The sequence below is a fragment of the Stegodyphus dumicola genome, chromosome X1 (assembly GCF_044657685.1).
Source record: "Stegodyphus dumicola isolate Sdum_Otavi_A_Nest chromosome X1, ASM4465768v1".
Classification (NCBI taxonomy): domain Eukaryota; kingdom Metazoa; phylum Arthropoda; class Arachnida; order Araneae; family Eresidae; genus Stegodyphus; species Stegodyphus dumicola.
Genome location: NC_140780.1, coordinates 18,236,741 through 18,666,772, shown reverse-complemented (window position 1 = coordinate 18,666,772; position 430,032 = coordinate 18,236,741). Strand labels below are relative to the sequence as shown.

At 33.5% G+C, this 430,032-nt stretch overlaps 2 protein-coding genes across 10 annotated transcripts; one reads left to right on the top strand and one right to left on the bottom strand.

Moving 5' to 3' along the window:
- Positions 1-19,918: 19,918 nt before the first annotated feature.
- Positions 19,919-410,849, bottom strand: LOC118185644 (uncharacterized). 7 transcript variants are annotated; one of them, XM_085806965.1, is made up of 8 exons: positions 410,248-410,849; positions 109,165-109,389; positions 104,069-104,240; positions 71,745-71,995; positions 68,018-69,276; positions 52,825-53,040; positions 35,821-35,905; positions 19,919-32,083 (listed from the first exon to the last, which is right to left on the bottom strand). In XM_085806965.1, the coding sequence occupies exons 2-7, from the start codon at positions 109,318-109,320 to the stop codon at positions 35,824-35,826; spliced, it is 2,136 nt and encodes a 711-aa protein (XP_085663091.1). In that variant the 5' UTR covers positions 109,321-109,389; positions 410,248-410,849; the 3' UTR covers positions 19,919-32,083; positions 35,821-35,823. The 7 variants fall into 7 exon arrangements, with proteins under 7 accessions (XP_085663091.1, XP_085663088.1, XP_085663089.1 ...); XM_085806962.1 differs by lacking the exon at positions 410,248-410,849 and adding an exon at positions 141,518-141,598; XM_085806963.1 differs by lacking the exon at positions 410,248-410,849 and adding an exon at positions 141,249-141,428.
- LOC118186365 (uncharacterized) lies at positions 223,378-428,750 on the top strand. Of its 3 annotated transcripts, none has more exons than XM_035356443.2 (19): positions 223,378-223,914; positions 236,509-237,834; positions 263,805-263,912; positions 313,149-313,329; positions 319,046-319,190; positions 322,588-322,727; positions 323,738-323,899; positions 340,725-340,796; positions 349,187-349,273; positions 352,306-352,391; positions 359,370-359,530; positions 361,028-361,082; positions 374,236-374,359; positions 377,619-377,787; positions 391,227-391,336; positions 393,302-393,484; positions 401,849-402,098; positions 412,021-412,103; positions 426,648-428,750. In XM_035356443.2, exons 2-19 carry the CDS (start codon positions 237,164-237,166, stop codon positions 426,831-426,833), a joined length of 2,973 nt encoding a protein of 990 aa, XP_035212334.1. In that variant the 5' UTR covers positions 223,378-223,914; positions 236,509-237,163; the 3' UTR covers positions 426,834-428,750. The 3 variants fall into 3 exon arrangements, with proteins under 3 accessions (XP_035212334.1, XP_035212335.1, XP_035212336.1); XM_035356444.2 differs by having other exon boundaries at positions 377,619-377,775; positions 426,648-428,288; XM_035356445.2 differs by lacking the exon at positions 263,805-263,912 and having other exon boundaries at positions 223,379-223,914.
- Positions 428,751-430,032: the final 1,282 nt, after the last annotated feature.

Genomic DNA, 430,032 nt, shown 5'->3' with positions numbered 1-430,032 from the left:
ATTCATTTTGAATTTCTCTGAATGACATCTAATTATCATTCAGAGTTTCATTAACTTTAAAACCCCAAATATAAAACCAAATTAAAACCCAAATTTAAATTTAAAAAATTATAATAGAAATAAAGAAAATAGAATAAAGAAAAGCAAAAAAAGCGAGAACATTTCAATAAATATAAGAATTACAAATATTTCAAATAATTTTTAAATTGCAAGAGACTTAAATGGTGGTCAGTTTTTAGTATTTTTAAACTAATGTCAAAGAAGCCTAGAAATTTTCTAATGTTGAATTAATTGCAATTAGAATTTTTTTTAATAAAATTATTACAATTTCTTAAAAATTTATTTAAAAAATTACAAATTTAATCTTATGAAAATGCAAAGGAAAGTTCGAAAAGGAAGTAAAGGACAAATGTTAGAAAAGTAAAAAGTCTTTACTTCATGAGCTTATCATGACGACTGAAAATAGTAGACCCAAAAGTTAATCACAGCTAAGCAAAGAAATAAAAAATAAGTGAATATAAAAACCTATATAACTTTCTAAAATATTCTTCTTTATACTTATCAGATAAAAAAAGATTATTTGAGACAAAAATTCTTACTTTTAAGAATCCTTATAAGGTGTAGACTACTCCCGATTTTTTGTAAAAGACTGTAATGAACTTAATTGGAATTTCATTTTCTTTTAAAATTTTTGTGAGACTTAAGATTTCTTCATGATGTATTTCTATTTTCAGTACAAACGTTTTTAATTTTGTAAATTTGGTTAATTATTGTATTTCCCATAACTTTTTTAAACGCGTCCAATTTTCTTAACTTCCTTCATTCATTTCCTCACAGGCGTCTAATTATCATTCAGAGTTTCATCAAAAATAAATTTACAAGAAATAATCTCACCAAAGATTTAGTTCTTGATTTCAGAAAATTCAAATTCAACTGTGCTACTTCTAATGGTAAAAAAATTTTCTGTGCTACTAACTTTCTTCATAGAAATTTTCATGACATTCAACTTCATAAAATATTTCAGCCCACCAGCGGCCGAACGGTAAAGTCGCTGAACACTGGTAGTTCGGTCCGAGATTCGAATCCCGCGAACGGGCTGGCTGTATGGGTATTTTCGTGGTTTTCCCCATGTGTAACGTGTATACGAGCCAGTTTCCCTTAGAAAGTCCTCCACGACGGCATCCCTCCCCTTAGGCAGATAGCCCTAGTGTGCTTTGCCATAATTAAATACATCACCACCACCACAAAGTATTTCAACAAGCTCAACAAAAATTTCCAGCAATTACCTTCCAAAATATCTGTAAGCTTCAAGTACAGCAAAAAAACTTAGTAGTTTTCTCACAAACTATAATGAAGGAGATTTTCTGCAACTTGATTTTTTAACGAGAAAAACATTTCTGTAATTTGTTGACGTAGATCATAAGCAGCCACTAGCGGCCGAGCAGTAAAAGCCGCTGAACACTGGTAGTTCGATCCGAGGTTCGAGTCCCGGCGAACGGGCTGGCTGCATGGGCGTTTTCGTGGTTTTCCCCATGTGTAACGTGGATGCCAGCCATTTTCACTTAAAAATGACCTCCACAGGGCATCCCTCCCTTTCCGTGTAGTGCCTAATGGCGCAGCACGTAATAAACAAAAAAAACAAAAAAAAAAAAAATCACAAGCATATTATTACAGTAAATCTCGGTATTGCGCAAGAGAAGGAAACTCAACTGCTTATGAAAAAAAGGAACAAACTTTGAGCCAATTGAATACGTTTCTAAATTATATTCCATGGAAAGCATTTCTACAGATATTGATAACTTTACAATTAAAGCACTTTCTCAACTTAGTTTGCCTTCTGATCTATTTAAGGAGTGGAAGAAGGTTGAATTGAAGCAGAAAGAAAATTGAATTAATTACATGATTTTTTAAAACCTGGAAACGTTTACTTCTGAGGTTTTCATTGTTAAAAAATAATTTACAATTACCAAAATTGATAAAGCGAGCAATAATTTCAGTATTTTATGAAGAAAGTTCTACGATTCCGTTATTTAAAATAAGCTGAAAAATCGTGCAATCTATAGTATGTCTAAAAATAAAGAAAGTAATATTATTAACAAAATTTCTGCCTTTCACAAAAAATGGAAAATTTATTTTTTCACTGCAAACAACAATAGTTTGCCAATCTTTATACTTTATCTAAATTTCAAACAAATTCTATCAAATTCAGATTTATAGTTAACAGTTTATAACATTAACATTTAACTATCAGTGGCGTAACTGGAACTCTCGGGCCCCTATGCAAAGACTTTTTCTAGCCCTCCTGATAAACTAACTGTGCTTAAAAGTTGAAAAAAATCAAGTATTCCAGAAGCCAATGTTTTCATGAGAATTTTTATCAGATCTGGAATAATTATTAAAAAATAAAAGCACGTTTTAAGGGAATCAGTTGAAAGATACGTAACATGAAGAAAGAATAATAAGGAAAATATTTTCCCTTCACCAACTGTAAAATGCAAATTTACTTTACTCTGGGTGTAATATTTGACATCAGATAATTTTAACCAGTTTATTTAAGATATTTTGTGAGCGTGTGTGTGTGAGAGAGAGAGAGACAGATTTTTCTCTCCTTTCACTGAGATACATACTGATAACAGATGAATAAGTCTACATAAAAAAAGGAACATGTCGATGTAAAGTATAGCATTAAGAAGAGAAAAAAAGCCTAGATCTTGGGAGGTTTTTTTAAATAAAATCCAGTAAGTTTTACATACAAATATAATATAAATAATATATAAAAATATTTTATATAAAATCTGCTCCAATCTACTTTATCATAAATCTACTTTTATATCAAAACATATTTATCATAAATTTCATAATGAAAATTATTTGAACATACAATCTTTGTAGAAAATATGGTAAGTGGTAAAGTTTGGTAAAGTTTTATATGGTATGGTTTGTAAAGTTTTTTCCCCCCTCACTTTTTAAAATACTTTTTGGTATACTCAACTAGTTGAATACAGGATTTTCTTAAAAATACGTATGGTCAATTTTTCCCTGTTTTCTTTTAATTTTTCTCGGTCCATACTGGTCTTCTCTAATGTTTTTCATAATTAAGTATAATTATAACTCTCATGGCCAAAATTTGTCATAAAGACAAAACTCCTTCTATATTAAAATTTGCTACCCCTAATCTACATTTCCGCAAAATTATTTATCAATACCTAGATGTCTATTTTCTAAGACATCTTTGCTTCAACACTCTATAGTGATAGGTCTGACAACCGATCTTGTGTCATAGTGTTTCTCAAATATGTTTTTACTAGTTACAGTTTTGAAAATAATCTCTCACTCGTGACTGTGGTTACAAGTAATGATAAACACAATACAAATAAATTGCACACTTCTGAATAACTGCTTGCCATGTCATAATATTTTACTACTGCTAATTTAAGTAAATCCTTAATGGATTTCTGATCTGAAAGTATTTATAAATCACAGCAGTTGACTTCCAGTGCGTTAGTAAAGTCTCCTTTATATGTTTTTTGTATTTTTGAAATATTATTAATCATTTCCGAATTTTTTAATAATGACAGATTTTTAGGTCCAAAAAAGGAAAACGTTATTGCGATTTTTGTCATTCAATATGTTAACTGAGTATTTAAAATAGCGACAGCAGCATAAAAAAACAGTTACTTTAAAAGATATTTCGGAATTTTCAAACCTGTTATCCTCACATTAAACCATAAAAAATTTTTGCCTCTTTTTTTTTTTTTTTCTTTCAAATTTAGTTCCTGTGTTTCATTTATTTGCAACAAAATCGGCTTCTTTCATAATATATTCAAACTTGTTTCTCATATTTTGCATACCGATAGAAACATGTTTTAGATATTGATAAGTACTTCGTAATACTTGAGACGCTTCATTTGTAAAAAATAAAATGTTTTCCATAAAAATTGTTAAGAATAAAAATTTAAAAGACTCCATTTTTTTAACCCATTTGCAATGCCTTTTCTTTGCGCTTTCTTTGACGTTAATATAACTTAATTTAATGTTTTTAAGATGTCAAAGTATCTTAATTTAACTGCTATCAAAAATTATAATCGTCCAGCCCACCTTGTAGGATTTAGAATTTTGAGAATAGTATCAGAGTCTCTCGAAGAAAGTAAACTCCATCTTCTTAAACTTTCTCCGAAATATTTTGAAGAATTTTGAAATATTTACGTAGCTCCCTTACACCTTGGACTGCATCTTGCACATGCCCGCCTCAAGAAATTTAGAACTTGTTCTCACAAAAGACGAGCAACATCCTGGCCTCAGTTATTACTAATAACTTGAAAGCTGTCCTCTAGAGGGGAATCAAATCGAAAGCATACAGCCCTTTTGTTTTCCCTTCAGTTGAAATTTAGGTGACTGTAACACCGAATTTAGCTGTTTCATCTACTTCCAAAGTCCCCCTATTTGCGGCGAATATTAGGGCTTAGAAACTTAAAAGAAGCAGGATTATATTATGAACGTGTTGATAGATAATAGAATTCGTGTTTTAAGTTTAAGCATGTAAATGTAGTTCAGTAGGACTCTCAAGGCCCCCCCTAAATCTTAAGGCCCCTATGCGACGGCATTCCTTGCATACCCTTATTTACGCCACTATTAACTATAAATGTTAACTAACATTTATAAATTCTGGGCACTTGGTTCAATTTCGGACTAGGTGATATACTATCATCCATATCTCTATATCTCTGTTTAACAAATAATAATTTTTCCTTTCTTTTTAATGTATCACTCTTATTTATTTGAAATTTTCATTTCAGTGTTGTTTAGATAACTGTAATTTTATTGCACAGGTACTGCGTTAACAAAACGCTTTGTTCCTTGGCCCCTTCTAAAGGATGCTATTTTGCTTAATTTTACATGATTGTTGACAGATGGCGCCACAATGCAGATGCTTAGTGAAGCATTTAAAAGTCGCTTTGCAATCATTTAAATGGACTTAGTTTACTAATTTTATTACTATTGCGGATACATAAACATAACTTGACATATCATAAACACTACAAATATGTCAGCTAAATTTGTTGCTCGCGTTAATATTTATAAAATGATCACTATCACAGAAATAATTTTAAATGCGCTCTTTTCAGTTGTTAAAAATGCTATATATAAATTAATAATTGTTGCTAGACTTACGGTGTATGAGTCACATTTTTCAGTGCAAGATATCAGGTATATCCGTCTAAAGAAACTCATTCATTTTCAGCCTTTGCTTTATTAGCTACGCTCCATATTCCATAACATTGTGCACTAGTACGAAATATGGGTTCATTGCTTATATTTAATGAGGAAAACTCTAATTGCATATTGTTTTTTATTCTGGATATTTCTATTATTATTGTTATTATTATACAAATGAAAAGTAAATTTATGTTTAGATATATCATGAAGCCGAAACTTTATGATTGGGGAGAACAGTTTGCGTATAGACTTGTATCGTATACACCTTAAACTTTGCACTTTGTCAAGTTAGTTGTTTGTTAGTTTCGTAAACCAAATTATACTTGTCTCGACTGACCACAGCAAGCTTCTTTCATTCCGACACTGCTAACAGTAGATACCAAAGCAATAACTGATGTTTCATTATTACCACAAATCTTCAACTAAAAACGGAATACTTTCATATCTTGCAGCATGCAAAGCGTTCCATCCAAAGAATATAACTGAACAAATTTGCAGTGCTGCCATCTATGTAGTGAAATAGTTAACTTAAAACTGGACTCTTGACTGACACTGATTTTGGAAGTCTCGTGTTGCTATAAAATCATATCTTATGCATGGCAACTGGAGAAACTTAATGTTTAGAAACGATATTATACATGTTCTTACTTTATTTCAAATGCCATAAATTCAAGATCCTTAAACTTTTTATCTTTTTGGAGGGAGACACAGGATTATATTCTAATCAAAATCAAATATCTAACACAAGCAATAAAATTTCAACGGCAATATTATCTTTTTTGGCAATTCTCTTCCAGATTATTGCGACAACTTTTAATTTGCATAGTAAATACATTTTTAATAACAGTATTTCAAATGTACCTATGAAATAAGAACTATCTTTTTAATTGCCTTATGGAAACATATTTTAACTGCCCTCTTGCTGCGAAGACCAGTTAAAAAACAAATTCCGAACTTTTATTACAGTTTAAACATTTTCTTTTGGAATGCAGTTATATTTTCTAAGCCAAATTTTTATATTATACTAGATTATTCATTTTTAGCAAGGAACACAAGCTCCATCTGAAACTGAAAATATACAAAGTCTACCTATATTTGACTATGAGGCATTGCTTTGAAGATTTTGCGAAATTTTAAAATTCTAATAAATTTCTTTAGAAAATTCGCCATTATCGATCAAAAATTTAATAATCTTTTCATAGAACATTATCAGCTATTTTTATGCTACTGTGTACTTCTAAATACATAGATTCGGGTGTGTGTGTAAATTCAAAATAAAGTAATTAAAAGTAAATTAAAAGGCCCATTACTTGTTAATTATAATTTTTATGAATTATTATGAATATATATATATATATATGCATATATGTGTGTAGCAGAACATGTAAATAGCAGAGGGGGGTATACAAGGTAGTCATAAAAATGTCTCCGATATATGAACCCTAGCGGCTACCCCTCAACCAATCGAAATGAAATTTCAGATATTGTTATTTGAAGGCGTGCGTTCAAGATTGAAATGATTTAAAATAAAAGAGTTCTCACGGTTACATTAGAGCGAAAATATTTCGAAATATACAAAAGGCAACACCCAGATTTTTCCAGTGTAGATTGATCAGAGCATTAAGGAACCATACAGGGCGTTGGAAAAATGCACGCACGACAAAAATTGCCGGAGGAAAACACTTGCAAAAAAACAGAATTGTAAAGGACAAATGACAACACAGAGAGGAGATGTTTTGACGCACTCGGTATAATTCACAGGACTGACAGTAGACCAATCACAATACACCATGTGGAAAGCGTTGTTTGCGAAAAACCTTTAATAAATTGATAAAGCTTTAATAACCTAGTATAACAGTTACAGAGAAATAAGGAGGCGAACTGATAAAGCTGTTTCATCAGAATGGGAAAATGTTGCCGAAGAGGTGCGAGTTTATCCGAGAAATCATAAGCTAAGATGAGGCCCATGTTCCCTCAAAACCTGTGGGTAATTTGGTTTAAAAAAAAATTGAAGAAAGTGGATGCACATGTGATCGACCGCGATCCGGATGTCCACTTGTTCCCAATGCAGTTGTTGCGGAAGTGCATAATATGATTACTGCAGGTCTATTACATAGTACAAGAAGTATGCAATGGTGTGCTCAAAACCACAGTATACTTTGGGTGTACTCAAAACCACAGTCCTCAAGCTTTTGCGCTCTGTTCTGCGGATGTCCAGTGCGTTCATATATTGCAACCCGGAGACGAGCAACAACGTGTCGATTTTCAGAAATTTTTCGTCATCAGACATGTTAAAGATAGCAGGTGGCCCCTACGGATATTATGGACGGATGAGACGCATTTCTTCTTAACTGAAAATGTAAACTTCAGAACTGCATAAACTGGGCTGGTGAAAATCCCTAAAATATGGCATAAGCGCTTTCCCAACATTAGGTCTAAATGGACAATAAATTTTTTAAAAGACTAAATTTTATATTTTCAAATCGTTTCTACACTTCCGTGACATTTTTCTAACTAATCGTCTTTATTAGGTCAACTTTTGGCCGTTCGTATACGCGTGCATTAGCTGCACCATTAAAGAAAAATAAGAAAGTGAAACAAAGTAGCCCTCTGTTCATTCTCCCTAGTATTCGCTCGCTGCCGGCTGAGCGGAGGAGACAGCAGTATCGGAGCCGCGCTCAACATGTTAACTTTCTTTCTCACTGATTCCAATTTATGCTTCACTTCCTGTTATGAAAGCTTTCAAATTATACTTGTACTCCTCTTCTCTTACTCTCTTCGCTATTCGTGAGCAGTATTTTTAGTCTTTTTCTCGTACTGTTTTATTTATAGACGTATTAGCGACAACTATATCATTATGGATATTATTCCAGGTATCTCGAATCTTAAAAGCAAGTTTAGTACCGACTTTATACTATTGTGTACTTTCATTACGTACTTTATCTAGCAGGTTTCCAGCTTATTTCCAAGTACAGAAATAGGTAACCAGGTTCTGTTATGAGTAAACCTTGTACAATGCGTTAAGAACGGATGCTCAACTGGCCCAGAATGGTATACTATAATTGTGAAAGAATTTTGCTATTGCAAGGTCATATAGGTCTGTTTTAGGAGTTCTTTTAATGACAGTCTTTCATACTTAGAAAGCCCGAGTTCCCCAGTTTTTGTTTGTTTGCTTGTTTGTTTGTTTTTACCTTCCTGTTTTAGTTTCGTAAAAGGTGGAGCTAAATTACCTTGTAAATATCTAGGTACTTCCATTACTCTTTGCCAGAAAATAGATCTCCTTTCTGCTTATTCTTGCGATTGATATAACCACTACATTTTTGCGATTGCTCTTTCATTCTGTAGATTTTAGTACAAACAGTCTTTCTGCATGTGACTCATTCTACTACAAACTATAACTTTTTATTAATTTCTTTCTGTATATATAAATTTTAAACAGGGTCTGCTGGCCTACCACCCTAAAATGGATTAGTTAGTATCAAAAGATGTCAATTAATTATATTCCAAATTTCGTTTTTGACAATATACTCCCTAAACAAGAAGCTACATCCGTATTATGTTAGACAAACTGTGACTGGTAGTCCACTGGTTCCAATCATATAACTTATCTAATTGATGCACTTTGGCGGAAAAAAATGAGGATTAATTTTTACTTATTTTATTTATCTCATTAGTATTAGAGCTGGATAATCTCTCCAGTGATATAGCTCTTTGTTGGAAGCGTGCCAGGAATAGAAACCTGTTATTCGTTTGCGATCGAATTCATTTTACTGAGCAAGTCTGATTGACGAAAATAGAGCGGAAGGAACCGCCAACTTCTCGTTTTAGGAGAGAAATGAATGTTTATCTTTCCATGTTAAAAATGAGTTTAAATTTTATCCTTTCCCAGAATTTTGAAAAACTTTCTCTCTAGAATTTAATTGTTATTTCTCAAAGGTTTTAGGAAATTTCAAAAATACGGTTGAAAGAAATCAGTTCAAGAACTTGGTCTTTGAGTGAGTCAATTTTTAATATCCTACGGCTTGCTCGATTCTTCGCTTCAACCTCACTAACTGGTCTGGATTCGCCTACTCCTTCGATTCACCCACCGTTTTCGATCTTTTCCGTCAAGATTATTGTTAGTGAGCGATAAGCCATACATCGGTCAATTTATTACGAATAAATCTCTTTCCAGTCAATATCACAAATTTATGGAGGACTATCAACAACTTGGTCATATGGAATTGATTCCAGAAAATGAAATTGATGTTCCAGCTAATTCTAGTTTTTACCTTCCGCACCATTAAGTTCCGAATAAAAATGGTGATAAATTTCGAGTGGTATTTGATGGTTCTGCAAAATCTTCTGGCGATATTTCTCTTAATGAGAAACTGATGGTTAATCCACAGTTACAGACTGATCTGACAACATTAATTATTCATTTCAGAATTCACAGAATAGCTATAACTGAGGACATAGAGAAAATGTACAGACAAATTATACTATAAGATGCAGACTTTCAAAGAATAGTCTGGCGCGATTCGCCTTATAAACCAATTCAGGATTTTTGATTAACTAGAATTGCTTACGGTACTGCATCAGCACCGTACCTTGCGGTAAAATGTTTACAGCAGTTAGCAATAGAAGAAGCAATTTATTTTCCTCTGGCTTCCTAGACATGACTTAGGGACTTCTGCGTTGATGATTTGATGTCCGGAGCCAGTTTAGCTACTGAATCTATAAAATTACAAATGCAATTGAATCAGATGTTGTCACGTGCACGATTTGTTTCTAAGAAAATGAGCTTCTAACAGCAAAGCAGTCTTGAATTCAATTAATCCAGATTTGTGCTTATCAAATGTTTCTCTAAACATAGACAATGATGATACTGTAAAAACGTTAGGTATCCTGTGGCATCCAGCTTCAGATATGTTTTTATTCAAAGCCTATTCATCATATCCTGAGGTCTTAACCAAACGAACACTATTTTCAATAATCGCAAAGACCTTTGACCCTCTTGGATGCTTGGCACCAATCACGGTTCGGTATGAATTGATCATGCAAAGATTCTGGAAACATCAGTTGCAGTGGGATGAAAAGGTTCCTCCAGATATTGCATGTGAATGGAAACAACTTACAGAAGATATGTTATTTATTAAAAGTATCAAAAATTTCACAATTCTTGTTGGTTGAATCAGATAACCGTTTCAACTGCACGGGTTTTGTGGTACGCCGCTGCAATTTAATATGTAAAGCTTTGAATACTCCTATATCACAAGCTTATTTTCATACTGATTTCACTATTGTATTAGCCTGGATAGGATCTCATGCAAGCCGACCTTCGTCGCCAACAGAGTAGCAAAAGTCCAGACGTTATCTTCTCCTGTCCAGTGGCATCATGTGAGTGGAAATTCTAATCCTGCTGATCTTGCAACTCGTGTTATGTCATCATTAGCACTAGTTACTTCGTTGTGGCTACGTGGTCCAGATTTATTGTATGATTTATTTCCTTTTCAGCCAGCAAGATCTACACCACTACTGAATGATTCTGTGCCCGAGCAAAGTTGTGCTTTACAGTCAACAACTGCTGCCATTCACTTGACAGACGTTCATGATTTATTTTATAAATATTCTTCTCTCACCAAACTTAAACGTGTTATAAGCATTATGTCTGAGGTTTGTAAATAACTGTAGGAAATTCAGAAGATCAGGTAAATGGATTTTTAAAAACTAGTGAATTAACTAAAGCTATGCATGTGTTAATTAAATTAATGCAATATCTTGAATTTAAGAATGAAATTAACACTTTAAGCAGAAATCAGTCATTATCTTGTACAAGCAAAATTTTATCTTTAAATCCATTTTTAGATAATTCCAAGTATTTCAGAATAATGGATGGAAAGTAGACACGGACGTTCGTTATTGCGTTTATTGGCCGTGAGAAGAACAAGTTCGTATAATAGATATAGTTCGGCGCTCGCAGGCGCCCTCTTGCAGATAACAAAATCAAAATTTACATAAGGCGCGAACATGCCACCCACCTTTAAATTCTATTTCAACATTTAGTGGTTAAAATTCAGCAAATTCAAAAAACACAATACAATATTAAAATCATGATATAATACTTAATTTATAATACATATGAATAAAAACTCAAATTGGTAAAGGGCACAGCTTTGTAATATTTCCTTTGACCATCATGGTAATATCTAACAATAAGATGAGTTAAAATGTATCTCTTTGGCAGCAAAATAGGATGCCTAAAGCCATATGCAAAGTTTGCATGTCGCAAGCGACCGCCCACCCTGAGAATACCTGAATTATCTAAAAATGGATTTATAAAGATAAAATTTTGCTTGTACAAGATAATGATTGATTTCTGCTTAAAGCGTTAATTTCATTCTTAAATTCAAGATATTGCATTAATTTAAGTAACACATGCATAGCTTTAGTTAATTCACTAGTTTTTAAAAATCCATTTACCTTATCTTCTGAATTTCCTACAGTTATTTACAAACCTCAGACATAATGCTTATAACACATCTAAGTCTGGTAAGAAAAGAATATTTATAAAATAAATCATGAGCGTCTGTCAAGTGACTGGCAGCAGTCGTTGACTGTAAAGCACATCCTTGCTCGGGCACAGAATCAATCAGTAGTGGTGTAGATCTTGCTGGCTGAAAAGGAAATAAATCATACAATAAATCTGGACCACGTAGCCACAATCAAGTAACCAGTGCTAATGATGACACACCACGAGTTTCCAGATCAGCAGGAATAGCATTTCCACTCACATGATGCCACTGGACAGGAGAAGATAAAGTCTGGATTTTTGCTACTCTGTTGGCGACGAAGGTCGGCTTTCATGAGATCCTAGACAGGCTAATACAATAGTGGAATCAGTATGAAAATAAGCTTGTGGATATAGGAGTATTCAAAGCTTTACAGGTGAAGTCCATCAATTTAGTCAACAGGTGTGTATTTAATTATGGCAAAGCACACTAGGGCTATCTGCCTAAGAGGAGGGATGCCTTTCGTGGAGGACTTTCTAAGGGAAACTGGCTCGTATACACGTTACACATGGGGAAAACCACAAAAACACCCATGCAGCCAGCCCGTTTGCGGGATTCGAACCTCGGACCGAACTACCAGTGTTCAGCGACTTTACCGCTCGGCCGCTGGTGGGCCTATTTAGTCAACAGGAATGCTCAACAAGTTCTAATCGGGGAAGTGATATGGTTTTTAGTGGTACAACTCTTGTCTTGGCTATCACCAACTAAACATTGATTTGTCCAGTATCTAACACAGAACGATATTAAATTGCAGAGACGTACGCCTTCTCTGAGGCGTCACAAAACCCGTGCAGTTGAAACTGGTTATCTGATTAAACCAACAAGAATCGTGAAATTTTGATACCTTTAATAAATAACATATCTTCCGTAAGTTGTTTCCATTTACATGCAATATCTGGAGGAACCTATTCATCCCACTGCAACTGATGTTTTCACAATCTTTGCATGATCAATTCATACCGAACCGTGATCGGTGCCAACCCTCCAAGAGGGTCAAAGGTCTTTGCGATTATTCGTAGTGTTCGTTTGGTTCAGACCTCAGGATATGATGAATTGACTTAAATTAAAAACATATCTGAAGCTGGATGCCACAGGATACCTAACGTTTTTACAGTATCATCATCGTCAATGTTTAAAGAAACATTTGATAAGCACAAATCTGGATTAATTGAATTCAAGACTTCTTTGCTGTTAGAAGCCCATTTTCTTAGAACAAATCCTGCATGTGACAACATCTGATTCAACTGCATTTGTAATTCTATAGCTTCAGTAACTCAACTGGCTCGGACATCAAATCATCAACGTAGAAGTCCGTTGCTTCTTCTATTGCTAACTCCTGTATACATTTTACCGCAACTTACGATGCTGAAGCAGTACCGTAAGCAATTTTAGTTAATCGAAAATCCTGAATTGGTTTATAAGGCGAATCGCGCCAGACTAGTTTTTGAAAGTCTGCATCTTGTAATATAATTTGTCTGTGCATTTTCTCTATGTCCGCAGTTATAGCTATTCTGCGAATTCTGAAACGAATAATTAATGTTGTCAGATCAGTCTGTAACTGTGGACCAACCATCAGTTTCTCAATAAGAGAAATATCGCCAGAAGATTTTGCAGAACCATCAAATACCACTCGAAATTTATCACCATTTTTATTCGGAACTTAATGGTGCGGAAGGTAAAAACTAGAATTAGCTGGAACATCAATTTCATTTTCTGGAATCAATTTCCTATAACCAAGTTGTTGATAGTCCTCCTTAAATTTGTGATATTGACTGGAAAGAGATTTATTCCTAATAAATTGACGTTCAGTGCTTTGTAAACGATGTACAGCAACATCCCTAAATGACACAAATTGACTGCTAGATCTACGAAATGGAAACTTAAAAAATCTACCTTTTGAGTCACGAGAGAAATTCCGCTTGAAATAATTTTCGCACTCAATTTCCTCCTCTGTGTAAGGCTTTATCTCTGAAATTTCTTCTAATTTCCAAAAAATTTCAAGCTGGAACTGAACATTGATACAACTAGCATGATTGGATATAATTGTTTGCGATACACATTTAGCCTTGCCGATAATAACCCAACCAAATATTAATTCCAAGGCTGTTAACGAATGACCCGGAACAGTTAAACGTCCATGAAGCAATATTTCGCCAAATACATCTGCGCCTAAAAGAATATCTAGGCTGGCAGCAATTTGTATCTGCCAACCGCAAGTGTTTAAAAGATGTCTAAACAGACTTATCAACTTGATACTGAGGAAGGCCACATGTGATCTTGGGTATAATTAACTGAAATGCTTACGTTCTTATAAAATGGAGATGTTACTTGTAATTGAACTGAACCTAAAACCTTTCAAATTTTTTGCGAGCTCAGGCCATTAACATTTATGTTTGCACTAGTACGCTTTAGCTGCAATAAATTTACATAGTGCTCCAGAATGAATGAGCCCTGGCTACCTGAATCAATTAGCATCCTGCATTTTTGCAAATCGCCATTAATATCTTTAACATAAACAACCGCAGTAGGCAATAAAACTGCCTGCGTGACTGGAACCGTGGCGTTATTGCTACTAATAGCAGAAGTTCGTGTTCCTCATATGCCAGTTCGGTTGGTCAGTAATATTCCTCATATGCCGTTGTGTGTTGTCCGCTCTGGCGGCAATTCCAAGTTGAATAATTTGTACACAGATCAAGAAGTTCCGTGGGTATATGACATTTTTCATCATTTGAATTTTTCGAACATAACACTGTGTTATGTGGCTTTGAACAAGATTTACACATGCCTGCACGACATTTAAAAATGGGATGCGTTTTACCATCTTTCAAACAATTAGCACATAATTTATTCCTTTTAATAATATCCCATTTTTCTTTGATAGAGAGTTCTAAAAAGCTATCGCATTTAAATAACTGAGAATGAGAATTACTCTTACAATGAACGCACACATTAGCCACAAAGTTGGGACGAAAAAGCGTATCTACCATCTGAACTGCGAGTTTTAGTTTCAGAAGTCAAACCTGCCTTCTCCGTCAGGCACTTCACCAAAGAGGCAATAGCATTCGCTCTGTTTAAGATAAAGCGCTTGAATTCAGCTCGAAAGCAGAAATTTTTTTTGTTTGTATACTCCAACATCCATTCGTTTAGTGTTTCATGATAAAGTTTTCCTTTTAACAGAAAAATAATCATAGCATCCGAATGCTCTACCGGCTGTTTAAGGATTTTTAATGTATCACTACACTGTTGTGTTGTATCAATAAATCTCTGCAAACCTGAAGCTGATTCATGCTTTAGAACAGGCTGTGAAATTAATTTATTTAACGATGCGTTTGTTATTTCTATTTCCGTTTCATAACGTTTAGTAAGCGCTTTCCATGCCTTTTCATAATTCGAGTTTGAAATTTGAACTGGTTGTGGTAAAACAGTAGTTTCACCTTTCACAGAAAGCTTAAGATATTGCAATTTTTGACTGTCAATGTACTATTATTTCCAACACTGCCAAGAAACAAATCCCTAAATGATATCCAATCAACGTAGTTAGAAACTAATACTGGCAGTTCTATGCGAGGAAGTTTCAAACCATTTGCATTAGCATTTATTACACCTTGACATGAATTGGTAAGTTTTCTTGATTCTACCTTTAAAGTAATTTTTAATACATCCAATTTGGAAAACAGTTTATGCATTTCACTTTCATACTTATTAAAACTCTGCGTTAGAACAAGTACCAAGAATGTCATAGTTTAAACTGTTCACTTCAACACTCAATGCACCAACATCATTTTCGTACACTTCAATGACAGAAAAAGAATTTTCTTGATTTTGTAAACTATTTACTTGTGAAATTAAACGAGTCAGCTTACCTTTAATGATTCGCTTTAAAATAGACTTCATATTCCGGCTGCTATTCTCACAATCCACACAAAAATAATCCGTTTTCTTCGCACGAAATATCCTTCTATTTCAGAACGTTCAAAATGTCTTGACACGTCATCCAAAATATTGCGCTGGCTAACGGCGGACCAATTCATTTCAGATAGCGAACGATTCTGATCCGATGCCATAAAAAGAGCGGTTTCGCCCATATTTATTAAAAAACTACGTTTAAGAAAATATTTTTGAAGAAATATGATGGCATAAATCAACAAGAGTTGGCTGACTTTATACCTTTTCCAATATTAAAACTGCGTGCTATTTAATATGATACTTATTTTCAAATTTTAATATTTAAATCAAAACAATTTATTATTTATGAAAAATAATTTTGCAAAGTACCTAAGATAACTTAATAAAACAGTTAGTATCATCAATTAATACAGTGTTTTATAAGCTTTTAATAATTTCTGTCACTTTCTGACGGTTCTAACGAAGTAACCAATATTCTGGGCTTCACAATTACACAGAAGTTTGCTGGCAATCTTACTTCAGGGTTCTGGAACTCGACGAAAATCGCCCCATTTTGGAAACGAAAGAAAAAAATACCAGCTTACTTACAGATCCTTTTGTGCATGGTTGATATTAGGACATATTTATCAAATACAAGGAAGAGAAAACTGTAAGGAATACAAGGACGATATTATGACGAAATGGTCAGTAAAAAAATTCGAACGCGAGTTACTGCTTTAAGAACTACAGTTAAAAAGCTGACTTGACCCCCCAACTTCTACTAAGTATAAAAGAAACTCAAGAAGGCCTATTTTACACAAACTTTGTGCCAAGAAATTTCAGCGTTTGAATACTGAATTTGAAGAAATGTCCCGCGATGTAGGACTTTCTGTTTTCTGTTCTTTTTTCAATCGACACTGAGAAAAGTGCAAGTCCATTTTACAGATGGAATTAACAGAAATTCAGTGCGACTCAACTGTAAAGCAAAAATTCAGTGAAGTGAGTATCCTCGAATTTTACAAATACTTGTCTGCGCTGTTTCATAGAGCCGCTAGTTTGCATCGTATATTTTCCATGTTCGGTAGTATATATTCGTGGGAACAGCTTTTTTCACTTATGAAACGGCCAGGAGAGGCAACAAGGCCGTACACAGAAACTTCATCCTGCATAAAAAAAAGAAACACTCCCTGAGAAGTTTGACGCTAGCAGACTGTGCATCATCTTTTTGTTTTTAGCCCAAAGGGTCATTAATTTCAATTTGGAATTTTGCGTTGATTTACTATAAACGTCGGTTTACTTTACAAATTGTTACTACCAAATATTAGAGCCCTGAATCTGCATGAATGTATATGTTTCTCGCGCTGCGAAAAAACAACAGTACCGTCAAACAGGGTAAAAGTATCGTATAAACAGGGTAAAGTACCGATACTTTTACCCTGTTTGGGGACAGTAATAAAGATGGTCTTTCAGTAAAATCTTCCATTCATCATGCTACTCAGTTCACTTTTGAACACGAGATGTGCAATTCTCTTCCGTTCCTCGACATTTTGGTCACACGTAACGCATCCAACTTCAGTACTACGGTTTACCGTAAACATTCATTGGTTTGCCTTCCACCCCACTGCAAATCATGTCATCCGACTAAATAAAAGTTAGCTTCATTTTATTCCTTTGTTTTCCGTGCACTTCAAGTCTGCTCTTCCAAATTAGCTCTGGATCAAGAACTAAATTAGCAATAGCTATTGGCAGGGGCTTTTCACCCAACATTATTAACCAATCAGTTGAAAAGTTCTCAACACACCAAAAGGCACACTCTTGTTTTAGGAGATGATCAGAATTCTATTGTCATTCCTTTCTTTCCATCTATAAAATTGCACGTATTTTACAGAAATTAACTTTTGGGTTGTTTATTCTCCTATCAATAAAATTCCGGGTTCCATACTTAAAAACCCCATTCCGGATATGAATTCCTGGGGTATTTACAGGATTCCTTGCAGTGTGGTTTAATTTACATTGGTCAAAGTAAGACAGCCTTAAAATTTCGCGTTAAGGAACATGAGGCGTATGTTAGGAAAAAGAAATCACAGATGTCTTCTGTTGGTCTGAAAATCACACTTTCCATTTTTCTGCAGCCAAAATTATTTAAAAAACATCTTCAATTGGCAAATTAGATTTTCTAGAGACGTTTCACATTCAAAAAATGTTTCTGTTCTAGTTAACGACCCTAATTTCAATCCATCTTTACCTTCAGCCCTTCAGAAAATTGTTTTAGTTTTCTTGTTTCATCAATAGATGGCGCTAGTAGCTTAACTCCTGTCCAGCCATTCTTATCACTATATCTTATCTCGTTCATTTGCACTTTGGCAGCTGAGGTTGTTGGTTCGGTAAAACCATCGAAATTAGTCCTGTGAAAATTTGCAAATGCAAAGCTGATTTCTGTTGTTTGACTTCTAAATAAATATTTGTATGACGCGCTATTTTACCTTAACATCATAACTTATTTAATACATGCATTACTTATTTAATGCAATTTATGTAAACAATTTATTTAAAATAACAATATATAGAAATACGTTGGAAAATTGTTTATTATTAAACATACCGGAATACGACTTATTATTTTATTTAAAGCAATTTTGTTAGCAATTCATTAAGACTATATATATAAACATACCGGAAAATTCAATTTTACAGTCTCTCTCTGGCAGCCCCAATTCAGCAGTTGCTGCTAATAATGCTTCAAACATCAAATATAACTTCTCATTCCATTCATTGTAGAATGAAAACAGTAAGCATATTAAATACTTTACAATGAAAAACCACTTAGTGACACAATGCAATTACAAAAACCAGTGTTACTCCGTTAACCGTCTGTTTTTTTGCACATGCGCAGAACAGTAGTCATTTGTTCCTCGCCCATGCAAAAACGTGCCAAATCCTCTTTCTCACCAAGGCCATTATAGAAGTACTGCAAAATCTTCTATTTATAAAATTATAAAACGAAGGCAAATATTTTTCACAAACTATTCACTATTTAAATAAAAAATATACCTTGCAATCTTAAATGAAATGCTGTTTTAAATTATCTTTTCAGTCCTCAAATATACTTATTACTTTCTACGATTTCGTATCCTTTATTCAACAGAGAACTTCGTCATTTGTAATATGTCAAAAGTCTTTAATCCGGACTCGTTGGGACTTTGGCGATTCCGGAATATAGATCTGGTAAGATGGCAAGCAGAAATTATAAAATTAAATATATGAAACCGTAATTTATGAAATAAAGAGCAATTATGATCTAAAGGGTATCAAAATTTATGAAAAAAAAAGGATTAATATTTATTTGTTTACTTTATTAAACATTTCTTTCAACGTGCGCATGCGTAAAGCATATATTACGTATAGTCGAAATTAGAAAATTGCAACCAGAAAACTATTTGATGTTTATTCGTGATATTTATAATAACGAGGAATTTGATTTAAATCATATCAAAGATGGAGTACATCAAGATGAAATACTACATTTAGTAAGGAATTACAAGCCGAATAAAATAAAAGCATCTGCCCTGAAGATAAGGATAGTGCTGGCAAATCAACTTTCCAGTTCATTGCGTGCCGCGACGTTTCCCCATCCCCCGCAGAGCAGCGTGCAATTGATAAACAGATTTCGGAAAGGTTAGAGAAACAAAGGATATGCCTTTATCCATTTTTTGCAGCAATTCCACTTTTTGTTTGATAGACATCGAAACATGTTTTCGCTTTGTAGATCCTTTGGCAGCTCCAGAATCGGAAATTCTTTTTGACATAATCGAAGTTCAAGCTTACTTTTATAAAATTGCTCTTACAGTCTTCAAAAACTAATAAGCTGGATCCAATTAGAAGATTAAGGTACAACGCAATCTGCAACATTAACTGAAATAGATCATTAGATCATTTTAGCTTAGCTTATACTATCCGTTATACATTAAACGTGCATATGCACATGCGTAAACACATTATGCATTTACGCATGAGCAGAAAGTTTATAGCTTTGAGGTCTGGATTAAAGACTTTTGACTATAATTCAAAACTTGTTAAATTCTACATTACACAATTCAAAATAAATAATTCAAAACTTATGATGGATGCACAGTTCTTACACGGCCAAAATGAAAATTTTAAATTGCGCATGTATGTATTACTTTCATATTTTGACTCAACAGCAACTGGAAAATTAAAAAAAATATTTAGGTCTTTCTTTGTGAAAAATAAATAAAGAAGGAAAATATATTGGCAGGTTATATTTATTTCTATTTACAGTTCAACAATATACACATTGTACATACATATATATGTTACACTAATATAAAGGTTTGAACAGAAGAAAAATACAGTAAAACCTTAAGACAATATGACATCCATCAAAATACATTTTTTCTGACAAATGAGTCATAAATACCACATTTATGTGAATTGCTTTTCACTGAGGTAAAGATATGCACATGGAACAGATCTTAGTCATAGCTCATTATTTATCACTTATAAAACAGCAATTAAAAAAACAATGAGACATTATCCTGACATGTTAGGAAGGAGACAGAGAGAACAATTTAAGAAAAGTACTAATTTTTATTCTAAGTTTCAGGTAAATGAAGCTGCCTGGAGGTAGGGAATCATTTCTGCTTTTGTATCAAATACTATTTACACATTTCTACAATTAAATTTCTTGAAAATAAAATATCAATATTATATATGTTTTAAGCAGAGTAGCTATAATAAAAGACTAGCAAATAATTTTGAAAAATAGTCAGCACAAAAAATAGTCCCTTTTCAAGATGTCATATTGACAGTTACTGGAATATTTCGATGAAATTTTGTTCAAAGCTTAGTTAATTCAAAATATTTTCATATTTTTCTTTTCAGAATTTCTAGCTCTGCCCTGAGCAGCTAGAAGGTAGTCCACATCAAAAACGGGATAGCTGGTATGTGCTAGAACTAGCCAAAACAAACAAGTGTTAAGATCTGAATGACAACCTGACAAAGCCATGGATAGAAAGAGATAAGACCTAATGATCAAAATTTTTGCAACCGGCCCTCACAAGCAGCAGACTTAATTATTTATGATTCTTACTTTTAGGAGTTCATGAAAGAAAGTCTACATACTTACACAAACCACAACACTGAATGATCTTCAAGACCACATCCATGCAGCTGTTACCTGCATCAAGGTAAATGCTTCAGGATATGTGGATGGAACTAGATCAGTATCCTGATGCTGCATACATCAAGTGTTTGTCATTCTGATCAATATTACCAGAAATATTTTGAGTTTAAACAGTTATAAAAATTTAGACAGGATATTCATTTCAGTATTACAGTTATGTCCTTTCAATATCAGGGACTGTTTCTGTGCTCACCCTCCATAGAAGGACACAAACCTACTACATCAGAAAAGAGGCTAAAAAGTAATCATTAGTAAATAAGGTTGATAGATTTAATCAACCAAGCTTTTTAAAAAAACTACTAATTTTGAAAGATCCTGATTAATGTAGTTGAAGTAGTGGTTAAATCTAACTTTAATGAAGACAGTGCACATAATTATTCAGTGATATTAAAATCCATCAAAAAATGACACAATTTAAATTCTGCTTAAAGAATTTTAGAAGCATGTGTAAATTAACAATACTAGTGGTGGTAAAAAATTTTAAATTGAAAAAGCAAGTTCCCAAATTTTTGTATACATAGCATTAAACCAGTATATGATGCATGCACCTCTTAAAAGCAGATAAACTATTCATTAAAAAGATGAGCTCTCCAAGAGTAACAAACAAAACAAAACAAAACAAAAAAAAAAAAATCCAAATTCACAAATATTTTGAAAACAAATTAAATGTATTGTTTCAGATACATTTTACAACTTTCTAGAAAGACTTGTAAGACACATAACAATCTGTCATTTGACTTTTAAATTTACAGATAACCAGGTGCACTGACAGAATAAAGTTTAAAACAAATCGTGGCTGAAATAAGATAACAATTAGCTCAAGAATTGTACAATTACAGCAGCTTATTGATTTGCCAAGTTATTTACTAAAAAGAAATTTTCAGATTTACTGCTACTTTACTTAACAAAAGCTTAGATATATATGAAAATACAAAATTTTAAGAGAAATTATACCTTCCCAAAAATATATAAACAAGCAAACAAAAACTCCATAGATTCCTGCATCTCAACATAAAAATAACTAATAATCAACAAATTTAAATTTCAGCAAAGCCATGATATCATGGTAGCTAAAACCAAATATCAAGATAAGCAAGATGCAAGTATATTTAAATATTTACCTTCTACTGTAAGCATGCACCAAAGTAGTACAGTTACATAGACAGAAATAAATCTCCCAAAACATTAGACATCCCTTATGTTCCAGAAGGTGCATAAAGAGGTACATTAAACTTTTAACACTTCAGAGAGGCATTATTCAGTATATTTAAATATTTACCTTCTACTGTAAGCATGCACCAAAGTAGGTACAGTTACATAGACAGAAATAAATCTCCCAAAACATTAGACATCCCTTATGTTCCAGAAGGTGCGTAAAGAGGTACATTAAACTTTTAACACTTCAGAGAGGCATTATTCATTACAGTTACATATACTGTTCATTACAATATATGAATATAAACATAATAGCATGTTGCCTACTGATAATGTCTAAGATTTTTACTTATCTTTAACATCATGAAAATGCAATATACATTAGCATGAGAAAGTGCACTCTTTCAAGAGTTACTTCCCTGTAAGTCTTAATAATATTTTCCATCTAATACCCCATAATACATTGCCAGCAAAATTTCAAAATTCTACAGGGTATCTGTAAAATCTTAAACCATTTTGATTAAACTTGATAAAATTGTTTGAATATGTTTAATTTTATTACAAAACATGAAGAATATAACTTAATTAAATTCACAGAAACATGACCTTTTAACATTTGAAGTAAAACATATTTTATTCACAATGCTACATTTTACACAGTATCTTCATATGCATAGCTTTTTGAGCTATGTATGAAAAACATTCAAAGCTGTATAACTTTTCTCATTATTTTAATATTTTCACATTCCAGCACTTCTTTTTAAATTCCCTACTGTATATAATCCTTCCCTGTAGAAATTATTACTTATCATGCTTGGGTTAAACAGTTAGTGGTTACAGATGAATGAATCAATTTAGAATCAATACCTGTGCAAACAGTATTTCGCAAGTCTGTTGGTCTACCTAAGCATCTTTCATCTGCACCATTGCTTTTCTCAGAAATGCATCAAGAATCAGCCAACTGGTGTTACTGAAGCAACTTTTCAAAACTGACATTTAAATCTGACATGATAAAATTCAAATAGGTGTGAGGAAATTTTATTGTACTGTATAGATATATTTTCACTTTACTTAAATATCTCGCATTTTTCTGTTTATATTATTTTATACTCAAAAAAGAACTACTGGAAAAAAACTTTTTTAAATCAAAATTTCTTTTTGAATTTAGCTCAAATTTTATTCAACAGGAAAGAACTAGTTTTCTGGATCGATTGCAGTTTAAAAGAGGTGTATAATTTTTAATATTTTGTTTACTATTTTTAATGCAAATGTTCAAGTTTTAAACTGTAATCTGAAATTCAATGACTGCAATTTATACACAATTTACACCAAATCATACACAATTTACACACATGCACACAAAAACATTCTAAGCTGTATCACTTTTCTCACTATTTTAATACTCCAGCACTTCTTTTTAAAGTCCACACTGCACACCTTCTTTCTAAGTAGAAATCATTACTTATCGTGTCTGGATAGTCATTCTCAAGCAGTTAGTGGCTGCAGATGAATGAATCAATTTAGAATCTATACATGTGTAAACAGTATTTCTCAAGTTGTATTAATAATATTAACTATTGTGCAGCAAACTAATAAGTTTTATGCTCAGGCTAAGACAACCAGAATAAACATTTTCTTAAATTCAGTGGATCACAGGTCTAAATTTGATATTTGATTTCTAATAATATAAAATATGGATCAGCAGATAAAGAAAATACCTTTAGAAGCACTACCCACTCCTCTCCAAGGGGGGGGGAAGCATTCATTGAATGAGGTTAAAGAAATGCTTATTCTACAGGTCTTACAAAATAAGTATCGCACAAATTATTTACTGTTAGATGTTATGCTTTTCATTTCCGGTGTAGAACACAGATACACGTCCAAGTACACAGGCACTAAAATGTACCTACACTGATTTGCAAAAATAAAGAAATAGAAAATAAAAAGAATCTGCTGTAAATATTTTAAAGAATTCAAATTTAACTAAATCTATACATATTACTGTGTTTATTCTTTATTCTCTCTCCCATTTTCCACTAACTCTAAACATAAGATTTCTGACAAGACATTTTACAAGAACTTAACAGACTGAAATGTATATATGAACATCTATGTTAATATTACTGTACTCAATATTTTAATAACAGTTACAGCTACTGCCTTGATTTTACTTTCATACTGTATGTTGGAAGCACACTGAACCATGTGCATAAACAGAACATTTTATATAAGTACAAATAAAACAGAATATTTTGTACAAGTAAGATACGATAAGTTAGTCTTGTACAAGTGCATATCTACCTTACCTTTACTTCCTAAAAGAAACATGAATTAAGTAGAAACAGGAATGAGGTAATGGATTGCTATGAATGAACACCTTTGTGCAACTGCGAATTCTTCAATTAAAATAAAATCATACTCGACGAGTTACATCAGAGAGGCCAGTAAAAAAACAGTATATTCTGCCTTACCTTGTCAAATGGCAAGATGCCATCCAAAAGGGTTTACTACATGAAACTGGTTGCTTATCAAATAACAAAATCCTATTAACTATGCCATTTTACAGAAACACAAAATTACTAGTATTTATGTTATTATGTTAAGCCAAATCCTGAAATCGATAGTTACAAAGTTGTTATCTTTTAATTCATGCAAACTAGAAACAATTTTGCATTGTGATGCTGTTAATTTTAAGACTACTAAATAAAATATAAATATTTTTTAAAAAAATAGCCACTATCTTATAAAGCCACACATTTTTAACCATTTCCTGGAAGACTTTAGTAATTTATTTATTTAATTTATGCTTCTTTTCTTTTAGTTACAATAGATTTTAACCATTATAAACACAATGAGATCTAAAATTTATAAGGTAAATCCCAATTTAGAACACCCAATAATCAGCTCCCATATAATCTCTTATAAATACAATTCATAAAGTAATTACCATATACATATTTTACACTTTATAGTTTTCATGCAAAAATTTGAAAGCAAGCAAAAATGCTATAAAACTTTGATTTAAAGCAAATAATAATTTTCCACTGCTTTGGTGAAACAAAATGTCAGCTCCACAACAGCAACAGCTGGAATAAATGAGCTTTGAAAATCTTTTAAAATAATTAATTCAAGCAGTAATTTGATAATATTCCCAAATGGGATTAAACTGCAATTCTCATTTGAAAAAACAGTGTTCAGCGTGTCCTGCAATTCACACCAAGGCTAACAGCTGACTACTTTTTTCATCAATCAAGTGATCCAGGGTTCAGACTTGTCATTTTTCTAGTATAGATTCCCGATGGGCTTCATTTGCATTTGAAATAAGCGAAAGAAGGTATCTCCTCTGTCGAGAGGGGGAGGGGGACTTCCTTTTCCCATTAAAGTATGTTCTGGTTTAATACTTATTCATTATACAAGGAAAGGAACAGGTATACAAGTACATCACATATAAAATAGGAACAGTGAATAAGATTAACATATTTAAACAAGCATATATCACGGGAACAGAAAGACACAAACAAAAAATAATACAAGATGATATTTTTTAAATTACCTAATAATACTATTTAGTTGCTTAAGTTACTCATATGCTGCAGTCAGTCAATTTATTCTGACAAAGCATGCATTGGGGACAGAATAAATCTGAACATATACTGAAATGTTATACATTAACAAGTTCACATGCATTGATGAAGAATTATTTGTAACCCACATGATTTTTAAATCATCACATTAAAAAATGTTTCCAAAATTTCTTTATGGGTTCATAAACTATAAAAGATTTTCTAAAAGTTTTGTATCAGTCAATAGCAATAGCTTGAGATTTAATTATTGCGCATATATATATATATATATATATATATATAAATTTAACAAACATTCTTTATTTGTATAAATTTAAAGTTAATAGAAATTGAAATTTTAATTGCATAAAAATAAATGATAACTGGGAAAAATATATAATATTCCAAAAAATTAATCTTAAAAAATTTCTAAGACTAAATTAATTTGCTCTAGTGAATAACTGTTGTGCAGGCAGGAGACAGATCTTATCAAGGGGAATTTGCCTCCAAACCTAATTTTTTAGGCTTAATTTTTTGGAATATTATAAATTTCCGATCAATGACAATGATTACATGTTTTTAATTTTTCCTTTTACAATTGAAATTTTATTCTTCATGATGATTTAACTCCAGTCCCCGTTAAAACATTATTAACATTTTGCTTTCAAATTACTTCAAAACATCTTTCAAAATATAACTTACCAGTATGGATTCACTCTTTTAAAATAATTCTACTTTAATTAAACTTAGGAGATAATATAATCAATTAATCAATACTGTTTAGGAAATAAATTTCCATGGTTGTTAGATACTTGCACTGAATTTACATATGTTCTCAGAATTTAAATGATATTGTAAATTAGTTCACAGCAATTATCATATATTTGTATAGAATTAAATTTATACGAATAAAGAATGTTTATTAAATTCAAATTTCATTCCTTGCAGCAATGGCACAAGAGAATTATTTAAATTTAATTTAACTTTATTATTTATTCTTATATATATATATGCTTTTAGCTATATAGTCATGCTGAACACTGCTTTTTATTGCTGAAAATTTTGTTGTAATACAACCCTTGAAACAGCACGAATAATCTTTTTTACAAATACATTGTCAAAGAAGTAAATCAGAAACTTATCCCTTTGCACTTCGTTGCCATCAATAATGTGATATTCAAGAATGAACTTTAAATCCACTGTTGCTGCTTTGGTGACATGCTTGTTAGAGATAACAAGCTAAACTAGTGAAGTTAATCTTATTTACGCCAGGAAAACCTGTATGCATATGAATGATTGTTTTGAAAATTATCACATTATTAACAAATTACAAAACATAAAATTTTCATTTTGTTGAAGATTTATAAATATGAATTTGTTTTATATAATGTAGCTAAGGTACAAATATTTTATTTCATTACAGCAACCATATTTTTTATGTTATATATGTACACTTGTAACTAATATAACGCTGAAGTTGTTGGTGTACTACATAAGTCAATACGCTGAGAGCAAAAGGTTAAAAATGCATGTGTTTCTTTTTGCAAACATTGCACATCCCAAAGTACAAATGATGATACATGACTACTGTTACGCCCTTTGAATGCAATGGGGAAAATGAAAGTTCTTTCATTTACAGGAATTTTTTTGGATGAAGTATAACACCTGGCAAAATAAAGAGAATATTTTCCAAAAGGTAAACGAACATATAAAAATGTTAAGTTTCAGAATATTAACAATAAACATTAATGATGAAATTAAAACCTTGTATTCAATCCTACCAGCTGCTTACTATTCATTTATTAGCATTATAATTTGAAATAATTATTTAACCTTTCGTTCATTCCTCAAATAAAAAATAAAAAACAAAGAATATCAAGATAAATATGATAAAATATTCATAATAAACAACAGCACAGCAAATTAAAATGAGTTCAGATATGATCAGAAACCATAAGAGAAAAAATTTGACAAAAAAATAACACAGAAATAAATTAGGTTTTTATCAAAAGACAAAGGATTTTCATTTACCCTTTTGAAAACAATTCATTCAACTTTTAATAAATTTTTGAAAAATTCTGTCTAATTAAAATAAGTAATAGATTTTGATGTCGGGATGGTACTCTGCATTATTTCATAGTTTTCCAATAAAGTAATTATATGCGAAATATAACCACGATCTCTAATTTTCAAAATATAAAACTTGCAAGTCTGTGGTATATACATATTCATAAGGTATTGGCAGCTAAAGGCATGAATTCAAAAATTTATATCTTTAGAGATTTTCGTATCAACCTACTAATGCTGTGTATAGAATAATTTGAGAGGTGACTTTCAATTTCACCAAAAACAACCCATCATCCAAAAAAATATTTTTAAAGATATCAACATTTTCACTACTTAAGTGGGTAGGAAAACAGTTTAAGGCACCAGTATAACCTTAATCAGCAGCATTACTGCCCTTACACATGACTAGATACTAAAAATTGAATGGAATGTGAGAAGGAACTTTTCAGCATCTACAATAATTTATGCTTCCAAACAAACCAATAGATTAAAATTTATAGAATAAAAATTCTGCTTTTCATCTCTCCATACACAAAATTCCAGATGACAAAGCATATTATATTGTATTCCCCATAACATAATATACTTAAAACATACTTTCACTCTAATACAACATAAGAATTCAAAAAATGCAATAAAATTTAGTCCATCAAACACATTTTAAGTTTCCTGGCATTTTTCTTTATGCATAGTTTGTGCATTAATAAAATCTAAAATATATATAAACTCAGTTTCTTGAGACATAAATTCAGTACTGAATTACATCTGAAAAATGGGAGGAAATATTAAGACAAGTAAATTACTTTAAAAAAGGGAAGGCAGAGAAAAGAGATCACTAAAAATCTAGATATTATCTGATGTTCCGTAACAAAGAAAAAAATATTTAATATAAGAATAATACCAGAAAATTAAGTAGGAAGTTTAGCATTAATGTATTTAGCATACTTAACATCTTATTAATGATTGGTACTTATGTTAAACATATGTCTGACATAAAAAAGCAAGACAGTATATTCTAGTAAACTTTATGTTAATTTTACATTATTTTTATAACTTCACATAAAATGGATTTGTTTAAAATAGCAAGGAACCTCCATGCTGTATGTCCCTAGGAACCTCCATGTTATATGAGGGTTTTTACACAAATTCTTTTTTTAGTATATTTTTAATATATTATATTAAATAATTTCATTGATACTTAATTCAAAACTTAAGTTCAAGTAAAATTTAAAATCAAACATCAGCATATATGCTTGAAAATTTTTTTAAAAAAATTATGAAAGAGGGAACTAAGTGAATTTGAAAACAAGTGCAATCTTAATAAAAAAAACCTTCTTTTTCAAGCAGCATATGTACTAAATTTTTTTAATCTGCTGTTTAAAAAAAAATGACTAGCTTTAATAATTAAAAAAGGCAGAGATTACTGAATTAAAATAAATTTTATAATTAATATGTAGCATTTTGTAACATTAATGAGCATTTTCATTACAAACATATTGCATACAGCATTCAATAAAATGCCACAAAACTTTAAAAAAATTATATGCAGAAAAGAATTAAAGAAGAATATGCCCACACACAGAAACATGAAAATTCGAAAGAAAAAAAAAAATTATGCAACAACTAAGCACCATAACTAACAGTAACACAATTCAGTATCAAACAACACCACTCATGAGCAAACAGCTACAAAACAAGTCTGTTCTCAGCAAGAGGATTGAAAGTCTGGCAACACATTTGCAAACAGAAATGATACTGAAAAATGAGTACCTTCAGAGGACTTCACATAAGGAATACAGCAAATGTGAGGTTTAAAAGAATATATATATATATATAACCTAAATATAGCTTTATTTCAGTAATATCAAGGTTCAGAAACACAGTTGTAAAACATGGCAGTAATATTATGTGCTTTAGGAAATTGCAAACCAAATAACAAAGGAAAAAAAAATGCATGTAAAATGATACATTTCTGTAAAAAATATACGATTTTCAATCAGCCTGAGGCAGAATAACATTAATTTATGTGTTACAAAACGCTCTTTTAAGAAATGAAAGAATATGCAAAAGATAACATATATTATATACACACATTTTTTTAAAACTTTTATCATAAAGATGGGAGCAACTAATACTAATCTACTTCAGAGAATGAATAAAACGATGCACATAGTTATAGGTACATATTTACAGTGTTATAAACATAAACACTGTGTCAATGAACTAGTTTACTTGTGGACAGAGCAATTAGCCCACTCTTAGCACTGCATTTCAGGCATAAAATTCACATGAGAACTACTGCTTAAACATTTTATTAATACTTCCATTTAGAAATACTGTTTATTAAAATTATTTGCTTAATATAATACAGTTTTATACCAGAAAACAGCAATAAAAATTGAAATTTTGGCAAAAATGTAGTGTTTTTGACCATTTAAAGGACATGTTAGTAAAAACATTAAATAAAATTTTGTTACTAGTAAGGAAATAAACTTCCATTTTTCTTAGTAAAATTTTTGTTTTATTAATCAACACCAAGCTGAGAAATTTTAGTCCCCATTTGTCAAGTTGATCTCTACTGTTCTTTAATGGGATAAGGATAAAGTATTTGCAGCTAGTAAAGATGCCTGGCAAACCGAGAACATTTTAAATTTTACTAAATGTTATCCCATGATTTTCCTAATATACTGTCTGCATAAATTTAATTTCCTGCTGTTTTGTATTCACTGCTACATATATTATTTTCAGTGCATTTTTACAGCAACTCTTCAGATCACCACAAACATTTCCTAAACTGATATGACTATGGCAAATAGGAAGTTACTTAAACCAAGATATTTTATTAAAATCATTCAATCAAATTATCAAAAATTTGCATTTACAACATTAATTGTGACACTTCAAACAAAAATTATTTATGAAATGGCATGATTTTAGTACAGTATATATACATATACCACACTTTCTCTCATGCGTGCTAAAAGATTTGATTGTCCAGTTTGCAGTTACAAACCCATAAATAATTTTTGCCTCTCCTATCAAAAGCCTAGCGTAGATTACAGTATGCATTTTATATGCTATACAACATGCATAATCTCACAATAAAGGAAGCTACAGAAAAGAAAAATGGTTTAAGAGGGGAAGTCATGAAGAGTAACTGCATCCACAGAAACGTACTGCATTTACCTCTCCCATAAGTTCAGATCATCTGTTTCCAAGTTGATTCAGCTGTTTGTAAAGCGTTACAGAATTAAAAAAATATAACACTGTACATATTAGGCTATTACAACCATTAGAAATCTGAAATGAAAAGGGGATGTAAAAATTATTCAAAGGTGCACACATCCATGCACTAACAAGAATACAGCGGAAATATGATTACAACATGACCTCACAACACACCTAAATTTGTAAAATGATTTCTTTAATAAGTTTGCCTGCTAATCTTTCATTATTTTTCTAAATTTCTAAAAAAAAAATTTCCAATGCATTAAAAATAAATGCACATAAGTGGACTAACACAGTTCAAACTTGCATATTTTAGGACTCAACTACATGAGTGTGTGCACACACACATATATATGATTGTGTGCATATGTATTTAATATATTATATATATATATTTAGAGTGTATATCACACAAATATAATACAGCATACATTCTCTCTTTTTTTATACACACACAGTGAACCAATATTTCTTAACAGTATAAACACCGGTACTTTAAGGCGACCATCTCCAAAGAAGACCGAAATTGACTGCAAAAAGGATGGTCATCTTAGAAGGTTTCACTGTATTTTTAGACTATAATTATTAAGTTGGCAAAACTAAATAAATATTTTCACAAATTTTAACAAGCTTTTTAGAGGAAAATATGCCATAAATCATACATAACTGTTTACGATTTACACAGGAGCTGCATAAACAAAAAAGGTCACAAACTATATAATTAATTAAAAGACAAAGACTTTTAATAACTTACATACACTTCCCATAAATGATAAATTTCTTTAATATAACAAAACTGATTGTACCTAAATGTGTAAAACAACAGTGCAAAAAAATAACAATACATTAAATATTTTTGATGCAAAACACAACAGGTAGTGAATTGTTCATAAATAATTATTTTTCATTTAAATGGATTTTATAAAAATCAGGAACAAATTATAAAGATTGCTTGCTTTGTATTGCATGTCTGACAAAAACTATGTTCTTTTACAAAAGAGTTGAATAAGTATTCACACAAAATGCATCCCGGATATGACAACTTTATGCAACAGAACATGATGAATATTTTGAAGTACAGCATTAAGAGAAGAAGGTTTTACTGTATATTTCTGCGAAATGCAGCAAATGTTTTGCACCATAAACAGTTCCTGTGAATTTGCACTTAATATCAAATTGTCTCCTGATCACAGATCTTGGCAGAACAAAAATACCTGCAATAAAGAATACAGAATAATCAATATATAAAAAGGATTAAAATTTTGGTTAATTTTCAATAATTCAAATGTTAAAATGTAACGTATAAGCTGGAAACATCCAAACCTCAGCTGGCTTCCTACTCAGTGTATTTACTGCTATAAAATATTAATAAAGTATAATCTGCGACAAGCAGGGCTTGATATGCTATCATTAATGAAAATGACAACCAGTTCCTGTATAAAAAGTTTCTGATTCTAATGGGACATAGCTAAGTACATTGCATTAAATGCGAATAATCATAAATAAAATAATAAATAGAAAAATAACTAAAACAAAAATTTACTCATAAAACAACCTGAATAAAAAGAAAGGAGACATATTAGCATACTTAAGCTGTTGCAAAGATTTCTTGACAGAGATCACAATTTGGAATGACAGTCATTTAGAGGTTTGGCATAGGTTTCATTTTTGGAGTATTACTTCATACTTTAAAGCAACTTTCACACTTTATACACCATTTCTGGAGATACTAGCTTCTCAATCACAAGCTGCAGATCATTTTCTGACAACTGGAGTACAACAATGAATGTAGTAGCATTTAGTTCTCAGTACATACAAGCTTCCTTCCTCTTCTTTCTTTCTGTATGTATGCGTGAAGTGCAACCCATATTGCAGACGCAAAGCCTTAGCCATATAGAAAATGACCTAGAGATGGGCACCAAGTCTATGCAAAGCTTTGATAGTCTTTTGTGTCACAGACAAAATTTAGTGTAGTCATACTAGAGAAACCATTCTCACAAAGCAGTTGTCTCCTTCTTGAGTAGCTTCATGAATCAGCATCCATCTTTAAATATTTCCACAACTTGACTATGGTCAACCTCCTATTCTTTTTACATTATATGCTAGTTTGATTAAGTTCAAATGCTTCTTGGCAACTTTTGCATATCTGACACAAAATGTAATAGTATTTCTCTGCTTAACACAACAGCCTCTTTAATCTCCATTGTAACACAATACACACTGCACTTCAACTTCTACAGCAAGCAAACTTACTACCACTACAAACAGTGGTAACATAATGTAATGTTAAGAATGCAACACAATTCCTGAGTAAAAAATCTGACGTGTACACCACATGACTTTCTTGTACAGAATATTAAATTATAAGCATTTCTTCTTGCATTTCATTTAAATTTATTGGATTGAATTAAATCTACTTTGTCGATAGCGCATACACCACAACAGAATAAACGCACTCTTTAAAATTTACTATATTTGTTTACCATAGCGACACTTTGGCGCTAGGTTCACTTAACAGCGATACATTTTGTTCAAATTATAACTCAGAATGCACAAAATTTATATCATTTGAAGAATTATCCAATTGTTGCCACATGTTCTATTCAAATACTATAATAAATCTAGAATGATGTATAAAAGATATTGCACAAATGAAATAAAAAAGAAACAGTTTTTCACAGATGTTTCAGTAATTCTCATTAATTCAGTTCCCACTTCACAAAAGGGCAAAAATACATAAAAACTCAAAACATCTATATTAAATATTATGAAGTAAATCTTAAAAACTTATTTCCTCGAATAAATTCCAGAATGTATTAAGCATGATTTAATTCACAATAATAAAAGAAAACGTTATCTTTGTTGTTGTGAAGCTTAGTTTCTCTAGATTGGCAATAAATCCGTTATTCTGCCAAGTTTGCAAATAAGCATGGCCGCCATCGCAAAAATAATTTGGCTTAGCTGCACTTAAACAACTTTTAAATTGTTGATAACTTTAAAAATATTGCATGCAGATTTACTAAAGTCATAAACACCTTAACTGGAAGATAAGAACAACATAATTCAATCATTTTTAAAGCAAAAAATGCACAATTTAGAAGCATATAAAAATAAAGAAACTGAGATCACCGAGTCGGGTAACAGAGTGGATATAAATATATTTATATACGTTTGGTGCAGCCAATTGCAACCAAAATACGAGGTGCACATCTACATGTTATAGCAGTCCTATATACAAAATTTCAACGTTCTGAGGCTACTCGCTTTTAAGTTATGCAAGATACGTACGTATGCACATACAAATGCCACGAAAAATTCTCTTCAGAATTCATTTTAAAGCAGTTTTATAATTTTTTGGAGGAAAAGAGTCTTTTATTCTGTCCCTACGTACAGATGTCACATAAAAACATTGTTAAATTGGATATTTTCATTGAAATATGGTGCCTGAAACTTTTCGCGATTAGAATACTTCCTTTTTACTTAATACAAGGAATTAAAATCAAAAGACTACACTACAGATGCTTTAATGCCAAACCACAGAAGCAACTGAAAAGGAATATAAGAAAAAGAAGTTAAGCACATACATATTCTAACAAAATTAAAGGGTATCAAAGAAAAAATAAAGTCTTAATTATAATAACATTAATTGTTAAGTATTTGGTCTCAAACATCTTATACATATAAAAATAAATTATGTATGTTTATTATATATAAATATGGACACACAAACATACACACATATAACACACATCAATGATATAACCTATGACTTAACGATCTTGTAAAAAAGCTCCGAGTCCCAAGATAAATTAACAAGTTTTCATAGATGATTTTTTACGCTTTATAAACATACAAGATGAACATTAAAATAATTTTTAGTTTAGTTATTTAATCCTTATTTAACATCCAAATTTTTCACATTATCTGAAAGACCAAAACAGTAATTTGTAGTCTCAACCAATTGTCCCATTTAGAAGAATATGTGACTTTTTGTAGCAACCATGTACTTGTTGGGAAATGAAGTTCTTAGAAAAAAAAAAAAAAAAAGAGAAGGAATGCAGTTCATAGTTTTTTAAGTATTTTTTTTTACTGGGACCTCCTTTGCTTATCACAGGTGGCAGTGTATTGTTCCTCAGTGTTGCACAATTGATATATTGATTAGACCTCAGCCCTGCCCCAGTTATGCAGATGGAAACACACCTCTTGGTCATGGATTGAATTTCACAACACAGGCTGAGACAAGTACAAAAGGAAACAGGAAAGTTCATGATGGTTGCAATTAAGAAACTCAAAATGGAAGAAAATATGGGCCCACAGACAAAGAACATGATGAAGTTATTAGGTGCTAGAGCAGAGAATCCATGGTAAATTTCTGCAATATTACATATCTTGATCGACTCTAAATGATTTCACAGTGAAGTGTGTAAAAATGCTACAGCCATAATAAGATTTGGTGGACTATAGTGTCTGTCACAGAGAGGATGAAAAGTGTTCAAGAGGATTAAGAAACACAGCCATATAAGAATTCACAGAGAGCATGCATAACATATTTTAAAATGCTTCTGAATGTTACATAAGCACAATGATGATATGCCAAGACCTCTAAACTCTAGGATTCCAGAGCCGAGCAGCCACATATAAACTGAACCTTAACACAACCAATGCTAGTATCAATTATAATGGTGTAAAACTCAAAAGAATTCTGAGCTTTCAACAATGACAATATGTGCTTTGGAGCAATGAAATCCGCTACAATCTCAGAAAAGTACATGCATGGAGAATATAAAGTGAATGGCACTTTCTAAACTGTATTGTTCTAAATAAACCTGGAGGCAGAAGCATAATTGTTATTTCTCATTGGACTCAGAGCAGAACTGTTTTCATCATTTGCAAAAATAAATCTAATGCTCACTCAAACAGAAAAGGAAAACTTAAAAATCAGTTAACTTACATGTTAGTCTTTTCTTTTCTTCTTGCTTAAAATTTCAATATTGCATTTCGGAAGAGATGCAATTTGCTGCTCCAGATCAAAGCTCCTAAAAATATTAATATTTCGAAGTTTCAAAACATCTTACAAAGTGCTACTACAAAACTGCTTATGGTAATCATACAATGCTTAACTGACAGACTATTTAAAAAAGGGGTTGAATAATACCAATAATATATCTGCATGCAGCAATACACAGAAATTTATATAAAGAGAATTGTAAGCTTCCACAAGTATGCATTTCTTGATCAATTGGTCATATGTGCATGATTCCAATCTAAGAAATAAATCAAATAAAGCTAAATTGTTACAGTCTATCTGCTCACATATTACAAGTTGAGGGCTACTCTGAAAATTCATGGACTGCCAACATTGCCCCTGATTTCATGGTTGCAACCTGTGAAAACAGTTTGTATCATTCTTTATTAATAGCAGTAAAGCCAACACAGAATAGACAGCCATTTGCTCATCACTGAATTTAAATCACAATGTGCATTCCAAGTGCAGATCAAAAGTATAAACCATTTATTACCAAATGAAGAATCACTGCTGACTTTCATGTTAGACATGTAAAAATCACAGGAACCATTTGAAATGGTAAAAGAATTAAATGAAGAAGGAATTGGTAACATGGCTGTATTCAAATAACAAAAGCATTTTAAGGAAGGTGAATGCAGTGTACAGGATGATGCAAAAGTGGGTAATGAAAAACAGAAACATCTCTAGAAGAAGATAAACATTTATCAATTCATGAATTAAAAAATATCACCATAATGTTAAGAAGCACCTAAAAATGTCTTGTGCTTGCACATGATGGATGGCATGTTCACTGAGGGCAAAATAAAAGCTCCATCGCATTCAGCACTATCACACATTACTTCAAGCAGTAGAAAAAGATCCTGATACCTCAAACTGAATAATTGCCACAAGTACTCTAGAAGAAGATAAACATTTATCAATTCATGAATTAAAAATATCACCATGTTGTTAAGAAGGACCTAAAAATGTCTTGTGCTTGCACATGATGGACGGCATGTTCACTGAGGGCAAAATAAAAGCTCCATCACATTTAGCACTACCACACATTACTTCAAGCAGTAGAAAAAGATCATGATACCTCAAACTGAATAATTGCCACAAGTACTGTAACAGACATTATAATCTCAAATCAAAGCAGTAGTCTGGTATATGGAAATGCTAAGACTCAACACCTTCCAAAAAAGTTTCAGGCACCTGGTAGTTCAAAGAAGTTAACAATGATTTTATTTTCTAATTTCCATTATTAGTTTTACAAGACTGGGCTTAAAAGCAAACCATAAATTGAGGTAATGACACTGTATTTCAAACAGCAACTCATTAAAAAAAAAAAAAAAAAAAAAAAAAAACACTTAAAATGCTTCGCAAAAACAGTTTTTCTATCATAATAATGTTAGACTAATATGCCACAAAAGGTCATTGAAGCTTAACCCAGGCCATAAACCTGTGATTTCATGTGAACCTGTGATTTTTCAGCATTTAAGAATGATTTAAGAGAAAGGAAGTTCAGCACTGACCAGGAAACAAAATCTGCCACATACATTATTTTATACTAGCAATTAGAAAACCGTTTGAGAAGCTAGTGTTTATTTGAAACAGCATATAGAGTGTTAACAGAGATATTTTGAAAATAAAATTTACACCAGACTTGGATACTTTACTGTGACTTCAATCCATATACTTTCAGAACAATCTTTGTATAAGATTTAAACAACTTTCAGCAAGAAAATATTTAAGAGAGATATTTTGAAAATAAAATTTACACCAGACAGACTTGGGTACTTTACTGTGACTTCAAGCCATACACTTTCAGAACAATCTTTGTATAAGATTTAAACAACTTTCAGCAAGAAAATACTTATATACTAAATAGCAGTTTTAGGAGTCTTCTAAAAATTGAATTTCATTAAACTAAATATTCAAATCTTAGCAATTCTACGAAATGAAATATGGAGTCCATGTTTCTGATACTATCTCAAGATATTTTAGTTAATAATATAAATCTTGGGATAATTTTGATCATATAAAGACAGCAGATAATTTTCTTTGACTAATTCAGTTTGTGAAAAACATTTTCTATATTGATATTTTACTGACATTATATATGGGCCTCCTACATGGCAGAAAATTAAAGTTTTGCACAATTTTACTATAAGGTCTACTAAAAGTGAACAAAATTTTAACAATCAAAACTCATTTCATTGGATTCATAACCTAAAATGGAACAACAAATTTATGATAAAATATTTAAGAGATACACAGTCACACAAATCTAAACTCTGTATACATAATATATATTTATACACATAAACATCACAATTTTAATATTCCGGCATCATACTGAGTATGTAGAAAACATAGCAAGAATATGTTCTCTTGCTTTAAAAAATGAATCTTTCTTTCTTCCTTGGGGGCCAAGGAATATCAAATACATAAACATGATGAAAAAGAATATTACTTTTAATGGCAAAATAAAACAATTTGAAAATGAGTTGACAGCTGCATGAATGCTAAAACATTTTATTCACTAATAGTTACTGCAGAAACTGTACTAAATACTTTTAATAACTGCTAAGAGACTTATTTTCCTAGAAACTATATTTTGCTAAAATAGCCCAAAGGGCCATGCAACAAAGGAAACTTAATTGTAAGCAATATTTTCAACAAAATTTACATAATCATTCAAAATTTGCAGTGGATATATTTCAATAATTTTAATCATATCCTTCTTTCTATAGCAGTTAATAACGTAAGGGAGCAAATATACAATGTGAAAAATAAATCAAGAACCAAGGAATAAGGAACATTTTAAAAATCACAGCAAAATTATAAAAGAAAAGAAATATTTTTTTGATATAAATCAAGAACCAAGGAATAAGGAACATTTTAAAAATCACAGCAAAATTATAAAAGAAAGCAGAAACAGAAATTAAGTTAAGAGATTGGAAAGAAATATTAAAATACAAATTATTAAACAAAATTGGATGATCAGGGAGGTGAAGGAATTTTCACTTAAAATCAATATGCAAATTAAATAAGTTTCCTGGAAAATTACAACAGAAGAAAATTCATGGTCAAGAGTTTAAAATAACTGAACAACAAATGATTTATGAAGCCTTTTCTTTTTTTTTGGGGGGGAGCTTTGTTTTTTCAATAGAAACTACAATAATAATGCATTCATATCTGGAATAATGTCTTTACATACTTAAATGCACATTGTGTGGATAAGAGAGGAAAATTAACTTCAAAGTTAAATATATTATATATATAATTTCATAACCAAGAGAAGGAAAATGCAGATAATAATTAAATTATAGAAAGCTAAAAGTGGAGGGGGAACTCTTCTTATGACAAAGCAAAAATTCTTCAGTGAAATTCAAAAGTTCTTAAGATACTTTCTAATGCATTTTTTTTAAATAATTAGAATTTTATCTTCTAATCTACATTTTATAATTCAGTATGGCACAAAATGTAAGTATTAAAATAAACAAATTTTATTACTTTTAATATGAAAACTGGGGGAGGGTACGGTAAAATTTACAAACAAAAGAAACACAGCAGCTTGAAAAATAAATCAATGTATTAAAGTTTTGTAAATTTGCTAATGACTTCAATTATCTTCTGCAAGCAACAGACTGTTCTTAAAATTTCAGCACTATTACAAACTATAATATTTTCAGCAAAATTTATCTAGAATAAAATTAAGTAAATATTTTCCCAACTAACTGAAATATCACCTGAATTAATCTTCCATAAATCAGAACCTAATCAGTAGCTCATTATTATGAGTGTACAATCTCTTTCCTTTATATATATTAAAAGAATATCTTCAAAAATCCGATATTTATGATATTTAAAGTAAGGAAGGAAAAAAAATTCATTGTGAGAAAAAGCAAAAAATAACTTTCACCACAATTTATATAAATTTGTATTGTACAGGAGGTTACCAAAATATTAAAATGCCACAATTTTAATACCCTACATGGAACTAGGATTCTGTCTTCTTACTGGGCAATTTCAAAAATTTTCACAGTTTTTTACATAACAGGTAGAATTCTGCATTTGGACGCTTATATCTTGTAAAAATCTTGCAATTAATTTTTAGCTTTCTCCCATCACTTTGTGTACCAAATTTTTAGTAAAAATTATTTCCATAAAACTGAAACTTCCTTCTGACACATTTTACTACTTTGTCTTTTTAACCAGTTACAAGGTATACTGCAACATTGGTACTTAATAACATTAGAAAATGTATCAAAGCAGCAATACACAAGTTAAGGAGCAAATATATAACTGTCAGATATTTTGGGCTTTGAGCTTGCCATAAATTGACTCTTTGACTCTCTATGAATATAAAAATGGCTGTAACTCTGACTCTAAATTAGGAAAAAAAAAAAAAAAAAAAATCATCAGAATTCAAGAGAAAGAGGACATGACTTTAATACATATAAAAAATGCAAAATCAATTATTTTGACCGATAATGGGATTTTACAAGTGTATGCAAAGTGTTGAGCCACCAACCAAGAATGGATTAAACCACCATTTTTGAACAGATTTCATTTGATGATACTGGCAAAAGGCAAGGTATCATGTCCACTGATGCACAATAATATGTAGACACACAAAGAAAGTATGCCTCTACCACCACTCCAACTGAACATTAAAAAATAGGCATAATAATTCACCATTTCTATCAACTCAAAGACATCTGGAAAGCAAATGTACATTCCACAGTAATGGACACTTCCTATTACCATTATTAGGAATCCTTGGATCATCATGTATGAAACACATGAATGCCTTAAAAACATATAACTGCCAACCTTGAAATATGGAAAACCAGAAGGGACCAGGTTTTCATGCTGTACACGATGCGATTTCAAGGGAAATCCAAACTGATTTAAATTCACTTGTTATTTTTTAATATTTTAACACTTATAGTGAGGAACGTCCAGAGTAGGTAGGAAAGTCTTTAATTAATGAAAGTATTTTTGAAATTATGAAAATAAAACTTCAACCAACAATTAAAATACAGAGTATTTGAGTGTATAAACTTTATAATGCATTATATATTGAAGTAAAACAAAACTAAATACAAATATTAACTGATTAAATATTTCTTGAATCTTTGCATAAAATTCTTCAAAGCTTAGCAATTCTATGAAAGTTAAGATTCTATTCAGTGGATTGAGACAATTTAGATCAAACCAAATTTTAATATAAAGAAAGTTCAGCAATTAAAAGATCATAAAGTGTGGATTGGATTGGCTTATTTAATTGTAGCAAAGCACACGAGGGCTATCTGCCTAAGGGAAGGGATGCCTTCGTGGAGGACTTTCTAAGGGAAATTGGCTCGCATACACGTTACACATGGGGAAAACCACGAAAACACCCATGCAGCCAGCCCGTTCGCGGGATTCGAACCTTGGACCGAACTACCAGTGTTCAGCGTTTTTACCGCTCGGCCGCTGGTGGGCTCATAAAATGTGGAAAAGAAAAAAAATAATACAATTCAGATGAAATAAAATTTAATAACAAAATTTATTGTGAAATTCATTATAAGTAGGGGAATGAAATGTATACAATTCAAATTCTATTAATTGAGTAAATTTCATTTATTACGCAGAAACATTTTTTATAGTAAAAGCTAAAAAATTAAGAACTGGAAGACTTGATGTGTTGAAAAACCAGGAGAGTTGGCATCTATGGCATGCTGTTATTAAACAGTAAGGAAGAAAGTCTAACAATTAAATATTTTACCAAAAACTGAGAAAAAGTGCCTAAATTAAAATTAATGAGGCAAAACAAACTCACCATTTTCAAAAAATATGCAAAGCCCTTACATAAAATGCACTGAATGGAAAAGCTGACTTTACCATACTTTTTTAAGACAAAACACAAAATTCTTCATAAATTAGGCAATGAAAGATTGCATTTCAAAGTTAGTGACTTTTTGAATATATGTCCTTCTTTATAACAACTGTCATGTTTTGGAAATAATTTTTAGATAAAATTGCCAAAACCATAAACAAGAAAAAATTTACTCCCAGGAAAAAAAAAGGGGGGGGTTTAAAACGTCACAAAATCCTCCTTTGTTTTGCAATTCCAAAACCTGTTTTTTTCTATAATTCTACAATGATTTTCCCTATATATACTGTGAATATGAAATAATACTCCATAGAATGAAGGCATTTCATCTCTTCAGCACATAGCCTTAGTTTGGTTTGGCTATTTGAATATGGCAAGGCACTCAAGGTCCACCTGCCGCCTATGGGAGATTCCTTTACACTGGCTCATAGTCTCTTACTCATGGTGAAAACTAATCACATAGCTGGACCATTTGCCTGGATTTGAACTCAGAACAAACTATCAGCATTTAACAGGCTAACCACTCAACACAACAACGGTGGGCACATAGCCCCAGTGTGCTTTGCCACAGTTAACTAAATAAACAGCAACTCTGAAAATCGTGTTTATCTACATAATAAATTTGTGTTTATAATTTCAATACTAATTTACCTGAAGAATAAAAGAAAGCATCCTTCCTAGTATAATTCCTAGTACTCTGAAAATCGTGTTTATCTACATAATAAATTTGTGTTTATAATTTCAATACTAATTTACCTGAAGAATAAAAGAAAGCATCCTTCCTAGTATAATTTATTTTTTCACTGACCTTTTGATCCTTCAGTTTTAATAACTGATCCCATAGAAAAACTTCAGTAGAGTAAAAGAAGTGCTTCATCCTCTCATGCCTTGTAATGGAAATTTTAATGTTCATATGACTCATATTTATGTTACACTTGACAGAAAACCACAAACAGACCCATGCAGCTAACTTATTCCACCTGTGGATATGGCAGACAGCTTAGTCTTTCAGCCTACATGTAAGAGACTGAAAGCATAAGCTGCAGCTACTGTGACTTATACAAAGATGACTTATACTGAGATCTTATACAAAGGTATGTAATTTTTTTTTCACTAAGGGGCTAATAATTTTAGGCACCTGAAGTTGCATTTTAAGAATCAAAACACAACTAAATAGCTTAATAAATACTATTAACAGTATTAAATAAGTAATATAACAGACAAAAGCCTCAACTCTTGAAGACATGACAAAAAGCATAATTTTCGCATTATTTTATTTTATGATAAATTTAAATGATTTTAACCTTTCTTCTTCTTCATAAGCTCAACACCCTGTTACAGACCAAGGCTGTCTCTATAAGTTTTCTCCACCTGATCCCATCGGTTAAATCTAATTAATCTTAAATCTTGCTCGACATCACCTATGCATCTAGTGGGTGGTCTTCCTTTTCGTCTTAATCCCTCAATTCTTAAAAAGGTTATCCTTTTGGTTGGAAATGCTTCATCATATCTAAACACATGGCCCAGCCATCTGATATGAGATGCCTTTACGATTCTCACAATATCAGTTTTACCATATTTCCAATATTTTACATATAGTGCATGATAATACAGAATCCTCCACATGCCATTTTGTTGTTATTCTTTCAAAAGTTGATATCAGGTCTTTCTCTGCTATGTTAAGTATACAACATTCACTTCCGTAAATGGCAACAGGCCTTATTAAAGTTTAACATAAATTTAATTTAGTTTTTTACGTTGATTAGTTTTGGTTTAAGTTGTTTTTTAAGGCCATAGTAACATCTTTTACCCATAAATATTCTATTCTTTATTTCAATTTTTATATCATTGCAACTTGTGATCAATGTGCCCAGATATTTAAACTGTTTTACAGTTTCAAAGGTTACTGTTTATCTTCAAGGGGGATAAATCAAAAGTTTTATTAGATGCAATCATAAATTTTGTTTTGTCTTCATTAATGATTAGACCCACCTTTCTGATTTTAACCTTTATCTTCCATGAATTATTTTTTCATTACCTACAATAAAACAAGGTGAACTTCTTTTACAGGCTGATTAACAATTCAGTTGTTTTCTCTGTGCATTATTTTCATTTCAGTGTAGGTTTTGTTTTAGCTTATCCATACATGTAATTTAAAAGATTCCTGCCTTAACCCTTTGACGCGCACGATATTATATTTATAATTTTTTAACTAAAAACTCTAGAAATTGAATATTATGATCCTAGAGACAAATAATATATGAATTAAAAAACATCTACTCTTGCCCATTGTTTTCTGGGTGGCGGATGCACTGTGAAACCACTGCGCGTCTAGGACTTTGAACCTTACCTAGGTAGTAGGGAAAAAACTTACCTTTTTCCCTGTGCATTTCCAATAAATGACGAAATTTGCGAATTTAAAAAAAAATGCATGTAAGAATTGCATAATATATATATTTTTTACACTATTTTACAAACTAAATCGTCAGAAAAAATTAAAAAATAAACATTTATGTAATTTTCTATAGCAGTGAAAATATAAGTACCTACATAATAAGGACGTTTGGCTACATGGATTAAAAAACTCGGTAAAATAAGGATAAAAAAAGACTCAGCTTTTTTTTTTTTTTTTTTTTTTTTTTTTTAATTTCAAAGAACAAATATTTTTTGTGACACTGTTCAAAGCATGTTTTGTCTTTTTGGTACATGCATAAACCAACATTGCACGTTTCGCACATTTATCTTCTTCTATGATGTTTCTTCTTTGTGCTACAAAATGCACACTGATTGGATCTAAATTTAACTGGTATATGTCCAACGTTATTTAGTTTCTTTTCATTTGGCACATGAAATTTGTGGTTTTTTTATGTTAATGGGGAAGGGACTTGGTCTTTTTGTCTTTGGTACGGATCAATCGTTTCCCATTCACACTTATTTTATTCATATTTCGTCTCAAAATATTCAGAAAATATTTTAAATTTAAATAAAACTTTACGCAATTTCTATTTTTAATTACAGCAAAGTATATTTACATTAAATTTATAAAGTCAGGAAATAATTTATAAAGTCACAATACTAGCTTGGGGAGCAAGCGTGTTCAGGTCAGAGAAAAGTCTCTGGAAAAGAAAGACCTTTTTACTGGGCAGGTGCATGTATTGTTTAGTAATAAAACCCCTTATCTATATCCGGGTAAAAATAAGCATTCCTATTTGAGAAGCAAGCAAATGCCATTGTGAAGAGCAGTGGTTTCAAGGCGCGACCACCAAGCCTCTAGAGCATCGTGACACAATGCTTTAGCGGGGCAATGGTTGTGCCCTGAAACCACAAAGCAAATGCCCTACATATAGAGGGATGCAGTTTAATTATTCATATTTTTTATTGTTTATGATAGAAATCATGATGTGTGATAAATAACTTTTGAAATTTAAAGTTGTTTATATTAATAAAAAAAAGTTATTTTGTCTCATTAAAAATGAATTTTAAAAGGCATCCAATTTGAATTACTAAGACCTAAAACATGTATGATTCTGTAGTCATTTTGTGTTATTTAGAGGTAAAACATCAATAATCAACTGATTTTCACTCAAAAATTTTGGAAGAAAGAGGCGTAAAAAATTCAAAAATTAGTGGTTTCAAGGCGCAATCACCGCGCGTCAAAGGATTAAACTTTTCTTGACTGTTTTATGGCTCTTTAATCAGTCATAGCATTTCACAATTTTGGTCAAGCAGACGCTTTGTTCAAATAAGTATTCAGCAGAACTTATTCAAGTAAAATATTTGTCAGTATGAATTACTAGTAAGGAATTGTTGAAGTATGTTTAGAGCAAGAAACTATACTATGTTTACAACTTATATAAAAAATTGGTATTCTCCGCACAAACACAATATTTTTCATGATAAAAAAAAAATAAATAAATAAACCTAGGCTTAAGACATGTCTTGCTGAATGGGAAAAGAAAGAAATTCTAGTTTATTAGATGCATACTACCAGCAGAAACAACATCTACAAAGTGGTTTGCTTTATTCCTAATCAGCTCTTTTTTTGGGGGGGGGGCTTAGTTAATATTTTTCATAATGTAACTCTATTAATATGATTTTTTAAAAATTGTACCATGTTTCAGTATAATACATATTTTAATTACATAATGAAGTAAATTAGATAATGCAGTATAGTAGCACAATTAATAAATTAGATTTAATTTGGCAATATTTGTATAAATGTGCATATGCAGGTAATCCTGCATATTATTCATAAGTTTCCTAATTTTAGATATTTTGAATCAATTTTTTCCAAACATTAAAACATCAAGCTTTTAAAAATTAATATTTTTATATATATTTAAAATTTACAGTAGTTAAAAATTAATGAACTTTTTGGGAGGAAGGGATGCTGAGATAGCACTTTTAAAGTATAAGTTAACACTACTAATATTCAAAGACAAAATTTCAATAATTCCTAAAATTTAGTAGATTCATTATAAAGTATAGACATCCAAATATATAGCTGTTGCGTCAAAATGACAAATTTTCTTATATAAATTTCCTAAAGATAGATGAGGTCCATATATGAGGACCTATGGAACAAGGATGTTAAAATCAATAAAGATTTAATTTTGGACAGAACTCTTGCCTTAATTACAACATTACAAACCCAGTTTAAGATATTCATACTTTCTGCTTTTCTGTGCATTAATAACATTGGATAATCAGAAATTCAATGTATGTTATGCTTAACTGGTAAGACCACAATTCTGTAATGAATGGAACATATGAACATCTGAAACTCGCCAAGCTATGAATTGCCTGGGAATGGGAGAGTTAAAAAGTAGAGAACAAATCTAACTTTAAAGTTGTATACATATTTTTAAACTTGGTGATAAGATTAAATGAAATTTATGCTCAGAAAATGTTATTTTTATTAATTTTACCAAATTATAAAAGTTAAATTTTACAAAATTTAATAATGTAATACAGAGCAAATATTGTGAAATTTATTGATCTTCTTAATACATTTTTATGAAAAATTAGTTTCAAAAATGTTTATTAAAATTTATAAGATTCATTTTTATTTTAACCCTTTTTGAAAACTCAGTTTACAATTTAAAATGAACTATAAACTAATGCTGAACCATGCATTCCAAAAATTGTTTCTTGTGCTATAATTTGAAGACTGTTTTCTGGGTAAAAGGGTATTCAACAAGGATAGAAAATTTCTAGTACTTAACAGGAAACAATTTCAGTTTTGTTGGACATCACTCCAGGATCGAGTATCCACTAAAAAAACACTAAAAGGATAACTAAAGGCCACTGGAGGCTAATTTTATTTACCTCCAATGTTGTGGTATTATTGCTACTCAAGTGTGTTCATGCCAAACACAATTTTTTTCTCTTCACCTTTTCAAGTATAATATACGTGAATCTAAGAAGGTCACGCGAAGAGCACAAAAGCCTATACATATACAAAGACTATTTTTTTTTTTTTTTTTTTTTTTTTTTTAAAGATTTGAATACAATGAACCTGAAACACCAAAATTACTGATACAAACTTTATAATCTTCCCAATACACCTCAGTTCAAGCAGCGATGAAAATCATACAGCCCATACAAATTTAATGTTTTTCATTAATTCATATATTGACGAGCATAATTTAAAAAAATTTAAAATAAAGCATAGAATTTGGCAGGTTTGAAAACACTTTAATCCCATCTCCTGGCTGAATTTGACACTTGCTTGTAATTTACACTCAAATCATGGAAATATAGGAGCATCTCAGTTAACTATTTTATTGAGGCAATTCATTTATTGACATTGAAAGAGACAGGTACAGGTAGAAGCTAGGCCAACAGTTAGATTTTAATAATGTCCAACAAGTTCAAGGAAAGTTATTTCAAGTTTTTTAGTGCCTATTTGACTTCACTACGTATGTTGCGTTTGCTTACAAATGACGCGGCAACCACAGATGCTCTCTGACAAAAAAAAAGATAACTCAGTTTAACGAGTGTCACATCCAATATTAGCTGAAAACAATAGACCATCCTCGTATTTATCTAAAATGCAATAACTATATTGATTAATTTGTAAATATTAATTGTGCCTATATATTTTACATGTTAATAATTAAATTCTAAAAAAACAAAATTCATTAGAATTTGACAGTGCATTGATTTCAGTAGACTAAAAGGTATTCAGTGCACTTTGAAAGGAAGAATGACAGTTTCTAGAGCATCCCTTTAGAATATAAATGAATTTTTACTCAGCCTATTAAAGATATAAATTTTCAACATGTTAAAAGTTGATGAAATTTAACACAGTGCCTGAACAGAGATTGCCAATAACTGCTGTTTTTCCTTAAATTAACTACTGAAACTGTCGAAGTTGATATGAATGATATAGAAAATACATACACGTAAATAATTAGTAAATCACTGATTATTGTTAAGGTACAACAATGATGGAAACAACTGATACAGTTACGAAATGTACAGATGCAGTACGATAGCTTCCCCGCAAAGCAGGATTAGGGTTGCCAGAAAATGGTGAGGGAAGGCAGGGTTGCCACATTTGGTGAGAAATCGCCCTTTTGGCAACATGCCATAGACGGATGGAGAACCTTCTGAAATAAATTCTTACTGGTTTAGCCCAGAACGTTCTCAAACACCGTCTAGTGGTACAGAGTTGGTCATCGAGTGTATCAAGAGAGTCTCTTAAAGTATTGTGAGTGGGAATAATTAAACTGAGGAGTCGGGAGCTGTACTCTAGTGTATCATTGAGTGGATCGCGAGTTGTAGCATGGAGAGTCTCAAGAGTACGTAGAGTTCCAAGAACGGCTGAGGAGAGTCGGGAGCTGTACTTCGGGTGCTTTGCCGTGAAGCTGTCTCCACCATTATAGCCTGGAGGCTGTGTCGCTGATTGTTTCAGTATGATTATAATAGTTCTTTGACGAATGTAAATGTGTTATTGGAGCTGACTTGAGTAATACTGACCAATAAAGTGAGTTTCCATTCTTCATCAAGTGCTGTTGTCGTTATTCACTCCAAAGCCACGAAACCGTAAGTGAAGAGAAAAAAACGCAACACTACACTGAAAAGGAAATATGGGTACATAAGGGCTGCCGTTGCATAAGTAAATGGACAAATTGAAACTGATTTATTAAAAACAGAAGTGAATGCAGAAGAAACAGAAATTTCCTTAGAACTCTTATGTAAAAAATCAAATTAATGAAAACAAATAAATGGCAACGTGGAAAAATTAATACGAAAAAAGGATCTAGAGCAGGAATTAAAATGGCTTAAGGATTATCATGGAAAAATAACTACATTTAAATACAAAGTTAACAAAAAACTGAATGAAATTAATACAGAACAACAACCGTGTTAAAAAACACTTAACAAATATGTGAAAATATAGAAAACACTAAAATTAAAAATCAAAATGTAAAGCTTCTTAAAGCTTACTGTTCCAAAGTTTCTTATAAAATTAGATGGCTTTGATCTAACCCAAGAAAATATGAAACCTCGGTAAAATTTCTTGCAGAAAGATTTGGAAATGAAGATGTATTGATAAATGTACATATAGATAAATTACTGAAAATAAGACCTTTATAGGATTCTAATGCCATTCAAAACTTCCATAAGTTATTCATTTATATACAGAAACATAGTCAACATCTTGAATCATTAAATATAGCCTCAAAAACATACGGAGCTTTATTAACACCTATATTACTTAAAATATTTCCTGCAGATTCAGTTCTAGAATATAACAAAACAGTTCAAAAATCAAATTATGATCTGAATCATACAGTGTGAAATTTCTTTCTCAACAACAGACTGCATGGGAACATACATTCTTGATGCTATGTCTGCAGCCAAAGATTGCTACAGTGCCAGAAAGACACAACAAACTGATTGAAACCAGACATCTTACGAAGCACACAGCCATAGAAGTAAAGAATATGAGTTTGCTGGGTGGGGGACTCCATATATTTTCTATGACTCTTCTGATCACAAGTCTATAGTGTGTAATCAAGTATCTTTGTGGACCATTCAGCAAAAAAGAGACAAATGCAAAATGAAAGGAATATGTTATTGCTGTCTGTAGCCACAACACCTCAGCATTAATTTTATTTCTAGAAGAAGATGTGAATTATATAAACAAAGACATGCTACCATAATGTGTGTTTTAAAAAGGAAAAGGATGAATTTACAAAATAAAATTTAAAATAAAGCTTGAAATAATAATTCATTTTATGAAGATGCAATCTTTAATTATCAATGTTAACAGAAACAGCGAAAACAATTTTATATGAAAAATTCTAGATAGCAGAAGTAGGAGATCATACACAAGTGTATTCCCAGTGATGTAATAATTAATGAAAATTCTTGTTTATTTGAAGGGAAAAAAAAAAAAAAACTTACTGAAATAGACATGCATTACTGAAATAGACTGGGAAGACTTTACAGGGAAAATAAAACACATATTGCAGAGTTTAGTAGCAATGACTACACACCTTGGCTTGACAGTATTAAGAACAAGGGTAAAGAAAATAATTTTAAAGAACTTTCGTTTATCCCTACAAATTAGTGAAAGAAAAATTTGTGACTTTGTGAGTCTGGTCATGGTCTCGAGTCTATCGGAATAGCTGAACCAGTTCTTTCCGAAACAAAACAAGAAATAGAACAAGCTACGTAAAATTATGTTATCCATACTTTAGAAAGAGACGACGCGGGAAGGTATCAGGTGTGACTTCCATGGCTTGAATTTCATCCCGAGTTACCAGATAATAGAATCTTTGTGGGGAAAAGGATCCAAAGTCTTCAGAGAGAAATCTTCAGACCAAGAATTTCTTAGAAGCCTATCTTAGGTTAGGTTATTTAATTATGGCAAAGCCTCGAGGGCTATCTGCCTAAGGGGAGGGATGCCTTCATGGAGGACTTTCTAAGGGGAAACTGGCTCGTATACATGTTACACATGGGGAAAACCATGCAGCCAGCCCGTTCACAGGATTCGAACCTCGGATCGAACTACCAGTGTTCAGCGACTTTACTGCTCGGCTTATTAGGTGGGCCCTCTTAGAAGCCTATGAAACTGTTTTAAATGATTGCTTTAGAAGAGGGAATTATTGAACCTGTCGATATTTTAGAAACAGAAAATGGCATTATCTGCTGCACTGAGCAGTTTTTAGGGAGAATTTGACTAAGTGACAATGCAAAGGAGAAAAATTCAGTTACCCTGAATGACTGCCTGTAAAGAGGTCCAAAATCTTGAATTATTAACAAATTTTTGACAAACTTTCGAAAAGGAAAGTATGTGGCAATTCCTGACATAAGAACAGCTTTTTTGCATAACAGGTTTGAACTGAGCAGACAGAGATTTTCTCCAGTTCCTAAGGTGGGAGAAAGGACATTCTAGAAAACTGATTATATATCGGCACAGAAAGGTTGTATTCATGGTAAACACCAGCCCCTTTTTACTCACTGCCACGAATAACAACAATTTGGAAAATCCACTGGAACAGCATCAGAAAATAGCTTCAAAGTTAAAGAAAGCCATGTGTAGTGAGCATGGAGTCAATTGAAGAACTGAACTTCATTTATTGAGAGATCGAGAAAAATAATGGCTACTGAAAAATTTGACTTGAGAAGTTGAAAACAACAGACTTGATAATGAAAGTTCAATTCTAAAATTTTCTGATGAAGATTATACAAAAACTGTGTTGGTATTGGGATTGAAATGGGACTTGTCTAAGGATACTTAGTATTGCCACATAAAAGATGATGAAAATCCTGTAAGGAGCAAAAGATCCGTTCTTCCCGAATTGAGTAAAATCTTTGACCCAACTGAGTTTACTTGTCCAGTTACACTTATACTTAAACTGATCCTGCAGGAATGGTGGAAACAGAACTTAACTGGGATACGAATCTGCCAAATGATCTAGCAAAGAAATATTTTACATGGCCATCTCAGTTAAAATATTTGAACGACATCAAAAGTCGTAGACAACTCCTCAAAACAGATGCTAGTACCACTGTGCATGTAGTTTTGGATGAAAGCAAGAATGCCTGTGCAACCTGCATTTTCCTTAGACACAGCGGTAAGGGTAGTGTCACTTGTCAATTGATACAGTCCAGAGTTAGAGCTGCTGCCCTAAAACTTGTCACCATACCTCGACTAGAGATACTCACTTGCACTATTGGTGCCAGGCTTTCTTATACAGTAAGAGAAGACTTAAACTACAAAAGAAGTTCCAGCTTTTTACTAGACAGAGATCACAAATGCCCTCTTTTGGATAAGGCAGAAAGAAAATTGATCCACTTTTGAAGCCAGTCGACTGAATGAAATTCGTAAATTCAGTAATCCAGATCACAGGCACCAGATTCATGGAAAGTTCAACCCTATGGATTTGCCATCCTACGGTTGCTCTGTTAAGTAATTGAGAAATCCGAATGGTAGAAAGGACCAGATTGGAACTATCGACTTCGAAGATGGGTGGCCCATTTCCGATGGACAACATCCTGACTTACATGTAAGAGAGAAAACGGACTGTGGTTTCTATGAGCAGTAACACAAATACAGGTAAATTTAATCTTTTGGGCAAAATTTCAAATTTTGAAAAGATCATAAAAATCATGAGCTGAAACAATGATTTTCCGACAGATCCAACATGAATCTTTTGATGGATTTTGATAAAAAAACACCATAAGCTATTAACATATCACTTATTTTAATGAAACTTTCATGTTCTTTAATTATATATATTACTAGCATGCCTAAATCATTTTGCTGCATTCAAAAGATAACTACTCATTAAAATTGCAGATTCAAACATTATCCCCTCCCCAAAAAAAACACCTCTTAATAACAAGGCTGTATGATACCGGATGAGAAATCATAACTTACAACACAAACAATATCTTCTTTCTTTTTTCCTTCCTGATTCAACAATTGAAAAATTCATTTTCCCTTCAGTAAAAAGAAAGAGTTGTTTTATACAACTAAACACAAAGCCTACATAATACAACAGAAATGGAAATAACGGTCAATAAGTTTTAAATTTACAAACCCTGTTTTGTATCTCCCACTAGATGACACAGGTGTCCATTCTGTTGCATAGGATGATGTACAAGAAATTTCAGTTGATGCAGCAGCAGCCGAAGCATTAGTCTTCTGTTGTTTAATGGTATTTGCACTACTTTCTAACATTATTTTCTTCTTTTTATCTAGATGTTCAAAGCTACATTTTGGAAGTGATGCTATTTTTTCCTCTAGATTAAATAAACTGCAAGTGAAATGAATTCCTAATATCAAAATAATGAAATCAAATGTGTCTACTTACACCTGAAACATCAGATTTTAATAGATAAGAGAGAAGAAATATACTATTTTAAATATAAATTTTTATTACACTATTTTAAACACCTAAAAGAGACTACATAAAAACAAACATAAAAAAAAGTTTAATGAATTTACAGATTTCCATTTTTACGTACAAAACCTTGATACATCCAGTGTTTGAAAAATGTGCAGTAAATGCCTTCAAACATATATTAATTTTAATATACTGCAATCATATTTTTGCTCACTTTCCATTATCATTATTAAAACTTAAAAAAAAAAAAAAAAAACATAAAATTAAATTTAAACTAATCAAGCTTTAACAGTTTATCTGACAAGCCCATTAACTAAGAGTAAAATGTCACAGCAACATAACTTACAGAATCTGTGAAAATACAAAAATAATCTAAAATTTCTATGCATATGAATGTTTTCTTGCTCGGATATATCTGCAGAATACTTCCTGGAGCTAGTAAAAATATTGAATGAGAAAAATTATAAAAATAAAACAATTGATGAGCATGTAGATGCTTTGGATTTTTAATAGAAAAATATACTGAAAGATTTTTAGATTTTGATGAGCACACTTGCTATGAAACTGGCATTTGAACTACATTTAGTAGATATTCTTGAAAGCTCTTATGGAACTGCAAATGTAATTATTTGATAGTATCCTCAAATCACTTTTTGATATTAAAAAGGATCCCATAGAAATCTGGAAAAATGCTGTTGAACATCCATGCCTATGACAGCATGCACATCATTTACTTTCCCGCTTTGGAAGTACTTACTACTGCGAGTCAACATTTTCTCATGACAAATATTAAAACTAGTTTGCGAATGCAAATTACAGATGCTCATTTAGAGGATCCACTAAGCTTGATCTAAATATTCAATTACTTTCAGGCAAGAGAAAAATGCAAACATCCCAATAAATGAAATTTTCCATCGAATTTTAGCATTATCTTACATACTGTTGCTTTGTTGGTTTTTATAACTTAATATTATCACTTTTCCATTGTTTTTCTTTATAATGTAATAAATTTATTGTAAAATACTTCTACTTCATTATTTTGATTTGAAACAGTATTTAAATATAATATGTAGTTGTTTATGAAAAATTACTAAAGATTAATGTTATAATAAGTTATTAGCCTTATGTGAATACACAGATATTTTATAGTGTAAATTTAAATGTGGTCTCTCATGGTAAAAAGTTCCCCCACCTTACTATACTATATGCCACAACCATAGCCATGGATTGTACATCCAAGCTGCTTCAAGTGGCATTTGGGCCTAAATTTACATGGGAGCGAACCAAGGCTGAAACAATAATACTAAATGTCGCCATGCCTTACACTTTAACAGCTTTGCAAAATGATTTGGAAAAATGTTCATTGCTTCAGTCTTAACTGATGTGTCCAGGCATAAGGAAACAAAACTTTTTCCAGTACTTATTACATTTATAGACTTGAGTTATGGACTTAAAGTGAAAATTTTAGAATTAAAATCCTTACCTGGTGAAACATCCAATATTGTCAGTAACTATTTAACTACCTGTCAAAGTAAATAATTTGAAAGAAAATGCTATTGGCCTTTGTGCCTATTAGTACGAATTCTAAATTTGGAGGAGCTAACAGATTAGGAGAAATTAATGTTTTTGTTAAACTGAAACTAAACCTTAACTATAGTTTAATTGGAGTCAGATGTGCACAGCATATTATCCATAAAACTAAAAGAACATGAACTGAGGTTTTGCTAAATGATATAAAAATGGTTACTTCTTAGATATACTTTAAATCTTATAATGTTAGAGTAGAAACATTGAAAAATTTCTGCTACTCCATAGAAATCGATTTTTCAGTGATACAAGGGTATTCACAAACAAGATTTAAAGGGTACTCCAAATGTTTTTACACTGAAAGCTTATTTTCAGTCTCAAGAAAAGGGTCCCATGCTTATTCTAAAATTCTTTGAAAATCCAGTGGCAGAAGCTTGGCTACATTTTATTAATACTCAGGCTTCAATATTTCATAAAGTTATTACAACAATTGAAAATCAAACTGCAACTGTATTAGATGTAATTGCTACAACAGATGCTCTGAAAGCTTCAATATTGAGCAAGCTAACTTTATTCCAGTAAATTAAAAATCTCTAGGAATTACAACGCTAGAAAAACTCTTAAGAAAATGAGACATGTCACAATTCGAAGTTATTGAATTTCAAGATCTTTTTCATTTTATCAGACTGCTCTTACTTGGAGAAATGGACAAAAAAAAGAATTTCAAAATGGAAATGTACAGCCGGATCACATTAAATGAAATCCCTTCTTGGAGTCAAGTTGAAACAGACTTTTGGCTTAATAAAATAATGCCAAATCATAAGTTATTGGGAATTGATATATATCAGGAATATGTTTACCTTAAACAATATATCACAGAAGAACAATATTGGAAGGTCAGAAAACAAGATGTGCCCTGTTCAGATGTAGATAGAAATAACTGCATATTTTAGTAAGAACATTCCTTGTTCAAATGTTTTAAAATCATCAGAGCTTTTCTTTTGTCTTCCTGGCACTAATGCTGAACTGAGTGAGTATTTAGGATTATGAACAGTTTTTGGACTAGTGATAAGAAACAGCTTAAAGTGGACACTTTGAAGGGTATGTTAATCACCCAAATAATTTTTTATAAAAATTGCTTTTTTATAAAATTTTTATAAAAATTTTTAAGATAATAAAAAAAAATATGTTTTAAGAAATATTCATGCTTCAGAAAACCATAAGGCTACTTCATTAAAATAATTCAGATACTTTTCCATTTTGCCGGCGCAAATCTTGCCAAGCAGACTTTATTGGCGACAACACATAGTATACACAAAAAAATTGTTAACAAGTGTTAGTTCTAAGAATTTTTTTTTTTTTTTTTTTTTTGAAAGCATAAACATTTCAATATCGTTTAAAATTTTGTAAAAAGACAATAAATACGTAAAAAGACATTAATTTAAGAATTTTGCCATGTTCTCATGGTTCAAGATCCTCATTCACCGGTTCATATCATGTGACTCAGAGTGATATCATCTCACATAAACTATGCTACAAAAATCTATTTCTCTCAGTAATTATCTACAATAATTTCAAGTGAAATCTTAATCTGGAATAAAAGTTTAAATGGAGGAATTATTTCAGTTCGTACGAACAGCTTACTCAGAAATTATGTAAAACTGCAGTGCTTTACTTCGCTAGTGCATTCTCATTAAAATAGATGAATTTAACCCTTGACTTTGCCTTCGGATGAGTGGCGTGATTGCATCCTAATTGACTTAATTACTGTGAATGGCTTCAGGGCATAAAATTGAACTGTCTGCCAAAATTTCTATGTAATTGTATGCCAGTATTGAAAGAAAAAATCTCATAAAAAAAGGCTACGACTTGTTTTGAAAATGAGGCGTAAAAGGTTACCAGCAAGGATATTCGTTTGACATTGGTTGTACTATTTTTGACGACTTTATCGCCAGGGCCAGCAAAACGGAAAAGTACCCAAATTTATTACGGTGTTTTGATTTAATCTTTCTTTATTAAAAAATTATATGCCACTACTAAAAAATAAAACAAAAAGTATGTTTTGATTTATATGTACATATATATATATATATATATATATATTGGCCTACATACCACTTCCACCACAATAAGAATAATAATAAATTTATTTGTATAAAAATACGTATATGCATCCCGAATTTCAAACATTGAAATCTGGTCACCTTCATATGATGCCTTCTTTTATTTATTTTTTAAGATTTCAAACTGAAGTAAGTAAAATTGCCAGTGGCTAATTTCAATTCTTCCTTTTGTTTCTTGATGCAAGTTTTGTTATATTACATGAAAGTTTTACTTAACTAACTTAACATATAAAATCCCACTTTTTCCCCATTATTTAGCTTTTCATGTTTAAAATTGCTTTCTAGCCATTGAGTCTTTTTTTTTTTTTTTTTTTTTTTTTTTTTAATACTTTACTAATTTCGCTCCAGTGAATTTCTATTAGAATAATTAGTAATGACTTACTTTTGTTTGGGCAAATCTGTAATGTTGGGGTGGCATTTATAATTTTCAGAGGTACAATTAATTTAAAATAATGAATTTTGATGCCTCAGCAAATTGAAAGAGACGTAATTGCTTAATCTAGAAAAAGAGGTAAATATCACGGTTGTTCTGCCTTTTGAAAAACTTTGAATCGGACAGAGATAGTACAGTTTTTCCATTGCTGTATTTATTACTTCGTATTTTTTAAACCTTCTTACTTTGCCAACTTAATCCATATTAAAGAAACCTATTCCAATAACTTAATTTTTATTAGGTTTATTAAATTTCAAATTTCTAGATCACTCTTTGCTGGTTTAGTTTTAATTTTAACCTAACTAATTATATATATATATTTAGCAAGAAATAAGTTCTCCATTTCAGAGGGCTCAAGAATGCTTTATATTGGGCCAAATGAGATAAAACATGAACTACAGATAACTCAGATGATGCACTTGACATTTATTAAATAAAAAAGTTTAGTACAAAAATCTGCTGATAAGTGGCACTGCAATACACATGAAAACATTTAATATGCTTTATAAATTTTAAATAATATAAAAAAGTAGCAGTTTAACTTCTCAATATGCCCCCCTTCATGTTCAGCAATGTGCTCTAATCACAAAATCATATTTTCCACAGCTAACCAGAGTAAGTCTGCTGGAATACAAAGAACATGGCACCAAATGCTGTCCTTCATACATGGCACAGATGCTGGCCCTTTAATGGTAGATATTTTCCTTCAGGAAAACTCACTACCAAAAGTCACAGGGGTTGATATACAGAGAGCAAGGAGCCCATGCTGTTGGAAAATGCTAGCTGATCACCTATTCATCTGTGAAACCCTATTTTAGCAACTGCTTTACACGATGATCAATGTGAGGAGTGCACTGTCCTGCATGAAAATGTCCTGAAGGTATCCACACAGTTGTAGTTGTGGGATTACAAAATCCCTCAGTATATCACAATACCATTATTCTGTAATGGAACAGGTTTGGATTCTGTTAACAGTTATCTTTTGACAAAAATACTGTCTAATGGTAAAGGTAGCTATAAACTACACCAAACTCTCACCTTTTTCAAAATGCAAGGGTTGTTCCTGGATAGCGTGAGGTTTTCTGCTGCCGAAATTTCATAATTGTGGCTGTTAACTTGCCCATGGAGGCAAAAGTGGACTTTGTCAGTTCACAGAATATTCCATGGCCAAGTGACATCAACTTTCATTCAAGCAAGGAATTGCAGTGCAAAAGTTTTAAAAATCTCCCGAGTCCCCATCCTGCAATAGATGCATAGGCTTTATTTTGTAGGGATAAAAATTCAAAATCTGCCATAAGATTTTCCATACAGTAGAATATGGAATGGGAAACAATTGGCACACTCACACTACCACGCAATGACTGACTGATGGCTTTATCGACCATGATAGCCACATTTTTTTATGCTAGAAGACTGGATTTGCTTTGGTTCTCTATCTGGAAGAATGCCAAATTCCTTTATCAATCTGCAAAGGGTACATGGAGACATTGAACCTCTTCACATCATCTTCATAAGACGAAAATCTTTTACAGCTACTTTCTGCTGGTTCTGGTACAACAATTTTACCAGTAGCACCTTTTTCTTGCAATGTGGGCATGATGTGAAGAGAAGTAACTAATGCTTGTGCAGAATACGCCTTTTTATCCAAAGAATAATGCTTATAGACATGCACTGTAATCCATTTGTGTTATAGCACCGCCTATCAGCGGATTTTTGTACTAAAATTTTTTATTTGATAAATTTAAAGCGCATCATTTGAATTACATGTAGTTCAAAGTTTATCTACTTTGGTGCAACAGAACACACTCCAGAGCCCTTTGAAGTAACTCACTTCTTGCTAACCTTGTATGTGTATATATATATACATGTAGGTGTGTGTATGTATGTGTACATGTGCGATATAAAAATATGATAGAAATTTATTAATTAATTTAACTTAATTGGAACAAATTAATAACAGACCTTTAAATTTCCAATTTTTAATTAAAGCAAAACCCCCTTTAAGGCACCTGCAATTTCCTGCTTTGCTGTAGCATTTTGCCCAACTGCTGCTCAGGATTAAAACAGACTTTCTGAGCTTATAAATACTACTGCATTTACTATGTATCACCTTTTTTGCCTGCTGCTGTCTAGGGAATTCCCATGCCTTTTTTAAGTTTCTTTTCTTACTCTCTAAAATCTAGGCTGTGTATGTAGAAATTGTTGGTGCTTTTAGCATTCCTAGTGTTGTACTAAATTAGGCAAAAATGTATTTCTAAATAACTGTTCCAGTTCAAAAGAAAAATGTTTAACCATCAAGCTAGTTGTGATTTTCCCTCCAGTCATCAATTTTCTTGGTCATGAATACAAAGTGATCGATTTCATCTTCTCTAGCCAACTCTCTAGTAAGTTTTATCGATGTATCACGAAATTATTGCATATAACACACAGACAAAAAGTCAAACCCCACTATAATAAATATTTGACACTGAAGATTTCCACAATACAAAGCGGAAAGAGGTAAAATTCAAATTCAGCCCTTCTGAAAACTATGAAAATTCAAGATAATTTCACCATGAATCCGTCTATCCAATTTCCAGTAAGAATTCATTCATTCCAAATGTATGTATGGTTGCAAGATTAAGATGCAATAACCCTTTTAAAGAATATCCTAAATCTTGCAAAAGATATGGATAATTTTCCTCCCATTTAAAAGTCAGCCTCCCTTTTTAACCTCTTCAGGATGTGTGTATTATATATGCATCAGCAGCTAATCCTCTTATGAGATGGCATGCCGCTTAGCGCAACTCACCTTTCAGACAGTGTGTTGCACCAGTGCATCATCCAGCTGCTAGCTACGTTTGGCACTGATGCATATATGGCACCCATCTGCAAAGGGTTTTCAGTTCAGCAACATGACGTTGTGGAGGGGTTAATACTGTAACAATCGATAAGGATAAAGAATTTCCATTTTCTAGAACACAGCTCTCCAAAGTAGGGTACACAGAAAATTCTATGCGGTTTGCCATATTTCTATTCAAAATACTTTAGATCCTCTTGTGTAACTGAAAATTATAACTGAAAAACAAAATTTTGGAGAATTTTTTTTAATAACTATGCATTATAGAAACCCTGCATACACAATGCAATTGTACTGGATATAGAGGATGCTTCACAAATTGATTATTAACTGTCACCACAGTTAAAAATGACAATTAGCAGAGATTAAAGCCACTGATCTCACACGCCGGCTCATCACAGAACACTAATTGAGGGTAGCAGCAGCAGTAAAATAATGAATTATTAAGCATCTTCATTATTCAAGTACAGTGGTACCTCGATATACAAGTGCCCTAATATACGAATGTTTTGAGATAAGTGACGCCGAGCGAGCGATATTTTGCTTTGAGATGAGAGTAAGATTTGAGATACAAGGAATCGCACACTACATTGCTGCACATGACCACAACATGCGACTCGCATGTTGCGGTCGTGTGCAGCGCCTAACAGTTTCTCCCACCTCAGACTAGACCTCAGTCTGTGTGCTTGTTTCCCTCGTTTTCGAAGCATTTTGAGTAAGTTGGGTTCGTGTTTTCTGCTTTTTGTACATTTACAAAACATTATCACATTTATTTTTATAACCATGGGTCTGAAGAAGAAGATGACATCCATTGAATTAAAGCGTGAAATCAGAAACACATGAGCAAGGTGTGCGAGTAATTGATTTGGCGAGGATGTACGGGCGTAGCACATCAATGATATGTACTGTGCTTAAACAGAAGGATTTGTTAAAGGGTATAACACCAGCTAAAGGCGTTACAATAATTTCTAAGCTCCGGGCATATATCCATGGTAAGAAGGAGAAACTACTGATGGTGTAGGTGACAGAGAAACAGCTTCAAGGAGGAACCTTAACACAAAGCATCATGTGTGAGAAGGCACGAGTGATTTACAGTGATTTGCTGAAGCAGATTCCACACACGAGGAATCGGAAGACTCGTTTAAAGCAAGTTGGGGCTGGTTTGACAACTTTAGGAAAAGGACCGGCATTCACTCCATTATCAGGCATGGTGAGGCAGCAAGTTTGGATGTGAAGGCAGCTGAGGTTTACGTCAAAACGTTTTCTGAACTGATAGAAGACAAAGGATACATCCCCCAGCAAGTCTTCAAGTGTGACGAGACAGAGCTTTTCTGGAAAAGGCTGTCTAACAGGACTTACATAGTGGCAGAGGAGAAGACTATGCCAAGTCACAAACCCATGAAGGATTGATTAACTCTAGCACTTTACTCCAATGCGAGTGGCGACTGCAAAATCAGGCCTCTGCTAGTACACGATTCGAAAAATCCCAGAGCCTTTAAGTCACATAAGATTTTAAAAGAAAAACTGTCAGTTATGTGGAGGGCAAATCCGAAGGTGTGGGTCACCAGGAAATTCTTTGTGGAGTGGATAAACCGGGTGTTCGGCCATTCTGTTAAAAAATATCTACAGGAAAACAACCTACCCATGCAAGCCTTTCTCGTCCTCGACAATGGCCCTGCTCACCCACCAAATCTCGAAGATGATTTACTCGAAGAATTCAAGTTTATAAAGGTTCTCTACCTACCACCCAACACCACTCCTATCCTGCAGCCCATGGATCAGCAGGTGATTTCTAATTTTAAGAAGTTGTACACCAAGCACATTTTTCGGCACTGCTTTGAGGTGACGGAGAACACAAACCTTACCCTTCGACAGTTCTGGAAGGACCACTTTAACATCATGATATGCCTAAGAATTATTGATCAGCCCTGGCTGGGTGTTACAACGAGGACCTTAACCAATGCATGGAAGAAGCTGTGGCCTGAGGCTGTAGCTGAAAGGGCCTTCGAAGACTTGGAACCCGAAGTGTCATTGGCAGAGGAGATTACTTCTCTGGGAAAATCCATGGGTCTGGAGGTGGATGAGAGAGATGTGAACAAACTCATCGAGGAACAGTCTACACGATCTACATTCGCAGCAGCATACGGTGGTTCAACGAAAAATTACTTTTGAAGAGGAGCCAGAGATAGAGGAGGTTATCCCTACAAGAGATATAAAGGAAATCTTGGGAATGTGGGAGAAAGTTGTAGTGTTCGTGGATTTTTTAATTATGTTTTTATAGAATATGTATTTGTTATTTATAAATAAATGTTTTTTCTTGTAAATACATTTTTCTTATTCAAAAATACTTAACAAAAACAACTGATGAGGTGTTTTGGGAGCTGGAACGGATTAATGGCATTTCAATGAATTTCAATGGGGAAAATTGCTTTGAGATATGAGCAATTTGACATACGAGCAAGGTTACAGACGAATTAAACTCATACGTCGAGGTACCACTGTACTTAATTTCCTTTTTAAAACTTTTATACAAAAATGAATTTTGAAGCAGGCTTTTGTCTGTAAATTTGAGCTTAATTTTTTTTTACTGCAATTAACATTACAATTCACATATTTTTTTTTTAATTCTATGTATCTGTCTGAAGTAGCACTTTCTGCAATGACAACAATCAATACCAAATACAGAAATCAATTAGAATTAAAATCAGATCTTTGAAAAGCACTAACAGATGGAATCAAAACAGATTTCTCTGACATTAGTCAACAAAGTGAATCACATTGTTTTCATTAATATATAATTTAAAATATCTCTTCTAATTTATCATCTGTATGCACATAGGTATTGTTTCATTTAAATAACTTAATTTTGCACTTTTTTTATTCATTTTCTGGAAGAAAAAAAATTTCAACACACACAAATAACATATATATAATTAGAGGTACAAGTTATGATTATTTTCGTCATAAGGGTACATGGTCAAAAAAGTTTGGAGATCACTGCCCTAGAAGATGATTCACTCGTACAGTCTCAAACTTACAAGAATCTATTCATTATTTCACTTCCTGAATATAAAAAATTTTAAAATTTCCATAACAGCATCAGCCTTGAACACAGTTCCATTTGATAAATCAGTCAAAGAATTTGAATAGCAACATGGAAACCACTCAAGCCTAACTTAACGCTTTGAGCTTGGCGCCGGTCCCTGGGAACCGGCAGTGAACTTTCCGTGTGGCCGGCGTCAGTCCCTGGGGACCGACAGTGAACTTTCCATGTGGACGGCCCTGGAATTTTTGTTTGGTCAGCGTCGGTCCATAGGGACTGGCAATGGAATTTTCAAATGGCTGGCGTCAGTCCACAGGACCGACAGTATTAACATTCATGACCACAAGCTATGTCAACAACTATGTATGCCCTGCCTGTGCATGACATGTCGGTAGCCGACAAAGCTCACCAACAGATAAGCTCTACTCAGTGCATGAAGTTGCGGATCACCCTGCAACATTGCACCGCTTGATCGCTCGTGTTGGCTGAACGGAAAGGACAGCAAATTCGGCACAGGGCTCAACGTGTTAATGATCGCAGACACCATACAGCAGCCTGTGATACACTTATTATGGCTACTGGTTCTTCAAGAACTAGGTGATACACCTACTTTGCACAGCATTTGAGAATACAGACAAAAATGATGCTTTAAATAAAATTAATTTTTTTAATCTTCCTAACATCAAAGGAATGTGGGTGGAATCTTACATCCTGAATATAGATGATTTTAAGAAATAATAATTTCTCAGAACTTGAAAAAATTCTCGAAAAATATCTAAAAAAAGAAAGTGTTACAGTATAAAGTCTGTAATCCAGACGTCCATTATCCGGAATGATCTATAATCTGGACCTCAAAGATATAAACTTTTTTTTTTGTATGCTTTACGCATGCGCATAAAGAATGCGCGTGCACACATTATGTGCATTACACATGCGTGTAATGTATGCTTTAAGCATGCGCGCATTGAAAGAAATGTTTAATAAAGTAAGCAAATAAATATTCAGTTTTTTTTTTTTGTAAAATTTGAACCCTTTAGATAATAATTGCTCTTTATTTCATAAATTACAATTTCATATTTTTAACTGCGTAATTTCTGCATGCCATCTTACCAGATTTAAATTGATGATCTATAATCCAGAAAAACCCCTAATCCGGAATCGCTGAAGTCCCGACGAGTCCAGATTACGGACTTTGTACTGTATTCAAAAATACAAAAAAGGGAGTAAGTTTGTTATATCCAATTTTCATACATTTGGAGATTTGCTGTAGTCACATAGCATAACTTTCAGTATATACGAAATTGGACAGGAACAAAAATTTTGCTATATCCATAGGTTCATTATAAGTGTGCTTCGCTGTATCAGGGTTTAACTGCATTTAAAGTCATATATGACAAGTCATTTTCAAAACACTAAAAAAAAAAAAAAAATCTGAAATGTTTCAGCAAAGGGGCCTTTTCTTTTTCTTTCTTTCTTTCTTTCTTTTTTTTTTTTTTTAATGTTTTGTGTGTTACCTTTGTTTATTAAATATCATGTTCTTTGCACTTAAACCATTAAAATTTAGTTCAATAGCAATGTCACAAAATAATTTTAAAATTAGCATGTTTAGAATTTCCGATACACAGTTCGATGCACTGGAGATGAAAAGTTTTTTTTCCCCCTAGAGTGTTGCCATTGCTTGCTTTTAAATCGTTGAGTTTGGTACTCAAAAATTCGTTAAACCTTTACAAAAATAATAATTATGAAATCGATATGAAACAAATTCCAAATTTGGGATTTCAGATGCCCATATTTGCAGTAGGATTACATCATTTATAATTGGACGGCTCTAGATACCGTTGTTTTATCACAATGCAAGAAATATACATACATTTATGCAGATTTTTCATTATTTAATTTCTTCAAATATAATGCAGGACTCTTAATATTTTGTGGCAACAATTTGAAAAGTGAACTGACATTTATAGGAGTCTGACGCAAAATGCCAAAATGAAAGTAATAGTCCTTCAGGACTGAAACCCCTTTGGGCTGAAAAAAAACTCCACACCAAAACCTGTTTTCATTTTCTTTTAAACTGTAGAAGAAGAAAGAATTTCAACACAGGTTTTTTTAATAATAAAAAATTTCTTCTAGCTGGATCTAAAGATTACTGTAATGTATAACCACATTTTTTTTTTTTTTTTAATTTTGACCAGTCTACCAGTTTTAAGGTACTGAAGCTAAATGACTGTTTGGAAACGCTCTTTTTTTTTTATTATTATTATTCTTTTAAAAATGCTACACCTATTGCTAAGCTATTATTGCTGTGCAATGGCGCATATCACAAAATGTTGTTTGCTGAAACATAAATCAGTAGAATTTAATTTAATTAATATGAGCATTTTGTTGGATATGTCTGCAACAATAAATGGCATGCATATTCACTGCCAAAAGAAAATGGTGAAAATAAGCTTTAAAATAATGAAGAGCAAGAAAGCTTACACAGGAAAGATCCTTCAGCTATGGTTTAATGAGATTAGCATTTAAAATTAATAGAGCATGAGGGTCTAACTTTAACAAAAAGGTTACATTCGGGAGTTTTCAGGATCTGCCACTATATAACGAAAACCAAAAGTACTAGGGCACCACAAGTTTTCAGATTTCTTGAAACAATAATTAAATATTTAACTTAAAATACTTTTCTTAAATGTCATATCTTAAGCCCAAACAGAATCGAAAAATCTGAATATTAAATAAAAACAATATTAAAGAAATATTAAATTTTATACTTCATGTGTATGTGAAAAGTGATAGTCAAAATGTATTGGGAGCACAAAAACTTTTTTTTAAAGAAAGCCTCTAAAAAATACTTTAATGTGTTGAACATTCTTTCCTTTTTACAATATCACCAAGTCTACTAGTCACTTCACAAGATTTTGACAGCTATTTGCTTCGATTTATTTCCTCTTCTATGGTAAGTTTTTCGAAGTGAATTTATGAATTTTGTCTTGCAAATGATCCCAAATTTGCTGAAAAAGAATGAGATCTGGACTCTGCACAGGCATTTTGATCGCATGTGATCACTTATAAAAAATTCACAGTTGCCAAATACGAGCATCATTCTTAGGAATCACTGTTTGATGAAATGTGTAAGGAAACATCATGCCCATTTTTAGTGTGCTCTGTTAAAATAATTAAATACCTAAATTTATCCCTTTTGTTGTTAATAAAATCCAATACCATAAGCATTCACATAGCCCCAAACCATTTGGCTACCTCTACCATGTTTTAATGAATTAGTAAGGTATTTCGTTTGAAGTTCAGTATTGAGACTTTGCCATACCATTTGTCTTTCATAATTCCACACATTAAATATACTTTCATTTTGGGGCTTTCTAATACTGGTCTTAATGAAGTATAATCTCATTCTCTGATTTGCTTTACTGAACACTCCCCCCCTAGCAACTCAGCAATTAAAGATACATTTTCTTAAAATATTTCTAACAGAATCTACTTTTTAAAAAATTGTCTGCCATTATTATTCAGTTACACAACCAAGCATTTTTTCTGTTTTCCACTCCCTTCATTTCTCACTGCTAAATAATTTTAATAGAGGCAGCCTGAAAATGAAAGGAAAAGTAGTACTTTCTGGAGTAATGTAAAAAGTTTGCATTTGAATAACATAGTGCACCAATCTGAAAAAGAGAACTAGTGATTTTAATTAAATTCTTATCTGCATTAGAAAAAACATATTAGCACACATTGCACAGAAAATGAAATTTGAAATATGAAATAATTATAAATTCCATTTAGCAAAACTTAGCATCAAAAAGATATATTAGATTATCAATGTAGCACCTAGCAAATGTATTTGTCTTCTGTTGTCCATATAATAATTCATTCAAAAGTATTGACGCCACAGTAATAAATCACAGAAATGTAATTATTTGCCTTTTATTCATTAGTTGACTTAAATTACTGAATTGCTAAAAATAGTATTTGTAGCATGGCCTTGTTTTAAATTATGTTTAAAAAAAATCACTTGTTACAATGTGAGGAGCATTTCACTATCAAAGAGTTGCATGTAGCTCATGAGGCACAGCTTAGCAATCCCTGAGCAACAGCATGGACAGCAAATGTTTAGAATGAAATACTAGAAATATCTAAGAAATAGTTTGTGCTGAAACCTGGTTAGTCAACCTGCAGATTAACTCAAAAATCAATTAAACACTTGTATGGGAAAACTTAGTACAAAAGAAATAGTATATAATGAATGACACTGAATGGATTCAGTTTACTCTAGCTAATATCAACACATGGCAATGCATTCAAAGTAAAAAATCTCACAGCTTTTTGAAATAAAACCATAAATGAACATCACATTTCAAAGACACATTTTTAAAACTTGTAAATGTGTCTATTAACATGAGTTATAATTAGCATGTGTCTATTAAGATAAATTAAAAACACTACTTAAAATCTCATACACCTTTTTTTAAGAAAGGTATGGGCTATAATATGGAGAAATATAATTGCATTTTCTCGATATATATTACACATATATTCCCTTCTGTGTATCACTCAGTAGTCTGATTTGGAATCAACTGCACCTTTAGATTATCCCATTACAAGGAAAACTATATAAACAGAAGAATCCCTAGTTTTCCCTTCCTTTGGTAAAAAAAGTTTTTCTTTCAGGATGAATCAAACTATCTGAAAATACCATTGTTGACAACAGCAAAGGACTTCTTAAAAAGGAAAAAGCATAAGGTACAAAAAATGCCGTCTTTTTAACAATCTTAGAGGACTCAAATCTCCAACTTCAAAAGGTTAAAGAGCACACTACTTATACTTCACACATTGCTGAAAAAACAACATATTTAAAAATTAAATATATTTAATTCCCTAAAATGGAAACATTCATTAAATAAAATCTAATTTACCTTTCCCCTGATTCTTGTATTTCACTTCTTTTACTTTTATTTTTGTCTGTGTATTCTTTTTTCTTTTTCTTCTTTGAGAAAGGGAACACATTATTTTCAGTAACTGAGTTGCTTTTACTTTTTACCTTTTCACTAGAAGGAACAGATTTTCTATTATTGCTTGTTTTCCGTTCCTTGGATGATTGCAAAAGACCCTCAGTTATAAGTGCCTGATATCGCCGACCCTTACAAGTTCGTTGAGAGCTCCGTCTTGCTGGAGATGCTAAATTAGATACTACACCACAGGCAACACCAGAGTTGCTCTCAACATTATTTTTTAGCTGTTCATTCATAAAAATGTTACACCACACACGAGATTTCTTTGGAGGTGACACTAATTTACAAAAAAACTTACTACTACTGTTTTCGGTGACTTCAGAACACATTCTTGATTCTGATTTAGATACCTGATTGCTAGATAATTTATTTATGCTCCCCGAAGGAGCTGAATCTGTACAGTTTTTCAAATTTTTACTATCAAAACTTTGTGTACTCTCTATTTTTGCTTCATTTGATTTAGATGCCTTTTCATCATCACAGACAAGAGATTTTCCAAGTACACTGATGTCTGTTTCCATCTGCACATTAAATTTGCAGTCATCTTTTGTGATATGTTCAACAATTGCACTAGATTCTGGCACATTTGAATTGCAAGATTTTGAAAAATCCTTGCTATATGCTTTATCTACTGCAGATTCAATAGCAACAGATAAAGTAAATGCAGTATGGTTAGTCTTACCATCTTTGGAAGTTGAACAGTCGCTGGCACTTTTTTCTGACAACATTTTACAAAATGCAGGATCAATAATAGCTGATTTATAATAGTTGCTTTGAGATGCAGGAGTATCACATAAAAATTTATCAACAAAATGATCAATGAGCTGTTGATGGCTAGTAGTTATTGTTTTGCCTTTGTTCTTACACAAATCAAGTGGTTGCTCTTGTTGAATATTTCTAGTCCTGTTATGAAAATTATCACTAGAATTACTAGAACCTGAAGTGAAAGACAGATTTTGTACATTTCCTTCTTGCTTCTGTAAACTGCAAAGTACTGGACATGGCAAAGACCCAGGTGCAGAATTAGCAGAAGATTCGGAACAGGTAATAGAATACTTATTTTTAATTGCACCGCATGAAACATATGTTTTTGTATCTTTTACTTGTTCATCTGAATCAAAGTTAATAGATGAGTTTTCCCGTGCTGCACTGCTGGTACATATCTGCAACAAAAACAAAGGTTATTTTTTATCATTATCTAAAAAAGTATTTTTATGAAAAAATATAACTTAATGCTAGATGCTAGATCACTATGGGACAGATATTTTGAGGCGAGACAAAAAATAGATTTATAGATTATATAGTTTTGAGGTTCTCTTTCATCTTTACTTGTTCTTTCTACAGTTGTCTTTGTAATCTGCCATATTAGATTTTAAAAAAAAAAAAACTTCCAATATTTTGAGCTGAGTTAACAAAAAATTACTATATTTAATAAAATACATTTAAATGATGAATCACAAAATATTACATATTGCAGAACATCAAATCCACAAACTTCAATGCAAACACGCAAAATTTGAATTCATATAATTCATATAATAAATATCCGCAGTTATTCTCTGAATCAAAAAAACTTGAAATAAAAAATGCTTAGGAAAACTTAGAAGTGCCTTTCTAATCTTAATTACAACATTTTAAGGAATTCTAGCCTTTAACTACTTAATTTTAAGGAAGACTAGATAGTTAGCACTTAACAATGTGACTGTAACGAATAGAGTAAAACTCTGTAAATAAAACCATGCAAAATTTTAGAAAAATCAATTTTAACATTTTTTTTTTTTTTTTTTTTTTAATCAAGTACAGAAATCTGAAAATCTTATTTTGAAGGAAATGCATGCATAATAATTTTACATAAAATATCCTGCACTAATAATTTTATGAGGTTATTTAGGTGGGGTCAAGAAGATTCTAAAATCCTATAAGTAATATTTCATATAGTTTATACATTTTATATTTATGGTCAACTTAACTTCATGTACTGCAAGATCAATTAAAACTTTAACATGACTTATAGTCAGTTAATACAAAAGCCTAAATCAATGTCACAACTAGCTATCAGGCAAATGTGGTGTGCGACTTTATATTTTTATAGTTGAGTGATGTGAAGATAGCAATCTTGATATCTTTAACAATTTTAAAAATTAAATGATTAAATCAATGACATTTCTCTTTTCTGTGAAATATAATATTTGAATATACACTTAAAAAGGCTAATATTTCTTAACTATGACTGAACTGAAAATAACAAAATTCATATAAGAGTAAAATCCAAGCCTATATTTCAGTACGAGATCCACAGTTCATTACATATACAAACTGCAATCTTCCCAAAAGAAATTTTTTTCATTTCATTAATTACCAGCATCTGATAAGATAAAACTCTCCTTAACTGACTAAAAAATACAGATATGTAACTAACTGGAAACAACACTGTATAAAATAAGAAGCAAGGGAGCAATGATTCCACCACTGGATATTAACAGAATTTGATTTACATAGAAATATTCTTAAAATTTAAAAACAAAACCTGCAGAAATAATGTAAAACAAATGAAGGGATTAGTGGAAGCATATATATATATATAATAACCATGAACTGAACTAACAATTAATGATGCTTCCAAGTTCTGGCAGAATTATTTATAGAAGTTAAACACAATTATTACAGAAATTTTAAAGATTAAAGCAGAAAGGAGTTCTTGTAATCACAGATAAATCACATAATTTAAAGGAAAGGAAGCCACTAGACACATCCCCTTTCCTCCACATTTACACAATCAGCATCTGTAATTTGCCCCACAGTGGCCCCAATCAATTTGAGGATTAAAGTCAAAAATGGTTTATAAATTGAAAAAGAGAATTTGAAACGCATATGCTGTAAATAGGTTAGGTATATCAACCCAAACACTGCTTTTCTGCACTAATTTCAAGTAAGACAATATGTATGCTTATATGCATGGCTCAGATCCATTGTTTCATGTTTAATGTAATGTTTTGAGGGTAAGGCATGTGCTATCATCCCTCAAAACTGTATTTTATAACATATTATACAGGTACAGTATTTATATTTATTTGATTATTTGAATATGGCTATAGTCTAATAAGCCATTAGACTGCAGTGTCAGTATTTGGGGATCCAATATGAGATGAATGTGAAGTCATTAGACTATCTGCTTAAGAGGGATGCCTTTGTGGAAGATTTTCTGAGGGAAACTGGTTTGTATTCATGTTACACAAGAAAAAGTCATGGAAGCCACTATGCACCAGCCTGTTCACCAGGTTTCAAACCTAAAACAGGTGGACCTGTATTCAGAGGTCTTAACACTTAGCCACTGGGAAACACACTCAGCCACAACAGAAAGAAAGCATACTGTGTACGTAGACGATAATGTACAGTGTACTTTATTATTATTATATTGAATGCTGTCTACTGCTTGCTATGCATAATTATTAATTAAACTTTATTTAAGTATGCTGCACAAATATCGCATATGTATTTAGAATGTAGTATTATTGGTAGTTTCACATACTTGTGATAAGCCATAGAATTTGTTATCTTGTATACAAGAGCATAACAGCATATAGTAATATAATTTGGAAGAAGATAATTAGGCATTCATTATTTCACCAACCTCTGCAAGTTCCAGCAACGCTGAACATGCATTCTGCGTTTGATAATCTCTGTCATCAACAGGTGAAACTTCTGAATGGCACTTGAACTCTCCATTAACAATATACCTCTTTTTTGGTGGCTTCAAAATCGTTTTCATACTCTTTTGTGCCATTGAAGAGATAGGCAGATTGACACAGTCAGATGATACAGGAATTGTAGCAGATCCAGAAGTGTTTATAAGGGAGCTTAAACCACCAAGCTGCTCATCATCTATTAAAAGAAAATGAAAATAAAATATTTTCTACCTTTTCTTATTAATCCATTACTCAAATCTGCAATTAATATTTAAATATATGGTAATTGGATAGTATAAAATAAGTTGTATACTACATCGGAATGCATTAATAGAATCAAAATACTTAATTCATACTAAGATTTGCATAACAATCTCATGAGCTATATATTCATACATTTGGTGGCATTACTTAAGACTATATAGTCAGCAAATATGTCCATCAACAGAAAGGTGTTGCTTTAGGCTAAAAGCTATGCTTGTCACAATAGATAGGATTCTAAAATTTTTAAGAACAGTTCACTAAACAAGCAATAAAATTATCAATTACCGTGGTATCTATTTATTTTACTTAAGCAGGTTTATTCGTAAATAAATACCTAAATTAATACTACAGATCAATCTTTACAACTGGTTGTCCGAGTTAAAAACTCTCTTAGGAAGCTATTCTGTCAAACTAGTGTGAACCGAGAGAATCCTACCATTGCTTACGTAAGTGTCTAGAATATTCAGTGTATTCTTCATCATAACAGAACTACAGAAAAATGAATATTTCATTAAGTCCATTTCATACAGTTCTTCCTAAAAATACTAACTTCGATTCAAGAATTTGTTGATTAACAAGCAGCAAGAGCATACTTTCTTATATGGCCCATCATTCTAAACAGTGAAAAAAACAGCCCTAATTTTATTCAGTACTATAAACTACTTAAATATTTTTGTTACATTTTCGGCAATTTTACTTATGTTATTGAATGATTTGTTCAGAACTAAATGAAAACATAGCCCTATTAAATAATAATGAAATTTTAAAAATTTCCATGAAAAATTTTTATACTAGAAGTATCTGTAAAAGCTTGAACTACTTTGAAGCTGGTATATTATGGCATCTTCATTTTAAATCACAGTATGAAGAAAGTGCACTGTATGAAAGATTATTCACATGCCAAAATTGTTCTTTTTGAAGATTTGCTATCACTGATTTAAAGCTGTTTTTTATTCTTCAATACAGAGTAAAATTTGAGATGTTGATCAATACAATCAACCCTCTTTCATACATTTACTACAGCCATCAATCATATATTTGTTTTATAGCACTTTTGCCATGATGACTAAATCAAATTTACTTAATAAAAACCCTCAACAGCCAAAGGAAGAAATTACTACAGTCAAAAGTCGTTAATCCGGGCTCGTTGAGAATTCGTCGATTCCGGATTATAGATCATCAGTTTAAATCTGGTAAGACGGCATACAGAAATTATAAAATTAAAAATATGAAACCGTAATTTATGAAATAAAGAGCAGTTATGATCTAAAGGGTATCAAATTTTACACACACAAAAAAAAAAAAAAAAGAAAGCTTAATATTTATTTGCTTACTTTATTAAACATTTCTTTCAATGCAAGTTGTTTAAGTTGCTTCATTTTATGTGACAATACTTTCTCTTTAATTCTATAAACAGACATAATTTCTTCTTCAGTTATAAAGTTCTGCTGCTCAAGTCCTATAATTGTTGTGTCGAGAATACCGACTAATTTGTCAATCGAAATTTTTTCGTTTTCAATAACCTCTGTGTCACTTTCTTCACTATTGGAAGCGAATTATAATGATGAGGAATTTGATTTAAATCATATCAAAGACAGAGTACATCGAGATGAAATACTATATTTAGTAAGGAATTATAAGCCAAATAAAATAAAAGCATCTGCCTTGGAGATAAGGATAGTGATGACAGATCAACTTCCCAATTCATTGCGGGCCGTGGTGTCCCCCCCCCCTGCAGAGAGGCGTGAAATTGATAAACAGATTTCAGCATGGTTAGAGAAACGAAGGATATGCCTTTATCCTTTTTGTGCAGCAATTCCACATTTCGTTTAATGGACTTCGAAATATACTTTCGCTTTGTAGATCCTTTACATATTAGTAAATACATATCGGAAATTCTATTTGACATAATCGAAAGTTCAAGCTTAATTGCTCTAACAGTCTGCAAAAAATAATAAGCCGGATCCAATTCGAAGATTATGGAACAACGCAATCTGCAACATTAACTGAATTAGATAATTTTAGCTTACCTTATACTGTCCGTTATACATTAAACGCGCATGCGTAAACGTATTATGCACATGCGCACACGCATATTCGCAGCCGTAAAGGTCTTACACGCATGCTATGCATGCGCAGAACGTTTGTAGCTTTGAGGTCCGGATTATGGGTGTCCGAATTAATGACTTTTGACCGTATTTATTTGAAAATGGCAAAAAATTGGCTTGTGCTAAATTTCATTCAAATTTTTATCCTTTTATGAAATAATGTCATTAAGTATTACATTTTATAACTGCATATCACTCTCTAATTTAACATTTGACTGCATAGGCAAAAACATACATTGTTATGCAAGGAAAATCACGACTTTTTCTTTTCTCGAATGCAAGCATTCATAATACACCCGGCAAAACCCCTAAAATCCAAACTTCATTTAAGCAAAATTGTTGACAGTAATAACACTGAATGAGTGAACACAGAACCCAGTTATCTTCAAATATTTAAAATTGTATAGTTTCATCCATTAAAGGTCTTTTACTTTAAAAAGTGATTTTATTATGTTACATACAAACATAACAAACTGTAAAATAAATTGAGAAATAGGCTAATCTTTGGAATATGGTAAAAGGTAGTTTGGCGACATTTTGGTAAGGCGATAAAGGTTACTAGCTAGGACTTTAGCAGTGTACATGGATAAAGTGAAGAGTGTGCACAATGCCATTTTTGTGCAATTGTGGGATGTTTTTTTAAGTGAAAATAGGTCGACGTGTACATGGATACCATGTATGTGCAATTCTTAAAAACGTGGCAAGCAGTTTGCGATTTTGCACCTTCTCCCAATTTCGCACCTAATCTTCGTCATGATTAAGCATTTTTGTTCCATAAAAGTTCTAGCATAAACGTAATTCAGCTAGCAGATTGTTGGGAAAAAAGTTAAGTAAAAAAAAAAAAAAGAAAAGAAAAGAAACATGCCTTTACTTCGTGAAAACAAAATGGCGTCAAAAAAAAGAACTAGCAGGTTGCTGTAGCAGGGATGGTTGCCAAATTTTCGCCAAAAAATTGCCAAGTTACCATAATCTAAAGATTAACCGAGAAATACTTTAAATTGACTCACTATGCCAATTTATATACAAAAGGTACTTGACAGTTTCTAATACCAAAAATGTGAATACCCAAAATTTCATGGAACTTCACGAACATTTTTCAGTACACCTTAATTAAATTTTTGCCATTTTATAAAATATACTGGTCTACAAAACATTCCTGACGTTAACAGTATTTATTGAACATGATTTCTGAAACGTTTCATTAAGACATATAATTTCATGCTCTTTTAAAAATTGCTATTTTATGCATAATTTGCATTAAATTATTAATGCAATTATTTGTATTAAAATATTAATGCAGTAATAATGTAAAACTAGGAAGACCTTTAACATAATTACCCATCCCAAATAACAGCTCAATTAAATAGTTTTGACAATCTCCCTTTCAGATGCAATTTTTCTCTCAATATAATAAATTCTTGATGCATCCAAACTGTGTTATGACTTTCCTGACTATATGAGTTAGGTAAAATGTTACTTTACTTCTATGGAATTGATACTTCTTTCCCTTTCTTTTGAAGATTTTGCAAAAGGAAATTTAAAGATAATCCCTGATTATCAAACCAATGATTGTTAGCAACTAATTTTTTGCCAACATGCAATAACCAATAGTTATTTTAAGGAATGGCAGCGCACTAAAAATTACATAAAACAACAACAAATTTATGAAATTAAAAACACAAGAAACATTCATAATGCAACACGGAAAATTACATAAAACAAGCATCCATAACAAAATACTCAAAATTTCAACTCAAACAATAAAGATCTGAAAGCTTTAACATTTAATATTACACCCAAACAGGGCATTCTTTAAGGTGTGTACCTTTACTTATCAAATATCATGTTCTTCGCACTTAAACCACAAAGTTCAATTCAACAGCAATATCACAAAATATTTAAAAGTGTATATCTTTAGAACTTCCAATACACAGTCTCATGTGCTGGAGATAAAAATGCCCCCCTCCCCAATACAGTGTTGCCATTGCTCACTGTATTGAAATCGTTGAGTTTGTTAATTAAAAATTCCTTATTGTTTGACATAATATGAAATAGATAATAAAACAAATTCCAAATTTAGTCTTCCAGATGCCCATATTTGAATGGAGGACTACATTATTCAGAATTTGATGTCTCTAGGTACTGTTGTTTTTTCACAGTGCAAGAAACGTACATACATCCATGCAGACTCTTAATTATTTAATTTCTTTAAATATAATGCAGAGCTCTAATATTTGGTGGCAACAATTTGAAAGTGAATTGACATTTATTGTGCACTGACGCAACATGCCAAAACGAAATTAATAGCCCTTCTGAACAAATAGCCCCTTTGGTCTAAAAAACACTCAAGTAACTCAAGTAAGTACACACACTTTGTAACAAAATTTCTGTTAACTTTGATTTCGAGTGTTTTAGAGTTAATCATATGAAGTACTACTGCTGTCCTATCGGCTAACATAAAACCTTTGATTCACACAGGATGAATGACACCTTAGGAGACCAGCACCAGGCACATACATGTCTAGACTAATTCAGTTACGCCTGAGATATTACAGTGAGACGTTGTATGCCATTCTGATATAGTGAAGCCCATTCTGACATAGAGTACGAGTTCTTATTTGTATGCAAGGTTAGCCGTGTTTAGTTTTTATTTATATATGAACTGAAACCTTCCCTTATGTCTGCCTGCCTCTGCTAGTTCACGTTATAAGTGCTTAAACAGCCTGATTCACTTTGTTATATATGTGGCAGTTTTACCATTCCCAGTCAAAGAATATACATCAGTACATTTATCAGGTGAGACTATTTTGCATATTTTAAAGTCATCAAGATAAATCGTGGGCCCCGCACAAAGTGTGCAAGCAGTATGACAAGAATTTGTGGATGTGGAAGATGGAAGCACATTCTAACTTTCTATTTGGTGTACCTATGATATGTCGAGCGCCCAAAGATCACTCAAGTGACTGTTAATTTTATATGGTGAAAACGTCAGATATAACATGAAAAACAAATGTAAAATTGAATATCCTTGTTTACTATCAGCCATATAACCCCTTAGCCCCCTTAGCTGAACTTCCAGTGCCAGTTTTAAAAGAATTACCCTCTCTGAAAATACAGTAATATGATTCTGGTGAATATCAAATTGACTCCAACAATGAAGATTTTGAAACTGAAGATGATTTCATTTGTAAGGGATTTGACCAGAATGAGTTGAATGATTCGGAATGAAATTGAAGACTATCCAAAAATACTTCAGAGCTGTTAGCATCAAGACTGCAAGAGAAAAACTTGCTTGAAAAAGGAGCTAAGGTAGCTTACTTTTGATCAAGTGCATTTCTGCAATAAAGTGACAATGGATATATGTATTGCCCTAACGTATGTGGTTTAATGGAAGAGTTGAGAATTTCAGCCTATAACCCAACTCAATGGAGATTGTTTATCAATAGCTCAAAGCAGAGCTTGAAAAGTGTCCTCCATAATGGAAATTTGTCTGGTGCAGTCCCAAAAAGTTATTCAGTTTCTGTGAAGAATATGAAGATATAAAGAGTTATTGATTTGTTGCAATGTCACATGCACCACTGGATCATCTGTGCTGATCTTAAAATGTTCTGCTTCCTCCTTAACCAGCAATGCGGATTTAACAAATATCCCTGTTATTTGTGCATGTGGACAGCAGAGTTTATGAGAAGCATTGAGTGCATTTCAATTGGCTACCAAGTTCTGACCTGAAACCTGGTGATCCAAACATTCTATATCCAAACACTTGTCGACAAAAAGAATATTATATTTCCATCTCTACATATAAAACGAGTTCTCATGAAGCAATCTGTTAAAGCTTTTGCCAGTTGAAGGAGACTGTTTCAAGTGTCTCATTTTGGCATTTCCCAGCCTGTCATTTGAAAAGATACAGGCCAGTGTGTATGATGGTCTGCAGATTACTTCCTAAAAAATGAGCATTTCATCAGAACATTGACATAACTTCAAAAGAATGCTTGATTGGCATTAAAAAACATTGTCAAAGACTTTCTTTGAAATACACAAGAGCAGAATTAAAACAAAACTGCCCAGAAACTTTTAAACAGCTTCAAAATGCTTGACTGCAACATGAGCATCAAAATTTATTTTTTACATAGCCATCTTGATAACTTCCTGAAAAATCTTGGTACAGTCAGTGATGAGCAGGATGAATAATTCCACCAAGATCTGAATGAAGTTCATAGAGGCACTGTACCGAAGTAGATGGGATGTACATATGATGGCTGACTATTGTTGGAGAGTTAAATAGGAATGTTCACAGATCAAATATTTTCGATTCAGAGACCAAATGTTTAGTCAGAAACAAGTGAGAGATCTAAGACAATGAAATTTCTGCTCCCACGTGAAATCAGATAATGGCATTTATTTGCTCTCCATGTACACATCAACCTCTTTTAGGTTTAAAAAGCATCAGAGAACTGCACAAATTAGCTTCATCGAATGCAGATTCCTGCAATCTCTATTACAAGTGAAAATGCCATACATATTAAAAAATTGTAAGTTTCTTTTTCACTTGCAGGCAAACTCCACAATGGCATTATGTTTTGTTACAAGAGAAAACACTCCACACATTAATCACAACTAGCAGAAACCATTGACTCTCTAACCCATGTACATTACACATTTCAAACCCATGTGCATTACACACTTATGTAATTACACCCACAACTACTAGTGAGTTGTTGAATACATTTTCATTGAATTCTGGGTTACTAACTTTGGTGGCATAGCACTCTTGTCAGGGTGGGCAGGTAATTGGAGAGTTGCGAGTTCATTTGCTTTATCTTAAATTTTCTCCAACAGAGTTCTAAAATTTATTTATGAATAATTTTTTATTCTAGAATATTTTTTGACATCATAATAATCACATTTTGATATAAAGAGAACTCAATTTACATAAAAAGCATCATATTATAAATGCTCATTTAAGTTATTACAAAATATAAAAGATAACATGCAATCATTTTATAATGAATTTTTTTAGTACACAAAAATTTATTCAGTTCCCTACTTATCTAAACTTTAACCTCAGCATAAAATTTGCAATGTTAAGATTGAAGTCATAAATTCTTAATGGAATAACACAGATTTACTTTTTTTCCCTTTGACTGAAAATGTTGAAGAAATGCAACACATGGAAAGTGAAACCAAAGTTACCAAAGCAGATGGCAAAACTGTGATGCATGCCATTATTAATTTTTGTACCCACAAACTAAAGAACCGAATATGGTAGTATTTTCAGTTTTTTGGACAAAAATATAGATAAAATTTTCATACAATCTGTTTCACACTAGCATAAAATTACATATTCATTTTGCATACAGGAGTCCAGTAAAAGTTAAATCGATTAATATTTGTTTGCTTTCATTTTGAATTGTTTTATAATGTTTTATGTTCAATTTTATATTTTTATGAATAAAATGGTTATTCATAATTATAAATGTGTATTTTAAATCAAGATATTTTATTCAGGGAAAAGGACATACACCATGTCTTTTATGCTAAGTAATTTACTGCATAAAATTATTAACACATGGTAAAACTGAAAAAAAAATTAATTAATTGCAAGGAATAATAAATGCAATTAACTTTAACATTACTTCCTTAAATTAGTTAATTTTCTTTTCTTTTAGGCAATCTGACAGTGCTAATCAGTTTTTTACATTATTTTACAAGTTAATCCATGTTTTTTCCCTTACTCAACTGGGCACAGCAGGCCTAAAATCTGTCTCTTGAAGTCTTGCCGAAGCAATGAGAGTTTCCTTTTTTTCTCCTGTTTTTTTTGGGGGGGGTGTAGAGTAGCAGGCCTTCCCGCGGTGCACCCTGTGTTATGCTAAATCTGCTACAGAAATCAGATTCTACTGTTTTTAAATGATAGACAAAGTATTTTACTGTAGTACGTGCTTCACAGCAATGCTCACCTATTGCAGCTCGTGCGGCGCAGTGTGTTCTTAAAGACACACTCAATCTTTATAAAATTATACCTGCAACCTTTCCTAGGCTTAAATAGACTGCCTACAAATTTTTTTGGTAAAATTCCAATTTTAAAGAGTAGCATGCAGGAAAAGGTTAATGATATAAATATGCAAATAAACGTTTTAACAAAATACACTTATTTATAACATATTTGATTAAAAACATTATTTTATTGCTGGAGTTATTTAGCACTTTTTGTGTACCTGTAAGACTGTAAGAGCTCTTTTTTATAGTATACATGGATCATGCAATTGAAAATTTCTAATTTTTGGATAAATTATTTCTGGATGTATATTTTGTCAGTTTGGGAATTAATTTTGAGTTTATGTGGTTAACATTAATTTTTGGATAAATTATTTCTGGATGTATATTTTGTCGGTTTGGAAATTAATTTTGAGTTTGTGTGGTTAACATTTGTAAAGAATTTATTTATTCACAGTTTTTCAGACATTGAACTGCATCTAAATGCACCTCACAGCTGCTTTGCTTAATTCCACGCAACAAGCAAGCTCGTTTACAGCGATGGCAAATAGGTCAGATTCTTAAAAATGACCTCAGAAGATATTTTTCTGGCATTCAAATTAAAAGTGTGGTAAAGTGAAATTTCCTTTTTATAAGTTCAAAAATTTCAGCATTTTTTGTAAGCTGGTAGTGCTATTTAATCGATAATGACAGCCTTAGTACAGGGGTTCAATTTGCAGAAAACCAAACTGCTTGGGTTTTTGTTATTAATTTATCTATTTTATTTATTTATTTCTCTATTTTTCAATCTTTATTTTGAAAGCAAAACTGCTGCATATGACTCCTTTTTTTTACACAAAGTACTTTAATGCATTTTTATCAGGCTTGGATTCAGTATTTTAGCAACCTCAGTGATTAATTAGCACAGTTAACTTGCCAAATAAATTTAATGCATTAAAAAATTCAAAGCAAAATATTCATTTATTTAGCTGTTAACACGCTCCGAAAAAGTATCTTCTGCAGCCCTCTGCATTATTTATGCTGGGAGCCAGCTATAGTTTTCACTATAGACTTCTTTATTTTATTAAAATCCCTACCATTTATCTCTCCTCTTTGTTGTTCCTTTGTATTAACACTATTTACAGTATGCATAAATACATTAAAAATAATTTATATTCAATAAATTGTAGATAATTGAAAAAATATAATTTGGTTAATTATGTGTAAAGCATCCAAATTAATATAAAACTTAAACACCAGAAACATACACAAAACTCAGGAAAATATCATGTAATCTGCAAAATTCTCTAATTTGTATAACATTTACTCCATGATATGTGGATTATTAGAATCTTACTATGATTAAATTTAATGTTCTCAAACACAAACCTCAACACATTCCTAATGTCCCTGTTCCCAGTAGCAAAAATTACAAAATTGACCAAGCGCAAATATTTGCAAAGACAGCAACATAAATTACCAGCAAACTGCTATTTGTAACAACCTATTTTAAATAGGAATCATTTTTGCTGGTTCCGGGGGGAGGGGGTAAAAATTCTATATTGGATTTATATATGGATTATCATATATAAATTTAAATACAGTACAAAGTCTGTAATCCAGACGTCCATTATCGGGAATGATCTATAATCCGGACCTCAAAGCCACAAACTCTTTTTTTTTTTTTTTTTTGTATGCTTTACGCATGCACGTTTAATGTTTACGCACGCGCGTTTAGCACAAAAAACGACAACTTAAACAACTTACATTGAAAGAAATGTTTAATAAAGTTAACAAATAAATATTAAGCCTTTCTTTTTGTAAATTTTGATACCCTTTAGATCATAATTACTCTTTATTTCATATTTTTAATTGTATAATTTCTGCATGCCATCTTCCCAGATTTAAATTGATGCTCTATAATCCAGAAAAACCCTTAATCCGGAATCGCCGAAGTCCCGATTACGAACTTTGTAACGTATATGAGATTTGATAAACCATCTCTTACATTTCCAATTTTAAGATATAGTATTTGTAATAATAAAAGAATTTCCATAATCAGAAAATATTTCCAAAATTACAAATCTTTAGCATGAAAAACATTAAAAAAAAAACACTTTTGCCATAAAAATGTTTCACTCATTTTTCGATAAAAATATAGCATTTAACATATCTTCAATAAATGAAAGATAGCTACTCCATCAGTCTTATTTCTCACATTTCTACATTATGAGCTACTTCAGTGATCTAGATCAGTGGTCTACAAGTGAGTTACAAGGGATCATTTTTATTGGTTTTTTTAAGGGGTGGTGGAAATTTTATATGAGATTTATATATGAATTATGACACATAATTTAAATATATGGGATTTGATAAACCCAATGTGCCCAAGAGGGTACAGCACAGAAGTAGGCTCACAATCACCTGCAAGTGCATGATCATTTTTGTGAGTGTCAGATTCATTAATCACTTCGCCTAATTTCATCAGCATATGGGAAGCACAACATCACTAATGCACTGGCTTTAAATTGCATGTGCACTTGTTTTAATAACATAATATAAAACTATACTATATGGAGTATAATTTATAATTATTTTCAACTTAGGGTACCCAATTAAAAAATGTTTAGAATCCAGGTCTAGGTCAAGAGAAAGAAAACATTTTTTCCCTTGTGGGTCAAGATGCTAAAATTCATGGTACTCTACAGACAGGAACATACAAAATTTAAAAAAAAAAAAAAAAAAAAAAAAAAAAAAAAAGGTTTATGAATTTTTTGTCAATTCAAAATACGCCTATATGTTCACTTATTTGTTCTACTGGATTACTTAATAATTATTATTAATTATTATTAAGTAATCCTGTAGAACAAATAAGTGAACATATTGTAGGGGTATTTTGAATCGACAAAAATTTATAAAACAGTTTAAGTCAAATAATGTTCAGTACTAAGAAATGAATGAATTAATTATATATACCTGCACATATACGTCCATACAAACCTATAGATGCACACACATACAGAATGATTTAAAACTTTTGCTACGAACTTAGAAGGTAAGTCTGGTATATATACTAACAAACAATATTCATACAAGAACTGTATGCAAAAACACCAGCCAGAAATGCCACAGGTTGCTGTTTGACAATAAATTAGGTAGGCACTATGAGAAATAGTCACTTGACTCACTTTTGAATAAGTAGGATACATTACTACATTAATGTAGGGGAAGGTGAAAAATTTCAGTATGGAACAGCAAAAAGATATGAATGAACCACGATATGATATGGCATTGTAACATTTCATGAGCTATTTTACATGGTATCTTTCAAGCTAGCGTGTGGCAAGTATTACATTAGCAGAGCTTACATTCCTTTCACATCCCGTGGATCATATTACTCGATGCAAGAGATCACAGCCTGCGTTTAGTGGTATTCCTATGCTTGTTTTTCAGCAATGTTCTTGCACAGCTATACTTTCCTTCACAGGTTCTCCTCACCAATAAAACTGCCTTCTTGTGTGAAGGAGCTTTTGTTGTAGGCGTGAATTAATGACTCATGTCTTTATGCTGCACAACAATGACTCATGCCACACATACTCTAATTACACAATGAATTAGCATCAAAGTTTGGCTGGACATAGTCAGTCTCATTGACTGCATCATACATTTTCCCATCACAACTGAACAAACAGATGTATGGAATATCCCTAATGGAAGTTTTGAAAGGATGTAGGTTATCATATTCCTGTCACTAGTAATCTGTTTCTTGCCATACTCAGTTCCCATACAAAGAAGTTCTTGCAAACTTTTTGCCAAAGAATCAGCAACAGCAGCCCCATGACTTAATTTTGTACACGACGAATACAAGTGTTAAATTCCTAATCTGGCACTGCAGATAAGCAAAAAAATTCCTTGAAATCCTGCTTTTGTAACAGTTTGGTACTCAGCTATAGCTTTTACATCACCATTTTGACACAAAATCACTAGTTTTGAAATTTTGCAGCAATTTCATACAATGCTAAGAACTAGGCACAATCTAGGGCAGCGTTTGCTAATCTTTTGTGCTGTATGAACACATTAAATTAGTGAAAACATTTTGAGGACCAGTGGACATAACAGATGACAATTGGGAGCATACTCCAGTGCTGCCAATCAAAATTATGGATTCAAAATCATTAGCATTAACAAAATACCATAAAAAATTTTATTACTCTTATTTTTTAATAAGAAAAATATTTTTACCCCAAAATGTAAAAATTCTCTGACAACTGATTTTTTGAAATAAAAATTCAAGGTAAATTTCGAGATTTCAGGTAAAAGTATCTGAGGACTAACATTTTTCCAAACACCAGTGTCGATCCATCCAACCAGTGGTTGACAATCCTTGGTAAATAAAATATGCTTTTTGAGCCAAAATAATTATATGCATGCTTTGAATTAGATCAGAACTAAATAAGACACTCATATTCTTAGCCTCATTGCTAATATGTGTATCCAAATCAAAACAATGTGAAGTTATTTTCTTTCCTGCTTTCAAGAAACATTAAGGTGGCAAGTGACTTCTGGTGCTGGTCGCCATGAAATTAATGGAAATGATTTTGGTAACTTTTGTAAAGGGTATCATCCAAACAGTAGAATGCTTTCATGTTGTCAGATCTGAAAAGGATAAGTTAGATAAGTTTAAAGAGAACCTCGACCTTGCAATCCAGATCTCTGTCAGGTTTTCCTTCTTTGACTCTCTGAAACTACTCTGAAAGACATCGCTTCTAGTTAGACGATGATCTATGAAGTGACAATCAATGATCTATGTTCTAAACTGAAAACTAATATGTATCATTTAATATGAATACCTGTTACCCGCAAATACACATTCAAGGCACCATGACAGATTCCCTAATACTAATAAATGTAAATTAAGCAGACAACAAACATGCTGAAAAAGCTTGACCTAATATGCTGCACAGTATGCATTGTATACACAGTTGCCAGATTTTAATATTTTTCTTTTGTAAACGATAGTAAATATATTGTTATAATACTTCTGAATTTGGAAGGACCAGCAAACAGTATCTGTAGACAGACAGTGTTTCGTGGACTGGCGGTTGAGAAACACTGATTTAGGGTAACTGGCATAGCAATCACAACTTTTGTATTTGCATACCATGTTCTACTACATATGACATGTACTAAACTATGTCAATCAAAATTAGTTAATTGTAACAGAATACTTTAGGTCCAAGAAACTGCTACCATCTGCATTAGAATCCATGAGCTTGCTTGCAGAATTTTTTTTAACAAGCAAGCTGTCTTACTTCCATGATATCCTGAAAATAGATTATCTTACTTCATAATTTGTCAACAGATCCTCCATTCATTAGATAATCACATGTGCAGCAGGCAATTGCAAAGCTTTCAAATGAAAGTTCTGTTTTTCTGCCTATAAAACCAAAAACTTCCATTATCTTAACTTGCTGCCAAGACTTAGGCAATAACCACTGCTGCTTTGAAAAATCAGTTACTTGTAAGATTACCAGTACCTCTCTATGGAAAAAGATACTTCAATTTTTTTAATGCTGAACTGAACAATTAATTGAAAATAATTTCAATAGGGAGAAAAAAAACCTCGCATTAAAGGAAAGGAACATTTTACCCATATTAAAATATGACCCCTCGCAGTCATTCATTGTACTGGCCAAGATCTATATTTTAAGTCTACGAAATTTAGGGATAAAAGCAAAGAGTGGAGGTTCCCGAACACCAAGGGAATAACGCTTTATACAGCTGGACCAAGGGGAATCGGCAGTAAGTCTCCAAACTGGTGGTATCAGTAATAACCACGGCTTGCTGTTCAATCCAAATTCTGTGCAATGCCATTTAGGTGTGAGTGGTAGTGCAACAGCCAGTCTGTAGTCCACCGAATTCTGCGTAAACCTTTCAGTTTCAAGCTGCCTGCATAGTACTAGCAGGGGCATTGAAGACCAGTCAAATTTTCAGGCTTATAACGCCACACTCGATGGTGGTCTATGGTCATCAGGAGTGGATACCTCGATCGAACAGTTCAGCCACGAATATGAAACCTTATTATTCCATCTAGATAAAGGTGGACGTGGCGATGTACCAATAACCCGTATTGGTAGAGGGGTGGTGCCCATGTCACATGTCACCTGTAAGTGTGGGACGGGTGGCAGCAAAGTGAATTACATTTTCTCTTGTTGGTGATGAGATTTGCCTGACTGACCCACTTCTTGCCTAATATGAACATCTTAAATCAAGGGCGGGTCTGCTTTTATGTCTACCTCAGTTCACAGCACCAGCAGTTAATAAAAAATATCTTAACATGCATTGAAACTTCTTATATATGCATATTTTAGTACCTCAAATAGTATTTGCATTCGCAGATAAAATAGCAATTTTGAAAAGTGAAGAGAAATAACTCCAAAGGAGTTTCATTCAAGATAACCATAACGTAATTCCATGTATAATCAAAAATATACCGATTCTTGCACAAAATATCAGCCCTCAGAAAATAAGAAACAAAATGCAACATGAAAATTAAAACACTGAGATACTGGTGATACAATTAATACAAACGAAAAATAATTATATCATTTAAGTCATGTTACTCTATAGATAGGTACACTGCACAGAAAAAAAAAGGGGGGCAGTTCTATATCGCCATTCTACTGGGCCGATTGACGAAATTCAACTTGTGTTTTTCATGTTTCGAAAGCGCGACTTAGAATATGTATTAGATTTATACATAGCATCATTCTAATATAGGTATTTTGGCACAAAATCGGACTTTTCCTGAAATAACATACCAATTTTTTCCCATATTTCAATTCTACTACTCTAATTATGCCAAACTCCCAAGTTTTGTAAAAATGGCATGAGTAGTTTCTAAAAAATTAGCTCTTAAAATTTTAGCTCCTCAATGTTAAATGAGTTTGGTATATATTTATTAATCTCTCTTTTTTTATTAAGCTTATTTAATTCTTCCTTCTACATTTCGAAATTTAGGTTCATTCCAAATAAAATTCACAGATTTTTTATGATTTATTTTTAAATAATTTTTATAAATTTTTCAAAAAAAATTTTTGAATTATAAATCTAAAAATTTTATCATCATCTTAAAGCAGGCGTATTTCTAAGCATACATGCAAAAAATTAGTTTTTTATTCAAAATTTCCAAAGATATATGTGAATTTATATCTTGGCCCATTGTGAAATTTGGCATATTTGTTGAAAACAATAAAACATCAAATGTGGTTTAGACATTTTGCTAAAATTATTTGGAAGTAGAAACGATGTGACTTTTTTCCGCTCATGCACAAAGGTCGGAACGAGGTGCCTTTTTTCTGCTCCAGCAGAAAGCCAGGAAGGGAAAGGAAAATTGATAGCCACATGTTAAGAAGTTTGCCAAGTGAATTATTCTTAACGCAAACTGAAAAAATTTTGCCAAGATAAATTTTTGAATTTCTCCATAAATTTCACACCAAATTTTACAAAATTTAATGTCTAGGCATAATTTGAATCGTAGAATTGAAATGTGGGAAAAAAATTGGTATGTTATGTCAGAAAAAGTCTGATTTTGTGTCAAAATACATATGTTAGAATAAATACCTATGCTATATATAAATCTATACATCATAAATCGCGCTTTTGAGACATGAAAAAAGCAATTTGAATTTTGTCAGTTGGCCCAGTAGAACAAGAGATATACAACTCTCCCCCCTTTTTTGCCGCAGTGTAGCTAAATATTAAAAAAATTATTTCACAAATAATATATTTCATACTACATTACATTCTTTTGCCATATAACAACATTTAACAAAGAAAAATAGATGAGATTTTCTTATCTGCTGTTAAATTAAACTTGAAACTGCAGCAATAATGGGAAGTAGTTTAATCGAACAAATCTGAATATGGGCAGTATACTGTAAATTTAAACCTATAATAGTATTATCTTTTACCAAATATAGTGGGGAAAATGATGAATAAAAGGTTAAATATTTATTTATTCTGCATTGACCCATATGCCTCCATTTAAAAACACAATTTCTCCTATAATCTTGCTATCTCAATTTATCCCCCTACATGATATATACATACGTAAAAGAACATCAACTATGTAGATTCTAGATATCAGAAACCTACACACAGTTTATAACACTAAAAACATTACAGGTAACCAAAAGAGAGCATCTTTTGTATTAGAAAAAAACTACAGGAAATGGAAAGGTATGTATCACAGTAATGTTAACAATGACTGTTGACAGCTAAAAACTGCGGACTTTCCTAGTTTTTAAATGAAAGATGATGCTGAAATAAAAACTTCCTGGAAGTATCAGAGAATACATTAGAAAAGGTAGGATGATGAACAAAAGAGTGACTAAAACTTGTACGCAACCACAGGCCAGATGCTCTTCTATGTAAGAAGTCATTAGCCTTGGACAGTTTATGCAGCCATCTCTTGGAAGATTTAAGAGAACAAATGAACCAAACACTCTTCCCCTCATTATTCCAGCTGGACTTGACACACTTTTGCAATTACTAAACCTTTCAGTGAATACACCAGTTAAAGACTATCTCTGAAAGTTTTATAAAAAGTGAATATCTATAGGAACACACAATTGTATTAGAACCAGAAATTCAGACTATCCATTAAACTGATTTGCTCATGAATTTTGGATGAACGTGACTGACAAAACAATAGTGAAGAGCTTCAAGAAAATGGGAATATCTAATACTATACATGGCAAGACAAACTTAATGGTAATGAAAACAATGACAATGGTGATGACATGAAAGCTGCAGATGACCCAGAAAGCAATTTAAGCAGAACTGAATGATATGAGGCTTAGGGAGTAGCAATGTACAACAATGACAGGTGAGATTCAAATTGCAGGGATTTAGAAATGAAGATTGTACAGTTAAAACATATATAAAATTTATTTTTACTGGAATGTAGGTTTTTTTTTTTTAAGTGAATACTGTGATAATTACCAGTAGTTTAATCCGTAACTACTTTTCATTTGTTATGTTCTTACTGCAACCAAGTCCTTCAAAATTTCATTTACTCAAATAATTTTCCTTTCTCGACTTTTGGACAGTAAAATTAGTAAAAAAAAGGAGGAAAATATGTGAGGAAATACAATAGTTTAAAAACAGACGGCATAGTTTTTGACATAGTGACAACTAGCATTAGCAAGTTAAATAAAAGCTTATTAAAAAAAGGCTAAATTAAAAAAATTCTAGAATGTCACTTGATTTTTTTCTTAATCATTCTTGTTCTGAAAAGGTGTAGAGTTTGTTTCATTACCTCTGAAACTTTCAAATATTTATAGCAGATACATTTTTGGATGTTAAAAGTCTCATAAATGAACAAACTATAGCATAACACAATAAAATTAAAATCTACATCTAAAACTGTATATTAAAAAAAAAAACATATGTAAACTTATGAAATGGAAAACATTAAAAATGATGCAATGTTGCAATTAAATATTATTTCTGAAAATAATTAAATGAAATGGAAAAGGAAGTTCTATCTATAAAAAATAAGGATGGGAAAATACAGCATTTATAAAATGACAGAGACTTCTTTAGTAAGCTCAACAGAAGCATAAAAATAGTGTGGTGTAATGCCATCATAGCCTGGAAGTTACCTGAAGAAATGATATTTTCTTTCTGTTTCAGACTGCAGCTTTTTTTTAAACATATATAAAATCACCTGGCTTTCTTTTATCTTTTTTTTTTTCCAAAGGGTGAAGAGTTTGCTACATAAGTTGTGAAAATTTCAAAATTTTCTAACCATCACAAATCATTGATATCAAATAGTCAAAAATGTACAGCAACTTTTGAATATTTGCCAAAAATCAGAAATTATGTTAAAAATTTCAGACAAAATTCTTTCAAAGATTATTTTTTCCAATACCCGATGATGCAAACAATAAGCTTCTGAAATTTTAGTTTGTTTACTAAATAAAGATATGTGTAAAATTCATTTCAAAATTTTAAAAAATTCCTAGGCCGCATTTTTAAGAAAATCACTTTACCACATCATACTGCTATCTACAAATAGTGGACCTACAAAATTTGAAATTAACAGCTTATAAGGAAGTTGTTTAAAAATGGATGACAGGCTTCTGACCATAGCAACAAACACAAAATTTCAATCTTTAAAAAATCCAGCACCACAAATTTGAGATTTTCTGATTTATAGATATGTGATTTAGCACCAATTATAGATATGCGTAATTGTAACAACACACTCATAACATCTTTACTTTTATTTGATGTAACCCCGATAGATTCTCAATAAGACACATTTTGTTTTTATGAAAAAGGACATAAATTATTGCTGTATTCTTTAAAGCATTATAAGGTTATATTCCATTACTTGAAATATGGAAAATATAGATAAATTAAAGTCGAAAAGTGCTGTTATCAGATCTGCAATCACTAAACAAATAAATAACGCAGAAGATTTGCTGGTAGCAGCGAATGAACGAATTGACGCAGATTCCTTGTTAGAGTGTCAGAATATTTTGTCAGAAAAGGAAAATTCTTTAAATGAAATTGATAAAGAGATAGACAAATTCACTGTAGATAAAGCTGGATATGAAAAACAAATAAAATCTGTTGAAGAGTATGCTCATAAAATTTTGAGTATGAAATCCAAAATTAAGAATAAGCTAAAAAAATGTAAAGCAGATACTGAAGTTCACATAATTCAAAATGCACCTGTAACTAACTCCTGTAATCGAAAATACATTTGTTGTGGCAGTTAAGTTGCCGAAATTAAATATTGAAAAGTTTTTTGGTGATCCCAGCACTTATTTAGAATTTATTAACTGTTTCAAGAATGCTGTGGATAACAATGAATCTTTTGTCAAAAATAAGTAAATTTCAATATCTGAAATCTCTTTTGACAGGTACTGCATATAATGTCGTATTAAGGTTTGATCTCACTAATGAAAATTATGACAAATGCCTAAAATTGTTAAACGAAAGATATGGTACGGTAGGCGGGATACAACCATAAATTGTCAATAAAATTCTGAACTTAGAGCCAGTAAAATCATCAAATAATATAAGGGGGCTTAGAAATCTGTATGATAAATGTGAAATACATATCAGAAATCTTAAGTCAATGGGTGTAACAACAGGTTCATATGGGCATCTACTTTTGCCCATACTGTTAAAATTGTTACCCGATAACATGGTTCTAGAATTTCATAAGAAAAAGAATACAGAAAATGAGTATTAGGTCAATGACCTACTGGAATTTAAAAGAGATTTACAAGCCCGTGAGGCCACATTATTAGCATATAATTCTTCTAGCAATAAAATACATGACACTTTCACTAATTTTAATTCCAAACAAATATATAATCAGAACTTTTCTTCTAAGAAAAGTGTTCCTTCGGCTGCAGCCTTTAACACTTCTATAAAAATATTTTGTGTATTTCACGACTCTTCAGATCATACAAGCTTGAGTTGTAAAAGGTACACAGACCAAAAGAAACATTTTAAATTAAAGGAGGGAGGACGCTGTTACAAGTTGTTTCTTAAAATCACATCTGTCTTCTAATTGTAAAAGTAAATTAACTCCCATGTTCGAAATGTGGTAATAAATTTCACAATGAGCTATTCTGTAATAAATCAGAAAAACATGCAAGTCCTGAAAACATTAACACAGATAAATCCACAACCTTAGTATCTTGCATTTCTGAACAGAAAATAAAACTATTTCTACATTACTCCAAACTTGTAAAACAGAACCCATGCAAGGGTTTTGTGTGATAGTGGTTCAGAAAAATGCTTTATAAAAAGAAATTTAATAAGAAAATTGAATTTAAAGCCCATTAGAAAAGAAAATTTATTAGTATATTCATTTGGGAAACTAAAACCACAAGAATCATCATTTGATGTAGTTTCTTTTGAATTACAAAATGTTTTGCAGCCAAGCAAATCCATAAATATTGAAGCCTTGTTAGATAAAAAAAAATAACTGGTGCTACAGTCAAAATTCCAGACAAAGGTTTGATTCAACGCTTGAAAGTAAGAGGATTTAATCCTGCTGATACAGGGCATGAACGGGAAATAACTATTTTACTAGGTTCAGACTTTTTACGGCAATTTCAATTAGGTATCGTAGGAAAAATTCGAAAACATTTATACATTGCAGAAACTATTTTCGAACATATTATTCAGGGGCAGATAGAATCAAAAAATAGAAAAATAAATTGTTATACTGTATCAGCTGAGAGTGAAAATAATGAACTGAAGAAATTTTGGGATTTAGAAGTCATGGGTATTGTTGAGAATAACGAAAAGAATTCTACTGATTTAGAAATTATAAATGACTCTCAAAATAATTTGAAATTCAAAAATGGTCACTATGAGGCAAAGTTACTATGGAACAAATCTCATGATTTATTGAGAAACAATCTTGAAGTGACTAAAAGAAGAATCGCCGGTCTAGAAAATAAATTTAAGTGTAATGAAGTGTTATTTAAGGAATACAACAATATTCTCAGGGAACAAGCACATTTAGGAATTATAGAGGTATGCCCTGAAAACAGCTCGACACTAAATTCTTATTAATGCCTCACCATCCTGCAATTAGAGACGAAAAAACAACAACAAAGCTACACATCATTTACGATGCTTCTTCAAAATCAAATGATACCCAGGGCCAAATCTAAATCCATATGTTTTGGACGTTATTTTGAAATTCCGCAAAAATAAGATCGCCTTTTCGGCAGATATTGAAAAGGCATTCCTTCAAATATCAATTGCAGAAGAAGACAGAGATTATCTGATATTTCTTTATTTAAAAAACCTCAATAGAAAAGAAAGTATAATTTCTTACAAAATGACAAGAGCAACCTTTGGTGTTACTTGGAGTCCTTTCATCCTTACCTGCACAATAAAACATCACATTGATAGGTACAAGAATACTAACTTTAAGACTTTTGAAATGCTTAACTCAAATCTTTATGTGGATGACCTATTTTCTGGAGCAAAAACTGTTGAAGAAGTTAAAATTCTGTTAAATTTCTTGCTGATTTTTTCTTAACTGTTAAAATTCTTGCTGAAGGAGGTCTAAATCTAAGAAAATTTGAAGCCAATGCCCTAGAGCTTAAGCAGAAATGGCTTGAGGAAAAATTAATCTCTCTCAGTAGTGACACTCCATGTACATCTTTAAAGGTACTAGGTTTAATATGGAACAATGATGAAGATGTCTTAGGACTAGAATTAACAACCTTACAGTCTTCTTAAACACTGACTGTACCAAATGTAATGTATTAAAAATAGCAGGTAAAATTTTTGACCCATCTGGATTTATCACACCCTTTGTAATTCAAATTAAATGTTTATTGCAACAGCTATGGCTTCAAGGAGTAGCTTGATATTAGGTCTTTTCTGGAGAACTTGAAAATGTCTGAAAAATATGGCTCTCCAAAATAAAAGAACTTAAAATGTTGAAAATTCCCAGATAATATTTTCATGTACCAAATTTGAACAGGGATACTGTTCAGTTACACATTTTTAGTGACGCTAATCCGAATGCATATGGCTCAGTCGCATACTTGAGATATAGAACTGATGAAGATAAATTTAAAACTACATTTGTTTTGGCAAAATCATGTGTTGCACCATTAAAGAAGTTAACGCTTCCCCACCTTGAATTGATGAGAGCATTGGTGGGTGCTAAGGTTGCCAACTACCTGAAAAATATTCTACATATTTCAAATGTCATTTTATGGTCAGATTTGGAAATAGTTCTACATTGGATTAAAACTACTACTAGAAGATGGAACATTTCATTGCTAATAGAATTTCAGAAATACATGAAATTTCAGATTCTTGTTCATGGAGACATTGCGAAGGAAAACTCAACCCCACAGATCTAATAATAAAAGGTTGTTCTGCAATAGAACCGATAAATTCTCCAAAACGGTGGCATGGCCTTGCATTTCTTTCATTACCTGAAAGTCAATGACCAAAACTTTTGGAACAGATGGAAAAAATATCTCCTGTGCTTGAGATCTGCTCATTATACCAGTCGGAAGAAACAATCTGCATTCAAGATAAATGATATAGTGCTTGTTCATGATGAAAACTTACCTACAAGCTGTGGAAATTAGGAAGAATAACCAAAACGTTTATTGGTAGAGATGGAATGATCAGATCATGTGAAGTGAAAACTGGAAATTCAGTAATCAAACTTCCAGTACAACTATTGTACAATTTAGAAATTTATGATATCAATAATTGCAATAATCAGTGACTGGTCAAAATTAGACTGAATGACTGATAAACTGTTTTTTTTTTTTTTTTTTTTTCTTCATAATGTTTTCATTTATTCATTTTATTATATTCCTTGGTTTAATGATGTGTGGTGATCTTGAGAAATGTTAATATAAATGTACCCCCCTTAATAGTTTCAGAAAAAAATTGTCTTGTTATTAAGAAATTATTGGTATATAATGTGACCTGCATATGTAAGCAATTTTTATCTGTTTCTTATTGTTATAGTAATATTGTAATGGTTAGTTAAATTTGTGATGAACCTATTTTCCATCGGGAGGTGTTGAAATTATTTCTTTTTCCCTCTGATGGAGTCAATTTTTCTTTTATTATTTATCATCTGTCGCCGACTAGGTCACATGACCGGTGGCAGAGAAAAAAATGTAATAACTCTTTTAGTTTGATTTTTGAGTGTGACGCTTGAAATGATCTGTTCTTGGCTGTATAGCGGTAATCAATAATTATAATAATTGTTCTTGATAAAACTAATCTTAACACTATGATGGAGAAAATGTAAATAATGTACATAGGCTTTTCATTAAATATTTCTGTGCTTCAACTGGAAGTTCTTATTTTTGAGTTGAATCTTTACGTGAAAATGGATATACAGTACAAAGTCTGTAATCCAGACTCGTCGGGAATTGTTATTCCGGATTAAGGGTTTTTTCCGGATTATAGATCATTAATTTAAATCTGGTAAGATGGCATGTAGAAATTATACAATTAAAAATATGAAACCGTAATTTATGAAATAAAGAGCAGTTATGATCTAAAGGGTATCAAATTTTACAAAAAAAAAAAAAAAAAAAAAAAAAAAAAAAAAAAAAAAGCTTAATATTTATTTGTTTACTTTATTAAACATTTATTTCAACGCGCACATGCGTAATGTATGCCTATTCTTACGCGCATGCATAAAGTTTGTGGCTTTGAGGTCTGGATTATAGATCCTTCTGGATAATGGACGTCCAGATTACGGATTTTGTACTGTATAGACTCTTGATATACTTGTATATTCTCGACTAAATTGATGCTCTCCCACTTTGTGAATAAAAGACAATCGTGATCGTAACGTTCAAGTTTATATAGTATCTATTAATGAATACTATTGTCAGCTGAATATGGCCACAGAAATGGATAGGAACAGGTTGTGTTCCAACCCATTTCTACTTCAATGGCCATATTCATCCAACAAAATAGCTTCTGCAAGATGTGTGTGCTCATACCATTCCAAACAGAGCTTATGGTAAAATCAGAATACATTCAGACATAGATTGACAGAAACCTTAGAAACAAAAGCAAAGTGGGTCAAATACTGATTTTTTAGCATCTAAAGAGTCATTATTTCCATAGAAATGACGGATGCAACTTTGGTGGGAATCTGTCAGCTTTCATGGCAGCCAACTTTCATGCCCAATAAGATGCCCAAGCATATACATGGCAAACCCAAGTACCAAATATGTAGCAATAAACTTTCCTTAGCTAAATCACAATAACTATGTATTTGGGTAATATACATAAAAGACCCGAGTTTACTGAATATCATATCAGTGTTCAAAAGAATTGCAAAACTGACACTTTAAAGAAATCAAAGATATGGACAACTTTATCTTTCAAAGACCTTCTTTTGAAAAAATATGAAATTGGCATACAGCAGAAAGCATTTTGCATACTGTCCTGCCTGGTGCACTGAACCAGATGATCTAATTTTAAACAGCTCACCTCCTATAACAGGACTGCCACTCAATGAAATTCCCTGACTTTTCCAGGTGTGTTTTGAGAAAATTCCAGTCTATCTGCACAGTGCATGTTAGTTGTACTGAGAAGTAAATTAATTATGGTACCACATTGAAAACACAAAATTTGCCAATTACATATGACATATATATATATATGTCATATGTACATATATATATGTCATATGTACATATATATATGTCATATGTAAATATATATATGTCATATGTAATTGGCAAGGAATTATAAGGCAAATAAAATAAAAACATCTGCCCTGGAGATAAGGATAGTGCTGACAGATCAACTTCCAATTCATTGCGCGCCGCGGCCTTCCCCCCGCCGAGCAGCGTGAAATTGATAAAGAGATTTTGAAACATACTTTCAATTACATATGACATATACATATATATATATATATATATAATCACCAAAGCTATTACAGTCAAAAGTCGTTAATCCGGACTCGTCGGGACTTTGGCAATTCCGCATTATAGATCATCAGTTTAAATCTGATAAGATAGCATGCAGAAATTACAAAATTAAAAATATGAAACCGTAATTTATGAAATAAAGAACAATTATGATCTAAAGGATATCAAAATTTACAAAAAGAAAAAGCTCAATATTTATTTGTTTACTTTATTAAACATTTCTTTCAATGTAAGTTGTTTAAGTTGCTTTGTTTCATGTGATAATACTTTCTCTTTAATTCTATTAAACAGTTATAATTACTTGTTTAGTTACAAAGTTCGCTGTTCAAGTCCTGTAATTGCTGTGTCGAGAATACCGACTAATTTGTCAATCGAAATTTTTTCATTTTCAATAACCTCTATCACTTTCTTCACTATCGGAAGCAAATTATGACAAGGAACTTGTTTTAAATCATATGAAAGACGGAGCCCATCGAGATGAAATACTACAGTTGGTAAGGAATTATAAGGAAAATAAAATAAAAACATCTGCCCTGGAGATAAGGATAGTGCTGACAGATCAACTTCCAATTCATTGCGCGCCGCGGCGTTCCCCCCGCCGAGCAGCGTGAAATTGATAAAGAGATTTCGAAACATACTTTCGCTTTAGATCCTTTACATATTAACAAATATATATTGGAAATTCTATTTGATATAATCGAAAGTTTAAGCTTACTTTTATAAAGTTGCTGTAACAGTCTGCAAAAAATAATAAGCCGGATCCAATTCGAAGATTAACGAACAACGCAATCTGCAACATTAACTGAATTAGATAATTTTAGCTTAGCTTACACCATCCATTATACATTAAACGCGCATGCGTAAAGGTTTTATGAGCATGCGCACAAGCATATTCGCAGCCGTAAAGGTCTTACGCGCGCACGTAAACGCCTATGCGCATGCGCAGAAAGTTTGTAGCTTTGAGGTCCGGATTATAGATCATTCCGGATTATGGGTGTCCGAATTAACGACTTTTGACTGTATAACTATAATAGGAGTTTTCTCCACTTAAGATTGAGATTAGAATCTGCCCAATCTGGACTAAAAAATACCCTCTTTTTTTTCCCACACATTTTGCAGCTAAACGAAAGAAAGAAATCAATTTAATGATATTTTCAAATAAATTCAGTTATTTTATATTTACTTAGCAGTAAACATAAGCAAAAATTATGTGAATTAAATTTTGTGATGGTATGTCATGATACTTCTAGAATTAGTTTAAGGACTATGCCAGATAAAATTACCTGAAATGTGATATTATTATTAACTCATAATAAATACATTTAGAAGAAGCCACATTAAATTATACACAAAGCACATTAAAATAAAGTTAATTACGTAAAGATTAAAAACTTAATTACAGTAATCAACGATATTTTGGAAAATATCAATTAATTTGCCAAATATATATTAAATGGAAAATGATTGATTTCTATTTTTTTTTTTTTTAATTTTACTGCAAAATGACAAATAAGGCATTTATAAAAATTTTTTTTAAAAAAAAAAAAAAAAAGGTTTAAAAGATTTTGTTGTAAAATCCTAGTATATGGTAAAGCCTTGGCAAAATTTTGAAAACTGTCAACAACACCAAAATGTCCCGTTTACGTCTTATCATAAAGTCACCAAATCCCATGTGTACCATGTACTAGAATTAAACCAATTTTGCTTTATACGAGAATGGAAAAGTATTTTCTTTCATTCAACATGAGCGCATGCAAATCTCTCGATTCTCAAGGTTACTGGAAACCCAAGTTGCTGGAAACATGCTTTGCCTTCCTAAAAGACAATCTGATTGGAGCTGGAAAAATTGGCTTTACGCCAGCTGCCTGAATGACACCCACATGATACCTAATTCTCCAAGAAAAGTGATCACGTCCAAGTTGCCATAAAAATTGCTTTTTTGGGGGGGATCACCATATGAAATTCCCTGAACTTTCAAGATTTTGACTAAAATATTTAAATTCTCTGACTTTTCCCAGTTTTTCAGGTTCCGTGGCAACCCTGCTTGTCAAAATTAAAAAATGCTGACAGAAATAAAACTTACCCATTACTTATTGAAAAATTACTAAAAACAATTTGCTCAAAAGCGCTTTTTTTAACAATTTCCATTTTTACCAGCTGATTAATAAAAAAAATTAGTTATAGTCAAATTTATGGAAATTTTAAAATCATGAAAATTTGGCCTCCCGTTTTCCAACAAACATTTTTATTATTATTATTTTTAAAGTTTACAGTCACCTTTTACAGAAATGCAAACACCTTATTTCAAAGAATTTACCGAACTATTGGTGATGTTGAGTAACTGCATAATGCTTTTCTCAAAGTGCACTTTTCGGGTTTTGGAGGCTTCAGAGAAGCATTTTGCATGCTGCAATTCAGTGGACTGAAGCGTCTCGCATAATTTCAATTGGATTCATGTCTGGGGAGTAATCTAGCTAATTCATTCAAGGGGTGTGTGTGTGAGTATGGCAAAGCCTCGAGGGCTATCTGTTTAAGCAGGGGTAAGACTTTCTAAGGGAAACTGGCTCGTATACACGTAACACATGGGGAAAACCACGAAAACGCCCATGCAGCCAGCCCGTTCGCGGGATTCGAACCTCGGACCGAACTACCAGTGTTCAGCGACTTTACCGCTCGGCCGCTGGTGGGTCCAATTCATTCAAGGGATTCAACAAGATGTTTTGAAGTACTCTGTCATAAAAAATTTTGATGAGCATGAACCTGGTCATTAGCAAAAAATCTGGTCACAGCATCCCTAAACAACTTTTCATATGACTCCACATAACTAAAGTTCCACTTTGAAATGGTCACAAAAGGAAAATTACTGGACCAAATGGTTATCTAACTTGGTAATTGTGCAAAGAAGATCATGGAAATTTACTTTGTGCAGGAAAAAGTTCAAAGCCTCACCACCAGGGGTAAAATGGCGCTGTTTGCAATATTGTTAAACGAAATAAAACATAAAGACATCGGTTTAAAATGTGTTTAATCATTTCTGAAACCTGTTACAAAGCATGTTCAATGTGGTGTCTGTCATTTTCCGAAAGCAAGTTATATTGTATTACTGTATTCTCAACAGCAGCTCTTAGCAAATCAGGAGGCATGTTATGGACATGTTGGTATCGCATCTTTCAAATCTGCCAAATTGTTTACATTATTACCATAAGCACTGCTCTTGAGATAACCCCATAGCCGAAAGTGACAGGGTTTGAGGTTTGGTGACCAAGGTGGCCAAGAGGTAGGGAAGTGCCGGCCCATAATCTATTTATTCATGAAATGTTGCCTAAGTAACTGTGTGACACATGTACTAATGTGCAATGGTGCCCCTTAATGCATAAAATGCCACATTGCTGCAGTTAAGGTTATCAGTACTTGTATTTCTCTTGATTTGCTTTGGAAACATGAATGGTCCTGAATAGGAAAAGAGAGCTTACTCAAACTATGTTCAGGAAGGTGTGAAATATATAACACAAACAGGAAGGGTATACGAAACCCTTTATTTTCTATCTTTTACAGGTATTTCCGAAACTTCGGAATAGAGAGACCAACCACTCGTGGTCTGAACGTAAGAATATAGAACTACTAACTAAAACTCTAACTAAAATCTAACTTTGAATTAGTATACAAATGCCTAGCACTAAGATTGGTCTTTATTAAATGAAAGGTACGTATGTAGTACGCCGAGCTGCTTAAACTACAATACGTTCGCAAATAACAAGAGGGCTAAACCTCTGGCCTTAAAAGCAACCAGCAACAGAGTGAAAACTCGTAAAACTACAGTGGCAAGCGGCATGCTTCCTAAAAACTCCTTCTCTCCCTCGCTTGGCAAAAGGCCACAATTTAAGTACTTGGCATTAGCAAGACAATTTGCATAAACAAGTTAAAGCATTTAATTCTGGCCAGAAGAAGAAAATAAGAAGTGATAGTATAGTTTTAAAATAAAATAAACTTTAGTAAAACTTAAGATCCTTACAAGGTATCACGAAATTCAGAGTGCATGTCCTCAGAGTGCAGTCATGGTCCAATTATGAAACTAGCAGTCATACCACACCAAACGGTGACTTTAGGAGAATGCAATGGAACTGGGGGAATAACATGAGGGATTGTTTGGCTCATATTGTCTTGGCATTTCAATTTAAGTAAAAATGGGCCTCTTCTGCCCACAAAACGTTCCATGGCCAATGTTCGTCCACTTCCATCCATGCAAGGAATTTCAAAGCTAAAGATTCTCTTGCAGCAGGATTGTTAAGTTCTTGAACATGTTTGATTTTGTATGGATAGGACTACAGCACTTTACGGACAATTTTGTGCACCATACACCATGGTATATCCATTTACTGTGCGTACCATGTGTGTTTTCCATTGTTGCTTCCTCCCCTGCTAATGCAACAACCTCCTTGGTTTCCTCATAAGGAGATTTCCTTCCCCTAACAGGCGCAACAGATAACAAACCCGTGGCTTCAAACTTTGCCCTCATTTTCCTCAAGCCCTGCACTGTCATTGGCCCTTGGCATATTCCTCTTACTGAACGATATCTTTGCAATGCACACCGTTCACTGCTATCACATTCATAATAACATTTCAGACACTGTCGATTCACAAAAATGAGAACTCTGATAAATATGCTCACTTTTACCTGAAAAATCAAATGACGTGTAAAGCGCATTTGCATAAATCATTTGTTTCTTCCTACCGTAAACCAATTACAAGTCATTGTGGTTTTGCATAATATCACAGACAGTTTTTTTTAGAATCAATTAAAACTGTTTTAATTCAATATCTTCATGTCTTGGGCCAAATTGAGGCTTCAAAACTCTTAAATTAGCCATCTGTAAGAAAACGATTTTTGGAATGCACAACTTTTGCGAGTGATTTGTGCTCTCAGGATATTCTAATCGCTAATTTGTGGGTTTTACGAATGGATTTCTCCATTACACAGATGCCACACTTGACTTCCATCGCCTTTAAATGATGATTTTGTTTAGGTCAATGTTTCTTAAGGGTATACAACATGTTAAACCCGTGTAACAAAAGGTTAAGTTAGATTCCAACCCTTATTCCATTTAACAATATTGCATAGAGCGTCATTTGCTCATTGTGGTGAGGTTTCTTGTTTTTTTTTTTTTTTTTTTCCATGGAAAATAAATTCCCATGACATCCTTTATAAAATTGCCAAGTTTGATATTTGATTCAGTAGTTTTCTTTTTACGATCATTTCATAGTGGAACTTTAATTACAACCTTTATTAAATAAAATTAACCCTTTATATAAATATGCATAAAAATATCATACTTTCACTATGCATACAGTAATACTACATTATGTTTCTCCAGTGTATATAAAAGTTATGTTTACACTACATATGCATTAATATATAAATAAGATAATCAAATGTTTCATTTATGCCTTCAATGAAGTAGCACTTGACTGAAAAACATTTTCTTCACATTCATAACTGACTGGTTGAAATAAGAATTCTAGCTTTCAGTTTGTCTCTGCATCCTATATGCCTTTTTTTCTCCAACATTAATATCGAAAGCTTTTTGACTTAAAATGAGATTACAGACAACAATTTATAGTCCTAATTCTCATTCTTAATGAAAAAATTTGAAAAGTTATAAGAATTGAAAGTATATGCATTATATATATGAAATTTATGGAAATACTATTATATTCTTTAAAAAAAGTGAGAGAGAGAGAAATTGAAAGTTTGGATATTTTAGTGATAAAAAATAAGTCTTTATATACTTAAGAAACAAATACAGTAATAAGCAGAGGCTATCATAAGTATTTTGGTCTTATTTCAATTAAACAACAAGAAAAAAGATAGAAATATTGCAAAATTTATTAGAATGGAACAGTGAGACAGAAGTAAATGAATGCAGTTAGAAAAATAGCATCATCAGCAGCTCAATGCAAGAGAACCACAAATATTTGATTTCCAGAAAAGCATCATATCTATGAAATGCACTAAAATAAAGTACATCTGTAATGCATATTAAGCAACTGGTTTTCAAATAAACATACAAATTAAGAAAAATCACTAAATAAGAAGTTAATGCTGTTTGCAATTTCAAATGCAATAACTTAATGAAAGAGGGAAAAAAATTACTTATCATTATAAAAATAAGTATTATTCCATCAACCGTGACAGTTGGCTTGAGTTGTTACTGAAAATTGGCTATCTATGATCCTGCCAAAGTTGTGTCAGTTGTTTCAGCAGAGTTCTGAGCCCCACTTCTGTGTGCAACTTTTACAATAAAACATTCATCAGTCTCTCTATACAGTCCATCAAATAGAAACTTCTGCAGAGGTATTCAACCTAATTCATTTTTGTGTTTCATATAAATTCATATAAAAAAGCTTGCATTGAATTCTACCGCTTTGTTATGCTTTGTTGATTTTACTGGAAGTTCTATTATGAATGCTATGAGTACAAAACTTCCTGCAAGCGACTGCTTCAACCAATTACTGTTTTGTCGGCCACCCACAAATGCTCTTTTTCCCATTTAACACGTTAATTCTTTTGTCAGAATTTTTCATTTTGCATTGCTACAAACAAAAGTGAAGATGTTATGAGTTTGTTGTGACCTAATACTTATCCATAACAGGCACTAAATCGTGCTGCTTGGCAACAATTTCATGGTCAAAAGGATAGCATGTAAATACCTAAAAATACTTAAGCCATGTTTTTCCTCACACGAAATTTTACTTCACATGCTAGCTTCTTTTTTAACAATCAATCTGTGAAGAGAATAACGAATAAATCAAATTAAAAAATAAAATGTAAAGGATAAGTAACAGTAATAAATGCAAAGTAGCAGTAACCAATACATAGCAACCTGAATTTTTATAAAATGCACTTAAATTTTTTAAATGTCATTTTTAATATAAATCATCTTCAGATGAAAAAATATTATGTAGCAAGAACACTTTTGGGTACCAAAAAAGTTTAAGAAAGGAAAATACAGATATTGAAAAATGGCAAAACGAAATAGTTCTGGTTCCACATTCCAAGCTCCAAGATAAGAATTTTCTTAGTGCAAAAATAATCTATAACATGTACATTCTTTGTAAATTGCAAGGACTATTTCTGTAATATATTTATTCTCACAGGTTAGCAGTTTTGGGATACTACATAAGAGATTTTTAAAATAGTCTTATAGTAAAAGTCAAGATACATGAAAAAATTTGTCTGACCTTAGAAAACATACCTCAGTTATGCAAGTTTTCACTCACATACAATCTCTGGAATAGATCATATTTGAATAGAAAAATATTCGTTTTTAAATATATAAATTAGCTCATGTTTTAGTATATGTCCAATAATTTTGAATTAATTATAAATAAAATAATAGCAACATTTCCAGCTTAGTACCTTCAGAAATGTGTACTAACCGACTAATTTTCCTAAAGTTATGCCACAATTTCCAGACTTGTGGTAGTTCTTATCATTTTGTACCTGACCACTTCTACTGTTCGAAGGTCTAGTAACCAGTGTTCTAGCTGGAGGTGTAGGCAATTTATACCATTTAAAATCAGGGTGTGCTTTCATGAATGCTTCTTTGTACTGAAAAATACCATATGTAAATATAAACATAAATATATGAATTTCAGTTTGGAAAAGTTACTATCTATGGAAAGGAGCAATTTATTACAATGTAATATAAAAGTTTAATGCCTTTAAAGCATTCGGTAAAAAGGCAAATTTACTTTAAAAATATAAAAATACTTAAATTTTAATGGAAATTGATACAAAAAAAAATAGAAATATCTTACAATCAAATCAAAAAATGAAAATTCCTTTAAATCTGACAGATTTCTTTCACCATTTTACATCAGGACAGGTAATAAATAAATACTTAAAAGGTGTCAGTCTTGTACACAATTAATAAAATCATAATAAAAATACAATGAAAACATGACAGAAAAACATATATAAATCAAGGCAATAAAATTACTCAAGACAAAATTATGAACTACCATAAATATAAACAAAATTTATCTAACAGTGCTGAACATTTCATTGATTATGCAATCAAAGCACTACATTGCATCAGTTTATATGCAGAAATTATACAAAGTAATAAAATCACAACAGTAGATTTTTCTTGAATTTATTAACTGCCTACAAAGAGCTAATTCTGTGTTTACTCATCCAAGTTCCTAAAAAACAAATTTTAAAATTTTCTTTAGGACCAGTATGTTATTATTAACTGCTATAAAAGCATTTGGGAAACATTTTGCATACGTTTCAGTTAAACTCTCATCTGCATTTGCTGTTTGCATTATCAAATTAATAGACTTATAGACACTCTTTTTTTTTTTTTTTAACTTGTCTGTGATACTTTCACAGTGGAACAGATTATGCAAGCAAACCTCAGCCACTAACCACAACCTAGATTTTCACCATCACATTACAGCACAGCATTTTAGTTTCAGACAATTTTAAATGAAGGTGATCATTTTAGCAGAATCCTCCTCACCTAGGAGACAGCCCTTCTTTTATCAGTTTCCAATTCACCACCCCCTAATCTGAGCCCCCTCCCAAGAAACAAAGAAAATTCAGACTCATGACACCATGAGACTAGACTGGGCAAATAATGAGTAATAAATACATCTATGTTTTATTTTCTCTATTACCTGGTTACTTCTTGATTGGCCAATTGATCATACTGTTTAAATTATTTAAAATTATTAGCAATGAATGAAAACTGTGAAGAAACCATATTTCATTTAAAATGTGCAAGCTTGAAGATGAAATCTGTAATGACTGCATAAATACATTAAATTAGTTTCTGACAGTTTTTCAAGTTATGAACATTATGTATTTACAAAGAAAGCTTCAGAATCCTATTACCTGTCAATAAAATGACAAAGAAATTCATTCTAATGATAAATTTTTGAAAGTTTTGTAACCCTCCCTCCCAAGAAAAGGAACACATAAAGAAAAATGAACCAAACACCAAATACTTATAAAAATATATGTGGTTTTACAGGTAAAAGTGAAGTTTGCAGATTTATGAAATTTCATGAGCTTTCTGACGATAAAGCTAAAGTAAAATTTCAGGAACAATTTGGAATTGCATAAAACGTCTTTAAAATTAAAGAAGTACAAGCTTAAAATCTGAATATTCCACCAGATTTGAATCATATTTAAGATTTTGAATAACATGGTGCAAAAGGAGATACAAATATTCAGTATATAAAGATTTAAGTTTTTAAGTTCCGTCAAAATTACACCTTAAATGATACCAATAAAGAACCATGAATTCAATATGAGAAACAAAGACTGATTAAGCAAAAATTAAATTTTTGTTCAGATTTATTACATTTCATGCTGAAAAGAAAGATCTAGTCAAAAGAATTTTAGAACTAGAATTCTAAATAGAAAGCAGGATTTTCCAGAGACAAACATTTTTGTTTGTGTCTGCAAAAAGGCAGTATGTTCATGTTATCAATAAAAATATCAAATTAGCTGTTTTCTGAGTAGAAGGAAAGTAACAAGGAAAAACTCAATGTTCATCTTTGAAACATAACAAGAAAACAGGAGCAGATCTACCCAATAGGGTGAAAACTATTATAGAATTGTCAGAAAATTTTTCTGTCAGTATTCACCCCCCCAAAATTTAAATTTATATCAACAAAAAAAAAAAAAAAAAAAAGGATATTCAGTAAACTTTGTAATTACCTTTCTACACCTCTATTTGTCAATCACATTCTGCACTTGTAGTTTTAAGGAGTTTGGGATTTATTTCAATTTGAATAAATGTAAGTTCTCATATATAAGCATTAAACAGCACTTATGCTCAACTATTCCTGGTCATTATAATTAATCTAAGAGTAAAATTACATATGTTTAAAAGCTGAATCCTTGAGTATATAAAATTCAGTTCATATGAATATTATTTTCAACATATGTAAGCAAATGTTTGCTACAGCACACACACACACACAAACACACATAAGAATGTTTATGTACAAATGTATATAACACACACTCATTTACTAAAATTTACAATATTTAGTAAATGTTCCTTTAAACACAAAAAATATCACTGGTAAATGAGAACAAACTCTGAATTAAATTACGAGAAAATTTTAATAAAATAATAGTAAGAAATGTTTCTATACCCCAGTGAGAACTTGATATAAATTCCTAATACACATTTACAGGAAAATACGTATTTTTATTTGTCAATATAGAATAATTGAAGCACATGCATCACTAATTTACATGAAAAAATAGAATTTTTTTGCCAATCAAAAAACCACTTACAAATGCAACTATTACTTAAAGAGCATTTCTTTTCACACTGTTATGACGTTATGAATGGGCTCCAGTGATATGCAGATTTTTATTTACTTAGAAACAAGAAAAACCTAACTGTTCATTTAAATACAAATAACTTTTCCAAAATTAAAGCTGTCAAACCATATAATTCATTTTAGAAATAAACAAAAACCCAAATTATTAGAAATGCTGAATAAGGCATTAGAAAACACTTTTTTTTTAATGCCAGCAGTTGGTATAGATGACTGTTTTATATGTGAAACTGTATATTAGAAGGATTTTACACAGACCCTGGAGAAAGTAAAGAATCATGTTGTTCTGTTTCTCACAGTTTATTTTCTAAGGGAAGTAAAGAATTTCTTTTTAAAAGAAATTATAAAGCACTGAAGTTTTATTATAATGAAGTTGGAGGACATTCAGGTATATTAAACTGTGCAGGGATCAAAAGCACCTAAAGCCTTTTCAAAATTATTCTAGCTCTTATACGAACACGATATGCAACCATTTCATATTCAACAAATATTAATTCTATGCTTCCCATTAGATAAGTAATAGTGAATAAAAATGACATGCAACTTAAAATATTAGAACAGCAACACAACTTACAGATATAACTAAAGCAAAATTCTTGTCATGTAACAAATCGATATCATTACACATACTACACTACACGATATGTAAACAAAATGTTTTGAATAATTCAAACTTCAATTTAATTTACATAATTAAAATGCAATACCTGCTACAGACTGTTCTTAGAAGCAAAGTAAAAAAACTTTTCTGATATTTGAATATTAAAGCAACATATTCATTTCATACAAACTACAAAATCCAGAATATTCCACATCTACAGGGTGTTTATAAAGTCCCGGACCCATTTTGATGTTTAATAACTCATAAAATAATGAAGATATAAACAAACTTATGGCATTTATTGATGGAATAACTTAGATATTTTCCTTTTCAGGTTTGAATATCTTTACTTTTGTAAATATCGTCTGTGCGTGTGGTTAATTTCAGATAATTTCATTTTCCAGTATAAATATCTGTACTTTTCAAAATATTGTTTGCTTATTAATTGAATTTTTCCCTCTTTTGTTTTTGGCAACTATTGCAATGTCACGTTTACTTTTGATGCATATGGGGATCTGAAAACCCCCATGAATACCATGAGGCACAAAGGGATTCCCCAAAGGTTAATGTGTGGTGTGGACTAATGTGTGGACCGAATCATTGGGCCTTTCTTTTTTACAGAAAAGACAGTCTCATCAGTTGTATACTTACACATGTTGGAAAACTCCTCATTTCCACAACTAGAAGAACTTCAGCCACATGTCTTTTTGCAGCAAGATTGTGCACTACCTCATAGGGGTACCATCGTTCGTAGTTCTTTGAATGACCATTTTACAGGAAGATGGTTTGGGCGAGGAGGTCCAATTCCTTGGCCACCCAGATCACCTGATATAACGCCACTGGACTTTTTCCTTTGGGGATTTGTAAAGGACGACATTTACAGGAGGAGAGTGTCAGACATTGATGACCTAAAAGCCGAAATTGAATATCGATTTGATATTCTCTGTGCGACGAAGGGGGCACATGTGGAAGTTCATTGACAAGGGTCATGAAACTTTTTGAGTCAATCTAGCCATTTATGTTATTAATTTTAATCTACCTTTATTATTTTATGAGTTATTAAACATCAAAATGGGTCCAGGACTTTATAAACACCCTGTATATTTAAAATTTATTAGTTCCAGGAAATTTTTCATCCATGTTGCATACATAATAAAATATTGATAGAAAAAACATCAAAGCAGGAAACTGAAGTATTATTATGAGGAGAAAATTAACTTCAAAACAGATCATAAAAGACCATCCCCCAGAAAAAACTGAATTCTCAATATTAAAAAAATTTAAAAAGTGTTACTTATAGCTCATAATATATTCAAATGTTTGAAAAAGTGACTGAGAATTGTAGAAATATTGTACAACTGTGAATAATTTGCAGGCAAATTTTATATGAAATGTATTAAAAGTTTGAAATTCAATGAGGTAACCATTTTTTCTTGCTTTTCGAAATAAAAGTTAATATGATACTGAAGTTATTGTTTTCAAAATAAAGATGAACAGTTAATTCAGTTTAAATTATTAGAAACTGATGTTTCCATTTAAAATATGTATATTAATCACACATAACAACCTGTTTGGCCAAAGCAGTGTATGATGTTTTCTCTGAAGGTTCCAAGTTTGCCCACCATTCTCCTAAAATCTTTGTGATGCTGCGATTCTCCAAATGAGGATATTTTTCTCGTACTATATCTCTATGGCGTTTACAAAAGATAAAGAAAGCATTCATGGGTCTTCGCACACCTGATACACTGTCTTCACCATCATGACAATCTTGTTCATTTTCAGAAGAATTATCCTAGCAATGAAAATAAATGATCTAATGAATACTTAAATCGAAATATAAAATACAGGCAGAATAATCATGAAATCATTCAAAATACTTTTTCTTTCCATTACAAAATGTTGTTAAGTAAACATAATTTTAATTCAAATTAACACAAAATGCCTATTATCAAATTTCTGATCACTCAGCTTGTTTCCTACTGCAGCCATTAGCAAATTTTAAATTCTTGTCTAAGTTGCTCTAAATCAGTAGTTCCTAACTTTTTTTCTTTCACATATCCGCTAATAAGACTTTGTACTTAAAAAGTACCTCTCACACTTCCTTCAGAACTCCTTGTTCCTCTAAAATTTCTGCAGTATACCTTAGTACTGTATTATTTTGATTACCATTAAAACTTTTCGACCATTATTAGACTCACCTAATGAATTAGAAAAAAAAAAATATAATCAGAGACTGATCATTACATTAGTTATGACTGGATTTTGAGTATGGGAAAAAGCTTCTAATGATTTAAGCGCACTACAAGAGTCTGTATAAACTATAAACGTTACTTTAAACAATGACTACACATACTTTTAAATTAAAAGACAACTTTATTAATGTATAATAATTATTTTCATTATCAGCTTTCTTAAAATGGAAATGAGTAAATTGATGAATTTGTTGAATCTGAATAAGATCTAAATTAAAAAAAAAAAAAAAAAAATCTATGCATTCTTGAAATAGTGCTGCATTACAGTAAAATAATGCACCTATAATAACTAAACTAAAGAACAACTTCATTCATTCTAAACTTAAGACTCGGTCTGTAAGAAAATATTAACAGCTGAACAAATAACTAGAACACAAAAAAATACTACTATATCATTAGTGTATATCTAAAAATTGTTACACTTGAATACAAAATGAATAATATTATATTATATATATAAATTCATTGCGCTTGAACACAAAATGAATAATGCTATATCACATTGTACACCTAAAAATCAGTGAAGACAGGATGAAATTTGAAAAGTTTAGAATCATTCTTTCTTGTTTTTCTTGCCGAAGTCTTAAATCAGGAATATCATATTGTTTGTTACAATTACTGTTTAAGAAATAAGTTGAGAATGTTCTTTCTGAAAGTTCAATGTTTGCAAATGGTGAATGATACTTTAATGCCTTGTCAATTATGTTCAGTGTTTGTAAATGGTGAAAGAGCATTTTAATGCCTTGTCAATTATGTTCAATGTCTGTAAATGGTGAAAGAGCATTTTAACGCCTTGTCAGTTATATCTTCATGTTATTCTCTTGTTGAAGTCCAAATCTCCCAGACTTCAGAGTACCCCAGAACAACACTGTAGCTGCCTTTTAGCTAGCCATAATGCATAACATTAGATGAACGTTGGGCATCTCACCTACTCAGCGCTCTCTCAGAACAGTGTTTTTTTTTTCCCCCAGATACTGGGAGGTTAAAACAGATAGCAGACTTTATATCTTTTATCCATTACATTTCGATACGATGCTTTTTTTTTGCCTTTTTCTTTCTGAGTCATTTTCTTTGTACTTCAGACATCTCTGTATAAATTATTGTATTGTGTCTATTACATTATTGTTGAATTTTTATAGTTTTTGGATATCTGTAAAGCACAAGGAATCTCTGCATTGGAAGCTGCATTAAAAATAATGGTTCAGTGAATCAATAGCTATTTTAAGAATATTTTTTTCCCTTTTATTTAATGATGAGTTTAAATTTTCTAAATATTTCGCTTTTCTAGCAGCATTTATTATAACTCTTTGTTATCTCCCGCCATTTCTCATAATTTTTTTGATACACCTGATTAAGTCGTCATGTACCTTCAAGGGTATGATATGGTATGTGTACCATAGGTTTTGAACTGCTGTCCTAAATAACACAACATAATTTTCGAATCCTTCTGTGCAAATATAAATATCAGAACTTTTCTTAAATTCAAAACAGTTCAGTTACAGCTGCAGTAGTAGGTCACAGAAGCAATAACAGAAAATAAAATACAGAAATATATAAGTAGAAAGAGGCATGGTAGGTCTCCACTGAGCTGGATACATCAAGCTATTCTTAATCGAGAACAGTTACTACGAATAAGTAATATGATATTTACAACAGATTTATAAAGCACAATCTTTTCTAGTTACCTACTCCAAAAATTAAGTTAAAAACTCTTAAAAATGTTTAAAATGATGAATTTGTGCCAAATTATAAAGGGAGTTGCACTTTGCACAGAAAGGCTTTTTGATGCCTTTTTGTCTCTAGGCATTTTGATGATGATGAAATAAGGTGAACATGATCAATTCTCAAACAAAAAGGGGGGGAACTCCATAATTTAAAATTAACACCCAATCTCCAATCTTAGTTTTACAATACTTATAAGTTATTTGCACTAGTGGCTTTGTGCTGGGGACATTGTTGAGATATTTGAATTCTTGTAAACTTTTATCCTGATTCTGGAAATAATACAAAAAAAAGCCCTGTTAATTTTCTGATAAGTTTATAATGCACACATACTGTGATTGCCTAGAAACTATTTTTATAGCAATTAAAATTTTTGCTCTTTGTTTTTCTAGTAGCCTTAAATATTTGTCAATAATATATAATTGAATCAAAAGCATACTGTTTGTTTAAAATTAACAAGTTGATCAGGTCAACAGTTTAAAAATTACTGGTACTTCAAAAATAAGGAGCAAATATCACTTATAATGATTTACAATATTTGTTATGTTTTAAATATATGTGGCTGCTTGAAATGCAAGACTTGTTTTTAAAATATACTCTAATTTTTAGATAAGAGCAGTTTTAGCATCACTTTAAAACTAAAAAAATATGATCTGCTCCTGCGTGTTGCAAATAAGTAGCCTCAAGTTGTTTTCTAAAGAAACATAAATTAATCACTCGACTTTATCTTTAGGTAAAGAATAAAAATTCATTGGATTATGAGTATGATATAAAAGTACTTTGTATTTACTCCATTTTAAAATAGAAATATTGATAATTATCACATATAGGAACACAGTCTGAATTCAGCCATAATGTTTTTTCAAAAGTTTTCTGATAAAGTTAGAAAACACCCATCAGATTAGGCTATCTGAATATGGAAAAGCACCAGCAAAATGCCTTCATGGACAATCATATTTAACAAAACATTTATACAGAATGCATCAACATAAATTTACAGCTATGCTTATGACTAATAAATCACAACACAATATGTGATTTGTTAGTCTAATATTCACAAAATGTGATTTGGTAGTCTTTAATTTTGTGTATTCTGAATTTCTTGATTCAAAATACAAAAAATTAAATATATATATACATGAAATAAAAGCAAGGAAAAGACAGAGCAGCGTTGATGCGTAATACCCAGATATGATAGATCGTAGATTCATGTTGAAAAGGAAGCATTCTGACTGCAACGTATGCCAATATGTTGGCTTCGTATTATTTTTCGGTAAAGCCAACTAAAAAACTTGGGAATTGAGGCAGTTTTAATTCCATTTTTATTTGCAATTGATATTTGTGGTCACAGTTCGCTTGGTACTCTAACCATCCTTGTTCAAGAGCATTTAAATTTTTGATATTACTGCAATAGGAAGCAGTATTGCAAAATTACATCCAAGCAGAGCAGAGAGAGAAGCTGAAGTGCATAGTTATGCAAGATGGAAGCATACCAAGAGAAAGGTTTTGGTTTGAGTTTGAAGTTTTAGTTCCCAATTATTACATCATCAGCGCTACACAGGCCATGTGAAAAGGAATGATCTTGAAATGATGCAACTGAAAGAAGTTATTACGATTTTTAGAACCGAGAGGGAGAATTAAAGTTTTACCATTAGTTTAAATTATAATTTTGATTTACATATTTTTTATCTTATATTACACACACATATAGATATATGATATATATCATACCACAAATATACAGATAGTCATATATAAAACACTTAAAATGATATTTATACATTTTAGAATAGCTAATAATAATAGAATTTGCCATCCATTCATTACAACCTACAAAAAAATAATACATATATACTATTCCATATTAAAATTTAAAAGAAAATTATTAATTCTGTTTTTTAATATCATTCATTGAAAATGGATTACAAGTTACAAATGAATTACACATATTTAAACATATATTTCATGCTACAAGAAAGAAGCTATACTATTGTAATTTATCCACTCTGAGCTATACAGCAATTACAGCTACTGACAATCATATTGTTACGACCAGGCTCAAATCCTAGAGGAGATTTTGGTGTTAAAAGAGTTCAAATCCTGGAGGAAGTTTAGATGTTTGTAGCATATAGTATCGGTGTGGTACAGAAGCACTTAAAATACTGACTAGCCAAAAGTCTTCTAGAGAAGTCTGAAGGTAGGGAAAGAACTGGGAGACCTTTTGTTTTCTTCTTCAGGTGTTTTCCAAAACTGGGATGAAACTTCCTCATTCTCCTGAGTATAAAATCAGTCCCTTCCTGTGTTGCACTTTTGGCAATGTTCTCAGTGATGATATCTAAATGATTGATTGTATTACCATTTCCCAGTAGGCATTAAGTTACATCTGTCCAGCTATTTACAACAATAACTATAATAAATTTTAAGAGCATACTTCAGGGGTGTTTGTGGGACCCCAAAAAATCCCCTGAAACTTTTACGGACTTACTACCGACATTTTGGAGTTTCGAGAAGGGGGGGGGAGAAATGAAAAATTACAATTATGAAGTATTGAATGACCTAATTATAAAAGTTCAATGAATTACTTTTTTTGCAAAATTAATAACCATGAATTTTCAAACATATAAACTACTACATTTTATGTAAATATTTTAAATTACCTGAATTAATTCTTTAAAAAAAATTATCTAATTTCTGCTGCTTTTTTTTTATTTTCTGATGTTTGTGGGCTTGTCTTTCTTTTGTGGTGAACTTCATAATTGCAGGAAGGTTGACTTTTATTTTCCTCATTTACAGTTGAAGAAATTTCCTCGAGAACTGCACATGCAGAGGTAGAAGCAGTTTGCTTTTCTGCTAATGTAGAAGGTTTTTCAGAGACTTTTATAGGTGACTCATCTGAAATACATGTTTTTAAGTCCTCTTGATATGTTTTCCAACTTCTGTTCATATTCAGTAAGAGATCTTTGTGAATTGGATCAGTCATTGGATTTTTTGAGCCATATTTTTCACATGAGGTTTCTTTAGAAGCCATTAAATCATATTTAATAGTCTGTACTGCATCTAGGGAATCAATCTTAAGAGAGGTTCTATAGTCAGTGACAAGTGTATCCATTAAGTTGAATGCACTTTCCACTAATGGGCCATGGAAGCAGCTAAGGCAGGCTTTGACCAATTTAGCCAATGTAGGATACTTATAATCATTTGTGAAATCATCTTTTAAATTAAAAACTTTAGACCAATATTTATCAATTGTACACTTGACTTGATTTCCACTTTCTTCAGATGTGTAGAGCATTTCTTTGGTGATATCAATATCACTCTGGTATAACCTTATTTCAGCTTCTACTTTTGACTTTTCTTTATCACTAAAAATATGGTACATAAAAGATGATAATTTTTCAAAAGCTAATATTGTACTCAGAATAAGCTTTCATCAGAGAAATTTGGAATTCTTTTGCTATTGGGTGATTTTTTGATAATTTCTTCAGGAGAGTGGAAGCTTCTGCACCAGTAAATATTACTTTGCTAGGTAGATGGAATTCTGGATTTGTGACATCAACCTTTAATAAATCATTATAAGATGTGCACTCTATATTTTCTGACTTCATAAAAAAATAGAAAAATTTTGCCATCAATTTATAAATACTGGAATGTATTAAATGAAGCATTGGTTGTTTTGTTTCAAATAATTTAATATATGTGTTGAACTCTGGTAATACTGCTGAATATAATGCCATATGCAATAAAGTTTTGTTTTGCATAACAAATAACCCATTTAGTATTCGTTTTTTTCCGAGCTAAAGCATCCTTTGTGAGTTGTTGGGAATGCAAGCAAGAATACACCCTTTCAACAATTTTTTTCTGAGCTGCAGAAATATTTCTTTTATTGTATACAGTTTCAACATAAGAAAAATAATCCCCTTTATCAGTTTTATCCAAGTAGTGAAAATAAAATGCAATAAGAGCATCCCACAGATCTTTGATTCTTTCTAAAACACATAAAATGTACACCCACCTATGGTCTGGTCTCTTCAAGGGCTTAAGTTTTTTAATGGCAAGGGATTCACAGATTTTGAAAAAATTTTCTCTTTTACTGCAGCTTTTCATATCAAAATAGATGTCATCAAACAAATCTTCTAAGTATCTATCAAAACATGAAGCAAATTTTTTTGCACAGTTATTAGCTGTGTGACATGTGTCACCATCAATATCTAATAAGTGGGGTGCTTTGTTTGATCGTAGTCTGGTTTCAACGCCCTTTTTTTTTCCACGCATGGTGTTACATGAGTCCATTACACTAATTAAGTTTGCCCATGGAATATTATTATCTTCAATAGTATTAACAACTGCTTTAAAAACAGCTTCTGAATTGCAAGATTCCATCTTTAGAGATGCAAAATGATGAACTACAACTTCATTTTGATTGTTGTCATAAAACTGCACCAATATTGCCAGTATACTTTCTTGAGCATTGCTAGTACTTTCATCCAAATTTAGAGAAAATGGAGTCTCCTTTAAAGTTTTAATGATATTTTCCTTAATACTTTTTGTGAGCCCATATTTCATCTTATAACATGCAGTAGTCCTGGACATTTCCAACGAGTTTAGTGCCGTCTGATCGCGGCTCAACTGTTTGCAGAGTTCAATTAAATTGGGAGCTACATTGAAAGAAAGAGAATTCTCGGTGATAAACGAAGTTATTAATACCTCTTGGCGTGCTTTTCTTGTCACTATATCCAATGGCCGAAAATCAGTCTTCAGTAAGTCATCAGTATTTTTTTAATTAGCATAATTACTTAAAAGTCATTGAATGTCTAATGCACTTTGAATATTTTATGTGCGTCACAGTTTTAGAATGATTTGTGAAAGCCTTGAATCCTTTCCCACCATACTTCAGCAGTGAGTTACAAAAAAACACAATATGCTTGTCCAGCAACATTTATTTTCTTGCACCATGTGCCGATGGTATCCCCATTACCATCTCTCCGTTCAATCCAATTCCACCTAAATGCATTCCGTACACCTTCTTCTAATTGTATAATATCACTATTTATATCGAGAAATTTCATAGTGAAATTCTCTTGCGTACATAAATAAAAAAATATTTCAATAAACGAAACGAAAAATTTACACGTGCATCAATAAATGAAACGAAAATTTTACACAGCGGAGGGAAAAAGTTGAGAAGCGATCAATGACAAATAGCTAATATGGCAAAAAATCCCCCTTCTCTACTTGTTGGCGCCACGCCAGGAGAGATAAGACCTTTAGAACCCAGAGTCACGTGATCGCACATCTGGTCGAACGAAATCTCTCCCTTTTTTTTCTGCCACGCCTACTTGCCGAAAAGAATCCAGAAGAGAATGTCCGAGAACCGGGAATATGAGTCATAACTCGCAATAAGGAAAGAACAAAAAAGAAGTTTTTCCCCCTTTTCACGCATTATCACTGCCTTTGGAGAAAGAAAGGAAAAGTTTTCACCACACACACTGACCTTGCGTTTTCTGCTTTCAAAGCAAACAAAATTACCCAGATCAAAATAAATAATTCATTATTATTCCTACTTCCTTTTGAACGACGATCCCCGGAATTTCCAGGTATCGAAGTTCAAAATCCCTGGAATTCCGGGGTTTCCCCAGAGCACAAACACCCCTGTGCTTTCCTAGATTGTTTTGTTAGCAGAGCCATGTGAATTGCCAGTGATTCACACATCTTATTTGGTATCTTTTGATATGCTACTTTGAATTTTATACTACAATTAAATTTTTCAGTATCTGATATTCATTTTAGATGCTGCCATAAAATTCTTGAAAAAGAAATTTAATACATAACTGTCATTTTCTTTTTATTTTTGGAATTTTTATCATCCTTTGTAAACATTAATAGAGCAACTGACCCTAGTAGTAAGAAAACATGATTTTAACAATATAAATCTGTATGTTTGTAAAACAATGGGCCTCACATGGCTTCAAATAACACAAAACTTGCGAATTACATTCGATGAGTACTGCTTCGAAGAGCAAGACTGTACGACTAATCAGTGATGCACATGGCAGTCAAGGTATTAATACCAAAATAGCACCCTAAAATTCCTAATTATTTTGTGATGACTGGAACAACAATATTTTGAATTTTATATACTAGATTAAATATTTAATGGGGCTATCTTCTAGGATGCATCACCCATGAGCAAAAGATTCTGCAACTTAAGAAAGAAAAGCAGCAGCTTCAACTGAATATCGCGCTCAGAAAAGTAACCAGCATTTCTATTGAAATATTGCAAATTTGCATATTATATGATTTAGGCATTCTCTATTTTGCCAATGAAACATAATTCAATTGGCAAAGTATATAGCTAATCTGGTAATTAACTTATTATCCTGTCAACTATGAAAGTTGGTGGAGATCCTGTAAAAGTTGTGCCACTTATTCCTGTGGAATTCTGAAGAAATTGACATCTCTTTATTTAACAAACCATCAGTATTCAACCGACTTCCTTTTTCGGCTTTGTAAAAAAGATTTCGTTATTTTTTTTCTGTTTTATTAGACCTTTCCAATTTATCAAAAGCTCTGTTTAGAATGCTACGAACATAAATTTCCTGCAGGTAATTGTTTCAAACTGTTACTGTTTTGTCAGAAATAATTTATATTCCTGATAGTCCAACATAGAAAGTCATTATTTATTATTTTTTGCTTTCATCACAGCATACCATCAATACACAGCAGCTTGAGAAATGATTTATGCAGCTATGTCTAAACACATTTTTTTCCTAAATATCAGCATTGAATACCAAACAGCATGGTAACCTTTTATGGAAAAATTATCAGTTTATTCTTCTGGTTCATCAAAAGCAACTGAAAATTATATGATGTAGTTAAAATAAAATTAACGAGCAGGTACAGTTCAGATAAATTTATTGAAATCGAGGCATTAATTACTGATACAATTACAGCCAAACCAACTGCTATTTCAGATGATAAAATACAAAGTGTTTTGAAAAGCCAGGGTATTATTTTAGCTGATGAGGGTAAAAATGATGATCAGTTAGTACCCATATTAATTGGAGAAGACATGTTTTGTAATAATATTGAGAGTTCTGGGATTCAGAAAATTGGTAAAACTCTTAACTACATACCGACAATTTTTGGTTTTACTCTGCAGGGAATTCAGCAGATGTGCAATAAATCTAGTTCTATAAATATAGTATCTTCTAACTTGAGTACACGAACAGATGTTCAAGTGTTATAGGAATTGGAAATCTTAGGCATAAGAGATAGGGATGAATTAATCTACTACTGACAAGTGTTTGATAGAACAATTCAAAAATTATCTGAGATTTATGGGTGGTCGATATTAAACTAAATTGTTATGGCGATTTGCGAATGTGTTTTGAAAAAAAAATAAGAGGATTGCGAATGAGCACAAGCAAATAATTTGCTACCAAGAGAATAAAGGAATTGTCAAAGAACGTGGAAGGGATTGTAATGAATATTCCATGCCACATCGAGCAGGTGTAAACAGAAACAAAGATTCTACAAAAGTTCATGTTGTATACCTGTGAGGGCCACGGGTTGGACCACAAAGATTCTCTTATTCATTTTGTTGGCACTTGCCCTTCTTACTGGAGAAAAAAATGTTAGTTAAACATTTAGAAAAACAAAAGAACCTTCTTACTGCTTTAAATAATAATAAACAGAATAACCTGTATTTGCGAAAAACAAGCAATGTAAAACAGTTCCTAGGATGGGAACTAGATGGCGAACCTGCACTGCAGAGAATACAAAATAGCAGATTTAGTGAAAAACCGCTGACATTGGCAAAGCTGTCCATCAGATGACAATTTCTTTCATTCCTAAAAATATATTAAACTAGTGATTTATATGTAATTCATTTTCTTTCTTTAATGTCTCTGGCCATCATTCTCTTATACTTACGTTTGATTGGCCCTCGGGTATCTAAAGGTTGGACCACACTGTTGTATACAATTGCAGTTCGAAAGCTATGTCATTGAATGATTGTTTAGAAACTTGTCTAAATTTAAAATTGCGTTTATTGGGGATATCTAAAAAGCATTTTTAATGATCAAACTGCTGAAGAAGACCGTAAATTTCTGAAATTTCTTTGGCTTTCTGATAAGGAAAATGCTGAATATAAAATTATGCATATGAATAGGTTGCCATTTGGTTGCAAAATTTTGGAATCCAAAGAATTGGAAAGATTATGGGGTTTGAATAATTTTAATGTTGAGAATAGTAGAAGTCAGCTGAATATGCAAGATGTGAATTGGATTCCTGAGGACGATATCCTTTTCTTTGATCTTAAACTGCTGCTAGATAAATTGAGTTCTGTAAAGAGTAATAAACGTGGTGTTCTGCAAGTAGCTGTCATGGTTTTTGACCCATTTGGTATTTCAGCTCCGTTCATGGTCAGAATAAAACATTTGTTGTAAGAAATTTGCAGAAAGATATAAAAGTTGGGATAAAAAGTTACCAGGTGATCTCATAGAAAAATGGTTAATGTGGTGTTTAGAAATAAAAGAGTTAGGGCAAATAAAATTACAAAGGCAATGTTTGTTAGGGTATGTGAATTGTCAGGCTGCCAAAGTTGAATTGCATGTATTTTGTGATGCATCTCCAAATGCGTATGGAACCATTCTTATTTTTGTTATGAGGATAGTTGTGGTAATATAAAGGTGTCATTTGTTATGTCATACCTGCCAACCTCTAAAGATAAAAATTCAGAAGATTTCTCCCCTAAATTCAGAAGATTTCTCCCAAATTCAGAAGAACACGAAGAATTAATATCATGCTTTGATATTAAAAAAATAACAATTTATACAAATAGAAAAAAGAAAATTGTACTTACATTAGTAAATCTCAATTAAGTAGTAACTAAAAAATTTATTAGGAAACATAAAACAAGAACTTAATGTTACACAAAAAAATTATTGCAATGAATTTAGAGTGCATTTTTTGGCTTTAGCCAAAAATTCTTTGGAAAATTTCCTGTCATAACAATTAGTTTCCTCATAACATTTAGCAATTAAAATGTTTTCTAGAGTTTTGGGGGAAATTGAAGAACGAAACATAGTTTTGACCGGCGTGATCGGCAGCGCTTAGCGGCACGTTGTGTTCAATGAGGCATGCAGTAAACAAACACTCTGCCAAAATGACATCGGCATCCGAATTCGTAGCCAAATTTGAAAAAAAAATCATCCACTTTCTTTGACGTTGTCGAAGCCGAAGCATTAACTTCATGCTTTTTAGACTTAACATGCTTCACAATGTCGCTTCTTCCACCGTGACTTATTATGAAGTCACACACGCACACGTTGCAAAATGCAGTTATTTCCTTTGAAGTATTCTTTAATTGTTGGAAATTCGGCTTTGTAGGCAGGCCGAAAATATTGAGAATACGGTTTTTTTGAACTCATTTGAAATGAGTGACATTTCGTAACAACGACGTATTAAGAAAATTCGTAGCACGTGCAAACAAACAAACAAACAAAAAAAAACAGAATGCTACAATCCACGCTCGCTGAGTCCAAGCTGAGGAATTCCCTTCCTGCTGAAGCGAGCGCGAAAAAAATAATCTGGCGCCCACAAAGAAAAAAGTGGGAGAAACAAGTTCAGCGAATTGGATTGGCTGGTTAAGCGGCGAGTTGGGAGAAACCGCAGTTTACTGGATTCGAAGTAGTCGGTAGTTGGCGGTAAAACACGATGCAATTGGCGAAAAATTCTCAAATTTCGACAAAAATCACTATAAACACTTGAAAAAGGAAAAAAATCGTAAAAAATGGATTACGATCGTAAAATCGTAAAGACAAACGCATTTTCGTAAAAATTACGAAAAATTCGTAAAAGTTGGCAGGTATGGTTATGTCTAAAAATAAAATTGCTCCTCTGAAGAAAATTACATTGCCTTGTTTAGAATTAATGGCAGTTGTAATCAGTGCTTGAGTTGGAAAATATATTTTCAGTCTTTTTGGAAATCTGATTACTAACCATGTATATTGGACCAACTCAGAAATAGCTTTATATTGGGTTAAGGGAAGTGCTAATGTTGGAAACAGTTTGTCACTAATTGTGTTTTGGAAGTACAGGGAAAAAAACAGATCCTAAAAGTTGGTTTCACTGCAGGTCTGAAGATTATCCGGCAGATTGAGTGACAAGGGGTACATCAGTTGGAGGTTTGATTTCAAGTGAAAAGTGATTTTATGGACCTTAGTGATTACCCAAAAGTAAGGAATGTTGGCCTATAGAGTTGAAGGGTCAGCTAGATAAGGCTATTGTGAAAAAGGAGGAAAAGGGGATTATAGTTAAGAGTATGGTGATGAGGTTACGCTTAGTTGAAGAATTGTGGAATAAACTTTCTTCGTGGAATCGATTGCTTAGGATTGTAGCTTGATATTTGAGGTTTATTGGTAATGCCAGAAAATCTAACATTCTGACCCCCTACGCTGAAGTAAGAGAAATTAATCAGGCTCACAAAATTATAATTAAGGCAGTTCAAATTTCTGAATTTTGCAATGAAATTGCTAAGTTAGAAAGCCATAGTTCCCTGAATGTCTCAAATAAATTATATCAGTTAAGCCCTTTTTTGGATGAAGATGTACTTGTGAGAGTTTGGAGAAGATTAAAAAATGCAAATTTGCTACAAGAAACTAAATATCCAATTATTCTACCAAAAAGCAATCATGTAACGAACTTAATTATAAATCATTATCATTAAAATTATCTACACTCAGATATCCAGTTGACACATTCTGCCCTTCGTCAAAATTATTGAAGCAGGATTAGTAATTCGTAAAATTATAAGAAACTGTATAATTTGCATTCGTCATCAAGGGGAACTGTCACTACAACTCAAGAGTACCTTCCTGCATCTTTTTCAAAGACCTGGACCAATTTTGCCAGCCATTACCATTCCAAGTTTGCCACAAACGTGGCAGAGGAATATGACTAACAAAGATATATGTATGTTTGTGTGCTTCATCACGAAAGCTGTTCATCTGGAAGCTGTTAGTGACTTGAGTTCCAAGGGGTTTATTGGTGCTCTAAAGTGGAAACTTAATACACCTTCTGCCCCTCATTTAAGGGGCCTCTAGGATGCTGCAGTAAAAACCATGAAATTCCATATGAAGAGAGTGATTGGCCCACAGATATTAACCATTGAGGAGTTCAATACATATCTTGCCAAAATAGAGGCAGTGATGAATTCCCGACCCCTCATTCCAGCATCCAACGATCCTGATGATCTAGCCGCACTCACCCCAGCAAACTTCATCACTGGGACTGAAACAAAGCGAATTCCTGAACCTATTGTTATAGATGAAAAAATTACTATCTGCGAGCAATGGAAGCTGACGACACAGCTTTCGCAAGCCTTTAGGAAAATATGGTCTGAAGAATATCTAATGCAGTTACAATTGAGAAATAAATGGAGGAAACCCATGACTAACACGAAAATTGAAGATTTAGTGTTGATTAGCTGTTTGACTGCTACGCGGCACAAAAGCACTGCGTTCATTTGTCTCGAAAACCGCGACGTAGTTAGTTATTTTAGAATGCACTCGTGTTACAAAGTATGCGTGATGTCAGACTACGCACATTCACACCCACAGAGCAACAAAGACACACTGAAACTCACAGCGCAAAAGCGCTGCTTCGGGGTTTTTGAGACAAATGACCGCAGCGCTTTTGTGCCGAGTAGCAGTCAAACGGTTAAGGAGTACAACCTACTTCCTGACGATCCTCCTGATGAAGTGGAGAATGGCTCGAATTATACAAGTTTATCGGGGCAGTAATGGAAAAGATTCGAGTAAAAGAAAAACTGCCAGTGGTGAACTAATTAGACCAATACACAAACTGGTACTGCCAGTGTCTGAGAACTGAACTATATATATTAATTTCTTCATTATGAGTTTATTTAAGTTTTGTAGTTTAGATTATTTCTACATTACTGATTTATGTGGCAAATGCTCATTCTCTATGCTCAGTTTGTATAAGTGTTATATTTAATGATTTGTAAAACTACATAGGTATGTATATTTTATTTCACACAATGCTATAATACACTCTTTAGCAAAAAAATCGAAGCACCACGAAGGAAGTGGTTGTTTTTGATGAAACTGAATATGTGTATCGCTCATACACAGATAATACAATAAGAAAAAAATCAAGGTCATAGTACCTGTTTATGGCTCACAATGAGTATGGCTCACAACATTTTTATTGGCTCACAACACAATTTATGGCTCACAACACCCACTGAGTGTTCAAATTAGTAGTTGCTCGAACCGCCCCTGGCGGCAATGCATGCTTGAATTTGTCGAGGCAAGGAGTGGTTAAAGGTTCCTAATGTCATCCTGCGACATATTCCGTCAGACATTAATCAGTTGTCGCTCCAGACCTGCAGTATTTTGTGGTGCCCGAATCTGGCAGCCTACAATGTCCCAGACATGGTCGATTGGTGAAAAGTCTGGTGACCTTGCTGGGCAAGGAAGAGTATCAACCACACAGAAACATTCCATAAATATGCGAGCGGTACATGGCCTGGCATTATCTTGTTGGAAAATGGCCCCAGGATGACGTGCCACAAAGGGTAATGCAACCGACCTCAGGATGGTATCCACATATCGTTGAGCTGTTAAAGATATATGGAGGATGACTAAAGATGACCTGCTGTGTTATCCCTGTATGCCTTTGTAAAAAAAAAAGCCGATTAGAACCGCTGGCCCCATCCTCTCCAGACACTAACACGGTGGTCATCTGCTTCAAGAGTGAAATGGGATTCATCGCTGAACACTATACGATGCCAGTCATGATAAGCGGCTGCGACACCACTCCAGACGACTCCGCCGATGTTGTGGGGTCAAAGGCAAATGTCTTAAAGGCCTCTGCGAGTGTAACCCCAACATTGCTGTCAATATTTTTCACAGCAGTGTCTGTACACTGCAGGTGGTGGCCTATTGCTCGGTATGACCACCCAGCTTCACGCAACCGTATACTGCAACCACGTTTGAAGTCGTTTAGTTGTCTGTAAAGTCTTCGATATCGACGTAATGGCATCTTTAATTGCTTCTTTATGAAATTACAATGGCAGCAGAAAAATAAAGATAAATTTTCCGCCTCTTTTACTGGTTTTATACTTTGCGGATTGCATACTACAAATGCACACTATGATCGCAATTCCTGTTCATTTGCCTTGAAACTGATCATTTGCATATTCCATCAAGATGTTTTTGCATACCAAATTTCATCACGATCGCAAAAGTCCTTCTTGGTGCTTCGATTTTTTTTTTTTTTTTGCAAAAGAGTGTATTTGATGTCCTAAAAGGCCATCAGGACCCAGTATGTTAACGATGTTTATTTTATGCTCATGCCAAATCCGGTGCTATTTAGTGTCCATAAAATCTGAAGCTGAGTAAGCATATAATTACAAATTGTTCATTCTGCGGATTCTGTGTTGTGCCATCAAAAAATGCGGTCTTATGTTAATATGTGTCTCCGCCGCCTACTTTTGCCCTGGTTCTACGTAACAGTCAGCACAAATCGACTTTTCTTGAATAGTTTTTAAGTAAGAAGGGAACGGAAAATTTTTTAAAATGGCACCTAAATGGCACAGAAGCTATACTACTGGTTTTAAGTTCAATGTAATTTCATGCGCTAAACAAATTGGAAATAAATCAGCAGCTTGACAGTTTGAAGTGGACGAGAGATGCATTCGACGTTGGAGAACTGAAAAAGAACTTTCAGATCAGAAAATATGCCACAACAGAAACAAGCCAAAAGAAGTGGTACTGTAAGGTGGCCGAATCTAGAGGACAACCTTGCAAACTGGATAAAGGAGCAACGAGAAAAGAGAATGGCTTACAAGCATTCGCTTACAAGCAAAATTTATGGCAAACATATGAACATAAACGATTTCAAAGGAGTGCCTTGCTGGTGTAGCGGATTTATGAAAAGAAAAAATAATTACTAATGGACTGGCAGGATAAAAAAGCATCTTTCTTAAATTACATGTTAGATATTGACAAACAAAAACTTCTTCCATCACATGTAATAAATATGGATAAAATGCCACTAGCTTTTGACTCTCCTGCAAACAGAACTGTTGATGAAAACTGGTGCAAAAACTGTATCCGTGCTCACGACAGGGTATGAAAGAATGTCATTTACATATGTGTTAGCTTATGCCGCAAATGGTGACAAGCTAAAGCCGGTGATCATTTTTAAAAGGAAAACTATTCCAAAGGGAGATTTTCCTAATGACGTAATTATTTGTGCAAACGAGAATGGATAGATGTGCGAAACTATTGTGCACGAGTGGCTACAAAATGTTTGGTTGTGTCAAAAGGGATCTTTTTTGCAACCAAAAGGGTTGTTGAGAATGGATTCCATGCATTCTCATTTACTTGAGTCAGTGAAAACCAGATACGAAAAACTGTCTACGACCTTAGCAATAATTCCTGGTGGTTTGACAAAAATCTTACAACCATTACACTTATCAGTTAATAAATCCTTCAAAGCTGAAGTCCGAAAGCAGTGGGTATGTTTTATGAGTGAAAGATTGCATATGTGTACCCAAAGTGGCAAAATGCATACAGCATCTTATGAAGAAGTTGCAAAGTGGGTAGGAAGTGCATGGAAATCAGTGAAAACATCATAAATTACAGCAAGGTTCAAAGAAACTGAAATTATATCCTCAGAAAAAGAGACTGTAAACCAGGAGGATGAATGTGATGATCTGGAAGACTTGGACTATTTATAGATCAGGATTTGATAAATCTTTTTAATTCAGGCAGTGAAGAATCAGGTTTTGATGGCTTCATATGATGTAGTTTGCTTTAATTCTTTTTGTAAGTAAAATTTAAAATTTCTTTCTGTCATCCAAATTAAATATCTCATTGTTGAGATATTTTTCATAATATGAGTTTTAGAAATATGGACTTCTTTAGTGGGTAAATATAAGTATATTCATTAACATAAGTATATTTTCAAAATTTCTTACCTATAATTTACTTCTGAGTTATGGTTTCATTTCTTGCATTTTTCTTAAATGTTATGTCATATATCAGGACATAGGTCAAGCTTTTGCGTCTATAAGGTCCACAACAATGTCATGCACAATTTAATTTATTGCAGTGTTTATGCTGATGCACTATTTCTGCTTAATTTTAGTTTTTTTCCCGCTATTATTCTCGAGTGCGGCATGTAGTCTTTCGGAAATTAATGGCACTGTTCTGTTATCGGGACCAGATCCAGAAACGTATGTACACATGTAATCTACGGATGGATGTATGTGTGTATATATATACACATAGACACACATACATACATACATACACACGTGCATACATTCATACATTTCTGAATATGGTCTGATAACAGAACAGTACTGTAGGAAAATCCACAGCTGCATTGTGATTCTATACAAGGAAAAAACACTAATCGCAAGCAAAAATCACAAAACTATCCTCTGGAATTCCAAAATCATTCATGCATTTAGTGGGTTCCCAGATAAAATATATTTTCATAAAATTCTGAGCTGCCTTCCTCGGCAACATAGCATTTTATCTTGGCATTGGATTCTTGTCACGCATAGGCAAATATGCAATTTAACCCCCCCCCTTTTCTTCAAAATAAAAGTACAAAAAAAACAATAAAAGTTAATTTATATACTAGCTCATAAAAACAAAAGGCTAATCGAGAATCAATCAGGTTACACCAAACAAAAATGCAGATGTTATCAGTGTGTTAGTACCCCACACTTTAAATCAGGAGTTCCCAACCCTATGGCACCATGGTGCCCGCAGATCATTTAACCCCTTGCCTGTGGAACATATTTGAAAAAAAGAAGTGCCAAAAACGGAAATTTTTTCTTGTCTTTAATTTTGTTTGTTATTATCAACAAAATAATTATTAGATAGATTAATAGATTACTTTTTTAAAAAAACAAAATTTTAAACAAAATAACTATTATATTCAATATTTTCACATATATTGGAAATATTAATAAATTACAGTAATTTTTGCTCAAATTATAGCAAAATAAATCAAATAATATAATTTTCAAGATAAATATAATAAATTAATACAACAATATTGTTATTTATATCAACTGTCATGCATTTCATGTCCCTCAGATTCCTTTGAATTTCACAAATCCTTTAGAGTATACGAAAACATGGCACGGCACACAAGCCTACATTAGTCTTTACAATAAACTCGAGTCTCACATCATATCCTCTCGTCTTTTTATCAGTTTTACGACAACAAAGGAAACATCATCTGGTTGAAGTAGTCTTTTTCTCCGTTTGTGGAATGTGTTCAGGAACGTGTCGACCCATAAGTCGCAAGAAGTTCAATTTAGGATGCCACAGTCCTGCCGGCTGAACATATGGTTTATTATCCTCAATGATTTATTCCACAATTGAAATTATGTAGTCCATATTACATTTCCCACTGCTTGACAACTGATAAAAAATAAAGGAATTTCAAAGTGCTTGATCCAGAAAATGGAAAAATATCTTTGCATAGTATTTTTTTCTTTCCACATTTTCTGGCAATGGGATAGCCTGTAAGGTATTGATCCAACTTTATCAACACCTCCCATAGCGTTGTTATAGTCAGCAACTACTTTAGGTTTCAGTTTCTTTTGCTTCTTCCAATCATCCATCTCGATCATTTCTGCAGTATGGACCAAAGAAAGCAGGTAAATTTCTTTCTTGTTGTGCCATTTCAGGACTGTGACTTTCCCAAGCTGGAAAGACAGAATGTCACCTTTCTTTCTTTACCTTTTTTTTTTTTTTTTTTTTTGTTGTTGTTTTGAAATTGAGTGGTAAGTTTTCCCTCATTGCCCATACAGTTCCATATATGTCTGTAAAATACTGTTGCACAAACTCATCATCAGCTAACTGTGGAGAAGTGTAATAATTATCTATGACCAAACAACACATTTTGCCTTAGATGTTTCATCAATAACATAACTACTTGACCAGACATGCTGAGATGTACATATTCGCTGGTAAGCTTTGTGCCCCTTCCCATGTAGATGATGCTTGAAAAAATGTAGCCAGACTTACTCTCACATAGCATAAATGCTTTTATGCCAGACTGAGATCTTTTTAGAAGCATATATTAGATCAATCCCAATCTACCTGTGCGTAGGTGCAGTGCATCATTTAGTGCAGTAAGAAATAAGATGCGTTATTAATGATATCTTTTTTTTTTTTTTTTTTTTTTACTTATTCTGAACAAAAACAGAAACAGTTATTACAACAAATACATTTTGCGAGTAAGTGTTCTGCATAGTGGAATACATCAGTTGCCAATTGTCAGAGACCAAACTTTACATTAATTTCTTGTTGCCAGATTTAACAGATTAACATAATAAATGAACAATAACAAAAATAAGGCCGGAATGTACTCCATCAGCCAAACGATAAAGTTACAAGTACGGAACACTACCCTTATATAGCATCGGGCTTTCATCAACAGTGACATCAAGATCAGGGATGTAAAGTGAACAAAATTTGCCATTGAGAAACTAAAAAATGGGCCAAATTTTCTGCAGTTTTGCTTTAGGGTGTGTTTCAAGGTCGACTTCTTCATTGTTCACAAAATGTAAATATTTTCTTATCATTTGAAATCTGTCATAGGACAAGTTCAAATTTTGAAATTAAACAGGAACTTTGTGAAAGAATGGAGTTTCAAAACATGTCTTCTCTGACTAAAACATTGAGACATCGGGCTTCTGAATAATACCCTGTAAAACATGGGAGCAACATAAATATTTTCATTTCATTGTCATTCATTTCATTGCCATTGTCAGCCACCTTTTATTGGCTTTTTGGCTACAGATGTTGCCCTTCAATGCATTGTTATGCATATCTATTAGTCTCTTCTGTAATGGTGCGAATCAAATTGTCATTGAAAAATAGCTTCAAATACTGTTTTTCTCGAGTAAAAGTAGAAGTGTCAAATGTTGCACCCATTTGTGGTTTTGGAATGGGAACTTTGGTGGGGCTGGAGGAAGGTTTTTCAAACATAGCGGCATCCAGGTTCGGCATGAGTTTCCATTTTGTCATCACTTTCAAAAAAGTCACACCATTCTGTTAAAATGCTGGTATCTGAGAATGAAGAGCTTAACAAGTATTCTTCATCATCGTCTGATTCCAACATTGCGAACATAACATGGTTTGAAAGAAATTTGGGGAAAACTGCAAAATTACAAAAATCAAACAAATGGTGCAAAACTGACAGAAATTTTCACAGGAAAGTATCATATATTCAGAAAATGGTAAATTATATATTATGCATTGGACGAACTGAGTTTGGGCTTCACAGAATTGAAACACCTGATTTTTCTCTTGCCCGAACTCAGGTCAGACATTCCAAAATTGGTGCATTTGCGTTGCCCGAACTCCAAGGCGCATCACAAGTGCTCGCCCCTGTGCAATTACAATAAAAAATTTTTACTTTTCAATAAAATTCTATACAAAATTTTCTCATTTTTAATGAAATAGAAATTGTGTCCAACACAGATACCAGCACAAAGTGAAATGCAACCAATCTCTTTTTTTTATTTTTTTTTATGTGCATTTATTATTAATTCTATCCAACTAAATATTCATCTTGAAAAAGTAAACGATGCCCATAGTCCAACAGATATTCTAGAATGTGTTCTTAGAGAGCCCTGCTTTAAATCATGCTACTTTATAACAGTTTCGAGAGGACAATACGTAAGCATACTTGCCAACCTGTGATATTCAAAAATCAGATTTTTTTTACATCTGGAGAATTTTTTCGATGACAAAAAGATTTTTTAAATGAGAAAAGTATGTAGAAAGAAAAATATTTTCAATAATGAATTAACTTTAAATTGTAACTAATTAATATCTTAAAGTTCAGTTATCATTTCTTAAATGCAAAAGTACATATAAAAAAAAAGTCTTATTACTTGCACCTTCTAATAACAGAAGACTATTCTAATCAGTTTCTCTAATCATCGATTGTCAAACATGAATTAATATAATTTTGCACTGTGGAATGCAAACTGGAGCATACAAAAAAAGAAAAAACTTTGTTAAGGTCTGGAAGACAAAAACTTAAATATTCGTTCTTCCTAAGATAAACTTGCAATAATCGGAAAATGTGTTCCTTGTCAAGCAATATTTTTATTTTGGGAGAGATTTATGCTTATATTTTGTGGTATTATTTTGAGACTTGCCCATTAAATTTCTCACAGGAGCAGATATTTCTCAGTTTTTCTCACAACTAATTTTTACAATGGAAGCAATAACTACATCTCCATTTACTTAAGGTATTTTATAACTTAACTTTCTAAAGTGGGCGGTACTAGTGTTATACCGCGAAATTTACTTGCTTTTAAGCTGGCTGTGGTACAAGTGTCGTACCAACGTTTCTGTCCCCCTTTCAGAGTACTCACTTGCCTATCTCTGGAAGCTCTGAGTAGTCCAGTTTCGCTGTTCAGAGCAGTTCCTGGCTAGGTATTGTATTGTTTCCAGTTTCTTATTTGGTTGGCTATGTTTTGATGAAGACCAGAGGTTCCGTCTCTCGCCAATATATTTGAAACTAAAATAGATATTATCTCTCTTTCAAACATTACAGCTTTTTTCGTGATTTCAATGCAACTTGTTTCAATGCAACTTATTCAGTTCTTATAATGAATGGCACATCATTTCAAAGATCTCAGTCAAGACAAAATTAATAAGTTCCTATGAAATTTAGAAGAGGAAACTTTTGCTGACACAGATTTGGACTGTTCAGACACAGAAGAAATATGTTTTAATCAATCTTTTAATGAAGATAAAGCTGCTGGTGACTTCAAAAGCAACGCTAATAATTTATTTGAATAAAGACAGCCAAATGAGCATGACAAAGCTAACATACTGACCTTTACTGGTAATCCTGGTATAAAGACTGAATTTTCGGTAACTCATCTTGCTGTTGATTTTTTTAAAATTATACGTTTCAGATTAATTATTTAAAATTTTAACACGAGAAACTAATCGATATGCTTCTCAAATCTTAAGAGTTACGTCCAGATATAAGCAGAAAAAGAAAACATGAAAGCTACTGGACGGCAGTTACATCTGATAAACTTCAGAAATTTTTTGGATTAATCCTACTCATAGGACATATTGAAAAAGATAGTATTCAGAATTATTGGTCCCCTATAAGATATTAAAAAAATGATAAAATTATAGATGGATAAAATTATGAATTACAACAGACTCTGGAAAATTCAAAAAGTTCTTGACCATTTAAAACAGCTTATAAATAAATTTACAGCCCTGCAAAACTTACATAACACACAGAAAAAGAATCAAAGCATACATGGAGGTTTACACATCATTCCAACGTGTTTCAGACTCTCATACACAAAACAGAAATGCACCATATCTCAGTGAGAAATGACTGTTTTTTTACATGCATCTAGAGGGAAAAAAAAGTACTATCAGATGCCAAAAATCAGTTTTGGGGGGACAAATGATGAAACATTCAGCCAAGTTACATAAAAATCAGGAGAAATTTAAGATAAATTTGGGAGAAATATGCTAAAAATTGGGCTGGGAGGAGAATGGTCAGAAATCGAGAGAGTTGGGAACTCTGCATAAGTATTGATAATTACTGTACTTGACGGCATATAAGAAGCACTTTTTTCCTAAATTTGGTCTCAAAAAAGTTACCTGCGTCTTATACGTGAAGGACACAGGTTAACTTTCAATACTGAATGTTATTTTTAGTCCAGATAAAGGTCTAGACACACATAACTTTTTCTACATCTGCCATAATTATTTTACGCATGCGTGAAATATCTGTCGCCAAAAAGTGCCAAAGCTTGAAGCTGATGTCGAAGTTCGAACAGGTTCGACGATCACATTACGTCTATGGGGCCTTTCCTTCTTTACATAGACTTTCTTTGACTCAGCCGACACACGTGTCGATATTGGTGCTACTCTGTATAAATGTGTTGGTATCGGTGCTTAAAACTATTTGTTTAAAAAAAATATCCTGGAAAATATGACTACAGGAAACAAGAGATTAAGCTATACAATTCAGTATAAACTAGGAGTGTTAAACTAAGCCAAAGTGCGTGGAAACAGAGCAGCAGCAAGGCATTTCGGTCCACCACCTACCGAAAAAATGATATGTACTTGACGACTGCAGGAAGATATTATATGCCGTCAAATACGGTAATAGAAATGAACAATTCACTTGCTTTTATTAAAATAAGTAAATGAAATGAATGGAGGGCATAAAATTAAAAAATTGTAAATTTGAACGGACTTTTAATTATTGGCAGCAGCAGGAAATTTGCTTCGGAAGAAGTCATATTCCTTCGTCCCCCCAATTTGACGTTTAACGAAAGATTTCTCCCCTTTTTTTACGTGGCCTCTTTCTCCCTTTTTTGTAGTGCGCTTTTTATAATAATTATCCACCACCCACCGAAGAAATGATACGTACTTGGTGACTGCAGGAAGATCAACTGAAGACTATTAAAAAACAAAAACATAACCTTCGATGCCCAGCTCCATCTTGGCCTGAACTTGAAAATGCCCTAAAAATGTGGGTGATAGATAAGAGGAAATCTGGGATAAGTGTTTCAACCAAAATAATAATCAATGAGGCCAAAGGATTTGCAGAAAAACATGGGAATCAGAGTTTTTCAGGTTCTGAGGGCTGGTGCTACAGGTTCATGAAAAGGCAAGGCTTATCAATGCGCACAAAAACAACTACAGTCAAAAGTCGTTAATTCGGACACCCATAATCCGGAATGATCTATAATCCGGACCTCAAAGCTACAAACTTTCTGCGCATGCGTCGCGTTCCTTCGTCCCCCCAATTTGACGTTTAACGAAAGATTTCTCCCCTTTTTTTTACGTGGCCTCTTTCTCCCTTTTTTGTAGTGCGCTTTTTATGATAATTATCCACCACCCACCGAAAAATGCCGTCGCACTGATGCATGCACGTAAGACCTTTACGGCTGCGAATATGCGTGTGTGCGTGCACGGAATACGTTTACGAACGCGTGTTTAATGTACAATGGACGGATAAGCTAAGTTAAAGTTATCTAATTCAGTTAATGTTGCAGATTGCGTTGTTCGTTAATCTTCGAATTGGATTCGGCTTATTATTTTTTGCAGACTGTTAGAGCAATTTTATAAAAGTAAGCTTGAACTTACGATTATGTCAAATAGAATTTCTGATATATATTTACTAATATGTAAAGGATCTACAAAATGAAAGGATAAGTCCATTAAACAAAAAGTGAAATTGCTGCAAAAAATGGATAAGGGCATATCTTTTGTTTATCTTTAACGTCGCGGCGCGCAATGAATTGGAAGTTGATCTGTCAGCACTATCCTTATCTTCAGGGCAGATGTTTTTATTTTATTTGGCTTATAATTCCTTACTAAATGTAGTATTTCATCTCGATGTACTCCGTCTTTGATATGATTTAAATCAAATTCCTCGTCATTATAATTCGCTTCCGAAAGCAAAGAAAGTGACAGAGGTTATTGAAAACAAAAAAATTTCGATTGACAAATTAGTCGGCATTCTCGACACAGCAATTATAGGACTTTAACAGCGGAACTTTGTAACTGAACAAGAAATTATGTCTGTTTATAGAATTAAAGAGAATGTATTATCACATAAAAAATGAAGCAACTTAAACAACTTACATTGAAAGAAATGTTTAATAAAGTAAACAAATAAATATTAAGCTTTTTCTTTTTGTAAATTTTGATACCCTTTAGATCATAATTGTTCTTTATTTTATGAATTACGGTTTCATATTTTTAATTTTATAATTTCTGCATGCCATCTTATCAGATTTAAATTGATGACCTATAATCCGGAATCGCCGAAGTCCCGATTAACAACTTTTGACTGTATTGCACAGAAAATGCCAGCAAATTATGAAGAAAAAATACTAGCATTTCATATGTTTGTTATAAATGCACGCAAGAAAACTTCTTTTGAGCTCGGTCAAATAGGAAATATGGATGAAAGAGAAAGAAACCACATTTTAAGTTATTGTGGTAAAGTGCAGACTATTAAAGCTTTTTTTCCTTGTGTGTGCAATTCTAAATAAGGGTGCATCTTATATGCCAGTGCGTCTTATATGCCGTCAAATACGGTATCCCAATATTTACAAGAAATCATTAACGCACCACGTTCAGCAACTAGCATCATATAACATATAAAAAATATACTGTCATTCAGGAAAGAATCCCAATTTCAAGATTTTATAATTTTAAAAATTAACAACATAGAATCATAAGTAATATGGGAACATAAAGAAAAAATGTCTGATTTATTTACATATATTCAGCATGATCTCATTTAATTACATGCATATGGATGATTTGGATAATGTCAAGGTGATATAATATAAGTTCATTTAGGCTTGTGGCTTACATAGTTATTTAAAACAAAATTATCTATCCACTGCATCTGACCACCACAGATACCTCAGCAACCGGTTACAATTAAAGGGAGGCAAAAATTTTAGAATTTAGAGAAAACCTGAGCAGCAAAATTTAAGGATTTTTTTTTTTTTAATTTATTTATTTATTTATTTATGAGAAGCAACTGGCAGCAAAATTTAGGATTCACAAAGATTTCTTCAAGTGGCAAAATGCCTACCGCCTGACTGACATCATGCTTATTACAATAAGCAAAATACTTTGATGTTTAGACTCCATTTTCCCTTTTTGTCAAAATGATCTTTTTAAATAGTGAACTAGACCTCTTTATTACTTATATACCAAAACTTTATTTTCTTTTCATTCTTATATTACAGTACTTTCTGATAATCCTTTTATGTTGACATTATGCTTAGTGATGATTACAGATTTAAGTTAAATGTGCTAAAAAATGTTGAAGAGGAAAAATTTAACAAAAATTTCTTTCCATATGCTAAAAACGGATTTTGTCGATGATACTCATAAACCCAAAGATTACATTTAGGGCTATTTGAATTAAGAATAACTGATTTGTTATTCACATAAACCCAGAACCAGTGCCAGAGCTAGTATGGCCGCACAGGGTTGCAGAATTTAAGACCCACAGAGACCGCATCAGGCGGTAAGATATCTAGTGCAGGCCCTCAAAAAGGCTTAAATATATGAGGGAATTTATTTATTCAGAACTCTGATAAGCCTTAAGCATGAGCCAGAAATAGACATAAGTATAATAAATAACTAAACTAATACAATTCAGGCTTAATTGTCTCAATGCGAATATAAAATTTAATGGAACAACTTGTTGTTAGTCGCCAAGCTCATGATGCATAGCCAAATATGTATAGTGAACGATAGCTAAATTTGATGATGATAGCCACGAATTTTAAAGGTTTTCAGATATCACAAAACAAAGATAAAATTTCTCAATTAATGGATTTTGTAAAGAAATGTGGAGAAGTGGTAATAAATGAAGATGATATAAAAGAAGTTTTTCATTGTGATGACAATGCTTCTCAACAATCAATCAATTAATGAATGGTAAAATCTGTAGTATGGTTCTAGATCCAGAAAATACTGCTACCGATAGTGAAGATAGTGACAGAGAAGTTACTGAAAACAAAAAAAATTTCGATTGACAAGTTAGTTGGAATTTTCGACACAACAGTTACAGGACTTCAACAATGTAACTAAACAAGAAATTATGTCTGCCTACAGAATTAATCAAAGAGAATGCATGATGATCTTCAAAAGATACGAAACTGGTAGGAATATGAGTCGGCAAATGGTTTGCAGCAAGTGGATTACCATTTCTTACTGTCATCAGATGTCATAGATTTGCATCAGGATGTACCTAATTAAATCTGCTAGCAATTCTGAGGTCAAGTGCAGACTCACCCACTAATTTGGCGCTTTTTAAAAGATTAAGAAGAATTGGATTTTTGTCAATTTCCTTTGACCTTTTTAAGTGAAAATACATCAATGTGTACATGGACAAAGTCAAGGGAGTGCGCAATGCCAAATTTGCCCAATTGTCTGATGTTTTTTAAAGTGAAACTAGGTCGATGTGTACATGGATACCGAGTTGTGCAATTCTTAAAAACGCGCCAAGCAGTGGGTAATTCTGCACTTTACCTGTAATTTTGCATGAGAGATGTGTAAATCAAGACACCTACGAAATTTCAAAGAAAACTCGGCTAATCTTTGGATTATGGTAACTTGGAGATTTTTTTGGTGACCAACCCTGCAACAGCAACCTGCTAGTTTTTGTTTGGACGCCATTTTGTTTTTGTTGGAAAATATAGCTTATTTTTAAACCTTTTACTGCATCATCTCTCCTCCTTGAAATGTTTATTTAGTTTAGTCCTTATTTTAATATAATATAGTAGTTACTTCTACTTCTTTTTCTTGCTGCCACTGTTTGCATTGAGAATGGACTGTTTCAACCTAATTGAGATGCAAAAACGAAACATGATGTTACGTCATCTGAAAAGCCGATTCGTGCCGATAGCTGATTGGTTGCCGTGAGATGACGTCATTCCTATTTCTGCTATAAGTATCTCGGGTCGCTCTGGCTCAACCCTTCTAGTTCCTGGTTTTCCGGCAAGTGAGTGAGCAGTTTCCAGCCCCTTCAAAAGGATGCATGCAGTCCGGTGAATAAAAATGCCTTGATTCCGGTTTGCGAGATGATGGTTCCAGAATAAAGTTCTTTGGTTCCAGAGGCTACCATTCGAGTGACTGCCGTGGGTGGCATCCATGTTCTTCAATGAAGGCGGAATTAAAAATACGTGAACGGCGATTCCTTGTGCAAATGGAGTTAGGCCGGTTTTAAGTGTTTTCAAGAACTTCATTTAAATTTTCAGGTGTTTTTCTTGACCATTGATTATGGACTTATTGAATGGGTAGCCAGCTTTATTTTTAGGCCGCATAGTCACTGTTTAGGACATTTTTTGTTTGTATAGAATGCCAGTGTTTTGGAGACCAGATAAAAATATTTGATGAATGATGATTATATTATATTTTTCCTAATACTCTAATATTGTTGACATTTATTTTTTTTTTGTGTGTTTTTATTCTTTATTATATTGTTAATAAATTGGTTAAGTTCAAAATCTTTTATTGTTTTCAATGTCTGCACAACATATCTCAGGGAGCTTTCATTGCTACTACTGCTAAATGTTTAATTTCTTTAAACTTTGCTTTAGCATCAGTTTTCACGAAGTAAAGGCATATTTTTTTTTTTTTTTTTTTTTTTTATACTCAACATTTTTTTCCAACAATCTGCTAGCCGAATTACGCTTATGCTAGAACTTTTATGTAACAAATGTGCTTAATCATGACGAAGATTAGGTGCGAAATTGGGAGAAAGTGAAGAATCGCAAACTGCTTGCCGCGTTATTAAGAATTGCACATACATGGCATCCATGTACACGTCGACCTATTTTCACTTAAAAAAACATCCCAGAATTGCACAAAAATGGCACTGCGCACACTTTTGACTTTTATCCATGTACACTGCTAAAGTCCTATCTAGTAACCTTTATCGCCTTACCAAAACGCCGCCAAACTACCTGTTACCGTATTCCAAAGATTAGCCAAAAACTCGATTATATCATAACCTGAATTGCCCTTTAGGAACACAGCATATACTTTCCAAGTGCAATGTTTGGTTGGATCCTAGCAGAGCCCACACTGGCTAATCTTTGGAATATGGTAACAGGTAGTTTGGCGACATTTTGGTAAGGCGATAAAAGTTATAGCTAGGACTTTAGCAGTGTACATGGATAAAGTCAAGAGTGTGCGCAATGCCATTTTTGTGCAATTCTGGGATGTTCTTTTAAGTGAAAATAGGTCGATGTATACATGGAGGATACCGTGTATATGCAATTCTTAAAAACGCGACAAGCAGTGGGCGATTCTGCACTTTCTCCCAATTTCTCACCTAATCTTCCTCATTATTAAGCACTTTTGTTCCATAAAAGTTCTAGCGTAAGCATAATTCGGCTAGCAGATTGTTGGAAAAAAATGTTGAGTAAAAAAAAAACATGCCTTTACTTCGTGAAAACAAAATGGCGTCCAAACAAAAACGAGCAGGTTGCTGTAGCTGGGTTGGTCGCCAAAAAATCATCAAGTTACCATAATCCAAAGATTAACCCCCCATCCTTGGCGTGCCCACTTATATGGCTCGTATCGATGTATACATGAACAAAGTCAAGGGAGTGTGCAATGCCTCTGTTATGTTTTTTTAAGTGAAAATAGGTCGATGTGTACATGGATACAGAGTTTGTGCAATTTTTTTACTTGTCATTTTCAAGTTAGCAATTGTAAGAAACGCGCAAACCAGTGGGTGATTCTGAACTTTCCCAGTTTGTCGCCAAGGGAGTGAGCTCTCTTAGGATTTTACCCAATGTTTAAAGAAAAGTGTATATGTTTACATATTTTCTAAAAGAAATGTATAAACAGAATTTTGAAAATACGCCGGCTCTACTTTTATATTCTCCCCAAGATCACCAAACGTGGTGATATATGTTCTGTGCTGGTTTTTGGCACATTTGCGGTGGTTTTGGGGACGATCTTGTTTGTATGGCAACCCTTCTGACGTTGAAACTTAACTCTTTTGCTGCAGTGGTTTAATTGCTAATTGGTTCATGCTGTGTGTGTTTTGAAATGGCCTATGTTGCAATGATAGACGTGGTGGCAAGATTTCAGTCACATATATTAGATTGTGTGGAAAGTAAATTTAGTATTAAAAGGTATGATGTTGGAGTTGTTAACGGGTGTGTTTATGAGGATCGAAGTGTATTTTTGAAATTTCTGTGAGACTTTTAAAACAGAGTCCGAACTGTGGAGCTGCTATGAGAAGTCGGACGAAGAAGGGCAATTCTGATAGTTCTTGCGTGAATTTGCAGTCAAATACTTGCTGGTAAAGTATGTGGCTGTCAGCAGAGTTTAAGATTTGGAGCTTGGTTTTTGTGTAGTAATTTAACTTTGGAAGAAGTTTTTATCGTTACGTTCGAAATTTTGAATCGCAGAAAGACGTGATATAGCAAAATTGTGCCTTTTTGTTCACAGACGTTGTGTGACTGGCAAAATGTTATTAATGAATGTATTATGGTAAGTGCATTTAATTTTGTAGAATGTTATGTGCATTGTTTTTTTACTATGAATTTCTGTTGTTATTGTTGTTTTCTGAATTGTTTGTAATTTTAGTTATTTTAATTTATTTTGTTGATTTGTGCGCAATGCCTAGATTGTGGAATTCGTAAGTGTTTAAGTTTAAACAGAATGCTGCGTACATGGTATTCTTTGAAATTTGTTGTTATTACGTTAATTTATTAAAGCGAGGTGTGCGTAGTATGTAGATTTGTTCGTTGCTTAGATTGTGCAATTCGTAGATTTTTTTAAAGTTAAAACATATCACTGTGTACATGGATTCTTGTCAAATATTTTTGGTTAGAAACTTTACGTTTTTGCTATCTAAATTTTTTGTTTTTGCTTCGGATTTTTAGCTTAAATTGTGTGTTCAAAATGTTCTTTTTGCGTGCGCGAAAACCGCGTTTTTGGAGACATTTTAGGCTTAAAGTTCGAAATGTAGACAAAAAATTTAAATAGTAATATGGCACCATGGAGTTTCTCACCAAAAGTATTTGGCAACAAATTTGTCACCAAGCGAGGGCATATATAAGAGTAGTTCTAATACCCCTTCCTATACAAATATCCTCTAAAATACTAATTTTTATAACAAAATTTACACACCTTGGAATGACTGTGATCATATAAAAATTAGACGACTATTTTTAAGTACCTACTATAAAAAAATACACATTCAAACAAACTTATTAAAAAATTGTCATTCAAGCAGTGACAAATATTACATATGTAATTTAGCTTTATTGACAATTCCCAGATAGTTAAAATTTTGAAAACATACTTTAAGAAGTGCCAAATAAAAATAAAGCATGTTTATAGTAATAAATGTGCCAAAAAGAAAAAAACATATCTAATACTAAACAATTTATTCAAAAAATAATTTCTAATTTTAAATTAGAAATGCTTCACATAAAAACGTAACATTTTAAATGTCAAAATAAGTTTACCAGCATTTAATATATAAATTTAAATCCATGAATATTAACAGTATACACTAAAAATCTAAGCAACTTAAAATCTATCATTTCACACTGATAACACAGATCATAAATTGCTAAAATTGTCCACAGAAAACGTACATCCGTACAGGCTACACTCTGACGAATGTATCTGTGTGTATGTTGGAATAATTCAGCGTTAGAGAAATTCTATACATTATTATTTCATACACATACAAGTGCATACAGTTACGTTATTTATATTCATCCCTTTAACAAGCAGCAGCCTCATCTACCACACTAGAAAGGTGCCTTTAATTCCTTCATTTGTTCTCTCTTTATGCATAGCACATTCATAAACACACATGCGCATATGTATTTTCACAAAGTCGTTTATGATTTAATGTACAAAGATGAAAAACTAAAAATCTGCAAAAATAAAAACCAAATTAAAAAAAAAAAAAAAAAAAAAAAACTGACGAATCCCTGATGTGCAACTTAAGGATAATTAATATATGCAACAGCGGACGGACGAAAATCTATAACACATAATAAATGAATTAGAAAGTTCGATAACAGATAAATAACACATACTTCCATACATATCCAACAAACACTAAAATTCTATCCTTATGACGATTTTGCCGAAGGGGGGAATTCACTCCCAGTCAATAACAGCGGTATCATAACAGTGAACGTTATTTTAAGCATTAAAATGTTGAATGGAAATTTTCATCAGGCGCTAATATAACATCATCATAGCACATCTTTTCCAACTTCCGTTTCTCTCGACGCATTTTTCCATTCGAAAATTAATAATAGCTAAATCTCAGACATAACAAGAACTTAAAAAGCCTGCTTACCTGATCTTGATCCGCCATATTCAGAAACTAACAATTTATCCGGAAATTCTATATCGATAATGAATCGAAATGCTCTTAAATGATAATCGATGTTTCTCACGAAGTGTCTACATGTCCGACGTCAAACAGTAAATATGCTAAATGTCCGCCCCGTTGCGCAGACACATTTTTCAGAAATCTGCGTCTTAACATACTTTCAGTGCGGCATACCAATCTAGCATTCTAGTTTGTTTCCGAACGTGGTTGTATGGTGTGGTGGCGAGTATTGGTATTGCTCTGGTTTCGGTTGTTCCTGGTTTAAGTTGAAAGTAAAATTCTAATGCTTTTTTCACTTAAGTAAGTAGTCTTTTTAACGATTTCCCTAAAGAAACTGAACTTTTCCCTAAAGAAACTGAGCTCGAGGTCGTAAAAAATGAAGTGGAATCCTGGTGTTTTTCAAGTGCATAGGTGCGCGTGGTTGACTAAACCGCGCACTAGACACCCTATGCCACTTGTTTATATAACAAGTTCGACCTCATCCCTTCATTGACCAACTGTATAGCGTTACCGATATGTGGGGCGCTAGGGTCAAGTCTGAGGCTTACAAAGGCCATAAAGGACCACTCAGTGCTTTAGGTGCCAAGGATTTTTTCATTCTTCAGAAATTTGCACCCTTAACATTCGTTGTGTTGGATGCGCTGGCCCGCTCTGGGCAAAAGATTGCACTTTAAGTGACAATCAACCTACTTGCTGTTGCAACTGTGGAGGCTCTCTTCCAGCATCATTTAAGTCTTGTCCTCGTTACCCAGGAAACAACAAAAAGAGCACTAAAAAACAAGCTCCTAGGGCAGCTGCACCTGCAGCCCCCCCCCCAGGGAACCACGAAACCAACAGCAAAAGCGGTACAACAAGCCCCTGAGACTGCCCTACCAAGCACAAACTCGTTGTCTTATGCAGCGACCCTAGGTAAACGACCTACGGAGCCCCGACCCCAAAACAAGGGTCCAAATCCGGCGGCTACGGCGGATGTGCCACAAGTAGCCACTCCGGTTACGCAAGTAGAAAGTGGAGACTCTGAGGATGTTTTCTCCTCTACTTTAAAATGCCTTATTGAAATCTCCCTCGACCCAGCAGTAGATAGGTATATTCTACTGCAAGCCTTTCAAAGGGCCCTGCCAAAACTTAGGCAGGCAGACGCTCTTACGAGGGCCTTCCTGATTTATGAAAGCTATATTATGCTTTCAAATTAGGATTCTTTGGCTACTTTAGACCCGTGTCTTAGGTTTTTCAGAGCTGTAACCTTTTCATATCGGCCTTAAATTCAGTTGTCAAAACAGACAAAGTTCTATTACCAACAGAGCACTTACCATGTGCACATGGAAGGCAAACGGCCTCATCAATAAGATCGATGAGGTCAAAGGCTTGATTACAGAGCACAATCTTGACGTGTTATTAGTTCAAAAGACTCACTTAATCCGAGGGAGAACTCCCAAAATCTGGAATTATGACATGTACTCGACAGATGGCTTACATAGCCACTGAAAAGGCTGAAGTTTTAGCCAACAGCCTTGCAACAGAATTCACTCCAAATAACGACGCCTATTGTAACCGTCCGGTTACACAAGGGCGCATACATTCACGTGTTCTAACACAACCTATCACACCTGAACTCAGGCCCACTGATCCTAAAGAGGTGATGGAGTACACCGAAAGACTGAAGAGTTCCTTATTAATTTTATGCTCAGGAGAAGCTACTTCCCCGACCGTTGGAAGATTGCAGCGGTCGTCCCCATTCCAAAACTGGGGCAAAATTTAAATTTACCCATCAATTACAGACCCATTAGTCTGCTTTCTTCCCTCTCCAAAGTATATGAATTTGTCTTACGTAATCGCCTGACTGAATTTTGTCGAGATCAAAATTTGATCATCCCGGAACAATTCGGCTTTTGACCTAAACACTCAACTGTATACCAGTTATTACGTGTAGTGGAATTCATTCACGAAGGCTTTCGTAAGCGAGAGGAAACTGGAATCGTCTACCTCGACGTGGTCAAAGCCTTTGACAGGGTTGGGCACGACGGACTTATATACAAGCTCATGCGGCTTGGTTTTTAGACTCACTTCATTAACCCCCCGAGCGTTACGGGTTTTTTCAGAAAACGACGTAAAAATAATCGTGTTTTCTTACCAGGACTGTCGCAAAAGCGGCAAGCATTTTTACTCAAACTGCTTCAAAAGCGGGCCCCCCTTACCATGTGGATATAATTAAGCTAATTCTCCCCTCCGTTGAATTTAGCGAGTGAAATTAGTTTTTCTCCCTATGGTATCTTCGTCACGAGATTTGTTGCTAAAATAGTATTTTATCTCCTGTTTGGCTACTTTATAATTTGCACACTAACACATATGCTATATATTATTCGTACCTTAAATCAAGATGTGTGCCGAATACAGAAAGTTAGTCAATATACATCAGTAAGAGAAACTACGTAAAATGCTTTAAATTTTCAGTTTCTTTAAGGAATTGCTTCGATAATGGTGAAAAATTAATCTTGCATTTTTTTTTATCCTTATTTTCTGAGGAAATACTTTTTAATATACAAAGGGAATTTGTGAGAATTTTTTTCTCTCGTGTTCCAATTTTTCGAATACAAATTATTCGCAACTTATTTTAGTATTATGTTTATATTTAATTTTCAAATATTATAAGTTTATTTCAGTTTAAAGTGTTAGATTTAAATGATTCTTTAGATTGCATCATAAATTTATTAGTAGTTAGTTATTTATGACACCGTTTTGACTTGTGAGAAATAAATAAAGTATTGTAATCGCGAAACATTTCGATTTTCATATTTCATAGGAAATTTCCATTTTGAATAGTTCCATCATGACGTTTACACGTACGTATGACGCATAACTTAACATAAAATGTTGAAATTTTATGTTTGGGACTTATGACTAGTTTTAGCGCGACGTATGTCTGTACGTATGTATGCATGTATATCGCATAACTCAAAAACGGTTAACCGTAGAATGTTGAAAGTTTCTGTATGGGGCATCTGTATAACATCTAATTGTGCACCTCCCTTTTTTATTGCTTTCGGCAGTGCCAAAGGGGCATTTTGAAATGGAAGATCATATCTCATTTTCAAACGAAATAGGTTTAAATGAAGTTTAGCAAAAATTGCGTTTCATTTATTTATCGTACAAGGAAGTCATGTGGTGTCCGCATCAGATTTTTTACATTATTAATTATCTCATTGCTGTTACAGGAGGATGTTGTGTGTAAAACGTCCTTTAAAAGGTGGCAAAAACACATAAGTGTTTTAAGTTTAGTTTTATTTATTTGATTGCGGCAAAACAAGTATTCGTAAATATTATCTGCCTAATGAAGGCATGCTTTCGTGGAGAACTGCTTAAGGAAAACTGGTTGGCACTGACGTTAACACATAAGGAAAACCATGAAAGCCTCCATGGAATCAGCCTCTTCGCCAGAACTAGACACTGGCTCGAAGTACTAGTGTTCAGAGATATTACCGCTGTACTATGTTAGAATTTTAAATCTATGTCATCTTTAAGTTATTTAGCAGATACTAAGTAACAACAAATTACTAAATTCTCAATGACTTGATTCAAGTAATTTTCTTCAAAACTGGGCCTTCTGGTGGCCGATTGGATAAGCCCAAAGAATTTGAGTTTTCGACCTGGGCCAGAATCATGGCAAATGCCTGGCTGCATTTGTGGATTTCTCCATAGGGAGTACAAATGTGAGGTAGGTTTCCTTACAGAATCCTACACGAAAGCATTACGCTCTTTAGGCAGATAACCTTAGTATTTTTCATCGCTTACAATTAAATCAAATGAGCTTCCGATAAAGTGCGATGTAAAAGTGTAAAGTGTCGACGAAGTACGACAGTCCTCTATATACATATATCGTTCTGAGGAAGTACGATATACATACACAGAGAAAGTATGACATAAAAAAAGGCAGTAAATACATTTGAAGTGTTGAAACTTTTTTCGAAGGAGAATAAAATGCAAACAATATTTTGCTTCTAGACACACTTTCCAAACAGGGATAAATCAGAGTGCAGAATGCACTTAAAACAAATTAGCTTGAATAATTTTATCAAAAAACTTATTCATGAATGAGAAATCATAAACACAGTTTTTGTTATTTTTTACGTTCTAGAGACATTAGGTATTTTGGAAGCAGAAAAAATGAAAAATAAGCAATGCCGGGAAGCGAACCATGGACCTTTCAATTATGCGCTGAGCGTGCAGACTACCACACCACGAAGGCATACCAAGAAGGTGGGATTTGGCAACTGGGTTTTTAGGTCGCCTAATCCAGGGGAAGGAGAATCATCATCCAACACCCTTTTAGTTCGGGCGCCACTGTAAAGAAATTAGGTAATTTTTGGAAAGCAGGAGTGATGAAAAATATGCAACGCCTTTGCCTTGAATCGAACCCCGGACCTCTCAATTACGCGCTGATCGTGCAGACCACCACACCACGAAGGCGGGAGAAATATCTTATAATGTAATGAAATTTATAAGTATTAAAAATTTTAATACAGCTGAATTAAAACTGTATATAAAATTAACTGCGATAATTCGATTCTTCGGTTATCGCCGTTTCAATTATGCAATTTTAATGTAATAACATAATTACAAAATATTTTTGCCGGTTTTTCAGCCACCTTCTAAAAAAGGAGCATATGATATGACGTGATTTTCTTCACTGCTTAGTTGTTTGATATATTGCTCATTAGCTGTTTATTTATCTGATGTCTCACTATATATGTTATTAAATTAAGCAAAACTTTATGTATAATGCAACTTAATATTTGCCTAAGCAGTTCTGTTACAGATCGGACATACGTACATATTATTTGTCTCCTCGGTATATCGTATACCTGGGAGTCTAACTTCCCTTTTCTCATTATTTAAAATCTGATAAAATTATTACCTTTAAGTTGAGGTAATCTGGAATACCTTGTCACGCAAGGAAATTTCCCTTAAATTGTGCATTTTACATCCATTCGGTCGTTTTTTTTTTTTTTTTTTTTTAACTCCAAAAGTACAGGTTGGCTCTGAAGGACTATTAGTTTCGTTTTGGCATTTTGCTAAGAGGCTGAATCACTTTTGAAATCGTTGCCACCATGTATTATCGCCCTGTCTTATATTTAAAGAAATTAAATAATGAAGAATCTCAATAAATGTACGTATGTTTCTCGCATTGTGATAAAACAACGGTACCTAGAGCCACCCAAATTTGAATAACATAATTTTCCATAGAATATGGGCACGTGGAAGCCCTAATTTGAATTTGAAATTTATTTTATTATAGATTTCAGATTTTGTAACCCTTCAACGAATTTTTGATTAAAAAAACGAAAGCGAGCAATAGCAACACTGTACGGGGGAAAAAAATTATCTCCAGCGCGAGGCTCTCTATCGGAAATTCTAAAGATATGTAATTTGAGATATTGCTGTTGAACTGAATTTTATAGTTTGAGTTACAATGCAATTTCCTTGTAGTTAACTATATAAGAGTTACAATGCAAGTATTTATATACTACGTGCATTATCGAGATGTTAATAGAAACCAAAAAAAATAAAAAAATAAAAAAATAAAAAAATCTTTGTAGCAAAATTGTTAACGATATTATTTCTCCAAGACATTTACGCAGGTGTGTATTCTTTTCATAAATGATGAAAAATAAGTTAACAGTTTTCCGAGCAGATGCTCCAAATTATACAGCTTTGAAGATTAAGTAATGAAAACATAAACTCTTATTTCTGGTTATGTGCTGAAAAAGATATTATCCTTTTCAAAGAAAACACCTAATAGCGGAATCTTCAAGTTGACTTTAACGTAAATATACCTCCAGGGGGTACTGAACTAAAAGCTTACCACCTTTGTACATTTTCTACTTTGTATGGGAGACCATTCCCTTTGTGCAAGGACAATCTATAATTCTGATCTTTCTCAGTTTGTTCCTTTTGTTAACTATGACGAGAAATGGAGCTGCCGTAAATTCTAAATTTATTGCTTCTTCCAAAGACTGATTTCAAGTTGTGTATTTGCCGTCTGTTAGTAATTTAAGCTACCCTGGCTTTAAATTCAGAAACATCCTTTCATCAGTAATTACAGTACATATAAACACAATATCATTATTTAAATTCAGACTTTAAAATCTTCATCTATGTTAAACTATAGAAAGCACACGCAGTTTATTTCGTGAAAATTTATCACATTTTTCGTAGGAATTATTAAAACGGTTTTGTATGTAAACTATATATATATATATGTAAACACACAGAACAAAACACTGTGTATACATATGGTGATGTATGTTTGTGAGCATGAGTGCGCGTGTATGTTATATTTCCCTATTATATATCAGTATTTTATTGAAAGTAGTTGTAGACGACATTTAATAAAAAAAAACTGAAAAGTATAGTAAATCTCAAAATGCCATTATGAAACTGAATATTACATGAAATCGAAAATTTATGTGAACCAACTATGGAATGAAAATAAATTCTAGTTAGGTTTCACAGCATACAAAATAACACTTTAATCTAACCACTTGAGTAAAACGAATGCCAAGAAAATATCCTGAAAATGTATATCGGTGAAAAAAATCTCCGGAAAATGCCTCCCGGAAAATATGCATCTGGTTAAAAATATCGCTAGAATAATAAACAATGTAAATCTTTTTATCAGGTACATATACACATGCACCTTGAAAAATATTTGTAATTTTTATACTTTGTAGAGATATATAGAGGATTCTTTAATATTAAATATATTTTTCATTTATTTATTACAAAATATTCTTTCTTACTAAAAATATGCTTAATGATTACATCGTTTATATATCCTAATTAATTATAAATATTTTTTTAGTTTCTTGTTATTTGTGTTTCGTTTCTGAGAATTGTTAAAATTCAGGCAATCTGAATTTTACACAAAAATAAATTCTTTCCTTAGTAACAAGTATAACTTTTGCATTAGAAATTATTCACGATAAATGCAATCTTGCTTTTTCGCCAACAGAATGTTTTGGCTTATTTGACTACATCAAAGCATGCTAGAGCTGTCTGTCTAAGAGGAGGGTCTCTTCGTGGAGGACTTTTTAAATGTTAGGTTATTTAATCATGGCAAAGCCTCGAGGGCTATCTGCCTAAGGGAAAGGATGGCTTTGTGGAGGACTTTCTAAGGGAAACTGGCTCGTATACACGTTACACATGGTGAAAACCACGAAAACAGCCATGCAGCCAGCCCGTTCGCGGGATTCGAACCTTGGACCGAACTACCAGTGTTGTTCAGCGACTTTATCGCTCGGCCACTGGTGGGCCCCAGGCCTTTTTAAAAAAACGGCTCGTATATATGTTATATATGCGGAAAACTATGAAAACGCCCATGCAGCCAGCCCGTTCTCCTAGAATCGAACTTAAGTCAGAACTCGGTATTGTGCGACTATTCAGCGACTTTACCGCTCGGCTGATAGTGACACAATGTCTGCTAACTATACATTAATCTACTACAGAGGTATATTTGTTTCCGAGAAAGAGATGCGAAACAGAAAAGAGATGCGAATGTGCCAATTGGTAGTGCTCTATTTAAATGGTCAACGTGTAAGTTAAGTGGGTGGCCAAATCAAGTAAATGTTTTAATGATATATCTAGCATCTAGATATGATTCGAAATTTTTTGAATTGGAAAGGCAACGATCAGTTTACAAACAAACTTAAAAATAAATGAACATAATATTCATTTTCAAATACTATTCTATCTAATTTTCGAAGTTAAAATGCCCAACAATTCATATAATTAATGCTGTCGTGCTAGTACATTTATAAAGACTTACTGGTTTACCTTGCGTCCTGTGGTGGTGCAAGTAGTAGCAGATCCAGCTAGTAAAATTGGAAGATCTGTGGTTCGAATCCCGGTCCTTAAGGGAGGAGAATATAAGGAATGATCTTTTTTGGGGGGGGGTGCCCTTGTAAGGTAAATTGACAGGTCGTCTAGATGAATAATTTTGAAGATTCATGATTGTGATCCAAGCCTCATCAGTGGTTAAGATACACCTCTGAATACTGGCAGTTCGACCTGTTTTGGGTTCGATCACAAGCGAACTGACCGGCTGCATGTTTGGTTCTTGTGGTTTTCCCCCTGTATAATATGCTAGTTTCTCTCAGAATGTCCTCCACGAAGGCATCCTTCCTCATAGGCAGGTAGCCCTCGCAGCTTTGCGTTATTTAAATAACTGAATCGATCATGATTTTGAGCCTTCCAAGGACGTTTTGAGTTTACCTGTTTCATGGCTTTATTATTATTAATGAATTCCTCTCAGGATGTTATCCAAAAATATATTAACAACTCAGATTTTTCGAGAACTTTTTTTTTTCTATCCAAATACCCAGTAAACACCTTTGTTATGCGTGAAAACTCTTATTCATCAGTTTCGACTGAGGGATGGTAATTGAAAGAAATATGATTATTTTCTATGTGAGCTTTAGTATGGAAGAAGAAAGATACTAGGATGCTGAAACAATGAAATTTTTATTAATTACATAAGAATAAACTGGCGGTTCTAGCTTCATTAATCGTTCATATTATGCTATTTGTAATTATTCAACTTAGAGTGGATTACTTAGTTTTAAAAAACAAGTGATTTATGCATTTACAATTACCAGACAAGGCATTTTTTTTTAAAACATAAAGAGAATTAAATGTATTTTAAAAATTGAGTTTGTAATCAAGCTTCGCTATCTAGGAATAAGATATAGCGCTGCAGTTAAGTTATATTCTTTCTTAAAAATATATTTCGTTTGTTTACCTATTAAAAATAACAATCAGCAGCGTGTGTTTTTGAAAATATCCCTAAATGCAACATAAATACAAGGCAGATTTCTTTAGGGAATCCTTTACGAAGGCATTTTACCACTTAGGTGGAAAACGTTTTGCTAAATTAAACTCTAAATTTACAAAGGCGATTTTATGAGAAAACAGAAGGAGGACTCTACATTGGACTAATAATTAGCAAGTTGCTCATCAGGAAAAAATAATGGCAATCTTGGATAAAATGAAAATCAGAACTTGGATAAAATGAAAATCAGAATCAAATTCTTCAATATAGCATCTAACATACTACAAATTAAAAATTTAAAAAAGCGTTCTTTATTTTGTGAGTTTATTTGTGAAACTATGTGAGAAATAATCTTAAACAGCAAAGGGATTAGAATTTTTGTTACTTTGCAAAAAGTACTTAGTAAAAAGATGGATTTCGAATTTGAAATGTTTTTGCTATTTGGTTAGTAAATTAATTAATATAATGTAGTATACTACTTAGTTAACTATGTTTTTATTGGGGGAACCATTTAAGGACATATTATAACGGTGGAAATTACTTTTTTTCTTTTTGAAGTTCCTCTATACATTATAAAATTAACCAATTGATCAAAATTTGCATTATACAATAAAATAAATACTGTAACACAACAACAACGATAAATAGCCTTCTTATATAACAGCCCCAATTAAAATTGCTAACTAACTAAAAACAACGAACGTGGAGACATTTCTATTATGTAGTAAAGTAAGCTTTAAAATATTTTGGAAGAACTGGTCATAAATTATGTGAAAGAAAGTGAATCCAATTTTCATTTTAAAAAATTTTCTTATAATGTGTCAGCTTATTTTAAGCCATTTTATCTAGTAATAACAACATGATATTGTTTCAGATTAAAAATAATGAATGCAATATCATCCATATTTCGAAATGGGCTTATTTACTTATGCTGTTATAACTACTAATAACTGTAGATGAAACATTTCCACAGCAACATAATTTTGATCTGCTATGCAAGTTTATTTATGTGTTTATTTTAATAAATATTGAGTCGCCGAATGTAAAAGAAAACATTAATAAAATCTTTAAATGTCTTTAAAATCTGTCTTTGAGTCTGAGTTCGAACACAGCATATTTAAAACAAGAGACTATTACAAGACTTTGCTAGGATCCTGCTAGCCGCGCAAGACGCTTTGTTAGAAGGAAACAACTGATTGAAACCATGTGTTCAAATATCCCATCGGTCATTTATCTGTCGAAGAAAAGGTAGGACTTTTGTATGAGTATGTTTCAAAGCTTGTTTTTCCGTTCCCTAAGTATGCCAATCCACAGGGGTGTAATTAGCCTTTTACGACAAATCTGAACTACTGCAGTTCTTCCGAAACGTGAAGAGAATATACTTACGATGACATTACTGAATGATCTGAAAGCCATCTGCTATTCTGAACTATTTTGTACTTTCTTTAAAAATGCAGAAGGTTATAAGTACAGGTTTTTTGCGCATCTACAGTTATTGTTTTCTAATTACTGTCATGTAACATGTCATTACATTACTGTCATGTCATGTAAATAAATATAAATGCAAAAGCATTTAATATTTATTTAGTCTTTCACATAATATGTCAAAACAAATTTCTCTTAAGTCATCTGTTTATGGCTGAAGTTGCTATGTGTATTTCTTTAATTTATGCTATGGAAGTTAAAAATACAGCAATCAATAAAAAATATAAAAATTCTGCACATATGAAAATAAAATTATGGTAAAATGGAACACCATCTCCAAAACAAGAGACTAAATTAAAAAAAAAAAATCATGTTTAAGCTAAAATATTAATGTCTTGCAAAATCTTTTCTAACATACGTGACAATTTTCTATAGAGGGACAAGCTTTTTTTTACTGCTTAGACCTAGAGTACTTTTTTTTTTTTACTTCTTACTAAACAATCATAGATCCTTTCCCAGATTTTACTAATCAAGTCTTGCTGGCCTAAGATGTAATACTTTGATAAAGAAATTCTAAAAAGGTTAGCTTTTTTTTTATTTCAGTAATTCTAAATACTTTTAAAAATTCGTACTACTACAAATTTTATTAAAACTCATACTATGATTCAAAAAGGTGCTTCAGACCGAAGTTTTTAAATTAAAAAGAAACTGTATTTGATATGGTAATGAAGTTAAAATATCATTGCACCTGCTTAGACAATATTCAATCTAAGAATGCTACTATTTTAGAGAATTCTATGCATTTCAAATAAAAAATAGCACAAATAATTATTATATATTCAGATTATACACTACTACTGCGTCATTCGCCAACAACATATATTCAAAAAAACAATAAAAATTAAAAAATTAAAAAAAAAAAATACGTCCAAAAGGACATTTCTTTAACGTTTTGTGTGCTACCTTTATTTATTAAATACAATGTTCTTTGCACTTACACCATAAAATACAATTCAATAGCAATGTCGATAATTTTAAAATGAGCATATATTTAGAATTTCCGGTACACAATTCCGCGCGCTAGAGATAAAAAGGTTTCCACCCCTGTAGAGTGATGCTATTGCTTGGTTTGAAATCTTTGAGATTGTTACTCAAAAATTCGTTAAAGTTTCACGAAATATGAAATAGATAATAAAACAAATTCCAAATTTCAAATTTGGTCTTCCACATGCCCATATTCGTAGGAGGATTACGTCATTCAAACTTGGATGGCCTTTTTTCAAACCTTTTTTTTATCACAATGCGAGAAATATACATACATTTACGCAGATTTTCATTATTTAATTACTTCAAATGTAATGCGGGACTAATAACATTTGGTGGCAACAGTCTGAAAAGTGATTCGCCGTTTTTAGTGATTCAACGTAAAATCGCAAAAACGAAAACTGTATTAGTATTTAAAACAATAGTCTCTCACGGACTATTGTTTTAAATACTAATACGTCCCTTTGGACTAATAAATAAAAATATGAAAGCTTTCAGATTTTAAACTACGTCCAAAGGAGCGTTTTTAACGTTTTGTGTGTTACCTCATTAAATATCATGTTCTACATATTCAAACCATAAAGTTCAGTTCAACAGCAATATCTCAAAATTATTTTAAAATGACCGTATCTTAGAGTCTCTCGCGCTGGAGATAAAAATAGGATTTTTTTCGTACGGTGTTGACATTAGTCGCTTTGAAATCGTATAGTTTTTTAATCAAAAATTCGTTGAAGAGTTATAAAATATGAAATCGATAATAAAGCAAATTTTAAATTCAAATTAGGGCTTCCACATGCCCATATTGTATGGAAGATTACGTTATTTAAATTTGGATAGCTCTAGGTACCGTTGTTTTATCACAATGCGAGAAACATGCGTACATTCATGCAAATTCTTCAATATTTAATTTCTTTAAGTATAATACAGAGCGACAATATTTAGTGGCAACAATTTGAAAAGTGATTCGCCGTTTATAGTTTTCAATGAAAAATGCCAAAGCGAAATTAAAAGTCCTTCAGGGCAAATTGCCCCTTTGAACTAAAAATAAAGTAAGTAAATATAAAAAAATAAATTTTCGTGCTTCTTTTCTTAATAGTATTTCGTTTTATTTATTTACTGCGGTTTTTTTTAACTGAAATTTGTTACTTTTAGAAAAGTTGCGTATTATATTTCGGACATTCAGTTGTTAGGCTGTAGGTTTGTTATTTTAATAATTTATATAGCAAAATACAGAAATTTTAACACACCTTTGCCTTTCTGCTTGTAGTTATTTTGCGTTGAACAATGTAATTACAATTATGTAAGAAAATCAAAGTCATTGAATTTTTTTCTAATAAAAATCGCATTGAAATCAATGTACATAAAAATATTTGGAATATTTGAAATGAATTTGAACAGAACTTCATCAAACCAGTATAAGCCACGAATATTGTTCCAAAATGAATAAATAATTCGTCATTATTATTTTTACTATCAAATTAGATTATGCTTCATAAACCCGTTCAAAATACGCTTATTATAAATTACTGTTGATGGCTAATTTTTATTTGAATTATTGCTTAATTATGTTATTCTTTACATGTAATTATATATAATTCATATTAAATGCAGTAATTAAATGCGCTTCGTTTCGCTCGAATAATTAAAATTTATAACTTATCGGTTTTAATTATGTATCTATATATCCATAAGTAAATTTGTTTAAATATTTCCTAATGCTATTTTTTAATTGAATTCACGAGCATTTTGCATGTTTCTGAACATTCAATTTAAAAACTAAAGGATATTTTATGAAAATGTTATCTGTTTAAAGAGAGTATTGAAAAAACATGCTTACATGCTACTTTTTTATTTCGCAAAGAATGTCCACGTTTGTTTGTTTTTATAAACCACTACATGCTCAAACGTTTTCTTGGCGATTAAACATATCTGTCTAAAACGAAAAAGAGCAACCCTCTTTGCCTCCTACTGAGAACTGTCATTTAGAGATCTCCAGGGTTCCAGAAATAAGGGGGGCAGGAGACATCTGCACGGCCGCTTTAAGGCGGTCATAACGCTTTCGAGGTCTTCACCACTGACCGCCTAGAACCGTCAGTAACGCTTTCGAACACTTTTCCAGTGACCGCCTAGAAGCGTCCGTAACGCTTTCGAGGTAGGCCGTCTTGACCGCCTAAACCCGGTCATAACGCTCAGAGCGTTAAAATTATTAATTCGTACTTGACCAGGCGAAGTTTCCGCGGAATGCACCACGAATTCTCCTCTCCCCGACCGATCTAAGCTGGATGCCCCCAGAGCAGTCTTGTCTCACCTCTGCTCTTCACTATCTATATAAACGACGTGCCTAAGGCTCCTAGTATCGATCTAGCTTTATATGCAGACGATACGGCCATCTTAACTCAACGTACCAACATCACCACGGTAATCTCTACATTACAGAGTTACCTTTCAGCCTTAGAATTCTGGCTCGGACTGAATAAAATCAAAATTAATATCGCTAAATATGCTGTCACTTTATTCATCCGAAGAAATATCCCACGTTTAGATTAACCTCATATTCTTCAGTGAACCTATTCCCTGGGTTACTTCATACAAATACCTTGGTGTTTTACTAGACTCAAAGTTAACATGGCAACTTCACATTCAAAAAATCATTGCGAATGCGAAAGCTAACAAAGCCAACCTGCACCCTTTTTTCGCTAAAAATAGTGAACTGTCACTTGACAACAAAATCTTGCTTTATAAATCAATAATAAGGCCTATTCTTACTTATGCGAGTTTCATCTGGAGCTCAATTGCTCTGGCTAACCCTAAACACGTCCAAATTTTTCAATCTAAATTTTTACGTCAGATGTTAAACGCTTCATGGTTCGTAAGGAAAGATGACATTCATAGCGATCTCAAAATTATGCCCATTAATCGTTTTATACAGCGACTTTCGGAAGGATTTTTCAAAAACATCCATCTTGTTGGAAATCCAGTATTACATATCTTGCCGGCATACGATCCTGCGGTTGCCTCTTCAAAAAAGCGACCCAGAGCTATTTCACAACCTTTATTATGCTCAATCGCCATTTAAACGGCGCCGGTATGTACATACGGACGCCCAAGTGGATGCCTATCTCACGTTCCTGAACCCCAACCGTCTCCGCGTTCACAATGAATAAAATGAGTCTTTTAACGTCTCTTTAACAAGAGAACTGTATCTCTGCAACCGCACGCGACTGCACTTTATGGGGCTGCTTTTATCTGACCTTTAAACGTCGCTTTGAATAACGACCAAAATCTCTTCTCCTCCATCAGGAATCAAGGAAACATTTTGCACCTTTTAATTCTATTCCAAATTTTATGAAGGATGACTACCCTCAAAATTGAATTCTGGCCCTTTTTAGACACGAAATTTAAATAAAAAGACCTTCTAAGAGTTTTTACCTTTTTTCTCATGCGGAAGGCATTATCTGAAAAGCTTTTATTTTTATAAATTAGGTTCTAAATTTTTACCGTATTAGATGAACCCCTCTTTTGATGTAATTATTTTATCTCTGATGATTGTAGTTAAAGGCCTAGCTCAGCGCACTTCGTAAATTAATTCCTTTATCCTTGATTCTTGATAGTTGTTTTAATTTAATGATTCATTTTATTAAATTTTTATTACATTTTTCTTAATTAAATATATTAAATTTATATTAGATAGTATATTAAATTTTTCTTAGACAAATTGGTAAATTATTTTGTTTTCTCCTGAATTTTTGGAGAATTATTTTAGTAAAAAGAAGTAAGAATTATTTTTAATATTGTAAATATTTAATTGATTTTGAAAACAAAATTATTTATTAACTGTATATAATTTATCGCTTTGTGTGTACAGCTGAGAAAAATAAATACGTTTTGTGTTATGTACTTATTCACCTATTTTTCTTTTAAATACTGTGAAATTTAATATATTCTTGTATTTCTGTGCTTTCTTGAAGTAATATGCACATTTTTTTTAATGTTTTCTTTTATATCAGATGAACAGGAATGTTAAATATCTGGTTGCGCAAATAAATAAAATGTTCCCTAAAAACTAGCAAATATTTTAGTTATCTGCTCAACTTGCACCATTTATTGGAACTCAGCCATAACAATGCTTATAACTGAGCGTGCTTAGCAAGAAACATTAACAATGTATCCGCATCCGATCCAGAGCGTGCAGTATTAAAATCAGAAGCCTAACATTATATATTCTTTTATTAAAGCAATTATAATATTATTTTTCTGTTATTTTTAGTGAAATTAAGTAACGACTACGCAAAATTACATAAAAATTACAGCAAGAAAGCAGTATCATTTGGTGTGATGTGCTTGTTTTGCTAGTCTTAATCTAAATTAATTAATTTTGTATTTCCACTTGTTTGTATGATTGCTGCATTTTTATAGCTTTATACAGGGTTATTAAATTTTTAAAGACTGGATATGACGGAAAGTTAGACGAGACTATTGAATCCCCCCTTAAATGTTATACGTGTAACTTGCATCAAAAACTTCTGAATTAGAGCGTAGTGTGCCAGTAAATGCTATAGCAGCATTATACTTGCAGCTATGATGATCTTTAGTTTTAATAAGATAGTGTGACAAGAGATTTAGCCATCTTTTGGAGCAATACCACGTCATATATTATAGTTGCATTTTTGTATTTGCATGTGTGTGGTAGTACAGGTAGTTGCATGTATGTAGTTCATTAAATGATACTTCACAACATATATGAACTGACATTCATGCTTTGATTTAATTTTGATGTTGGTGTAGTGTCAACGTAGTGCAAATGTGCCTAACGTTATTTGTCCAACTGCAGAGTCCTAAGCAGAAAAGACGTCCCATTGCAGAGTGCCATAATATTCTGTGAAGCATTTTTTATCTTCTTTCTAGTTTTATGATCCAAAAATCAAGATGTGAAAATTGTGCAAATAATTTAATTTCCGACGGCTGCTGTTACAGTTAAAAAGAAAAAAATGAAAAGTAATCATAAACATACTACAGGCAACTTTTACTGTGCTATTTCTTTAACATAGATATTCTTTCAAATAAGAATACATAATAATATTAATGTTACAGTATCTAATAAAATATCTTCATTTCTACTGTAACTTTAACCTCCGTTCTTATTGTTTTCTATGTTTATGTTATAAATAATTGCAGAAAGTGAGTATGCAGCAGACTGTAAGAAATCAAAGCATGAATGTCAGTTCATGTTTACTTCACTGTGATTGGTCATTTCTTGTCTTTAGCTAGTGTAAAGTTCAAAAGTTGCGACGGAGAAGTTCGGTGTGACCTTTGCAGGTATTTACGGTATTTTATCTTTGTAAGTAAGGCGGGAAACGATCACTACATAGACGAATCCATTTTAAACTATAGGAGAGCTCGTTCTGTGAATGCATTGAGAAAGTAGAAAATTACGTGTATATTTAAAAACATTTTCAGCTCTGTAAAGCAAGGGGGGAATATAGTAATCCATTGGAAGGCTTGGGTGCAGCTCTATGACATATGACAAAGAAATATCATTATTATGGCATTACTATAACAAAGCAATATCATTATTATGTATGAGATATCACATCATCTTTAAAGGTAAGAATCAGCCGCAATACAATGAGGACCATGTTCAGTCTGTTTCGACATTCATAAAATGCGTATCGCAAATTCAGTTGCCCAAATCTAGATGAAATAAACAGGCTGCTGAGGTGAAGGCTATGACATAGCTTTGCATATTTTATTGCCTTGCATTTGCAGTAATTTTATTCTAAGTCTGATATTTGATCTCCGAAATGAAGTGCTTTAAAAATTTGTTTCTTCATGGGTTACAGCAATCTTTACATTAATATTCTTTAAACAAAGTAAAAATGTGCATCAGAAGATTGTATAGTTGATTAATGCCATATATTTTGTTAATTTCATCAAAAAGATCGGATCTAATTATGCCATTTTTTTCATAACAGTAGTATATAAATTTGGTAATGTTGCTAGCTGGAATGTCCTCTGGAGCAGGATTTTGAATTTTCTTTTCTGTTTCGAGGGCAAACTTGCTAGAAAATTTCAGTCTGCGTAACTGCGTAATATTAACCCATTAGCATTTTGGTATCATATACTTTAAAAGAATTTTGTATACCTTTTTTATGTCAACCAATGTAAGGGAATGTGTATTTTATAAAATACATATGAATGTGTGCAAATAAATTGTTTATAAATGTTACATAAGTACATATATTCTTAAACCATTTTCATGTTAAAGAGCAGCCTTGTTCATAACAATATAATCAAACATATCAAGGTCTTACTCTATTAAGAGAGTTACATAAGTATGAATTTATGATGGGGGTCATTAGAAAACCCTCATCATAATTCGAGGATTATTTATAATTTTGCAACTGGCACATATAAAAATGAGTTTTGACATTAATATTACTTATATGAATGCATAACTTGTAAAGACATTAGGTATTTTGGAAGTAGGAAAAATGAAAAATTAACCACGCCTTCGCCGGAAATCGAATCGCGGACCTCTCAATTACGCGCTGAGCGTGCAGACCACTACACCACGAAGGCTCGCTAAGAAGGCGGGAGAAATACCTTATATACTCCCCCTTTTAAATGGCGAGTGGGGATTTAGTGGACCCAATCGCCAAATCCTGGGTGAGGAGAACCTTCATCCAACCCCCTTTTAGTTCGGACGCCACTGTAGGAAAATTAGGTATATTGGAAACAGGAAAGATGAAAAATTAACAACGCCTTCACCGGGAATCGAACCGCTGACCTCTCAATTACGCGCTGAACGTGCAGACCACTATACCACAAAGGCTCGCTAAGAAAAAATATCTTATAAACTTTTTCTTTTTACATAAATACAGAAGGAGTTCATATCTGAAGATATTACATTATAGCAGGCTGCTGCGTGCCAGTGGACAAGTTGAACACTAATAGCCTGAATCCTCGTGAATGGGCTGGCTGCTTAGGCACTGTCATGATTTTTCCATGTGTAACATGAGTGCAAGCCAGTTTGCCTTAAACCATTCTTCATGAAATCCTCCCTTCCGTCAAATGTTTCATGTTTTCAAATGTTGCATGTATCCTAGTCTTCAAATGTTTCATGGCAAAAATAAGTCAAATACTGTTTCTCATGATTTTCAAAAATTTGATAGAACTGAAATAAAAGTTAATTTGTAAGCTGTGCATTTTGGGATTGTATATTATATCATATACATTTTAAATATATTTTCTGTAGCTTTAATGTTCAGAATTTTAATGTTTTAATTTAAACCTGAACAGAATGGTAATCAAACTAAGTAGTAATGTATCTAATGTCCGAACAATATATATATATTTTTATTTTGTACTTGTACACTACCCGTCATTTACAATGTAACACTAAGTAGGAGTGGCCCAGAAATTATGCAAATTTCAGGGCAGATTCATGTCACCGAGTTATGCGAGTGATGTGAAATGCACAGATTTCCAGCACACGTTGAAGACAATATAATGAAAGAAACCTGCGGAATGTTCAATTTGCGTGCCGTCATTTCTGCTAGGGAAATCATCGTAGAAAATTTGTTCTTATGTCTGAGAACTCGTGTAACAGCAGATAATTCCAGACCGTCTTCAACGGAGGCAGTTTCAACAGAATGGCGATTTTCGGACTGAGAAGGGCAGGCTGGTCCATATAGCAAATCTCAGTTGACACACACCTGGATGCGCCCATCGTGCACCGGCTGCGGCGACAATGGTTGGAACAAGGAAATGTGAAAAGTTCGAGGGGATGCCGGTGAAGCCAGAGTGACGTCAGCCCGCGTGGATCAACACATCCACCGACAAGCGGGGGACGCATCTAGAACCCACATCTGCCTCCATTCTGCAGCGTGTTCAAGATACCCTTGGATGTTCTCATATCGACCAAAACCATTTACTGTCGAATGTGATTAGTGGCCTGCACTCGTGGCGTTCTTTAACAAGACTGGCTTTGACCCACATCATAGACGCCAACGTTTGCAATTGTGCCGGGCTCGAGCGATGTGGACGACGGAATGGCACACGGTTGTGTTCTCAAATGAGTTACGCTTCTGTTTCCCCAATGATAGTCGTCGCGTTACAATATGGCATCGATGTGGAGACAAAGTCCAATTCGGCAGCATGGAACGCCCCACCGCGCGAAAGCGCGGCATCATAGTTTGGGGTGCGCCTGCGCACGATTCCAGGTCACCTCTAGTTCGTATTTAGGGTACTGCGACGGCCGAACGATACGTAGATGATGTGATGTGGCCGGTGACACTCCCTTACCTTCAGGGAGTGCCCAATGCCCTTTACCAGCAGGATAACGCCCGACAATAAACTGCAAGATGCGCAGATGCTTCCTTGGCCACCGTTCTCTCCTGATCTCTCACCAATCGAACACACTTGATATGTGATTGAACGCCATTTTCAGACCCTGCCATTGCCGCGTTTAGAAGTTAGAAGGCGAATTGTGACAATGATTGGCAAGAAATGAATGCTTGACAGACATTCCTCAGGACACCATCCTGTACCGGTCAAACCTGTTTGATCCAGTTTATCCGGTTCAAACTGGTTAGGTAGTGGATCAAACCGGTTAAATCCAATTTTATACGGTTTGATCTTGCTCAGACCGCTTTGATCCGGATCAAACTGGTTAGATCGAGTTAAAACTGGCTAGATCCGAATCAAACCAGTTTGATCCAATCTGTTGCGGTTAAATCCGGTTCGATTCAGAACTCATTACGTCTGGCTCAAACCGGTTTTATTTGGTTCGGACCTGTTTGACCCGGGTCAATGCGGTTTGCTCCAATTTTATCCAGTTTAGTCCAGTTTGATCCGGTTCAAACTGGTCAGATCCGTTTCAAACCGGTGTGGACCGGTTCCAGTTTGATACAGTTTCATCAGGTTCAAACCAGTTTGTATCGGTTCGAAACGGTTTGATCTGGTTCAGAGTGGTTTGAATTCAAACTGGTCAGAAATATTTTTTTCCGGTTTAGACCAGTTTGGTCGTTAAATCCGTTTCAAACTGGTTTGATAGGGTTCGAACCGGTTTGAAACGGTCTAATTTATAATAATAACCGGTTTGAAGACATTAACAGACATTTCCAGAAGAATTATGCAAAGTAATGGAATTGGTGATTATCTCCATAATAACTAAACTAACTTTTAATCATCACCAGTTTAAAGAATTTTTAGTTGTTGATATGGAGAGTGGGTACACAGACCTTCTGCTGCATAACAAAGTACATTGGTTATCAAAAGGAAATGTTTTGAAACCTTTCGCGTCTTTATTAATAGAAATTAAATTCTGTTAATAAATTTCTCTTATAAAAGAGTATTTATTATCCAGAACTAAATGATCAGTGGATCCAAAAATTTTATTTCATGGTGAATGTTACGTCTCATTTAAATCAGCTTAAGCAGAAACTACAGGGGAAAGGAAACACAATTTTTTTTTTTTAGATTAGAAGAAGTTATTTCATTTTAAAACAAATTATCTCTTTCTGCTCAAGATTTTGAAAGAGAAACTTTCATGCCCTTTCTAATACGGTTGAAACATCGCCAAGAAAATAATTCGGATATTGAAATTTGCTATTGTAAAACAACAGCTTTAAATATGAGATACGTTTTTTTTCAGCAGGTGTCAAGAATTCAGAAACAAAAAAATGACATTAGCCTTTATTGAAGAACCTCTTAATACTACTGTCAAAGATTTAACCTTTTTTTCCCTTTAATATTGACATTGGCAACTTTGAAATCCAATTGCTGGATTTAAAAAACAAAGAATTATGGAGCTCGAAATTTATGTGAACGATAATTTTCAAGCATGAACCTTATTAAGAGGAAATTGAGAAGGCGTGCTATTGATGAGAACTTAGAATCATGCTTAAAATTTAAAACAACATACAAACCTGAGATACACAAACTTTCCAAGGAGATACAAGGCCATTGTTCACATTGGTGTTTGTTCGTCATTATCATGATGTACGAGCGTTATCCTGCTTGATTTTAGGCAAGATTTCAAGGTAAAAATTTAAAACTAATATAGAATAAGGAGATTAGCATACAGCCAAAAAATAACAGAGAAACGTCTTTTCAAACGATTCCTTTTATACTCTAAAAAAAATCTGGAAGATTTCTTTGAAAAATGAGGGTCTTAAAAAATTAAACACGGCTAAAATATATGGACTGGTTCGTGTTGAGCTGCCATCTACTTTAAATAAAGAAGGTTAAGAGTAATCTATAAATCCTTTTTCATTCAATTTTTATGTGCGTACAGAAGGAAATTCTTAGGTGTGTCCAGACCGGACACATTGTACCGCAAAAGGTTAAATGAATAACAAACAACCTACCTATATAATTTAAGTTTAAAAAAAATGGCTTTCAGAAGATATTTCAATTTTTGAACTGTTGATAACTGGCTTTGTTGACTAATGAGTTTGCCGACCATTGTTTCAGAAGAACCATAATATTAATAACATATAGAAGTTTCATTTTTCGCTACATAAATTAAAAACCAAAGGAAATATTTATATTCTAGTATATACAGAACCAATCAGGAAAATGTGTAGCATATTAACAAATGGTATCTGCATGTTGGTCTTGAGGCTGAATTGAATTATCATTACAATATAAATTGTGGCATTTTCTCAACGCATGTTGGTACTCTACTGACTATAGCATACAACATATCATATATGATAAGGATTCACAAATGCTGACGCATGCCTGACATTTGAGAAGCCATTTGAGCCTGCCGGAATACTGGATAGATTGGAGAAATGCATTTGAGTACATAAACCATTCTCCAGATTTAACATCTCTAGTTTTACTATCATTGGGGGATTTTGAGAAACATCATGTATCAAAGGAAATCTGCTACACTAGAAATCCTTTGTCAAGAAATTAGAGAAGCGTCTACAGCACACTGATCAATATTGTTCAAGCGCCGTTTACTGTTATGCTGTATGTTTGGCTGCCATCACTTTGCGAGCTTGAGGTAACCACACAGATACAGGAAGATTGTATTAAACCTCACCTAACCTACAACACCTAACAGAGCAATATGTATGATTATATTAACCTATAATTAAGTTTGACACTAAAACACAATAAAGAATTTTTTTTCATTTAAGAGTGTATATAAGTGTATTATAAGTGTGTATTAAGTGTTGTTTAAGTGTCATTTTGACGGAGTCTGTATTTGCAAAGTGTCAATGCTGTTAAAATAATACGTCTACCGTTGTATCAAAATTAAAAACAACAACAAAAAAATTAAGTCCTAGTACATATAAACATATGTTACGGTGAAACACCGAAATCTGGAGAATGTCAACTTTCACCGGTGAATGTCAACATTCACATAGTCGCTTGGTGTATGTCCGAAATATTTTCCAAATACTCTTATTTTTGACTTCGGTGAATGTCGATATTCACCATGTACTAATGGTGAATGTTGAACATATAAGAATATTATATTTCCTTCTCCGTAATTCATTCGCGAAAAAACGCACTTGAGACTCAGAATAAGAACTTAAAACACACAGTACATTCAAAATGAGAAAGGAAAATAATAGAAGTTACAAACTTATCAAATTATGTGATTCAAATTTTATTTATTGCAACAACTTAAACTATTATGACACTTTGAACTGCACAAGAGGCCCTTGCTTTTACAACTGCATTTATTTGTGGAACACTTCCTTTTGGAATGGCAGCGTGTACATATACTCCTCTCTTTTCGACTTACACCAGAGCATATCTGTGATTGTCGACATACACCGGTGAGGGTCCGAATGTACAAGAATGTAAAGAAATATTCGATCTTTCACCGACGTATTTGGTGAATGTCGACATTCTCCAATTTCGGTCTTTCACAGTAACATATATACAAACTACACAATAAATATTTCATGCCAAGAATAAAGACTGGACATTTTTGTCTGTTTTGCTAAACATCCTTAACATAATTCTACCGTTCCAGAACATAAATAGATTAACAAAAATACAGCGATAAAGCAATAATCCAAGAAGCACGGCAACGTCGTAACGACGTTGCAAACTGGTCGCGAGTCTTTAAGACGCCCAGATGTCCGCGAAACTCCACTGTTTTGCAATCGTTGCAAAGATGTCTTTATTACGTGTTGCAGATGAGGTTTTTGTCGAACAGACGTCGTTATTGCCTTTTTCGCAGGTTATATTTTGGTTGTGAAAGCATCGTATCACGACGTCTTAACGACGCCTAATTGTTCGCAAAATTCCACCTTTTTGCAACGGTTGTGAAAACGTCGTTATTATGTCCTTGTGTTACATATTGATTTATGCAGAAAAATAAGCTTAATAATTGATATATTTTTCTTCTTTTTTAAAATTTTGTATTCCTTGTATTTTTTCAAAGTTTAAATATTTTATCATTTCCTGAAAACCAGAAGATAATACAATTTTTTCTCTTTAGACTAAATATGCATTATTAATAATAGCCTTAATTATTTTCAGTACTTTCATCTATATTTTTAAAATTTCTCTTTAGACTAAATATGCATAATTAATAATAGCCTTAATTATTTTCAGTAATTTAAACTATATTTTTTTAATACCTTAAATTCTAAGTTACAATTATTTAAGATTTCATCATTTTTTCCCCTTAATCCTTTAGTATGTGAGTGAGAGTAATTATGGAAGTAGTTATTATAAATATATAACATTAATAGTAGATTTTAAGTAAATAAAACTCAATCAGACATAAATAAAAGTAAAGATATATATGTGGGTAAAGAAAGAGCGTTTCTAATTATAACAGCATTATCACATTTATTTCTGTTAAATCTTAGAGACATTGAAATTTACCCCTGTCATGATAAATTAGGAAGCGGTTCTTAAGGTAACATAATCAGTATTTTACCTGAACTCAAGTATAAATTTATTCGCGTTTCATAGTAAAAATTATAACAATTTACTTCTATATCTCCAAGATATGCAAATGAAAGACTGTGTAAAGTTGTTAAGAAATGTGATAAAAATATTTCATACAAAAATATACCTTGTAGAGACATTAGGTTAATTGGAAAACCGGAGAGATAAAAAATTAGCAACGCCTTCGCCGGGAATCGAACCACAGACCTCTGAAATACCGGCTCAGTGTGCTGACCAATACACCACGAAAGCACGCTAGGAAGGCGGGAGAAATACCTTACATACTCCTCCTTTTAAAGGGCGACTAGGGTTTTTAGGGGACCCAATCGCCAAATCCTGGGTGTGGAGAGTCGTCATACAGAATCCTTTTAGTTCGGGCACCACTGTAGATACATTAGGCCAATTGAAAAATCGGAGAGATGAAAAATTAGCAACGCCTTCGAAGGGAATCGAACCACGGACCTCTGAAATACCGGCACAGTGTCCTGACCAATACACCACGAAGGCACGCTAGGAAGGCGGGAGTATACCTTACAACCTAAATCTAATAACCAAAAAAACTTCCCATATTCATATCTAAAACGAAATAATAACCTAACAAACAACATATATGACAGCACTTTTTAAGAAAAAACATGAACTAGCAGTGTTTGAAGGTATCAATAGCAGAAGGAGATTAACAGAACTAAAATTTCCAATTAATAAAAAATTGTGTTTTTTAAATAGTAAGCAATTAAAAGTGCAATAATTATGGATTGCAGTATTTACTAGTAATGCTGATGTTTCTTAACACCATTTCTTTCGATCATATGTTAATGTATTTACTTATTTTTAGTTTCTACATTTTAGAATAGTGGTAGATTACAATAATTATTTCATGCACCTTTTTATTAATCAACTACCTTCCTTTTGTTACTGTACAGAAATAATTTAAATAATACAGTATACCAGTGCTTAAATTGCGCCGGAGCCCACCGGAGCCCGGCTCCGGTACTTCTGAATTTTTAAGATAAATTACAATTTTAGCCGGAGCGCACCGGAGCCCTAAATAAGATGAGCTCCGGTACTTCTCTTTATAAAACTGAACCACAATTTAAAGGGGGAAAATTTAGAATTCCTAAGGTTTTTGTTTAACAACAAGCAGACCTTGCAATACTATATTTCCCTAGAAATACGAACTCATGAGAGTATGAGACGTTCAAGTAAAGTCCCCTCACTCACATGCGAAAACCTTTCCCTTTAAGAAAAGCAATAAATTTGGGGGAGTTTGTTTAGGAACGCGTAAATTTCTCGCCATGCAATCGTATCTAGTGTATTGTTATCGATGCTTACAGTTAGTATTCCTCGCAGGAAGGAAAATTTGTGTTCTTAAATATGCCTTAAGTGACAGCGAGTACAATAAGAGTGAAATACTGAGATAAACTGCTGAAGCACGTCCTATACATCGTCTTCCCACAGTATCCACTAATGGGGGGAAGCGTTACCAGCAAATTTACATTCATCCTTAGGAGTCAAATTCAGGACTCATTTTACCCCTTACACACATCTATCTGCTTCATGGCTATAATTATATCAGCAGAGATCCGCGGTCAAAGAAAACGTTCTCTCTCACCAAGATTCCCCTTGTTTTTTTGTTTCCAACCATTTATACCCTCATTCTGTTTTGCCCTGGAATTTTCATCAGCTATATTTTAAGTATATTTACTCCCCCCCCCACGATCAGAGCTTAAAATGGGCCGGAGCCCACCGGATATCGGCTCCGGTGCTTCTTAGTTTCTGTAATAAATCATAATTCTAGCCGGAATACACCGGAGCCCTGAATAAGAAGGCTGCGGCACTTCTTTTATGTAATTGAATAACAATTTCTAGAAATTTTATCTTGAAAATTTTATTTTAACAATAAAATTATATTAAAAATCGCGTATTAAATTTCAATTTATCTCTTTACATTTTATTTAATTTTAATGATTTATTACTTTAATCTTTAATTATTTCAATAAATAATAATTAATTATTTAATAATTACCAATTAAATTATAATTAATTAATTATATAATAGTTATTGATTAAATAACAATTTATAAACATTAATTAAATAGCTATAAATTAATTTTATAATAACTCTTTAATTTTAAAATTATTAATGAGTTTAATAGTCATTTTATTTATTTATTTACCTTTGTTTCTCTTTGCTGGCGGTCTTCCATAGGGCTTCTGCATTTCTAATCTTAGAAATTAAGCCCTGTAGTATACGATAGTAAGTTAAGTACATTAAAGTAAGCTTTTTGTTAAATAGCACACGATGAAACTTTTTGTTTCAATTTATTATGAATTTCTTTGTTATCACAAGCACATAAAACGTCAGCGAAGAAAATAGAATATACTTAAGTTTAATAAAAAATAAAACCTAATTTCCAACATTCATTTATACAGATAATCTAATAAACATGCATAACGGCAATAGAACATACTTAAATTTAATAAAAAATAAAACCTAGTTTCCAACATTCATTTATTGAGATAATCTAATGAACATACATAACGGCAATATTTTAAAAAACCCGAATTACACAGCGTTTGGAAGAATAGATACCAAACGAAAAGTAATAAAACTGCAATTTGAAATCAATAAAAATATTTAGTTTTTTTATATTACATAATGAAATATCACATAATTATAGATTACAATATTTCATAGTAATGCTAATGTTTCCTTAACACTATTTTTTCGATAATCATTTTATACACTGTTCCTTCTCTACGTAGTATACAAAAGACAACACATTATAGAATGTGCATTATTATTAATTTTAATGTATTGCTTTTTGTTATTACATATATCTAATTCATCTTCAGCAGTCATATTAAGTATTGGTACCAGTCCAATAATTTCTTTGTATTTTGAAAATAATAAATATACCATAACAGCTTGAATTGTTGTCGCTTCTGCATTGATTGCATTTTCAGAAAAACCTTACCGTTATATGTTATTTTTGGTTTTATATGAATTAATTCTGAGCACCAACCTTTCACTATGAACACAGTAATCAATTAATATGAATGATAAACGATATAGCATTTAGGACGTTATAACCGAAGCACAACGCTAATCAGGGTATCCAAATATTGCACCACTGGAACCTCAGAAGATAGGAGAACACCACCATATAACATTTTAATCACCGGAAACACATGAAACACCAAAACAGAACACTATTTCACGAACACTATATTCACCATTAGCATTGTAGCACATTGCATCCGATATTTTCTAAATGATGTATCCAAAATTTTGATGTCTTCTTGTAGAGCAGATATTCACAAACAAAATAAGCACAAATTCCGCATTTTCACGATGATTTCTCCTCAATTCAGAGGCTTCCAAACTGGAGCTCCAGAAATGCAACTTCACTCGCTGAAGGCAGTTGAAGTAAGAACACATATGAGTTTTAGCAGCTGAGGATGATGGTTCGGTAAAACCATCGAAACTAGTCCTTGTGAATTTGAAAATATAACACTGATTCTTGTTGTTTCACTTCTAAATTATCACCTGTGAAGTCTGTTACTCAGTGTGTATGTACGATAGGGATTAGCAGGTCGAGAGTACTGCGGATTTTGAAAGAAGCTAATAGGAAAATATACATCCCAAGATTACTACATGTATTAAATGAGGGCAATTTTGATCTCCGCATGCAGTTTTGCGAATGGTTTCTGCATATGATAAATGAGGTAAAGATAGTGTGGTCTGATAGGACTTAGTTCAAACTTAAAGGAATAGAGAGTTGTCATAATTACGTTTCCTGGGTACTAGAGAATCCACATACTCATGTCGACAATGCAGTCAATCTAAAAGGCACTAACTTTTGGTGTGGACTTACATCTCAAGACTTAATTACAAGACCCTTTTTCTTTAAAAGTAAAGTTACTGGTGAAAATTATCTAGAAATGCTCTGAACATCAATTTTGCCATTTATACGTTCACTTTAGGGAAACGGCGAGTTCTGTCAGTAAGATGAGGAAACCCTACGCTAAAACTGAGGTTCGGGAGCTTTCCTGGATAAGAATCCGCCGGAACAACACTGCATAAGATGTAGAGATGCATTTGAGTTCCCTACCCATTCACCAGATTTAACATTTCTAGTTTTATTATCGTTGGGGGATCTTGAAAAATATCGTGAATCAAAGGAAATCTGCTCCAGAAAGAAAGAACTAGAATTTCTTTGTCAAGAAATTACGGTTCAGTGTACAGCACAATGATCAATGTTGCTCAAGCAACCGTTTGCTTATAGAGTTCCTCACTTGAGGAACCTAGTGAACTGCTGAGCGAATAATCGCTTAAGTCCAAGAACAGAAACGTAAACTCAAGAAGGGTTAATTACCCTTTATTCATTCAACATAAGATTAACAGTCGGCCTCTTTCTTAGGGCGTACAGCAAAGCCTCCACTTGGGCTTAAACTCAAAATGTAAGACATAAGAACTAACTAAAGAGAATTAGCCGAAGCTAACACAGTTCTAACCTAGTTAGCCCGCAAAAGTAGCTACTACTCCTTCCGTGGATACAACCATAGTGTGAGGGAATGTCACTCACAGCACCCTGTCTGCATCAACTGCAGTAACTCAAATCACAGACACGGCTCCAAATATGATTTCAGGCATCCTGCCTACTCACCGCAATGTCCGGAATCCAAAGAGCTGCAAGTTACGTCCCTAACATCACGACATGGGACAGGTCGAGTATCCATTCCTGATGAATAAACCGTATTACCTCAATCAATTTATGATACGTTTCAAAACTCCCACTCTGCTGCACCGAGCAACAGGATCCTGAATGAGCTGACCATGCATATTGCTGGTATCAAATTTGTGCAAATAAACTTGCAAAGAGTACGAGCAGCAACGGCTCAACTCACACAATTCGTAATGGAGCATGAAATTGACTTCATACTCATTCAGGAACCTTATCAGCATGGCAATAGAGTCATCAACTTCCCACTTTCATGGACAGTAATCAATGCTAGTGACGAACCCAGAGTCGCCACCATTTGCTGCCGCCAAAGATGGTCTCCCAATATAATCAGATGTTCAAGAGACATAATCGCTATAGCAATTGAAACAATAGGACTGAACCTACTAATTACTAACGTTTATATTCCCCCTACAGCAGACGTGCAAGCCTCACTTGATCAGAAACAAGAAATCCTGAAAGCATATTCAAAAGCACACCATCTACTAGCGGGCGATTTCAATGCCCACTCGGAACTGTGGGGTTACTCAGATACTGAAGCTCGAGGAATGTCCCAGGCAGTCAAGCCTCATATGAAACTATTCACGGACAGGATTGGCCAGATTTAACTTTAACAACAGCAGCCTTTGCATTAAAATTGCATTCCTGGATGGTCGATGATACCCCGTCTAACTTGGACCATAAATACATTCCGTACAGCATAGGACACCATAATAAAAATTCTGAATCAAGAGGTAGAAACTCAAGTGAAGGACGCTAAAACTCTTCAGCCAAAAGGCCCGCAGTACACTCACACGTGCAGAACAAGGTTTAGAAGACTGCCACAATACAGATGACGTTGATAGCTTCACTAGTACCCTAATTAAAGAGCTTCAGACCATTTGTAATTCGACTTTCCAGATCAAATCTCCAAAGGTACAATATGTTGCCAACTGGTGGACTAAAAACCTCAGGACGCAAAGGAGTAAGACCCGAGCTCTTCGCAGAAAGATGAAGTCGGAGCATAATTCAGAACGCCGAGAAGAACTAAGAATTATCTGCAAAAAAAGCACAAGCCCAGGATAAAAAGGCCATTCTACAAGCCCACATATCCTAAAAATCCTCTATCAGTCCGTCGTGGAAAAGATGGCCCTCTATGGAGCGGCAATCTGGGCAACTCCAATGAACGAAAGGAAAAGGAAATTGCTCAGTAGTATACAACGCCCCTTTGCTCTGGCTATTAGAAAAGGATACCGTACAACAGTGACAGTGGCAGACACAATACTGGCGGGACTTTTGCCACTACATATAAGAGCAGCACAAGAAGCAGCAGTAACGACTGTCCTCCAATTACATCTCTGCACAACTTTTGGACCGCTATGCTATGATCCAGAGGAGTATCAAACAAAACGTCTTATAAATGCAACCCATCCTTCACACCATAGAAAAGGGGTTTTAGACACACCACCTCTCAGCACAGCCCCCATGAAGAAAGAAGGCCAGTAAATATCATCCATCCGTCTAACTACGGAAAATGAGTCTTGGCTCACACATCACAGAAAGATGACTCTGACATAAAGGATCAATACTATGTACTATACATGGATGGTTCAAAAGTTGACGGACAAGTAGGCTGTGGCCTCATAGTAACTAAAAACAAGGAAACGCTGATAACATCTAAAGGTCATAGGGGACAGAATAATTCAGTTTTCCAGGCTGAAGCAATTGCGATTCGCAACTATGTAAGCAAAGCTATCAAGTTAACAAGCCCCCAATAGGATCCACTATTAATATTCTTACAGATAGCCTCTCGGTCATATATGCCTTAGGAAATCCTAGACATCCTTCTTCTATCATAGCGGAGATTCAGGACATGCTGAAGGAGCGTTCGCCGACAACGAATACCCTCATATATTGGATAATGGCGCATGCCAGTATTGAAGGTAATGTGGAAGCCGACAGGCTAGTAAAAGAAGCAGCTCGGAGTATAGATGCTCAAAGCGTTATTACCAAACTCCCGTGGTCTCATCTTAAAAAAGTGACAAGGACAGCAGCTCAGCGCCAGTGGCAATGGGAATGGGACACTACCAAACAAAGAAGGCGGACCTATGAATACTAACATAAAGTTTCGCTCGATCGTCTTAAGTCATCCCCACAAATAACGAGATTTGGCACGGGGCTCGGGCCTTTTCCCTCCTATTACTATGAGCGAGGAATTGCAAATACCGAAAGTTGTGTCTGTGGAGGCATTGGTAAACCAGACCATTACTTGTCCGAATGCCCTCTAACTGCACAGTGGCATGTGCAGCTTCCGGAATAGGCCGTCTCTCATAAGCGTTATCTGATCAAACAGCGAGCATTTCGCAGCAAAATATGCAAGATAATGCAGACACTGGAGGAATTGGGAACAGATTTGTGCAGTCAATCTCTCTTCCCTCTCTCTCTTTTTTTAATTGGATATATTATGAAACATGTATGTATTATGGCCCACTGTATATATTTTGAAACATGTATGTATTATGGCCAATGAAAATTATTATGAACTATGTATGTATTATGTAACAGGCTCAATACATTATGAACTATGTAAGCACGTATTATGAAAGATCTATGTATTATAAACCACATGTATATAAGCATGTACTATGAACTATGTCTGTCATGAACTATGTAACTATATGTAAGCATATTGTTGCGTGCGTACGGGTTCGTTAGGAAATGAATGCACAAGTCCGATGAAAAATGAACAAAAAAAAAAATATTATTATCACAAAATGCTTAAATTCCCTCAGATATTCTTTCAGTTTTACAATATCTCACAGTAGTTATCTTCTAACTACTCAAACGTTCAAAAGAACTTAATTCAAAACAGCTAGAGAAAGCTAATCCGCGAATTCGCTACAGTCAACAAGAGCAGTTTCCTAAACAACAACAAACTAAGTAACTACCACAAACTGAGAGGTTTTCCTTCTTTTATAAGATTTTAATTCTCGCGCGCGAGAATTTTCTAGTACTTTCTCGAAATCAGAAAGAGATATTTATTTATTTAATGTTAAATGCACGTGCTCTTGTATTTTCAAGTTTCCGGCTTAGCATCTTTTAATATTCGTCACGCTTTTAATATTTACTGCGCGGGAAATAAAACCATTTAATTTACAACTCAACTAACATTAGCTATTTAAATACCAAATTCGTAACACTACTCCCTTCCCAAGGACTGCACGTCCCGGGCAGTACAATCCCTGGACAGGAAGCCAAACGTACATCTGTGGCATAAATGCAATAATAAGCATTACATTACAATAACAAAAACATGAACAATAAATGCAATCAAATATTACACATTTAGAAACAAAAAGACCATGGTCTTACACTATTTACAATTATTTATACTACGTAATATGGCCACAGTAATGAGCTAACCTGTCGTAATGGACGAACTTTAGGTTTAGATTTCGAAGACTTACGGATCCGAACCACGACGTCATTCAGTCTGTTCAGCACTGTATATGGACCATCCGAAGGTGACTGTAATTCAGGACTGAGGCCTTTTCGTTGAATCGGGTCCACAACTACACCTTGTCTCCTTTGTTGGATCTATGTCTAGTAGCTCTCGTGTTGTATCTGGTCTTCACTTTCTCCGTCGCCAAGTACACTCGCTTTCGTGTGGGACGGTGCATCACTTCAAACCGGGCCTGGACATCTTGGATGTATTCCTCAGGCGATGAAGGCGCATCCGTAAGGCGACCAAACAGGCGGTCACAAGGCTGACGAAGGTCTCGACCGAAGAGCATCTGAGATGGAGAATAGCTGGTAGTCTGGTGTTTCTTTCCGACCCTAGTATGATTTCGGCAGCTTTCTGAGCTGGGTCTTTCAGACAAGGCGTCGGCGCTTCCGGGCGATGATACCTTTTGAAGATGGATAGTCATGTCATCAGATGCTGAAAGCAGTTTGTTGATTTTGAAGGCTAAGGAAAAATTATATTCCCTTAAAAAGTCCAATCCGAGTATGCATGGATCTGAAATATCCGCCAGATATGCCGTGTGATGGTAGGCGGCACTTCCAAACATGATGTTCACGTTTAACTTCCCAGATATGTCGATCTTATCACCAGATGCAGTCTGAAGGGTAACACAGGATGGCGTCCAAATAAGTTTATCTTTAAACTCTTGAGCTAAATCTCTCCGAATGATTACATTAGCTCCTGTGTCAATGATCATATTGCAAGGAACTCCATCGATGCACCCATTGATGGACAGTCCATTACTGTTGCCACTCACTCTAGAAATCTTGAGTGCTTTAAAACAAGGTTTTTCATTATCTGGCAACCTCCGTTCCTTGATATGGTCATTAATTTGTTTCCTGCGTCGTTGCTGAGAAATGGTCTCAATTTCCGTACCCTGGGGTGTTCTGCAATTCTTTCGTACGTGGCCTTCAGTTCCACAGTTCCAGCACTTTGTTTTCTTGTCAATCCTTTTCTGTCCCATGGCATTTAATTGCCTATTTAACCCGTCTCTCTTATTTTCCGTGCTCTAGGGTGTTCTGCAGTTCTTTCGTATGTGGCCTTCAACACCGCAGTTGCAGCACTTTAGGGTTGGTTTCTTCTCACCAATATTCCGTCTCAAGGCATTCATTGGTCTTGTCAAATCATCCGTTTCATTATCCGTGCCCTGGGGTGTTCTGCATTGCCGTCGTATATGTCCTTCAATACTACATTTCCAACACCTTAGAGCCATTTTGTTCTCACTCCTACTCCGTATCAAAGCATTGACTTTTCTAGCTAAATCATCTAAACGAGCCATCAGTTGATCCACTGGCTCGTGGACTCGGACTCGCATAGCTCTGACTGGGTAGCGGTCTCTATGAGTTGCATGTTGGGCTGCCTCGAATTTCATGGCGTACAACACATCACTTTTTATATCCTTCATATCCGCCATTCGTATAGCTTTCTGTATTTCAGGATCCCGGATGCCATCGATGAAGTATTGCAGAGACAGGATTTCCCTTGTTTCTGTCGGGCACTACGAAAAGGTGAGGTGGGACAGCCTTTCAACATCCGTGGCGAGCTCCTGAAGTGTTTCGGTTTGCTTCTGCTGATGGGATTTTAGTTAAAGCCTGCTGTAGTCTTTCAAACACTTCTCTCCAAAGCGCAGCTCCAATGCGCAGGATAGAGCTTCAAAGTCTAATCTCTGGTTTTCGGGAAGCGTCTGCAGGATATCCGCTGCGTCTGCTCTCAGAGAAGCGGCGAGATGATAGATCCTAGTTTGGGAATTCCATCCATTCGCATCTGCAACGATAGAAAATTAGGTCTTATACACTTGCCAGGATGTCTTCCCATCATATGTGGATAGCTTCAGAGATGGACGAGCAGGTATCGGTAGAAATTTAAAACCATCCGAATTGCTCCCTGCCGTCGCTACGAATTTCTTTAAATCATCAACTTCTTTGGTGATCGCAGAAACTCTATCATTAATTTGTTGTTCCACGGCAGAAACTCTCTCTTCTATTTCTTCTTTTACCGAAGAAACTTTTTCTTCAATGTTTCCACCTTTATTTTCAACTGCGTCAATTCTGCCTTCCATAACCTCGAATTTGTTTTATATTACGCTGGTAATTTCTCTTTTCATCTCTTCTTGTCTTCTTCAATCTTTTCCTGTCCTGATTTCATCTCTGCTTTCATTTCTTCCTATCCCGCTTTCATTTCTGCTTTAAATGATGCTTGGCCAGCTTCCATCTTTTCTTGGAACGCAGCAAAAGCACTGATGAGCTGCCTCAATTGTTCTTCCATCGCTCTTGTTATTGGCATTCAAACCCCACTCCTGACACCAAAAATTGTTGCTTGCGTACGGGTTCGTTATGAAATGAATGCACAAGTCCGATGAAAAATGAACAAAAAAAAATTATTATTATCACGAAATGCTTAAATTCCCTCATATTCTTTCAGTTTTACAATATCTCACAGTAGTTATCTTCTAAGAACTCAAACGTTCAAAAGAACTTAATTCAAAACAGCTAGAGAAAGCTAATCCGCGAATTCGTTACAGTCAACAAGAGCAGTTTTCTAAACAACAACAAACAAAGTAACTACCACGAACTGAGAGGTTTTCCTTCTTTTATAAGATTTTAATTCTCTCGCGCACGAATTTTCTAGTACTTTCTCGAAATCAAAAAGAGATATTTATTTATTTAATGTTAAATGCACGTGCTCTTATATTTTCAATTTTCCGGCTTAGCTTTCTTTTAATATTCGTCACGCGCTGCACTGCACGGGAAATAAAACCATTTAATTTACAATTCAACTAACATTAGCTATTTAAATACCAAATTCGTAACACTATATTATGAACTATGTAAGCATATATTATGAACTATGTAAGTATGTGAGCATATATTATGAACTATGTAACTATGTAAGCATATATTATGAACTACGTAAGTATGTAAGCATATATTATGAACTATGTAACTATGTAAGCATATATTATGAACTATGTAAGTATGTAAGCATATATTATGAACTATGTAAGCATGTATACAGGATCAATGTATTCCCTTATGGGACCCATGAGGTGTTGCCCCGGATAGTTGCGGAACCTGGACTAGACCCGAATAGTTTAAGTAAGCCGCACGGGTGTTCAGATTCTGCTCTCAACTGTCAACTGTCCTTTTAGCTAAACATGTTACAAAACTATGAACAGTGTGTTATTACTTCTTAAAAATGCACCACACACTAAATGTTACGCACACTAAATTTTCTTAGTGAGGAGGAACTACAATTACGCACAATAACTATAGTTTTCTACCTTTTTGGAATCTAAGAAAGCCATCATTTTTATTTTTGTCAACTTTTTCTATAAAGGTAATGTTAACTGAAATTCAATGAAACTAATTCATTTGTTTAAGAAATTTTCTTTCTCTGATTTTTAAAGCATTACAAATTGCAAAATTACCGAATGATGAAATTAACTCAAGCGACTTTTTAAAATTTATTGTATGCGGTAAGACTAAATGCGACAAAGCTCGTTTCTAGCGATGGAAGTCTTTGTAATAGTAAATTGTTCATATTTGCGTAGCCCAGTGTCAGCGCTAGGCATTTTGCCACCCGATGCAATTTCTAAGAGTTCTAAATTCTGGTGTTCCGTGCCTCTCTAAGCTAAACAAATTTTGACGCCCCTAAATTCTGCTGTCCAGTGTCTATCATAAAAATCTAAATATTTCGCCATCTCCCTGTTCGGTGTTCCTCTAAGTTTTAAAATTTTGCTTGCCCCTGCTCTGGCGCCGGCCCTGCGTGAAACATAATACCAGCCAGCCTTTTCTTGGGAAGTTGAACTTGGCTCAAGTTCTTAATGAGCGGAAGATTTATTAGATCGGCGATATTTTAATGTGTGTGTATCATACCTGAAGTATCAAATGAGTATACGGTAAAACGAAATTCCTAAAATTTTACCTTTTAGTCAGAAAGAAAATCCGATATATCTTGTAATTAAATTAAAGCCAAATCTCAAATTCAGTCTTGAAACACAAAACCCAAGACACCCTCAAACGTTTAGCCTTTATTCTGACAGATTTTCTTATACGTCTGGAAGAAGAAAAAATATTCGCATGCTAATAAAAATTTATTTGAGCTCCGAAACTATAATAAAAGTTCTTTGGAACAAAGTAAATGTATTAGTTGGATTTAGATGATTTTTTATCTTAAGTGTCAGGATACTCTAAGTGTGGAATATAATATTTTCAATGAAGTAAAATAATTATTTGATTTATAATGAAAATAAAATGACTGCAGAGTTAAAACTACCTTATCTTTACTTGTTAACAGAATATTCTACTTCGAATGCTTCACAGAATTTGAATAGCGCATTGCATCCTGTCGCCCTCTTTTGGACTAATTGTTATTTAGAAGAGTGTTGAAACAAATGTTTCGTCGGCTTTTTGAGCTTACGTGGTTAAACGCAACGTTGAATTTTTTCTCATCCACAATAAATGCTGATTTATAGATAATGGTTAAGAAACACTCTGCAAATCGAGGAAATTTTATACCCTTTTTTAAAGGAAGATATAAAAGAATCTCTTGAAATTTTTAATATGTAATTAAAGAAATATAAAAGTGATGAAGTTTTTTTTATTAAACAAGGAACAGTAAAACACTTGTATGGATCCACAAAGAGCCTTTTTGAAATTTAGTTTTAACAATTTTAACTTTCTTTATGATGTCTCTGCTAAAAGTTTCCTTCTATAAACTGTTATCTTCATTTTAAAATCCTTGATTACTAACATCCTTGATTGCTAAGCTGTAGCAAGCTGTGTTTCATTTTGAGAGAAAATTAATTTAAGATATAAACTCTTTTGAAGACCATATATTAAGGCAGTGTTTCAAATAATTTCTCTTTAATTCCTAAGACCTAATTACATATATTCCATTAATTCCAATTTTTACTGATATTACTTAAAGAAACCATTCTATATTTTATTCTTGATATTATTCATCGGGGGAGGGTATTAGGATACTAAATGCAGCTGATTAGGTCTGAAGTTTCCTTTATAATTTCGTGCGCTGGATGCACGGACATTTCACTAGATTTTTCATCTGTAACAATGGATGTGTTTTTATTCGAAGAGATTAATTGATTATGATAAGTGCTCTCTGTCTTAGCAGAAATCCCTTCATGGAGAATTTTCTAAGCGAAATGGCTTGTATTCACATTGCAGATTTGGAAAACTGAACTTGGTAGAACTACTAGTATTTAGAGGACTCATTTCACTCGGCTACTGGTGGCCTACTCTTGAAGGAATTGCTTCCAGAACAAATACTCGTTGGTAACAATCAACATTTTCAAGATTACAGCTAAGGATACTTTTGGGGACATTTATTTTTTATAATTTAACATAATACGGATATTCTCTAACATAAAAAGTTGTTTGTAGAACCCATGTTCCATACTTTGCTTGCAAGAATAGACTTTTGTATTTTTGAAAAGAATTAATTAATTAATATGCAGTGCGTTAAAAACCTTAAAAGCTGATTTCATAAAAACCAGTCGTTAAAGTAAGCAAAGTTATCACAGTTTAGCTTTCTATACATACTTCTTCTGATGCTATATATATCTCGTTACATTCATTGAAATTCGCAGAAGGCAACTGTTGGGACGCCTGTTACATTTTATTAATTTTTAAAATGCTGTCAAAATTGTGTGGTTTGATGTATTCAGTTAACTGATTAAAGAAAATCATGTAAAGGCTATTTTCTTAAAGAAAGGAAGTTTGTGAAGGGCTTGCTTCGAGAAACTGGCTTGTATTCATATATCGTATGGAGAAAACCGCAGAAGTCTCGTACAGCCAGTCCGTTTGCTGAGTTTTTAATAAGCCGAATTGCCAAGGTGTTGTGGCCTTTTTCAGTAAGTCATTAAGAGACCTTTCTTTAATGTAAAGTTTCATTTTGGGGAATAGAAAGTAGTCTGCAAAGCGCTAATTTGGAAAATCAGGTTATTATTTGATAAAATTACGTTTTTCATTGAAATCAAAAGCCTAGATCAGATTTTCGCAAATGCGGTGTCGTGACCTGGCACTAGGTGACGAAAGCTAAACGCAGAGTCGCATATAACAAAGTTACTAACTTTACATATTAAAGTAATGTGAAAGTATATTATAGTATGTCAATAGATGACGTTGAGATTTAGTAATTTAATATCTTCATAGATGACACATGATACTGGGATTTATTGCTTATTAATTAATATCTTAGTTTAGTACCTGTTTTAATATTATCCGGTGGCGCGACAAAATTTTATTGGGCTTGACTGGACTACGGCAGCAAACAAAAGCAATGTGTATACATGAGAGCAGCGACGCTGAGTCTACACCAGAGCTAGCGACCATTGGTATGGTCTACTAGTCAGCATTTGGTGACTGGTAACAACCGTATACCAGTCACCGTATTATATCCCACCTTATTATCTACGGATAAATGATTAAAAAGCAACAATAAACAACGCGCTGATAAAGAATCAAATGATGTCTAGGCAGGAACAATTTTTCTTGATGACGCTAAGAATAAAGAGTTAAATGACGTTCAGTTCTGCTCACGTACTAAGAACAGCACTAAGAAATTTTTGCATGAGGTATCCGTTACACGTACAAAAAGGAGAAAACATCCTAGATGATTCGACAGTATTTTAATAATTTTATGAGAATTGGTTTCGGGAAAGGTGTTGACGCAAAACCATTGTGTGTTATTTGTTATAAGGCTACAAGTTTTTTCTCCCTCCTTCTAGTCTATTTTCGTGGTGTAACAGTTAGCACACTCGCCACGTATTCGAGGGCTCCAGGGTTTGAGTCCCGGCGAAGGCATTTATCATTTTTCATGTCTTCTGCTTCAAAATAACCTAATGACTTTACAGTAGCACTCGAACTAAAAGGTGGTAGATAATGACCTTTCACCACCAGGATTTGGCGACTGAGCCCCCTAATCCCCAGTAGCCCTTCGAAACGGGGAGTATATAAGGTATTTTCTCCCTCCTTTCTGCGTGCCTCGTGATGTAACGGTAGCACACTCGGCGAGTATTCGAGAAGGTTCAGGTTCGAGTCCTGGGGGCGGCATTGCTCATTTTTCGTGTTTCCTATTTAAAAAATCTTAATGACTGTACAAGGCTTTATCAAATAAGTCCATGAGATCTCCAAAGTTGAAAAAGTACTTCAAATTAAAATATTCGAACTCCAATAACAAGCCAATCCATTTCTTTATAAATAAGGCTTTGTCTGAAAATATAGTTATAACTTCTTATGAAATACTATCCCAGGGTATTGCTGGAACTGCATATCTTAATGTAGTTGTGGAAAAGTTAATAGTTCCTGCAATGAAAATGCAGGCATCTCGTACATATGACAGAACAAAGCAAAAGCACGATAGGTGAATTTGTTAAATAACACAGCGAAGCGTAGCAATGACATAATTAGAATTTCATTTGAGGGGGGGCTGTATTCACCATCATAATGACAAAACTACCGTTGTTCAATTTTCCCTTTCAAAAACGGAATTTAATCTAAAGTTATTATATCAGGCAATTTAAATACAATACATGATATTTATTCGATTGCATTTGTTTCATTGTACTATAATAATGAAAGTTTCATGAAATAACCAATCAACAATACAGAAATACTTAAACTTTTTATCAGGAAAAAGATATTCCTGAAAGCAGTTCTTTAATTTATAAGGTATTTCTCCAGCCTTCTTAGCGTGCCTTCGTGGTGTAGTGTCCCTCCTTTCAAGCTCGATTCGTATTAGAGAGATCCGTGGTTCGATTCCCGCCCATTTCTTATTTTTCACGTCCCCTGTTTCGAAATAACCTAATATCTCTACAATGGCGCCCGAACTAAAAAAGCTGGTGGATGATGATTCTCCACCACCAGGTTTTGGCGATTGTGTCCCTTGCAACCCACTTGCCCTTTAAGAGGTAGAGTATATAAGGTATTTCTCCTACCTTCTTAGCGTGCCTTCGTGGTGTGGTGGTCTGCACGCCGGGCGCGTATTCGAGAGTTCCGTGGTTCGATTCCCGGCGACGGCATTGCTCATTTTTCACATCTCCTGCTTCGAAATAGCCTAATGTCTACAAATTTACGCCAAATAGTATATTAATGTTCATTCGACTTTTGCTTATTCCTCTGCTTTAAAACCTTTTCTTTTCAACAAAAAACAGAATCCATTTAAATGTATTTCACATGTACTGTTTCGTAAGCAATGTTTTAGATATTTCAGCGTAGAGATCCATATTTCTACAATACATTAGCTAAATGTTAATGTTATTACGATTTTCAAAAATTTCTAAATATTAGGGAAATCCTCCTCCTTCTAAGCCTCTAAAGCTTCTATTGCAGAGAAACTATTTTGCGTTTGGTGGAATTTTTTTTACAGATTTGATATTCGCATTTGAATTGCCTGTATTAAAATCCAACAAATTCAAAAAATATGTATTTAAAAGTATTTCGAGCTTCCCTTCGTATTCTGATTGAAAAGGAAATGTATTCTTTTGCGTAATTAAAATATTAAACTAATTTAATACGTTTTTCTCTTTAATAAAACATTCTTTTAAGTGCCACCGTCGAAGAAATGATTAAAATTTGATATCTGAAAATAGGATTGGGTTTATTCAGTTATAACATTAAAACAACGCTTGCTTACTTACAGAAAGCAAATTTTAAATTCTTCTCCATTGATTAATTTCAGAACCCCGGCCTACTTTGAGATTGAGTTTGATTTGAGATTGAATTTGCGAGAGATTGACTGGGAATATAAATTGCAATGAGTTTTTTCTTGCATTGTCACGAATATAAAGTCCCGTCACATAAATGAATCGGCGTGATGAGATCTATCGATTTCGATTGCAAAATCCTGCGAATGGCAACGTATATGAAAATATATTAGCAATCGCAAAAGCAAAACTTTTCAATAAATTCAAAAATATATGACCCCAGAAGATGATTCTCTATCATGCCACTTCTTTACCATTTTTAGTGCATGAATCAAAGATTTTAATATTTCACTGTAAACATAACAGATTCGGCCGCCCAGTCTGTATAATGGTCAGTTGACAGTTGAGAGCAGAATCTGGACACCCGTGCGGCTTACTTAGACTATTCGTGTCTAGTGCAGGTTCCGCAACTATCCGGGGCAACACCTCATGGGCCCTATAAGGGCATACCTTGATCCTGTATACATGCTTACATAGTTCATAATATATGCTCACATACTTACATAGTTCATAATATATGCTTACATAGTTACATAGTTCATAATACATAGTTACATAGTTCATAATACATAGTTACATAGTTCATACATAGTACATGCTTATATACAAGTAGTTCATAATACAGAGATCTTTCATAATACGTGTTTACATAATTAAGACACAATAACACGCCGAATAAATACTAATTCAGAAGTCAAACAACAAAAATCAGCGTTATACCTACAAAATTTTCACAGGACTAGTTTCGATGGTTTTACCGAACCATCATCTTCAGCTGCAAAACCGCAAATGAACAAGAAGGAAATAATGATTAGATAAGATAAGAAAGCCTGGACAAGAATAAGCAAGTGGCGCCATCTGTTGGTGAAACCAGAACTAAAACATAATTTCTCTAAAAGCCGAAGGCAAATTTGGATTGGAATTAGGATCGTTAACTAGAACAGAAAGATTTTTATGAATGTGAAATGCCTCTAGAAAATCCAGTTCTCCAATGGAAGATGTTTTTTGAATAATTTTGGCAGAAGAAAAATTGAAAGTGTGATTTTCGGACCAACAATGTTGAGCAACAGAAGACTTCTGTGTTTCCTTTTTTCTAACATATGCCTCATGTTCCTTGACGCGAAATTTTAAGGCTCTCTTAGTTTGGCCAATGTAAATTAAACCACACTGGCAAGGAATCCTATAAATACCCCAGGAATTCATATCCGGAATGGGGTCCTTGAGTATAGAAGTTGGAATTTTATTGATGGGAGAATAAACAACCCGAAAGTTAAATTTCTGCAAAATATGTGCAACTTTATAGCTAATTGATGGAAAGAAGGGAATGACAACAGAATTTTTATAATCTCCTAAAATAAGAGTGTGACTTTTAGTGTGTTGAGATGAGAATTTTTTAACTGCTTGATTAATAACGTTGGGTGAAAAGCCCCTGTCAATAGCTATTGCTTTTAAATAATTTAGTTCTTCATCAAGGGCTAGTTTGGAGGAGCAAACCTGAAGAGCACGGAAAACATAGGAATCTTGTTCATTTGCGGTTTTGCAGCTGAAGATGATGGTTCGGTAAAACCATCGAAACTAGTCCTGTGAAAATTTTGTAGGTATAACGCTGATTTTTGTTGTTTGACTTCTGAATTAGTACGTGCTTACATAGTTCATAATATATTGAGCTTGTTACATAATACATACATAAGTCATAATAATTTTCATTGGCCATAATACATACATGTTTCATAATATATACAGTGAGCCGTAATACATACATGTTTCATAATATATACAGTAAAAAAAAAAAAGAAAGAGAGAGAGAGATTGACTGGGAACTATTCCACACTGCACAAATCTGTTCCCAATTCCTACAGTTTCTGCATTGTCTCGCATATTTTGATGCGAAATGCTGGCTGTTTGATCAGATAGGTATAATGGTCAGGGAAGCTGACTGCGATGCCGAAGAGCCTGGGTTTGAATCCCGGAGAAGGCATGGTTGTAACAGTCCATCCCTTCATAGGAAAGGCGATGGTGGCCCACCTATTAGGTGCCTCCATAATAAAGAGACCACCACATCTGGCCTTGTATAGATTAATGGACTGGGTTACATTTGTAATTTTTCACAATCTGCCATTGGGGAAAAAAAAATAACAGATTCGTATCGCTCTATCTAAGAAATGAGACAAACTTTTTTCGTAAACTCTCATTTTGAAGATGGGCAAGAATTTGATATTCTTTGTTGCAAAACAGAATTTCTTTTTGGAGTGTTCATAAAATACGAACATTTTTCTATTACCTCCATGCAAATACGAACATCTTTAATGCGACCTTGCTCAGAAATTGTCAAATTGAGAAAATGAGAAGCACAATACATATAAAGTGCTGAAGGAAATTTCCCTCTCCCTTCAGATTTTATGTCTCTAAATACCTCGGACACGGCTGGGCTCACGTATTTCAGATCTAAGCCCACTGATGTTAAATGATCCATAATGGCATTAGCGTGGTGACAGAGGTAAGAATTATCGAAAATTTTCTATTAAAATAGTTTTGCTTTCAAGTTCTTCGACATAACTCGCACAGACAGCTACTTGTTAGGAAACGTCCATAGTTGCATCAAGCTATCAATGAAAATCATTTGCTTGCATACGATTTTTCATGTTTTTTTTTTTTCCAAAATAATTCGCTTGGAGGTATTTAATTCTGTATTGTTAGTGAGATATATATTGCGTTATTACTGTAGGATTCTAAATGATTTTTAAGTACGTGATCTCTTGCAGTTGTCGGAAATGTGAGGAGTGTGTGGGGGGGGAAGTATCCTTCATTCTGAAGAGGTTTCTGTATTATCATTTACTATCTCACTATTACGATTTACATTAATTTTCCCAGAATTATGATGACCTCTTAACAGAAAGCCGTTCTTTGCCTAGATGACACTTTTTTTATTATAAGAATAAGCTCTTTTTGCCCGAAGGGGCAATTTGTTCAGAAGAGCTATTCATTTCGTTTTGGCATTTTGCGTTGGTTCACTATAAACGGCGTTTCACTTTTCAAATTGTTGCTTCCAAATATTAGAAACCTGCATTATATTTAAAGAAATTAAATAATGAAAATTCTGCATGAATGTATGAATGTTACTCTCGCTGTGAAAAAACAACGGTACCTTAGAGACATCAAATTTTGAATAACGCAGTCCTTCACTCGAATATGGGCATCTGGAAGCTCAAATTTGGAATTTATTTTATTTTTTATTTCATATTTTCTAAAACTTTAACGAATTTTTGATTAACAAAAACCCAACGATTTAAAAGCGAGCAATGGAAGCACTGTAAAAAAAATTAAATTAAATTAAAAACAAAAATAAAAAATAAAAAAATATCTCCAACGCGCAAGACTGTGTATCGAAAATTCCGAAGATCTGCTCTTTTTAAATTATTTTGTGTTATTGCTGTGGAATTGAATTTTATTGTTTAAGCATAAAGAACATGATATTTAATAAATAAAGGTAACACACAAAACGTTAAAAAAAAACTGCCTCTCTGGGTGTAATATAAAATGTGAAAGCTTTCAGATTTTTTTATTTATATTTTATTTATATTTATTTAGCTTAATGAGCGTTGGCTATTTCAGTTGTATCCACAGTGCACTTTGTGGCAAAGAACGGCGTTTTTTAAAGTTTAACAGATAATAAGGAATCCTTATGATACTTTTTCCTCTTGGTAGAAACGGAATTTTTGCTAAATTTTCTTCATTTGCGAAAAGGCTTGTTCACCAACCGTCCTAAACTTGATTGTTTGGGTGGCCTGCTTATCCCCCTCGGTGAATAATATTCACCGATATTTTAGAATAAGCCAGCAAGGATATTGACATTACAATAAATATTTAAACTTTTTATCCGCACTTTTATTGACGAATAAAGAATTTGTAGACATGCATTTCAAAGTTGAAGTCCAAATATTTTCGAGACTATCAAGTTTTTCTTCGTCATTAAGTTACGATTTACAAATTTTGATACATAGTTTTCATACTTTTCATACCTGAAGAGGGATTGTAATTTCAGCTAAAGAGTTCAAGCTGTGAAGATTTCACTATTTGATTAATAGAATCTAAAATATATTGTAGAGTTGCGCGCCTCCAACCTGCACGCAACCAAGAGGTGACTGTTGAAACTGGAAAATAGACAGAGTCTTGCTAAGGGTTTAAGTCCCTTTTTATTTAACTTAAGAAATTACAATTGCCTGCTCTTGACGCTCACAAACTACGCCGACCCGGCGGTAAAATAAAAATAAGAACCTGAAAAGAAATAATAACAAGACTCTAACTACGAGGCTCTCTAAAAGTAACTAACCTCACCGCGTTTTACAATACCGCTGCTAATTCAGCAAACTTTGAATATCACGTTGAACAATTAACAGTTCTCCGAGGCAAGCACACAGGCCGAAACGCGGGGTTCTTCAATTTCTGTCTAACTACCTACGCGCTCGTGAAGTAAGAACAGCACACCTCGAACTCGTTTCCATTCTATTTAACTCAGAATACTTCCACTGATAATTTGAATCCTTGCGCGTTCTACTAAAATTTACATACTCTGGCATTGGCAGTTCCAGGGGAAAGTAAGGCTTGACAGGAAAGATAGTTTAAACTTAAAATAAATGTTAGTTAAAATAAATATAAACCCTACAATATAATAACACACACTGGATACTATGAAACAAATGCGAAATGAAATGTGAACCAATTTCAAATACCTGCTTGATGTCTTTAGAGTCCAGTAGAAGTCCACTGGTTCATTCGTACTTGAAGTTCCTTTTTCGGTTGCGATATACATGCGCACTTAAGAATTATTTGACTTTTCATTGTAATTGAATTTTCTTTAAATAATATGCTAAATAGTAGAGATTTGTTTAAAAAATTCGATATTATTCATTACAATTCCAATCAAATCCTTATCGAGTTCCGTTTCAAGCCTTTGAATCCATAACTCCAGCTACTAATTAGAATCAAAAGTACTTGAATCAAAAGTACTTGAAGAAGTAGAACTTGCTAATGAATCTAAGCTTTCTCGAGTTGTGGGTCATCTTCACTTAGTATGGGATATTTCTTGACTTGCATTTAATTTTTCAATTCAGCTTCGTGATAAAATCTAATAGAAAATGGTGTCACTTCTTATTCAGTTTGAAGTTAAAGGAACTGTGTTTAACGTGTAACTGTGTTTAATGTGTAACTGTGTTCAATGTAACTGTGTTTAATGTGCAAAAAAATATGGAAGCTGTGATGAAAATGCTCAGTTTGTGGACCTTTCGAGTGGAAGCAGCAAATTCTAATGCTTTTACGAAACTCAATATTAGTTGGTACGAAAGGCAATTAAGTTTCTAATACCTTTTGTTACAACTTACAAGTGTGAAACAACCTTTTGGAAACTTATTTTTCTAAAACATAAATACATAAATTTATTAGATGGCAAGCCAGATTTAAGAATAAAGCTGTCGTCTTTTTCTGTAGGCCTGAAAGTTCTAGTTAACGAGAACATTACACTTTCCATTAAAACTTCTCTGTCGATTTTTGTATGCATTTTCTTACTTTCACAAAAAAGGAAGAATATTTTAACATTAAAGTTTGTTTAATTTACCAATAAACCATAAACATTTTAACTGGATCACGAAAAAAATATTTGGGAAACACCCGCATAGACGATAAATACATTGTCAAAGACGTAATAAAATTAAGTTATCCGATCAAATTTTTCTAACTTAAAACGTAGCATAAAGGGATAAATTCTTTTCAGAATTCATCTGCATTGTTTCTTAGAAAAGCAAAGAATTTCTGGTTTCTATTTCAAGCAAAGTTCTCTACGAATTACCCTCTGGTAATAAAAATTTCTCCAACACGATCTTCAGTCGAACGCTCAAAGATTAAGTTTTCTCTGGCGGAAGTGAATTTTCTATTACCCGAGCAGAGATAATTTCCGGTTTGCATAATTCATAAGCACACATCGGTAACTGATGGGATACTTCTAGAATAGACCAGTGGTCTTCCAGGAATATGTTATGTTGAGTTACTTGACCTTTCTGGCTTTTAAGGGAAGATGGTTTAAAAAGCTTTGCCTCTATAAAATAATTAAAACATAGTGAATTTCTTGTGAAAACTTGAAATTAGATCCAATTCACTATTTGATTGATAGAATCTAAAATATATAATAACACACACTGGATACTATGAAACAAATGCGAAATGAAATGTGAACCGATTTCAAATACCTGCTTGATGTCTTTAGAGTCCAGTAGAAGTCCACTGGTTCATTCGTACTTGAAGTTCCTTTTTCGGTTGCGATATACATGCGCGCTTAAGAATTATTTGACTTTTCATTGTAATTGAATTTTCTTTAAATAATATGCTAAATAGTAGAGATTTGTTTAAAAAATTCGATATTATTCATTACAATTCCAATCAAATCCTTATCGAGTTCCGTTTCAAGCCTTTGAATCCATAACTCCAACTACTAATTGCATAAATTGAACCAGAAAGAATCTCATTTAAACCCGTAATATTAAGGACTCGATATATAAAAGAAAAATTTCGAAATACGTTAGTAATCATTACCATTTAATCAGCAAGTATTTAGTAATCTTTTGTTAATAATTTATTTCCCCAAATTTTTTTCGAAAATTTGAACTGAAAACTTTAAAAGTGGAACATGTTATAGGTGCTTTGTGTCCACATTGCTAATACTGGTAATTTATTGAGTAAAAGCTAATATAAGTTTTGGTAACATCTGATTATACGCACTACTTTTGAACACTAAAATCGTTTTAAGTAGATTCAAAGTTTAAATCGGCTTAAAATTATTTTTATATTTTTGCGCATAATTTCAAGCAGTAGTTGAAAAAGTTATCTTACATTTTACTTTCATAATTATAACACTATTGCAGTTTTCAAAGATTCGCATAAAATCACTAATGTATTGAACATTTCACATAACTTCCCTTGTAGAGTCATTAGGATATTTTGAAGCAGAAGACGTGAAAATGAGCAATGCCCTCGCCGGGACTCGAACCTGGACCTCTCGAATACAAGGCGAGTGTGCTACCGTTATACCATGAAAGCATCTGGCAATGAGGGAGAAAATGCTTTGTATCTTTTTTACGGTTTATTAAATTTTGTTCTTATTAGTTCATTTAAATCAAAATTCTGATTGGGTTCAGACTACTAAAGAATAGGTTCTACTGAGTTTTATTCTTCCTCTGCATCATTACTAATAATAACTGTAAAAATATTGATTTACAGAAATTAAGGAATGATGCACTAAGGTTACCTATTTGTATTATATATTGCTATTTATAGTAGTATATAATTTACAATCATGTAAATTTTATTGTTATGATTTGATTTACATAAAGAATTTGTAGGGTTCTAATGTAACTGGAAGCTAAAGCCCCGCGGACTCTACTAGACTGGTAGCGAGTTATCGGTACGTGTTAAACAACTCACAGATACTGAAGAAATTTAAAACAACTTTTTTTTAAGCTTTGAACAGAATAAGCGCAACTTACGCTACAGACGAAACTTTCACAACAAATTATAAATTCAAATCTAGATAACGTAGTCTGCGACTACACTTAAAATAAATTGCACATGCTAGCTCAGATAAATACGGAAGTGTAGCATTGACTAGCAAGAAGCTTAAAACTGGATTATAACTTTGATCATAGCTGGCGAGAGTAAATAACAGCTAGACGAAGTTTCCAGAAGCTCTAATCTAAATATTCAAAACTTAAAAACCCTCAGTTTAGCCCTTTCCGGCACGCTACCTTTTAAAATCGGAGTTTTGAAAAAAAAAAAAAAAAAAGGGTAGGCAGTCTAATTAGGCCTAGAGGAGTACACAAGTAAAATTTTGTGAAGAAAATTTTGTCACTTATCGTTTTAATTCTGTGGATGTGCTGAAAGTGGCACACTGATTGAATAGAGCTTCGAAAAGAGCGCTGAAACGAGCATTATTGTAGATGAACTGACCGATGAGATGCGGAGAAACAAAGAATACAGACTCTCAGTTGTCCTAGATTATCGGTGAGCCCGGTCTGGGCACACCTAGGGTTCGCCGTTTGATTTTAGGCAAGATTTCAAGGTAAACATTTAAAACTAATATAGAATAAGGAGATTAGCATACAACCCAAAAAATAACATCGAAATTTCTTTTAAAACAATTCCTTTTATACCCTAAAAAAATCTGGAAGATTTCTTTGAAAAATGAGGGTCTTAAAAAACTAAACATGGCTAAAATATATGGACTGGTTTGTGTTGAGCTGCCATCTACTTTAAATAAAAAAGGTTCATATTAACCTATAGTAACCTATAAATTCTTGTTCATTCAATTTTTCTGTGCGTACAGAAGGAAATTTTTAGGTGTGTCGAGACCGGACACACTGTGCCGCAAAGGGTTAAATACGCAATAACCCAGTTTGCATTCTGGTGAGGAATAAGGAAAGAAGTTATAATAAAGGCTTAAATCATAATAACTGGTTAATTAACATAAAAATACTTTACATTTCCCAACCAGAATTTAAATAATTGCAATTGATGGTCTTAACGTCTCATGGCTAAAATTTTAAAATTATAAAATCGAACAGCATGAGACAGCCCTTAAAATTAATCAGTTAAATTCTAAAATTTAGGTTCATGTTCTACAAAACTTCATTTAAATTTTTTCTTAATTTTTAGATTCGTCACACTCTTTTGTCTCTCATCTCTTTCCAGGAATCTGGAAGAAAATATAGTTTAGCCATAGAAATAAATGGTTCTAGGAAAAAAGCCCACAGGAAAAAAGCCCACAGGAATAATGCCCACAGAATAATGCTCACAGGTATATATGCTTTTTTTTCCTGTGAGCTTTTATACCTGCGAGCATTATTCTGTGAGCAATTTTGCTTTGGGCGTTTTTCCTGTGGGCATTTTTCCAGTTACCGAAATAAATATGCTACATAGCATTCAGGTTCAAGAATAACTTTTGATATTTTATGCTTTCTCTCTATAAACTCCTTTTTACAACCTGCTCTCTCAGTTTTACCCATGTGTAACGTGTATACGAGCCAGTTTCCCTTAGAACGTCCTCCACGAAGGTATCCCTCCCCTTAGGCAGATAGTCCTAGTGTGCTTTACCATAATTAAATAATCCAGTCCAATCCAATCTGCTATCCAGCACCGTAATGGGTGAACAAGTGTGAAAAGGCGTATTATTTTCAGTGAGTAACCACTAATAGAATTCTTACATGGTTAAAAGCATTACCGAAACTACACCTCTAGCATACCTTATTTTAAAAATCTATACCTAATGTTCTAGACTTAATTTTCAATTAACTTTATAAGTGTTTGCTGAAGAGTCTATCATTTAAGTAACCTCATTTACACTATGCTAGCTTTTTCTTTAAATCAGTTCAATACCATTTGCTTTTGCTTTTCATTTACACTACATTAAACAAGAACACATTTAACTCTTAGGCAAACGTAGATAACGCAATTAACGCATTTAAAACATTAAACTCTCTTCAACGTACTACCAACAGTTCAAAAGATTGCTTTACTTACTTTAAACTTTACATAGCTGCTATAAGTTTTATCACTGTGCAATAAAAATTGCTTGTCTAAATTTTCCAAAATAGTAAACACTAAACTTCTGCCGTTGAAACTGCTGGAGAGTTTCTTCCAGACAGAGTGCCCATAGTAAACTCAAAGACTTCCATCAGATTTTCTGGTGGCGTAGGAACTTTTTCTAACCTGCTCTCTCGGTTTTACCCATGTGTAACGTGTATACGAGCCAGTTTTCCTTAGAACGTCCTCCACGAAGGTATCCCTCCCCTTAGGCAGATAGCCCTAGTGTGCTTTACCATAATTAAATAATCCAGTCCAATGGATTATTTAATTATGTCTTGGGTGGGCAAGACATAATTATGTCTTGAGTCTTGGGTGGGCAGATTAAATTTTGGGTTGTCTTGCAACGTGGTTCTAGATCTAATATGACTCTAAATTTAGGTTTCTGTTATAATTAGAAGCTAGAGTTACAAACCTAGACAACCTACTAGACTAGTAGCGAGTTATACCTACATCTTAAAAAACTCACAAATGTCGAACAAGGTTGAAATTACCTTTTAATTTAGTTCCACATTGAATATAATAGGCGGAATTTGTGCTACAAATGAAACTCTTGTTATTGTGCTTAAATGAATTAACATAACAAAAGTTCATTCAAACGTAGATAAGAGAGAGAGAGAGAACGGAGGACATGGGCACTATCCCCTTATCAAACGGTTAATTAGTATAGCACCACGTCCACCACTATCTATAGCACCCCTTCAAAATACATAATGCCACCTGAGAGGTATTCAACGTGCACGACAAGACATACAATATAATATGTTACAGAGTTACAGATTAATATTCAAGATACATTACTGGTACATTACTGATACAAACATGACAGATGCTGAACTGATAAAAGGCTGATATAATACTAATATTAACACTGATTAATACTGCTACAGTACTGATACATTGATATAACACTGAATATTATTACTTATTAAATGGGAATGATTTTGCAAAGTCGGTAAATAAATCCACGAAATAATACGTTACAGAGACTCAAAATATTGCGAATTAAAATATCACAAATGAATGTTCTACTGTTACATTACTTGTACTATTGTACTATCTATAGAACCCCTTCAAAATACATAATGCCACCTGAAAGGTAATCAACGTGCACGACAAGACATACAATATAACATGTTACAGATTAATATTCAAGATACATTACTGGTATATTACTGATGCAAATATGACAGATGCAGAACTGATAAAAGGCTGATATAATACTAGTACTGATATTAATTCTGATTAATACTGCTACATTACTGATACATTGATATAAAACTGAATATTAATACTGATGAAATGGGAATGATTTTGCACAAGTCGGTAAATAAATCCACGAAATTATACGTTACAGAAACCCCCCCCCAAAAAAATGAGAATTAAAATATCATAGATCAATGTTCTACTGTTACATTACTTGTACATTACTGATGAAATATAACTGATACACTACTTATATATTAGAGATACAATACTTTACTGATTGTAAGACTGTTTTTTATTGCTCATGCGATATATGCATGAGCAAATATGCATATACAATACTTTACTAGTATTAATACTCATACAATACTTAACTGATATTAATACTCACAGAATACGTTACTGATATTGATACTCATACAACACTTTTATTGGTATTAATACTCATTCAATACTGACTAATAGTGATTAATTGTAAATGGGAAATACTGATACTGATACAATACTTTACTCAATTACGACTGTTACATTACTGATACAAATGTGGATATACAATATTTAACTGTTACAATACTGATACAATACTTTACTGGTATTAATACTAACACAATACTGATTAGTGCCGATACTATACTTTGCTGGTGTAAGACTATTATATTGTTGATACAAATTTGCATATAATCCATACGGAGCATACGTTTATGGCAGCAGGAGAATTTACGCTGTCTGACATAAGTCCATGCCCAGCGCAGACAGTTTGTCCATTAAATTGACAACCTTTGTAATCAGATATCTCTGCTTTATGATAAATTTGCAGAAGGCCTGCCTGTTGGTACTTGGCAGTTGAATATGAAGATCAGATGTCAATGGACAAGTGGTCAGGTAATGCTCTGGGGATCCAATATCTCCGCAGCAGCAGAACTCAGTATGGCTGAGCCCGCGTTTTGCAAAATATTGCGGAAATGGACCATGGCCAGTGATAAATCGAACGAACGGTCCAAACGTAGATAACGTAGCCTATGACTACACATCAAATAGATTACTTAAGTTGCCTCAGATAATTACCGGCACGTATTTTAAAGCGTCGGATAGCGAGGCGCTAAAGCTGGAATATAATTTGGAGCAGAGCTGGTTTAAGTAACAGTTAGACGCAGATTGCCAGAAACTCTAATCTACACATTCAAAACCCTCAGCTTAAATACACAAAAACATAATTGTAGAGACATTAGGTATTTTTTGGAAATAAGTAAGATGAAAAATTTGCAACACCTTCGCCGGAAATCGAGCCACGGACATCTGTAATACGCGTCCAGCGTGTAGACCACCACACCACGAGGGCATGCAAAGAAGGCGGGAGAAACACTTATTTAATTTTAATTTTGCTGATGAATATGGAAATATAGTGAAGATTTAAACATAATACTAACGAATTAACATAAAATTACCTCACGAATCCATCAGTCTTCCTTTAGATAATTTTAGGACAATTTAAACAAATTGCCTTAAAACAAGTATGTTTTGAAGAATATTTCTAAACAAAATTCTGCAGTGAAAGTATATTTTTAAGAGATTTTAATTTTTTGGAATAAACCGCATCAACAAGATATTTATACCTCTTTACAGTAAACATATTAAAGATCAGTGCAGAAAATTTATAGACGGCTAAGATATAATTTCAAGAAGAAAAAGTGTATAATGAAGGAATGAAAACGCAAATTCAGAGTTTTAGAACTACCTTTTTAGAAAATTCCAGCAAAGATAACAGCTAACTGAAGCATTAATGAATGTCTTTCCTTAAAGAAAAGTACTTTTGTGAAAAAAATGCATATGAGAGAAAGCTTCAGTTTTTTGACAATTTGCTGTCACTTACCTCCTTAAATTATTTACGTCTTCTTCGCATTTAAAGACGTATAGATCAAGAATTCAAAGTGCTTTCTGATGTAGAAAGATTTCCGTGTACTCAATTTTTTATTGTACAAATTACTTTCGGTTTTGACACGTTGCGTTTTAAATGCTTCGCTTCCGCTTTTAGCTACAAAATCGGCACTAAATTTGCCTAGTCATTTCGTAATGTCACTCACCAGATTTCGGTTAGTATGAATTCCTACATTGCTGTCAGATGACAGCTCGCATTAATTCAGCTTTAAGTGGTTTCGCAAACTACAAGTTACTCCAATTTAATTCGAATTTTACGTCAGGTAGACAATATTGGAGATTTAAATTGCGATCGTGGATCCCTAGTAATAAAGATGTCTAGCATATTTTAGTGAATTTGTGTGACACTATTGAACGTTTGACGAAGACGTTCACTTTATTAATGAGGAGTACTTATTTAATGCTGAAAATACGAAACGTTCATAAATACTGAACACATTAAATGAGAAGTCTAATTGGAAATGATATCGTCTCAGATAACACATTTAAGTAGGAGATCCCCTTATTAATACTTTTCATGAGCAGAAATGATTATAAAGGGAGTTTTGTTATCAATTAGCAATCAACCCAATTCACAAAAATGGTTAAAAAAAGTAATAATTCTCTAAGATGTAAGCTACTAAATAAAAGTATATCTACCTTGTAACATAGTTAATAAACGGCATTCCGTTTCACTTAAAAAGGAAAAGATTTTTTCCCCTCAGAAAACAGTAATGTAATGTAACGCATTAAATGTTAAGCTTCGTTTTCTTTGAGAAGAATAAACAGTTAATAATATGAAGAAGTCGGCTACAGGCCTATATTTCAGCAATATGAAACACTGTGACAGTGAAGAGATCAACGCAGGGAAAAGCTTCAAAAGAAATGAAGCATCTTTGTGACCTCCGATGTCGTAAGATCCAGTCTTTATGGACTTTATTTTATGGTGTATAAAAGAAAAGGAAGTCCCCTTTTCATTGATTTTGCGCATCGTTCGTGTCGAGGAAACTAATTCACTTGGAAACGGCAGCTTTCTTGGCATTTAATAACTGAAAGGATATTTGTTATTTGATTTAGTGTGAAGGTCAATGAAAAGTTGTAACACTTTGCGATTTTCGTCTTACTGGTGGAAGTTCAAAATACATTTATTTACAGTGCTGGAAATGAGATTTATTTACGTTTGCTTTATATGTGACATGGGTTGTATAATTTTTAAAAAGTAAATATTAGAAGTATTTTTATATTTTTATGTGCAAATATCTTATAATAAATATATTTGATAAATGTTAAACATATACATTAAGCAAAATGATGTGCATATTATGTTTGAGATTTGCAAGTAGTCTGTTTTAAATAATAGTAATAAAATGTATTGCAAAAGAAGTTGATTGCTTAAAAAACAATAAAAATATCTTGAATAGAGAAGATTCCTTACGGTGTGCATACTTAGTAAATTTATTGCTAGAGAATGTAAGCATGTGATCCATTAAGTTGGAGAAACAATCTGTTTTTGAGAAATTAGTCAAGTCACTCTTATATACCTTGTCTTTTCCCATTGAGCTTAAAATACTGCTTTTAGAGACAGTCTATTGTATTATTGAAAACGTTTCCCAAATTTGCTCGATTTAGAAATCTGGTCTTCTGAAAAACAAAAAAGCATTTCTGAAGGCCAGATTTTCTAAATTAAACAAAACTTGAATGGAGTATAATTTAAATTCAAAGAATTATTTACATAATCATTCATACGTAACAGATGAAGTATGTTTTTATAATGATATCTTTTTTAACTCGAGTAAACTTTTGAAAACTCTCTAAGACAGGAAAACAGGTAAATCATTGTCTTTATCATATGCATGAAAATGAACTGACATTCTATGCTAGAATAGTTCCGTTTTATTTTGCTTAAAATGTCGAATATTCTGAAAATATGTGATTATACATCTTAAATAATAAACTATATGCAATGCAGCTTGAAATAAACATAACTTTGAAAAGAAATAGTACGAATATATAAGCAAAACAGGATAAATTATCACATTAATGATGAAATGATATTTCATTTGTCGCATATTTTACATGTGCTATCTAATTTAATAATTATGGATTTTTCATTTTGTTCAGTACTTAAGAAATCTATCAAAACCTTAAGCTGGACTGGTACAATACTTAGTTGTTCTTACTCCATCTCATTTTCTTTAACATAATTTTGTAAAATATCTACATGTCTAAAAAATAGTTGTAAATCGTGTTTTCTTATTCTTGAGATTTCATTCCTGCCTTTTAATTAAATTAAGGTTTCTATTTACATGAAATTGAAGTATTTTATTCTAGAACAGTGGTTAAAAAGGTCTAAAATCTTTCTATTTTTCACCTTAATTTTCGCGAGTTAGTAGTCTAGCAAACTGCTCATACAAAATGGTGCTGCCAATATTTCACAGAATACCAATACATTCCTAGTAAGTTACTAATTTTGAGAGTTCTTGCCAATCTTGCTGCTGATCAAATAAAAAGCGGGTCCAGGCATCTGACTAAACAGATTCTCGAGGCGATCTTTGAAAGATCTAGTGTTGTTTGCTTGTTTACGTGATTACGGCAAAATCTCGAGGGCTATCTCCCTAAGGGATAGGATGCCTTCGTGGAGGACTTTCCGAAGGAAACTCTGACCCGCGTACATGTTACACATGGCCAAAACCACGAAAACGCCCCATGCAGCCAGTCCGTTTGCGAGATTTGAACCTCGGACCGAGCTAACAGTGCTCAGCGATTTTACCGCTCGGCCTCTGGTCGGGAAAAAAAGTTCTAGAGAGTCTGCTCTGTGAACTTGGCTTTCTGACTGCGCACAGCTTAGCTCTTTTTCGTCCCGTTTTAAGGTGTTGGTGTATTTAATTATGGCAAAGCACACTAGGGCTATCTGCCTAAGGGGAGGGATGCCTTTCGTGGAGGACCTTTAAGGGAAACTGGCTCGTATACACGTTACACATGGGGAAAACCACGAAAACGCCCATGCAGCCAGCCCGTTCGCGGGATTCGAACCTCGGACCGAACTACCAGTGTTCAGCGTCTTTACCGCTCGGCCGCTGGTGGGCCGTCCCGTTTTAAGTACAGCACCAGTTTAAGGGGCAGACTGCCCGGAAAACCATTTATGATCGCGAGACTAAAGGGGGACAACTACGTAAAATAATTTTAAATGTATGGATAATTAGAGTGCTTTACTGATGTTAAAGTATTGCAAGAGGTACCGCCAACGATTTTTGCCTTTGAGTACGAAAATATTTCCGCTGGTTCCTGTTTAAATATTAGTTAAACTTGTGTGCTATAATGGATTGCTAATGGATAATTAGAGTGTGCTAATGGATAATAAGAGTGTTTTACTGGTGTTAAACTATTACAAGAGGTACCGCCAACGCTTTTTGCCTTTGAGTACGAAAATATTTCCGCTGGTTCCTGTTTAAATATTAGTTAAACTTGTGTGCTTCGACAGTGAAGTGAATTTGAAAAGAAGAAGCAAAAGAAAGGAAAATTGAAAACTAGTAAATTTAACATAAAAATCTTTCATGCATATTTACCTGTTCGTAAAGTAAAGCTGAATCATCAGCAAGACTAAACTCGCCACTCCAACAACTGAGAGAGAGTCGATTGTTTTAGTAGTCTGGGAAAGAACATGCTCTTGATACATGCTAAATTGAAGAATTCTGCGTGGTACAGATAGATGGTAAGCGGTGAATGCGGTATTTAAAAAATGAATTGCGAAATTTTTTTTCTGAAAATTGACTATGTATATTGATATTAAACAAGGAATAGGCAATTTATCATTAAATTAATAAATGGAGACGTTCTTTTTGTTGCTGTTGCTGTGACTAATATCGCTTGTCTGATCCCCCGAAATTTATCATGGCAAGGCCTTGGGCACCATGTAGGTGACAGTACGACTTTGCTCAGTTCTTCCCCCAATTTAGACCCCTGGGTAGGGGTCCGAGAGCCTCCCATCCCGCTTCCCTTACCACGACCTGTCGAAAGGACTTTGGCTAGCCGCATATTTAGTGTCTTATGCCGGCACGTACACTATACATTTACAAACATCCATGCCCTCTCCGAGATTCGAACCCAGTTATTCAGAGTGGTCTGTAAGGCAGTCAGGGTCGCTGACCACTATCCCGGTTGGGCAGCAAATGCAACTGTAGATAAAGAGATGAAGAGAAAGTCGAAGATTAGAGTTTTCTACAAATCACTTTATCGACTCCATTTTAGTTGATATTTCCCTTAAGACTGGACAGAAACATGTCTATTAATTTAAAACAAAATATGATCAATGCTTAACAAAATAAATGTGCAAAAACCCAGCGAAATTTCTTAAAATAAGAAATAAGATGTTAACTAAAAATGTGCGTTAAATATTCATAGTACTGGCTGACTGTCACTGGTGCAGCAATCAGTCACTTGGTTCAATCTGGTAAATTTCCACAAAGTAATTTTTATACTTTCGTGAACCATTTTTACCAGCTAATGCATAAGCTGTTTTGGACAGCTTTCAAACGTTACTAGTGCATTAATATTTATTTGTCTTTTGCTCATTGCTATTACAACTTGCTAGCACTCGTATTTCTAATGAATATAAAAGTATATTTTTCTAGTCGAAACACAATACCTTACCATCCATAATAGGTAAGGTAGATCTTTTGTTCGTTTCTGCTACAACTTGATAACATATCCACTCGTATTTCTAATGAATACAAAAAGGATATTTCTGTGGGCGAAACACAAATACCTAACTATCTATAATAGATAAGGTAGAATGTCTGAATAAATTTAACAGTGGTCAGATTGAACCGAGCTTGCGTGGAACAATTGAACGGGCAGAGCTTGTATGATTTATGCAGCCCTGACTCAATTAAATTACAAAATAAAGAAACCGACAGAGTATCCAGAATAGATAAAAATAATTTTGAAGAACAGATGAATGCAGATGAATTATTAAGTATTTGTCATCATCGTAATGAATCAGAAATTTTGCAAATTTCTATAAGTCAGTGCAACAAGCCGCAGAAGGAACAAGAAAAATAATACTTGGATAGTACGCAACAGAGCAGTCGGCATCTTCCAAAGTCACGTTTTTCAATATTTGCTCTCCTAGGGGGTTAGCATCATCATTATCACCAGTTTCTGATACTTTAGTAGTCGTGCAAGATGATGCAGATATTAGTATATTAGTAATCATCATTGCACTTCATCTCAAATCATTTCATCTACTTACAAGGAAGATCTCCCACGCTTGAACTCTAATTTTGTTTCAAAAATACATATGAGCGTAATAGTAAAAAGAAACCTAGAAATGCGTAATAGTAAAAAGAATTCTTTGTTACTATTTTAGAGATAATCTAAAAAAATATTAAAAATTGAGTTTCTGATCGTCAGTAGCAAACTCTTCGAAGATATTTCGCTGGATTTTAAAATTTCGTCAAGTCTTCAAAACAGCGTTGCATTGCCAAATATAGTTTGATCTGTAGATTCCTTTCCTAGCGGACCAGTGGTTAAGACTGTTGATTACTCTTAATTCCGTCCGTGTTCGAAAACTGGCTGGCTCTATGATGGTCCTCCGTGTCTTCCGCCACGCATAGTGAACAGAAATGTTTCCTTTATAAAATCTTCCACGCAGAAATCTTTTCGGTTAGGTAGATAGCCCTTGTATGCTTTGTCGCAATCAAGTAATTTAACGTATTTAAATTTACACTCATTTCCAAAAGTTAAGCATGGAGAGGAAAATGCTAATTTCCGGAAGCCAATCAGAATTGAAGAGGATGCAATTTGCTGCAGAGGTAGATGGAAGTATGCAAATATGTTAGGTAACAGTCAAGAAATCATGTCAAGAAATATTGCAAAAAAGGCAGTCTTATAAGAAGCCAGCTTTATGAAGGGTTACAGAAGTTGACTGTAAATGCTGATAGAAGGTGTTTAAAATTTTCGTACAATTTGCTCTCAAGATATACGTATTTCTATGATCTCTAGAAGACGAATGGAAGATTCTGAGCGCTAGCGTGCTGTGGAGGCGCATTGAAGCAGGACAGTCGATCACAGATGTTGCTCTTTTCTTCGGCGTTCATCATTCTGTAATTTCACGTTTATGGAAACAATTCCAAACCACACAGAGAGTTGTCCGAAGACCCGTAGCCGGTCGCAAAAGGGTTACAATCCCCTCGGAAGATCGATATATTGCTATTGTAGCCAATCGCAGAGCGACATCCACACGTGTGACATCTATGGTTACAGCGTCCATTGGTAAGGCGATATCTGCAGCTACTGTACGCCGAAGATTACATATGAGTGGACTGTACGCCCGGGTACCTCGAGTTTGTGTTCCTCTATCCGTCCAATCAAGAGAGTCACGATTACAGTGGTGCCGAGAACATGTCAATTGGAATGTGCCTGACTGGGGCAATGTCATGTTTACTGATGAGTCAAGATTTGCTCTGGAGCCAGATGACAAGCGTATAAGGATATGGCGTGAACAACGAACACGCAATCAGTCCCAAAACATCACCGAACATCACGCATTCCGAGGCGGAAGCATTATGGTGTAGGCAGGGATTTCATTAGGATACCGCACCGACCTGCACAACTTTAAACGGGGTTCTTTGATGGCTGTTCGATATCGCGATGAAGTCCTAGAACCCATTCTGAGATTGTACGCTGCAACAGTTGGCCCTAATTTTGTTTTAATGGACGATAACGCACGTCCCCATAGAGCTGACATCGTCGATGACTACCTGGAGAGTGAAGGGATTGCGCATATGGCGTGTCCCGCATATTCATCCGACCTTAATCCTATTGAAAATCTTTGGGATGCTCTCGGCTGTGCTGTATCTTCGCGTTTTCCACCTCCAGCCACTCTTATTGAGCTGGAAACTGCTCTACAAGAATAATGGCAATTGCTTAATTCTGCGGTGGTTGACCACCTAATTGAAAGCATGGTCACAAGGTGTAAACTTTGTATACAGATGAGGGGGAATCACATACCCTATTAATGTCCTTTTCTTCATTTTATGCTGTTTATTTTCACTTTATACATAATTCTGTTTAAGTCTTCAGTATGTCATAATCTGATAACTTACAAAAATTTAATATTGTTTTCATTTCTGTATATAGTTATTGATTTTGTTTTATGCATAAATACATATGCTACTTTCCTGCCGAATTTTGTGTCAATCAAAACAGTATTTGTTGATTTTTTTTAATTTTTACATCTTCGTGCTTATTTTTTGGAAGTGAGTGTATTTAGCCATTAGTCTGTTAGTCTTTTAACATTATTTACTTCTACATAAGCAAGATCATTTTCCTTTGCTGTGCATTGCTTCATTTTCAATATTTTTATCAAAAACGCTTTCACAGTTTTTCAGAAAACCTGGAATCGACAGTTATTTGAGCTTTGCACTGATCTGGGATTGGACTGGAAATTCTGATATTAAGGTAAAACACTCGAGAGTTATCTTCATAAGGTGAAAATCTCTTCGTAGAAAACGTTAAACGGAAACTGTCTGGTACTCAACATTACACATGGGGAAATACACGAAAGCTCTTACTTGTTTTCTTCTTTTCTAGTATGCTCGTTAGGATTTGAGCCCGAATTGAAACTACTAGTATTTAATTAGTATTTACTGCTAAGCGGCTAGTGGACCGAAATTTATTCGTGAAAAAGATGCAGTTAATCTAAAATACAGTTGATAAATTCAGAAAAAAAAAACATTAATTTAAAATTAATTGCTAAATCACTTCATAGGAAACAGAAAATAAACACGCATAAAAATAAACAAAAAGACATTGTAAAGTCATTAGGTTATTTTGAAGCAGGAGACATGAAAAATGAGCAATGCCCTCGCCGGGACTCGAACCTGGACCTTTCGAATATTCGCCGAGGAAAGGAGGCAGAAAATACCTTATAACGAAATAAAATTTTTAGTGACAAAAGGCAAGCTGCTTTCGGCCTTAGATCAAGAAGATGCTGTCACAAAGTTTCGGCTTCCAAAACATCGTAGTATGTCCAATGAAGTTAATTACAGTCAATTTTTTACGCTTTATGTAATTAACATATTCATTTAAATGCGAATTACCGCGAGTTTTTCTAAAAGTTTCTATTCTTTCACACTGTAAATAACTAAATATTAACTTGCAATCAAGTTGACTGCTAAAGTCTTAAAATGTAAACAGACGTTGGACTGGATTTTCTTATTCTGAAGTTTGTTCTTTGAGAGGTATAAACACATAGAAGAAATCATGGCCAGAGTCTTATCTGTTGAAGGGGCTGATTATAGAAATGAATCTACCATACTTGAAAGTGAAAACATAGTTGTTTCGTCAAAATTTGAATCCATGTCAAGAAACAAAACAAAACTCAGTCATATATTACGGGATTAAGCAAATGGCGGCAAAATTCTAGCATATTTTTAAATCGAAATGGAATAGGATTATTCAATTATGGCAAAGCACACGAGGGCTATCTGCCTAAAGGGAGGGATGCCTTCGTGGGGGACTTTCTAAGGGAAACTGGCTCGTATACACGTTACACATGGGGAAAACCCCGAAAGCGCCAACGCAGCTAGCCTGTTCGCGGGATTCGAACCTCGAACCGAACTACCGCGTCTTTACGGCTCGGCCGCTGTTGGGCCTGTAAATCGAAATGAGACGAAAAGTAGCTTGTTATGTATCTAAAGTACACTTACGCAGGTAAACACCATTTATAGTATTGAGTGAAACAGCTTTCAAAAGAGTGGAGATCGCAAAAATGCTTAAAAAAGTCCATATATTTATACTGAAACATTTCACAGTACCAGATGACATGGAATCAATATGCATATTTCCGATTTGAAATGTTTTGTATCTTTTAAATCTGAACAGCTAGATATATCGTTTCATGCATCCCAAATCTGGCCGAGAAGACGTAGAGAAACATTTTGCATTGTGAGGAGAAAAATAATGAGGAAAATTCTCCTCTTTCATATAATTGAATATACCAATTAATTAGCAAACTGCATTTGCTCTTGTTTGATTGATTTAAAAGGTTTGCAGTTCACTAACAATCAGATGTTTAACATAGATCAGTTCGTCTTTAATACGAAAATTTATTCAGGACGCACACTTGATATTATTTACGGTCAAAGCGTATTGAAAGAATTACACATTCTGTCAATTCGGTGACATATTCGTACATTATTATACTGGCAGTTTAAATGGTAACTTATTATGTCACTTGTTGATTCTATTTCCTGACGAAACGGCACTTTGAAACTACCCTAAAGAAAAGGTTTTAAGCAAATAATATTTATTGCTTTTAAATTGTGAGAACTGGTTAGTCAAAAATTTAAAACATGGACACCAAAGATGCATTTTAAAAATAATCTAAATTAAAATTGGCTTTCTGTAGATTCTTGGTCTTTTTTAAAAAATCAAAATTTGATTGAATGTGTCACAGCGCTTCCAAATTCTGGATAATCTCTTTCAAACGACAAAACAAATTCAATCTGTTTGCAAATATAAATTTTTTATTCGTTAATCTTTCGGTGTTGTAACAATTGAGCAATTTCAATATTATTTATTTTAATAGAGTGTTATCTTCAAATTTCAAGCTGTTAACACTCTCAGTTACCATTACCACAATAAGCATGCGGAGATGCTCCCGATACACAATCTGAAGTTTTTTTGAGTTTGAAAATCCAACTGGTAGCATTGTTTCGTAAGCCAAGTTATGTGCAACTGTTAAACTTGTAATTAAATTCAGTTCGTTGAATGCTGTTGATGTAAAACATATTTCGACGTTAATCACCAAGTACCTGTGTTTGCATAATCAAGAGTAATGTTCAATGTAATATGTAGCTAGTACTCACAGATTTTTAAGTGTAGAAATGAGTTTTGTAATGGTGTCTTAAATAGAGTGAAGTGTTCAATTTAATATGTATTATAAAAATTATAGTGCCTTCTTAGCATGGCTTCGTGGTGTAGTGGTCAGCACGCTCGAGGCGTTTTCGAGAGGTCCGTGGTTCGAGTCCTGGCGAGGGCATTGCTCCTTTTTTCACGTCTCCTAGTATCGAAATAACGTTTATGTATCTACAGTGTATTGTGTGTTTTATATAAAGCAGTGTGTTAGCGTGCAATGTAACCAGGAGAATGCTTAATGGCAAACTTACTTTTGGTATGTTTTCAGAGTACAGTAAAATTTTCGCAGCAATGAGCTTTTAGAATAATGGTATTCAATCAAAAGTAGTATGGAATGCATTGTGTCTTCAGATCTGTAACTTGTATTTTGTATATTCTACTTTATGTAAAGCATACAGAGTAATCTAATACTTTTCCTTTGTATGGGCATGTAATGTTTTAAATTCGGGGTGTTGCTTTAGATAGTTGTGGGATCCGGATGATACCAGATTGGTCTATGCAAGCAGCTCGGTTATCCGGACCTGCTCTTACCTACTCACATAGCGCTCCTTCCTGACGTATGATCTGATGATCCCCCACAAGTCATTATTTTTTGTCATAAGGTCTGGGATTTGAGGCGACCAAGGATAAGGAGCTTAAATAATCTTAAATACCTTACTATCTTACACTGTTACATGAATTTAGTTCAAGTGTAAAGGGACTTTCTGGCCACATTGTATGTTAATATAAAAAAATTTTACACTTTAAGCAAAGGGAGGTCTTGAAAGCAATTCCTGCATTGCAGTTATCTGTTTGACTAAGAAATGCTTATCCAAGCATACTGAAACTTAAAGGCGCTTCAAAGATAGTAATCTGAAGATTAAGAGATAGTAATCTGAAGATTAAACTCATTTCTTTTTCCTTCATTGCTTATCCTTCGTTCTATCTATTGATATATTGATATAAATGCGACCAGGAGCAAGTGCATTTCAACGTTTATCGAAGATGTTTATCGATAAATTCCGCTTTCTTATAGACGACAGAAAAATAATTATATTTCATAGGTGGAATAGTTTCATTATTTTCTCATCATTGATAGCTGACGCAGTTAGGATATCAAGCAATTGCTATTATAATAATAGAAGCAGACTGTCTCCATTTCAAACGAGACAGTATGATTTTAGTTACTATATTTGTCAAACAACTGCTGAATAATGGAGGTATTATAAAAAATAAAGAATTATAAACGCGATGAGATAAATAGATTTTCCGCATTAATTTTAAAATTTAAAACTTTGCCGTAGAAATAAATTAAAATTGTGATATTTCATTAAAATCTAAACAGATGTGTTAAAATATAAAAAAAAATTGCATATTACAACATTAGATATCTAGTAAATCACCTTTTTAAAGTATGGAAAATGTAAAGATTTCTTTGAAGATGAAGACTCTAATTTTTGATTTGTGAAAGCTTTTTGAACTCTAACTTTTTGGGTACTTCTGACACATTAGGCTTCCTTGTGATGCTTTTTTCCCATTATTAACTATGGTTAGAAACTATAGTAACCATGCAAAGCAATATTCACCTAAATACTGAGCATGATCACCATTACCTTTTATTGTGTTAGAGAATGACTAAGTTAATAGAAAGTTTCATTTTCTCCTTCTGTAAAACTATATTAATTTTTAAAAAATTTGTAGCATTGTATTATTAATAAACGTATATTTTCTATTAATTTGTAACGGAAGTTATATCATCTGAATAATACAATACTGTTTTATGTTGGTATCCAAATCTATCTTTATATTCACAAAAATAATGGTATTTCATGAAATAACCAACTAAACTGATAATTGTTTTCACACACTGCTCTAAAAGCAATTTTATTTATCACCATCTAACCCAATTTGATAATCGATTTTTCTTAAAGGAAAATAATAATAACATGAAATAATTAAAAAATGTGGAAAGTTAATTGCACGGAGTACGTTTTCTACAGACCTTCTGTAATTCAGGGTTTGTTTCAGTGTGAATAGGTTCAAAGCATCTTTATATGACATCGAATATTTAAAAAAATTCCTCAGTTGGACAACTCTCGGGCACTTAAAATTACAGTAGACAATAATACATCTTTAAGACGGCTTAATGTTTCAAGAATATAGTTTTTCGCCATAAGCACTTAATGTTAATGTGATATGATGCTATGTATCATACCAAATAAATTCGTGTTAGTCAGCAGTTCAGAAATCAATGTTTTTGAGGATATAAAGATAATTTTGCATGTCAATGCATTTTACTACATGATATTTGACAAACGCCGTATTAAACCAGATGGTATACTTTCATTAAAATAGAAAACCGTGATTTTTAATCATTTAAAAATGTTAATTTAGAAGTCAAACAACAAAAATCAGCGTCGTATTTTCAAATTTTCACAGGATTAGTTTCGATGGTTTTACAGAACCATCATCCTCAGATGCAAAAGCTTAAATGAACGAGATAACATATAATGATTAGATGAGATAAGCTAAGAAAGCCTGGACAAGAGATAAGTTACTTGCATCATCTGTTGATGAAATCAGAACTAAAACATAATTTCTTAAAAGGCTGAAGGCAAAGATAGATTGGAATTAGGGTCGTTAACTAGAACAGAAAAAATTTTTTGAAAGGGAAATACCTCTAGAAAATCCAGTTCACCAATGGAAAATGTTTTTTGAATAATTTTGGCAGCAGAAAAATTGAAAGTGTGATTTCCGGACCAACAATGTTGGGCAATAGAAAACTTTTGTGTTTCCTTTTTTCTGACATATGCCTCATGTTCCTTAACGCGAAGTTTTAAGGCTCTCTTAGTTTGGCCAATGTAAATTAAACCACACTGGCAAGGAATCCTGCAAATACTCCAGGAATTCATATCCGGAATGGGGACCTTGAATATGGAACTCGGAATTTTACTGATGGGAGAATAAACGACCCGAAAGTTAAATTTCTGCAAAATACGTGCAACTTTATATCTAATTGATTGTAAGAAGGGAATGACAACATAATTTTTATAATCTCCTAAAACAGGAGTGTGCCTTTTGGTGTGTTGAGATGAGAATTTTTTTACTTCTTGATTAATAATGTTGGATGAAAAGCCCCTGTCAGTAGCTATTGCTTTTAAATAATTTAGCTCTTCATCAAGCGATAGTTTGGAGGAGCAAACTTGAAGAGCATGGAAAACATAGGAATAAATTGAAGCTAACTTCTTTTAGTCAGATGACATGATTTGAAGTGTGGTGGAAGGCAAACCGATGAGGGTTTACGGTAAATCGTAGTACTGAAGTTGGATGTGTTACGTGTGACCAGAATGTCGAGAAACAGGAGAGAATTGCAATTGAAATATAGTATAGTACAATTTAAACCATTTAGAATGGTTTAAATTGTACCGTACTATATTTCACTAATGCAGAAAGACAAAAATGGTGCGTTGTAAAAATACAGTTTCTGCGGTATAAACACGGCTTGAATTCAGTCAGTGCCCACCAGAGCTCAATGTTGAAGTGAAACCATAATTCCAGTTGTAGTCCCAAATAAGATGCGCTCTGGTGTCTTAATGAAAATTTTATAATGAATTTAAATTAAAGTTTCTAAAGTAGAGCAAGAATATCATGCATGAATGAAATTTCAACTAGAAATCACGCCTAACTTATGGTTGCTGATAACTGCATACTAGGAATTCAATTAATCGAGAAACGCTTTTTAAGCGAAATAAAGGAATTGTTTGCACGCGGCAGTAAATGCTTTTCAAATAGAGTATGAAAAGAAAATATGAAGAATAATATATTCCAAATAATAAACTTAGACTGGGAGAATTTTGTAGCACATAGATTTAGAATTGAGCCTGTTTCTGAAAACAAAGATTTTAGAAATATTCTTAAATAGACCCACTTCAAGATATGAAGAAAATATAAGAATGAAAAAAATTATGTTCCAGCTAATGGTATGATTTCTTGTTCTATGAATGACATTCTGAGCTCCAGTTCACGCATACAAGATACTTAAAAAAATTTGGAAGTCTTTATATATAAGATAAGAAGATTAATAAAATAAAAGGTATTTAGAGAATAGAATAATTGAAGTAAGAAATGGCGCTTCAAAACTGCGCTTAAAAGATAGGACTTGAAGAGATATTTATATTTACTAAATCTATGAGGGATACTTACTAAAGGAGGAGAAACTACTAGAGCAAGCCAAAAATTTAAGGGCACATAGTGCCAAAAAATTGTCAAAACATTGATTTTTTTAAAAATTGGCTTACATTTTATCTGCAGTCCTTTTAAATATATAAGCAAAATCTCTGTACCTTCAAAAAGCTGTACCTTCAAAAGTTCAAAAGTTATTAAGGTGTTTATGTTCGATGGCAACCATTTAAAGTCTTTTTAGATGAATTTCATTTAAACTAGTATCACTGCTTAATGAAATATATTCTGCAGAAAAGCATGACTGAAGGAAATGTGATCATTGAAAAGAAGGGAAATACATATAGGTATGCTATTAAACTATTAATTTTTACAGCTGAAAACTAAACGATATTCTTCGTTGCTATTTTTTCTTGAAATTCGTGTTTTTAAATTTTTAAGGCTTTTATCTAATAAAGAGAGAGGTTTCAAATTATTTGCTCGTTCTATTATATTTTTAATGAATGGACTTAAAATTAACATTCGTTGCTATTGTTTCAAAAATATTCACATTAACATGTTCTTACATGAAAAATTAACATGTTTTTACATGTTAATTTATACGGCTAATTACACAATTAACATGTTTTTACATGTTAATTTTTCTGTTTCTTTCATTAGGCATAACAGTAAAAACATTTTACTAAATCTAAAAAGAGAACAAATACTCCACCCACAGTCTCGAGTAGCGTATTTCCAGAAATGCACAAAATATTTAGAGCAAAATATCAATATTTAAAAAGAATAAATTTTTTAAAATAATTTAAAACTTTATTCAAAATGCTTAATAATAGTTTGTTTGAAATTCTCTTTGTAATTCCTTGTTAAACTACTATACAAATAAATTTTCGCTATAAATTGGAAACGATGCATAAAGCTGAAAAATGTTGGTATAATCTGAAAGCTATTTTTTAACCTAAAAAATATAAAAAAGGATGGAAATAGCGACGTAATAAAAAAGACAAATTTCAATCATATTAAAGAGTAAAAGTAGCAGACTAGAGAAAATTCTGAGCGTACTATTACTACAAGATATGAAAGATAATATTCGATCAGAAAATGAATGGATACTTGATCGCGGAGCCACGTGTTGTCTGACGTCTAACAAAACTTAGATTGTGAAGAATAAAGAAATCAAAAGAATAAAACTATCTGTTGTCTCATAAAATATATCAGAATGTTTTTGATCAGCTGAAAGTCTCGAAATAGAAAGAAATTATAATATTAAAGGGTGCTTTAAATCTTTCAGAAATTTTGAAACAAGTTGGTTGAAGATAATATAAAAGGCATATTTGAAGATATAGTGCTCATGGAAACCTGATGATGAAAATGTTAAGATCATGTAAGGAGAGTTTTTAATTTTCTCATGCTAAATGGTGTTTACTAATTCAAAGAATTACGATGAAACAACTTCAGCATAAAAAGTAAAATCATTTTCTTGGAATAAATGGCATACTATCAGGATACGTAAACGAAAATTGATGACACTTTAAAATTCAGTGCTCAAGTTTGATGCTAAAACTTAGATCCTAATAAAATATGCATACAAGTTAAACATATAAAGCATTTCTCCCGCCTTCCTAGCGTGCCTTCGTGGTGTAGTGGTTCTGCACGCTGGGCCGGTATTCCAGAGGTCCGTAGTTCGATTTCCGGCGAAGGCGTTTGCTAATTTTTCAATTCTCCTGCTTCCAAAAATATCCTAATGTCTCTACATTAGCGACCGAACTAAAAGGGTGTTGGATGATGATTCTCCTCACCCAAGATTTGGCGATTGGGTCCCCTAAAATCCCCAGTCGCCCTTTAAAAGGGGGAGTATATAAGGTATCTCTCCCGCCTTCCTAGCGTGCCTTCGTGGTGTAGTGGTTCTGCACGCTGGGCCGGTATTCCAGAGGTCCGTGGTTCGATTCCCGGCGAAAGCGTTTGCTCATTTTTCATCTTGCCTGCTTCCAAAAATATCCCAATGTGTCTACAAACATTCGAGAAAAACCTTTTAAAAAATTCGTAAATAGTCAATAAACATAGAGCTTTCTTTTTCTTTCCCTCTGTGCGTGGTTAGTTAAGCGAAGTCCTTTATATGGAACAACCTAATGGGTATCAAGAAATTAAAGTTAGTGAGAAAATTGTTTATAAACTAAATCAAGCCCTATGTATTAAAGCAAGCTGAAAGAATATGGAGAGTGAAGTCTGTACAGACTATTAGACATTTTTACTTCGGAATAGAAGTAGTGAAAAATGGATAATGCTGTTGCTGTTATTTGAACTCCAGATCTTCCGACTACTAGCCATATGTTTTTCTCAATTTAATCCCAGAAAGCAGGCGGTAAGGACGAAGAAAATACCTTGCGAGTTTGATATGAAACAGTTAACAATTATCTTGTAAAAGTAGGTTCTTTTGAACCAAATCTTTAGAATCAAAATTCTTTAGCTTCAACTATAATAAATGCTTATTTAATTGTATGGATAACAATTTAAGATTGGAACTAGATGATATAATATTAATTTAAAATGTTGCATGAGGCAATTCAGAAGTTAAAAGAACGGCTCAGGCTTGAATAGGAACACCTTTTATTTTTTTTAAATCGTCGGGCGCCTTATTTAATAGCCATTAGCTTTTCGCCACTACAAGGGTCGGATGTGGTGGCCATTTCGTTATGGAAGCACATAATAGGTAGCCACCGTTGCCTCCTATGAAGGGACGGACAGTTACAACCATGCCTTCTCCGGTATTCGAGCCCGGGTCTATCGCTACGGTAGTCAGGGTTACTAACTACTATATCGGCTAGGCTACTATACCGGCTGGGCTGCAATGCTTTTAATGTAATAGAGACAAAAAGTTTTAAACACAACATGATAAAGCAAATTTTTAACATATAATATACGTTAACTAACCATGAAATAAATTTGGTCTAAAGACCGTATATTTAGTTCTGCATTTACATTAGGTAGGTCTAGTGTCATTTCGAAAACTTACAAAATTCTGTTCCACATAAATATCAGGAAGTAATAGTATTTTTACTTTCTTTTGACAATCATAAAACCATATATATCTTATGCAGCTGTAACGTTGAGTAAGTGCAATAAAAATCCCGTAGGAGTTCTCGAGGGAACTGAAAAGAAAGTTCTTAGGTATATTAAGGACACTAAGCAATTAGAACTAGTGTTTTACAAAGGAAGATTAGAATTAAAGTGTTAAATTCAGTCTTCATGGAAACGTGTTATAGGGGAAAACAACCAAAAACTAAAATGACTATTCAGCTTGGTAATAATCTCATATCACGGACATTAAAAGCTTTTTTTTAGTCTTTGTTTATTAGGTTACGATTTTGAGATAATGTACACTGAAGTGACAAAAGTCATGGGATACCTCGTAATATTTTGTCGGTCCTCCTTTTGCCCGGCAAAGTGCAGCAACTCGACGTGGCATGGACTCAACAAGTCGTTGGAAGTCCCCTGCAGGAATATTGAGCCATGCTGCCTCTATAGACGTCCATAATTGTGAAAGTGTTGACGGTGGTTTTGGGCATGAACTGACCTCTCGATGATGTCCCATAAATGTTCGATGGGATTCATGTCGGGCGATCTAGGTGGCCAGATCATTCGCTCGAATTGTCCAGAATGTTCTTCTAACCAATCGCGAACAATTGTGGCCCGGTGACATGGCGCATTGTCATCCATAAAAATCCCATCGTTGTTTGAGTACGTGAAGTCCATGAATGGCTGTAAGTGATCTCCAAGTAGCTGAAGGTATCCATTTCCAGTCAATGCTCGGTTCAGTTGTACCAGAGGACCGAGTCCATGCCATGTAAAAACAGCCCAGACCATTATGGAACCACCACCAGCTTGAACAGTGCCTTGTTGACAACTTGGGTCCATGGCTTCGTGGGGTCTGCGCCACACTCGAACCATACCATCATCTCTTAACAACTGAAATCGTGACTCATCTGACCAAGCTACGGTTTTCCATTCGTTTAGGGACCAACGGATATGCTCACGAGCCTACGAGAGTCGCTGCAGGCGATGTCGTGCTGTCAGTAAAGACGGTTTTCTGCTGACATAGCCCAAGGAAGACAAATTTCGCCGCACTGTCCTATCGGACACGTCCATAGTACGTCCCACATTGATTTCTGCGGTTATTTGACGCAGTGTTGCTTGTCTGTGAACACTAACAGCTCTACGCAGACGTCGCTGGTCTCGGTCGTTAAGTGCAGGTGGTCGGCCACTGCGCTGTCCATGGTAGGATGTTATGCCTGAAATTAGATACTCTCGGCACACTCTTGACACTGTGGATCTCGGAATGTTGAATTCCCTAACGATATCCGAAATGGAATGACCCATGCGTCTAGCTCCAACTACCATTCCGCGTTCAAAGTCTGTTAATTCTTGTCCTGCGACCATACTCACGTCAAAGCCTCTTCACATGAATAACTTGAACACAAATGAAAGCCCTGCCAAAGCACATCGCATTTATACATTTTCTACGCGATACTACTGCCATCTGTATATTTGCATATTGCTATTCCATGAATTTTGTCACTTCAGTGTAGTCTAATATACTATTTCAAAGGAAGCACATATTAATAGTGTTTAGAATCTCGGATTTCTGAAAAATCAATGTTTTGTCACATAATAAATCAGGTATACCTGTTACAAATCTGAACAGAGAAATAATATATATAATCATCTTGTATATTTCTTTTGTGAATGCATACTCAATTGTTTTAACCAAATATGATTTTCGTAATGAAATTAAGTGAGAAATTGTGACCTAATTTCATTACGATGTGAATCTTAATTTCATTCATTTATGTTTTATGTTTTGTAGCACTTTGTTTCCATAATTTGGTTATTAAAAGCGCAAAAGTCAACAACCTATGTTTAAAAAATATATCCCGGCATTTTAAATACATATCTTGATTTTGAAGATTATATGATAATGTGAGAAATACTCATGTCCAACTTCTGGAAGATTTGATGCATCATATACCTGTTGGGAACAACTGGTAATGTAATCAAAACTTCTCTCCCTCGTGACTTTGATGAATAGCGGTCAGCATATCAAGTCGGGAAGTAGAAAGTCTCGGATCTGATTCACGGTGTGGTTCTAGAATAATTTTTTAGGATTTCTATTCACTAAAATAAATCTATGAATCTACAAATAAACCCTGTTATTTTTCTCTCTGCTCAAGTGTATTTTCACATATTTTATAAAATAAGAGATTTCCAATTTCCAATTGAAAATTAAATTTATGAGGATGAATACAAATTAGTTCATCATTGGAAATTTGTGGTAAATAACACTCATAGTTCTTCATTGCCCTTATTTTGCTTTACAAGTAAACCTTAACTCAATTCGTCATGAGTTATAAATGCTCATCGAATTATTCACTGAGAACGAGTAGAGTCATTCTATTTTTTGCTTTAAGAGAATGATCGATTAGTTAATACAATTTTATAGCGCCATATGGGAAACCTTAATGAAAAATTGTCAGCGATAAACTACTAGTTCATAATCCTAAGATATAGTTATAATAAGTAAGAAAAAGAACTGAGGAGGTATTCTGCAATCGTCGACATTTGTAATTTAAAAAATTAATTATACTTATAATTAACTATTTACTGAAACATTAAGTATAAGGTGAACGGTATGTTTTGTTAGTAAAATTTGTTCTATTAGATTTTAATAAATTGAAATTCTTTTTTTGCAATAATTTTAATAAATTTACAGATGACGAATTAGCAGAATATCGGCGGGCTCTTCTCATCGAGAGACCACCAGCGGCTAAGCGGCAAAATCGCTGAATACTCTTAGTTTCAATCTAGGTTCGATTCCAGGCGAACGGGAAGGCTAAATGAGCGTTTTCGTCCTTTTCCCGATGGGCAATAGGGCTTCTCCGTCCTACCTCCAGTGGGAACCTCCAGTGATGCTGGGCTGCAACAAACAACGCAGCCCAAGTTGTAATGGAAAATAACTTTCCAGTGGCCTACTGCAGGAATATCACACCACTAATGGAAAATCTGTTAGGCATGAATTCATCCAAAATATTTCAATGAATCAGTAATCTAGAGGCAATGGTGTAAAACGGTCCACTCACACCATTACTAATGTACAAAGATGAAAATAACTATTCAGCTTTAGAGCCTTTATGGGAACATTGATTTCACAAGTGTTTATATTCCGCCTTCACATGACATCACATTCGCGCTGACTGAAATAGAATATATAATTGTATATTCTATTTCACGCAGCAAAAATTGTTGCGAGAGGCTACAATACCCCAAGCCCTCTTTGGGTGCACCAGAATTAAACAGAAGAGCAATGCCAGTTCTGGACTTCATAGCATCCCATGGCCTGATGATAGTTAATTCAGCTGACAGTACCCCAACATTCTGGACCACACGGGCAGAGAATTGGCCAGATTACACTAGCAACTGGTACTATTTACCCATTAACAAACAACTGGAATGTCTGGTGATTGCCCATCATTAAGTGACCACCGCTTTATTATATTCGACATTGACTTAGAACACCAACGCGAGCTAAAAATATATGGAAAACAAAACAAAATATTCTCAGAAATTTTTCAGCAACTTGGCTCTCTATGTTTGTCATTTAGTTTCAGCCTGTGATAATGCAAGTGATAAAGAAGGGTGCGATATGGCATACAGTATGATAATAGAAGCATTTCATATGTTCTGTGATCAAGTATTTAAACGGCGAAGTCACTGAGCTACAAATAAAACTCCATGGTGGAATTCCATGTTAGCGGCCGAATGGAGTCGAGTTCGCGTCCTTAGGCACCGTTTCCAAGGCTGCCGCTATAAAAACGAAAGAGAGACATCGGGAATGATATTCATGAAAAACCGCGCACCGTACAACCGCCTTAATGGTTTCAAAGACTAAACTGGAATGTTCACAGAAATATTGTACGAATGTAACTGAAAAATATAGCAGACTATTCAAATGTTTCTCATAATAAAGTCTTCAAACCTACCAGTCTAATTACGTCAGTCTGTCAGAATGCTAATGCTAGTTCACAAATTGTGACACACGTACTGGAAACGATTTTCCAGCACGATGATCCCCATAAAGACACGATTGCCCAGAAGGAAATACGAATTAGTATTGAACAGCATTATACGTCCCTTGCTGACTCTGAGCCTTTTTTAACAAGAAAGGAACTGAATGACATAATCAAAAATCCCAATCCCAGTAAAACCCCGGGGCTGGATGGGCTTGATAACCACATTCTCAGATTTATGAATAACATGCATTAGGTAATACTTTACTCCTAAACACAGGCGTGCTGGAGAATTCGCTATTTTCCAGACAGCACGAAAACTACAGACGTTGCTCTCTTCCTAAAGGGAAATAAAGATCGTAACGAGGCCGCTTCTTATAGGCCCATCTCCCTGCTCCCAGCCATGGGGAAAATTCTCGAAATAATAATACTTCAAAGACAAAAATTTTACATTCATGCGAATAAACTCATAAATGTTAGGCAATATGGCTTTGTAGCAGGGAAGTCAGTGGATCACGCACTGAATCACCCAGGAACACGATACTTAGAAACAAGCAGAATAAACTGCATATTGTTGTAATCAGCATAAACATTCAAGGTGACTTCGATTCATTGTGGTCGCATAATGTTTCGAAATGTCTCAAAAACACCAAATGCCCCAAAATTTTATTTGATTTGATTTACATGATCTTGAGCTGCATGAGTGACAGACGAATACAATGAACGGAGGCTTTCGCATGCAAAAAGTGACGAAATGCAGGTCTCCTGCCTATGTCCACATCTGTGAAACCTCGTAGCAAACACTGCGCTCAATCTGATGACGAGGAAACATCAGAAATAATTGCGCATGCTGATGACTTCTTGCTTGTTTCAAACGGACACAGCCATAACAGCTACGAGATAAACTCTCAAAAAGCTTTAAACAACATAGTCCGTTGGGCCAGTGAAGATATGTTCAGAATTTTAAGAGCAAAAGGAATGCTGATTAGTTCAGGAAAAAGGCACGAGCGTATTCCGTGCGTAGAACTCCACGGCAGAAATATACAATTAGTGAGACAATTCCGCTACTTGAGTGTGATTATAGATGGCAGATTCTCTTGGTTCCCTCACATCAAGTCGATCACCGAAGGCAGAAGACTATATAACTTCTATCCAAAAATAAACCAGAATTTAAATAGCGACTTTTCGCAACTCACACAGTATCTGACAGGGCATGCCCCTCACAAATTTGGCCTAAGAAACAGCGATCAATGTATTTGTATTTGTGGCAGTACTGGTGAACCAGATCACTATCTGTATGATCGCCCGCACAAAGAGAATTCGCATTCAAAGACACCCGCTGTAATCAATATGTCGGCATGGACCAAGAATACAAATAAGAAAAAAATATGCGCTCAGCCGCATTAGAGACTGTACTAGCACTGCTAAGAGTATTGCAGACAGCCTGGAGTGGCTCCTTTGTTACTTTCTTCCGACACCATGCCATCAGCAGCCCGCTCTGTGCATTTATTAATTTACCTGATGTCTTGTTTTTTGCTTTGTTTTGTTTTTAGCACTTATTTAATGTACTTCATGATTTGTAATTTAATTGCTCAGATTTCATCTTTACATTTGTATCTGTGCCCGGACTCTTGGTAATGTAGCATCTACAGCATAACTTTTTTTTAATGTATTTAATATGTTATGTACTGACAGTAATTTAATTGTATAACTGTCAGTACGCATTACAACTATGAACACATTGAACTTGACAATAAAAGTACCTCCTTGCAAGTAACATCAACCTTGCAGTACTCAAGATGAGAAAAAAACCCTAAACTCAGTGGCGTAACAGCCCTAACGGGCCGATCACCGATCACCGCTGTAAGGGCTTCCGACCTAAGGTTATACCTATCAGAATAATGCCCATACAGCGGAAACAGAACTCCATTACGCAGCCCGGGAACGCATAAAAAATCTTTAAAATGTTACAGAGTCACAATTTTTGTATATATAAACGTCTTTGCACTTTCGTGCTACAATGTGCATTCAGAAGTTACAGAACATGATTGCATAATGTAGTGGTGGATCATTAAACATAAGTACTTGATTAAGTATAATAGTAGTGGATAAGTAAAGCTGACATTAGTACAAACCGTGTATAATCAAGTGCAGTGATTAAATATAATATTCAAAGCAATCTGTACAAAGCTATTTGTGCATACATTATAATCAGAAAGTAGTGATAAATATTAGTGGTAAGTAATTACATAATTACATAAGTACGGTGTGCAAACAATTGTAGAGAGTAACTACAAAATTACATATAGTACAGTACCGTGTGCAAACAAATGTAGAGAGTATATACCATATTCGATACAAATTGTATATTGCTATTTGTGCTTACAATACAATCCGTAAATGGTAGTATATTAGTGGTGAGTAGTTACATACAAAGAAGTGTCGTGTGTAATTCGATGCAGATAGTATATACAATATTCGAAACAATTGGGACGTAAGCCCTAACGAGCCAAGGCCTGCAAGTGTCCGCAAATCTGCTTTCTTGACCGTGGGCCTCGGAGTGCGTAAGCATATACCCTTAACAAGTGGTTAGCTTGTCGCAGGACCCCCAGTGTTTAGTCCCCAAGCGAACTTGGTACTCATTTTATCGACCCAAGTGATTGAAGCTCAAGATACGTAGTCGTAAAAAATTTTCTCTTTAGTCTTAACATTCTCCACCATGCACTTTCTTTCCATATTCTGATCCTTCTTTCTGTGTTTCTCACTTAACGTAGTCAATCCCCGGAGGACACAACACTAAGCTCTAAATGTAATCAGTTCCCGAAGGACAAAATAAGCTTTTTTTTATTCCATCGACGGAATCCAACAGGATGAAGAACATCTAATCCAGTTGGCCAGCTGTTCTGTCGAGGGCGAAAAGAAAGAAAGTGTACATGAGCCAGTTTGTCCTAGTCTTTCACGAAAGCATCCCTCGCCTTAGGCAGATAGCTCTAGTGTGCTTTGCCATAATCAACAAAACCAAATCAAACCCATCATTGGGAGAGAAATCAGTCTCTAATCTAGATTGAAACCTGAAACTAGGCTAGAGTTGAAAAAGCTGAGTATAAAAGAACTCGAGCTAACTTTCGCTCTTACTGAGCCGAGGGCAGATTTGAAATTTGGAAAGCTAGGAAAAATACTCTCATCGAAGTTCTTTGCCTCTAATTTTGTTCAACATAGTAAATATCAGTGGTGCGAATTATATAAAATATTTTGAGAAGTAAGCCAATAATTCAGTAATTTTCATTTCAAATTAACTATTAAACCAACGAAAATTGCTTTCTTTCTTTGCCTTTTTGGTATCTTTTTATGGTACGTGTTATCTGAAATATAAGTTCATACTTTTGAACCATATTTTTTTAATATTTGGAAGAAAGTGGAAAAAGAAAAGAAAAGAACCTGAAGAATTCTTATTGATTTTTTTTTCGGCGCCTGCGCAAAAGATTCTGTATACACATGACCTGTAGCGAGTTAATGACTTGCGAGAGGTAAAGTAAGAGACAGAGGGAGCATGCGAGTTACCATGGAAGCGAAGCTTTGTGGCTTCCGCTTTGTAGAATTAGAGTTCTATTAATCTGAGTAGTGTGAGATAAATAAAGAGTAAATAAAGTCCACTATTGAGTTCTTTTATGAGAGACTGAGAATGAGCTATGGACATGAATGTCTGCGGAACTGGAGACAAACCAGCGATCTATAGATGCAGTTGTACGAAGAATATGAGGACTTTTTCTAAACCAACAACAAAGAAGATGTGTAAACTTTGAAGTCTCAGTAATTTTCAGAAAAAATATGTGCACGAGTCTGCTGATCTTAAATTATATAGTGGGAAAAATAGTTATTAAAACGCTATAATAAGCAAAAAAATAAGAATAGGAAATAAAAGGAAAATTAACAATAAAGCAAAATATAAAAATATTTAAATACATGTATTTGAAAGTGTTTAATGCAAAATATAACGATATTTGTGATGCAAACACTATTTTGCGAGTTTCAAGATTTTTGAAATGCTTTTTCTCATCTCTTTGAATGATGATTCTTGAGCTAAAAATACGAGACTGTAGACGAATAGATATACGTAAAACTTTAATTTTGTACATTTTTTCGTATACGAGTTTCTTTCGTTTATAGTATTTCATTCGTTAATTTCGATCAGCATTGTATTTTTTCCAATCAGTGATTTTCTTCACTTATTTACAATAGTTCATACAACAAGATGTATATCCCTTCTGATTCTATGAACTAAGTTACTAAGGCACATACAAAACTTTTAAGGCTTGAAAGATAAGGCAAAATGAAGCGAAATTTTCAAATCATCTTATTTTAGAATTTAGACAGCTGCTTTATACCGCAAGTTTGCAGATGCAAATGATATGTTTTGAGGAAGTAACCAGTACACTGGTTACGAATTAAATGTATTGCACATTTGAAGCATAAAGAAGAGATGATAAACTACACGTACCTAATTGAATTAAAACTTGTTCAAGTGAGAATTTGGGAGAAAACCTCACAGTTTACGTTCCAAACTCAAACCAACTTTAGCAATGTTGTGATTTATTTCAATCATATGTAAGCAATAAATAAGAAATCACTAACCTAAATAAACCTAAACAATTTGATTCGTACTTTATAGTGTAGATTGACTGTATTGTACAACATTCAGGAAGAGATTTCGGTAACCTATTAAATTTATTTGCATCATTTAGTACATTATAAATTGCATTAGCATTTGAATAATACGCAAAATATTACAAACAATTCTGTTCAATTGGAATTACGCAGCATTAAAAATATTTTCAAAATAGATGTAAACTAATGATTAAAAATACGTGAATGTGATAATATTTAGCGATTCATTGTTGCTTTTTCTCTTTTTAAAAATTTCAAAAAGCTGCTAAATTTTGTCAGAAAGTTCGTCCTTAGTGAATTGAATTTTAAAAACTTTTTGAAGCTTCTTTCCTATATAGTTAGCAGATTTTGACCAATTTTCTTTTTATCTTTGGAGTCAGCTTAATTTTTTTGCCACATTTTCCTTTCAAAATTCAAGGGCATGAGCAAATGCTCTTAAACAAATCATGCGGATTTTTGAAAAAAAAATTACCATCTTCCTTCTTATTATACTTATTTTTCATTTAAGAGAGTCTGAACAACTGAGATTTTTCGAAGTTAATTGTCTCTTTTCTGCCCATTATAATTATGTAAAGGAACATTAAAAATATAAAAATAATCGAGAAAATTAAATTCTAAATTCACCTAGAAAAAATATATCAAATAGATTTTATCATAAATTCTAACTGAATTAATTTGCTATAAAATATGTAAAAAGAATTAAAAATTCCAAGCAAAGTGGCGCAGTTAGTAAACTAACAAATACAGTTAAAATGCTTATCTTTTCAAAATAATCGCTGATATAGTCTGAAACTAATGATAACAGTAATGATACTGTTTATAAAAACGGATTTTTTTAAAGTTTGAGTCCAGTAATTTACTCACATTTATATATTCATTTTGCGGAGTAGAAAAGGAAAAACACATGGTCTGCAATTATTTTAATATAGCAGTATTTTGGTGTTTGGTGTGTTTAATTATGGCAAAGCACACAAGGGCTATCTGCCTAAGAGGAGGGACGCCTTCGTGGAGGACTTTCTAAGGGAAACTGGCTCGTATACACGTTACACATGGGGAAAACCACGAAAACGGCCATGCAGCCATCCCGTTCGCGGGATTCGAACCTCGGACCGAACTACCAGTGTTCAGCGCGACTTTACCGCTCGGCCGCTGGTGGGTCAGCAGTATTTTGGAGGTTTAAAATATGCATTTTCAAAGCTGAAACTCAGGTAGAAGGATTTTCATGGAAGCAATAGGAAAAGCAACTAAAGTAAAAAAATATAAATATATAAGTATGCACAAAAATACACTTGTGTTCAGAATAAAAGGAATTTTCCAATTTATGTCGATTATCTCTAGAACTCATAGACAGATTGTAGTAAAATGTGATATGGGAGCTGGAAAATAGGGAATACAGAGAAATTTATGGCATACAGACATGATACACGTACACGTGATCGAGCGTAAGGCTCATCCGCGCTAAAACAAAGGTTGATTTGGTTTTCATTAACAATCATATAGTTATTGTGTCTTAATCATATAGTTCTTAGAGGTTGAGTTCAAACTCAGTTTATGAGTCCCTGTAGCAGTCGTTCTTACTTATATCGTAGAGCGGAGTTTCAAGTGGCGTAAAGAGTGTTGAAAGTTGCCTCCTAAAGATGTCCAAATGTGTTGTTTAGATCTGACATCTGGCTGATCAGTATTATGTGGTATCAAAAGATACCACATGTGAAAGTACCTATTCTAAAAATTCAGCCTCAGCGCAAAGAGAAAGTATGTATAGGAGAATTAATTTCCGACCGCACAACCGACTTTGAAGACACTCTATCACGTCCACGTACTTTCTAAGTAATATAATGAAAATAAAATTATTAACTTTCGGTATTTTGTTAATTTTTTAAATTTTAGATTTTTTTTATTTTTGAAAAAGCAATTGTTATCGTCCTTGAAGTGAGTTACAGTCACTGGGTGCAGCATTATTGATCAAAGCACAGCAGTGCGTAAGAAGTAACCATGACAACGAAGACCTTAGCCTGACAGCCTATTTGACTCAAAAGCTCTCTGATTCTGGTCCAGTTAGAGAGGTCAGACCCCTAGATATACGACCATCAAATTATACTAAACTTATTACATTTCATTGCACATACCAACTCGAATACGCTTGGGCGGAAAAAAGCCACTCACGTATTGAACTGATCTGCAGCTCATATAATGTCATATGATATGCAACAAAATGTGCGAAACGATGTGTTTTACTGAACGTCCAAGCGATCATAAAAAAAACCTTGCGAAACGTATGGTGCACTAGACTAACGCACATCCTCCTAGCTAAGTCGCCTCCGAAATACTTGGGAAGTGGCGCGGAGCAGTTAAGATGCAGTGTGCTTAGGTGAAGAGTAGATATCAAACTTTTCCATATTTGAAAATGTATCGCCTAACTGGCGAATCTCTAGTTCGCCAAAAGGAGTAGTTTCCGTTTTCGCGCATGCGTCTTTAAGCACCCAATTTGGTGAGTTCATCGAATAAGCATTGAGTGCTGAATTCAAGATTACCATTCGGCTTGCGAGCAAACTTCAGACCGAAAGGAGATCTCAAATCGCAGAGTAATCGAAACAAAAACCACAGAGAGCGAACGTAACAGGTGAGTGATGGTGACTCTCGTTAAGTGCAAGCATCTCCTAACCATGTGCACAACTTAGTAAATTTATCAAAGACAGTATAGAATTTAACAAAAGTATTTTTGAAGTGGTAAAAAAAATTCTCCAGCCCTTATGTAGCTCGTCAGACTTTCAAGTTCTCAGTCTTTCTCTCGAAGTTATAAATTTTAGGACCCTTAAACATTTATTATTTATTATCTCAAATTCGTTTACGTTTTTCTAAAAGTCTCTCTTTTTTTGAAGTAAAAAAAACTTAATAGCGGGAAATATAAGTTTTAAAATAAAGAAGCATTCTTTAACATTATCTGTGCCATGAGCTGAAGCTCAGAAATAAGAAATCCGTTTTACTTAAAATTTAATAGTAAGATTAGCGCAACTCAATGACCTTTAAAAAACTGACTTGAAAAGATAAATTATGGCACTAATTTTAACAATGTACGTTTTTTATGGTTTTTTTTTAATTTAACGAAAGTAATGAAGTATAAAATTATAACGATATAAGTTTAAGCATTCAAAATGTTACAGAAATATTTATACTGATTACTCGAAGGAGCGCTTAATGCTTTAACGCATATAGCTATATGCTCCAAATTCTCAGTTTTCATCTTTCTGTTTTACATGTTTGCGTATAGATGTATATTGTTTAGCTTTTGCTTTTATTTCCTTTTCCATTACACATTATTTAAATTTAATTTTGATATTATATCATATTTATATTAACTATAATTTTGTAATATGAGTATAGATTTCCCTTAATTTGAACTTTTCCGACTTTTAAAAATCTTTATTCGAGCTCATTGTGATTACCTATTTTGTCAACATATGAGAAGCTTTTTAATTTTCTTACTTCAGCAGTTGTAGTTCTGGAACTAATAGCATACAATTCTCAAGTTGTGCAAACTTCAGATGTGCAAACGAAAACACTTCAATAGCTAATATTTTTACTGAGAATGATCATTTTCATGAAATGTCCATTTCTGTTGAATTTATTGATAATTTTGTGTTAAATAGTCAAGTATTGCACATTAAATATGTGTACGCGTAAGGTTGGATTAGCGAATCAAATCTTCTGTGGTGTTGTAGAACCGTGATTTATATCAACTAAACACTTCAGAAATTTCTGTTGTAACATTCAGTCTACAAAATCAGTTTCATATTATTATTATTATTATTATTATTATTTGGTATTTTCTAGTAGATCTGTGCAACAAATATTTTTACTTATATATTTAAAATTAGGAACTCAGCCTATTTCTTACAGCGTTAAGCTGAAATTCTGTTAAATTTTATTTCATTTAATATTTTTTCTTGCTACGTTATCATAATTCATTATAAATATAGCACAATGCATACATATGTATATATATTATATTTTTAACGCTAAATCCACTGCCAATGCTTTCCAAATGCAGTTTGAGAAAACAGATTGTTTGTTGATAATAAGAGTTAATGAAGGAGCAGTAGTTCTTCAACATCTTATACTGTGGGTAAAAAAAGTATTTGCACACCTACATTTTTGTTTGCAATTCATAAAAAGAAGCATTGAGAAATAAAAAAATTGTATTGCCAAATCAGAATAAGTTTAATGATGAGTTTTAATAAGTTTAACGTCGATGAAAGACCGAATATTTCACTACATTCTTGTATATTCGGACCCTCACCGGTGTATGTCGACAATTACAGATATGCTCTGGTGAAAGTCGAAAAGAGAGGTCATAAAGTGCCATAATAGTTTAAGTTGTTGCAATAAATAAGATTTGAATCACATAATTTAGTAAGTTTTTATTACTGTTATTTTATTTTCTCATTTAGAACGTACTGTATAATTAAGTAAGTTTTTAACTTCTATTATTTTCCTTTCTCATTTTGAATGTATTTGAATGTATTTTGAATGTATTTTGATGGAAGTTTCCCATTTTTTAGAAATTTAAATGTTAACCAGCTTCATTATATCCATTTTATTCATATTCTTGAAATTTTGCTTTATAGTTTGTAAAATTAAAGAGTGAGTTTTATTAAATTCTTGAAGCCGCAGCATACTCTCTCGTCACCCTAATATGAATAATTCAAAATTTTAATAAAACAATCAAGCAAACAACTATAATGAAAATAGAAAGAATAGCTACCAATGGCAAAGAAAATCAAATACAGCAAGTAATGTTACAGTCAGCTGGTATGTATATGATCTAGTTAGTCATATTTTCTTCTAAGTTTAGAAAAGGTATGTACTTTCTCGAGTGCTATGGTTTCAAGAATTTTACTCAATATTAAATCCATTTCTTTATGAAACTTTAAACTGCTATATCACAAAGAAACTAAAAAGTGTTACTCATTGCACATCAAAAAATTCTCCTAAATTTCTATAACGCAAGGACGTTTTGGTGTGTTTGTATATATATATGTAACCGTGAAAGACCGAAATTGGGGAATGTCGACTTTCACCGGAGAATATCAACATTCACCAAATACGTCGATGAAAGACCGAATATTTCACTACATTCTTGTATATTCGGACCCTCACCGGTGTATGTCGACAATTACAGATATGCTCTGGTGAAAGTCGAAAAGAGAGGTCATAAAGTGCCATAATAGTTTAAGTTGTTGCAATAAATAAGATTTGAATCACATAATTTAGTAAGTTTTTATTACTGTTATTTTATTTTCTCATTTAGAACGTACTGTATAATTAAGTAAGTTTTTAACTTCTATTATTTTCCTTTCTCATTTTGAATGTATTGTGTGTTTTAGGTTCTTATGTTCTTAAGTTCTTATTTCAAGTCTCAAGTGCGTCTATTCGCGACTGAATTACGGAGAAGAAAATATAATATTGTTATATGTTCAACATTCACCATTAGTACATGGTGAATGTCGACATTGACCGGTGTAAGTCAGAAATAAGAGTATTTGGAAAATATTTCAGACATACACCAAGAGACTGTGTGAATGTTGACACTCACCGGTGAAAGTCGACATTCTCCAGATTTCGGTGTTTCACCGTAACATATATATATATTAAGCGATTAATACATGGAATCAGCTCAGTGAGATGAAATAATGTTAGAAGTGAATAGATCCTTAACTTTCATTCAATCCCATATAGATTGATGTTATTACTAGCCAATAAATATATTTAAAGCTTAAAAGCTCTTGGTTAATTTCTAATCTTTGAACTGAAATTCTATTTATCTAACTCCTGCCTTCAAACACATAGTCTATCAGGTACAAAAATGTAAACGAAAGAGCGCTGTGTGCGTCTTTGTTCCAAATCAGTGTGATTATACATCTTTAACCTGCCATACAAGATATAAACACAAAGAAAACACAAGGGGTGTAAAGAAAAAGTAAACAAGTTCTACTCCATATTAAATTTCCTCATCATCTTAGCTCACTTATATTATAAAAAAATGTCCATAGACTAATTTCTTCTGAAATACAAATCCACTGCCAATGCTTTCCAAATGCAGTTTGAGAAAACAGATTGTTTGTTGATAATAAGAGTTAATGAAGGAGCAGTAGTTCTTCAACATCTTATACTGTGGGTAAAAAAAGTATTTGCACACCTACATTTTTGTTTGCAATTCATAAAAAGAAGCATTGAGAAATAAAAAAATTGTATTGCCAAATCAGAATAAGTTTAATCATCCAAAACAAACAGAAAAATTACAATAATATAAATAACAATGCTTTTTTGTAACAAAATTAAAATATCTCGTATCAAAAAAGTATTTGCACACCTGCATGAATACAAAAGAAAAATATATAAGCAAATTTCAAACAACTAATATTTAGTATGCATTCCTTTAGCATCTATTACTGCTTGTAATTATGCTGGCATTGATTTAATTAAATTTTCTGTAACAGTAGGGTCAGTATTCGACCACTCTTCAATAAGGGCAGATTTGCTTGAAATCTTCCTTTTTCTTATTTTTAAATCCAAAGAATTCCACAAATTTTCCAAAGAATTTAAGTCTGGTGATTGTGGTGGAGTGGCAAGTTTTCTGGGTACATTATAAAGCAACCACATACGTGTTATACCGTCAGTGTGCTTGGGATCGTTGTCTTGCTGAAAATAGTACGAATTACTGATACCCAATTTTATTGCACTTTGTGGCAAGTTATCTCGCAACACATCAATATAGGTTCCAGCTGTCATATTCCCATCAATGAAACACAAATTACCAACTCCTTTGCTAGCCATGCACCCCCAAATCATAACAGAACCTCCTCCATGTTTAACTGTAGGTAACACATTTTTGGCATGAAAAGCAGTACAAGGTTTTCTCCAAACTAATTTCCTGCTATCTAATTTAAAGATATTGAACTTACTCTCGTCGGAGAATATGACATTTTTCCAGAAATCAATTGGCATATTGATATATTCCTTAGCGAATTCAAGTCTCTTCAGTCTATTTCGTTCAGTTATGAGAGGTTTTTTTCCTTGGAGATCTCCCATAAATGTGTGCATCGTGCAGGACATTTCGAACACTTTGGGCACAGATTTGAAATCCAGATGTTGAAGCGACATCATTGGCTAAAGTAATTGCACTAACAAATGGATTTTTCGATGCTTCTCTTATGCTTTTTCGCTTTATTCGCAGTGAAAGTTTCTTTGGGCGTCCAGAGCGCAAGTTATTTGATGTAGATCCTCTTTCTTTATGACGTTTTATAATATAACGAACAATAGAGAAGCAAACATTTACTTTTTTTACCTATTTCTCGATAATTTAGGCCATTTGCACGTAGAGAAACAATTTTTTCGAAATCGGCAGCTCAGATTTCTTAGGTGCCATTGCAATTTGAAATCGACAATCAACTGATAACGTTTCGACAACACCTCCTTTTATAGTCGTCTTACGTATGTTATTTACTGCGGGATGACTGTCAAATAATAGCATAAAAATGCAAATTTGCTAAAGTTGAGTTGAGTGTGCAAATACTTTTTTGACATAAGCTATTTAATATTGTTGCAAAAAATGTTTTTTTATTAATATTATTGTATTTTTTGTAATTAAATGAATAAGCTTATTATATTTTTTAAATGCCAATTTTTGTATTTCTTAATGCATTTTCTTATAAATTGTGAACAAAAATGTATGTGTGCAAATACTTTTTGTACCCACTGTATTTCATCGTGAAGTGTAAAATTTCTAATATACGCAGAAAATTAGAAGATACAAAATTTTCTTTGAATTTGTCTAAAATTCTCCTGAATTCCGTCTATAAACTTCTGATTTATTCGCTACTTTATCTACATGGAGAAAAATTCTTCTTCGTTCTTCGAAGGAGCTACATTCATTGCAATGATGGAATAAGCAATAAACAAACTTTACCACGATGGAATCCATAAAGCTATTGGAAGGTTCTGAGTCGAATTATTAAAACAATATTAATACTTCCTATTTAAATACGTTTATGGTTGTTAAAATTATATTCCCCGACTTCCTTTTTTTAGTAATTCTTATTTTTCAGGATGGTTAATCTCTGCTTCTAATTGTTCGCTTGAGATATGTGCTTTATTCTTCTCGCATTTGTTGCAGCCCCCCTTACACAATACAATACAATATTCTACTATACAAGTATTTTCACGGTTTTAACCGTGGACGAATCGGAGCTAGCTACGAGCAACTCTCGCTATACGACTGCCGGAAAACTCCCCGCTAATAAGCTTTCCTGAACCGCTTCTTTCTACCAGCGCAGTCCGACTGCTATTTATATGTATCTCTATGCGTTTTTCATTGTTTTAAAAATGCTAATAAAACATCGCTTTGTAAGTAAACTAAAAGATGTTCGTGGCACCATTAAAATGCTTTTTGAACTTATCACGCTTGAATTTTAGGAGGATTAGCAGTTTGCAGTAAGCATAAAATATGTTATTAATAAATGCTTTTTAATAGCTATGATAGGCATAGTAATGCCATTTCAAAGCAGAATTAGTTCTTCTGCGCTTCTTAAATGTTTTTTTTAAGACAACAGTAAAATCGAAACTGCGTCGAGATATAACATTAACCTATTCATGGCCTCATTAATCAGAAATAAATATTTTTGAAATATCAGCTGTTGTCATGACCACTTAAATTTTGATGGATAATTTAAAACAGTAGTAAAATCCAAATTGTATCCAGGTATAATATTAATAAATAATACTTTAATAATAAAAATAACACTTTAATAATAAAATTAATAATGAAATTAATACTTTAATAATTAAAAAAACTAAACATAATATAGTTTTCTTCGAAAATTCTCCAACCAGAAAAACAATTTGTAGAAAATAATAAATTGACTCCTGGTTACAAAAATACAACTTCTAAAATTACTTTCCGTACTTAATGAAAAAAAATTAACGAGAACGTAATAATTTTTTCGTGAAATATGATTGAAATGTATTGATTTATAATCGAAAAATGAACTTCACCAGAAATTCTAAGAATTAGATTCCATAGATTAGACAGTTTAAGTTATACACTGTTGTAGTCCCCCTGCATTTAAGGGCTTATTTCAAAATGTGTCTCCATATTATCAAAAACTTGATAAAAATTATGAAATAATACATTAAGTAAAAACACGAAATGTAATTTTATATTAATAAGCACGAATTTAAAGGTACGTCGTAGAATTCTAAGGGGAGATAGGTAGCTATGGATATCATATAATGCAAATAACTTCCTACTTTATCTCCTTTGTGATACATTTCGAAATGAATAGTACAGTTCTATGGAAATAACTAGAAAACGTATGTCTTGTTATAATTTAGGAAATTAGTTGTAAACTTTCATGGATTTTGTTCATATTACTTGATGGTTTCAAATTTAGTTTGATTAAAAATAAACGATATTAATTAATTAAATAACATACAAAATTAAAGAATTGAAATTCAGTTTAACACAGCATTTAAAATTTTAACAAAATCAAGGCTATTCTATGAATAGATGCAGAATATTTCTGCTACTTATTTTTATTTTGAACATCCTTCGAAATCAATTAATAAACATAAATACACACACACACACACATATATATAATAGGGGGACCGGAAAGTAATACCGTTTGTGCGCATGTCGACAACAACATGCTAAAGGCAGAAGTGGAAGCAAATCCGTGTCAAACACTTTTAACCAACCTTGGTCGACTATCCAAGAACATTTAAAGCAGAATGGAAAAATAAGCAAAACAGTTGTTTGAGTCCCCCATACTCTGTCCATCACATGCAACGTATTGCTTCAACGGCACCATACAGAACCGTTTTTGATCGTTTGATTAGTGGAGACAAAAAAAATAAGTCCTATATGATAATCCAAAGCTCAAAAAGCAGTTTTAATAGGAGTTACAAAAGGTTTACATCCCGAAAAGGCGCTTCTGGGTGTTTGATGGAGTATTCGAGGAATTGTTCGTTTTGAATTGCTGAAACCTGGAAAAACTGTCAATGTAGACCTTGTGAACAATTGGATTTAGTGAACCAATCCTTAATCGAAAAATATATTTCGATTGTCAACGGAAAAGGCGTCATTCTGCAACACGACAATGCAAGACCGCACTGTGCAAGACGAACACTGGAAAAATATAATGAATTGAGGTGGGAGGTACTGCCTCCCCCACCATAATCGCCCGATATCACACCCTCGGATTTCCATTTGTTCCGATCCCTACAACATTTTCTTAGTGACAAAAAAATTTGAAAATTTGGATGATGTCCAAAATGCCATCTCGAGATATTTTAATCAAAAACCAATTGATTTTTATCGGTCTGGGATTGAAGTCGGCATACTAGATAGCAAAAGGTTGCTGATAACGAGGGAGATTATATTATTGATTGAAAATAAAAACTTTTTACAAATTTATTCGTTTGAATTTAATGTAAGAAAACGACCTTACTTTCCGGTCCCCCTATTAAATATATATATATATAAATTAAAACGGAAATGTCGGAACTAAATTGAATTTTTTTCTTCTTTATGAAGGCCTTAACCAATTTTTTCTCCAGGAAAGGAATTACCAAATGGAGTACATTAAATTTAAATGAATTTTCAAATACGCAAACTAAACTAATAATAATAATAATAATAAAACATGTTTTAATCTCCTCTGTTTAACGCTTCAAACAGAACTTGTCAAGGAAAAAGTGTTTTGAACCCTTAAAACGAGTTGATTAATGAGTTCCGAATACATCTTTCGTTACTTAAACCGCATTTATACTTAAAACCGCATTATTAAAACCAAATCTTCATTTTTATAACATCAACATATATATAAATAAAGAAAGCAAATTTTAGAGAACTGCTGAAGTAAGAACACTGAGACGTAGAAGTGTAGCAATGTTGTTAGGCGTAGAACGTAGATCCATATTGAAAAGGAAGATTTCGAGCGGGATTAAATTCCATTTTTACTTAAATTCACATTTGTGGCCACAATTCATTTGGCACTCTAATCGTACTTATTAAATAACATTTACATTTTTGAATACTGTTGCGATAGGAAGAGAGCACAGCGAAATTGCATCCAAGCAGCACAGAGGGTGAAGCTAAAAGTACGCATTTATCCAATATAGCTATTGCATGCAATATAGCTCAGCTATTGCATGCACTAAGTGAGTGTCTGCAAGCTCTCCGTTCGTACAACGTTCCATTCTCCTCGTATGGTACCTACCGCTCGAATGAGGCAATCCTCACTTTTCACTAGCACTCTCCTGTACAACACCCCCTTGCGGCGTACAATGACGTTTCTGGGCATGGGTTTCTATGCAATTCTTAATCCTCATGGATGTGCCCTACCTCCCCCAGACGTTTGTCGCCACATTTACGGGACACCCTGTATATGTATATATATGTGTGTGTGTGTGTGTGTGTAACATCTACGGGACACCCTGTTATAGGTATATATACATATGTGTGCGTGTGTATTATATTACATTCATTATTATATACTTATTTTTAACACATTATTACAGTATACATTATTATATACATATTTTTGAATACATTATTACAGTATACATTGCTATATACAAAGTTCTTTTGAATGTAACTTTTCCGAGAACTCTTTATACCAAGACATGCTTCTGATCTTTAGATAATGTTTACTTGTTGGTCGAATAAAGAGCACAGCGGAATTTTCCGTCGGATCTTGACGAGCATATGACAGGTTAAAGAATTAAAGATATTTCTTCCAATAAAGTGTTCTAATGCAACCGGCCGCCCAACCGGTATAGTGGTTTGAGTCGTTGATTGCGGTGCCGAAGAGCATGGGTTTGAATCCCGAAGAAGGCATGGATGTTTGTAAATGTATAGTGTCATTGCGACATGGCGGCACTCTGAATATACGGCGAGCCGAAAGTCCTCTCGTCTGGTTTGGTGGAAGGGGAGAGGGGCTAAATAGTTGTTAGAGGATGACAATTTTGAGTTGTTTAAAAATTTGCATTTTCCAAAGCTTTCCCCTTTGCGTTGCATACTTGCAAAGCATCATTGGACAAGAGAACAAGCCACCATTTTTCTTTTGCATTATTAATACATGAAGGTTGATATCTCCACTAGCATGATGAACCAAAACTCATTATTCACAGTAAAATTTAGTTTCTAAAATTTTAACTATAAAACCATAATGTTACGGAAGCCAGTTATGGTATCATCATTCAGATGATATAAAAGAAAAAAAATTATCGTAATTGCCTATGAAAATATTAATTTCGATTAATGCAACAGAAAACTAGTTTTAAGTAACTTAAAATTATATAAATGATGCAGAATAAATAGCATTAAATTTAATTTATTCTTTCCGTTACTGAAAAATCATAACTTGAAAGTATAATTTTTATCAAACACATCTGCACATCTGCACATTATTTCATTTACCATATTGTCCCTGAATGGTCTTTAAAGTACCGTAGCTTTAACAAAATCTTACTTTAATGTACTTAAAAACATTACGGTGAGCATAACTTTGTAGTATAGTTTCTGTAAAATCTGCGAACTTTTTATACACTTTTCATTTTGCATTTTAAATGCAACACTGTATGTTCTTAACTTGTAATTAAAGATACAATTTATTTTTAGTACGAACTGCTGCACAATTATCATTGTTTAATAAGTTTGCGAATTGGAAAAAGTGCATAGACAATAAGAATTTTCACTCTAATAAAATATGATATTTCAAATGTGATCTAAGTTATTAGTGCATTACTTCCGGCATGCAAAATCTAATTGCTTATGGCATATCTATATTGCTTATAGAATCCAGAATCTCAGATTCCGTATGTAAAGTTGCATAAGTAAAGTAAGTAAATCTTGCACTTTTAGAAGGTCTTTTAAAGAAGGGAAGAAGACTGTTAACACCAGTGATATTTTATATCACAAAAGACTCGAAAATAGGAAATTCATTTTTGACTGTCAATAACTGCTTATAAATATCTTTCGATGCAGAGATATCTCAGATTTCTTGGAGAAATTTATTTTCCTCATATTTCAAACAAAAAGTTTCAATAACACAAAATATTCAGCCAAGAATTAAGGTAATGTGCCAGAGTATTTCATAAAAATTACTATTTATTTCAGAACGCTTTTTAAACAAAATCTGAATTTTAATGCATGGCAGTTTTGCAATGGAGGCAGAAATGTATACCAAGAAAGGGTTTATCAGCTTTAACTTTAATTATCACTAATATAATGATAACATGTATTAACATCTTGTAAAAAGGAGCTAAACTTGAAATTTAAAAATATTAGTGCTGTTTCATAAAGATGCTATAGTGAGCTAAAGATGCTATAGTGAGCTAAAGATGCTATAGTGAGCTAAAGATGCTATAGCTATAGTGAAGTAAATCGGTTAACTTAAAGCAGTTATTACCATAAGTTCTAAAGAAGAAACTTTCATGCGTTATGCAGTTCTTTAATGAAGAAACAAACGTACCTTATTCTTATCATCAAGCAGGGCCACTAGCGGCCGAGTGATAAGTCGCTGAACACTGAGAAAAACAACGCAAGGCGAGAAAACAACGCAAGGCAAAAACGTCGTCATACAAAACATCGTGGGAGAAAATAAAGCAAAGAGAAAACATCGCAGTTCTAAAACATCGTGGTACAAAATATCGCCGTCGGAAATAAAGCCGTTCAAAAACTTCGCAGTTTAAAAACATCGTCGTCGAAAATATCGTGGTAAAAAATAAAGTACCTACAAATTACCGCATGACGATAAAATCGCAGACATGATTTTTAAGGCTTTAATAATTGCAAATGGATATTCGCAAAAAAAATTGTGTGTGCAAGATCAAAAGAACGATAATTTTCACATTCATATTTTTTATTAATTAATACATTTAAAAAAAGCAAAACAAGAAATTTAAATAAAACGAGAAGTAATTTTTATTATAAGAGTATCAGATCAACAAAAGTGAAGAAAAGTATCTCATAATTAACTTGACAATTTTTTACTTATCTTTCTTTTTCTATTCTTTTTTAGATAATACTTTTCATGAAAAATTCCAGTAAAACTTATAAAAAATATGTTATTAATGACCTTTGTTAGTTAAATATGTCAGTTCGAAATTCTATTAAGCGCTTTAAATTGGATTAATTTTCTATACTTAAGTTTCCATTTTGCATTTTGAGCAAATATTATTAGCTAAGAAAAAATATAAAAGTAAAAATTATCCTTCTTTACATCTTGCGCTGACAAACCATTATGCGAGTTTTTATAATTATTAAACAATTATTAAATTTTACAGTTATTAAAGCCTGAAAAACGCATGTCTGCGATGTTATCGTCATGCGATGATTTTGTAGGTACTTTTTTTTTACCACGATATTTTCGTCGACGATGTTTTTAAATTGCGAAGTTTTTGAACCGCTTTATTTTAGACAACGATGTTTTGTGCCTCGATGTTTTAGAACTGCGACGTTTTCTCTTTGCTTTATTTTCTCACGATTTTTTTGTACCACGACGTTTTCGCCTTGCGTTGTTTTCTCCGCGACGTTTTCGTCCGCGATGTTTTTGCCGCGATGTTTTCGGCGGACACCTTCCAAAAAATACCTAATGTCTCTACAATTTCATGTGTAACATTTATGTAAATGTGCATTTATGTAAATTAGGTTTAAGTGCTTTTTTTAATCTAATACGGAAGAATCGTTCGTCATCATTTGTAGTTGATTTCTTAATTTGATTGAAAAATGGAAAATTTCGATATGGAAAGTCATTTATGTCGGAACACTCTTTCTTGAATATATCCTATAATGTTGCATGTAAAGATGTGGATTATCTTGTATTTAAATTATTAAAGCATTTTAATAACTGGAAGATTTGCTTCATAGGAAACATGTAAACGGTTTGATTTTTTATATTTACATAATCCTTCCACCCACAGTGTTCATAGAATGCTGTGTTTTTTACGTTAAAAAATTTTAAGATTACTTTGAGAAATTTCATAACTGGAAGTATAATGTCTAGAATCAATATCAACTAAAAATTGCTTATTGACAGTATTGCTTTTACAGATAAGACAAAATTTGTAAATTGTTATGTTATGAATTAGCTTTTATGATAAAAGTTTCATAGGAATCATCTCAATTTCAATTTCAATTGTTTTCTTTCAGATTGGAAATGTGGCTATTTGTCAAAGCAGTAAGAAGATGCTGCAAGAAGAGACCATTTACATTCCATGGAGATCTATTTTTCAAGAAGGGAAATTCACTTCAAGATGGAAGTTGGTATAGAAGAATATAAAATGCCATCTGTGGCACCATATGAGAATATCTATAATTTTTCATAAAATTCTATCCATTTGTGCCAAATAATTTTCAAAGTTAAGCATCCGATCTCAATCAAAGAGCCGAAACAGTAAAGAACATTTAAAATTCAGTGAGATGAGTATAGAAATATGAGCGTCACATAGCAAATATAAATTAGAAGTAGAAAATAAAATCTTTGATGGTAACACAGCTATTGTTAATCTGCTAAATTTTTTTATCTAATAAAATATTTTCTTAAAACAAAAGTACAGTATTGGTGCTTTGTATTTTTCTTAGAAACAAGTAATTCATTGGGTATTTAAATCTTCAAATCAACTACATCTATAATATGTATAAAAGAGAATAACTAAAAATCCTGAAGAGATCAGTCACAAACACCTTGGGTTCAAACGAATATATACCCTTACATTTGCTGTGCAAATGTGACTGCACGGCATAAACCGCATATTACGCTTGACTGACTTAATTCTTACTCAGTTTAGGACAATAAACGAGTTCGATGTCTTCCTTATGTTTCATCTGCGAACTCCCTATACTAAGCCACCAGACAAACGGTCTGTGGCCTCCAGCTTCTCCAAGCGAAGAAGCTTTAGAAGATGGACTTGCTATTTCGGTGCCCGATACTACTGTAGCAGGCTCCACATATCACGAAGACTGCCTAGTTTGCAATACTTGTGGTTTACGTCTCGCAGGCTCCAACATTCAACGAGCAAGACGGTATCAAAATAAAATATACTGTTCTCTTCATTATGCCGATGTCTCAGGGCTAAGTAGTGGTGATGAGTTTATGCAGAAATTAAGGGATTATAAAAGACAGAGTCTGGGTTGTGCTGAAGCTCGGAGAAAAAGTTCAACTACTCTGCAGTTTCCCATTCCTGTCCAAGCTTGCCCTGGCAGTGGATCTTGCGAAGGTTTCCCGCATACCATAAAAGTTATTCCGGGTTATTGGATTGAATGTAGTGGCAGTAATACAACAAATGACTCACTTAGCGTTAATTATACAGCACAAGATTTAGAGAAGAAATTTGAACTGATATCTGTTGAAGAAGAAACTTATGAGAAATATTTTTATGGAACTGAACACTGGAACTATTTCACAAATGACGAAGCTCTTGGGCCTGTTATTCTTAGTATAAAACAAGAAAACGTGTACAACAGAGACCAGTTTAGGTAAGATGATTTTTTAAATTTTTGTAAGCGTTGTTATTCGTTATTCAGCTGTACTGAATAGAGAATTCGATGCATTATCTCCGAAAAAGAAAATTATTTAGATACTCATTAAATACAATTGCTTAGAAATTTTATAATATAATTAATGATAATAGTAATACTCAACAACCATTTCTTGCTTTTTTACAGATCGGTTGCAAAAAAATTATCGCTGAATGATTTTAAAATGTGCAAATATATATAAGCGAATATATTGTACTGAGAGTGTGAAGTTCAAAATATAACTTTCTTAAACTCGAGATACTCTCTTAAGTATTAAATTGAAAAGAATAAATACAAAATCAGAATAGTTAAAAACATACAGTTGCAAAGTAATGCAGGGATTATAACGCATTATTTTTATACGCTATTTATCACATGAAAAATAACTCAGAAAATCTAAACACATATACAACAAACCTACATAAATCAAATTAAGCACACACACACACATATATATAGGACATTTTAGTCCAAATATAAGGCGACTTCACATATAAAAACACCTGCATTTTTAAAGATGTCCTGCGAGAAAAAGCGAATTTTCATGTAAGACAACTTAACATGTATATTATGTTAAAAAAGGTATTTTCTGTAGGCACATACTTGTGACTGCAAAGTTTCTCAAAAGAAGATGGATAATTTTATGAACGCAGTTTCAGTGCTTGGGGTAGGAAAGCTTTGTGTATATGAAATTTAACCTTTTGCATGGGTTCCAGAGAGCAAACGTTTAAATAATAATTGTTCAACACAAGCGTATTTAGAAAAGCGACTTTTGAACAAAAGTGTTACTGTTTCATAACAGTAAGTTAAAAAGTTAAAGTACTTCAATAATTTACTACTTAATACCTATCTCCTACTCGAAAAAGAGGTTATACGTAAATTTTAACCTTAGCCTTTTTAACTTTAGCTTGTTGAGCCCTATAACAGCGCATCGCACATTTCATGATTTGAAATAGATCCTTTTTTTATGAGTGGATGGGCTGTTTGCCGCTCTCACCACAAGAAGCGAAACTATTCAGACAAGAAAAGTGAGACAAGTCAGTTTGTTAGTTAACAATATCACCTGAGAAGTAGAAATGATGGCAGTGATTCCAGCATGAAAGATCTTTAAGGTATTTTTAATCATTTTTCACAACTCATTAGTTATAAGGTATTTTCAATCACTTGTTACTGCTTATTGGTCTTTGCCTCTTATATTCAGATAGTTCCTGAACTTCAAATGCTGAGTTAAGTTTTAAGCTCACGATCGATATACTATAAAGCTGTAGAAATGAATATTTAAAAATCGCAGACTAATTAATAAACTCAACGATTAGTGAATATCATTGGTCAGAAATTTCTGAAAATGTATACTAAATTTAATTTCTAAGATAAATTAGATGCAGCTATTTCAGGCTTATTGGTCAGTAGGAATTATTCACATTTCTTTCACGAAATGATAGTTACATTCCAAATAGCAGCAAAAGATTAATTTTAGCAAACTCCTTTTCAATCTGTAAAAGTGATCTTTATAATAAGAAAAGGCACGACAAGAATATCTTATTGATTTTTCGTGCTTCAAACGCCAGGCGGAATATTTTTGTTTAAGCAATTATTTGAAGAAACGATGTTTTTTCATTTGGTATTTCACCTATCTAGTTCAACTAGATTACTTCTTAACTTTATATTTTCAAGACAGTTCATCACAGTCAACCTAAAATATTAAAAAAAATTTCGTAGACATTTTATGTTATTCTAAAGGATGAAGAGGCTGAAATTCAAATATTATACACAATTAAATTTAAGAAGTCCGAGATACATATTATGACTGAATAAGTGATTGGTTATAACTTATTTCAGTTATTTACTTATATTTAAATGTTTAATTTTATTCTCCATGTTTTCCAATACCTAGATACAAATCAGGTGTTTCCTCAACCGTAAGGGGTGCAAACAGAATTTCTTGGAATACGACACAGAGCGGCTTATATATTATATATTAAATATAGTATTATCTTTGTGGCGGTGTGCAAACACTAACACCCTGTGCCACTAGTTCATTTAACCTCCAAATAATTGAACTCCTGACAAACCGCCAATATTCTGCCACTTCAGTCACTCAGAAACTTATAAGAATACATACTTTAGAAAGAAAGAAACTATAAAGATACAGCTTTTTACAAATAAGCCGAAATAAGTCTTACACGACATACGAAGTAAAGTGTGAATCGTAATGCAAGTTTTCTGAAAACTGACATTTTTTCGTAAAGGCCCATTTTCCCCCTCGTATGATGGCATTTTCAAAATATTTACACAATTCGGATTCAGTTCTGATAGGCTATAATATTTTGTCAATTTCATAAAGCTGTGAAATAAGAAATTTTTAAAAATTAACCATTTTAAAGCCTTTTGTTTCAAATTAAATCATCTTGGAATGAATTTCTAAAATAGAGATGCAAATACATTGAAAATGGGAATTAAGTAATCTCATAAAATACCAGTGCAGTTTAGATGTGATGCAGTTTGGATTGTACTCGAATGCATATTCCAGTTGGACATAGAGTTTTTACTAACGAGGAGAACATAAAAATTGGGAAATAAAATAATGAAGAAAAGCAGTTTTTAATTATAGCAGTGTAGGTTCTGATCATCAGCTAATGTATGAAAGATTACAGGAGGTAGTCGCAGTGAAAATATCATTGAGATACATCAGTATGGGGGTGCCTGCCTGGTGATACGTTATGCTAAATGGAGTAATCTCCAGATCACGAAAGGATTTCTATAATTAATTAAAGCTACTGTAATTATGCTAACATTTCTTGTATTTTTCTGCTTCGAGACTTTAAATACTCTGATTTCTTGTTTTACGGACCATTATGTCATACTTCCGATATCTGTTGTATTAAAAAGTGTATATTAAATTTCATTAGTCGGGGAATTGAAATTGGAAACATTTGATGTATTAATTGGCCCACATACTTTCAAGTTTAAATTCTTTAGAAACGAATGGGTTGCTTTGATGAAACTCCTTGTCGCGTCTATAAGTCACTGATAAATGTTCTCAGTTGAAAGCAATGTTGAAAACGAAAATGGCAATGTTATGTTCCGGAAACATCGACAACATTGCTTAAAATACAGACAGAAGATACAGATCATTTGCTGACTTAAAACCCGAATGCGTCTCCTTATAAAGATTCCTTTCTTTTGTAATAATATACAAAGCAATGCATTTCTGTTATGGCAGCTAATGTACTATGCAGCCATTTCTAAAACAAGTTCGCACTATATCCATTACATTTTTCCGATATTGTTTCCAGATCATTGAGATTATTATGGTATGAAATTCCATATTTAGATAACTTTTTTGCGGCGTTATAGGTGAAAACCTGGTTTGTCCTTAAATTTTGCTTACCGGAACACAGAAAGTGTCCTTAAAGCTATAGGGCTAATTTTTTAATATATTCTAGCAAACCTGCCAAACAGTAACTGATCGCATTTATTATTGTGATATCTCATCTTAATTCTCCTGAAATATCGCCTACTTAATTACAATGTGATTATTCATTTGATTTAATCCAGTGAACATTTGCTGTCATGGAATGGAACAAAGCGTAGCAATAAAACTTTGCTGCGAGGGGGGAATTAAGCCTAATTTTTTTTCAAACAAATTGTGATTGGAGATAAATTTTGTGTTTTGCTTATGATGCGGGAACAAAACAAAAATCTTCTGCCTAGGTTTGCATAAAGGTAACCATTTCTGAAGGACAGATCCTTAACTCCAAACTTTTGTAAAAATGTAACGGACAGACTTTTGAAAGAATTCAGCTCGTTAGTCCGAAAAGAGCTTAATGGAATAACTTGTTTCTGCTGCCTAACAAGTCACACAGTTCCATACTCTTGAAGCAGTTTCCAACAAAAGAAATAGTTACGGTTTCCAAATTCTTCTTAGATTTGGCACTTGCAGACGCTTTCTGTTTGCTAAATTGAAGTCTCGCTTCAAGCGTCATTGTTTTAATAGCTTTGAAGACAGCCAGAAAACCGTAACAAATGACTTAAATAGTATTACAAAATATACAAAATATAAGTTCTATGAAAAAAGTGAACCGTTGTATGTGCATGCTAAGCTGTCTATAGACTTTCAAGGATTGTGTATGCAGGCTGAGACGTAAGAATATTATTTTTTTCTGCTTTCAGGTTTTCACAAATTTAGTTCTAACAATTTTCTACATGCATTGTGTACAATAATAATGTGAACTCAATTTAAAAATTTTATGCAATACTGCTGGCAATGAAAAGTGAAAAGAAATAAAAAGAATATGTCAAACAACAATAACACGATACAATAAAAATGTCAAACTATAATATGTAATAATACTCTACTATTTTACTACTGTAGTAACAATACTATAATAGTAATAATAACTCCAGAGTTGTACGTATCCTCAGTTTAAGACGAGCTATTGTTACAAAGATACTCTCTCCGTAAAGGAATCAGTAGTAATGTAAAAAATTCCTTTCCATAAAAGAAAATCTATTTTAGACGACAATGTATCTTTTCTTCGCAAAATAAATAAATTTCTTTAACTCACATCCGGATTTCTTAAATTAAATGGTTCGGTTTACTTTAGATCTTCCTTTATCAACGTTCCCTTTCTATAAAATTCCCTACTTCTTTTATTAGTTCTCTTTTTTCTTTTTTTTTGTCGTGATAGTGAATGTAAGCAAACGTGCATATAAATAAAAATGCAAGCTACTTAGGAAAATTTATTGTAGATACATTTTTCTCTTTAAGGCTTATGTTTGATATATATATATATATATATGTGTGTGTGTGTGTGTGTGTGTATGCTGATAGATAAAAAGGCGTGTTCATATTAGTCTATTCACTGATTATGATTTCCTTAATGCATAATGAATTTATAGAAAGATATCAAACATACACTGGTAGTTCAAACTTTTGCGCCAATGATGTATTTTACTACAAATATAAGTTTAAAATTTAAAGCACGTATGAAAAGCCATGTAAATGGAACCTTAACAGTAATGTCGGAAAACGTGGTCAGTAAGAGCTTGTTTAGTAATAACAATCTTAACAGATTTAAATTCCGCGCTTCTTCAAATTTTTATTGTATAGAGTCCTTATTTAAATTTCAAACCCTGCGAATATTAAATAATTTTATACATTCTTTTCCTCTCAAATATTTTTTCTGAAATAAAAATAGTAGCAGTTAAAGAGTTTATGCAAACACATTAGATTTAAATATTTTTGCACTTCATATATCGTGCGGTAGGATATTAAATATCCCAGAAGACAAACGATGCAAAAATGTCTCCAGTATCTTTTGTATATTGTTCAAGAAATTTTGGACATTAAAGTTATATGCCTGAATTCGGAAGTGATTGCACAAAGTAAGAGCTTTTATAAATTGTGCCGTAAGCAGAAAATATTAATCCTTTCTATGCTTCTATGATACATAACTATAATTTGTAACAACGCTTTACTAAATATGCGAAAATGTACAAAAACTGAAAACTTTTTCAAATATGTTTGAAATTTCCATTAATTTTATTCATATGATATAGTTTATATTTTTCCTCATATCGTTGTAACATAATGTTGCAGCTTTCTCCCTTATTTAAAGAGTCAGAAATTCGTGTATTTTTAAAATATGTGCCATAGTTGCAGAGAGAACTTTTTATTATTTTAGTATAGGTGTAATGTTGAGTCCAATTATTTTAACACAACAGTAGATGATGCATTTTAGCATCTAAAGAATTCTGGGGGATTAAAATCCCCCAGAATTTGGAATTAATTTAATTTTTATATCAAAATTAAATTAATTTCCAAATTTTATATTAAAAGTGAAAATTTAATATATAAAGGAAAATTTTCTTCATTATAATTAAAAGGAAGAAACTTTCTACGTAAGACATTTCACAATTACGTTCGTAACGGAAATTTTCTTTTTTGAGTCGTAGCATATTTAATCAAATAAAAGTATTCTAAGGAAATTATGACTTTGATATTAAAATAAAGAGAGATGTTTAAATTGATTGCATTGAAATCGTTGTTACATTAAAATTTCTTTTTAAATTAAATTTCTTTTTTACTACAATTAGTGATAAAAGTAGAAAACTACTGTGGGAAATGGAAAAACTTCAATGATTTTTTATGCCTTTTTAGGAAAGTATCTGCTGATAAGAATTTAGCCTTAGTAGCATTATTATATTGAAATTGGAAATAAAATGTGTCCATAGTTTCGTAATTCCTTGCTAGTTATGCGTTTGAAATGTTTTAAAAAATGCGCGAATTCCTTCCCCAAAATCATTTTGCTGAGCTAATATTACATCCAAAAGTTTGGTGTATATTTATTCAAGATCCTTTTTTGGAATGCGAAGTTGTTACGGGGCTCAGAGAAAATTCTGTCAACTTTCTAAATTTGTCTTTTTCCTCTTTTTAAATTTTTATTTCTACTTCTTTGAAAAATGTTGTAGTAGATGCAAATCAGTGGCCGCTCTTAGAAGACAGAGAGGATTTGGACACCATTAGATAGAACTGCGTCGGCTCTAAGCGCACCGTTATTTCGTTTTAACGACTCTCTGGGAAATAATTCGAGTTCATTCAGTCCTTTAAGATTTCCGATGACACTCAAATAGGTTTTCAGGAAAGAAATATTACGAAGATTTAATGGGTATTCTCTTTATGAGAAGAGGTCACTGGTTCGGATGATATCCAGCTTCATTTAAACGACTTTTCCCTCAGTAATGTAAACTTAAATCACACAGAGTCTTGGACAGTGGTCTGATTAAATAAAAAAATCTTTTATCTTAAGCATTGACTCATGAGCAGTGTTTCATCTTTCTAGAAGAAACATGACTGAATGATTAAATTTTGAGCATATTATTTGGTCAATTTTCATATATCAGTTTGATAATATCAAATCAGTTTCTTACACATTGTTATATATAACAGAAAATCTCTATATAACAATGTTATAAATATGCATTTATTTTTGCACTACGTAAAGATCACCTTTCTCTTCCTGAATAGGAATCTAATAAAGGTAAGATATACGAGGTATCCCGTAAATGTTGCGACACATCATAAGGATTAAGAAATGCCTTGGAACCCCTGCCCAGAAACGTCATTGTACGCCTCCAGGGGGGTTGTACGCGAGAATGCTAGTGGAAAGCGAGGATTGCCTCATTCGAGCGGTAGGGCACCACACGAAGAGCATGGAACGCTATACGAACGGAGAGCTTGTGAACATGTGGTTCCAACATGATGGAGCGCCTGCTCATTTTGGACTGGATGTTCGTAGCCGTTTGAACAGATCATTTCCGCATTGATGGATTGGGCGTGGTAAACCGGTTCCCTAGCTCTCACGCTCAGCGGATTTATTGAGCCTTGATTTCTTTTTTGTGGGGCGCCATCAAAAGTGTCGTGTATCACGATCCTGTTGTGTCTGAAATGGATCTCGTGGCCACTATAATCTGGGTACAAATTGGGTGCTACAATCAAAGAAACTCTCGGTGTGTTTGAACATGTCCGGCAATAAATGGTCCGTCGGTGTCAGGCATGTTTGGCGTCTGATGGTGTAAATTTCGAGCATCTGTTGTATCATTCAAGCTGTCGTACACCATTTGTATTTATATTCAGATGCCTTATCCGCTCTTATGGCGGTCTCCCAACCCTTTCAAAAGAATAATATTGTTAATGAAATTAAGCATGTATATTTAGAACTACGAAAGAAGCATATTTTGAATTTACATTGAATCAAAGCTCACGCTGATCATTATGGGAATGAGAGAGCGGATGCTCTAGCCAAAGAAGCCGCCCTAGGGGTTGGGACCGAAAAGGTTTTTATTCAAGATTCGAAAAGGAAGAAATGTACTATAATATATGACAAGCTTGTTAGAGACTGGAAAAATTTATGGGATCTCTTTGAAAGAAACAAAAACTATCTAAAATGTTTAAGAATTAGCAAAAAAATGGGAATTTTAGGAGATGCAGATGTCAATCAAATTCTCACTGCACATGGAAGGTTGCCTGCTTACTTAAAAGGGTTCCACCTCCAGGAAAATGATATATGTAAAGTTTGTAATAAATTCCGCGATTCAAAGCATTTCGTCGAGGACTGTTGCCTGACTGGAAGTGTGAGAGAAAAATATAAATTTACAAAGTTCGAGGATTTATTTAGTAACTATAAATTGTTTAGAAAATTTGCAAGAGATATTATGCAAACTTTGAATGAGAATAAGAAGAATATTAGTATCGAGAATATAACAAAGCAGAAAATCATACTGAAAACAGAAATGATTGAAGTAACTTATAAATTTAAGATGAATTTTGATAATATAAAGAAGATTTGAATAGTAATAACTGATTGAAAGTAAAACTTATAAAGATTTTAAACTTCGGAAGAAACACAGAAATGGAAACGACACATATATATACTATTTCACCGAGAGTGTTTGGAATGTATGTATCCTGCTTTACGTTTTTTTTTTTTTTTTTTTTTTTTATGCTTTGGGGCTTAGCCTGTCCCCTCATAGCCATATGGCAAGTTTCGCCTGCTAGGTGGGCTGGGGGGCCAGTGCTTAGAACTAACTAACCATTTGTATTCATGTCCAATAAATGTTTCAGATTAATCGCTCTGCTGTTTCCTTTCCCATCTTCTACCTCTGTTACCACTTACCCCTGACATTTCCGGGCATGTGTTCTTATGCAATTCTTAATACTTATGATGTGCCCTACCTCCCCCAGAAGTTTGTTGCAACATTTAAGGGACACCCTGTAATACAATGCTTAAAATATGAAACCTGTTAGCCGTACTGCCTGTAGGTTGTGATATCCAACAATTGATTCTAGTTTTAATAATTTCTTCCAAATAAATTTTTCCTGTAGTATTTGCTATAAAAAAGACAAATTAATTTTAATTAAAAACTAAAACCCATTAGCAATGAAAATTTCAAATTCTGAAAATTCCACTTCAATTACTTTATAAATTTTTACATTAAGTTATATTTTCGTGCCATTTTTGGATATGATTTTAATAGAAATTGCTTTTCACAAACCTCAAAATTTATAAGAATTATACAACTTTGCTTTTACAATGTTGATACATTATATCCTTTCGTATTTTTAATATTAACAAGATTGCTTATTCATTATTCTTATTTCACAAATTACTCAAATTAAACTGATTTCTTTAAATAACTGTTACGGAAAAAGAATAAATTAAATAATTTAATTAATGTTTGACTTTTTGTAAACAAACAAACACAAAACACCTAACCCTGAGCACTAAACAAAATTTTTATGCTTTGCACAAACATTTTATATTTACTGCACAAATTATTTTTTGTTTGCCTCAGTACTACGTAAAACATTTTATACTGTTAACATACAATAAAATGCTTCGTGTAATGCTGATGTTATAAATAAAAATAAAATGTCCCATCAATTTGAAAATAAGTATTTTTTTTTTTTTTTTTCGAAAACCATATAGTTAAATTAGCTTCGTCAATACTCTTAGTCTCCTTTAGAACGTAGTCTAGAAATCTTTCAGTACTTAAGGTAACCTAACAGACTTAAAGCTATAGCCATAATAATTTAAAAGGGTTGTTGTAATTTTCATTTCCTTATGGCAACAGACTTATGCAATGTAGGCTAGACGCCAATGCCGTCTTATTTGTTTGGATAGAATTAACTCCAGGAAGGATGTTTCAGTAATACTTACGAGAAAATTTCGTAATCTGGAGGACATATTTCATTGATTTATATTGGTCACCCGAGTAAAGTCTACATTTCATTTTTGAACGCTGGGATGCCGTCATTGCTTTGGTTAGGAATACCTTATACTGTAGTTTAGAAGTTCAACATAATACTTAAGTTTCTTCCAATTTTTCGTTTGAATTTGTTTTCAATTTTCGTTACTTATTTCATTTTATTTATACTTCTGTTCTAAGGATTTACTGCGAATAATGACATAATCCCACTATATTTCATTTCATTTTCATTTATAATTCAAACGCTTTAAAAAGTGCTTTCTCGGATTTTCTAGAGAAACTCCTAACATTTAGTTCTGAAAACAAAAATCATAAGAAATGCTTTTAATAGCTTATAAATTGTACTAATGAAGTAGGCAAGTAAACAGAGAGAGACAAAATCTCATATAACGCATTTTGGGGGGGGCAGTTAAGGGGTCTCACGATCTTTAAATCTTCAAAATTACCGATTTCTTCAAAACATATATCTTTTAATTTCAAAATTTAAGCCTAGTTAAAATTATTAAAAAAAGTGTTAAAATATTCCATATAATTTAATAATTTAAGAGATATCATTAAAACGTAAAAGTCACTGACACGATAGTTCTTAGTGACATACGTAAACAAACATTTAAAGAGACACGTCGTTAGTTCACAGCTGTCCTAACCATTAAATAACTGAGTGCCACTATTCTCCAGCCTGCAGGTTTTATTTCTATTTCGTCAGCAAGCAGAAAAATGTTTTTATTCTCAATATTTATTCTGTATGTTTACTTACATCTTGTTTCCGTAAGTTCGCACTACATTGTTTGATTCTGCAAGGTTAAATTGACGTTTGCAGTACTTATTTGGTGTGTACTAACTTTTTGAGTCTGCATTACTGTTTCCGATGCAGTAATAAATATATTTATTATATTTGTGGTGGCAAAAAATAAAAGGGCTTCTGAGAAGCAAGCTAAAACGTCGCTTCCAAGGCAACCGTTACACGAATAACAGATCTGAACTTTCTGATAAAAGCTTGTTTTTATCAGGTAATGACCATAAAACTCACACTCAACTCACCTGTCGAAGTGCATATGAGAAAAAATTAATAACGCATTGTTTAATGAAAGTGATACTGAACACTGTCAAAATTTATTCTGGACAAAGACATATTGTTTACGTGTTCGAAAGAGAACGTAATGCTCAAATTGTGTTATAATTTTATCAATATGTCCCTTTGGATTATTTTCAGCAATTTCTGTTAAATGTGAAAAGCGTAGTTTTAAAACTGAACTCAAAAGTTCAAAGTTGGTGGGGAATCACAAAATATTTCCTGAGTTCAACATACGAATTGTATATGCTATGGAATAAATTGGTCAAGGTTTAAACCTGTGGAAACATTTTGTGAGTAATGGATCTAGGTACATCTGTGACACAGAATACTTATGACAAAATCTTAAAGCATATAAATGCCGATTCAAAAAACTGTCGCCATTAAAAGCATGAAAATTGTTGCGGAAGAAGAGGCATGTAAAACTAGATCAAATTCTCTCACCGTAAGTGGCGATGGAACGTGGAAAACGAGAGGACATATTTCGAATAGAGGAGTATGCTCTGTAGTAAGAGATGTTGAAACAGGGAAAATTTTAGATGTCGAAGTTCTCTTGTCTACTTGCAAAGTATTTGATATGTGGAAAGCAAAAAGATCTGGAAAAGCTTTTGAATAATGGCAAATGAAGCATTTGCGAAATTATCAATTAAAACACGTCGGTTCTTCTGAAAAAATGGAAGACGAAGGCATCTAAAACTTTTTCCAGCATGAGAAGCTGAAAGGAATATTTTTTCATTGTTAAGCTTTTAATACTGTTTTCTGATTTCTCTCTTCCTTAATTACTTTTCTTCCAGAAAAAGAGCTAAATTATTTTGATAACCGAGCGAAAGGAAAACGTTTTAGTACTACACTTATAGGACATTTGCCTATTTGAATATTTTGCTATATAACGAAATGTTTCGTTTTTAATTAAAAACTTTCGTAAATCATCACAATCATAGTTCCTAAATTAATTAACTACAATCTTAGATTTGAAATTATGCGATTTGTTGCTTAATCCGTAATACTGAACGAATAGTTATGGGCACACAAATCAGTAGCTGGAAGACGTGACTATGGAAACTAAATTACAGAAAATATATATTCATATTTAGTTATATTAGTTAGACAAAACGGGTATTCTCTTTCACCATTATTTCTCCATTGGCAAATTACAATTTTATGAGATTTTTAAACTACAAATTTAAAACAATTCTCTTATACTGCACAGCTTCAATATATTTAAATAATTGTATTAAGGTAAAAATATCGTATAATTTGTCTCATTTGATGATTAATATGAATCACTTGTTTTAAATATTCTGTATTTGCTAAACGCGCTTTTCCGTTCTTTTAACAATTAGATAATAACTTTAATAGAGTTTTACATAGTTTATTATGAAACATCATAACAAATTTGCATGAATTAATAATTCCAATTCATAAAACAATCATTGTTACCAAAGCTGAATTACGGAAAATCTATATTACTGACTTCTGAGAATATACACTATAGCAACCTTCATAGCAATGCTTAAATACTGTTAGCAGCTCATACCTTCCTGAAATGAACTCAGAAACTGAATGGCAAACTGAATGAAACTTAGCTGTTACGTGGTAAACTGAACAAGTTCCTTTATTTAATGAACACATTATGGGGAGGAAACACTTATTGCATACTGACTTGCATGACAGCAGTAATAATTAATATATAATAACTGAAGAGAAATTTAAAAATTATTATTAAGACTGAAGTGATTATCGCCGAGAAAAATACTAAAGATGCATAAACTTTATAAAAACGCGAGAAAAATCAATGATGATTCTTTGGTAGCCATAAATTTATGCAATCATAGAATTGAATCAGAACCATGTTTTAACTTGGGCATGTGGAATCTCCCCTCCTCCGCAGCCTTTCGCTTCTTGACGCTTTCCTGGAATCTCGGCATTTTTACCCGGCTTTCACTCGGGTCAGGTGGTGTCTTTACTTGCGTAGAACTTCCAAGTAGTCCTCCCTTTCGTAGTTCAGGCACTCGAAAACGATAGACTTTCTTTGGATACTCCGAGACCTTTTCGCTAGCCGCTGGTTTCTTAGCCGTCTCGATGTCGGCCTTCTCCGCACTTTGGGTCTGCAGCTGGAACTTTCCTTCGAAGTTTTTGCATAACTTGGCTCTCCTGAAGCGAATCCTATTCCTGATTAGGAGGCCGTCACGGCAACAGAAGTAATTATACAACATTGGATTTCCAGATTCGGAGTGCCTCTTCACTTACATTCCGATCAAGGAAGAAAATTTACCCTCTAGAAGGTACTCGGCATTCACAAAACCCAAACAACACCTTTACATCCTCAGTTAGACGGCATGGCAAAGAGGTTTAATCGAACCATCCACGATAGCCTCTCGCTGGGGGTTTCCAGAATCCAACAGGACTGGGACAAAAAGTAGTTATCTTTGTTTTTACTATCCTAAAGCAGTGCTGTCCATGAGACTACCGGCTGTTCCCATCGCAGACGCTCTTCGGTCCTGAGTTTTGTCTGTCTTGGGATCTCGTGTTTGGTTACCCTCTGGATGCGCCTTCATCCCCTGAGAAGTACATCCAGGTTCTCCAGCCACCGTTTAAAGTAATGCATAATTTTGCACGAGAGCGGGTCAACTTGGCGGAGAAGAAAATAAAGGCCCGTTACGACACGAGAGCTACAGAACGCCAGTTGAACGAAGGTGACAAGGTGCGGTTATGGAATCCAATTCGACGGAAAGGACTCTCTCCTAAACTACAGTCACCTTGGGACGATCCTTACGGAGTCCTAAACAGGCTGAACGATGTTGTAATTCAGATCCGTAAGCCATCAGATTCTAAGCCTAAGGTCGTTCATTCCGATAGATTAGCTCCTTACTATGTCGATATTACATACTGCCAATAGTGTAAATAATGTAAATAGTATACTAAGACTATGGTCATTATTTTTACATAAATTTATACATTGTATTTATTCATTTGTTGGTATTTATTTGTTGGTTTAGCATTTGATTTGTTTTATGTCACTTATTGCAATTATTTTTTAAGTATTGCATGTTTTGTGTTAGTTGTAAGTATGGCTTCCATTCCAGGGATTCTACTGCTCCTGCACTTCCCAAGGACATATGACATCCTTGGGAAGGCAGCTATGTTATTGATTTTGTACATAAACGGATAATTTAATGAAATTATATGTAAAATTTTTGCATTTCTTTTGTACAATGTTACACAAAAATCTAAGGAAGCGAAGCTTACCGGTAAAGTAAGAATACTGGGGCAAGTCTATTTAACATTCAGTAAATGGCTATCTGGGTAATCTGGCGAAATATCGCCAAGCTGGCAACGATTTTGGCGACTAAGTTTTGTCGCCAAGTTTTGCGAGAAACCGCCAAATGTCGGCAGACTTGCGACCATATGGCGGCATTTTTAACTGGTCCTTGTATCTCCGTAATAGTTGTTGTTTTAATTGGATAAAAATTTAATTGGTCGTTATATAATAGCCCTTTTATGCCTTCCAGTAATTTCGAGAAGCAGAAAGTACTGGAAATGTCTCAACGGCCGGGTGAAAAACTATATAAGGCGGAGAAAGTATCAGTTCCTTAGTTGTTTTTGTGAGTTTTTAGTTCAGAGCCCATCTAAAAGTCTGGATAGCTCAGTCTTTTAGATGAGCTTTGCTTGTGTTGTGTTTAACGTTCTTAGTACTTTGAAGTGTAACTAGTCGTTATACTCTGTGATATTGTGAAGAGATGTACGACTATTTTTGTGGAAAGTTCGAGAACTCTGAAGTGTTTCTTTCAATAAATTAAATCTTAACCATCTATCATCTGAGTTATGTGCATTCAATCTATTACGAACCCTTACGCACGCAATAATATAAACCCAAATTTAGTTAATATGCACAGCTAAAACATTGAGCACTGCTTTTAAAAAAATAGTGTTGTAGTTTTTACAAAATTTTGGTATTTAGGGATAATTTGATGTGTGAAGTTGAAATACTGAAAACAAATCGACATATTTTTTCAGATAAAGACTGATTTTGCATTAAATCTACTGTTTTAGAAGTGTTACTATGTATATAAATTTTATATGTATCCAAATTTATGCTTTCGAGACCAAAAGGCAATTTGAATTTGAATCCATCAATTTGAACGGAAGATATAGAGACAGTTTCCCGTTTTTTGCTTCTGTACCTAAAACAATTCTAAAGAGAAAGGCATAAAAATTATTATGAAAATTGTTATACAAAGCGTATAGTATTTATTGTGACTTTACACAATGATAATAGAGCTAAGCATCGAGCCTAGAAGCATTATCTGTGTTTCAAAGCGTTGGCAAAGCCACTATTAGTAGACCCAGAGTTTTATAGCTAATATGATATATATTAATAACTAATAAGGACTTTTGTATCTTATATGAATTTTTAAAGTAGAATGCATTGTTAGGTATAAAGACAAAGAGATCTGAACCCAGAACCCTCTGTTTGATGTCGTCAGACTGTTTTGACTTACAACCTTAATGAAATGATCCGATTGATATTAACGCTTTAATTGTACAATATGTAGCCGCATTTTCAGTACAAGTAGTGATAAGGAGTGTTCGGTATATTCCTGAGTTTTCAAATACTGTACCTTCGAATTACTTCTTTTTTTTTTCTGCTGAACCTCTAGGAAGAAGACGGCAGTTTTCACTATTTCTAATGGTTTATTCGCCATTTTCCTATTTATTACAGAATTTTAGATATTTTAAAATATTAACAAACATCTGAGCATTAAAACTTATAAGATTATTTTCTCCTTCCTTTCCACATTTACATCTCCAGCTACAAAAAAAAAAAAAAAAAAAAAAAAACTAATGACACTACGAACTTACGGACGTACTCTGAGCATGATTTGCATTTCATAAGCCTTTTATACTCTAAGACAGACTACCATTTTATACTCTAAGACAGACTACTACTGTTTTCAATCTTAGGGGAATATAGTCTATAATAATAAGCATAATGCTTAAAGCTTGAATCAGAATAACTTGCTTATTATTCTGTTAGAAAGAAAAGTATTCCTTAAAAAAAAAACTACAGTAAATGAAACTAATGCTAAGATATTATAAATTCTAAATATGAAGTCATAGAATTAATGTAACCAGATTTCTGAAATTTAATTAAAATTTAGATCTAGCGCTCTCAAGGAGATATATGCAAAACCTTTAAATTAAAATTTAGTATAGAGAGTAAATAACTATTTTTTGTGATTGCAGCAATAAATTAATATTATATAATTGATTTAATAGTTAATAATAGAAAGATATTAAAAAGAGATAAGATTAAAGCTTTATTCGCTGCTGCAAAGAAATATACAAACATAACGATTTACGAATGAGTGAATATGAAATATTTTATGTGCTCATATTTTTTGCTACATTATTATTTCTTTTGCATATTGAGTTTGACATCAGAATATCTTAAGAGCGTAAGTAATAGGTGATTGCTTCAATAACTTTCTCTGGTATTACACGTTGGAGACTTTCAAGAAACAAAACATTTCAAGGAATTACAATCTTTAACGATGTATTTGGGAACGGAAGTTATAAAATCACTTTCCACTTAACATGCTTCGAACGAAAAACTTACGAATACAGCATAAACATAAATATCGCGTAGGAATATAAGCAAAACAATTCTTGCATAAACCCAAAAAATCTATAATCTTTCTTGAAAAGAATGTCAAAATCAAAGTATCACAGAGAAATACTTTTAAACAGAAAAATCTGAAGTATGCGAATTGGAATGTGACTAGATAAGAATTCTTTATGCATGGTGTGTTATATATATTCATAAAAATGGAAGTTTGAAGAAAAACCCACATGCCTTAAACTAAAAACTATTTTATGCCTTAAAATAAAAACGCATCGAAGATAAAATATATTTCCATGTCATTTTTAATGAAGTCAAGGAAACTAAATAAGATTATCTTTAACAAGACGTCTATTTCTTTGAATTCCTTAGACACTTGATTCAAATATTTTAGTGTTTCTTTTTTAATTTTTCTTTCTGACGCTGTTAGAGGAGTTGCTATGCTCACCTTGAAGTGCATTGTAAAGAATTATTAAAATTAAAATAGACTGTTTACATTACTGTTAACTCATTAACTAACCAACAGCTATTCAAGTATTATTCTGTAACCTCTGGTGCTTCAGGCAGTTTCTGAATCAAAGTTAAATATATTTTTAAGAGAACTCCACCAAATAACGGAATTTTCATCCAGTTGTGTCAGCAGTGCTCGACTTATAGCCGCTTAAATTGGTATAATTCCTCCTCATAAGATTATATTCAGGACAGCATTTAAAGTATTATGAAGAATTTTCTATGTGATAAAAATTACACTTTCCTGAAATGTATTTTACTGTTGTACAATATTACAACTCTGTAAATATTAAAATAGAAACGAATGAAACTGTTGAATCAAAATGCTTTTTCATTCGTCCTTTTATAATTCAATTGCAAATAGAAGATCTTCTGGATTATCCTGATGAAAGATGTCACTGATTAAATGTTAAGAATAGGTAAAATTTGCATTAAAAATAACGATAAAACATTTGGAACATTTTCAAAGTAAAACTTGATTTAGGGACCATTTCCTTCTGAGTAAGTGATATAAAGCATTTAAATTTGCATCTTCATTTTAAATTAGCATTTCCTTATTTGACTGGGGGCCCACCAGCGGCCGAGCGGTAACGTCGCTGAACACTGGTAGTTCGGTCCGAGGTTCGAATCCCGCGAACGGGCTGGCTGCATGGGTGTTTTCGTGGTTTTCCCCATGTGTAACGTGTATACGAGCCAGTTTCCCTTAAAAAGTCCTCCACGAAGGCATCCCTCCCTTAAGGCAGATAGCCCTCGAGTGCTTTGCTGCAATCTAATAAACCAAACCAAAACCTTATTTAACTGGAAAAATTAAATTTACCGCTCTAAATATATGTGCAAACAGTAACAAAAAGCAAAATTTCTGTTTATTATTAAATGCATAAAACTTCTTAAATTCGATCATTTCAATCATATCCATTCTTTAGAAATTTCCCAGGAAAAATAAGAAAAATTATCTGCTGTGGTGGGAGATATGTTGTATCCCCACTAAAGTTATAAGGTATTTCTCCCGCTTTCCAAGCGTCCTTCGTGGTGTAGCGGTTCAGCACGCTGGGCCGGTATTCCAGAGATCCGTGGACAAGTCTCTACAAGTGGCGCCCGAACTAAAAGGGTTGTCGATGATGATTCTCCGCACCCAGGATTTGGCGACTAGGTCCCCTAAAACCCTAGTCGCCCTTTAAAAAGGGGAGTATATAAGATATTTCTCCCACTTTCCTAGCGTATTCGTGGTGTAACGGTAGCACGCTGGGCCGGTATTTCAGAGGTCCGTGGTTCGACTCCCGGCAAAGGCGTTGTTAATTTTTCATCTTGGCTGCTTCCAAAAAAGAATATCCTAATGTCTCTACAAAGTCATGCTGGATATCGCTACTTGTATTCAATTCATTTGATGCCTCGCTTTAGTTAGTTCTCGTATGCTCTAATTTAGGAAAAAAATAACACTTAAAGACAAACCATAAAGAGTCCATTATGTTTCTTCTTTATTAATGAATCTGGATAGTTCTACCCTAAAGAGGACTAGGAATTTCAAAATTTAGTTATTTAAAATGTTTCCAAAATATAAATTCAGAGGGTAATTATTTATTTTCTGGTTATTTCATGGCAAGCTTATTTCTAAATATAAAGGAATTTAGAAAGAAAGTTTATTTCGAAACCATTTCCAGTTTTTATTTTGAAAACTTAGCAAAGCATTTCGGAAAATTTAACTGACTCTGTCGTTCAAACTAAGAGCGGAATCCGTGAAAAAAGAAACTGTTCAAATTTAAGTTTGACCTCTTTGGACGGAAATGAAAGGCTGTTGAATAATCAGTTCAGATTCACAAATATACCTATATTAGTAGCGTTCTCTTAGTAAACTAAGAGATAAATTCGAGAAAGAAATTAAGATTTGATGGCAGAAAGGCGACTAATAATAAATTAAATAAAAATATATTAAAAGAATATTTATAAAATTTAGAATAAATTCCTTTAAAATAATTATGTAAATAATTTCTTAATGTCAGGTGATAATTTGCAAGGTGATTGGCTAGGAAAAGAATACCTTTGTAAAGGGCTTGCTAAGAAAAACTATTTCAGATTTTCAATCCACGAGTTCATTAACACTGTCAGTCTAATTTACTGTTATCAAATGGCTAAGACAAACTTTGTTTCACAACTTTAGGAACTCGATCATTGCTGGGCCTTTCAGAGTTCGATAATTAATAATTAAAATGGTCCCCGTTGTATTGAATGAACGATTTAAAACGTTCTAAAAATATTAGTTTATGCTAGCCGGATATCCAAATCAACTTCTGCATTCACCAGAAATATTTAATAAAAAAACAAAGTAACTATCACATTTTCATTGAAAATGTAAAATGAAACTGTAGAGATATCATAGATCAGAAGAGCAGTACTGTGAAGCAGTAGACTAGTAGTAGTATCACTGTAGATCTGAAGAGTGGTACTGTGAAAAATTTGCCTCGCTAGGAACGCCTTCAAATTGCCGGTTAAATGCGATGTCCACCACACCACATGATAACTTAGTATAAATATCTTCAATTACTTACATAGAGCTATGAACTATGAGGTATGAGCATGCTACGTTACGTTATGAGTATACTATACGTCACTCGAAACTATGAGCAAAGCTCCATAATCTGGGTTAAATATGTAAGTAATTATTATATTTCTTTGTCCGTTCTGTCTTGGTGTAAGTTCCTATCACTTCCAACTTATATTTGAAAGATTCGTGATTTGAATACTAGCGAGGACCCAGCCGATTTATCGCGTTTGTTGGCTTCGAACTGTTACGAAATGTAAAGGCGCGGTAAGATAGCTTCTCCACAAAGCAGTTTTAGGGTTGCCATAAAATAGCAAGGAAGGCAGGGTTGCCACATTTGGCGAGAAATCGCCCATTTGGCGAAATTTGGCGACAAAATTGGCGATATACCATGGACGGTTGGAGAACCTTCTGGAACGAATTCTTACCGGTTTAGTCCAGAATGTTCCGAACACAAGCCGAAAGCTATATAAACCGTGCTGGTCCGCAGTCAGTAAGTGTGCTTCATCGAGAGAAAGTGTGCGTCTCTTATCAAGTGAGTGTGTCTCGTCTAGCGAGTCAATCCCTGCGGAAGCGATCGCGTTGACAGCCGGCCAGCGAGTGCCGAGTGGGTCGTCGAGTGCGCCGAAAGAGTCTCGTAGAATATCGCGGTTAGTGATATCGTCGAGAGAGCGTGTTGAGCTCCGGAAACGACTGAACCGAGAGTCAGGAGCTGTGCTCTGTGTGTCGTCGAGTGCATCGCGAGTTGTAGCGTGGAGAGTCTCGAGAGTACGTGGAGTTCCGAGAACGACCAAGAAGAGTCGGGTGCTTTGCAGGAAGCTGTCTCCACCGTGATAGCCTGATAACCTGAAGGCTGTGTCGCTGATCGCGTCAGCGTGTTTATAGTAGTTGATCGACGACTGTAAAAAGTGTTTGGAACTGTCCTGACAATACTGGCAAATAAATTGTGTTTCGATACTTCATAAAGTGTCGTTATTCACTCCAAATCTACACGAACCCCGTACGAACGTGAAGGAAGGAAGTAACGCAACATCTGGTGTCAGAAGAATAGGAAAAATGTAACAACCACTTCCAACTTATATTTGAAAGATTCGTGATTTGAATACTAGCGAAGACCCAGCCGATTTATCGCGTTTGTTGGCTTCGAACAATTCAGTGGGCTTTACGGTGACGCTTGAACTAAAATGCACTGCGCAGTAAGTCACCATCTGGATTTAGTCCATTTGGGTTTTGTGTTTCTTAGCAGTCATTCTTTGAATAAAAAAGAATGTTAATTATCACATTCTTTGTGCAGGCTGTCGAGGTGTAAGCTGTGAGAATATTTACCTGGCATTAGAGGATCCGTGGTTCGAATCCCAGGGAAAGTACAAATAATTTATCACGTTTCAAGGCTTCGTAAATTTAACGGCCTTTACCGTTAATCGGTGCCACAATTACCGGTCAACCGGTGCTTTACCGGTGCCACAATCCATTCGAATAATCGAGAAATCAAAATAAATAGGTTGCTCTTTTTTTCCCTATAGGCTAGATGCTTATTTACTGTGATTCAAGGGAGGGGATTATATTTTTTTCTTCTTTCTGTGTCATTTCAATGAAGTTTATATAGTTAAAAAAATATTTTAATTTGCAAAAAAGAATTAATTAGTAAAAACACTTTTTCCTCAGGATTAACAGACTAATGAATGAAATTAATTTTTATACGACCAAATAGATTATCCGTTTCTCGTTCAACCACAATGTGCATCAAGTTATACTGATGCATGCTACATTTTATCTAAATTTAAGTACTTACATAAATACCTTTTTTCTTTCAGCTTCAAGCTTTTTCCTGTGAGTTAGAAAAATTCTAACAAGAATTTTAAAATGCAATCCAAATTCGGATTCAAAAATCGTCGCTTTTCGAAGATGACCCTTGGAAAGTTTGGCCTGAAAACTTATATTCCATTCTGCGATATTAATATGCCGGTTCTTTCTGTTTGAGTATTCAATCTCTCTTTTTAGAGTACTCTAATCAAAAAGATTCATGTCACTGAGTCCGAAATTTTACAAAGACTCATGAGCAGTTATTTACCTTTTGTTTGATAAAAGAGAAGGTGTTTTTTATTTTAACTTTAGAAAAGCTGTTATAATAGGCTAGTTCATGAAAGCTATCAGTAGTTCATTATCTACAAGAAATTATTCATACAGTGTTCCCCCTACGAATATGCACATAGATTGTTTCGCATGTAGAAAATAATATTACAAAAAAAGGCCTCCAGTTTACCGCTTACAGGGAGTGTTAACAGAATTCAAATAATTTCGGAGATGTTTTATGAATGTTTAAATATTTAAGTATTTATTATATATGTGTTTGATCTGATGTCCTTTTTTCTGGACTGTCTGCATCGTGCTTTCTATGACAGAAGGGCTTTTCATAAAATTGCCAGGAATATTGCTCTCCGTTTCCCTTTTGCTACTTTCAATCCATCGGTCCATCGGAGTCCATCGGTCTGCATAAGTTTGCGCTTAGAAAGAAGTCTTTTCAGCAAGTCAGAGGCACAAAAGTTCACAAACGTAATGTCATGGTGAGGCTTTGCAGGAATATTTTCAAAAGATATACATGCAATATTTAGAACAGTCTTCAATTTGATTTTGAGAAATATAGCTGTAACTCTCGAAGTATGACTGGTAGCTTTACTTGTAAGATCTGTCCCTTCTATTCCACATAAACTAAACTAGATCCTATAATGAACCTGGTGAATTCTCGTACAGGCTTGAATGAAATACCAGCACAGAAGAGTGAAAACTCGTTATTAATTCCAGTTAATAACAGAAAGGCACGATCTTCTGTGCTTTACAATAACACCGTCTACTTACGGTGAAACTTAAACGTAGAATATAAATCAATTCAAAGTCTAATTAGAATAGTGCTGGATTAGCACGCTAAAGTATGGCTATCCTAGGTTGACTCAACAAAATCTAACAGGCGTGACAATTATCCGAAAGGGCCAAGGGGCGTACCAGCGAGATAGCAACGAAACGTGCGCTGGCTAGTGAAAACACGCTCTGAATAAACTCGGAGATTTACCCGTTTAAATACTCACTTCACTTAACTTTAAATTTATATCCTGGCGAGGAAATCCGAGGGGAAGTTGAGGAGTTCAGGAAAGGTATCAAACTTAAAATAATTTGTTATTCAAAATAAGGAAAACCCTACATACTTTAACCCAGATTTACTCTCTGAAAGTCGTTGGGATAAAGCAACGGATATTTATTATATAGATATCTTCCGTAAAACATTTTTCTGATACATTGAGGAGTTGATTTTAATAATTTTTCTCCGCTTTTCTTATTTATAACTTCCCATTTGCAGAAACCTGCAAAAATTATAAACCCTTTAACACAATTTGCTCTGTGTTACCGGAACCAAACTGCATATATTTTTCTCTTCATTTGTGATAACAAATAGGTCATCTTTGTTGCAATCATTTACTAAGCCAATTCTATATCAACAGTCACGATGTATTTCTATTTAACTTCAGCGTTCTATAACGTTTTCCGAGTTCAGCCACATGGCTCACAAACGGGAGGTGAATATTTATTTTTATTTTTTTTTTTTTTATTTTTTTTTTTTTTGCATTTTTAGGTTTTAAATCTTTGATGTAGCTGCAGAGGTATTTAAATTTCCGCAACTGATTTTTGTGTTGGTGGGTTTTTGTTATTACCAGAGGATTAACTTTAAAAATAAAATAAAGAACGAGTACGTTCCATTTTCCCCTCTTCCTCCGCAGTCTTCTTCCGCTATTAACGGGAGCGGTTTCCCTTTTCGAATGAAAATATTTATTCTTTATTTAAAAATGTTAATATCGTGCGTTTCGAAACATTTTTGAATTGCATAATAAAAGTACTTTTCTTCGGAAGGACAATATTATCTCCTTCGATACACAGCTTAATTATCTACGATAATTTTATAGAAAAGTAAGTTTTAGTGAAGTAATTATTTTTCATTTCAAGTTATGAGATTTGGCCAGAAATTTTTATTCCGAATATTTATAATTTTTAATCATTTATTGAAATATTTCTAAAATTTGATACTTTTCTACGTTAATTAAAAGGATGAGTCTTTTATTGCAATCAAGTTTGTGTGCTATTGTGTGCAGTCAAGTTTGTGTGCTACACTTTTGTGTAGTATGCAGTAATGAGAAGAATTTTTCTCTTTAGATGGATATAAAATTTTATTAATTAAATCAAGAAATTTATCAGTCTCAGATACTTTAAATTCATTGACATATAACATTTCTTTTGATTTCCAGGACTCTTATACTCTGAAGACTATCAAAATACAAAAAAAGAGATATAATTAGGTGAATTATTGACTAATAATTTATATAAAATCCCAAGTATAAAACAGTACTAACTATCGCACCTTATTTAAATTTTTTTAGTACAGGATGATTCGAAGAGATAAAAAAAGGGCACTGATTTTTGTGAAATATATATCTGTATTTGGAGATACAGATACTTTCCGAAGCAATAGAGAAGAATCTGTTTGGTTTCCATATATCGTTGTTTTAGTACTTACTCTTGCATTTTTCCCTTTATGATTACTGTTCAATACAGTTTTTTCAGTTTTTCGTCTTTTTAAAACTATACGTAATATAGTTTTTTTTAAATTCAAAACACAGCTTTACACAGATATAGTCTGCCATATCTCAAGTAGCAAGCTTTTTACAGAATGTCGGCATTCCGGTTGTAAACGTACACTTAAATAATTTGATTATACATGGTCCTTCATATCCATCTCCATTTAAACAAAGTTTTTTTTAAGCTAAAAAATTATGAATAATAGGCATGATTTACGATTTTGCAATTTCTTCACACTAAAAAATTAGTACTTTTACTTAAAAATTTATAGAATTAATTTGTAAATTATTGGAACTTATGAATGTATAGCATAGTTTATGGAATTATTATTCAACGTTTTAGTTATATATATGTAAAGTTGAAAAGAAGTAGTAACTTAACTTCAAATTATCGATTTAAATCAGCGGTCGTCAACCCTCAGAACTTCACAGACTACTACATATGTAATTTTATATTTGGCGGATCACTAATATGAATTTTAAAAAAAGGTAAATTCATTTATACAATAATAATCAGCAAACTACACCTATTTCGTTCACATTGAAAAATTACATGAAAAGTACAAAAATCTTACCTTCTTGTATAGAAAGTTTCACATTTCCATATCACTGAAAAGGAACTTCACGAAAAGCAAAAGCAAATCGGCAAACGCAAAGCAATATCAATAAACTGATAGTGTTATGCCCTCAATTTTTAATTATTGTAAACATGATAATCTTCGCTTACTCAGCAATGGCGCCATCGATCAACAGTTAAACAAAACAAAAACGGAAACTTCCAGTGATGGAATTATAAACAAGAATGCAGATGGTTCTCATTAAAAAGCCCATTAAGTCGCCTATTGACATGGAGAAAAGCTGTGTTATTAACTACTACAATAGCATATGTTATTAATTAATAGCATATGTTTGTAATTCAAAAGGAACGAGAATTCCAATTCGCGCTAATATTGGTTACAGCAACAACTCTCACTTTCAAATGTCGCTAGATACTACATCTGCAAAAGTAGCTAAAAAGTCGCTGAATTCAGAAGGTATTTTGCTAAAAGTTTAGCTAAAATGTAAAAAAAAAAAAGTATTCCATTATAGGTTTTGTTAGTCGTCAATTTTTAAACTGAATCTTCATAAAAATATAAATAATGTCCAATTTTTCTGCGGACCAGGAAAAAGTTATCACAGACCACCAGTGGTCCGTGGACCACAGGTTGGCGACCGCTGATTTAAATTGCAGCTATAATCGCAAAAAATATCCCAGCGTAACAATATTTTCCTTCCTTTCACTCCCATATCCCTCAGCTCTTTTTGGAGAATTCCGAATATCTAATTTGATTTTACTTACATTTTTTGTAGCATATAATTTTATTTAATGTAGTGGCAGATAGTTTTTGAACAACGTTCATTCCGATTTAAATCCAGAATTTTGGGTAAATAAATCAAATTATTTGGGAGAAAACCTTTTAGCATTTAAATAATTATCCGTGGCAGTTTAAATAAATTAAATAGTGAGTAAAACATTTTTCAGAACTTCATTGTAGAAAACTAATATTTTTATTTACACTCTTTAATTTAAACTTAGCTTAAAATGTTTTGTTATTCAATTTTTATTCGTTCAAAAATCAACTACTGATAATTAATTCCATGTATATCAGTTTAACGAATTTTTATGAAGCATCAAATTTTTTGCGATAGGATTTTGTATATCATGTTTTTACTTTTACAAAATATAGCGCTTTTTGATCATAAGATTTTTGCTTCCTGGAACTGAAAAGCTAACACAGTGATAATTCCTTTCAGTTCCTGTGCCAAACTGGAATCGGTGCCAGAGGCAGGGAACGGTAGTACCACATCAAACGGCGACAATCAATTAAACAACCGCAGTGGACGACCCGAGGCAGACCTGAGGTATGGATGCTTACGTCATCCCTCCTCTCTCTCCCATCCCTACCTATTCCCCAAACCTCCTTCCTATGTCGTCTAATAGTTTGTAGAAATAACTTATTCCATCTTGCATACATTATATCCTCTTTCAAGCAACTGAATAGCCAGCCACCGGTCTCTTGTATGCGCTTCTTTAAAATAACATGACACATTGTAAGAAAGATAATATATTACCATTTAAGTTTAAATATTCATTTTTGCTATTTTTATAGAAATAACTTCATACCTATACACTAAAACTAATAAACTAATAAACTTAAGTAATGTTAAACAAACTAAGATTAGAAAATAACATTCTAAAGTTTCAGTTAAATGCATATGATTTCTGCAGCCTAATTGATTACATAAAGAGAGTAATTCCTGTGCACATCCAACATTTCAGTCATACTTTATAATTGGGAACAAAATAATTTTCGAATGTTATAAGATCAGTAATTCTTTAAAATAATTTATCAAGCAACAAGGGAAAAAATTCTTCTTAAGCAATACAAGCGTTAATAACTCCTGAATGAAACTAATTTATATGTAATGGAGTGCAGTCCTTCCTTGTCATCTGTCATAAAGAAAAATGCCTGAAGCAGTAATACTTTAAGAAGATTAGAAGATGATTGGAATTTAGAAATTTTATGACTTATGTATGTAATTAAATAACTACCTGGATCTTTGTTATGTCTTGCCATTTTATTCAACGAGATTATTATGTATATTTGAGGTCACAAAAAGTTTAAAAAAGCTCCGATCAATAATAAAGCAGAAAGAAACATAAACTGCAACAATTTTTAAAATCTTTATCTCACAATGATTACATTCCTTTTCACTTAAGATAATTAACTGGTTGAAACCCCAAAATTTTTTTAATTGTTTTAGAAGCTATAAAATGGCATAAGTATTCCACTGAGATTTAGATTCATACTTTTAAATCCTGTGGCATAGAGACAAACTAACTTGACATCCGTTCAAAAGAATCGTCACTGCAAAGAAAAGATAGAGTGTAATAGATGACAAGGGATTTTCAATTTAATTTAAGAAGTGACGGAAGATGGCGAACACATGCTGTATGCTGGTAACTTAATTTCAGTTTATCAGTAATTGCTACAAAAATAACAGCTACATAGTGATAAAATAACTTTACCTCAATGAACAATTTAAGGTTTTAAGTTCTTAACAAAAATAATAGTTATTGTTGTTGTTTTATTTTAAAAAATAAGTTATCAAAGTACATTCTAAATTCTGAAATTCTTTAACAAAAATAACTTCAAAAAATTGTGCATTTGTTTAAAACAGCCGCCACTTTAGAAACTGAAATATTTAGTGTGAGATGTAAACTTTGTATTACTTAATATTAATTTACATTTTCTCAGCAAGGTTAAAACTTTCAATTTTGTGAAACATCTATTCCCACTTACAAAAGTCAACAACATATAATATTCTTATAGGTATAATTTTTCTCAGCCTTAATAACTAAACCTTGTTTACGAAGGTAAAAAAAATAGCTTAAATATTTCACAACTTTTTTTTGTAAAAAACTGTAAAATTTTAAACCTACTTAATTTCATACTTCAAGATTCATCTCGTGCGTTTCTGTTTATCAAATTGGTAACGGAACTCTGAAAGAAGAACGGATTTTGCCTTCTTTCGCACGGTTGTTCAGCGATTGATATAAAAAAAAATAAGAAATAGCTCGCATATATTTATTTGAAGTATCATCAGTTTCTAAGTCTTCGTACTCTATCACAGTTGCTATATTTCGCAAAAACCTACTTGCTCTTTGTTAAGACATGTAGAGCATAAGAATTTTAAATCTTCTTTTCTAAGACTCATATTTCGCAATGATGATTATCGGCAATGCTCCAAGATTTTCTAAACTTGCGACATAAGTTATGGCTGTTATATTTACCGAATGCATTAAAAGCGAAGGATGTGCGCAGAAACTGATGCATTTCAGGGCTGTTTAATCGATTGCAACATGCTTTCTCTCTGAGCTTTGTAAAGCTCACAGCGCTTGCTCATTACAGCTGGCAAATACGAAACGTAAATAATACTGGAGGCCTGCTGACGCTTTTATAATTAAGACCTAAGCTCCTTAAGTGCTAAAAATCAGGGTACGTTACCATCGCTTTTAAGTAGCTAGATGCACGTAAACCTTTCAAATCATGCATCCCATTAAAGAACATAAAAATAAAGAATAAAGCGATTTCTGTGAAGCTCATAGCAATTAGTTTTCAGCATATAACAAAATAATTCATTGCTCATTGATTTTATAGACTTTAATGAATTAATTTTGAATTCAGGTGCTGCTGCGATAATAAGTTATGTGAAAGTAATTCAACTTAGTGGACATTCAAGATATAAAATTCTATTTTAACTTTTATATTCACGCAGAGGGATAAAATAATTGATAGCAGCTTTTTAAAAGCAGAACTATATACTCCTTAATAATTAAAAGCGAATAAATTTTAATGCTTTTCCCTTAACCCAAACGAAATAAATCAGCTTTGTTTTTAAAATAACATCATTTTAAAATACGTAAGATAACGAGGTCCTTCTATCGTAGGCCCGAGTTAAAGATTAACTAATTTAACCAGATGCAGACAGAATGAGAAATAACCCACAATTCTGAATTATTTATAGACGATTGCGTAATGTTCTTGGTTTATCGCCGGATAAATATAAATGCATATGTAGCAATTATCAAAATGAAAGATACTATTTTACAGATATAACTAACTTCATTATGACAAGATCGATGAGATCTCAGCCATAACAGGACTACAATTCATAAGTCCATATAAGTTTATCAATGCAATGAAGAAATATATAATTGCATTTTACTGTATGGGACTGCATCTCATCCAGCTGCGAAGGAGTTGAAATAGAAAGGGCAAGAATTCCGGCAGCATTTTGTTACCTACAAATAGGAACTTTCCAATGAAATAGCTGCTTAATAAAAGTCATTCAGCTACCAAAAGGGCTTGTGGAAATTTAAATGTAGTCCTTATTTGCTAGCTAATACATTGAAAGTTACTTAGCTTTGCCTGAGCTTATGGCAACGCAGTTTATGAAATTTATCATTCAGGCTGTAAATAACTTAAAATTTCATAATGAACGGTGCCTTCCTTTCAAATCACATGTTTCTGAATTTAGCCTTGGTAATTGATGTTTATCAATGGATTTCTAATTTACTGTATTTTCGAATGCTGCATACAAACCTTTCTGCATCACTTTCATAATGAAAAGCTTTGTTCAGAGGCGTAGCTTGGATTTTCAGCACCCGGGGACAACTGAAGATTTTGCGCCTCTTTGTGCAAAGAATGGAAAACATTTCAGTCTGCAATTTCATCACATCAATTTGGCGCCCCTTGGATGCTGCGCCCGGGGACAGATGTCCCCCCTTTCCCCACCCTAGCTACGCCACTGGCTTTGTTTTTGCATTATCCTACATTTATCTGATGAGTAAAAATATTCTTTCTTAACATTGGCTAACCGGATCAAACAAAAGACTGCATCGTAAGGAAGGTATGACAAGGAGCCATGCGTTTTACAGTTCATTACTTCCACAACTTCTATGTCTGCATCCTGTAAAAATTTGAGTACGAAACTCAAACTCTACATATCCAGGTTTTTTTCTATATGTAAATTGAAATATGCAGTAACGTTCGGGTGCATTATTCTTGAAGTGTTCTACTCATAATGCAACATTTTGGGAACTTCGTCCCCTATTTTATATATTACATGCACATAAAAATAGTACTCAATTTTTGCTGCCCAAATGGGGAAGTGGTTAATGACTCTGACTACCGTACCCAAGGGCCTTTGAATCCCGGAGAGGGGCATAGATGTAAATTGTCTGTCCCTTCATAACGGAAACGGTGGGCGCCTATTAGGTTCCTCCATAGTAAAATGACCATCTGTGGCTTTAGTAATGGTGAAAGGCGAAAATGGCTAGTACCCGCCCTTAAGAAAAGTATATCTTTTCGTAAGTAGATGATTGTCATTTCAGAGTGTACTGACTAATTCAATTAATGCACTGCAAGAAATTCATCGCCTGCTAGCGGCTGAGGCAATTAGAATTTCTGAACAGTGGTAACTCGACAGGGGTTTAGGTCTCCTCGAATGAGCGTTTTCGTAATTTCCCCATATGTAGAATGCTAACTAATTTCTGTGAGAAAGTGCTTTAGGAAGACATCCCTAATGAAAATAACCTTTGTGGGCTTTGAACTATTGCATAAAAACAAGTAAAAACAAGAAATTATTCTTTTTCTGTTTATAGCTGATATCTCTTAGCATACAGTTCATTCTGCTTTAGTTTCCAACTTCACTGCATCACAAGCTTTACAAGAACGTATCTTTAGTTGAAGGCTTGAAATGCAAGCTGAATTTAGAGCTAAAAATGTCGTAATAGATTTTCCGTTTAATATTCTTTTCCAACGTTTTTACACTATTCATGATAAAGATAATATATTTTACTTGTTATCAGTGCTGACTATCCGCAATTATTTCTCATTATGAGAGAATGGACTTGTTTATTTGCTCAAAAAAAAGAAGGAGAACTCTGGGAACAAGCAGGGTACTGTCACTTTGTGCTAAATTTGCAAATTGAATAGCTAGTTAGTTAAAGCACTTCGAACTTCCGTAAACATAAATAATTCCATTTTCATGAAAACTAGAATTAGTTACCTGTGCTCCGAAACTTCCATAATCAAGACATTAAGTGGAACCACTATTCTGTCAATCGATAATTTTACCTCAAGTTACGTTGTAAGGTATTTTCTTCTTCCTTACCGTACAGCTTCGTGGTGTAACTGGTGGCGAGTCTGGCTAACTTCGGAAAGTCAAACGTTCGAATCTGGGAGAACGCACCGTTGATTTTTTATGTTCCTGGTTCCAAGTTCAAACTAATGATTCTACAAGCGAAACCCAAACTAAAATGTTGTTGACGATAATTCGTTACCACATTGAATTGACACCTGGGAGAAGGAGCGCAAATTGTCAAAGGTAGAAATAACTAAGAGAAGTATGTAATTAGATGTTAACGTTCAAAAACAACATCTTACATGCAAAATTCATTGTTTCTCAGTAGCATAAAAAGTTATGCTTCCAGTGATTAAGTTTTAATAAGCTTTTGAGATGTAATAGTTAAACAAGTGATAAATAGTCTTTCAGATTTTTTTCTTTCATACTACATCGATAAGTTAATTACAAACTTCAATTTTGGACAAACAGATGAGTATAAAAAATTTGACAAACAGAATTTAAACTATATCCGTAAAAATATTCATTGACATTTTCACACTATAAAGAGAAAAAAGATTTTCTGTTCCATATTGTCGCTCTACAGCTTTCATGACTTAGAAGTCTTGGCCCACCAAGTGACCGAGTTAAACTCGCTGAACACTGATATTTTATCCTCAGTTTTAAATTCAGCGAACGAACTGGCTACATTGTTTTTTCGTGTTTTTTCACGTGTAATATAATTACGAGGTATTTTCCCTTGGAAAATATTCCATGAACGCATCCCTCCCATCAGACAAATAGCCCAAGTGGGCTTTGTCATAATCCGTTATATGCAAATGCAAATTGAGAAAGTTTGCTTTGGGTTTGGATTCATAACAAAACGAATTTGTCGTATACAGATGAAAGGGGTTACCGTTTTTCTTCTACTCCTACTACCCGTTAACTTCCTAAGATATCTGCGAAGCAAATTCGTGAAACATCACACACTTCTGTTTTTGCATTTGACCAAAGTTAAACTAGAATTGAAATATGCTTAAGCTAATTCAATTGCGGAGACGTGGAATGCGATTTACGAGTCGTACCTGTCTACGTGCCTTTGCTTCGGCTCGCCGGATCGACCGATAGGTTAGCGGCTCCTCAGACTGCCTCTGGTGAAGAGTATTACTCGTGTATCGGTATTTAACCTGGGTTTGAGCTCCTTTGCTAGTTTTCATTTCATGAAGGCCAGTTTAGATATCATTCGCATCCCTATATTAGTTTTAACTTCCATCAGTGCATATTAAAAGATAATGCAACATTTTTTTTTCCTGTAATTTCAAAGTTTGTTTTGGAAAGTATTCCAGATCCAAATCATAATAAACAAGTATTTAAGCTGTCAACCTGAAATCCCATATCTGGTTTAATAGTTTTAAATTAAAATTTTGATTAGCATAACGTCCTAGTTTAGGCTACACAAGTGTGACTGCAAGTTTAGGTTATAACAAGAAGAAAAGTACCTTTTATTTTAAGTAAAAACTAAAGTTTAGCTGCTAAAACTTGTGCTATACAACGAAAAATAAACAAACGGCGCAAACTGAAGAACCGCTAGCTTACGTACAATTATAACAATTGGTCTAAAGACTTTAACAACATCGACTGAGCTATCTAATTAACTGTATACCTAAAATTACTCAAATTACGAAATTTAATTTTAATATTCACTTAACAAACTGCTAACAATTCAGAAGAAAGTGCAGGGGAAAGTCTTCGAACCTCAGAGTCCACATGAAATGGGAATCAGTCTTATGCTTCTAATAACTAAGCATTTGTTAATTTAATCGTTTCTAACCTAACATTTTGATAGAAATTCAGAAGAAAGAAGAACAAGAATTCCTAAGAACTAAAAATATGTTGTTAGAAAATGTAACATAATTGTCAAACTTTTATCTAAAAAAAAAAAAAAATACAGCATACTTTATAAAACTGCAATGTTTTTCTAAAAATAGATAACAGTATGGTAATACATTTTTAGAAAGATACTGATTTGCTTGGTAAACAGTATCACATTGCTATTAAAATTCATTAAATGAATAAAAATAATCAAATTGACATTCATACAGTTTTGTATTTTTGAATCCACCCGTGATCAACCAGAGATAAGACGGGAATATAAATAAAAGAATTTTTGTAAGCAAAAGTCATAGTATATTATTTGAATCTTGTTACTAGCTCTGTCTCCTTTTTCATTATTTCAAAGTAAAGGAAAAGTAACAAAATATCACTTCATCGTGAGACTTAACTAGAAGATATAATAATGATAGAGATGATTGGAATTTGAGTTAGAGATATCTGAAAAGATGCTTAAAAATGAAAACAAACGCAGCAAGAAGACAAAGAAAAGCTTCGTTATTTATAGAACAGTGCAGTATATCTTATTGGAAACTGAAGAAATGCGCCTACCCTGCAACAAAAAGACAAATTCTCAGGAAAATTCGGATCAAAAACATCTTCAAAACTGACTTTGTATTCCAATATTTCCAATGGATTACAATGGTTTTCCGGGGATTAGTTTAATGCCAAAAGCTCTTTCACAACATTGTGGAATACTGCAAGGTAATGGAAATATATTTTGATCCGCAGAACAATATACACTGGAATAGGAAACGAACTCAAGCAGAGAGAATCATTGGATTATAATTTGAATACGCAATAGCTGAAATTATGTTACAAAATGGCCAAGAATAGTGCGCTTTTCTCAGTAACGTGAGTTAACAGTTATCCAAACTTCAGCATCCAAACATAAAGGTCTTTTAATGGTTTAGAAATAAATTCAAATATTATTTTTAAAAAATCACCGAGTTCTAGAGAAAACAAACTAAAGCTTTTGAAGTAGCAGTTATAGTTTTGAAATTAATTGAAAATATTTGTATTTATTCATTCTCAATTCTTCCATCTTTAAAATTTAGATAGCTTTTCTAGTGAGCAGTTTTTCGTTTTGAATAAAATAAATCGAGTAATTCGTTTCTACTTCTGAAACAAAATGATGTTAAAGATCCATTCTTTTCAGTAGCTTTCTGAAAACCAATAAAGACAGCATCTTTGGTGTGCAGTTCTTGAGAATAACATTAAGATTAATATCTAAAATTATAAATTGCTAGTGAAGATAAACGACTTAGGATTAGTTGATACGCCAAGCTATCTAATGTAAAAATAAACGTCACCTCGTGAACTAAATTTTATACTACTTATAGGCATGCAAACACTTTCTTAGAGAGCTCTGCTACTTAAAAAATAAAAGTATGTTTCACTTCCGTATCGTATTACTACTTCATTAGACGTACGTATCGTATTACTACATTTAGAATTTTACGTATCGTATTACTACGTATTTTACGTATAATATTACTACGTATAATTTTACGTATCGTATTACTACGTATTTTACGTATAATATTTTACGTATCGTATTACTACATTTAGAAGATCTTATTATTTGTGAAGAGTAGAAAATTGCATAAGTTAATTCTTAAGAGCTGCGTTGACATTGTAATAAAAATAACTTTTATTTTCCTTAAGAATGCTTATGAAAAGTATAAAGCGCATGTTCATTTTGATGCATTAAACAATTTTAACCATATAATATCAGGCAATAAATTCCCGATTTACCGAAACAATACCAGACTTGACGCAAACAGATAACTCAAATTACGTTAATCCGAAAGCATTTGAAAACACAGGAAAGAGAAATAACTCGTATTATAATTTAGGTAAAAGTGTTATTAACAATTTAACTGCATTTTCAAGCAGTTTAATTTGTAGAATAAGTTCATTTAGTTAAGCAAATTAAATCAGTATTCAAGCTAAAGAAAACACATTTTAAATAATAGAAAAGCAAGCATCGCTAGAAATGAAGAAACTAAGTTATAAATGATTTTAAAGAACAGTTTTCTACTTCTTTCCTTTTTTGCAATTTCTGTGGACAGTTTTCTTTTATTTTGGTTATATATGATAGTTATTTTGCCATCTGCAATAAACAAACTTAATTTCTTTTAAGACGATGTCCGTTTAACCCCTTGTACGTTTATTCTGCTCTCGGTGGAAAACGGGACTTGACAGTAATTACAAATTTTTAATAACAGAAAGGAATATCAGTGAAACATTTATTCAAAATTTGGTAAAATGCAAGAAGAAACTTACAACAACAACAAAGCTTCAAATCGAGTTATTTAAAACAAATATTATTCCTATTTCATAAACTGTAAAATGAGTTCTGCATTTGTTCGTCGGTCTGAATAAAGGCCGACGGATAAATGCAGAACTCTTTCCTTAAAGGAATTATTCCCCGATATATATAACTCGTAAGAAAAGTATACATTTAATATTGCCGGCATGAAGTTTATTCTTACGTATTATTTATTCTTAAGTATTCTTATTATTTTATTCTTAAAGCATGTTTAAAACTAAAATGTAGAGATTTTGCTTAAGAAGTATATCAGCGTACTATTTTAAACTTTCATGCGTTCGAAAACTATAAATTATTGAATAAGCAGCAAAGCTTTAATATATTATTTGTGGTTTTGTATAACAAATACCTTCCGTTCTTTATCATATCAAACCAAGAGAATTCCTAGCTTCTGTTTACAAAAATTGTAAAATTTCAATTCCGCTGGGACTGATTTAAATACAAATCTGGAAAAATATATCTGTTATATCCATAATTTCTATATTTTGTTATCTATATACTTTCAAAATGTATTAGTTAGATATAACAATGGTTTTGTATCCAAGATTGTAAGTGTACCTATATGTTTCAGATTTTATTAAATATAAAGAAATTTAAAGAAGAAGTTTAAACTATTAATTTGTGTATCATGTACTAGACTTTCTCATCTGTGCCGTAGTTCCGTTTTATTGAAATGTTCCGTATGTACGTTTACTCAGATACGATACGTTACCATAGAGTACAGATTTTTGAAATGCATATTATAAACTGGAAATGAATGATAGTTTTCCAGTATTTTACAGAACCTTTGTGTTAGAACTGATGAAATTTATAGTTTTAAAGCGTGAACTGTAAATGTTCATGTTAAAATCTAAAATTCTTAATTTAAAAGTGTTATAAAGATTATAGAGCAACAGCGAGTGGTAAAAATTCAATTTACTTTAAAATTGTTAAAAAGGGTGTATTACCTAATTATCGTCAACGTAAATGATTGTCTATTATCATCTAAAGATTATCATGCAAGGAAACGGGTTCCTAAGCTTAATTAATTCAATGCCTATTGTCTTAGTGTTTGTATAAAATAGTAAAACCGATTGCATATTCCTTCAAAATAAATTACTTTTTGATTAAAATTTTTAATGGTTGGTACTATAGCTGAAGACGTTTAATGAAACTCTGAAGTGGGTTTATTTTTAATGCAAGTAATTCCATGTTATTAGGAATCTGATGAATTAATTTCATTTGTTTCATTTTAAATGCCCTGAGTTCTAAGTGTTACTTCCTTTATTTTACAATAGTTAATTTCTCCCTGATCAGTGTTTAATCAGCAAGCATCTAGACATTTGAGGAAAAAAATTCTGTTAATACTTTCAGTTTTTTTTTTTTTTTTTTTTTTTAAATATACGTTTCAGCTGCAATAGTAAGAAAAAAATTCCCGCCCTATGACTGATGTGTCACTCCTTTGCATCAAGTGCATTAAAATCATAAAATGTTTTAATTATTTTCACATGAAACGATATTTGTTTATTACTTAGAAATTTCCTTCTTTTCACTCATAAAAAGCGCTGTTAAAACTTGAGTTATTTTAATCCTTATTAATCTGCAAAAGTTCAACCATATACTATACTGTGAACACTTTAACGATTTTCTTACAAACGTGTGAGTTAACATTCCTTGTGTGATCTAATACAATGTAAAATAAACTTGTATTTCGTAATAAAAGCACACATTCTTACATTACGATAATGCATTGTATTTAAGTTACGTTGAAAGCAGCAGTAAACTATAATACGATTACACTATTCCGTGATTCCATTTCGTGATCTAAAATAAAACTAGCATACATTACAGGAAACTAGTTTTTTTACGAATATAGTATCGAAGAAAAGTTTTTAAAAATTTAGTATTAGATGGAGACATACAATTTTATCGCGTAACAGTTTTCCTCTCTGTCATTTACTTTAAATTAATATTGTCCTCAAAGCCTATGAATAATGCGAAAGATACGATATTCGAAAGTACGAATCTTTGCGCTTTTTTCTTCTTACGAATCTTTTCAATCTTATACTAAAATACCGTAAACTCCAAATAATTCTGGAAAGCTTAAAACTCTGGAATGATTACTCTTATTGACGTTAAAAGGAAGAGTTTAAAAAGAAGACACCGCATTAAAATTTCAGTGGACCTGAATTAAAAGTATCATTATCTATGCTAATTCCTGAAATAATCCTCTCTGCTTTACACCTGTTTTGATTTAAAAAAGTCTGCAAAAATGTAAAATATTAGTTGTTACTCATTTATTTCGTTAATTAATGTTAAGAAAATGAATTTCAAGATTTAAGAGTTTTAATTTTGTACATTAGTATTAAATTTTATTTATAACTTGTTAATAATATAGGCACATGTTTATAGATAGTATTATTAAATTTGCCATTTATTAAATGCATATTTACAGCTTTATTTTGGCTAATAACTATAATATTCTTTCCTCTTCGTCCTTCATATTCTCACACGATGGATTCTACATATTCGAGATTTGAGGCTTTTCAGTATTTACATTCGAAACATTTTAGGCACGCCATACCTCTGCTTTAAATAAAACAAATTATGAAGTCCTTTTAGGTCAGTGTAAGAACTTAACCCATCTATAGAAATGTGATATAAAACATATTATTTCCAAAAATATACTTTTCATATTTTGCATTATATACCGAAACTTTTGCAACACAATTTGGTTAACGATTTTCTCCCTTTTGTAACGTGGATAGGAACCAGTGTTCTATAGAAAGAACTCCGCATCTCTCCCCTTAGTCAGTCAAAATATCGGGAGGGAAAATTTAAATGCATTTACAATTCGAAGACGAAAATGTGTGTCGTGCGAATGGGCATTGAAGCTCTTAATACTTTAATTCTCGTTTTTATTCCAGAAAAATTGTGGACAATAATCACGTTTTTGCTTTTTGAAAATGATTAAAATAAGTATTTCTTGTTTTAGAGGTTTTTTAGAGGTGTTCAAGCAGTGTATGTTCGTTTATATTTCAGTAGCACATATTTTAAAGCCATTTGAGTCATATTCGGGCATGCTATGGAATTGATCTTATGTTAATTTAGATCTCAAGCCCTGATTGACTCTTTTCCGTAAAACTGGCTAAAGAACATTCATCAAAACTTGCCTGATTTTAGGGAAAGGAACATTTCATGCAGGCTGGAAGACGTCCGTATATGCCTTGCGTATATAATGGCTTGAGGAGTGGGGGAATAGAAAACCTTCCAAATATGTAAGTATTTTTACCCTTTCGATCAAAGCCAAATGATATGCAGCACTTGCTGGGGGAGTTTTGAAGATTAAAATCAACAAACTTATAATACAAATTTAATAATTGTTGTTAAAAAGGAATAAATGATTCGTTGATTAGATTGATAAGTTACCGGGTGGTAGACACAAACACAGCCTCAGGGTTGACATCTGTGCCATCGCTTACAGAAGCAAAAGATTAGCACTTTAAGACTACAATTACTTACTTAAGAAGTGCAAAATGTTTGCATGACTTTCGAGAGTCTCTTGTCAGTAGATTGCCTTATGAACCTGTTAGGGAACAAATGAACTTTGATTTTATTTATTTAGGAATTGGGATTTTCCGTTAAGTAACAATAGATCAATGCAGCCTGAATGTTGTAGCAAAAAATGACCACATCGGGTTAATTCAAGAAGAAAATAAACTGAAAAATGTTTTAAATAAAAACAATAGCTGAACTGTCAATGCTATTGTTTTTTATTTAACAAACCAGAGGCAGATTTATGGGGGCACGCAATTCGCAATCGTGAAAGGCCCTGCATTGCCAAAAGCTCAGATGAGATGGGCCCCTCTCTTCATAAATAAACCCCTGGTTTAAACCCTGCTTCGTATTATATTATGATTGATAATACATTTTAAATAATAGGACCGGTTTTAACTAAACATCACTTAAAAAATACATTCAAGCAAAGCTTTCATATACATGAATGTACGTGAATCAACAAACTAAACCATAAATACTATTTCAAGTACACGAAGATACTGTTTCTCGTATTTCTAATATTCGTTATTTCTCAACAAAAACATTCGACACGAATTAAGTTAATATTCCTATATGAATAAAATAATTTAAATTCGGAACATTAGGCTTAAATCAAAATGCATTTTTTGTAGCATTTTTCCTACTTGCTTGCAACATTTAATCCTTTAATCTTTTCTCTCTCTTTTAATAAAACAAAGAATATTTTGATAAATTTGTTTAAAGGATTATATGCTTAAAAATAAAATTTCTTGAATTCATTATGTAACAGACTCATTGGTTAACAAAATAAAAGCAGTGAAATCCTACTTAACTTAAATCCGGCTTAAAACGGCTGGAGACAAAACAATTAAGGAATTTTGGAGTTGTGGGAGACTGAATGAGCATATCAAGCGGGCAAGAATAAGCAGTCATCTTCCAGTTTTATTAAAACAACCTTTTCTTCACTGTTGCAATTGGAAAATATTAATGCATCTACAATAAAATAAAGGGAACAGTTTCTATTAGTGTGAATCTGAGCGTATCGTAAAGCATAGATGAAAAATCTCATAGCTTCAAAATTTGTCTTTTTCTTTTCTCTAATGGTGTGTCATATGCACGCATCTGAAATCTCCTCCCTCTCCACTACCACCTGTCCATGACATTCGATTTGAAGCTTTTTCATTTAATGTTGTAGCGGTTTTCTAAACGACCGAACAAATCTTCATAAAATTTCATTCTTTGTGCCATAAGAAACATTGGAAAATAATCTTCAAAAATAAGTTTATTCCAGATCTCTAACTTTGTTTATCGATTTTAGAAAATTTTCCAAATGTAATCCATTTTTTCTATAATTATATGTATTATTTCGAAGTTTGAACATCGAAAATATTTATGCTTTCATAAAATATAAAAATACATACTACAATATATAAAAAAATTTAATAATTTCATAAAATATAAATACTATTCTCCTCTTTTTTTTTAAGCCAAACAGGAGCCGTCAGGTTAATTCGCTGATTACTAGTAGTTCGATCAGGGTTCAAATCTCAGTCAGCAGACTGGACGAATGGGTGTTTTGATGTGTTTCCACATGATTAATGTAAATATTATGCAATCTCACTTTAAAGTCCTCCACGAAGTCATCGCTTTACTTAGGCAGACATCCCTCTTTTGTTTTGCCAGGTCCAAATAACCTAATATATCCTCCAATAAATTAGCAAAATCTTCATCCGCTAATAATCAATTTTGGCTTTATTGATCAAGAGTGTTGTGCAGAGGCAACGGATTTATTCTTCCTCCAACTTAATTTTAAATTACTATATCAATGGTCCATGAAAGATGAAAATTGTCCAGAATGACGTTTAATAGTATTCTAGCTTAAAAAAGGAGTATCATAATGAACAGGAAATCAAAATATCTCGTAATATCCTATAAATAATCATATTTTCACTTTCAGAAATATTTTCTCAGATATTGTGTGCTTTCGGGGCATGTGAAACTCACTGGAGGTTTTAAACCTGCAGATGCATCAATTGATTGGACCTTTTTTATTATGGCTCGGAAAGGGTTAAAGTGGCATAACTTCCAGAACCGGAAGCATATTAATCAAATATTATAAAATTTTGCTTTAAGAAGCACATTACGTGTACTACCCTGACTACCAATAAGTATTTGGACACCTGTGATAGAAAAGAAAAACTAACTTTATTCAAAATCAATAGTTGGTAGAGCCTCCACGAGAGGTAATTACAGCGTGGACCCTCCAGGGCATACTTTCCACAAGTCTTTGTATGACAGCTAGTGGTATTTTCTTCCACTCGGCTTGGAGAAGACATAGAAGTTCCTTCACCGATTTTGCACGGGTAGTGCACCCCTGAATTTGGGGATGCAATTCGTCCCAGAGATTCTCGATAGGGTTCAGGTCTGGACTCTGGGCAGGCCAGTCCATTCGATGAACTCCATTGGCACCATACCAAGACTTGGTTAACGTCGAAACATGACAACTGACATTGTCGTTCTGAAAGTAACAGAGATCCAACCCGTAAAACTGCCACAACGTAGGAAGCACATTGTCATCCAAAATAGTGCAGTAGGCATCGGAGTTGAGCTTACCATGAATGGGGACCAAGAGTCCCAGCCCATACTAGGAGAAACACCCCCAGACCATAATTCCACCTCCGCCGAACTTGACTGTTGGCACAATGCATTCTGGCAGGAGACGTTCTTCAGGTAGACGCCAGACCCAGACCCAGACACTGCCATCCGAACGGTAAAGGGTGAACCTTGATTCGTCACTCCTCAGAATCCGTTTCCACTGAACTGCGGTCCAATTTCGATGTGCTTTGCACCACATTAACCGAGCAGCGCGGTTGGACTTTGTGATCAAAGGCTTATGGGCAGCAACACGACCATGAAAACCAAGCAGATGTGCTTCCTTACGGATAGTATTCATTGAAACAATACTTCCGGATGCCTGTTGAAACTCCTCGCGGATGAGGGCCATCGGTTGGGTGCGGTTCTTCCGAATTTCTCCGGACAGCACTCGTCGGTCTCTATCTCCCAGTTTCTTTGGTCTGCCGACTCGGGGCACATTCCGACAATCACCGCTCACCTTCCACTTCTTAATCACATAGGCCACTGTCGATTTTGGGTACTTCAGATCGTTAGATATGTCCCTTAAGGGTCGGCCACATTTGTGATACCCGATAATTATACCTTTCTCGAAATCAGAGAGCTCCGAACTGCGAGGCATCTTGCATGCGACTAAAGCCGATGTTGTTTTCTACACGATGTATACCGACGGAGTCCGTGACGTACCTTAGGACCGCAGATATCGTCATTTGCATTAGGTGTCCAAATACTTATTGGTAGTCAGTGTATATCACAAATGATTTTTTTGTCATTCTATTAGAAAATACGTCAGTAGTGAACCTCTGATAGTTACATTGTTCGAGAAGAGGACTTTTGAAACTAAATGAGTGGAATACTGTGAGCTTCTGTGAGTTTTATGTTTTCCATAAGTTGCGACGTTTGATGTCATTATGAATAATTTTCATCTCGTTTTTCCCAATTCATATTCAGAATATGGAAATGCTTTCATAATATTGTTACAAATTTCGTATATATGTAATTAATTTTGTAAAATTATACGTGAAATTGTATTTTTCTATAATGTAACATGAAACGTTTAAAGAGACGAAGCTTTGCCAGAAAAATAAGATTACAGGGGCAAGTCTATTGAACATTGAGGTAAATGGCTATCTCGCTAAACTAGAGAGATATGGCCAAGATGGCAATGGTTTTGGCGATTAACCTTTGCTGGCAAATTTTTCAAGCAATCTCCAAACCAGGCTATCGTTCGGGGACATTTTGGTCTAGTCCCTGTATAACTAATTTATAGTGTAACTGAATATCCCTATATGTAACTATAACCGTTTCCGGCCCTTATATCTAATTATATCCCTTCCAGTAATTTCGAGAAATGGAAGATATTAGAGATTTCTTGGCGGCCCGGCAAGATATATAAGCACAGAGAGAGCATCATTTCTCAGTTAAATGAGACCCTTGTCAAAATACAGGAAAAGGTACCCCGCCATTGAACAATCGTCTAGCAAATGGAAAATCAGCATTCAACCTGACAAATCAAAAATTCTGCTGGTTATGATATACCGCAAAACGACAGCTATCACGAAAGACTTTAAGGCTGTTTAGTACCCTAGTTCTCAGATTGGACAGCGGCAGTTATCTGGGGGTTACCTTTAATAAGCCATTCATCTGGTCCATTCACGTGGTCAAAGTGTGTGGAAAAGCGTACGGAATAATGTTAATACTTTTCTCCCACTGCTTAAAAATGGTCAACTTTCTATCAATTTTTGAAGAGAAGAATTTACATCTGGACCTGCCGCCTTGACTACTGCTAGCGAAACTTCAGGTGTTTTAAAATAAGGCTCTTTGAATTATCACAGGTGCCCCATACTTAAATGAGGAACAGAAGCCTGCATTCGGATCTAAAAACAGAATCAATCACTTCAATAATAGAATCAATCACAATCCATATAATCAAAGACTTCACTGAGCAGATTAATGGAAGATTTTATAAGGAACTTTAAGAAATAACCCAGCAAATTTCACAGAAATCCTGGAGTACAATATTTCCTAGGAAGATAGATTTTTTATGCCCAATGCTGCTCATTTACTAAATACTATAATGAACAATCAGGCTGATCAATGAGAAAGAAGAATTCCTTAGTACTTTTGCTATTCAGTTTCGTATTGTGTCTTTGCAAATGCTTGAATTCTGAAAGACTACCAGCATCGACACCGACCAGTTTCCAGCCCTCCCGATCTTCAATTTAGAAGAAAAGGGCTTCAATCTGTTCTCTCCTCGTCAGGTGCTTATCTCTTATGGAGAATTTTCTTTATGGTCGTATCACAGGTCAGGCCCTAATGGGACTCTCTCAATAACTAGCAAAAGTAAGGAAAACTATCACCTGCTGCAGACCAATATACCGACCAAGTATCAATGTATCAACGTCATCAGTTCAGAGCTACCTTTGGAGTATTGAGATCTCCTTGAGAGCTTCTCCTTTTAGATGTGCTTTGCATTGTGTCGTGTTTAACGTTCTTAGTAGATTGAAGTGTAACTACTGATTGCGCTATGTGATACTGATAACAACTGTACGAGCGCTTTTGTGGAAAGTTCCAGAACTTTAAAGTGTTTCGTTTGGGAAAATAAAATTTATCAAGCTATCATCGCTTCTGTGCGCATTCTATCCATTGCGAAACCGTACACACGCCACAATGCATTTTAATACTAAACGTTTAAGGACAAATAAACTATTCACGTATTGTACGTGCAATAATTAAGGAAATTACATTGTAGTTTCATGTTGTTTTACGTTTCATTGATTAAGAGTTGTAATATACGTAAACTGATATATGTGACTCATCCAGTGGTGAAGTAACGAAGCTACTCATTAGCTATATGAGGAGGGATAATGAAAAATTTAAGCTTTGTTTTAAAAAAATGCGTATTTTAGAGCCTTTGCGTGGTTTTTCTTAACAATGTTATATAACTTAATGTCTAACTTAAATTACAGAAAACATTTCCTATGCTTTATGCGAAGTAATTCCCCCCCCCCCCATTTGTTTCGATAAAGCTAAGATCTACTAGTTTTCTGAAGCGTTATAATTCTGTTTATGTAATGTTTCAAAAATAATTATGTTTCATTCTCGACAAATGTGCAAAGTATTAAGATAGAGCTATAGATATACTCATAATATACTCATGTGATTTATTTAATAAGGAACGATATCCGGATTTTTATGACACAGTTCGTCTTTTCTTGCCCCCTCCCAAAAAAAAACACTTTTTTTTTGGTATTATTAACTAGACAGCCAATCCATTGCGTATTGAAGTTCGAATTAATAAAGAAAGAAAGTAACTCTTTTTTTCTTTAGTTTTGGGAACGAAATCACTCAAAAGGTATGTCGCTAAAAATTTCCCATTTTTAAATGAAAAAAATGTTTTATCTAGAAATACAGTTTCATGCATTGCTTGTCAAGAAAAATTACAGGGAATTATGATTAAATATGCTAATTTTCTTCTGTGTCTTTCTGAATTCTTTTTTTATTATTATAAAAAAAGCAGTTAACACTCTTATTCCATTTCTGTTTTCTTACATTTTTGGCGTATGCTAATCTGTCCAAATAATATTTCAAATTTCAAGGATTTTTGGACTTTTTTTTGAACTTCTGTAGTCCAATTATCGCAACTCGCTTGTGGGAAGTCTCTTCAAATTTTAAAACTCTAATTAGCAAATATGGGAACAAAGAAACCACACAAGCACACATTCATAAGTTCGGTAGAAGACGGAAATTAAATTTTAATTTTTTACTCGAACGTAACAACCAATTAATCTGCGCAAATATTAGCAACACGCTTGAGAGCTATTCACCTCCAAAATTCTGCGGAGATTAACTTAATTGCATACTCTGTTCGACTTTCTGAAATAATATTACGGCGACAAAGTGGTCTACTTCTAATACGAGAAAGTATACTATCTCAGTTGCTATTTATTTGTGCAAGCAGCCGACTCGATTTCCCATCAGCTATCTCACGCTCCAGTAAACATAGATTCCCTTCGGGCAGCAGCAGCCTTCTTCCTCTCCCACCCTCGTAATCCCCCTTTACAGAGAGTGGGAGTTATTTGCTGTCTACATCGTTATTTGCTGTACGCGTAAAACTACTGAGTTGCGAGGAAATCATGGAGGACTGGAATTTTGAAGTATTTAGATTCTGTGTGGCAGAAGCGCTTTCAACAAGTTCGCCCTCAGGCAGAATATTAAATTGCACTTGCAGTATTTATTATTTTGCAAGATCTTTGCAGTTTGAAACAGAGATTAAATTCAATGAATCAGATATGCTTTTAACCAAAGGCACATAGTTTTATTATATTAAGTTACTTTGTTTCATAGAGTCATACATTGTTTCTATTTTTTTGCTACATGCTTTATGCTGATATCGAAACCTAGCGAATAAACACAGTGAACGGAGTGTAGCATTTTCGAATACCGACATTTCCCGTACGGTTACATATATGTGAGTCAATTTTTTTAAAACACTGTGTACAGTATAAAAGAATTTTACTTAAATTTTTTGTGGTTCGGTTTAAATTGCGCAAAAGTGTTTTACAAACCCAAAATAACATTAAACTTCTTTTCAATATCCGAAATTTTAGAAAAAAGAACGCTTTTTACAATATTTGTAGGGTTTCTCTTTGTTAACTAACCTTTTATTAAAATTTTTATCTTTCCTGAACTCCTCAACTTCCCCTCGCATTTCCTTCCCAAGATGTAAATTTAAAATTAAGTGATGTAAGTATTTAAACGGGTGCATCTTGAAATTTATTCACAGTGTGTATTCGCTAGCAAGCGCAGGTTTCCTTGCTGATCTTGCTTTTATTTTTACTACAACAACAAACGAAAATAGTGAAGTAAAGCCAATCATTCCAGCCGGGTTGCGACTCAATATACAACAGGAATTACATGATGCACCTACTGTCGGTCACTTAGACATTCGAAAAATGGTACAAAGAGTGCACGAGGCGGTTTTTTTTCCCGCAACTTCAAAGAGTGGTAACGGATTATGTCAGGTCCTGACATACATGCCAGTTAGTTAACGAGGTAAATTACAGCCCGGCCGGGTATCTAAACAGTATAAAAGCTACTTTTCCAAATTAAATAATTGGGATAGATTTATTGGGCCCATTTCCAAAAATTGAAAGAAAAAAAAAAAAAAAAAAAAAAAAAAAAGATATTTAATTGTTATTGTCTATACTTTCTCGAAGTGGGTAGAAATAATCCCCCTTAAAAGAGACTCAGCGAAAATTGTATCCGATTCATTTCTAAATAAATATATCCTAAAATATGGTGCACCAATTAGGGTAATATCAGATAACAGACTCCAATTTATTAGCCAAATTTTCGAAGAGCTCGTGCAGGGCTTGGCATTCGCCACCTACAGATGGTCCCTTACAGACCGCAGCCAAATATTGACGAGCGATTAAATAGGAACATTGTTAAAATCATACATAGCTATGTAAGAACGTACCACCAACGCTGGGATGATTGCGTAAATGAGTTGGCTTATGCCCTGAGAACGGTAAAGCACGATCCCACGGGAAAAACGCCTTGTGAATTATTTTTGGGGAGAAAAATAATTACCCCCTTAGACAAACTGTTCTTTGTCCGGAAAAAGGAGGCATAATTTAAACTAAATGATATTCAGAAGACAATTAACGACTAATAAGAAACTCAGCCAGATAAAAAAAATATATTATGACAAAAAAGACAAAATTTTGATATAAAACCAGAAAATAAAGTTCTTAAACTGAAACATCCGTTGTCTTGCACCCCACTAGAAAAAGTGTCCAAATTTTGCCCTAGATTTCGAGGGCCCGTACATAATGGAACTTATTTCTGGTTCGGTTTCGTACTTGCCAATGTGGATAAAGTCAAGAAATACTATGATCGTAAAGATATGCCTGTTTTAAAAGATGTTTTGCAGGAAGCATAAAACACAGATGAAGGGCCTTCAACTTCGAAAAGGGTTTTGCCAGGAACAAAAAGGAAAGAATCCAGAGTGGTGGAGCCGGCAGGAAAGAAACGTCGACATGATGAGCTAAGACGTATTTAACAAACGAAAACTGGAACCAGCGCAAGAAAGGAAGACCCTGTATAAAATTTAACAACCGGCGAACGGGGAGACAAAGGCAATTAAGACATCAGAGATCCCGAATCTGGTCACCATAGAAGGAGGGCAAGGGCAAGACGCCAATGCAAGTCCACAACGGAAACGCCGAATAGAAGAGAAACATTTCAAGAGTAAGAAACTGAGAAACCAAGGAGTTCCAACGACTGATCAGCCAAGAGTTTCCCGGCCAGACTAAGAAATTTCTTCGGCCACAGCTCGCAAGCGTCCATTGCCTCTATATGTGGTTAAGCGCCAAAAGAAGATGGCATGTGAAAGGAGAACAGGTGTGAAACGCAATCAGCCGGTGACGGAGAGCAATGGGAATGGCCAGCCACGGCAGAGAATTAAGAGTCCAATAGATCAACAAAATCAAGTCTTGGGAAGAATTTCTAAAGGAAAGGTTGTTGGAATTCGCCAAACAAAAGATAAGTCAAAATTATTCTATTTAAGTTTATTTTAAAGCTAGTTCTAAGTTGGTTGAAAATATTTATTTCTCTTTTGCCTCGGTAGAGGACAATCTTATTTAATGAAACAAGAATCTTTTTCTATTCTTTTGTATTAAGCAAGTAGCTTAAAATTTTGTATTAAGCAGGTAGCTTTATATGTTGTATGAAGCAAGAAACTTTAGCAAATAACCTTGGCTGATTTAGAACGAAATGTTAACTTTAGTCGTAGAGACTGTTTCAGGAATTGTTCGTGTTTTCAAGAAACAATTTCGATACTCAAAAACTTTAGAAAATTGTTTTATATAATTAAATTGAGTTTGTTTTCATCTAAGTAAAGTAAGAGAATATTTATGTAAAAATGTTTGAATTGTTAAATACTTGTTGGAAGAAGCTTTTCTATTCTTTTGTAAAGGTAACAAAACTAACAAAAAGGTGTTAAAGGTATAAAAGGTATAAGTATTTTGCATGCTTGAAAAAATGTGCTATGAATGAAAGAGTAGCGTACGTTAGTTGTGAATTGTACTAAAATAAGTAAATTTAATTTAGAATGAATGTAAAGTAAATGTTAGGCTCTCCAGCCAACACTAAATTAATGTTCAGTAGCGTTAACACTTCAGGCCAAGAACTGATTGTAGGGTGTTTTTCTCAGCTGTGGGTGGTCTAGTTCTAACAAGTAGACGTGGGATAATTGGTAGTGTTGTACTCATTCTACATGAAGCACGCTCGCACATGCAGTACACCATGCTGGAGAGCAAGTGATGAGTCTTAATGTGGATAGAAAGAATGAAATGAATAAATGCAACTCCATTTAAAAAAGTCTGAACTGGTTAAAATGTTAAAAGTGGTGGAAATGTAAATTCTGTGAAATAAGTTCTAAATTATTTTCCTTTCAGATACCTGGAGGGAGACAAGACAAGAAAATTTAATGAAGAATTGTATGGTTGTGCCACGTTTATCGTCTGTAAAATTTTAATTTAGTCAAGATGCAGATTGTAGTTTGTAAAGGTTGACTCACATTTACATTCAGAATATAAATATCCTACCCAGGCTCTTAAAGCCTTGTTATGCGATAGTTAAATTCTGGCGAGGGAAGGTGTAGGGTTTCCTTTAGTTAACTAACATTTTATTCAAAATTTTGTTATCTTTCCTGAACTCCTCAACTTCCCCTCGCATTTCCTTGCCAGGACGTAAACTTAAAGTTAAGTGAAGTGAGTATTTAAAAGGGTGAATCTCTGAGTTGAATCAGAGCGCGGTTTCGCTAGCCAGAGCACGTTTCGTTGCTGATCTTGCTGTTACGCTAATACGCTCTTTGGCCATTCCGAACAATTGTCACGCCTGTTAGGTTTGTTGAGTAAACCTAAGTTAGCTGTAACTTAACGTGCTAATCCAGCATTATTCTATTTAGACTTGAACTGATTCCATATAATAACATTTAAGTTCCACCGCAAGTTGTCGGTGTTATTGTAAAGCACGAAGTACATACCTTTCTGTTCTTGGTTTAAAATAACAAAGGATTATTTTCACCATTCTTCTGTGCTGGTATTACTTTACGCTTGTGTGAGAATTCGCCAGGTTCATTTGTAGGATCGGGATTAGTTTATGTGGCCTAAGAAGGGCAAGATCTGAAATGTTTAATATACAAAAATATACTTAGAAGTTTAGTCTTAGAGGCAGGTACGCCCCAAATATCTTCGGCGCCCTCGTGCAAAATAGTTATAGGCGCCTTTTCTTTACGTTGTCTGTATTGAGCCAAAATTACCGCCCACTCCCCCACAGTTCAACGTTGAAATGTGTGACATTCTTTATGCTTGTTAGTATGTGGTACGTATTTTTTATTTGAGGTAAACAATAGGTACAAATACAAAAAATTTATGAAATTTTCTCGCACAGTGAAACAACAGTAAAGAACAGTGTTAAAGGTATAAAAGGTTTTTTTTCCAATGGCGTGCATTTGCCTATAACGACACTGCCCACTACTAAGGCTAAAAGTGTGGAGGCGCCTAATAGGCGGCCACCGTTACCTCCTATGAAAGGAAAGACAATTTTTACATCCATGCTTTCTCCGGGATGCATATAAGCGTTCTGTACCGCGCCACGCGCATAGGGAAAAATTCATCCTCGTGATTGGATACGGCTTCCGATGACATCATTTCCTCTACGCTTAGGAACGCCTTAACTTTGCTTGGGCTCAAATGTACACGTCCATACTGTTGTTTACATTTTGATAGCAGTACTGAAAATATTATTACCGTTAATGACGTGCGTTGCATTTTTGTTGCAGATTACACTTATTACGGCATTGTAGTATGGTGAAGTTAATATAAAAACGTAGTCCTTTTTTTTTTCATAGAGAGGAAGGTCAATATTTCTTCCAGTGCGCTAACTCCGTAAATGTGTATTAATATTAAATTCAGAGGTTTTAAATAAATGTATTCTTAACTTAAAAGCCTTCATCTTAAAGGTTTTGTGATTATTAATTCATTGTTTCATGTTCATTTAATATAGATTCTTTGTAGATGCAATCTCCGAAAGCATGAGACAAGTCAGTTTCCGCAAACAGCAAAAACGCTGGGAGCTAATATAATACACAGTAAATTCAGGATATTTGTAGTCAGTCTGAAAAAGTAACATTTATTTTTGAAGTTAGACTACTATAGATTTGGAACACAGAAACAGAGGTACATATGTATAAACTGAATATTTCCCATGAATATGTACTTTATGAATATTACCCATTTTTTAATGCGTAAAATCTTTTGTACCTTTGTATAAAAATAGTGATTATCAGAGAAGAAGGTAAACAGAATAAAGTGTGAAAGACATGGACATTAACATGAAAATAACATATACAATTGCGAAGGAAATATTTTTTGCAATGTGAAATGAACAGAATGCAACAAAGTTTCAATAATAATAATAATATACTGACTGGCATATATGTCTTTACATTTTAATCGAGATCGTCGTATAATCTAATGTGTTTTGTTTTTTGCACTAAATGTAAGAACTCAGTTATTTATATAATCTAAGCATTTAAGATTGCTTCTGATATTAGCGGCATCTTTGAAGGATTTTATAATTTTATTTTGTATAAATAGGATTCCATTTGCAGAAGGCTGCATGTCAATTTTTTCGTCTGGCATTATTATTCAAAGAATATAGATAATAATTTCACGCTTCCGCATCGCTCATGCGCGTCATTCAACGAAAACAAAACTCTAAAAATCACGCCACAAGAAAATGATGTCATCGGAAAATATGTCCAATGACAAGTACGGATTTTTCCATATGCGCGTGGCGCGGTACAGAATGCTTATATGCCTTCGGGATTCGAGCCCGGGCCCTTCCTTATTGCAGTCAGGCTCCCCTTACCACTATACCGTCTTGGCGGCAATAGTTATACATAAATGAAAAACAACGGAACCAATCCTGTAGAAATTGGACTTTTCTAGTTTCACTTTTGGCAAATGTATTAATAACATTTTCAATATCTAGCTGCTTTAAGATGTCAGACTGTACAGAAATGACTGCAAGCTTTTCTAACCGTTCCTGGTTCTAGAGATCATAAGTAATCCTTAATTAACTTTAATTTAGAAAACGATCTCTTGGCTGTAGCTACAGAAGTTGGTTAACAACATGTGTAATGCAATCATAATGTTCCGGAATGAGTGGGTTAAGTTATTTATTGTAATTTAATTGAGTGTTTCTACTATAGACATCAAACTTTTGCCTAAATTTTGCAGAAATTGTAATTAATATAGAAGTTCTGTTCCGTCAACATCATTTTCGGTTCGATTTTTGTCAGTGAAAAATTCTTCAAGCTTTTTACGAGAATTAAATTGATCTTGGTCAGAACGCTTGCCAAAATCCTTAATATTCCACAAAAATTTGAAAACATCAGAATGACAGGATAACAGCGCAAAGCTTTCATTTACAAATGAAAAGAACGATGTTCAGCATTCCAAAAAAAGTTAAATTGAATTTCAATTTTTGGTTTACAATTGGCTGATTTTTACTTTCGTAAGAATTTTTTATTTTTTATTTTTCATGGCCTTAAAATTTCTGGACCCACGTATCTGTTATCTTATTTCTGAAACTACTGTCGTAGTTCAGTATATCTAAATATCGTCGATGCTAAAAATAAACTATCATTTAGCACTGAAATATTTCCTTCTTTCAGACGCCAGAAATGTTCGGCACCTAGTAAAATGTTTATCCCGACGTTAACGGGACAAGCATCCGACAGTTCCAAAACCCGTTCTAGCCATAAATTCATTAATGTTTTGAAACCCGACAGGTCTTTGAAAGGAACTAGATGAAATCAATTCTGTCCCAGTCGCTTCCACGATAAGGCAGCGATCACCGTTCTTATTTTTTTATTTTTAGACTATATACGTCAAATTCTTGTGACTTAACATGCTGATTTCCAAACGAAAAAACGGACAATTTTCTGTTCGGTTATTTCGACTTGCAATTCCAAATCGCGAGCTAATTTGTGGGTAATGAAATTTCTTTCGCTACCCTAGTCTATTATCAATCTTATGATTCTCGATTTATATTTATTTTGAGCAACAACAGAACATGTCTGTAAAAGCACACTATTTTCAAGTATTATAGTGAGAAGTAGATAGATTTAGGATAGTGATTTAGGCTTATTGTATGAGTGGTTTTTGTTCTAAATGACGGCTATTGGAAATATATGAGTGATGACAATGATCTGCTACATCCTACCAAATTTGGAGTTCCGCTTCCTCCACTAGTATGGAAAGACCTCTGCGATCATGCAAATACATTCCTTTCCTCTGAAGGCTCTGGTATCGTTTTTATTGTAAAGAAAGATGTGTATGTTTCAAAACAAAATGTCAACTGTGATATAATTATATTATTGCAAAGATTAATTTAAAGAAAATATTTTAGATTTGAATTCGTTCCGAAACGTGTTCTGTCGAGTAAAGGACATTTATGTAAATTGGACTGAAAATATTCCGAAATATGTGCTGTTGTGAAGGAAACTCTTATTTCCAAAACTCTGTATGTTATGAAAAAGCAGTTAGTTGGTCATACACATTTTCAATGTGAATATACTGGTCATCCAAACCGACAGATTTCCTGAACAGCAGGTCTCCTTGTGTAAGTGCATTGAAACATTTATTTGTGACAAAATCGCAGAATTTTTTATGTTTTTAGAGGGCAAAGAAAGCTTTAAACAGTCAGCTAGGACATGAATGCTTATGAACAAACCGTGCTGAAAAATGTGAAAATTATTCTGACCGGGCTTTGTTTGCAGTTAATTGTATTCAGACAGCAAACGACTTTATTCATTAAAATGAATACAATAAAAAGTTTAGTAAACTAGCTGTTATTGCTGACTTTTTGAAGTAGTTAATATAAATGTTGTACTGACTAATGTTCAAAGTTTCTGAATATATGAAGAAACTGATTTGTTTATGGATTTATTGAATAGTTCCTTTTGAAAAAAAATTAAAAAATAATAAATGCCATTTTAAAATCTTTTTTTTTTAATTGTTTTGTGTGTAAGGAAATTTTTTGGTTGAAACATTTTGCATAAGTTTTTAGTGGCTCCTAGTTTTCTGTCTGAATATTTTACTAATAGAAAATAATTAAAATATTTTTGAAAGCGCATCGTAAAATTACTAAATAAGTAGAAATGCTGTATAAATGAATATTAGTGTGCTTTTCGATCATAATAATAACTGTTGCTATGGACGCAGATCGGATTCAGACATAACGAGATCCTCAAATTCCTGAAGTTTCGGTGTTGTTTCCGCTTTACGTGCTTTAAGAAGTCGCCTGAAAACAAAACACATACAAAAATGATTGTAAACCAAGGCTTCTTAAAGTGTGCACAAGCCTTAGCGCAAAGTTACCAGAATCAAAGTAATCAATCATAAACGGCTTAAATGAGCAATTGCAGTCGGATTTAGTGGATATGCGAGGCCCGGTGGCGCAGTGGCTAGCGCATCGCGCAGCAGCACCACAGGTCCTGGGCCCGATTCCCGGGCTGGACAAGGTTGACTCAGCCTTTCATACCTTGGGTCGACAAAATGAGTACCAAGTTCGCTTGGGGACTAAACACTGGGGGTCCTGTGACAAGCTGACCATTTGTTCAGGGCATATGCTTACGCACCCCGGGGCCCACGGTTAAGAAAACATATTTCGGGCACTGCAGGCCTTGGCCCATTAAGTCTGTTACGACACTGAGTTTAGTTTTTTTTTAGTTTAATGGGTATGCAATTCCTGGCTTCTTTTAATCAGGGGCACAAATATTTTTACTGACCTGTATAGGTACTACTTCCAAAAACGATTGGGCAAACCCTCTGAAAGATAAAACATCTGTGTCTACCAAATCTGTTTTCGAAAAGATATTTTCGGAGCGTAGACCCGAATCTTTACAGACAGATACAGGAAAGAGGAAACTTCAAGATTTTTTGAAAAAGAAAAACATTCATTTTTCCCCGGATCTAGATAAAACGACGGAATGATCTAGATGTGTGTGTGATTATGGCAAAGCCTCGAGGGCTATCTGCCTAAGAGGAGGGATGCCTTCGTGGAGGACTTTCTAAGGGAAACTGGCTCGTATACACGTTACACATGGGGGAAACCACGAAAACACCCATGCAGCCAGCCCGTTCGCGGGATTCGAACCTCGGACCGAACTACCAGTGTTCAGCGACTTTACCGCTCGGCCGCTGGTGGGCGAATGATCTAGATGAAAAGGCGGAAACTACTTTTTCTGATATTCACTTAATATGCAGTTACATTTTATCTCTTCCCTAAAGCAGATCCTGCATAAGTTAGTGCAAACAGTGTTCCAATATTGCAGCGTATTACTTCAAATCACTCACAGAAGTAAATTTTGGAATTAATTGGAATAAATTGCTGTAATCCTCGCAGCATTTTAAATCAATAGTTATATAATCCAAGTTCTTATATTTCTTATCAGAAAGGTAATGGAATACGGATAAATATCTACGATGCCGCAAAACAGTTAATCAGTAGGCGTAATACATTAAAAAAATAAAGCATTAATATTGAAGAATAAACGTATTACGTCAAGCGGGCAGCACATTAAATTTTTCATGCACTTTATAGCAGATGCATTCCCTATTGTTTGAAATTTCCTTCTTTCAGACGGTAGCTTTCTTAAAACTGCATCTGCTGATTCAAATAATCACACATACTTTCACTTAAACACAAATTGCGAAAAGAGTGATAGAAAATGTGTACTTATAGGATACCAGAATGCGTTTTACTGCAGTTAAATGAGGTATTTTAAAGAATAAGCTTCTTAATGCGCTTAGCTATTTCGTACTGATGTTGTGAAACGTTGTAAATTAACTGTACTTAGAACATGTTCCGGTTTCAAGTTGGGCAATCTGTACTAGAAATGTAAATGCGATTAATTTATATTATGACTTAAGGAATTAAATTTCGAGTAAGACTGGAGGTATATTACACATCAGTTCGTAAAAATAGGAAAAATCAAACTTCTGCCCCCCAGGTCGGAAAAATATTCAAATATTTTTGTTTTATTCAAGAAAATAGTATAAATGTTGGTGCTAAATATGGACAGAAATAAAATTAGATTCCAAGGGAAAAGAAATAAGCACTAGAAGAAATAATATGAAATATAGGGACCGGAACATAATATAAATTAGAAGCCAAAGAATAATATTAATGACATGGAATAGTATAAGTAAGAAAAGAGGATTAGCAAATTTAGAAGGGGACGGGTAATAGAGAAAGAAAAGATGTACGATGAGACAGGTGAGAAAAATTGATGTTCCCTAAACTAAATCAATTAAAGCAAAAGTCAAAGATTTTTAAGGAAAAAAAATATTATTAAATTTTGAAAATGAGAAATTAGTTATAAGAATGAAATTATGATTTTAACTCATGAATTACATATAATGTCCAAAAATGATTATTTTAGATTCTTAAAAATTATTATACTCTGAAAGAGTTGTTATCATAAATATTACCATTTTAAACAAAGTTTTAATTTCTGAATCTATACAAAAGAAATCATTGTTTCAGATTCATCTTTAACACATAGTAAAAATTTTGCTTTAAGAAAGTAATTTCATGAAATCTTATTCATCTAATAAAGATTGCCGAAGTACCAAGCATATTCTAAAGAAAATAACCAGATAAAGTTCTCTCTTTTCTGTTGTATCAACACATTTCGCTATATCTGCTGACAAATAAGGCTCTTTGTCGTTATTGTCAGATAAGCCTCTCTGACCATTTCTTCTCGAGAGCTCCTTCTTAGCTCTCTTCCTTGAGCTTCCACGACAGAACTCTCATTTCTCTTACTGGAAGTACTTTACTGAAATGAATATACGAAGATACATTGGTGTTATACATAAATTGATATGCATTTATAACAACGCATGGAATCGAAGTATTATTAACACAGAACCCGCATCGCTTTACCTTTCAAAATGAAGGGAAAAAATGTGTAAACTTGATAAGGATAGCAGTCAGCACAAAAACCTCTTCCTTCGGATTTAAAGACTGGATATATATAGATATTAGACATCAGGCGAAAAAAAAGTGCTCTTTGAGAAAGGATATGAACAAAACTGGACAAGAGAAAAATTTACAATCTAAGAAATTACTCGCAAATTCCTGTTGTCTACAAACTGAAGCTCTAGCATGAAAATTTATACAAAGGGTCTTTTACAAAGTGAAACTTCGAACTGTTTCGGTCTTTTATCCCGTAGGAAAACTTTTGAAAAAGAGGAAACTTCGTGGGAAAGTGGGATATTTTTTGAAATGTCAGGGTTACGCCGAAAGCTTCAATGCTTTTGTGGACTATGTTATGATGATATAACTTGTAGAGACATTAGGTATTTTTGGAAGCAGGAAAGATGAAAAATTAGCAATGCCTTCACCGGTAATCGAACCGCGGACCTCTGGAATGCACGCCCAGCGTGCAGACCACCACACCATGAAGGCATGCCAAGAAGGGGGGAGAAATATAAATTCCATGCACGTCTTTCCAAACAACAAAATATCACAATTTACCGCTCAACCTTTTATTCCGATTGATTTAAATAGACAGCAGGAATTATCTCTTGTGGACTTTATTTACCCTCACATATGATATAACGTCCGAAAAGACAACAATTTAAGACTAATGATTTAAATAAAGACAGTAGGAATCCTCTCTTGTGGATCTTATTTACCCTTACATATGGCATAACGTCCGAAAAGACAACAATTTATTTGGATTTGATTTGGGTGGGGGAAAATTGGAAGGTAGAAGAGTTCCTCCAGGATGTTATAAAACGGTACCAAATTTATTAAAAGTCATAAACATAGCCTCCCATAAAAATTAGATTGAATTCATTTACTATCCTGTGACGGAAAAAAGTGACCGATAAGAGAGACGAAAACTCCAGTCATTCTTCAAGAAGGATTAGCTGAACTTCTAGAATTTGAGCCCGGTGTTTTCAAAGAAATAGAGCAAACTCCTTTTGTAGCCAACCCAAAATTATCTTTTCCTATCATGTATGTGTAATTTGATCTCGTAGAGTAGAATCATTAATTTTTTTTTAAGCAGTAGAAGTGAAAAATGTGCATTGCCCTAGCCGGAACTCGAAATCGCGACCTCTCGAATACATGCCGACTATGCTTCCAGTAACACCATAAAGGTATGCGAAAAAGAGGAAGAAAATACCTTACGTACATCCACTTTTAAAGTGGTGACTGGAGGATTAAGGGACTCAATCAGCAAATCCTAGTCGTGACGACTTATCGTCCACCACCTTTTAGTTCGGATGCCACTTGTAGAGTCATTAGGGTTTTTTTTTTTTTTTTTTTTTTTTTTTTTTTTTTTTTTTTTTAAGCAGACACTTGAAAAATGTGCAGTGCCGTTGCTATAACTCGAACCCTGGACCTCTCGAATACTTGTCGAGTATGCTTCTAGTTACACCACAAAGGCATACGGAAAGGTGGGAGAAAATACCTTATAATGCTTTAAAAAAATGACTGCTTAGAATTTACGCAGAATGTTGAGAATGTCTGCTTGTTGCATATACACTTAAAGATTTTTAGAGGTTTTCTGTAAAATATAAAAGCCAACGTTTTCTTAAAGGTCCTGCCATTTCAGAAGATTTAACTGCCCAAGTTAATTTACCTTTCTGCTTATCTTCTGAGAGTACCAACAAGTTCGAGGAAAACGTTTTTTGTTAAGAAATTCTCAACCTCTTTTTAAATGCAACGAAAAATGTAAATTTTGAAGAAGGATTACCTTCTAACTTTCAAACTCTTCAAAATGCTTTAAAATTATTAGAGACAATTTAGTGTCTGAACTAACAAGCGATTCTTTTTTAACTTTTTACAAAAGGAAGTTATCACTGAAACCTTTCAGTCATTTGTAATGTGTATGTTAATTTTATAATAGTTATTTTTAATTTTGAAACCCTTTCCTTTCAATTCTTGTTCCCCACTTACAATTCCCTACCAGAAGGAGTTTTTACGCTTTGAATGCAAATGAGTTACAAGTAATATTAAAAGGGAAGTTCAACTTACTTCGAAAGAAAATGCTTAGGAGTCCTTAGTGGCACGTGTTTGCCTTTTGCTTGCTTCATTCTTGAATCTACTACGCTCGGCCATATTGTACGTGCCTGCTTATAGGGCCAACTACGTTAGATAGTTGTGTCTAGCTTTGGCTAAGTCTAATTTAGTTAGTATTAGATTCGTTTCTTCTTTTCTTATTCTGATTTAAAAGCCCGAGTGGAGGCTTTCGTGTAAGCCCGAAAGGGAGCGAACTGTTATCATTTCTTTGAGTGAATAAAAGGGTATTTTAAACTTTCTTGAGTCTACGTTGTAAATGCTTGAACTCAGTGATAAGTCGCTACTTAGTTCACTAGCTTCCTCGACATTTTATCATAGAGAAAGTAGCGCCTAATATTACACATTTTTACAACGCAAAATTGTTTTCACCAAGGCAAAGAGATGAGAAATATTAATTTCAATTCCCATTAAATTATCTTATAGAGTTCAAAGTCAAATCATGCATTTAGCTAAACAAATGTTCCCGGGAAAAGTAAAGGCCTTTCAAGAAATTTTTCAGGAAACTACTTCAGTTACTTGTTGATTGATTTATGAACTGTAACAAACGAAAAGCTTCGTCTTCGCACGGGCATCTTTCCTGGCGATAAATGTTATTTCTACCAGCCCCGTTAATTCATTTAAGTTTGAGTCAACGAGTGGTTAACATATCTTCTCCAGTTATTATCGATTTCGAAGGCTTTCAATTGATGCTTCACAGTTACGTTGTAACATAATTAGCATTTTTCTCCCTGCATGAAGGTGATCGGAGTTTCTGGCAATTTTTACCTCCTCAACCTTGGAAACAAATATCACTCACTCAACAAAAGTGTTTTGCCTGGGTGACAAGAGATCGTCATCACATGAGATGGAATGTTACTGCATTACCTTAAACTCATCTTCGTATTATTTTGTAAAACCTTTCATCCATTTGCTCTGTCATACACGTCAAAGGAACTATTTTAAAGAAAGAACTATAATTACAAAAGAAACAAACTCGTATAGTACATTACATTAAACCTGGATTGTATGGAGCAATTCGAAGATGAACATTTGTGACAGATTCAACAGATCTTAAAAAAGGAAGTAGATGATGAAGAAAAATCCAAATTTTACATCACAGTTTTGCAAACGTATGCCCCTTTTCCTCGTGTTAATACTTCTGAAGAGCTGCCTAAACAACTTTCTGAGAAAGATGTGCAAAAGAAAATAATGCAAACAGTTCTCGTGAAACAGAGAAGAACGGCGCAGAAAATAACAAGATTTTCTAACAGAGAATCAGATTTCCTAGACACAGAATAAAGAAATAAATCTAGACGGTAGTGTGTTTGCTGGTTACGACATACAACTGATAAACATTCTGTTGAAGAATAGAATTCAAACATCTTTCACTTCGAAAGATTTAAAAATGTCGGAAGATTTTAATGATGAAAGATTTAAAACGATGAAAAATTTAAGATGGAAGATTTAAAAATGTTTAAAAATGTCAAAGTAAAAGTTTTGAGGAAGTTTTAACTTTTCTCAAAACTTTTATGAAAAATAATAAATGCAAAAACTCTGTGTGTTATGTCTGAAAGAAACTCATCTTCGAAACTGTGGCTGAAATTGTAATGAAATGTGTAACACTTTGAGATATGAATAAAAATAATGGCTGATCATTTGAGCTGCATTTTTTTCCTGATTAAGCTGGCATATGAAATATATTTAAAAACATATCATATAACAGTTACTTTCTAGAAAATATAAGAATAAAAATTATCTTACATGAAATATTTTCCAACCAATCTTTTCCAAGAAACAAAAGGAAAAAACTCCATTAGTTTTGCATGCAAACTTCTGTTTATTTTCATATTAAATATTTCAATTGAAGCGATTGAAGACAAGCGGTACAAACGAGCTCTAAAAAAGACTGTAGAAGAACTATCTTCAAGTCTTATGATACAAACAAAAGTCAGAAGAAGGGTACATAAGACCCTTATTCAAACACAAAGAGCTGCACAGACGGCATCACTTGGGCTTACACAAGCCAACACTTCTGGTTTAACTTAAACAAGTAATGCTGCACTAGAATTAAATGTAGTTAGGTTAGCCTAACGGCTCACGGGATAGAGTAAGGGAAGGCTCTGGTTTGTATGAAACCTTCGAGACAAGCCTAATCTCTAGAAGCGCTCAACGCCACAGAATAAAATCGCTATATAGTCACGGTAACAACGTGGCCTCAAGTAGGCAGAACACGCTCTAAAATCAGCTTGTTAAACCTTCGCTTAAATAGCACTTCTTCCTCCCTCAATCTGAATGAACGCTCGTTATATCATTTACATTCTGGCAAGAAAAGGAGAGAGAGACAGAAAAGTTACTTTAATTCAAAATTAACTATAGTAAAAAGTAAGTAGATAAATCCGCACAAATTTATTTAAAATATATACTCTGATTCAAAAAGCACAGAATTTTTCGTTTATCCATATTAACATGATATTAATCGTTATTAAAGTTTCTACAAAATAACCCAAAAATTTATGTGTGTGTGATTATGGCAAAGCCTCGAGGGCTATCTGCCTAAGGGAAGGAATGCCTTGGTGGAGAACTTTCTAAGAGAAACTGGCTCGTATACACGTTACACATGGGGAAAACCACGAAAACGCCCTTGCAGTCAGCCCGTTCGCTGGGTTCAAACATTGAACCGAAATACAGTGTTCAGCGACTTTACCGCTCGGCCGCTGGTGAGCACAAACATTTATGAGTTAGTTACACCAAATAGTATAATTCTTCGTCACTGTTAATGTATATGTTTGCATACACATGCTTAAAATGAATTAAATACACAATAATTCAAGTAAAACAGTGTCAGTAAAAGTTTACATTTTAATAGATAATAACAGTTACCAACTTTTAGCTTAACATATTAATTTTAATAAATTCTTAGTTAGCAGGTTGATTAAATTAAGGCAAAATATGTAAGAAATCTGCCGAAGAAGAACAGTTTCAATGGAGGATATATTTAAAAAAAATCTAAGCCTTATTACATTGCATATGGCAGAAAATGAGAACACTCCATGCAACTAGACTATTTATAAGGAACAGAAATTAGGTCAGAGTACCAGTTCTGGGGCGGGGGGCTTTAGCCATTTGAGTGAAAGCTAACATTAGAGCGTAAGCTAACATTCGGTAATTTTTGGATTCTAGTGCAAATATTAGAAACAGACATAAATAATACTAAATACCACTATTTACTTGCATACATTTATTATATTTCCCCTCCTTGTGTACTTTTCTCGTTAATTTTTTCAGAATATTATTTAGAAACCTCTGATTTGGGGTAACAATGTATTCTGTGTACACAAATAGCAAAATATTTATTGTGTAAGTAAAAATAATATAATTGAAATCTAGAAGTCCCTTTAAATACATCATTCACACACTGGCCAATGAATTTAGAAAATCTTTTAGATTTTCACTTGAATGCGTGCTAGGGATGAAGTATGCAAATTTTTTTATGACGTGGGTTACACATGGTTAGAATGCTAAGTATAGGTAAGGTGTAAGAGTGCTTTTCCCGATGAATTGAAGTAACGGAAAAACGGCAGATCTTTCACAATTTGTAAAACGGCTTATTGTTGGTGCCCGTTTATCAGGAACCTCGATTTCGAAGACAGCAAATCTCACTGGGTTCTCAAAAACAGCCATATCAAATGTTTTCAAAAGTGGAAATCAGAACCCACAGTTCTTCTCTAGAAGACGTGACTGCGTTTCGAGCATAGTTTTTCTAAGAGAGTGATTGGCTTTGTCTCCGACAAATTGGACGGTAAAACAGGGATTCTACTGCGCTTCAACTGACACAGATCGTCAACCAAGGTTCTTCCCAACAGATTTCAGCTCGAACCATGCGCAGAGGATAGGAATGCATAGTCGGGTGCCTGTGAGAAAACCGCTCATTTTTGCCTGACATGCAAGAACTTGTTTGCAGTGGTGTCGGGAAAGAAGACACTGGACATCTGAGAATAGGAAACGGGTAATGTGGTCAGATGAATCACGCTACACCTTATTTTGCATTGATGGAAGACGTTGAATTTGGCAAGAACCCCATGAATCCGTCTTACCTTACTCAAACCCTGCAAGTGTTTGGTGGGAGTGTCATGATATGTTGCATGTTCCACTGGCATGGAACTGGTGCCCTGGTGTTCCTCGAGGGTAAACAAACAGCCATCAGATACCTAGATATATTGGCAGACGAAGTGCACCTTGCAATGCTGCTCTTTTACCCGGATGGCGACGGATACTTCATAGACAATAATGCATCTATACAACCTACCAGAAGTGCTCAAAATCGATTCGCTGAACATCAGTCTGACGTCTAACACTTTCCCTGGCCACCGCATAGCCCGAATCTTAACCCCACAGAAAATGTGTGGGATGTGGTTGAATTACGCATCCGATAGCACTCTCCTCTAAAAAGCTGCATAGCCAATGTATGGCATTCTCTGGACGTAAATGCACTCCAGAAGAATGTAGAGTCGATGCCCAAACGAATCAGAGCAGTTATCCGTGCGAAAGGTATTCCAACAAAATATTGACCTTGGGTTTCTAATTCATTCGCCACGAAAACACCCATGCAGCCAGCCGGTTCGCGGGATTCGAACCTCGGACCGAACTACCAGTGTTTACCGCTCGGCCGCTGGTGGGCTCTCCCCGAAGTGCGAGAGCACCTTTAATATCGTGAACAATAAAGGGTAAAGTTAATTCTTCCTGCTTGTGTCGTCTATTCCACACAATTTTGAACATAGCTTGAGTAAGCTGCTCTCTGTTCCTATTCAGGACACGCAATGTTTCCGAAACAACATACAAGTCTTGACAACTCAAACTACCTGCAGACACAACCCAGGTGTGTCAAGTGAGCCGAACCACATTTTTCCAGGGCCTTCCTCGAGACAAAAGAGGACAAACAACTCTGTGCCAACTGTAATCAAGAACAGACTTCGAATTATTCTGAGATTGAGAGTCTGAGATTCTAAGATTGTTTTTATGAGACTGATTTGATTTTCTGCGATTGTTTCCGAACCTAATAATATGCAAGCCTTCAGTCTTTCTTGGACATGTAAGAAACTTCTTTTAGTTCCTGTTCTAAAACAATTTATCAGGAAAATCAAATAATTCTGTGCACAAATCATATTTTTCTCGTGGTTATAACATTATAACACCAGCAATTTCTTAGCTGCTTAAATATCATTGTCAATTACGATTCACTTGCTCTTTTTGCTTTGTTTTTCACTTTTTTCCAACAGAACGCTTTAAGATCGTATCACACATTCAACGCCCATTGGGATGTTTAGTATAGTTTTTTTTCTTTGTCACATTATATATAACTTCATTCACCACGGATTACTTTGGGAAAGCATGTAAAGGGGAAATTAATTCTCCATTATAAATGATGGTTGATGATTAAGGATTCGATGCTCATAGATGGTTTATTGGTGAAAGATCAACTTACAATTTTTTGCGAAAGGCAGGGTAAGTCGTGCTTCATTGTTTGAAACAATTGCTCGACAGGAATAAATGAATGCGTGACAGTAGCCTTAATTAAAATTCAAGCTCATCATGTCTTCGAACCGTGCAAACATAACCCCTTTCCTCAGTACTTTATACTGAAAATGTTTATGTGTTTCTTTGAGGGCTACATGTTTGGCCTTTTTGCACGATTGATACATACGAGTTAAAAAAGCCGTGTTAAAGAAAGGCATTTTTAAAAAGCACATCTCTAAAGAGGTTCATTGAAGTAAGACAACTTTTACGCGGCCTTCTTCTAGACAACTCGATTTCGTTGCAAATGCTATAGAAGACATTTTCAAAAAAGTGCAAGTCCTTTACAAACCGAGCGATGTTTTTTCACCGGTGGTAGCAATTATCGATTTTCCTAGGGATGAGACACAAGAGGCGGAAGAGTGAGTAAAAACAAAACAAAACGATCGTACCTCCGCATCTGCCTGCTCTACAACCGTTTTCGCGTCCATCCTCCCCCCGTCCCTAGATACCAAATCTATTTTAAGACACACACTACTACGAACGACCCACACGATTTGTGAAAGAGCGGAGGCGCCACCCAGATGGAATGTTGCTTCGTGATTACGAAGTGAAGGAGGCGTACAGAATTCCCGCCCTTGAATCTTTCATTGGACGTGTGCGCTTTCAGACGAGTTACGAACTGACAGTTTTTGAACTCAGGGTTTAAAGGCCTCGAATCATAAGGCAGTGCGTCGAAGACAGTTTTATTATAACCTCTGTTCTTGTTAAAGGCCATGCTACTTTTAAATATCCATTTTTTTCTTCAGTCCATCCACATTTCGGAATTGGTATTTAAACAAAAAAAATTTTTAAACAGCTTTGTAAATCAAGCTTTTTAATTAAAACTCATAAAATAATTATTAAACTAAATGGAGAAAAATAATTTATCATATAGTTTAAAGGGAATAAACAGTTAAATAATTCCCTTTACAAAATTTATCTATAATTTTATATCACGAATATAGTTACCAACTGACAGTTTTTGAAGTCAGGGTTTAAAGGCCTCGAATCATAAAGCAGTGCGTCGAAGGTAGTTTTAATATAACCTCTGGTCTTGTTAAAGGCCATGCTACTTTTTAAATATTCATTTTTTCTTCAGTCCATCGACATTTCGGAATTGGCATTTAAACAAAAAAAAAAAAAAAAAAAAAAAAAAAAATTGAAACAGCTCTGTAAATTAAGCTTTTTAATTAAAACTCATAAAATAATTATTAAACTAAATGGAGAAAAATAATTTATCATATAGTTTAAAGGGAATAAACAGTTAAATAATTCCCTTTACAAAATTTATCTATAATTTTATATCACGAATAGAGTTACGAACTGACAGTTTTTGAAGTCAGGGTTTAAAGGCCTCGAATCATAAGGCAATGCGTCGAAGGTAGTTTTAATATAAACTCTGGTCTTGTTAAAGGCCATGCTACTTTTTAAATATTCATTTTTTCTTCAGTCCATCGACATTTCGGAATTGGTATTTAAACAAAGAAAAATTAAAAACAGTTTTGTAAATTAAGCTTTTAATTAAAACTCATAAAATAATTATTAAATTAAAAGGACAAAAATAATTTATCATATAGTTTAAAGGGAATAAACAGTTAAATAATTCCCTTTACAAAATTTATCTATAATTTTATATCACGAATAGTTTTTACTATTCGCACCCTTGATAAACATTTGACAATGCAATGCGGTTATTCCATTCCGTTGTTTACATCCCGACGCTTTAATTATTTGTGATATAAAATTGTAGAAAAATTTTGTAAAAGGAATTGTTTAATCACTTTTTCCCATTAAAATATATGATATATATTATTTTTCCCCTTTTAATCCATTAATAATTTTATAAGTTTTAAACGAAAGCTTATTTTATAAAACACTTTTTAATATTTTGTTTATTTTTTATTTTCCTGTTTTTAGTTTCATTAGTAGCGTCATCGTTCCAAGTATTCAACTGACAAATCATTTTTCAGCAAAGAATAATTACTTTTTTACTTCCACAGTTTTATTAAATCAAATAGTCAAAAACAAATCCAGAGTTTTGGCCAAAAAATCGGATGTTATGTTAAAAATCTCATATGAAATTCTTTTAAAAGATTTTTCTGCTCTGTCCGATAGTGTAAATAGTAAAATTCTGAGAGTTTTCTTTGTTCATTGACCGAAGATATGTTTGAAAAGCGTTTCAATATTAAATTAAAAAGCATCTCACACTCTGAAAAAATCGCTTGAATCGAAAATTGTATTTTCATCTACAATGAGTGTGTGTACAACATTTAAGATCGGTAGTTTATCAGGGAACAATTTAAAACTGAATGGCAAAGCTGTGATCAGAGTGACAATCACCGTGAGCGTGTTAAAGAAAAGCTTATAGACACGCGGCTTGTTTTAAAAAAATTCTATAAACTCATCTAATTAATATTTTTATGTCACTGTTTTATATCACTTTGTTTTAAAGACATTACAATGGTTTGGAATGCTGATGTACCCAGGTTCAAATCCCGAAGATGGCATGGATGTTTACAACTGTATAGTGTCTGTACGACATAGGGACAGTCCGAATATACGGCGAACTGAAAATCCTCTCGAGTGGTTTGATGGTAAAGGAAGAAGGATAGAGACCCTTGAACATTCCCCGGAGTGTTTTCCTTCAAAATTGTGGTGGAAATGGGCAAAACCAGACTTTCATTTAGATGGTGCTCAAAGCAGATGCATTCTTACACTCCTTGTCAGGACAAAATTCGTAGGCTTATCTGATAAGAGTGAGATTAGCCAAAACAACAACAACAAAGAGGGTGCAGAGCTTGTTTTACAAGCTTCGAAAATTTCAAATCATTAGATAAATATAAATAAAAGATATCATTTTGGGGACTTTTAAATAAAAAAGTCTCGTAAAAGTAGCTAACATTACCTACCACAATTAAATTTTTAAAAATCGAAAATGAAATACTGAGAAAAATGCATGCAAACTTATAAAACCCAATTTAAAGTGACGCAATCGGTTTCATTGCAAATAATTTTAAATGCTAACCAGCCCTGTTGCTTTGAGATTAAGAAAATGAATAAAGAAATCTGTATAAAAAAAAAGAAAAAGAGTGTGACGGACTGATATTGTAACTTTGAAACTGAAAAACTGATACTCCGCCTTTTCTGTTCCATATTACAATATATTATTTTTAAATGTAGAAAATAGCCCAGTCTTTTTATTTATATCTTTATATCTTTTTTTTTATTATTATTCTTGTTTTAAAAGAGGGCTAAGAATGACGTCAAATAGTCAAAACAAATACAGCGATTTTCAAAAATTAACGGTAAAATCAGAAATTACGTTACGCATTTCAATTAAAGGATTTTTGCCGCACTTTCTAGTAGTACACACAGTAAATTTCCGAGAATTTCACTTTGTTGTGTGTTAGAGAAATGTTCCGAAAATCGTTTTGATTAAATTTAATATATTAATAATTTAATATATATATATATGCAAACCGACTTTTGAAAAACTTCTTTCATTGCATTGTATTGTCATCCATAAACAATGTGTGCAGAAATTTTGAAGATTTTGTGCAAATTTTGAGCTTATCATGAAGTTGTTGTTTTAAGAATAGGATGACAGTTGTAGAGGAAAACACCATGAGTGAACTAAATAAAAGCTTCTTAAAAGAATTCAGCAAATTAAACATTAATAGTATAATAAATTAAAAGATATGAAGAAATTCCTTTAAAATTACTTCAGTATATCTATGCGATTACGCAAGTCTAACCTCGAAAAATATGAGCAAACATCATAATTTCAGGGTAGTTTTTGTTCCTTAGGCTACAAGATATTTCTTCCGCCTTCTTAGCATGCCTTCGTAGTGTAGTGGTCAGCACGTATTCGAGAGGTCCGTGGTTCGAGTTCCGGCGAGGGCACAGCTAATTTCTCACGACTCCTGCTTAAAAATACCTAATGTCTCTACAGTGGCGCCCGAACTAAAAAAGGTGGTGGAGGATGAATCTCCACCACCGGGAAGCCAGTCGCCCTTTAAAAGGGGGAGTATATAAGATATTTCTCCCGCCTTCTTAGTATACCTTCGTAGTGTAGTGGTCAGCACGCTCGGCGCGTATTCGAGAGGTCCGTGGTTCAGTCCTGGCGAGGGCATTGCTCATTTTTCACGATCCCTGCTTCCAAATACCTAATCTCTCTACAAGGCAACTGAAAGATCTCGATTTGAGGTACAGTGAACTCTAGAAGGAAACTCTAGATGTAGATTTTTATTTAAAGTACAGAGAGACACTAATGTTCGCATTCTGCATATACTTGCGGTTCTTAACCTCTCTTACCAGAGATGTGGGGACGAAATCCACTGAAACTTATGGTTCTCAGGCTTGTCACCTTGGCAATTAAATGGACTTTCTGCGGGTGATTTTTGCGATTTCTCTATGCTCAAGATTAATGGGAGCCATTTTCTCTTAGAAATTTCTCCACGATGGTATCCTTCTTAAACAAATAGCCTAAGAGTCTTTGCCTTGATGAAACATCTATCTACTTACCTTCCCACCAATTTACAAGTCAATGATGCAAAACTTTTCTACAAGCTGGTGATCTCAGCTTCTAGATAATATTGCAGCTTCTAGTTAATATTGCAGTATAAGAAAGTTATTCTAACCCTTTGTATTGTCTGTGCGTATTTTATATTCATATTTATTATTTAGCTGCTATGTCCAATACACCAACTTATCCGAGGTGTTTATGTTAAAGTAACATAAATACTGAAGCTAAAATTTTGAAAGGAACATCTTTTTCCTTCAGTCTGCAGTTCACTTTAAAATCACTAGTCTCTTCATACTTTGTTTCATTTCCTGCATATGTGAGGAGAGATTTCAGACTGTGAACTAGAAAATACGTCAAAAAAAAAATAATTATGCTTAATGGTGCTGATGCAAATGGCGAAAGGGAAAGAAATGTTAATTATTTATTTCAGATTTTCTCATTTGCATAGAATCTTTCGTCTGTAGCATAATAGTCCTTATTTTCAATCTCATCTGCTAAATTAAAATATCAGAAATTAGTTTGAAAAACAAATAAAACTTTGCTTTAATGGAAAAGGAGTTTAAATACAAAACATTTTTTTTTCCAGTGGTGGGCTCTAGCCTTTTATAGGCGTTGGCCACTAGCAAGACCTGAAGCGGTGGCCTCTTTATTATGGAGATCCCCTTGGCTGGACCACAGCTGCCTCCTTTTGAAGGAACAGAAAAATAACATCCATGCCTTCTCCGGGATTCGAACCCGGCCGAACCGAAGTACGGCATTCAGAGTCACTACCCACTTTTCCGTCTGGGAAGCTTAAAGCCACCACTAGTCTCGAGAGTTAATTGAGAATTACTTTTCTCCTACAGGGTTACTGAATAATAAGTACATTGCTGGCCATTAGAATTGCAACACCAGGAAGGAATGATCTGACGAATGTCAAAATCACATGAAAGGAAGAAGAAGTTGGGATATACAAACGGATTAGTATTTCAGCGCATTTAAGACGACGCAGGAGGGAGAAACATCCGAAGCACTGCATATAAGAAAAGTTTCTGTGGATTTCTGTGTAAAGTGGGTTTCTTATTCGGAAAGTGGTTTGTAAGGTTGGAGTTTGCTCAGAATATCGTGTTATGCCTCGAATAAGAAGAGGAAATACACCAAGTTTCAAAATTCGATAGAGGCAGGATCGTTGCCTCTTGAAAGTGTAGATTATCGTTCCGTGATAACGCCGGTCGCTCTGGTCGACATCCAACCACTGTCATGCGACTATAGAATCAATGGATTGCTGAAAGTCATACTGAACGGTATGCAGGATGCTGAGACACTGGCCCGCCACCCCTCTCCAGCTATTACGGTTGATAAAATGTGGCTTAGACTTAAAGCAGCATGGAATGAGTTGCCCATTTCTGTCATCCAAGCCCAGTTTGACTCCATGCCTAGTGGGGTAAGGGCCGTTTTAGCTGCCAAGGTTGGCAGTTGTTTCTACTAATTTCGCACCCCTGTATATACCTCCAAAAACGCTTACAAATTTAACCATTTTGTCTTCATGCAACACTGTTTGCTTTCCTTTATAGTGTTGTAATTTTAATGGCCAGCAGCGTATTTCAAATCGTCAATTATATATTGCTTATTATTGAGTTGAGAAATATTAACGCCTTGTATTTACATAGTGCCAAGAAATAACTGATATGAATTGAAGTATGCAATTTGAAAACTTATTAAAATATCTAAGTTTTACAATAAGTTAAACTGCATTACCACTTACAACATAATTACAAATTTATGAAAGGGCCATCTTTGGATGCAACACAGAGCCATGAATATTTAACAAAATTACCTGATATGGTTTGCAACTAATCCACGCAATCAGTTTTCACATTCGTCTAGCAAGAAATATGTGAGGAAAAGCAAACTTTCATGACAAATTCTTATCGTAATGATAACAAATTCAGAGTAATTTATCATGTTTAAATAAGAATAAGATGTCAGTTATATTCATGGAATAAAGTCTGATAAACATGCTTTACTACTTTACCAGCGCAAAATTTTGCTGGAAGGTGCATTTCTGATTTCAGTGCTTTGAAATTAAGAAAACTGAATGTCTCAAAAAATATGCTTGCGATAGGTTTGCTGAGCAGTTTTTATTCTTTTAGGATACATTAGAGATATTTTCTTTCAAGCATCTCATATCAAAGTATTATAGTAGATTGAGTCTGTTGAGATCCTTTTATAATGTTGAAAGGCCCAGTCGTTCTCCTGATCAGAATTTGTCATTATGGACGTTATGAGCTTTTTCAATTATTAAAACTGTACTCAATGAAAACTGTTTTCTGCTATCAATCACCTGCGTCCGTTTAAGTAGCGCTTGGTTTGATTATTTTATGCTTGCTTTCACGTTCTAGCTTCTAATGGCTTTCAGCTTGCAAGACCGAAGTTCAAGATTTTCAGTACAACGAAACAAGCTATTTTTTAGTTGATCTACACATCAGTGGCAAATGTTCTTAAAGAAATTTTGATTTTTCCAGTATAATTTTGCAATATAATTAATAATCATAACTACCGTATTTGACGGCATATAAGACGCACTTTTTTTCCAAATTTGGTCTCAAAAAAGTTACCTGTGTCTTATATGTGAAGGTAATTGCATTCAATAATTGTTTATTTGGCTATTACGAAACGTAAGAACTAAAAGAAACCGCGCTATTGAAACTTTTTTTCCTTGTGTGTGGCCGTCTAAATAAGGGTGCGTCTTATATGACGTCAAATACGGTAACTGGTTTCTCCGGGGGCTTACTGTGCATTTCGTTCCTCATCTTCTAATCTATGCCTATAACATCGAGTTTTTGAAATCGTCTGGCTGCCTACTTCAACACTTAAAGAAGATGAATAATATCACATTACCTCTTTCACTGCGCATATAAATCCAAAATTTTACCTTGTATGTTAACCATAACAGATAAAGAAAGAAAGAAATGTCGAACTCTGTTTACGTCTCGTAGAAAGATTAATATTTGCCGACAGACAGGCTTAAAAGCTTAATGCTAGAAATGCGGCATTTCCTTTCAAACTTCGCCCAAGTTAGTTCTTGTTAGTATAATTGGATTACAGTTCTCTGACTGTTTCTGAAAACACTTCTGATTCAAAGTTTTTTTTTTTTTCCCGGGGAAGGGCGGTATAAGTGTGTTTTGAACTCAAAAGATTATGGCCACAGACAGGCTTAAAATTTTAGCGCTAAATATATGGTATTTCTTTCCTCCATTATTAAATTATTTCTTGTCCGCTTGTATTAGTAAAACTGGATTACAGTTCTCTGTCTGATTCCGGAACCGCTTCCTGATTCAGAAATTGCTTTCGAAAGGGAGGGGTATATGTGTGTTTTGAATTTTACGAATAGATTGTACTGTTATTCTTCTGAGGTGGTTGTTTGCTTTCTATATAAAAGGGTATAAGGTATTTCTCCCTCTTTCCTAGCGTCCTTCGTGGTGTAGTGGTTCTGCACGCTGGGCCGGTATTCCAGAGGTCCGTGGTTCGATTCCCGGCGAAGGCGGTTGCTAATTTTTCATCTCTCTGACTTCCAAAAAATTCTAATGTCTCTACAGTGGCGCCCGAACTAAAAGGGTTGTAAATGATGATTCTCCACACCCAGGATTTGGCGACTAGATCCCCTAAAACCCTAGTCACCCTTCAAAAAAGGGGAGTATATAAGGTATTTCTCCTTCTTTCCTAGCGTCCTTCGTGGTGTAGTGGTTCTGCACGCTGGGCCGGTATTCTAAAGGTCCGTGGTTCGATTCCTGGCGAAGGCGGTTGCTAATTTTTCATCTCTCTGGCTCCCAAAAAATCCTAATGTCTCTAAAAGGGATTGCGAAGCGATTCTATTAAACGACGCGATATAAATGCTATATTCTAGAAACTAAACAAAGCTCTAGAAAAATATAGCACTCAAAAGTATAAAATATTTTCTTAACGAGAATTTTTTAGGAAAGTTTAAGAGGTCTTCCAAATTACCTTATATGCCAGATAGGGTTATACAGAATGCTCGAAGTTGTAAGGATCTTAAGTTTTCCTAACGTTTATTTTATTTTAAAACTCTACTATACTTTCTTATTTTCCACTTCCGGCCAGAGTTAAATGCGTTAACTTGTTTATGCAAATTGTACTTGCTAACGCCCAAGTATTTAAATTGTGGCTTTTTGCCAAGAGTTAGAGAATAAAGGATTCAGTATACCCTTCTTGCTTGTGTCGTCTATTCCATGCATACTGGAACATAGCTCTCTGTTCCTATTCAGGATACGTTATTTTCCAAAGCAAGTCAAAAGACATACAAGTCCTGACAAAGTGACTACATGTTTGAAGGTCCGGACATCAGTTTAGAAGTTATAAGGTCCAAGGTCTAGTGTTTGGTTCTCGGCGAAGAGCATGGTCGGTTTTTCCCCAGATTTCTTTCTTAAAAAAAAAAAAAAAAAAACGAGAGCAGTGCTTATACGGTGTAGAAGCACTTTGCTGGATGATGAAGCATCACCTTCATCGGCACACTGAGTCTCGCATCCTTTCTCACTTGCTTCTTAAGTGGATCGGTGTGTAAAGAATTAAATAAACTTCTGTCACATGCGTGTCTGGTGAATGTAATATCTTATCTGTTATAGCTAAAGTCTGCTGTAAAGCTTCGTGCCCTTACTGGGTGTGCTATCCAACAGGAGCTCTGTTGATTTTTCATCTTCAAACAATTAATTTCAAATCAATACAATTAATTAATTTCAAATACCCTTTTTAAAAATATCAAAACTCGTAACTTTATATTAAAATAAATTCATTTTTATACGACCCTTAAATCAAAGTTATTTTTCTTCCAGTAAAACTGCTTTTAGTCGTATAATTTTTGCAATTTTTCTGAGCCATTTTTTGTGTTTTGTGGACCTCTCCTCCCCCCAAAAATGCTTGTTTGGAACAGCTAACTTAAGTTAAATGGAGAACCATTAACTAATTGAAGATTTCTACTGCTCGTAGTTTAAAAATTTTAATTTCGTATATATTTACTAAAGTCTTTCACTTGACCAAAACTGTCAACCTTCTTTATTTCACTCGTATCTTAAATTGAAGTAATGGGTCTACGATTAAATATTCAGAAAATGTTTCGCTGTGCAGTACTTTTGAAAGCCTTATAAAAGCGTTTAACTGCTTATTTTACTGTAGAAGTTTGGTTGGATCTGCATGATGTAACATTGTTTAATATAAAATAATAATATCGATATTATATTGTATTGTTCAGCACAAAATCATCAAAATGAAATGTAGATCTTTACATGGAATATCACAGGCAGGTTTCAAAATATTCTGCATCCATTACCTCATACACGGATCCTGATATCAAATTAGCTGAATTGCATTTATGATCTTTAACCAAAAATGCTTTAATGAAACGGAACTCACATAGAAAATAGGAGAACGACTTGTAAACACAAAAGGAGATTTCAGATATGTATACGAAACTCATTATAATTTAAAAGACAAATGATAAAAGTATAGATCACTATGTTTTCGATATAAAATTTTCGATATTTCAATCGATATAAAAGTATTTTTCAGTTTAACATGCATGACAGCACAGTGGTACCAAAAAATCGATCATTTATCTGCAATAACATTCTTCGGCTCCACAGAATGAATCGTAGTTTTCTGGGAAAAACAGTAATGATTAAAATATTATACGTAAATGTAAATAATTATGTGTACGAAATATCTACGCAGACTCTCATTTCGACATAAATATCACTTCCAGTGTTTCGCAAGGGTATAAAGGTCGAGAAATGCTAATTTATATCTATGATCATTTGAAAAAAAAAATGAATTATTATGTAGCAAAACCAAAGATAATGAAGTTGAATATATCATTGATATTTTAACTGAAACATAATTTTCCTTACTAATACACTAATGCTAAATCTAATCAATAAATATTAATCCCTACCAATGTATTTCTGTACAAAAATAGTCGATCCGTATATGAACCATATTTAGTCATTATTGGTTGTTCTCTCAACCTTGTCTTTCCTTCGTAGAGGGGATTCTGCTATGGAAAAAGAAAGTCCTCTAAAATCTCGTTGCAATTTATATGCCTTTTGCATAAACATTAGTGCTCATAATATTCATTAATAATTTAAAACTATTTTTCATTTTTATAGTCAAAGGCTACGTCTAGCAGTATGCAAATATTCATAGTTAAACGAAATTTACTCATAAAGTAAGTTAATAGTTCAAAATTCTCATTAAGTTTGCAAAGGAAAAAATTTATGCAATATTAAAAATACATTTTATGCATAAAGCGAGTTCATTTGCATATATTTTTTTCCTGTGTAATAAAATGTAAAACTAATGCGAAGCTAGCGAAGTTAATTCTAGTTGTACTGCATAAAACCTGTACTGCATAAAAACTGAGCTCTTTTTACTTTTAATATGTCTTTAATGAATATTAAACCATGAGAAACATCTTGAGACCAGAACCTGATAAAAGTAGTGTTTATTGAATTTCTGCTCACTTGACAATCTAAATGTAAAATGGTATGTATTTCACATTGAAACAGGAGTAAATAGTGTTAAAAATAGCAAGAAAAAACATTTGCTTTCTCCGCTCAGAAATTTTTTTTACCCGAAATCCATCATTTTCTTTGCAAAATTAACTGACTCTAGCTAAATCCTAATTTCAAATTTTTTAAAAAAATTCAGTTTAAAAAATTAATCAGAATTTACCTTAAACCATCTCCTTAAAACAAGTTAGTGAAGAATAATAAAATTTTCTCCAATTTCTTAAATTTGAATTTAGAAGCTTTGATTGTCTATGTGTCTCTTTATTAATAGTCTGATCTCCCTTTTTAACATTTTATCATTCCAGAGTTATGTTACGAACAGTGAGTTACTGCCTTCATGGTCTCGTGCCGGCCTCTTGTATCTGTGCCGATCGATATGATAGAGAAGCGGTGGTTAAAGCTCTTGGAGATGAAGCAGGTCTCAAACCAACTCTGGTCTTGGGTCAGTTGTCTTCCACACCAGACGAACTTATAAAGTTGGACCAGGTGAGCAAGTTCTTAAGTTCTATAAATATTGTATGAATAAAAATTATACAACCTTTTACGATTTTAAAATTTCAGGTATTCAAATTTTACAAAAATTTCTAAAATACCAGGGATTGAACGATATGTTTGTACCTCATTGTTTGAGTATTAATATAATACTCTGCAGCAAACGCAAATTAATTTAATTTTTTTAGCTATTATCTTTCCATCTAACAAATGCGGGATTCGTATATACTGAAATCTGACAGAATTTCTACATCTGCAGCTGACACATAAATTCGGAGTATAGAAGAGTTCTAGCTTATAGAGGCAGCTCAAGTTTCAGAAATTTTTTTTTCCTTACAACTAAAGATTTACTGAGATTTATAGAATCAAAAGATACGTAAGCGAAGGGAAAACAGTCAGAGAAGTACATACTTCATAAATGACAAATACAGCAAAAGTCTTTTTTTTTTTTTTAACGTGCATGTAATCGCTACCTAATTTTACATCTTCGCAGATCTAATCTAACATCTCAGCAGAATGCTACCTTTAAAAATTGCCTTAAGTTATTTTGATTTTCCTCTGATTCTGTAAACTCCCGAGGGAATCCCAGTTCATATGAATAATCTCTGTTTATTTCTGTAATGAAAAACTTCATTGTGTGGTCTCTCTTTCAAGTATGCAAGTACAGCACATGCTGTTTTAGTTTTATTGCTCTTGCTGACCTCTATTAATTAATCATAAGAACGAGTGAAATCGGAGCAGATATAGAAGAAGAAATTTATGGAATATAAATGACATTTTGCAGGTCATACTGTAGAGATATTAGGTATTTTTTCCAAGCAGGAAAGATGAAAAATGAGCACGACCACGGACCTCTGACATACGCGTCCAGCTTGCAGACCACCACACCACAAAGGCACGCTAAGAAGTCGGGAGAAATACCTTATATACTCCCTCTTTTAAAAGGCGACTGGGATTTTAGAGGACCCAATCGCCAAATCCTGGATGTGGAGAATCATCCTCCACCACCCTTTTAGTTCGGGCGCCACTATAGAGACAATAGTTTCTTTTTGGAAGCAGGAAAGATGAAAAACGAGCAAATCCTTCGCCGGTATCGAACCACGGACCTCTGAAATACGCGCCCAGCGTGCAGACCACCACACCACGAACGCGTGCTAAGAAGGCGGGAGAAATACCTTTTAATACTTTAGAATAATCATTTTGATATTATCATTAACTATATTTTCACATAAATATTTAAGAGTTTTCCTTTAAAAATAGAAGTAGAATATATAGTTTTGGCATAACCGCATTCATTCTGAAATATTTACTTGAAAAAATTTATTCTTCTTAGCAGAAGAATAATTTTTTTTAATCGGACAATTTTAACCAGACATTTTTGTTATTAAACGTAAAGTTCATTTATAATAATATACTAAGAATGTAAACAAAACTAATCAAGATGTCTTAAAGTACTTGAGAGGAAGAACTTATTTTAATTACATTTCCCATTTCATAAAAATATGGAAGACTTTTTAACAATTTAACTTTTACAAGCATCTTGCATGTTTAAATGTACGTAGAAAGTGAATTAAGACTCCACATTCATGAAGTGAATGCAAATATTCGTGAAATGCTCAAATACTTTTGTTCCGCATGAGTATGAATCTGTAAACAATCATAAGCACCAGCTAGGAATTTTAAGGAAAAGGAAATATACCAGTAAAGGATAATGTACAGGAAAGACAAAGCTGAATGAAGGAATGAAAGACAAAAGTAAGAGGAACATGAATGAGAAATTTAAAATACATTAATAACCATTTCTAATTTCCCTGTTAATAAATGTTAAGTATCAGATACTTGCATGGGCAAATCATTTAAGAAGATTTGCGAAAGTTATTCAGTTAGGAATTAGGACGACTAGGGATCCATTCACAAAGCTGGAGTCCTAGAGGCAAAATCTTTTACAGAGGCCCTCTTCCGTTCTTTTTCAGAGTGGTAAATCAGTGAAGATAATCATATGAAATATTTCAGGATATAGCATAACAATCCGACAAATTTTCCTTCAAATCTATGTAATAATATAAATATATTATAAATCACCTTGTATATCTATCTATATATATATACTGTTTCATAAAGTTGACGATGTAATCGCTGAAACATTCTGTGATCCGGCATTCGTCTATCCGGAAACTGCGCGTGATACATTCGAAGCGTAGCTCTGACGTTACTTTTTGCATGATCCCCCCATGTAATGTATGTCTGCTTTTTCGGCATACGTAAAATTTCCCATCACTGACAACAACACAGTCGCGAATGGCATCTTACCCTTGTAAAATCATGACTTATAAAGCAACAGATTTATAATACAGAACTTCCTGTTTCTTTAGACGAAGAACCACGGGGTCCGCCGAAATGGCCGGAAAGTGATCAAGGAAGAAACTCGTTAAGGATAACCGCCCGGTTACCTTCGGACGCAAACAAAAAACGTAAAAAAAGTGCTTTTGTCTGAAAAACGCCGGAGTAGTAAGTCGCATCATAAGACGAGAAAGCTCGTACTTTTCCCTTTATGCAACTGTGCTGTATTTTTATCTTCTTTTTAACCGAGAAAAACTTGTGTTTCAAAATAAATATTTAGCCCTTAAATACAGAGGTGGGGTCTGTATGACCGCGCCAATACTTTAGAACTGCGGAACTGTTTAGTTACTGTATAATTATTCTATTCCCTTTCAGTACTTTCAAGTTGACATAAAATATAACTATTTCTAAATTTTTATTAAACTCTATCCATTAGTTTTTTTTAAATAATTTTTTTAATTGGGCCGCGGTCATATAGATCTGACCTCTGCGTTCACGTTACTTTTCTCTCGCATGAGGGGGGGGATGGCTTTATCAATACTTGAGTGTCGAACTTGTAAAATAACTTAACTCTAGCGGTTTGACGTATGTCGGTACTATGAAAAAAATAAGAGAGAAATACGAAGAGAATTTTTTCCAAATAAAACAAAAAGTGAAGGATCTTCCTTTTGTGCACTCACAAATAGAATGACTTTCGTTTTGTATGTGCATCAAAAATTAAAAAGTGTTATTCTCAATTCTTCAATGCATCATTCGAAATCAGAAGATCTTGAAACTGAAAAATAAAAAATAATAACATTTTACAATTTGACTAAAGGAGGTGTAGATGCATTGGATGAAAAATGTTCTAAACTTTCTACAAATCGAAGAACAAGGCGATGGCCAATGGCCATATTCTTTAGGTTACTCGATGGAAGTAGAATTAATGCACATGTAACACATCAATGGAAAAAAAACGATTTTTTGATTGAGTTATCATAAGAATTAGTGAAACCACGTATGGAACGGAGGCTTCAAAACCCAACTGTGAACCGAGAAATAAAAATGTGCATTCAGAGAGTGCTAGGAGTTTACAGCGGAATCTCTTCTAGCCCAGATGTGACTGATACCCTTAAAAGCGTAAAATATATTTTCTTTGTCTCCCTAAGAAGAAAACCTACCTATGTTTCAGCTGCAAGAATCCAATATGCAATGAATCGGCCAAGAGAAATTTGCTAAAAATTGTGCTGAAAATGCTTAAAATAATATGCTGCAGTTTTTTAATATTCTTTACATATTATACTTTTTTGCATTATTTTATATAAATCCAGATTTAGATGAAAAATTTATTAAATATTGTAGTTTATAAGCATTTGCAAGTAAGTAGTGTTTATTTTATTTATTTGATTAAATGTTTCGTACTTTTTAGCATATGATTTAAAAATTAATTTTAATGCATTAATTTTATAGTTTTAAAAAGAACTAATTACATCAATATAACAAGCAAAGTATATTAATGCTTATATAATAACAATAGTAATTTTAAAATTTTATATTTTTAAAATGCATAAAATACAACGCGGTCTGAGAGACCCCTCTTCTGTGTTTACGTAACAGAAAATGAACTTCTTGTCTTTTTAAACCTTAAGGTTAAAAAGACAACTGAGCTTAGTATATCCAACACGGAAATTTCGCAAACGTTACAGCTAAAATTAATTGGTATCAGAGGTGTGAAACTGAAATACACGGAAAAAGACTACGGGCCTAAGTCGGGGTAAGAGAAGGAGTGTCGGACTCCAAAATCCAGTTCAGTTAATAAATTGTGCTGAAATTAAACTTATATAATTGTAGGTGTAAGAGAGAAGAATTGCTATAAGTATGAAAGTTCGAAATGTTAGCTGGTATTTTGGCAGATAATTTCTAAGACTTCTTGTAAATTTTAAATGTTGGAATTTTCCGTTAAGGAGTGTAAACGGAAATTAGTTAGTTTAGTTTGGCTCATCAAAAGTCTCAAAAGTTAGTTTGGCTCATCAAAAGTCTCAAAAGTTGTTTTTTAAATTTGGCATGACAGTCAGTGTCCGAAGATCTCTAGCAGTTTTAAGTTTTATGGGACCGCTAGTGTTCGTAAATGTTTTAGTGAACAGAAAGGAGCGTCAAGTTCCAAACTTCAGCTCATCTTAAGTTGTGCGGGACAGTTAATGACCGAAGACCTATAGCATCGCGTTTAAGTGTGGAATCAGCTGTGTCCGAAAATTGTGTGTTGTGGAAGGGCTTTAAAGTGTCGGGACCATCAGCATCCATAAAAACTTTAAATGGGGATCTACAGAATCTACATATTCCAAGCATCAACCAGTGCTTTCAAGTCTACAAATCCAGGCGGGAGAGTACCTTGGATTTTTTATATTGAGGCAGGGAAGGAATTTAAGTTATTTCTGTAATTTAATTTATACAAGTTCAGGTAACAGTTTTTTAGTAGACATTGTTTTCTGTAAAGGTTAAAGAAATGTGTTGCTTTAGTTTTGTGTTTACAAATAACAAAGCATAAATTTTAAAATTTGAGTTTTTATTAATAGATCTCTAAATATCTGAAACATTGAAATTAAGACATTGTTTCTGTAAAGCATAAAGAAACTTGTTACTTTGGTTTTATATTTACAAATAAGAAAGAATAATTTTGGAATTTGAAGCTGTGTTAATTATTCTTTTAATAACTGAAATGTTGATGAGTTGTGCTGAAATTAAGACATTCTTTCTGCAAAGCTTAAAGAAACATGCTGCTTTGTGTTTACAAATAAGAAAGCATAAATTTTAGAATTGGAATCTGTGTTAATAGACTTTTTAATATCCGAGATGTTAATGAGTTGTGCTGAAACTAAACTTATATAGTTGTAGGTGTAAGAGAGAAGAATTACTATAATTATGAAAGTTCTAAATGTTAGCTGGTATTTTGGCATATCATTTCTAAAACTTCTTGTATGTTTTAAATGTTAGAATTTTCCGTTAAGGAGTTTAAAACGTTAGTTTGGCACATCAAAGGTCTCAAAAGTTGTTTTTCTGGGAAGATTGTTTTACTTGGAATGTGTTTTATTTGCGTAAGTATTTTAAAACTCGGTAGTGAATTATATTTGATTACGAGTAAAAATCATGTGCAGTAACACACTGTAATTATCAGGGATATAATAAGATCACGGCTTAAGCCAGTAGTCATTTTGATTTTACTTTACGAGTAATCTAATAAAAGTCACCACGAATGTAGAAATAACGTTAATAACGATAAAATTTTGTCAGTTTGCTTGTTCTTATTCTAATCTCATACATTTGCTTTAAAGTTGATTTCTTAAAGATGATTTAACTTTCTGAAAAACAGAAATAAGCTTAAGGGATTTTTCAGGTATTCATCAAAACTGAACTCAAAGTTGGCATCATTCTTGTCAAGGAAGGCCAATGTACGGAAGAACAAATTCTGGACAATCGAACACATACGCCTCTTTTTGAAGAATTTCTTTCCATCTTAGGAGATAAAATCCGTTTGAAAGGTTTGTTTCGGATTTAAAGACTATAAATTTAATCCCTGATCCTCTCTTATTTTTAAGTTGTTGATTAAATAGTTTTTCTATTCTTCAGCAGAAATTCAGCTTCATTAAAAATATTTTCATTACGAGATGTCATGAACAATCAAATAAGCGAAGTTTGAGCGATGGATGCGAAAAGTATTCTTCAAATTTGAACATTTACTTTTCGAACATTTTACAGTTTACAATTAATAACTATTACACTCGATTTTGATTAACAAATTAATACGAAAATATTGTATAACAAACTGCTACTTTAAAATATTTTCAGACATTTTTGTATTAAAATTGAATATTTAAGCCCCATCATAATAAATGCGTATTAAAAATTTATTCTTTACGGCAGATTTATTCAAATTGTGAGCCAGAAGAAAGTTTTCAAACGTAAAGCATAAAGTCGGAAATCTTTTCTAGTTTTGCTCTTTCGTAATTTGAATCGTAAGATATGATTCCCATCTCTTCCTCTAAACTTGCTAGACGTAAAAAGTAAATATTTTTAAAATGGATACTTAAAAGTCATAGAATGTTTATTCCAACTCGAAGAAAGAGTAAGTATATATTTCTTAAATATAAAATTTAGAACTTAAATATAAAATTACTTTATAAATTTTAGCTCGGCTATCGAATTAAATCGTTTCTTATTAAAGGATTTAATATGTAAATGATACAAGAGGATTTATTTAACCACAACTTTCAAAACGTTACGGTAAGACGCCTTCCCTTAGAGATATTAATAAGTCTCTTAACTCGAATTTCGAGAAGATGATTCATAAATTTTCAAGAATTCTGACCTCAAAGGCAAGAAGTTGATTTTTAATGAAGACACTGACAAAACAAAAATGTTCATACTTCATATTTTGAAAAAAAAATTGTAATTTGAATCCTCAATACATACTTTAGCCACTTAAGGTTAAACGAAATTCACAGAAAAGCCTTTTTAGTGTATTCACTAAGTACGTTCGAAAACCATTTACTTAACAAATACGCAACAGTTTATGAAAACGTTCCGAAAAGGCCTGTACATACACTAACTACCAATAAGTATTTGGACACCTGTGATAGAAAAGAAAAACTAACTTTATTCAAAATCAATAGTTGATAGAGCCTCCACGAGAGGTAATTACAGCGTGGACCCTCCGGGGCATACTTTCCACAAATCTTTGTATGACAGCTAGTGGTATTTTCTTCCACTCGGCTTGGAGAAGACATAGAAGTTTCTTCACCGATTTTGCACAGGTAGTGCACTCCTGAATTCGGCGATGCAACTCGTCCCAGAGGTTCTCAATAGGGTTCAGGTCTGGACTCTGGCCAGGCCAGTCCATTCGATGAACTCCATTGGCACCATACAAAGCCTTGGTTAACGTCGAAACATGACAACTGGCATTGTCGTCCTGAAAGTAACAGGGGTCCAACCCGTAAAACTGCCACAACGTAGGAAGCACATTGTCATCCAAAATAGTGCAGTAGGCATCGGAGTTGAGCTTACCATGAATGGGGACCAAGGGTCCCAGCCCATTCCAGGAGAAACACCCCAGACCATAATTTCACCTCCGCCGAACTTGACTGTTGGCACAATGCATTCTGGCAGGAGACGTTCTCCAGGTAGACGCCAGACCCAGACCCTGCCATCCGAACGGTAAAGGGTGAGCCTTGATTCGTCACTCCACAGAACCCGTTTCCACTGATCTACGGTCCATTTTCGATGTGCTTTGCACCACATTAACCGAGCAGCGCGGTTAGACTTTGTGATCAAAGGCTTATGGGCAGCAGTACGACCATGAAAACCAAGCAGATGTGCTTCCTTACGGATGGTATTCACTGAAACAATACTCCAGTATGCCGATTGAAACTCCTCGCGGATGAGGGCCATCGGTTGGGTGCGGTTCTTCCGAATTTCTCTGGACAGCACTCGTCGGTCTCTATCTCCCAGTTTCGTTGGTCTGCCAACTCTTGGCACATTCCGACAATCACCGCTCACCTTCCACTTCTTAATCACCTAGGCCACTGTCGATTTTGGGTACTTCAGATCGCTAGATATGTCCCTTAAGGATCGGCCACATTTGTGATACCGATAATTATACCATTCTCGAAATCAGAGAACTCCGAACTCCGAGGCATCTTGCATGCGACTAAAGCCGATGCTGTTTCCTACACGATATATACCAGCGTAGTCCATGACGTACCTTAGGACCGCAGATATCGTCATTTGCATAGGTGTCCAAATACTTATTGGTAGTCAGTGTATTATGTACATGTAGGCCTGTACACATTCGTTTGACTAAAACTAAATATTATATTCTACATTCTAAAAAAACAAGAAATGACATTTTATATTTTTGATTACAGAGGCTTATAATTTAGTTTATCAATTTATAAGGAGTTGATTTTTAAGAATCTGTTTTAAGAAGTTTTTGGTGATGTATTTGAATTTTGAAGCTGTATTTTGAAGCTGTACAGAATCCAGTGTGAACGTTAACAGAATACAATGATATTTTTTTTTTTTTTTTTTTTTTTCCAAAATACTGAAAAGACTCGCTCATCTAAAGCAATTTCTAAATTTGTATGATTAGAAACTGCATACAGGAATATGATATTTCTATCTACAAAGATGCGAATACATGAATTTAAACTTTATGGAGTAACAAAGGCGTTTCAGGAAGTGAAAAAGGATTTACGAAATAATGAAAAATTTCAAAAACTGCACTTCAGAAGTTTTTAAGGAGTTTTATAGTTTAAAAATATAACATTAATAATAAAATAATACAATAATACAAAACCCTAGAGAGCAACAAACCTGTTATACGAAGGCAACTTTGGAAACTCTGATTTGTAGAGCAACGTTAGGTAAAGTAGATAGAAAGTTTTACACGGAGATTATTGATATAGCAGGATTATTGTCATGATTTTGGAGTGCTCAATTTCCTTTATTCTTGTGGGTTTTTTACCATTTGGCAGAAGTCATCTTCCAGTTCGGTTTTGGCTGCCGCTTATATCCATACAGAGTATTTAATTGTTATTGACTGTATGAGGCATTGCACTGTTTATGCAGTTGACGTTATGTGCTTTCAAGCGGGAACCATAAATGCATGAATAAACGGAAAACGTGAATAGTTACTTACCTGATCATTACTGTGGGAAACGTCATGTCAGAGACGTTAGAAAAGTAACCAATTGGCCGCAATTTAATTTTAATTTTAAGGGTCATTTGAAGGTGACTATAAGAATTAAAATTTCTGTTTTTTAAAGCAATATTTACTTAAAATAATTAGCTTATATCACCTGAACCAGTAGGGATGATAGTTTATGTTCTGTAGAAGATGTTTCTAATTTACATGTAAATATTCACACACTATTTTTTTAGGTTTTGACAAATATAAAGGCGGCTTAGATTCCGTGCACGATCTAACCGGAACAGAATCTGTGTATACAGCATGGAGAGGTATTGAAATTATGTTCCATGTTTCGACTCTCCTGCCTCACGAAGAACACGATCCGCAGAAGGTTTTCACTTTCAGTATTTTTCTCAATTGATTTATGTTTTGTTCGTTGTGTCTTTGTATAAACAATGTATAATTTAATGCCCGAAAGCATAGCATTATCTGATAAGGAAAACAGAAACGAAGCATTAAGACACAGAATAATGTACAAAACAGTTTTTCGAATTTCGGATACGAATCTTTATCCGTTTGTTAAAATTCAAATTCAAACTTATGGAAAGCTTTCTGCAGGGAAAAATGAAAGTAAATCTTCCGTTTATAGCACATTTATGCAAAAAAAATTACATAGGAATACACATTTTGCTACTTGCATTAAATAGATTATAAAACGGTGATATCTTGCTTAGGTTCTTTTATTATAAACTCTTCCTTTTATTTAGTTAAGCTTTTATTCCGACTAATTTTACTTTTTGCTTTGTCTTTAGCTCAAAGAACAGAAAATTTATTTTAAGTTTACTTGCTTGTAAGAGTGGACTAATCCCTTGCAGTATTGTTCTATTTAATTTGTATAACAATTAATGATTATTGAATAGCACTATTTATTACTTAAGAACTGCTTATTATTTTATTTCATACCAGTAACTAATACACGTAGAGACCGCCAGTATCAGAAAAGGAAAATTTATGAAAAGTCATGTACTCGCTCAGATTTTCTTTTATCTCTCAAAACGCTATCGAAATTAAACAGTAGAATTAAAATCATAAATATCTCTCTTTTTCTTTCTGATACTTGAAAAAATAATTAGAAATAGGAGGAACATTTTAATTAAAAACTAAGAACAGTTACAATATGTCAGAATTCAATTGCAATTAACGCATAAATGCATCTTAAACAAATAGGATTAATTTCTGAGCGTTTTATTGCAATCGAATAGCACAAGAATACAGTGTTATTTTTAGCTCACGTCAATATTGGAGATACTCAGAGATAAGCCGATTAATTAAAAGCCTTATTATTCTCAAAGATAACGAGCCAATGTTTCCATTATTTTAATTAGAGGCTTTTATTTTCAGCTCCAGAAGAAGAGACATATAGGAAACGACATCGTATGCGTCGCTTTTTTAGAAGCTGATGATACTCTTTTCTCTCCTACGTGTATTAAATCCCATTTCCTTCACACTTTCATTGTCGTCCGTTCTAGTCCAATAAATAAAAGTACGCCTACGTCCTATGAGGTGAGTTTTCTTATTAATTTCTTTTAGCTTCTTTTGATATGTTGGTGAAGAATAAACTTCAGAAAAGTAAAAATAGGCAAATCAGCAACCTTGTGCTTGGCGAAGATTTTAATTAAAATATGCGCCAAGCACAAGGTTGCTCTTTTGCCTAATTTTAAGTTTTACTTTGGCGTGTTTCTCTTCTCTCTTTCAGAAATGTGTTTGTTAAAATTGTCAGTCCTCCTACACAAGGAATTGTAACAAACATTCAGCAAATTCTTGAGAGGGGATTGTTCTATGATATTTAAATTAATATCAAAGGCTTGTTTGATCTGATATTTATGATAATTTAATTAATATCAGTAGCTACTTTGCATTTCGATATTTTTAATTTTGGTTTGACCATTCCAAGCAAAGATGCTGTTTGAAAAATGTGTGAAATACTTTATCTGTCTTCATTTTTAAGGCACACATCACTAAGGTAATACAAAAAAGCTAAGTAGTGAAATTTAATCCCCCCCCCAAAAAAATGTTGGGAAAAACAAATTATAGTTAGCAGGATATCAATCTGTCAATAATATCAGCTCAAACTACTGATATAAGCTAAGAAAAATTCCATCTAATTTTTATTTCTTTCTAATAACTATAAAAAAGGGATTCATATGAATGTACATATCTTTCATATGACAAAATATAAAGTACAGCTTCACAGAAACCGAGGAAATTTAAGATGTTTAATGTATAGTTTGATACCTCAGCTCACAAAAACTGCAGAGTGTATGGATGTAAAAGATAAATGCCATTTCTGATAAATTTTGAATGAGGCTCATGTTTTCCTTGAAACACACTTGTCACTTATTCTCTTAAACTTAAATTTACAATAAAATTTATTAATGTTTTCACAATTATTAAAAAGCCAAAAAATATAATTTAAAGGATTTCTTATTTTGATAGAATTGCTGTCTTTGATGAATAGCCATAGTTTTGCTAATCCTGCTGTATATTTGTCATTCACTTCTAATTTCTTTAAAAAAAATTAAGTTGCGATAATATCATTTTTAAGATAGTATTTTTAAACTTTTTATCAACAAATTGAAGTACCTGCGTTAGAAACCATATTCGTAGAGTTTAATGTTGCATAAGCTGGAGTAAAATTAATCAGACATAGTATTTGCAATATGACGGAAGTATAATCTAAATTTGCTTCAATTTTATATTCTTCAATTTCTAACTAACTATTATAAATTAACTTAAATAGTTTTAATGTCTTGATGAAGAAATACACGTAAATGTAAAATACTTGCATCTGGACCATCGACAAAAAAATCATAAGTAGCATCTTTTATCTTATGTTACAATTGCTTTACTTTTTCTATACTTTCTGTGTTTTCTGTGATTTTTTTCATGTAATATGTAGGCCTACCTCTTTTTATTTTTTTCATTTATATAAGGATAATATTTTATAGCCCCGTTTTTCCCTAATTTTTTGGAGTAAACAATTCTATTATTTTTTTTTAAATATGGAACTTATTTTATGCACGAACTGCATGAATGCGGCCAGCTCGTGCCGCATTCGTGTACTAATGAGCTGCCATTTCGAGTGTGACAGTGATATGGATCGTTGGAGGGCACAGCATCGTGCCTTTGCTGTTGAAAGTTATTTCAAGAATAACTACTCCGTTATTGCTACCCAGCGTCTATTTCGGAAACATTTCAACTTGGGACGTTATGGGAAAGTTCTAGATGGACGGACCATTTCGACAGACATTTCCAGGTAGAGTAATTTCCCGTTTTGGTGACATTTCCTGGCCGCCTCGCTCACCTGATCTTTCATGTGCCGACTTTGGGCACTTTGAAGCAAGAAGTTTCCCGAACACGTTGTACCACCATTCCTGAGTTGAAGGATCGCATCCGAACTGCCGTCGGTAATGTCCCAGGGAATACGCTACGCCGAGTTATGGCAAGCTTCCAAAGCCGCCTAGATGAATGTGTTGTGCAGAGGGGGCATCATATTCAAAAAGTAATCCACGCAATGGACAACGACTTACAAATTAGTAAATGGCATACCTTTAACTATTAATTGACATAAGAGGTAATAAATAAATTACACTTACTGCCTTATGGTGTGCTTTTAATATCCTACTATGAACGCTGCCGCACCCTATACTTTGCCTTATCTCTATCTTCATTCACTAAGTTGTCAAATAAATCTTTACAAAATTTTCTTCTTTGAATTTTTTTTACTCGACGAAAAGACTGTTTTTATACATTTGTTTGAAAATTACATTTTTCATCTTTTTCAAATAGTACTCTTCATCACATTCAGTACCCTTTGTTTATTTAAATCTCTTAATTCTCTGTCTTAATTACTTATTTTAATCCCTTGATTAGAACTGGTAAAACAAATGAGTAAACTGTTAAGACTGTAAAACAACCTTTTACAGTTTGGTTTATCAACGCTTTCGAAGTCCTACTACCTGGTTGTTGATTTAGCGTAAGAAAATAAAAATAACTTCAGATCCAAGTTGGTTTGATTGCGCCTTCAGTAATCTCTTAATGAATATGAATAGCATCTTATCCTTGAAAAATATTAGCTGTATATTTTCCTTCTTTGTGAAATTCCTCATTTAAGATTCAAATCTTAAAATGTCATATGAAATCAATACGATAATATCTTTCTAATTAAACTACAAACTTAGATCTAGCAAACACTCTCTCAAATTTAATTGGAGGATCATTACATGTGAAACATTCTTTCAGAAAATTATGCTTTCTTATCAGTCATGGCTTACATCAAATCTGTTAAAGGAAGAAAGCTTGTTATTTTCATTCTATTTACCAGAGAAAATGATTGAGAAACTATTCGTTTAAACTTCACAGGATTTTGAGTACTCAATAAAATCTTCAATTTTATTACATTCTTTTGAATGTACTGTTAAGAAATCCATGTATAAAGGTGATAAACATTTCCTTTAATTAAAATCAGCAGGTTCTTGTATAAAACAAGCATCAAACTTCTATAGGGGATTTACCTTTATCTCTTAATAGAAAAATTTAAACAGAAGGACTTTTTTGTAAGAAACACAAATTATATTGAAATTTTCTACCTGAGGTCTTTAAATAATCAGCAATAGTTTTAGACGTAAAGCTTTTCCTCAGTTTTACAGTTTCATGCCAATATTCACCAAGTGATCAAATGTTCTACAATATTATATTTGGCATAACTGTAATAGTTTTCCTCACTGAGTTCTATCTCTTGTAGATACATCTAAATTTATTATTCTGTTTTCAATTTTTTTTCATCTTCTTCCAATCATCTTTAAGATAACATACATGGTGTCCCATCAAGACCGCCAAACTCTGAACAGCCAGATTCCTCGTATGGAATACATAAAAAATGCCAAAAGAACTGTACCTGTACTATTCATAGTTTTCAATGAAAATGCGAAAGAAAAGTGCGACATCATATCCGGTGCAAGGGAAAAAAATTCTTTCCTGGAAGCATGAACGCATACGCATGCTTGCCTAGATATGCTCGGTGGACAGCTTAAACATCTTATGTAAACATATGCAAATAGCGATGCTCATGTTTCTACGATTTTTTTTTGGGGGGGGGGCTCTTCTACCGCATTTGACATCATACTTTTCTTTCGCAGTTTTCTCGAAACCTACGGGTCGTACCAGTACAGTTTTTCAGGCAGTTTTTGTGCATTTCTAACGAGCATTCTGACTGTGCAAAGTACTGTCGGTTTTGCTGGGACACCCTGCATTTGAAGTTAACATACCTTTAAACCTTTTCTTATTTTTTATACTTTTATCTGTCACTCCGTAAGAAATTCATAGTTGTGAAAACTCCCTGTCAACGTCAGTTATTATTTCTTACATTCAGATCTGGATATTTAATCTGAAGCTGTTTTAGTTGCCCATTCAAAGCCCCTACTACTCACATCTACTGCTGAACTCGTTAACATAAGAATAAAAAGAGTGAAAAATCTCGCTTTCTTATTTAATAGTGTTTACTTGTCTTGAGTCGTTTTCCTTTCACAGTTTAGTCACTAATGTTTTCTTTAAATACGTACACTCTTCTGTAAAATTAAAAGAATTTGCAAATGATGTCTATTTTTACGAAACGTATTGAACCAAGTATACTAATTATGCCCCCCGAAGAATCATGCAAATGTTCGGATTCGAGTACGTAAGCGTACGCGTGCGTATCTGTGGAGCTGTGATCGTGGAAGTGATACAAGCGCACAAGGGGTTTGCGACGATCTGTCTGCTCCTACTCTTTCACGACAGTCGCCGTGTTTCTCGAAGTGTTGGCTAAATTTTATTAGGCATCAGGTAAAATGAGGAGCCACGAACGTAGGGATGACGAAATGAGATGGCGAATTGTCCACAGATTGGAGACAACTCAATCACAAGAGCTGGTGGCTACACACAACACGCGCATTGGACCAGACTTCAGTGCAGCAAGGTGTATTTTACAAATGAGTCGAGATTCAGCCTGGACACTGATTCTCGGAGTACCTGTATTTGTAGAAAGCCTGAAACATGATGCCATCCCCCCTCAAAAAAGGCCATCTTGATCTCCCATCAAGATGACCTTTCCTCAACAGGGAAAGTATGCAGGCATTTTGTTGGACGGAAGCACACCCCTGCATGTGTTTGAAAAAGGCTTTCTCACTGCTATGAGGTATAGGTGGGAGATCTTAGAGCCCTATGTTAGAATTTTCCTGACCGCAGTTGGTCCCTGGTTTCTGTTAACGGACGACAACGCTCGTCCACATAGGGCTCAGCTGTTCGGCGATTACCTGGAAAGTGAGGATATTCGTCGTATGGATTGGCCATCCAGATCCTCTGACCTTAACCTTATACAGCATGTCTCGGAGGCTCTTCGTAGGGCGATTCCTCTCCGAGAACCGTCCCGGAGTTGAAAATTGCCTTGCTGCAGAAGTGGAATCGACTGCCACAGGCACTTCTCCGCTGCCTCCTGTCCGGTATGCCGTCACGCTGCGCGGCCTGTCTGGTTGTGAGAGGTAACCATGTCCCATTGCCACGCATTTTCAGTTCGATATCACAACGGGGATTCTGGATATCCCTGCACTATGAACTTTACTAATAATCACACGCACAGAAAATTACTTTTGAATGGTGCACCTCTTTCTCTGTTATAAATGTATATTCATACCAAAGCTCATTAAGATATGTCCGTTAGCTCTTCAAAAATTTGAAAAAATGTGCAAATTCTCTTAATTTTACACACGAGTGTACGTGTCATAGTGTGGATTTTCAGATGTCTCTTTTAGCAATTATATTTTCACATTTTTCTTGATAACTGATTTTAATTTGCTTAGCTGCTTACTCCAGTATATTTCCACTTTAATATAATGACTCATTTATTTACAAAATATTTTCTTATAATATTTTATATATCGCTATTAGCTATCTTTCTTTCATTTATTAATATCTAGTAAGGTAACAGTAATTTTTATTTCTTTTGCATATCTCATCGATTAATTTACGTAGTACAGCTAACTTAAGAATTCCGTTACCTACATAATAATTATCAAGTTTCTCATAAAACTTATTTATGATCTTTTCTGATCTTTCAACTTTCTATCACCGCATGCATTCGTCACTTCTTTTACTGCAGGTCTTTTTATCCGAAGTAGAAGGAATTTGGATGGTTATTTTATACCTTCAGGGACAGATGAAATTCCGTTTTTAAACCTTTCCTTTCTTTTTAAATCCGCCCACCGGTGGCCGAGCAGTGAAGTCGATAAACTTTAGCAGTTCGACCCGGATTCAAACCTTGGTTAAAGAGTGTTATAGATTAAATTTTTGGAGGTTTAAAACGATACACTTTCCCCACAAAATCATCCGTCTCTTTGGGCGTATAGCCTTCCCATGATCTATATAAATCTTTTTTAAGACCTTTGGCTCTTCCAAATTTTTAAACCATTCGACTTTCATTTCACTCTGAGGTGGACTCGCACAAACTCTCACTATCTTCATTTCTCTAAATCTAACCACTATTATTAACTGGAACCCGAAAGGGCGTCGTATGAACTTTCATCAAAGGAGATAAGGAGTTCAAGCGTGTTAGATAGCTGCTGCTCTCTATTGAGCAGAAATTGAACTAAAATTATGCTACAAGCAAATTTTTTAAGACATTTTTCCACTGAAAAAAATTTAGTTTTTTAAAAAATGAATAATCTGAAAAAAATTAAATATCTAAACAATGTATAAAAGTTTTTAAACCAAGTAAAAATAAATACGTAGCATATCATTCTTCCGAAGATGAATTTTTTTACGATGTAAGTATTGAAAGTGTTTGAAACAAAGTTATAAAAAGCAGGCTTATTTTATCAAAAAGTTGAAACATGTGAGTCCTGATATTAGAAGTAAATGAGAAAATGTGAGTTCTAATAACAAAACAATTTTAAAATTTTGAGTGTTCATGTATTATATTAAATCAATTAATCATTTATATTTCATGGGAAAAATGTGATTATAATATTTCAAGCATTTTTAAAGCTGAACAAGAAATAAATATGGAGTTCAATATGCCGGATTCATTGAAAAGTATTTTTAGAAAATTAAATTTTGTGGAGTCCTAAATGGAGAGAGTATATACATACTGTAAAAAAAAAAAAAAAAAAAAAAAAAAAAAAAAAAAAAAACCTTTTCAAACAGTATATAAAGTTATGGACAACTTTTATATTAGCAGCTATCTTGGCTACGTTTACAATCGCAGAGTCAGCAAAACTTGTGTTTTCCATGATTATGGAAACAAAGTAGTGGTAGTGGAAAACAACATGTTTACGCGCATAAAAAGAGACATCTAACAACCGATTTATCATATCGAATGAGTAGGCGCTTTTTGTTGCCCCCAAAATGGCAGTGTAAAGACATTAATATTGCTTACTTTTAAAGACAGCTAGCTTTCGGGGCTAAATTCTTGTCCTTTATAACATTTTATTACCTTGAACTCTATATTATTTTTAATTTCAAAGTTTTTTAAATCTTTCTTTCGTTGATTAAGCTGTGGAATATTAGAAAATAATATTTGTTCTCTATTTTTTATTTTTATTTATTTATTCATTTATTTTGAAACGTATTTATAAAAATTATTTCATTATTAATGGCTTGAAAGTCAAAGATTGTAAAAAACACTTTCGTGATTATTGTAAAAACATAATACTGAGTGATATTTTTTTTTTAATTTTAAAAGCATAATATAGCTGACTAGAAATAAAAAAACAGAACTAAAAGAAATATTTCATTTAATATTGCTTTGTTTTCTAAACCCAGAGGAAAACGAAACAGATGTAATATTTACGGTAAGTGTTATAAAAGTCATAATAAATTATCATATTAAGGGGGGAAATAGTATAAGTCTGCATTATTTAATCAGAATTGCATTTCACGAATTGAAACTGCTTAAGATCAATAGAACAAAATTTGTGATTAAAAATATTTAACTATTTCTAATTTTGTTGAATACTTTTAATAATATGAGTCAAAGGGTAATTAATAAAATAAGGAAAATTATAACATATAATAGCTTAAAATATGTATTGTTACGAATTTTGTGAATAGATAGATTATTTTAGTGAAATTATATGCGAAATTGTTATATTTTTTCTGTGTAACGTAATATGAAAATCCAAAAGGAGGATGTTCTGACGGAAAAATAAGAGTACAGGGGCAAGGCCTTTACCATTGAGTAGCTATCTCGCTAATTTGGTGAGATATCACCAAGCTGGCAACGGTTTTAATTACTAATTTTATCGCCAACTTTGGCGAAAGATCGCTAAAAGTCGCCAAAGTTGACGACCATTTGGCGACATTTTGGTCCGGTCCCTAGATCACAGTAATAGGTATTGAAATTGAATAACTGTAATTGATTTCATATGTAACTGTAAATTTATCCAGTTCTCATATGCCTTCCAGTAATTTCGAGAAGCAAAAAGTACTAGAAATACAGTGCTGACCATTAAATTGCAACACCAAGAAGGAATGATCTGAGAAACGTCAAAATCGCATGAAAGGAAGAAAAGGTTGGGTTATGCAAATGATTAGTATTTGAGAGCATTTAAACGACGCAGGAGGGAGAAACGATATCTGAAGCACTGCATAAAAGAAGTGTGTAGTGGATTTCTCATTCGGAAAGCGCTTTGTAATGTCGGAGATTGCTCATAATATCGTGTTATGCCTCGAATAAGAGGAAGAAATGTTTGCCAGCAAGTGCCGGAATTCGATAGAGGGTCATACTGAACGGCATGCAGGATTTCCAACACCCTCCCATGAATAACGCCCGAGAGGACTTATGTAAGTACTGCAAACCGTACAACCACATCACGAACCATTAATCAGAAAATATGCATGTCTGCAGCCCGCCCAGTATCCGCTCGTACGGTGCGTCAGTGTTTGCAGGAGCATGGACTATCAGAACGGTGACCATTACTTCCCTTAACAATGCAGCACAGAGAGAGACTCTGGTGCACCGAACCACAAAGCTGGATACAGGAGTGGCACAATGTCGCCTTTTCAGACTACTCCTGGTTTTGCGTGCAGTATTCTGATGGCCGTATACGTGTCTGGAGGTTCCAATGAGACCATACGTCGCCTGCTTGCATTCGATATCGACATAAGGGCCATGTACCTGGAGTGATGATTTGGGCAGCCATTGGGTATAGGACACGCATATCTCTAGTTCGGATCGACTGTACATTGGACGCAAATCGGTACATTTCTGGCATCTTTGGTCCAGTTGTCGTGCGCTATCTTCGAGGTCTGCCAAACGCCATTTTCCTACAAGATAATGCAAGACCACATGTTGCACGTCTTGTTCTGACCTTCCATGATACACAAGCTATTCTATTCAGATATTCGGTCTTCAGATATGTCACCCATTGAAAACAGCTGGTCATTGGCTACTGAGAGATTGGCCCGCTACCCCTCTCCAGCTAATACGGTTGATGAAGTGTGACATAGACTTCAAGCAGCATGGAATGAGTTGCCTGTTTCTTTCATCTAAGCCCAGTTCGACTCCATGCCTAACCGGATAAGGGCCATTTTAGCTGCCCGGAGTGGCAGCTGCTTCTACTAATTTCGCACTCCTGTAAACCCCCAAACTGCTTACAAAATTAATCATTTTGTGTTCATGCCATACTGTTTACGTACGTTAAATATCTTCTTTTTTTTTTTTTTTTTTTTTTTTTTTTTTCATTTGCTTTCCTTCATGGTGTTGTAATTTTAATAGGCAGCAGTGTATCTCGACAGCCGGGTGAAAACTAACTAAGGCAGTAAAGCGCCCCTGCCCTGAGTTATTATGAGCTCTTAGTTCAGAGCGACTTCAGAGTATGGAAAGCTTCGCCTTTTAGATGAGCTCTGCTTGCGTTCTGTTTTACGTTCTTAGTAGTTAGGAGTTTAACTACTGATTGTGCTCTGTGATACTGTGAACACCTGCACGATTACTCCTGGGAAAAGTTCCAGAACTCTGAAGTGTTTCTTTTGATAAAATAATTTTTTTCAACCTATCATCGAACCTGTGTGCATTCAGTCTATTGCAAAACCGTGCGTAAGATACAATATTTTGGATATACCAAACAGAAAAAGAATTTGAGCCTCCCAGACGGTATATTGATTAGGGATGCTAACTGATGTATTGATGGTCCTAGGTTAGAACCCCGGGGAAGGCATGGATGTTTGTAACTCTATAGTATCTTTGCAGCTTGGGGTCACTCAAAATATACGGCGTGCCAAAATTTCTCTTGAGTGGTTTAATGGCAGGAGAAGAGGAGTGGCAAACTGTCGAAGCCGTCCTCTGAGGTGCTGTTCTTCAGAATTGGGGCGGATCTGGGCAAAGTCGCTCTGACACCTGTATGGTACTCAAGGGACATGCTAACAACAGACACAGTCTTGCAATCCTTACCATGATAAAATTCGTGGTTATTCTCTAGGTCAGACAAGTGATATTATCTAAATAATAACAGAGCAAGATTTTTCTTATAAAATTTTAATGGAAATTGTTTTTAAATGTGTGGATTTAATTGAATATTATGATGGTGTAAAACTGTTATTTGAAGTGGATGATTTTTCACGAAAGGGAACGAAGTTGGAAACAATCGGAAATTAAGAAATGAGAATTAAAAGTTAAAAAATACAAACCACTTAAAGGAATGGATATACAGAATTATCAGATGAAATTAAATCTGAAAAGACTGTTTTGGACATCAACATAAAACTCTAAGTTTTTTTTTTTTTTTTTTTTTTTGTAAATAGCAGCAATTTTATATCCGTTAGTTAAAAGTATTCATAATCCTGGTAGCTCAGCAATTAAAAGCTCAAATAATCAATACATAAGTAAACATTTATCCATGTGAAAGAGGTTTCACTTGTTATTCGAAAAAGAATTTGCACAAACGTGAAATTGATTGTAAAATAAAAACAACATAAAAATTTAAATGCTAAAGAATAAGAATACATTTTCTTTAAAGGTTATAATTGTTCTCTGTGAGTTAACATTTGTTTATATCTGCAGTCTCTCGATGTCTACCTAAAAATACCATTACTTGTCAGTCTAACCCGGATAACATAACTGTTATACGATGAAATGTTTAAAACATGAACCCAAGAGCTTTAGTTTTGCAATAAGTATGAAGATGAAACTTTATAAAGATACCGTTACTTATAGAGACCCTAATACTCCTGAAATATTTACGAAAATGTTAAAAACTGACTTTAAACGATTAATCTGTGTATATGGACATTAAGCTAGTAAAGTGACTGATGATATCTAAAAGCATTTCTGAAAACTGATGCATTTCATATATGTATGACTCTTAAGAATGAACGCAACCTCGATCATTTAATCGGAAAATATAAAGGATCAGAGGATAAGTCTTGCAGTTTATGATACTGAAATTCTAAATTTGTTCGAGTATTTACTCTCAACTTAAGTGGTTATGCTGAGCATTTGTTTAAAGAGTATTAAGATATGATAATAAAGTCAGATTAAGAGGACAAAACAGAAACAGATATTATTCCAAATACCGAAGGTAAATATAATCAATTTAGAAAAACAAATGCGAGATTAAAATTTATATTTGTAGATAACATCAAATTTATGTCCTCTGATATCGAGCGTCTTTCAAAAAATTGTATAGGAAACAATATCGAAAGACTACAAAATATTTTAATTGATCTAGATTGATATTTCTAGTTACAGAAAACCCGTCCTTCCTTATGACTGCATGGATGGATACCTGGGGAAAATGTAAAGAAATGTTACGTCTAAAAGAAATTTTTTATAGTAAACTTGATGAAAGAGTTAATATTGGATAATGAATATAAACATGCGGATATTGGATAATGAATATAAACATGCGGAAACTCTTTGGGAGTTATTTAAAATTAAAATTCAGGATAATACTTAAATAGATATTGTTATGGCGGGCACTAACCATTGTTTAGGAGATTTTTTAGGACATACGTTGGCATTTATATTCGATTCAAATTACAGTTTCAATTAAGTCTTAATGACATTTTATTTACACACATCTTCATAACTACAGTATTTACATGGGAGTTGATAATTACTTTAAGACAGTACATTTTAATTGTTTTCTAAATCTGAAGTTCGTCTTTACGCTCCTCCCGAGCGGTTCGAATCTAGTCTCCTTTCTAGATCTCAGTTAGAGAAAAAGACAGGAAGAATGCCCGCCATCTAGTGGCAAGAATGGAACACACAAGATTAATTCTGTAATTTTTGTGTTATTTCCTCCTAATAATGGTTTCCCTCTTCTCAATAAACAGTTACTCAAATCTTTTGATTCTATCAACAGTTTAATAATCAATTAATATGAAATACATATAATAAATTATCCAAAATTCTACTAAATATGATATGTAATGATGAAATAAAACAGAAAGTAACCCATTTACATGCTGTGCGAATACTCTTTGATTTATTTTTATTATCATAAATTCCAGGACTTTAAATACTCGCGATATTTAATTATGGATCTATAACTTTAGCTAAGTAGCATCTGCAGCCTGCGTATTTTTGCCATATTATAAAGATCGTAATCGTTTGAAAATATATCTTCTCTTACTTATTGTTCTCTGAAACTCCTGAACCTCTTAAAATTGCAGTAAATGATCTCCAAATCTTTTTAGCCTTCATACATCCTTTATCTTTATCTTATCTTTATCTGTGAAAATTTTGTGAATATAACGCTGATTTTTGTTGTTTGACTTCTGAATTAGTATCCTTTATCTTATTATATAAGGCTTTCGTCACATCGAGATTTATTTAAAATTTATTTTCTAACATTTAACAATGATAAATGTAGACCTGTATCAGAAGATATTCGTTTTATTACTGATAAGACGGCGATCAAGAGCTAAACTACTCAGGTTGATTCAAACTCTTAAAATTGCTTAACCCTTTCAGGAGCGCAATGTTATGATTTTTTAAAAGTTATGAAAAAGTAAGCATAATGTCATGCAAGGGTCCTATAGACAACATAAATGAGTTTAAAAAAATTTTTTTCGTCCCCCTTTATGTAAAGGAGACCGGTTTGGCCTTGAAACCAGCGCCCGTCTAGAGCATTTGCTTATTTATCTTTACTTTGCTGGAAAGTATCTGAACGTAACCCAAATTGCAGAACTGAACATAGTAAATTACTGAACAACTAATGAAGAACGTAACCCAAGTTGCAGAACTGAACATAGTAAATTCTGAACAACTAATGCATAGTAAATTACTGAACAACTAATGAAGTAAGTAATATTTGCATAAACACGAATTTTTAATTATAAATAAAAAATTTAAAACGGGAAACAAAATATAAGACAAAAAGTAACTAATAAATGCATTAAATTACTTACATAAAACTATAAAATATTTTTAAAAATTATGTTAAAAACTAAGAAAATTATATGTGAAAATAAAATAAATTTAGATGCATACAAATATTTTACTGTGAACTAGCAGCATGAGAAAAGCGACGGCTAAGAGAAGCGGAATAAAAACGCAACTGTGAGTGTTCTTTAGTGTGCTCTGCGCCTCTGTAAAAAATAAGAAATGTTTTTCCTCTCTCAAAAGCCCCATAAATCCTCATATTTGAAGCCACTCAAACGAAGATATGGTGCAACTGTTTACAGCAGTGATTCGAAAGCAATAAGCACAGCTGTAAAAAATCTCGCGACTGCGTCATCTGATCCTTTCTTCGATGTCTGAGAGGGGTGGTTTCATACTGAAACCGCGATGAAAACATTCAAAATTAAAAGGGTTCCATTTTTTTTTTAATTTTTATTTTTTATTTTTTATTTTTTTTTTTTTTTTGTGAACTAAGGACATTTCATTAATCATTGATGCCTGCTTATAAAATATATCGTGGAAAAATTAAAAATTGTTGGGTTTTTTGCTTTTAAAACAGCTCAAAAAGAAGACTGTGCCAAACAAGCTATTTTTGAATGATTCGCATCAATTAATGGATGCCCAGGAAGGTCTGGTGCTGCCATCTGTTATCAGCTTTAAGAAGTAATTTAATTTTAGCAGCGGTTTTGAGAAAATGAAACCAAATTTTCTAAATTTAAAAAAATGTTGAAAATGCGGTTTCAAGGCGAAACCACCGCCCCTGAAAGGGCAATTTTGAACTAGTTTAGATTTAAGCAATCCAAATTATTTACGAGATCTCTTGAAATGCTAAGTTTTTTTCTTTCCTATTAACGAAAAGAAGTCCTTTAACACTTTAAAACTTTTTTATATTTAAATTGACTTCAAATATTTCTGGTACTCAATTTTATTTGTATAGTAGTTACAGTTTTGTTATATTTCTTTAAGGGTGTAATGCAGAGAAATTAATTTAATTTCCATTTGGAGTAACAGTATTAAAGTAGAACAAAAAATTACCTGTGAATATGAAACCAAAACCACTCAAAACCGACAACCTGGAATAAAAAATTTGCAATTTTTATATAAATGATTTAAGCACTAATACACTTAATCCTGTGGTTGAGGAAATAATTTAATGACTCGGACATTAATACGCTTATATTTCTCTACTAGTTGACTCACATTTTCATGCTGAACGTAAATCATATACAATACTTTCCAACAAGTGGCATTAATTCATTTTGGATTGTTCTTGCGTGCTCTAAGATAGACTTACTAATACAAAGTGAAGTAATATTTACTATTACTTTCCACGAATAGTAATCAGCCAATGGATGTATTGGGTCAGTCCATAAATGAGTCCGCATTTTTTGGTAAATTTTTAAATAATATAAAAAAACACAATTTAATATTTTTATCAATTATATATTTTCCTCCATTATCTACAATATCTCGCCATCTTACAAGCAGCTTTTTTATGCCATTGCTGTAGAAAAACTCTGGTTTTAATGCAAAACAACTTGAAAGTTCATTGTGTGCATCCTGTTTAGAATTTAATTTTTTTCCCAGTAAAACATTTTGTAAGGCACGAAATAAGTAAAAATCACTTGGGGCAATATCTGGGGAGTAAGCAGGATGTGTCAAAAGCTGCCAATTAAATTCACTAATTTTTTGCAGCGTTGTTCGAGCCGTATGCGGTCTAGCGTTATCATGATGAAACAACACTATCTTGATATTCACCCATCGTGGGCGTTTTTTGATCAATTCTGAGTTTAGACGGCAAAGTTGTTCACTATAAACTTCTGAATGAATCGTTTGATTTGATTATAACAGTTCAAACCGTCCTGAAATGGGGTTCATCATTAATGCTGATTTTTCCAACTTTAAATTTTTAAACCATTTCTTGGCAGTCCTTACACTAATAGTGTGTTCACCATTTACACTATTAATTTTTACCGCTGCAAACCTGGCAAATTCACCGCACCGAAAATAAAAAACGTAGCACAGCACGTTTGTACTGATTATGTATATTCATCTTTTATGGGTACTAAAATGCGTTCGATATTTACGAAAGTTGGTGATCAACTAAATAACATGTTAGCCAAACGATGACAAGTTTCAACAGGTTCAAAATTGTACTGTTTTAGTAAATGCGGCATAGTGAATTCCACGCATACTCTTAATACGCACGAACTTATGAACTAACCCTATACTTGAGAATGGCGCGGACATATTTGAAAGAATCTTCCGCAATTCATGGTAAGCTAACAGTGACATATGCATAGATCTGTTAGTTTGTGAATATTCAGGATAGTTATAAAACGCAGCCCCTGGAACAGTAAATTTTGATAACTGTTAAATGCTTTTAGTAATTAATATAGTACGAAATAAAAGATGTTTATATAAAATATATGTGAATGTAAAAATTGTGCGTTCGTACGTTTATGTAAAAAAGAAACTTATTCAAACATTTAGCTTATTTCCACTAATATTTATAGCAAAAATGAAACGACTATTTTCCATTCATTAACGAAATTCTGTATGTCACTGTTTTATCACTGTGTAGAGACATCAGGTGATTTTTTTCACCTGATGTCTCAGCCAGAGGGAGGAAAAATTAGCAATGCCTTCGCCGGGAATCGAGCCATGGACCTCTTGAATACCGGCCCAGCGTGCAGAACCACTACACCACGAAGGTACGCTAGGAAGGCGGAAGAAATACCTTATATACTCCCCCTTTTTTTAAAGGGTGACTGAGATTTCTAGATGACCCAATCGCCAAATCCTGGGGGTGGAGATTCATCATCCACGACCCTTTTAGTTCGGTTGCCACTGTAGAGGCATCAGGTGATTTTTTTTTTTTTCGAAAGCAGACAGATGAAAAATTAGCAACGCATTCGACGGGAATTGAACCATGGACCTCTGGAATACTGGCCCAGCGTGCAGAACCACTACACCACGAAGGCACTCTAGGAAGGCGGGAGAAATACCTCATAACTGCATGTTTAAGTATATTATAGTCCATATTTCAAGTTCAGTAACACATTTGCAATACATCGTAGGAGTTTCTAAGACTTGCTTTATATACTTCTGCGAGGAGTTTAAGATTTTATAGAAATAAGGCTGTTTTATGCATTTCAAGGGGAAATTACATCTTTGTTTTGTTAAACAATGTCTTTGTTGAGCATGTGTGGAAGAAAACCGAATGACATGATATATAAGTTAACTAAAACCCTTTGTTAATACTATTCACAAGATAAAAACATATGGTTTCTCTGTAAACATTTGAATTACCCAGTAGCACTGACCGGTTATGTTATGTAGTTATGTTAGGTAAAGTGATTAGCAAAACTGACAACCGTGTAGGCCCGGTTTCAAATCCCGAAGAACGCATGGATGTTTTCTAGTGTATAGTGAATGTGCGGCCATTTAAAATACAGGCAAGCTGAAAGTCCTCTCGATGAATGGTTTGGTTTTAGATGAAGAGGGGTGGAAACCCTCAGATCCCTTACAATAGGACGGTGCTACACATTTAGTGTAGTTGAACTATACGAACAAGAGTGAAATTCTGATGTCCCACCCAATTCTACTTGCACCTGTAAATTATCTAACATATTTCTGTAATTTTTGTTCAGTATTTTAATGTACAAGTTTGAAAACTTTCCATATTCATTAAACATATTCATTATCATAAGTGATAAATACGTCGCATATACTTGTGCAAGTTGTACTTCTGGATTCTTATAATTTATTAAATTTTCAAAAACAATCAATTCTATGTTAATATTTTCTGTTCCGAAAAAGACATTTTATTTTAAGAAGTGCATTACAATAATATTTTACCTTTATCTCAGACAAGTTGTTGTGCTTCAAGAGCAATAATGTCTGCTTATGAAAATAATGCATCATTATCTGGAAAAAAAACTGCATTTACAGGTTTCTGTTGTGTCCAGAGATGAAGTAGGAGCTTATAAACCTTACCTGTGGCATCGATCCAGATTCATAAAAGTAAGTAATTATATGAAAATGTTATTTAAGTTATAAAACATTAACATTTTATGACAATTTTAAAGTGTATACTATAATAAAATATAATTGAAAACAAAAAAATTAATAATTTGAGTTGTGAATACTCTCAACTCAAATGAAACTTTCGCTCGTATAGAAGGATTTAATAATTATACAATATTTGCTAGAGAGATTAAAAGTTCAAATTGTCTTGCATCTCATTCTTGTGTAATCAGCTACGAAATGTATTTATAAACTTTACACAATTTTCCGACGCTTACCGAAATGCCATTAAAAGTACTAAGAAGCAGTACGAGATAAAGTTATGTATTACGCACGAACATTATGAAAACATATTTAACAGTAGAATATATTTCTCACAAACCCTTCTACGTTCTGCATAAACAAAACATTTGACAGAAAAATTAGTAAAATAATATGTGAACATTTATCGAACTGGAATACTATTTAAAAATAATTTACTTGTGTCTAATTTAAGACCCCGGGTTAATGTTAAACAGTCGTGTGATATTGCTGTTAGAATAAACATGATGTTCGAAAACTAACGGCGAGATTTTACACTATTGTAAAGCTCATTAAAACCGCTTGAACGTTTTACGAAACAAAGTCAGTAAAGCAATAAATATTTGTTGAGTGTGCAGGTAGCTTTGCAAAGGCTTTGTTAAGGATGCAGGCAGACAATAATCTATGCAGTTGTTACTTTTGTGGAACAGTTACTGGCTGGAAGTTAGTCTAGGAATGACAACCATGATGACCATGCAAAGGGAAGTTGCCGATGCTTTTGGATTAACGGAAAGTTAATCTCAAGTTCAGGTTAAATAACGTATTAGAAGAGAATATCATTAAAATACATCAATTAAGAATAATATCAAACAGCAGGTTAAGGGGGTTCAAATAACTCGGGATCTTGATTAAGCTATAACTAGTTTTATTTAATCAAATCAAGGGTATGGAATATTCGACCTGTTGGAAACATCAGCACACTTTGTAACGACTGTGCAGGAAGTATTCATTTTCTAGGTCGGTGAAATGAATGAACTGATTGATCTAGGTTGGTTGATAGAATGAACCTCTTTAGATCAGATACGAAAACACTGATTCACTGATCTGAATAAAGATAAATCAGAAATTATTCTTTCGAAATCCGCAAGCCACTGCAGGAAGTTTTCATGATGTTTTTGCTCGAATATATGTAGAAAATTAATAATGTTTTGATCCATGTTCTATTGTTAATAGTTCACATTTAGAAACACTGTAATGCTTTTTAGACTATATTATAAATAGATATATATTCAGAATGTAATACGATATACCAAAACCTAACATCCTAACTGCAACAAAAATATTATATATATATATATATATATATATATATATTCAGAATGTAATACTATATACCAAAACCTAACATTCTAACAGCAACAAAAATATTTCAGCGCATACTGCAAGACATTTATTAAAATATTGAAGTAAATTTCTTAAACAAGGTCAGAATGTATTCTCTTGTTTCCCGTAAGAGTTCAGAGTTTAATATTTTTTGTAGTCGAAGGCTTAAACAATGCAGTTTCTGCTAAATTTTGTCTGGAATAATGTGTAAGTTAAAATGACAAATTAAATGTGTTACTTACGGAAATAAAATGACACTGTAAAACCATCTCAGTATTAACGATATTATGCTTTACTCGACGAATATAATGTCTCACAAAACTCATGGGTTATTTCTAGTTTCCAAAAATTATATCATATTTTAAATGCACTAAATTAAATATATAAAACTTGATTTTGGAAGAAATAAATGCTGGCTACCTTTGCATTAAGCGTTTACCTCAATCAGTATTTAGTGTGGAACGAAAGTGTTTCACTAAATACATTTTCCAGGGTCTGGTTTCGAACCCAGAATAAGGCATGGATGTTTGTAAATGTATAGCGTCTGCGCGGCATGGAGGCACTCTTAATATGCAGCAAGTCGAAAGTCCTCTCGAGAAGTTGATAGCTGTGAAAGAGTGGTGGGAGACCCTCGTACTTGTCTCTTTGGGATGCTTCCCTCCAAAATTGAGGGCGGAAATGAGCAAAGTCGCACTGGCACCAGTATTGTGATCAAGGCTCTTGCCAACGACAGAAGCAATTTGCCTCCTTGCTACGGTAAATTTCGTGGACTTATTGTTATATGAAATAAACAAGGTTAATCACAACAACATCAACATACCATTTGCAAGAATAAAATATTGAGCCCAAAAATTAAATCTTCTCTTTCTTTTTGAGAATTTCATGTCACAAATGTGATCGGAGTCATATTGCATTGATAGCCCCCCCCCCGAATCTATCAAATTAAAACCAAAAAACGTATTTCTTAAATTACATGTAATAGTATTTTGTTGGATTATTACTAGCTCTTAGACGTGGTTTATCAATCAAAATCGTAACAACAACCTTGTATTTAGCGTAGGTATAATGAAACAATCGATTTCAAAGCAGCTAAAGGTCTCTCCTCATCAGATGAAAGAAATACCTAGAAAGAAGAAAATAAAGGAGAAGGAGTCACAGAAATACGTGGTCCTTATGAGCACTGCACGTGGTTATAACTAGATTTTTAATCAGAGTTGCACTGGCCGCCTACTTTTATTGAGCCAGGCTATCTGATCGAGCATGAAAAATTAGCGAAATTAAACTAGGGAGCGAGGGGCAAATGCACCTTACGCTCAAAATCTGAACTTCAAATAATGGAAAGCAACCAAATGCACCTTACGCTCAAAATCTGAACTTCAAATAATGGAAAGCATTTGAAGTTCAGATTTTGAGCGTAAGGTGCATTTGCCCCTCGCTCCCTATTTTAACTTCGCTAATTTTTCATGCTCGATCAGATAGCCTGGCTCAGTAAAAGTAGGCGGCCAGTGCAACTCTAATTCAAAATCTAGTTATAACCACGTGCAGTGCTGATAAGGACCACGTGTTTCTGTGACTCCTTTATTTTCTTCTTTCTAGGTATTTCTTTCTCCTGATGAGGAGAGACCTTTAGCTGCCCTCGAAATCGATTGAGTGTTTCATTATACCTACGCTAAATACAAGGTTGTTGTTACGATTTTGATTGTCACATTAGCGTGTTTCTCTTCTAGTCTACGTGGTTTATCATTTTAGCACGGATTCAACTATATCATTTTGTCATTTCTGGCCTAATCTTTGCTCCAATGTTTTGTACTGTTAATCTCAATTATAGTTTTAGAGGAATATTTTATTTCTAAGTTTTATTTCTACTCCTTGGTAATTTTCTTCAACGGGATAAGATTGGACACTGAACGAGTGCCTTTAGTAATTCAGAATAATAAGACAAAGACCAAGTCGCACATTCATAGCAATATGCATAGGATTTTAGAATTTAGAACTATTTTGGAAGTTATAGAATTGTATTTACGATTAGAAATTTGATTTTAAAATGCAATATATTCTCAGTGATCTATTACTCTATTTATAAACTGAAGAATATGGTTTCAACGACACAGACATATACTTACTACAACTCCTATTCTCCGATGTTTTGCTCTTAGGATTGAAATTCTTCCTTAGCTCTTTCTCATACTAAAAACTAGCCATAATAACGAAATATTTTAAATTAGCTTTCGTCAAAAAAAAAAAAAGTTACCTTATTTAGTTATTTGGAATTTTATTTCATCTAAGAAGCTAGAAAGATTTTTACAGTCTTCTATTCTTACTGTGGCGTAGTAAACCGATGTAACGTAGCCTTGCCAACCGATCATTATAGTGAGCGCATTGGAATAATTTTTCAAAACCTGATCAATAATGAGGAACTTTGCAAAATTATTAAAATTTGTTATTTTTTAAGGTCTTCCAAGTCTTCTCATTCCCAGCTCCATGATGTTTTAAATAATGGTTTATTACGTCAAAATTGGGTACTTTTCCATTTTGCCGGCGCAGGCGATAAAGCCGCCAATAATGGTACAACTGATGCCAAAAAGAATATCCTCGCTGGTAACCTTTTATGCCTCATTTTGAAAACAAGTCGCAGCCATTTCTTATCAGATTGATTGGTTCTTTCAATACTGGCATACAATTACATAGAATTTTTACCAGATAGTACAGTTTTATGCCCTAAGGTCATTCGCGGTAATTAAGTCAATTAGAATGCAATCACACCGCTCACCGGAAAGCGAAAATATAGAAAAGGCATAGTCAAGGATTAAGTTCATCAATTCTAATGAGAATACACTAGCAAAGTAAAGCACTGCGGTTTTACATAATTTCTGAATAAGCTATTCTTACGAATTGAAATAATTCTTGCATCTAAACTTGCACTCCAATTTAAGATTTAACTTGGAATTAATGTAGATAATTACTGAGATAATTAGATTTTTGTAGCGTAGTTTACGTGATATGAACCGGCGAATCAGCCGGTCATGAATCATGAAAGCATAATAAATTCTTAAGCTAATGTCGTTTTACAAATTTATTGGATTTTTACAAAATTTTAAACGATTTTAAAATGTTTATGCCTTCAAAATAAAAAATTCTTACAATTAACATTCGTTAACATTTTTTATGTATATACTGTGTGTTGTCGCCAATAAAGTCTGCTTGGCAATATTTGCGCCGGCGAAACGGAAAAGTACCCAAAATTCTTAAATTTAATCATTTCATCACTTTTTTACGATATTTCACGTTTTCTAATTGCAAATTAAAAGTTTATTTTCGAATTTTTAACCATATTCGCTTTCTTGAATTAGCCATGATAATAAAATATTGAAATACCGAAAATTCCTTTCGTTGAAGAGCTCAGATAAAAGAATTTTAAATGTTGCTTGTTGCTTCCGTGCAAAATAATTTCATAAATTTACGCATTGTGTTGATTCCTAGCAATTTCGTTTGCAGTATCAGTAGTGTTCGAAAACTTCTTTCGTAAACGGAATTATTCTGCTCTAAAAAGAACATATTCATTTTTAAGCTCAAAAAATTTTTTTTTTTTTTTTTTTTTTTTTTTTTTTTTTTTTGTTAAATAGTATAACTTAGTTTAAAGGAAGATTAGGCAATTGCATATTTCATAGAGATCCATGTTTTGCAATATCAGTTTTAATTTTTTTCTCATTGTTTTCGGAAATAAAAGTATCCGATCGCTTTTGTGAGATGCTTTATGTTTTGTGCATGTTAAGATGCTTAACAAAAAGATAATAAACTAAGCAAATAGCATTCTTTTGATTTGCTTAGCACTTCTTGATTGTTTCTATTTTCAGGCTCTCATTTTTATATTTCTGATACTTAATTAAATTTAGAAAGTATGCGACCAAAATGAAAAAGTTTAAATATTAGCGGAATAATAAGATTTTACGCAGCTTGTCACCCGTCATTTTTATGTTTGGTATTTTAACTTCATATGTGTAGGATGTTGTAAAAGAAATGGCCATTGAATCACGTCTAGTTTCTAACAGTTGCGGTTTTGCGCTGAGGTTTATGCAAATATTTTATACCATGTGACAACTTTTAGCATTACACACTTAATGCTGTGAGCATCAAGTCAACCATGAAATCCAATTATTTAAGTTGCTATATCTTTACAATTTCAAACTGGGAAATTCTCTCTCGGTTTCAATAAAAGTCTTCAACAAAACGTTCAATGAAAGAACATTTAATAGCAGATCCACACGCCTTGCGAAAGTTCTCTCGGGGATTTCAGACTGCAAAATAAACTCGATGACCATTGTTCTCTCTCGTTAAATGAATGAAAGGATTTAATTGGATTAAATCCATAACACAATGTATGAGAAATCGCATAGACTTTTCAGTTGTCTCACGGCACTTTTCAATTCTTTTGCCTTTAGCTGTTTTATCGACCTTTTCCAGTTGTTTCAAATGAGGCACTTTGTAGAGACATTAGGTAATTTTTGGAAGCCGGAGAGATGAAAAGTTAACAACGCTTTCGCCGGGAATCCAACCACGGATCTCTGGAATACCGGCTCAGCGTGCAGAACCACTACACGACGAAGGCACGCCAAGAAGGTGGGAGAAATACCTTATATACTCCCCCTTTTAAAGGGCGACTGGGGTTTTTAGGGGACCCAATCGTCAAATCTTGGGTGTGGAGAGTCATCATCCACAACCCTTTTAGTTCGGGCGCCACTGTAGAGACATGGTAATTTTTGGAAGCCGGAGAGATGAAAAATTAACAACACCTTCGCTGGGAATCGAACCAAGGACCTCTGAAATACCGGCCCAGTGTGCAGAACCACTACCCCACGAATGCACGCCAAGAAGGTGAGAGAAATATCTTATAACTTTTCAGTTGTTTCGAGGCATTTGGCTAAGAGTGGAAAAGCAAGTAAACAAGTGAATTCCTCAGAACTGAATAATGAATTTGAAAAATCATAAAAAAAAAAACTGAAAGCTTTGAGATCTTACATTACGCTCAAAGGGGCGTTTTTTTTAACGTTTTGTGTGTTACCTTTATTCATTAAATATTATGTTCTTCACATTTAAACCACATAAACTTAAATTCAAGAGCAATATCACAAAATATTTAAAAACAGCATACCTTTAGAATTTCCGATAGATAGTCTCACGCGCTGGAAATAAAAATTATTTTTTCTGTCTAGTATTGCCATTGCTCTATTCGGAATCGTTGAGTTTGTTAATCACAAATTCGTTAAAGGTTTTACAAAATGTGAAATAGGTAATAAAACAAATTCGAAATTCAAAATTAGGGCTTTTAGTTGCCCATGTTCGGGAGAATGATTACGTCATTCAAAATTTGATGGCTCCAGGTACCGCCGTTTTTTCACAATGCGAAAAACATACCTACGTTCATGCACATTCTCCTTTATTTAGTTGCTTTCAAAATAACAAAGGGCGATAATATTTGGTGGCAACAATATGGAAAGTGATTCAGGCTTCTACAATGATTCAACGCAAAATCCATTTCGAGACTAATAGGCCCTCTGAGCTATTAGTCTTGTTTGGGCTAAAATACTAAATTCAGCACTAAAACTCAATATGAAAATAAAACCCGGAGTTAGTAAGTATGTTTTTTTTTCTTCTTTAAAATAAGTAAAGAAGAACGGTTACTGCAAGAATTGTGACTGTGGATGAAATGTGGATACAATGTTATTACAATTGTATGCATTTGTCGCTGTAACTGCAAGCGAAAAACTCTCCAAAAAGTACTCCAAAGACAGCTTGCAAAAAAGATTTTCTTCCTCTAGGAGTGGCCTCCTGTAGGTGTTATTCACTACTCACACCTTCGACGATGCGAAATGATAAATGCAGCTCGATATTATACAGATAACCCGCAAATGCATGAGAATCTGATCCTTAATCAATGAACGTTTGTGAATAGACACAGAACCCTAATACTTCAGGCTAATGCCTATCACATAGGTCATTGTCAGCTATACAGTAAATCAAAAGTTTGGATACAAAACTGTGCCTCATTTTTAATTTTCTCCTCACAATTTTAAAAGAAACTGCCATTTTTGCACCACTAAAGCCCTTTTTTTATCTAAGAAATGTCTTGCCAACGATTCTTCAATTTACCCAACGTTGGAAAAGATCATCACTTCTAAAGATACTAATTGTTAAAAACAAAGCATAAATGACATTTCCAAACGTTGACAACAATCAACTGATGTCACTGGAGATTACTTTGATTAAACAAGCACAAGCATCCTTCTTTTTCTATCGACCATAAGATTGGTCGTATTTCCTTCATGCATCAAATTTTCCCATTTACGGAGCAATCAACTGTAATTTTAGTATATTTCCACATGTATAGATTTTAACATAATTCTGATACTGTAGCACAAGCATCCTTCTTTTTCTATCGACCATAAGATTGGTCGTATTTTCTTCGTACATCACATTTTCCCATTTACGGAGCAATCAACTGCAGTTTTAGTATATTTCCACATGTATAGATTTTAACATAAATCTGATATTGTAAAAAAGAAATGTTTTCTCGTTTCTGATTTTCTTACGGGATAAAATTTATGATTCCATAAATTTTCAGTCGAATTCAAATATCCCCTTTTTGCTATAGACCAAATATGCAAAGGTCTTACACTCTGTTTGTAACCGACTTCCTTTTTTCTCTAAATTGTTTTTGTATTAATATAATCAGGGACGCTTAAATATATTGCGGTCTCTAACTAAGTGGTCATTCTCATCGGCTTACTGTTTACCAGAAGATTTATATACATCACACTGAGCATTTAGCAATGCAGGTTAAACCTGCAATGGAAAGTATAAAACATTATAAGGTAAACAACCGGTAATGAAATACTATTTTTCAATGAAACTCTTGTATATATACCAATTGCATACATTTGACACTCTTTTTTATGAAGGAAGTAATACATTTATTTTCTTTCTAGGAATCTCTCTTTCGAGAATGGCTGTTAACAAAAATTGTGAACGGAGAAAGGGCTAGCTATTCAGCTCCGAAATTTGCAAGGATGCAAGTAAGCTCTAATTTTTAAGTTCTAAAACTTATAATATAAGGCATTTTCAGGCTGAGTTGTTATTACTTCCAGACAAATCAATAAGCAAGAAATCATTTTAGGTACTTGATTTATTCAAATTATGCTTTTTGTGGAACCTTAAGCTGCTAAAATCTACCATATATGTAGGAAAAAAGCAACATTTTCAAAATTAATTGTGCTTGAGGCAATATTAAATATCCTGTAAGGATCCTAAGTTTTACTAATGCAAATTGTCTTGCTAACGCCAAGTACTTAAGTTGTGGCTTTTTGCCAAGAGAGAAAGAAGGAGTTTTAGGAAGCAAGCCGCTTGCCACTGTAGTTTTACAAGTTTTCACTCTGTTGCTGGTTGCCTTTAAGGCCAGAGGTTTAGCCCTCTTGATATTTGCAGACATATCGTAGTTTTAGCAGCTTGGCTTACTACATACGTACCTTTTTTAAACAAAGGCCAGTCTTAGTGCTAGGCATTTGTATACTAATTCAAAGTTAGCTTTTAGTTAGCGTTTTAGTTAGTAGTTTTTATATTCTTACGTTCAAACTACAAGTGGTTGGTCTCTGTATTCCGAAGTTCGGAAATACCTGTAAAGTATTGAAAATAAAGGGTTTCGTATACCCTTCCTGCTTGTGTTGTCTACTTCATACCTTCTTGAACATAACTGGAGTAAGCTCCCTGCTCCTGTTCAGGATCATTCATGTTTCCAACGCAAATAAAGAGAAACACGAGTCCTGAGGTAATCCTACTGCATTCAAATGATTGTTTTTGTATAAAGAAATGCATTAAATGATCCAACATTCATCTAGGAATCAGCTGAAATAGTTCCACTTCTTTCTAGAATAAGACATTCTCAAAATGCTTTAAAATCTAAGAATTACATTTTAAACAGAAATAAAATTACTTTCTAGGACTTAATGGCTACATCTTCATTTGTATCGCAGATACAGGTAATATGTGCATGTGTTTTCTTTAAAATCAGAATTTACAACATTTTAAATTGAATTTATATTTTTCCAATTGCTTCAAAACCTAAATTTATAACTCATAAAAACATTTGCTAACATATAATCCCCAAAATAAACTCGTGTTGAAGTCGTCTATCATATCTAAAGAGTCTTATATCGATGTTGCAGATCAAAGCAACATTACCTAATTAAAAAATTACTTATTCCAAAAAATAAACTATAAAATAATAAAATATGCAGAATTTATTTTCGATTACAGTGCTACATCACATGAGTAAATATTACAATTTATCGCCTTTCATATGTGCATGTGAAGTAACTTGAAAAAATTACTAAGCTTAGAAAAAAAGCATTTGTAAATAAATACATTTTAATTTTATATGAATGATTAACTTAGACAAAAAAAAGTTTTCACGTGACTTTAAATGAGTCTTAATTTTACTTCTGCTGTTAATTTTTAAATTTTAAAGAAATAACGTTTTATTACTTCATCATGTCTGTACTACACTCATGTCCATAAACTAAGGATAATGCAAAATCAGGCAAAGGAAGAGTTAGAAGCAAAACAAATTTGATTTATTTGTAAAGCTTATTTATTAAAGAAAAGGTAAAGAGCAAAAAAAGATGCTATATGTTTGATATTATTAAAAAAATTAGCGATTTTTTCTCCCTGGAGCAAATTACAAAAAACCAATAATACATGGTTGGTATCATTGTTAATACATTGTATGTCTCCCAGACGATGCAATACAGTCCGTACAATGCCTAGGCATGCTGAGTATCAAATTATCGATCTGATCTTAGGGGATATTACACCACTCAAAAAGCAATGCTCTCTGAAGTTCCGATAGACATGTAAGAGGAGGTTGACGGGCTGCAACTCGTCGGCCAAGCATGTCCCACACGTGCTCTACTGGATTCAAGTCCGGTGAGAATGCTGGCCAGTCCATACGGGTGATATCCTCCGATTGAAGGCATTCGCTTACGATGTTTGCACGGTGAGGACGGACGTTGTCATCCATAAACACAAATTGTGCGCCCATGGCGCCCCAAAACAAACGTACATGTTGTTCCAGAATGACGTCCCGATAGATTTGGCTTGTCATGGTTCCAATATGAACATCCAGGTCGGTTCTGGAACCCAGGATAATTCCACTCCAAACGAGCACTCCTGCACCACCGTAACGGTGTCGTTCAATGATGTTTTCTTGGTGGTAACGGGTACCTGGAGCTCTCCATATGAAAGTCCGGCGAGAATCAGACTGCAAGCTAAACCTGGACTAGTCGGAAAACATCACACAAGCCCACTGTTGCGGTGTCCACAATACATGCTCTCTACTCCAGGCTAACCACAGGCGACAGTGAGTTGCAGTAAGTGGAACGCATCTGACAGGTCTACGAGGATATAGACCAATCTGCCCTAAGCGTCTGTACACGGTCTGCCCTGAAATTGTCGTACCAATGGCTGAAGACAGCTAACGAGACAGGTCTGAGGCTGTGCTCCGCCTGTTTCTTTTCGCAGTAACTGCCAAATACCGGTCCATTTGGCGTTGTAACTCTGGGGCGACTTGTGCTGTAACGTCTACTCATATTACCATCATCTTGGAATCGTTGCCAAAGCCTGGAGATGACACTCTGGACAATTCCAAGTTTGTCTGATGCTTCCAGTTGGGTACGCCCACATTCCAGACGGTCGATAATTCTACCACGTAAAAAGTCATCCAAATGCGTCCTTTGCGTCATAACTATTCGGTTATTGCAATGAAATGCTTATAAAGCTCCTGCGAACAATTTTACTTCTTTGCCTGTATTCCTTATATATATATCACTCTCTTACACTCTCGTCATTGTGACGTACCATCGGTGTCATCTGGTTATTTCCTGAAATTTGCATATGATTCTTGAAGATGTGTGTAGTGATTTTACAGGTGAGATATTTATTTTAGAGTTCGATTTCCGCGTGACTCCGAATTATCCTTAATTTATGGACATGAGTGTACTTTAACATGAATAGGTATATTTATTGCATTAACTATTTTAATTTTTTACCGCAGGACAGAACCAGGAGCCAAATGCTTGAAGACATAGTTACAAATCTGCAAAACCACGTAGAAACTGGCCAAATTCCAAAACCATACAGGTAATTTTAGAAAAAAAAATTTTCATGTTCCTTCAAATTTAAAAATTTAACTCGGATGGAAAGATAGGCTCTTGTATCATAGATTTTAATCTAAAGTTGCTTTACATATGTATGACATAATTTTGTTTCTAAAGCATTAAGAAATAAAAGTGTTTAATTCAAACTGCTCAAATGACAATATTGCAAGTTAAATTTATCTTACACATCATGAATCTTACATCATCGTGTACAAAAGTCTTCCAATGACCCAAAAATGGGTAATAAAGAGAAGATGCTAATAATAATGAGGGCTTTTATGAAGAATTGTTCACTGACTCTCCAGCATGCTGCGACACCGTGACAAAAGAATGCTTAAACTGAGGCAAAATTTGGTACACACTTAGAAATTTATGTTCTCCAAGGGGAGGGATCTATTTTTAAATTCGGTAAGTTACACCTGTTCAGTAGTTGAATAAGCAGTACAGTTATCATTTTGGGTGAAATAGTTGTTAATTAATAGCGTTTATTCAAGGACGTTTCCGAACTCTGTATCAGCGTACTACATTACATTGCACTATCAGAAGTGCAGCTCTTCCGCACATAGGCTCTCAACGCACTATCCTACTAGTCGTGAAATCTGCGCAACTATCAACCCCAGTACGCCTGAGAGATGACAGAACAGTGATAAACGTTTATATAAAAACTTAGTTACTAAGATACAAATACATTCTCATAATAACGAGCAACGAACAAAAATGCATTATTATATATAGTCCGATATTGACGGTTCAAAAGCAGAATAAATATGTTTCGCATTATATTTACAGTGGTGAAATTTATTTTACAGTGATAGCATTATGAATGTTTTTATACAGCTAGATTTTATTAATGAAGTATTAATATCTCGTGAATTTTTGATAAGGACTTACTACAGCTATTTTGAAAGAAAATAGGAATGCATCACTTACTACATGCTTGTCCAAAATTTAAGGATTAACGACGTTTCTGTATGTGTAGAGAAACTTCTACATGAATGGAGATAAATATGCCAAGCTATTTATTTCGTTTACTTTTTTATTTATATATTTTCTCGTACCTTACACAAGATTATAACTAACAGTGTGTTAGACATAATAAATTAAGTTAACGAAACCAAGTCTTCTGCGGAAATATTACACGTAGGAACTGAATACATATGAAGAATTGGTGAAAACCCTAAACAATTTAACTTCTCAGTAGAAGAATATGGCCATGTCAATAAAAACAGGCTACAGACTCATTAAGAAGGGATTTTGCAGTTTCATTCCTCATTTTAGAGCATTGATTAGACCCTATTTATTTTCCAGCAAAGGATTAAAGTATTGTTAATGGCTCAACGTTTACTCCATTTCTATCCAGAGACGGGAAGAAACCTGTTCGTTACCCCCTACAACCCCCCCCCAGATCTTAGACCGTAAATTCTTCACTCCCATGCACTGCATTTCGGTTAATCTTTGGATTATGGTAACTTGGAGATTTTTTGGCGACCAACCCTGCTACAGCAAACTGTTAGTTTTTTTCTTTTGGACGCCATTTTGTTTTCACGAAGTAAAGGCATTTTTTTTTTTTTTTTAAGACTTAACATTTTTTTCCAACAATCTGCTAGCCGAATTATGCTTATGCTAGAACTTTTATGGAACAAAAGTGCTTAATCATGACGAAGATTAGGTACGAAATTGGGAGAAAGTGCAGAATCGCCCACTGCTTGCCGCGTTTTTAAGAATTGCACATACACAGTATCATCCATGTACACGTCGACCTATTTTCACTTAAAAAACATCTCAGAATTGCACAAAAATGGCATTGCGCACACTCTTGACTTTATCCATGTACACTGCTAAAGTCCTAGCTAGTAACCTTTATCGCCTTATCAAAATCTCGCCAAACTACCTGTTACCATATTCCAAAGATTAGCCTGCATTTCTACCGCGTTCACCACTGTAAGAACAGAGCAGTGATTATGGTTGGCTAAGCTTCAATAAAACTGCGAGAAAATGTTTGGCTTTTGGTGCTAATTGTTGCGTTGAATTTCATTATATATACTTCTTTGTACGAATGAAGGAAATATTGTAATCGCGAAAAATTTCGGGTATCATATTTCAAAGGAAATACCCATTTTGACTGTTCCCGAAGCCTTCTGAATGATTCTTTTTCATGACTTCTGTTCGTATGGACATGGGCCGTACTGGTACTGTCGTGTCCATTCCTTTGGCTGTTGTGGAACTGGATCGGAGATCACCGACCTAGTCCTCGAAGGTTTGGCCCCCCTCAGTTCCAGTGACGGGGATTGACAGAGCGGACAAGGCACTAAGACGAACTTAATCATTGCCGATGGAGTGGTGCCCGGAGGCAAAGATGTCATCGTATCATATCTTGTATTTAGTAATTTAGAAGAGTTTTTTCTACTTTGCCCAATAAAGCCGAGCAGGGACCGTGGGGTCTGTGCCGCCGTGGAAGGGGGCTCAGGTGCTTCAACACGCTCTCCCCAAGAGACGGACCCTAAGCGGTACCCAGGACGGGGGTCCAATTCTTGTGCTCTGTATGTATGGGCAGAATAAAGGACTCGTATTTCCGAAATTGATTGAAAAATGGATTTAAAATGGATTCAAAAGAGACTTTTTCGGTATGTCTGTACGTACGACTAGTATGTATGTTATTATGTATGTATGAATATATCTCGCAACGACTAGCCGTAGAACGATAAAATTTTGTATTTGGGACTATATAACATCTAATTGTGCACCTACTTTTTTATTACAATAGGTTGTACTTTTAATTACTGAAATGTTTTAAATGAAGAAAATGTTCATGTTTTTGTAATGTCCTTGACATTGCAAAAACATGAACATTCTATGGACTGGAAAAATTAATTCATTTCTACAAATAAGGAAGTCTAACTTTTAATGCAATATCCCGGTTCTACACTTATATTTGTAAAAGTTTTATACTCATTATCAAAAAATAAAATTATAAGAAATGTGATTCCGTATGACAAAAATTGATTGGAATATTTAATTTCCAAATTTTCAATTTTTTATGACATTTTCAGCTTGCCTTGAAGAAGTGGTTAATTAAGTCAGTATAATTCGAGGATATATGTTTAAATGAAGTGCAGTAAAATATGTGAATATTTAATAGGCCGTACAAGGAAGTCATGTGCTGTCCATATCAGATTTTTGACTGAACATAAAGGAGGGTATTAGTACTTCTACTCCATTTCAATTTTTAGAACGGAACTTTACAGAACAGTGCAGTCGCTAATGATCCGTTTTGTACTAACTTCCAAGGACTGCATTAAAGCTATCTTCCAAATGTACACGCATCATATTAAAGTAAATAATTAGCTTGTCTATCCAATTTCAATACCTCGCCTCCCATAGTGATCTATATAAAAGATGTTAATGTTTTTGCTATCTAAACTTCAGGCGAAAAAAGATTTGACTAGATTTAAAAAATAAGGTACACCTTATGTAAAATTAAAGCAGAGTTTGACATAAGAGTTCCAGTATTAATTAATTCTCTGTTTAAGAAAATAATTTCCACAAGAAGATCTTGTAAATGAGGAGTTACTCTATAAAACTCGCATTTTATTCTTTTCTTACCTAAATTATATCCCGATTCTATGGATTTGAATGTTATATTGTTATTAATTTCAAAATCAAAAAAAAAATTCTATTTCATTGTGCTTAAAAATGAAACTAAATAATTACCAACGCACATGTTTGCTTGCCTAAACTGCAACAAATTTTATTCAGTAAACTGAAATATTATCATTTTTGATGATATAGAGGTATGACTGAATATTATCATTTTTGATGATATATGTAATTAAAATTCCGATTTCAAACTGGTGTAAAATAAGAACCACAGGTCAGAATGGATTGAAATTAGACTTGAATATTTTAGAGCATTTTGAAATCGAAACTTTAATTATAATAATTAAGCAGTAAGTAAGTAATTATAACCATTAAGTAATCATAATCATTAAGTAGATCATGTCGTCTTCCCATTCACAAGCTTATAATTAAAAAGTCTTTATTTCACTAAACCTGCGTGCTGTATTAGATGTTATAAGAGTTTTGTAAATATATTGGAAGCGGTTTACTTCTTACAGACTGCAATCCTCATGCATTAACAGGTTATGCAAAATTTAAATAGTATAGAGATCGTATCTTATTTTCAGTGCAATATGTCTTCACATTCAATGAAAATTGCGATTTTTACTTCTTACAGACTGCAATCCTCATGCATTAACAGGTTATGCAAAATTTAAATAGTATAGAGATCGTATCTTATTTTCATAGCAATATGTCTTCACATTCCATGAAAATTGCGATGAGAGCATGTCTGTGCAAATGTATGTTGTTTTCCATAAACTAATATTACGAGAACGAGTGCACTTCTAAAAATGTGTTCCAGAATTTCGTCTTTGCAAGAAGCCAAATTTCCACCAGTTGAATATAGAATAACATGCGGCTATTCAACGTTCTGACATCCCAAACAACTTTGTCTTTCATTAACTGAAACTTTAGGTGAACTAAAGACGTAGCAAAGTTAGATTCTATATATGCGGAACCACAATACTGAAGCATATTTTATGAAATTCCCTGTCTTATTCTGGGAAAATTTGCAACCTGAACGTTAATGTCCATAATTAGTATTTGAAGAAATAAACCCTGAAGCCGCCTTTTTTACAGTACAATAATAATAATACCTTTATTTTATACATGAATATAGTGCAAAGACATTAAGTACTTTTTGAAAGCAAGAGACTTGAAAAATCAGCAAAGCCTTCGCCGGAAATCGAACCACGGACCTCTGGAATATGCACCAAGCGTGCAGGCCACTACACTACGAAGGCACGCTAAGAAGGCTGGAGAAATACCTTACATACTCCCCCCTTTTAAAGGGCGGCTGGGGTTTTAGGGGACCCAATTGCCAAATCCTGGGTGTGGAGAATTATCATCCACCACCCTTTTTAGCTCGGGCGCCACTCTAAAGTCATTAGGTAATTTTTGGAAGCAGGATAGATGAAAAATGAGCAACGCCTTCGCCGGAAATTGAACCATGGACCTTTGATATACGCGCCCTGTCGTGTAAGTTACATTATGTTGTGTATTTAATGTTGTAAATATGTTATGTCGCTATGCAATGACTATATTCTATACTATGTCACGTCGAAATGCTATGCTATGTCATGTCTATGCTGAGCTATGTTATGTCACCATGCAATGTCCACCTGTCGTGTAGGTAATACAACGCTAGGTATTTTATGTTGTAAACATGTTATGCTCCAGATGGTGTCCGTCAGGGTGTCCGGCCATGCTGTCAACTGTCACCTGATATTATACGTGCCCAGCGTGCAGACCACTACACCACGAAGGCATGCTAAGAAGGCGGGAGAAATACCTTATAACAGATGAAAATATTCTATTTATCACACACAGGGAAACGGATGATTATTATTTATCAAATTTAAATATGAAATGACACTAAGCCATCAGTTTATAGTCTGATCTCTGTATATCTTATTCCCTAAGAATCTGACTCCTCTGCCAAATGACCTATGTGAAATACAAGTGATAAACAGGAAATCATTTTTTATGTAACTGCAATGGGCTTGTTACAATTTAGCCAAAGCTTTTGGTACACTAGTTGAAATTGTTTGGTGTAATTTCATTTTAAAAGCCCCAAATCATAAAGACTGATTCTCTTATATTTACATAGTTAACGAATAAGACTGGTATGAAATGCTTGAAATGTTGTCTCAGGCAATTGCTGAGGAGAAGTACTTTATAGCATGAATTTTTCTTCTGTGATGTGGAGTATACAAGTTTTATAAGTTCTTGAAGTAAAAACTCTAGATTTCAAACTCTAGATTGCATACTGTATTTAAATTTACAGAGTCTCACCTTCTTTGGCAATCTAAAATAAAACACTCTAGAAAGACTGCAGATGAATAATCCTCTTGTCTTAAACTGCAGACATACAGAGTCAGAAGAAGGGTGTAAATAGCTTTTTTATTCTATCAAAATGTTAACAGTTACCCAATTTGGGTTTACACAAGGCAAGCACTTCTGGCTTAACAGAGATAGTACCTAATATTGAACTAAATTAAATGTGGTAGATTAGCGTAACGGCTCACAGAATAATTTAACGAACAGGAAAGGCTCTGGTTTGTAGAAAAAACTGGCGAGACAAGCTAAATGGCTAGAAGCACTCAACGGCTGAGATTCGAATAGCTAATAATTACGGCATAACGTCGCCTGGAATAGGTAGACAAGCTCTAAAAATAACTTGCGTAACCTTCGCATAAATAGCACTTCTTTCTCTCCTAAATCTGAATAAACGCTCGCTATCTCATTTACACTCTAGCATTGAAAAGCATGGGTGAAAGGAGAGTTATAGTAAAGGCTTGCAACTTAAAATTAACTATTAGTTAAAAATAAATAGATAAACTTCCCAAATTCTTCGATGTTTCTGTAATTTAAATGAATCGAAAAAAAAAAAAAAAAAGAACTGATGTAAAATTTTACATTACAAAAGTAAGACATAGTTAAATTTTGAAAACCTAAAATAATAAACAAAAATGAAATATAAAATATTAAACAAATAACGAAATCAAATATACATATTAAATTTGTGTTGATTACCGAAGATATTTTTATTTTTCTTTATTAATAATACCTCTATTTTTGTGTATAATAAAGCATCTTACTGCAATCTATAAATAAATTAATGTTACTTTTGCTTATTATTATATTGAAAACTTTTTGCTGGGATTCATAACATTTCATTGCCTTTTCCTTATAATTCATATATTTATTTAATTATTTACTTTTTATTCATTACGTTACGTGTTTCAAAAACTATACCTTGAAGTGAATGGAATTAATTTTATAATTATTATTGTATACTTCAAGTGTTCTCATACGAAATACTTATTTTTTTAATTTTCAGACGGGGATCATGGCGTCCAATTGGGCACATGCGTCCCTCTAGCCCGTTATTAGATAGCGTCCGAGACACATTCGAAGGTTTTGAACAGCTAGCTCGAGATTTCGGGAGAGCTTTTCAAAACAACAGACATCTCTGCGACGTCATCTTTAACGTCGGCCAAGGTGAGTGAACTATAAATATGTATGGCAAATTTTAAATTAGGAATAAGACTTCGCATTTTTAAGAAATTATTAACTTAATGTCCTGAATATAAGATGGCATGCCAATCATGCAGTGTGATTCAAAAATACGTAACAAAAATATAATGAAAGGTGGATGGAACCGAAGTAAGCAAATTTTGTAATAGAACGTGTGTGCAGAAATGGCACGTTGAAGTGGCACGTTGAAGCACGAGAGTTAGGTAATAACGTTCTACTGGAGTAAATCGTCATTCACTGTGCACATTTTGAAAGGTATGCGTCTTTAGATGAATGTGAAACTCGCCGACATGTGTGTGTGTAATTATGGCAAAGCCTCGAGGGCTATCTGCCTAAGAGGAAGGATGCCTTCGTGGAGGACTTAGGGAAACTGGCTCGTATACACGTTACACACGGGGAAAACCACGAAAACGCCCATGCAGCCAGCCCGTTCGCGGGATTCGAACCTCGGACCGAACTACCAGTGTTCAGCGACTTTACCGCTCGGCCACCGGTGGGCTCTCGCCGACATGTATTTTGTCTATAAGGCTATAAGCAGAATTAGTGCAGTCTTCAAAGGCGATGCTTAGGAAACGTTCCACATCAAATAGCTTCTCCATTTAAACAGCAGCCCTATAGATGAAATGCATGCTAAAGAGCCCCGTGTTTCTTCGCGTGAGTATGCATGGTACAGGCCGCTGTTGAGCAGTAGATAAAAGTATTCCGCTGGTACATACTTCCGCTTCATATGGTAAAAGCATTCCTGTGAATATGCATTGGGAAAATAAAGATTTAAGCCAGCGGATTGCTTTTATCTAGCGCTAAACAGCGGCCTGTATCACTTCTGCACGCCATTTTCTGCACACTTTCTAAATCCGCTTCGGTTCCGTCTACCTTTACATTTCTGCCAGATACTTTTTAATCCCCTTATACGTATAAGGTGATCTACAGCTCTTAAAGTTGTTTTACGAGAAAATGAGAAAGCTGATTTATAAGAAGGTCTCGCATATATGAGCTTGATATCGCAAATTTATTCTTTGAGAAAAATGATAAGAAACTCTCAATACTATATACATTGAAATAAACTAATCAAATATGTTTAAGCATAGAAGTTAAAGAACAAGCAGTAAATTTATCTTTTACTGCTTGAAGAGTAGACGGAGGAGCAAAAATGTGAGTAGATGATTTTCAGGTGGGGCATGTTAAGGAAAAAAATCATGTCTTGCATTTTTGCTGATATTATTAACTATATTTAATAATACATAATTATGTACATAAGTATGAAACTAAATTTTTATCATTACTTAAACATACATTTTATATTAAGAATTGCTAGAGATTTATGCCAAATTATAAAATCATGTGAAATTTTATAATATTGCATGGCACAATAATTATGCATAATAAATCGGAAACCGTTTCATTTCTTAATATTTTCCTTTAACATTTCTTGCATTTTGTAACTATTTTCTTTTCCTTTAGGAAAAGAAAAAACCAGGGTTTATGCTGTAAGAGCCATTTTGGGTGTGCGAAGCAGGTAAAAATTCAAAATGATATTTATCATAAGTTTTCTAATAACATTCCCTTTCAATTAAATGGGGCCAAATATCTATTATGAAACTCTGCTTTGTTAATTGTAAGAATTTTATAAAATAGGCTATGTTATAAGCTCTGTTATTTTAACGAAATTGTAGTTCTTTCGCGCGAAACAGAAATTTATAATGTTAACTTCTTGGACTTAATATCTTGATAAAAATTAGCTTCATGTGATTTGTTGGAAATTTAAGATAACAGTCCTGTGCATGTTTTCTCTGCACTACAATATCTACAATGTCTCTACACTACAGTAAAAAATATATTAAATTATTACAATGGTTCTCCTTCTACATGATACAGCAGGTAAGGCGCGGGACAAAAGAATCATTGCGTTCAAAGTTATTTGAATACTAGCTTTTAGACATCTAAGGACAGTTTCTGTTGCTGTTCGATGTTTGTTACAGCACAGCACCAGGTTAAATGGTTTTCTCCTGATTTTATTGTAATATTTGCTGTTTTGTAACTGAAATAACAGCCCTTCTGATGGCAAAAATTTCTTCACAGATTTTAAAATGGTGCCATTTGTCAGCTCATGGATAAAATGGTCTGAAAATTCCTAAGATAAATTTCTTCTGTTTATTCACAGTAAAAATATGTTTTTCTACAGTAAAAATTGTCCAATAACATTTTGAACTACTGTGAAAATTTGAAAATATAACGCTGGTTTTTGTTGTTTGACTTCTGAATGAGTATCTAAGGAAGTACTTTTCAGTTTTTCTGAAAATTTTGAACGAAACTTCATATGAAAGAAAATGTCATTACAGAATACTATCAGGATCTTTTATACAACTCTTCATTTATTTTCCGTTTACAAATACGTATAATTTGTTTACTTCGTTCATTTTCTGTACAATATTATGAATTTTATTTTGCTTTCATTTTCCTAAAAGAATGTAAAAATTCTTTGTTAAACTGCATTTTTTACTCTGCTTTCTAGTAAATTGCATATGATTCAGATGGAAACGTTTTACTAAGAACACAGTTTGGAAATTTTCATTAAGATCACTCACATTAAGAGAGTTACTTAGAATACTAATGTTAGAATACTAATGAAGTACTAAAGCTTGATAATTTTTATGTTCATTGTACATTAATCACTCAATTTTCTTTCACTTTTATAAATAAAAATATAAATATTTATTAAATATATGCAGGAAAAAATTGGACAATTTCTGTTGTCGTTCAGCAATATTTTGATCTATGTTCTAAAACTATTTACGATAATTGTCGAAGTATCAATAAACTTCTGCGTCTCTCTATAAAATAGCAGCCAGCATATTTTCTTTAAAATGCCCTATTTCCTTCATCAGGAGGTCCAAAATTTACTTAAACAATGTGTAAATTATTTTTGTTAAATTTTTCCTTCTATTTCTCTAGCCACACGTAGAACAAAAATGACGCGGATCATTTCATAACTTTGCAAATTTTTACGATATGATTGCATTAAGAATTGAAAAGAAATATTTAATTTTGGGAAATTCAACAATTATTTTTAAATAAAAATTCTACGAAACATTTACTACAGCATATTTTATTTCTTTAATAATCATTTACTAAAATGGTAATAACTAGGATTTCTATCCCGGGTACACGAGTTTCGGGAAAATCGTAAACGAAACTATGTGTGCAGCTTGGAAACAGAGGAGTTGGCAACAACTGTTTTGGTGACGTCATGCCACACACCTCCTCTATCCATGCGGCCAGTTTAGACTTAACCGACCACGCCAGGAGTACTGCGTCATTGAATGAACACGTGCAACTGCATTGTGCCGGAAAAAATGTCTAATGTAAAAAACGAACAGCGAATCAACATCAAGTTTCTTGTGAAACTTAAAGAATCAGCCACGGAGGAAACATTTCAAATGTTAACCGAGGCTTATGGAGATGAAACCTTGTCTCATGCACGAGTGTTTTAATGGCATAAACGGTTTACAGAGGGAAGAGACAGTGTAGAAGATGATGAACGTGCTGGGCGTCCCCTTGGGCGTCTAGCACGTTCACTATGATTGAATGGGTTCCCAGTGGTCAGACTGTTAAACAATACTACCACATTGAAGTACTAAGAATATTTCGTGAAAAGGCTGCAGTTGTGAAGTGATGGATGGCTGTTGCACCAGGACGATGCACCCGCGCACACGGCCTTATCTGTTAAGCAGTTTTTGACCAGCAAAAACATTACTGTGGTGGGGCATCCTCCTTATTCACCTGATTTGGCTCCATGCATTTGTTTATTGCCTAAAGTTAAATCTTACTTAAAAGGAACCCATTTACTTCAGCTGAAGATGTACAGTTAAAAACAGAGAATCTCCTGAAGGGCCTTCTATAAAAACCTCGTTTCAGAACTGTTACCAGTAATATGGCAGCACCGAATGCAGAAGTGTGTGAATGCTGAAGGGAACTACTTTAAAGGTGATAATATCAAAGAAAACTGAATCTGTATATACAATGATTTATTGGACCAGTCTTTTTTTTTTTTTTTTTTTTTTTTTTTTTTTTTTTTTTTTTTTTTTGTTGTTGTTGTTGTTGTTGTTGTCACACCTTGTAAACTTAAATGAGTAGATGTCTTAAAAACTCAGTGATGTATAAAGCTTCTTTGTAAACAATTATTATTTGATTAAAGCAAAGGTCACAAATGAAATTTCATCACAGTTAAACGCAGGAATACGTTGTAGCTTAACGCTTGATGAGTACACATCGCATAAAAACATATGATATTTGTTCATTGCAATGAAGATAAAATTCTAGATTGTTAAAAATTAGCAGATAGTTTTCAGCAGAAAATTGTGTTAAAGCAGTAGAGGCTAAACTAAATGCATTCGGAATTGCAAGTGAAAAACATATATTTATGTCTATTACTGATGTTCCTAGTATGATGTTTAAGTTTTGAAAAATAATGAGTTGTGAGTATTACCACAGCTATGCACATGCCATACACCTGTGAGCGTGTGATGTTCTTGTAACAAAAGAGTGGATGAGTGGATTCAGGAGTATGCACTGTTGAGATACAAAATTTAGCCCTTGAAGGAGAAGATACTGATAAGTGTGAGGAGCTAATTGAAGATTTATACAAACCGTTAGATTTAGAATTTGAAGGCGATATAGCAACAGATGCTATATTTCATACAGCTTATGCAGTAAAAAATCTCCAAGACTAATGTAAATAAAGTTATAAAAAAGATAAGAGGTATTGTAAAATTATTCAGAAACTCACCTCTCAAGAATGGTATTTTACAAATGTGTTAAAGCAGTCTGGCAGTTAAAAATCTGGCTATCAAATATAGTTTGTTTAGACACCAAAACACGTTGGAATAGTTTGTTGGAAAAGCCTGACAGATTTTTAGAAATAAAATCAGCGATTTTGAAAGCATTAGTTTACATTAAAGACTACCAAATTTTGGCTAATGTAGATTTTGAAACTCTGACAACTGATCTGAATCCAGTAAACATTGTCCTATAAAAACTAAGCAGTCGAAATGCGAATTTGTTAACTTCGGAATGAGCATTTGCTTTCATTACTGGAGAGTTGAACCAACACAACTCAATTTTTTTAGGTCCAAAGAATTAGTGAGAGACGCAATGCCAGTTTATTTGGATTTATACAATAGTTAAATTAAAAGGAAAGTATGATGCTACTGCAATTACTGTTGATCTTTCACGCTTACCAAATAAAAGTTCTTTGATTCAACATTTAAAATAATAATGACAAGTCTTTTTTTCGAGGAAGATGAATCACACTCCAACATTTTGCACTTCATAAGAGAGCTTTGGAAGCACGGAAACTTTGGAAAAGAAATACTTAACATTGGACGAAAAATCAGAAAAAGCAATGTACTCAAAGACAAACGTTGTTCAACTAAGAAAATCGTACGTTGTTCAACTAAACAAAATCTCAGCTTGATCAAAATAGTGAAGCAAGAACTGCAGTTATTTGTTTCAACGCTAAATCGATCATTAAATATTGTAAAACTGGGTGAGGCTTTGTTCCACAAACATCAGGCATTTTTCTGCTGCCGGGTTATTCATAACAAAGCTAAGAACTAGGCTGAGGGTTAGAACCATAGATTGCATATATTTTCTTAAATCATACTTTAAAAATGAGTAACTGATATATTATTTGTATTTTGTAGCTCTGTAAAGAAGTATAATTTTTGAAATTTATGAATATCTTTATTTTGTGTAATTCTTACTGATAGCAATTAAAAATAATTAATTCACTGCATTTTTCAAATTTTATTGCATTCCTAGGAATTTAGGAAATGAATGTTCCCGGACAGGAAAAAAGGGCGGGAAATCAGAAACCCTAGTAATGACGAGCGTATTTTAAGTAACCGAAAGCTAATGTGTACTAGGAAAACTACTTCCTGCAGTAGTTTTCCTATAAAGGAAAACACATTTACAGGAGTAGAAGCATTTTACAAACACTGCCAGAATGTTGCGATTCAGGGCAAATACATTTGATCATTCCATGCATGTGCAATAGAAATTTCTGGAAGAATATGAAATTTTAACCATAAATTGTAAACAAATGACCTATAATTGCAAATTAGCAAAAAATATATATTACCTATTAAAGATATAAACTATTAAAACTGTTAATAAAACATTTTCGATCAAATAAGATTTCCACCTCTCTAGATAGCATAAGTCTGTAGATACATTAAGAATTTTTGGAAGCAGGCAAGATGAAAAATTATCAACCGCCTTCGCCGGGAATCGAACCACGGACGTCTGGAATACCGGACCAGCGTGCTACCGTTACACCACGAAGGCACGCTAGGGAAGTGGGAGAAATACCTTATATACTCCCCTTTTTAAAGGGCGACTAGGGTTTTAGGGACTTAGTCGCCAAATCCTGGGTGCGGAGAATCATCATCCACAACCCTTTTAGTTCGGTCGCCACTTGTAGAGACATTATTAATTTTTGGAAGCAAGCAAGATGAAAAATTATCAACCGCCTTCGCCGGGAATCGAACCACGGACCTCTGGAATACCGGCCCAGCGTGCTACCGTTACACCACGAAGGCACGCTAGGGAAGTGGGAGAAATACCTTCTAAGTCTTAAGTCAGTTTCAATACTGTATATCTCGTTTTTTGCTGATTTGCAGTTATAAGTCATTTGTTTACAATTTATGGTGATAATTTCGTCTTTTTCCAAAAAGTTCTATTGTACGTGCCTGGAATGATCAAATGAATTTGCTCTGAATCGCAGCATTCCTGCCGTGGTTGTAAAATACTTCTACTCCTGTAAATATATTTTTCTTTGCAGGCTAGTTCTACTGCAAGAAAATTAAGGATCTGCTCAGTTACATTAGCTTCCGATTACTTAAGATATACTCGTTATTACTAGGGTTTCTGATTTCCCGCCCTTTTCTCCTTTCCGGGAACATTCATTTCCCGGATATCTACGAATGCATTAAAATCTGAAAAATGTAGTTAATTAGTGGTTTTTAATTGCTATCAATAATAATTACACGAAATAATGATATTCATAATTTTCAAAATTTATACTCCTTTATAGAGCTACAAAATACAAATAATATATATTAGTTACTCATTTTTAAATTATGATGTAAGAAAATATAAGCAGTCTATGCTTTCATCAATCAGCCTAGTTCTTAGCTTTGTTATGAATAACCCGGTAGCAGAAAATGCCCTCTCAGCTTTAGCTGATGTTTGTGGAACTCTTTTCAAAATTTTGGAATATTTAAAGGTCGATTTAGCGTTGAAACGTATAACTTCAGTTCTTGCTTCACTATCTTGCTGAACCTGTAATTTTTTTTAGTTGAACAACGTAAGAACTTTGATGTTTTTTCTAATTTTTCATGCAATGTTAAATGTTTCTGTTCCAAAATTTCTACGATTCCAAAGCTCTCTTATGAAGTGTAAAAAATTGGACAGTGATTCGCTAGGTCTTGTTATAATTATTTTAGATATTGAATCAAAGAGTTTTTATTTTGTAAGCGTGAAAGTTCAACAGTAAATGCAGTAGCATCATACTGTTGCATGCATACGGTTTCGCAACAGCTCGAATGCAGAAGTCCGATAAACGTTTAATAGAATTTATTCTTAGCAAAAGAAATATAACTAATCCCTGGAATTTTCCTCAGAGGTATTCGTACAAGTACACAATATCACTTAATATAATCAGTAGTTATACTCCAAACTACTCAGAATGTTAGAATACAATCAATGCAAAGAGAAAGCTAATCCGATCTCGAGGCGTAGATTTTCCGGGTGGAAGGCTGTTTGTGCTTTTTTTCTGAAGAAACGTGTTCGCATCTAGTTACTAAACTCCGCTGTGAAACCACAGTTTTCCCAATATCTAAAGCTACGACAGGTAATATTGTCAACAAGAAAGAAAAAAAAATGTCAAAGTTTGGTTTTAAGTGAAAACGGAATGTTTTGAATATTGCAAAGGTAAGATCTTTAATATTGTTACGGATTTGGTATTTAAATAGCTAATATTAGTTGAATTATAAATTAAATTGTTTTATTCCCCGTGCAGCGCAGCGCGTGACGACTATTAAAAGAAAGCTAAGCCGGAAAATTAAAAATACATGAGCACGTGCATTTAACATTTAATAAGTAAATATCTGTTTTTGATTTCGAGAAAGTTACAGAAAATTCTCGCGTGCGATTTAAAATCTTATAAAAAGGAGGAAAACCTCTCAATTCGATGATTTTAGTTAGTTTGTTGTTGTTTTAAGAGTTTGTTTAAAAAACTGCTCTTGTTGACTGTAGCGAATTCGTGGATTAGCTTTCTTTAGCTGTTTTGAATTACGTTCTCTTGAACGTTTGAGTAGTTAAAAAATAACTACTGTGAGATATTGTAATACTGCACGAATATCTGAGGAGATTTAAGCATTTTTGTTGTGATAATAATAAATTTTTGTTCATTTTTCATCGGACTTGTGCATTATTTTCGTAACGAACCTGTACGCACGCAACATTATTAAACAAAATCCTCTAATCACAAAACAGTTGCAAAATCATTAACCTTCCCAATGTTACCTGTAAACAAGGGAATTAAGGCTGATTAGTATCTTAAAAAGCTAAGAAACATAACGTGCATCGTCTTCCTCCACGACATATCGTCAAACGCAGAACGCGCTTCAAAGTTTGTAGAGACATTAGGATTTTTTTGGAAGCAGACAAGATGAAAAATAGCATACGCCTTCGCCGGGAATCGAACCACGGGCCTCTGGAATACCGGCCCAGCGTGCAGAACCACTACACCACGAAGGACGCTAGGAAAGTGGGAGAAATACCTTATAAGTTCACTATGAAAAATAATTACTCTGACAAAAATGAAAAAATGCTCTCACAATAGATTACTCATGGGTGTACTTAAATGACTGCAATAAAAAGAGATCCATTTATTATCATAAAAGAGAAAAAATATTTTACAACATGATTCAAAGCTAAAGAAAGTTTGTTAAAGGGATTTATGATTGTTGCTGGTTTTCCATATAACGACTAATAAAAATTAAATAGAGTGCGAAACGATGTTAAGATCAACTCCAAGTATTATCAGGAACATATTTTATATCTAATTTTCAAATATGAAATACCTTCCCTTTACCTACAGTGCCATCAATCAGTAGAACTACACCAAGACAAAGCAAGCAGCAGACGTCAAAATCTACTGTTAATTTCCTGAAAAAAATGGAAAAAGAAACGAGTATCAAGGCCATACTCTTCTCTCATATCCTTAGTAAATCTCCTGATGTATCCCCGATGAATGTTTGAGCTTTTGGAATTTTAAAACGCAGATTGTCCAGACGTCGATCTACAGCCCTCCTTGGACTTTGAAAGCTGTTCAAGAGGAATGGGATAAAATATCTCTTCGGATACTATAAAAGGCTTTATTGTCTTGAAATTTACGGTGTAGAAAGATCGTGAAGAATAAGCGTTATCAAACAGAACATTTAAAACAAAAAAAATTAGGTAAACTATTTCTGTAAATACAATGAAAGTCTCTAAAAAATAAACGAACAGCCTCAGAACAATCTTACTCAATCTTAAAACTAAGAAAAGTAATCAGTGTTACAATTTTTTCAGTCTTTTGCTGAACTGTACATCGTTTACTTGAACTCTTGGGTCTCCTTCCAGTATATATCCGAAAGAAAAAAGCATTAGTAACGCTATTCACAGGATAGTTTTGCTACATTTTCAAGAACAAGTCACATTTCATCGTATTTATGTAGTTGTCAAGCAATTTCATTCTCTCATAAAATTAATTTTCCGCACACACTCCACAAGTTTGTTCTGTAAAATAAGATAGTGTTTCTGTGGTGGGGTAATATGCAACAGCTACCACCTGACCCTCTTCGTAAATATTAGATTATTAGATAAAACTGAACTTCCAAGAACTAGAAAAACACCCTAGTTTCTCCACTATGTCTAGTGTGCTAACCGCGAAAGTTCTTTTTAACTTTCGTGTAACCTGGAGAACCTAACTTAGCTCATTCATGTTTTCATGTATGTAGCTCATTGGCATTCATTCACAATAATGTACTTCTAAGCATTTCTACTTTTAACATAGAAACATGGACTTTTAAAACAGAATAACTTTACACACTCAGTGAAGAAAAATATAAAACTTTTCAAAATTCATATTCATTTTACATCAAAGGTACATTGTTGCTGTAACTATTTGCCACAATTATAAAATTATAATTTTTCTTTTCGTAATTCTGAGCCTTTTCGACAAAATCTTTAATACGTTACATCATCACGAACGTGCGAAACAAATTAAAGCTTCTTGGTTTTTATAACAATTGAAAAATGTCCTTCTTTAAAGAAAACTAAACTGTACATAGCAACTCTCTGCGTATGACATAAACTGAATTTAAACTAAGAAGAAAGTAAAAAAAAACTTGGCTTACCTTTGCCGCCTTTGAACTGCGCCATTCGTTTCTGCAAGAATTCTTCCCGCGTGCGAAGCAGTAGTTGTAGTTGTAGTTGCCGATGTAGTTGACTCGAAGTCTTTGCGGTTGTTCTTCAGTTTGCTTCTCTTTGCGCTTCAGTGCTTTTGCGGGAAAACGCCCTTGCATACTTCGGGTCTGCGGAAACTTGAACTCTGGCTTCCTCTTCATCGGGTGAGGCACACCAGCGGCCGAGCGGTTAAAGTCGCTGAACACTCGTAGTTCGGTCCGAGGTTCGAATCCCGCGAACGGGCTGGCTGCATGGGCGTTTTCATGGTTTTCCCCATGTGTAACGTGTGTACGAGCCAGTTTCCCTAAGAAAGTCCTCCACGAAGGCATCCCTCCCTTTAGACAGATAGCCCTCGAGGCTTTGCCATAATCACACACACACACTCATCGAGTGAAGGCCACGTCTCGCTTCTGAATCTGGGACCTTCCTCTTGACTTTCCTTATCTGCGGGATAGATGTTGTTTTTATGGGCCTTTTGAACCTCAGACTATTTTGTGCATGCCCTTAGCTGGCTGTAGATGGAATTCTTTCAGATCCACTCCGAGCGAGTTTCGTTGGCTTTGTGTCGACTGCCTGTACTTGTTTCCTCTTGTGCGCCGGCACTGGAACCTTATCTTTCCTTGTGTCAACGTTTGCTCTCTTCTGGCGTTTCGCTGGGGGTGGGGACGTTGCCAGTCGTTTCTGTGCTTGTACTTCTTGGGTGTTTTCCAGGTTCTATGCCTTCAATTTTTTCTTCTCTTTTTCCGGTAAATAGTTCAAATATAGTTCAGGTGCTGAGCCTACGTCCTCATGCACAGCGTCCATTTGCACCTGCAAAGTAGTAGAATTCTTAAAAGTCAAGTTCGCACTTGTCGCTCGCAAAAAAGTCGAACCCCTGAGCTACTGAAGCTAATAAATGGTTTACGACAAGAAACGTAACTCTCTGATGCTCATTTTTAATTTGAACATGTACGCCCTCTTTCCCAAGGCATTAGTATTTCTTCCCTTGGGTAGCAATTACTTTCTGCCCCGAAAGTTAAATAATCTGTGCCTCCTGAAATGTTTTCTGAGAAATTCTTGCACTGCACTGCGCCAATAAGACTTGAATCTCAGGCAAAGCCAATTTTTGCACAGTAACAATATGCAGCTAAACTACCGAATGATTTTACTTCAGTGAAAGCGACCAGAACCTCTCCTCGGATACCCTAATCAGTTTAAAATACCTTTGTTTCTCTTTTTTCCCTTTTTAGCGATCGCCATTTTTCTTGCTGTCGTTACTGTCACCCGTATTTTTGCTACCGCCTTCTGTGGTCGCACCAGACTTGTAATGAGGATTCTGTCTATTCTGTGGTTTCTGTCGGGACGAAAACCTCGAGTATTGGCTGTTGAACATTGAAAATGCCGTGGTTCGAAAATCAAACATTTATTACAGAGAGATACGCAGAGAGAGAAAATGTTTACAGAGGTTTTATATATATATAACTTTACAACATATCATGTTTTAACAAATCAAAAACAAGACACATAAAACAACCAATCAAAATTAACATAAAGAATGGGATTAAGTTTCAGAATACATCGGACCTGACAGAAAGCTAATGCATCGGACATGACAGAAAGCTATACTTCTTTTTAACCTACAAGAATGCGATTACAAATATCTCAACATTGGCTTTGGCCAAAACTCGCCGTACGCGCTTTCTCAGAAGCTCTGGAGAGAAAATTCTTTAGACTAATTCATTATAAGGAAAACTTGGAAATAAGCAATCTTGTTATATGGTACAATACCTTAGAAGAAAGAATCCCGCGCTTCCACACTCACCATGCTCATCACGACATACTTCCCTGGCATAAAAATACTCCAACACAGAAAAATATCGAAATCTTTACAGATGGATCTAAGATTGGTAAACATGTAGGTGCGGCTTTCGTTATGTACAACAATGGGCACGAAGTTCATTCAGAAATTTATAGATTAAATGATACGGCTTCCGTGTTCCAAGCAGAGGTTCTTGCTTTAAAAAAAGCACTCATCTGGATAGGTTCCACAATAACTGACAACATTCCTATTCGTATTTTTACAGATAGTCGTAGTTCCCTTCAAAGTTTAAATAGTGATAAAATTACGAAAAGAAGCATTCTTAGCTTAAAGGAAATCATAAAAACTCTTTTAGATTCCCATTCTCTAGAGCTTAATTGGATTAAAGCTCACATTGGAATCGCAGGGAACGAAAGAGCAGATTCCGAAGCAAAAAGAGCAACACAACAAGATCAGATAGATGTTGAAGTGCCACTTTCAGAGATTTCGGCCAAACATCAAATCCTGCAAGAATCGCTTAAAACATGGCAGCAAAGATGGGATGAGGACTCTACAGGACGTTCGACTTATGCCTTTTTTTCCATTAATTTCTCTCTCTCTCGCATACATTCAGATCACATTTTAAATCCAAGTCTTGACAAATCATGGTAAATTTCCGCAATATATGCAAAGATTTCATAAAAAGAACACAAGATGTGGCTGCGGGACAAGTGGAGAGCTTGCAGGAGCTCTCCATTACATCACGTCTTGTCCAATAACAGTAAAAGAAAGAACAACACTTTTTCCATCGCCATTGCCTTCACTGGAAATTTTGGCAAAATGCAATTCTACTCTTAATGCCATGAAGTCAATTATGCAACTTATGCATTTAAATGACTCAGACTTTATTGTTTATCGTAGCAGGAGCGGTTATCGTGTTTCAGTAGCAGGAGCGGTTATAAGAGTTTGTTGTTGTTGTTTCTCAGAAGCTCGCCGGTTTTCAGATTTCACAGCGAGTTCAAATAGGCTTTCAAATTTCACAGCGAGTTCAAATAGGCTTTCAAACGTGTTTGGGTTTCTGACCTCCATGTAATCCTGGATAGAGGGAAGCAGATTTGGTAAAGTAACATCTATTAACTCGACATCTGGCCTCTTTCCGTATAATAAATTGAATATTTGAATTTTAACTCATAATAAAGCATGTTAATTCTTCAACCTTTGAGTGATATTTAGTAGCGAGCTCCGTTTCCAGCCTGGTGCTGTCTTTTTCTACTAGGAACGCTTTTAGCACAGCGTTTTTGAATGTCTCCCAGCAGTATGTTGTAAAGACATTAGGTTTTTTTTAATTGAAGCAGGAGGTGTGAAAAATGAGCAATGCCCTGGCTGGGACTCAAACCAAGGATCTCACGAATACGCGCCGAATATGCTAACCTTTACAGCATGAAGGCATACTGTAAGAAGGGAGAAAATACCTTATAACGTTTGAGAACCTGGATCACACGGCAGGAACTTTCCAATCCCCTTGTACTAGCTAAGTGCTTGTCCTTTTACGTTCGCTGTGGCGATGGTGACTCTCTGTAGTTCCGGAAGAGGAAGCAGTGTAAGTGGAATTCCAGTTGCTCCAGGCCGGTGACAGCGTCTGCTATCAGTTATTGTCGTTGTTAGCTGTTAGCTCAACGTGAGTTTCGAGTATGGGTTCGCTCTTTGATTGCACTTTCCATTCCGTTTTCTTTAACGTTCGTAGTAGTTTGAAGTGTAACTACTGATTTCACTCTGTGATATTGTGAGGAGTTGTAAGACTATTTTTTTGGAAAGTTTCAGATGTCTGAAGTGTTTATTTTGATAAAATAAATTTTATCAAAATAATTGCAGGTTAATAATAAATATCACATAATTATCAAAAAAATAAATAATTATCAAAGAAATAAATAATTATCAAAAAATAAATAATTATCAAAAAATAAATAATTATCAAAATATAAATAGGTTGATAAACTTTTTTATCATCCTATCATCGAACTTGTGTGCGTTCAATCTTTCGAATCCCTATGCACGCAACAATAGTTTAATTCGGATGCCTGTATATAAGTCATAAGCTTATCCGGGAGTCATGAAAAGTCTAAAACGAACTCACGGTGAATCGAATTTGAGACGTTCCTTTGTAAACCGAATGAGCTGTCCACTATACGAAAAAGACATGTCAGAAGAAATGCCTTTAATTCCTTACAAACTCTGTAATTAAATACTACTATAAATGATACACCCGGTGCATTAAAGCAGTCTAACAAAAAATTTTGTAATTTCGTAAAAGAATGAAAAATAAATAAACTGTCCATAATATTAAATCTTTCCTCATAATTAGCTTTTTCAACTTTCCCAGGGTTTTCCTTGAAATGCTGTATGGTTTCACAACAGGATATGGGCCGTGTTTGGTTGCACAAGCTTCAGAATCGCAAAGGAAAGACAGCCTAGGAGGTTCTGTGAAATCTAGTAACTTTTTACAGGTAAAAACTATTTTCTCTGTGAAAATTAAATGTAAAGTTATTATTTCTACATTACCAATTCAAATCTTACATATTCTTAAAACCCTGATGATTTTCATACTTTGTCATTGTATCTTATTTGTATAGATACAGTACCCGCTGCTAATTGTATATTTTGTCATTGTATCTGATATATATATATATACAGCACCCGCTGCTTATTAAACTCACTGGTTAATAAACTCAGCCGCTTACTGCGTTCAAATTTCCAGGAACCAAAACGAATTTATACTAATCAGTATAAAACCCTCTATTTATTAAACACATCTGTGTCTCTTATAAAACTCAAATTGGCGAAAGTCTGATTATTCTGACCCAGAATTAACTGTTTGTGGCTAATAAAACTATTTATAATTTATTCACTTACCTTTCAGCTATGTAGTGCTTCAATAAAACGGATTTAGCGGAAATTTTAGCCAGTGTAGTTAGATCAAGAACCAAGAACCCCTGAGGTGTTGGGTACACTTCCCAGTTCCTGCTAGACACTGTTTACAAATCTATTTGCCAGGATTAGAGCTGAGAGCGACATAATACCTTTATCTTATAATTAACAAAAGCAGTCCCCTAGAGGCACTGGAAACAAGTCCTGTGATTATAAATGAATGTTTCTAAGGATTAAAGAATATGTGGTGCTTAAGTGAATGCTGGTTCCCTTTCTCGAACACCTGCTGATAGGGGATGGATAGGCATACACACATTAAGTTTGCAGGGTGTTCTAAGAAGATATCATGAAGTACTTCCCTGCATTATCAGTCTTTGATAGGAAACGAGGAGTGGTCGTGGCAGGCTGAAAAGAAACCATTGATTACGCCTATAATAACCATAAAGTAACAAATCGACTTGACAAGCAAAGGTTCAGTCTTCCTGCTAGCAAGAAAAGGGAATTTTGAATATGAACAAATCACTGAAAGAAAATTTTTTTATTTGCTGTGTGCGTGACTTGCAACATGTTGAAAGTGCCTAAATTAAATGCTTTAAGCCTGAAAGATAAGGATAAATTGCTGAAAGATTATGATACGTAAATGCAGCAAAAGAGAAGCAGCTTTTAAAATGGTGATTTCCGAAACATTACTGTGCAGGTTACTTAAGAAATAAAACTGACGAAGAACTAGTAAAAATGCAAATGTCTCAAGGAAGCCCAAAAGGAATAGAAAATCGACAGACGTTGAAGCCGCTTTTCAGCTACGAAGAGCTACGAGACTAAGGTTTCAAGCTATGAGACTAAACATTGTTCCCTTTTCTCGATCTCTTTTTACCACGAAACGGTAGAGTTCGATAAAATGCTAGGAGAAAATTTTGTGACAAATGATGAATAGTTCACAAGATGGAAAGAGCGAAATAACATTGTTTATCACAAGCTACATGTTAAGACGCATGGGGCAGATCATCATTCGGCTGTGAAATGGGCAAAAGACATTTCACCCGGGCTTTTAAAAGAATACAAGCCACACGAAATTTATAACACAGATGAAACTGGTCTATTTTACAGAGCATTACCGGAGCACACATTAATGTTTATACGTGAAACAGCAGCTGATTTTAAGATCTTAAAAGAACGAGTTACTGTGTTATTTGCGTGAAATATGGAATCCACAATTAAAACGATGCCAGTGATTATTGGAAAGAGTAGAAAACCCCGGTGTTTAAAAACAGTCAAGAGTCTAACTTACCATAATAACAAGAATTCGTAGATGACAACCAGTATTTTTGCTGGTTTTCTTTAGAAATGGAACAGAGAACTGAAAAACGAAAAAATAACATTACTGTTACATAACTGTGTTTCACCGTCTTCCTATATCTTTCTGAAAACATTAAATTAGCGCTTCTTCCCGCAAATACGACTTCTGTCATTCATTCATTAGGAGCCAGGTATTATAAAAACTTTCAAATGTAATTACAGAAAAAGGTGTCGTTCAAAAAAAGATAAACAAAATTTAACCTTGAGAAAATGTAAGCACTTCAAATGAGATAACTAAGTGGATGTCTTTGCTAGAGGTAAGTATTATACGCATAGGAAGAAGTCTCCCAAAACACAGATATTGCTTTAGAAAATGTGAATTTGATATAGACGCCAAAGACAAACTGCAAACTATTTCTAATATTTTGGACATCAGTGAGGAAACTTAGGAAGGTTTTGTTTTTACTGTACGTTGCAACTGAAAATAATATTGAGACAGCCTGTGAAAACACTGATTAAAGTATTATAGAAAGCGTTAAAAGAGCTGCAGAAACTGAAGCTCATTGTGAAAGTGATACTGAATAAAGTGACTACATGCCAACTTCAGCTGTATTGAGAAAAGCACTACAAACTCTAAGAACTGTTAAACTTTGAAAGGTGGAGATAAGAAAAGCTACTAACAGTTTTCCGAACTTTAAAGTACAACTGAAAGACTGACGAACAATGCGAAACATGTACGGATAGTGCAGTTCTTCGTAAAAGTTTACAATTTCATCAGGTAGGTAATTATAAAAATTTTTTGTAAAAAAAAAAAAAATTAATTAATTTCCCAGTTTCGCGAATAATTTAATTTTAGAATTAATTTTTAATAAATAATTTAGATACTAATTTTTAGATTCATTGTTAGTTACTATCTTACTAAAATAAGTCCAAAATTGATCCGTAATTTGAAACAGTGAAATCGGCATTTTTTAAACTCAGTCGCTGAACAATCAAATATACTTGGAACGGAAGTGATTTTAATAAACAGCGGAATTGTATATACTAAGTATTTATTTTAAAAAGTATATAAGTTAATAAATTATATGTTAGATAATAAAATTACGAGACATTCATTTGATATTATTTTCAAACTATATAATATTAGAAAGGGAGATACTGTTATTTCAATTTTCCTACGGTTTTTTAGTGCTCTAGTGAATTTTATGTACTTTTTTTGGATGAATTTTCGTTTTAGTTATTTGCATAACTTGTTTGCTTTATTGTTAGTTATTCTGTAAGAGTAACTTTAAATTAAATCATTTTTTTAAATTTTAAACTACATAAAAGTCGGACTTTTTCAAATGACTGGGAGAAACAAATAATGCTGAGTTCTGATTTCAGAGAACATTCGTTTCCCACTCCTTAGAATAATTCGTATTCCTTAGTGCTTAGACGTTTCTTGAAAGATTCTGAAGATGCTCTAGCTACGAATACTTTTAAGAACATATGAAATATGAAAATAAGTTAAGTAAGAGGTTGGCTCAGGAATTGTTTTTTTAGGTCCCTGATCCACATGACTCTGTGAGGCCCAAGAATCCAACCTCCAGCCCTGCCGTCATCCGCTATTTCTCTCGCCTTGGTAATTGGGCCGGATGGGGCATGGGGAGTCGTTCCAAAAGTCCTCTGGGTGTTGAAGCTGGTCTCAAACGTTGGCAGAGTGAGTTCGATTGTAAGTGTTCGGTGTAGTCTGGTATGGTCATCTTGCTCTCTCACTTTTCAGTTCTCCTTTTTATTTTAATTTATGACTTATGCTATAATATCTAAGCCTTTAAAATCACTTTTTCTATCTGTATGTGTGATGCTAACATTCGATCTCTCCACTGACTAATGCATGTATCAAGTGTTATTTTACTCTGAATCTACTCTACAACACATATATCAACAAAGAATTAAGATCAACACTGACAATAACACAGGAAACTCAAATAGAAGAGACGCTCGTTTCAAATAGCTTAATGTGGTACAAAATTCGTCTAATTTTAGAATGACACAAAATTCAACTTAGATAAAGTAATAGTTGGTCTAAAAAGCCAAGAATAACATATATTAATTAGCAAAATATTGCACTCCTTTTAAACCATTTGTTTCTTCTAAAAGCAGCTCTGGTTTCAAACGTTTTCCATATTATTAAAGTATTAAATGATAAATCACACAGAAGTCTCTTGTCAAACCTTTGACCTATACTATAGTAAAAAGAAAACCAATTGCATAAATAAAGACTGATTTATTAGGAAAATTTAATGATGCATAAAGGAACATTTTCATACATAAAAAAAATTATTGTGCACAAAGGAAAATTGTGTTATGCTGAAGAATGAAAAGACCGAATTTCAGAACAAATTCGAATATAAATCACTTGAACTTGAATAATCAAAGAATGCAGTTTTACTGATCATTCGTTAATTTTGCATAAACCAACAAAACATTTAAAAATATTTATTTTATTCTCCTTGTATTTTTCATAAACTTAACTTCATATTCGTAATTCGTATGATAAGATACAAATGATACTGACGCATAAATGCAAGTAATTGTACCTCTACAACTCTTATAAGAAACTACACAGCCTGTCTGCATTCCTTTAGTTGATGCATCTTATCTGTACAATGGATTGTTTTATTTTTTATAGCACGATGTGATGCTTGTTAAATAAGGGTTTGCTGTAATAAATATCTTGTAACACATGAATTCCTTAAATTGATTGATTTAAATATAATATTAGTGAAATTTTGATTGTATGTAAGTGTAAATTTTGACTGTATGACTTGGCAGTGTTGATGTAAAATAATTATTATTTGGTGTCGTGTTTGTTTCTATACATCTCATTGTGGTGGAACGAAGCGTATGTGTGTTTTATATATTATTGTTTTGAAGTTGTTGTCAATTTCGGTATTCCTATTTTTCAACTTTACTTCAGGAGAAATTTAACATACTACTCGGAAAAAGAACATATCATTTGAAAAATATGTAAAGTGAAGAAAAGCGTTAACTTTTTATTTGCATAAATCTTAGGACTTCACATTAACATATTCAGTTTAAAAATTAGTTACATAAGCTGCTTTACTGGCACTAAGCTGAGTAGAAGTTTTCGTAGAACCTTATTTGTTGCATTTCTGGTGCAGACAATTATTAGAGAAACTATCACAAAACATTCAAGCTCTGTGCGCTAGTGCAAGAAATGCTTTCTAATGAATTAATCTTTGACAAAACTTGGTCTAATGATCAAAGATTCTGTCTCATGACTTATGTTATTAAATTCAAATTAACTTTCAATAAAAATCTTCGTTATAATTATGGTGCTCCTGTAAGTGTTAGATTATTATCTGACAAAATACTAACACCAGCATGGTAATTACATAGTTGTATAGCAATGAAATGTATTCCCATAAAAATCAAATTAGATCTTCAACCAATAAAATATCGCCGTTCATTCGTGTTAACGTTTCTGACTTGTTCAAATCTACTTTACTAATATTTTTTTCTTGTGTTAGTGATATAAAATTTGTTAAAATATTCATTATCTGCGTGAACTGCAAAAATACACTTGTATGCAAAATTAAGGGAATTTGCATATTATGTTGAATTTCTGAAAAACCAATGGACAGATTTTAATGAAAGCAGGTTGCGATATCGAACTGAAAATGAAACTAATATGGAGTACGATCCGCTCTTGCATCCAGACAGCTTCCACAGTGTGACGGCCTACTAGACAGGAGGCAACTGAACAGACTGTTGTAGCTTGAACTTACACAGAAACTTTAAATACTGATTAATATCGTTTTATTTGTTTTTTGTTGTTTTCAGAATGGCAACAAAAAGATTATTCAATTTTTGTTGCCATTCTGAAAAAAACAAAAAACAAATAAAACGATATTAATCAGTATTTTAAATTTTCTGTATAAATTCAAGCCACAACAAGTCCATATAGCACTCGATCCCAGTCTTGGAGAAAGGCAGTTTTCAACTCCGGCATGATTCTCGGTTTAGCACTGTAAGTTGAAATTGCCTTTCCCAAGAAAATCCTAGATAAGTTTTACATGGTTAAGTTCAGCAGATCTGACTGGCAAATCCATGCGGCAATATCCTCCCTTTTCAGGTAATCGTCGAGCAACTCAGCCGCATGTGAAACGAGCATTGTCATCCATTACCAGAAACTCAGGACCAACTGCGCCCCTAAAAGTCTGTGAGATCTCCTACGTCATAGCAGTCACGTAGCCTTTGTGTAATACATGATGGGGTGTGCGGCCATCCAACATAATGCCTGTCCAAACCATCACACCTCCACCACCGTAATGTGTATGTGTGTGTGTATTTTAATTACGGCAAAGCACACTAGGGCTATCTGCCTAAGGGGAGGGATGCCTTTCGTGGAGGACTTTCTAAGGGAAACTGGCTCGTATACACGTTACACATGGGGAAAACCACGAAAACACCCATGCAGCCAGCCCGTTCGCGGGATTCGAACCTCGGACCGAACTACCAGTGTTCAGCGACTTTACCGCTCGGCCGCTGGTGGGCCTGCCACCACCGTAATGATCCTTTTCCCAAGTAAGGAAGGGTTAGTATCGTGCTGAGAATCCTACTCTAGGAAGAATTTCCACTCATCCGTAAACCACTGAAATCTGGTCCAAGGCGCATGTTGTCTGCATCATGCTAAAAGCGCTTTCTTATATGCTGCAGTGGGCGGGACGCAAATAGCGTGTCTTTCGGCATGCAGCCCTATCTTATAAAACCTTCGGGTAACTGTAGAACGTGAAACTCTAGTTCCGGTGGCAGCGTACAGCTGAAGCGATAGCTGTAAAGCTGTAGCAGTTCTTTGTCTCCCGCGCTGAAAGTGCTAATTAACGATTCTCATTCATCATTGTGGATCTTAGTCGACCTTGTCCAGATGTTCTTATTATGGATCAATGTCTTAAAAGTGTTTACACAAATTTCAGATGACACTAGGTGTTACAGTTGTGGATTCATTAGAAGCAGAAGACATGAAAAATGAGGGACTCGAATCTCGGACCTCTCGAATACGCGCTGAGTATACTGGCCATACCACGAAGACAATGCTAAAAAGGCGAGTAAAATAACTTATATACTTCCGCTTTTAAAGGGCGACTGGAGATTAGGTGACCCAATCGCCAAATCCTGGTGGTGGAGAATCTTCATCCCTTCACCTTTTTTAGTTCGGGCGCCACTGTAGAGACATCAAGATATTTTCGAAGCAAGAGTCATGAAAAATGTGCAGTGCCTACTCGGGGACTCGAACTACAGACCTCTCGAATACGCGCCGAGTGTGCTGGCCATTACACAACGAAGGCATGCTAAGAAGGCGGAAGAAATACCTTATACAGTGATATACCCACCTGCACTTGCGACTGGCCTGCCTCCAATCTACGGACGATTGTCCAATTCATTCCGTCATCCATACGTTCGTGACTACTCATTTTACCTGATAAGTTATAAAATTTATTCAATACGGTGAAGGAGTACGAGTACACAAATCGCCAAAAACACCTCCTGCATTTACATCACTCCATAATCCTAGACCGCATGTGCATTTACATATTTAGCTCTGAATATTTGCATAATTCTTCAGCGGCATATTAATAACTTTCGTAAAATTAGACATAATTTGCAAATTCTCTTAATTTTGCGCACAAGTGTATTTAGTTCCCTGGTCCTTCTTGATGTTTTCTCTACTATAAAATTAGGAATACTCGAACTGAATTGTGTCATAGACATTATTCTTCACAATTTATCTCTAAAATCGAAACCAAAAGGCTTTACAAAGGGCACTGGTACTGATGATATATTGTAACCTTTTACATCTTTAAAGAGGAAAGAAATACATTGCTGGCTATCCAAAATGAAATACCTTGAAGGAAGCAAATAATTGGCTTGAGATTAGCACCACGCGTAGACCTGGATAGGACATGCAAATTATTAGCATTGCAGCGCATGTGCAAATCATGTCCACCAGTTTAGCCACCTCCAAACAGTATATAGGGCAAAAGGAAATGCCGAATTTTCATTCAGAAACAGTACTTTACTTTTTCGTATTTCTGTTAGAGTTTGCGTTATGTCCCGCAGCAGCATCTCAGAGCAGGCTAGTGAAAAGTAAGCATTATCGAAGCACACAATTTCTGCTCACGTTAGTTGAGATCCAGTGACTATTATGGGAATCTGCAGTCGGTAGATTCAAGAGGATCACGCGGAGCGACATGCGGGGTCTCAACGGTTCTCTTTACAAATGTCCTAGATGAAAGATATCTTATTCTTATTGCTGTTAGAGATGGTACAGCAACATCATGTAACCTAGGTCAGGACGCTGGTTGTGTTTGTAAATCAATATTAAGTACCATGGAACAGAAATTAGTGCTGAGTATTTGCATATATGATGCGCTAATGTCTGTGCCCCGGATTATCAGTAAACTAATTATGGCTTCATCTTCCTTCGACGATACGGCACACAAATACACGATTGCAACGCGAAATTTAAAGATGCACATTGATGCACCAGTTACACCACGCCGCCTTTTCTGACGAGTCTAGCTATCATTTACTACATTATGATTCAATTATCCGGTCTGGACCACAAAATGACAGACATCGTAAGCCTTGCATTTTGTATCGTCATACCTTGCATTATATACCTGTAGCTATATTTCAAGTTGCATTAGGTTTTACTCCCACACCCGTCCGATATATTATTAACATCGCTGAAGCTTTCGAGTCTGTTGACCTTCCTCAAATTCCAGGCTTGCCTGCAGCCAAATTTCACTAAGAAAATGCGCAACCGCAAGTGACACGCAATGTGCAATAATTCTTAATTGCCCACCATGTGGCAATCCTTTCCTGGTCCACCCATTGTCCTGATATATCACCATCGAATACGTCTAGTTAATGATTATCAAACGAGTGCCCCAATACGCATCTTCGCTGTTATGCCAGATGAATTTTGGCAATGTATGGAAACAGCAGGGATTGGCTCACCCTTATGTACACTTCTAAAGCATCTTTATTTCGATGTGGAGTGGCGCCGTAGTTATTTTTAGCCATGACAGTCATATGAAATACTGAATTCGTAGTGTTACACAAGTCAAATGCGCTGTAATTTTAACTAATTCACATCATGTTATTTGTGTAGTAAATATGGCTTTGATACTTTTGTTCTTCATGGTGTTGCATTTCGGATGGTCAGCAAGACTTATCTGATTCGGGGCATAGAAGCAACTATGCCCCGAATCAGATAAGTCTTGCTTATACTTCTTGCATAGAATGGGTAGCAGTTATTTGATTCCAGCATCAAAGCAACTAAATCGCATTTTACTTCCTATAAGTATCAGACCCTTTCGCAGAAATAATAAATAACGAAAACAAATCTATATCTGTAAAATTCTCAGCGAGAGGAGCTGACGCAAACAGATTTTTTACTCTAAGATACGTATGATATGAGCCTATTTTATAATAAAACAACTGGTCTCCTTTAGGATCAGTTAGCACTGCGAGGTATTAATATTTTGCTAATAGCTAACCTTTTGCTTTTCGTTTTATTTCACTTTCGTTATTTTACTCGCTCACTTCAAAAGTATGGAAACGAAAGACTAAAAAACTCTCAAGACCTGCAAATAAGAATTATTTGACTTTGCAGGTTAACCTTGTTCTTAGCATGTGTGAGAGAGCTGCTTGTGTTCTGCCTGCTGAAAATATTTGTTAGCAATAATTCTTAGAAGATTTACACTTCTATAGGGTAAATTGATTTTAAAATCATTGTATTTACATAGAATATAGAGTTCGATAGCATCCCGGTAAGCATTTGTTTGATGTTAAATTTAACCGGGATGCGTTATTATAATCATAATAATTTTATACAACTGTTTACTGTGTTAGCAAGAGTGCCAATCATCTATAATTTAAGTTCATTAGCCTAAGCTGTAGTTGTGATAAAAGTGAGTATTTTGGCTTTAAAATCGTGCAGATTTAATTGCATGGAACGATTACTGGCCAAACACAACAAAGATGTAAACAGCTGCGAAGTAATCCTCAAATGATTAAGTAATGTAATTTTTAACAGCTATTAAACATTAATAAGGTAAGGAGTATTTGCTTTCCATCGCATCAAACCAATCATTCAGTTAAAGCTGTTTCAATTTTTCTGAAATTCCAGTGAATTATGAAAAACATGATGTAGGTTGTTTCTTAAAAATTTGAGTGCGTAGTTTTAGTAGAATCTTAATTATTAAACGCCATTAATTAAAATCATCAACGCTTCAGATACACCCAAAATTCATTTCTAGTCTTCTCAATACACAGCTTCACTTTTTTCCTCTGAAACTACATCATTTTTCAGATTAAAAAAAAAAGCTTAGTTACTTCAAATTTAGTTCTACAGTCTTCATACGTTTTTAAGTCTCCAAAGTTTTTCTGCGAAAACTTTCCGCTTGAAGCAATATTTTGCACCGTAAGAATTTAATGATGAGTGATGCCTTTTCTTTCTAATTTTTCAGTGAGACATTGTGCTTACTTATTAGAAGACAAATAAATGCGATTGAATGATATTGCAATCAGTTGGCAATAGAAGTTGGGTAAAACAATTTTTCTTAGCAGTACAGAGGCAACTGTCTTAAAGCAACATCAAACTTTTTAACTTGCCAATGTAAATTTGTCCTAAGGAATATTGAATGATAGTCACTCTTTCACCAAGACCAGTTCTTCTTCTAAAAAAAAAATAAAAAGTAATAAGGTCTATATAAAAGGTAAAAGTAAATTTTAACCGCTCAGTAGATAAAATATAGTAATCCAGTTGTAAGGATTATGTTAATTTTATTAACAGCTAAATTTTAAGTTAAAGTTCCTTTCCTGTCAAATTCTTAACTTCAACTTACTACTTCCGGCCAGAACGTAGTTTTGGAATCTTGCTGAATATTTAATGAGGAGGAGCGGTATTTAAACCACGAAGTTACTTACGGAGTCAGAGAGAATCAGAGTTTCTGATTTACGCGCGTCTGCCTTTTTGGCCACTCTCTCTCTCTCTCTCTCTCTCTCAAAGCTGTTATTACGCTCGGCCATACTCAGGCCCTTGCTAAGCTTCGTAGTCAAATAAGTTAAGGGGCCAACTCGATTTGAGTCTTGATAGCTTCGGCTATATTTCTTTTAGTTAATCTTAGTTTTAGTTTAATTCTTAGTCTCTTAAGTTCAAGCCCGAGTGACGGCTTTGTTTGTACACTCCCAGACGGAGTTTTGTTAAATCTTATTGGAATAATAAAGGATTAGTTACCCTTCTATCTTGTTGTTTCTTGTCGCCTGAACTTAAGCGATTATTCGCTTATTAGTGCTTAAGATTCTTCACTTCCAACATTAACTTAGAATTACAAAGTGAGGAACTCTACACAGTAAATAAAGTTTTAAAAAAATTAATACTCGTAACTCTTACCCAGGCGGAGTTTTGTTAAATCTTATTGGAATAATAAAGGGTTAGTTACCCTTCTATCTTGTTGTTTCTTGTCACCGAACTTAAGCGATTATTCGCTTATCAGTTCTTAAGATTCTTCACTTCCAACATTAACTTAGAATTACAAAGTGAGGAACTCTACACAGTAAATAAATTTTAAAAAAATTAATACTCGTAACTCTTACCTAGTTCCTCCCAGATTCTACAGACTTTTTAAATCTTAGCTACTGCAGGTTTCACTTCTTATAATTAGTTCGGCGCAGAATAATCTATTCCCTAGTTTTTTGCCATAAAGTTCAACCCATCATGATTCAGTTACGAGTGGAACAGATTGACTAATAGATGTGTTTGCAAATTTGACGGTGTGCAACGTACGTGCAGCATACTTCCTTTAGGAAATCGTCTACAAAAGAAAATTTTCCAAGGCTTTCGCATACTTCGGCATAAAAAGTTAACCTAAGCTTCATGAGAATGCTATTCAAAGAACAGTATGTCACATATTAAATAATAACCATCGCTTTACTGAAATGTATATCGAAAATTCACTCAGAAATTTGAAAAATTTAAAGCTTGGGTTTTAATTACTATTAATACGAATAAACGTGTAACATTCATATGGTTAGTGCGCATTACATATGATAATAAATCTTAAAATCGTGTGTTGTGGCACCACGTTGTGCACAAATGTTATTGTCATTCCTGTAAACGCCCCCTTAAAACTTTTCAAGTCTTTAAGTTGGTTGTTCGCAATATATGCTGCTCATTAAATGCTCAACAGGGTGTATGATCAGAAATCCGAATCTCCTGGCAGGCAACTCGATTACTTCAGGACATCTGAAACGAAACGAAACGAATATGCAGAAATACTATGCCAGTAATTTTGAGTGAATATGCAGTGATCAGCAAAATTAGGGGAGCAGGTGATTTAGTGAATGTAAATAACTGCTAGTAAAATGTACGTTTGTACATATTTACTTATTAGTTATCTATAAATAAAGAAAATAAAGCATTGAAAAAGTGAAAAATCCTGTTTCAATGTAGACGAAAGACATTTTTAGGAAACTCACTCCAAAAATCATTTCTAACTAGGACTTTTGGAGAAGAAAAAATAGTCATTGACAAACGTTATCAGTCGTTTGTGACATCGAGCGGTAAGTCGCTGAACACTGGTAGTTCGGTCCCAGATTCGAATCCCGCGAACGGGCTGGCTGCATGGGCGTTTCCGTGGTTTTCCCCATGTGTAATGTGTATACGAGTCAGTGTCCCTTAGAAAGTCCTCCACGAAGGTATCCCTTCCCTTAGACAGATAGCTCTCGAGGCTTTGCCATAATCACATACACACACACGTTTGTGACATAAGGCATGTGGATGTTTCAAAACGGCAAGACGCATTGACATTTGTGAGATAATATCATGCAATATACGAGTGTGCTGCAACCCTCGTAACCGATAATAATCGGTCTCGTGGTTAACGCAGCACACCCAACACAGATTAAAACAAAAAATGCAGTTCAAATCATCAAACCAAAATTCCCAGTATTATGCTATTGCCATTTATAATGTTTATCAAATCCTTTTCAAATCTAAACTCTTTCCTGAGGCAATAGAATTCCTTTATGTTACCATGTTTTTCCCTAGCTTGTCGCAATAATATACAGTCTTGATTGAAATTTCTTGCCTTCAGCACTACAAAAATTACAAAGACTGTTATTTTTCAAATTAAATCTTTTCGGCTACGCCGGGAAGCGCCCGTGTCCAGTAACTATTTGATCGTAATCAAAATCACATATAATTCTCATATTTTTAGAAGCTTCAAATTTCAAAAAAAAAAAAAAAAAAAAAAAAAAAAAAAAAAAAAATCCTTTTTTCTGAAATGTTCCAATTTCTCTTTCCAACAATCATAATAAATTTCCTTGATTTTGCCAATAACAATTCTTTTCGATGCCTGAATATCGAAAGCATCCCAAGCATTACCCATAGCAGCCTCTTTGGCCAGCATGTCGGCCCTCTCATTGCCTATAACAGCAATGTGGGCTTTCACCCAGTTCATTTTCATTTCATGTATTTTCTCAACTTTTACAAGATCTTTACGAGACCAAAATTTTAGTGTTATCAGAATCTGCTAGTGCTTCCAAACAAGATAATGAGTCTGTATGTACACTGACGAAAAAAAAAATCCCAACACTAAGGAAAAACTATTGTAGAGTAATGAAATTTGGATAATACATTTGTCTAGTTAACATGTTTAATTGATTAAATTTTCAAAATCAAGAACTTGCATTTCACATTTGAAATGCTGTTACATTAATAGCCGGTGTAACCTCCAGAATTTGAATGCAAGCCTGCAAACGTGCAAGCATTGTATCATAGAGGTGCCGAATGTTACTTTGTGGTATGGAGTTCCATGCTTGTTGTACTTGTTCTGTCAATACTGAGACGGTCAGTGCTGGTTGTGGATGATGCTGGAGTTGCCAGTGATATCCCATTACGTGCTCAACTGGAGACAGATCTGGTGAACTCGCAGGACAAGGTAACATGTCGAAACTCTGTACAGCACGTTGCGTTACAACAGCGGTATAGGGGCAAGCGCTATCCTGTTAGAAAACTCCCCCTTGTTTTTCATGAATGGCAGCACTACAGATTGAATTGACGCACAAATTTGCAGTCAGTGTTTTTGGGATAACCATGAGAGTACTCCTACTGTCATAGTAAATTGCTCCCGAGACCATGACTCCAGTTGTAAGTCCAACGTGTCTAGGCCGCAGACAGTTTGGTTGCAGACTTCCCCTGGTCTCCTTCCGACCAACACACCGGCTGTCACTGTGACCAAGATGTTATTTTGATTGTGAATAGATATTATTTTGAATTTATTGTTGCTAATTTGCATTAGAACTGCTATCTGAAGATATCTTTTAAGATTCGACTATTCTTTCCGTCTGTTCAAAAACATTTCAGTCCATTCTTTTTCTTGTAACTTTTTTAGCCAGTTAAGATAAGAACTAGATATGTGTGAAAAGAATGGGTTTGGGATAACAAGACTTTCAGATCCTCTTACAGATTATATTTCTGGTCCAGATAAGAAGTTTAAGTGCTTCGCAACAAAGAAAAACTACAGAAACTAAAATGTACGTCTGTCACAGACATTTTTTTTTTTATCTTTAATATTTAAAATTACTAGCTTTATCAAGTGGGATACGTTCTGCTTCAATTTAAAAGCATAACGTAATCCAGCAGAAAACTCTAAAGCCATAAAAATGCAATGAGATGGAGGATCATTAATAAAAACTGAAGTCTTTAATTGGGAAATTAATCAAGATAACTCTGTTTGAAATACTCACTTCCAATAACATGGGTTCCATAACATAGGTCTAGACAAAACTTTTATCATCTGAGAAACTGAAAATTCACTTATTTCAAGCAAAGCACATTAATATATACACTAGTGTGAAAACCTTAAGCAACAAATTCATTTTTCGACATTCAGCAATGAAACTGCTGAAAAAGGTTTTTGAGATCAGTACAATGAAAAGCCAACTCATTAAAAAGGTGCAAATATTTGCACCATGACGTCAGAGGATACTTCAGCACACGCAGTGTAAAGCAACTTAAAGCAAGAAAGGAAGACTCATTTCCAGACATTCTTCTGCGGTTTAACTTGAGACTAAACTTGAACTTGCTACAAGAAAACATCAGGATGACCCTAGACGCGTTACAACGATTGGCAAGTTTAAGGAAGGGCAAAGATTAACGTCTGCTGTCCAAAAGTTTAAAACAGAAAACAAACTGTCGTTTCACGAACTTGAAAAGTATTCCAAACGACAGGTATAGCTGTAAGAAAGGTTGGTGTTGATCGGCAAGGTAAACGGCAAGTTTCGGTGACGATGACCGATATATCGTCTTGAAGGCGAAAAGAGTTCGAAACCAGAGAGAGGGCAATACTGATCTGCAGTTGTGTTCGGCAATCGGACAACAGATGTCCCAGGTTACTGTGGCCAGACGACTTCATAGAAATGGTTTGCGTTACGATTTGACAGTCGTTCTGAATGCTTCATACCATTGACAGCAGCCCATTAGCGACATCGTTTACAGTCGTGTAAAGAACACAAAGACTGGATACCTCATCAATGAAGTCGCGTCCTCTTTACCAATGAGAGTCGTTTCAGTCTGATAACTGATTCTAGCCCCCAGTTGATATGGAGAGAGGTAGGATAACATCAGGCAGAGACCATCGGGGTGTTTCTGGTGTGCTTGTATGGGGAGAAAATATAATGAGCGGACAAAAGAAGCTTCACATTTTTGACAGAGGTTCATTTACCGAAGACTATTACCGTGATGAAGTTATCCTCCCGCATGCCTGTTCTAAGTGGTGCCATTGATCCCAGCTTTTTTTTTAAGGATGATAATGCACGATTACACAGAACTCATGCTGTCAAGGAGTTACTGAAAAGTGAAAACTATCCACACAATAAATTGGCTGGCGTGCTTCCCCGATTTAAATCTCGTTAAACATCTATTGGATACTTTAGTAAGACACCTGGCGGCACGATCTTACCCTCCGGAAAACACCAGACAACTTACACAGATACTTATTGAAAAATGGAAACCTCTTACCCAATAACTGTTAGAAATCTGGTTCAAAGCATCGACTGAGGGTGCAACGCAACTATTGCGGTTAGGGGAAGTCATATTCCTTACTAAGGTTCTTTGACTTGTTATTCTCCCTCTTAGCCAAACAGTTTTTTATACCAACGCCCTTCTATCAATAAAACCTTTCTCTATTTGTTCCATACTCTATGCACCCTATTTAGGTTTTTACTACTGTAATTTTCTCATCCTTCAAGTACTACATTGTGGCTGTATTGTGAATTTCATGTACCCCAATTGAATATTTGCGAAATTACGCCAAAATCAGAGAAGTTGCTTAAATTTCGCACACTAGTGTATCTGCACAAATATTTTTCACAGGTTTTCATGAATTAATCTTCAGTTTTATCTGAGTAATATTTAAAGAATCGGCAAATGAATAATTTTGTACTTTTGAAATTGGAAATGTTTATGTTTACTTTTGAAATTTGGAAATGTTTATGTTTTCAATTCATTCAATGAATGAAATAGATGTGCAGTGCCATAAAATAATAACTAAAGATCAAAACACTTTAATCGCGAGTACACGCAGTGAAGTACTATATGTAATCTGTTTTTGCTTCGAAAACCAGAGAATTTTGTTACAAAAATTTGCTTCAAATATTTGAATAAATATTGTTATTCAGAAATATTATTATCCACATCTTGAAAGCAGCTCATATGGACGTTATATTTTGCGTAACATGCATGCATTTAACTTTGGTATATTAATTTAATTTTCACTGGATATCTTAAGCGAAAGAATCATTGCAATCTTTTAGTTGTGTTTATGACTAAGCAGAACAAATGTAGCAAGAAAGCAAATTGAATATAATGTTATGAATCCTAGAGGACATTTCTGATGCGCTTAATCAAACTTAGATGTTCAAGACATTGCTGCATCATCAAGATACTATAAAGAATAAACGCTATGTTATAACCACGGTTGGTGATTTAAAATAAATCTTGGACGATGTTCTACTCTTCAATTGTTTCTATACTCTACGGTGCTGTCAAATCGATTTCCTTTTTCTTCATATTAGGCAAAGAAAAAGAAAAAGAAAGACGACAATCTGCAGCTGCAGCTGAAGTTACCCTCAGCATGTGTGCAGATGCCGGAAAAGTGGACCGAGCTAAATTAAGTCAAACAGAGGTTTGATTGTTTACTATTTTTTAAACCAAATTTAATGATTAAAGTTATTAAATAAACTTAACTAACTAATATATGTTTGGATAAATTTATTAAATTGCTTTGTTTTACAAATATAATATGTCTTACGCCGCTCAGACGGTACAGTGGTTATGGAAGCCTACTTGCGGTACCGAAGGGCCGAGTTTGAATCCTGGAGAAAGCATGGATGTTTGTAAATGTATAGCGTCTTTGCAGCATGGGAGGCACTCTAAATATATGACGAGCCGAAAGTCCTCTCGTGTGGTTTCATGGTAGGGGAGAGGGGTGTGAGCCCCTAGAGCACTACCCTAGGGTGCACTCTCTCAAATGTGGGGTGGAAGTAGAAGTCCAACCTCCTTGATTGCAACTAATCTTCCATGAAATATGGACTCGACAACAAAAAAAGCAATACGGCTTACAATGCTATAGCCGATATATATAATAAATCCATTTCTGGATGATTCAATGAATTTTAAGGAATAATTGCACGAAGAACTTTAAACAATTTCCCGAAACTCTGACTGTGTTGCGTATAGCCCGACGCCGCGTTACTATTCTTAAAATTCTATTGAAATATATCCTTCCAACTCTTACATTTGGTGTGCCAAAATTCATGGCAGTAAGTTTACAGGTAAAAGCTGTAAACAATCATATTGGTTGTTAGTGTTATCTACTGGACTCCTAAACATCTTGGCAAATGTTTTAAACCCAGTTTGAATATCCAGTATTCGGAACTCGACAAATGGGGCCATAACATTTTGAAAGTTCTTGAGGTTTTTAAAATTTCTCACTCCATGATGTAAACCGCTTTACCGCGTTATCTTCCAAACGGGACAGCGCTTTGAAAGCCATACCTCTTGAATAATCTAAACCAGCGATTTTTCAGCAGAAGCTTTATGCTAATAAGCAAACTATATTGCATAACGTCACCGCCATACCGTCCCTTATGGTACACGCTAGATTTGTGTCAGTGAGGATAGTGCAGCGGAATTTGGTGTTGATAAAATATGCCAGCAAACCATTAAACTGATTGCTTAATTTCTTCTAAGCTCAGCGTCGGCTTCGAAGCCTCATCTGGGCTTGCGAGCTTGCGTCGGACACTAGAGTATTAAAAGAAAGCAGATCTGGTCCGACAATTCATGTTTGCAATTGGTACCAGCTGATAGTCGGGTTCGAATTAAGCACAAACCCCATGAGGCTATGAATTCATCTTGGCAACAAGTTATTTGCAGATTTATTGTTATAGAACATATCTATCTGGCATGCATTATGTTCTCTAGTCAAACTGAACCAGTTCTTGATAGGAAATCACTATCATATCATATTAAAAGTCCATCAAATTAAAGCTCCAGATGATTACTCATCTGGAGCCCTTTAGGGACTTCACGATTCCCAATAATGGTGAGATGCTCGAGGATGAAAATTCATTGTGTCATAAGACTCAGATTGTTCACGACTATTTCTAGCCAGCATTCTGGACATTTCCAACACATGATCTGACCACATAGCTCGGCAGACATGAGCCTCGTAAAGCATATTCGGGATATGACAGACATGGCCATTCGTGCACAAGATCAAGCATTTTCCACAACCACGCAGTTATGAGCAGCTATTGATATAGCATTGTTGAATATCCCTCCTGGGCACTTCCGTCAACTTGTTGAGTTGATGCTATATTGAGTTGCTACATTCCATATGGCTAAAGGAGGCTTCGTAGAATATTAGAGGTGTATTCTTTTTGGCATGCCATTGTATGTAGGACATAAATTTTTCAGCATTACATTAACATATAAAGATAGAGAATTCTTAGCTTATATAGAATGTAATAAGAATTAATCGTAATTCCGGATTTCCTAATAATGCTTTTTATTTATTTTCCAAAAGTTTTGGTTCATGAAATATGCATATAATAAATGTGATTCATGCAAGTATGTATCTCCTTTTCAGTTCAACATTATTGAATTCGATAGTGACACGTTTATGATTCTCATGGAGTATCTCCAAAGTGGTTCTTGCCCACTTACGTGTGAAACAATTCCGGGTCTTATCTGTGCAGCTGAACATTACGATCTTCCAGAGCTTCTACAGGCATGTTTCCATCATGCCAAACAGCATTTTCGATTGTCCGTGGTAAGATCCTTTGCAAAATGTACATTTCTTTCTTTATAAATGGTTTGAAACTTAAATCTCCAAAACTTCTCGTGGAAACAGGTCAGTTATATTCTGGAATTCTGATATGTCTTTATAAAATACTGTATACATATACTCGTATAAATCTTAGGAGTTTATTCAGAATTTGTATGGGAAAATTTCTCGCATAACATTTCGAATGATAGGTATTTTATGCAGACAAAATGTATTCTAAATTGCGCAAAGCCCTTTTCTGTAGACTTAAAAGTTGAAATAGGCCGCACGTATAAAGAATGCTTTATAACTTCAGGTGTACTCCAAGTGGCTTATACTACAATATACAGAATTATCATAAAAAACATGAATTTTTCAATAATTTATAAACAAAAAGCACAGTACTAGATATCGCATTCAAGCCTAAAGAGGTTATTCCGTATAAGTATGAAATTTCCAGAAAATTAGGAGGGACCGTATGAAATTTCTTCCAGCCATTTCATACGGTCCCTCCTTCTTTTCTCGAACGACTATCATTGGAAACTCTTTTTCTCATTATGCTAAGTTTCTGACTGATGTCACAGTTGAAGGAGGAAGTTACATCTTCATTCTTCTATATGAAAAGCTACCACAACGGCATATTGGTATAAGAGATTACCCCGATGAATATGCACTCTGTCCAATAAATTAGAAAACCAAGGTCAATATTTTGTTGGACAACCTTTCGCACAGATAACTGCTCTGATTCGTTTAGGCATCGAGTCTACATACTTCTGGAGTGAATTTACGTCCAGAAAATACCATACATTGGCTATGCAGCTTTTTAGATCTTGTAAATACGATGGAAGAGGTGAGTGCTGTCGGATGCGTCATTCAACTACATCCCATACATGTTTTATGGAATTAAGATCCGGGCTGGCTAGAGAAGGTGCTGGAAGTCAGACTGATGATCAACGAATCAATTCTTCTGGCACTATGTAAAATTACATTAACGTCCATGAAGTGTCCGTCACTATTAGGGTAAAAATGCAACAGCGCAGGGTGCACTTGATCTGCCATTATATCCAGGTATCTCATGGCTGCTTTTTTACCCTCGAGGAACACCAGGGCACCCCTTCCATGCCAGCAGAACATGCCCTATATCATGATACTCCTACCACACCATCTTGCGTTACTCGCACCACAGTGCGAGTAAGACAAGATGGCACTGTGGTGCGAGTTGATCTGTGTCACTTGAAGCACAGTAAAGTCCCTATGCTGCCGTACAATTCGTCGGAGACGCCACCGATCACTCTTTTGGAAAATTGTGCTCGAACCGCAGTTACGACTTCGAGACGACTACGAGAAGGACTTTGGATTTTTATTCCAACTCTTAAAAACCTTTGATATGGCTGCTTTTTAGAACCCAGTGAGATTTTCTGTCTTCAAAATCGAGGCCCTGCTAAACAGGCACTAACAATAAACCCTTTTTCAAATGATGAAAGATCTGTCGTTTTTCCCATTTTACGTCATTCATCGTGAAACGCACTCTTACATCTTTCTTATACTAAGATTCCATCATAAACAAATTTGCATACTCCTTTCCTAGAACGCATTCAAATGAAAATCTCAAAGGTTTCTAATTCATTGGACAGTGTGTGTATCTTTCTCAAAGGATGGACTTGACGGGCTACAAAGCATAACATACTACTCAATGTATGATTCCCCGAAAGTGCTGATTTAACCCACTGCGATTCTTTTCTTTAGGGGTACATGAAACACAAGGACTTTTGTGCCTTCCCTTTTTTTTTTTTTTTTTTTTTTTTTTTTTTTTTTTTTTTGTGTGTGTGTGTGTGTGTGTGTGTGATTTAGATAACAGATTTCTAACCTTTTTCTTTTATCGAGCCCTTTTTAATGAATAGTTTTCTTTATCAAATCCCTTACACTTTTTTCAGAAGTATACAGCACACGACGTAATCATAAAACAAATAATTGCACATAAATAACGTTAAGATTAATTAGATTAAAATTATGAACAAAATTTTAAAAAGCTTTTTTTATCAAATTTATGTTTTTTTTTTTTTTTTTTTTTTTTTTTTTTTTTTTTTTTTTCAAATATAAGGAAGTTTTCAGTAGCAAAAATCAACGGATTCTAATTTGCAATGAATTAGAAATCTAAATTTTTTAATGTTTAGCGTAAAATTGCTCGCTTCATAAATCACCTCTCTCAAGAATACTCAACCATGTTTTCCACAGTATATACTGGCTTGACTAAAGCTTACTTCCACCAGATACAAAAAGGAAAAAGTCGATGATGTTGGTATGGCCACAACTTTTATTTTGGGCTATTTCTGCAATATTACTTTTAAATTCCGACACGTAGCTTACCCAGACTTTCGCTTCAACATCCTTCTTTAATGCACTCAATTCTTTTTGCATCATAATCAAGGTCAGATGTGTCAGCTATTCTGTGAGCCATGCTGGCAAATTCAAATTTTCAATGTCTTGGAAGCGAATATTAAAATATTCTTTTAAATTCTTCAAATGGCTTGAATATAATAATATAGCTTCTGAAAAAGTACAATATTTTTCAATAACGGACAATCTAGGGGCAATCGCTTCTTTGTAATTTTTTGGTTGCGTTTTCTTGCATTCCTTTTACATTTTATGTTGCAATTAATGCGTAAAAAGTTTACACATTTTAAAATATATTAAATAATTTTAATGTCTTTTTCCTTATATTTATTTTATGTAATTTCTTTCTTACTACATGAATTTTAGATCTTACTCTCTGATTACTTATACTTCATTACTACTTTATATCAATAAGCAATTAAATATAAATTTTATTAATATATCTTTTAATTAACCGGATCTTTATTGTGGCGATCAGCTGGCGTTGCATACTCGATTATCGACTCCAAATCCACACTTTTATCGTCTTTAATCCCTTTAAAATGTTGTCGATCCCCAAGGAATCAACAGCGACCCATTGGGAACCCTCATTTAAATTAACTAAAACAACATTTCATAGACGTTACATCTGCACTCGACTCAGGTGCCTTAAGTCAGTTTCGCACAAGATGTATGTACTCTGTGTGCCCGAAGTTCGGTAGAACTTTTGAAACTGTTGCTATAAATTTAGATTTTCTGTACAAATTAATAAAAATTAATGTATAATAGTTCGTATTATACTTATTTTTTATAAATTATTGAAACTGCATTTTCTTTCATAATAAATATGCATTATTATTCTATTATCAATATTTTATGAAATCTAAACGAAGTTTTACTGTAGCTTGTTGACAATCATGCAAAGTTAAAATATTTAATTTCATGTATAATATTCTTATTTTAAATTCCTGATAAATTTCAGCAATAAGAGTCTATGCATCTGCGATTACAGATATTTATGTACAGTGGACGCTCGTTAATTCAAATCTTCTGTTAATTTTAACTAAACCAAAAGGCCCCCAAAACGTGTATTGGAATTAACGTTAAAAATATCTCATTAATTAGAACTAAATTTTTATCACTTCGGATAATTCGGACTAAAAATTCGACAAAAATTTCTTTTCTTCGTTAAACTGAGAAATTATACGCTGTACTTATTATTTTGTGCGTCAAAATTATCCATATTCTCTTTTGTATAAAGAGGCATTAGTCTGCATTCCTCAACTATTGCATTTCCACTAAACGTTAGTTATTGCTCGACTATTGCATTTCCTTTTATCAGTGCTTAATTGGAAAAACTCTCCGGTCTAACCTGTTTCCTTGGATTCTTTCGAACTCTCTATGATTGGGTCAGGATAGGGGGAGAATTATTTGTTATGAATTTTCTTAGAACTTCAGAAAAACCAGTCTTTACTAGAGATTCCAGAGGGTTGCGTCAGTTCAGAAAAGTTAATGTGCTCTAGTTTTTCTTCCTGAGTGTATGGTGTGAACGTGTAAAAAATCAGGATGTCTACACGTGAAAAGTACAAATCTCTAAAATTTGGAGACAAAGGTAGAAATTTTAAAGAAAGTAGAGCATGGCGAATGAAAAACAAAGTTAGCAGCTGTCTGTGGAATTAAAAAAATACCTTGTCAGCTTATTTGAAAAACAAGGAATCAATTTTAGCTTCATGGGGAAAATCTAAGTTTGTTAGAGGAAGGAAACGCATGAGAAATACGCCCAAGAAGATCTAGAAAAAGCTCTATTGCTATGGTCCCAGGAGGCTACAGCTCTAAATTTTCTTATAAATGGACCCCAACTACAGATGACAGCTCATGAATTGGCAACTCAAAAGGGTGATGAAGATTTCAAATGCAGTGATTGATAACTTTCTCCATTTAAATCAAGGCATAATATTTCTTATTAAACTGTATGTGGCCAAAGCTGTGATGTAAACGAAGACGTATGCACTAATTTCGGTAGGAAACTGCCAGGTCTTTTCTCTACATGCCGAAAGATATTTTTAATGCAGACAAACGGCATTTTTTTATAAACTCTTGTCAAACAAGACATTACATTTTAACCCTTTGCGGCACAGTGTGTCCGGTCTTGGACTCACCTAAAAATTTCCTTCTTTACGCACAGAAAAAATTGAATGAAAAAGGATGTATAAGTTACTATAGGTTACTCAGAACCTTCTTTATTTATAGTAGATGGCAGCTCAGCACAAACCAGTCCATATATTACAGCCATGTTTAGTTTTTTAAGACCCTCATTTTTCAAAGAAATCTTCCAGATTTTTTTAGGGTATAAAAGGAATTGCTTGAAAAGAAATTTCTATGTTATTTTTTTGGTTGTATGCTAATCTCTTTATTCTATATTAGTTTTAAATTTTTACCTTGAAATATTGCCTAAAATCAAACGGCGAACCCTAGGTATGCCTAGACCGGGCTCACCGATAATCTAGGACAACTGAGAGTCTGTATTCTTTGTTTCTCCGCATCTCATCTGTCAGTTCATTGACAACAATGCTCGTTTCAGCACTCTTTTCGAAGCTCTATTCAATCAGTGTGCCCGCTTCGGCCACACCCACAGAAATAAACAATATGTGCTATCTTCACAAAATTTTATTTGTGTACTCCTCTAGGTCTCATTAGACTGCCTATCTTTTTTGTTTTTTAATCAAAACCCCCAACTTTAAAAGGTAGCGGGCCGTAAAGGGTTAAAGTGGATGCTTACGTAGGAGGGAAAAGCAGTAAACAGAGAATTACTGCTTTAGTTTGCGCTAATATGGATGGAAGCGAAAACCTTAAATTATTGGTAATTGCAAAGTCCAAGAATCCACTGTGTTTTAAAAGAATTCGAAAATTGCCACTTGATTATGTGTCCTATACAAAAGCATGGATGACACGAAATATCTTCAGTAACTGATTAAAAGTAACAGATAAGCAGTTGTCTAAGATAAAGCGTAAGATTATCTTATTTATGGATAACGCAACCTGCCACAGTAACCTTTCAGAACTGATTTCCCTACATAGGTTGAATATTTTCAGCCAAAAACAGCTGCGAAGCTACAACCAAGAGATCAAGGAATCATCCAAAATCTTAAAACAAATTATCGTAAAAGTCACTTACAACGCTTTTTTTCTTTAGATCGTGGTGAAAACTGCGAGATTACGCTGCTGACAGCTATAAATGATCTATACGGCGCATGGAATGCTGCTATAAAAAGCACAATTAGTAACTGCTTTCGTCACGCTAAATTCATGCACACAGAAGAGAACAATCGTATCCAAGAATGGGAGAATACTGATACAGCTTTCCCTGAATTCACGAAATTTATAAGGTATTTCTCCCCCTTTCCTAGAGAGTTTTCGTGGGGTAGTGGTCTGCACGCTGAGCCGGTATTCCAGAGGTCCGTGGTTCGATTCTCGGCGAAGGCGTTGCTAATTTTTCATCTTGCCTGCTTCCAAAAAAAAATCCTAATGTCTCTACAAATTTAAATGTGATAACACTTCTTTTTACTTTTTCTGATTATGTGAGGGTAGATGAAGACTTGGGAGTCTGTGTAAAACTGAACGATGAAGACATAATAAAAAATGTCCGAGAAGATGGTAAAGAAGAGATTTTATCGGATTCAGAAGAGAATGCAGAGACTGTTAAGCGTCCTATTGATCAAACCATAATGGACTCTATAAAATCTCTGAAAGCTTTTATTCAAATTGAACCTTCCTCTGAAAAAGAAATAAAATGTTTACTTCAAATCGTGAAGCTGACTGAAAAATAAAATCAAACATCCGTTTTACAGTTTTTTCCAAAAGTGTAATTCATATTTTAAATTACAATTTGTTTACTTACTACTGCATATCTTTTGCTTCTTTTTATGATTAAGTTAAGTCTTTATTGCTCCTTAATATGTTTAATTTTAGATAGCATAGTATAATATATTTTCTGTGGTTATATATACTGGGAGATTTTTCGTCTTCAGTGCTGCACTTTTAAAGTTATATTTTCCTCTTGGCATCGGGTAATTCAAATTCTTTTCTGAGAACCTTTGAGTTCGAATTAACGAGCGTCTGCTGTACCTTATTAGCTCGCACAAAAAACATTTCTTCTTCCAAGTGGCCGTCTGAAAACCATACCCGTCTTTTATGTTCAACCCAAACTTCAAAGAATATATGAAAAGAATTCTTTAAGAGCCTTTAAATTTGAGTCAAACATTGTATTTACTTAAGTATAGTGTATTGTATTTACTTAAGTAACATTGTATTTACTTAAGTACATTGTATTTACTTAGTTTTACTTTGAAGTATAGTGTTTATACTACTTATTTATCTTTCTTGCAGAGCACGTTCAGTAGATCCAGCTCCTATATGAATCTATCTTATATGCAATCAATATTTCTTTCCTTGAAGAATAGTTTCGAAAATTTAGGGTCGTCTCATATGAGAAGCTATTTTATATTTGAGCAAATGTATTATATATACATATGTAAAATAAAAATATGTAAATCAAAATTCCGACCTTAATTTGCAATATTTCCTTAACTCTCCATTTTAATTTGGGCATTTCCTTTTTTCTGTCCTAAAATAGTAACTGCTTATAATAAGTATTTCTAAAGTGCGCTTTCAAAATTAATTTATGTCATAACCTTGCATGATGCTAATGATGTCTTTCATAAATGCTTTAGCCAATAATAATTTTAAAAGTTATTAATTAACCAATCAAAATAAAGTTAAGCCAAAACCAAATCATTCTGAAGAGGGATTTCATCTTAAAATGTCATATTCTTTCTCTGTTTCTTTATCTAGCTAGACTGCTGCCCACTGTTTCTATTCGTACCGCAACATCTTCGAAATCGTGAAACTTTCTTTAAGAACATGAGAGTCTTTTGCGCCACTTTATTTCAGCCTTTATTACTCTTGGAATCTTAATATATCAAGATTTAAATCATATACACATAGAGTCATTAGGTTTGTCTGTGCAGGAGACCTGAAAAATGGGTAGTGTCGTCTGCCAGTTCGAACGTTGGACCTCCCAACTGCTAGCAGGACTTATTATCCAATTACACCACGAAGACACGCAGAAAGGAGGGAGAAAATAACTTATATACTCCCTTTTCTAAAAGGTGAGGGGGATGGTGGAATCTAATAACCAAATCCTGGTGTTGACAAAATATCATCCACCACTTTTTAGTTTAGGTGCAACTTCTAGAGATCTTTTAGAATTTTTCGAATCCAGGAAACGTGAGAACTGTGCAATGCCTCCCCCCCCCCGGAATTCGGTCACCGGACCTTCCGGCTGCTAGCCGGAAATGCTATCTAGTTACACTTAAGGAACGCAGAAAGAAGCGTGGTTAATATATACCTTATAAATAAATTAACCGATATTATAGAAGTTTCTCATTTGTATGTCGACGCAAAAGAGCGGACAAAAATGGCGCATAAACGAGAAAGATAAATAACTGTAAATTAGCCCAAATTCAAGCCGAAATTAAGTTTGAAATTAGCATGATATTCCGAATAAGAGAATAACATAGATACTAAGCAAATATCAAAAAAATCGCATTTACAAAGTGAAATTTAACACTTTAAAGCTTAAATAAATCAAAATTCACAAGATTTTAATTATATGCATCCTTTTAGAAGTAGTTTTAAAAAAAAATTTCCTTCTTTTCTTTTGCTCGAAACACCATTTTCAAGTTTGTTGATACAGCAATGTGTAGCACGAGATGCATCAATAAGATGAACTTAGTAATGGAGAGTTTCCAGAGATTTCACTGCTTTTATGAAAGTTGAAGTACGTAGTTCTAATTAAGTTAGCTTCAATGTCTGCTTTTCCATATTTTTCAGGGGGGGGTGCTGTTATCATTTTCATTATCATTCAGAATTTCAGTGAATATTTCTTGACCCTTTTTTCAATTCCTTCTCGCACTGCCTTTTTTTTCTATTTTTTAGGTCTGTACGATGTTGAATATGCTGGAAAATTACTACTGGAGGTACAACTCCGCTTCGGAATTGGTAAACGCAATTCTTCAGTATATAGATACCCGAGCAGCTCAGTTGTTCAGTCGAAAAGAATTCTTAGACCTTTCTGAATCAATGTTCCAAATGATATTAGGTAGAGAACTGAATATTTCTGAAGTTTCTAAATTCCAGGTTATGTTACAATGGGCTAATAACAAAATCGAATCATCGAGTAAAGTAGGTAATAACCTGTTCACTTATTAATTTACTTGATACATGTAATATTACACTTACTTGCTCATGTTTTAATTGAAATTACCAAAATTACTTAGATGTTTTGCATTCTGTCCGTACAACCGGTCTCTAAAGTGCAATACAAGCTTTAAGAGAGACATAATAGTCTCTTGTGTAGATATCAGATATGATAAGTATTTACTGTAATTCATTTTTTATTGTATTCTTATCATCTTTTACTTTTTCTCACTGCTTTTGCTCATCATATGATATACAGATTTGAAGAAAATATATATATGATATACAGATTTGTAGATATCAGATATGATAAGTATTTACTGTAATTCATTTTTATTGTATTCTTATCATTTTTTACTTTTTCTCACTGCCTTTGTTCATCATATGATATACAGATTTGAAGAAAATATACATATGATATACAGATTTGTAGATATCAGATATGATAAGTATTTACTGTAATTCATTTTTTATTGTATTCTTATCATCTTTTACTTTTTCTCACTGCTTTTGCTCATCATATGATATACAGATTTGAAGAAAAGAAAACCGAGGATTTTACTGTGGAGTAAAGAATCGTCCTAAAAATCTAAAATGAATTTTTTCATACTTATTAATAATTCGAACTTTATAAGAATTACTGATTTAGTCTCTAAGTTATTTATATGATAATAAAAAGAGAGGACGCGAAGATCTGATTTGAAAGGAGCGATGCAAATATTAGACAAGATTCAGTTTAAAATGGAATTGTGTCTTTCTCGAAATAAGACTAATGTGATCTCACCGATACTAAAATATGTGTACATTTAATTGAATTGTAATTTAATTTCACTGATTCATAACTTTTCTTTTAGTCATATTTCCTCATCTGAATTTGGTAAACAAATCAAGGAATTATATAAAATAATTTAAAATGAAATTTTAAATTCGATTATTATTTCACAAAATATTATACAGTAAAGAAAAGGTACAATATCACACGTCAATACATCAATTCTCATAAATCTGTAAACTTATGAAACTTTAGTCAGATTTCTTATCTGAATTTGGTAAACAAATTATATATAATAATTTAAACTGAAATTTTAAATTAGATTATTATTTCACAAAATATTATACAGTGAAGAAAAAGTGCAATGTCACACATCAGTTCTCATAAACCTGTAAACTTATGAAATTCTCTATAATATAGCATAAACTTTCGTGCAGATCGAAAATGATGAAGATCAAATCTTTATATTATTTTGTAAGAATATGCACTTCATATTATATGATATTTTGTGTCATTAGATACTTAAAAGTGTAAGTTAACAATAGAATAACTCTCTTAATATGAAGCAAATGAGGAAATTAATTCAAATGGAAAAAAGACAAATACCAAATATAAATGAAAATCTCCATTGTTAACAGAAGTTGCCTATCACTCGCTGTCTCACTTGGAGAAGAGGCAAAACATGACATACAAATAACCATTCTCACTCCTGAGCCTACAGATTCAACATTATATTATACAGTGATATAAGGTTCAAACATTATCACTCGCTATCTCACTAGGAGAAGAGGCAAAACATGACATACAAATAACCATTCTCACTCCTGAGCCTACAGATTCAACATTATATTATACAGTGATATAAGGTTCAAACATTATCACTCGCTGTCTCACTGGGAGAAGAGGCAAAACATGACATACAAATAACCATTCTCACTCCTGAGCCTACAGATTCAACATTATATTATACAGTGATATAAGATTCAAACATTATCACTCGCTGTCTCACTTGGAGAAGAGGCAAAACATGACATACAAATAACCATTCTCACTCCTAAGTCTACAGCTTCAACATTATATTATACAGTGATATAAGGTTCAAACATTTCCTTCAAAATTTGGAATATCAAAAACAATAAAAAAATTATCTGTTAATAATTTCCACTATAAGATTAGAAACTGTGCACCCCACCTCTCCGTCACCTGTCAGATGTATAAAAATACAGGAAATGAAACTAAGAAGAGAAAAGTTGAACAAAACCTGCAGTTTTATGGAACGTCACTGCCCTGGGCTAACCAAGTCACTTATCGTGGGGATCAATGATCCTCACAAATTTTCTCACATGTTCCCCCACATATACACTCTATTATTCAGAAGTTCCGGATTCGTAAAGCTAAACTCAACTCCTTAATTGCCCGAAACAGCGTTCTATCTATAGATAAAAAGTTCATTTATAAGTTCATACTGCATCCCATGCTCTGTTACGCTTGCCTAGTCTGGGCGTATTCATGTAAAACTCTACGCAAAAAACTGCAAACTGCCCCGAACGTTGCTCTGCAGCAAATTACAAACGCATCATACTATATTAGAAACAATGCAATTCATGCGCAACTGGGCATAATTCCACTGAAAAGTTTTTACTACCACCTGGTCAGACAGTTTCACATTCGTTTACGTACTGTAAGTAACTCTGAAATCAGAATTCATAACTACGATTTTAAAAACGATACTAATAAAAAAACAGGCCAAAGTGCATTCTCAATCCAAATGTAATCGTGGAAGTCTGATTTTTATATTTACTTTGTCATGTTATTCGGTATTCTTTTGTTTTTATTTATGTATATTTATATCTTTTGTGTATCGTATGCATTTGTTCACCGGTTGAGACCTATTGATTCAAAATTACCTTGATAACATAGATTCAGTTAGGCAGCTTTGAGGCTTGAATTTATAGTGCGTAAATCTTTTCAAAATTTAAATTTTAAAAAAATTACTATATATCAAATAAGAGGCACCCAGGTGTATCAAACACCGTTCCACAGGAAAGGATATGAAGCAAGATAAATAAATGTGGATGAAAATTGTAGATGAATGTGAATCTATGAATATTCGTAAATAATTACATGTTTGAAAAGTGAACAAAAAGAATGTGTCATGTGCATATGAAATTGTAAAAGCAAAGAACTGAAGCAATTCTGTTTTATCACGATGTTTAATACAATCGACTAAATGTGGCAATATTTCAAAATAATTCCTTCACAAAAGGCATTTTTAAAACTTTTTCTAAGAATTACTGATGGAAAAATGAAATAAAGTGCAGGTATTAATTACAACGCAAAAAGTAACTCGCGACAAATTCCCGGATATTGAAAAACATGCTGAGGAACAAGCACAAAAAATGGAAATTCCATTACCAGAAAGTTCGAATCCCGCGAACGGGCTGGCTGCGTGGGCGTTTTCGTGGTTTTCCCCATGTGTAACGTGTATACGAGCCAGTTTCCCTTAGAAAGTCCTCCACGAAGGCATCCCTCCCTTTAGGCAGATAGCCCTCGTGTGCTTTGCCATAATTAAATAATCCAATCCATTATAAAAGCATACATGTGCTAAGACACAATGAATGGCAAACTAATTAGAAGTAGTCTTCAGAAAACATTACTAAAACGTATAGATTGGTTCAATACCAATGTGATGTGTTGACATTTTGCTAATAAGTGGAAGTAAATTAATGAAAAAGGTACAATTAAATCTTAAAAACAGTAAAAAAAAATAGTTTGAAATACTCAGTGGAAACAAAATTTAATTTCTTCATGAAAATTACTTGGTGGGAAATGGATATGAAAACAAGTTCTGGAACTAGGAATTTTTGTGTAATACGACTTGGAATCATTCTGTGGATTGCAAAGGGAACTAAACAGATAAAATGTAAATATACGGCTCTAAAGTAATCACAGTTAATAAAGTAACAAATGAAGATCTTTAAAATACTATTTTAAGAAAATAACTAGTGAAATACATCATAAATACTGGAAAAAAAAAAGTGAACATAATTTTTTTTACCTGACATGCGGCAAGCTGTTTGGTCAAACAATGAGAAACTATTTAGTAGTTAAGCGTTGTACTGAACAATTAGCGTTACAGTTAAGTGTGGTGAAGTGAGCCTCCCTGATGGGTAAAGTAGCTACGGATGTTGGCTGCCGTACCGATGGGGTCGAATTCCTGACAGGCCATGTATATTCAAAAATATATGATGTCTCTGCGGCATGCTAGAACTTAAAATATTTGCGAGCCGAACGCCCCTTCAAGTTGTCTGGTAGTAGTGGAAGAGGGATGGAAGACATTCGGATCCGTCACCCCAGGATGTTCTTCATGAAAATTGGCCGAAGCTGCACAGTTAGTGCAGTGTGGACTATACCTGTACGTCCCGATGATGAAATTCTGATGTCCCACCCACTTCTACTTGTGTATGTACCTGTGGTGATATGAAGTAATAAATCTAGAACAGTTAAATTCATTTGAATTTGTTGCAATTTAAGTGAAGGTATAACATAATAAATTTAAGTTTAAATACTAGTAGGAAAAGGAAATCAGATTTGCTATGTTGAGCTGAAATTAATTCTGCCTTTTCGAGTTTAGGAAAAGAAACTGGTCCTTCATTAGTAAAAGAATACAGATATGAGCTCATTCATCACTTATCTTTAAAAAATAAACTAAATTCAAATTAATCATGCGACTTTACGTAACGCTTAATGCAGATATTGGTTTAATCCTAGTATCCGGTTCACACGGGATTTGGCTATTTTTGGCGACTTTATGATGAGCAGTAAAAACGAGACATATACGATGAGTAGTTAACGGGTCATTCAAAGAAAATATGTAGTTAAACATAGTATATACTATGTATATAGTATATATACTATGTGTGTATAGTATATATAGAGAGACGTTCTTTGGATCATTTTTGGTGTTGGCGATAATTTTCAAAGTCGCGCCAAGGCTGCAGTGTATACTAGGATTTTACCCAGATATCTCTTGCCCAATCAAAGTAATTGTAATCCAAAACTTTTTGGCTGCCTCTCTTCTTCCTCTGCATTACTATTGCGACACTCTTCCCTTTTTGCTTTCATCCTGTTAAGATGCTGCTGCAATCATCTATGTTCGCTTCTATCGCTATAGCAACAAAATTGTTCTGGAAATAGGCACGATTGGAGTGCTAATTGAATTGTGGCCACAAATGTGAATTTAAATAAAAGAGAAAGGAATTTAATCCGGCTCGACTCGTTCCTCTTCAATACGAGTCAACGTTTTAAATACCAAGTATCTTCGCAATCAGCATTTCTACGCATCTACATCTCAGTGTTCTTACATAAGTGCTTCCAAAATTGTGCTTTTATTGCATTCTTAGTCGTACAGGATTGAATTAACTAACCTCAATGGAACATTTATTCCTCAGTTGGATTTCCGCAAAAAGTAAAGTCAAATAAGTGTCTTCGTTCATCTGCGATTTCATCATTCTAAAAGTTAAATATCATCCAGTATTCAAATATGGTGTTCTATCATTACATATATATGCTTACATAAGCTATGCGAATACGTATCTGTCTCAACGAATACTTATTTGTCTAACCCACAATGCAAATGTGGAAGAGAATATTTTCCCTAATGTCAACTCAATGCACGAATGAAAGAAACAGGTTGTCAGTGGAGGCAACTGAAGCATTTTAGATTTGTCACTGTAATTTTAAATTAATCTTAGCCCAGTTTTACAATTATGTAAAAGAAGAAAATGATTTAATTGAGAAAGTAAAATCAACTTTAAAGTATGACTCTGCTAAAAAGGATAAGAATTACATCTTTTTTATTATTCTACATTGGTCAATCGGATTCTTTTCTTATTAATTTTCAACTGTGAAAATAGATACAAGCTAGTTTTCCTTAGAACGACATCGACGGAGAAATTCCTCCCCTTAGGCAGATAACCCTACCGTGCTTTGCCATAATTAAATAAACTAAAACAAATTCAACAGTGAAAAAAGCTCTTCATATATAAATGTTAACAAACAAAGCGATTATTCTTAAAGCAAAAATTCGTAATTGAGTTTATTTATTTTTTTGATAAGTACCCATAAAAGTTAATGATATCTGCCTTTACGTCTTTTAAGATTTATATCACACCTATAAATTAATTAGCTCTGCTTATATGTTTTCTGGTGGACTATTCATGTTAATTTTTAATGGTAATGAAAATAATGTGAAGTAAGGCTTCAAATAACTAAAATCTTGAAATCTTTGTAGCATCGTGCTTGCAACAAATACATAACTGAAATGTATTCGCAAGCCATCAGTTTGAGACTACTGAGTTGAATATTATTGTATAAAATTTCCACATCTAGAATGAAGAAACATCATTTAACTTATTAACATCATTTAAATAAGTGTCTTTGTTTATCTTATTTAAATAAGTGTTTCGTTTAAATAAGCGTCTTCGTCAATATAACTCGCTTCTTTTTCACTAACATTCCATTCACACTAATTCTTCATAAATAACTGTAAACTTATTTAAGTCATTATAACCACGGACTTACTACCAAGATAAAGATTTTGCATACAGAGGGTAAAGGATATTTAGCTTTAAATATTTTATTTTACAAGCTAAATCTCATAACAGAATACAGAACCAAAACCGTAACATGATAGAAGAAAGCACTAGAATATTAATCACCCTTGTCATTCACCTGTATATAAATAACTGCATAAATAAAAATTCTCTCAACACTGGAAACACATGTGCATAATTAATTACATGGTGCAAAATTATTACCCTTTTGGTACTTACGTATTAACGCAACCAGGCCAAAATTCGCATAAATCGCCAAATTTGGCAACCCTACGTGTTATACGTAGTTTTTCGTAAAGAAATTATTTTTCTTACGGGTTAGATTGAATGCCCTGAAATACTTTAACTATGGGTATTTGGGATCTGCCTGCGAGTGAAAAAGATGCTGTTGAATTGTTGCAGGGATATGGAATTATACCAAAGAACGTACTTGTAAAAATTCTCATAAAATGAAACTGTATTTTGGAAAGCAAATCTTCTGGAAATGTAACGTCGAAGAGTGCAATCAACATTTGGGTGTGAGAACCGGAAATTGGTTTGAAGGTAGCCGAATTTCATTTGTGACAGCGGTGAGCTTCATTTATTGTTGGTGTAAAGTCTTCATTTATTGTTGGTGAGTTAACCTCAATTAAATTTTGTGCAGAAGAGATGGAAATTGCTGACAAAACTTATCCTTAACTATACCTTATCGAATTTATATGGCGCCAAGCTCAAGCTGTTAATGGCGAAGACGGTTTTCAATCAGTGCTGAAAGCAATAGCCAAAAGATTTCCGCCGAAAAAATAATTCTGCAACTTATTCAAATTCGAAACCGGAAGGGTTTAATTGCTATTTTATATTTTAAAACAAAATAATATAAAAAACTGTATTAAAAATTATCTGTAATTAATAAATGTACATTTTCTTTCTATTCATACTTTTTTACTCAAACTTACAAATCGCGCCAACCTGGTTGCGATAATAGCAAGTACCGTCCTTTCTTTAACAACTGAATACGATACATACAGAAATCACGATTTGTTATTAGATGTGATTCGTTTCTCAAGATGTGTATGGTTATTATTGGCTTAAATTTCTTTGGTTACTTCTGAAGAAAATTATATTCTGATTGAAAGAATAAATGTATTTGTTCCTTGTATTTTGGCATAACACTTCAAATACAATAAGATTCTTTTTTTAATCTCATTTCAAACAAAGAACTCCTTTTATGTTTTAATCAGTAATTAGAATTAATGTTACCCGGTAAAAGTATATTTTAGGGTACCACTTGGCGATTTTTCACGGTACATGGATACTGAGTTTGTGCAATGTTTGTTATTTTGGCCTGCGTAGCGGCGAGTTTTGGCGAAAAAATTGCCGCTACGCAAGCCAAAATAGCAAGTGAAAGAATTGCACAAACTCGGTATCCATGTACACATCGACATATTTTCACTTTAAAAAAAATCCCCGAATTGCACAAAAATGGTATTGTGCACTCCCTTGATTTTATCCATGTACACATGGACCTATATTCACTTAAAAAAAATCCTCGAATTGCACAAACACTATGCTTTACGCACTCCCTTGAATTTTTCCATGTACGCATCGATATATTTTCACTTAGAAAGTTAAAGGAGCACCCAAATCTACTGTAGAGGCTAAAAAAAATGCATATCTCAATAAACTACATTTTAAACCAAACAATAAAATAACACAAAAAAGGAAAAACCTCTTATGTATTTTAGCAGTACACAAAGTAAAAATTCTCTTACCTTATTTAGAAATTCGTTCGTCTTCAGTCTGTGGCACACAAAATTCCTTAACAGTATCCAAAAACTTTCTAAAAGTATCCGTATATCGGCGTGCGTCGCCACAGATATTCACAAAAATAAAAAGAATCAAAAATATACTACGTAGTTCCGGACTATGGCTACTAAGTAAACCTTCATTTACACAATTAATTCACTCAATTAATGCACTTTTCCCCTTTCGTTCCAAATCGTTAAACAATGAAACAAGCAATGTACTTCCTAAGCAACACACACCACAAAAGCCTTTGCAAAACATCCCATAATTCAAAATTTCTCAGAATAATGCAAACGATTACGCCATAATAGGGTTTCCATAACATTCAACTACTCAGGTTACCATAAATGATACAACAACTTGGCGATAAACGAAACAACAACTTGGAGATAAATGAAACAAAACTTCGCGATAATACAAGGAGTACCTTAAAGTCCTGTTACCCTAATTATGGCTTTTATCCCAAGAAAGTTCTGCTGTTCATAAACAGTAATTCATATTAGTTCCTTATGCTATCCCCATACGTGTATATATAAGATAGTGAAGGTTAAGTCAGAGATATGGCTGCACATTTGAAGTAAATGCAGTGTGTTACTGTATACTGTACAGGTAAATGGTGAATGATATTTTAAACCTGAAATTTAGTTTTTTAATCTCAAATAAGAATTGCGTACCCAAGTTCGCATCTTTATCCGCAATAGTGCTGAAAACAAAATAGGAAATTGCAACTGCAACATGGGCATCTGCAATTGCAGTCGTTTGCAGTACAACTTAACTTACCATTTTCTAGAATGGATCACGACGATGATCTGGCTTATAACTAATCATTGCCCAGAATGATCATGAGGCCATGAGATTCTAAAGACATTATTTTAATGCAGCATTATTGTTGACTAGGAAAAGTAGAGGAAACTACTACTTACATCAGGAATTCAGAAAAGAAAACTTCCTGAAATAACTTGAAGCTAATGCAGTGATATCAGTAAGAATTGGAAATGTTCTAAATGGGGAGCAGTTTGAGGCTATACAGTAAGTCTGTTTAATGTTGTTCCGTATTTTCTTTGACTGTCATTAATACTGTCATTACTGGTCATAATACTGTCATTACACAGTGCAATCAAACATACAGCCATATCTCTGAGCCTTTCTATATGTCTGTATGTATATAGGTGAGAGACAGATACTCGGGATACCCAACTCGGGTCCACAAGACAGAACTATTTCAGAAATTCATAGTATGAACATGATAAAATATTATTAATAAAATAAAATAAACTGTTGTCATAAAAAAGTCCAGAAATTTGTGGTTAGAAGAAATTCATATTTTCTAAAACTTTAACAGAAGAAAAAAATTCTCTCCACAGAAATTGATCTAAGAAGAAATAATTATTTAAGCAACAATTAATCTAGAAAAAGTCAGTCGGTCAAACACAGTTGTTTCATTCTATACCAATTCATTGAGAGCGTTGTAGAATTTATTGTATGTATCAATTTACAGTGTGTATGTATCTATACACATGTAATATTTATGCACATATATATGCATCAAAACATGCATTCACACAAATACATACACAAATGACTACAGAAGTTAAACAGATAATTTTAAATTTAGATCAATATCCACAAATTTTAAATGTTTATATAATATGAATAATAATGTGCATATTATGATGAATAAAAGCAAAAATATTCTTCGCAAAATATGTCATTTCCTAACACGTTTTTTCTCCCAACAGATCCCAGGGAGCTGAATTGTACTATGAACAGATTAACAAGAGATTTGAAGCTATACAAAATCCCTCCACAAGAGTTAATCAGGGTATGATTGATTATATAAACCGTTTTCAATGGATTTGAATGCATAAACTTCAAAACCGTGCGTAACGTAACTGCAGTATAAAAATTTTATTAAAACAGACGTATAGATCATAAAATGCCTGGAGTTTCTTTCCTAAAATATGATAATCTTACTTAAAATGCTTCTTGCTCTTTTATTTTTCTAATCATCCAAAGATCTGCCTGAATCCAACAAAACATCCAACAGAAAGGCGTAAAAGTACTGGGACAAATACTGCTCACTGTAAATAAATATACGGCTTATACAATTGAAGGATAAAAGTTTTACTAATATACCCTTAAAAATATTACAAATGCACTCATTAGTTTTCAAGAATATGGTTGTATAATAAAATGGGTTCAATTGGATTATTTGGATTAAAAACACCAGACTAGGGATATCTCGTTAACAGAAGATATGCCTTTGTGGAGAAAGTGTCAAGGAAAGTAGACTTGTATTCATAATACACATCTCTTATGCAGTCTGAATGTTAGCCGAATTTGAATTCGAATCGAACTATCAGTGCTCAACAGTGTTACCATTTGGTCGCAGGTGAGACAAGGTAAAACAACTAGTTAAAACATTAAACAACTAGATAAAACAAGTTAAAACATTTTGCAGGACTGTTCTTAACAGTTTACTTTCAATATAATTTCAAATGAGTTTGTAGAGATATTAGGATTTTTTTTTTTTTTTTTTTTTTTTTTTTTTTGAAGCAGGCAAGATGAAAAATAGCAAACGCCTTCGCCAGAATCGAACCGTGGACCTCTGGAATACCGGCCCAGCGTGCAGAACCACTACACCACGAAGGCACGCTAGGAAAGCAGGAGAAATACCTTACGTACTTCCCTTTTTAAAGTGGGACTGGGGTTTTTACGGGACCCAATAGCCAAATCCTGGGTGTGGAGAAATCTCATCCAACACCCTTTTAGTTCTGGCGCCACTGTAGAGACATTAGGATTTTTTTTTGGGGGGGGGAAGCAGGCAAGATGAAAAATAGCAAACACCTTCGCCGGGAATCGAACCACGGACCTCTGGAATACCGGCCCAGAGTGCAGAACCATTACACCACGAAGGCACGCTAGAAAAGCGGGAGAAATACCTCACAAGTTTAATGAACAGAAATTACATTTGGTAAAATAATCAACATATAGTTTCATATACCTTTAAAGAAATTATAAATGCACTTGCATTTTTGATACGTAAGACATCCCAGGGGAACAGGTCAGTCATACCAACTTTTTCATGGTTTTCCTCATGTGTAACATGGGAACAAACCATTTCCTTAAAAAAGTTTTCCACAGAGTCTTTTCTTCACTTAACCTGCACTTTCTTTGCCATAATCAAGCAAACCAAATATATAGTCCCATGTTCGAATTAGAAGTACCCATCCAGACTTAATGTGAATAAACTCCCATTTTTATAACTTTTTTTTTTTTTTGTAGATACTTAGAATCTTTTTTACTGTAGCAATGGGATATTCTCATCTGTAGTTACTTTCCAACATAAAATCTTTATCGTCGTTATAAACAATGTTTACAAGTTACCCCTAAGTGTTTTCAATTAAATTATGGCCTGGTATTTTAAAAATCTGATACACAACAACGTTTCTCCATGAAGCGTTTGGTTTTGTTCATTGAATGTCATAAAGCATTCGCTTGTTGAAAGAGATATTCACTTCTGCCTAATAACAACCTAAATGTTATTAAATATTCACAGACCACGTACTGATAATCATATGACAGCGTACACTGACTGATTAAGGTAGCATTTCCCAACTCGGGTCCACAAGACAGAACTATTTCAGAAATTCATAGTATGAACATGATAAAATATTATTAATAAAATAAAATAAACTGTTGTCATAAAAAAGTCCAGAAATTTGTGGTTAGAAGAAATTCATATTTTCTAAAACTTTAACAGAAGAAAAAATTTCTCTCCACAGAAATTGATCTAAGAAGAAATAATTATTTAAGCAACAATTAATCTAGAAAAAGTCAGTCGGTCAAACACAGTTGTTTCATTCTATACCAATTCATTGAGAGCGTTGTAGAATTTATTGTATGTATTATTGGATATTATTGTTCTAGTGTTTCTGTAAGTACCTACAAGTAATGGAGTTTTCTGGGCTGAGCGGTGGTGCAGCTGAATTCCTTCTGTAAAATAAACTAAAAAATATTAATCTTAAGCAATTTTTTTAATTACAATATATATTTTTAGCTTTTATTTTATAATTCCCTTTTCAATATTCAACTTTTAACGCTTAAAGTTGAAGATAATTGCACAAATATTAAATATTAAGAATACTCTTACAAATCTTAGCCAAATATTAATATGCTAACATCAAAATATCAACCACAAGGATCTTAACAGCACAGCCGGCCTACGTATTTAATGGCATCCTATTTAATAGCCTTATAAGGTATTTCTTCCGCCTTCTTAACATGTCTTCGTGGTGCAGTGGTCAGCACACTCGGCGTGTATTCGAGAGGTCCGTGGTTCGAGTCCTGGCGAGGGCATTTCTCATTTCTTCAGTTTGCTCACATCGAAATAACCTAATGTCTCTACAGTGGCGCCCGAACTAAAAAAAGCTGTGGATGATGATTCTTTTACCACCAGGATTTGGCGATTGGGTCCTCTAATCCCCAGTCGCCCTTTAAAAGGCGGTATATAAGGTATTTCTCCCGCCTTCTTAGCATGCCTTCGCGGTGTAATGGTCAGCACAATTGGTGCATATTCGAGAGGTCCGTGATTCGAGTCCCGGGGCAAATATTGTCCATTTCTTCAGTTTCCTGACGTCGAAATAACCTAATGTCTCTACAGTGGCGCCCGAACTAAAAAAGGTGGTAGATGATGATTCTTCACCACCAGGATTTGGCGATTGGGTCCCTTAATCCGCAGGCGCCCTTTAAAAGGGGGTATATAAGGTATTTCTCCCGCTATCTTAGCATGCCTTCATGGTGTAGTGCAGCACAAACTGCGCATATTCGAGTCCCGGCGAGGGCACTGCACTTTTCATCAGTTTCCTGACATCGATATAACCTAATGTCTCTACAGCCTTAGGAATAAATTTGTTCATGTTTTGAAAACATTTTTGATATTACATTGGAACTGCTTAATTATTATCTTTTAACAACCTTAACTGTTTCATTTAGGAATTGTTTAACTGTTTAATTATTAACTTTTAGTGTCCTACAGATAAATATTTAGAAAGTGCATACGCTTATATGGGAACCATATGCTTAAATTTAGGAATTAGGTATACTTAGATTTAGAGGTCTTTAAGACAATATCAGGTCTACCATTTATTAAATGTAACCATACCATCTGTTCCTTCAACTTGTTCCAACATTCTATATTTTGAACCCCTCTTCCTTCAACCTGCTAAAACATTTTATTATTTTGAACAGAAATCATGGCAGTAATCTCTATTAACTAATTTTTCCCCTTTAAGCAACCAAACATTTCTTATTTATCTAATGACATCATTACAGGTGTTGTCATTTTAAACGCGAATCTTTTTTAGGGATGATACTTCCATCATTATAATGCATCCAATGTTTTTCTTTAGCCTTATAATATTAACTGAGCGAGTAATTAGTAATTACTCAGCACAGAGACACAATTTGGCTTGTTGACATATTTTTCTCTGTTGCTAGATAGACCACTGTAATTTCTTTTACTCACTGTTCACTTACTTCTAGTTCTTTTCTCTCTCCACACTTCTTTACATTAATTAATTTTGAAATCTCCCTTTAAGACTTTTTAACATGAAGATACTTACGGACTTTTCTAATTTCTGTCCGGTTACGTTCTGTGTCTCTTGAAATCTGAAAGTGGCAACGCACTAACAGGTAGTAAATAACTCAGCCTGTTTTCGGTTTCCTTGCAATAAATTAACGATGTAAACAAATATTTGAAACAACATCATTTACATGCTTTTTAAAAAAGTAGTTTTAAAAAAGTAAGCAAATGAAATGCAGATCATTCTTTGTTTATTACAAAATTCGGAACTTTTGAAAATTACTTTTTATTATCATCTACCCAAAGAACAACTGAAATATTAGTGTTTTATTTAAAATTTCTTTACAGAATATAAAGTTCTATTTTGCTACATCAAATATCCTCTACCTTGTCATATATTTATGTAAATTTCTTTTGAAATTAAAAAAATATCAGCGTTTACTTAAATAATCATTCATAATACTCTTAAATTATATTATCCCCTTGAAACATTAAATTACAATCAGCTATAATGTAAGAATTCAGATTCTTCACACTTAAGCACATTCATTAACGTGAAATGAATATAGAACAAAGTCTGAAATCTCTGGACGTCTAAAATCTGGTATAATCTAATATCCAAACCTCCAAACCACCAGCAATTTTTTTGCTGTTGTTTTATAATTTTTTTTTTTTTTTTTTTTTTTTTCAGAGTTTAGGAATGGATAATAATAAGGTTGAAGAAAAGCAGGTGTGCCATAAAAGCTACTTTTTTCCTACGAGATTCCTGTTTGTCCCGTTTAAATACCAGTTGGCTAGGGTCTATAGTGGCCAACAACAACACATTAATCGATGTTAGCCACGACCACACTTCCGGCCCAGGGTGGTTCTGAAGGAGGGTTAACACTTTTCTTTCTAACAAACCAGGGCTTAATTTCTAAAATCAGAAACCCCGGAGCCCTATGTTACACCGTTAGGAAGGATGCACAAAAATTGGTATGAACAAAATAATAACTAAAACTCTAAATATAAAGAAATTAAAATTAAGTAAAATATAAAACAAATTATTGATTGCTATTAAATAAATTATAAGTAGATAAATAATCAGTTAAATAAGTAATAAATGTATTACAAAAATTAAGTGAGTCATGAAACTAATGTAACATGAGAAAATTAATAATACGGTAGGCTACAAAGGATAAAATATGAGAAAATAATGTAAATAATAAATTTCATTTTCTTCGTAATTGTGATTTATGCTATTAATTCAGTTAATATCGATGTTCCTATATGAATAAAAATAATTATCCTAAATAACTTTTCTACAGAAAAGCAAAAAATAATAGTTCCATTTTTTAAACAATTTTTTTAATTTTATCTGTCTGCACACCAGCTATATTTTGAACATTACATTTTTTCCAATAAACTACCAAAAAACCTTTAGATTTTTAGTAATAACCATTAAAGTTTTAAATAATTATTTCCAAGCCTTACCTTTCAAATTACGGGAAAAAAGAAATATCGAAGATTAATATATGCTCCTGAAATTTAAGCTTTTTATTAAGAACTGTTTCTAAAAGATAAAATAATGCGTAAGTATTCTATTATCTTATTTCTGAACGATATTCTCTTGAAAATTCTTTAAAAAATTATATTTTGATGACATTTAAATTGATATATTTAACATAAATATGTGCTAAGGAGATTTTTAATTTACTGGAAATGTAATTGTCCGAAGCTGATTTTTCGCATAATTTAATAATTAGAATGTGTAACATGCATAAAGGTACATATATCTTCTCACATTCACAAGTACACTCATGTCCATAAATTAAGGATAATTCGGAGTCACGCGGAAATCGAACTCTAAAATAAATATATCACCTGTAAAATCACTACACACATCTTCAAGAATCATATGCGAATTTCAGGAAGTAACCAGATGACACCGATGGTAAGTCACAATGACGAGAGTGTAAGAGACTGATATATAAGGAATACAGGCAAAGAAGTAAAATTGTTCGCAGGCGCTTTATAAGCATTTCAGTGCAATAACCGAATAGTTATGACACAAAGGACGCATTTGGATGAATTTTTACGTGGTACAATTATCGGCCGTCTGGAATGTGGGCGTAAGCAACTGGAAGTATCAGACGAACTTGGAATTGCCCAGAGTGTCATCTCCAGGCTTTGGCAACGATTCCAAGATGATGGTAATGTGAGTAGACGTTACAGCACAGGTCGCCCCACTGTTACAACGCCGAATGAGGACCGGTATTTGGCAGTTACTGCCAAAAGAAACAGGCGGAGCACAGCCTCAGACCTGTCTCGTCAGCTGTCTTCAGCCACTGGTACGACAATTTCAAGGCAGACCGTGTACAGACGCTTAGGGCAGATTGTTCTATATGCTCGTAGACCTGTCAGATGCGTTCCACTTACTGCAACTCACTGTCGCCTGCGGTTAGCCTGAAGCAGAAAGCATGCATTGTGGACACCGCAACAGTGGGCTTGTGTGATGTTTTCCGACGAGTCCAGGTTTAGCTTGCAGTCTGATTCTCTCCGTACTTTCATATGGAGAGCACCAGGTACCCGTTACCACCAAGAAAACATCATTGAACGACACCTTTACGGTGGTGCAGGAGTGCTCGTTTGGAGTGCAATTATTCTGGGTTCCAGAACTGGCCTGCATGTTCAAATTGGAACCATGACAAGCCAAATCTATTAAGACGTCATTCTGGAACAACATGTACGTTTGTTTCGTGGCGCCATGGGCGCACAATTTGTGTTTATGGATGACAACGCCCGTCCTCACCGTGCAAACATCGTAAGCGAATGCCTTCAATCGGAGGATATCACCCGTATGGACTGGCCAGCATTCTCACCGGACTTGAATCCAGTAGAGCACGTGTGGGACATGCTTGGCCGACGAGTTGCAGCCCGTCAACCTCCTCCTACATGTCTACCGGAACTTCGGAGAGCATTGCTTTTTGAGTGGTGTAATATCCCCCAAGATAAGATCGATAATTTGATACTCAGCATGCCTAGGCGTTGTACGGACTGTATTGCATCGTCTGGGAGACATACAATGTATTAACAATCATACCAACCATGTAATATTGATTTTTTATAAATTGCTTTTTTTTGTAATTTTCTCCAGGGAGAAAAAATCGCTAATTTTTTTAATAATATCAAACATATAGCATCTTTTTTTGCTCAAATAAGTCAAATTTGTTTTGCTTCTAACTCTTCCTTTGCCTGATTTTGCATTATCCTTAATTTATGGACATGAGTGTATATCTCGGCAATTCGGAGTTTAAGTTTTGTCGACTTCAGTTTTATGATTATTGACTTAGTTCTTAATGTTACCTAACGGTACTGAAGTTCAGTTTTTCACATAGCTTATAAGGTTTAAAATATGCAGAAATTTTAAAGGTAATGACAAAAGTTTATGTACCACGAGTTTTAATGCACTGTACTATTTTCTTAACTAAGCAAAAGTATTTAATTATGAATACCAGAATAACGATATATAAATATAACATATACGGAAATAAAATACACTCATGTCCATAAATTAAGGATAATGCAAAATCTGGCAAAGGAAGAGTTAGAAGCAAAACAAATTTGACTTACTTGTACAGCTTATTTATTAAACAAAAGGTAAAGAGCAAAAAAAGATGCTATATGTTTGATATTATTAAAAAAATTAGCGATTTTTTCTCCCTGGAGCAAATTACAACAAAAGCTATTTATAAAAAATCGATATTACATGGTTGGTATGATTGTTAATACATTGTATGTCTCCCAGACGATGCAATACAGTCCGTACAACGCCTAGGCATGCTGAGTATCAAATTATCGATCTTATCTTGGGGGATATTACACCACTCAAAAAGCAATGCTCTCCGAAGTTCCGGTAGACATGTAGGAGGAGGTTGACGGGCTGCAACTCGTCGGCCAAGCATGTCCTACACGTGCTCTACTGGATTCAAGTCCGGTGAGAATGCTGGCCAGTCCATACGGGTGATATCCTCCGATTGAAGGCATTCGCTTACGATGTTTGCACGGTGAGGACGGGCGTTGTCATCCATAAACACAAATTGTGCGCCCATGGCGCCACGAAACAAACGTACATGTTGTTCCAGAATGACGTCTTGATAGATTTGGCTTGTCATGGTTCCAATTTGAACATGCAGGTCAGTTCTGGAACCCAGAATAATTGCACTCCAAACGAGCACTCCTGCACCACCGTAACGGTGTCGTTCAATGATGTTTTATTGGTGGTAACGGGTACCTGGAGCTCTCCCTATGAAAGTCCGGCGAGAATCAGACTGCAAGCTAAACCTGCACTTTTCGGAAAACATCACACAAGCCCACTGTTGCGGTGTCCACAATGCATGCTCTCTACTCCAGGCTAACCGCAGGCGACAGTGAGTTGCAGTAAGTGGAACGCATCTGACAGGTCTACGAGCATATATACCAATCTGCCCTAAGCGTCTGTACACGATCTGCCTTGAAATTGTCGTACCAATGGCTGAAGAGAGCTGACGAGACAGGTCTGAGGCTCTGCTCCGCCTGTTTCTTTTGGCAGTAACTGCCAAATACCGGTCCTCATTCGGCATTGTAACTTTTGGGCGACCTGTGCTGTAACGTCTACTCACATTACCATCATCTTGGAATCGTTGCCAAAGCCTGGAGATGACACTCTGGGCAATGCCAAGTTCGTCTGATACTTCCAGTTGGGTACGCCCACATTCCAGACGGCCGATAATTCTACCACGTAAAAAATCATTCAAATGCGTCCTTTGTGTCATAACTATTCGGTTATTGCACTGAAATGCTTATAAAGCGCCTGCGAACAATTTTACTTCTTTGCCTGTATTCCTTATATATCACTCTCGTCATTGTGGCGTACCATCGGAGTCATCTGGTTACTTCCTGAAATTTGCATATGATTCTTGAAGATGCGTATAGTGATTTTAAAGGTGATATATTTATTTTCGAGTTCGATTTCCGCGTGACTCCGAATTATCCTTAATTTATGGACATGAGTGTAAAAATACTTATGACTACATGGGAAAAACGTGCAAATTTTTAAAAATATAAAAGTTCGCTTTTCTGATAAATTGATTTCAAGTTTGTTAAACTGAATTGTTAACAAGTTTTCATCAATGAACTTATGATTCTCTTCTACAATTTTCTGAGCTAGGGACGTTTGCATTTTTTCTGAAATATGATTAACTATATTCATAGCTGACATGTTTAAATGCAAATTCCTTCCCATATTTAATCCATTCTGAAAAGAAAATATTAAAAAAGCTCAAGCGTTATATTTCTCTTTACGATAATAAACCACTAATGGAGTACGAGTACATGTAAGTTTTAAAATATGTTTTTAATGTGTGGGAGGGAATTAAAATCCTATCCGTATTGTTATAAAAAACGATTCTTCAGAAAACGACGTTGTTTTGCAACAATATAATTTCTGAACAATGGCTTCAGTTACTTGAAATTATGACATTTTGCTCTGTCATTTGATGTAAGAGAAAACAAGTTATACATATTGCCTCTGTATTCGTGGTCGTATGTTCCATACCACTAAAACCATACACACTAAAACCGCGGATAATAGCGAATATTATGCACAACACAGGATATTCGTGCAAAATATGTAAATATGATCACATTTAATTGGTAAATTATATAATAATAATGTATGATGTACTATGTTACATACCGTAGGGCATCATAACGTAATGGAAAATATACACATATTGTTTCTTACGTACACTGCCCTCCAAAAGTTAAGGGGCAACATATTTTGGGTGTCTAATTTGAGAATGAAGCAACATAGAAACAAGAAATTTAGCGGACATGTTCACTAAACAGTTCATTAATCAATGTAATGTAGAATGCTTCTTTAGATCAACACAAACATAAATTACAACAAATAATTGCACTCTTGGCAGAAAAATTCAGTCTTGGAAAAACAGCATATCACAGTTTTTCGAGGGAAAATGTAATGGTAACATTACAAAAGTGGGTTCTAATAAGGAATGTGTTTACCCTTAACTGCAATATATTCGCGGCAGCGACGTTCCATGCTGGCAATTAAGTTGTCGGTCAGTGGAATGGGAAGCAACGACCAGACACGTAGTAATCCTTGTTTAAGCTCATCTAACACCTTGGAGAAGAATTTAAAGCAGCAACCTGTCTCCCAAGGTAGTCCCAAAGATGATCTATTGGATACAGTTCGGTGGATTAAGCAGGCCATTCCACCCGCTCCATACCGTGACCCTGAAGATATTCTTCATCAACCCGGCCTTGATGTAGTTGCGCATTGCTGTTCATCAGAAGAAATCCAGGACCAATAGCAGCGGCATATGGGCGGATACATTGATCAAGGGTCTCGTCTCGATATCTCACACCGATCAAAGCTCCTTCATGGAACACATGCAGGTCAAGGTGACCGCCGAGAGAGATCCCAGATCAAACCATTATTCCACCACCTCCGTAACTGTATCATTTCACAATCTGGGATTGGTTGTATCTGGTGCGTTGTTCCCTCCAGATAAGCTGACGACATGAATCTGTAATATGAACCTGGACTCATCTGTGAAGAAAAAAGAAGCCCATTGTTGAGTGGTCCACGAGACATATTCTCTTGCCTAACATAAACGGGCAGCTCCGTGTCCTCGGGTCAAGGAGAAACAAACAACTGGTCGTTTAACATACAGGCCTGTATTATGCAGGCGTCTGCGCAATGTAGTAGCTGAAATTCTTGTGTCATTCATGTGTGTACATAGCAATTTGCACACTGTGTCGCAGTTATCCATAAAGCAATCAAGAAATTGCAGTTGGAAAGTTCATAGTAATATGTACACTATTTTACTATTACTACCACAGAAGCAAATGTTGTGTAAATAATAACTTGGCTCCCAGCTAAAAACAAACAAACAAAAAAAGAAAGAAAACTAATTCTAGTGGTTAGTGACCCTGACTGCCGTAGCGATAGGGTTCGAATCCCGGAGATGGCATGATTGTAAATGCCCGTCCCTTCATCGGAGGCAACGGTGGCCACTTATTAGGTGCTTCCGTACTGAAATGACCATCACTTCCGGCCTTTCTAGTGGCGAAAGGCTAAAGCCTATTAAATAAAGCGCCAGGCCATTATTAAAAAAATGGCCAGATGTGGTAATTTTATTACGGACGTATCTAATAAGCGGCCGCCGATCCTACGAAATGCCTTCTCCAAGATTCGAGCCCGGGCCCTTCCGTAGCGTAGTCGGCTCCCCTAACCCCTGTACCGTCTGAGCGGCTACCATCAAAAGGTTATTTATTATAAATAATTGTAGAAGAAAAGGAACATAATTAGATGCGAATGCAAATATCAGCAAATTGTTTATGTGTAATCTGCTGATTTAAAATACTGAAATTCGAAAAAAAAAAAAAAAATTTCCCCTAACAAGTTACCTTTTCTTCCCCCCCCTTTTTTTTACTCCACTCAGTAATATTATCTATAAATTATAAAATAAATCTATAAAAATAAACATAATCTATAAATATAATCTATAAAATATATCTATAAATTATAAAAGATAATGCATAAATATTATCTATGCATTATCGGGATAATTTTGTTGAAATCAAATCTTATCTTGAGGTCTTCTCTAAAAAACTGTACTGAAACTGCATCTAGTAGCAAAATTTGTATAATTACTTCTCTGCTTTCATAAACTTCCACTTAAGATGATATTTACATAATTAAGCATTGTAAAAAAGCAAAATATTTTAAATTATAAATTAACATATACCAAGAAGAGGGAAAAACTTCATGACTGGATAAAGACAATTATGCTACTGAAGTGGTTAATTAATTAAAATAAATCTAAATTAATTTTAAAAAGGTAATTTACATACAAGAACAAATGGCTAAAAACAAGAAGAAATCCCGTATGTTGCTGGATAGTTTTAAAGAAAACGTTTCTAGGTCTGTTCAAATTTCAAATTATACTTATACTATTTGAAAAAAAATGAATTAAACAACACATTAATGTTATTAATATTGATTATAAATGTTTTAGAAAAAAATGTTATAATTAATCTATATAGTAAAATTGTTTTGAGTATGTTTTGCAAAATAATAATTGGTAAAGTAAAATTCTATTTACATTTAATGATTTTTGTTACAATATTTCCAGTCAAGACCAATTTTCAAATAAAAGTTTACAATTTTCGTCTATACTCACTAACTGAATATTAATAAGTTTAACACTAGATACATATATATATTGAAAGTGAGTAACAAAAATATTTAAACATTTGAAATGCTTTAATGACCATTTTAATAAGCATATTCTTTAAATGGTGTTTTCTCAGTTTGCAACCTTTTTTATAAATCCTTTTAGTTGAAGTCCTAAAACTAATATAGACATAGACTATATCATTTCATACTTTTACTTCAAATTTATCATTATATACTTAACAGAAACAAGGATGGGTTTCACAAAATATTGAAAAGAAAAAATACTGGAAATGAAAATGTAATTGAAATCATAACTTTCTTAAAGTTTTTACGTACAAATATTCTTTTTATTATTGTTGCTTTGAATTTTTGAAGTTTTTTGAGGGTGATACGCAGTAGTACAAAAATGTGGTTCCCTACCAAAGGAGTGCATTTGCCTTAAGTTGAAACATAAGATTTAATGGGAACTTTCCTTGAATTTAACAAAACAATTGAACACATCATGTCAGACTATGACATGTTAGTAAAACCTTATGATGAATAACTGCTGAATGTATTTGACTAGTACATCAGTTTGGTCTACTTGACAGTTTATTTGGTCAGGCAGGTACTTGATGTTGACGGCTTAGTAAATTATCAGAGATACTGTGTTAGATTCTTGTTACAATCTAGTCTTCCACTACTATATTCCACTGCAGTTTTCCATGGCTTGAAATTGCCACACCACTCTGGAATGATTCACGGCTGTTAGCCACATCTATAAGGCACACTGGGAGGACAGACGGTCTTCACCTTGCATCAGTTGTCGATTCCTACCGCCGGATTATATACCTTTTTTTGCTCATCACAGCCACAAAGGAGAAATGCAAACTTCCCAACAAATTTTTCTGACAAACTAAATCATTGATTGCAAAACCAATTCTTAAAGCCATAACAACAACAAATATCGGCATTAAAACACTGAAAATTGTAGAAGAAAGATATTTTAATTGTAAAATATTTTTATAAAATTTAAATTAAAAAATATTACCAGCAAAATATGTTTACAGTTTAAAATCATTTTGACTAACAAAAATATTTAATACTCTTCATAAAAAATAGATAAAAGTTCTTAAATTTAAAAAAATATATATATTCAAGAAAAGGTAACAAATCTCATGTAACTTTACATTTTCCATATTTTGCGTTCAGAAGTCCAAATTTTAGCTAACATCATGCTTCAATTTGAAGTTCTCAGTAAATATAATATGCATACATGATGAAATGCAGCTGCTTTTGTCTGACATCGTTTTCTGCTAATTAAGAAACTTTCAGGAAAGGATGAAAGGCAAGAGATCAACAAGAGAGCCACAAATTACAACTTTCTTTTGAGCGGTGTACTCAACATTACAAAAACACATTAGAACTTACACTGCAATTAAAATTTTTGAAAATGTAACTCCCATAAGTTGTTAATTACCTGGTCTCATTATTTAGTTGCTACTTATAAATCAATTTTCATTGTTGATCCCTTAGAAAAAATTTAGAAGTCTTCCTTATCCTAGAATAAGCACTTCATTGCATAAGATGCTTTTCCTGTTCTTACAGATGCTCGGATTTCTATGTTGAAACAGATAAAAAATATTTAAATTACTTAATGTTTAAATAATTTTCATAAAAAAAAATGTTGTAAATTGATCTTGGGTAGTTATGTCACTATATATAGTAACATATTTAACTTGCATTTGTGTGTGTGTGTACAGAATACTTATTGCAGAAGAAAATTATGAGTTTTATGTTATTAAGAAAATGAAATTGTTTCCTGCTTTTATTCTAACCATGCTTCATAGCTCAAATCTAAAATTAAGTACACTCAAACCCATTTTTGTGCGGTATATGAAAACTTCAAACAAATTGGAACATATTTGACAAAGTTATTTATAAAAAAATAAAATAAATAAATAAAGGAGCTTCATCTTGTATATCTGGTTACTGAGACATATACACGCGTCTAGTAAAACAACAGTCATCGCAAAAACCGATCACCAACTACATGGTAACTGAAAAAAAAAAAAAAAAATCAACTCTAAATGAGTGCAAGGTAGTATCTTCAAGTGACGAAAACAATTTTGAACCAGTTTACCACTAGAAAGTTCACATATTGTCAGACTATGAAGGATAATGATTATACGCTTTGAAAAGATAAAATATTTCTTAATGTTTTGATTTTGCTTAAAAAAGCAATTCCTAGTTATTTCGTACAGTTTTGAGTTGTTTTCTACGTAAGACTTTTTCACCAACTACACACTACAGACGTAAGACTTTTTTTATGCAGTTCCTATTCACTGCATAAAAAAAGTAATTTTTAATTGTGTTGCGAAAACTGAAAACTATTTTTTATAGCTACTCGTGAAGTTTTGTGCAATTTTTTTAAGCACTTATTCATCGCACAAAAGCAGGTTTCAGTGTATAAGTTAAATGTAAAATGTTTTTTTGATACTGCAGCATTACTTTTAAATAGCTCAAATATGTAAATAAAAAAAAAAGCTCTTACCTATTTTAATTTTTAATTTTACTAGGTGATTTTACCTACAAAGACAATCAGTAATGAACGCATTTTAGAGACGCTTTTATATCAAGCTGACTCTGGAATGTATCGTATTCAACAGTCATTCTTGGAGGAATGCCGAGCCAGTGCATCTGATGAAAGCACTGGCTACAATTCATGGGAACTTCTAGAGACCAAAATAACCTATGACGAATAACAATATCAGAGAAGTATTTAACAAGGATTTCTCTTTTAAATGCACTCATAGGTCAATCATTTAAGAACCTCTTCATGAAATGAAGTTCAATATGGTTTTCGTGCAAGGATCCTAGTGATAAATTAATCTAAATTAAACGTTATTATTATTCATAAAATGTAATCTAATTAGATGCATGTTTATACTTCCATCCCAATTTTTATATGCTGCAAACAAATATAATATAAATGTAAAGCCTTAAAACTGATTCTGGTATGCATTTCACAGCATTTTTTAATCTGGGTCTTAAAAGGATATCAGATTTTTCCACATGAATAGTAAATGTTACTTTTCCATTCTTTTCTTCTCCCTTTCCTTCTTTTTTAATGACAGAAAAAATTCAGTAAAAATTTACATCAGTAGCACTTTCTTTATCAAAAATCGACTAAAATCAGCAACCATTTCATTTATAATAAATTTACCTAAATATTACAGACAAACAAAGTAATTAAAAAAATATTATACTTAAGGAATCACAAACCTGAACATTAAGAATAAACAGTACAACAATATGAATTATAAAACAAATGTATCTCAAAAACATTTAACTAAAGCAGTACCTTAGAGTTAAAACATTTTTAACAAAAAGGTTGCAGCTGATACTAATGCAGCTGATGTTCAGGTTTCATAATATTTTCTCAACTACTTAATATTCAAACAAAAATGATTCTTTGCTGGAATGAAAAACCCAGATGAACAGTGGTGATTAATGATGAGTAGTAAGAAAAGGCTGACAGAATGATCAGTAGACGCCTATTTTCATTACACATTCTAAAATTGTTATTTTTATAAATACTACTGATTAATAGCTTCTTCAAGATATCAGAATTTTGTACCACAGGTGCTTCAGTATACAATGTCTCTAACGCACAGAGAAACAAATTATGCATTTTTCATGTAATGAAAATAAAAAAAGAGAGAGAGAAACAGAGATTTTTCAAAGGGTAAAAAACGTCTGCAAGATGTAAAAAAACCAGTGAAAAAGCACCAAGTTGGTGTTGGTGTTTAATGCCAAATATAAACAGTAATTAGAAACTTCCTTGAGGAAAATAATAATATTAGTTGCCTTAAACTCATGTATGAATGCAAAATTCCATCTTAAAATACCACAACTATTTTTCTTTAGGGGGTGATAAGGAAAACATTTAAAATATTAAAAAACTTCAGCTACATTCCAGAGTTATGTAAACATAGTTTTAATTCATCACTTTAATAGTAACGTTAGAAATGTGTCACTAAGCATTATACAGTTCAATCCAAAATAATAAAATAGGACTTTTTGAAACACATATGTGCAATATTTGTGTGAATTATATACACAAAATAAAAGTATTATAATGTTGAAACTTTAAAAATATATTTAATTATTCAAAAGCAATTGAAAAGACCCTTATAAAACTCAATACCTTTAAAAATGTACTGATTCTTTCACATTCAGTATACAGTACAAGTCCATAATCCGGATTCGTCGGGACTTCGGCGATTCCGCATTAAGGTTTTTCGGATTATAGATCATCAATTTAAATCTGGTAAGATGGCATGCAGAAATTATACAATTAAAAATATGAAACAGTAATTTATAAAATGAAGAGCAATTATGATCTAAAGGGTATCAAAATTTACAAAAAAAATGCTTAATATTTATTTGTTTACTTTATTAAACATTTCTTTCAATGTAAGTTGTTTAAGTTGCTTCTTTTTTGTGCTAAACGCGCATGCGTAAACATTAAACTGCGCATGCATAGCATTAAACGCGCATGCGTAAAGCATACAGAAAAAAAGGTTTGTCGCTTTGAGGTCCGGATTATAGATCATTCCGGATAATGGACGTCCGGATTACAGACTTTGTACTGTATTACACGGACAGTAGTGCACTATGAAGAGAATTCATATACACAGTACTGTACTGCAAACAGTACACTAACACAGTACTCTTTATGGACACAGAAATTCTTAATTTTTGTTTGCAAACCAAATTTTAGGGTTGTGATAACTATAAAAGCTTTAATCATTTGCTTTAATCATTTAGCTTTAATCATTTAATCATATAGTTACTGTCTTCAAGTCTAAAAATTCTCTTAATGAATAAAATAATTATAAAAAGCAATAGCACTTCATTTTTCAAGTTAAAATAATTTATATTGTAACTACTAATATTTGGCATTTGCTACTATTCATCGCTTATCTTTAACTTTCTTGCTTCACTAGCATTCTAAACCAATTACATTTTTATAAGATTAGCAGTAAGAATAACTATAAAATAACATTTATTTTGCTTCAAAAATAATCTAAATAAATTAAGAGCAAAATGGCACATTTTCACATATAAATTCCCTAAAATGGAAAAGAGAACAGGGCTGAAAAAAATTTCTTAAATGGCATACCTTCTTCTAAAGTTAACAGTATATTAAATTATATTTTTAATAACAATTTTAATTAGCAATAAATTAAACTCTGACAAAAAATTGTTCATAACCTGGATAACAAAGCTGGAAATGAAAATTTTAGCAGTCTACTATCAATAAAAAACATATAAATTCCCTAAAATGGAAAAGAGAACAGGGCTGAACAAAATTTCTTAAATGGCATACCTTCTTCTAAAGTTAACAGTATATTAAATTATATTTTTAATAACAATTTTAATTAGCAATAAATTAAACTCTGACAAAAAATTGTTCATAACCTGGATAACAAAGCTGGAAATGAAAATTTAGCAGTCTACTATCAATAACAAATTTTCAAAATAAACATATACTTATCAGGCATTTCAGTTTGCTAGCTGTTAAATGCAGCAAAGCATGAAAAAGCTACCTGCCTAATAGAATTAATGCCTTCTTGGAGGACTTCCTATGCATAAAGACATATCCATATCATAACATGGAGAAAATTACGAAAACACCGAATCAATGACTCCTTTTGTCAGATTAACACTTTACATTAAATTGACCTATTGTATGAAAACTAACACAGCAATAAAATCCACATCATAAATTAAAACAACTGTCAAAAGCAATTAAAAATATAAGAAATAATTACTACAAATATAATGATTTATATCTAAACTGGTCACATCTGATTCCAGACGAGCAGGGTCTTTTGTGAAAGGTGATTATTTTAGAAAGATGTGTTACTCAGAAATAGTTACTTATGTTCTCAAAAA

Excerpts from the sequence above, each read along its gene's own strand:
- LOC118185644 (XM_085806962.1), bottom strand. Across the intron at positions 69,277-71,744 it reads CGTTGCTGGAACTTGCAGAG|ATATGTACCAGCAGTGCAGC; the intron begins GTTGGTGAAATA and ends TTTTTGTTGCAG. Across the intron at positions 53,041-68,017 it reads ATACAAGAATCAGGGGAAAG|TTTATTTAATCTAGAGGAAA; the intron begins GTAAATTAGATT and ends TTTCACTTGCAG.
- LOC118186365 (XM_035356443.2), top strand. The coding sequence starts at position 237,164 with ATGTCTTCCTTATGTTTCATCTGCGAACTCCCTATACTAAGCCACCAG. Across the intron at positions 340,797-349,186 it reads ATCGATCCAGATTCATAAAA|GAATCTCTCTTTCGAGAATG; the intron begins GTAAGTAATTAT and ends TTTTCTTTCTAG. Across the intron at positions 391,337-393,301 it reads CTAAATTAAGTCAAACAGAG|TTCAACATTATTGAATTCGA; the intron begins GTTTGATTGTTT and ends TCTCCTTTTCAG.